This window comes from Lissotriton helveticus, chromosome 2_1 (genome assembly GCF_964261635.1).
Source record: "Lissotriton helveticus chromosome 2_1, aLisHel1.1, whole genome shotgun sequence".
NCBI lineage: Eukaryota > Metazoa > Chordata > Amphibia > Caudata > Salamandridae > Lissotriton > Lissotriton helveticus.
This window is the reverse complement of record NC_136059.1, coordinates 1496560606-1497119028: the sequence shown is the minus strand read 5'-3', so window position 1 is coordinate 1497119028 and position 558423 is coordinate 1496560606. Positions and strand designations below refer to the sequence as shown.

Sequence of the window (558423 nt, the reverse complement as noted above, 5' to 3'; positions counted from 1 at the left end):
CTTGAACCAAGAAAGGAATCATATGCAGTCCTCTTGGTGGTCCCTCTGCAAGGGCCCTGCATCCCTTTGCTCATAGCCATAATGTCAGGTGGACAGAACAGATGAACCTCAATTTTGTACCAGCAAAAGATGGGTAAAGATTCTCCATGGGCCCTCAATAATTCACTTGTGGCTATTGCTGACTCCATGAATGGCTCCATTGGTTGTGGATTAAGATGATCAGACCTCTACTATTGTCATGCTCCAAACCATCACAGACTCTTAATCCTTACTGGCATATTCTCGGACAAGGTCTTTGGAAGCATCCAATATCAAGCTTCATGCCTGGAGTTTGTTTGATTACACTCCTTTAGTGATGCATGTTCATTGCGGCCCTCCATACTCCTAGATACCCTGGCTGCTCAGCTCTTGGTGGCTGACCCAAAAGCCCTTTAAGGACACTCTGAGCAACAATATGACACAATTCTTTTGAGACAATATTGCATCTGTGGACTCCACTGCATCCTAGAAAGCGCCTACTGTGTGGTAATGAGTAGGGAGGTTATTTCACAGCTGGTCCACCATATCGGACTAGAACACACAAGATTGTGGCCCAGGATCAAACAGTGCAGGAGTATAGTGTGCCTATCCTGCTTTTTCAGGATGCCTGTTAGGTGTCCAAAACAAGGTCCCTGTAGAAGTCTTTGGATGTGTAAGTCAATAGAGGCCCCATGCTCTGTTCTCCTGGCTCAGTCTACAGTTGCCCCTCTTCCCCTACGTACACCATCACCATAGGACACTACTGACCAGGGGAGATCTACTTTAAACCAGCAACTGACTAGCTGGGGCACCAGGAATCCTTGTACCAAGAATGGAATCATATGTAGTCCTCTTGGCGGTCCCTAGGACAGGGCCCTGCATCCCTTTTGCTCATAGCCACAATGCCAGGTAGACGGAACAGATTAACCTCAGTTTTGTACCCGCAAAAGATGGGTAAAGATGCTCCATGGGCCCTCAATAATTCACTTGTGGCTATTGCTGACTCCATGGATGGCTCCATTGGTTGTGGATTAAGATGATCAGACCTCTACTATTGTCATGTTCCAGACCATTACGGACTCTTAATCCTTACTGGCATATTCTCAGACAATTACTCTGGAAGCATCCAATATCAAGCTTCATGCCTGGAGTTTGTTTTTTCACACTCCTATAGCAATGCATGTTCATTGTGGCCGTCCGTACTCCTAGATACCCTGGCTGCCCAGCTCTTGGTGGCTGACCCAAAAGCCCTTCAAGGGCACTCTGAGTAACAATATGACACAATTCTTTTGAGACAATATTGCATCTATAGACTCCACTGCATCCTAGGAAGCACCTACTGTGTGGTAATGAGTAGGGAGGTGATTTCACAGCTGGTCCACCATATCGGACTAGAACACACAAGATTGTGGCCCAGGATCAGACAGTGCAGGAGCATAGTGTGCCTATCCTGAGAAGACGCAGCATGCATTGACGCAGCCACGCTCTCAGGTGCTCTGAAAGGATGAAGCAGGAAACTCTGCCAGGTGTCTCAGAGTCGCCGTTATGAACAAAACAATAAGACTTCAACATTGGTTACAACACACATAGAATCAAATTCACAACCTTGATTAAGGACGAGCCAGGCAATACTCACTCTGCCATCTACTAGGCAGAACTCAATGCTGAGCCACAAATCCACTCAGTGGCAGAACTTCAATCATGCCACCACCACCAAACCTTGTTGTCTGAGTGCTTTTCAACAGCGATCTCTAGAGGATCCACTCACAGCAACTGAGTTTATAGATGCTAACGCTCAGCTGGCAGATGGGAAAGCCATGAGTCTCAATGGTCTCCCAGTTCAGTCCTTTCTTGCCAAGACAACATCTTCATACAGCTGCTACTGGATCTATACACAGGGGCACCTAACAGTGGGTAACTACTGGGGACCTGGAAGAATCTCACATTGGCACTGTTCTTAAACCAGGCTGCACTCAGCATTGATGTTTATAGTATCACGTACTTTGCATCCAATTTGCAATGTAAGACATGCAACTCTAAAAATTGTTTGCCTCCTCTTCAACATCAGATGAAACTGACCCCACAAGTTATGTGTCATCGGCGTGGGAACATACTTCGAAGCCAAAACTTCAGATAAGATAGACCAGAGGGGAAACATTGATATTAAAAAGCGAGGGGCTAAGAGAGGACCCCTAAGGCACCCCACAAGGAACGGAGAATGGGTTTGAGATCAAAATTTCCCTGTGCTCCTTCTCATACAAAATGGAGCCAACCGTGGGGCAACATGGGGTTATCTTTGCCAACTGTTGACAACAACTTTCTATGGTCACTATTGGATTTACCCAAGTATCCATATCGTCCCACTGCTGTAGGACACTGGTGTAAAATCATTCTCAAGTAAGGCAAGGCTCTGATTTAGATCTTGGTGGGACTACTGTCCTCCTACCGCAATGGCGGTCCGAAGTACTCCGTTGAGCTGACCTGTTTCAGGGTCCCACTTCCGATTAAGTCTTAAATAAATGCCATTGTCCAGGTCCTTTCTGTGCTGCTGCTACTTGACTAAGACACTATTCAACCCCTTTGTTGCCAGAATCGAAGCTAGGCTTCTGTGTCACTTGTCTCACCATGAATAGTATGGTAACATTTGCTTTCACCTTGTGTATTTTTACTGTGCTCTTAAATGGTATTTATTTTGTGTGCCATGCATAAGTGTACATCTTACCACTTATTGTGGTAACATGAACACACCTGTAGTGGCAAATAAAAAAATATTTTGACGAAGGTGGTGGGTGGGTGTTATGCTTGTAGTGACTGTGGACATACATTTAATAGTGTGTGTATGTTGTTAATGTGCAATTCTATAGGTAAACAAAAAGAACAGTACACATTACCTACATATACATTATGACACCTTCACAACATATATATGTGTTTTAAGATAATGACACATAGTACTTACCTGTCTCCAGACCAGCAGGACCTCACTCCATCAGGACTCCGCTGCCAGGATACCGCCAGCACATTGTAACAAGTCTGACGGCGGTTGAGTACTGTCAGCCAGCAGAGAAGACTGCTGTGGCCACGGGAACCTGGCTATAGCCACAACATCTTAACATGGCTGGTGGACCACCATCATCTTGACGGAGTACTTGTGACCGCCTCCGCAGCAGTACACTGATGGTAGTCCCGCCAAGATCCAAATCAGGCCATTCAACCTATTTGGGAAAAATTGAGGTCCACTTCAACCTCAGACAACTACTACTGTGCCTTTAAAGAAATAGCTACTATGGACAAAGGAAAAAAGACCAACTGAATAACTAACCTCAAGACATTACTAACTAAACTGGAAATGGATGGCTTTTGCTGAAATTAGTTCCACATGAATCCCCTAGCTAAGACTTGTGTTAAGGAACTGAACTGGGCAAATGTCTGTGGTTCCGAAGTTAGGCACAAGAATTCAGGAACCCACACCCTCGATTTTATGGACTCAAGTACCACTATAGGTTTGAATACTTTCTAGACTTCCTTTCCCATAAAGTCCTTTTCCCACTAGTAGATGGGTACCCTTGACCAGAGCACTGGGTGCCCAGTCTGCCGACAGGTGGGTGAGACACGTATATATGTATATATTATTTCTCTTTCAGCCTCGGCTATGACTGTCCAAGAGAAAAGTGGTTACTCCTGATCTGCAGACAGCTGGGCATGAGACAGTGCTACAATGCAATTAGTCATTTAAGCTGTTGCGGGCTGAAACGAATGAGGCAAACGTGTATGTGGCAGTGACGATTCTACATTTGAGTTGTGAAGGAAGTGACCCGTTTAGGGTCACCCGGGTCACTAACGACCACCTCTCAGACTTCTATACCAAATAAAGAGTCGATCTGACAGTAGAGAATACAAACCAATAACTATTTATTCATATATGCTTGGAGCAGAGCCCAGTCTACCCAGTCACTAGGAGTGCTGCAGAAGGACTGAAATTTACAAGCACAAAGATACATTATGTACATTTTGCAATTGGGCTGAAACATGCCCACAATAGAATTTTCCAGGCGTGTGCAGCCAATCAGTGAATACAGAAAAAATAGTTTCAGCACTCATATCTTACACAGTTACAAAGTCCAAGGTTGTTCTATATAGGCCCACCACCAGACAAGTGGGTATCTAGTAAGAAAGGTATACGCTAATAGGAACAGTGTACTCATTACGGAAAGAAGCCTATATTGCATAAAACGAAACTTACAATGGAACATTTGTCAGAATTAAACTGACTTAGTTTTGAAAAGCCTAAAACAGTGGCTGCAAAGAAAATGGCGAAGCAATTGCTAACTTACGTAGGGCAAAGCTCAAATGTAAATAAATCTAGTTTATCAGACCCTCCGGATCCCTGACATAATATCGAATACACAAATATGGAATTACCAAAATATCTAAGAAAAAATATGGAATGCAAAAATATCAAATTCCTATCAACAAACAAGTAAGTACAAAAATATTGAATCAAAAATATAGTTTTGAAAAATATAGTTAGTCAAAATATCGATTTTTTTTATTTAATCTAAAATGAATCAAATAATAAATATAATTAACTAAAACATACTTAAAAATACTTACATTACCTTAAAAGTATTAAATAATTAATGTAAGGTATACAAAAAATAAATTGTTATTTTTTAATACATATATATTTATATATTAACATAATATATAATATTTTTACCGTAGGATAACGGGGGGGGGGTAACATTTACTATTACCACTCCAGTGAGTGCAACAGTAGGGAAAGCGTTGGATAGTGTGAGGGTAAAAATTACTATTCCCACTCCAGGGAGTGCAACAGTAGGGAAACCGTTGGATAGCGGGAGGGTAAAAATTACTAATCCTACTCCAGAGAGTGCAACAGTAGGCAAAGCGTTGGATATCGAGAGGGTAAAACTTACTATTCGCACTCCAGTGAGTGCAACAGTAGGGAAAGGGTTGGATAGCGGGAGGGTAAACATTACTATTCCCACTCCGGAGAGTGCAACAGTAGGGAAAGCGTTGGATTGCGGGAGGGGAAAAATTACTATTCCCACTCCAGAGAGTGCAACAGTAGGGAAAGCGTTGGATAGCGTAGGGGTAAACATTACTATTCCCACTCCAGAGAGTGCAACAGTAGGGAAAGCGTTGGATAGCGTAGGGGTAAAAATTACTATTCGCACTCCAGAGTGTGCAACAGTAGGGAAAGCGTTGGATAGCGTAGGGATAAAAATTACTATTCCCACTCCAGTAAGTGCAACAGTAGGAAAAGCGTTGGATAGCGTACGGGTAAAAAGTACTATACTCACTCTAGTGAGTTTAACAATAGGGAAAGTAATGATTTAATATATTAATACACATAACTTCGTGGCAGAGTCCCTCTGGTGTAGAAGACAGGGACTCTTGCACCGGTTGGTGAATAGAACTAAATTTTCTGTTAATTGGCCAAGGTAATCAAGCAACAAGGAGTACTCAATATCAGTGATCCTACGGGGACGCGGGACATCCAAGAGGTTTGCCGGGAGCCCAAACATGACCTCGTAAGGAGCCAATCCTGTCCTGGAATGTACTGCCATTCTCATTGTTCAAGAGTGCTACTGGTAAAGCATCTGGCCTCTTTAACCCTGTGGTCTCGTGAATTTTGCCAATTTCAGTTTAGAGTACAATTGTACTTCCCAACCAAACCAGCTGACTGTGGATGACTGGCAGTATCAGACTACAGGAGGTAGCCCGTAAACCCTATAGAGACCAGGGCCAAAATGTGTAACATAGAACAACGTCTCTAAGGGTGTAAGTTAAAGGTCAATTTTATCTGGAGCACAATTAGTTGCTCGGAGCACAAGGGGTGAACAGGGAGACAAATGATTCAGAATGACAAGACAGTATTGTTTTATATATTACTTCCTATATTTAGAAAGACATGAAAAAACATGAAAAAACACTGTTACATTCAATAGCATGTAAGCTGTGTGATATGTGTAGAAGTGCTTGTGAAATAGTGAACCGCGCAAGTGACACATGAGAAAGTATGTACAGCGACAATGAGGGGCGCAAGAAACAAAACAAATAGTGTACAGAATTTAAGCATAGAAATACCCAAACAATAAATGTAATTATATACAGAAGGTTTAGATGGGTATCCTTGAAAGATTGGCGCCGTAAAGTATGCTGTGCGAGTCAAAGGCTATTTGGCCTGTAGGGATGTTAGGTCATCTTCAGGACCAGCTTACAACTATTTACATGACAGTGCTGTTGATGAGAATAAGGACACTCAATGGTGGACCAAGAGAAAGGAAAAGTTTACAGGACGATTTAAGATGAGCCAAAATAGGAGATCAAATGACAGTTAGAGCGCAGCATATAAGGCGCTAAGTGAAGGAATACCGCGTGTCTAGGCTCGGAGCGAAAGGTGGCAGGGTGCAGGGCATGCTGTCCCTGCCGGTGATTCAAAAAATTTGCCAGAAGGTGTTTGATACGCTGGAGAAATTAGCAAGGATATCTATGGGTGGTGGGAAAGTGCTAGGAAGAGCCTTGATCGGCCAAGGAGACTTGCTGGAAAAATGGTGAAGCTCACCCAGTAAGGAACGAAACCGGTGGAGTGGACCAGCCATATTGAATCTGATGATTGAGCTGAGGTGCACAACCATGCCGTTGTCAGGATAAGTCAGGACGCATCCATCTGGATAATGAGGGAGCAAGATAAATGCCTTAGAGACGTTGTTCTATGTTACACTGTGGATGATTGGCAGAATGGAATTTTTGTTTTACATGGAAACCCTCACAAATTAATTAAATCACTTTCGCATTTGTCACTCCAGATTACTCAGGGCAAGCCAAAACTAGGAAAGAACTCCTTCAGGAGTATCTTTGCAGTTGTAATGAATGTATTATCTGTAGTGGGGTAAGCCTCAACCCATTTACTAAATGCACATACAACCACCAAAACCTACTTAAGAATATTGCATCTCTCTAATTCAATATAGTCCATTTGAAGGACTTCACAAGGGAAAGTGGGTGGTGCAGGGGTACCCTTCCCAGGATTACGCATTAGCAAACCATGCAATATTTCACCAAATGCGGAGCTGTCTTAAAGCTATTGTCATTCTGCCATACAGGGGTTTACAACTTACAAATGCCTTTTGCACTAATATGAGCTGGACCATGTGCCACAGCAACCACGGGAAGGACATATGCATTCCGCAACATCCATCTCTGCTTCCCTGATTCATCAATCCAACATCCTTCTTAATTTAACTGCCCTGTTTCACTTCGTATCGCCTTTACACTTTCAAGGGTATTATCTAACATGACAACTTTAGGGACCCATCTAGCTGGACCTGATACAAACATGTGTTGCATCTTTGTTTGGGCCATTTCCTTAGCTGTTTGAACTGCAAAAGCATTTCCTCTACCCTCGTCATCAGTAACCTTCCTGAAGGCACTACATTTAATTATGGCCTATTTCTTGGGTAGCGTTAAATCGGACAAAAGCCTCAATATAAGGTACCCATGCTGAATCTTGGTTCCATGAGAAGTAAGGAGCCCTCTCTCTGCCCAGAGTCACCCAAAATTATGCGTTACCCCCAAAGACATACTGGCTGTCAGTCTAAATGTTGAAAACCAGTCCCTCGCTCAATTTGTAAGCTCGAATAAGAGCAGCGAGCTGAGCAGCTTGATCTGACTGATAGGGGACCAGTGCGATGTCTCTACTACTGTGCACAACGTAGTGACAGTATAAGCTGCAGTCGTGGTACCATCTGGTATTTTAAAACAAGAGCCATCAGCATATGGTTCTCCTTGGGGTCAGATAAGGGAACATCAGTCAGGTCTTCCCGTCCCTTCTTCCCTTCTTCTGTCCGGTAGATACAATCATGCTTATCAACTGCATCTTTCTCAGAAGGGAGGAGCATAAAGTGGCTGGATTCAGAGTAGAACATCTTTTAATTGCAATATGCTCAGCAAATATGGTCAATTCATAGATCATAGCCTGTAAGACGTGCACTGGTGAGGTGCTGTGTCTTTGTCTTATTCAGAAGTGTGTCCACAGCATGGGGTACCATAACTGTGAGGGCAGTATTAAGCACAAGTCCAGCTGATTGTCGAATTGAAGTGGCCACAGCTGCAACCCCTCTCAGACAACTCGAGAGGTCCCTTACGACGGGATCAAGCACAGCAGAGAAATAAGCACACAGCCTTTGCTTACCCCCACATTTTTGGGTTAGGGCACAAAGCGCACAGCCAGCCATCTTGTGGACATTGAGCACAAACGATTTGCCATAATCAGGTGTGCCAAGCACTGGAGCCGAACAAAGTGCAGTTTTCAATTGCTCAAAAGGCTGCTGGTATTCAGGCGCCCAAGGCAAAGGCTCATGCACTTCTTTTGGTGTTAATGCAAGCAAAGAATTAATTAGCGTGGAATAGTTAGGTATCTATTGACGACAGTAGGAAGTGATTCCTATAAAAGTGCACACATCTTTCTGAGTTTGTGGAATGAGCATTTTAACGATGGTACTGATGCGCTCAGGGGTCAACCTCCTGACCTAAGTAGGTGGCCTCATGTCGACAATATTGAAATTTCCATGAAATGTCCATGATGAGCCAAATGCAACAATAATTTGACTGTACTATCTCTGCAACCCTGTTCCGTATCAGAAGCAATGAGGAGGTCATCGACATACTGCACTAATACATCACCTGAAAGAAGCAATAGTAAGTAAATTTTACCCTTTAATGATTGACTATAAATACTATGCCTCTCCTTATTGCTCTAAGGAGTGCAACAGAATCTTAAACTCCTACCAGCCAGTGTAAACCCAAACAAATATCTACTTTCTGGATCGATAGGAATGCTAAAGAAAGCATTTTTTCAAATCAATAACAGAAATATTTTGCAGTAGAAGAAATCATCGTCAAAAGCGTAATAATATCAGGTACTACAGGGAACTGTGGAACTACTATTTTATTAACCTTGCGCAGATCAGTCACAAAATGATAAACATCATCTGCATCCTAGGAGGAGCCTGAGGGTGCCCTTTTAGGATCGGAAGAATAGGACTATTACAAATATTTCCAGACGTTTCCTCAACTACTCCCTTTTGTATCAAAGCCTCAATAAGAGCCAGTTCACCTGCCTGCGGTATCTTATACTGAGGAATATGAGGCAAAACAACATTCTCTTTAACTTGTCTGGAAACTGGTGGTATATGAAACACTCCTACATCAGTGTCACCTGTAGCCCATAGAGTGGTTGGGACATCAGCAAATTCCACTGGGAGGGCTGCATCCTGAGACAAATACTGTTTAGTACTCACATCCAGATCCATAGTGATATAGACACCCGCAGGAGAACAATAGATAGTATTACAACTTCTTCAAATCCAAAGCCATCAAATTCTCACCACAATTGGATGTTGATAAAAACTGAGGTTCCACAGTAAAGGGATCACAGTCAATGCAAGGGGGGTGAAATGGGGCTTACAACTGGTACACCTGAAAAAGCTACCTAAACATTATTGTGGCTAGAAAGGGCTGCCCCAGGGACCAAATGTCGGGAAACAGAACTCTTTGTCGCACCTGTGTCCATTAAAAATTCCTTAGTCAAGCCTTGCAAATCTGCTGTGACATGAGGACCACGCTGATCTACAGGTATCTGAACTGGTCCCTCTCACTGGCTGTTCTAGCTATATGATATTACGTGGGTATCTTCCGAGAGAGTTTACAATGCAATAGACAATGAAAGAATGTGTAGATATGTAGAAAATTTCAAACTAGCAAGTACATGTACAAGAAATAATTTTTATTTGAGATAAACGCTTGATAAAAAAATACATTTAAAAAACAATTATTGATCAAAGTTGTGTGCAATTCATACAGTGCATGAGAAATATTTATAAGTTAAAAAATACATAAATACAGTCAATACCATAAAAGGTTGTGGCTATGCTAGTATCTCATTTGACGCGCGTTTCGGCATATATGGAAGCCTTTCACAGGAAATTTTAATGTAGGCCACAATGTTCCTGGGTCTGCAAAGACCTGTGTGCTTAATCAGCAAGGCATCAAGAGATCAATAGTTCAATTGTAGAGGTCAGAGCTTTAAACTTGGCAGATGTGTTGCTTGACCAATGTAGGTGGAAATACTTCAATGCGGGAGCAGCACTGGAAGGGTTTATGCAGATAAATGAATGGCTGGAATGTTGCAAAATAAAGATGATCTTTAAAATAGTGTTGTGATGCTGCCAGAGGTAAATAATAACAAGTGAACTTGATAGAGCTGTTCAAGCGGCAGTGCAATACTTCTTGAAGACAAGGATGATTGTCCGAAGTTCATCGAATATCGTGCACGCAGTGCTGGTGGCGGCTCCCGTGGGTTCTCGTTTGCCTTTGTAAATAGCTATATGTGACACCTGTCACCTCATCCATATCGTAATCATCATAATACTGGCCATCACAAGGGTTATCAAAGTAATTATCTGAACAACCCTTTGAAACCGTAGCATTCTGAGCTCTCTCTGTCCCATGACTTCTCCCACCAGAACCACTCCCTCTAGGAGCTACAACTTTCTCTAAGAGCACATGGCACTGGCTACCCCAATGACCCTCCTCCTTACAATACACAAACTGATTTGGCTCTAAAGGTGTTGTTGAAGGCTGTCTACTGGTACGTGGAAGCTGTCTAGAAGGACTACCCCGTCCCCTACTATTTCCCCTAAACGCTTGCTGCAACAACACCTTAGGTTATAAATCCTTGTACTGCTTATCAGTCCTATCCTTTTCCTCTTGATCTTGCTGTTCACAGTACTGGGCCATATTAAAATTAACAGGAGGGAAAAGGTGGAACAAGTACTCACAGATGCCTGTAAACGAGTTGTAATTTCAGTAAGAAGATTAGAAACAAATCTGTCAATGAACAATTAAACTCCTCCCTCGATAGACATCCTGCCCACTATAGTGCCAAAATGTATCTTCAAACCTGGTAAAGAAATCAGACACACTCTCATCCTCCTTCTGTCGACACGCTGTTAATTTGTCCCAGCTTACCTTCCTAGGTGGAATAAGTGAATGAATGTATGTAATAATACGACCTGGCAAAGCAAGTCTCTCGGCTCTGGGTTCATCACCTGGCTTCCTTTCCTGATCCCATCCTTTAATCACATCCCATGTACCGCCCAACTCTGCGACATGGTCTTGAGTAAGAACCTATCTCCAAACATCAACCGGAACGAGAAGACCAAAAAACATTTCAATGTCAGCAAGAGTCATTACAGTAGAAAAGGCAGCCTCTGTTAATTCTTCATAATAGGCTGTAGGATTTTTTCTAGAGTCAGGCAAATGAGCCTTAAGGGCTAAAACTTTGCTTCTTTTTCAGGGATTATAAACCTACTGCTCCTGGAAACGGGCCACTACAGCTGTTCTAGTGCATTACCACGCTGATCCGTTATCCCAGGTCTTTCTGGGTGATATATGGGATGGACGTCTTGCATCGGAAACTCAGTTATCTGAGTAGGGCTCCTCTCGTGTAGTCTACCCATGTAAGCATAGAGTTGCACCATTCCCAAATACTTGGCGTGGCTCCAAGTCAGTAGCATACACATGATCTCTAATATCAAATAACATTTTAAGTGCTTCTGTGGCAATGTAATTTTGTCAAAGACTAAATCAATGTAGCAGACAAATGCTTTTGGCATGTTGCTGTATGAAGGGTTCAAAATCTTGCATGACTTCCCAAACATCCTCCACACTATAGATTGTATTAAGAGCCCACTGCACAGCTTGGTCTGCTATTACTTGTTTTTCTTCATCCCCTACCCCAAATCGCACTAATGGGCCTTTTCACGCCTTGAATTTAGTCCAGTTTCCATCGTCAAACCCATGTACTGGCGTCTCAGCAGTCAAAGGCACCGGAGGATGAAAAACCATAGAGGGAGAAGCAACTGAGGTAAAAAGCACAATTGTTGTCAACACTTGCAGCGGAGGAGAAAGAACAGAGGATACAGGAGTTGAAACAGTAGATGTGCTGGGGGTCACAGCTGCCAAAGATGACAAGGACAAAGAAGGAGCGTGAGGTGCCTTAGCCAAAACCGTAGAAACAACAGCCGTAGATAAGCAAACAGCCAAAGCAGATGTAACAGACTGCTGTGACTTGGAGGAAACAGTCAGTGAGATATATCCTCTGAGGGGCATAAGGAGGCTGGGGTTGAGTATATAACAACTTCTCTACAAAGGTACCATCTTCTTCTTTCATCAAATAACACATCAATATGCAACCAAAATCTTCTTTCTACACATTCATCTCCAGACTCTTGTTTTTCTCTATCATATGCCACAGCTTTTTGTGTCAATGTTTGCATTTTCCCTGTCCGTGCATCTCTTTCCATATTTAACCGTTTCTGTCTAGTCGCCTTCTGCCAGGTCCTGAGGGAGTAAAACATGGACTGTCTACTTCTTTTCTTAAATAATTGCTCCTGTACAAACCCAATTTTCTGTTTATCAAAAGTGCCTGTCAACGGCCACTGCAACTCGGCATTGCCCCTCATATATTTGTGCCGTAATGTACAAAACATAACCGGGCCAAAACCATGCTTCACAAACATATCAAAATTAGGGCTGCCTTCAGGAGGCGCCGGAAGAGCTTCTTCCAATCGAGCATCTGCAGATCAATAACAATAACACAAATACAAAGTTTTACTAAGACCGGGCATCTTAAAAGGAAAACAAGTTTGTTATTTTTACCTGGCAAAGTAGTTGCAAAAACTTTTATCAAAAACGATCCTCAGACCGTGCTAAACTCAAAACACAAAGAATCAAAGAACCAAAACAAACTCACCTGATATCAGTAGCACATACGGACCAGTTCTCCACTGCTGATTCTTCAGACCAAGTTATCAGATCCAAGGGTTCAGTACTCCAGTCAGGATGACCACTGGGTGAGGCACCATCCGGCGGGACAGAAGAAGCAGCTGCGAGTAGCAGTAACTCTTCATGAATGGATCCCTAAAACGTCAGTCTGATCCGAAGATGTCCTGGGCTTCCCCCCCATTTGCCAAAAGGGATGGATCAATTAGCTGAAGCAGTTCCTGTTCGGGCGCCAACTGAAGGAAGTGACCCATTTAGGGTCACCCAGGTCACTAATGACCACCTTTCAGCCTTCCATACTAAATGAAGAGTCGGTCAGACAGCAGAGAATACAAACCATTAACTATTTATTCATATACACGTGGAGCAGAGCCCAGTTGTCTAGGAGTGCTGCAGAGGGACTGAAATTGATAAGCATAAAGCTGCATTATGTGCATTTCACAAATGGGCCGAAACACGCCCAAAGTGGAATTTTCTAGGCAGGTGCAGATAAGCAATGAATACAGGAAAAACTGTTCCAGCGCTCAAATCTTACACAAAGTTGCAAAGTCCAAGGTTGTTCTATTCGGGCCTGCCACCAGACAAGTGGAAGAGGGCCTATAACTAGTGAGAAAAGTATGCGCTAATAGGAACAGTGTACTCATTATGGGAACAAGCCTGCATGGCAGAAAACAAAACTTACAATGGAACATTTCTCTGAATTAAACTAACTTAGTTTTGAAAAGCCTAACATGGCGCCTGCAAAGAACATGGCGCAGTGAATGCTAACTTACACAGGGCAATGCGCAAACATAAACATTTCTAGTTTAACAGTTGGACCATCCGCGCAAACGTTATGTCTGAATAGTAATTTGCTGATCTTTTAATAGCTAAAGTTGCCACCTAATGCTATGTTACACACTTTAGAGTCATTTGACCCATTGAGCATCTTTTTTAATGTGCCCTTAAAGCGTTGGTTGATTCCCCTAAATTCTTTGCACTTTAAAATGCTTTGTTGTGGGTAAAGCCTTTCCTGAAATCATTTTTGTGTATAGTGATGTCATTGTAATTGTCACACAATATTACATACATAAGCACAGAATTGAATGCAATAAAGTGTTTATGACTTTATATCTATGTGACAAAACTGAGTTTTATTGGTTTCTATCTATTTTATTATGTTTTTATGTAGGTAATTGTCCATCCAATAGACATACTTGGTATTCAATCCCTGGCTCTGAGACTTGCTCAGGTTTATATGTTCTCAAGTGATGCTATGATTTTTACTATGGGGGAGGAGGCAGTTCTAGCGGGGAGCTCCAGAGATGTCCTGTTTATAGATTCAGGACTCCTCCCTATACACCTCTATGCAGACGATGCAGTGATCATTGCCAAAACAGGGTGAGCACTATGAGACTTATAGAAGATACCACATTTATAGAAAACCTGGACCTGCATGAAAATTAATTTAAGACTTATGTACTCCTATCTGAGTCATGCCCTAAGAAAACACCAGTTTTTCACATAGAACATTGAAGGGTTGACATGGCCAAAATGTTTTCATACTGGGGGATACTCTGATGGAAAGTTTATTGGGAAAATATGGTCTTAAATAGGGCACTCTTGCTAGAACAAAGTGCATAGTCAATTTTAAATTTTACAAAGAAATTGGGGTTGAAACCTATCCCCTACATTCTAGATATATATGCAGCCAAAGCAGTCTTCATCGCTACCTCTGGGGTCAACATCTGGAGCATGGTGGATAGTGAACCGCTTGGTAAAAGACTGTTAGCCTTGCCTCGAAGTTGCTCGAACTTCATATGTCACAGTGAGCTGGGCTTACCATACATTACAGATACTATTTGTCTCGTGCAAGTTTTACTCTGGCACTCGATATGGAGAAGGGAGACTGAAACCTTGAACCAAACAGCATTGAGGGATTATTTCAACTTTGATTTCCCACAAAAGATCCCCTGGTTGCAATACGTTAAGCACACCCTGGAGGAGTTTGGGCTTTTTCGAATTTTTGTAGTCTTCAGCCACATGTTTGTCAATTACAAAGACAAGGCTTAAGGAGATTTTCTTAGCAAGGGCTGCTGCAAATAGATGGAAGGCAAAAAGGGAATGAAGTCACTGTTAGGCTGTATCAAGCGCCTCCCCCTAAACAAGGTGCCTGTCTTACTTAGTTTTTGTCTGGAATTTGCAGCCTCGTTTTATCTTGACAAGATTTAGTCTGAATCATATTCCAGCGATGCTTGGCTTTCCTGCATATTCTCATTCCCTGTGTGACCTTTGTCTGTGTCACAGTAACTGCGTGTCAACACAGTCTGATTTACATTTACTATTTTTCTGTATATTCTACTCCATACACAGGAAAAGATTTAGGGCCATATTATCAAGAACGGCCGATAAGATTATGGCCGCTTTAGCAGCAGGAAACTGCAGCTAAAGCGGCGATAAGGGGCTTGATAACATGCCTTATAGAGTTCCAATAGAAGCCCAGGTGTGATGTCCTTCACACCAGAACCTGGGCTTCTATTGGAATTCTATGGGGCATATTATCAAGCCACTTATCGCTGCTTTAGCAGCAGTTTCCTGCAGCTAAAGCGGTGATAATGTTATTGCCCATTCTTGATAATATGGCCCTTATTTTCCCGCTTTTACACATATATAATTTTAGACAGTGTCACCCAGCAGTATTTTTTATTCAACAGCTTGATGACCCATTGGTTTGTCATACAGTAATGCCATACCTTTGGGCTTGCCTCAAGTGCAGGAGATCCCATTGGTTGTTAGAAAAAAGCTGATGAGTTGGTAGGACGACCTATTATAACAAGGTCTTATAACAAACTGTAAAATTATGACTGACCTTTTCAACTGGGGTACCTAATATATACTAAATGTATTATGTCAAGTGTTGATGATTCTCCTGTATGTGATTTTATGATAGCCCAGGCACATTGGGGGTAGCACTGTTTTATTGCCAATGTTTTTTCATCCATGTATTTTCCTGCTGAAATGTTTTCTTAATCTCTTTCTCAATGTAAAAGAATGTTTCCTGCTAGAACATTTTAATGTGTGAATGTCTAAAATGGGTTTTAGTATTTATTATGAATTTTTTGCTCATTCATTATGCTTTTTTGTATGTATGTACTTTTTATGCTATGGAAACTAAGCGAAATAATGATTTTTGACTGACTCTACAGTATAGTGACATTGTTATCCTGAGACAGGGTCAATTTAATTCAGTATTTTCTTAGTGATGTCAACTTTACCATGCGCGCCATATTTTAATGGCTTTTTGTGTTTGTTTGCCTTTATGGGTTTTTTACAAGTATTATTGACTGACTGATTACAAAATTTCAAACAACAGAATACTTCATAAATGGCTGAATGGTTGGATAGATGACTACATTTGTTTTGCATTCAAAAGGGATGTTTCTGCCAGTTGCCTGTCAAAACTGCAACCAAGGTTTAAGAGAACAGATGTGTTTTAATTCTGCCCTGTAAAGTGCATGATTTTTCTCACACATGAACTGATTGCAAAGTACTCGGAATCTGGATGAAATGAAGGAGAAGCTTATATCACCTAACTAAAGATGGTGACATCTAGGAGCAACACGATCATTTGTATTGCCTGTCCTTAGTTTACTTGTTGGAAAATGACCCTCTTTGCAGGGTCACCCCCAAACTATTTGCCCTCCTTCTCAACTTTTTCTGAACTTGTTTTTGTTGGCTGTAGACTCTGAGTGCTTTCCCACTGCTAACCAGTGCTAAAGTAAATGTAAATGTAAATGTAGTATACTTGTAAAGCGCACAGCTGCCCCAGCAACGGGGCGTCCCGGCGCTGTATAACTCTGGGGAACCCGTCCTGGCTTTCCCTGTGGGATGGTCCCTTGCTGGGAGTCCCCAAGGTGGAGCCAGGCATCCCCGGAATTGGTGGGGCCGTTGTGGAGATTAGGCAAGCTAATGCCCAGAGTTGCCGAGTGGAACCCCTGATTAGAGTAAGCACTGAAGTGAGAATTATCGAGTCCGCTGACCAAGGTCCACGACCCTGCCGCGTCGGGAATTGAACCCTGGTCCCAGGCTGACTTCTGCTCTCAGGCCTGCCGCCTCTAACCAGTGAGCCACACTACTCCACGCATAAGTGCATATGCTCTCTCATCTAAACCCAAAAATATTGGCTTACACACAATTGGAATATTTAATTTACGTTTAAGTCTCTAGTAAAGTGCACTACATGTGCCCAGGGCCTGTAAATTAAATGCTACTGGGCGGCCTGCAGCACTGATTGTGCCACCCACTTAAGTATTCCTCTCACTGTGTCTCAAGCCTGGCTTTGCAGATCATGTGTGTGCAGTTTACACTGCCATGTTGACCTGGCAAAATAAACCTTCCCTTTTTATAAATATAAGTCACCCCTAAGGTAGGCCATGGACAATTCAGAGAGCAGGGTTCAATTTATTTAAAAGGCAGGATATGTACTTTTAAATCAGATTAACTTATTCCATTTTATAAGTGTATTTCCAATTGAGAATAGATAAGACCCATAAGTCGGGTGTCTCTGGAATCCTAATTTAAAATCCCAACTTATGGTAAAGTCATATTTTGAATTACAGTTCTGAAACTGCCACCTTCAGAAAGTTAGAATTATCTTACTTTAGCCATCCTTTCCCTGCTGCCGGTCTCTGATCGCATGTCTGGGGCAGGAAATTGTTGGCCTTTGTGTATTTCTCCTAAACAGCCACATACAATGGGAGCTTAGATGTGAATGGATGAGCCATCCTGCCAGGATGGGAGGGAGGAGCTGGGGCTAGATTTCACTTACACCTGCATAGCTAGCTATGTCCTGTCCCCACACAAAGGGTTGCATACCCTCCTTTAGTGAGTCTGGAGCTAGGGCAGGATAGACAGGGACATCTGTGCACTTCAAAGGACTGTCTTTGACGTCTCCCCCACTTCAAAAGGGCAAACTGGGTTTAGGTACTGGACCTCTGACAAGACTGTAATGCCTTGTGTGCTAGAAATGATGGAACCCTTTTGGTTCCTGATGGACTCTTCAGTTTAAGTGTTTAGATGCGGTTTATAGAATTCACGAAGTAGAATGTTCAGTTAACAGTTACACGCTAAGGAATAAAGATGCGTAATACCAAGCTCCGTGTGTGGCGTAAATATTTACATGTATCGAGGCTGGGGAAGATGCTACAACTGATAACGAGATAAGGGATTCATAACCTGAAGAATCAACGGTGTTCTCCCACATAGTTTGCCATTGTCCAGCAAATTACTCGTGTGTGCCACATGCGTGTCAGTCAAAGTGAAGATCTACTGTTGGCTTATGTGGAATCAAAATGCCACTCCAGCCAGTATCAAGCTTTTGAACAAGAGAAAGGCCTTACAGCGAAATTTGTATATTGATGGCCAGAAACCTACTGGTGAGGCAGTGAAAGAGGTACTGCGCCACAAAGCAAAACCAAGCATAAGGCTATACTGAATGATAAAGTTAAATGTAGTGACAACCACGTTCAGAGAAGTGCTAAAGGCAGAGATTGCCAGGTGCAAGTAAGCACTAGAAGACAATGCAGAAGGGTAATGTTGAAGTACAGGTACAAGAGACAAAAGCAGTGTTTACCGTAAAGAGGAAGAAGGTGCAGCACATCCAGTAAGTGGACAAGATGACCCCAGTTCAAATACAGAGCCAGTACTTTTGGAAGGTGCAGAGTCAAGTGCACATCAAGCGCTGTCTGACCAGCACATACTTTCCATGATGGTAGAAAGAGGCATGAAATACACAGCTGCTGCCTTCCTAAAACCACCACAACCATTGTATACAGCCTTAAAGCAGGATATTGGAAGCAGATGAACTGCCTGGATGGAAATGTTTAATGATTTCTTCAATGCACAGAAAAAAGCAGATACCAAAAAGATTATCAAACATCTCAAGAATCTTGCAGTTGAATGTGTTATCTACTGATAAATCCCATACCATCAGTTGTGGTGGCTTTAAAGCTAAGGCCTTTGGCCTTCCCTTCTTCGCTCAACCCCACTCTATTCAAACTTTATGTGACCCTCCCATGGCAAAACTGGTGAGATCGTTCGGGTTCCAGGTGCTCTCCTTCACAGGTGACACACAAATCATTGTCAACAGTTTGATCTTTATATGACTAGCATCATATGCTGGTTGTAGGACAATTCAAATTTAAAATGAACGCAGCCAAAACCGAGGTGCTAGTGTTTGGACCACAAAAACCTGGGGGTCCTCTTCAATGTGGGCCTGTACTCTGATGCCCAGGTGAACCGTGCAGTCAGCACCTGTTTCTACACACCTAATATCCCGTAGAGAGTACTGCCATATATCCCAATGGAACTACACTGGCCCAATATCATTGCACTAGTCACCTCCAGGTTGGACTACTACACCGCTCTGCACCATAACATCAGCGCAGGTTCCCTGAACAAGCGTCAGGTGGTACAGAACGCTACAGCAAGTCTGATACTTAACATCCCAAAGTATCAGTCTGCCAGGGAAGTAATCCGAGCTCTGCACTGGCTTCCCACCAGGAAGCGCATCACCTTCAAGGTACTGAATTTGGTGTGCAAGGCAATGCATAGTAACAGCTCATCTTATCTGAAAACTCTGTTTCAGTGGAACACTCCAGGGAGGACCCTGAGATCCTCTTCTCTTAAAAAACTGATCTCTCCCAGATTTCACAAGTCCAAGTGGGGTGGCCCCTCCTTCTCGGTGGCAGCCGCAAACCACTGCAACTCTTTTCCCCTTCCCATTTCCAAGACAGACTCACTTCCGGTCTTCAGGAAGCTCTTAAAGACCTGGTTATTTGCCTCCTAGCGGGTTGTTGGTGTGGTCACTTCTCCCTGTTTACTTAGCACCATGACACCATCTGGTATAAGTGTGCTTTATAAATATTATCCTATCCTATTCTATCCTAATAAGGAAAATACCACATACCGATGAAGTTTCCTACTGTCTAATCAAAGAGGAGCTAAATATCAAGTTAAATCCAATTACGAAAAAGTATATATATTTTCAAGCAAGGAATACAGAAAGCCGATGAAAAGATCAACAAAGCTGTTGAAAGACTTGATGCGCTCATCAAACATTGTAAGTTCAATGAATTCAGTGACAATGCTATTCTACTCAGAGTTATAGATGGTTGTTTGTATTTCAGATACTGAATGCAGTGGGAAATGCTTATTCTGGAGCAATTACTCATGCCTGCAAAAGCTTAGGAACATGCAGACCGACAAGTTGCCGACATGAAGACTGGAAGAGCCCAGAGTGATTCAGCACTGTCCATGAAAAGTAAGCATAGATACAAGGTCGAGGACCATTAAGTGTTGTCTTCATAGAAAAAGAAAGTGTGCTTCAGATGCGGATTTTCATTTCCATATGAAGGTAATGTTCCACCATTGGACAAGTATGCAATGGCTGCTGGAAAGGAAACCATTATGTAACAGTTTACAAAGTGAAGGAAAAATGAAGTAGGTCATGCCCACAAAACAAAATGTACTCACACCCCTAAAGCTAAGCAGCAACATACGCTGAGGCAAATGGACACTAAAAGAAGTCTATCATCATCCTAATCTTTGTACAAAAGTTCTTCAACTGTATTGTCAAGCAACAATGAAGAAGATGGACGTACTATGTTGACGTCAACTACAGAGAAACGTCAGATTAGCTGCATACGGAGAAGAATACAAGTCAAGGCGAGATCGACAAGTGGTCACAAAATTCTTTCAGACATTGCCCTAAAATCACACTAAAGTTGAATGACTATTGTATATATTTTATCATGGAGAGTGGTGAGTCAAATAATATCATACCTGAGAAGGACAATAAACTGTCTCCAGTGCCCCCTCTCACACCGTCAAAGCCTAAAGTGTATAAATGGACTCCATCAACGCCATTAAACAGTCAAAGTTCATTGGTAGCAACCATGAAGTGAAAAAGGACAAAAGTACAAGCAACCATTCATGTACTTCATGGTACTGCGACAAGTGGCTGTTTACTCAGGTTCAATGCTGCTCTTGAAATGGGACTTATATCTGTAAACTACAACATAAATGCTCATCACGAAATTGTGAGTAGAGTTCCCATCATTTCATGAATTAGGATAAATTAAGACAATGAAAGTGCAACTGTATATCAATGAGGATGTTCATCCTGTTGCTCAAAGAAATTGTCAAATTCCATTTTAATTACAGGAAGCGGTTGAAAAATAACTTGAAAGGTTACTGAAGCATGATATCATTAAACAATCTACTGGTAAGACACCATGGATTTCCCGCATTGAGGTAGTGCCTAAAAAGGACAGTGAAGGAGCTGCATGCATTTATGTTGATATGTGTCAAGCTAGCAAGGCAATTGAAAGAGAATGATATGCAGGTCCACACATTGCATATTGCACTGTTCAATGGTGCTAAAGTCTTCTCCTGCATTGAGTGGAACAAATGGTATCAATTGGAACTAGAAGAAAATTGAAGGTACATTACTACCTTTTCTACCTATATTGGTTTGTTCAGATATAAACGATTAAGTTTTGCACATGTCATCAGATGCAGAACTTTTTGAAGACATCATTTGTCTTTGGGGGCTACACAAAAAAACCAAGATAATGCTCTTTGACAGGTTTGCCTTTTACGTGCTGATTCAGATAAGTGTGAGTTTCACAAAGCAACACTCAAATTCTTTGGTCATATTTTCCTCGATGAGAGAATGAATCCACATGTACCTTCATCTTTTGTACAAGCTTTATCAGCCACCTGTCCCCAAAAAGATGTTATAATGTTATGCTCTTTTTTAAGCATGGCCAGTTACTGCTCTAGGTATGTATATGATTTTGCCACAGTAAGTGCCCCATTTAGACACTTAATGGAACAACATGTCATTTTTTATTTCAATGGTCACGTGAATGCACAGATTTAAGAAACTCAAAAATGCAATTGAAAACGCCACTGAAATGGCCTACTTTGATCCGATGCTCCATACAGAGGTTGTCATTGAGGAAGGCTCGATCCTTGTCCAACATAATAGACACACAGATACTCAAATATATTGTGGCTTATGCTGGCAGACGTTTGTCACAAACTGAACATGCCTCTTCATAACCTGAAAAAGAAAGCTTAGCAGTGGTGTGGGCTTGTGAACATTTCCACATGTATTTATATTCCACTCTTGTCACAGTCATCAAGCATTGCTTACCATTTTTGGCTATCCTAAAACCAAGAGGCCTCCTCCCATTGAAAGATGGGAGTTGTGACTGCAGGAATATGACTACACTATTGTTCACTGAAGGGAAAGATCAAAACTGGGCCTGGGCGTAGTTCCTCTCTGCAGAATTCCACAAAGTTACCAAAAACTCCATCAAATTTGCAGAGTTCTATAGGCAGGCAGAGTATTGCTCGCCCACTGTAATATATTGGGCCAAGGACTGCGGGCGTGAAAGGAGGCACCAGGCTAAACCCAGGGAACTATGCTGTACCTAGAGTGTCTGGGTAAAGCCTGGAGCAGTGGGAACAGGTTTGTCTGGGTGTGGTGAACCTGTAGACTCTAGCCGGCGGTTGCAAGAAGGGAGGTATCCAGTGCCATGAGTGAGTGGCACAGGCTGGAGCTTGTGAGGTGACACCAGGCAGGGTCGTCAGGCTTCAGTGCAGTGTTGATGGTGGCAGAAGTGGTCATTCACTGTCAGGTCCAGTCCTGCACGCAGACAGGGTGTCAGCATCCTGGCTTGGCCCCCCTGCTTTTATTATCCCCATAGTCACCTAATCCATAGGCACCTAATAGCAGGAGCTTCAGTGCAAGTGCTGGTGTTAGCTGTCCTCCTAGCAGCCAAATCAGTGAGGTGCAGCCCTAAAAAGCCCCCGCCCAGCCAATCATGGTCCCTGTGACTCCCTGTCACAATGTAAGATGACCCAAAGCACAGCAAGACCACCTGGGTCTACATTGAGAGATAGGAAATGAAAAGATGTGCTGGGATATCCCTTTTATGGGACAGTTCCACTCACCCACCCATAGGTGGCATGCTTCATCATAGGGAAACCTCCTTGCAATGCAAACCTAGTTGCAATGGGGGCTAAACCCCCTCTCTAAGAGGGAGGAGTTCAGGGATGATTTCAGTGTTTTCAAGAGAGGTCTCCTAAAACAAATTAAGTGAGCAGGCTGTGGTGACAGAAAGGCAGGACGTATGTGAGATAAAACTAACTCTAGGGTATACCAAAATATTTTATTGGAATCTCTGTAGGTCAGGACTAAAACTGATTACTGAGAAGTACATTCAACCTTTCTTAGAAAGGTGATGGCCACAAGCCTTTAGTAGGGTTCTGGGGGGCAAGGGGGAATGAGCCAAAGGCTCTGGAGTCATGGGACGCCCAATGGCGTTGCGTCTGACTTGTCTATCGGGTACGCAATAAGCGACCGACCCACCCTCCATGTATTCCGGAGCGGTGTCGCTCGGGTATGGTTATCAATTCTTACATGTAGTTGTGAACCACCCCCCCATGAGTAGCTAGTAGGGTTTCTAGCTCCCGAAGAAATGTCACAATCTCTAAGTTACTAAAGGGCATGACATATGTTGATCATTTTCCTCATTTAAGAGCTTGACAAGACTATTAGAATCTCTTTGTGCAAGTACTATAGGTTTTTAATCATGACATGGAACCCTCTAATTAAAGTTGGTTCAACTGGTTCCCATAGTTATTTACACATCCCACACACACCTGCTTCATCAACGGCCAGGATCACATGTATAAGAATCCTGGCAAAGAGCCCCCCTGTGGGGCCCATTGGGCATTGCAGCACTGGCCCAATGAGGAGCTGCCCTATGATGAAGCATGACACCCCCTCGGTGTGTGAGGCTCATTGCTCCTTATAGGAGCTATCCTCCTCTTTGTCATCTGTTAGTAACAGCACAACTCATGGTTTATAGGAATTTAGACCTCCTCAGGCTCTTTTTTTCTGTGATATTACAATGCTAGATGAACCAAGGCAGAGCTGTGCAGTCTTAAGAAGCCCCCGCCCAGCCAATCAGGGTCCCTTCCAGCCGACTCACTATTGGCTACCAGCCCTAGTGACCTCTGTCACAACATAAGATATTTCCAAGGATTCTACTATCACATCGTCAATGTCAAGTGGCTCCCTTTTGGCCACTGGAATATGAATTCTGACTGATGACCCTGCGCTCACTTTTCCTTGGTTTAAATATATTGTTATTTTTTACAGACAGTCACTGAAGGTCTGATAACCGAATGTATGACGTTACAACGCATGCCTTTACAATGCAGTTTTTACATCGGAACATCCATTACAATGCAAGATTTTACATCGCATGCCATCACAACGCATTTATAGAAACTACACTTACAACACATTACATTACGACGCATACCATTACAACACATACCATTACAACGCATATTACTTTTAGGGCAAAAATAGGGTAAGTCTTGAATAGTGTAGGGGTAAAAATTACTATTCCCACTCCAGTGAGTGCGACAGTAGGGTAAGTGTTGGATAGTGTAGGGGTACAAATTACTAATCTGAGTCCAGTGAGTGCAACAGTAGGGTATGTGTTGGATAGTGTAGGGGTAAAAATTACTATTCCCACTCCAGTGGGTGCAACAGTAGGGTAAGTGTTGGAGAGTGCCAGTAGAGTGTAGTTACCACTTACAAAGTGGCTGAAGCCTGCATTAACTTTATCGTAAAGTCCAGTAAATCTGCTGCTATGTCATTGAAACAAATCAATGCTACCACAAGACATTATTGCAGTTGAAACCAGCACACTCAACCTCTTACAAATGACAGTGAGTATCAGAAATTGAAAAATGTGAAAAAAGAGCTTTGGTTACTCAAGAAAGTATTGACTTATGAGGTCTATGAATTGCCATACCGGAGAGTCTGAAAAAACAAGTCATGAAAGTGGCACATGAAGGACTTTGTAGAATTGTCACCACTAAGTGAGCTCTCTGAGACAGAGTCTGGTTTCCTCGTCTTCATGAGAGAGTTGCAAGGGAATTAAAGGCCTATCATTTGTGCAACTGCTTATCTCCTGAAACAACCTAGCATCCATTGAACAGGTCTGATCTGCCAAAGCATGTGTGGGAGAGTCTGTCTGAATCCCTACGCTTCTGCTGTTACGCTGATCGAACGAGCTGCAGCTGAGGAGAAGGAGGAGGGGCTCTGCTTCCACTTCGCTCGTCCAGCACCTGGAGCAGCGGTCGGGGGGGCCATCACCGCCAACACAGGAGATCGGGAGACCGGGTTGTGGTGTGGGGATCGGCCAGACGTGGCAAGACCGGCGAGATCGGGAGCCGGCAATCGGTGCAGGAGACAGAGCGGGAGTTCGAGCGGACCTGCCATTGAAGGCTTACTCACCCGCTCGTCCAGGCGCCCCACATCTCAACCACTGCTTTCGCTTCCCTCACGCAAGAGAGGGCGCTGGAGGTAGAAGCTCACGAAACAGAGGACAAAGGCCTGGAGCCGAGCCACGTTTGCATTGGAGGCCGGCAGCTGTATGATGATGGATACCGGTGAGTCTGTCAAGTAGCAAATAGAGAAAGGGCGTGAGCCAGATCCTTGTAGTAGGTCTACGCTTGACTACTCGCTCACATTTGTTCACCCTTGCTTGTTCGTGTACTGGCTCCCTCTGGTCCCCGGGCTCATAACAGCTGTCATAGAAGTCCAGGTGCAGTCGCAGGTGTTGCTGGAGCCGCTGCTGCCTGTCCTGCGGCTGACACGCCGAGCGGCCACCTTGGATCAGGTACCACTTCTACAGCATCCCTACTGCATCCCTATGGGCACAAGTGTTAGAGAGTGCCAGTACAGTGTAGTTACCACTTACAAAGTGGCTGAAGCCTGCATTAACTTTATCGTAAAGTCCAGTAAATCTGCTGCTATGTCATTGGAACAAATCATTGCTACCACAAGACATTATTGCAAATGAAACCAGAACACTCAACCTCTTACAAATGACAGTGAGTATCAGAAATTGAAAAATTTGAAAAAAACCTTTGGTTACTCAAGAAAGTATTGACTTATGAGGTCTATGAATTGCCATACCGGAGAGTCTGAAAAAACAAGTCATGAAAGTGGCACATGAAGGACTTTGTAGAATTGTCACCACTAAGTGAGCTCTCTGAGACAGAGTCTGGTTTCCTCGTCTTCATGAGAGAGTTGCAAGGGAATTAAAGGCCTATCATTTGTGCAACTGCTTACCTCCTGAAACAACCTAGCATCCATTGAACAGGTCTGATCTGCCATAGCATGTGTGGGAGAGTCTGTCTGAATCCCTACGCTTCTGCTGTTATGCTGTTACGCTGATCGAACGAGCTGCAGCTGAGGAGAAGGAGGAGGGGCTCCGCTTCCGCTTCGCTCGTCCAGCGCCTGGAGCAGCGGTCGGGGGGGCCATCACCGCCAACACAGGAGACCGGGAGACCGGGTTGTGGTGTGGGGAACGGCCAGACGTGGCAAGACCGGCGAGATCGGGAGCCGGCAATCGGTGCAAGAGACAGAGCGGGAGTTCGAGCGGGTCTGCCATTGAAGGCTTACTCACCCGCTCGTCCAGGCGCCCCACATCTCAACCACTGCTTTGGCTTCCCTCGCGCAGGAGGGGGCGCTGGAGGTAGAAGCTCACGAAACAGAGGAGAAAGGCCTGGAGCCGAGCCACGTTTGCATTGGAGGCCGGCAGCTGTATGATGATGGATACCGGTGAGTCTGTCAAGTAGCAAATAGAGAAAGGGCTTGAGCAAGATCCTTGTAGTAGGTCTACGCTCGACTACTCGCTCACATTTGTTCACCCTTGCTTGTTCGTGTACTGGCTCCCTCTGGTCCCCGGGCTCATAACAGCTGTCATAGAAGTCCAGGTGCAGTCGCAGGTGTTGCTGGAGCCGCTGCTGCCTGTCCTGCGGCTGAGACGCCGAGCGGCCACCTCGGATCAGGTACCACTTCTACAGCATCCCTACTGCATCCCTACGGGCACAAGTGTTGAAGTGGTTGAGGCCACGTGGGGGGCGAAGCGTGAAGGGCGAGCAGTGGGGAATGGTGGCTGCTGACAGAGGCTGACTGCACTATACATCACAATATATCACGGCCCAATCTACCTGCCCGCATGGGGTTTTTGAGCCATTTGGACCTTTTTTAAAATAATGTGCGATAGACAAGCTGCCTCTACTGCCCTTAAATACCTGCTTCCTTGTGGACAAAGGGTGTCTGAGCGGGATAAAAGCACTCCCCGGATACCAGGGTAAACAAGCGCAGTCCAGCCCAAGGAACTAAGGAGATCTCAGGAGATATATATAGAAATGAGATCAGGAAAAGAGAGGCGATCAGTTACATCAATACTCAGCAAGAGGAAAAGGAAGAGCAAAGGCCTCAGCGAGATCTCCAGTAACGAGAAACAGGCTATGGAGGAGAAGTCACCACATGGCAATCTGGCAATACTAGACAATAAACAAATGCTGGGGTGTAGTGGCGGCTTTCAGCCCAAAATCTATTCTAAATTCTCATTCCTAAAAGACACTGGGGCAGCATTTTGTCTTAATAATGAAAGCTGGAGCGATCACTCGTCTTCCCTCTGCCCAGAGTCTGTTCCCTATCCAAAACAACAGCAAACAGGAAAAAAAGACGACGAAGATGGCAAGGGCGAGGACATGAAAGATAAAAGAGCAGCCCCGAGCCTGGAGGGCACCCAAGAAGAAGGGCCAGATCTAAATACACTAAGGGCAGCCGCACTCAATAAAGTTCCTTGGACTCCCATAAAAGCCATAGAGAGAGGTACTCTGATAGACTTAAGTCAAGCTGCGCCAAGATTCTCTGGCACCCCATCTGAAGTAAGAACAGGCTTACCACTTGAACCTTTAGTCATAGTAGCAATAGGAAGAGAAGATCCAAACTTTAAGCACTTGCAAAAACCTAAGGGGGAGAAACCCTCTATTTCTACAGACATTTCCTCTTCATGTTCAACTGCGGAAGTTACTAAAGCTCCACAACAGACCATAACAGAGCACATTATGAAACGAGAGGAACAATTATCAATGGTGGACGAGCACCACTCCTCATACGGGACACAGGGAACCATAGATCAAACCTCCTCCACCCTTGAGCCTGATCTAGCTGCCCTGTGGTTTTCAAGTCCCCCTGGAGGAAAGGAGGAAGAACGAGATGAGGCAATATATATAAAAACATATTATTAAATAAACATATTAATATAATATAATTTAATTTCATTAAATTAATTTAATTTTACTTTATTTTTACACTGTACCCCTGTACCCCAAAAACCCCAAACTGACCCTGAACCCTAAAAATACCCCTTCACCCAAAAACTAAAAACTGACCCTGAACCCTAAAAATACCCCTTTACCTAAAAAACAAAAACTGACCCTGAACCCTAAAAATACCCCTTTACCCAAAAACTAAAAACTGACCCTGAACCCTAAAAATACCCCTTTACCTAAAAACAAAAAACTGACCCTGAACCCTAAAAATACCCCTTTACCCAAAAACCCAAAACTGACCCTGAACCCTAAAAATACCCCTTTACCCAAAAACTAAAAACTGACCCTGAACCCTAAAAATACCCCTTTACCCAAAAACTAAAAACTGACCCTGAACCCTAAAAATACCCCTTTACCTAAAAACCAAAAACTGACCCTGAACCCTAAAAATACCCCTTTACCCAAAAACTAAAAACTGACCCTGAACCCTAAAAATACCCCTTTACCTAAAAACCAAAAACTGACCCTGAACACTAAAAATACCCTTTACCCAAAAACTAAAAACTGACCCTGAACCCTAAAAATACCCCTTTACCCAAAAACCCAAAACTGACCCTGAACCCTAAAAATACACCTTTCCCTAAAAACCAAAAACTGACCCTGAACCCTAAAAATACCCCTTTACCAAAAAACCCAAAAATGACCCTGAACCCTAAAAGTACCCCTTTACCCAAAAACTCAAAACTTAAATTTAATTTCCAATACCAATTACTTTTATTTACTAAGTAAATTTTATTTAATGGTCAATTATTAATTAATTAACACATTTAAATAATTAACATATTTAATTAGTTAATATTAAATTACTCCCCACCCTATCCCCCTATAAACTCACAACCCACTACAGAAATTAATTTACTAATTATAATTTATTTATTCTTTAAATATTTATAATTACCAATTATATTTTAATTATTTACCAAATAATAATTAATTAACAATTATTATTAATTTACATATGTAATTAATTAAATTTAAATTACTTCCCACCCTATTCCCCTATAAACCCACAACCCGCTAAAAAAAATAATATAGTAAAAAGTAATGATTGATCAATTATTCAATTATTATTAATTACCAATTATAATTTAATTAATTAACAATTAATAATTAATTAACAATTACTATTATATTACATATTTATATAATTATATTTAAATTACTTCACACCCTATTCCCCTATAAACCCACAACCCTCTAAAAAAAAAAAAATATAGTAAAAAGTAATGATTTATCAATTATTCAATTATTATTAATTACCAATTATAATTTAATTAATTAACAATTATTAATTAATTAACAATTACTATTATATTACATATTTATATAATTATATTTAAATTACTTCCCACCCTATTCCCCTATAAACCCACAACCCGCTAAAAAAAAATATAGTAAAAAGTAATGATTTATCAATTATTCAATTATTATTAATTACCAATTATAATTTAATTAATAAACAATTATTAATTAATTAACAATTACTATTATATTACATATGTATATAATTATATTTAAATTACTTCCCACCCTATTCCCCTATAAACCCACAACCCGCTAAAAAAAAATATAGTAAAAAGTAATGATTTATCAATTATTCAATTATTATTAATTACCAATTATAATTTAATTAATTAACAATTATTAATTAATTAACAATTACTATTATATTACATATTTATATAATTATATTTAAATTACTTCCCACCCTATTCCCCTATAAACCCACAACCCGCTAAAAAGAAAAATATAGTAAAAAGTAATGATTTATCAATTATTCAATTATTATTAATTACCAATTATAATTTAATTAATTAACAATTATTAATTAATTAACAATTACTATTATATTACATATTTATATAATTATATTTAAATTACTTCCCACCCTATTCCCCTATAAACCCACAACCCGCTACAGATTTATATTACACAATTATTACAAATGATAAAACACCTAATTTGACATATTTTTGTTGTCTATATTCTATCTACTCGATATTATGTCTAGTCGATATTTTTGAATCGATATTTTTGCTATTAATATCGATAGTAATCGATATTTTTGTAGTCGATATTATGTCTGGTCGATATTTTGTCTAGTCTATATTTTTGACTCGATATTTGTGTATGTCGATATTTGTGAGGTCGAAATTATGTCTGTGTACCATCCACACTGCCTGTAGCGATGGGGGAGCTGGTGAGCGACATTAGGAACTTAACAGACATTGAAAGGACAAACTCCCAAGAAACCATCAAAAAATACGTTATGTAGGCAAATGCCAGTAAAGAACCAGCCCCTGAGGTGAAGGGCAGGGAATCCCCTTCAAAGACTGACACCAAGGAGGATAGATCTAAGATCCGCTCAAGTCCTCGCTGGCTGAAAACATCAGTTACCGTAGAGGGTCAGCAAACAGAACCATCTTGGGGGGAAAGGTTAACCAGGAAGGGGAACAATGATACGAAAGCGAGCAGCGATATAGAGCAATGTGAACGCACGCAGGAGTCAGAGGGGGAATCACTGATAGCTCAAGCCCCCAGTATTCAAGGCATGGAACATGGCCAGATCAAGGAGCAGCGGACCCAAAATCGTAAGAAAAAGAGGAAAGGGAGAAACAGGAAGAAAAACATAACGGATTACTTCCCTCTTAATAGACCAGATTTTGGGACAGCAAGCTTGGTCAACATCGCTACCTCTGAACACTGCTCGCAAAAAACAGATAGCAAAGTGGGCCCTTCAATCATAAAGGCCTTCCAGGAGACGTCCCCTGAAGTACTTAGGGAGACACCCGAATCAGAGGTGACAGCGCATGCAGTAGAGCGATGTAAGCAAAATAGCAGCATGGAATGCAAAAATACACCGACTGGTAAAAACAGGAACCTGGTATGGACAATAAACAGCATTGCACATACGCATGTTGGTTATAAACAGACCTCTGAGATGTCACAGCATATCCCAAAACCGAAGGCGGCAGCTCTCCGAGAAGAACAACCCACGCAAGACCACTCTGGGGGGAGAAAAACCACGCCGATCGACAGCAAGGGAAATCTGATAACCAACAATACTTTTGCACATTCGCCAGCTGGACACAAGCATGCTGTAGGGGGGACAGCCAGTGGCTTTGATTGCCCAACCCTAACAGGCCAGTCAAATCAGACCAAGCACCTTACCATCAACACCATGAACAAGCAGAGTCGAGCAATCTTATTCATTCCTGAATTCAGATCAAGAGGCAATGGGGACATTCTTAATGGATGGAACATCTTGCGTCTGATTCAATCAATCAGGAGCTTGGCAGACATCAACTCAGCTGATTTGGAAGGAATTGAGTTCCAAACCAATGAAGAGCTATCAAAAAGAGAGATGACCAAGGCAACTTGGGCCACAGAGGAAATGGCAAGGAGGATCCTAGCGGAGGATGCCCAATTAAAAGCCTGGGGAATTAAAATACTTTTATACCAACAACCGGGATACCCTGATCCTCTAATACCTAACAGACTAGCTGACGCAGACCATTCAAAAATCAGGACATCCCAATCCGTCCTCAAAGGGGCGCGTGGCACGGATGTGCATTCAACGGAAGGGAAAAGACAGGGTGACGAACACCAACAGGAAGACTGGGCTTGGTTAGCCAGAACAATAAACTAACAAGGAGAGGGTACCTGACCTAGCTCCATCAAAGACAACGAAGTTGGCACGAACCTCCAAATATGCTCATGGAATGTAAATGGTCTGGGAAATAAGATATCGGACATAGAATTTCTCTCTTATATTCAAGGCTTTGATTTAATTCTAATGCAGGAAACATGGCAGGAAGAACCTCAGCATCTTCTTGGCTATAAGACCCATCATCTCCCAGCAACCAAAGGAGCCAAATTCGGTCACCTAAAGGGGGGCCTGTCCATTTACTCCTCAATTAGCTCTATAAGGGGGACAAGAGAAGTTGCCTTCACTCAAACCCCAACAAATGGACTTCAAATTCCTGCTCTGGACATAGACGAGAGCAACGCTAAAGAACAAATTATTGTACTAAATGTTTACATTCACCCACGAGATAAAGCTAGAGGGGTTAAAATGGTAGGTACGGAAATAACAAAGCTACTCTCGGAAGAGTCATCAACCAACCTTATATTGGCTGGGGATTTTAATATGCATTTAATAGGACCACATCCGAGGGAAATTGAGCTGGAGGAACAACTTATAGCGGGGAAGATTCCCACCCAGGTACAGGGCAAAAAGGTAAAGTTGACACCCCAGTCTAGGAATTTTATACAGGACATGGAGCACTTAAGCCTTGTGGTACTAAATGGTTGCTTTTTGGGAGACCAACCCCCCGCAGCAACTTATCATAAAGCTACGGTCAGCTCTATACTAGATTACACGCTGGTCACTCTACAATTGTTTAGAAGGATTTCTAGCTTCAAGTTCGGAATAAAAGAGCATAGTGACCATCAGCCCCAGGAAATTTCACTGTGTATAAAGGAGAGGCCCCTGATGCGCCCAGTGGAGGATCCTGCAACTATTTATACTGTGAATCTCAGGAGGCTGAAATGCAAAATTAGCCAACCTGACAAACTTCAAATCATAGCTAAGTCAATTTGGGAAAACTAGCAGAGATACATAGCAATGCGAAAGCACGTTGGGAAACAGCGACAAAACAACTAGGGGAACAATTTGCCAATAGATCAAAGGGCCGAGTGCCAGAAAGTCGATCACCAAATAGAGAGACTGTAAGAGCTCAAGCAGGAAACCAACTTAACTATTTACCAATCTCGTCTATACCAAATCTGAGGGCCCTCAATAAAGAGATAAATAAAACTTTACGAAAGCTAAGAGAAAGGGGTAACGAACCTATTCTACAAAATACCCTTGCTAAATTAAAACAAACCAAGAAGAAAATGATATGGCAAGCAAAAAGGGAAGTAGAAGAATCTTTGTGGGCTAAGCTCCTGTTTGATGCAAAGACAAATCAAAGTGCAAAATGTTGGCGAACAATAAATAATTTAGGTAAAACCCACATGCAGGGCATCAACTCCCACATAACAGAGGAAACTTGGGCAGGCCACCTCCATGATCACTTTAACCCAAGAGGGGAAAGCTCCAGCACGGCACAACCAGGGTCAGGACAGCCTGACAAGCCGAGCACCCATGGTAACATGGGCAGGAGGTCAACAAGAGAACTGCACTTCACGATTTTGCAGATCAAAAACCGAGTAGCCAAAGGTAGGCCAGAGGGGGCACCGGGCCCTAACGGTATCCCCCCAATAGTGTTTAAAGCTGACCCGAACTACTGGGCGGCTGCATTACTACAAGTGTTCAACTCCATAGATGAAGGGGCTGGCATCCCAGACTCCTGGAAAGGATCCATAATATCCCCAATCTACAAGAAGGGTGATAAGAATAAACCTACTAGCTACAAACTTGTAGCCTTAATTGATGTCGAGGCAAAATACTATGCCGGTCTCCTTTTGGACGAACTAACAGTATGGGCAAATGAAAAATCCCTCATCCCTATCAATCAGACCGGCTTCTCCACAGGCACTGGGACCATCACAAATCTACTTGCACTGACGCTACTGATGGACGGTGCCAAAGCAGCAAATCTTTCCCTATTTTTCTGCTTCATCGATTATTCTGCTGCTTTAGACAGTATAAACAGGCAGAAGCTGTGGGCTAAACTAGCAAAGATGGAAATCGCAGCAGCACTATTAAAACAGATAATCCAGTTACACACTAACACTTGGGTTCAAATAAAACTAGGAACCGGAGAATATCTGTCAAGGAAAATATCAACATCTAGTGGATTGAAGCAGATCTGCGTACTGGCCCCCATGCTTTTTAACCTGTTTATGGCAGACCTTTCTACTGAATTAAACAACAGCACTTCGCATGCACCGAGGTTAGGCGGGCTGTCACTCTCTAACCTACTGTACACTGACGACGTCGTCCTAATAAGCCAAACTCCAATTGGGCTTCAGCACTCGCTAAATACAACTGCCAAGCATGCTGCATCTAATGGTTTAACTATCAATCTAGATAAGTCAAAAATCATGCGGTTCAACCCGAAAAAGAATACCACAGGGTTTATTTGGAACCTGTCAGGTGCTCCTATGGAAGTTGTGTCAGAATACAAATATCTAGGGGTAATACTGGATGAGAAAGGTACCTTCAAGCCACACAAAGAAGCCATAAAACGGAAAGGAAACACAATAGCGGTAGCTCTAAAATCTCTGAAACACAAAACTGCTGGGCCAAGCTTTTATCCCTTACTACAAGTACTACAAGCAAAGCTAATCCCAGCTATTACATATGGAAGCGAATGCCTTAGGGGAAAAGATGAAGAGACTTTGGAACAAACTGTGCTAAGAGCTGCAAGAATAATCTTTAGCCTACCAAATTATGCCTCTCCCGCGCAAATCAGGCTGGAGCTTGGCCTACAGTCACAAAAAATAGCTTGCAAAGCAGCTTATATGAAATGTTGGTTTAGGATCAGAAGCTCCGATAACTGCTCCCTGAATTTCCACCTATGGAAAGAGATAAACTCAAGCAGAGCTTGTATCCCAAGGGATTACCTGACCACATCGATAAACCATCTAGGCCTGAAGGAACTGTGGGCTACTACGGGAGCGCAGAATAGTTTTAAGACTTTGGTAAACAAGACAGTTAAAAATCTATCAGTACTTGAAGATAAGGAAACACTCAGAAGACGATCACACGGCTGGTGCGTGCTACAGAGCTACACAACACCTGGTCCTCAAGACTACCTGCATGCGGGCTTCAGCCGGAAGCTAAAAGAGAAATACCTCAGGTATCGATTGGGAATTCTTCCTGTCCTCCCGCATCTACCACCATGGAAGCGAACCACAGAAACAACTGAGTGCCGCCTCTGCACAGAAGCTGAAGAGAGCATCATGCATCTACTATGCATTTGCCATGGTCTGGACCTAGAACGACGCTTGTTATTGAAATCTATCTTTAACACCAAGAGGATAAGAACCTGCAGGCAAGCAGTGAAGGCTTGCTTTGGTGGAGGAGACATACAGCTGGCATGCCGGTTTGTACAATTTATGGGGGCGGCAGATGAGAAATTGAAAGGGCCTTGATTACCATAAAACAGGTCTAAATTAGGGAGTTACTTTGTCCGGTCCTTAAATGGCCAACCTAAAGGATAAAAGAGACATCCTACTTTGACTAATAATCAAGCATAACGGTCCAGGACCTGCAGGCAGACTGTAAAACTGTGCTTCAATCCGGCCGAAACACAGCAAAACGGCAGGCTTACAAACATTTTTGACACAGTGGCAGAGAGACTCAAACACATACTGCAAGTGGACATTGGATAAATAAAAACAGCCTGGCCAGGCTGTTACTGTTGCTTAACTCGGCAAAGCTTGGGCTAGTCCACCTTATCTGGCGTGTAGGCACTTTAGATCTGATGAAGCGCGTAAGCCCTAAAATGTGAATTTTAACAAGATGCACAATGATGGCTGCTTAACTTGGCAAAGCTTTCGCTAGCTCAGTTTTTATTGATGCACAGGCACGCTAGATCTGATGAAGCGCATTAGGACCAAAATGTTAACTTTAACATGCAGTATAATAATGGTTTTTAACAGTGTTTTATCCATCGAATTACGTATAATAAATTGTTAATGTTATGTATATGCAACGGTTTTAATTAATTATGCATAGTAAATAAACAACACACAGACAGTGTGGGAGAGGACTTTTTTTGACTGATGGTAATCATTGATGAGTATTCTCGTTATCCCTTGGTTGAAGACCTCTCATCGATCACTCAAGAAAAAAGCATTGAGAGGTTAGATGGTAGTATTGCAACATGGAGTGTTCCTTTGATTCTGAAGTCTGACAATGGCCCACATGTTTAACAGTCAAGAGTTTAAAGACTTTCTGACTCATTTAAATGTCAAGCATTAGAAATGCACACCTCTTTGGCCACAAGCAAATGGAGTTGTTAAGCGCTTTATGAGCGAACTCAATAAGACCCTAGAAAAGCTTGAACTTGAATCAGCTCTAAATTCTGCTCTTCATGCATACTGGTGGTCTCCCCATTTAATGACAGCTGAAAGTCCTTTCACATTGATGTTTGGGACAGCCATGAAGACCAAGTTACAACAATGAATCAAAGGAACCTTAATTAATGATGATGAACTTCATTAAAATTATTCATGTCACAAATACAAAATGAAGACATCTGCAGGCAAATGCTAATGTGCTAAGAGCATTGTCTTTACAAAAAGAGATCGAGTCCTTGTCAGACAGAAACTAAAGTGCAAGTCTGATGCTCCTTTGATGTTGACCCACTGAGGGTTGTGACTAGTAAAGGACACATGGTGACCACTCACCATTCTGGAAAGTCCATTACTCAAGATTCTTCACACTTCAAGCACCTGCCTCATCATTCGCCAACTTCAGATGTCAGAAGTGAGATTGTTCCACCTGAGCAGGTCCTTGCACCAGTTCCCCATGCCCCCTTGACAGGTCTCCCCTGCCTGCACTGCCTGAGCCCACCGACCGTTGTCTGTTTGCCCGCATCGCTCCTGATTCTGTGCACGCTGCCTTAACCGTTCGTTGCTTAAGGTCAGCTTTTACTTCTGTGTTAGCCCACGCTATCATCAGCCCATTTTGTGTTTTGCATATGTAAGGTTGCGTTATTGTATTTATTTCTGTTCTCCTGTTTATACTTGTGTGCTAGTCAGCATTTTAGTTCTAGTATTAGCTAGCCCCTCTTGCGACACTCTCCTGCTGTTTTTTTTTACCGCCATTGCCGTTCTTGCCTCCCACTGCGCAGTGCCCCCTCCCTTAAGACCTACTTAATGGAGGCCTCAGCTTCCGTTTGTACCTGTTCGTGCCTGTACCTAACACAGAGACAGGAACTCTGGCCCTCCTGGCATCCATCGCCACACTACTAGCCAAGTACCTAAACCAGGCCCCTAGAAGCCGCAACAAGTGCTGCATCTTCTCTCCGCAAACCACTGCATTTCACCTGCAACACCGAAACCCCATCACTGCCACACAGCCAACCTCTGACCCCTCCAAACAGCTCCAGTGCATACTGCTCAATGTCTGATCCCTCTGATAACACACAACAGAAATCTGGGACACCATTACTACCCTCACCTCTGACTTGATATTCCTCACAGAGACCTAGTTGAGTCTGACTTCAATCCCCAACATTGTGACTGCAACAAAAGGATACACAGAGCCTCTACCAACAAGCATGGTGGAGGCATCGCCATCATCCACAGCGATACCCTCCAATGGACCACCACCAAATACGACCTCTCATCAACTAATGGAGCACCTCAACTTCCAAATCTGAACTGATGCACAGACAACCATCAGAGGAACCCTCGCCTACAAACCTCCAGGCCCCTGCCCCGGCTTCTGCAACACAATCTCTGAATTCATCTCCCCCTGGCAATTTACCCCAAGCACCACATCTTCCTAGGCTTCTTCAACTTCCACCTCGATGTCCCCAATGACACCAACTCCGTAAACCTCCTGGAAAGATTGAGAAACATCGGGACTTCACACAGCTGGTCACCAGCTCAACACACAGCGCAAGACACATACTTAACCCCATCTTCACATCTAGTAACAGACTCAAGTTCAGCCATGTCACCGAGCTAACCTGGACAGAATTAGCCAATTCACCATTGCAGGCTCACATGGACCCATCACCAAACCCCCATCCCTTCACACTGCAGACAGAACAAAATCACTGAGACCCAACGGACCACCACCCTCAACACCTCCAGACCCGACACCCCCGGTAGCCTTGAGCTAGCCATCCAGAACTTCTCTGACTGTTGCTCCCAAGAAAACAGCCAATACCAGCAGATTCAGTGATCACGCCAGCTGGTTCACCCCCAAACTATGGCCCCTCAAGCATGAATGAAAATGACTGGAGAGACGATAGCACTACAGGAGGAACCTCACAGACCTCACCACCTTCAAACCATCCCTCAGCAAATACCACCACCGCCTCAAAGAAGCCAAGAAACATGCCCTAATCAACAGCATTGAGGCAAGTGCCAAAAACATGAAGGAACTCTTCAGCTTCATCAGAGAGTTCTCCTGCCCATCTGCCACAGATAATGTGATCCGCCCTTCCTGAGCCTTTTGAGACACCCAGGCGAGCTACTTCTACAACAAGAAATCTTACATCTACAGCAACCTCGACACACAACCAACCAACTTTGGAAAGCTACTGAAGAGACCCAGTGCCACCTGCTCACCAACTGGAAACTGCTCACCACCCTGAGCACCCCTGGCATCATGACCTCGATTCACTCCAGAGCACCGACAGACCTCTGCTCCACCACGTCTTTAACCTCGGAGTGAGGGAAATCAGCAGTGTACTCACTAGCATCCTCAACTCCTCCATCACCACAACCACGAAACCAGATGCATGGAAATACGCAGAGGTTGAACCATTCCTGAAGAAACCCTGCGCGACCCCAAAAACTCACAAATTTCTTCCCAAACTCGCTGTTTGCCTTCCCTGCCAAGGTCCTGGAGAAAGCCATTAATCGCCGAACACCTGAAAGAAAATAACATAGTCAACACCTCCCAATCTATCTTCCGGTCTAAACATAGCACTAAGACTGCCGTGATCACCACATATGACATTATCAGATCCTTTTTAAATGAGGTGAGACAGCAGCCCTGACCCTCCTCGACCTCTCGGCGGCCTTCAACACTGTTTTCCACTACATCCTCATCACAAGACTTCATCACTTTGGCATCTGTGGAAACGCCCTCAAGTGAATTAACTCCTTTCTCTTAGGGAGCAGAGAGAGAATTGGCCTTTCTCACTTCATCTATGAGCCAAAGAGCATCATTTGCGACACCCTCCAAGGCTCCTCCCACCTTCTTCATCATCTACATCACTACTCTGGCCAACATCTTCTGCACCCACAGGTTCAACATCATCTCATACGCCGATGACACCCAACTCATCTTCTCTCTTGCAGAAGACCCCCCACCACAAGTTCCAAGTTCTGGAACGCCATGACCAACAACACCAACTCGATGTGGTCCAACTGCCTGAAGCTGAACAAGGTCAAGATAAAAGTGCTCATCTTCGAGAGGAACACCTCACCATGGGATGACACATGGTGACCTTTGCCAACCCTCACTGACCTCTCCTGAAACCTCTGCATCATTTTGGACAGCAAACTCACCATGAAGCACCAGGTCAATGCAGTATCCTCCTGCTTACACACCCTCAAAATTCTGTGAAAGATATTTGGTTGGATCCCTGTCAACACCAGGAAAGCAGTCACCAAGCCCTCCTCACTAGCTGACTTGTCTATGGAAATGCACTGTAAGCCAGAACCACCATCCAACTCCTCAAGTGACTCCAGACCTACCGATATCAACCACCGGCTGACCTTCCACCAACCTGCCAGACAACTTCACTCTCCATCCCTTGCCCTCACACACATCCCCTGCATCTGCCAGAGCCACAGTGGAGGTCATTCCTTCTCCTAACCTCACTGGCAAGTCCTGGAATGACCCCCCCTCCACCTTTTAGCCTCAACTTCAATCAGCGACTTCAGGAAAAGACTCAAGACCTGGCTCTTCGACTAAGGCTCACAGGACCTCAGTGACTGATTACCCCTAGAGGTGATAAGCCGCGCTATATATATTCAGATTGATTAATTGATTGAGAAGCCTGAAAACCCAGCAACTGACCCTGTATCTATGTCACCAGTGCAAGTCATGGACACTTCTCATATCTCTTCGCAACCTCACAGGACAATATCTGGGTGATTAATTCGAGCTCCGCAATGAATTATTAGAGAGTTCTCATTTATATATATACTGTTGTACTTTTTGTTTAACAAGGGGAGAGATTGTGAGTTAGAGATGAAGGGATCCTTTTGGTTCCTGACGGACTCCGTAGAACAGTGATGTAAGTGTTCGGGTGTGGTTGATAGAATTCACAAAGTAGAATGTTCAGTTACATGTTGAGAAATAAATGGAGTTGATGAGAATGGAGTTGATGGGAGTTGATAAATGGAGTTGATGAGAATGGCGTTGAAGAGAGTTGATGAGAGATGATCTCATCAACTAATGGAACACCTCCACTTCCAAATCCGAACTGATAGACAACCATCAGAGGATCCCTCGCCTACAAACCTCCAGGACCCTGCCCCGGCTTCTGCAACACAATCTCTGAATTCATCTCCCCCTGTCAATCGACCCCAAGCACCACATCTTCCTAGGCTTCTTCAACTTCCACCACGATGTCCCCAATGACACCAACTCCGTAAACCTCCTGGAAAGATTAAGAAACAGCGGGACTTCACACAGCTGGTCACCAGCTCAATACACAGTGAAGGACAAAAACTGGACCCCATCTACACATCTAGTGACAGACTCAAGTTCAGCCATGTCACCAAGCTAACCTTGACAGCATCAGCCAATTCACCATTGCAGGCTCACATGGGCCCACCACCAAACCCCCATCCAAGCTCCAATTATGGCGTAATCATTTTCATGCATGGAGGCTAGGGAGGAGGCTACAGCCACCACTTCAGAACACTTCTAGACCAGGAACCCATCTTGAACCAAGGACTCCAGAAGGACTCAAAAGGCTAGTCTGCTGTCCTTCTGATCTGAGTCTCAGGGACATAATATGCCTCCCCACGGCTCCTGGACCCGTCTTCAAGGAGCTACTGACCCCAAGAGGCGCCTCTCAGGTCCTAGGCCATTGGAGGTTTTCTTTTTGCTCTTTAATTCAAGCTATTGTGCTTTCTTGCATGCAAATGGGCCTGTTTGCTCTGGAACCATGCTGCTCGCTCAAAGGATCAGTGTGAGCCACTTCAAGTTTGTCTATTCACACAGCTGCGATCATCTGCCGGCATGGATCATCACCATGAGGCTCCAGCCTTTCCATCCGCTATGCCCTGCCTGCTCCTTGCGTCCGGTCGACCGTCACCAGCGACGCTCTCCTTGCTCCTGGCAAATGACTCCCCCATGAAAGGGCCCCTTACCACAAAGCTTGAGAAGGTAAAACTTCAGTTGGACTAACCTGAGACTGCGTCTTACCTGCGCATCATCGCGGTCAGCCTGAACATTTGTATTTGACTCAGTCTAGCACAACCTGATATCACCGGTTGGCACTTTATGCTTCTAAGCGCTATTTTACAGTTTTAATTTTATTTTAGCTTATTCCTAAAAAAAACATAACTTCGTCTTGCTTGATTTGTAGGAATTAAGCTACCTGGTGTGGAGATATTTTTATGTTGTGTTTTCACTGTTTTACTGTTTGAAGTACTGCACAAATAATTTACACACTGCCTCTAAGTTAAACCTGACTGCTCTGTGCTAAATTTCCAAAGCTTGTACAAAGGTTAATTTAGGTTTGCCTTAACCTTACCCTGACTAGGTTAATGTTTACTGTTTAACTAAGATTCATACCCCGGTCAACCAACGACTCACAGTACTCTATGAGCAATTTAACTGGAAGTCACTGTCCTCATTGTGCTTAGTGAGTAAACTAGCAGAAAGTTACCCCTCAAGCCAAAGGAGTAGCCAAGAAAATATAATACCCCCACTTTATTTTGCATTAAATAAATTAGTAACGTTAGCGACCCTGATCTTTCCCTTTGAAGCCAGTGAAAATTGGTCTCCTGATGAAAATTTGCATAAAATGATGCATTTTACAGCATGAAGGAAATTTTGTCAAAAACTGCATTCAACTTAATTGGCATCTTTCGTTCATCCTTTTCTTCTTTTCATATTCTTTCTTTCCTTATGTTCTTCTTTTCATCTTGACTTTTTTTCAATGGTTTCTTCTTTTCATTCTCCTTTGCATCTTTTTGTCTGTGTATCCTTTCATTACGTCTCTCGTTCCTTCACTCTGTTCTTTATAGTCATATTTTATTTTATTTTCATATTTTCGTATTCCCATTCATTCATCCTTTGTTCCTTTCTTTTCTTCATCCTCTTGTCCTTTCTTCTCAACTGTATTCCATCCTTTTTTCTTTGTTTTCCTTTCATTTGTTAAATCTCGTATGTCTTTCCAGCTCTTTTTCATTATTTACGTTCTAGTCTACTAACTTCCTTTGCTTTCTCACTCCGTTGCCTCGCAATGCATTATGACTTATTTTGTTAACAATTTATTCCTGTCGCCGTTTTTTGCTACTTATGTACCCTTTGGCCTCTTCCAAAAACATACATCATCATTATTATTTTTGCTTTGTTTGTTGGCTTCTTCTGTTTTGTGCTGACCTACGAGCCACAAATCAAAGTTAGGAGGGGCCACAGAATACTTTTATCTACCCTCGTGACACCCCCGCTTAAACTACTTGAGCGAGTGGTTTCACTACGCACTTGCTTCAAGTATACAGGCACCCAACCAAATAAACCTTCATGTGTGATATGCAGGGATTTGCATTGCATCCTAGCGCCTAGCGCTTAAAAACAGTGGATGGTTTGTAAACTTTGGAGACATGGTAACATTTTGCCATTTAGTATTCTTATCCTATAATTTAACACCTTGGACGCTCATGATGAGCTCAGCTCCTCATGAGTCAAGGTGCTCATGTGCTCAAGATGAGCTGAGCTCCTCATGACCCTTAGAACGCTCACACGCGGGGCTAATTCCCCTGCTGTGCAAGCGTTCTACAGGAACGGGTGTGGTCATGATGAGCTCATCTCGTCATGAGCACACGACCACCATGGCTCATGACGAGCTGAGTTTGTCATGAGCACGTGGGCGCTGTGCACGCCCCCTCCTCCCCCAGCACAGCGGGGGAATCAGCCCCACATGCAAGGGGTTAACAATCAATAATTTTGCAAAAAACGACTTGGGTAATACAACACCAAATTAGGTTGCACCCAAATGTACCTAAGTGTTTCTGGGAAATGCATTTTCTCAAGCATACCCATCTAAAAAGAGAGTGATGATTAATCAATCAACTGAAGTGACTACATAGATCTTTTACGTTCTCCGAAGGTACTATAATAAGCCCAAAAAGCCCAGGTTGTATCCTGTATCCTGCAGACCTACGTATTGAAGGTGTTTTTCCACTGAAACATATCAATCTCACATTGTCTCCATTTAATAGGAGACAACTTTTGTTCATCCAATTACAAAGCTCTTCCTGTCAATTTCTAATAACGTGTATTCAGCGTGCTGCTGAAATCACCTGTTTCACGCTCTGATAGTTCTCAAGAAAGACCTTCTTCTGATATTAAAAAGAACAGGAGGAACACTAAAATCGGATTATATCGCTTGTTTGCTCAGAATCACAGAGAGAGAAATGAAGAAACATGTTGGGTGCTTGGAACCTTTTTTCACGTGTTGCCTTTTTACTCTCCTCCAACACCTATAGGATGTCCACCACGTGGAAGCTGCATCGGGGTCTTTCGCTAATTCGTTGCTAAACAGGAGTAGGGCATTGTGTTTAGTTACCTATCAAACCGTGGGTCAATCTTGGTTGTCGTACTGTCGAGTGAGTATCCATAATCTCTAAACAGGTGGTGTGACCTTCTGGTCGGAGACCTGCTCTCTCCCCAGCAGCTCTGCTGATGTGCCACTGCCACACCCACTACACCTCTCCTGGTAAGTGTTCGAGTTGTCTGTCATAGGTGTTCAAGTTGCCTTTCATTTTATTGTGCCTGTATTGTCTTTTCTGTATTCAGGTTAGTTGTGCATTTCTGTCTCTGTCCTCTGTTTTTGCTGACAAACCAGCGCCAAGGACCCTGGTTTTCCGACCTTCCAACACCACGACTGAGTTGACCTCCTCGCACTCAACCCGGAAAAAGCAAAAAACTGCCAACTGTCTTTGCTGAACTCCACCTAAGGACAGTTCTCCCGCAGACACTGTCATCAAACTTTCATCACCCTCCTCACCAGCACGGTGGCTGCCCCCACTCCGGACAGCTGAACCCCCAAAGACCTGAGGTGTATCCTCTTCAACATGCACTCCCTGCACAGACACGCTGTAGAGATCTGGAACCTCCTCGACATCCTTGTGTCAGGCGTCGCCTTCTTTACAGAAATTAGGACCAAGTCCACCTCTGCCCCCAACATCGCCACCGCCATCCCCAAAGGATACAAAATCCAGAGGAAGGACCGCCCCAACCACCCAGGAGGAGGACTCGCCATGGCATACAAGAGCTCCCTCCAACTCACCACCTCCAGCACTAGCGATAGCCCTCCTCCACAGAACACCTCAATTTTCACATCCAGACCATCCCCAGAATGACCCTAGGAGGCACCCGAGCCTACAGACCTCCAGGACCTCAAACCGCGTTCACCACTACCATCACTGACCTCATCGCACCCCACGCCATCGCCTTCTTGGACTACATACTCATCGTAGACCACAACTTGCACATTGACAACCTCAATGGCCCCAACTCCACCACCATCCTGGACAATTTTGCAAACCTCGGACTGAAACAACTCGTCACCACCCCCACCCACAAGGCAGGACACACCCTCAACCCCATCTTCGCAGGAGGTAGCAGCATCCACTTCAACCACACCATACAACCCACCTGGATGGACCACCACTGCGTGCACTTCAACATCAATAAACCCATTACCCCCAACCTGCACCCCGCCCACTGCAAAGAAATTGAGGGAAGGTCACTGAGGAGCACCTCAACTCCACCCTCAACCGCGATGCTCCCTCCTCCTCGACCGACACCAACCTCGCAGCCAAAGACCTTCACAGATGGCTTACCAACCGCACAGACAAGCTCGTACCCCTCCACAACCCCGACAGACAGCGCCCCAGGAAGGCCACCTGGTTCACCACTGACCTCCAAGAATCCTGATGCACCTGTAGATGTCTCAAGAAGAATTGGAGAAACAGAATAACCTCATTAGACCGTTCCACCTACAAGAACGCCATGACAGAATACCATCATCTCATCAAATCCACCACGAGGACCTTCATACATACAGAACAAGATCCTCGCCAACTCCAGCAACTTAAAGGAACTCTTCTGCATCATCCAGGAATTCACCAAACCCCCCAGTGAAACCCATGGACATCACTTCCTCCCAAGACCACTGCAACAAACTTGGCTCCTACTTCCATCTGAAAATCAAGTCCTTCTACAACACCCAACTCCGAAACCCCTCCCTCCTCCAGCAACACTTGCCAGACCACCTCTCCTCCTGGACTGTAATTAGCACCAAAGACACTGTGTCGACCATGAAAGGCATTTACTCAGGAGCCTCTATGGACCCCTGCCCTCCACACATCTTCCACAGAGCCAACATCGCCATCGCACCAGAGCTACGACGCACTATCAACGCCACCTTAGAAACTGGCACATTCTCCGATGACTGGAAATGCACAAAAGTTAAGCCCCTACTCAAGAAGCCCTCAGCAGACCCAACAGACCTCAAGAACTACCAAACCATCTTCCTCCTCCCCATCGCAGCCAAAGTCAACGAGAAGACCGTCAACATCCAACTTACATAATTAATCGAAGAGAACTCCATCCTCGACTCCTCCCAATCTGGATTCCACAACAACCACAGCATCAAGACCACTCTACTCGCCGCTACAGACAAGATCCGCACCCTCCTCGACCAAGGACACACCGCTGCCTTGATCCTACTCGACCTCTTTGCAGCCTTCAACACAGTCTCCAATCGCACACTAACCACTAGGCTCCACAACACCGGCATACAGGGAACCGCCCTCGGCTGGCTCTGCACCTTCCTCACCAGGAGAACCCAAAGAATCAGACTTCCACCCTTCCTCTCCAAACCCACTGAGATCAACTGCGGAGTACCCCAAGGATCTTCGCTAAGCCCTACGCTCTTCAACATCTACATGGCCCCCCTCGCCGCCATCGTCAGACAGCACACTCAGCATAGCATCCTACGCCAACGACACCCAGCTCAGCTCTCCCTCACCAAGGACCCCACCACCTCCAGACTCAGCTTTCAGGCAGGAATGAAGGACATTGCATCCTGGATGAGCAGCAGCTGCCCGAAGCTCAACTCGGAGAAGACCGAAGTCCTCATACTTGGACCCTCCTCCTCTGCATCGGACAACACCTGGTAGCCCCCCTCTCTCGGCAGATGCCCTACCCCCATGGATCACACCCAGAACCTCAGCATTATACTCGACTCCTCGCTCTCCATGACCCGACAGATAAATGCTGTCGCCTCCACCTGTTCAAACACCCTCCGCATCATTCGCAAGACTTTCAAATGGATCCCCCCGAATCAAGAAATACCATCACCCAAGCACTCATAACCAGCAGACTGGACTACAGAAACGCCCTCTATGCGGGGATCAACAAATCTCTGCTCTGCAAGCTCCAGACCATACAGAACACCGCAGCCGGACTCATCCTCGGCATCACTCGACACAAGCACATCACCCAACAACTGCGAGACCTCCACTGGCTCCCTATTGGAAAGAAAGTAACTTTCAAAATACTGACCCACGCCTGCAAATGCCTCCACAACATCGGACCCAATATCTCAACAAAATAATCTCCTTCCCTGAAGGCCCGCGCATCTGCAGAGCAAGAGGAGACTTCTCCTATATCACGGCTAAGACCTGTAATGAGATCCCGATCGACATCAGGGGCGCCCCCACTCTGCGCACTGTCAGAAAGACCTTCAAGACCTGGGTCTTTGACTGACCGGAGCTGCTCCCCCCCAGCACCTTGAGCCCTTCACGGGTGAGTAGCACTTTCACAATTCCATGATTGATTGATTGATTGATTGATTGATTGAGTGAGTGATGTAGGTTCATGGAGGAGAGGGTGCAATCGGAGAGGGATGGCCTCACATAAGGTACAACTTATCTCATTTTTGTGATTTACAATTTTTTTCAGGATTAGCATAGCTGTTTTTTTAACTTGTTTCTTAGATTATAGCTGGATTCCTGGCTCAGATCCTGCTCGGCCGTTATCATATATTCTCTGGCTCGCACTCCTCTAAAGTACACTGCATTTTTTAAATGAAAATCCATTTTAAAAGTAGCCAATACATTTCCCTGGTGGATAATTAAGAGTCCAAAACAAATTTATTTGGAAAATAGACAGGACTTCTGATTTTTGGGACTACTGTCCTCGTGCTTGGGTCTGCATACGTCACATGCACAAACCGAGCTTTGAATATATGCCAACATATTATGTGTACCTTAAATTGAGTATTTAGAAAAGTAGCTAGCCTTAATTCGATGTTTGCAATTTGCACTTATAGAGAACTCAGACAATAAAGAAAACACAGAAGTTTCCACATAAAGGTTTAGAAGTCAGATGCCTATTCTCCTAGGAAAATAGTACATGTTTGATTATAAAAAGAAATGTCATACTTTGTTAGGGAGGAGGGAGATGAGTAGATATTTCTGACACTGAATAGCATTGTGGCTCTAGACAAGGAGCATCTGCCACAGGATACTGAAGGACCATCAAAATCCTCAGTGACAGAAAAGCAAGAAAATGATGAGCTCGCAAATGCTGAGAGTCTTTCAGAATAATAAAACACAGCTGCAAGAAATATGGTATGTGACATTTATACCCACTCACGCAGCAAAAAAAAAGATGAAAGTTGGCAAAGTGACATGCAAGCTTGCAAAGAGATGCTAAGCCTTGTCTAAAGAACAATTTATTCCTTTGGAACATCTACTATGCAAAGATGTGTGAGGGCAAACCCGATGAGTGGGTTCCAGATAAATACTAAAACATTAAAAGAATAAACAAAGACAATCCCAGACCAGATAAATACCAAAGCATTAAAACAATAAACAAAGTCAATCCGACATCAGAAATTAAGCAAGTACAAGGAATACCTCATCGATCATAGAGTTAAATACTAGGTGCTAGATCCACCTCTTTAAGGAATGGTAATGTTTTGCATAGACTGTGCCATCTCTATATGATGTGTTGCAGGTGCGAAAATGAGGATTGACCCTCTCTTTTTTTATCTGCCTGGACCAACTCAACATGTGGAGCCACCTCAAAGATGTGACAGTTCTGCTACTGTCTTGACATTGTTCTATATGTTGTGATAGAACTGATAATAAATATGTAAAAACATCATAATTGGATAACCAATGCTCAATGATCACATGTAGAAGTTTCACAAGTAAATTTTGTTTGCCAGCAATTTTTTAGATTTTGTTTACAATGGGTGTTCCTGCAAATATTCAAATAAACATTTTTTTAAACACAAAAAGGTTGTTCTAGGGCTATCCATTCAGGTTAAAAAAAGAAAAGAATTGTATCCTCAACTTCACCCCTCTTTGTTCCCACACCTCTCCTCTCTAAGAGTACCATGGTGTGCATAAATTAGGAACCTCTTCCTTTTGAAACCTTCCCTGCTAATTAAGCTAGTGTTATGAATACTTGGTGTCTATAATGGCTGAATGCAATGTGCAGTGGGCAGGGTACTTGCATCTGCTGGGTACACAACTAAAAACCATGCACAGCTTTGGATGGTCACACAGGAGATTCAGCATAGGGCAAGGCTATTCTGAAAGGTCCATGCCCAGTCCAGACTGAACTAGATTGGAAATCATGCAAGATGGCTATGGTCAGACAAAAATTTGAGTAGAGCAGCCAGGACAATCAGTCAAGCCCAGCAGCGCATAGGTGATGGCCACACATAGCAGGGAATGAAGACAGGGGGAAGGAGATCTGGGCCTTACAGTGCTTGACCAAAAGCGTGTACAGTTGTGGCTGGCTGGGGGATGGCACACCGTCTCAGGAATGGCTGAAAGCGCACACAATTGGAGGTTAGTAGGGCACAAGTTTAGGAATTAGATCTGACCTAAGGAAATGCCCTATGTTTAGTCTCTACTATTCAAGCTCTGAGGGCTATGGACAGGATATTACATGAACATGGAAGCTGAATTGAGTACATGTAAAAAAAAACACCCTTAAACACATTGCTAAAGGCAAGGTAGGGTTCCTTTGCTTCCTTAATTTACATGATTTGGTTAGAAGTGAAATTTTCACTCACCCAAGTGCACTGCTCATAATTAGACCGAGGCACAATTTTAATTATGCTGGTGGAATTTGTGGAATTTTGCATTTGGCTGTACACTTGTTATGCAAAATTTCTAAAATGTTGCCAGTATGCCACCATGCATAATTTCTATACCATTCATTGTTGAAATGTACTGTAAACGCACCATTTGCTGTAAAACAGAATGGGAACAGAAGTACACAAGCAACTATTCTTTGAGGCGATTTTTTCAAAGCACAGTTTTCTTGTGCAAAATGCATCCTTGCATTAAAAATTGGCACAAGAACCCATTTTGTGCTAAAATAAAGTGCAAAATGACAAGTTTGCATTTTGCGTAATTCGTGTAGTTTTGCTGAAAGTTGCTTAACTATGCAAAAGTATATTGTGTGAGGGACTCCTTCCTGCACATGAACAATCATCCATGCAACACAGCCACCCTTGCAAAATGGCGCAAGCGCTAGACAGGTATTTTCAGTGCCAGCGCAATGGAAAACAGAGGGCGTGTGCTGTGTTCTTGTGAATATAGCATATCCTTGCATTTTGTTTTTAAATGACTCTGTGCTGTAAGATTGCTTGCACACAGCACCATTTTCTAGTAAATATATCCACAGGTCTCAATCCAAATTAACTAAAATATTTAGATTACTTACAGCTAATCTTCATTACTCCAATTCTGCATTGCTCATTCCAGTACATACTAAGTACAGTGCGGTCTCCTGATGGCCATCCTCATAAAGCGTCCTTATTGGGGGGAAATTGTATCTCAACCCCCCCCCCCCCTATATTTTGTAAAGGGAAATGGTATCCCTGGAACTTTCTGGTATTTTAACGCTCCCAAAACCCGCAAAGAAGACTTGAACCACAAGTACTGGGACAAGGAATGCAGAATTGGAGTACTGAAGATTACTGATAAGTAATCTAAACATTACCTTCTCATGCAGCAGTCCGCATTCTAGGCCTTAGTAAGTGCAGGTATGCTCAAGTGTTGTAAACTGGACTGCTTGCAGCTATTCCTTCCACATTTTGCCCCCATCTGCTAGATGATGTGGTAATTGATCTGAAAGTGTGCTGGATCCAGCTAACCAGGCCCCACATCAGTGCTCATTCCATTTATAATGACAAATGTGATTTGGTACACCCAATTGGTACTTTTACACTCCAGTAAGACCGTAGTATATGGTACCAGTGGTACCCAGGGCAGGGATGTAAAAGAGGTATCAGTCTACAGCACTTATTGTGCCACCCTGAGGGACCCAAGTAAAAGTGAAGTCTGCAGAACTGCCATGTCATCCATGCAAGAGTTTGACCCTGCACACACCACGTGTGACAGGGTCACTTCACTGCATTTATTATATTTCAGTCAGCCCTAAGGTAGGCCTCCTTTAGCCCAGGAGGCAGGGTACAGTATATTAACTGTGAGGAAATATATGTGCAAGTATATATAGCCCAGTGTAGCATTTTAAATGTAATTCTTCCACAAATGACCGGCTGTCGCGGGGTGTGGCCAAGACACGAAAGATGGGGACACGTGAAAGATCGGGTCTGCTCCGGCCCACCATTAATCCTGTTGTGCCGAACGACAGGGGGAGTGCCAGTGGCCTTGGACCTGCAGATCGGTGGCCAGAGTCCTCGGTGACACGATGGAGTGCCAGTGAATGCTCCTGAGGACAGCACAGACAGCCTGATCAAAGGCAGTGACGATGCAGCAGTGCATTGGAGACCAGCATGAACCTCCACTGCTCGGCTGTGGAAAATCAGAGGGTGTTTCCCCAGATTGCCTGCCTCTATTCTGGGGAATAGATGGATGAACACCCCAGAGGAAATGGCACTCTGAGGCCAAACAGTGATTGGCCAGTTTCCAGCCCTGAAAGTCGGAGGCACTTAGGGGGAGGACCTACGCAGAGAATACAACTGTGAGGTTGCGGTTACAATATGGGTGGCCTGCAGACTCAAAGACTGAAAGGGATAAGTCTCTAGTGGGTGGCTTCTGGGAAGGGCAGTCGCAGTTGGCCCCGCTTTTGGGGGTCTGGCGGAGAGTACAGGAGGACCTGTCTTGATGATCCGGATGAGGCTGATCCCGCTGAGACGCTGCTCATTGCGATGCTCCCTGAATGAATCGGAAGGCCCCGCTGTTATCAAAAATGACTGCAGAGAGTAGAGGACTGAAGGCCGACACCCACCCCAGATGGAGGGAAAGCAGGAAGAGCCCCATTCGCCCCAGTGGGACAGTGGGAGAACCACTGCGCTGAGAGCCTGATAACAGAACCAGTGGAGGCTGGAGAGATTGGGGCCTCCTTAGCGTACAGTGGAAGCCCAAGATTATGGGCAGAGAAAGGTAAACAAAGTGCTAAGGAGGCAGAGGCCAGTTGTGTGCCTGCTGGACCCACAGAGACCCAATTGCTGGGACGTGGACTGCATTTGGGGCCATCATTAGGTCAGGCACATTCAAGGCCCAAAGAGATAATGTGTTTCTGACCACGTTGATGGATTGGGGGGGGCGTATCAGGTGGCAATGAGTGTAAGTACTGCATGGGTGAGACCCCGGGCCCTGTATTAGAAAACGCAGGAGGTTATAATGGGCATGATATGGCTGCAGCAGTGGAACATGACGCCAGAAGGGGGAGAACCATGCCAGGCCATTGCGGGGACTGGAGCAGAAAAATCTGATGTTACTGACCAATTAGTACAAATGCATCTGAATAAAGTACTGTCCGCCATTCCGAATCCAAAAGTCACTTTGCAACAGGACATTGAGGCAGTGTCTGTGGTGCTGGGCCTACTGCAAGGGCAACACTATAAAATTGTAGATAGAATGAAAGAAGTGGAACTTGCAGAAGTGCTACAACCAGAACAGGCAGCCTCATCCCGCAGGCATGATGACTTAAATGCCAGAATGTCGACACTTGTGCGACATGCTGAAGATGCAGAAGGCTGGAATTGTCGCAATAAAATTTGAGTGGTTGGTGTCCCAGAGGGCGCTGAGGGCGCAGATATGGTGGCCTTCCTTGAAGCCTGGCTACGGTCCACTGTGGCTCCAGGACTACTCTCTTATGTCTTTGCTCTGGTTAGAGCACACATAGTGCTAGCACGACTGCTGGTGCCAGGGTGGCCTCCACGCCCAGTGGTGGCACGACTATGGCACAACAGGGATCAGTAGGCCATAATAAAATATTCTCACACAAACGGTCCATATGTGATAGACAACAGTAGGGTGTCAATTTTCTGAATTTCACAGAGACAGTGTAGGCACAGAGGGCTCTGTTTCTGGAGGCTAAAAAGGCATTGCAGGAAGAAGGCATTCAGTACTCCCTTCAATTTCCAGCCAAGCTCCGAATACACCTAGATGGTAAATATTACTTTCATGACTCCCTGGAGAAAGTGTGGTTGTGGTTGGAGACCTATAAGACAGGCGCACTACCACCCCGACAACGAGGTGGCCCTATGGTGGCAAACAGACCAAAGCTGAAGAGATTGCCGTGATCTGCCCGGATAGCTACAATGCAGAAACCCAACTCATCCCAGACAGCACAGGAATGACTGGAAGCACTGAAAGCGGTGACAGAAGAAATGCCAAACCAGACCGCAGACAGGGAAACTGAAGGGTCCTTGGACCAAAGGACTGGTGATTTGGCCTCAGGGGAATCTATCAAGATTGGAGTGGTGCTTCCAGTGGTGACTCACACCAGTATGGGTTGGTTGACCTGCCCAGTGGTAAGATGGGGAGTACGGGACATCCTCTCTTCAGTTTTTAAAGGGGCGGGTAGTAAAAGCTGGGTGGGATGGCGTGACTGTTGGGGTGGCACACATCGGCATCACAGATAGAGGGATGTCTTTGGGACCGGGGCAGCAGGCTGCAATGGTTTCTGAATACTGGGCCAAGAAGGGACATATATGTATTTGTTTTGTAGCCTACCCTCACCTAGATTGCTCCTGCCAGAAAACTGTGGGAGGTCATGTATTCCTACCACTTTTCTTTCACAAGTTTGGGTGGTCAGTTTTTGCAAAGCTGCCCTGGGGAATGGGGAGTTAATTGTTTGAGGTGTTTAGTGCTAGTCCAGTGGTCCCTAATGCTTTTGTAGGAGGTGGGGGGGAATTGAGGTAGGTTTGGGGGGATGGGGGAGTCTTAGAACACAATTACGCCAAGTGTGAAACAGCTACATCATGAGGTAAAGTTGTTGTCCTGGAATGTTAGAGGAATGGGGTCAGCAGCCAAGTGCCATAAAATTCACAAATATGTTACCCGTAGGGGAGAACTTATAGTGATGCTGCAGGAGAACCACCTAACTGCTGAGGAAGGGTCCTGGCTGCGACATAAGTGGTGGGGCCAATCATATGCCACCTCCTACTCTGCATTTTCAAGGGGGGTATTAGCGTGGATCAGGACTGGTACACCATTTGAAGTGGGACGCTCTCTGACTAAACCTGAAGGCAAATATGTAGTAATTATGCCCCAAATCAGGACCAGCATGGCTATTTTGGAAAACTGTCCGCACCCCTCTCATCTCTATAACAACCTCCTAATGGGGGAGACTTTAATTGCATCATGGCATTGAACTAGACAGGTCAACTCCCCAGCTACATGGCACCTTAGTTTCCGGGGTGGCGAAGGTGTGCAGGGAGTGGTTGGAGCAATGGGAACTCATACACATCTGGAAAGTGCAACATGGACAGTTAACAGGATTATTCTTACTATTCTCACCTTTACAGCCTCCGCACCACATTAGATGTGTTCATCTGTTCCTCTTGCCTAGGCCCAGCTGTAGGACACACTGAATATTTGGTGCGCACCTTATCTGATCACAGCCCACTACTACTATGTATTCACCCTTTGGCGGAACCCACAGTGACTCCCATATGGCAGCTTAACCCTGCTTTTCTTGAGGAAGAGTGCCTCAGGGATTCTTTATGAGGGATGATCTCAGAATATTTCCAGTTTAATCAGGGTATGGCTGACACCAGAATGGTAGAGTGGGAGGCATTCAAACAGAGGTAAGGGGGCATTTCTTGTGACAGACAGTGGAGTGGCAAAAAAGAACTGATGACAGAGCTCTCCACACTGGAGGATAGCCTACACGATCAGGTCCTTCAACTATTGGCGAACAATGAGCAATTAGAAGATACGAGGGAGGAGTATAACAAGGCACTAGAGAGGCTAAGATGCTTAGATCTGCGCAAACATCAAGCACAAGTCCATGAGAAGGGGGCAGGGTGGGTTGGTTACTTGCATGGCTTGTGCAATCCGAATCTAGGGGATCACCTAGTTCACAGATCGTGACTGCGGAAGGGACGGTACAATACTCCCCTTGGGCAATAAATGGGGCAATTAGTGCCTATTATGAGAAACTCTACAGAGCCTTGCCCTACCTCTCAGGACACTAGAACCTAGCCTGAGAGAATGACAGGGGGGCCAGTGATAGCACAGGAAGAGCACGAGGTCCTCAGAGAGATAGCCAGTGGGAAAACTCTGGGGCCAGATGGCTTGCCAGTAGAATTCTATTCCGTGATCGTGCAGATCTTAGCTCCTAAATTGGAGGCACTTTATGCAGAGGTACTAGACATGAGCGTGTTACCGGCTTCCACCAGAGACAGTCTGGTTGTCCCCCTTCCAAAGACAAAATTATCTTGGGTGCACATGTCAGAGTTTTGCCCCCTTTAAATGTTGAATGTGGATTTCAATGTTTTGAGAAAAGTCTTTGCTGAACTGGGGTGGCAAAGTGAGCTAAAGAACATTGATGGATTGAACCCAAATCTGTGACTGTGGATGAGTATCTGAAAAGTTTCAGTGCTCCGTCCATCATCTCTTTGTGTTTCCTTTGTTCGCCCTAAGTTGGAAGGGTATGCCGGGACATGGGTCCCTTGCTCACTTTTCTACTTGATTCAAGCAAGCCTGCCTGATGAGGGGTGTTATCCTGAAACTGGTCCCACGATGCTTGCTTCTGGTCCAGGGAAGACCTGGCTTGGCGGGTCAGGCTGGACTGTTCCCATGAAGAACATGGTCAAGACTGATTTGCATATGGCTGGGTCTGAACTAGGGTGGCAAAGTGAGCTAAAGATCTATGATGGATTCAACACAGATCTGTGACTGGGGTGAATGTTTGAAACATTGCTGCGTGCCGTCCATCATCTCTTTGTGTTTGCTTTGTTCACCCTACGTTGTCAGGGTATGCCCAGACATGGGTCCCTTTCTCAATTTTCCACTGTATTCAAGCTAGCCTGGATGATGAGGGGTGTTACCCCGTAACCGGTCTCAGGATGCTTGTTTCCGGTCCATGGAAGACCTGACTTATCAGTTTGAGCTGGACTGTTCATATGAAGAACAGTGTCAAGATTCATATGCATAAGGCTGGGTGTGAACTAGGGTAGCCAAGTGAGCTAAAGAACGATGATAGATTCAACCCAGATTTGTCGCAGTTCGGGTTGGACTGTTCCCAAGGATGGCTGGGTATGAACTGGGGTGGCGAAGTGAGCTAAAGAAAGATGATGAACTCGACCTAGAGCTGTGACTGGGGGTGAGTGTCTAAAAAGTTTCAGCACTCCATCTATCATCTCTTTGTGTTTGCTTTGTTCACCCTAAGTTGGCAGGGTATGCCCAGACGTTGTTCCCTTCTAACTTTGCTACTTGATTTAAGCTAGCCTGGCTGATGAGGGGTGTGATCCCGAAACTGTTTCCAGAATTCTTTTTTCCATCCAGGGAACACCTGGCTTTGCAGTTCAGGTTGGACTGTTCCCATAAAGAACAGTTTTGAGACTGACCTGCACATGGCTGGGTCTGAACTGGGGTGGCAAAATGAACATAAGAATGTTGATGGATTCAACCCAGATCTGTGACTGGGAGTGAGTGTCTGAAAGGTTTTAGTGCTCCATCCATCATTTCTTGATGTTTGCTTTGTTTGCCCTAAGTTGACAGGGTATGCCCAGATATGGGTCCTTGCTCACATTGCCATTGGATTCAAGCTCGCCTGGCTGATGAGGTGGGGTACCCCTGAAACTGTTCCGAGGATTCTTGTTTCAGGTCCAGGGAAGACCTGGCTTGGCAGTTAGAACTGGACTGTTCCCATGAGGAGCAGGTTTGAGACTGATTTGCATATGGCTAGGTGTGAACTGGGGTGGTGAAGTGAGCTAAAGAACGATGAGGGATTGAACCGAGATCTGTGACCGAGAGTGAGTATCTGAAATGTTTCAGTGCTCCGTTCATCATCTCTTTGTCTTTGCTTTGTTTGCCCTAAGTTGACGGGGTATTCCCAGACATGGGTCTGTTGCTCACTTTGTCACTGTATTCAAGCTAGCCTGGCTGATGAGGGGTGCTACCCCACAACTCGTCCCAGGATGCTTGTTTCCGGTCCATGGAAGACTGGCTTGGCAATTCAGGCTGGACTGTTCCCATGAGGAACAGGGTCAAGACTGATTTGCATATGGCTGGGTGTGAACTGAGGTGATGAAGTGAGCTAAAGAATGCTGATAGATTCAACCCAGATCTGTGACTGAGGGGTCAGTGTCTGAAAGGTTTAATCACTCCCTCCATCATCTCTGTGTTTGTTTTGCTTGCCCTAAATTGGCACAGTATGCCCAGACTGGTTACCACTGGATTCAAGGTAGCCCGGCTGATGAGGGGTGTTACCCTGAAACCAGTCCCAGGATGCCTGTTTCCTGTCCAGGGAAGACTGGCTTGGCAGTTCGGGCTGGACTGTTCCCATGAGGAACAGGGTTGAGACTGATTTTTTATAGCTGAGATTGAACTGTGCTGGTAAAGTGAGCTAAAGAACGATGATGGATTCAACCCAGATCAGTCACTGGGGATGAGTGTCTGAAAAGTTTTAGCGCTCAGTCTATCATATTTTTGTGTTTGCTTTAGGCGGCTCCTGTTTCATGTGGTAGGTCTTATACATAGGGACCAAAATGGTTTCATACAAACCATTTCTGTCAACATTTGCAGGCTCTTCCACATCATGCATCATCTGGAACGGGGCCAATATCCGAGGCTCTTATAATGTCAGTCGTTCTGCAAGAAGCATTTGACTCAGTGAGATGGGACTTTCTGTATGCCACAATTACGAGAATGGGCCTAGGTGGTGTATGGATTAGATGGGAGAAATTATTATATTCATGTCCAGCGGCAATGATCAGAAAAGTGGAGCAATATCACACTTGTATGACATATTTAGGGGTACTATGTATTGCGACTTATATAGCCCACGTATCACCCGAAGGCATCAAGGCGCTTGCCTTGGGAACCCGTCCTGGCTTTTTCCCTGTGAGATAACCCCTACTGGGTATCCCCAGGGTGAAAGCCAGGCATCCTGCAGCGGGGTGGGCCGCCGTAGTGGAGATTAAGCAACTATTGCCCAGAGTTGCAGCGTGGGACCCCATGATTAGAATAGGCACCGAGGCGAGAATTATCGAGTCCGTGGACATTTTGGGCTCAGGACCCTGCCGCGTCGGGAATTGAACCCTGGTCCCGGGCCAGACCTCTGCATCAGGGTCTGCCGCTCTAATCAGTGAACCACACTCCTCCACGCTCCTCTGCCTGTAGTCCCTCACTTCTGTTCACCCTGGCCATTGAGCCCCTACCAGAAGTTTTTAGGCTGCAGGGGTGCCAACATGGTATGTGCCTAGGGGGGAGGGACCATGTTATTTCCCTTTCTCTTGATGACTAACAGGCATTAGCCCTACTGGATGAGTATACTGCTTTGGCAGTCCTTACCACATGAGCGCTAGCGAAATTCTCCTCCTGTGCTCATGTTTTAAAAAACCCATTATTCATGACGAGCTGGGCTCGTCATGAGCGTGCTGGGAGGCTACCTCATGACGAGCCCAGCTCGTCATGAGCGTCGAAGGGGTTAAGCTCAACAAATCTAAACTCACATCCTTCCACTAATGAGTGAGGCTGAGTGCCCTGGGGGCTTGCCTGTGGATGACTTTGTGGCACTCTCAACTTCTGGTCTGTATCTTTGGCCCTGGGTCAGGAGTCCTCCCACCAGTTTTCTGCTCCAGGCACGCACTTTCAGGAGCATGGTTCAGACTCCTGACAAGTAGGCGAGTCACTCCTTCTTCACAGTTGGCGACGTCTTTGCCTGGGTTAAAACTGATGGTTTTGCCTTGTCGGATATGCCCGACAGGTTTGTTCCTGTGCATCAGCTGTTTTCTCGCCCTCCTGCAACAATCACTGATGACATCTCAAATGACATCACTGATGACATCCTCCAGTGACTGTGTTTCTATAAAGTGTAAATGTGTTTTATACACATGCCATGGTGTATTGAAGAATGAGTGGGTGTATGAGTGTGTGAATGGATGATTTAGTAGATGTGTGGCTGATTGTATAAGTGGCTGATTAACTGTATGTTACTGAATGCATGGGTTAGTGAGAAAACTGTGTAAATGTCTGTATCAGTTTCTTAGTTGGTGTGTAAGCGGCCACATAGGTTGGTGAGTAGCTACATGAGTATCTATATGGGTTATTGTTTGGTTGTCTGAGTATCTGCGGGGGTGCCTGAGTGTCTGTGTGTGTAGGTGGGGGGTGTGACTCTGTGCTGTGCATAGATGTGTGAGTGGCTGATTCACAGAGTGTGTGGGTTCAAGAGTGCATGGGTTTAAGAGTGCATCAGTGAAGGGCTATATAGGTGAGTGAGTGTGTGAATATCTGTGTTGGTGAGTTAATGGATGTCTTAGTTGTACATGTGCGAGTAACTACACATGTGAAAGGTAGTATATTTGAGTGTAGGAGTATATAAATGATTATATTTGAGAGTGATTGTGAGAGTATCTGTATGGATGAGTGTGGGCTGTGTCAGTGATTGTACATGAGAGTAAGTATCTGTTAGTATCTGTATAAATAAGTGATGTGGTGTATGTATAACTGAGTAGGTGAGTAAATGGGAGTGTGAATAATTCTTTGCATTACTGACTAGCTGTGTGAGTAATTCTATGGGTGAGTGGCACTGTGTGAGTGTCTGTATGGGTGTATGAGTGCATATGATAGTGGCTGTATGGATGAGTGACTGCATGTATGAGTGACTGTATAGGTGAGTGAGTGGATGTGTGTGTTGACCAAGGAATCAGTGACTGGGTATGTAGTAATTGGTATTGGGGTGTGTATGGTTTCGAGAATGGTAGTCTATATTTTAGAGTGGGTCTGTCAAAGGTTATATTAGGGTTTTAGGAGGTGCATCAGATTATCATGCGGATGATGTCATCAGTGATGTCATCAGTGATGTCATTTGAGATGTCATCATTGATGTCATCAGTGATGTCACTTACTGTTAGACTTGGCATCTTTTGGCTTGTTTCCCCTGGCTTTTTGCTTTCTGACCTCCCAGTTTTTACTCTGTTTTTGCTGGTGTAATGAGACTGCGCACTTTTCTCACTGCTGTCCGGTGGTAAAGTGCAAGTGCTCCTGTATAGAATGTGTTATGGATTGGTATTTCCATGTTTGGCTTATTTGATCTATGTGTCAGATCCTAGTAAAGTGCACTGCGAGTGCCAGGGCCGATAGATCAAATGCTGTTGGTGGGCTGCAGCACTGGATTGGGCCACCCACGTAAACAGCCCGTAAAGTGTAACTCTGGCCAGCCACTGCAGAGCCTGTGCGCAGCCTGGGCTGCAATGTCGACTTGGCAAGTGCACACACTTACAAGGCCCTAACCCTTCCCTTTCCTACATGTGAGTCACCCCTAAGGTAGGTCCATCTTACCCCAATGGGCAGGGTGCATTGTATGTAAAAGGCAGGACATGTCCTGTGGGGTGTGTGGCATGTCCTGGTAGTGAATTACAGCCTACTCCATTTTTCACTATTGCAAGGCTACCTGTTCTCCATAGGCCAGACTGGGCAGTTTATTCATTACATCCTATGATCCTAACTGACTCAGAGAACATGGTAGGAATTTGAGTTTAATATGCCTGAACGCAGAATGATAAAATACATATTTTAGTGAAGTTGATTTTAACATTCTGTGTTTGAAAATGCCACTTTTAGAAAGTGGGCATTTTCTGACCTAACCATCCAGCCTGCCTCTGCTAGTGTGTGTATTTGCTGCCTGGTTTGTGAGTGACAGGGCTGGGGGAAACTGGGAGATTCAGCTGGGCTGAATAAGCACGTCTACACCTAGATGGGTGGGAAGAGTAGCGCCTAGGTCTGAATAGGGCTGAGCTCACCTTCCACAATGCTGGCTCCACCTCCTGTGGTGCGTCTGAGGACCCTGGCCCACACTGACAATGGAAGAGGATGTCCCCTGGAAGAATACCCCTCAAACTGGTTTGGACTGTGTCCAGGCCCCTCTGCCTTCAGAGGACAAAGCGTTTGCTAGTATAAATATTGGGACCCAAACCCTAAGATTTTAGATCTCGCTGGAATCAAGGAACCTGCCAAGAAGAAGAGCTGAGAGAGCTGCCAAGAGGAGTACTGCCTCTTTGCTGTGGTGTTGCTTTGTTGGGTTGACCTGCAGCTGCTGCTTCTGCCTTGGGCAGTGAAAGGACTGGACTGAACTTTCTCTACTTGTGGTGAGTATCTCCAAGGGCCTGAAACCGAGCTGGCCTCCTGTTAAGAAGTATCAGGGACTGCAAAAACTTCACCAACCTCTGGGTTCCACCTCTGGAACCGTTGTATCAGTTGCCACGGAGGAGAGGGAACCGTGACCAACTCTGTCATCCGACTCCGACACTGGCCTTGTGTCCTGAAGGCATCGCAACAAAGCACCGTCTCGCCCTGCACCACCCGCCTCGACCTCACCAACGCTGTCCTAGATGATCACCACCGAGTCGTTGCTCGCACCGTATCGAGGGGCTCCGCATCACCTCACTTCACTTTGCTGGCCTGGGCTCACCGACACTGTCAATGCTCCCTCGACACACGTGACTGCCTCATCACGCACAGCTGTCCGGCTCGGCCACACCGATTTCCGCCAACCGGCTCTGTCGCTGTATCGCAACTTGCCAGCACCGCATCGAGCACAGTCTTGCACTGAACTGCCTGCCTTGGTCTCACTGACGCTGTCTGGATGATCGTCACCGAGCCGCTGCTCGCGCCGCATCGAGGGACACTGAGCACCGCTGCCACTTTGTGTTGCAACCGTGACGGACGCCAAGACCGACTCGCACCGCCGAGTGAGTCGCACAAGAAAGGTACTGTAAAAAAGTCTGTCCCGCTGTTGCTGGCTCGTACCGACGCGGTCAGCTGGAACTGTAAGACTCTGTTGTTTTCAGTATTGCGGTAGACTCTGACCGAGCTATCGACTCGTATGAACTGTGTGTTCAACGTAACTTTGCAATTTAGAGACATTTTTTTGCAACACAACTATTTTTAAAAGTACTGTACTGTGGATTTTTTATCGTATTTGATCTTGTTTGAGTATTTAAATATATTGGATATTTTTCTAAACTCGAGTGGTGTCCGTTTGTAGTGATTACACTGTTTAACTGTTGGTTATGTGCAAATGCTTTACCCACTGCCTCTAAGATAAGCCTGACTGCACGTGCCAGGCTACCAAGGGGGTGAGCAGGGGTTATTTTAGGAGAGTAACTTCCTTATCCTGACTAGAGTGGTGGTTTCTGCCTGGCTTTGGTGCAAAGCTTAGCCAACCAGAAATCCCATTTCTAACACTGACCATGTCATGAATGACGTAATATGTGACGTCATGAGCAGTGCATTGTGGGGCGCAAGTTATAGTTAACTGAACTAACTATAACGCCAGAATTTCTATGGTTTTGTACGAGTGAAATGTCCAACTAACTATAACGCACCTGAAACCCATGTTTTTTTCAGTGTATTTCAATGGTTTTTTAAATGCAAATTTCTAACTACAACGTCCCTGGAACCTATGGTTTTTTCAGTGAATTTCGTTTTTTAAATGCTAAGTTCTAAGAAAGAGTGAGCGTGGCCTTCAAACACCTCTTAGCAATCCCACTGTGTGGGATTTACTGGAGGTAAACGCAGTAGAATGCCCCCAAATTCAACCTTGGGGCCACCTACCCATTTTATTACCACCAGTAAGTCCCACACAGCAGGTTTGCTAACTTCTTATATCAGGTCCCGCCCCCTCCCTGCAGCGCTGTGAAAACACACCCCCTAGCACATTGTAAGTTGAGGGATTAAGTCCCCTTCAATCCTGAGGGTCCCTGTGGCCAACAAGCTCACTGGGTACCTCCAGTAAGCACTACAGAGTTGCTTTGTAGAGCGGTGGTCCAAGGCCACGCCCCTTTTTACACCTTTCAGCAATGTAGCCCTGTGGCGCTTACTGGCGGTACCTGGTGGCCTAGTTGGACCCAGGGACCCTCAAGATTGACAGGGAATTAATCCCCCAACTTAAAACGAGCCACAGGGCCTGTTTGCACACATGTCACATCAGGCCTCGCCCCTCCCTTCATCACTGTGCAAACGTGCCCCGTGGCGTGTTTTAAGTTGGGGGATTAAGTCCCCTTCAATACTGAGGGTCCATGGGTTCCAACTAGCCCACCAGGTACCTCTAGTAAGCACCCCACAGCTGCGTTTGAGAGAGGTGTAAAAAGGGGTGTGGCCTCAGACCACCCCTCTGCAATGCAGCCCTGTGTCGCTTATTGGTGGTACCTGGTGGGCTAGTTGGCCCCCAGGGACCCTCAGGATTGAAGGGGAATTAATTCCCCAACTTAAAACGCACCACAGGGCCTGTTTGCACACATGTCACATCAGGCCCCGCCCCCTCCTTTCACCACTGTGCAAACGAGCCCTGTGTCATGTTTAAAGTTGGGGGATTAAGTCCCCTTCAATTCTGAGGGTCCCTGGGGTCCAACTAGCCCACCAGGTACCTCCAGTAGTAAGCACCACACAGCTGCGTTTGAGACAGCTGTAAAAAGGGGCGTGGTCTCAGACCACCTCTCTGCAACGCAGCCCTGTGGCCCTAACTGGAGGTACCTGGTGGGCTAGTTGGCCCCCAGGGACCCTCAGGATTGTAGGGGAATTATTTCTCCAACTTAAAACGGGACACAGGGTGTGTTTGCATAGTGTTGCTGGGAGGGGCGGGGCCTCAGGCGCGATGCCGGCTTTTTTAAAATGTTTTTTTTTTAGAAGGGGGCTGTGTGGCCCCCCCATCCTTTCCAATGTTTTGGGCCCTGGGGAGCCCATCCCCCAATGCCTGACCCCTGATTTGTTAATTGTAATTTTTTTTAAATGGAAGATGGGCCATACAGCCCCCCTCTCGAGGCCAGTTTCGACCCCAGGGACCTCATCCCCTGGGGCATGGCCACTATATGTATTTAAAAAATATATATATTTTCAAAGGAGGGGGGTTGCATGGCCTCACTCCTGCGTCTTCTGTTAGCCCCAGGGACCCCATCTCCCGGGGCTCTGCCTCATTTTTTTTTATTTTACTTGGAGGGAGCCACGTGGCCCACATCCTGGGCCACTTCTGGCCCCTGGGGCCGCCACTCTCCGTTGGGAACTGTTGTGGGAACCCCAATGCCCCCACGGTCCCTGCCGGCTCCCCGCCTCCTGCAGGAGCCAGCATTGCTTTTCCACATGGGGAGCTGCTGACATGCAGCTCCCCGTGTGGAAAAGCAATCTGCTTTGGATTTTGGAAATGAGAGCAGGAAACCTGCTCTCGCTTCCAAAAGCCAAAGCAGAGCTTGCTATGACAGGGCGGGAGCCGTGCTCCCACCCTGTCATAGCAACCAGCAATGTCCCGGGGTGGGCACTCTGGGACACTGCAGGAGCCGGCCCTGGGGGGTGGTGGTCCCCAAGGCCATCACAGGCTCCTGGAGGGGGGCCGCGCTGCCCCCTCCCTTCAATTAGAAACCCCCGGAAAGGTGGTGGTCCCCAGGGCTCGGAGGTCTGTAAAAGACCCCTGCATTTGCGTTTTAGTGTCCTGGGGAGGTGGCGGTCCCCAGGGTGTGTGGGGGACTTGAGCCACCCCACACAGGTTTATGTAAAAAAATAAAAAACCCGGGGGTGGCGGCCCCCGGGCTGTGGAGGAGCCATGTGCCCCCACAAATAATTAATAAAAGCCCTGGGGATGGCGGTCACCGGGACTTGGGGGGCCTTGGAGGCCCACACACATTTAAAGATCAGCCCTGGGGGTGACCGTCCCCAGGGCTGCAGGGGGACTGCGTTCCCTCCCGCAACTCATAAATCATGCCCCGGTGAGGTGGCGGTCCCCATTGCAGTGTGGCGGGGATTGGGTTGGGGGCCCCCACACATTTGTTCAGTGCCCCCCCGGACCTGGCCCCCCAGGGGGCTTCAATACAATGAAGCGCGGGAGCCCGCGCTTCGTTTTTTTTTATTTCCTAAAGCATCGGTGCACGTCAGGGTATGAGGAAACACTGTACACACTCCAATTCACCAACAAAGACAAAAGAAAGGCCGATGAAGAACAATGTGGTAAATTTATCTAAACTTCTTCTCAATGACATTGTTGAAAGTCCTGCAATACAGTTCATATTTTTGTCTTACTATTCCTTTTAACAATGCTCAAACTAGAATTGACTTTTGTGAGGAAATTAAAGCTACACAAACAGCATACATTGAAAGTTAAGACAACCAACACTGCTAAAGCATTGACAAGGCCTTGACCTAATGATTTAACTATTGGTGATATCGATACCTTAATTAGTCTTACTGATTAAATATAGATGATCCTGAACAGGTACCCACAGACAAAGTGACATTGGGTTTTGAAGTCAGTGATTGCCCGAATAACTTTAAACCCAAATCGACCTTCAATCCCTCTCTTCCACCTGGAGCTATTGATACATTTGAAACTTTAATGATTAAAGAACTGAAATGTTTGGCTAAGAAACTAAATGGAAGGACGATAATCTCTCTAGGAATAGAAAGATTGGCTTTAAAAACATTGCAATTGGACATTCTTCACACAGACACCAGGTACTGCGATGACCACCTGTTTTAAACCTTATGGTGGGATGGTGGGAGCAGCAGGTGTCCAGAACATATGAACAGTACAATGACCATGTCATACTATGGGCACAATACATAGATAACCTGTTCATCATTTGAAAGAGCAGTCAAGATCAGGCCATCAGATTTGTTTCTATGTTGAATGTCCATGAGTATAATTTAAACTTTGAGGGTAATATTAACGAGACCCAAGTAGAATTCCTAGACATTCCGATAAATGTGGTCAACAATGTCATCAGTGATGTCACTGACCATGTCATGAGTGATGTAATATGTGCGGTCATAAGGAGTGCATTGCGGGGACACGAGTTATAGCCAATTCAGATAATATAATGGCTGAATTTCTCTGGGTTTGTATGAGTAAAATCTGACCCTAACTGTAAAGTCCCTTTTGCTTTTGTTTTTGTTTAGAGCATTTCTAAGGTTTATTTTAATTCTAATTGCTAACTATACCATCCCTGTAACCTTTGTTTTTTTTTTATTGCCATGGTTTTTAAAATCTATTTGCTAATAATAACATCCCTGTAACCTTTTTTTGTTTTTTTGGGGTGAAATTCCAAGGCTTTTTAACTAGCAGTCACGTTTGAAGAGAGATGGAGAAAGGGGGCTGGGCCTCCAACCAGCTGTCAGTCAGTCAGTCAATTCCTTTATTTTCGCTAAATGAATATCATATAAAGACGAAAATACAGGCATATAAACATACAAACTATTACATCAAATTTGAGTTAAAAATATACAATCAATTACAGTGGATAAAAATTAGATTAAAAAGTTTTCATAAAAATAGAGCAATGTTTTTCTTAAAATACATTTCATGTCATATAAAAAGGGAGAGTATACATAAACATAGGGTCTATTTATCACAGATATTCAAGAGCGATGGAAATGTGACATTCCTTCTCCTTATTCGATTAGCCGCAATTAAAAAGCTGGCAACATGGAACATTATTTTAGGTGAGCCAAGTTGTTTTAGGTACACTAATGCCGGTCTGACTTGTACGAATCCTGCCTCTCTGAGAATTGGCAATAAATATTTCCTCCTGCACTCATTAAAATGTTCACAAAACATCATAAAATGTAAGGTATCTTGTGATGAAAAATTGTCACATGAGCAAGGGGCTGCTTATTCTGGGGAACACCATTTTTGATATACACCCAGTGTATAATGAATTAAGTTGAACCGAAATCTGGTCAACAGAAACCGATGGTATGGTTTATTTACTGTAACCAGGTATGGTTCTGGTCCTATGCAGGTGACCAATGCATAGTTTTCTCTTACCCTGGGTTTTCCCATCTCTATTTCCTCCCGCTCTAAGGAAAACAGCTCCAAAAGGGCTTTTTTTGTTGAGATGAAATCTTTATTGGTTATTGTTTCCGGAGAGGTAAATAAACCAATGCGCCCAATTCTCTGAAACCCAGCTCTTATGTATGCCAGCCAAGGAATTTTGTGTGCTTTGTCCAATATCTGGCAGTCCTTGATTATTGAATGATTTAGGGGGATCTCATCATTCACCCATATTTTTAGCCAATAAATCAAGGGTGCGATTTTAATCCGATCAGAAATATACCCAAGTCCCAGTTCTGTATGGGTTGAGAAAGTAGGGGTTGATTGAGCAACTGAGAGTACCCTTCTTAAAAATGTGTTCTCTACTAATTGTAGTTTCTCTTCGCTAGTATAACCCCATATTTCGCACCCATGGGTTGCCACCGACAGGCACTTAGATTCATATACTTTCTAGATTGCCTTAATTGGTTTGGCTCCCAGTTTTTTGCTAAAACCCATAAGCCCTGAGACTGTTCTCGTGAATGCCACCGAGCGGCTATGATTTTGTGCCCGCCAGGTACCGTTCTGATCGAAAACCACCCCCAGATAGGGAAATGTGGGGACCCTGCAAACCATATCACCGTTACAGAAGAAGGTTTTTGCTTTGTTCTTCAATTTGCTTCTTCCTATAATGAGTACCTGAGATTTCTTTGCATTTACCTTTAAATCCAGGTTCTGCATTAAGGAACCAAAAGCATTCAGCAGTCTTTGTAGGCCTACCCCGGTTTGTGATAGGAGGACCGCGTCGTCCGCGTATAGAAGAACTGGTAAAACCATTTCCCCCACACGCGGGCTATCTGTGAGTACCTCCCCTAGGGTTTGTTCTAGGGCGTTTATATAAAGTGTGAACAACAAGGGTGCCATAATGCACCCCTGCCTAATGCCCCTGTCTGACTTGAACTGCTTGGAGCAAGACCACTGACTCATTGTCAGTGAAATTGCTCTCCCACCCTCGCAGCTCCACCATTAAGTGAGGTGCCCCTGCCCCTGCACTCTTGAGTGTTGGTGATCGAGGCCCTCCTCCACCCGCAGGTTTCCCTGCGCCTCATCCCTGGTGGTCCAGTGGACCTCTGTCTCCTTTCTTTCTTTCTGCTCCTTCACTCGTTTTTCTCCCCTTTCTATCATTCACCTTTCTGCACCTCTGCTCTTTTGCGCCTTATTTCTGCCCATTTTCCCTTTCTCTCCCTCTGCTCCTTCACTCGTTTTCACTCGTTTTTTTCCCCTTTCTATCTTTCACCTTTCTGCACCTCTGCTCTTTTGTGCCTTATTTCTGCCCGTTTTCCCTTTCTCTTCCTCTGCTCCTTCACTCGTTTTCACTCGTTTTTTTACCATTTCTATCTTTCACCTTTCTGCTCTTTTCTGCATCTCTGCTCTTTTGTGCCTTATTTCTGCTTATTTTCCCTTTTTTCTTTATCCCTTCTTTCCTCCCTTTACCTTTCCCCGCCGCTGCTGCCCCCGCGGCACCTCCCCCCCAGCACGACCGGCCCAATCCAGCTCCCCTCCCCGCTCCCGCCTCCCAGCTGTCCAGCCCTCCCCGACCCCTACTTAATGGCGGCCACTGCGGGGACAGGCGAGCAAGACCACTGACTCATTGTCAGTGAAATTGCTCTCCCACCCTCGCAGCTCCACCATTAAGTGAGGTGCCCCTGCCCCTGCTCTCTTGAGTGTTGGTGATCGAGGCCCTCCTCCACCCGCAGGTTTCCCTGCGCCTCATCCCTGGTGGTCCAGTGGACCTCTGTCTCCTTTCTTTCTTTCTGCTCTTTCACTCGTTTTTCTCCCCTTTCTATCTTTCACCTTTCTGCACCTCTGCTCTATTGCGCCTTATTTCTGCCCATTTTCCCTTTCTCTCCCTCTGCTCCTTCACTCGTTTTCACTCGTTTTTTTCCCCTTTCTATCTTTCACCTTTCTGCACCTCTGCTCTTTTGTGCCTTATTTCTGCCCGTTTTCCCTTTCTCTCCATCTGCTTCTTCACTCGTTTTCACTCGTTTTTTTACCCTTTCTATCTTTCACCTTTCTGCTCTTTTGTGCCTTATTTCTGCTAATTTCCCTTTTTTCTTTATCCCTTCTTTCCTCCCTTTACCTTTCCCCGCCGCTGCTGCCCCCGCGGCCCCTCCCCCCCCAGCACGACCGGCCAAGCCGCGGGCTGCGGGCGCGCCGCTGGTGCACCGAAGGCGCGTCAAAGGCAAGCACGTCTTCGCCTGTCTGCGACCCGTCCGCGCCCAGCACCAGGAACCCTGGACCTCCGCCCCGCCAACGCTACAACCCAGCAGCACTCCACGCACTCAACCCAGGCTGCAACAACAACTGCAAGCTAGCATCACCAGCCGACACCCATGGACCCTTCAGCTGTCACCGCTTCCGGCACACCTGCAGCACCGCCAAGAACACGGATCCAGCACAACCCGCCCACAAGAACACAACCGAACCGAAGACCCTGGAATGCATCCTCCTCAACGTCCGATCCCTCCACAAACACGCCACAGAAATCTGGGACCTCCTCGACAGCACAACCCCAGACGTAGCATTCTTCACCGAAACCTGGACCAACACCACCTCGGGACCGGACATCGCCATCGCCATCCCCCAAGGATACAAGATCTCCAGGAAGGACCGCCCCATCCACCCAGGAGGAGGAATCGCCATCGTCCACAAATCCAGCCTCCGCCTGAGCACACTCCCTGACGAGTCCACAGAACTGATGGAACACCTTCACTTCAAGATACTGGCCAGCCCCACCGCGGCCCTCCGAGGAACCCTCATCTACCGACCCCCTGGACCCCGCGGACCCTTCGCCAACTCCATCATGGACATTATCTCCCAGCAGGCCATCGCATCCACCAACTACACCCTGCTGGGAGACCTCAACTTCCACCTCGACAATCAACTGGACCCCAACACCACATCCCTCCTGGACAACCTCCACACCATTGGACTCTGCCAGATCGTGACCGAGCCCACGCACTCAGCAGGACACACCCTCGACCCCCTCTTGACTACAGGAAACTCCATCACCTTCAGCCACACCACCGAACTCCCATGGACCGACCATCGTTGCGTCCACTTCACCTTCAGAGCACCCACCATCCACAGACACCAGCACCTGCTTTCACAAAGAAACTGGACCAAAATCACCGATGACCAGCTCACCTCCTCACTCAACAACTCCACCCCAACCATCGCAGAAAACGACGACCCCAACACCGCAGCCCGAACCCTGCATAGATGGATCTCGGACAGCACCAACACCATAGCCCCCCTCAAGAAAAACAACAATACCCGTGCCAAGAAAGCCAGATGGTTTACCACCGAACTTCGAGAGTCCAGGCGCACATGCCGCCGCCTCGAAAAGGCCTGGAGAAACACCAAATCCACAGAAGCCCACAACAACTTCAGAGCCGCCACCAACGCCCACCATCAACTCATCAGAGAAACGAGGAAAAAAGCGATTGAAGACAGAATCTCCACCCACGCACACAACAGCAAGGAACTCTTCAGCATCATCAAGGAGTTCGCCCAACCCACCAGCGAGTCTACCGACATCCCTCCCTCACAAGACCTCTGCGACAAACTCAGCATCTTTTTCCACCACAAAATCAAGACACACTGAAGACAATGAAGTCAATCCACTCAGGGGCCCCCATGGACCCCTGCCCCCACCACATCTTCAACAGAGCCACCAACACCATCGCACCCTCGCTCCGCCAAACCATCAACCGCTCCCTGGCGACCGCCTCGTTCCCCGATGACTGGAAACGCGCCGAGGTCAACCCCCTCCTAAAGAAACCCTCAGCGGACCCCACCGACTTCAAAAACTACAGACCCATCTCCCTGCTCCCGTTCCCAGCGAAAGTCATCGAGAAAGCCATCAACAGCCAACTCGCCACATTCATTGAAGAACACAACATCCTCGACTCCTCCCAATCCGGCTTCAGAAAAAACCACAGTACGGAAACCGCCCTCCTCGCCGCAACAGACGACATCCGCACCTTACTGGACAAAGGAGAAACAGTAGCCCTCATCCTCCTCGACCTATCAGCGGCGTTCGACACAGTCTCCCACCGCACCCTAATACGCAGACTCTTTGATGCAGGAATCCAGGACAAGGCCCTCGACTAGATCCGCTCCTTCCTCTCTGGCAGGATGCAGCGGGTCAGACTCCCCCCTTTCCTCTCGGACCCCACACCTATCACCTGCGGAGTCCCCCAGGGCTCCTCCCTCAGCCCGACGCTCTTCAACGTCTACATGGCTCCACTTGCCCCCATCGTCAGAACCTACGGACTCAACATCGTGTCATATGCAGACGACACCCAGCTCATCCTCTCCCTATCCAACGAGCCCAACACCGCCAGACACAACTTTCGAGAAGGCATGGAAGCCGTCGCCAAATGGATGAAAAACAGCTGCCTACAACTAAACACCAACAAAACAGAAGTACTCATCATGGGCCCAAACCCCGATGCCTGGAGCGACACCTGGTGGCCCACCGCCCTCGGAAGCCCGCCAACCCCCACAGACAAAGCACGCAACCTGGGAATCATCCTGGACTCCGAGCTCAAAATGGACCGCCAGATCAACTCTGTCTCATCTTCCTGCTTCCACACCCTCCGCCTCCTTCGTAAGACCTTCAAATGGATCCCCCTCGAACACCGAAAGACAGTCACTCACGCCCTGGTCACCAGCAGACTCGACTACGGCAACGCACTCTACGCCGGAATAAACAAAAACCTCATCCGCAAGCTACAGAACATCCAGAACGCCGCCGCAAGACTGGTCCTCAACCTGCCAAAACACTGCCACATCTCCCAGCACCTGCGCACACTCCTCTGGCTCCCCGTCGAGGCGAGAATCACCTTTAAGATGCTCACCCACGCACACAAGGCCCTCCACGGCACCGGACCAGCATACCTGAACAGCCGACTCAAATTCCACGCACCCCAAAGGACTCTACGATCAGCCCAGCTTTCCTACGCCGTGGTCCCCCGCACCAGAAAGACCAGATCGGGAGGCCGCTCCTTCTCCTTCCTCGCGGCCAAAGCATGGAACGCCCTTCCGCTCCACCTCAGACAGACAACATCGCTCCCCATCTTCGCAAGAAACCTCAAAACCTGGCTCTTCGACAGACCCCCTCCTTGATGGAATGGAACCTGCACCCCCCCTCCCCCCCCACCCCTAGCACCTTGAGACCCTTACAGGTGAGTAGTCGCGCTTTAACAAACTCCTGATTGATCTTCCATCTGGATTTACTCTAATTTTGGCCGTGAGATTTGTGTGCAAATCTTCTATGAAGTGCACTAAGGGTGCGTCTACCCCCATTTCAAGCAAGATGTTCCAGAGTTTGGATCTGTTTACAAAATCAAATGCAGAGGAGAGGTCCATGAACCCCATGTACATGGACCCCCCCCCTGGCCACGGTATACTTGTTAATTAAAAGGTGTAAATTCAAACATTGATCTATGGTACTATGTTTTGATTTAAAACCGTACTGAGTTTTGGACAGGACACCTCTATCAGCTAGGCTATCATTCAATCTGTGCAACAGAACCCGACCCAAAATTTTAACAGAAGAGTCGATCAGTGAAATGGGTCTGTAGCAAATAGGGTCCTGTCTAGAACCCTTCTTAAAAATTGGCACAATTATTGATGTGGCCCATGTACCGGGGATACTATCCTGCCCTATTGAATTAAAAACATTTGTTAGAACTTTTGCCCACAGCTTGGGTGCGGCTCTAAACAGGTCAGCAGGGACCCCCGTCCGGGCCGGGGGCTTTGTTTTTGGTCATTTCCCCTATAGACCTTTCAATTTCTGCAGTCTCAAACCTTAGGCGATGTACAGCACGGTCTACAGCATGGTTCACAATGTAATCTCCACCTTGAGGAAGACTGTATATTTGCTCAAAGTGGCCGATCCAGGCCTCATCAGTGATGTTACAATCTAACACGGTATTGACATTATTTTCAAACAATGGCTGATTTATGACTTCCCAAAATCTAGAGCTGTTTTTCAAAACTTCAGTTGACAACAGATCAGTCCAAGCCTCATCCCGTAATTCCCTTTTTCGGATGAATATAGCTTGTTTGTAGGCAGCTCTATTTTGGGCTACCAATCCCCTATCCCGTGGAATTGTCTTCAGGGATTTAAGGAGTGCAGTATGAGCCGAGGAACATTTTTTTTGTCAAACCATCTATGCTCCATTTGGAGTTTGCGTTTATCCTTAACTGTCAGCTTTTGATTTATATGTGCACAAATAACTTCAAATGCATGTATTATGTTTGGGCCTAATCCCGTGTCATCTAAGCAGGTGGTTATCTCGGCCCCTGTATTCGATAGGATTTCTGATGTAAAAACCTCAAGGACCACTTTTCCCCATTTTAATTTCCTCCCTTGGTCCGTTGGTATGACCTCTCTTGCTATCCTTTGGGGGTCAGATCTTAAAGACAATGCGCCCACTGCTGCTAATTCATTTATCACGGAGTTACTGTCGCTAAAGGCAGAGACCTCTGTGAAATACCTAAAAACTGACCCTAACATAAAAGAAGTTAAAAAAATATATTCGATGACTGTGCCCGTGTCTCCATCCCTCCCTTTAAATGTTGGGATCCTTTGTCCCTCCTCACCACACCCTGATTCGTATAGGTTCCAGTTTGCTAGAAAATGTTCCAGGTCCTCCCCTTGTTTGGTATGTTCAAAGTGAGAGTGTGCTGAAAACTGTGGTCCTTCATACGTCTTACTCCCACATTTGTTTTTGCACGGGTGTATGTTTAGATCCCCCATTAGGATTACTTGGAAGGAAGTTGACCTACTGCTATATAATAATAATAGCTCCTCTAACGTATCGAGGTTTTTATCTGTATCTTGGGATTTATAAAAGTTTAAAAATAAAATATTATCTGGTGCTAAGAGTTCTACGACCAGGCAATTTTGACCTCCTATGTCTAGCTGTGTAAGGGATCCCTTTATTTCTAAAGAGAACAGGGTGATTAATCCCCCTCTGGCTCTTCCTGCCCCATTTTTCCTAGCTGGGACATGAAAGTGGGAGTACCCGTCCAGTGAAAAACTATTTTGATGATCCCAAGTTTCTTGTAAAGCTATTATATGAAATGTTTTTAAATAGCTGATGCAGATATCATTCGCCATTTTTGCTTTTACACCTGCCGTGTTCCAACTCGCTATTCTACATAGTTGAGTAGGTTTACCTGCGTCCTTTACATTTGCAGATAACTCATTGTTTTTTAGTCAATCGTTTTCTTCTAAGTTGGAAAGTGGGGAAAAACGATTTGCGAGTGTGCAGGGAACTGGGTATGTTAATCTGGTATTATAGTTTGTGCTACACGATGGGATTTTTGCATCTTTTACGTGCTGAGTAGTCATGTGAGCATGTTGGACAGGAACTGATGTTGTATTTCCATCTAAGACATGCGGGACGGGGAGCAATCCTATTTTAACCTGAGGGGGAGGATAAAAAAACCCTAGAGGTAGAGGTCTAATGCCTAGATTTGTAATACTTGAGCCATCCCAGAGTAGACGCTCTGCCACGTTCTTGGTTTTGAGATTTATCACCACGCAATCCCCTTCAATTGTCTTTATTTCAGGGCCTACCCAACCCACCCTTCTTACCATATTTATGTGGGAGGCTATATCCATGTCGCCACTACAATAGTCCTGGCACCAATTTTTGGTCTTCTCCATTAAATATTTAGAACTCTCATAAACTTTAGTTTTCAAGGGAGGAACCCCTGTTAGCACGACTACTAGTGGGGCTGCTTGTGGTGGAAGATGTAGCCTGGATTTGCATGGTAGCAAATTTATATGTTTATCAGTGTTTGGCATGATCGGGGTGTCAGAACTTATTTTGGTGTCAGATACACTTTTCCCCGCATGAGGTTGCCTCATGAGTCCCCCCAGTGCCGAGCTACTAGGCCCTGTCGTAACAATGGGTATATTGCTATCTGCCAGAGGGCCGCATTTGCCATCTGCCGTATGTACCTCTGCAGGCGGGATCACTTGTATGTGATCTTTTTTTAAGTGCTCACGTTGTTCTTGTAAAAAGGACTCTATCAGATTACATTTTTTTAACAGACCAGCCACGCAAGTGTTCAGAACGTCAATTATGTCCTTCGCTATGCCGGTTAAAATAGGCTCTAGATGTAAATTTACAAGTCCTTCGATTTTGTTGCTGAGTCTATTAATCAAGTCATCTTCCTGGAGTTCATTCAGTGCATCTATGTGCTTGGTCTTCTCAGTACATTTTTTAAATTGTTTGCTTCCCCCCTTGGCTGGGTTCTGTATTAGTACTTGTATTGTGTCGTGGGATGAAGTTATAACCTGTCCTTTCCCATTTGTAGGTGTGGTGGTGGAAGCGCCAGGATCCATGTTAGGGCATATAACCACAGGTGCGTCAGGTAGGCTATCTGGGTTAGGCAAAGTTTTATGTCCTTCAGAGGCTGGGCCAGATGTAATGTCTACTGTATGAGAAATGGCCAGTTCTTTTTCTGCAATAGCAATTTCTTTAGTAATAGCCCCCACAGCAGAGGTTAAATACAAAAGTATAGAATCAGCCTTTCTTGGTATCTTGGGTTTTTTGTTATGAAGGCTCCCATTACATGTTTGTTTGCGCTTACCCATGATGGCTGATCTTAGAGGGGTGGCCTGTCCTGTCCTCAGTCGTCCGCTGATGGCCGTGGACGGCCCGCCCTCTGCCCGGGCTCAGCCCGGCGCTCACTGCGCGCGTCCCGCGACGCGGGAGGAAGGGCTCGTTGATATGCGCCTCCCGGCGGAAGCCCCAGCTGTCAGTCGGCGTCCCTGCGAAGCAGGGGACGCTGGGGGCTGTAGTTCTCCTGCTCGCCCCTCTCGGCAGCCGCGTGTGTCCTGCGGCGGCGGAGGCTAGCAGGGAAGACAGGAAATGCGGCGTGCAACAAGGGTGGCCCCAGACGCGGTGATTTTGACCCCCGCTCCACCGGAGGAAGGGCTCGTTGATATGCGCCTCCCGGCGGAAGCCCCAGCTGTCAGTCGGCGTCCCCGCGAAGCAGGGGACGCTGGGGGCTGTAGTTCTCCTGCTCGCCCCTCTCGGCAGCCGCGTGTGTCCTGCGGCGGCAGAGGCTAGCAGGGAAGACAGGAAATGCGGTGTGCAACAAGTGTGGCCCCAGACGCGGTGATTTTGACCCCCGCTCCACCGGAGGAAGGGCTCGTTGATATGCGCCTCCCGGCGGAAGCCCCAGCTGTCAGTCGGCGTCCCCGCGAAGCAGGGGACGCTGGGGGCTGTAGTTCTCCTGCTCGCCCCTCTCGGCAGACGCGTGTGTCCTGCGGCGGTGGAGGCTAGCAGGGAAGACAGGAAATGCGGCGTGCAACAAGTGTGGCCCCAGACGCGGTGATTTTGACCCCCGCTCCACCGGAGGAAGGGCTCGTTGATATGCGCCTCCCGGCGGAAGCCCCAGCTGTCAGTCGGCGTCCCCGCGAAGCAGGGGACGCTGGGGGCTGTAGTTCTCCTGCTCGCCCCTCTCGGCAGCCGCACGTGTCCTGCGGCGGCGGAGGCTAGCAGGGAAGACAGGAAATGCGGCGTGCAACAAGTGTGGCCCCAGACGCGGTGATTTTGACCCCCAGCTGTCATGATTCCACTGTGTAGAACTTACAGGAGGTACCGGGAGGGCTTATTGGCCCCCAAGGTCCCTCTGGTGCCAAGGGGACTTTATCCCCCAACTAGTAGTGCAATGGGAGGCACATTTGCAAAGTGGTGGAGAAAGGGAGCGTGGCCTCTGACAACTACTCAGCAATCCTCTCGCCCATTCTCTACTCTCCACGCCTCCCATTGTCTTATCATCCTAGCCATTCACTCTTGCAGGAGAATGGGTTTCAAGATCTCTGTAAAAAGGCTCATATCGCCACATGGGGGGATCTTTTTCACGCAGGGACCTTCCGCTCACTCGAGCAGCTACTGCAGGGAGTACAATATAGACCTTTAGACGTATTCCTCTATGTGCGCCTGTGGCAAGGAATGCGATCACTCCTTCCTGACTTCTCCCAGGAACCACCATGTCTCATCCCACTACATCAAATGTTGGACTCCACAGACGGGAGACACATAGTGTCCGGCTTGTACAATAGTATACAAGAACATAGAGAGGGCATTAATAGTCGGGCTCGTACGCATTGGGAGGAAGACTTGGGTTGTGAAATCCCTGATGACCAGTGGCAATATTGTTGTTCGCAAACTGCACGGATCTCGGCCAGCTGCAGGCTTCGTGTGATCCATTACAAATACTTGCACTACTTATTTTATACCCCAGTGAGGAAATACAGATTCAAGTTGACTGATACTGATAGATGCAACCGATGCAAACAATCAGGGGCAGGATTCTTGCACCTGGCTTGGGAGTGTCCGAGAGTTAGAGAATTTTGGGAACAGGTATTAGTGTCACTAGATGCAATGACTGACAGTGTTCTGGAGAGAGATCCATTATTCACGCTTTTGGGGTACACAGGGCGAGTACCCACCACATACAGAAAATTCTTATCTATATCATTACTGTTAGCTAAACGTAGGGTGGCCTGTCGGTGGGGGAGGGGTCGTGCCCCGAAATTTAAAGTATGGTTGGCAGACTTAACATACTGTCAGGAGCAGAATACCACTCATGCCAAGTTACTACCACAAGCATCCAGACCCAGGGATATCTCCTCACACATAGGGCTGAAGAGGTACCTCTCGCACCATTGGCAGACACTTGAATGAGTTTTCGCAGTGGCGCAGGGGTCGATATCTGTGGCGTATGACTGTAGAGATAATTCTGTATAGTAGCCATATATGCTACTGCACTGGATACTCTATTAGACCTGTGACAGAGTTTCACTCCCTATCTAATATATATATTTTTTTCTCCTTCTCTTCTTCCTGGTTTTTCTTATCTTTGCATAAATTGTGCTGCTCCGTGTGACTGTGTTGCAATTGAGAAATTTGACATGAAGGACTAATGTACATGTGTTATGATTTACTGTGACTTTTTGTACGGTTATGAATTATAACAAAATCAAAATGTAGTAAAAAAAAAAAAAACTACTCAGCAATCCTGCTGTGGAACTTACTGGAGGTAAAAGGAGGAGTAGTTGGCCCCCAAGGACCACCTTTCTTTTTTGATTTGAGTGGCTGGTCCAGCCTGGGAGACACCCCACTGCCTCCAGTGGGAATCTAAGGAGAGGTGATTGCAACACGCTGATGCAAAAGGAGTTCCATTTTGAAGGACAGTAAAATACAGAGGTTGCAGTGTTTCCTGCCTCTAATCAACCCATTGGGGCAAGATTACGAATTGCTAGGGTGATTTGTCAGCACCCACAAGGTCATAACTTATTTATGGAACTTCAAATACCAGCATGCAATCATGCATATGCCCACTGGGGCAAGACTAGTGAAGATTATCAGGTGTTCCACATTGCAGCTGCTAGTTCACTTTTCTTATGCCCGTGAACAAGGACAATCATGTCTGAAATGAGTAGGGCTTCTGAAACAAGATAGTGATGTAGGGATCTACAACTCTGCAGTTTTCAAATAAAGGTGTTAACCTCCTGTGTGCAGTGTCTTTAATGAGGGCAACCTTACATTTTGGACTTGAGTGGCTGGTCCAGTCACAGAGACGCCCGGCTGCCTCCAGTGCGGATCCAAGGCAAGCTGATTGTAACGCGCTGATGTAACAGGAGTTCCGTTTTGAAGGACAGTAAAATACAGACTTTGCAGTGTTTCCTGCCTCTAATCAACCCACTGGGGCAAGATTACGAACTACTAGGGTGATTTCGCAGCACCCACAAGAGAATAACAGAATAACATATTGATGGAACTTCTCTACCAGCATGCAATCATGCTTACGACCACTGGGGCGGGACTTGTGAAGATTATCAGGTGTTCCACATTGCAGCTGCCAGTTCACTTTTCTTATGCCTGTGAACAAGGACAATCATGTCTGAAACGCGTAGGGCTTACGAAACAAGATTGTGATGTGGGGATCTGCAACCCTGCAGTCTTCAAATAAAGGCATTAACATCCTGTGTGTGACGTCTTCACTGAGGGCAACCTTACTATTTGTATGTATATATACATATGTATGAATGCCAGGAAGCACAAACGTGGGTTGGGCATTCCAAAGTAGCAGTGCCTCTAATCAACCCACTGGGGCAAGATTACGAACTACTAGGGTGATTTCGCAGCACCCACAAGAGAATAACAGAATAAAATATTGATGGAACTTCTCTACCAGCATGCAATCTTGCTTACGACCACTGGGGCGGGACTTGTGAAGATTATCAGGTGTTACACATTGCAGCTGCCAGTTCACTTTTCTTATGCCTGTGAACAAGGACAATCAAGTCTGAAACGCGTAGGGCTTACGAAACAAGATTGTGATGTGGGGATCTGCAACCCTGCAGTCTTCAAATAAAGGCATTAACCTCCTGTGTGTGACGTCTTCACTGAGGGCAACCTTACTATTTGTATGTATATATACATATGTATGAATGCCAGGAAGCACGAACGTGGGTTGGGCATTCCAAAGTAGCAGTGGACATTACGAATATGGCACCCGGTGACTCCAATGCCCGTGAAACCAACACCATTATCAATTTAGCTGGCATTAACCTCACTGCTGCTGAACAGAAGCTCCTATCTCTTGGCCTATCGTATTGTCCAGAATCCAATTTTAACTATACTCAGACGAGAGCGGACATTTATAGGTTTATTCGGAAACTTAAACTTAAAAAGTTTCATTACCAACGTAACAACCAGGAAGACCCCACTCTCTTTGGATATGCCCATGAAAGAATCAGAGATCTCAGAGCCTATGGCATCACATTATGGACTGTTACGTGATTTACTTGCCTTTGAACGGGGAGACATACCCACATTTAATATGGGTGCCAATTAAATTGATTCAGTCAATCCTAGTTCATAACAGTCTCAATTGCATGGAAATGATGTCAAACCTTTCACTCTCTTCAAAACTAAATCAAAATTTGTTCCTATCTTGGCCAGAGATTCTATTGATGTTTTTAATGAGCAAATTGTAGCACAAATTAAGAATTTGAACATTACCATCAATTAGGCACACAGGAAATATACCAAGCAAGAGAGAAAATGCCATCAGCTCATAGACAAACTTAAGGATAATCAACAGGTCACAATACGTAATTCCGATAAGGGCGGGAATATCGTTTTATGGCCTCTTACAGAGTATTTGGAGGAAGCGCATAATCAAATAATGCGGAATGTTACAGGAAGATTTCTCCTACGAAATTTAAAGACATACAGGAACTATTATTTTCGCAATTGTTGGCTTGGAAGAGCATGGGCCTGCTAAGTTGGGAAGAGTTTAAATACCTCAAGAAAAAGCAGCCAACTATCCCGGTGATTTACTTTATACCGAAGGTACACAAAAACATCAGTAAACCACCGGGGTGGCCCATTATAGCTGCCTGTGATGGCCTTTTGGAGAACCTGTCTAGGTATATCGATTTTTTCCTGCAAGACTTTGTCAGAGGGCTCAAATCTTTTGTGCAGGACACCTGTGACTTCTTAAGTAAAATCCAAAATATTGTATGGAAACCAACTTATTTATTGATAGCACTTGATGCTTCCGCCTTATATACTTGCATTAAAAATAAGGACGGAATGAGGGCGGTGGAATATTTCTTGATGAACAGATCTATCATACATTTCCAACACACCAACATGCTGCTCAAAATTTTATTGTTTTGTTTGGAGAATAAACTGTTTATGTTTAATGGTAAAATGTACCAGCAGATTCAAGGTGTTGCTATGGGGGCCAGCTTCTCCCACAGTTATGCCTGTTTATTTATGGGATGGTGGGAGGAGTGGTCCTCGTGCAACAACAAGAGCAGATATACAAGACAAATGTCATAACGTGGTTACGCTACATTGATGATTTGTTCATAGTGTGGGATGGGGATGTTGAAAGTGCTACTACTTTTATTGCTCTACTGAGTAACAACGCAGTCAATTTACATTTCACACCTGACATTAGTAACAATACGGTTTAATTTTTAGATGTGAGGGTCCAGGTGGTCATCAGCAAATTGTCAACCACTCTTTTTAGGAAACCTACAGAAGGAGATACTCTTCTGCATGCCTCCAGCTCACATCCACCCCATCTCATTAAAAACATTCCTTATGGGGAGATGTAGCACATTAGACGAATATGCAGTGATGAGGACTGACTGTCATAACAAACAGAGGGAAAGTCGTAGTAGGTTTCTAGCTAGAGGAGACAGGACTGAGATAGTTGATGCAGCAATTGCTAAGTCTAAAACACTGACACAAGTTGATCTATTGAAATATAGAGAGAGAAACATTAACAAAGATTTAATTGAGCAACCCACTAGATTGATTTTGTCTTTCTCACGACAAGAGAAACAGATTAGGGCAATTGTAAGACACAATTGGCCAATCGTGAAAGACGATCCAGTAATCGATAAGCTATTACCTTCTAATCCAGTTGTGACTTTCAGAAAAGCAAACAGCATGGGTAGGTCACTTACAAGGAGCAATCTAGAAGAACAGGGTAAATGCATGTGGCTCTCCGCGAGAAAAGGGTTCTATAAGTGCGCTGTTTGTAAGGCCTGCCAATATGGCATTAATACTACAACATATATAACTGCATTTAATACTAAGGTATGCAATATAGATCAACATCTTACCTGCAAGTCAGAGTATGCAGTATACGTTTTAACATGTAGTTGTGACCTTAAATATATTGGCAGTACCAAATTAGCAGTACACAGGAGGATCCTTCAACATATACGTGCCATAAACAACAATGATGACAACTATCCAGTGGCAAGGCATTTTAAGATCTGCCACAACAGTGATCCTAAACATTTGGAATATTTTGTTATATAGGCCGTAGCTCCACATACCATATGTGTAGAGAACACTGCATAGGACACACACCAGAGAATAAACTGTTGTTTTTGTACAGCTTAGTGCAGAAATATGAGGCAGTTTACAGAAAGAAGGGTACAGAGGGTGCATTGTTGATAACCAGGAGATGTGTGGGTGCAGTGGCGAGAGAAGCGCCCAGCCGGGAACAGTGTGCATAGAAATGGTGACAGACAGGGGGCTGGGGTGGGGCTTGCTTAGCGGGGTGCCTTTCAGTTGCGTGGCGGGGTGCCTTTCAGTTCAGTTTCTTTGTGCACCCCCACTGTTTGCTACCAGATCAGTGAGACAGGATTAAACACCCTCCTCTTCAGTCCCCTGTTGATACAATTCTCACCTGAAACAGAAGGCCTACTTAAAAATGATACTACATGAATAATTAACAGGCACATTTCTAAATCGTATAGCACAGACTGAAATGTTCCTGTTCTTGATGGACAGTGGTTTTGTACATGCTTTTTTTGCATTGTTGGCCTGTCCACTCCCGCCACCTTCAAACCCCATGTGGGTCCAGACAGTGTTCAAGAAATGTGACTCCGTGGGGGAGGGCAATTGTGACACTGTGCAAGTTGGCAGAAGCAGCCAGCACAAGGGTAAGGAAGCAGCCCCTTAGCTCCGAAAGGAAATTCCATCAGAAATGTAGAACCAAGCGCAAAGAGTAGTGAGGGGAGCAGAGGGTCGGACCGCACAAGACAGTAGGACGAGAAACCAACAGTCTCAGAGAAGCAAACCCAGCTTCACTGAAAGGAGAATTGGGGAAATAAGGGCAGCTGGACGTCCGAGACACCCAAGCAAGAGCAAGTCATGGGAACAGTGTTAAATTATACTTGTCATGACCAATGGAAAAATATAAACTTATACGGGGTGGGTGCATTTGTCAAAGAGCTGTTCTGAATAAGTAACGTCCATTTACAAAAACACTGTTTAGGGCCGCACTGATTTTCACAATGTCACCATATGGACTGGTTTTCTGCTGTTTTTAAAAAAAATTGCTCTATGCCAGGCATCCTGTGCATAGATCCGTAACACATAAGGATGTGGCATAATGACTAGAGCTGCTGACTTTGGAGCCACAAAACCAGGTTTGAGTCCTGGCATCAGCTCAACTTCCTGTAATTCTGGCAAATCACAATTTCCTGTGCACGAAAAAAATGTAATATCTTCTTGTGTAATGTAACTGGTACTCATGTAAAGTTCTCCAATACCCTCGGGTTTAGTTTGCTCTATATAAAACTGCACAAATATTGACACATATATACACATTTTGAACAAGAATAACAATAAATGAGGGGCCTTTAAGCAAGAGAAGAAATTAACAGAAGTGCCACTCTCTTAAATCTTTGCTAAAGGAGGGTATAGTGGATGGTAGGCACCTTCAGCAATGGCCCAAGAGATAATTAGATGTGCTCATCAGTTGGCAGATGGTTAGATGTCCACTCTTTGATAGTGAGCAACAAGTGTGTAAACAGGCCCTGCTATTTTCAATTTGCAGGTTTTTTTATTGGGCCTGCCCCACCAACTCCAAATGTCACCAACCTCCACGTGTTTCGCTGTCATTAGAGCACTTCAGAGAGGTTTAGGTTTGTCCAGACACAAGGGAGCACCCAGTATAAGTCAAAAGAATATCCTTGCAGGCATAGAGTGACACATAAATTATGCAACAAAGAAGAAGAGAACTTTGGGTAGTTTTCAAGTTTAGGTGGAAGGCAGCTTCTGTATAGAGCACCCTCAACAGATTATTCATAATTTCCTAGGCAACACGTTACCTAAAAGTATTTAGGTTAGATAAAGAACTGAGGATACAATGGATTAAAATAATTATATTAATTTATGAAAATTAAATTGAAATTAAATTAATATTTTTAAAATTAAATACTTACCCATACTTACGTTGTAATGGCATATGTTGTGATAGCATCTGCGTTGTAATGGCATGCGTGGTAATAGCATGCATTGCAATGGATCTTGCGTTGTAAAAGTTTAGTTGTAATGGTAGTGTGTCCTGAAAGTTGAGTTGTAATGGTTGTTTCCCCACGTGTTTCGCTATCATTACAGCAATCCAGAACAGTTTAGCTAGGTTCAGACACACGGGAGCACCCAGTATAAGTCAAAAGAAAACCCTTGCAGGCATAGAGTGATTCATAAATTATGCAAAAAAGAAGAGAGCTCTGGGTAGTTCCCAAGTTTAGGTGGAAGGTAGCTTCTGTATAGACAACCCTCAACACCAACAACACTCTAGATTTGCTCACCTCAAATGTCTGCTTTTCTATCAAAGTTTCTAAGCATAGGATTAGCAAAGTGCTATCCCCGCCGGATAGAAATACAGAGGTTGCAGTGTTTCCTGCCTCTAATCAACCCACTAGGGGCAAGATTACGAACTACTAGGGTGCCTTGGCAGCACCAACAAGGGAATAACTTATTGATAGAACTTGCATGCCAGTTCTAAAGAGAAGTCTTTAAGCAGAGGAATAGCACAGTGTTATCCATTCCAAGCTGTTAAATGACAAAAGCCATTTACCACTCCAGGCACAGTATTACAGTTTTGGAAAGGTAAAATACCAGTCAAGCCAACCTGAAATGAATAAATGCAACCCCTGACACATGTTTCACTGTCATTACAGCACTTCAGAGAGGTTTAGCTTTGTCCAGACACAAGGGAGCACCCAGTATAAGTCAAAATAATACCATTGTAGGCATGGAGTGACACATAAATTATGCAACAAAGAAGAAGAGAACGCTGGTAAGTTCCCAAGTTTCGGTGAAAGACAGCTTCTGTATAGAGCACCCTCAACACCATTGACACTCTAGATTTTCTCACCCCAAATGACTGTTTTACTATCAAAGTTTGTAGGCAAATGATTATCACAGTGCTATCCACGCAGAGTTAGAAAAGGACAAAGTCTTTTGCCATTTCTACAGCAAAGTCTTAAAGTATGGGAATAGCACAGTGCTATCCATGCCGAGCTGTTAAATGACAATAGCCATTTACCACACCAGATACAGTAGTACAGCTTTGGAATAGTAAAATAACATCCAAAGCCAACCTGAAATGAATAAAAGCAACCCCTGACAAGTGTTTCGCTGTCATTACAACTCTTCAGAGAGGTTTAGCTTTGTCCAGACATAAGGGAGCACCAACTATTAGCCAAAAGAATACCCTAGCAGGGATAGAGTGACGCAAAAAAAAAACAAAGAGAACTCTGGGTAGTTCCCAAGTTTAGGTGGAAGGCAGATTGTGCACAGAGCACCCTCAACACCAGCGACACTCTAGATTTGCTCACCTCAAATTGTCGTGTATTTCTATAGGTTCTGAATCAGTCCCCCTATTCCTGACCCTATTCTGGTTAAACTAACTATCAAGTTAACTAACAGTCAAGTCAGCCCATGAGGCAAGAAAACCCCCATGATGCAGATACCGTTATCTGACGCAGTCACACTACGGCACAGGAACGTGTTATCTGATTAGGTCATAACGCTTGAGATCTAATTAGACAAGCGACATTCCTCCAGCCCCTGATAAGGCATACGACGTTCTCATAACAAATCAAACCTATGACAACCTGGATAATCCGTGCGGCCATTGTTTTGATTTCACAGAGAACTTTAGTAAAGAATGTGCTAACGAGCAAGTCGTATGACATCTTTATTGACGTACCTATGTCCATCCTTACGTCAATCTCGGCACCTTTAAGGTATAAATATTGCCGACCTTGCCCTATGCAAACACACGCGTGGTGACAAGACGGAGCAGCCATACTTGCCGAAGCCGAGAGCAGAAGCAGACCCCGCTGGCAGCAGCCCCGCCTTCCTGACGCGCTGAGAGACGCGCTGCTATCTCAAGCCGAGAGACCCAGCACCGGCGTTTCTGGGCAGCCCTTGCAGGCAGCCTGGAATATCGAGAGCAGAGAAAGAGATACCATTCCTCATTCATCCTAACTTCCAGGTACAGAACTGAATAACCCCTCACAGAGAATTCTTTAGTTATTCACTTGGCAAAACAAACTTAACTTAAACTGTAACTTTCTATTCCCGCCCACGCATTAGACTTAGGTCAGGTACACGGGGTAGGCGTATTTAGAAACACCAGTTGAGTACGTTTAGTCAAATGTATATGTGTATGTAAATATATTTTAATCATTTTAAACATCATATGGCTCAGAAACCATATCAATGTTTTTACAGTATTATTTTATACTATTGCTTTTAATGTATGCACTTTACTTAACTATAAGTATTGCAATAATATCGATCCATTTCTCTTGTACGAGAAAAGAGACTGATCAATAAATAACATCTTTTATTGAACACGCCCGTCTCTTCCTTTTCTCTACATTCTGATGAGACTAAGAATGCACGTACTGACTGAGTAAAATAATTGCCTTGTGCTCACACGACTCTCGAGATTGACTCTTGATTAGGGGAGAGCAAAGTTGTCCTGTTCTATGGTTGTCAGAAACTAAATCCCTTCTTGTCTAATCAGGGGAGTTAATTCCTTCCTTGAACATTCGAGAAAGTTTCTAGCGAACTCTGAGCTTAGCTGGCAAACCCAAAAATGAAGTCTAGTATCGACAGTAGTAGACCTAGTTAACGTCTGGTCTAGGCCTTTACTGCTGTAGGTACTATTCCAATGCGCAGAGCTTATTGGGAAAATAGGAGCTACACTACATGGCGCCCAACGCGTTTGGAAAGGGCGATAAAACTAACGTAAGACATTTAGAGTAACTCAGTCATGCTTTCTCACTCAGACCCCTTTTCCCATTATACTCCAAAGACGTCTGGAGTGGGTGAAAGGTTATATCCTCCAAAACCTCGCAGGAGGGAACTCCTATGTATGGTTCTTGGTCAAGTCAACGTTGAAGGATAAACAGTTCCAAAATATTGTGCATCTAATCTTTGTTCCATAAAGAAACCTGATCTGCAAATAGACATAATACCATCCTGTCTGTAAAATGGCAGAGAGTGATGATGAAAGAGAGGCAGTTAGATTAGCAACTGAACTCGCAGATGCTGATGCTACCATGCAAGCAGCAGACGCGGAAATAATACTCATTCCGGTCATTAAAAGGAGATCTATAACCTTAAAACTTATAGAAAATGGCTGACACCTAGAGGTGGCACAGTCATATTCGTAATCGAGGCACACGAATATCGGCAGACAGAGGTATACTATTCATGGATACATTTTCCAGCAGCAAATGCTGTAACAAAGTACTTCCACTATTACAAAGTAGAGGAACCTCCTGAAACGTACACTCCTTTCGAGGAGGTGGAAGTACCACTCAAATTCCAAGAGCATTTGCTCTTATTTGATGGCGCCCTAAAACACAATAATCACATTACAAGGCTCGGTCCTTTAGGAAGACCAGGAGCAACGTGGCCGGTCTTGGCCGGATACACACCACACCCAGACATCGAAGGAATGTCTACAGCAGAGCTGTTAATACAGCTAAAACAACTACTAAAAATTCATAGACAATTAGTTCAGTATGTAATGCGGACTTCAACAATTCAGCCAGCGATTAAACTTCCACAGCTGACCCCTCACCAGGGGAACACAAATAAAATCACATCACAGAACATCCAATCCTGCCTAGGTAAAGTTCCAGCTAAACGGGAACAAATACCATTCTGGTTGGCACAGAAAATCACCCAAATAGAGGCGGTGTTTCCTGACACCACCCCGCTAGAAAAACACAGGATTCTGACTATATGTCTCCCAATGGGAATCGCACCACACATTGAGGACTGTGACACTTGGGGTACAGTCTTTGCTTCCATCTACACAAAAACGCACGGTGTTCCATCCATTTCGGTAATACCAGATGTGCTAAAACAAATTCAAGATGAATACGGTCCAGAACCTGCTTTAACTCTTGGTATGAAATTACTAAAAGACTTCAAGCAGGTCTCGGCTATATTATTAGCCAACATAAAAGGTGAAGCAGCAAACGTGGCGATCCGCCAGAGGTTAAAAGAGACAGATATAGCAGACCAACCAGCTGAAATTGCCAGAATCATAGAAAAATCCTATGAAGAACTAGGCAGAGATAGTCTAGGTGGAATACCAGTAAAACCGCAACTGACTACAAGTCCAGAAAAAATATTTTTTAATAATAATTCACCAAAAAAGAACTGGGATGGAAATAAACAATCCAATCCTAAAGAAAAGAAATTCCAGTCCAGAGGAAGGTCTCCGAGGCGAAGAGAGAAATCTCCAAACCAAAGACAGAGGTCACCGCAGAGTGACCCCTCTGGGAATAGATATAACCTTAGAAATAGGGATAATATTAAAAAACCTGATAGATATCAAGACATTGATACACGTCCCTCTCAATCTTTTCAGAATTCCTCGCAGAAATCGGAAAGAAGAGGACGATCAGAAGAGCACGCCAAGTCCAAAGACAAGGAACCTGCTCAGCTAAAAAAGAAATTACAATTTCCAAAAAAGAAGGTAGCCAGTATCAAGGTAGTTAACAATGCCGAGAATACTGAGGACACAACTGAAAAACGGAGAATGGGCTCAGACAATGCTAGACAGCGCAGCAGAGGTGAGCATAGCTCGCAAAGTCCTTATGAATCATCTGGAGACAGTGGACACGAATGAATACCTTCAAGTGGAAACTGCAGACACCAGAGTAAGCAAGCCCCACAAGATATACGAGATAACATTACGTATAGAGGGAGATAAGACTAGGAAAATTAGGGGACTATTTTGGGATAACCTCTCAAAGGGTTATGACATCCTTCTAGCTGAAAAAGACTGGCCACCAGAGTTTGTCAGGGAGTGCCCTCATGGCGAAGAAGTAATTATGCCTGCCTTCTCTAATCAAATCCCGATTCATAAAAAATACACACTTGCTAGAAAGTGGGCAGTGGCCTTAGCACCTGCTTTATATAAAAATCATGTAGGATGGGATGAGGACTCCCCTCCTCACAAAATCCAGTTAAAATCACAACCTACTGCACAAAGGCAGTACCCAATTAAGCAAGAAGCTAAAAAACAGGTAAATGAAATACTAGATCAGCTAGAATACCAGGGGGTGATTGAAACTTGCACCTCACAAATGAACAATCCTTTGTTTCCGATCTCCAAACCAGACAATTCATATCGTCTAGTTTTTGATTACCGACACCTTAACACATGTTGCAAAACCTTTGCAGTGCAAAACTCACACAGTGCTGCACTAATGAATAACATAGTGCGCAAAAAATACAAAACAACCTTGGACATCTCCAATGGATTCTTTTGTCAAAACATAGCACCAGAGAGCAGATCTTTAACTGCATTCTCAGTAAATGGCACTCAAAAGCAATTCTGTCGGTTAGCCCAGGGGTACAAGAACAGCCCGGGGGTATTTTCAGCGAGAGTAACAGAATTACTACAACTATATGATGATGAAGCATTATCTTATGTCGATGACATTTACTTAACAGATGATGACTTGGAGACTCACTTGAAAAGAGTGAACACCATAATACTTGGGTTCGCTGCAGAGGGTTACAAATTCAACTTCAAAAAGTCCAGAATTGCCCATCTGACAGTCCTATTCTTAGGATATGAGTTATCAAGTGAAGGCAAAAGCCTGGCAGACAATTTCCTAGAGAAATGTGCCGTAATCCAAGCCCCTAAAACACTAAAAAACCTACAGTCAATTCTAGGCTTCCTAAATTTCGGAAGAACATACATTGCAAATTACGCAGAAAGGGTCAAACCCCTTTATGATCTAATTAAACCAGACTTTAAAAGATCCAGTTGGACTCAAACACACACAGAAATTTTGAGATCCTTACAAACAGACATGCTAATTAAAACAAAATTAGAAACACGTGATAACACACGCAACCTTGTGATCCGAGTCATCCCAGGGAGATGCGGATTCACATACCTGACCTCTAATGAGGGAGAAAAGGTACCAATTGCATTTAAATCACACATGTACACAGAAGCTGAACAGAAATTCAGTAATACAGAAAAAATCATTCGTGCAGTTCAAACCGCAATAGCTAGAGAAAAAGACATAGCTGACGGTAGACATATCACAGTCAGAACAGCAGAATCAGCCTTTGAGGCACTAACAACACCGTGTAATTTACCAACAACAACATTGAATCCGGAATGGATACAATGGGTGAATTCAATCACAACGGACAAAGTATACTACTACTTTGATCCAGAACTAGAAGAATTAAAAAATCTAAAATATGAAAAGACGTATCCTCTGCCAATCGACATTCTGCCTCTACGACATTACGCCTGTGTAATCTATACAGACGGACATGCTCAACCCTCCGTTTGGGGAGAACATGCATACAATCCCACATGTGAGATTACAAAAGAAGTGTGGCGCGGAGGTAAACTAAGACCTCTATTAACAAAATCACACTCAGTAGAAACTAATTCAGAACTACAAACTGAAATAATAGCTTTGAAAATGGCGCTAGATAATGCGGATCGCGAATTCCCGACACTTATAGTGTCAGATTCATATTACTGCGTCAAATCATATAACAGCGATTTGCAGACATGGATTCAGAACGGTTACAAAGATGACACAGATGCACCAATAAAGCAGAGACTGCTCTGGGAACAAATAGCTCTTTTACAAAAAGAACTACCAAAGACTCACGTGACTCACTCACTGAGTCATCAGCGTGATGGCGTTCACGTTGTGGGGAATTCATTGGCTGAAGCAGCCGCAGCGGCAGCCACTAAACCGGCTCCCGTAGATCGAAAAAAGCGTACATTAAAATACATTGACGGTGAAACATTGCTGGCGGTGAAAACGTCATCAAACGGCGACTGCTCAGCACTACCGATCAACTATCCACTCAATTATACATACATAATCGATGCAAACTCCGTCCCTTTTGCTCGAATCCCTGGAGTGGGGGATAGAGTGATTCCAAACATGGACAGGAGAAACTTGTTAATCGCAGACGCACACATGGGCGAGGGTCTCAGACACCTTAAATTAAAAGATTCTCTGGAAGAATTACAATCACGGTACTGGTGGCCAGGCATGAGCCTGCATTACACCATGTTTGTAAAAAACTGCCCAAACTGCAACAGAGATCGCAGTGGGGAGAGAAGCAGTTTAATACCTCGTCATATCAAGGCAGATAATATTACCAGCAAAAAGAATGGCTTGCGATTAACATATACAGGCTAGTTTCCACTTATAATGTAGATCACCAGCACTCGGCTGACGTCCGGACTATTATACAAGATTTGCGAGTCTAAATGGCATATACGCTAAGAGCATGCTACGTTCGACCATTGTTTTCACTCAGGCAATCCAGCCTGGGGGGGAAACATGGCCAAATGAGCACAGCCCAGCGGGAATCTTCTCACTTCCTTCCTGAGGGTACTGGATGGTGTAAAGAAAAAACCAAGGCAGAAAGCAATCTATAATGGAAAGGATATTAGGTTCGGGAGCTGGGTGGGTCAAACATCTAATAAGTGTCCAACGTAGTCTAAATAACTTGCCAAGAAATTCTCTGAAGGGATTCAGTCCGTACGAATTATTATTCGGAACTAGGATGTTGATCTCTGACCTTGATAGTCAGACTTCAGTGGTAATAGAAAAAACCTTTGATGTCAAAGACCGTTTGGCTATTTTGCAGGACTTAAACAAAACAAGAAAAGACCTGAGCAACATACAGTTGAAACAACAGCCAACAACCACTGAAGAATCACCACCTGTCCCAGCAAGACCTGTCTGGATTCCAAAAGTCGGGGATCTAGTCAGGGAGAAGATCGCGGTAAAGAAGGAATTTGGGCCTTCTTACAGAAAAGCAGTTCCTGTCTTGTCTGTCAACGGGACAAGATCAGTTGTACTACCGCCACTTGCTGGAAAAAAGGAGAACCGAGTTGTATCCATCGACCTGGTAAAACCACAACATGTGGCCGATAACAAACAGTAGGCCAAGTGGACTCCCAATAAGTAGCAGAACACCAAGGTTTGCTACCAGTACAGAGGTCCTAACAAAGAGGCTCATCACATTCGAAACGCCTACAGAAGAACAACAAGGACTATGCAACACTACAATAGAACTAAGACCTCTGAAAACCCAAATAAAAACATTTAGCAGCGACACACCAATCTACAATGAAGTACCAAGTGACAATGCAAGAAACAAAAATCCTGAAGCAATTGGAACAATTGACAGAACTGCATCCGGGTACTACATCAACTTTGATGATTCCTCTGAAGGCTTCAGTGAATCAAAGACACAGCCATCATCAAAATCCTTTAAAGACAAAGCGAAGGAACTTTTGAAACATCTGAAAGAAACATATCTGGTTTCTCCATGGATTGAATTTTGGGTGGGTTTTGGCGCATTTATCCTCATACTTTGGCTCATCATGGTATTTACTTTGGGACGCTTCATTGAGGGAAAATATGCTAAAATGGACACAGCAAGTCAGAACATCAACTTGGTCCTCAAACCACACACATCTTCACACGTCGAGAAAAGAGAACTTTCTTCAGCCAACTTCACAGCCAATCCTATACCTGGTGGGGTAGCCTGGGACAACACTGACTATGAAATTTATGGTCCGGTCGAGATCCTGAAATATCCACACCAAATCAAGATCTCCTTGAGTGACTTTGCAAAACCAAACTCATTTGCTGATGATTGGGACTTCGAAAGTATCAACAATATGATGTCTGACTTAGTAATGTCTGCTAAATTTACAAAACACGATTATTTGCAAGGTTCTACAAATTATGATAGTATGTATTGCTATAACCATTATGGTAACCATTTTTTACATAAATCAGCACAACCTAGAAATGTTTTAAATTATAATCAATGGGAACATTGTGCTACACCTCCAAAAGGGAGCTCTAGAACCGTGTATGACAAATATTCATATTTTTCAGGTATCAAAAATCCTGGGACTCTCCCGGCTTAGAGACCTAAACATGACTTGGTTTCTATCATTTCGACCAATGTGGCAAAGGTGTGTTTTACCTGTACTAAGGTGTCTGCTATGCGGAGAAGAATGCGTGTTAGACACCTGTCTGACGCTACAATCGGATGCGCCGGTGGATGCAGATACACTGTTGGTTCCTACCAAGGTTCACGCTTTGTGCTGCCCTCAAAGGCTGCCAATCCTGATGACGGCATTCCTGGAATCTTCACCACTGCGATTGAAGAGTAGTGAAGTTCAAGATGAAAGCAGCATCGAACAGGTACGGCCTTCTGTCAGCAATGCGAATCAGAATGTCAATGGAGACAATCATGCGCACGAATGCATGGTTACCCCTATTTCCGACTTAGTGGAACTTTCCCATGAAGCTGTTGACAGTTTTTTCGAAAGCCTGAATGATATGATGTTCTCTCCGGAACAGAAATAGAGACTTTTGAGTAAACTCGCTCACGGCGTTCCCTGAATTCGTCCTTCAACTTTAAAAATAAAGTCACATGAACAATTTCACTCCAGTTCATGGACAGCACTTTTTTTCAGCAAGCCCCTTAAAATATTTTTCTACATATTTTTCCCCGGGACACTGATCTTCTGCTTAAAGTAAGAAACTATTCCTAGAGAACTAAAATTTCTATTTTTAGATACTTCATAGACTTTAGCTGCCCGCTGGTATGTTCACAAATATTTTATTATGTGATGAAATGGTCTCGAACTTCCTTTCTGTATAGCCATATTAAGAGCCATTTCATGTGTATTTCTCATATACCAATAAGCAATAATGCATAAAAATGCGTGTTTACTTTTGCATTTAATTCATAGCTTAAGTGCATACAATATATATGACTGCAATTTTTCAGTATATTTGAAAATTTCGAAATGCATTTATGTATTTTGGGGTGGTAAGGTATACACTATACTCTATAGTATGTTGTACTATGTTATACTATGCATAGATTAGTAGATATGACCATAGTTAGCGTGGAGTGGGTGTCGTGTATTTCTATAGGTTCTGAATCAGTCCCCCTATTCCTGACCCTATTCTGGTTAAACTAACTATCAAGTTAACTAACAGTCAGCCCATGAGGCAAGAAAACCCCCATGATGCAGATACCGTTATCTGACGCAGTCACACTACGGCACAGGAACGTGTTATCTGATTAGGTCATAACGCTTGAGATCTAATTAGACAAGCGACATTCCTCCAGCCCCTGATAAGGCATACGACGTTCTCATAACAAATCAAACCTATGACAACCTGGATAATCCGTGCGGCCATTGTTTTGATTTCACAGAGAACTTTAGTAAAGAATGTGCTAACGAGCAAGTCGTATGACATCTTTATTGACGTACCTATGTCCATCCTTACGTCAATCTCGGCACCTTTAAGGTATAAATATTGCCGACCTTGCCCTATGCAAACACACGCGTGGTGACAAGACGGAGCAGCCATACTTGCCGAAGCCGAGAGCAGAAGCAGACCCCGCTGGCAGCAGCCCCGCCTTCCTGACGCGCTGAGAGACGCGCTGCTATCTCAAGCCGAGAGACCCAGCACCGGCGTTTCTGGGCAGCCCTCGCAGGCAGCCTGGAATATCGAGAGCAGAGAAAGAGATACCATTCCTCATTCATCCTAACTTCCAGGTACAGAACTGAATAACCCCTCACAGAGAATTCTTTAGTTATTCACTTGGCAAAACAAACTTAACTTAAACTGTAACTTTCTATTCCCGCCCACGCATTAGACTTAGGTCAGGTACACGGGGTAGGCGTATTTAGAAACACCAGTTGAGTACGTTTAGTCAAATGTATATGTGTATGTAAATATATTTTAATCATTTTAAACATCATATGGCTCAGAAACCATATCAATGTTTTTACAGTATTATTTTATACTATTGCTTTTAATGTATGCACTTTACTTAACTATAAGTATTGCAATAATATCGATCCATTTCTCTTGTACGAGAAAAGAGACTGATCAATAAATAACATCTTTTATTGAACACGCCCGTCTCTTCCTTTTCTCTACATTCTGATGAGACTAAGAATGCACGTACTGACTGAGTAAAATAATTGCCTTGTGCTCACACGACTCTCGAGATTGACTCTTGATTAGGGGAGAGCAAAGTTGTCATGTTCTATGGTTGTCAGAAACTAAATCCCTTCTTGTCTAATCAGGGGAGTTAATTCCTTCCTTGAACATTCGAGAAAGTTTCTAGCGAACTCTGAGCTTAGCTGGCAAACCCAAAAATTAAGTCTAGTATCGACAGTAGTAGACCTAGTTAACGTCTGGTCTAGGCCTTTACTGCTGTAGGTACTATTCCAATGCGCAGAGCCTATTGGGAAAATAGGAGCTACACTACAAAATGTCTGCTTTTCTATCAAAGTTTTTAAGCGTAGGATTAGCACAGTGCTATCCACGCTGAGATAGAAAGGGACAACGTTTTTTTCCATTTCTACAGCAAAGTCTTTAAGCATAGGAATAGCACTGTGCTATCCATGCTGAGCTGTTAAATGAGAAAAGCGATTTACCACTCAAGGCACAGTATTACAGCTTTTTTTTTTTAGTTTGCGTTTATTGAATATTAAAGAAAAACATGAACAGAAGCAGGAGTGAAAAAACAAACAAATGATAACTCATTAAAACTGTACAATAAGAATAAAGATAATGAAATTGCATATGTTAAATAGAAGGAAGAGAATAATGAATATATCGAAAATTATGCACATGAAATAACAAAGCAAGCATAATAAATTACAAAAAACAGAGCATATGAAATCAATAAATAGTAAAAATATCCATAAAGGAAACATTAGCAATTAATAGTTAGAAAAAGGCAATGGGAGAATTAAGGTGGTTTACGCACTGCAACAGAATGGACGTCATGAGTGTTGGCAGGTGGGGCAGATGAGGAGAGATACGTTACTATAGGGAGTCAAAGAACATCCCTTTTAATTGCTAAGGAAATGGGAGAGACATAATTGGTGATGAAAACATACCACATTCCACCATGAACGGAAAGAAACATTAGTGGCTTGTTTCCAATTAGAGCTAATGTGATGGAAAGCAATAGCTATTAAAAGATCAATGAGGGGGTAATGTTGGTGAGATTGGGGAAGTGCAGGAGATAAAGAACCTAAAAAGATGTGAGTGAAAGAAAAGGGAATCTGAAATTGGAAAATTTTCCGGATTTGAAACCAGACTAGTTTCCAAAATTGGAGAATAGGAGGACATTCAAATAGCATATGCTTCAAGTTTGCAGATGTACAGGGACATGACCAGCATGTAGAAGGAGTATCAGAGGAAAAGTCTGACAAAACAGAAGGAGTAAAGAGAGTACGGTTATAAATAAAATATAAAGTTTGGGTTGTATTGGCAGCTCTAGAGGTTTTATGAATTTTAGACCAAATTTTTTCCCATAAAACAATTGACCATTCTAATGAAAAATCATGTTCCCAGGCTAATTCAGTTTTAGATTGGGTCTGTCAACAGATAATTGAGCAGAATTATAAAGAAATGATGCGGAGGGAGAAGAATCTATTGCCAGAGAGATGAGGCGGCAGGCGATTGGAATGGGGTTAGAGGCCGGTAAGGATTTAAGATGGGACGTAAGAATGGGAAGAAGCGAGTTGTATTGTGTGCGGGAACTGGATGGTAAGGAGAAAAGAGATTGAAGATCTGGAAAAGAAAGCGGAAGGTCATGAGAGAGAAGCTGAGAGATCCAACGCAGACCATGGGAGTGCCAAGTTGTCCAAAAGAAAGAGCGGTTACGGATCTTGAGCTGTTTATTATACCAAATTGGTTGTTCATATGTAGAAGAGATAGAGGGATAAAAAGAGGATAAATAAGGAAGAAGGAGGTTGCGAGAATGAGAAATGATAGGATTGCGAAAGCGAGTCAGGGAAGATGTGAAATCTAGAATTTCACGGAAGCCAAAAGGAGAGATAAAGGAAGATTCTATCTTTATCAAAAGAGGGGGATAGAAAGGAAGATCAGTGGAAAGCCAGCAAGCCGTTTGTCTGAGAGAAAAAGCACGATGATATGCCTTGAAATCAGGAAAGCGAACTCCAGAATGAGATTTATCCTTCCTTAAAGAAGCGAGGGCGATGCAAGAGAGTTTACCATTCCACAAGAACTTTGGCAAAATGGAGTCAACCCTCTTAAAATAATAATCGGGGATGTGGATAGGAATCATAGAAATAGTGTATAATAGAAGAGGTGAGAGCATCATTTTGATAGGATGTAAACGTCCCCACCAGGACAGAAAAAGTGGATTCCAACGGGTGATAGCATTGTCCTGTTTTTTGGAAATATAATCAAAAATTATTTTCAAAGTGTCAGATAAAAGAGGGGCAAACCATACTCCCAAATAATTTGTTTTTTTACCTCAGCTGCTGAAAGAACTTGTAGGAGGTCTGTGTATTGTAGAAACAACATGATGAGGCCTCGGGGTTTAGAGGAGACTTTGGGACCCAACCGATGTGCTCTCTGTATATGATGGAAGACAAGGCGGGTGCATCTAGAATTTGTGGAAGAAAGGACTGGAAAAAAGCAGTAGGATTAGATCCTTCTGAAAGTTCAGAAAGTCCGTAAAGGCGTAGGTTGTTTCTATGATTTCTGTTTTCCAAATCTTCTGTTTTCCTTTTAAGCTGTAGAAGTTCAGTTTCTATTGATGGAATCCGAGAGCAGGAACTTTGCAGAGATTATGTGGACCAGCAAGAATTAGAACACGAGAATCCAAGGATGACCATTTATCATGCATGACTTGTAAGGTTTTTGTTGTTGTTTCCATAAATGGTCTAAGAGCTCGTAGTTCCTCCAAGATAAGAGCCATAGAGGAAGAGGAGGAGGTGTTATCAGGAGAAGGAGAATCCTTCTTGAGGCGTTTAGAAGATGCTGAAGTGGTCGGTAATTTACTACCATTATGAGACTTAGAAATTGCCTCCGGGTGAATCTCAGGTTTAGACATCGTGCCTTCTTCCATATCCTGTGAAGGAGAGTCAAGGTCCGAGCAAATAGGTACCTTGGTAGTAGTAGAGAGTTTCAGATTACGAAGCTTCGCCATGTATGGTCAACGGGGAGATAAAATTGAGTGGAGTGTAGGTTCCCAGATGTCAAATACAGTGGAAAAGAGTTGTTTAAGTTTGAGAAGTCCTGAAGTTAATAAGAAGAAAAAATGGGCATAACAACAAGGGTCATGAACGTGACTGAAAAAGTCATTTGATGAATAGTAGCGAGGTCATGGGCAAGTCAAAGCACACAGAAAAAATAGCCAGAGAAAAAATATGCTTATCGAAGAAAAATCATCCACAAGGTTTGAGAGAGATGCCACTTTATGGCGCTCAAGCTAAGAGGACGTGCACTACTGAAGAAACAAAATGGTGGTTGAAATGAGAGGAACAGAGTCCAGTAACTATTGTTAGAAATGCAGTGAAAATTGAGTATAAAAGAGAGCAGTGGGTTCACCTCATCCTGGAAGTAAAGATTGAGCGTATCGGTGGACCATAGTGAAGCTCAAGTGCGGAAGAAAGTTCAGAAGCTCAGAGCGCGATACGCGCTGTTGTGGCACACAAAATGACGACCAGGGTCTGGAAACCCGGGTCGCAGCCGAGAAAAGACCAAAAATGCTGCAGCGCCAGAAACTATGAAGGATGAAGAGCTCACCTCATGCCAGAAATAGAGGTAGAGCGGTATGGTAGCTTGAAGAGATGCCGAGTAGCAGGAACATTGCAGCAGCGTGTTAAAGCGGAAGTCGCGCTTCCTCAAAACACAAAAGGTCCAGAAGCTGCAAAAATGATTATTTATGAGGGCGCATGGCTCACCTCATCTTCAGCAACAAGCGGCAGTATGTCCTAATCGAAAACTGCCAGCAGAGTTGACGAGAACCGGCGAGGAGCGGAGGTCGGTGCAGGAGCTCCGCCGCTACGCCGCCATCTTGGGCGACGCCGAAGCCACGCCACAGTATAACAGATTTTGATTGGTAAAATACCATCCAAGCCAACCTGAAATGAATAAAAGCAACCCCTGACATGTGTTTTGCTGCCATTACAGCACTTCAGATAGATTTAGCTTTGTCCAGACACAAGGGAGCACCCAGTATAAGTCAAAAGAATACCCTTGCAGGCATAGAGAGACACATAAAATATGCAACAAAGAAGAAGAGAACTCTGGGTATTTCCCAAGTTTAGGTGGAAGGCAGCTTTTGTATAGAGCACCATCAAAACCAGCGACACTCTATTTGCTCATCTCAAATGACTGCTTTTCTATCAAAGTTTATAAGCATTGGATTAGCACAGTGCTATCCACGCTGAGATAGAAAGGGACAAAGTCTTTTGCCATTTCTAAAGCAAGGTCTTTAAGCATAGGAATAGCACAGTGCTATCCATGCTGAGCTGTTAAATGACAAAAGCCATTCAGCACTCCGGGAACAGTATCAAAGCTTTTGATTGGTAAAATACCATTCAAGGATAGATGTCTATGAACTTAACTCTGCAGCTCTGGTGACCAGGTGACGCTGAGGACAATCAAGAGCCAAATACGGGCTGTCCCATGAAGGATGTCGAGTGCTGAGGGCGTGGTGTCTGGCTGCAGCACCAACAAGTTTTGGCAAAAGCAACCCATGCAGAAAGTCAAGAAGTTGCAGGATGAGGAACAGCAAGGGCCAGGAGACTCACCACGAGCAGGGGAGTCAGGGCAAGCCCAGAGGGATCAGGGGTCCCAAAGAAGACTTAGATGACCCTCCACAGGACCCACAGGTCAAAGGTACTGGAGTCGCAGGAGGACCTCGTGCAACTTTACAAAACAGCAGGCCACAAAGCACACAATACTATAGCAATATATAGCACTAATACACAGTGGGCCACAGGGGGGACCAAAACATATACTAATAAAGTGGTATAAGAACCATAACCAGAGTCAGAACAATGTCAAGAGGCTGTAGAATCATTGGGGACCCAAGGGAACCACCCAAGGTAAGTGTTCAGGGACAACACGGAGGACGCACGCAGTGTCAGAACAGGACTGTGTGCTCCTTACAACTCTATGTGTAAGTTGCGGTTGGACTTTTAAAGATTAAGGGCCCTTCCCAGTGGACCCTCAAGAAACCCTGTGGAAGATAGAAGGTTGGAGAGCCACCCCACCCATGGATGCCCTAGTACCTACATTACCTACACCAGGGAAGCCAGGTGCTTAGGGGTGAAGTGGTGTCAGAAACCACCATCAAACGCAATGAAGGACTTCAGGAAGTGCTGCCGCTGGAAGAGGAGAAAGTGTCCGTAGGAATCTAAACGTCGATTCTTTAAGAATAGTGTGCAAAAGGAAAGGACAGAGTCTGGTTCACTTGGGAGTGAACCTTGTGCTTAGTATTCGAATGCCCACCTATTTTGCCCACCTATTTTGGGTACTTCAGGATCGATGTCTATGAACTTGACTCTGCAGCTCTGGTGACCAGGCGACACTGAGGACAACCAAGAGCCAAATATGGGCTGTCCCATGAAGGATGTCGAGTGCTGAGGGGGTGGTGTCCGGCTGCAGCACCAACAAGCTTTGGCAAAAGCAACCCCGGCAGGAAGTCAAGAAGTTGCAGGATGAGGATAAGCAAGGTCCAGGAGACTCACCTTGAGCAGGGGAGTCAGGGCAAGCCCAGCGCAATCAGGGGGCCCAAAGAAGACTTAGATGACCCTCCACAGGACACACAGGTCGAAGGCACTGGAGTCGCAGGAGGACCTCGTGCAACTTTACAAAACAGCAGGCCACAAAGCACACAGTGCGATGTGGCGGAAGAGCTTTGTATGAGAAGTTGCCAGAGGTTGGGGCTTTTGGAGTCTGATGCACTTATTGCAGAATTGCCAACAAGCATTTGCTCTTGGAAAAGTATGCGGTGCACAGGGGTTCGAGTTTTGCAGGCCCCACAATGGATTATGGCCTCAAACTCGGTGAGAGGACAGCTCAGGCCTTGAAGGACACAAAAACCCACCTTCTGTATTGTTGAACCCTTCAGAGTACATAGGATCTAGGGATCAGCAGACTGGTCAGAAGTGTTGCGGTGCCTGTGAATGCAGGGGAGCAACGCCTTCACTCTAAGGGAGATTACTTTGGTTGTCCTTTTTTTTTTGATGCTTCACAGGCCTTAGAAGGTTCCTGGATGAAGCACAGATGAAGCAGCAGACTGGAAGGGAAGCTTCATCAGGCCCTAATGAAGTACAGTGAAGTCCAGAGTGCCCAGGCTGTGGAAGTGGCGTGGTATCTGTTCTGAATCCTATCCCAGAATGAATCTATGGACCAACACTATGGTAAGCCCTTGAGTACCATAAGGAAAGGATTTGGACGATTCAGGGAACCATAACAGGGGAGGGTCTGGACAGGGGGGAGTTTACTCCCATGTCCTTTGTTCAGTTTTGCACCAGAGCGGGAGCCAATGACTCCCAGGACTGGTTTGAATTGGACTATCCACTGGGCCACCAAATGTGTCCCTCATGCAGACTTTCAGGCACTGGCAAGCACACCCATCCAGCCCTAATACACTAAATATTGTCTGGGAGGTGGGCACACCTCCCTGTGACAGGATGTCTATTGTTCCACCTTCTGCTGCTCGGGCTTGGCTCAGCAGCAGAAGGACAGAAATGTGTCTCTGGGCAGCAGCAACCATTTGGTGCTGTCAGGGTCAAGCAGGCTGGTACCAGGAACACTGAGAGCCTAATGGAGGGCTCTTCCAATGAGGGGTATGATTCCAACATGTTTGATACCAAACTGATAGGATTTATTGCAGCTAGTTTCAAGATGGTCATTGTGTAATTACGTGGTGCCCGTTTATATAGTATATGGCTACTTCACTGACAACCTGGGAGAATGGTCTCCATAGGCTGCAGGAGTGTCCTGCTCATGCAGGGGCACCCTCTCACTTAGATCCAAGCACCCTGCCCTCAGGATTAAAAAGGCCTGCTATAGAGGTGACTTATAGGTTTTAAGTGCAGTGTGCGTTACATATAGTACACCTATATCTTTAGTAAGTGGTGCAAGCACCATCTTACACAGGCTGCAATGGCAGGCCTGTAGTTCCATTTTGCATGGTCCCTCATGGGTGACATAATATATGCTTCAGCCCATGGGCGAACTCTGGAGTATCTATACCCTGGGTACATGGTACCATATACTAGGGACTGAAAAGGGTACCCCAGTTACCAATCTGGTATGAACCTAGGCACTGAACACAACAGTTTAGGAAGAAAGCAGATACACTAGGGTCCTGATTAGCAGAATCCCAGTCAGACTAGTCAAAGACACACAAGCAAAAAGTAGGGATACCATAAAAGTAGATCATACTTTCCTACAAGATTGCACTCTGATACATTAACAGTACATTCACCTTCATCCAGGATTTCAGATGGTTTTTCAAAGTGCAATTGCAGAGAAAACACACTTCCTTTGCCAAGCCCAATAACTTTGGTTAATTTGTCTTTTACAGAAGTGGAGATTATGGGGCAACTGCTATAGTTGTATTTGAAAGTGCTTCCCATTGAAGTTTCATTTTTGTAAAATGAGCATCGGAGCCAGAATGGAACCACACCTGCCTATTTATCGAAGAAGTGGGAAAAAAAGAAAGGTCAAAGTGACCTTCTATATATGTGAAGAAGTCACAAAATGTAATGCAACATTCAGGTGTCTTGCAGGATTAACTTATCAAATGTATTTAAAGCAAGAATAAATTACCATCATTTAAATCACCTTGTCTTTTAAAACCACCTACATTCCAGGATAATAACAACAATTGGTTAGCAGGTTTACTAAAATCAAGTTTGGCGTTTTTGCTGTAGTGATGAGGAAAGATAAGCTCATTTTTGTTCTTCTGTATCTACTATCCTGTACATTCCAGGTCACGATCATCCTCGTCATCCACATCCACTATGATCTACTTTGGTTGTAAAACAAACACTGGTTGATCACTCCCCAGAAATTGCAAATTCAGCTAACTGCCTTCAAATAGTCTAACATGACAATGATCAGTAAACTTGCCAGCCATTTCAGCAGCACCATCTGTAGTAAATGTAAGAGGTGCCATTTGAAATAATTACCTTTAATTTTGACAAGTGCTAATAATGCCAACATCTGCAGAATTAATGACCAACAAGTGAGGAATTTAAATATAATATTTGATTAATATAGTTCTATTTATATTACATTTCTATTTGTAGGAGGTCATATTAGAGAAATACACAACTAACTTAATTTGACAGAAAATGCAAATGTAACTCCAGCAGCAGATTTGTTTTCAGCTTTTGATTCATTTCAACTAGCCTATGGAGCAAAACACTTTCACTCCACGGTCATACTCTTTCTGTGCATTTTTAGATCCAGTACATATACACTCAAGAAATTCTTTGCATTGATATCAATAGGCTAGCATTGATTAACCAATAATAGTTCATTTATTTTGTATCCTTGGTGGACTTTTTGTTTATTAAGAAATAAAGGTTATATAGCCCTAACAGATTTATGGCTTCCCTCTATCTCAATAAATATGTCTTAACTCAGTCCCACATTTAAAGTTTCAGCTTTCTCTGTCTCTAGCTCATCTCACCACAAAACATCATCAGCAAATATATATATTCACTGAAAAAACCATAGGTTTCACACACGTTATAGTTAGGAATTAGCATTTAAAAAACCTTGCAAATTCACTGAAAAAACCATAGGTTTCACACCAGTTATAGTTAGCTGGACATTTTACTCATACAAAACCATTGAAATTCCCCCGTTATAGTAAGTTGTATTCACTATAACTCGCGCGCCCGCAATCCACTGCTGATGATGTCACATATTACATCATTCATGACATGGTCAGTGACATCACTGATGACATCACTGATGACATCTCAAATGACATCACTGATGACATCACCAAAAAAACATCATCAAAAAAACATATCTAAAATGTCTTTTTCAAACAACAATTTGTTATGTAAGTAAGGATTGTGAAGAACAATCACAAAGTAACAAAACATTACTACTTCTTCCTTATACACTCTAAATAATGTCCAAACATATGCTAATAACATTTACCCAAAATAGTCATTTGTTTGTGATACTATTCCTCATGGCCAAATAGTATCTGTGAAATCCTTAGTTTGGAAGTTACTTAATAGTACTCTTAAGCGTCCGTTTCCCGACCTTCTGAAACAAAAGCACCCACATCTTTTGGACCATCTAACAATGGTTTTATCTCCACCCGATGCTATTTATCATGAACATAGAACCTTAAACAAATAGCATGCTATCAGAGCCTCAACATCATCTGGTGTGCCGATCACACTCTGCTCATCCTTTATCTTACCAAGAAGCTGTATACCATTAAAAGAAACCTCTACAAGGGAATAAAACATTTCACCAACATCTCCAACAACTACAACAAATCTAAAACACCTCTGCCTCACTCATGATCAACATTTCCTGTAATACTCATATCAATCACTATGTGATACACTTACACTACCTCTATGACAAGTACAAGTTTTTTTTTATCTTGATCACCCTCACTTACAAAGTAATTCTCAGCAGCAGATTAACCTTTTTTTACAGCACTAATCTTCCTAGGCCAATTGTTTTCCCTAAAATTTGGGATGTAAAAACACAAGGTAAGAATTTGGTAAGTCAAAAGGCAAATGTTTAAAAGTCAATTGAGTGTCATTACAATGAGTCCAGCCTTTTGCACATTTTAAGTAAGCTGTATAATGTCCTGATGTTGTAGAAGAACCATCATGGAAAATAATTGCTACAGTTACAAAAGTTCTTCCTGAAATTGATATTTGAGAAGCCACAAACTTTTTAATTAAAGTTGTCGATTTTGATCCATCAGGTCTGCATCGTTGGAGCATTAAAATTATATACTGTCCATATCTTTGTATAAATAATGTTGATAACATTTCTGAGTTACATTGGGTACAGACCATGTTTTGATTTGCTTCTGTAACTATTTGCAGTCTGGTAATGTCAAATATATAAATCTTTCAGTGTCTATTTCAGTACTACTTTGAAACGAACAATTATCACAGTCATGTTGCCATTTATAAGAAACACCAAATATATTTTCAATATCTATACCTTCATCTTGCAATACAACAAGCATATACATAAGAAATTCCTGACAATCTTGCTGAATATTCTGCGAAAATTGATTTACTCCAGAACATATGTCTAAAACATTTCGAATATCAGAAACACTTTCTATTTTTGTTTTATCACTGCTACATTTCTCAAAGACAGAATTCAACAAACAACAAAATCGTTGATCCCGATAGTCAACAATCTGTTGCTGTAAAGTGTGAAGAAAAAAAAAACATTAACCACTACATTAGCATAGCAGTTGACACCAGAACTGTTTTCAAACTGAAATCCAACAACCTCTTCAATACTATCCTTTTTCTTTTTGCTTGCAATTACTGATTCATCTAGTTTTTTTCTTTTCTCCACAACCTCACTACAATTTTTCTCAAATCTTCTTTTTCGACCTGCCACAACCTTTTCAAATAAAGGATATTGTGGTAAATTTGGAGCATATTCTCTTCTTAACCTAATATACTCCTTCACACAATTTAGATCTGCACTAATCTTTGTCTCATCAAAATCAATCAAATATAATCCAGATAAAGTTCTGACTCTAGATAAAGCAACATATGCAATACCCTCCTTGAACACAGTACTTCCAATATTCACCAAAGCACTATCTACACTTAAACCTTGAGATTTATGAATAGTCTCTGCATATGCCAAACAAACAGGAAACTGTTTTCGGCGGACATATAAATCTTTTACAAGCAAAAATCGAGTTGAACAACGACACAATTGTTGTACTTCTTCAATTCCATCAAATTTGATTTTCATAATTTCAATGTCATCTCTTTTTGGGTAATTTACAAAATCAACAACATGACCCATTGCTCCATTTACTAAACCTCTTTCCACATGTAAATTACGTCGTAAAATTATCCGACAATTTAAACATACATATAGATTCTTTTCTAAACCAGCCGTTTTAGATATTGATTTGTCTAAAGAATCCAATTTTGACTTTGACTTTTCTGACAAAATAATAGTAGCTCCTTCATGCTCTATTTTATCAATAGCTTCCAATTTTATAATTTCTTGATTTTCTAACTTCAAAATTTTTTCATTGAAGATTGCTCATTCTTGCAGGGTTGGCATCAAGCATATCACTGATTTATTTTCTGCAATTTTTCTATATATATTCTCTGCACCAACATTTTCCTTCGGAAACAAATTTGAAAGTAATCGTGCCTGGAAAGCTTCTTTGCCATGTTCACTCACTTTTCCAATTCTTATATCCTCAAGAATACTTTTATAATCATCATCCGTTGCCTGTCGCATATTTTGAGTGAGTTCTGAATATTTGAAATATAACCATATATTAACATTTCCAATGCTTACCAGGCACTTTCTGGTATCTTTATGTGTAACAGTTGTAAACAATGGTTGTCCTTTCACAGGAGTTAGCTGTAGTAGATCTCCAAAAACGATGACGTGTTGGCCTCCAAATAACACATCATACTCTGTTTTCAGAATTTTTTGCATTCTTAAATGCACAAAGGCAAGCATTAAATTTGATACCATGCTTACCTCATCAATAATGAGAAGTTTCATTTTTTCAGGACTCTGGAAACTTCACAACAAGCTTCTCCAGATAGCTTGTGGTATTCTAATTTATTTTCGTTCTCTACATCAAAAACGATGTAAAGTAATCCCTTTAATGTTATGAGCGGTAACAACACAAGAGAGTGACGACTCTGTTCTTTTCTGTAGGTAGGTTGTAATTGTTTTAATTAGAAAACTTTTTCCAGTTCCTGCTTCTCCACTCACGTACAGTCGCACAGGTTTAAATGACGTACATGAGCACTCTTTTTTCTCATGACATAAACCATGCTCAATCTGCTCTGTCACTTGATCGTATATTTGTTTTTTCTCAACATTTGGCTGTTTTTCCAATTCTTCTAAGTTTATTACATCCTCCTGAGCTTGTTCCATTGCTTTTTCCACCTCATCCATGGCAGTGGCTGCTTCATTTTGGATAATTGGTCCTCCTAGTGGATCCTGACTCAACGAAGCAGAACTTTGACTATCTTGAGAACTGTCTCTAGCAATCTCTGGTGCAATTGTAGCTTCTTGCTGTATTTCTTCGTTCACCATTTTCTGATAATTAGTAAAAACAGGACAGTCTATAGTATTTTTGATTGCGTTGAATGAATCTTCATAACAGAGAAAATCTCCAAGTAGTTCCTCTTCTGTACGCTATGGCTTAAAGAGTTGCAAAAGAGCTAAATAGTAAAACTCCCTTTTGTCAGGATTTTCGCAACTCAGTTTTCGATGATTAATCAAATGTCCTTTTCTTTGTTTCACCAGACATCCTTCAGATCCAATCACAGCATATACACCTTTATTGATATCTTCTGTAATATTCCTCTTAAAAGTGTAGCTTTGCAGTGCCTCATAGAGACAAACATTCTCAAGATGATTACTTCTATTTGGATAGTATGTATCCAACATATTTATCTTCAAAATATCTGTACTGTTTGGTTCTTTCTCTGCTAAATACTCAATTTCTTGTACAGATTTCAAAACTCGGTTTTGTGTTCTTGCAATACCTAAACTCACCCAAACGATTGTTCTAGATTTGGCATATAGACTTACAGATGATAAGCGATCTGAATATTCATATGCTCCAATTTCTTGACGAGACAACATCTTCAAACTGTAGCTGTACAATTTCTTACTTAGGCTCTTTTCATGAGAAATTTCCTCCCACATTACTTTTAGTTCTGTCTTTTCAGATTTCGTAATGTAAGATGTAACATATCGAGCCACAGCAATAGAGTTGACTGCAACATATTGAATATCCATGTTAGCATTCCACCTGGACAAAATGACTGGGTTATAGTCATTTATGTATTTTGACTCTTCATTTCTCCTTAAGTTGTAGGTATTTTTCAGCGATTTTCTTGTGACAGTATGTCGCAAAGATGACATAACATTTTTCACTCTTCCTTTTGATATTACTGGTCGTGGAAATCCAAAACGACATTTTGTGTAGAACTTGTCCTTTGATTTGTACTTTCGACAACAGTATTTTCCACAATGATGGGTTTGAAACCGTAAGACTTGATGTTTTAAATTCTTCTGTTCTGTATTTTTAGGAACAGCACATGTAGAATACTGTTCAATAAAACTCATCACTGTGTCATCCGAATCTGTTCCAAATTTGGGGGCATCTTTGATCCATAAAAGCATATGTATATGAGGAGCACCTCTTGCTTGCTCCTTTCTCCAAAAGAAATCCAGAACGTCTCCAAGAGGAGGATTTTTTTTGTTTGTGATAAAAGACATCATGGCTTCAAATCTATGATTGAAATACCTGCATACATTAACTGGATCCAAAGAGCACAGTTCTCCAGCTGTCTTGAATTCTACATTTTCTATGTTTGCATTTGCCTCTCGAAGAAATTGAAATAAATCTTCCCAAGCATACTCAGCACAGCTTAAAGTAAGGAACCATGTAGGAGTTCCTAAGTTTCTTAGCATATATTTCAATTCCCCATGACGACGGTACCAATACTCGTTAGTACCACGCTGACATGCCATGAGATTAATTACCTGAGATTCCAAAACAATGTCTTTCTGTTGGACTTTATCCATAAAGTCCCTTGCCGAAACATTTTGCAGATGTACTCCACTTTTTAGTTTATGGTTCACTGCATAAGAAAGTCCAGACAAGTCACTCTCAAACAGAAGATGAAACAAATATGGAATACCTTGGCGAAATCTTGGATCTTCTGCATATAATCTTGATGTCCGGTATTCAGATGCAGGAATCTTCACAGGTCGGTCATCATATCGTCCCCCTTGACCTGTTGGAAATAACTGAGGTAAATAACGAGCTTCCAAGCTTTCTTCCCATACACTAATGGGACTTCCTTTTGCTTCTTTCATTTGGAATAATTCGATAGCATTCCCCATTACTTCTTTGGAATGCAGAGGATGAACACTATAATGTTCATAAATTTGTTCACTTCTGGACACATCCACTTTTTCAATTTGCCCAGCTGACATTTCACTGTCCTCTTCTACAGTTGTTTCCTCTTCGCCTACATATACATTTTTGTAGTATTGATTGTTTTTTACCAACTACAACGTTGCCTTTTTGACTTTCCTAACATCCATTAATTCTTGCCAGATTTTCTTACTCTTTGTAGGAACGCCATTAACTAGAATAACTAGAGGTTCCTTTTCCACATTTTCAACACCAGTTGTTTCAATATTTTTCTTTAAATCGAGAGGCAAATAGACAACTCTTCCCTTTAATCCTCTCTGTAAATCAGAAGGAGGCAATTTTCCTGTCTTAGGCTCCATGCAAACAATAGCCTTAAATGGATGCACATATTGAATCAGAATAGACTCATAGGTATTTAAATCCATCAGTTCAGAAGGAATAATTACCATCTCAAGATTATTATGTACAGCTCTAGCAGGCATTTTGTTTTCATTTAATTTATTATAACACTATTTACAAATACGTTGATCAGAACCCAAATCAAAACAATCCTCTACCAACAAATAAGTTGCAAAATCCTTCCACTCATTATTTTTTTCCTTTTTACTTTTTAAATATAGATCAACTAACCTGGTCTGATTTTTAAAATGAATTCTTCTACAAAAAATACAAGAAAAATTGGGCCTTTCTCCTGAAATGACCTTAAACCTTGTAATTTCTTGGTCAAAATTTTCTGTACTAAAATTTTGTACATTTTCTTCCACAGTTCCTTCTATTACTGTATCAGTTTCTGCACTGTCCTCTTTTTCACAAAAGTAACTAACCTCAATTTCTTCACAAATGTTCTTTACATCTGATACAGATCCATGTAAAAGAGCACTGTTTAACTGTTTAGCTTCAGTGCTGGACTTTTAGCATAATACAACCTTCTCACTAATTTCCTCACTTCAGTATGATGCACTGCTAACATCCTAAAATGGTGAAAAACACTCTGGCATACTTTTTTAGAAAGACAAGCCAGAGAATGACTTTGCAAACCCGTTTTTTCTCTCACTATGCAAGGGTCTAATTCTTGCAACATCTTCATCTTTTGTTTAAGACTTTTCTTAGTATACTTACGTAAGAAATTGCGAAAAAAATCAATTGAATCCTGTCATACACTACAAATACTACTACAATTCCAAGTGTACACTGGAGCCTTAGGACGTCTCCCTAAAACTTCATCAGCTAACACCTCTTCTGCACTTCTTGGGACAATTTTCTCTTTTTCAACCGGACAACCCTTCTTCACCTCATATGCTCGACCACTGGTGTCAACTGCATGCAACAAATCACTAGTCTGAAAGTAAGTCTCTTCATTAAAAAATGGCTCAGAACTTGAACAATGCTTCCATTCTCCAGAAAAAACATTGCAAAAATTAGTTCTATTAATTAGTGTTTTCCACTTACTTTTCGCTTTCAAAAGATTGATTGCCTTGTCTAGTGTACGAACTCTATTGATTCCTAAAATAAACAATTTCTTTTTTTTTGTTTAAATCGTTTTTATTGTTTTCAAACAAAAGGGACATTACATCAGAAGAGTAATACACATTTCCGGGGAATGCCCCAGCACTTTCAGGTGTCCCCCCGCTCCCACATAGGATGGTGAAGGCTATGCAAGGCAATGTGTCCATGGGGGCGAGTGTGGATTGGGCGTATTCCGAACTAGTCCCCAGAAACCCCAACAGCCCCAACCCTCCCCCTGTCCCCCCCTCGACCTCCCCAAACCCCCCCTCCGATGTGGACGTTTGTAATTGAACTATGTGTTAGCGCATCACGCTGGAGTTCGTGGCACCTGATGCGTTCCGGAACTCGTCAGCAAGCCATAGGACTCTGAGGTATTTCGGGCATGTGAGTTCATTGAATTCGCCTGTCAATAGGTCAACCAGAGGTTGCCAGGTTCCAAGGAAGGATTCTTGTGTCAGCGTCAAGGAGGCCTGTATCCTTTCCATCCCCATCGTGTACCAGAGTTTATGAAGCCACCCTGTGTGCCCCAGAGAGATAATATGTGTTGTGCCGCCCCCCTTAACGCTAGGCCCATCTGTTTGCCCCTTGGTGATTTGAGAGGGAAGGTGATTTTGTTGGGCAAGCCGAGCAATGTGTATGCCGGGAAGCGAGGTATTTCAGTGTTGAAATGTTTATCTATGTCCCCGAGGACCTGGTCCCAATAGCCTTGAACCTCTACACAGTCCCATAGTATGTGTGTCATGGTGCCAGGCTGGCCGCACCCCCTCCAGCACAAAGGGTCTCGGCGCGGATTACTCTGGTGCAGTCTCGCAGGCGTCAAGTACCAGTAGTAAGCGATCTTAACTGCCGCTTCCTTGCTAGCTACATTCTTGGCGGTGTGGTGTGCCCTATAGTACACGTCTTGCCATTCTTTGTCTGTGAGGGATCTGCCTAGCTCTCTTTCCCACCTTTTCTGGCCTGCGCATCTCTCTGAGGGAGGGCGAGGGGGGCAAAGCATTGTGTATAGTTCCGATATCGCTTGCTTATCTGATTTCTTGACATGCAGCCATTTTTCAAAGGGGGTGAGGCATCTGCTGGTCTGTGGTAGCATGTCTCTCCCCAGGAGCCAATGACGGACTTGGAAATATTCAAAGCGCGGGAGCGCATAGGCTTCCTGTAGGTTTTGCTGTGTCAAGAAGCCCTTGAGATCAAAGAGATGTCCTGCTGATCTCCAGTCGGATTGCCGCCACTGGGGGAAAGACCCTGGCACCATGCCCGGTGGGAAGGCCGGGTTATTGAATAGGGGCGTCAGAGGTGAGGGGTATGTGGTAAGGCCTCTGGCCACTGCCACTCTGTCCCACACCTGCAGGGTAGTGTGCGTGATGGGCGAGCGCTTCATGTACTCTGGCCTGTCTTGACGTCGGAGGAAGGGGATCCGCCACAGCGGCATCTGAGCCATCGCACGATCTTGAAGGAGCCATCTCTTCTTGGAATCAGGGCGATTCATTCTAAAAGGTATCTGAGCTGTGTCGCCTGGAAGTACCGTAGAGGTGCGGGACCCCCAGGCCCCCCTCGGCTATGGGTGCAGCACACGAGGTCCTTGTGTAAGCGAGGCCGTTTGCCCGCCCAGAAAAATTGCCTGATGGCATCTTGGAGTTTTGTGAGCATTCCAATTGGGGGGGTAACTGGCAGTGTCTGGAACAGATATAGCACCCTCGGCAGCAGGGACATTTTGATTGCTGCCACCAGCCCTAGCCAGGAGTGGGAGTGCTGCCGCCACCTCGCGAGGTCGCCCGTCAACTGGGTAAAGAGGGCAGTATAGTTCTGCTCTACCGTCTGGGCCGTTGACGGCGTCAGAGATATGCCTAGGTACGGCACCGACACACTGTAGGAAAGCCCCCCAGGTCTCGGGGAAGCGGACTGGACGTGCGCGCGTTGTGAACCAATGGGAGGAGCAGCGACTTCCCAACATTCATTTTGAACCCTGACACCTTCCCGAACAGCTCCATCTCCGCCAGAAAGGCCGGGACCGACTTGACAGGGTCTTGCAAGGCTGCCAGAATATCGTCCGCATAGAGGCTTATGGTCTGCGATTCACCCCCAAATTTGACGCCGGTGATCGCCGGGTTGTCCCTGACCTTTTGTGCGAAGGGTTCTACATAGAGCGCAAAAAGCAGTGGCGAGAGGGGGCAACCTTGTCTCGTCCCCCTCTGGATGGTAAATGGTTGGGAACAAACCCCGTTGACCCTAATGGTCGCCTGCGGGGCAGAGTAACAGCCGGCCACCCAGGCCCGGAAGCGGTCTCCTATGCCAAAGCGCGCCAAAGTGGCGTCCAGATATCTCCAATCGACCCGGTCGAACGCTTTCTCCACGTCCACCGACAGCAAGGCCGCGTCCGAGTCGTTGAAGTGGGCTTTGTCTATAACATGCAATAGGCGTTTTGTATTGTCTGCGCACTGTCGGGCGGGGATAAAGCCCGCCTGGTCTGGTTCGATGATGACAGGGAGGCATGGGCCCAATCTTGCAGCCAGGATGCCAGTAAATAGCTTTAGGTCTAGGTTGAGCAGTGATATGCGTCTGTAGGCCCCGCATGTAGTAGGGTCTATCCCCGGTTTTGGTAGTACAATAATGTCCGCTGCCAGCATGTCGCGTGGGATGGAGCCCGGGCCCTCAAACGAGTTAAACAGACAGGCAAGGACCAGGGCTATCAGGGGGCAAAACCGGCCGAGAAGCCATCCGGTCCCGGGGATTTAAGCGGCTTGAGACGTGCTATCGCGGAGATCACTTCCTCCGTTCTTATCGGGGTCTTCAGGGAGTTCGCGTGTGTCTCGTTAAAGGCCGTGACAGCTGCCCCAGCGAGATAGGATTCAACATCCCCCCCTCTCGGGCGGGCTCCGCGGTGTATAGGGATTCGTAAAACGACCGAAAAGGGGCTGCTATCCCGTCTCCATCACTGTGTTCCCACCCAGCAGTGTCACTGATGGACGCGATTTTTGAGCCCTTGGCCTTGAGCTTGCTGGCCAGGAGACGGCCTGTCCTGTCGCCGCCCACATAGTAAGTGTGGCGCAGGCGTAGGGCCGCATATTCAGTGCGGTATTGGTCGAGGTTCGCCAGTTGGGCCCTGGCTTTTTTGAGCTGACGCCAAATTCTTGGCGCCCCTGTTCTGCTGAGGACCCGTTCCAGCTCGAGTACTTGGTCGGACAGCACCTGCCTCTTTTCCCAACGCTCCCGAGCTTCCTCTGCAGCAATCCCTATCAGCTCTCCTCGAACCACCTCCTTCAAAGCTCCCCACAGCGCCGCGAGGGAGATGTCAGGTGTGTCGTTCGTAGCTAGGTATTCTACTATACGCTCATTCAAGTGTTGAGTCACCCCCTTGCGCTGTAGAAGCGCCTCCTTGAGGCGCCACTTGCCCCGCTGTACTTTGGGTCTGGGGATCCGAACCTGCACCATCAATGCGTCATGGTCAGATAATGCAGCGGGTACAATCTCAGTGTCTGTGACCAGGGCCGCCACCTCTGTGGAGCCCAGAAAGTGATCTATTCTGGCATACGTGCGGTGTGTATGGGAAAAGAAGGTGTACCCCGGAGTGTTTGGATGTCGTGCCCTCCAGATGTCAACAAACCCCCTGCTCTCCAGCCATTGTCCCCCCTCTTTAGAAATCGCTCCTGTGAACCCGAACCTCTGTCTGGACCTATCTTTGTGGGTGTCCATTACCAGATTAAGGTCGCCCCCAATAGGTGTAGATTTGACGTTGTGGGCGAGCATGTCCGCAAGGGCCCCGGTGAGAAAGGATTCTTGTTTGGTGTTGGGAGCATATATTGAGCCTATCACAGCTGACCACCCTCCTATCTGAACTTTGTAGGCGAGGAGTCTCCCCCTGATTTCTGCCACTTTTTCCCCCACCACGCCCCGGAAGTGGCACGCGAATAGGATGGCCACCCCTGCCTTTTTGTCAGCAGTGGAAGAGTAGTGTTGTATCGGAAACGCCCTAGAGCGCATGCAGGGCCAGTCTTTAAATATTAAGTGAGTCTCCTGTAGTAGGCAAATCTCTGCCCCGGATTTTCTAAGAAGGACAGGATAGCCGTACGTTTAATGGGGTTGTTGAGGCCCTTAACATTGAGGGAGAGAACTTGCATTGTCGTGTCCGGCCTCTGAGGACTGCATCTAGGGGACCCATCTGACTTAGCCATCCCTAGTCCTGCCGTCACCACTGTGCAGTTTGTTATATGCCACATCGGAGTCCACCCGCCCCCCCTGCTCAACCCCAAGCCCCAACAAAACTCTCAAGCCCAAGAACTCTCCCTCAACCCCAACCATCCTCCCTCCAACCCCTATCCCCCCTCCCACACCCTAACTTGCAACTTCCCCCCCGGTCCCCCCCACCCTCCACCCAGTCCCAACCAACCCCAACTCCCACTGCCCAACCGCTCCCTCCCTCCACCCTCCTCCCAGCCCCGACCTTTGAGTCCATTGTCCCAGACCTGTCATTCCACACAGGACTGAGGTAAAGTTACCTATTGGGTTCGTGTCCAGCGGCGGCCATCGTGGCCCCTCGCCCGCCCCCTCCCCTTTATTATATGAGCATGCACAAAGTGACCCCCCCCCACAGGATGCTGAACTCAATCCGAAGGTGACATCTCCCGGGCCACTTCAGCGACTGCTGTGGCTCTCTCTTGTGTGATGACATGTGCCTCGGGTTTCGAGCGTAGCGCCAGAGATCGCCTGCGGCCCATCATCTGCCAGCCCCCTCTGGGAGGCCCCTGCGAGGGTCTCACCGGCGGTGCATCGTCCTCCATGGGTATTCCCAGCAGTGTGCAGGTGTCTTTGAGGGAATGTAACTGATGGAGGGCCCCATTCCATTTAAATATAAGACGGAACGGATAACCCCAGGAGTACGGGACCTCATGTTGCCGTAAGAAATCCGTCGCCACCTTAAATGCCTTCGTTTTTGGAGCGTGATGGCCGAAAGATCTTGATACAGAGCCACGGGATGCCCCCAAAACTGAATGAGTTGGGTCCGTCTGGCTTCTCGGAGAATCCTCTCCTTGAGCAGGAAGTCGGGGAGAAAGGCCAGAATGTCCGGAGGTGGGGCAGGTGAGCGCCTGGGGAGCCCCACTCTATGCGCCCTGTCTATTCTAATGATGAAGTCGGCGGGCTCCACTAGAATGTCTCGGAAGAGGCTCTGTAAGTAACTAGTAATGTCCGTACCCTCTGCTTTCTGAGGCACCCCCCGGACCCGTATGTTGTTGCGGCGGGACCGGTTTTCCAAGTCTTCTGCATGGGCTTGAAGGTCCAGTTGTTGCTCCGTGAGTCGCAGGACTTCCTGTTGGAGTTGCTCAATCTCGGTGCTCCTCGTCTGATCGGCTTCTTCAACGGCTAACACGCCCCCCCCCAGGCCATCCACATCTCTCCTAAGTTCCCTGACCTCTCCTGCCACTTCCTGTTTGAGGGATTTGAAATCTTCCCTGAGGGAGTTAAACAAAGACTCCAGAAAGGACTTAGTGATGGGCACATGGTCCTCCGATGTGACTGGCTGATATTTCGTGACTTCAGGCGAGGGTGGCCCTTTGTCGGTCTTGGGTTGTGTCTTCGCCAGCATTTCAGGGAGTGTCTGGTTCCCTTTCTTTCGTATGCTCGCCATGGCGCCTCTCGCTCCCTATCCAGTCCCCGCAGCGACAGTCCGGGAACTTGCAGGCTACGAGTGGAGGTTGTGGCTCCCGGGTGCACCGCTGGCCCGTACTACCTCGGATGTCCGCACCGCTGGGGGGCCAAGGCTCGGTCGCGTCAGTCTCCAAGGGGCGGCAGGTCTGTGGTGGCCACCCCAAAGCACCCCCGCGTCTCTCCCTGCGCTCCCGGGGGTCAACAACCAGTGGGCAGCCACCGCCGCTCCGGTGCCAAAGAGGACACAGCCCCCAGGGTGCACGACAAGGAGGTCTGGCTTGGGGTCGGCGTGCTCACCGGGAAGGACCACTGCTGTTTCCCGACTCAGTTCACAATGTGGGCCATCGGGGGCTCATCCAGCAACACCACGCGTGCAGGGCAAGCAGGGCACAGTACTCGGTGCCAGTCTGCGCCCCTGGGAGAGCGTGTACCCCCACCCCCATCTCACCAGTGTGTAGCGGCCCACTGGCCTGCGCAAGTCCCTCGCCGGGGGCTTGACTATGCCCCCCGAGCTGCCACCCTCTGCCACTAGTATGCCTCCTCACCTCTGTCCGCCGTCCTGTCACCTACTGCCGCTCACCGGTCCGCCTGAGTCCGCGAGTGGTTCCAGCACCTGCCCCGGTCTGCTGGTGGGCACGTTCCTCAAGCGCTTTGAGGGACCGGGCCCAGGGCCCCGGCCGCTGTGCTTCCTGGCAGGCCTCACTGCTCTCCTCTGGGCAGGAGGGTCACGCTGAGGCCTCCTCTGAGGCCGCTCAGGTCTCTATGATGGGCCCACACTTGATGTGCCTCTTACTCATGCCCTCAGCCGCGGGCTCGATTTTCGTGACTCCCGGCAGCTCCACCTCACGCCGCCGGGAGGTCCCAGTAGGGCAGTGTGCTCCGGGTGCTAACTTTGCCCACTGGGGGGTTGCCGACAGGCAGGGCTACGGCGTGGGCCTCGGCCGCCCCCTCATGTAGGCCCAGGACCAGGGCCTCAAGTTTAGTGACTCCCGGCCCGATCTGGTTCTGCCCACCGGGAGTGCCGTGGAAATGGTGATTAGCGCCCCTCTCAGTGCCGGTTCCAGGGCTCACGGGAGCGGACCTCCGGCTCGTGCTCTGCCGGCTTCAGAGGGTCTCACCAGCAGCCAGAGGTCGGGACCACATTAGCTACCGCATCAGGCCCGCCCCCATTACACCGTTCCCGGTCCGGCAATCTCTCGCCTCCCTGGCTGGCTTGCAGGCAGTGCCGGCCCGTGGTAGCGCCCCAGTAGTGGCAATCGATTTCCTCCCCACGGAGCCGAGGTATATGGCGCTCGGGGGGGTCAAGCAGCGCTGTTGGGGCTCTGGAGGAGAACGGGGCAGGGAGCCACAGAGAGCTGCGTCCGATCAGGTTGCCATCTTGGCCACGCCCCCAACAATTTCTTTTTCAATTCAAAAGCCTGATCAACAATACTTTCTATTCTTTTTTTTCGCTTATAAAAAGCTGTTTTCCTTTTAGAAGTCTTTCCACTTTTCAATAAATTTAATACAACTCTGTTATAAAACATTCTCTTGCGAATTTCCATAAACTGATTTTTACGTCTCTTACTATAGACAATTTGATCGCCACACACTTTTCCAACATTTTTCTTTTTTAACTGCTTTTTCTTTGTTCTTACAAATAATTTTTTTATCTTTTCCACATTGTCCACATTTTTTTTCTTTCGGTTAATTTCCTTATAAAATCCTTTGTTGTCTTACCAGGAGCATTCTTCTTTTTCTCTGTACAATCTTGTTTAGATACATCTTGTAATTGTGTTTTCTTGGAAATGTAAGCCTGTTTATGTTTTCTTCTTTTGGCATCCTTTGTAGGCATGTTGGTTTTTCTTTCTGTAGATAATAACAATCTATTGTGAAGAAAAAAAACATGTTATAGACCACTACTAACATACTACATAGTAATTAGAACAACTATATGATGTAAACACTGGTTCACTTCATAAGTAAGTTTAAAGTACAGCAACAGTGTCCGAACAGAGTAGGAAATCATGCAGTGAGTGCTGTTTCTGACTTTATGGCAGTGCAGAGGTGTTTCAACATTATAGGGTAATTTGCTGAGAATGGTGTTTCAGGGTTTAGAACAGTGCAGTGCTATTTAGGCAGTGTAGGGAGTCATGGTGAGATTGATATTTCTAACTTTAGAGCAATACAGTTGTGTGTACGCAGTGTATGGTATCAAGCAAGGCCTACAAGTAAAAAGCACTGGATGTCCTAAAGTCTAACTCACTCCATGAGTACATGTATTCCCATGTCTTAACCACTTGGCTGCTAAGGGGTATGCATGTAGGTCCATTGACTTTCCATTGAAATCAATGGGCCCTACATGACGAGCTGAGCTCGTCATGAGCGTCGAAGGGGTTAAAACACATACACCAAGCAAGTGATTCTGACACAATATTTAAAAAAACACACTCACTAGCATTCTAAATGAAAAAAGATAGAAAAATGCTTTGAAATTCACTGAATTGATTACTACATGTTAGAGAAAGAGTTAATATGGTATTTCTACAGCACAGCCAGGATTTTCAGTACACACCATAGAGACTATTTGCAAATTAAAAGGCCTGACAGACGTACTGCATAGCAGTTTCTAGTACTTCATACCCTAAACCCTGACTCACTTCATCAGAACATGACATCAACAAACCAAATTATTACTATAGTACAAAAAGACTCACTCGAATCATTTTTAATTCTAAATCATACATTTATTCATCAAACATTTCATACTCCAATAAAACCTCCAACATCACTTCATCTGGTATTTCATTAACATTGTCCTCAATTTCCAAATTTACATCTTGAAATTCAATTTCTTCCACTGCTTCTAATAACTCAATGTCCAAACTTTCATCAAAGAAAAACTCAATTTTCTTCATCAATGTCCTCTTCAAAAGGTCCATTTAAGTCCTCTATTACTTTATACGAAATGTCAAATTTGACTTCAAACTTCTCCTGATTCTGATCCATTTTATATATATGATAATTTTGCTGGACCTTGCAAAAAATATAAACACTTAATTATTTCATTTTCACTAATAGATAATAAAAAACTACCTTTATCAATTTCATAAGTACATGTATTCCCATATTTTTAAACACAACAACTACACAAATTATTGTGCCACATTCTTCTGAAATGAAAACTGACTCACACTGTGATCTTAAACAGATAACACTATCCCTTCCAATTCAGTAAAATGATTACCATCAACTTTGTTTTAGAGGTATTTATTGTCAAACCTCTTTCTTTACAAAAACTGCAAAACCGATCAAGCAGTTTCTGCAGACCCATAGGGGATTTAGACATGAGAAGAGTATCGTCGGCAAAGAGGAGAGTAGGTGTTTTCTCGCCCGCAAGGGTGGGGGCATCAGCCTGGTCCTGCAGTGTAACAGAGTCTTGCTGGGAATATTCTTTTAGGGTTTACAACACTGCAGTTGTGTTGCAAGAGTTTAAAATATTTTTCTAGGAATGGAGTTTCAGGGTTTAGGACAATGTAGTGAACTTCAAGCAGTGTAGTGAGTCAAGGTGGGACTGAGAATGTACAAATGAAAATTCACTGAAATGATTACTACATGCTACATACACAGTTGATTTTGCATTTCAACAGCACACCCAGCATCTAAATTGCGCAGCATAAACAACATTTGAAAATTAAGAGGCCTGAAACACATACTGCATAGGACTTTCTGCAACTACATCACCTAAATCATGACTTAGTTCATGATTTAGGTGATTTAGCTCACAGATGAAGAGAAAGTACAAACAGAGACAAAATGATACAGGTAGAAGGTGCGAGACTACAGGCAGAGAAGAAAAAGATTTAACATGGTAATGCTGTGTAATACACACCAACAGCCATATCATAATAGGCCTCTAGGGATGCACATGAGAGGTTGCAGGCAGAGGGTACAGCCAGAGGGAGACGGTTGGAGCAGACAGAAAATACATTTCCAATTTAAACCATTTCACCCTTTCTCTGCACCACCTTTTCTCTGACTGCACCATCTCTCCCTCTGCCTGCAGCCCTGCACCATCTATCCTCTGATTGTACCAGTTTACTCTCTGCCTGCAGTATCACATTTTCTGTCTGCACCAACCCTCTCCCCCTGCCTGCACCCTCTCATGTGCATCTGATAAGATATATATAATATATATAATATATATTACTTGAGAGGGTGCAGGCAGTGGGAGAGGATTGGTGCTGACAGAAAATGAAATAATGCAGGCAGAGGGTAAACTGGTACAATCAGAGGATAGATGGTGCAGGGCTGCAGGCAGAGGAAGAGATGGTGCAGTCAGATAAAAGGTGGTGCAGAGAAAGGGTAAGATGGTTCAAGAACAAACACAGATAGTGCAAGCAGACACAGACATGGTGCACACAGAGGATAACATGGTACAACAGAGAAGAAATACTGAAAACAGTGAGAGAAATGTTACATGCAGAGGCTAATTGGAGCACACAGAGAGGGAGATAGTGAAGACAGAAATAAAATGGTACACACAGAGGGTGCGAGACTACAGGCAGAGAACGAAAAGATCTAACATGTAAGCGCTGTCTAATACACACCAACAGCCATATCATAATAGGCCTCTGCAGATGCACATGAGAGGGTGCAGGCAGTGGGGGAGGGTTGGTGCTGGCAGAAAATGAAATAATGCAGGCAGAGAGTAAACTGGTACAATCAGAGGATAGATGGTGCAGGGTTGCAGGCAGAGGAAGAGATGGTGCAGTCAGACAAAAGGTGGTGCAGAGAAAGGGTAAGATGGTTCAAGAAGAAACACAGATAGTGCAAGCAGACACAAACATGGTACACACAGCCGATAAAATGGTACAAAACAGAAAACATGCTGGAAACAGTGAGAGAAATGTTACATGCAGAGGCTAATTGGAGCACACAGAGAGGGAAATAGTGAAGACAGAAATAAAATGGTACACACAGAGGGTGCGAGACTACAGGCAGAGAAGGAAAAGATCTAACATGTAAGCGCTGTCTAATACACACCAACAGCCATATCATAATAGGCCTCTGCAGATGCACATGAGAGGGTGCAGGCAGTGGGAGAGGATTGGTGCTGGCAGAAAATGAAAAAATGCAGGCAGAGAGTAAACTGGTACAATCCAAGGATAGATGGTGCGGGGCTGCAGGCAGAGGAAGAGATGGTGCAGTCAGACAAAAGGTGGTGCAGAGAAAGGGTAAGATGGTTCAAGAAGAAATACAGATAGTGCAAGCAGACACAGACATTGTACACACAGAGGATAAAATGGTACAACAGAGAAGAAATACTGGAAACAGTGAGAGAAATGTTACATGCAGAGGCTAATCGGAGCACACAGAGAGGGAGATAGTGAAGACAGAAATAAAATGGTACACACAGAGAGTGCGAGACTACAGGCAGAGAAGGAAAAGATCTAACATGTAAGCGCTGTCTAATACATACCAACATCCATATTATAATAGGCTTCTGCAGATACACAAGAGAGGATGTAGGCATAGGGTGCAGTCAGAGGGAGAGGGATAGTGCAGATTGAAAATACATTTCCAATTTACAGCACTATTTCTATACCAGCATTTAATCAAAACATGAGACACAATATCAAAATAAAGAGTACCCTATAAGCAGAGAGATGGAAACTGTGAGGAGAAACACATGACATTATCAAAAAATGTGCAAATATATTTCTTTAATTTACACAGACACTCGGTGTGATCTTAGTCAAAAATGTTAAAACCATACATTTCACCAAAACACATATACCACAGAAAAACTTTTAAGAGACAGAACACAGCCCATCTATATGAGCACTACATTACAATGCAGAAACCTAACTCATTTCCAAAATACATATCCAATATGCACCATTAGTTTTTTGCCAGCATTACAATTAAACATGAGACACAATACAGGAAGAAAGAGACCCAATATGCTTGTGAATCTGCCCATAGTGTATACAGCACTCTATCTATATTAGGTGGGTCATTGCTAAGAGGAGGTCTAAAAAAACAGAGTTTTATTAAGAAAGCAGAGGAGGGAGTATAACATGAAAGTGGAACATTAGGGGACAGTAAAAACAACCCCAACAGAGGGAACACAAGAAACTATAAAAAAAATAGCACTCTTAAGAAAGACAACAACATATAAGGAAAGAGTGGACATTTCAGAAAACAAAGCACTGTATAAGCAGAGACAGGTAGACTGTAAGGAGAGACCGGGGAGATTATAGAAAAAGGTGCAAATATAATTCTTTATTTTACACAGACACTCAGTGTGATCCTGGACAAAAAGTTTTAAACCAAACATTTTACCAAAACACATTTACCACACAAAAAAGTTTAAGAGACACAACACAGCCTATCTATTTCAGCACTACAATACAGTGCAGAAACCTGAGTCATTTTCAAAATACATTTCCAATTTGCAGCATTACTTTTTTACCAGCATTACATCCAAACATGAGACACAATATCAAAAGAAAGAAGACAGTATAAGCAGAGAGAGGTAGACTGTGAGGAGAGACAGGGGAGATTATAGAAAAAGGTGCAAATATAATTCTTTAATTTACACAGACACTCAGTGTGATCCTGGACAAAAAGTTTAAAACCATACATTTTATCAAAACTCATTTACCACACTAAAACTTTTAAGAGACTACATTATAGTGCAGAAACCTAAGTCATTTTCAAAATACATTTCCAATTTGCAGCATTACTTTTTTGCCAGCATTACATCCAAACATAAGACTCACACTGTGACCTTAGGCACATAACAGAAATCCTTGCAATTCAGTCAAATGATTACTACAGTGAAGGGGGGAGGAGGGGGTCTTGCTACTAGTGTTGTATAAAGAGAGCAAGGGTGAGGGAGACAGAAAGAGAGAGACAATGAGAGTGAAAAAATAAACAAAAGGAAGTAAATCAAATAGAGAGAGGGAGTTAGAAAACAGGAGTAAAGGAAAAGGATAATGGCAGTGAGGAAAAATATATGAGGGTGAGGAAAGGAGAGTGAGAGAAAAAAAAGCATATTAAGAAAAAGGAAAAAGGAGTAAGTGAAACAGAAAGATTTAAACAAAAAGAGAGGAAGGAAAAAGAACAGTGTTAGAGAGAAAGGAAGACAATGAGAGGGAGTAAAAGAGAGGGAGAGAGAGTAACTTCCACATTGCAACTCATTTTTATTATTAACTTAAAAGGCACAGCATATATCCCCTCACAAATTAATAACTCACCTTTAAAAATGCTTTTGAAGATTTAGAACAGTGTCAATCACACACCAGATTTTTTTCAGCAGAATCTCTGAAATGTACCTCAGACACTGCAACCACAAATGGCCCTGATTCCCTCTAATTTTTCACACATATCTCTGTACATAACCAAGGAATTTCCTCCCACACAAATTCAAAACAAAATGAACATTTTAATTGGTTGTAGGGGGCGCTAGGTGGCGCACGAGCGAAATGGCCGCTACTGTCTGAGGCTCCCGCAGTCCCGTAAATGATCCTTCATTTATCCTGCGCTGACTGACCACCTCGAGGCCTTAAAATCATCAATATCGCTGGCTGATATCCCGGTGCTACCGACGCGCTGCCGATTTGCCGTGGATATTGTAAAACGTACTGGTAATAATCTCCTGACATGCTGCGGGAGCGGCACTGCTGTGCGGACAAGGCGGAACTCGAGAGCGGCGACATATGCTACGCAAGAGTCGGGGACTGCACGAGGTGTATGGGCTGCATGCACATAGCGGGCGGTGCGGCTGCTTTTTGCTGGCAGAGAAAGTACTGAACACTGCACGGGGAGTGATCGCCTCCTCCGGTGCCCCGATTCAGGACGAGAGTGTCTCCCAGCTCCCTGCCACACAATACAAATTGCAGGCTCCTGACGGTAGGCCAAGGATACAAGATAGCGGCGAAGGCCGCAATGGGCTCTTAACGTATGTCCCGTAAGCTGAGACAATGCCTACCTTGCCTGTGGACTCAGCGCTTTTTCGAATATGTATGGTTCGCATCTTTGCGCTACTACTAGATGCGTGTGTGCGCGGGACTGCTAGACGTTGCTGAGGGTGAGGCGCTACATGCCTGGTAATGCGCATTACCGGTGACTAATTATACCTACTGGGCACTAAAACGGAATTTCATGCCACTGGTGCAGGTCCTGCTTCTCCTGAACTGCTCGTGACATATGAGAGGGTCCCTCTCTGGGAAGCTTTGTGTTGCTGAGCGCACCCCCCAATGGGACTGTGCAAAATGGCGCCACCCGCAGCGCTATCCCGAATGACTCGAGAAGAGTGCAGTGCTACTGCCCCGTGTAGGGAAAACATAGCCCACAACTGTGCTTTGTGTCATCCTGCTCTGGTGGCTCTGGACATAAATTTGCTGAGGGTGTGGGATCCAAGTGGTTTTGTCTGTATCCTGCTGCACTACCTGTAACTGGACGCTGATACTAGCCTTGACTCCTAATCTACGATTACCAGCTTAACTATCCCCGCTATCTGGCTACCTTGGATTAGAAGGGTGCAGGGACTGCACATTTGCAGTCAGTTGGTGGGTGCAGCTTGCTCGTGACACAATGGGGAGACCAGACCCTAGGCAACCACGTATCACTTTTGATCAAAAGAAAACCACTAGGAAAACGCCTGGAGGAGATGAAGAACGGCGGGAAGAGGTGACAGGCGCTTTGTCACCAAGTCTTGCTACCGACTTGCAAACCATCCTGACAGAAATGCGTCAGGGTTTTACAACGATAGCGGACAAAGTCGATACTCTGAAGACTCGAATGGATAGCATTGTGCACAAGATGGACGCCCATGAAGGCCGCCTTAAAGAAGCAGAAAAGCGCATTGCTGACAACGAAGATATCTCCGAGCAGCTAAAGAAAGCAGTCACTCAAATGGACAAGTTGATGCGTATCATTGATGCCAAGAATGAGGACATTGAAGCTCGCAGTCAACCGAACAATGTTCGCATCTTAGGTATTCCTGAGAGTACCAAAACAGGGCGCCTGGAACAGTACGTTGAACGACTACTTATGGCAATCACGGATGAAGGTACCCTTTCTGCCCAATTCATAGTTGAACGAGCGCATCGATCAGTGGGCCCGCGTCCCAAACCGGGGATGACGCGAGACCTATAATAGCACGCCTACTCAATTATCGTGATCGCGATGTGGTCCTCAGGGTGGCTCGAGAGAAGAAGCAATTAAATTTTGAGGGCGTCTCCTTCACCATCTTCCCGGATTTTACTGCCCGAGTGCAAGAGGAACGACGCAAATTTACCATGGTTAAACAAAAGCTCCGTCAAGAACAAGTGGACTATGCTCTACTATACCCGGCACGATTGCGTATCACCTATCAAGGAACGCAAACCTTCCACACCACGCCTCAGTCTGTGGACAAATTTCTGAAATCGCTGAAGAAGCGGAGGAATGGCCAGGCTGCAGATGATGAACATGAAGAAGAATCCCTGTCTGGGGTAGAGTGAGCATGTTCAGGCATGCTGATGTAGCTCCCTACACCGGAGGCGGGGAGGTGTACCCACTGTGATGTTGCTACTCGAGAAGGTCCAGGACACTTTAAGAACGTAATGTATGCTTGTTATAATATTGTTTGAAATCTGCCAGCGGTGTCTTTACGCATTACAGGTTCTAGGGTCGAGGGGTCTCACGGCTGATATCATGTCAATTACTGGACACCCCTGTAATCTCTGGAGATCGATACGATCTGTGATCTCCATTGTAATGGCAGGGTTGATCGTGTGCCATCTAGCTGTGGACCCCGATGGGAATACCCCTAAGCATTGATGGATGTTATTGTTTATGGGGGGGAGCGGGGAGGGAGGGATGGTGCTGGCATGATTGGGATGCTGCAGTGGGAGGGGGGAAGGGCATTGCTAACGGTTGTTTTTTTTCACAGCAGGGAAAAGGATGAAGTGTGTTCCATATGGGGGTTTGATTGTCTTATGGAGAAATGAGTTTGGCAGTGGGCATGAGGTATACTATAGATGTACAACACCATTGGTGCAATGACAGAGACAGGGAAAGAACGTCACTTTAGAATTATGTCTTGGAATTTCAGGGGCCTTAATAATACCCGTAAGGGTCGAAATGTGCTTGCGTATCTGGATTGTCATCAAGTTCATATTGCCATGCTTCAGAAGACACACCTGTCTCCACGATCTCACACGCAATTTGCTAGTAAATGGGCTGCTACTCGATCCTTCTCCTCGTATTCCACCTATGCCAGGGGCACAGCTATCTTGATTAAGCGCACTGTTCCATTTGTGCTGATTGGAGAGATACTAGACCCTGCTGGATGATATGTTAATATATGGGGACGTATAGGTAAATAATCGGTCACCCTGGTGAACTCTTATGCCCCTAACGTTGATACACCGTCCTTTTTCACAACACTATGGGGCAAGGTCATAGCTATAGGATCCCTACATATTATATGGGGAGGGGACTTCAATGTGGCACTCCGACCTACTCAGGGTAGAGCTGACGGGGTTGCAGTGTACAAGCCTAGGTCCAGGGAGGCCCTGACGGTAATATTGGAGGAAGGTGACTTGACAGCTGGCTGGAGATATCTGTACCCCCACAGACAGGAACGCACTCACTTCATGTCTGCTACGAACACATGGGCAAGGTTAGATTACCTTTTGTTGTCGAGGGGACTCGTGGCTGGTTTGGACAGAGCAACACATCTACCCAGGACATATTCAGATCATAGTCCAGTATTGCTACATTTGCATATGCCCGGATAAGAAAACCCAAGGCCCCAGTGGAGGTTACAACCTACTGCCTTATTGGACGAAGTATTTAGGGTGGAGCTTGGGGAGGAAATCGCAGATTTTTTCCCCCGTAACAGGGATACTGTTGACAGTGTTGAGGTTGTCTGGGAGGCCTGTAAGGTGACGATACGTTGATACTGTATATCCAAAAGTTTTGGGGTCCTTCGGGATATTCAGAGAACGTTACACTCTCTCGAGCGCGAATAGAAAGACCTAGAGAAGCGGATGGCACGGGGTGCAGGGACACAGATACATGCCACCTTTCATACTAAACTGACGCAGTATGAGGAAGAAGCTGATAAGGAAGCCAAATTTCGGGGTAAACACTGGGTGGCTAGGAGATATTGTGAGGGTGATCGACCTGGGAAAGCACTTGCGACACTTACTCGCACTCCACATTTTACCAACACTGTGCTGGAACTCACCACCTTGGATGGACGGGGGGTTAGAGACACCGAGGGTATATTGACTATGTTTACCGCTCATTATTTTACGTTATATGCCACTAATAATGCCAAAGACGTACAATATGACGCCTTTCTTGCTGAGGTCACGTTATGCTGACTCAGTGATGTCCATAGGACCTTCCTTGGTGCTCCATTCGAATTGGACGAAATCAGAGATGCTATAATGTCCCTTAAAGATGGCAAGACCCCGGGGCTAGATGGACTCCCAGCGGAGTTCTACAAAGCCTATATTGACATTATGGCCCCTGTCCTTCGGGAAGTATTTGAGGATGCATTGGAGGTAGGAGTTCTGCCACGCACGATGCGTGAAGTTATGATCACCTCTCTCCTCAAACCCGGTAAAGACTCCTCGTCATGTGATGCATATCGCCCGCTATCCCTAATAAATTGTGATACTAAGATCCTTGCTAAGGTCCTGGCCACTCGACTGTCCCTATTGATGACAAAAATCATATTATCGGATCAATCTGGATTTGTTCCGGGACGCTCCACCACTCATAACTTACGGACCTTATTCTCACTACTCCGGACAGTGGCTCCTGAGTTCCCCGTAGTGGCGATTTCCTTGATGCCTCCAAGGTGTTCGATTCGGTTGAATGGAACAACCTCTTCGAGGTGGTGCGCTGAATGGGGTTCTCTGCGATATTTATCTCCTGGGTGCAATTACTATACACTCTGCCGACTGCAAAGGTACTGATTAATGGCCACCTGTCCCCCTCGATTGATATTACCCGTGGCACCAGACAGGGTGCCCACTCTCCCATCTCTTGTTTGCCATAGCCATTGAGCCACTTGCAGGCCGACTTCGACAGCTCCACCCTAGTGGCGCCTTTAGATGCTTTCAGCGTCAAATTGCTGTGTCTCTGTACGCGGATGACATTACGTTATTTGTTACTGATCCTCTTAATAAACTCAACCCCTTGCTGCGAGAATTTGTCATCTTTGGTAGAATGTCGGGGATACAGATTAATTGGAACAAGTCCCAGTTTTATCCCCTAACCGATGCTGTAGTGGAATTCCCATTAGACTTTCCATTACAATGGTGCCATTCGGATCTCCGGTACCTGGGCATACAAGTGTCCAGAGATCGAGATGAGATGCTTAGACTTAATTATGGTGTGGCTATTACCATATTGATGGCTGCGATTGATAGATGGATTTTCCTTCCCTTATCTATGGCGGGTAGAGCCTCCCTTATTAAAATGGTAGTGCTGCCTCGCTTTTTGTATCTTTTTTTAAATATCCCTTATTATCCTGGTGCTTTTGTTTTCAAAACACTGCGTACTGAGCTTATCAGGCTGTTCTGGGGGGGGCAAACAACCAAGACTACGATGGACGGTATTGACGCAATCCTATGACAAAGGAGGGTTTGACCTACCTGATTTCGAGGCCTATTATGCGAGTGCCCAAGCATACTATGCCTACTTCTGGATGAAACCCACACCTTTCATGCCACAGGTGGCGGTGAAGGACTGGGTAGCTAATCCCCTTCCCTTGAGTGGCCTTATACAGGCCCCAGTCATGGCTATTGAGACGCCTTACACGACAGTCACGTGCACACTCGATGCATGGCAGCGTATAGCTACAATTTTGGGTTCCCCATTACTCTACTCGGCGAGGATGCCCTTGACATACCATCCCAGACTGGCGCTACTTCAGGAGAAGGGTTTCCAACTATTATGCCGCCGACTTCAGATACACACATGGGGTGACCTTTTTGCTGAGGGCCAATTTCATACATTGGATCAGTTCTTCCGGAATCACAGTCCTACTCCTCTTGACACCTTTTATCACATAAGACTACGGCAGGGGATGAAGGAGATACTACCAGATTTCCCGCAGGAGCCTGTTGCCTTAGCTCCGCTGCATTTCATGCTAGGCTCACAGGATGGCTCACATCTAGTATCGGGCATCTATAGTCAGATTAAGGAACATCGAATGGGCATCGAAGGGACCGCTCAGCATCACTGGGGGGAGGACCTGGGTACTGAGATCACTGATGAGCAGGGGGTCCATTGTTGTAATATTACTGCTAGAATTTCTGATAGTTGCAGGCTCAAGATTATCCATTATAGATTTCTCCAAAGATTATATTACACACCACTTAAAAAAATGTATTTCAATTATCAGATAACGATAGATGTGAGCGATGTCACGCGGAACATGCCGGTTTTATACACTTGGCATGGGCATGTCCTGGTGTTAGGGAGTACTGGCAACAGGTGCATGAGGCCTTGGAAGTTATGGTGAGAGAAAGTTTGAATGATGATCCCCTGTTGTTTTTGTTGGGATCTACAATGTCTGTGCCAAAAACATGTAGGAAGTTCCTGGATATAGCTGTCTTACTGGCGAAGATAAGAGTGGCATGTCGTTAGGGATGGGGTAGAGCCCCGAAATTCAAAGACTGGCTTAATGATGTCATATACTGTCAGGCGCAGAATGCGCTCTATGCCGAATTACAGCCGCCCTCCTGCAGACAGAAAGACATTTGGGGACCGCTGACCGTATATCTTATCTCCCAAGGAACAGGCGATGGGGACTCTGTGTGTAATGATACGTGCGGCATTGAGGATGGGGAGATGGTGGAATGAATATCTCAATAATGTAAAATGTCTGCTATTAACACCGTCAATGCTACAGCAATTCATCCCGGATGCTGATCTCCCTTGTATCCCACAGTTCATGACGAGCTCAGCTCGTCATGAGCACACGAGCAGTGTACTGCATGACGAGCTGAACTCGTCATGGGCATGAAAGGGGTTAATCATCTTGCTATTGCATTGCTTTGTGCTCTATATTCCAAATCTAACATCTGTTATACGGCTAAATCCCTATTCATGTGGAACACTTTCAGATGCCACTATGTTATGTTTAATTTGCGTATGCCCGTCTCTGCCATGTATGGTTATATGGACCAAACCATATAAATGTGCCTGTCTGTTCTACTGTCGATGCGATGATTATCATACCACTAACTGTTATGATTTGCTATGATATGCTTCAATATTACCTTGTATGGAACATATGCTGATATACCCTTGTAATGTGTTGTTATATTTGAAAATGATAACAAATAAAGATTTTTAAAAAAAAAACATTTTAATTGGTTGTACATTTCAACACTATCAACCTTACCCCACTGCTCTCTCTGCCTGTTACCATGGTAACTCTCCATAGAACACCTAACTGAACTTAAAAGGTAAAACGTTCATCACTCAATGTTGCAAACCAAAGCAGCAAGTGTGTTTGACTTCTCAATATTCCAGCTTATCCTGTGTGCAATGTTCTTTTCAATAACTTTTTCTAAACCAATAGTGTTATTCCTTTTAAAAAACAGTAGTATGCACCCTACTTTTCAATGTTAAATTATCAGAAACCACCAATCATTTCTTGTTTTTCAAGTGTACTGAATCTCAACCACATTTTTTTCTAAACTCCTAGTTTTCAAACTGCCATTTCATTTCCAGAGACCATCTGAGTACAACCAGATCTGCCTTCAAGATGCTTAGAGTGTGGATTATAGGACATAGCTATATTTTCTGAAGTGAAAGGTATGCAGCAAATAGATGCTTTCTCAACCTTGATTTACTAAATGTGGATATTATGTGGATTGGCCAGAGAGGATTGAGATGTCACCAATTGATGCCATTGGTAAAATCCTTTATGCTTCTCCCACACCCTGACCTCATAATTGTGCACTGTGGTGGCAATGACCTAGGCACTTTGACTGGGGTAGGTCTGGAAATGCTTTAAAAGGACACCTTTGGGCAATTGGTGACACTTTTTCCACAAACTGCCTTGGTATATTCTAATATATGCCAAAGACAGAAATGGAACTGGTCCTACCAATATTGTCCGCAGATTGAGAAAGCAAGGAAACATGTCAATAAGTCTGTTTCTGCTTTCCTCAGAGACTATGGTATGGGTTCTATATACCACAACAACTTGCGTTACAACAGATGAGGGGAACAGAGTCTTCATTTTAAACTTTAGACTCTGCATTGGTACCTACTTGTAGGTACAAAAAACACTCAATGAACACAACGGCTCTTTTTAGAGCCACCCAACACTCAAACTTAATATTTAACTGTCTTTTTTTCTTGTTTTTTTCCACCGTGCGCGCAACGTGAGAAGGCCTAGGTGGGCAGGGAGTCTCGTCACTGCCTCCTTTTCCACGTTCTCCACTATTGTTTTTTACTCACTATGGCCTCGGGGTGCGTGCTCTGTGCGCGCACCTCGCGATTTAAAACAAAAAAAAAGAAAAATCTTTTTTGGGACTTCAGGGGTCTTTCAGGAACCCCCTGAGAAGGCCTAGGGGGTCAGGGAGTCTCTTCACTGCCTCCTTTTCCACGTTCTCCACTATTGTTTTTCACTCACTTTTGCCTCGGGTGCGTGCTCCGTGCGTGCACCTCGCGATTTAAAAAAAAATAATAATCTTTTTTTGGCCTTCACAGGTCCTTCAGGGACCCCCTGAGAACACCTAGGGGGTCAGAGAGTCTTTACTCTGCCCCCTTTTCACGCTTTCCACTTTTGACCTCTGCCTCAGACAAAAAATGGCGGCCATCACTTCCTGATTTCGACCGATTAGAATGTTGACAGACGTGCTTATAGATAGAATAGAATCCCCCCAAAACTTTCAGGGAAGAAGCGGAGAGGAGCGGGCCATCTTCTTTGAGAAATTCACAAAGATTCATCAACTGGCGCCAAAGTTATTCCCAATAGAATGTTATAATAGAATGAGGAAACAGGACTTTTGATGTTCTCATACGCTGATGATTCTCAGTTGCTCTTTTCTCTCTCATCAGCGGATACAAGCACTCCCTCCGCTCTGCAACTTGGACTCAGAAACATCTCGAATTGGATGAAGAAAAATCTTTTAAAATTAAACGGCGGAAAAACGGAGTTAATCCTGTTGGGAAAAAACAAAGAGTTATGGGGCCCCCAGCACTGGCCCTCTGAAATGGGTACTCCCCCCATACCGGTCACAAATGCCCGCAATCTGGGAGTCATTATTGATGACTCGCTCAACCTTCACCAACAAGCGATAAAAACCGCTGCCACTTGTTTTGCCATCTTAAAGTGGCTAAAAAAGATATGCTGGATGCTACCGGAAAATTCTAAAAAAACCGTAGTCAATGCTTTAGTGACATCAAGGCTCGACTACGGTAATGTCTTGTACCTGGGGGCAAATAAGGCCACTGTCCGCAGACTACAGACTGTACAGAATGCAGCAGTACGACTGTTATGTAAAATTCCATTCTCTACACCTACCACCAAATACATCAGGAAACTTCATTGGTTAAAGGTTGAGAACAGAGTCAAATTCAAAACGTTATGTTTTATGCATAGAATTTCCACTAACACTGCCCCTAAATACCTGCAGAACCTGGTGCGCCCCTATCGCCCCACCAGGACTCTGCGGTCCTCCACGGCCAATCATTTTGTAATTCCAAAATTCAACTGGCACGCATGGGTGGCAAGTCCTTCTCAGTTCTTGGACCATCTCTCTGGAACTCAATGCCAGCGACATTGAGAACAGAGCTGAACTACGTCAAATTCAGGAAAGCCATAAAAACCTGGCTATTTAATATCTAGCATGCCATAGCGTATCATATCGGGATCTGTTGCGCCGGGAAACCCTTTGTTGGGTAGCTGTGCGCCCTATAAATGAAATAAAAATAAAAATTAAATTAAAAAAAATGTTGCGGATTTCCTATGGAAACTTGGTCCTAACTATAACTACCTACAGGTGACCGCCAGTAGGTAATATATATATATATATGTATATATATATTCCGCCACATCTCTCCAAACGAAAAGATCAGGGGCCAAAGGGGATTTCAGTAAGGAACACCGCTTTATTTGGAACATTGCAGCAATGGCGAATGCATTTCAGCAATAAGCCTTCCTCAGTGCCTTAACTGCATGGAGTTCTGCTTCAAATGTGCCCAATCCTGCTCAGTATATGTTGACACGTCGTGATTACTCCTCCTCCAATTAGAAGTTCATTTTCGCACACCTGTTGTTCGTTGCGCCAAATACACCAACTACAATTCCCAGAATGCATCATGATTATGCACCTGGGTTGGCAGCATGGGGAGCAGTGAAACACATTGGTGCGGGCGTGTAATAAATCTGCAGGTAGGTGATGCTTGTCCCCACATGAAGTCCAACATCCACGGCACCTCACTGAGTGCCCTCGTACTGCTGCTACCCATATGAATATGACCGCAATAGAGTAGGGGCCGTCACTCCGACAATCAAGCACCCCCATGTAGGTAGAATACCTTGGATCTCTTGTGCAAGCCGCATTCACATTTGGTTGTCTCCGGACATCTCGGTTCCCCGAGTTATGATACGCTGTAAAACAACGTGGTGCCAGTAGGAAGTCCGGGTCACTTGTGCAGCAGGGCCATCTGTTCTGCGCCCCTGGCCGGCGCAGCAAATATTCTACCACATCTCTCCCAAAAGATCAGAGGCCAAAGGGGATTTCAGTAAGGAACACCGCTTTATTTGGAACATTGCAGCAATGGCGAATGCATTTCAGCAATAGGCCTTCCTCAGCGCCTTAACTGCATGGAGTTCTGCTTCAAATGTGCCCAATCCTGCTCAGTATATGTTGACACGTCCTGATTACTCCTCCCCCAATTAGAAGTTCATTTTCGCACACCTGTTGTTCGTTGCGCCAAATACACCAACTAAAATATATTTGACCTTACCTTACTTTACCTTAGTTATAGTTAGGACCTAGTTTCCATAGGAAATTCGCAACATTCTATTTGGAATAACTTTGGCGTCGGTCGATGAATCTTCGCGAAATTCTCCAGAAATATGGCCTGCTCCGCTCGGCTCTTTCCCTGACAGTTTAAGGGTGAGTCGTGAAGCGGGGGCTGAGAAAAAAGGGGGGTCCCAAAATGTGTTTTCCCCATGCAATTTTCCATAGGGTTCTTTAAGCGAGGCTACAGCCCGAACTGCTGAACAGAATTGCACCAAATGTGGCAAAAATGTAGATTTCGGTTCGCAGATAACACTTTTTGTTTAATGGTGTAAATCCGTTCAGTAGTTCCTTAGAAAATCAAAAGTAAAATCATAGACATATCTATGGACGAAGTACCATACGCGTACAGTACTTGTACCTTCCCGAGCACAAGCTTTATGCTAATTGGCTGTCAACACTCCAATCCAGGAAGTGTTGGCAGCCAAATGCGAAAAACACGCAAAGGGGGCAGGGTAGAAACACCCTGACCCCCTAGGCCTGCTCAGGGGGTCCCACAAGGACCCCCAAGGCCAATTTCTTTTTTTTTTAGAAATCGTGGGATACGGGCAGGTACGTGTACCCCATGAAAAAAAAATGGTCTGATTTTTTTCTAACTAGCCCCCTGGGGAACCAAATCCCGGGGGCTTTATGAAAATAAGTGTGGGGGGCCCAATCCCCCCCACACTGCCCCGGGGACCACCACCCCCTGGGGCAAAGTAGGTATGATAGCAGGGGGGCACTCGGCCCCCTCGCAGCCCCGGAGACCGCCATCCCCGGGGCTTAGATATGCATGATGGGGGGCCTCTAAGGCCCCCCGAGCCCCGGGGACCGCCACCCCAGGGGCTTCCTTTTTCTTATATTTTTTTTTTAAAACCTATGTGGGGGGACCGCTACCTCCCCGGGGTACTAATATTTAAATTGGGAGGTCCATGACGGACCCCCCCCAGCCCCGGGGAACACCACCCCTCGGGGCTTTTAACAGATGAGAGGGGGGCGGCACGGCCCCCCTCCTGGAGCCCATGATGGCCCTGCGGGCCGCCACCCACAAGGGCCGGCTCCTGCAGTGTCCCGGGGTGCCTACCCCCAGGACACTGCTGTTTGCTATGGTAGGGCGGGAGCCTCGCAGCTCCCGCCCAACCATAGCAAACTGCTTCTGTTTTTGAAAGAGAGAGCAGGGAAACCTGCTCTCTCTTTCAAAAACCAAAGCGGATTGCTTTTCTGCATGGGGAGCAGCATGTTAGCTGCTCCCCATGCAGAAAAGCAATGCCGGCTCCCGCAGGATGCGGGGAGCTGGCAGGGACCGTGGGGGGCTTGGGGACCCCCCACGGTCCCCAATGGAGTGGGCCAGCCCTGGGGGATGGGGTCCCCAGGGCTACAAGTGGCCCGGGAGGGGGTCCACGTGGCCCCCATCCAAAAAAAAAAACATTTGAAAAAAAATGGCCGGCCCCAGGGAATGGGATCCCGGGGCAATAGTGGCCACAGTAGGGGGCAAAGCAGCCCCCCACCTAATAAAAAAAAAAGGCCCATGCCCTGGGGATGTGGTCCCCTGGAGGTACCTGGTGGGCTAGTTGGCTCACAGGGGACCTCAGGATTGAAGAGGAATTAATTCCCCAACATAAAACGCGCCACAGGGTGTGTTTGCACACATGTCACCTCAGGCCCCGCCCTCCTTCCTTCACTATTGAGCGAAATATTCCTCTAAAATCAGCCGAACTACGAATTTCGATTTACTCACCTGTTATCAGGAGAGACCTCAGTGCTGCATCTTTCAGCCCACTACTGATCCTGAAAAGTAATTCTAACCATACTTACAGTAACTTGAATTTCCTTCCATAGGCTAACATTGACTGGTTTCACTTGGAAATTTTTCTAAGTGTGGAGTTTTGGAACTTCGAAAAATTCCTCAAAAATCAACCGAACTACAAATTCCGATTTACTCACCTGTTATCAAGAGAGACCTCAGTGCTGCATCTTTCAGCCCACTACTGATCCTGAAAAGTAATTCAAATCATAGTTACAGTAACTTGAATTTCCTTCTATAGGATATCATTGCCTGCTATATAACATATATTTAAATAAAAAAATATAAAATTAAATTTTTTTATTACAATTTCAATATTTTTAAAAACATTTTTTTTCAATTTATGTAAAAAATATGTAACATAATTTAAAAAATAATATATCTAAAAATAAATACTTTAAAAGAATGTAGTAAATCAGCATACAAAATATAACATTTAATACATTTAAAAATTATCATTTACAAAACCTTTGAAATTCACTGAAAAAACTATAGGTTTCCGCCACGTTATAGTTAGGAATTAGCATTTAAAAAAAACTTAGAAATTCACTGAAAAAACCATAGGTTTCAGCCAAATTATAGTTATGAATTAGCATTTAAAAAACCTTAGAAATTCATTGAAAAAACCATAGGTTTCACACATGTTATAGTTAGCTGGACATTTCACTCATACAAAACCATTGAAATTCCCCGGTTATAGTTAGCGCCCGCAGATTATACAGTTAATGGAGAAGGTGAAGAAGAGAGGAAATTAACAAAGGGGAGCCATTCCCTCCCTTCTCCTCTCCCTCTTCCTCTCTTACCCTTTTCTGCTCTCTTTTCTTTCTTTCTCCTTTTCCTTCATTTCTTCTCTTTTTCCTTCATCTTCTAGATAATTCTGTTATTTCATTTTAATCATTATATGCCTCTTGTATTACCGTATTTCATGCATTATCATTACTGTATGGCTTTGTTTCATGTATTTTTAAAATTGAATAAAAATTTCTTAAACAAAAAAAAAAATAGTTAGCGCCCGCAATGCACTGCCGATGACGTCACATATTACATCACTCAAGACATGGTCAGTGACATCACTCAGGACATCACTGATGACATCTCAAATGACATCACTTTCATCCTTGTGAAAGAGTGGCAGACCTCCTCTCACCCTAATATAACCTTTGATACACACATTCAAAAATAGAAACTAAAAGTTTCAAAAAATGGAGATACCAATACCAGTTACAACAACCTATTTAGTAATTCCAACATCTACATACACATTCACTCATTCATCAACAGTTCTATGTAGTCACTCATACATGTACTCACTCATCATATGTACTCATACACCTATACATCCTGTTACACACCGATACTCATCCATAGTTACTCACACCCATACTCACACATGCAAATAAACTATCAAACATCCATTTACTTGCATATATAGCTATACACACACCACTACACTTACTTCTACAGAAACGTACACATACTTACTCTATTAAACAATCACTTATAGAAACACATACTTATTTATACAGGAACTCTTCCAAACTCTCACTCTCACATATACTCACTTATATACATCAGTTTAAAACATGTAGTTACTCATAAAGACACTATTGAGACAGTCATTCACTCACTAACACACCCATACACACACTCATCCACCCATACAGTCCTGCACACATGCTGTCTTCAAAACACATACAAACAGTGAGTCATTCATTCATGCATCTATATGCTAAGTAATATCCACCACCGAAACATACAGACACTCATAATGATACTCAAAAATCAAACTAATAACCTATATACACACTCATGTAGCTACTCACCAATCCATGCAGCCACTTATACACAAAGTGAGACACTGCTACAGATATTTAAATATTTAAACATTACTCTTTAATACGTGTATTCATTAAGATACACTTAATAAGTCAGTTATACAATCAATTTAAAAAAAATGTAGACACTTATTTACCCATTTATTCTTCCATTGACCTTTAGATATACATATATAAAAAAAAATTATATTTCAGAAAGAGACACATTCACTGGATGATGTCATCAGTGATGTCATCAGTGATGTCATTTGAGATGTCATCAGTGATGTCATGAGTGATGTAATATGTGACTTCATCAGCAGTGCATTGCGAGTGCGCGAGTTATAGAAATCCACAACATTCTATTTGGAATAACTGGCGTCGGTGGATGAATCTTCGTGAATTTCTCCAAGAAAATGACCTGCTCGGTTCTGCTCCTTCCCTGTAAGTTTGGGGGTGATTCATCAAGTGGGGGCCGAGAAAAAAGGGGAGTCCCAAAACGTGTTTTCCCCATGCAATTTTCCATAGGGACCTTTAGCCAGGGCTACAGCCCGAACGGCTGAACGTAATTACATGAAATTTGGCAGAGAGGTAGAGTTCTGTTCGCAGATTGTGCTTTTTGTTAAATGGTATAAATCCATTCAGTAGTTTTTGAGAAAATTGTGAGTAAAATCATAGCGATATCTAGAGTCGGAGTTCAGTACACGTACTGAAATCTGTTCAATTACGGGCGCGAGCTGCATGCTGATTGGCTGTGAACTGTCTGTCAACACTCGAAACCAGGAAGTGTTGGCGGCCATCTTGTGCCTCGCTAGAACAGAGTCACAAGAAAACAGTAAAACAAAGTTGAGAAATAAGGGAAGGGTGTAGGGTAGAGATATGTTGACCCTCTCGGCTTGCTCAGGGGGTCGTACATGGATGTTTAGGCTCTATTTTTTATTTAATTTTTTTAAAAGAAAAATCGTGGCGTATTCGTATGTAAATACCTACAATTACGAGCAGGAGCTGCATGCTGATTGGCGGTCAATACTCCAAACCAGGAAGTGTTGGCAGCCATGTTGTTTGTCGGGAGAGCAGTGTCACAAGAAAACAGTAAAACAAAGTTGAGAAATAAGGAAAGGAGGCGGGGTAGAAACATTCTCAGCCTAAAGTCTTGGTCAGGGGGTGGTACATGGATCTTTAGGCTCATATTTTTATTTTTTTTTAAATAAAAAATGGCGGGTTACTCGTGCAATACTTGTACGCGGTGGAAAAGGTGAAAAAAAAGTAGCAGTCCGTGTTAATCATTAGGTCCCGGGGTGGTAAATTACGGGGGGAATTTTTCTGCATAATCGGGCTTGTAAGGTGCCCCGAGCACTGGGGAACGGCACTCCTCTGGTTTTATTTTGAAGTATGCGGGGGGGTGGTTACGGTCCCACTTCCCGCAGTCTCTGGATGCGGCACCCCTCGGGTCTTTTTAAAACAATTTATATGTTTTGAGCTCTCTCTCTCTGTCCCCGTACACGTCGCGGGGAACGCCACCTTTCTGGGGCAGTGATATGTAAAATGACCTTCCAGCTCCTGGTATCTGCATTGTCTGGAGTTTTTTATTAATGTTGGGAGGGTGGGCTTGATTATACGTCCTTGTTAATTCCCATAGAAGCCTATGATCTGGTGCTAACATGGGGTTCTATGGGAAATAATAAGGCCGTATTATCAAGCTCATTATCGCCGTTTTATCGCCAGTTTCTTCCCAATAAAACGGCGATAATTTTAACACCGGTATTCGATAATATGCACCTAAGTTTACTGGTAAAAAAAAGAGCAATGGGCCATATTATCAACAAAAGGAGATACATTATTGTCGCTTTTATTGGCAGGAAACTGCCGATAAAGCGGAGATAATGGGCTTGATAATATGTACTTGTCAATAACCATAGCAGCCTAGGTTAGGATCAGAACCTGGGCTGCTATGGGAAGTTACAAGGGCCTATTATCAAGCACATTATCGCCGCTTTATCGGCAGTTTCCTGTCCATAAAAGCGGCGATAATGTATCGCCTTTTGTATGTAAAGCTTTCCTTTTCTTTGGTGTAGCAGTTGTACTCTCTTCGCATGCTCAGCATCGTTTCGAAGTTCACGTTTTTTTTTCTTCAAGTTCAACAAGCAAACGTTTCTTTATATCAGTTAGTAAATCTGTCGCTTTCTTTTCCCGGTTCGTGCGATTCATTCGGTGCTGTACTTTTGTACAGTCTTAATAGTCTTATTTTTTATATATTTATTTGAAAGGTAGTGCCGAGCCGCCAAACGTTGATTACGTACTCCGTCCACCGCCATTTTAGTAGTTTCTCACCGTTGTATTTATTTTATCAGTTAATTAGAACTCAGTAGTTTTTAATCCTAGTCTTGAATATCTTACTATAGTATTTCAACATTATTTTTATTGTGGACCGTCAAACCCCTCCCCTACAAAATAAAAGAAGTATGTAGTTTTTTTTATTAACTTTTATTAAACAATAAATATAAACGAAACTCAATTATAACTATATTAGAACTGGCAAATTAACTTAAACAATGTTATAACGAAATTGTGAAATGGATTCCAAAAAGTGTCCGATTGGTAATCTGCAAAAGAAAAAAGAAAATTAGAGTTTAGAATTATGTAGATGTGAGTAAATGAGCTGAAGCATTACAAGTTGTGGTAATTCTACAGTTTTACGTGTGCAGTGTGACTCGTATATTCCTGATCTGTTAAAGTGCAGCGTTCAAGTGGTGTCTATATGGAAGTGTCTATAGCGTTACTGACGCCCGTTATGGCGACTTGCTTCTAATGCATTCCTATGAAGGATTTGTAGATCTAGGCCTCTGTGCTTACCGTTGTGTAAACCTTGCGGCCAAACACTGCAGCCATTGGGATGGACAACTTCAGGTGGGCTGATCTTCTACACGTCCAAGTAGACAGCAGTGTCTAAGTTTAGGAGAGATAGAGAAATGATGTGAGTGAGAGAGAGAGATAACATTAAAACTGTGTCGCAGAGTCTGGAGTTGAGATTTTTTGTTGAACCAGACGTAGATTTACTAGCTCCTTGCATCACTTTACCCATGTTAAAAGTGACTCAAAAGTGGCGTAATAAGGTTGACGATCTGTTTGTCAGACTGTTGTAACCTATCTGTTGTCACTGCTCGGAGGTAATTATAGATTTTATAGAAAAGCTGCTGTACACTAGGCACTCTGGGCCATAATATCAAGCCTGTGCGACAAAAATTATTGCCACTTTATCAGCAGGAAAGTGTCGCTAAAGTGGCGATAATGGGTTTGATAATATGCTCTATGGAATTCCAATCAAAGCTCATGTCAGATGTCCTTCACATCTAACATGAGCTTCGATAGGAATTCCATAGAGCATATTATCAAACCTATTATGGCCACTTTAGTGGCAGTTTGCTGCTGATAAAGTGGCGATAATTTTGTTGCCAAGGGTTGATAATATATGGCCCTCTCTTGTTTCAAAAATAAAGCTAACACTACAGTTTTACGAGTCCAGTGTACCTGGTACATTTTACTTGTTATAGTGCCGCGTTCAAGTGGTGTCAATATGGAAGTGCCTACTGCGTTACTGATGCCCGTTATGGCGACTGATTTCTAATGCATTGCTATGAAGGCTTTGTAGATCTAGGGTGCTGTGCTTACCTTGTATAAAGAGTGCGCCCACCGGAGTTCACCATTTGACTTCAAGTCTGCCTATACATCACAGTATATTCAATAAGTTGCACAGAATTCAATTGCTGTTGCTCGATAGGCCGTGGTTGCATCTGAACGATGTTTGGTGAAGGAAACAAAAGGACATTTTGATTAGTCATCGTAAACTGAGTTGCGTAACTACTATCAAAAGTGAATTTTAATGTGGGTTCTTAATATTCCGTAGTTAAGACTGTTGCTGCTCCAGCAAACAAAGGAAGATCAATACGTTAATAGAGGCCTGGGACGGCCTTGTGACGCAGAAAAGAAAATAGTATCATGGACGCACAATTAATAATAATAGAGGCCTAAGCACGTGGCGTAGTACAGAAATGTATGCACGCACAATTTTTAAGATTAGAGGTGTATAGGACCTCATGACTTATAAAGAAATATTTCAGTTATGTAAGAACAATTTGAAACTATTGAGGGGTAGGAAAGCCATATGAAGGATAGAAAAATAGCATTATGTATATACAATTTACAGTGGAGGCTGATGTTGTGACGTCTTCTCTTACCTTTACTTCTGTTGTCTTTTGTCGTGTCTTGAAAGGCTGTGGTTTTGCTGAGTCTGGGATGTTTTCGACAGTCTGTCTGTCATCGCAGCACAGGCAGGCAAAAGAGAGCGTGCTCATGTCAGTGCCCGCACCATAGTTTGTACTGCTTATCATACTCAGCGTGTACCCGTGCATACGGTACGAATATGCTTTGACATTAGGCGTCGCATTAAAGCTTCGGTGTGACGTCATGTACGGCGTTCTGTACGCGAAAGGGGGCAATGTTTCTACTTGGTTTAAAACATGTATGCATTTAATGTACATACTAAGGGCAGACATTTATGATAACTATGATTTTTTAAAAATACTTTTAATAATGCTATATTACTTTTCAAAAGAATTACACAAATCGCGGTAGAACATCATGCGTACTCGTATTGAAAGAGCTGCGCAAGCGCATCATAAGCGTACGCAAAGCCATGTGACTTTAAAAGTAGAGATTTGATGGGTTCGTAACTTTTCCGATTGCGAGTGTTGAAAGTTCCGTCCCATTATAATTATTCGACTATGACTTTCTAAGAAGAAGCATTTGTTGTGAGAATCTTCTCAAATAGAAGGAAGATCACCATAATAAGAGCAATGGAGTCATCCAATAGTTCTTCACAGGAATATTGAATTCCTGAAGAAGCTCTTAAGAAGAGGAAAGAAGCTCTAATTTGGATGTTTTTCACTTTTCCAGAAGGTCAAAAAAAGGTTAATGCTGCAAAAGTAACCTGTAAAATTTGCCAAACAACTTTTTCAAGGGGTGATCCATGTAAAAAATACTCCTTTGGCACAGCAAATATGGTGCGACACGAGAAGAACTTGCACCCCAAGAACTTTGCTCGAGCTGAAAGACGGAGGTTGCACGAGAACCCACCTGCTGCTACACCAAGCACATCAACTGCCGCAGCATTTTCAGCAAGCAGCTCACACCCACATATTGATTCTGACTTTGCTAAAGCTAAACTTCTTTGCATTTATTGCGATAAACTTTTGTGTTATGGGGAACAGTCTATAGACCTGATGAAACGCAGGATGCAGGATCATTGCTGTCCTCGACATTAGTTGTTCTTTTTTTCATTCTTTTGTTCCGCTTGGAATTTGTTGAGAAAGCACAAAAAAAATACAAAACAAAAAAAACAGTTCTTTTTAGAACTACCTTCACTGGTCAAAGAAAGAACTATATTTCTATGTTAGTGTGTCAAAGTTTGTCAGTATGAATGTGTAGTTCATAAATGAATGAATGAATATATTACTAGTGTATGGAGAATGTGAAAGTGCAGAGCTATAAGGAAGTGCTACAGCATAAATCTATAAGGTGTTTACCTATAGTATACTGTAGTATGTGCAAAGCACTTGAATGTAACATATGTACATAAATATGTTAGAAGTCTATGCTTCAATTTGCGCTGCTGGTGAAACTGCCTGGGTGAATTTGTATGTGTTAGGGGCAGATTTACAATCCCCTTGTGCCTCTTTTACACAGCCGTTGCGTCACTTTTGTGACACAGCGGTGGTGCAAAAGATGTGCCATGGTGTGTGCTATTAATAATGTGACGCATCTGGAGGGTGAATTACATTGTAAAGCCCTGCACCTGAAGAGGCTTTCCTGTGCAGAAGGGGGTGTAGCAACGCCTCCTAAAAGTGACTGAGTGAAATGTATAACATTTCATTCAGTCACTTTTGAGCTTATGCTGTGTCAAAACCTTGCACATGCTTGAAGCAGGTGTAAGGATTGATACAGCTTTGTGAGCATAGGGCCCCAGAGCATTGCTGGAGTTGTGTTATACTTGCAACCAAAGTCAAGCAATAATTAATCCAAAAAATACTTTGCAATTTAGTTTTGTTATTATTTTATAATAAGAATATGAAATATAATCTCAAAAATTAAATACATATAAATATTCATATTAAAAATATAAGAAATTAGTATAAAAATAAAGACATAATAATTAATACATTTATAGCTTATCATTTACAAAACCTTTGAAATTCACTGAAAAAACCATAGGTTTCACAAACATTATAGTTAGGAATTAGCATTTAAAAAACCTTGCAAATTCGTTGAAAAAACCATAGGTTTCACACACGTTATAGTTAGGAATTAGCATTTAAAAAACCATGCAAATTCATTGAAAAAACCCTAGTTTTCACACGTTATAGTTAGCTGAACATTTCTCTATTACAAAACCTTTGAAATTCCTCCGTTATAGTTAGCTCAGCTCAGCTAACTATAACTTGCCCGGCCGCAATGCACTGCTGATGACGTTCAAGGGTTGTAACGCACTCCTGTTAGTTTGTCCGAGGCAGAGAACCTAGAGAGGCGCTAGAGAGCAGACATCGAGAACAACGAGTTGCGTAGAGAGTGCAGCCGAGAGCAGCCAAGAGCAGAAAAGAGCAGCGGAGCGGCGGAACGGACAATCGAACGGACAATCGGGGAGGCAGAACACGGTGCACAGTGCCAAAACAGGGGCGGGCTGAGAGGGGAAGCGGTGTGGAGAGGAGAGCGTTGAGGAGAGCCTGCAGCCTGTAGCCCGTAACAGCGGACGCTCCCGGCCCCAAATCACTCCAATCTTCAATTCCTGCCACCCGGCTGCCCAGCCCGGCCCGGCACTCCGGCACTCCGGCAGCAGTCCCACGTCCCACGACCCACGACCCACAGCCCACGGCAACTATAACGGTGAGAGAGGTACGTGGCGCTACGGAAGGGGGGTACTGACCTGACTGACAAGCACTGAGCGGGCTAAATTACCCCAAAATACTCACTACAATTCAAGAGAGACCCTCAATTACAATAGATATTTGCCGAGCTCTTCCCAGCTCCTCCCTCCCGCCCCTGCTCTCTCCCTGACGGCAGCTGCCCTTACTCAAGGGGCAGACGGGCTTGGGAGGGTGAGGGTGAGCGTGAGGGGGAGGGTTAGGGCTACAAGCAGAAGGCTGAAGGAGTGATTACTACACTTTCAGCCACTACACTTTCCCTACGCATTTTCTGGAAATTGGGAGCACAGCTTTTGACGGATTTGCTCTTGCGTGAGCCCGAAATCCAAAGAAGTCCTGAGGTGGCAGGTTCCACAGGTTGCAAGCAGGTGTGACCGTGGACGTCCGCGCTGTGATAACAACGCCGCTACAATCCGACAAATATTCTAATAACAAGGCAACTGGGGATGCGTTCTGGGAAGGAAAGATCAACAGGTCCCCTGATAAAGAAGGTGCGGAAGAACCAAGCACCTAAGGTACAAAAATAAATAAAAGCGCAGGTAAAAGGACTAAATCAGACCCTAATTTCACCAATTGCTCGGATGTTCAAAAGGTCAACTAAAATACCACAGAAATTCGACTTCTTGGTCGACCCGACCGGGGTACTAATGACAATGGAATCAGATACATCCAAAAACCAATTACAAACCCCAATTGAACCGTTAAACATCTTTAAGGAAAAAAACAGTGATACAGTAGATTCAGCCGAGGAAAAAAAATCAATAAACTAAATGAGACAAAATGATTCATTATGCGACATCTTGGACCTAAGAAGGGATCTAATACATCACACCCCACTGCAGCTAAAAGATTCTGAGGCAACAAATAAGGTCAAAAGAGAGTTTGAAGAGTCAACACAAATCATACTTCTGCAGCAACAACCTATAGAACCGAAAATGCCAATACCATTAGAGATCAAAGTGGACATAATAAATAAGAGAAAATGGCAAGAAACAAGTAATAATGACATTGACACTAGGAAATCACATGTAGCAGAATCTACATCAGTAATAAAGTGTGTGAATAATACCACCATTATAGAGTGGGAAACGCCACTACCATTACCATTAGAGGTCGAAGGGGACATATCGAAAAAGCGGAAAATACAAGAATCAACTAACATCAACATGGTCACACCAAAATCACATGTAGTAGAATCTAAAACAATAAATAAACTTGCGAATAATACCAAAAATCTTACAGGAAAGAAGCAAGTCTGTGTTATTCCAAGAAATGGAGATGCGAGTCATGCAAACGGAGAATATAGCTTCTTAAGGGAGATAAATGTAGAAAGTGTAAGCCAAGGATCACAAACACCGAATGCGAATGGTATAGGTAATGAGGATCACGCAGCAAAAAAGAAAAAATTGGAAGGAGAACATCATATAGATAAAGTAGTCAATAAAATCCAGTATACCAAAATAGATTTGGATCAAAAACCGAAAAACATAATAAGTCAAGACCCAGGAGCTATATGGGATATATTTTACCAAACTTCTACTTTAACACTAGAAGCACTGACATATCAGTCAAATAAAATGGACACTCAAATTGAAATACTGGGAGTAATGACTAATGCAGTCACTGGAATAGACCGAAAATTATCCGAATTAAACTGCCTAATAACTAAAGCTCAAAAATATGCAGCAACTAACAACTTTGAATGCACTTGTGAACCAATCATAAATAAACTTTCAACTATCCCTGAAGTAGTCAACACCATACTAGAGATTGTGAAAGACCTAGTTAACAAAACATATAACAACAAAAAAGAGGAAGCAGGTCAAGCCCTGCAGCCCATTTACGACCATAATAATACTCCAGTAAGAAAGCAATCGGAGCTGATGGAAGCTAACATTCCAAAGCAAATGGAAAATATAATAGACCAGAATGGGGAAACTGAATTGTCACCCATTTTCATGCAAAAAACTTACGAAAAAATAATTACAGAAAAGGATAAGGAAAATGGTCAAGGATATAAAATTTCAAAGAGACAAAGGAAACAATTTTGTAAAGCAAGAAATAAGCTAAAAAATGAAAATACAAAAAAAATATATCCCTCCTCGATGAAATCTCTAGAAATGTACCAGGAAGACTCCATACAAGAAGAAGTAGATCTAGAAAAAAGCAAGGGTGAGGTGATCCAGTTCGAAATGGTGGAAAAGAACGGAAGGAAAAAATATTATGATATCTTTAACAAATCATCCAAAGACCAGATGGATAACAAGCCACATGTACTCAATGAAATTAAAGAAGAAGATAGTATGGACCAAAAACAACTGACGCAAAGGCAAACCAAGGAAATAAAAAAAACAGTATCAAGCCGAGCAAAACAAAACTCAGGATTGTAAAGTAACACGCTCTCAAAAAGGAAATGGATGTATTTCCTGGTGCAATTTACGGGATATACAAAGTAACCCGAACGAAACAAAGAAGGTATTCTCTGAAGTAGAGTCTAACACACTGTTAAATGGTGAAAAAAAATCACTAAGATTTAAGGATACAGAGAACAATTTGTCAAGGAAAAAACGACTCACTGAATGAACCCACAAATCCCTTGCAACAAAAAAAGTACTCACTCGAGATAGAAAAACAAGTAGGTGAGACTGTGACTAACTCAGAACCAGCAAATAAAAAGATGGGTATTGGAGACTACAAATGTAATAATGAAGAGCTTACTATTACAAAGACTGGCCAAGACAAACTTATCATCTGTAAAACCCATCAAAAAGTTACTGAAAACAAAACGGATCCATTACACTCAAAGATGTTGTCACAAATAATATTGGCACCATTATACGACTCAAGAGGCAAAAGTGACTTTCTGAATAGAGGTAATATCTTAGAACTAATGAAATCAATACCTTCGTTATAAAAAATAACTACAAAAGACATTGAATGTGTGGGCTTTGAACAAAACCTGGATGGTACTCAACCACTCACACTCTTAACGTTAAATACAGCCTATTTAGTGGATCAAATCATGCAGGAGCAAGACGTTTTTCAAAGTTGGGGCATCAAAATTAGTCAACCTCTGCACAAACCTTACCCGACCCCGTTTAAAAAGGAAGAACTCCCAAGAAAAGCTCCTAGAGAATCAAAGAACAATCCAGTATTCTCAATACTAAAAAAAACCAGGGTAGTATACATCAGGCAAAAGAAGAGAGCATGAAAGAAATAAAAGCAATAGAATCTAAGCAAATAAACGAAACTTGGATACGGAATGCATTACATGACCACTGACAGAAAAATAATCAAAACAAATGCAAGGAAATGAGGTATCCTAGACACCTGGTTTGCATATGTTCTCGGAACATAAACGGATTGGGTCAAAAAATTATTAACGCTGGAGTAGATTCCTTGTCAAATCTTTACCAAATTATATGCTTACAAGAGACATGGGAAACGGAAGCTTTCTTTTTACAAGGTTATAAAGGGTACTACGTACCAGCCATCAGATACTGCAAATTTGGACGTCCATGTGGAGGATTGGCAATACTCATTGGGACCGATTTGCAAATCGTCCATGAACAGCTGGATACCAATAACGCAAATATACAAGCAGTTAAGATAACATTTGCATCCGGTGAGCAAAAAAAAAACAGGAATACGTTAATAATATATAACATATATATTCCACCAAACCAGTCAGCGCGCAAGAACATAAGTGTCGATCTAGCAACAATTCTGCTGGAACAAATAATACTTGACCCGACCGTTAATATTCTAGCTACAGGGGATTTTACTATAAACTTACTGATTCAAATGACACGGGACGATTTTATCCACACTCAAAATTACGAATGGTCCATCCCGGATCAAGCTGTCGACCATAGCATAATTGCCAAACAAAATCCAATTGGAAAAAATCTACTGATGGATTTGGAAGCAATGGGTCTACGAGCATTAAGTGGCAGGTTCCCAACCGATCAACCGGCTTGCTGGTCATTTCATAATCATTAATCAAAATCAAGAATAGACTTTACATTATTATCAATAGATATGTTTGATAAAATGGGTTCCTATAGACTTAAAAAGGTAATTGTGAGTGACTATAGCCAGCAAATATTGGAAACGTATTTCGAACTTCCAAAACATCAAAATAATGTAACTACACTAGGTCAGATCAGTACGATTAACCATAGAAAACTCATTTGGAAACCGGATAAAAAATATGTTGTGGAAAAAAAGGCCCAAAAACTAGTCCAAGAATGTTTTAATGAACACCCTATCCAGTCTGCTCTAATACATTGGGAACAGTTTACCCAGAGGGTAGTTGAATTGGATGAAGATACTCCAACTAGCAGGAAATCCCAACTTAGGACAAAAATAAAAAGAGATATTAGTATTAATCTCCCATACACAATTAAAAAAGTAAGGTAGATACTTAACAAACTGAAAAAACAGTTAACTAGGATGCCGGATAACAAGGACATTAGAAATCAATTTAGAAGCGCGAATAATAATTTGAGGAAATTGTTGTGGTCGGAAAAAAACAAAGCCCAGCAAGAAATGTGGACAAAAATCTTCCACGCAAGTAACCAACCAAATTCCAGAGAATTTTGGAAAATATTTAATGGCATAAACAGACCGAATAAATACGTGATATCCTCGCCAATAATGGAAGAGGACTGGGTAAGATTCCTCAAAATGACCTTATGTGGAAGCAGAATTTCGCTCTCAGGAAGACACTCAGAAAGAGATCGCTGAAATAGAACAAGAAACTGATTCGGTGAAAGACTTCTCAGACAGCGATATAGCCAATTTAATAAAGAGACAAAAAGATGGAGCACCGGGACCCAACGGAATTCCGTTTGCACTTTATAAAGAGGACCCCGCTCTATGGGCTACTTATTTGACAAAGGTCTTTAACGTAGTTATCCAAACAGGGCAAATACCGGAATCCTGGAGAGGATCATTAATATCTCCTGTGTACAAAAGGGTAATTGGCAACTACCTGAGAACTATCGTTTGATCACTCTCCAAGACACGGATGCAAAGCTATTTGCGGGTCTTTTATTATCAATTCTGTCAGATTGGGTTAAAGAAAGGCTAATATTACCCCCAAACCAAACAGGGTTCATTAAAGGCTTAGGAACCACAACTAATATTTTAAGCTTATCAGTTTTAACAGATAAAGCACTTTTAGCTAAACAGTCCCTCTACTTTTGTTTCATCGATTTCAGATCGGCCTTCGATCTTGTAAATAGGACCCTTCTATGGAAAAAACTTGAAGATTACGGAATTCCCGCCTCATTACTGAACCTTATCAAACTACCGTATTCTGAAAACTGGGTCAAGGTGCGGATCGGAGATGGGCGATCACTATCCAATCAAATTCCGGTGACACGCGGCCTTAAGCAGGGTTGCGTGCTTGCACCATTACTTTTTAACTTATTTGTAGCCGACCTCACCAAAGCACTAAATGAAGTTAACTCACACCCGCCTAGGCTAGCCGGAAAACAAATGTCGAATTTGCTATATGCAGATGACGTGGTGTTGCTGAGTCACACAAAAGTGGGACTACAAAGATTAATTGATCGTATCCTTAGGTATACAAAGGATAACCAAATGATAATAAATGAGGCTAAAACAAAAATAATGGTTTTCACAAGGAATAGAAGACAAAAAAATAAATGGATGCTGGGACAAACTCACCTAGAGCAAGTTGATAGCTATCGGTATCTTGGTGTTCTATTCAATGAGAGTGGAAGTTTTCTCCCCCAAAGGAAAGATATTACCAGGAAAGCAAATAGCTTGGTTGCAGCCTTTAGAACCATACAAAAGAATCTAACTGCACTGACATACGGTCCCTTATTAAAAATCATATCTGCCAAACTATTACCAGCTTTAACATACGGTGCCAAAGTCCTAAACGGTAAGGATGCGGAGTTAATTAACAATGCAGTGGCAAAAACCTACAAAGTACTATTCAACCTACTATGTAATGCCTCACAGGCACAAATAAGGCTGGAGTTTGGGATAAATAATCAGCAATATGCCCGGCAATGCCAAATTTTAAAATTCTGGAACCGTGTAAAAAACGACCAGGACAATCAGTTGTCTCGAGCATTATGGCAAGAAGTAAGAGACAATCAGAAACTTCAAGCATGGACATACCTAAATAAAGCAAAAGAAGAAGTTGGAATAACAGCAATTTGGGAAAATACAATTACCCAGGAAAGCTTTAAAAAAATAATTAATAAACTGGTTATTCATCTATCGCTCCTAAAAGACAAAGATCTATTGGTAAAAAGAAAGCATTCATGGCCAATTGTAAACGACTATAAAAAAAGCAAGTCCAAAACTACCTTCAAACTCCCTGGTCCGTCCAAAGTAAGCGAACATTTATGAGAGTACGCTTTGGTCTCTGGCCAGGTTTGTGCCATCTTCCACCATGGAAGTCAACTAACGGCAATATGATATGTAGGCTATGTAAAGGGGGACAGGAAGATATTTTGCACTTGGTATGTCTGTGTCCTGAAATAGAAGTAGAAAGGAAAGTAATCCTCAGGCGGTTATTTAATGCTCGAGGTATAAGAACTTGTAGACAAGCAATAATGGCATGTCTAAGCCCAAACGATCTACCGATGAATGCTGCTTTTGTAAAAATTTTAACTGTGATTGCGAAAGGCCTTAACGAAAATTTTACATAGATTTCATCTTTTAAAAAGATTTGCATTATTATTTGTACGATGTTCTTAAACTTTTTAGTGTTGAAGATATTTTAATGTGTACTTTGCTTTTTTTGTAAGATTTTAATTAATCAAACAAATAAACTTAAACTTGAAACTTGAAACACTGCTGATGACGTCACATATAACATCACTCATGACATGGTCAGTGACATCACTCATGAAATCACTGATGACATCTCAAATTACATCACTGATGATATCACTGATGACATCATCCACTGAATGTGTGTCTTTCCGAAAAATTTATATTTTTATATAAGTATATCTAAAGGTCGATGGAAGAATAAATGGGTAAATAAGTGTCTGAATGGGTGTTTTTTTGTAAATTTCGTTGTATAACTGACTTATTAAGTGTATCTTAATGAATACATGTATTAGCGAGTAATGTTTAAATATGTAAATATCTGTATCAGTGTCTCACTTTGTGTATAAGTGGCTGCATGGGTTGGTGAATAGCTACACGAGTGTCTATATGGGTTATTCATTGGTTTTTTGAGTATCAGAATGAGTGTCTGTATGGTTTGGTGGCGGGTATTACTTAGGGCACAGATGCATGAATGACTGACTCACTGTTTGTATGTGTTTTGAAGACAGCATTCATAGACATTATAAAAGACTCCCTTGTTACAAAATGATCAGCTTAGGCAGATGATATATCATAAATGTTAAGTGAGCAATCTTAAAGCAGCCAAGGATAGAGGTGGCCGTACCCTGCCTGACTTAAAAGAGCATAATGATGACTGTTTTTTGGTGAAACAAAGGAAGTCACATAAAAATGCACCCAATAGGTCAAACCTAAACGTATTACTTATTGCCCTTAAGTGCTCCCCAGTTATTTTGCCAAAAATACCTTGGGTAGATTTGATGGGCGGTTGGCTAATGAACCCAAATATGCCATCAACTACCTTTGGCTATATTGAAGTTAGAGGAGAAGGTTAGCTATATACCTTTTATGATAGTATAGGTTAAGTACATCCTATTGCATAAAGTTATTTCAACTATTTAAATATTACCTACTGCTAAGCAAACAACATTATTATGTTGTGAAAGAAACAACTAAATTTGCATTTTTCAGCATAGCTCCTTAATGATCCTTGTTTTTGATTACATTGGACGCATTAAAAGGATTTGAAAGTCAGTAGAGCATTGGTTTACACTAGATATTTTGTTGTAATATTGATTATCACTTAACTCATTCATTGTGTTTCTCTGAACCCCCCTTCCTTTGCCCCGCACCCTTCCTTTTACTGACCAATACCCTTTGTCTCAGTTTTTATATTTACTTGCTATAATTTTTTCAGATGAGACAAGGATTACACATGTCTATTTATTATGCCTATTGTGGTCCAGATCATATGATCAATCTATTGTGTTTGAACTGTTATCTTCATTCCACAGGAGGAGGATTTTTTATTGTACTAATCTAAAAAATCATAATACTGTTAATCTTTATGTCCCTGATCGAGCTCCCTTGCTCGAGTACCAAACCTTCCTCATTCCTGCCCATTTTGTTCCTGCTGCCCCTTGCCCCTTCTCCACTGCTTTCAGATTGTTTTCAGTTGCCTTTTGTGCCTCTTTTTTACTGATGGCTGACATTTCTCTGTTGCTTTTTGTCTTTTTCACCCACTGTTTCTGGTCCGTTTTCGGTTGCCTTTTTGGAGATTTTTACTTACTGTACTTTTTACTTAATTCACTGTTCACTTCTGTCTCTTTACCCACTACTTTCTGCTCTGTTTTCTGTTGCCTTTTGCTGCTTTTTCCTAATAGCTGCAGTTTCTCTGTTTGCTTCTGTCTCTTTCCCGCACTGTTTCTGTTCCGTGTTCCATTGCCTTATTGTCCTTTTTTTCTGACTTCTGATGCTTTATTGCTTTTTCCGCTCTTCCACTGATACTTCTTGACTCGCCTTTCCTGCCCGTTTTTTGGCCACCTCTCTGTGGCTCCCACTTTCTGCTTCTTGCTTCCCGCAAGCCCTACCCATCGCCACCCAGCATACCTTTCTCCTCCCAGGACCTACCTAATGGAAGCCACAATGCAGCCGTAGACAGGAGGTGAGCCTTTGGCACGCCAAAGTCAAGCCTGTCTGCCCCTGGACCGTGCCCAGCACCAGGAACCCTGATTCTCTCCACCCAACACACATACACTGCCAATGAGCTCTGAGCTTTCAACACAAGGCTCTGTAACAACAACAAATGCTACCACACCTCTCCTTGATCAATGGTTATACCTTTCTCCACATGTACATCAGCCACCAACACCAAGCTGACCAAGATGATGCCAATCCAACTCTGCTGCCTCCTACCCAGTGCTCAATTACTCTGCAATCATGCCACTGAGATCTGGGACACCATCACCTCCCTTGCCATGATGTCATCTTCCTCACCGAGACATGACTTAACCTTTCTTCCACACCAAACATTGATTCAGCGACCCCCGATGGAGACAAGATAACACACCAGGAACGCATCAGCAAACACAGAGGTGCAAAAGCCATCATCCACAAAAAAACATGCAATACACCACTGCCACAGGCGATACCACCCGATCACGGAACCCCTCAACTTTCAGCTCTGAACCGATGGCAAAACCACCAAAAGAGGCACCCTTGCCTACAGACCTCAAGGACCACACCTTAGTTTCTGCAATGCCATCCCTAAATTATTCTTACCACTCAACTTTGACTCCAAACACTACATCTTACTCGGAGACCTCAACTTTCTCCTCGCAGACCACAACAGTGCCAACACCACCAACTTCCTCGAAAGCATGAACAACATAGGGCTCACCGAAGTAGTCACTGACCCCACACACACTACACAGGTCACACGCTCGACCTAATCTTCACAGCCAGTGACAGAGTCAGTTACAGCCATATCACTGAGCTCACCTGGACAGACCACACCATCGTTCACTTCACCATCACAGGATCCTCAGGAACCACCATCAAGCCCCCCAGCATTTCACAGCACTGTGTGAACTGCGGGAACAAACAATCAGAAAGCCAGCAAACCCAATCCCTCAAAACATTCCACACTGATCACCTCGGTCAACCTGGAACAGGCTGGCAAGAACTTCTGCTCATGAATCAATGATTGTGCCAACAGAGTCGCCTCATTCAAAACCACCACAGAACTGCGAGCCATGAAATTCTGCTGCAGGTGATTAGAAAGGACATGGCGCTCCAGCATAGAGCTTACAGACCAAACCATCCACAAGACAACCCGCAACCAATACCATCTGAAGGAGATGAAAATAAGCATCTTAGCCGACCATATCGAAGTCAGTGCTAACCACAGCAAAGAACTCTTCAACATCATCAGTCATCTTCATCACCCCTTCTCAAGAATACTGCAATGCCCTTGTAGACTTACTCCACTACAGGACCTCCACAATCTACAAAAATTAAGAACGCCAACCCACCTTGCATATAGGTGAAGCAAACCTCAACCACCTGTTCACCACCTGTGACCAGCTCACCACACGAGACACTACTGCCTTCATGGAATCACTCCACTCAGGAGCTCCCTTGGACCCCTGTCCCCACCACATATTGAACCTCGGGAGCACAAAAATCAGCAAGGAGCTCATCACCATCCTCAATGCATCCATCACCATGGCCATCTTCCCCTAAGACTGGAAACACTCAGAGGTCAAACCACATCCCAGGAGACCTTCCCCCAACTCCAGTGAACTCAAGAACTACAGCCCCATCTCTCTACTCTCTTTGCCCGCCAAAGTTATTGAGAATGCTATCAACTGCCAACTCATGGAACACCCAGAGAAACAACAATCATCTGGACCCCTTCCAATCCGGATCAGGTCCAACCACAGCACTGAAACCGCCCTGCTCGCTGCAACGAACAACATCAGAACCCTCCTGGACTGGGGAGAATCAGCTGACCTGACCATCCTTCACTCTCAGCAGCATTGCATACTGTATCTCACCACACCCTCACCAAGAAGCTTTATTGACATGGAATCCACCGCCTGGGCCAACTTCTACTGGTGCATGACGAGTCACTGACTGGATGGAGCACAGCTGTATAAAACAACACAAACAAAAAAGAAGTACTGATCTTCGGGAACAACACAGCCTCATGGAACAACACATGGTAGCCTCCAAAATCTAGGACACTCTCAGACGCCCATGGACCCTGCCCGCAAGCTTGGAATTATCTCGGACAACAAGCCCACCTTGAAGAACCATATCAACACAGTTTATTCTACCTGCTTCCTCAATCTTTGCATTTTCTGTAATATCTTCATAAGACTCCCTGTCAACACCGGGCCTATGGTCTTTAAAGCCTTTATCACCAGTCGACTGAACTACAGGAAAAGACTTTACGTAGGGGACTCCACGCACCTACTCAAGAGACTGCAGACCATAGAGAGCCCAGCGGCCAGACTAATCCTGGACCTACATAGACAGACCAACCTCAGGAAGCTCCACTGGCTCCTCATTCAGGAGAGATGTTGATTCAAGTTGTTGATCCACACCTACAAAACCCTCCACAATCAAAGACCATCCTTCATCAACCACCGTACAATCTTTCACCAGCCATCCAGACTCCTTTGTTCCCTCTCCCACTCCCTCACACACACCCTGCATCCACTGAAGCAACAGAGGACACTCCTTCTCCCACTTCACTGCTAAGGCCTGGAACAACCTCCCCATGTATCTCAGGACATCATCTTTTCTTCAAGAAATCAGGAAAGGAGTCAAGACCTGCTGTTTAACTCAACCACCCAGATCAGCATAGTTTGCAGTGCCTGGATACCATAACAGGGGTTTGCAATGCTTTACAAATCCTGATTGATTGATGTAATCCTCGGTTGGCTGAAAAGATGATTTGAGTCAGAGAAAGTTCTCTTTGCACAGCGCCATGTATGTTTCAATTAATACTCATGCTTACTTGATTTTTCCAATTCTTCTTTATATTATTACTCATATTGAAAATTAAATATTAACAATTCTTAAACAAAATGGAGGGGTATTTGATTGTTACCAATGGTTATATGTCAGTAAATCTGCAGAAAACATTTGTTCATATTTGTCTTTCAACACTACAAAATAGTGACTAGGATTCGTACTCCCCTCCGTTCTAACATGTTTATATTTATTTTCCTACAAACCAAGTCTCTCATGTCCTCAGAAGCCATCCAAATGCATTATCTTAGTACTGAATCTGTCCTGCAATTCTGAAATAGAGAGCTACTCCGTAAAAGTATAATATGTGGGTTTTTACAATCTCTCCATAAACACCGGTTTCTAATTTCTTTATAATCCGACACAGCCAGTAGCTGATTACAAAGAAAAGACATCAGAACTCAGCTGTAGTAAGTTATTGCAGCCCAGTTCTCAAGTCACAATGCCAGTAGCCAAGGTGAAAGGAAGGTCAGGTCACACAGCAGCAGTTTATTGAAAGGAAAACAAAATGTTTTTTTTTGTTTTGCTCTATTTTTCTAGTGCACAGTGACTAGCACAAAGAATATGGTTCTTTTTTTGCATTCCTTAGCTAATTATGGAAATGTTAGAATCTTTCTGCATGTTTCTACAAGTGCTAAGCTACAGCAGCTTTTAAAAAAAATAAACTTACTGGTATTGAACTGTTTCTAATATCTTTTTGCAGCAAATATCTAAAAGGTTTTTGATATGTTTAATTTTGCACTAGAGGTTCTTTAGTCATGTTTACAAACATACTCTGTCTTTCGATCCTTCTGTAAAGGCAGTAGTCAAAGTGGGCGGGATCGGAAGGGCACGGTGTGCCCCTATTTCTCTTATTAAAAGAATTCTGTTCCCCTGCTTTTTCTTTTCAAAACTGTGTCCCAGGACGGCAGAAATAGCAAATGCATTCAGATAAGGCTCGGCTTGCTTTCGTGTACGTTCTTGGACGGGCAGAGAAGAAAAAGGACTCTGTCTCTTCCTTGCTGCCCAGGGAAGACACGGACAATCTCCTCTACTTTTCTGTACTGGCAGCTGCCCCCCTTCTCTTCCTATTATTCCATCTCTTTCTGTCTTGCTCATCACTTACTGAAATCCGTGATTTCAAGAAACTGTTCACAACCTCTCTTTCCTTCTTTCATTGAGTTGCTTCCCTGTGAAATGGATCCAAAAAAGAAAAACACTCTTGCGGGAAATGCCCTTTATCTGACATTTTTCTATTCCAAAGTGCAGCCTCGGAATGGAGAAGAATAAAAGGTTTTAAATATGAAAAATAAATACATAACTAAATAAAGCAAGACAGAATGGTTGCAAAGTGGCCAGATTGGTTTTATTCACATCCAAACGCATCAGCCTCACTTTCCAGATTTTGCAGTGAAGCACTACTTTAGTTTTCTCATCTTTCTTTGAACAGCATAGTTGTCCCCAGGTGGGGAAGTGGACCATTCCTGGATGTATTGCAATACCTGGTTGATGGGTGGATTGGAAAACAAAATTTGTACCATGGCTCTGTGTTTATGGATTTAGTATTTTTAAACCATACTGCTTATGTTTTGTAAGGATATAAGCAATGGACATTGAACCGGTTCCATTCAGGGCTCTGTAGTCATGTCCTTAACTTTTCATCTGAAACCACTCACTGATTTCTGAATAGTGAGTGAGAGATCGTTAAGGTAACCACGTTGTTTCTGCATCTTACATTTCACATGCTTTACTTAATCTTGCATTCCCTATGAGAGTTTACTTTCACTTTTTTATTAGGCAGCATATTACTCTTATCAAGTGCAGAATTTGAATTGAGCCACATCCAAGTGTTTATAGCGGGCACAATTAAGTTGTAGCGGAAGGCATTGCGAGTTTCTCTCAGTGGGGCAGTATGGTGTTCAGTGGCGGAGAGGATGTGGCACTATGCCCAGAGCTGTTGAATTTGGAACTGGGGAACCGGGTTCAGCCTTCATGACCTGACCACTCTCCTAAGGGAGCATATTCCCATGCTAGACCTTAGAAGGCCCCACTAGACCTTAGAAGGCCTGATGTCGTAGCACAAGCAGATGTACCCTAGTGGTGTCAATTGTGGGTTAACCTTGAAGGACTCTCCGCCACAATCCATACTGAAGTTCATCTCCAGTCTTGCGGGCAGGCCGACAAAGCAGCACACCCTAGAGCAACAGTGATCCAGTCACTGTGACTGTCACTGAGGTCACATGAACCTTGAGCAGGTTAGGGCAGTACGAACGGTGTGACCGCACGGGGTACCTATTTCAAGTGGGTGCGTTGTGTTGCAAGTATATTATTGTTTTGAAAAAGCTTGCAGCCTCCTCTCTGGCCTCCAGCAATTTTCAGCAACAATAAAAATGTCATGATAACTTTGGTGATTAACCCCTTGCATGCTGATGACGGCCCCCAGCCGTCATGCACTACAGTGCTCGTGTGCTGATGACGGCTGGGGGCCGTCATGACCGCACCCGCGCTGAAATATTCAGCACAGGAGCGGATTCGCGGCAGCATGGAAGGGGTTAAAGTTCTTCCTAGAGAGAGATTTGAGTTTGGTCTAGTGGAAGGGTTGACTGGAAAGGAAGCACAGAGGGTTAATATGCCTGCTGCAAAGAACATGTACTATGCAGATCACAAAGTGCACATAATATTAACTAGGTTAGTAGGTTACTGCTTTTGTCAGAGAGATCCTTTTGTTACTTGCAGTTTATAAGTTAAAATCCTAACATAGAACAGTGAGCTATTAAACTATACTGCCTACTAGAATGGTTGTCATGTGGCTTCTACACATTGTAGTCCTTTGTCGTATGTAACATTTCCTATACAGTGATTTACACACGTATAAATGATTGTCTCTGCGTAGTGTGTGTGATGTAAAGTGCTCTGACACTGTACACTGGTATGAGTGGCGCTGTAAATCAAATTAAATGCATCTGAGAAAGAGTGTGGTTATGGAGATTCGAGGGGTACTGTTAAAAGGTGGTAGTGCGGGAGTCCAAGGCGTAGGTGATCATTGGAGGCACCAGCAAACATTGTTGCACAGGGCGCCACAGCACTAAAGCTTGCCCTGCCATCGAGGCCAGTCCACCTCACCCATTGGTACCTCCATTGGCCTTGTTTCAGCAGTAGTAGCTGCAACTCGCCAAGGATCGGCAATGCAGGATTTGCACGCACACCAAACTAAGTCTGCAAACTTCACAGTCTCTCTGCTTCATGCACAAGCACTTTTAACATGTGCTACCTGCTCGAGAGCCACTGGAATTATGCAGCACTGGGGGACAAAATGATGCTGCAGTGTTGAGTACATTTTGCAACGAAAAAAAGGCTGCACCCTAATGCAATATATTTTCCTATACTTTATTATTTAGACATTTTTTCACATGTTAAGTTTCTCCAAAGATTCTGCCTCATTAGTATCAGTATAACATACAAATGCAGCAGTGAGAAAGGTGATCAGTCAACCTTTGCAAAGGGCCGTCCACTTTGCAGCAACTCAAGTCACGTTCTTTAGTAACTTTTTATCCGTTTGAGCTACAAAAATGATTAGTTAAAACCGTAAGATTATGCAGTGGATGATATATTATGTGGCAAATATGGCAGACCCATAATTATATAGAAAACATTGACAAACTAGGATATTTTGCCATTCATGTTTGAACTGCTCTTATGGAAGATGGGAGGAGAAGTGCTAATGAGAGAAACTGCATGGCTTGGAGACAAATGGGTTGTGATTCCATTTTTTAGCGTATTTGGGACATTATGTGATTGGAAATATATCCCACTTTGTGAATGTATTTAAATGCCAATAACTCCTATTAAACCTTAAATAATCAAGTGAATCAATTGGCTGAATTAAATAACACAATAAGCTGCATCTGGTCGGTGAAATGCCAAATAAATACAAAAATTAAATATTTGGCACATTCTGGGTACACCTCTGACTCCGCCCACTGATCGAATCCTTGGGTTAGCTCCGCCCTCGGAGTCTCCTCCCACAGTTCCCCTACTTTTTTCCCCCACTTCGACCACTGTGTAAAGGTGATATTTTATCATATTATTTCTCGTATTTCCACAGTGTTTGCATGTAGTAATAATACATTGTTTTGTTTCTAAATTCACGATACGTAGGTAGACGATGCAGCGACATCGGTGACGTACTGGTGCAATATCAAGGTAAATCTGGCACCTAACTTTTTTTTGTGAATAATGATCAAACTGAATGTATTATTTTGTTTTCATTCTTGGGCTCTGCTATGTTGATTAATATTTCCCCCTCCTAAATATCGGCAACAACTGGGGCTGGTTTGTGTAAACTGATGTATTAGACTTTTTCTACAAAATGTATTTTACCATGGCCGCCAGCTTTCAGTTAGTTGTCATCTATAAATTGTGATTTTGTACATTTTTGTACAGAGAAAATCTAAAACTTTAATAAAGACGAACAGGCAGATGTTATATGTTTATTTTCCGGATTGCTGAAACTGCACCTGCTAAAAGGACACAGTAATATTATGGCATGTTATGATTTCATAGTGCAAAATGCGATGGGACCAGTCCCTCATCTTTATTGCTACAGCCTCAGCAAGATACGTTCTTTGGTTTTGCTCTCCACACAAATCACTGACTCCTTGATTTATTCTTTCTGGGTTTACCTCTACTTGCCTACTCCTTGCCTTAATGTTAACCTGTCATCTGCACTAAAGCCTCCGTTCTTTGATTTTGTTTCATTTTCCAACAGTTATCGTACCTTTCTTTGTAAGACTGTTCTGAGCCTCATTTGCTTGATTCGAAGAGCTCCTCCCTGCTCTCTCTGAAGTATTTTGCTAATGTTTCTATTTTTTTAACTATTGTAGTTATGGCAATTCAATTTCCCCTCAAGGTTATTTTAAGTGTAGACCTTCAGGGGAGCTTGGCCTAAATTATACACCTCAGCACCAACTAAGCCAACTAAACCCAAAAGATGCCAAATGTTTGCCACCAAGCACAAATCACTCCTTAACAGCTCACAAGTGTCTCTCCTGCCCTTGGACAATACTGTTCTACACTGAGGGCATCCACCTTTCATTTTTAACCCACCCACGGTCATGCCACTTCACCACACTTGATTTGTATCATGTCATGGAACCCATTTGGCTTCGGTTCTCAGTTCCTCTTGTGAAATCAGCCTGTAACTACTTGTATGAGAGCCCTTGGTGTAATATCTCAGGTAAGGTCTGCATGACACCATAAATAATCCTCATCTTCTCTCTCACCTGAAGTAGTGAGACAGAGATACCCACAAGCATACCAAAGGTGATCAGAGGAATTCTCAAAATAAGTCTAACCACTGAAAATCGCCTTGTGTAGCATTAAAACCCATATTTCTTTAGCCCACCATGCTACCTCTTTTTTATTTTTTTATAGTAAACTTTACTCGACAATTAAGTCATAAAAGCAGGCATAAAATACACATTTCCCAATATATAAAATACCATTAAAATGTATACAATAAATACTTAAAAGTTAATTAAACTACAATAGACTTTAGTCGAATGTCGTAAATACTTAAATTCATAAAAATCATAAAACATATTATTTATAGAGTCCAGGGTAATGTTACACAAAGCTCAATTAACTGATACACCTATATTTACAGCTAAATTAGGTAGCAAAATATTAAATTCTCATTTCACTGCCGTAATTGTTTTGCCCGAATTACCCATGCCCATTTTAAAAACTTGGCCACAGCTATAGCAATTTGGGGGCTAGGGTCTGTACAAAGAATTCTTAATGCCTCTTCATGTCTGCGGATGCCAATTAATTTACAAATAGGTCTCACCCACATTGATCTAGGAGCAACATAAAGGGGACAAAAAAAGAGAAGAGGACTTATAGACTCTTGTTCGTCCGTGCACCTAGGGCATTTATCATTGTCGTTTTCTCCTGCCCATTTTGCTGTAAATGACCTTTTTGGAAGGGAGCCTACTCTAAGTTGGAAATAGAGTTTACGGTCGTACTGCTTCTCTATGGCATCCCAATATAATTCCAGCTTCGGTTAAACCTTAAATTCCAGAAAACGACCTGTTAGATGTAAAGAAAGACCCTTCATACATGCTTTTAGATTAACCATCTCCCAAAACTTTGCCTTCAGGATTTTTTTAGAGGGGAATACAGCATTTTCAGGGCCGTCCCAAAGTTCCCCCAATCCCAGGCTGAATAACAAGGATCTAATGGCCCTCAGCCAGAATATTTTATGGGAAGAGTCTTTTGCAATTATTTCCTTTAGACCCCCTGCATAATGCTGTAATTCTTCTGTGGTCCATATCCTACGCCAGTAAAGTAACGGACGTAGGGAAGCAAGATCTTGGACAGATTTTTTCCCAAGGTCCCACATTAACGGTGTCAACGGGGTACTTAGTGGAACGCTAGTGGCTTTTCTCAGAAATTCATTTTCCGCTAGCGTCAAATTTCTTACATTTTCAAACCCCCAAAGTCCTGCTCCGTAAAGGGCAGAACTTAGCACCTTCATTCCGTATATCTCCAATAATGGGCTCATGGGTTTTGATACTGAGCAGTTAAACCTTTTGAGAAGAATACCTGCCTGCTGGTGATGTTTTAGGACTTCTAGATCTAATTGGCTCGTCCAACTCAGATCTCTCTGGAGGGTAACCCCCAGATAAGTAAAGGCGTCCACCCGCTCTAGCGGGGATTTATTCAAATATATCTTCCCTCTAAAGGGTTTAGCAGACCCAGGGGGCTTTCGGTCAGTAAGGACCATAAACTTTGTTTTCACTGTATTTATTTCAAGGCCCCAGTCCGAGCAAAAAACTTCAAAGCGCCTTAGGGCACATTGAAGCCCACTTGGCGTTTTTGAGTTTATCAAGGTGTCGTCGATGAACATGAGGATCGGGACACGCTTACCAGACATCGCAGGGGCATCGGTCGGGACCAAGGAGAGGAAGTCCGCCACCCCGTTCACAAAGAGCGAGAACAAGGTAGGCGCCATAACGCAACCTTGCCTCACTCCCCGATCAACAGGGAAGGGTTCCGTAACCTCTCCCTGGCGTCCCCACCGAACCCGAGCGAATGTGTCCTCATGTAAGCGAACGATCGGACTCAATAACTCAGGGGCCATCCCTAGCTCCTCCAGGACTCGCCACAATTTGTTACGGGGAACAAGGTCAAAAGCCGCCCTTAGATCAACAAAGACGGCATATAGGGTACCTTTCTTCAAGACCACAGTGCGCCAGTATAAGATAATAAACCGGAAGACCTGATCTATAGTGCTGGTCTTAGGTCTAAAGCCAGCCTGGAGGTGGCTCAAGATGTTATCATCATCCATCCAGGTCTGGATTTTCCCCAAAACCAGACGGCCCATGATTTTTTGGATGGAGTAGATCAGGCTGATAGGCCTATAATTACCTGCTGACAACGTATCCCCTTTTTTATAAACAGGCACTATCTCATCACTTTTCCACGAATGTGGAATTTCCATCCCTTGCGCTATGGCATTTGCCAGGTACATGATATAAAGCCACCATCTATTTTTATCATTAAGAAATAGGTCGGCGGGGACACAATCCATACCTGGGGCGCGTCCCTCAGTCACTAGATCTAGCGCCCTATCTACTTCTCTTACAGTGAAGGCGGCATCATTGTAAAAAATATGGACGTAAGTCCCCTCACTAGCGTATTGAGGCTTAAAGTAATCTACCCATGCGCTTTGAGTAACATTATTTTGAGGGCTCTCCCGATGCCCACTCCTGTCCCATTTAAAAAGTTTCCCAAAAATTTTGGGATTCTTGGACTCGCATGCCGCTTTAAGTTCCTGCCACCTACTCTCTTCCCATGCTTTTTTAGCAATGAACTGTTTATGCCTATAATTTGCTCGAGCCACCTTTATTTCGGTAAAATATTTAGTTTTTAATGCTTGGCCAAGCTCCACCCTAGCTTGACGGCATGAGCCATCATGCCAATTCTCCACTTTTCGAGTTTGGGCTCTGTTACCTTGACTAGGTTTACAGAAGTAAGTTTTCAGTTTGGTAAAAAAAATTATCATGGTCATCCATAAATGGTTTATACAGGGACCCATGCATTATGACCACCTCCATGGTTGCTAGCACACCTTCCAAACCTAACTCAATCTCAGTCAGAATATTCTGGTGCTCTACAACCTGACACCACTTCAGGTGGCGCTCATCATTTGTTATTACTAGGTCAGGAGGAATAGATCCTCTGGACATTTTGTCCACTTTATGTAGACCCAAGTTGAACACCATGGTCAGGGGGTTGTGGTTACTCTCGATGCGGGCCATCACCTCCATATCAAGAAGAGTGTACCACAACTTAAGGGGAACAAGTAAGTAGTCGATATTTCTTGCCCTAACACCATTATCGAAAGTTTCCTTACCAATCCTGTCCGACAATGTTCGGACATTGGCAGCCCCCAACTGGTTCCCCATGTAGAGGCCCTTCAACTGAATAGCAGCCTCTGTCCATTTTCTTATAGGTTTACTATCCAGTTGAGAGACTCCCCACCTACAATCCTCATCCTCTGTTAAGTGCATGTCATCGAGACCAAGTGGCTCGAAAGTGGTATTAAAATCTCCAGCTATTAATGGCAATACATTAGTGGGGGTGGCCTGAAGCAATGTTTCCAGGGCTGATACGACATCAGATTTCCTACCACCTGGTAGGCCCCTGGCATAAACATTAAAAATATCGATTTTTAAGTTCGATGGAAAACTAAACCTAACAGCAAGAATATCATGACTTATCACAGGGAGTAGTTTGGTGTAACACTGAAGGCTTTGCCTAACCCATACCACTAGTCCACCCATAGGACGATCTAGTTGTTTTTTGATCGCAGGGACAAAAAAATTCAAATAACCCACTTTAAACACAGGTTCAACCGCCCAAGTCTCCTGTAAAAGATAAATATCAAATTTGTCGATAAATTCCATCCAGGCGGTTGAGTTAAGTTTAGTCCCCATACCTGCCACATTCCATGAAATAAAGGATGTCTGGCATACTGACCCCTCTGACCTAAAAGCAAAGTCTCCTGACACGGGAGATACACTAGGGGCTTGGTATGTAATATTCTGCTTTGCTAATAAACCCGCTCTTTTCGCCACCTCTACGTTACCTAGACATGTGGTGTTTTGCCTACTGCCACCATTCTCTCCATACCTACTTCCTTGGGCGGTCCCTTGCCCAGCCCTCCTTTCTACATCTTCCCCATTTCCTGAAACTATACTATTTGAGACGGGACTTTGGGATACATCCCGTCAATCGCAATCCCCCAGCCCTGACAAAGCCTCAAAACTATTGAACAGCCTTATGTTTCCCAAGGGGCAGGGATTAAGTGCTTCTCCCAGTAAAAAAGTATCCCTCTCAATGGAAACTGGGGGCCATAAAAATAAGATAGGGGGAGTGCTTGTATCCCAGTGGACCGGTCGTATTGAGGCCAATTACTGATGTGATTGACACACCTCCAGTCTCTGAAATTAATAATGACACAATCCCCCGTCATCGACTTATGACTCGTTCCTAACCAATTCACCCTCCTGGCAAACAAAATTTCAGCATGTATATTGATCGGCAGTGGTCGATACTCATTAAGCCAGAAAGTGCACTTATTTTTAAGATCAACATATGACTCCCGCTTCTCCTGGGCCAATGAGGGGACCCCCACCAAGACTGCCACAAAGGGGGCTGATTCAGGCGGGAGATCAATGTTAGGTAAGGTGGCTACACTGTGTGCCTTAGGCATCAAGGACAATTTTTGCTATGTGGCCGGTCTACTCCCAGCTACCTCGTGCGTCCTATTGGCCGGAGCTATATTCCCTGCCTCTACCAAAGTGGGAGGCGGGAGAACCGCGGTACACACCATGGTGGCTGACTGAGTAGAACTATCCCCCCCCCCCATTGCAGCACCAACAATACTAGACTCAGTTGAACTTTGGGCTATAATTTTTTCTGCGGGCTGATTGGTGCACTAGACCGGGATCCCACCGGCTTCTGGACCGATGCAAGCGAAAGTTCGAGGCACACCAGTCTATTTTCAATAGAGTCTAGCCGATCATATATTGGATGGCATATCTTCTTGAAAGTGCCCTCCAGTCTTTTCCAAAACAATGGACCCAAGTCTAAGTGTGCTTCCTCCCACACAGATGCTTGGCGGCCATTGTGCCCTTCTTTGGCAAGCAATACAGTTCGAGTAGAGCTAATGAGTGACGTAACCACAGGATCCTCAGTGGATGCAACTTTTTTGGTGATTTTTGCTTTCCTCCCCCCAGCTTGCATTGGTGCCCCAGGGCGTTTTCTTTTTGTTAGCGCCCCCCCTCCTGCTGAGCAAATCCAGATTTTGCATAGCAAGCTGAATGAGTTTTAATGTTAGGGGAAGGGACTCTTCTTGCACCACTCTGAGAGTCCATACCCCTGAGGGAGTTTGCACTAGTTTCCAGGATAATCACTGGTCGTGGTGATAAACTTCTCTCCTCCACCCCCGAAGGAGGAAGCGTACCCTGTGAATCAGCCTGTTGATATAATGGCGATCTAGCCCTTGCCAGATTTCCCAGAGAAGATCTTTTATCAAAGGTTGTGTCCAGGGATAGGCTCTTTTCTGTGAGTTCAATATCCTTGGCCAAGACTGTCGATACCCTGATAAGGAAATTATCCAGTGTCCCTAGTAATGTACCTCCAGTTGACTTCCTGCCATTTATACCTACATTCGGTGAGGTAGCCAAACTTGCTAGTGAGAAGTCACTACTTTACACTCTTAACTAGCAGGATATATCACACCAACACTCTGTTATGAATCACTGACCTTGAGTGGTTGGAACGGATGTTAGGGGGGGTGGCCCGTCCCGTCCTTATCCGTTCTTGAACGGGCTTAAACAGGCCCGCCCTTGGCCCGGGCTTCTCCTGGCTCGTCCCGTGACGCGGAGGGCTGCCCCGTTTAAATGCGCCTCCTGGCGCGATAATGCAGCGTTAATTATGCTGCGCCGTGGTGGCGGCAATATGCAAGTTCTCCCCCGCTCCGCTGAGGGCTGCCCAGTTTAAATGTGCCTGCTGGCGAGATGATGCAGCGTCAATTACGCCGCGCCGCTGGGGCTGCTGGGTAATATGGTCCCAGCGCGGCGGCGTCTGTAGCGCTGTGGGTGGCAGTGGCGACAATGGCGGCAAGGTAGGTCCCGCTCCTTCCTGTACGGCCGACTTGACTCTTGGCGGTGGCGGCAATATGCAAGTTCTTCCCCCATGCCACCTCAGTTTGGACCCAACCATATGCAAATCACTCTTGTCCCCTCTCCAATAGAAACAGTCCAGCCCAAACTGCCAGGGAAAGTCCTCCATGAACTGGAACACAAGCGACTCAAGACCGGTTCAGCCCTGATTCAGGCTCTTCAGTTGGGTGCAATTTGGATCCCCACTAGGTCATTAATGGGGCCCTCAAACATTGCCAGGAGTGGGTCCTCAACATCACCAGCTAACTTGAAAGCCTTCCTGATTCAACTGATGAACGACAAGCCTTCTCTGATAGGAATAACCACAGATCCTGGAATATGAGCCATTTCACAAAGAAACTGTTCCAGTAACTTAACATGACAATTGTCATTGGTTAAAATCTGAGATTTCTACATTTAGAAATCTCCTTGTACAGTGTGCCGGTCATGCACTACTATCAGACTCTCATTGGGGGGGGAGGGCACAGGACAAGCAGGGACTTCTGAGTCTCAGCTTTTGGGAGTTGCAACTATTGCCCTCTGATGTTCTGGGTCTGTCCTAGTATGGCTCTGCAAACTGGGCTAAGTACAACGGATGCTGCAGTTGACTCAGTGGTAGTGTTGCCGGGTATCGCTGCCTTCTCCTGAAGGTTGTGTGGGGGTGTTTAAGCTTAGAGCACTCAAATATTTCAATAAAGGAATGTCCCGTGCAGTCTTTATCTTTTACAATAAAGAGAATTACTTTAATACACCGTAGAATCAAATACTATTCTCTACTATCCACAAGAAACAATTTGGTGTTGCTGGATGCCATTCAGGCAGTGCTGGCCTCTCCCCTCTTGCTCCCTGCTTTACTTATTGTCCAGGTGCGATCCTGGTTCTGGGAGCTCAACCTTTGCCTTAAGGTATGCAGGAGCAGCATGAATTAATGTTAGCTTAAGTTTTTAATAATCCTGAAATACATGAAGGCAGTTCTGGCTTAACAATGGCCGATTAGGTCATCTGTGAGTGTCTCTCACTTTTAGGTATTGGCGATTGACCAACGCTGCAACCAGTAGGTCCATTTGAGATCCTGGTCAGTCCAGATGACACCATTGTGGATACAGTCTCTTCTGGCTTATGACATTGGTAGCTGCAGCCCTGCATAGGCACGGTACGTGGACTGATACAGCCCCTACGCAGGCTGGTTTCATTTCTGGCAGTCGCACCTATGCATTTGCTGATCCCTTCTGGACAGGTGTTGTTGTGCACAGGTCAAAACACTTGGCATTTGCAGCCGGGCACAGCCCAATTATGATTGCTTGACAGTTGTGGTTATGCATAGGCTGGTTCTGACATACATTGACAGCTTGAATCCTGCCTTGGCAACTGCAATCAAGGAGTTGCAGTTCCTGTCAACAACTAGCAAGGACAGGCTGGGGCCCTGTGGACATTGGGAGTCCAACAGTTTTACCTCACCCAAATGCTCTTCTTGGGGCTGCACAATGGCAATGCACTTCTAGGAACATCAGGTGATGTCTGCTCACCGCTAGGAGGCTGGCTGTTGGATATGAGCTATGGTTGTACAACATTCCTCTGAGTACCCTGCAGCCCACTTCTTTCTTACTTGGCTGTTCGAAATGGGGTCTCTAGTTGGCAGTGGTATGCACATTGTCTAAGTAGGGACCCTCACTCTAGACAGGGTAAGTAAGTTACACACCTAAGATAACCCCAGCTCAACCCCTTGGTAGCTTGGCACAGAGCAGTCAAGCTTATCCCAGAGGCAACGTGTAAAGAATGTATGCATACAATCACACACAGTAACACAGTGAAACCACCATAAAAGGATGCCACATCAGTTTAGAAAACAAACCGATATTTATTTGATTAAAACAAGACCAAAATGATACAAATCCCCCGAACATAAGTTTTGCAATATTAAATACAAAATATAGGGTTTAGAAACAGATTGGACGGGCTGGGGCTATCTGAGCGTGCTTGACTGAGACAAATCCACAAAGTACCTGGCATTTGTCAAAAATCAAAGATGATGCATAATGCAGGGGAGATGAGCATCAAGAAGGCAGGTGAAGCATCGATTCCTTAGGGGATACCAGGTCGTTGGAGCGAAGATGACGTGAGACGCAGGGGAGGTGAGCCATCGATTGCCGGTGGAGTCCTTGGCTCCTTACTGCGTTGTCAATGATGTGCCGATATCCTGGTACAATGCATCAGCACTGCAATGATTTCTTGCATGTGGAGGCAGGCGCCATGTCGAAATTAGAACAGTGAGGATGCATCCATGCTGCATCAGTTCCTTTTGTGACAAAACCGATGCTGCATCAGAGCAAGGTGTCACAGACCTAGGTGATGTGGTGCTTGATACACACTCAGCGTCAATTTTTCAAAGGCGCTGCAGCAAAAAGTTGGGGCCTGCAATGTTGTGGCAGTCAATACGTTGCGCACTCAGCGTGTGGAGATCACAGCTTTGGTGCAGGCAGTGGCAATGCATCAGTTCTTGAAGGAATGCACCGGTTCCGACATGACATCTGGAGTCTATACTTAGGTTTCTTGGTTTTTCATGCAAAGTCACCTCCAAAAACTGAGAACTAGATTTGGCACCCCTTGCATGTATGGGTTCTAAGCAGAATGCCTGGGGGATGTAGATTACAGTCTGTGATGTCCCTGAGACTGGAGGAAAGCTCAGTTCAAGCCCTTCGAGAAACTTGGAAAGCAGGATATAGAAAGCAAAGTCCAGTTATTTCACTGCTAGGATAGAAGCAGCAAGCAGCAGGCCATCACATCAAAGCATGTAACAAAGTGGTAGTCCCTACTGACAGCAACACAGTTCTTCTTACTGGCAGAAATGTCATCAATCCATAAATGTTCTGAGTATATGGTGTCAGAGGTCCAGTACTTATACCTATTTCAGGCTTTGAAGTAGGCAAACCTCAAAATAAATTATTTGTAGTGCTCAAGAGCCTGCCTTCCCCTGCCCGGTCTCCAGACACACTACATGGAGCAGGAAACTCTTTGTGTGAAGACAGGCATAGCCCTATTCAAATGCAGGTGTCAGCTCCTACCACCACTCTAGCTCAAGAAGGCTCATCAGCCTGATGATGGGCCATCAGGATATGCAGGACACACCTCAGTTCTCTTTGTATGTGACAGTCTAGAGTGAAATCACAAAGCCAACTGTCAGCCAACCAGATGTGTATTCCAGAGACAGGAAGAAGCACAAAATGGGTAAGCAAGAAAATGCCAACTTTCTAAAAGTCGCATTTTCAGACTTGCAATTTAAAAACCAACTTAACTACAATATGTATTTTTAAATTGTGAGACCAGAGACACCAAACTATCTGTTTCCAAGGGAAATTACACTTGAAATATGTTTCAAGGCAATCTCATGTTAACCTGTTGGAGAAACAGGCCTTGCAGTAGTGAACTACAGATTTAAAACTATTTCACTACCACGACATGTAAAAACATAAAAGCACATGGCCTACCTTTTAAGTACATGGCACTTTGCCCTTAGTGCTACCTAGGGCCTACATTAGGGGTGCCTTACATGCAATAAAAGGGAAGGTTTGGGTCTAGCAAGTGGTTTAAATTGCCAGGTCAAAATGGAAGTTTATAACTCCACAGACAGGCTCTGCAATGGCATGCCTGAGTCATGGTTAAAGGGCTATTTAGTGGGTGGCACAATCAGTGCTGTAGGCCTGCTAGTAGCATTTACAGGCCTTGGGCACATAAAGTGCAAAATACTAGGGACTTACAGGTAAATTAAATTTGCCAATCATGGATAAACATATTGTGATCACATTTTAGACATGGAACACTTGCATTTTAGCACTGCTTAGAAGTATTAAAGTGTCCAGAGTCCTAAAACGAGCAAAATTAAATACGGGATAGAGTAAAAAAGCAGGGGACAGAAGCAGAAAGACTGGGGAAACAGCTCCAACAGATACCAGGGATAATGCATCCCCTTCCCCCCAGCTGAAAGTAGGAAGAACTAACCAAACTCCTGGGAGTTCTCATCACTAAGGTGGTAGAATCTGGACAGACCATCAGCATTGGCATGTTCTGTAGCAGGGCAATGTTACACTGTAAGGTCCATTTCCTGTAGGGAGATGGGCCACCTCAACAGTTTTGGTTTCTCACCCCTCATCTGCATTAACCATATGAGGGGTCTGTGGTCTGTCTGACCCTGCGAGTGAGCCCCAAACAGGTATGGCCTTAGCTTCCTCAGCACCCAGACCACAGTAAAAGCTTCCCTTTGAATTGTGCTCCAACTCTGTTTCCTGGAGAGTAAACTCCTGCTAATGAAACCTACAGGTTGGTGTAGGCCCTCTTTTGGTTTAGCTGTGAAAGCCCAGCTCCCACACCAAGCTCTGAGGCATCAGTCTGCACCACAAACTTCTTAGAGAAGTTGGGCGCTTTGCGCATGGGGGCCCTGGACACAGACTCCTTCAGAGTGTCAAAAGTGGTCTGGCATGCCTCAGTCCAGATAACCTGTCTTTGCTGCTTCTTGGACGTTAGCTCTGTCAAGGGGACAGAGATGGTGCCATAGCCCTGGATGAACCTTCTGTAGTACACAGTGTGACCTAATAAGGCTCACACCTCTGTCTGGGTCTTGGAGGGTCCCAAGCCAAAATGATGTAAATCTTAGGTTGTAGGGGCGCCACCTGGCTGCTTCCTACCTTGTGTCCCAAGTACATCACAGACCCTTGCCCTATCTGACACTTACTGGCCTTGAAAGTGAGATCTACCTTCTGCAGTGCCTTCAACCACTTCCCAGTGGTGGTGCAAGTGGTCCTCCCAACTATAGCTGAAAACAGCAATGTCATCCAGGTACGCAGAACTGAAGTTCTCAAAACCCGCTAGGACCTGTTTGACCAATCTCTGAAAGTTGGCTGGGACATTCTTCAAACATAAAGGCATAACGTGGAACTGGAAGTGCCCTTCTGATATGGAGACTGCTGACCTCTCTCATGCCACCTTGGTCAAGGCTATCTGCCAGTACCCAGATGTTAGATCAAATGTTTTGAGTAATGTGGCATCTCCCAGCCGATTAGTGAGTTCATCAGCTATGTGGAGGGGATTTATGTCAGTCTTGGTGATGTCAGTGAGTCCATCGTCGTCCACACAGGACCGCAGTTCCGTTGTGGCACCGGGTGCAGCAGTTTTTGAAACCACTGGGCTGGACCAAGGACTGCTGGAGGGTTCAATCATCCCTAAAGCTAACATCTTGGAAACCTCTCCCTTGATGCTTGCCCTCACTCTGTCAGTCAAACTGTAGATTTTGTGTTTTACCTGTGCACTATTCCCAGTATCGATGACATGAGTGCACCATTTGCTGCCTCCTGGAGTGAGTGAGAACAGAGTGGAAAACTGCCCTAGCAATTGACGTCAGTCACTCCGTCTTTCTAGGGTCAGAGTAGGGAAGAGGATCACACCCTTTACTGGCCTATCCTGCTCCTTGGAAGGCTGGCAGTTGGGGAGAGGGTCACTTTCCTCTTCAACCCCGTCTTCAGAATCGAAGAGCATGGTCAACTCAGACCTTTCATAGTGGGGCTTGAGGCGGTTCATGTGCAGAACCGTCAAAAGGTTCTTGTGAGGCTGCAAGTCCACCAGGTTGGTGACATCAAGCTTATGCTCGTTTACCTAAAATGGGCTAGACCACTTGTCTTGTAGAGCGTGGGGCTCTACTGGTCTCACCACCCTCAACTTTTGACCAAGCAGAAATTCAACCTAAGTCATATTCTGGTCGTACCAATGTTTCATATCCTTCTGACTAGCTTTTAAGTTCTATGGAGAGGCTATCTTTAAGTGGGCTGTCTGGTTCCAGAAGGCCAGTATGTAACTAAATACGTCCTAGAATGGTTTCATAGGAGCTTGCTCCTAGCCTTCCTTAACCAAACTGAGAGGTCCTCTCACAGGGTGCTCATACAGCAGCTCAAAGGGACTACAGCCAACCGCCTTCTGGGGTACCCACTTTTAGGCGACAAAAAGGTATGGTAAGAGGCCCTCATGGGCCCTCATGGCTCTGACAGACCCATTATCATGCCTTTCAGGGTTCAGATGAACTTTCAACCAAGCCATTGCTTTGGGGGTGGTAAAGGGTGATACATTTGTAGTTCAATCCACACTCCTTCCACATGGCCTTCGTGTATGGGGACATGACATTGGTACTCCAGTCAGATACCACCTCCTTGGGGAAACCCAAGCAGGTAAAGATCCCCATCAGTGCCCAGGCTATGACAGGCACCATCCTCAGAGGGATAGCCTCTGTGTATCGGGTGGCTTGGTCCACCAAGACCAGGAGAAACCCGTTGCCATTGGCTGTTTAGGGGTCCGAAGGCCTCACAATGTCAATGGGCACCTGCTCGAAAAGGAGGGGCTCACATCAGGGAATGGTTGTAGGGGAGCCTTGTATTTCCCCCCAGTCTTGCCACTTGCCTGGCAAATCTGAAAAGACCAGCAGAATGCATCTGAGTGCCTTTTTATCTGGGGCCTGTAAAAGTGGGTGACAAGCTTGTCAAAGGTTTTATCCTGCTCCAGATGATAGGCACATCAAGAGACAAACACAATAGGAAGGTCCTGCAGCACTGGGTTACTACCACCACATGGGCTACCTCAGGCTCAGCAACCTTAGGCTTGCTATACAGCAGACTGTTTTCCCAATAGATCAAGTGCGATCCAGACTCTGCCTAGCTTTCTGCTCCATGTAAAACTCTTCCCAGATTGGACCCTCTTTTTGATGTCAATGGGCCAGCTCCGGCAAGTCCCCCAGTTCAGCCACTTAGTCCCCTGCAGCTTCCAGGGCGTCTCCCTCAAGATCATCCTCTTCTCGGACCATGAGAAATTCTGGAGCGGGTTTCCCTTGCCCTTCCTCTTTCTGGCAGGCACTTGGGCAACTGTTTGACTCCAGGTGCCGTTCGCTGCGTGAAGCCTCCCTTGCCCTGTTACTGGAGCGTCGGACTTTGTTTGCTGCAATCTTCACGGGTCTCTCTGCTGCTACTGAAGCCACCGTGTGTTTACTGGACTCGGACTGTGGGGAGAACGTGCCTGTTGGGGACTGCGAGGACCAGCATTCATAGCTGGAGTCACCAGCTGGTCCTCTTCCCCTAACCAGCCCCACCTCCCGCTCGCAGAATATCATATCTCACGGCCCCCGCTTCGCGGGAGCCGTTCGCTGCATGAAGCCTCCCTTGCCCTGTCACTAGAGCGTCGGACTTTGTTTGCTGCAATCTTCACGGGTCCCTCTGCTGCTACTGGAGCCACCGTGTGTTTACTGGACTCGGACTGTGGGGAGAACGTGCCTGTTGGGGACTGCGAGGACCAGCGTTCATAGCTGGAGTCACCAGCTGGTCCTCTTCCCCTAACCAGCCCCGCCTCCCGCTCGCAGCATATCACATCTCACGGCCCCCGCTTCGCGGGAGCCGTTCGCTGCGTGAAGCCTCCCTTGCCCTGTCACTGGAGCGTCGGACTTTGTTTGCTGCAATCTTCACGGGTCCCTCTGCTGCTACTGGAGCCACCGCGTGTTTACTGGACTCGGACTGTAGGGAGAACGTGCCTGTTGGGGACTGCGAGGACCAGTATTCATAGCTGGAGTCACCAGCTGGTCCTCTTCCCCTAACCAGCCCCGCCTCCCGCTCGCAGCATATCACATCTCACGGCCCCCGCTTCGCGGGAGCGGTTCGCTGCATGAAGCCTCCCTTGCCCTGTCACTGGAGCGTCGGACTTTGTTTGCTGCAATCTTCACGGGTCCCTCTGCTGCTACTGGAGCCACCGTGTGTTTACTGGACTCGGACTGTGGGGAGAACATGCCTGTTGGGGACTCCGAGGACCAGCATTCATAGCTGGAGTCACCAGCTGGTCCTCTTCCCCTAACCAGCCCCGCCTCCTCTCCTATTACAGCTGGCCCCCCCGCGCGACGTGGGAGGCGCGCGGGAGTGCGCCGGGCTAAGCCCGGGCACGGGGCGGGCCGTCTGAGGCTGTCAGTGGCCGATAGAGGCCCGGCTGGGCCCACTCTCTGTGAGGTACATAATCCGATTCCTGCAGCTATTTCTGTGATTGGTAGTGTCCACTCAACTATCAGTATGGTGCTGCGGTCAGGGAAGGGGAGAAAGGTTACTATATCTACCCCGGGGGGGCTGTGACTGGGACCACGGACCGTTTCATTAACCGGGCTGCAAAAATTTTGGAGAAAGAAATAGCAGAGACAGAAAAGCGCCTGTCCCTTGACCTGGTGACGGGCAGGCGCTCTTTGCTTGGTGCTATTGGTGCATCTGTCTCCCCCGTATCTGGATTGGCGGACCTGGGAACAGCTATACGTTCGTCCTGTAGCCCGAAGCCGGTAGAATCCGGTGCAATTGACTCTTACCTAGAGAATACTTTAGACAGTACACCCATAAGTGGTTCTACACGATCCCTGACTAGCTTAATAACGTCAATGGACAGTCCTGATCTCGCTCCACCTCCAACGAATACCCAAAGTGTTCAAAATAAAATTACCAAAAGGAAACGGGGAGGGAGCCCCCCAATGGAGAAACCCGCCAAAATATCTAAAAACTGTGGCCTAACACCTAGCCCTAGTTTATTAAATACATCTGTGAGGCTCTCAGCCCCTTTTAACATGGTTCCTGAATATACAGGCAATAGCGATCTTTTAGGAAAAATCGAAATTTTAATGAAATCTTTAATGCTGCCCCTACTGGAGCGAACACAGATTATTAACTGTAAACTGGATCAGCTCGAAAATGTTGTGGTAGCTAATACTAATACACTAGAAAAAATGGTTACTAGAACAGAAACTATTGTAACCCCATATACTGAGCTCATAGAAAACGGTGTTAGTACAGATACCCAACCTGAGATAGTAGTTACTAGTACCCAGCCAGCGAGAAAAGATGTACCCATCCCCAAGCCTAGATCCAAGCTAGTATCCCGCGGGGCGGTGAAGGAGGCCCAGTCCCAGCCAAGGCCCCCTTGAAAGTAAAGGAAACTCCACCTAAGGAAATTAACCGCGAGACCAATAACCAGGCAGGGAAAGTTTCATACCCAGATCTCCCGCCGTAAGCACAGCCCTTGGTAGTGGTCCTCACGGGCGTCCTGGCTTTAAAAGAGGAAGTTTATGAATCTTTTGCCTCATAAAATAATAAAGTGGTAAGCTGGCTTAGCGTGAATAGACCTCTCCTCCCTTTACATCAGATGAGATTATCATGGTCAAGAGGACCCCCTGGGTGGGAAGAACGGGCAAATCAATTAACGGTGATTGTGTCCTTGTAGCCTTTAGAGATCCGAGGGCAGTCACCCACATTTGCGCATGGGAAAATCATAAGACAGATACAATCATCCAGCCATTTCCCCTACATTTTTTCTATCCACTGAATTATGAGAGAGAACTCACAAGAGGCCAAGGCGAATTGATTAGAGTAGTAAGGAGGAATAATGATAGGGGGGCTGGGGTAATAAGGCCCCTTTGTTTCCTACTGATGCCTACGTTAGCCATAATCGATTTATTTGTTTAGAAGCCGTAGACTGACTGACTAAGTCCCAGCATGAGCTAGTGAGTAATTGTCCCCAGATCAAGGTACTAGGCTCACCCCCTAATTATATAGAGTCTTCTCAGCATGTGGAGGCTATACTGTCTGATCTTGCACGGGGGGGGGAATGATAGCGCCCCATCCCGCGATGGAAACGGGACTCGGGGCGTAGCTACCACTATACCAGAAGGACATGGGAGTATTTCGTTTAATACAAACCAACTAAGCCTGCCGGAGAGTCCCTCAAAAAGTGCTGAGGAAGCCCCCGTTTACAGTACTGAAATAAGTGATAGATGGTTTAATCTTGCCTATTGGAACATTGCTGGCTGGAATAACAAACGAGACTGCCTGGGCTGGAAAGATTTTTTGATCAATTACGACATATTATGCTTCCAAGAGACTTGGTGGGTGAATGATATTAATTATGATGGTTTTGTATCTTATAATTTACCAGCACAGGCCTCGAATATGGGTAGAGCCAAAGGTGGCCTGGTTATCTTACTCTCAGTCAAACTTCCAGTTAAGGTTATTTTGCATGAAAATGTTGGTTGTCACTCGCAAATTGTGTGGTCATCCCATAAGAATGGACGTAATACATTGTTGATTAACCATTACAACAACGTGTTTGATTCTTCCCGCTGCCTGGTGGTAAAGGAATTGGAGAAGGCCCTGGATAAGATATTTAAGGATAACTGTGTGAACTTCTCAATCATCTGGGGCGGGGATTTTAACACCACAACGTGTACACTATCAGGGACCAAGGTTTGTGGGTACAATGATGACAGTGGGGATGGTATTATTCACTTTCCTCACAATGCGTATGGAGAGTCGTTGAACCTGGTTCTGGCCAAGTTTGCATTATTTATACTCCAACCTGCTAAAGACAGCGAGGGTAACTTCGTCCCTACCTTTACAGGGAGGAATTCGGCCACGATCATCGACCATCTGTTGATCACTAATGATATTAGTCCCTTCTGTGATGCCCCAGTTGTAAGGGATTTAGCTCTAAGTGATCACAACTGTATCACACTTGTGATCACTTTCTGGGGCCTTAAGCCTCTGTCCAATACTTGTACCATCAATGACATAGTGCCGTGTAGATCCAATGGCTATAGGATAAAATGGAGGGGAGACAACTCAGAAAAGCTCCTGGTTAAAATTGTGTCGGCTTGCCTCCCGGATCTACAAGATTGCCTGGATGAGAACTCTTCCACTCAGGGAATTCTATCTAGTTGTAATAGGATAAATATTGTAATTTACAATATCCTGACAGCTACTAAGCATGGTAATAACAAACCTATGATCGGTTGGTTCGACCACGCATGTACTGAGTCCCTGAGGAAATTAAAGACAGCATTATCCAGAAGACCAAGGGATAGATCGATTGTCTCAAACTTTCGGGATTCCTATAATGAACAGCTTAAGCGTAGGAAGAGAGAACTTCGGGAAGAAGCCTGGGATAGCCTGACTAGAGCAGTCGAGATGTCGGATAGTAAACTCTTCTGGGATGTGGTTAATCGCCCCTTTTTAAGAGTGAGGTTATTCCAGTGCTCACCGCCCATGTCAGCAGCGAAAGCTGGAAGTCACATTTTGGAAGTATATTCAACTCGAATGGAATGGCAATTCCAATCACTAGGAACACTGAACCCTGGCTGGCCACCCCGTTGAATATTACAGTACAAGAAGTCGAGGTGGCGATCAGGTGTAGTAAGGGTGGGAAGGCACCCGGTACGGATGGGGTACTGATCGATCTGTATAAGACTGCCCCGAATTATGGGGACCCGTATTGGTTAAAGTTTTTAACGCTGCAGTGACTGATGGCACCCCGCTTTCTTGGGGGGAATCGGTGATTATACCTATTTATAAAAGGGAGTTATGGCAGATCCAAAGAATTATAGACCAATCTCCCTCCTAGATTCTTCCTTCAAGACAATGAGCCGGGTGTTGCTGGCTAAGTTAGAGGACTGGGCGGAGAGTAATGGAATTTTAGCCCGTTCCCAGTTTGGGTTTAGAAAAGGATTAGGGACAATTGAACAGTGCATAAATTTAGACCTCGTAATAGGGAAATATACGCGCGCCAAGAAGGGCTCGCTTTTTCTCTGTTTCGCTGATCTAAGCAGCGCGTTCAACTTAGTCGATCATGCCCTACTATGGCCAACACTACTTGAACTGGGTGCACCCTCGGAGATCATTTATTTCCTTGCCAGATTATATTCCAATTCATCGGCACGTATCATATATGGCATGGGTGGGGAGTGCACTGACAGTATTGGGGTTAACCTAGGCAGAAGGCAACGGTGCGTCTTGGCACCCCTCCTTTTTTCTCTTTTTATTAATGCCGTCGAGGCTGAACTTAGGTTAGTTAACTCCGACGTACCACAAGTAGATGGGCTGGCCATTCCCGTTCTGCTTTATGCCGACGACTCGGTACTTCTATCTAGAACCCGCCCGAGGCTTGCATAGACTGATGGATAGGTTTGCGGGGTTCATAAATGAACGCAAACTTAAGATTAATTACACGAAAACCTTTATCATGATTTGTGGAAGTAAACCGAGGAAGTCTAGTTCCTTTTTTATTGATGGGCAAAGGATTGAGGTTGTCAATACATTTTGTTATCTAGGTATAACCTTTAGTAATGATGGCCTGTGGACATAAGAAATATTGAATATCAAAGCTAAGATGTCCAATAGCACACACAGAGTCTTTAAGTTTGCAACAAAGCTTGGACAACGTCGTATTTACGACATGTTGCAAATATATCGACTGGGATGCGCGCCCATAGCCTTGTATGGGTCAGGGGTCTGGGGACATAGCCGTTATGAGGCTCTGCAAACGGAAGAGAACTGTTTTTTTAAAAGATTATTGTGTTTGTCCCAATCAGTCTCTACACCGATAATACATAATGAGCTAGTGATAGAATATTTGTCCGACCTAATTAGTTTAAGACCTTTGATGGGTTGGAGAGCAAATTGAAATAAAGAAGAAACTAGCTTTACGAGAGACATTATTACTGACTGTCTTCGTTTAGACAAGAGGCTCTCGATTCCTTGGATTAATTACGTTGTGACCACAGTAGGAGTATTATTGAACATGGACATTTTGGCTGATCCAGCCAGTTTCTCCGATATCCCTAAAAAGGAGTTAAAATCTTTGTTTTTAGGGAAAAAGGCAGAAGCACGTAGGGAAGCAAAAATGTTGCTAACAATTCCCCAGTACTATTACTCCAATATCGAGACCACTGGTTTTCAGACCTACCTAACTGCGGTCACTCGGCCGTCTCACCGGTACGTCCTTACCAGGCTAAGACTGGGTATTGCCAATAATTTGGTGGCATTTCCGCATATAAAAATCCATCCTTCTGTACCGTGTCCATGTGATGGGATTACAAAACAAAGCACTGTTCACTTTTTATTTTTTTGTGATTTTTACTTGCATCTACGTGTATTTTATCTAAAACCATTGTTTAAAAAAAGGGCAATAACAACTGTTAAATCAGCTATGCGATTGCTTTTCTCCCTGAATGATCATGAAATTTGCTTTCGTACTGCGATTTTTATCTTGAAATCCATCTCTGTGAGGAAAAGTATGCTTTTTTTAACTCTTTCCCGTATCATGTAGCCTTAATTTTAACCCGTTGCGTGGAATCTGTATTTGCGATAAATGAATGTCTATTGTCTGTTATACCATGTGCTTTTATGATTGTTGTTTTCAATTAATCGAATAAAGCTTTGAAATCGAATCGACTCCAGGTCCTTCTGATCACCCTTTGCCATGGGCTGAATGGACACTCATGCCTACTCAGACAGAGGGCCTGATTCACAGAAGTAACTTAACCCCTTCGCTGCTCATGACGAGCTCAGCTCGTCATGAGGCACACTGGAGCTGTGCTTATGACGAGCTGAGCTCGTCATGAACAATGGGATCATGCAAAGGTCAGCACAGGAGGGGAAAAGTCATAGCAGCCAAGGTGTTAAGACACAATCCTAAACTTTCTACTTTTGGTATTCCCAGAATACACTTAGAACTTTTGGTATTTACAGAATGCACTTACTACTTTTGGTATTCACAGAATGGATTTACGACTACTAATTTTGCATCCGCACTCGGGCTGGAAATTCCGGCACGGAGGTGGAGATTCCGTCCCAGAGGCGGAGATTCTGACCCGTAGGTGGGACATCCGGCCCGGAGGTGGGAATTCTGGCCAGTGGTGGAGATTTAACCATGGTCAAAATCTCCACCTACGGGCCGGAAGTCCCACATATGGTTCGGAATCTCCGCCTCCGGGACAGAATCTCTGCCTCCCCTGAATATAGGTTTACCCAAAGAGATCAATGGTTTCTTATCACCTGGGGGTATTCCTTACCCTGAGAACTAGATTGGGGCCCTTTAGAGGACTCTTGTTTACCCTTGTCCCCCCCCCTCTCTTGTGATGAGATCCTGCCCACTCTTGGCAGAGTATCCCCCTTATAGCCTCATGTGGACCCTGGTGCTGAGCCAGCAGTCTGCATCCTGAGCAAGCTTCCTTGGGTCATTAAGCCTAGTAACAATCAAATGCTAACAAAGTGCTCCCATGCAATCAAATTGTACAGCCCTTGAAAATCTGTTAACACACTGCCCTTCACCCAACCATCCAGCGATCTGCAAAAAGAATCAACACATTCCAGCCATGTTTAGGAATCAAGCTTCTTACTTTCCCTAAACTTGACTCTGTATTTCTCTGGAATAAGGCCATATCTCTTAACCAGGGCTTCCTTCATGGTTGTGTAAGTAAGTCCACTTGATGGACCTAGTCCCAGCAAGGAATCCTGATCCTCCAATGCAAATTACTTTCACAGACCCGCTCCCCAATCTCTCTCAGGGACCCGGTGCATGTGCAAAGATGTTTTATAGCCCTGAAACAACTGATTTATGTCTTGTTCCTTGCTGTAATCTGTGAACTTTTCACTCCGCCTGGACTTGATTAAAACTGCCACCATCTGACCTGAACTCAGCCTGCATGGTTTCAGATGCAGCTCCTTAAAACTCAGCTCATGATGAGTCAAAACTATTTTCTTCTCTTCCATAGCTAGACTCTTTTCCTCCATAGCCAAACTTATTGTTTCCAGATCTTTACCCCTCTCACTTACCATACTGAGATTTTTTAGCTCAAAATGTCTGTCTTTTCGCCTGTCTTCCAGCTCCTCTTGGATACACCTCTGGAGGAAACACTGCTGCCAGCCCTAGAGGGCACTTTCCCCACAAGCAAACCCTGATCTATATACTGATCAACTGATCACCAGAGACGTTGCCTTCCTTTCCCTCCACATGATGGTCTGTGGGGTGTCCAGCTGCATCCCAGACTGCCAACCAGGCCCTCTGTGCCTCTGTGCCTTTTGTAGTTCCCCTTTTTTAGTGAGGCCTTTCAACTGGACAATAAGGTCTCTATACATTTGCTTAAGTTGAGGCACTGTGTAGGTTTCCAGCCTCTACCCATCATACACCAAACCTGCAGGTGCAATGAATGGCTCTCTAGACTGAGACAAGATTGTGGCAAAAAGTTCACAAGTATCCAAACTCGAGAAGGCAAAAAGTCAAAAAGGAAAAATGGTATGTTGTTAAGTTATGGTATGCGATGTGGAAGTAGTATACACCAATCACTGTATGTAATGCACAAATACAAATCCTATTCCACCGCTGACCCCAATGTTAGAAATGGGGTTTCTAGTTGACAGTAGTATGCACCCTGTCTAAGTAGGGCTCCTCAGTCTAGTCAGAGTTAAGTTACACACCTTAGGTAACACCTGCTCACCCCTTATTAGCTTGGTGCAAAGTAGTCATGCTAATCCCAGGCAACGTGTAAAGTATTTGTGCACACAGGCACACACACTCACACACACACAGACACACACACACACACACACACACACACACAACACACAGTTACACAGTGAAAACACAACAACAGAACTCCACACCATTTTAAAGATAGCCAATATGTATTTGATTAAAACAAGACCAAACCAATAAAGATCTGACACACACTAGTAAAGAAATGAATTTTGCAATATTAAAGCCACAATATAGCATATAGAAGCAAATAGCTCCAACTAGGGCTAGCTGATCATGCTTGACTGAGACAAATCCACAAAGTACCTGGGATGCATATAAAATCAAAGATGATGCATGACGCAGGGCAGGTAAAGCATTGGTTCCGTACTGCAATTGGAGGTCATTGGCGCATTGGCACGAAGACAATTTGAGGTTCAGGGGAGGTGATGCGTTGATTGCCGGTCCAGACCGCTTTTCCTTACCGGGGTGCAGTGTTGATGATGCACCGATGTCACAGCATGATGCATTGGTACTGCATCAATTTCTTGAATATTGAGGCAGGCTCCATGATGAGATGATGTTGGAGAGCACTGTGATAGTGCTGTGTCGATTTCTTAGCGTCCAGATAAGCACTGCGTCGGAATAGGAGTGAGGCGTCCCTGACCTCGGTGATGCAGTACTCAAGACTCACACAGCATTGATTCTTCAGAGGCACCGTGGCAAAAAGCTGTGGCCCGTGATGTTGTGGTTGATGCGTCACACACTCAGCGAGTAGGGACCACAGCTTTGGTGCTGGCAGCGGCGATGCATCCATTTTTGCAGAGCTGTGCCAGTTCCGAAATGACGCCTGAGTCGATGAGTGGATTTCTTGTTTTGTAGGAAAATTCATCTTCAAGGACACACAACTGGATTCATCATCACATGGCAGGTCTAGGCTCTCAGCAGAGTAGCCCAGTTGCTGAAGCTTAAAGTCCTTGGTGTCACTGAGACTTTCAATAGGAGGCAAGCTCAACTCAAGCTCTTGGAGAAACTTAGAAAGCATGATGTAGAAAGCAAAGTCCAGTTCTTTCTTTGTTGGGACAGAAACAGCGAGCAGAAGGCCAACACAGCAAAGCACACAGCAACATGGTTGACACTCCTGACAGCAACATAACTCTTCTTCCTCGCTAAATGTCCTCAATCCAGAAGTGTTTTAAGTATTTGATGTCAAAGGTCCAGCACTTCTACCAATTTCAGCTTCGAAGTAGACAAACTTTAAGGGAAAGTCTTTGTACTGTACAAGACCCTGCACCTCCCTGCCATGTCTCCAGTCACACTATATAGTGCAGGAAACTTCCTGGGCCGGATTCTGATGCAGTTTGGAAATTATTCCAACCAATTCGGTTTTCAAACGGTTTCTAACCAACTCGGATTAGGTGAGTCCAACCGACCAAGTACAATGGATCTGGATGCTTCCAGATACAATTCAGTTGGACTCCCATTGACTTCAATGGGAGCCTATGTTCCAATCAAATGAATAGGCTCCCATTGAAGAAAGGGGTGGCTAGGGGAAAATCGGGCACCCTGTGGCGAGCACCCCCTGGTGCCTGCCACACTGTGCATGACTAGTAAGCAGCGACCCATGGGTACCCCCACCGTCCCGATTGGAAAGGCTTTAGATGCAGGGGGGCCCGCAATGGGCCCCCAAAGTCTGATTCCAACTGCTGATTTGAGTCCGGTGGCAAAATTTGCAAAGGCTGCCTGAATACAGCATCCTAATTGGTCATTCGGAAATGCGGAACGTAGAGATGTACATTTCTGCTCCATACGGCTCAGTCATTCCACATGCCGTCTGGTTCAGGAAGCCCAACTATCGGACAACCAGATGTGTATTCCAGAGACAGGCAGATGCACGTAATGATTTAAGCAAGAAAATGCCAGCTTCCAACCAGCGTGCCCCTCCAGACAAACTTCCTAAAAGTGGCATTTTCAGACTTGCAATTTAAAAACCAACTTCACTAAAAGACGTATTTTTAAATTGTGAGCCCAGAGACATCAAACTCAAATTTTTTTATTGGCTTCCTAAGGGAAATTACACTTGAAAGATGTTTCAAGGCAATCCCGTGTTAACCTATTGGAGAGGTAGGCCTTGCAGTAGTTCCATACAGATTTAAGAGTATTCCACTACCACAACATGTATAAACTTAAAAGCACATGTCCTACCTTTTAAGTACACTACACCATGCACTTGGGGCTACTGAGGGGCACCTTACATGATAAATCGGATGATTTGGGCCTAGCAAATGGTTTAGCTTGCCAGGTCGAATTGGCTGTTTAAAACTGCACAGACAGGCTATGTATTGGTAGGCCTGAGCCATGTTTAGAGGGCTACAATCAGTGCTGCAGGCCCGCTAGTAGCGTTAAATTTACAGGCCGTGGACATATATAGGGCACTGTACTAGGGATTTACATGTAAATTAAATATGCCAATCAGGGAGAAAACAATTGTTGTTACATTTTAGATGTAGAGCATTTGCATTTTAGAACTGTTTAACAGTGTTATAGTACCCAGAGTCCTAAAACCAGCAAAAAATAAATCCAGCATATGGTCAAAGCACAGGAGGCAGAAGCAAAAAGACAGGGAACCATGGCAACAGATGCCAAGTCTAACAATAACTATTTAAGACTCAGAGCTAGAATGGTGTGCAGATAGAATATCGAGTTTAAAATATTGAGTTGCACAAATATTGAGTTACAAATATCGTGATTCAGAAATATCGACAGCAAGAATATTGTGGTCAAGAATATCGACTTAGGTAAGTAATATCGATTTTAAAATATCGAAGTCCTTAATATAGTTTTCAAAAATATAGTTGTTAAAAATATCAATTTTTTATTAATGCAATTTATTATAGTATATGTTTTAAATGTATGTGATGTATGTTTATAGGAATTGTATCTTTAATATATGTGTTAAAATTGTTGTAGTTATTGATTCTTTTTATTAGAATTTTGTGTTTTTAGTTCTGTAGCGAGTTGTGGTTATTAGAGGAATAGGGTGGGAAGTAATTTAATTATATTAAATTAAATGATTATTTTTTATCTATTAATATTTGGTAAATTGAGATGGTATAGTGTTAAAAGTGTAAAGTAATTTATTATAAATTAATTAATAATTTGTCGTTAATAATAATATTTTTTTTGTTTAATTCAGTGAAAAAAATGTTGTCCCTATTTATGCAAAAGTTGAGATATGGGTAGACAATAATCCCTCTTTTTAGATAATTTCTGACTAGGGATTTTCCTCACAGTTCTCATGGAAGGGACTGCCTTCTCGTCTTAAGGTGAGGTTTGTGTCTTAATATCTCCAAATTCCCCAGGATAGTCGCTCATGGAGCCCCCATGGCAACCATCCCCGAACTTGCTTTATTGCATTGTAAGTAATCATCGGACGTCCCTTTCTACCCTACCACTACTTCATATTGAAATATATTCTTGTCCCATACATATCAGAATTTAGTCCTGTTGCTTTTCCCTCTGGATTGTTCCAGTCTTCGGAAGTTATCTACAAAAGATCGCCATTTAGTTAGTGTTGGAGGGCATGCAAGAATCCATTTTTTACATATCTCTCGCTTAGCCAGTAAGATTAGCATAAAAAGCAATTGTTTTTGGTTATTGTTTAAAGCAGGGCAAGAACCATTATGTTCCATCTTACCAAAAATAGCAATAGTTGTGCTTACCTCAATATTCTGTTCTAAGGCTTTATTAATAGTCTTCCAAGTTGAGGGCAAAGATGAAACATGTGGACGTCGTTCACCTTTGCTTCACCAGATTTTGGGCAAGTTCTCACTACTTGCCTATTCATCTTGGATAGTTTTTCTAGCGTTCAATATGCCCTGTATAAGGTAAAAAGATGGTTCTTCCTGAGGGGTGCAGACAGTGGCGGCTCACATAGGGCGTGCTGTGAGGCAGAGACGTGGGGCATGGGAGGGGCAGGGTAGGGGGCTAGCAAACACAGGCATACTATGAAACGGAGGAACGTAATAATTAATTTCCTCCATTCTGTAGTATGTCTGTGTTTGCTACCCCCACCCTGCGCCTCCCCCGCCCAACCCCACCACACCGCAGCACACACTATGCGAGTCACCAATGGGTGAAGATACTATTATAAGCCATAAGAAAGAACAAGATACTTGACATAGATGTTGCAGGTCTTGTGTTAGTAGATTCTTCTTCCATAGGCCCAGTAGTAGAGCAAATTCTTCTTCTCCCACTTGGATCATGAGCCAGTACCATTTCAATATTTCTTTTCATGCTAGGTCCCTTTGTTAATCCTTTTCTGCGTCTGTATTCTCTTCTTGTGACTCCTCTAGGTCCGTTGCCCAGCTTGTAAGTTGATAGTATTTGAACATGGACAGTTTCCGATCCGTACTTGATGACAGGGAGTCCCAGTTTATCAAGGTTTCTGCTTGAATCAATTGACAACACTTTGTAATACCTACCCTCTTCAAGGGAACTGCCAGAGTGTCTTTCAAATAATTAGTAGTTCCTTATGATTCCTAGATGGCTGCTAGATTACTATAATACGGAATCTTCAATATGTTCCTTATTTGATTCCACAGTTTGTAAGCTGCGACTAGGACCTTTAGTTTTAATTTTTGGTAAAAGTGTAGGTGATCGATTTTAAACATACAATAGTCCTCCTCTGTAGCAACTTCAAAATAAGGGGTATAAGAGGAGTGTGCTTTAAGGAGTATCCTGATGTTTTTAGATTCAAATTTATTTTTATTGATTTCAAGATCAGAAACAGGCAATGTGCTACAATGAAAGGCCATTATATATATCCAGCGGTTGAGGCAGATATACATATTTTCACTGTAAATCGAGATGGAATCAAGATACATATGCCCATTCGTAGGTGGGATGCAAAACACGTGGATGTTAAGCCTGATAGGGAAACAAAACTTTAAAATTTGAAACCAGAAGGCGGCCCTCCCTTTCAACCCCCACCCACACCCACCCCAACCAGTGTGCCATACCAGTAAGACAATCATCAAGATATTCAAATGCTGTTCGTTGCCCTCTTTCATAGGATTATGTGGGATCCTGTGGGTTCTCCGTGAGGCGCAACAAGCGGAGATATCTAGGGCAAGTGATTTCATTGAATTCAGTTGAGAGGAGGGACAATAATGGTAGCCAGACCTTTCGGAACGTGGCCGCGGACTGTGTAAGTGTTGCTTGAATACGTTCCATGCCCAGTGTAAACCAGATTTTATGTAGCCATCCCGTGTGAGTGGGCCTAGCAGGTGTTCCCCATAGTGACAGAATTTGTTGTGATGCCGCTTGCATGGCGATCCCCATCTGACGCCCTCTAATTGATTTCAGGGGGAAAGTAAGTGCATTGGGAAGGCCTAGGATGGCGTAGGCTGGGTATCTCGGAATTTCAATGTCAAATATGTTGTCTATGTCATCCAGGACCGCTTTCCAAAAGTCCCTAACTTCCCTGCATTCCCAGAGGAGATGAGTCATGGTGTCCCATTCTACACACCCTCTCCAGCAAAGCGCACTGCGAGCAGTATTCCCTTTGTTGAGCCAGGCGGGAGTGAGGTGCCAACAGAAGGCCAGCTTCACTGCCGCCTCCCTGCCTGCGATGTTGCATGTGGTGTGGGAAGCCCTGTAGTAAATGTAGCTCCATTCCTGTTTAGTCAAGGTCCTCTCTAACTCTGCCTCCCAGCGTCTCTGTCCTGCCGCTCTGCCCGGGTTAGCGGGTGGTGTGAGCATTTTGTAGAGTTCCGATATGAGATGTCTGTCCAAGTCTTTTGTCACCAGCCACCTCTCGAACTCTGTCATGTGTCTGCCCACCAGGGGAGCGCAGTCTGGATGTGTAAGCCAGTGCTGGATTTGGAAGTATTGGAAAAGGTGGGGGGAGACGACATCGTATCCCCGCGATATGTCAGAGAAGGGGATGAAGCCGTGCAGATCAAAAAGGTGGCCAGCGGATCGACAACTCGTGCCGCGCCATTGTGGGAAGGCGCGAGGGTCATTGCCCGGGGGGAACACCGTGTTGTCTAGAAGAGGAGTGAGCGGGGAAGGAAAGGTCGTCAAGCCTCTCCTGACGGCAACCGCATCCCAGATTCGCATGATGGTGCGGGTGATAGGAGATTTCAGAAGGTACCGCGGCCTGTTGTGCCGTAGGAGGAACGGAACTTTCCATAGGGATGTCTGGGCCATCACTCTGTCCTGAAATAACCACCTTTTTCGGATTCCGGTCTGTACCACTCCACCAGGTAACTGAGTTGGGTGGCCTGAAAGTACTGGAGGAGGTTGGGGATCCCAAGACCCCCTTCATCTATGCCCCGATATGCCAGTTGCTTATGTAATCAAGGTCTTTCCCCCCCCCAGATGCAATGGTTAAGGGCAGTCTGTAGGTTTGCGATAGTGCCAGCCGGGGTTATTACCGGAATGGTTTGAAAGATGTACAGAATTTTAGGCAGAGTTGACATCTTCACTGCCACAACTGGCCCGAGCAGGGAGAGAGGCTGTTTGGACCACCGTGCGAAGTCGGCTCAGACCCGGGATGTAAGAGTTGTGTAGTTGAGGGCAACCGTCGAATCTGTGGAGGAGGTGAGGGTGATACCCAAATATGGGAGTTGTGTAGTCGTCTGTAGACCTCCACCATACGTCGGTGCGCTTGCGAGGGAATGAGCATTTCTGCCCAGAGGCAGTAACAGGGATTTCCCCCTATTTATTTTCAAGCCAGAGATGACTCCAAAAGATTTTATTTCCTCCATAAAGGCAGGGATCGAGCATTCCGGACAGTCCAGAGCAGCTATGATGTCGTCGGCGTACAGGCCAATTGTGTGAGGTTCCCTGCCAAACGTAATGCCGTGAATGTAGGGGTTATCGTGGATCTTTTGCGCTAGCGGCTCTACGTATAAAGCAAATAGGAGAGGTGAGAGTGGGCACCCCTGCCTCGTACCGCGTTGGATCTCGAAGGGTCTCGAGCGTAGGCCGCCTATGCGAACCTGAGCCTGAGGGCGATGATAACAACTAGCAATCCAAGATTGGAATCGGTCTCCGAGCCGAAATCGCATCAGAACTCGTTGCAGGAAGGTCCAGTCCACATGGTCAAACGCCTTTTCAGCGTCAATGGCCAGCAGAGCTGAGTCTGATTGTTGAAAGTTAGCCTTGTCGACCAGGTGGAGTATCCGTTTGGTGTTATCACTGCATTGCCGGTTTGGGACAAAGCCCAGCTGGTCGGCTTCCAAAATCTAAGTAATGGCGTAAAATCCGTTCCGCTCGCGGATTTTGCGGATTTTCGGTAAATTCGCAATCCGCGAACTCTCGCGAACTTGCTGAAAATCCGTAAATCCGTGCGAAGCGGATTTTTTGCTTGCCAACTAGAATACTGTACAATTTCGCGGGAGTAAAAACTTGCGAACACGTAGATGCGGCGAGCAGTGACAATCTCGCAATTGCGAGATTGCAAAATTTGCAATTTCGCACAAGAAATCCACCAGCAGGCAGCATAAACTTTGAAAATTATGATTTTTATCATAATAACTCTTCAGGTTGACATTTGCCTGCACTTTTTTTTGCAAGGAGTCCATTTTGGGGTGGGGGGTGGGAGGAAGGAAGTGCCCCACAGTCTCCAACTTCCTGTTCCTGTCCAGCAGGCTCCTCCCCGTGCTTTCTTCATGTGCTGGTCACTTTGATTTGGATCTTGACCTGGAAGGATTACTTTTTGTGGATGCTGCTGGATATTTGGATTTTTGCTAAACTGAAAGCACTCAGCAGGTGCAAAAGGTCAATCTTATCTTATCATTAGTAACCATTCCCTGTAGTGCCTGGAAGGATTACTTTTTGTGGATGCTGCTGGATATTTGGATTTTTGCAAAACTGAAAGCACTCAGCAGGTGCAAAAGTTCAATCTTATCATTAGTAATCATTCCCTGTAGTGCTTCCTGAGGGGCCCCTTCAGAGTTCAGTTGCCTGCTTGCAACTATCCTATGACCCTGCTCTGACCCTCACAGCAGGCTCAGAGAATAGCAACAAGTATACCACAAAGGTCCTGTTAAAAAAATGACACTGCAACAGAAAGCAATTACAGATAAGGAAGCAGGTGCCAGCCTGGAAGTTCAAATTCAGTGACACATTAATCAGCCCCTAATTCATTCATGTCATTTGAGGCAAGGCAGGAGTGCTTTTCCCCCATAATCTACAGTGATGAACTAGAGGGTGGCATGGGTGGGCCAGAGGGTGGCATGGGTGAGCCAGAGGGTGGCAGTGGTGAAACAGAGGGTGGCAGTGGTGAAACAGAGGGTGCTGTGATGAACCAGACGTAGAAACAACATGTTCGCGACCGTTGCTACCCGACAAGTAAGTTCGCGTTTGCGAACTGGTAAAAAACCCTCGCGAAATGGCAGAAACACTTGCGAACACACAAAAAAAAAGGAATCCGCAAAGAGTTCGCGAATTTTTTGCGGATTGCGAATCCGTAAATACGCAATTTCGCGGATTGCCAATTCGCAAAATCCGCCCATGCTTACCAAAATCCCAGGCAGCTATGAACCCAAGCATGTGGCCAGGATGCCCGTAAAAAGCTTCAGGTCCAGAATGAGGAGGGAGATGGGGCCAGCAGCTGGTTGAAGGTTTTATAGAAACCGGCGGAGAAGCCGTCCGGCCCAGGGGACTTGAGAGGGCAGAGTTGGGATATAGCCGCTGTCACCTCGTCTATACGGATAGGGGCTTCCAGGGCGTTGGCACTCTCAGAGGAAAGCGCGGTTATCCCTGCGGTCTCTGGGTATGTGTCGATATCTCTGCCCGAGGTCGTGTCGGCACGGTATAATGAGGCGTAGAAGTCCCTAAACGCCTCCGCGACCTGTGCTTCCCCCTCAATGTTGACGCCATTCTCATCCTTAAGACCTGATATCTTTGAGCATTGTGTCTTTTCCTTCAGCACACTGGCAAGTAAGCGGCCGGTCTTGTTCCCTCCAACAGAGTAAGTGTGACGAAGGCGGAGAGCAGCAATTCTGCCCTATCCGTGTCTAGGCTGGCCAATTGGGCCCTGGCCGCTTTCAATTGCTTCCACACTCGTGGAGCCCCGGTTCGGCTATGAACCCTTTCGAGTTCAGAGACCTGGGCGGTGAGATCCTCTCGTTTCGCCTTGCGGACCTTGGCTTCTGAAGCCGCGATCGCGATGAGTTCGCCTCGGGCCACCGACTTTAGGGCCCCCCACAGGAACGAGGCCGGCGTTTCGGGCCTGTTGTTAACCATTAGGTAGTCAGTGATGCATTTATGAAGCTACTTGGTGACCTACGGGTGCTGCAGGAGGGTTTCGCGCAGCTGCCATGTCCCAGGGGGACGGCTAAATTTGGGAATTTTGAGCAGTAGCTCAACTGAGTCATGGTCGGAGAGAGCTGCCGGTGTAATGCAGATGGTTGTAAGGCTAGTGACTAAGTCAGAGGCACCAAGGAAGTGGTCCAGCCTAGCATAGGTGCGGTGCACGTGTGAATAATAGGTGAATTGGGACGTCCCAGGGTGTTTGGTTCTCCAGAGGTCTACCAGGCCCTGTTCATGTATCCAAACCTTGCTCGCAATAGAGAGGGCGCCCGTGTCCCCATATCTATGTCCAGATCTGTCCATGTTAGTGTTCATTACCAAATTGAGGTCCCCCTTCAAGAAGTAAGAGAGAGTTGGGGGACTGGAGTGTCTTCGAAATGGCACTCTTCAGTAAGGGTTCTTGCCCAGTGTTCGGAGAGTATAGAGAACCAATTGTCAGAGGCTGTCCACCTAACAAGAAGCTGTAGGTGAGAAACCTGCCTTTAATCTCTCCCAGTTTGTCCCCCACCCGCCCCTGAAAACGCCTAGACACCAAAATGGCCACCCCTGCCCTCTTCACCGGGAGAAAGGAGAAATGCTGCTGTGGGAAGGCGCCGGAGCGCATCCTATGCCAATCCTTCGCCAGGAGATGGGTCTCTTGGAGTAAACAAATCTCGGTCCCTGAGTTTACCAGGTACGAGAGCACCGCCCTCCGCTTGATGGGATTATTCAGGCCCTTCACATTAAGAGTCAATACCTTCAGAGTTGAATCAGCCATCTGAAGACAAATGGGTGGGAGGCCTTATACACGTGTGACAGCACCACATTGCAGGACGTACATGACAGGTGATGAATCTATCTCCTGAAGCCCCCCTTGGCACACTGGTTCCCTCCCCAGCCCCTCCCACCGCCCCTAGTCCCCCCCAAGACCCCAACCCGTCAACTCTCCAGCCCAATCCCAACTGTACTCCCTCCAGCCCCCCTCCCTTCCCAGCCCAACCCCCACTGCCCCCAACCCCCAAACTTCCCTCGCCACTCCCACCCTCCCCTCCCCTCCCTCTCCCCCGGCCCCAAATTTGAATACCCAACGAACGGTCATTGTCCCAGGCCTATGCAATCTCAGTCCAGGTCTGTAGTAAAGTTACGAGTCTAGGGAGTGTGTGGCTGTGGCGACCCCATAGGCCCCCCGTCGCGCCCCCCCAGCCCAATGCTGAGATGGTGCGTATTGGTTCCCCCATATATGTTGCAACAAGTCCCATTTTTCATGTCCTTGGAGACTTCCTGTATCGCCGCTGCGTGTTCTTGAGCCATGGTCTTGGGGTCTGGCCGGAGGTTGCTTCTGGGCGAGTGCCGGCGCCCTACACGTTGCCAGCTGTCTCCTGATGTCCGTGGGGATCTCTGCTGGGAATTTTGTGTGGATCAACCCTCGTCTGCAGTTTCCCCTTCATTGGCAATGCCCAAAAGTTCACACGTGTCTCGTAGGGATCGGAGCTGGTGGAGAGTCCCCTTCCATTTGAAGATGGGCCTGAAGGGATGGCCCAAGGAATATGGGATTCTATTGTCCCGCAGGAAAGTTGTGGCCACTTTGAACGCCTTTCTCTTTTGTAGAGTGATCACCGACAAGTCCTGAAATAACCCCACTGGGTGTCTCTGGAATTGGAGGGGTTGCTTTTGGCGTGCCACTTTCAAAATACGTTCCTTTAAGGGGTAGTCGGGCAGGAAAGCCGAGATGTCTGGTGGAGGGGCCTGCACTTGACGCGCCAGGCCCACCCTGTGTGCTCTATCTATACAGATCTCAAAATCCTCCGGCTCACCCAATATTTCCCAAAGCAATCATTGCAGGTAGGTCGTAACACTGTCCTCTTCTGATTTGGGTGGCACACCCCGGACCCGTATGTTGTTACGACGGGAGCAGTTTTCAAGGTCCTCAGCATGTGCCTGCAGGGCTGTCTGTTGTTCGTGGAGCTTGATAATCTCCTGTTGTAGAAATTTGACCTCTTCACTCCTAGCGTGTTCAGTGTCTTCTATCGCCGCTACGCGCTCTCCGAGGCTGTCAACATCGCGACGCAGCTCTCTGTGTTCTCCCGCCATATCCTGCTTGAGGGTTTGAAAGTCCTCTCTGAGGAAGTTGAACAGGGATTCCATGAAAGCTTTTGTGATGGGGGCCTCTCCCCCTCGTTCCTTCTCCTTGGGGTGATCCGTCGGTGCTGGCTTGTCGGGGCTCTTATCTCCTTTTGGGGTGCCTTTGGCCAGCATTTCGGGGATGGTGCGGCCCGTTCTGCGGTTCGTGGTAGACATGATATTCCGTGCGCTTAGTCGCAGCGCGCCCCGCTGCGCCGGCCCTCACCGCCAGTTGGCTCACTGTCGAGAGTGGGCCCAAGCAGTTCCGGGGAGTAGGACAAGTCGTCCCCAATGCTGGACACTCGTGCGGGCCGGATTCACTCGTTGCACATCGCTGTCTTGCCGCTGCCCTGAAGTCCCAGTTTTGGTGGGCCCCACCAGGCTCCTCACCGGGGGCCCAGCTAACGCCCCCCTGGCCTTCGGCCCTCGTTGGTCTGGTGCCGCTCTTCTCTTCTGCGCAGGGGGCCCTGTGTTCTACAGCGCAGGCTGCGCTTCCAAAGTGTCCCCAGGGCCCACCTCTTATTCTACGCCCTTCAGGACGCCGGTGGACGCCCACTCCGGCCCCTTTTGCAGTCCACTTGGGGACCGCGTCTTACAGGCCACACCAGGCCCACACTGGGGGCTCGATTATCACCCCCAAGCTTTCGGCCCTCCCCGGACTGGTGTAGCTCTCTTCTCCTTCACAGTGGCCCCTTGTGCTGCGGCGCGGCCGATGCTTGGAAGGGGTCCCTGGGATCGGTCACTGACTCAGCGCCTGCCCTGGCGCGGGATGGCACGCTCCCTGGCCTTCTCGCCGTGCGCTAGAGGGCCGCGCCTGATAGGCCTCACTAGGCCTCTCGCCGGGGACTCGAGTGAATGCCCCCCGAGCTCCAGACCCAGATCGGCTCAGCGCAGTGCACCACACCTCTATGGGGGTCTTTGTGGGGCGTGACGCGACCGGCCGCCGCTCTCTCCTCCCCCTGAGGCGCTGGGGGGGCACGTCTATCGGGTTCTGTGTAGGCCCAGACCGGGGCCTCGAGTGCTTCCCCTTCCGGCCGGCTCGGTCGCCCCCGCCTCAGGCCTCCCGCTGATGGGCTCGCAGCTCGCTCTTCGCTCTTCCGCGTCTCTGCCCCCATAGTGGTGGGCTGGCGTCTCGTGCAGTACTGTTCTGAGGAGTGTGTCGGCCTGTTGCTGGGGACCAAGCCGTCCGCGATCACTCGGCTGGCCCGGCCACCATGTTCTCACGCCTCGGTCCGGGGACAGCGCTCACGGCCGCCAAAGGGCTCGGGCGTTTCACGTTCTCACGCCCAGCCGCTCCGAGGCATCCACCGTGTGCTCTCCAAAAGCAGTCAGCAATCGAGGCGATTGGGGGGTTAAATGTGTAATAAAAGGGCGCTAATGGGTGTTTGGGATGAGGAGCCTCTCGATCAGACGTCACCTCAGGTCGCCATCTTGGCCACGCCCCTATCCTTATGTTTTTAAATTGGATAGCTCTGTAATACAGGGTTCTCCAAAGTTGGTCCTGGAGGGCCGGATCCATGCCAGATTTGAATAGGATGTCAGGGCTAGCGATACCACCTTGTTCTTTCTTCATATGTAATTTTTTCAAGGCAATCCTTACTCTGTTTAAGGTCCATATAAACCTGTTGATTTCACCTTGTATCTTCTTAATCCACTGAGTGGAATAGCAACATGGTGACATCTATCGCGCCTGCAAAACGGGCAATGTCCCGCAGAGGCTCCCCCTCTGCTCTATGGTTTTTATTGGAACTAAGGGCGGAGAAGTCAGCTTGCAAGAGATTAGAGCTACTTTGGAGGGTGAATTACTGTGGTCAGGCGAAGGCCCGCTATAAAGCCGCCATCCGTGAATTTCACAAATCTATAAAAAAAGCAAGGCAACTTTTCATTACCACCTCCATTCAACAAGCAGAACACTCCAGTAAAGAAGTGTTCAAGATAGTGCAGTCCTTCTTTAAACCGAGATGCATTGAGCTGGATGTTACTCCGTCAAACATACTATGTGACAATATCTTAGAATATTTTGAGAACCAAATTTTGAAAGTGTTTGACACTTTTTCCCTAGCCTGTCACACTGTTAAGTCTGATTTAGTGGAGTCTAGGGCCCCCCAAACGACCTTGTGCCAATTCCAACCTGTTCCACTGGATGCGGTCCTACAAGAATTAAACAGATGCAAATCAGGATCCCCTGATGTTCCCTGTCCACCAAAACTATGGAGTTTGATGGCGGAATTTATTGCGCCCACTCTCCAACACATATGGAATATGTCCATTTTTACCGGTGTGTTCCCGGAGAGTTGGAAGCATGCCACCATCCTCCCACTGAAAAAAAAGCCAAACGGCGCTCCAGAGGATTTAAGCAATCTTCGCCCCATCTCATTAATGGCGGCTCCGGGCAAAATGGTAGAAATCTAATTCAGCGGCAACTAAACATATTCCCGGAAGACAACAATGTGCTCCATGAAACTCAATCAGGCTTTAGATCCAGTTTTAGCACCGAGACCGCCCTGATCGAGGTGGCCGAGTCAGTTAGGTGGTCGCTGGACTCAGGAGCATCGGCATTGCTGGTGCTCCTGGATCTATCGGCCGCCTTTGATACGGTAGATCACGGCAGGCTACTACAACGTCTAGCAGAGATCGGCCTCCAGGCTCAGGCACTTGGATGGCTCCATTCTTATCTATCCGACAGATCTCAGAAGGTGGCTTTGGGCGCCTTTTCGTCTTAATCCAGGAGACTGAACTGCGGGGTCCCACAGGGGTCGGCTCTCAGCCCGTTGCTTTTTAATATTTATCTGGCCCCGCTGTTCACACTGATTGCCAATTGGGGAGTCACTGCAATTTCCTACGCTGATGACACCCAATTGGTTTTTCCATACTCGGAGGTATCGGAGGCAGCCTTTGTTAATTTCAAGGGCTTCCTTCGTGATGTGGCATGCTGGATGAATACCAATAAATTGAAATTGAATGCGGGAAAAACGGAGGTGATCTTTTTTGGGAAAGGCGCCCACCCTCCTGCTGAGTTCTGGTGGCCGGCCGAGATGGCCCCTGCACCACTCCCCAGTTCACCTGGGGGTTATATGGGATATGGTCTATCTTTTGCCCCTCACATACAGTAGGTCGCCGGAGGATGCCTAAGCAAACTTAGGTACCTACGGAGATTTCTTCAACTGCTGCCGGAGGGATGCCGAAAGACGGTGATCCATGCCATGGTCACCTCGAGGCTTGATTATGCCAACGGCCTCTATTTAGGCCTCCCGAAATTTTTTATACAAAGGTTGCAAACCGTTCAAAACTCGGCTATAAGACTGTTAAGGCATGTTCCTTTTAAACACCACATTTCTCCACATTTATGCTTGCTACACTGGTACCTGTGGCCAGCCGGATAAAATTCAAGGTTCTCACTCTGGCCTACAGATGCTTACACGGAACCTGCCCGAACTATCTAAAAACACGACTGCCTAGATACTCCCAGGCTAGACTCCTCCGCTCTAATCACTAGGTTCATCTTCGCGTCCCTCGAGTGAAAAGGGCTCGCTTGGGCGGCAGAACCTTTTCCGCAAGCACGGCACTCCTCTGGAATACCCTGCCACCTGAAATACAACAGGCATCCTCTGAACCCAGTTTTAGGAGACTACTGAAAACCTGGCTTTTCACGCAATAATCTTAACTCCTATCATTTTGGTTTTTACTGCTCACCGAGCGCCGGGACACTTCCTTCGGAGGTAGCCGCTCGCGCTTTACAAAATTCAGTATTATTATTATTATTATTATTGAGGATAAAGGAGAATTTAGGAAGAATGGTCATCTTAATAATAATGGGTCTCCCCATGAATGAAAGAGGTAAGCCACTCCAGGATCTTAGCAATTTTCTTGTTTCTTTCACTCTTAGGTCGAAATTTACTTGGGCAATCTCGTCATTATTTTTTAATATCTCAATCCCCAAGTACTTTATTCTACTTTTTGCAAGTGCTGTTGATGGTTGGGAGTTCCACTTCATTATCTCTGTTGTCTAGTGGTTAACCTGATACCCGAAAAACCTCATCAAACTCATTTAGCAGATTTGTAATATTAGGGTAAGAAGCTTTCAGATTACTTGTGAAACATCAAGTCGTCTGCATAAAAGGCCACTTTTTTAACCCATCCTTTAAAATTAAATGGGATAATGCCTGGCGATCTTCTTATAAAGTTAGCTAGTGGCTCTATCTATAGGGTAAATAAATAAGGGGAGAGTGGGCAACCCTGCCGCATGCCTCTTTTAATTTGAAATTCCTTAGTAAGGCTACTGTTTATGAGAATTTTTGCCACCGGGGCTGCGTATATGTTTGTTACTGCCTTTAAAAAGTTGTTGCCTAAGCTGTAATGGAGTATTACTTTGCATTAAAACATCCAATTTATTTGATCAAATGCCTTTGCGGTGTCGAACTTGAGAACTTGGATGGCAATATCGATAGCTCCAATCAATTGATGGGTGTGAGTAGTGCATTTTTTTTCCCTTAATAAACCCTTTTTGACCTTCATGAATTAAATGGCTGGTGATGTGCCCTAGTCATGCTGCTAAAATTTGTGTGAACATTTTATAATCGTTGTTTCAGAGAGATATACGTCTATATGACTCACATTTCAAGGGGTCTTTTTCTGGTTTTAAAATTAAACTGATGGTGGCTCCATTCCAGGTTTTCGGGAGGGCTGGACCTTTAGTGAAGATCATATTAAATAATTCTACTAATCTGGGAGCCAGTGTTTCTTTTAGAACCATGTATAGCTCATTTGGTAGTGCATCTGGACCTGCTGCCTTCCTGCTCTTCAGTCTCTTTAGAGCATCAGTCACTTCTTCCACAGTAATTTCTGCATTCAACAGTTCCCTTTCTTCTGCCTCTAACCTTGGAAACTCTCAGGTAGGAATCAACTACATTACTAGGTACCACTAGGTCTTCATCATGTAGAGACTGAAAAAAGTCTGTGAAACCTTTCTCAATCCCCAGGTCATCTACTACCTGTCTTCCCATGTTATATTCCCTGTATTGCAATAATCTTATTTCTGTCAGACTTGGGGCCCCATCAGGATGGCGGGCGGGCTTTGCCCGCCCACCACCCTTGCGAAAACAGGACTGCCCGCCTTAAGGGCGGGGGTCCCGATGTCGGCATTAGGATGCGCCGGCCACAGTGGCGGGAGCATCCCCCATTTTTTTTTTTATTATATATTTTTTATTTTAACAGTAAGACAAGAGTAGGCATTACAAATATCAGGTGTCAAATAGTAAGATGCAGAACAGGGACAGGCGGGGGAACTATACATACAAATAACCATCGTAAGAAACACATGGCAAATCGCGATTACGCATATAAGAGAAAGAGAAATAAACAGTCTATTAGGCGATCAAAAACAATCCTACCCGCGCGACCCTGTCCTCAATGATACAGGATAATTAGAGCCAATGTAGACACCCGGACAATAAAGGATCCGTGGAAAAGAAACAGCCCACCTCTCGTGAAAGGAAAAAGGAAAGACAAAAGGGGCCATAGAACAAAACAAAGGCAAAATAAACCCCCCCCCCCCCGAACCTCCCACCCTGCACCCCTGCAATGGCTACGGCCTAACCCCACTAACAGCGTGCCTGTCGCCCAAGAACTACACTAAAAGAAGGGAAAAGAGAGAAAGAAAGTGGAGGAGGAAAAAGCAAACACACTACCGGTCTCCCACACCCCCCGCCAGTAGCGACCACCCCGAGACGTAGTAAAATCAATATCCAGCAAAATATACAAACCAGTCGGGGGAGTATAGTCAATAACCACCCGACTCCCGTCACATTATAGGTACAACCCCGGCATTGTATAAAGTCATCGTATCAGATCCAAGCGATCAAGCTCAGCCCTGGCCAGTACGGTCTTTCATAAGAGTCTTTTTCACTTGAGCCGCCATCTTGATGGAAAAGGCAAAGCGTCCATAAAAGTTCATGTCAGTGCAGAAGGATCGAAAACAGGATACAAGTTCACAAAGTCCACCAATCAAACGAGGAAAGGTGTCCAGGAACAACGAATATCTCCAATAGTCACTGAGGAACTTGTTACCACACAGAAAACCGTCTATAGATGTATTAGGCGGCAGCAGATTCGCGCAGGAGACGCTGGCGATAAGCACGGGCTGGCTTGTTGTTAATTTTTTCAGAACCCCCGAGACAGCGTGATTTATCCGCACGAGAAGGGGCCATTCAATCTTCGATTGGGAAAGCCGTCATATCTTCGTTAAAGCTCCCTGCCTTCAACCACCTGCAACATTTAGCAGCTTCAGGCTTAATAAACGCGAAAACGCCTTACATCGATAAACGGTTTCCAGAGCTCTTCTCTCTTTCATAATCTGGAGAGAAAGAATCACTCCACTATTGGAGAACGAACAAGATTCTAACCATCATAGGAACCATGTACTCACGCATCCTTACGCGAGTGCAAAGCGTTTTTACATTCAAACTACTCAACAGATTTTGCAGACATCTTGAATAAAATCCTTCTGAATAAATAAGCATGTTGGCATAGATGGCATATAAACAACACAATTGAAAATTGCTTCCAGACTTATCAGCCAAATCATGCAATGCTGATTTGTATAGGGTAATTGCCCAGACCAAGTAAAAAGACAGACATCAAACTTCAGTCTTGATAAAGGTGGAGCACATTTCCGTCCAGTACCACCGAAACGCGTCGACGCCCAACCACCGTACAATTCAGGTGTTTTTCCCCCCTTGTTTATATAAAATTTGTGGCTATAAAACGAGGGTGTGATGAAACTAGAACGCTGAATGTACTACTTGTATTTTACAATTTTTTATGTTTTACAAAAAAATTTGTTTTGTCTGTCCTTTGTATTGTGCAGGTCACAATAAGATCGAAAAAACATTTTTTAATTGTATTTTATTGTTAAGTTTAGGAACTTTATGATGTATAAATGTAAATTGGTTTTATTTTTGTTCCGTTAATAAATTCTGTTGTACTTCCTGTTTACGACCGCATCAGTTCATGATTTTATCTGGTTGATTTAAAGCCTAAGTTTCAGCTTACTTGTCTCATTCCGCAAGGGAACCAGCTCATTCTCAGGTTAATTGGGGACTGCCAGGGCTCATTAAATCCGGGATCTGCACGGGGACCTCGATCTCAGATGTGCAGTGCAACGCTGGTACCAAGGCTAGCTGGAAAGTTAACGGAGAAACGTCCTCCGGTCCCAGGATACCGTCCACTTTTACAGTCAGTGTCCGGAACACAGCGATGGTGTGCGAATGGAGCGCCCCAATGGCGACCATGACGGCCTGCAGTGATAGCGTGCCTTCCGTCCGCTCCATCCCCTCTCAATAGGCGATAGAGCAGGACTTGAACCCCGGAGGCCGGCTACTCCGGGGTAACAGGCCACGCAAATCCGATGTAAAACAGTGGGCGCTCCTCGTCTGGCAGAACACACCGTCGCCGCTAGCGAGGGCCCCAGCCCTTCGACCCAGAGAGGGTAGCAAGGTCTCCGGGCACCAGACCCCCACCACGGCAGCCGGTGTGGCACGCTGGTGTGTCCTCAGTGCAGACTGTTCACAGGATCGTCACCAAAAATCAACAATTCACGGCACACTTCGGGAGACCGGGCCCAGTCCAGGTCTCACGGCCGATGTTGATCAATTTCGATCCGGATAGGTTAGAAATCGAGGCCCCGGCTTCCACGCGTTGTTAGGCCGAGAATAGAAACACGGCGTATCTTCATCTGCGGTTGAGGTAGAAAACTCAGGATTGCACCTTTAGAAGCAGAAAAGCTTCATGAACACGGAAATCCGGTGTGAGTCTAGGATTAAAGGCAGGATATTCGAGCTGCTGGCGGAGGTCGGCGGAGCCGGGAGCTTACGCGGCCATCTTGGTTGCTAGCGTAGCTCCTCCTCCATCCCCCATTTTTAACATTGTTGCCGGCAGTGCTCACTGCACCACCCGCCACAATGTTAAAAATGAATGTGCGCATTTGCATAAACAAAGCGGCAGGCACCGCGCAGTGCCTGCCGCTTTGCTTATGCAAATGCTGGGGGGTACCACTGGTACCCGCGTGTTCACCCCCACCCCTCCTTCACTCTGGGGGCCCGCAGGGGGCCCCAGAGTGAAGACTGCATGCCGCCACGGAAAGTCATCCGATTTGGCCATACTAATATGGCTGGCGGTGTCTATAAGACACCACCACCATATTAATCCTTTTCCGCCCCGGCCGCAAGGCCACCGGGGCGGAAAAGCGGCAGACGGTCTTTCCGTCTGCCGCGATCCCCCCGCCATATTAATATGGATGGGGGAATTCAGGAGTGGATGTTGGGCGGATTGCCCCTGCCAGGCCGGCGGTGGCTACCACCAGCCTGGCGGGGGCATTCCGCTCGACATACTAATGGGCCCCTAAGTCTTAGTTTTCCAAGCAAGGAGTTTCCCTCTGCCTTCCCCATATTCACAGTTTGCTAGATTGCAGACTTCCCACTTTTTCCTAACCCTTTCCTTCAATAAGTTTGATAATTCGCTTTTCTTTTTGTGAATTTCGTCCTCTGCCTTTTCTTGTTCTAGACTTGACATTGCTGCCTCAAGGATCCTGTGTTGATCTAGAATCTCTGTCTCCAACTGATATATTGTATGTCTATTCTCCACATTTCTTGTGGCCCCCAGACCAATGAGAGCTTCCCTTATTACTGCTTTATAAGCATCCCAAACTATTTGGATAGGAGATTCCTTGTTGATGTTATTCTCAAAGTATTCCTCAGCTATAATTTTGTATTTTTCTGTTACCTGTTTATTTAAAAGGAGCGTGCAATCTACGGTCCATCTTATAGCTGCCTGGGGAGACCCTTGGTTTATTTCTATACAGACTGGAGAATGGTTGGATAAATGTGCAGGAACGTGTTTGACCTTGTTACCGCAATTACTTATTGATTTTTAAATCAGGAAAAAATTAATCCATCATGCGTGACCATACTTTTTGTGATTGTAGATAAATGTATTATTTCGATTTCCCTAAGTTTTCTATACGTCTACCAGTCCTAAGTCTTCTGTAATCCTATTCAACCATTCTCTCTTTTCTGGAGATTTAATGCTTTTCTGGGTGGATATCTATCAATTTTAGGATCTAGTAATTAATTAAAGTCTCCTCCCAGAATATTTGGAGCGGAAACTTCTATTAATTGGGAATATAATGCTAGAAGTGGACCGGTTATCTGTATTTGGCCCATAGTACCCAGCAATAATACATGGGTTTCCCCGTATTTTTACTTTAACAACTGCCCATCTTCCCTTCAAATCAGTACATTGCTCTAGCATGCATACATAGTTGCTTTTGACGATCTTTTTAAAATGATTGCTATCCCTTTGATAATACAGCAAGCTTGATTAGTGCAGATGCAACTGTCATCCCATTTTTGATGTTTCATAATTTTACTCCATTCTGCTTTTAAAAGGAGTCTCTCACAAAATTATAACTTCACACTTCACTATTTTTAAATGTTAAAAAATATGTTGGCGTCTCTTCTTTACTCTGAGGCCATTCACATTCCAGGACATGATATTTATTGTCTTGTTAACCAGAATTTTGGCCATTGTTTTTTCTTGTTCTTTTCCTCTTTTAAGAACCTCCCTTGTTCTGCTGGTATCTTGTCTACAATGGTGTTCAGCATATCGGACCATATTTTTGTGTTTTTTTTTTTCCAAAGCCCCCACCAAAACAAAATAAAAGTGCAAATAAATAATAAAACTCCCCCCCTCCCCTGGAGAACCCTCCCTGTTGTCATTGGACAAAACTTGTGGGTCCAATGCGAGCACTGTCAACCGAGGCTCTGGTTACGCACTAGAGATGACCCCTAGGTTTAACTCTGCTACTGCTGTAATTTAATTTGCTCTATGAGATTGACTACTTCTTTTGGCTCTTAGATGTTGTAGGTCTGATTCTTCCACATGATTCTTAGTGACCTGAGATCTTGCATGTAATTTCCCAGCTCCTGTGTGGCTCTTGATAGGTCGGAACAAATTTTGAAGCTATAATCACCTTTTTCAAAAGTCCCCGCTTTTAGAACATCATTCAAAAAATTTTCTTTCAAGGTGTAGGTTTTAGAATGTACTAGTATTCGCCAGGCATTTTTCTTTAAGTTACCAAGTCTAAAGGGATCTCCGTGAACTCTTTGGATATCTTCGTCCAGCGTTTTCTCATCCATCCCAGGGATATGGTCTTTCAATAGTTTTACCACAAAGTTTCTTATGTTCTGTCCTCTTGACCCCTCTGGAACGTTTAATATTCGCAGGTTATTCCCCAGTGTGTCAATCTTGTCTCAAGTTCCTTCTCGTTTGATTTTGAAGTGCAGATTTCTCCCTCGCAATCTTTTACATCTTTCCCGATTTTTTCCACTGTAGTTTCCACAACAATTACTCGGTCCATTAAGGAGTTGACTTTAGACTCAAGTGCTTCGCAAGTTGCCTTGATATTTTCTTGGTTCTTCTCTAACTTGGCAAAGTTTGTTCTCATCTCGCCAATTAGGGTCCCCAACAGGTTTCCCATCCCAGCTTGTAAGCCTTGTTCCAGAGTATTTTCTTGCCTGTTTTGAGGTGTGCCTTGGAATAATGTATTTTTTGCTTCTGGACCTTCCTGGTAAGCTATTTGAGGAGTCACCACAACCTCTTCGGGGTCCCTCAAAATGAGGGCTTGAAACCAATTATGCGTCTCTCCTCCTTCATCCCTAGGGGGAGTCACTGCAGATTGCATTTCTTTGACCCCACCAGTATGATTCTTCCCTTCAGTAGCTAAGACTATAGGTGCTTGTTTTTCTTGTATTTTAAAGAAGGATAGGTTGGAGGGTGTCACCTTGATCTTCACCCCTTGACTAGTTTGAGCAGCTTTAGTTGATAAAACGGTAGTGCTCACCCCCCCCCCCCCCCGGATTCTGAGTCTTCTGCCTGTCTCCCAATTTATTGCTGTTTTTTGTTGTAATAATAGTAGGAGTTACGACCCGATCTTCCACTGAGGAGCTTTGACCGGCTTCCCCAGTGAACTCAGAGACTAAGTGCTTGCTCCTTAAGGAGTAACTTAAGCGTTGATTTTGTACCTAGGGGGATCTATTATGGGGGGACTTTTTGTTCCCTTGTGCTTTTTAAAACCACTGTCCGAGTTATGGCTTGTAAAGAGTGCTCTGCTAGTGGTCTAACTAGGGGGTTGGGAGCCACCAGATCACCTTTCTTACCCCTCCCCCTTCACCTTACCGGAGTCATGCACACCAACTGTCATTTTTTTCCTTTTTTCCACTATTCTCGCAGCAGTTGTTAGTTACGGGGCGGTTGGTCCAGTCACTGGTAGGACCACAATAGGCAATTCTAGCCGTGGCTCTTCAGCTGCATAGTAGTCCCGCTGCTGCTTCCACCCACACACTGCCTCTGTGCGTGCGTATTCCCATAATCCCTCTCGGGAGCTCAGAACGTAGCTTCTCGCTGCCGATTCCTGGTCCGTGACTATGCGGGTGAAAGAGCCGGTGCCGCAAACTCAACTTCAATGCCCCTCGTCTCATGGGCTCAACCGCTGCTTTTCATACACCAGGGTGAGTTTCTTTCTGTTCCATAAACCTTTTTAGCACAATATATTGCAAATTGTACGGAACGTAACAGTCAGATTACTTTTATAGTGAAAAATGACCCTTTTTTTGCAAAGTGCCTAGCTGTAGATTTTTAACCCTAGCTCTGCCGGCACCTAGGGAAGCCTAGCAAACCAATAATTTTTTTAAAACTAGACACCCAGGGAAATACAGGATGGGGTGACTGGACTGGCTCCACCAGGTTCTGTTACCCAGAATCCATTGCAAACCTGAACATTTGTCTATAAAAACACATTTTCCTCTGTGGAGGAAAGTTGTGGAATCTGCGTGGATCCACACAATTCCACCCACCCCATTTTCCCCAAAGCCTTCTGAGAAAAATGGTACCTCACAAGTGTGGGTAGGCTTAGGCCCACAACAGGGTTTGGTAGTTTCCCAAGCTGACCCCCGAGCCTGGTGACAAAAACCCAGGTGCCCCCCCAAAAACCAGGTAGCTCTGTTATAGGTAAGTTTGATGTCGCCTCAATAGGTTTTGGGCCCTTGCCTATCGCGGGTACTTGAACCACCCATGCGGGTGAGGCATCATTTTTATCAAGAGACCAGGGGGAACGGTGAGTGTGAGAAAATGTGTGGATCCAAGTAGATTCCAGAACTTTCCCACACAGAATTTTGAGTAAAAAGTGATTTTTTCAGCTAAATTTGAGGTTTGCAGGGGGATTGTGGGTAGGAAAACGTAAGGTGACTCAAGCAAGCCATTCCTTGCTGGACTCCCTCAGTTATCTAGTTTTCAGAAATGAGCGGGTTTGGTAGGTTTCCATAGACGGCCGCCGAGCCCGGGGCCAAAAACTCATGGGACCCCCCTTGCAAAACCAGGTTGTTTCGTGATTGATAATTTTGATGTCGCCTCAATTGGTTTTGGGCCCTTGCCTGTTACGGGTCTTTGACCCACCCACGCAAATGAGGAACCATTTTTCTCAGACGGCTTTGGGGAACGCGGGGTGAGAGGAAATTTGTGGATACATGCAGATTCCAGAACTTTCCCACAGAGAAATTTGAGAAAAAAGTGATTTTTTCATATTAATTTGATGTTGGCTGGGGATTCTGGGTAGGAAAATGTTAGGGGACCCACGCAAGCCATACCTCGCTGGACTTCCCCGGGTGTCTAGTTTTCAGAAATGTTTGCGTTTGGAAGTTTCCCAAGATGGCTGTCAAGCCCGGGGACAAAAACCCAGGTGACCCCCCTTGCAAAACTAGGTTGTTTTGTGATAGGTCATTTTGATGTTGCCTCAGTAGGTTTTGGGCCCTTGCCTGTCACGGGTACTTGACCCACCCACGCAAGTGAGGTATCATTTTTATCGGGAGGCCTAGGGGAACTTTGTGTGTGTGAAAATTTGTGGATCCACGTTGTGAGAAGTTGGTCTGGCATATGATGTCCACTATTCTAGTTGGCACCTTGCACCAGTCTTACGACCCTTACTGATGTTGGGTTTAAGACAACCTTTAGATAAGGCTATCCTAGTGGTAGCTGTGGAAAGCAGCCTTCAGGCTAAGTCTTGAAGGAATGTAAAGCAGGTTGTTTTACCAATCTATAATGATCAAATGAAAGAGCACCACACCAGGTATATATCAAATATTTATGTATGTATTCTAAATACAACCCCTCTAGTCTCTTTATGAGGCTAGAGGCAAAAGTACAATACACGAACTTTAAATAGCACACAGTAAATAGCACAGTATATGTTTTGTCCTAAGGGCCTCACAAACCATATACTAAAATAGTGGTATAAGAACCACATGAGGGATAGAAGTGAGGCCTAGGGCCTGTAGAACCGCTGGGGCAACCAGGAATCACTCAAGGTAGGGATGCAGGAGACCCATGGGGGATGCGTACAGTTTCTAAACACAGGCGCAAATCACCATAGACTTCTATGAGGAAAGTTTAGGTTCCAATTTTAAAGTTTAAGGACACTCAGGAGTGGACTGCGGTGAAAGCCCTTTAGACTAGGACACTTTGAGAGTCAAGACCCACGGGAACACCAGAGTACTCGTGTTACCTCACCCAGGGAAGCTGGGTGCATAGGTGTCTTTTCGTGTCGGGTTCAGTTGGCGATTCCAATGGAGAGCTGCGAAGAAGTGCTGCAGGCGGCCAGAGGAAAAGTGTCCGGATGGATCCAAGGGTGGATCAGAGATTTGAAACCCTGAAAGCAGAGGGGACAGAGTCTGGGTCACTAGCCAGTGACCAGGATGGCGACAAGAAGATGACAGCCGATGTCAGGTGCTTTCAAGTGAAGTAGGTGCAGCTTGGCTCTTCAGCCACAAGGACCAGGAGGTGTTGAAGACAACCAGGAGCTGGATTCAAGCTGTCCCACAAAGGATGTTGAGTGCTGGAGTGTCGGAATCCGGATTGGACCCAACAAGCCTTGACAACAGCAACCCACGCAAGATGCAAAGATTAGCTTCAGTCTAAACCAGCAAGGTCTGAGGGACTCACCCTTTGGATGGGAGTCAGAACACATCTTGAGCAACAAGGAAAGCTCAGGAAACAAAGGATTGTCCTTTGGGGAGACCCACTAGCCAACAAACTAGATATCGCGAAGGAGCCTCAAGCTGCGGTGAAGAAAACGGGCCCATGGAACACTTGTGGAGTAGAGGCATCTCAGCTTTGGTGCAAAAGGTGCTCGGGGCGAGGGCCACAAATAACCCATTGCAAAACATCGGAAAACTTTGGGAAGTAGATGCACTTGCAAGCCTGCAGGATTTCCAGGAGTTCCTGTCCCACATCTCTTGTGATAGCTACAGGTCTCAGCTTTGCTGGGGACTCATGTCAGCCTCGGAGATGTCTGGAAGTCCATGTCCTGTGGCGCAGATTCTTTGGGATCCGGCGGGAGCCTCGAAAAGGCCAACTGGTAAGATGCTTCTTTGGTGCTTGTTTGAACAGGGAGGTCACTCCTTGACCCCAAGGGATATTTCTTCCGTCTTCCAGTCGATATGGAATGTTGAAGGTCCATGATTTTGTCTTCAGAGTTTCATCCAGGGTAATCTAAAGTGCTAGTGACTGGGTTCCTATACTTATACTAAGTTGAGGGGTTGGACTAACTCTAGGGTCCCACCTATGGGAGGACCTGGGAAAGGGGTGGTTACACCCCTTCCCCTTTGTCCAGTTTCATGCCAGAGCTGGGGCTAGTGCCCCAGCAACCGGTTTGAACTGGGAAATGCATGGAGCACCTTGTGTGCCCCAGGCAGTGTCTGAAAAGCATTCAGTGAATGCAACCCACCCTGCCCCAATACACTAAAGCTTTACTGGGAAAGTGCTAGCCCCTCCCTGGGCAGGAAACCTATTGTGAAAGGCCTCCCCTGCCAGAGTTTCATCCAGCAGCAGGAGGTCAGACTTGTGTCTGTGGCAGCAGCATCCATTTTGCGATGCTGGGGCTCTTTAAAACATTTACCGGGTGTACCAGTGTGTACATGTCTTCTCCCTCTAGAAGGGTGGAATGCCAACCCCGCTGCCAGAACTGGTGGGGGTACTATTTCAAAGTGTTTGACACCAAACACGACATGTTTTGATAAAGCCAACCTAAAGTTAGCATTAACTGCAAGGATTATAATGCACTTAAGAGTACATTGTATGGCCATATCTCAGAACAGTTAAAAGGAAGGGATTCCGGAAGCTGCAGAGGTGGTCAGCTCATGCTAGGGCACCCTCTCACACAAAACCAAACACTCTGCCTTCAGGATTGTCAAGGACTGCTATAGGAGTGACTTATAGGTTAATGTGTGTTGGTTTTAAATGGTGGATATTGGTATACTATATCCCAGTAAGGAGTTCTTACACCACCTTGCCCAGGCAGCAAGTGCAGACCAGTGGTGTCATTTTGGAAGGCTTCCCAGAGGTGGCATAATACATGCTTCTGCCCCTGGTAGGCCTCTGGGGTGCCTATGCCCTTTTTACCCAGGGTACAATATACTAGGGGCTCACAAGGTAACTCAGTAACCAATCTGGTATGTACCTAAAGTACATGCAATCCATTTAGAGAGAGAACAGTTAGGGTGTGCTCCTGATTGGCAGGGCCACAGCCAGACTAAAGTAAAAAAAACAGTAAAACACAGCAGTAGGGGTAACCATTGGAAGCAGATCCTAGTATCCTACACCCCCCCCCAAAGCAAGGACTTTAAACTAACCTTGACCAGTTGAGTCTTCATGTTCTAAGTGGAAATATCTGGTGAGTCCATCTGCATTGGCATGGTTATATGGTTGGCATGGTTACTCCCTGAGCAGTTTGGGATTTTCACCCTTCATCTATTTTAGCCATAGGAGGGGCTTATGGTCTGTCTGAACTGTGAAGTGAGTGCCAAACAAATATGGCCTCAGCATCTTCAGAGCCCAAACCACAGCAAAGGCCTCCCTCTCAATAGCTGACCAACGTTTCTCTCTAGGGGTCAGCCTTCTGCTAATAAAAGCTACTGGCTGGTCCTGACCAACATCATTCGATTGTGATAGCAGAGTTCCTACCCCCAACTCAGATGCATCTGTTTGGACAATGAATTCTTTGGAGTAGTTAGGACTTTGCAGAATTGGTGCAGTGCATATGGCCTGCTTTAGGTCATCAAATGCATTTTGACAGCTGACTGTCCACTGAACTTTCTTAGGCATTCTTTTATTAACTCATTTAGGGGTGTCGCAATGGATCCATACCCCTTGAAAAATATTCTGTAATACCCAGTCAGGCCCAAGAAATCTCTGACCTGAGTCTGGGTGGTTGGAGCAACCCAGTCCATTATGGTCTGGATTGTGCGCTGCAATGGTTGAACCTGGCCTCCACCTACAAGGTGGCCCAGGTACACAACCTGACTCTGCCCTATCTGGCACTTAGTAGCCTTGAGAGTTATGCCTGCTTTCTGCAGGGCCTCCAACACATTTTTTCAGGTGGTTCAGGTGATCTTCCCAGGTGGAGCTAAAGACATCAATATCATCAAGATAAGCTGCACTATAGGCTTCCAGGTCTGTTAAGACTTTATTCACCAACCTTTGAAATGTGACAAGTGCATTTTTCAGACCAAAGGGCATTACCACAAATTGATAATGTCCACTAGGGGTTGAAAATGCTGTCTTTGACTATGCATCATCAGCTAGTCTGATCTGCCAGTAGCCAGCTGTTAGATCAAATGTGCTCAGAAATTTGGCAGATGCCAAAATATCTATGAGCTCATCTGCTCTAGGAATTGGATGGGCATCAGTCCTGGTGACTGCATTGAGACCTCTGTGGTCTACACAAAACCTTATATCTCTCTTACACCCTGGGTGTGAGGCTTGGGTACTAGGACCATTGGACTTGCCCAAGGGATATCTGAAGGTTCAATTACTCCCAGATCCAACATTTTCTGGACTTCTGTCCTGATACAGTCCCTGACATGATCATGTTGCCTGTAAATCTTATTTTTAACAGGCAGACTGTCCCCAGTGTCCACTTCATGAGTGCACCAGGTAGTCTGACTTGGAGTCGGTGAAAACATCTGTCTGAACTGTTGGAGAACTTGTCTGCAATCAGTTTGCTACTGATCAGTGAGGCTGCCTCCCAATGCTACTCCATCAACTGATCCATCATCAGGGTTCCGAGAGAGCAGGTCTGGGAGAGGGTCACTCTCTTCCTCCTGTGCTTCATCAATAGCCATGGGCAAGCCATTGTCTGCCCTGTCAACATATGGTTTCAGTCTGTTGACATGAAGCACCCTATGGGGGCTCCTGGGAGTTCCAAGATCTACCAAATAGGTGACCTCTCCCTTTTGTTCAACAATAGTGTGGGGCCCACTCCACTTGTCTTGGAGAGCTGCTGGGGCCACAGGCGCCAATACCCACACTTTCTATCCTGGCTGGTACATCAGTCAGTCAATCCACTTTATTTGATTAATTAAAATCATAAAAGTACAAAAACAAGCAACAAACACAAACAATATTACAAAACATGTAGACAAAAGTGTATAAAAACAATGGCACAAATTAAAACATCCTATCCAGATTTTCATAGATTAAACATTTCAACAATCCTAAAATGTCTTGATTAGGCAAAATACATCATCAGATTCCTTTTTTTCTTTAACCTTACAGCAGCAACAAGAAAATATGCAATGTTAAAAATATCTCCTGGGTTACACAATGACTGTAAAAAGACTAGTGCTGGTCTAACCTGTAAAAAAAACATTCCTCTCAAGATAGGTAACAAAAATATCTTGCGAATATTAGAATAAAAGTCGCAGAACATCATAACATGTGGAGTATCATGAGAAGAAAAGTTATCACAGGGACAGGGCACTACGTCCTCAGGTTTGAACCATCCAGGAAAATCCCCCAAAGTGAGATGAATCAAATTAAAGCGGAGCCTAATTAGGAGCCAGCGATTATAAGGCTTGTTCACCATTATTAGATAGGGTTCCATAGAGATGGTTTCTTTTAACAAGGAATGAGCCCTAACTAAAGGTTTGGTTAGCTCCTGTTCTTTTCGCTCCAGCATCAAAAAAATTCTTAAAATTCAAATTCACACACAACACATCCTCCGTTTGAATCTTTTTGGGGGCTTCAAAAAGTTCTGGCCGTCCTATCTTAGATAACATGCTTTTAACATAGGACAGCCACTTCATTTTAGAAAACTTCTCTAGCTTAATGCAGTCCCTCAAAATCAAATGGTTCAGGGTTAGATCAGGGTTCAGCCAGGTTTTGAGCTAGCAGAGCAACAAGGCTGTGCTCAAAATATCAGAAACATAGCCAAGCCCCAATTCCTGATGTATAGCATACGTTGGGGTGGATTCTGGTACAGAGAGAAGTTTTTGTAAGAATATAGTTTCGACTATCTGTACCACAGTCTGCTCTTTATAGCCCCAGATAGAGGATTCATAGGCCGCAATGGCCTGGCACTTTGCTCTATTAACCTTTAGAATGGCCTCTATCTGTCTAGTCCCCAAACGCTGTGCAAACCCTAAAAGAGATAAAGAAGATGGTGTAACTGTGTTTTATTTTTACTATTTGTTGCGGGACCCAGGATAACCTATCATCGAATAAAACCCCAAAGTAGGTAAAAGAGGATGCTGAAGAAACTTTCACTCTATTACAGTAAAAGGGTTTGATTTTTCTAGCTCTTTGACTTGTTGACATAGTATGTGACTTACCAATATTCACTATCAGGTCCAGAGAGTGCATATAGGCCCAAAGGCGCCAAGGAGCCTATGGAGGCCTACCGCGGTACGGGCTAAAAGTACAGCATCATCCGCATATAGGAGAACAGGGATTGGGCAGTCTCCTACACACGGAATATCCAGGGCTGCCTCCACCAGTGATTTATCCAGATCATTAATGTAAAGAGTAAAAATCAGGGGTGCCAAAATGCATGCATGCTCGATTTAAAAGATCTAGTGCATTTACCAGTCTAGGATATCCTAACCGATGCTGTAAGGTCTTGATGGAGATTGGCCAAGAAGTAAACTAGACAAGGGTCAAGACCTTTTTCCAGCAAAATATTCCATAGCTTTGACCTGTTGACCAGGTCAAATGCGGAGGATAGATCCATGAATGCCATCCTCAAGCAGCCCTCTTTAGCCATGGTATATTTACTTATTAATAAATGCATGTTCAGGCAAAGATCCATAGTACTTATGCCTTGTCTAAACCCATATTGTAGGTTAGACAAGATCTCTCTCTAATTTGCTCAATCTCTAATTTTAGATAAAATAACTGTTAGACCTGACATCATTGGCGTGAGTCTCCCTTCCATTTTTGACAGATTGCCACTGTTATTCAGTGCCACAGTGCAAGTGCTCCCTATGTTAATTTGATGTACTAATTGGTTATTCCATGATGGGTTATTTGATTTACTGTCAGCCCCTAGTACAGTGCACATGCGTGCCCAGGGCTTGTAGATCAAATCCTGCTGGTGGGCTTTCAGCACTAGTTGTGCCACCCACGGAAGCAGCTTGTAAAGTGTGTCTCAGGCCTGCCATTGCAAGGCCTGGGTGCAGTCTGTGACTGCCATGTCGACTTGGCAAGTGCACCCATTTGCCAGTCCCTAAACCTTCCCTTCGCTTCATATTAGACACCCCTATGGTAGGCCCAAGGGCAGGGTGCATTGTAAGTATAAGGTAGGACATGCTCTGGTGTGTGTAGCATGTCCTAATAGTGAATGACAGCCATTTTCGTTTTTCACTATTGAAGGCAACTTGTTCTCCATAGGTTAGAATGGGAAGTTAGATTATTACATTCTTATAATCCTAACTGACCCAGAGAACATGGTGGAAATTCGAATTTAGTATGCCTGAACTCAGAGTAAGGAAATACATCTTTTAGCAAAGTTGGCTTTAATATTCTGTGTTCGAAAATACCACTTTTAGAAAGTAGGTATATTCTTGCCTAACTGTCCAGGCCTGCCTCTGCTAGGTTGTGTATTCCTTGTCTGGGTTTGTGAGTGACAGGGCTGGGGAATTCCAGGAGACAAGCTAGGGCAGCCCAGTGGTGAATAGATAGATCTGCATCTAGATGGGAGGAAGGAGTTGCACCTGGGACCTGAATAGCGTTTGGCTTTCCCTCTACAATGCTGGCTCCACCACCTGTGGCTTGTCTGATGTCTGTGCCCTGCACTTTGAAAGGAGAGAAGGAATCTTGTCAACAAAGTGCTCCAGAGCTTTATCTTCCCGCCCCTGTGCTGGCTCCACCTCCTGTGGGGCGGCTGATGTCTCTGCCCTGCACAGTGAAAGGAAGAGGAGATTCTTGTAAACAAAGTGCTCAGGAACTGGTTTGGACTAGGCAGAGGCCTCTCTGCTTTCAGAGAACAAAGGATTTTGGAGTATAAATATTGGGACCCTAATCCCAAGAAATTAGATCACTTCTGGAACAAGAAACCTTTCTGCCAAGGAGAAGAACCAAGGAAGCTGCAGGAGTTTGGACTGCCCCTCTGCCAGTGTGCTGTTTGCTGGGTTGGGCTGCAGTGGTTGCTTCATTGCCAAAGGAAAGGAGAAGGAACTTTTTAAGGACTTCCATTCATCTACAGAATATTCCCCAAGTGCTTGAACTGTGCTTGCCTCCTGCTGAAGTCTCAGGGACAAAAGACTTCACCTCCAGCTCCCCACTGAATTTCCTTGCTGGGAATTCTGACTCCAGACACTTGCGTACCGCTGGGAGCTGGAAGTGCGACGCATCGAGAAGAAGGGTGTCGCCGCCGCAGCTGAAATCGATGTATCGCCGGAGAAGAGAGCCTTAGCCGCATCTCCCTGGAAGCGTGTGTTCATCGAAGCTGTCTGCTGTCGCATCACTGAAGAAGCGTTATGCCATCGTGAGAGTCGCCATATCATCACTGGAGAAACGTGTCGCAGGGCCTGTCGTCGCAAGGCTACCAGGGCGTCATCGCATCGTCATCGCTTCACCACATCAAGGGCGCCATCTTCTCGCATCGCAACTGGATCATCGCATCGCATCAAGGCGCCATCTTGCGCCCCGCAACGGGCCCGCAGGCCGAGAATCTATGCATCACCTCCGCACCGGTAAGGATCACGACGCATCCCCTACTCTGCGCAAGCATTGAGGCCCGATGCATCCTCTCCCCCAGATCACGGAACCGACGCATTTTAATTTTTTGCAAGCCTTTTGTTTCCTTTGCGTTACACATCCAGGTACTTTGTTGAGAACTTTGTCGCATTTATCATCAACTTGAACTAAGCAACTTTCATCATCTTTAAGTCAACTTTAAGTGTAGTATAGTGGATTTTTGTCGTTTGTGGTCTTGTGTTAAGTCTATATAAAGAATACTTATTTTTATAAAACCTGTGTTGCGTCCATCTGTAGTGTTTTCACTGTATTACTGTGTATATTCACAAATGCTTAACACACTGCTCTGAGATAAGCCTGTCTGCTCGAGCCAAGCTACCAAGGGGGTGAGCAGGGGTTATTAAGGAGTGTAATACCCTTATCCTGACTTAGAAGTAAGGGACCCCATTTGGACAAAGGTGAATACCATTGCCAAATAGAGACCCCCAGATCTAACATTAACCTTTCCTAAAATCTTCACAAAAGAGTCAATGAGGGATATTGGTCTATAACACAGAGGATCCCCTCTCTGACCATTTTTAAAAATAGGGATAATGATTGATTGTGACCATGTTGCCGGAAACCCTACCGACCCCGAGGCGTTAAAAACATTAGCAAGGATTTTTGCCCAGAATTGTGGTATACTTTATTATAGAGGTCTGCAGGAACGCAGTCTGGGCCCGGTGCTTTGTTACTAGCAGTATCTCTTATAGCTTTCTCAATTTCCCCCTCTTTAAACTCGATTGTGGTTGTAGCTTGACAAAATGAAGACCAAGGAATGCATTCCAGTGTCACCCTGGATTCATAAGTTGCCTCAAAGTGGGAACGCCATTGGGCCTCTGTAATATTACAGTCCTGGATCTCATTATCCTCACCGCAGAAGAACGGGGTGTTGATAATAGACCAAAATTTAGAGCTATCCCGTAACACCGCAGCGGATATTAGGGCATTCCACGCCTCTGCCTTGATCTCTGTTTTCCGACTATGCAATACTGCTTCCTCATCCTAACTATCAATTCCCTATCATGTGGTTGTTTCTTTCAAAGCTAGAACTAAGGAGCAGTGGGCATGTGAAGAATTCTCGTCAAACCATCTTAGACCTCATGTGTTTCTTGTTTTTATATTTACTGTTAAGTCACAGGCTATCTGGTTGCAGATGCCCTCAAAGGCTCTGAGAACTGCATCCTTAGAACTTAAATGATCAGTGCAAGTTGTGATATTATCTATACTTTTTTTCGCACAGATCCGTAAAAAAAGTATCCAGGGTTACTTTGGCAAATCTAAGCCTCCTAACCTGATCACAAGTTACCACCCTACTAGGAACCAAGTTCCTGCCTCCTTTTCCCAAAATGCCACAGCTATTATCCAAAGTTAAAATGACAGGATTATGATCGCTGAAAGGCGATTCCCAGACATTATAAGAAATAACCTTACTTAGCAGCATAGGGGACAGAAAAATGTAATCTATGATTGTGTCTCTTACCTTAGATTTAAATGTGGAACACCGATCTTGTGGGTTAACAAAACCGGGTTCAAAGAGATCGGTAATAGTCAAAAGGGACTCAAGGCCCTCACCACGTGTGGAATGTTCAAAATGCGGGATCATGGCATAATTATATCCGTGCGGGTCATCAATTAAACAATGCAACCCACACAAGTGAGTATTAAAATCACCCATTAATAAAACATGATAAAAAGTGGATTGCTTAGTCCTATATTCCTCTAAAAAATTATTAAAAGTGCTTGGCTGCTGATTCGCATAATCACTCTTCCCCGAGTTATAGAAGTTCACTAATAATAGCTTTGGGTAGTTTGGTCTACTGACTTCAAATAATGAAAGGAGTCTATCTCTAAACTTTTCATGGTGCCCCTTAGTTCCACGGACAGAAGAACCATAAGGCCACCATTTGCTCTACCCGCTAGAGCCAGACATGCAGGTAAGAAATATGAACTAAAACCATCCAGCCAGAAATGTTCCCCCCTGTCACAGGTCTCCTTGAGGGCGATTATGTCATATGTTTTTATAAACAATAACCAATTTAGATTGTCTCTCTTGGATCTTAAACCCGCAATATTTCAGCTCATAATCGTGCAATTATGTGGGTAGTCGCCTACAGAATCATTCCTGCCCAGATCAATAGGACATAAGCCAGAGTTATAGGCGCCCCTACCATTATTGCTTCAATCAGGTTTATTAGAACTTACTACCATAAACCATCCTCTTTCACCACTAGGCAATCATTCGCGTCCAGCACACGGAGTAGGGAGAATCTGTTTGATGGTGGTAAGTCTTCCCCACGGGGCCTTGCCAATGATCCTGACATTTTAGGTAGTAATTCTTCCCTCCTAAATACACCCTGAGTACTGGTGGCTGAACTAGAGAAACTGAGCCGGCCCAATAAAGGCTGATAAGAGCTTTTGGCAGTGGCCCTACCTGGGGCACGGATGGAATTTAACGGTGGGTAAAAAAAAACAACAGAAAAACCCTTATACCTTCTACATAAGAATCAAAAGCATCACAGAGCAACCTGTGAGCTATGCCCCGTTTGTTAAAATGTATTATAATACAGTCACCATGGATTTGCTTTGACAGATTACCCACCAGATTTTTGATTTTCGCAGCAAAGCCGCAGTTGTTTCATCATCAGATGCACTTAAATGAGGAACCCCAACGAGAACTGCACCCAAAGGAGTGGCCTCGGGGGGAGATTGATTCTACTGACCCTAAGGGTTTTAATATCATCATCATGGATAGGATTTACCCTCCGGGCTGCGGACTGTCCCACCACTCGTAAAAAGTCAGTACGTGGGACAGTGTTAGATGTTTTAACTCCCCCTAGGCCCTGAACACTGGGAACATCAACCCTGCCCCTCAAATTTGAACTTTCACCCTCCCCAGGGATGGGCAACCAATTGGGACCCGAGTTATTTCCACACACAGCGCTCCTTAGTACTACTGAAGATGTAGGAAGTCTGCCTAGGTTCGTCTTAACTTCACATGGTCACATTTTCTCCCTCATACATGAGTCCATAAAGTTATCCAGACGTTCAAATGTTATTTTAAGATCAGCCACACAAAAATTCATATTGTCAATAACATCGTTGGCAATAGAAGTCATTATGGTTTCAAAACGGGCACTAAATACATCTTAAACAATTTGCCTCAATGTTAATTGTAGATTCTCGTCAACCCCGATGCCAATTTTGGGGTAATAAGTTTCGGTCCCTTGACAGGTTTTCTGGTGGTACGTTTTGCCCCTCTGGGACCCCACGTCAGTGCCCGTTGTGACGTGTCCTCTTCTGGTGGAGAATCCCCCCTATTTTGGTCCAAATCATCAGGTGCTGCAATGTGAGGGGACTGGATTTTGCTCCTTTCTATAGGACCACTGATCACTACCACTGGTTCTAGCGGTACATGTGTAGATGGCACAATTCCCACTGCTTTGCCTAAACCGTCACTTGTGCCCAGGCCTAGTTCTTTTTCCGCATTTGCAATCTCCTTATTAGGAGCGCCCACAGCAGAGGTCAAATAAGAAATTATAGAAAGAGAATTTTTGCTTTTAACCTTCCCTGGTCTTGAGCACCCAAGACCTTGTGCTCACCCATTGATGGTCATGTCAGCCCAGCCCAGCCTCTTACGGGCACTGACGGGTGCCGATGGCCTTGGCCGGGCTTCGCCCGGGCAGGGCTCGCCCGCGTCCCGTGCAGCGTGAGGGCCTTGGTGGATTTAAGGGCCTCTGGTACCCTTTGCTGACGCCCTCCTCCCGTGCAGTGCAGGGCCCCCTGGGAAGTGCAGTCCAATCCTGAGCCGTTCCCCTCACGGCAGCGCCAGCGCAACCAATGGCGGTATCATGAAGGCACAGAAAGAGCAAGGTGCAGAGTGATGTTTAGCCGTTCCCCTCAAGGCAAAATGAAAATGTTTCAGCATGTCCTGCACTGCTTGAGTGTCTTGGTGGCTTTAAGGGCCTCTGGCGCCCTTTGCTGATGCCCTCCTCCTGCGCAGTGCAGTGCCCCCTGGGAAGTGCAGTCCAATCCTGAGCTGTTCCCCTCACGGCAGCGGCAGCGCGACCAATGGCGGTATCATGAAGGCACAGAAAGAGCAAGGTGCGGAGTGATGTTTAGCCGTTCCCCTCACGGCAAAATGAAAATGTTTCAACGCATCCCCCACGCGCTGGTAGATAGTCAGTACAGCCTTTTGGTCATGCCAGGCTTTCTGAAACTCCTGGCAAGCCTCAAGGTTTTTGGATGCCTTTTTCATGTACTCAGCCCTCCTGGAGCGAAGTACCTGGTCCACAATATCCTGTTTAGGGGGTTTGAGAGGTAACTCCCATCCCTCCTTCACCAGACAAAGTGGTCCTCTAACAGGGTGTCCAAACAGAAGTTCAAATGGGCTATAGCCGACCCCTTCTGTGGAACCTCCCTGCATGCAAACAAAAGGCAGGCTAGCAGGATATCCCATCTCTGCCTGAGCTTTTCTGGGAGACCCTTAGTAATACCCTTTGTCTTGTTGAACCTTTCAACTAGACTATTGCACTGTGGATGATAGGGTGTGGTGAACTTGTAGTGCACTCCACACTCCTTCCACATTGCAGTTAAGTAGCCAGACATAAAGTTTGCATCTCTGTCAGATACTACCTCCTTAAGGAAACCCACGGAGCTGGCGGGTGGGGGTGTAGAACAAGAGGCGGCCGTTGAGGTATACGGGTCCTTTGTCATGGAGGGCTTTGTGTGCGTGGGTGAAGCTTTGTGGGGACCTTGTGAACACTCCTGGTCTTTTCCTTTCTCCCCACCCTTTTTATCTTGCTTCTTTGGGTTACCACCTTAGTTCTGACCCTCTGCTTCACCCTGGTTCTGACCCATTTGTCTGCCTTCTTTCCCAATTCTTGGGGAGAGGTCAGATCAGAGTCTACCAGGTGCTGATGCAACTGCTAGTTTTGACCGTTATTAAAAATGTGTTCTCTCATGATCAGATTATACAATCCTGTATAGTCATACACTTTACTGCCCAACAACCAGCCCTCCAGAGCCTTAGTAGCACAATCTACAAAGTCAACCCAGTCCTGAGTCTGTGCCTTCTGGGTGTCTCTGAACTGTATCCTGTACTGTTCAGTGGTGAAGACAAACCCATCTATCTGAGCATTCTTTAGGACCTTGTTATCATCAGCATCCTCTTCTCTTACAGTGTGGAGCTTATCGCTACCTGTGTCTGCAAAGGAGAGCCACAAGATTGCTGCCCACTGCTCCTGGGGTCCCTTCTGTACTTTGCAGGCCCTTTCCAGTGCAGATATCCATTTGAGGATGGCATCCCCATTCTGATAGGGAGGGACAATCTTGCTTAAGTTTCTATGGTCATAAGACCTATCCCTACCACTAGGGAAATTGCTGCCACCATGGGGCTCTAGCCCCATCTTTTGTCTCGCTCTCTCAAGACTACTCTTTGTCTCCTTACTCTCAGTTGGGATTCTTCCAGCCGCACCTGATGCTCCCTCTTTTCCTTGGAGGTTGCCCTCCTATGAGCAAAGGCAGAGGACCCTACAGATGTCCCAGAATGATTGGATTCCACTGAAGGGGGTCTATCTCTTCTGGGTCTACCACCAACTCTTCCTGGGGGGACAAAGAGAGGGCCATTTAGGCCTTCCTCATCTCCAGGCAGAACTGGATTCTCCAGGTCTAGATCATGGACAACTTCCTGGTCAGCATCAGAGTCTGAATCCTGTGGGATTGGACCACTAGGATCTTCCTCATCTGCTGCTCCCAACCCACTGCCTACCCTTCCAGGCTCTGTAGCCTTCTTCAGGTCATCTAACAGTAGTGCTTCTCTGAGGCGTTGGCACCTTTGCCAGCGTTCAGTTGTCTAGCTGTACCCAGAGACCTTAACTCAGAGAAAGGGAATGTGTCATACTTAGATGTCTGTAATATACTGACATCTGGCAAGGATCCACTAGGACCTGCTACTGAAGTCATAACTAGTGAGGTGTGGTGTATGCACTACCTACTCTAATTGGTTTCCAACTAAACTCTCTTGAGTTGTAGTGAGGGTGTGCTAGGCCCTTGTCACTCACAACTTTAAGTTCAGTAGAACTTATTGTATTCTAAGCTTGATTTATATGTACCAACTGGTACCTTCAGTGGTTTTTCAAATTATATTCTCAAGATTATCTGGTAAAACAATGCAAGCTGAAATCCCACACGCTGCGCACCAATATGAGAAGTTGGCCTGGCATATGATGTCCACTATTCTAGTGAGCACCTTGCACCAGTCCAAACGACGCTTACTGATGGTAGGTTTAAGACAACCTTTAGAGAAAGCTATTCTAGTGGTAGTTGTGGAGAGCAGCCTTCAGGCTAAGTCTTTAAGGAATGTAAAGCAGCTTGCTTTACCAGTCTATAATCTCTTGAATGATCAAATGAAATAGACCCACAAACACAAAACCCCTCTAGTCTCTTTATGAGGCTTGAGGCAAAAGCACAATACAAGAACTTTAAATAGCACACAGTAAATAGCACAGTATACGTTTTGCCCTAGGGGCCTCACAAACCATTTACTAAAATAGTGGTATAGGAACCACGTGAGGGATAGAAGTGAGGCACTGGGAAAACCAGGAATTACCCAAGGTAGGGATGCAGGAGACCCACGGGGGACGCGTGCAGTGTCTAAACACAGCCGCGAATCACCATATACTTCTATAAGGAAAGTTTAAGTTACAATTTTAAAGTTTAAGGACACTCAGGAGTGGACTGCGATGAAACCCCTTTAGACTAGGACACTTTGAAAGTCAAGACCCACGGGAGCACCAGAGTACTCGTGTTACCTCACCCAGGGAAGCCGGGTGCATAGGTGTCTTTTTGTGTCGGATTTCGTGGTCAATTCCAATGAAGAGCTGCGAAGAAGTGCTGCAGGAGACCAGAGGAAAAGTGTCCGGATGGATCCAAGGGTGGATCAGAGATCTGAAGAACCTGAAAGCAGAGGGGACAGAGTCTGGGTCACTAGCCAGAGACCAGGTTGGCGACAAGAAGATGCCAGCCTATGTCGGGTGCTTTCAAGTGAAGTAGGTGAAGCTTGGCTCTTCAGCCACGAGGACCAGGAGGCATTGACGACAAGCAGGAGCTGGATTCGAGCTGTCCCACGAAGGATGTCAAGTGCTGCAGCATCGGAATCTGGATTGGACCCAACAAGCTGTGGCAACAGCAATCCACGCAAGATGTAAAGATTGGCTTTGGTACAGACCAGTAAGGTCTGAGATACTCAGCCTTTGGAGGGGAGTCAGAGCACGTCTGGAGCAACTAGGAAAGCTAAAGAAACAAAGATTGTCCTTTGGGGGGACCCACTAGCCAACGGACTAAAGATCGCGAAGGAGCTTCGAGCTGCGGTGAAGAAAATGGGCCAAGGGAACACTCGTGGAGTGGAGGCCTCTCAGCTTCAGTGCAAAATGTGCTCAAGCGAGGGTCACAAATAGCCCAATGAACAACTTCGGGAAACTTCGGGAAGTAGGTTCACTTGCAAACTTGCAGGATGTCCAGGAGTTCCAGTCCCACGTCTCTCGTGATAGCTACAGGTCTCAGCTTTGCTGGGGACTCGTGTCAGCCTCTGAGATGTCTGGAAGTCCGTGCTCTGGGTCGCAGATTCTTTGGGATCCGGCGGGAGCCTCGAAAATGCAGACTGGAAAGATGCTTCTTTGATATGGAATGTCGAAGGTCCAAGATTTCATCTTCAGAGGTTTGTCCAGGGTAATCTAAAGTCCTAGTGACTGGGTTCCTATACTTATACTAAGTTTAGGGGTTGGACTAACTCTAGGGTCCCACCTATGGGAGGACTTGGGGAGGGGGTGGTTACACCCCTTCCCCTTTGTCCAGTTCTGCACCAGAGCTAGGGCTGAGTGCCCCAGCAACCAGTTTGAAGTGGGAAATGCAACCTTGTGTGCCCCAGGCAGTGTCTGAAAAGCATTCCCTGAATGCAACCCACCCTGCCCCAATAGACGAAAACCTGTCTGGGGAGGTGCTAGCAACACCCTGGGCAGGAAACCTATTGACCAGGCCTTCCCTGCCGGAGTTTTATCCAGCAGCAGGAGGTCAGACTTGTGTCTGTAGCAGCAGGATCCATTTTGTGATGCTGGGGCTCTTTAAAACATTTACCGGGTGTACCAGTGTGTACATGTCTTCTCCCTCTAGAAGGGTGGAATGCTATCCCCACCACCAGAACTGGTGGGGGGGGGGTAGTATTCCAAACTGTTTGACACCAAACACAACATGTTTTGATAAAGCCAAACCAAATTTAGCATTAACCGTGAGGATTATAATGCACTAAAGAGTATATGGTATGGCCATATCTCAGAACAGCTAGAAGGAAGGGATTCCGAAAGCTGCAGAGGGGCTCAGCTCATACTAGGGCACCCTCTCACACAAAACCAAGCACTCTGCCTTCAGGGTTGTCAAGGCCTGCCATAGGAGTGACTTATAAGTTAATATGTGTCTGTTTTATATTGTGGATATAGGTATACTATATCCCAGTAAGGGGTGCTTACACCACCTTACCCAGGCTGTAACTGCAGACCTGTGGTGTCATTTTGGAAGGCTTCCCAGGGGTTGCATAATACATGCTTCAGCCCCTGGTCGGCCTCTGGGGTACCTATTCCCTTGGTACCTAGGGTACCATATACTAGGGACTCACAAGGGAACTCAGTAACCAATCTGGTATGTACCTGAAGTACATGCAATGAATTTAGAGAGAGAACAGCTAGGCTGTGGTCCTGATTAGCAGGGCCACAGCCAGACTGAAGTCGAAAAACCAGTAAAACATAGCAAAAAGTGGGGGTAACCATATGAAGCAGACCCGACACACGTAGATTCCAGAACTTTCCCACACAGAAATTTGAGAAAAAAGTGATTCTTTCCAGCTAAATTTGAGGTTTGCAGTGGATTCTGGGTAGAAAAACGTTAGGGGACCCATGAAAGCCGTACCACGCTGCACTCCCCCGCGTTTCTAGTTTTCAGAAATGTGTGGGTTTGGTAGGTTTCCCTAGACAGCCGGGGTCAAAAACTCATGGGATCCCCCTTGCAAAACCAGGTTGTTTTGTGATAGGTAATTTTGATGTTGCCTCAATAGGTTTTGGGCCCTTGCCTGTCGTGGGTACTTGATCCACCCACGCAAGTGAGGTGTCATTTTTATCAGGAGAGCTGTGGGGACGCTGGGTGTGAGGACATTTATGGATCCACGTAGATTCCAGAACTTTCCCACACAGAAATTTGAGAAAAAAGTGATTTTTTCAGCAAAATTTGAGGTTTGCAGTGGATTCTGGGTAGAAAAATGTTAGGGGACTCGAGCAAGCCATACCTCGATGGACTCCCCCGGGTATCTAGTTTCTGAAATGTGTGGGTTTGGTAGTTTTCCCTAGACGGCCGCCGAGCCCGGGGCCAAAAACTTATGGGACGCCTTGCAAAACCAGGTTGTTTTGTGATAGGTAAATTTGATGTCACCTCAATAGATTTTTGGGCCCTTGCCTGTCACGGGTACTTGACCCACCTGCGCAAGTGAGGTACCATTTTTCTCGGAAGACTTTGGGGAATGGGGGGTGGGTGGAAATTTGTAAATCCACGCAAATTCCAGAACTTTCCACCACAGAAGTGTGAGGATTTTTATTTTTTACATGTTTTAGGTTTGCATGGGATTCTGGGTAACAGAACCTGGTGAGAGCCAGCCAAGTCACCCCATCCTGGAGTCCCCTGGATGTGTAGTTTAAACAAATATATAGTTTTCTAGGTTTCCCTAGGTGCTGGCAGAGCTAGGGTTCAAAAACTACAGCTAGGCACTTTAAACAAAAAGGTAATTTTCATTGTGAAAATGTGGTGTGGTCACCTTGCGTTTTGAGCCGTTTCCTGTTGTGGGCACCATGCCTACCCACACATGTGAAGTGCCATTTTTATCGGGAGACTCAGGGTAATTCAGATCTGTAAAGCAACTGTTATTACCTATTGACTTTCAATGCATTTCTACTTTCCAAATGAAAGACACTGTGTAAAAAAGAAGTAATTTTGAAAAATGATCGATAATTCTCATGCTAGTATGAGTATTCCCAATTTCGGAATTTTGCAAAAATCTACTGTTTATAAACTCTATATTTGTTCCCATTTCAGAAATACATAGGTTTCCATGTATACATTTCCCCAGAATAATTGCTATATACCTGGTACCTAATAAAAAACCATTGCAAGTCGCTGCTCAGTTTTTGGCTCTGGGATCGTCAGCTTCTTGGTGAACCTACAAGTCCTATATATCCCCACAACCAGTATGGTCTGGCAGATGTAACGGTTTATTGCTTTTAAAGAGCTGTCATAATTAGAAGAAGTTACAGGTGAAAACGTTATTACAAAAGGCTGTTTTGTTCAACACATTTTCAATTTTTCCTATATTTAACTGCTAGTTTCTATAAAGAAACCTTGAAGGATCTACACAAATAACCCCTTGCTGAGTTTAGAATTTTGTCTACTTTTTAAAAATATATAGCTTACCAGGATCCATTATTGCTTTCATACCCATATCTACCATTAACTGGAAGGAGGTTGAAAGCACAAAATATATCAAAAATAGGCTATGTCCCAGACAAATGCCAAAACTGTGTAAAAATTTTGGTTTTCTGACAAAAGTCTGTCATTCCCGAAAAGCCGGGAAAATGTTGATTTCCGCCCCACAAACCCTTTTTTGATACCATTTGTAGGGAAAAACCCAGGCGCTTTCATTTGCAGCACTTTTTACCATTTTTCCTCCCAAAAACAATTTAGCCATATTTTGGCTAATTTCTGGGTCCCCTCCAGAGGAATCAACAAACCTTGGGTACTTTTAGAATCCCCAGGACGTTGTAAGAAAAGGACTCAAACTTGGCATGGATTCCTTCTGTGGTCAAAAAGTTACAGGGGCGCATGATCCTCCCCCAAATAGCCAAAAAAAGGCTTAGCACAGGGGGGGGGGAAAGGCCTAGCAGAGAAGGGGTAAATATTTTTTAATAGTTTAATGTTTTCATTTATTATAGATTTTTGTTGTTTATATTTTAAATCATTGATATACATATATATATATATATATTTTGTTATATAATTTTAAACTTTTAACCCAAATTAAAAATGATAGTTTATTAATTATTTTAAAGTAAATATATATGTATACATAATTATGTTTCTGTGTTTATATTTTTTATTTTATTTCATTAAATGTAATATTTATTATATTTAATAAATAACATTTTGTTTTACATTCATATAAAAGTCAACATTTTATACATCTATATTTTGTACATCGATATTTTTTAGTCGATATTTTTGTACTTACCTGTTTAAGTATAGGAGTTGTTATCTTTGTTTATATTTTTCACTCTATATTTTTTACATCAATGTTTATTAAATCAATGTTGTGTCAGTGAACCAGCTAGAACAACTTTTATGCATACTGACTGGAGATGTGGATCCATTGTCTGACACTACAGAACATGTTTCAAGTATCCTTTCCAGACTGCTCTCCAGATACAGCCTTTATGTAGAGTGATGCTCCGTACAGCAGCATAGTCTTCAACCTCAAGCACAAACACCAGAAGCACAAAGAGCTGCAAGGGTTTCTGTCCGGACTGTCATCAGTCAAACTGAAGGATTAATTTGGGAATTGACAAAATGCCAGACCCAACCAAAATGTTTACTCCGCTTGCACAACATTCTGCAGTCTCCTCCCTCACTCTTCAATTGACCAAGTGGCAGTGTTCATGGAGACAAATCAGAAGCACCTTTCTAAGCAGAAGACCTAATCAAATATTATAAGGAGCCCTATTCCCCTTCCCCTCACTTCAGTGACTGGTTATTCTCCCTCCAATTGAAGTTAAATGAGCAATACACTTCAACGATCTATAAAAACAACTATGGCATGGAAAGGCCAAGGTATTAAAAAATGATCCCACAGGCCTCCAATACCATAGCCCGTCTTGCACCCCTATGCATGTTTCAAGCGGACTATAAACATTAACACACATAACATGCACTCAGGATGTTAGTTCTAAGGACTTGGTAAGTGCATTGAAGCAGAACATTACACGAGTGTGCAAGCAGGCCTCACCTCAGGTGACACAAGTTAAATGTACTGGTTGCACTATGGAGTCTCAAAACATAGGGGGTCATTACAATGGCTGTCGGACTTATGACTGGCCGCCATTGTTGGGGTAGTGGGACAGGCCGCCTACCCACCAACTGCATTATGATGCGACCACCACTGCGGCAGTCACAGGCCCTATTTTTCACATTGCTGCGGGGATGCAGTCAGCAGCTACCGCCACCATGCAAAAAAAAGAGGCCCTTTCATATCCCTGCACTATGTGGCAGGCACCATGTGGTGCCTGCCACATTGTGCCGGGATTTGTAGCCCCCCCAGTCCCCTTTCCCCAGCCCCAGGGATTGTGGGGGGCCCTCTAGGGGCCCTCAAATCTGTTTCTGCCAGTTGTTTTGTGGCGGGTTGACCGCCGCAGAATGACCGGCGGAAAGGGTGCCTTGCTGGCACCGCCGTAATGCTAACCCTCTGGGGAGGTCCGACAGGCGGTCGGAAAAAGACCACCTGTCGGGACCGTGGTGGTAGGACTTTCCGGCCGCCACCGGTCCGCCCGTCATAGTTATCTGGCGGGCGGAAAACCTCATTCCGATGGCGGAGGGCCCACCACTGACAGGTTGTCAGTGGCGGGCCCTCCGCTATCGTAATGAGGCCCATAGTGCTCTAACAATACCGTTCTAGGTGCTAAACCCCTAACAGGGTCAGTAATGCACTGTCAGAAAATGAGGAAAACACTTTGTGCAGTCCCTAATCCAACAGGACATGTTCAGTACCTAATCATGTTGAGTAATAGGCCCAGACCTCTGTGCACATACTGGATTAGCATGATGCCAGGACCAAAAATCAAATACCAGGATAGCAGATGCAATCAGTCTGACATAGCAACACATCTGTACATACCTGAACACCATGCAGGTGACATTCATGTTCCTGTCACATTAGCCACTTCCTCGATAACAGCATCCCATCGATCAGACTCATTCACTCTTAGAGCCCAGTTCAGTATTATCTGTCTATTGGCTTAATTAATACAGTCCATTTTCACTGCAGCGTTCCACCGCTATGCTGTACAATTATGGAAGACCAGTCATCCCTGTCACAGTATCTCCTACATAGGTTGAATCACCCTTGACGTAGATTGCCAGTTGAAGATTCATTGGTGTGTAGACAACCTAGAGGCTTTGAATAAAAAGCCTACATTTGTCTCTGCTCCAGAGATAGTTAACAAGGCATGTGTGCAGTGGGATGCCTACTTGAGTACTATTTCTACTCAAGACATGTTCCTTATGCTCAATATTTTAAGGATCTCTCCTTAGGTCCTAATCTCATCTAGGGAAGGATTGAGTCTAATACATGCCTTATTCTCAATACTCTCCAGCCCTCCCTGGATTGATTTTTTTCAAATACCAGATCTTCTGTGGGTAGTGTGAAGGCAGGAGGCATGGATACTGAAATATCATTTTGATGGAATTGGATTTTAAAATGCAGGTAATTTGATTTTCAAATTTTGAATGCTAAGACCCTGTTTTGTGAATACAAAGCTATGTCCTGTGCTTATAACTGTCATTTCATTCTGTATCAAAGAAGACCCTGTCAGGTTACATGCATTACCAGTATTGACTTTTTAGGTACTTCAGTCAGGTGATGAAGATTCTGAGAATAAATAAATCAATTTTCTTTACCTTACTTGGTATGTGTGAATAATTTGTGTCTGCTGGTATGTGTTCCTGTTTTAGTCAGTCTTCAGATAGGGATTCAAAGATTTTTTCTTGAAAATGCTAGTATCTTTTTTAACTCTATTTGCTTTCTGTTTATAAATGTGTTGTTCGAACTCTTGAATCTATTCAGCATTGTGCTCTAAAATTTACTTTCTATCTGCTAAGTTTTATTTCTCCGCATTAGCTTTTTATGGGGAAGCCAGTTGGTCCAATTCTAGAATGCTGAATTTCTAAATGTGTTCGATGGAGAGCACCACCCTATCCTTTGGACACGTATAGAGTCATTTAAACTGTGCTGGTACTATGCCAGCCCAGTCGGTCCACTGAGACTGCGGACTGACCACCATCTATCCAGGTTTACATTTATTAAAGTTGAATGCAGGGTGTCCTACTCTTTGTTAGCTATTACTTTGCTGCAAAAAACCTTAAGAGTCTAAGTCTGTTACTGAAAAGCATAGGACAAATGTTCCTGATAAGTAGAGAGTATTCTCCTTGTTCTTCAGGAACATTTGAACGATTTGCTTTGCTGGACAAAAGTGCCACACATGGTAGTACCAGGAACAAAAATGTGGGACAATCACCCTGCCCTAGATAAGACTGTGCTATATCTGCTTCGACCTGGTGCATCAGGGACCTTTGAACAATTTACTTTCCTTGATCGTCATGCCTCACATGGTGGTCCCAGGAATGACAAAACAGTTGCCTGCTCTAAATAAGGCTGAGCTAGCTCTATGATCTGGTGCATCTGGAAATTTTAACATTTTCCTTTCCTGGGCTACCATAATGCACATGGTCTTAAGACACAAAAGATGTAACTGGTACCCTGCCCCTAAATAAGGGTGGGCATGACCCCCTATGATCTGGCATCCCAGTGGCAAACTGGCCTGCCAGTATCGGAAAGGTTTCCACTGGTGGAATGGGCTGATGCATTGCCAATGAAAACCCAGTGGTTCCCCAACTGCTAAATGGGTTGAGGTGGGGAGAGGAGGAAGTTTGGTCGGGCTTTGCCAAACTCCAAGTGACCCAGTCATTCTCAATATAACTTGAGTCTAAATACATGAAGCCCCTGCTGAACAGTATTCCCTTTTAAATGCTTTACAAGTTTTTTCGCAGGAAGTTGCATCAGTATACATTTTTCTCTTGTTATTTGTGGCTGTATTACATAGGTGTCCCAATGGCGCAATGGGCATTTACACCCACTTGGCTCGCCCCCTGGGCGCTTTGGTATTACAAAAGGGCCGCAAACACTTGTGCGTACCCTTCTGTAATACCAAAGGCACTGGTGCACATAAAGCACCAGCGCTATTTTCAGGGGGCATTTCCTCTATTGCACTGGGAAGTGCCTCATGCAAATGAGGGAACCCCCTGGCTTCTGCACCTGCGCTGTATTGCAGACCTGGGCGTAGAGGCAAAGAATCTCTCAGGAGGCGCAACAGTGCACCATCTAGAAGGTGCTGCACTGTCAGTGGACCCCTGATGGCCGCCCTCCAGAGGGCGGAGAGGGGGTCCCATGGACTGCCCAGACATTTCCTTGCAGGTGGGTTCAGTCACTGACTGCACTCGCCTGCAAGAGGATATCTAAATCCCTTTAAAATTGCAGGTGGGTTGCACTGAAAAGATGGAGCAGCTTCAAAGCAGCCACTTCATTTTTCACAGGAATGCGCTGCCTCCAGGGTAGCACGAGTTTGCGGCTGCCCTGGGGGCAGCACATTTCATATAACAGGGTGCACTTTCCCAGTATACTCCTGGTGCACCTGTTTTAAGGTGTGCCAGGAGCAAACAGGGAGAGTGCGCCCTTTATATAATAGAGCCCTGCCCCTTGATCAAAGTCAGTCTAAAGAGGCACCCTTCATGCTCCCCTGTTTTTATAAAGAAATATTGGTGAAACCAGTACGTTTCACCTATGTGAGATCTATTGGCTTGTCAACGGTTTTTAAGTCTAGCCTAGGCTGCGCTTGCGCTGTCTCTTCGAGACATGTATTCAGGTATGGACTTGAAGCTACGCCTATTTTCTGCCCATCTTTTCAATTGGCTCCTGTTACTGTCCGTTCTAAATGCTTGCATCTGATTTGTTAATAGGCTTAGTATTCCCTCCTTAGAACCACCTTTTCTGCTTTTGTAACCTCCCATAAGGTCTGGCACATTTATTTGTGGTGTTACTCAGTATGTTTCATTTACAGTCTGTGAACATTATTCTCTTAAATGGGTTTCTCCTACCTGCTGTTGCAGGCAGGCACACTTTTTGCTTCCCAGCTAGCACAATGCATTTGTTTCCTGCTCATCATCAGAGGCGTTTGGAGGGTGCCTATTCTGTTCCGTGCACTTCCCTCCGGCCCCCCTCTCTGCTTGTTTTTTAAACTTTTGGACATACTTTATCAGGGCTGCGCCTGTTTCACAAACGCTGTGCTGGTTTTCCTTTAATTCTGTATTTGACCACCTCCTCAGTCCCACTTTATCTGCTCTCCCTCCCCCTCCCAATCAGTCAGCAGGCTCCAGCCTGGCCTGTCTCACAGCAGAGCAGCGGCGCCAGGCGGATGAGAGGGAGGGTTGTGCTACTGTCTGCCTCAGAGCAGGGGTCACTGCTGTCTGTGCCTCGCAGCTTCCCCGGCGGTGGACTGGCTCTGGTCTCCACAGAAAACGGCAGTTTTTTCTTTCATATCTATTGGTAGGCTCCTTCTACCAGCGTGGCGCCCATGACGGTTTGGCTTTCATTGTTGTGTCTTTCCCCCCCCCCTTCCCCCCTTCCACCACCCCACTCTCTCTACTCTCTCTTTCCTCCCTTCCAATCAGTCATGGGGCTCCAGTTTGTTAAAATTTTAAGTACTGAATTGAATCTCGTCTGGCTGCTATTTGAAAGCTTTGTTTAGGCCATGCCAATCATTTTCCTCAATCGCTTCATTTTTCACCAAGCCAAATATCTCCTGAATGTTGTATCAGACCAAAAAGAGAGAGTAGAACTATACTTCAAGATGTGCCAAATGACCATAGCTTAACTATACAAAACATAAAGATCCTCTGCTGTGTGCTTTTCAACACCTGCATCCCCGATCTTCTCCAGTGGGGAATGGACGAGCACGTGCACCATTGGTTTCCGGGCATGTGTGCATCTGTTTAATGCTACAACAAGCCAATACTGTGACACAGCCTGTTTTATCCCAACTCTGGGATCTTCACCCTGACGTCCATTTACAGCACGCGGACGGGCAGCTTTGGGCTGGCACATGCACTGGAGATGAGGGAGGGCACCCAGTGGTTCAAATTATAGCTGGGAGAGGATAATGCACCCTCCAATGAGCATCACGTTCTTCCAGCGAGCTTACCTCGGTATGACCGACTTTTGAAACAGCCATAAAGCATACATCATAACATCCCGTTTCGGAGGGCACTTCCCTCTTTCATATAGATGCTAAGGGTAAACAGCTGGAAAAAAACCCAGATATGCTCAAAGTGTTGTGAAAACACCAGTAGTTCCCAGTTTTTCTAATTTTTAAGTTATAATGCAATGTCCCTTATTTTTCTGCCCATGAAAAGTGCACAGCTGGATTGATGGCTCGAAAGATTGAAGGCCTGCTAGGTATTTGTGAATTTATGACAAAGCAGTGGTGTTAAATTTAGGCAGTAGGGAATTATTAATTATTGGTCAGTAGCATGAACTGGTTAACAATTTTATTTGTGAATTGATGAAAGATAAGCTATAGTTTGTATTTTTCATTAAAGCATCCCTACTCCAAGAGAATTCAGAAACATTTTCACATTTTATGCAGAAAAGGAAAAATAAAGTCTTTAAACGAGTATCAAATGTTTTGCTTAGATTGATACGTGCATCATGTAAGAAAAAGGGCTATGTCGCTGCCAGCATTGACTGTGTCATAGTGCTTCTTTTTCTTTTAAGCTATGTAGCACAGCTGTCAGCGCTAATTACAAATATATCAAAAAAGTGGGGAGGGACAAGCCAGACAAAGTTGGTATGGGGGAGGAGGTAGGGCACAGCAACAACGGACTGCGAGAGGAAGCAACATGAGTGTGGTTGCTGGGGTAGTGAGCAACAACAACGGAACAAGCATTTGCAATGCAAAAGGTCTAGCAATTGCTTGATTTTGAGCTATTGGAATTGTAAATGGCAATGCTTTTTATAATATTAAAATGCATTGTTACTTACAATACCAATATTTAAACTTTTTCAAAAGCAATACTTATTGCAGAGTGCAGTGTCCGTTAAGCAGGCACCGTGCTTACTATTAAATTAAAAGAAACAACGAAACAGACCGCTGTGTCCTTGAAGCAGGCACCACGCCCCGTGTTAAATGCGAGACATATTGCTTTTGCACACACACAACCACACAAGAGCCCCACACACACACAAGAGCCCCCCCACACACACACAAGAGGCCCACACACACACAAGAGCCCCCCCCACACACACAAGAGCCCTACACACACATCACACAAGAGCCCCCCACACACACCACACAAGAGCCCCCCCACACACACAAGAGCCCCACACACACATACAAGAGCTCCCCCCCACACACACACACAAAAGAGCCCCCCCCACACACACACACACACACACACACACACATGAGCCCCCACACACACCACACAAGATCCCCCCCACACACAAGAGCCCCACACACACACACAAGAGCCCCCCCCCCCACACACACACACACACACAAGAGCCCCCCACACACACACAAGAGCCCCCCTACACACACACAAGAGCCCCCCCAAACACACAAGAGCCCTACACACACACACATACAAGAGCCCCCCCCCACACACACACACACAAGAGCCCCACACACACACGCGAGAGCCCCACACACACACGCAAGAGCCCCACACACACACACAAGAGCCCCACAAACACACGCAAGAGCCCCAGACACACACGACGCAAGAGCCCCACACACACACACGCAAGAGCCCCCCCACAAACATGCAAGAGCCCCCACACACGCAAGAGCCCCCCACACACACACAAGAGCCCCACACACACAAGAGCCCCCCCCACACACACAAGAGCCCCCCACACACACACACACACAAAGAGCCCCCCACACACACATGCAAAGAGCCCCACACAGAGGTCAGGGGTGGCACTGAAGCAGAGTTTCACCAGCTGAGGCTCGCATAAAGCCTCTAGCACAGCCTCAGTGTCGGGATCTTTGTTTACCTTCAATAACACGAGCCCGGTCACGAGCTCCTCTCCTCCCTTAGCCCCTGCTCGGAGGTCGTCTGATAAACTCCCCACCCGCGCACCCCTGTCACTTGACCTCTGTTAACAGCCCGGTGCGAAACGACCACCTTCCTGGTTTAGAGACAAATCCAGTCTTGCCCCTTGCTTCCAACCTTCGTCATGTTAACAAAGGTACACAAAGCCCAGCGCCTCAGCATTGTGTTATAGGAGCGCTAAAAAGTCAGAAAGCATCTGCTAGTCGCCCTGGCCGCCCACCTCAATCAGTTTTCAACAAATTCCACAAGGAGTAGTTTAGTGTGTGGACAGATTCAAACACAGCCTGCCCTCTCCTAGAAGTATTGTGCGTGATCTGTGAAACATATCACAAGTGGCTGGCTACTTACTGAAACTATCTGCAGTTCTAGAAAAGTCTTAATCACACAGAGGAAGTAAATGAAGTGTGTTTATTGTTTATGCGGCCAGGGGTACCATTGGAGATTTTTTAATGTTAGGAGAGAAATGCAACAAACCTGCACACGTCTCAGAAATTCATTATTAGACCAAATCTGCGTAGATCACCTGTCGGAGTGCCCGGGTATTGGCACATTGATGCTTTCCAATACAAACCTCGCAGCCGGGGATAAGATACAGAGGGGGTCGAGGGATCTGAGTGGCAGGTGACTGCCCAGCCCCCGCGGCTCCCAGAAGAGCAGTGAAACGGTGTCCACCTGGCCCACGTCCGACCGGGCAGGATGTTGTATCTGCCGGCCAGTGCCTGCCGTCTGCTCACCGCTGCTGCTCGTCGGGAGTGACGGAGCGCCGTAAGCGCTCGGCTCCAGATTGAACCCTTGTGGTAGAATTCACCCTGGGGCCACCCCGCCATTTCTAACTCCACCATAGCAGCCACTGAATAACTGGCGAGTGTATTCCACGAATAGCGTGGGTTACTAAGCGCGTTTTGCTATAAAGGCACAACGCTGTGATTAAATAGTCTTTCAATTGAAACCCTTGTACGGCTGACTTACTTAACCCCTTGTCCCCTCCCGCCATGGCACACAGTGTAAATGTGCCCCTGGCTCGTTGCTTCCTGAAGACATCATGCGTCACAAGCCACCCGCCCTCTGCCAGTTACAGGCGCGCCGGTGCTTTCCTGGCAGAGACTACAGTGTGCCATTTATTGAGCAGTCACGGGACAAAGCACCTCCACGCAATCTGCTAGAACTGCGCGAGCGTTTTTTCCTCTAATACATTTCTCACGAGGCACGCACAACAATACAAGGAGACAACAGAACACCAGAACACGGAGGCAAAGACGAAGACGGAAAACAGAGATGACAGCAACGAGACACACAAAGACGGAAAACAAACACGGAGACGACATGAGATGGGGTAGACGTACAAAGTGAAAAGAAAATTATAACAAAATGTTGCTTACCTGATCGCAAATAGAAAGTACTTCCTGGCAACTTAAATCTCGCAGCCCACTCCTGCAAAAGACACTTTCAAAAAGACCAAAACATGCCGGAAAAAAATATATAATAATACCGCCCACCGCTGCATGACGTACGAAAAAGGGGCGGTGCTGGAAAAAAACACCGGAACTCCCACGAATCTGCACCAACATTTACTGGAACATCTCTCTTCCAATGGCTAGCCTCTATTTATGGAGCTAGCCAATGGAAGAGAGAGGCGGGTTAAAGCCCCATACTGAAGATCATAAGATTACGCCTGCGCGACACTGCTGCGCAGTGAATGCCAGGCAAAACCTAAAAAGAAGCTGCCATTGCCCCCATCAGTGTCAATAAACAAAATAGTACTAACTCACTAGGTAAAGCAGACCATGTAACGAGCCAAGTAAAAAGTCTAGTCCTCCTGGAAATTATGTGTAAATATACTAATTTTTGTTAATTTTTTCTCAAACCCCAAAATAAATATAGATAAATGCAGATAAATTAGACAAAACCAGGCCCCAGACTATGCATGCTGACCACAAGTGCTGGAAACCACACCTATTCTGCACATATCTTGGTCAGATGCACAACATGGGGTAGAAGGTCCGCGCAGTATACAGAAGTCAATGGGAAGCATTTGAACTCTGAATACTGCAAAAAATAGAGTGGGGGAGGGTCAAAAGGAGGGCAATATTTTAACGACCAAGGCTACTTAAGCCCCTACAATAGCAAAACAACAAGAAAGAGACCTGGTCAGAATCACTGTGAGTGTGCCATGTTGAGTCTGAGACCATGAGTCCATTAATGACACTGTAGTGATATCACTGGGCTGGAAAAATTCCCATCAGCCCACCCATCTGGTGGTATATCGTCACGTGGGAGATGTATCATAAATCCAACTCTTCAAGCAGCTGTGATTGATGCAAAGAATAGGATTTTGAAAATTATCAGACCACAGTGATTCACTGGTGATGTCAATGGGGTGCAGTGCGCGTGAGAAAGTGAAAGTGTGTGATAAAATTGACTCAAAAGGACCAAAAATAAGTTTATTCAGTATGGTACTATGGTCAAAACTAAAAACAATGCCTCAATAGTTTTAAATAATAACTAACCAGAGGCATAGTGCATATTGGTCGACATGTTTCAGCTAGATGGACAATGGTCCTAGCTTTCTTCAGGACCCGGTGAAAATACTGCGACTGCAAATTTACACAAATAATTAATGTACTACTAGTGTTGGATTTGTACAACAATAATGGATAAATCCTACCAGTTGTTCTGAGCCCAGATATATACTGGTGGCAATCCAATCTTAACGTCTATCCTAAAATAAGATAGAAAGATGTACAATTCAATAGTGTGAAGAATAGTCTCAAGGATACAACAAACAAACAACAGGCACACTCACAATACGGTAGAGAAATTCTCGCCGCAACACAGTAGTTTAATAAAATACCACTGGATAGGTGTATAAAAATCACAACAATTTTACAAAATATGTAGACTCACCCAGCATTATGTGGGATAATGCCTCACCTCACCCGGTCACCCACTCGGGAAAAGGGAGGCCCCGCTCTGTCAGAGAGGAAAAATTCAAAAGACCTCAGAACAATATCAGGGGTACTTAAGTGCAAAGAACACCCTCAACAAACAAGTAATCATGTTTAAAGAGGATGTTTTAACAAGATCAAAGTAAAAAGTACAGACAAAGAAACCAGGCAATGACTATGCAAGGTGGTCATGATGTACTGGGGACAAAAGGATCTAGCGCATTTCTCCATACAATTGAACTTAATTACCAATTAACCCAGATATAAATAGACGGGCGCGCCTGTCCGTCATTTACCTCCACTCCTTCTCGGATGCCAACACAGAGGTACCGACGGACAGGTAAGACGCTTGAGTTGGGATTCTGGTTAGCCACTTTTTGTTAATGTCTGTACTTTTTACTTTGATCTTGTTAAAACATCCTCTTTAAACATGATTACTTGTTTGTTGAGGGTGTTCTTTACCTACATCAAATGATCCTTTTGTCCCCAGTACATCATGACCACCTTGCATAGTCATTGCCTGGTTTCTTTGAGGTTGAGTCTCCTTTTTAAATAACTAGGTTTTGTCAGTAGAACAAATATAAATAGTGACTATGTTGCACTTAAGTACCCCTGATATTGTTCTGAGGTCTTTTGAATTTTTCCTCTCTGACAGAGCGGGGCCTCCCTTTTCCCGAGTGGGTGACCGGGTGAGGTGAGGCATTATCCCACATAATGCTGGGTGAGTCTACATATTTTGTAAAATTGTTGTGATTTTTATACACCTATCCAGTGGTATTTTATTAAACTACTGTGTTGCGGCGAGAATTTCTCTACCGTATTGTGAGTGTGCCTGTTGTTTGTTTGTTGTATCCTTGAGACTATTCTTCACACTATTGAATTGTACATCTTTCTATCTTATTTTAGGATAGACGTTAAGATTGGATTGCCACCAGTATATATCTGGGCTCAGAACAACTGGTAGGATTTATCCATTATTGTTGTACAAATCCAACACTAGTAGTACATTAATTATTTGTGTAAATTTGCAGTCGCAGTATTTTCACCGGGTCCTGAAGAAAGCTAGGACCATTGTCCATCTAGCTGAAACATGTCGACCAATATGCACTATGCCTCTGGTTAGTTATTATTTAAAACTATTGAGGCATTGTTTTTAGTTTTGACCATAGTACCATAATGAATAAACTTATTTTTGGTCCTTTTGAGTCAATTTTATCACACACTTTCACTTTCTCACGCGCACTGCACCCCATTGACATCACCAGTGAATCACTGTGGTCTGATAATTTTCAAAATCCTATTCTTTGCATCAATCACAGCTGCTTGAAGAGTTGGATTTATGATACATCTCCCACGTGACGATATACCACCAGATGGGTGGGCTGATGGGAATTTTTCCAGCCCAGTGATATCACTACAGTGTCATTAATGGACTCATGGTCTCAGACTCAACATGGCACACTCACAGTGATTCTGACCAGGTCTCTTTCTTGTTGTTTTGAACTCTGAATGCCACAGTCCTTCCCAATGTATTCTGGGAAAAGTAATGAAAAGCAGCCAGTTTCCTCAGAGTATCCAAAGTTTGGTTGAAAGTTCAAGCACAGACAGTGCTCGGTATTCCGTGACGTAGGCATGTTTCTAACTACGCGTACTGGCTGGAAGGGAGTATTCTGGGACTGACCTCCAGCCAGTATGCAAGCCCACCCCCTGAAAATATACAGAATCCCATGAAAGGATGTTCTTTTAAATCAAATTATTTCAGGGGAAACGGAGAGAAATAAAAGACCTTATGTGTCAGCATTTTCCAGGTCGCAAACGGCCTGATTTACAAAACCGGGTCGATTGAGACTGGTAAAATGCATTTTGGTATGTATGAATTCCATTTTGCCATTCGATAACATGTTACAGAATCATAATTTAAAATTACGACTACATACCGATTGAGTATTAGGAAGGGGCTTGTTTAGGGCATCCCTTCCTGATACCGAATCGCAGCAGTTTGTAGGAATGTTTTGCAACCCAAATGTGGTCGCAAAACATTTGCATTTTACTACCTACTTAAACTAGGTAGTAACCATTCGCAAACGGGAATGGACCCCTTCCCCTTTGTGAATGTTTGTAAAAATGTTTTTTTAAGAGCAGGCAGTTTTCCCACAGACCACTGGCTGTGCTTGGAAAATGATAGAAAACATTTCCGTTTTCTTTAAGGAAAACAGGCTGAATTTAGAAAAAATCTATTGCTTTATTTTAAAAAAATCACAAACTTGGTGGTTTGCTGACTCCAGCAGGTGACAATCCCTGTGATTATAGCGATTCCTAATGAATCACAAATTGCAACCTGCGTGATTAATATTCATAAGGTAGGTCAATAGGTGACCCATTAAAAAACGCTTAATGAAACTCATGGAGTTTTTTTTTTAGACGTTTATATAGCGCGAACTAGACCCAATGATACCAGGTATTAGAGCGCTTTACATGAGCACCAGTTTTGTTAGAGATAGACACATTCATTATTAATTTTTTTTGTAAGGAACGTGGAGATTAAGTGACTTGCCCAAAATCACAGGATGTTGAGCGTTGTTGCCGAGACTCAACCCCGGTTCCTCAGCTTTGAGGTCGACCACTCTAGCTGTAAGGCTACATCCTCTCTCCATACATTCGAATAGCAATACCTAATTACGATTCACAGACAATCGCAATTAAAATTAAGTAATCACTATTTTCAATGTTGATACATGTGGCCCAAAGTCATTTGCACATTGCCCAGGGCATTATTCAGGGCTTTGCTGCCCTTTACTCAGGGACTTAAAGTTAACAGCAAAAACGCTGATCGGTGTCTGAAACATGGCTGCAAAAACCTTTTACGGTTATCCATGTCATGCATGTGTCCTGCTTTCATTTCACATGTTCTGTTATTTTCAGAACTAAATATTTTCAAGGCAACATTTTCACAACAAAAATAATGCTGCGGTATTCATTTTATTCTGCTAGCAAGCATTGGCAAAGACAATAGGTCTGGCTTGATTTAGGCGTAGTCTGATGTGTTATATATCTAGGTGCAACAACAGAACACTCAAAGATGTCAACCAAAGACTGGTCATGTAATGCACTGTGAGCACATAATTTTAGATTACATGCCTTAAGTTATGTCCTTAACTACATATGGTCTGTGCTCTGTGTGGGGAGTCGGGAGACTGGGGGTGGCTTCCTCTCACCATGATGTTGGACCACTGTATAATAAACTACAGAGCCCATGCCTCTTGGAAAAGATTCTTTGTTATGCCTATTTGGTCTCACCCCCTTGAACTCCACCACACATACCCCCAATAACCACAACACCTTCCTCGAACCACTTAAAGCAGTGCCATCATCACATATTTAATTACAGGGTAATATCAGTGTTATATCTCAGGTTTCTGGATTCCATGAAGTGCAGTCTGTCCACTCACAGCTTCTCCGTAAAACTTGGATGTGGAAGAAAGATGGCCGGAGACCCCAGAATCCCAGGATGGTAACAGAACTCTCTGCACACTCCCAGGTTTGCGAAAACCAAAGGGCCACGTTCACTATCACAAACAACATGGGCTCAAGGACAAAGACCTATGAAGTGCTAACGAGAGAGCGTAAGCCCAGGTGCTTCGCTTCATAATTCATTTGCAGGAGCTGGTAGGCAGTGGACTTTTGCATCAAGCCGTGGGCAGTTATTTTCAACAATCAAGCTGTAGGCTACTAACTTACAACAGTCAATACGCAGATACTGACTTACAATAATGATGCTGCAGGCTACTGATTTACAACAATCAAGCCACGGGTACTGACATACAACTTAAATTGAAAACAATATTTTCTCTGCTATGAAAGAGCTGTTAATGCCTTAAATAGAATATGATGCAATAACAACATTTTATAGGGCCTTGCATAACATTTCTGCCATTTCTAAGCTATATAACTAGCAGGTGTTACTATCACCCAGTTTAATGAAATTTAACCAACCATGGAAAGGTGGAGGGCCAATCCTTGCCCGGATTCAAACAAGTGACCTAGACTAATATGGCCAGTGTAATGTTCCAAGAACAGTTGATGGACAGAATGAAGAACAATGTCATACATTCACCCCAGTAGAGAGACCTGGGCCTAAATCCATCGTTTATTTCCTCACCATGCCATTCAGGTTTGGACCCAGCCATATGCAAATCCATCTTGACCCTGCACCCAATGGGAACAGTCCAGCCTGAACTGTCAGGTCAGGTCTTCCCTGGACAGGAAACAAGCATCCTAAGACCGGATTCGGGCTTTCAACCCTAATCAGCCAGGATAGCTTGACTCCAGTGGCATGGAGAGCACCGGACCCACGTATGGGCATACCCGTCCAACTCGGGGTGACAAATGCAAAAAGAACACTTGATGGACAGAATGAAGACCAATGTCATACATTCACCCCAGTACAGAGATCTGGGCCTAAATCCATCGTTTTTTTGCTCACCATGCCATTCCAGTTTGGACTCAGCCATATGTAAATCAGTTTTGACCCTGCACCCAATGGGAACAGTCCAGCCCGAACTGCCAGGCCAGATACTCCCTGGACTGGAAACAAGCATCTTGGGACAGGTTTTGGGCTTTCAGCCCTCATCAGCCAGGATAGCTTGACTCCAGTGGCATGGAGAACATGGGACCCACATTTGCGACTCCTCCGTTATGTCGCCCCAGAGAAGTCTCAATGGTCTAATGATCGCTGTGTGCAAAACTGACCCTGCAGCAGGCCATTCTTGTTCACAAGTGTATCAAAGGAAAAAAATTGGCAGTGTTGGTAGAAGTCCCCGATCGTCTTGAGTCCTGCGCCGTCCCATGGACGCAGTTCTGCCTCTTTGGTGACGTGTTGTTGTCTCAACATACCCAGGATCGTTAGAGAGGGTACTTATGAGGTGACCCCCTTAGTGAGCTGTAGCATCCACCAGAAACATATGTATGCTATGTTCACCATCTGCTGGGTGGGTGTGGGCCCTTTCGTCCCGGGTGGGACAGGGTCAGTATTTACCCTGTCCTATATCCCAGCAGCAGCGTTGCCATGTTCTTGAGTTGCTTTCTGGCCACCCACTGTAGCTGTGCTGCCAGATAGTAGTGCTCCATATTCGGGACTGCCACGCCTCCATCACCAATGGGCAGGTACATCTTTGCAAGTGCCACCCTATTCCGGCCCCCGTGCCCAATAAATTGTCTTGTGTCTGGCTCAAACGATCAAAACATTGTGGGCTTAATATACACTGGCCGGTTTGTGAAGTGATATAGTAGCCGTGGCAGTGCCACCATTTTCAAAAGCACTATTCTGCCCATGGTGGCGATGGGCAGCGTGCGCCAGAATGACATCTTTTTTCAGAGGGCCGTAGTTGCTTTATTGTAGTTACCTTCCAGGAGGTCCTGTGGCTCTCGGTATATCCGGATCCCTAAGTACCGGAAGGCCATCTGCTGCCAGCGTACCACAATACCGTTCACCATCAATGTGGGGTCCGGGGTGTTTTCGGTGAAGGGATAGAGGCAAGATTTGCCCCAGTTGACACGTAGCCCGGATAGCGCCGCAAACTCTGCAAGCACCGCTGCTACCACCTCATATGGCAGCCGAATGTCGCATAGGTATATTAGAAGATCATCAGCATAGAGGGACACAGCGTGCACTTCATCTCCCAGGGGTATTCCCCAGTCCGCCATTAAGTTATGCAAGGCCACCGCCAGAGGTTCGATTGCCAGCACAAACAACAGCGAGGAAAGGGGGCAGGCCGGACGCGTGCTCCTACCGAGAGATGGGGCTGGAAACATACGGGCCTGGCTTCTGTCTTGACCTGTGCCATGGGCCTTGTAATAAAGCAGCTTGACCAAGGCTACGTAACTGACGCATAGCTTGTATTTTGCCAAAGCGGCAAATAGGTAGTCCCATTCGAGCATGTCGAATGCTTTTTCAAGGTCCAGCACTAGACAAACTGAGTGCAGCCAGTGTTACTTGGAGTAGTGAGCAATTTTAAAAAAACGCTGCAGATTGAGAGATGTGCTGCAGGCTGGCACAAACCAGTTCTGGTCCTTGTGTACCACTTTCGGGACTACCAGGGCCAGCCTGTTGGCCAATAGTTTGGCAAGTATGTTGTAATCAGAATTTAGCAGCGCTAACCGCAGGTATGAGCCAAGAAGTTGTGTCCTTGTCTGGCTTAGGCAGCGAGATAAGCAAGGAGTCGCAGAGGGTCTGTGGCAGGAGAGCTGCTTCTTGCACTCTATTGAACATGCAAGCAACTTCGGGGCCAGGACGTCACTATACGTTTTATAAAATTCCCCCGGTAGCCCATCAGGGCCCAGAACCATGCCTGTGGCCCCCGACCGAATCGCTACCTGTACCTCCAGCAGTGCTAGAGGCTCGTTTAACTCTACTCATGGATCATCAACTTCCAGCATGGGTAGTTGGGACAAGTATTCTTCCAGTTCCTCCTGGGTTGCCTGTATAGTGTACTGTGTGCATTAAGCAATGGATATCAAGCCGTGCTAATTTTGGAGGATAGTTCCTAATTAGGGAAAAGCGCCCCTGTAGTCACTTATGTAAATGGAAAATAATATGGGTGCTAGTAGACATCCCTGTTTTAAGCCATTCATTGTAGGGATTGGATTGGTTAGGCCCTTTTCTCCCCCCTTTTGAACTCTACACCATGTTGCGGTGTGCAGGGAGATAATTACTGTAAGAAGATCCCAAAACACGCTAGTTTTCATTTTTTTTAAACGGATCCCTAAACGCTCTAGTTTTAACCATAATGTCGATCTGTGCACGCTATCAAAAGCAGTTGAGAAATCGATAAAAGCACAGTATAATATTGGTGACTTTAACATAACATATTTATCAAGGACAGTCTGAAGAACAGTGATGTTATCCAAAGTTAAGTGTTTTGGGCGGAAGCCGGCCAGTGTCATGGGAATCACATTATTCGAGAATGCCCTGTCTTTTAGATGCTCCAAAATGCAAGCTGCAAAGATCTTCCCAGTGGAATCAAGGAGGGCTATGGGTATATAGTTGGATGGATTCGATCTTGAGCCTTGTTTTAGGAGAGGAACCACAATGCTCCGCCGCCAAGATTTTGGTATTTTCCCCACACTCAAAACAGTGTTGGAAGAGTGGGACTAGAAATTTACTCCAGTCATCTGTATTTTTTTGTAGGACTTTAATTGGAATATTGTCCGGGCCCATCGCTGCAGATGATCTACATGAGTTTATGAAAGCGGAGATCTTTTTAGCTGAGATTTTCAACAAGTCCTTCTCAAATTGGCTCTTATGGACGGAACACTGGCCGGGAGAAACCTGGTTGTGGGAATTGGATTTGTAAAGTCTGAGGATGAGCTTTTCCCACTCAGATGATGATACTGGTGTTGTTTGGGCTGTCTTTCATATCCCCATTTGTGCGGAAACTATGTTCCAGAATGTTTTATTGTTTCTGTGTTTTACTGTGATTTGGATGTCAACCCAGATTCTTTCTCTTTTTTTCATTGGAGTTTTTTCAGCTTTCTCATTTCTCCTTGTCTTGCAGCACAGAAATATCGAATTTGCATTCCGGTCAATTTATTTAATTGTTGAGAAAGATGATCAGTTTGTTTTCCTTTTTATGGATTTTGCCGTTTTATCGTCTTGTTGTATTTGCCTGAGGGGAAGCGAATATGGAATGTATTGTGTCTTCGTATCTGGAGATGGGGTCGCCTTCTCTGTTTGTAGAGGCTGGCAGAAGAGTAATTATAGAGTTTCTTTTATTGATTGCTTTGGAGTTCCAATGAATCCTTTCTGTTTTTCGGTTTATAACTGCCCGGCCTTCTAAGGTGCGTAAGGACTAAGGGGATAAGGACTGTGTAAAAATATCAATTCCTATGATTAAATATGCATGATCACTTTCGTGTATGTACCATATGGATAATAATTGAACTTCCTCTAACAAATCTAAACTGCAAATTATATAATCTAGAATAGAAGAATTAAAGGAACCCAATTGAGTGCATGCAGCAGGGATATCTCCATCAATTCTCCTGTTTATGATAATGCAATTGATTGCTTCAATGAGTGACAGAAGCAGTTTCCCTCGTTTATCTGCTTTTCTCTTATCGGGGAAAACAGGAGTTGGAATCGAACATGCTATTTCTTGAGGAGATTTTCCCCTGTCGTTAAATAAGGCATTGGAGCTTTTTCCATTTCCAATATCATCGTGGGATACCCCCTTGCGTCTAGAGTTTGTTCAATTTTCACGAAGGGTTTTGCCAAGAGGTGGTCATAGGAAGATTCAGGAGGAGAGTAGGTATTAAAAAGTAATAGTTGTAAAGTAGGTTCCATTCTTTCTTCCGGCACTTGATGCTGATGCATTGCACATTTGGGAGCGATCCTAGTAGGATCGCTAGACCCCCTTTTAGGTGTCCTCTACTTGAGGTCTCTGCTGCAGAGACAAATACGAAATAATCTTTGTGTGAGAAAGACACCAAGGACAAGGCAGGTCGCTCCCCTCGCCGCACAGCACCACTTGCGTGATGCTGCCCTGAGCCCGCTGCTGCTGCTCGCTTAGGTTCGTGCCCCTGCATAGTCTTCATTGTATTTCGCCTATTGCTCTGTGTTTTTTTTTTTTACTGTGTTTGCTCTGTTGTTTATATTGTACTCACTTTGCTTCTGTGACCGTTTTTCCCCATTATTGTGCCTTTCTTGCCTTCTGTACCCCCCGCCCGCCCCCCTCATTTTTTCCACCGCTGCGTCCCATGCAGCGTGCCCCCCTGTTCACCCATTTGCCACCCCGCTCCCGCCCCCACCTCCCAGCTGCTCTTGACTCCCACCTCCTCCTATGTGTCACACCTAAGGCAGGCCCGTCGGCGCTCGTCCGCACCTGGACCACGCCCAGTGCCAAAACCCGTGTCCCCGGCAACCACCACAACACCCAACACTGCTACGATACCAGCACCCTCTACGCACTCAACACCAGCCGATCACAGATCTGCTTCCTGGCTGCCCGAGGCGCACCCAAGGACCCTTCTCCTGCCGGATCTCCAGCTTTACCAGCATCCAATCCGCCAAGCCACCCACTGGGAAAGAACGCAACCACCTCAGATGCATACTTCTCAATACCCGCTCTGCCCGCAAGCATGCTATTGAACTCTGGGACCTACTCGACTACATCCCCAGACGTCGCCTTCATAACGGAGACCTGGATGAACCCCTCATCGGCACCCGACATCGCCATAGCCATCCCAGACGGCTACAAGATCACCCGCAGGGACTGCACCAACGGAACAGGAAGAGGATTCGCCATCGTCCACAGGAACACTGTCAGAGTTTCAACCAGCACCGATGACTCCCTCAGCACCACCAAACACCTGCCCTTCCAGATCCACACCGATCCCAACACCACCCTCAGAGGAGCCCTCGTATACAGACCCCCTGGACCCCGACCACAGTTCAGCGACTCCCTCGCCGACCTTGTCAGCACACACGACCTCGCCTCCACTGACTACATCCTCCTCGGGGCCCTAAAATTCCACCTCAAGAACAACAACGACACCAACTCCCCCACCTTGATTGACAACCTCACCAACGTCAGACTGAGACAGCTCATCATCACACCCACCCACTCTGCCGGCCACACGCTTGACCTCATCTTCTCTGCAAGCACCCACGTCTCCTGTAGCCACACCACCGAACTCCACTGGACCAACCACCGCTGCATCCACTTCACCTTCCAGAAACCCACCACGCACCACCACACCCAACAGATCCCTCGCTGCTGCTGGAGCAAAATCACCAAAGACCATCTAACCACCACCCTTGCCCGGAGTCAACCCGCCGACCCCACTGACCCCGACACTGCGGCCCGCAACCTCAGACAATGGATCAACGACTGCGCTAACACTCTCACCCTGATCAAGAAACCGTCCAACAGACACACCAGCAAGAAAGCTAGATGTTTCACCTGGGACCTTCAGGCCTCCAAACAACCCTGCCGAAGACTAGAGAAGAAATGGCACTGTAACCAGACACCAGACAGCTACGCGGCCCACAAGAACGACACCCGCAGACATCATCAACTCATCAGATCCACCAAAAGGACCTCCTTCAAAGACCGCCTAGACAACAATGGACACAATAGCAAAGAGCTCTTCAACATCGTGAAGGAACTCTCCAACCCCAGTTCCAACACCAACGACATCCCACCTTCGCAAGACCTGTGCGACTCCCTGGCCACCTTCTTCCATACCAAGATCGCAGACATCCATGACAGCTTCAACATCATGCTCGCCCGACAGCCACTGAAACCCCCGTCTCCACAGCCACTGTTCTCAACGACCCCCTGCTGTCCTGGACCAACAAAAATGACAACAACACCATCAAAATCATGAACACCATCCACTCCTGTCAGACCCTTGCCCACACCACTTCTTTAACAAAGCCAGCGCCACCATCGCACCCCATCTCCGGAAAGCCATCAACATCTCCTTCGAGACAGTGATTTTGCCGGAGAGCTGCACCGAGATCAACGCCTTACTCAAAAACCCCAAGGCTGACCGTAAGGACCTCAAGAACTCCAACCCATCTCCCTGCTACCATTCCCGGCAAAGGTAATTGAGAAGACCGTCGACAAACAACTGACCCGCTACCTCGAGGAGAAAAACATCCTGGCCCGTCCCAGTCAGGGTTCTGCAGCAATGACAGCACCGAAACTGCCCTCATCGCCACCACAGATTACATCAGGGCCCTGCTGGACAACAGCGAGACCATGGCCCTCATCCTCCTGGACCTGTCAGCTGCCTTTGACACTGTCTGCCACCGCACCCTACGCACTCACCTCCACGACGCTGGGATCTGAGACAAGGCTCTGGACTGGACCATCTCCTTCCTCTACGGCAGAACCCAGAGCGTCCGCCTCCGCCCTTTTGGCTACGAAGCCACCAAGATCATCTGCGGCGTATCCCAGGCCTCATCCCTCAGCCCAACATTGTTCAACATCTACATGGCACCGTTCGCCCACGTCGCCCAACTGCACGACCTCAACATCATCTCCTACGCCGATGACACCCAGCTGATCCTCTCCCTCACCAAGGACCCCCTCACCACCAAAACCAAACTCCATGAAGGAATGAAAGCTATCATCGAGTAGATGAAGAACAGCCGACTGAAGCTAAACTCGGATAAGACAGAAGTCCTCACCCTCGGTTCCACCCCATCGGCCTGGGATGATTCCTGCTGGCCAACCGCACTGGGAACAGCACCTACACCCACCAACCAAGCACGCAACCTGGGGTTCATCCTCAACTCTACTCTCTCCTTGACAAAGCAGGTCAACCCTCTCTCGTCCTCATGCTTCAACACCCTCTGCCTGCTCGGCAAGATCTACAGGTAGATCCCCTCTGAAACAAGAAAAACTGTCACCCAGGGCCTCGTCAGCAGCAGGTTGGACTACGGTAACGCCCTCTCTGCAGGAGCCTCGACCAAACTCCCTAAAAGACTACATCGCATTCAGAATGCCGCTGCATGCCTGATCCTTGACATCCCTTGCCGCAGCCACATCACACCCCACCTGAGAGACCTGTACTGGCTTCCCGTCTACAAGATGATCACCTGCATGCTCACCCACGCACACAAAGCATTCCACAACACCGGCATAGCATACCTCAACAAATGACTCACCCTCTACACCCCCAACCGCCAGCTCCGCTCCGTCGACCTCACACTCGCCACCGTCCGTTGCATCCGATAAGCGACCTCCGGCGGCAGATCGTTCTCCCACCTCATCGCCAAGACCTGGAACACCCTCCCCATCCTCCTTCGGCACACTCAAGACCTGCTAACCTTCAGAAGACTACTCAAGACCTGGCTATTTGACAAGTAGCAGCATCCCCCCCCCCCAGCACCTTGAGACCCTCACAGGTGAGTAGTGCGCTTTACAAATGTTCTGATTGATTGATTGATTGAAAGACCAAGTTTCTTGCAGCAACACGATAGGCGGTGAATTTTCCAATATAAAACTTTTCTGGAGTTTTTCCCGCTATGTTCCATGACACTATTTTTAAGTTGCTGCTAAAAAGGCAGTTTTAAATCTTTGCCCGGCTTATTACTGTTCAATGAGCCAGCGATCCACCTCCAGGAATTTTCATCTTGGTGCGACATTTGTCTTGTGTCAGAAGGGCTTCAAAGTCGGCGCACTCTGTCTTTAAAGGAGATCATCAGAGGGCTTTCCTGCTTGTGCTTTGATGTATTACAGCCTGTGTACTGCTGGTTGCTATTAGAGGGGACCACAACTCCTTCTAACTCTTTTAACTGGTTAATGGCTGGACTAATTTGTTTGACAACAGATATGTCAAATCCATTTTTTTGGAGAGTGTCTCGCTCTTTTAATTAGTATGGCTACATTGAACCAGAACTCAACAATTGCCACCTAGCAGAGTAATTTATTAGTTTTATTTCTTCTGTGTAAGTGATTGGAGAGGCCAGATTTTATGTAATAGGGCGACTATTCTCCTGTGGTTTAGTGGAATGTTACCATTGGGAAATAAATCCATTAATTCTAGGGCACTTGACACTAGGTATTCCTCGCTGCCCTGGAGATCCTGATTGACAAGTTGATTTACTGAGTCAAGGGCATTATAGAGTTTTGTTATGACGTTTGGTGCGAAAGGGTTTAAGTCTTTAGTATCCACTTGAGGCACCAATGAAGCAGACGTTTTTTGTATTTTTTGAGTTCCGTTACAAACTTTCGTGCCATAGCTAATTTCTTCATCTGCGTGCTCTGTGGAGCATATTAGAGGAAACTTTTCTTTTCTTGAAGATCTTCTCGTTATTCTTCGCTTAGTTCTTTTCGATTTTCTTTTTGCTAGATAGAACTTGGTTGTGTTATCCTTTTTTAGTTGTCAATGTCATAGACTCTATTTCAGTTATCTGTTTTGAGATGGGAACTTCCCCAGACGCTTTTTCAAAATTTGTTGGAGGGAGGGGAGGACCTTCTTGTCAATCTTTTTGAGGAAATATTGGAAATAAAGCGATGGCGATTTGAATGGTTTTCTGAGGTGAGCTCTCTGAGAGGGGATCTTTGAAAAGTTATATAGATAGATAGAGAGATAGCTAGACTTACACAGATAGATAGGCAGATAGACTTGCAAAGGTAGAAAGGTAGAAAGACTTGCAAAGATTGATAGACAGATAGACTTGCAAAGATAGATAGACAGACATACAAAGATAGATTGACAGATAAATAGACTTGCAGAGATAGACAGATAGACTTTCAAAGATAGATAGACATACAAGCTTGCAAAGACAGATAGACAGACTTGCAAAGATATAGACAGACATACTTGCAAAGCTTGATAGATAGACCAATAGACCTGCAAAGATAGATAGAAAGATAGACTTGTAAAGATAGATAGATAGATAGACTTGCAAAGATAGATCGACAGATAGAATACTTGCACAGATAGACAGATAGACTTGCAAAGATAGACATATAGATAGATGTGCAAAGATAGACAGATAGACTTGCAAAGATAGACATATAGATAGATGTGCAAAGATAGACAGATGTACTTGAAAGATAGACAGAAAGATAGACTTGCAAAGATAGATAGACAGAGAGACTTGCAAAGATATACAGATTTGCAAAGATAGACAGACTTGCAAAGACAGACAGATAGATAAACGGCATAGCACAGATTCAACTAGTAATATGATAGTTATATATCAATGCAAGCATGACATACAAGCAAAGAGCTGAAAGCAAACTAGAAAGATACACAAGAAGGGCATGCATACTAAATTGGTGTACAGGTATAGCTGTAGTTCTCAATTAAAATTCATACAGGAGTGCAATTATAAATTAATTTCAATCCATGCATTATTTTATAAACTATATTCAAATTTACACAATATGCTATACTCTGAAATAGCAGCAATCCAATAATGAGGCAGCTCCAAAGAGAGTTTATAACATCATTAGCAGGAGGCAGGAACTGATAAAGCCAGAATGTGCCTTGTGCTATGAAGAGGTGGTAGAAAGAACCCTGCTACATACCATCAGGGTATAAACACAAATTCCATCTATAGAGTTGTTATTAAGTACAAACAAAAACACTTGCACTGAAGGGAACTACCTTTTATGTGGGGGTGTTCTTTGTGAAAGAGCAATATGCAGTCACTCAAATTGCAGCTAACCTATGGCTGAAGTAGGCTGACCCACTGCTCCTTCCTGTATGCTGAAATGGATGTAAACAAAATGTGAATGACACAACAACAGACCAATGGATGAAGAGAGCTCTCTCAAAATGTCTTCATGTAAGTATATTATACATATAATTTTGTAAAATCAAAAGATTTTGGCTAACTCTAGATCTAAAAATGCATATTTTTTTTTACTTCAAATGCAAAGTTAGATGATTTTTAACTCCTGTGTCCTTATGAAGTTGCTGTTATGAAATGTTAGAAGGTGGAGTATTACGTGGTGTGGAGGTTAAGCCTCACCATGGTGTACTATCACGATACCCTGAAGTTGGTTCTTCGATTCACAATAATATACCCTTAGCTCAGTCCTGGTAGAGTGACAAAAATCAGACAGGCTTTTTTAGCAGAACATGTCAGAGCACCAACATGACGATAAGTAATTGACACGACTTGATAGGAATCTGACACCAATTTAATAATATAAAGGGTATTTTTATTTTTAGTTTAACACCAAAACAATGAGATAATATACAATAACCAAAGTTATGGATTTCAGAAGAAAACATAAATCGCAGCATTTCAATACTGCAGAACTTTTGCAATTCGGTCAATACGAAAATGTGGTTGTAACAATCGATCACTTGAAGATTGAGTTGAGTGGAACCCATGGATGGTAAAGGTCATGTGGGTCCCTGGAACAGGACATGACAATCAGTTAACTTTTACCTGGCCCATGGAGTCTAGGTGCAGAGTTGTGTTGGCTGTCCTTGGTGCTGAATGGGATACACAGGAAAGCTGCTTTTATCACTTAAACAGTGCTAAGCCCAACAATGGCATTGCTGCTGATGAAGTCAGATGAAATTTGGATGGTGTTCCCTCTAAATGCAGCATCGAGTGTGGGGGTCGATTGCAGGACAGGCACCAAACAAGCCTTGGCAGCGGCAAGCACAGCAGATGATTTCAGCGTCCGGTGTTCCTGGGGAACACAGTAGCTGAGTGAAATTTTAAGGAAGGCAGGACTTCAATTCCCACAATGCACTATACCATCTGGATTTGGGCGCTCCCTCAGAGGGCCCAATGGCCAGAAAATCTTCAGATCTGGAACATTGTTTTACCTGCAGTTTGCAGGGGATTAGTGAAACTAGTCCAGGAAAGTCTAAGGGTGCTTTAGACTCTTCCAGTGGACCCTCTGTTTGGGGGAACCAAGCTTCAGCCTAGGATGATTGTTGATCATCCAGGTCCAAGAGTGTTGTCATAGTGACAGAGTTTGTCTCTTTTGGATTAGTTTGGTTTGGGCAAAGTCATGTTGTCACAGACACGGATCTCTTCTGTGTCCTTAATTCGGTGTTGATGTATGATTGTCGCATTAATCAAAAGTAATGGTAGAATGTCTAGCAATTAAAAGCTTGGATGTTTTTGAACATCACCAGTAGAACAGTTATATGGGTGAATGTTTTTTAAATTTAACATTTTCATTGCAAGCATACGATGGCCACATTTATGTGGGAGTCTATTATCTTTCTATTATTGTGACACATGTGTTCTGTATTTTTTTTAAAGTAACCATTCCACCATAATTTCATGGCCAATCCCACTAGTTTTTCCAGTAGCCTACTAATCTCACATGAAATTCAGTTTCAGATTATTTTCTACATATTGCATTGAACCATTTTCTGGACAATGAAGGTCCAGAAAATGTGTGCTTTTTTCCTGGAGGTTATGAAAAGGCTCCACCAAATGAACCTATGTTATTTTTTGATATTCACATGCAAGCTCCCAGTCCTGGGCGGCAATGTTACCAGGTACATTTATTCTCCATTAGAATCCTGGGCATGGCTAGAGGAAAGGCGGAATCAAAATCAACCAACCAATCTGACACAAACAGAGGATAAAAAACTTTGAGGCACAGATGCAAATCATTTAAGAGGCCATGAAGTACACCAACCACAGATCAGGCTGCCATGGAATGTGCAGGAGTGGTTGAGGAATTGGAACTACTACATACCCCGTAGGTGGGAATGTCAGAAGTTTGTTAGAGGTGTCTCCCTACTTTACACTGTCCTAACCTGAATGTCTGAGGCATGACTACCATCATGAAATGCTATAGAATTCATTCTTATATGAAGAGGTGTCACATACACCTTCCATGCCTCCAGGAGACACGCTTGGTTGCTCTCGAGTTAGCCAAATTACAAAAGAGCTAGCGGGGGCTCTCAGTGGGCACCAATTATTTGGGGTACGCTAGAGGAGTGTTTATATGGTTCACTCCCACTGTCCCATTCATTCCCCATTTTTTTAAAGGATGGACCCAGAGTGCAGGTACATAGTGCTCAAAGGGGTACTAGATGGAGCTCTCCACTTGTTTATGGCTATGTATGTGCCTACCACTACATTAATCACCTTCCCATCCACCCTGACTCCAGTCCTCCTAGTTAACACACAGGCACCTTGTATATTTTTAGGACAGCTTCCAACTGCGTACCATATGTCCCACGGGACTGCTCTACCCCTTCCCTCTCAGGAACACAATAAATAGCAAAGTGTCTTCACCAGTAGGCTCTGACCAATGGTGCTCCTTATACTTTGTGAGCCGATGGTACTTGTTTTATTCAGTATTGCATGCACTACACACATGATTAGACTACGACTTCTTCAACATTGCAATAGTAGCGAGAGTAGTCGATATGGAATACCTAGATCAAACTCTATTGGATCACTACCCACTGAAATTGGTTTTCAGCTGGGGTTAATTGCGGGCGCAAGTTCTTAATGTGAAGACAGCGTCAGGAGGCTCTACTTGACATTGCACTCTGCTCTACTGTGGCTGATCTGATAGTGAGGTATTTTGTTGACCAACACATAAGATGTGGAGACCTACTAGAGATCAAAGAGAGGACATTTGTAATTGATTTAAAGGCTCTTTCAGATGATCAGGTCATGAGGCAACTAGCAAAAGACAAGTAGGATTACTGAGCAACAAGAATAGACTGAGTCAACCAGACTGTTATGACTGGGTTGCATGACAGCATGCTAAGGTGGACACTTTGGGGTGTTCGCTGGCCTGGTTACTATGCTCTGGCAACCCTGCGGATAGTTGTGTGGAGATCAATGCGGTATTCTATTCCTACTATGCAACATTATATGTCTCTCCTCCAATGAGAGAGAGCTGGTGTACAGACTTTCCCAAATAGAGTAATGCTCTCCTCCATTAATGCACTCCAGAGGGCAGGGCTTGTGGAACTGATTGTGGTCCAAAAGATCCAAACAGCCATAACACAAGTGGCTAGAGATAAGACACCAGTTCTTGTTGGGTTCCCTGTGGATTTTTATGCAACTTATGTTCCAAGACTCTCTCCCAGACTGCTGCACGAGGTGGTGAGGCACACAGGATGTCTCCCAGCCTCCCTGAGAAAGGCATTGATACTTGTCCTCTGGAAACTGGGTAGGGACCCTGTGTCAGTGAAGCCTTACTACCCACTCTCGCTCCTAAACCTAGATTACAATATCATGGGAAAGTTACCAGCACATCACTTCTCATTGCCCATACTATAGAACAGCAGGACCAGAACGGTTTTATTCCTAGACAAAACACATTTCTAAAGCTCTGCCAATTATTCAGAGTCATGGACTGGTCTAAGATACACCAGACTAATCCCTGGATCATCTCTCTGAACATTGAGAAAGCCAAATTTAATGGAAGTCTTGCAGAGAGTGGGCCTGGGCTGAGAATTTTGTCACTAGGTGCAATCTCAAAATAAGAACCGAAGAGTGTTGGTGCACACAGGCAGGATGACATCTGATGTGTTATATATAGTCAGGAGTACCAGACAGGAATGCCCCTTTTCCACCATTATTTTCACATTAGTAATACAGCCCCTGGCCTACCTCCTGCAAACTAATGGCCCTGTATAGGGAATACTAGTTGGCAGGTACTGGCATATTATAACATCTCTATAGGCCAATGACACTAATTTACCTTCGCAATGATGCAATCCTCAACAGCAACATGAACCTGCTTGATGATTTTGGAGCAGCGTCAGGGATGAAAGTAAACTGGGATAAGTCTTATCCATACCCATTGGTCAAGCTACGGAAGGAACCCCAATCTGTCTTTCCCATATAGGGGTTCTGACTAGAATTCCTGACCATCAAGGACTGGGAGTAAATCTCTTCCATGATGAAAAGGATCAGATTGAGGCAATCAAGGTTGAGTAGGGGGGATCCATCAAACAATCCCTTCCATCCTGGAAGGCACTAACGCTATCATTGTTGAGGACAGTAGTAATTGCCAAAATGTCGAAATTACCCTGTTTACTGTACTGCTTTGTGGCCTTGCCGGTGATATGAAAGATTCAGAAAAGGGGGTGGTGATGGACAGAGCATCTGAATTAAACAGAACACTCATACCCAGTCAAAAGATCAGGGCTTGATCCATCACCGTTTTTTAGCTCACTGCACCATCCCAGTTCAGAACCTGGCTACATGCAAATTAGTCTGTCCCTGGCCCAGTGCATCATGGGAACAGGGCAGAACAAACTACCAAGCCAATTCTTTACCGGAAAGGAAACAAGCTTCCGGGGACCACCCCCTTTTCTGAATCGTTTTGGCCACTATAGGAGTGGCAGGGTATGCTCAGATGTGAGTCCCTTGCTCACTGCACCATCAGGATTCAAGCAAGCCGGGCCGAAGACGGCTGCAATGCTAGAAACCGGTCCCCGGAAGCTTGTTTCCTTTCCAGTAAAGAATTGGCTTGGTAGTTTGGTCTGGCATGTTCCCATGATGCACTGGGCCAAGGACAGACTAATTTGCATGTAGCCAGGTTCTGAACTGGGATGGTGTAGTGAGCTAAAAAACGGTGATGGATCAAGCCCTGATCTTTTGACTGGGTATGAGTGTTCTGTTTAATTCAGATGCTCTGTCCATCACCACCCCCTTTTCTAAATCGGTGATATGAAAGAGCCATTCTTCAGAGATTTACAATGTGGCAAAGGCTGTCCCTGGGTCACAATAAGGAAATGTTGTGCCGCTAGAGCAGGGTGGCCGATGCGCCTTCAGTTATAAACTAAACTTCACTGGGTTGCAACTGCAATGGCCATGAGGTGGGTAGAGACATACAGACACTGGGCCCGATCACAAAAGTAATCTAAGACAAATTCCTAACTTTACGACTTTTGGTATTCACAGAAGGCGTTTAGGAAAACTAAAGTTAGGATTTTGTCTTAGTTAAACTTACATTTTTGTCTTAAGTTCAATTTAAGACAAAATCCTAGTTGTAAGGTTAGGATTTTAGGATACTGTGGTCCGTGCTGAGGTGTGCCAGCTTGGCAATGATCCATTACATACGCACATGGAGCGAGGCAGGCATATCAGTATGGGATGAATTGTTCACTGACGAGAGCCTAAGAATGTTTGAGGACCCATGGGAAGTGTATAACTGGGAAGCAGGGCAATTTCAGCTATATCATGCCCTAAAACATCTGGTGAAAACCAGCTGGGCATCAGGAATAAAGACTTCGGACACCTCGCTGCTTTTTCAGGTCACACACACACAGCGCCGCTATACTGGTGGTCATTTGTCTTTATGCCACCATGTTGCAGCAAGAGAGCTTTAATGAGTGGTGGGAGGTGCACATAAGCTGTTAGCTGTCATCTGACAATTGGGCAAGTAACCTTAGAACCATGAAGCTCATTTCCACCATGCCCCAAACACTTAGAATGAATGTACCCAGTGACATCTATATACTGCCTGCACACAGAGAGAGATTTTATCCACATTGTCTAGCTCTGCCCCGTCATTGAGCAATTTTGGGAGGAGGTAATGTGGAGGTTATCAGAACTGGTAGGAAGATTAGTTTCTAAAGAGATAGAAAAGTGCCTACCAGGGCTAGGAAGGCATAATAGGACAATTAAATATGTTTGCAGATTTATTGATCTAGCTTTGGTATTGCCCAAGCAGTCCCAACCCTCGGGTATGGTTGAGAGACCTGTTTAAATGGTGGGCTATGGTAGACATGGACGTGTTGTCAGGCCCTCAGATAGCAGGAGGTGGGGAACAGCCATTACAATGCGGGTTTTACCACGCGTTGCTTTTACATCGCATGCGTTACAACGCATGCGATGTTACAACGCGTGGTAAAACCACGCATACCAATACATCACATGCACTTTTACAACACATGCGATGTAATGGCTATCCACGTAATTGTGAGGAAACTTAGGCTGTATCCTCACAACAACATGTAGGAAGCAGGAAGGAGGAAGCAGGATCCGACGGCGATGCTGGAGAGGAGAGAGGTAAGGGGGTTTGTGCATGGGGTGGGGGTTACTTTTGGAGGGTTTAGGGTAGTATAAAAGTAGTGTGGTAATGTTTGTGTTGTGTGTGTTTTAAAAAAAAAGTGTTTTAGTGTGTATTGTAGTGTTGTTGTGTTAGTGTAGTGTATTAGGGAGGGTAGTGTAGTAGTGTTTATGTAGTTATTGATTTAGGTTTTAGAGTGGTGTAGTGTTGTAGTGTTTGTTTAGTGTAGTGATTTAGGTTTTAGGGTAGTGTAGTAGTATTTTAGGGTTTAGGGTAGTGTAGGGGTGGGAGTAGTGTGGGTAGTGTAGTAATGTTTTAGGGTTTAGGGTAGTGTAGGGGTGGGAGTAGTGTGGGTAGTGTAGTAGTGTTTTAGGGTTTATGGTAGTGAAGGGGTGGGAGTAGTGTGGGTAGTGTAGTAGTGTAGTAGTGCTTTAGGGTTTAGGGTAGTGTAGGGGTGGTAGTAGTGTGGGTAGTGTAGTAGTGATTTAGGGTAGTGTAGGGGTGGGAGTAGTATGGGTAGTGTAGTAGTGTTTTAGAGTTTAGGGTAGTGTAGGGGTGGTGGTAGTGTGTGTAGTGTAGTAGTATAGTAGTGGTTTAGGGTAGTGTAGGGGTGGAGTAGTGTGGGTAGTGTAGTAGTGTTTTAGGGTTTAGTGTAGTGTAGGGGTGGGAGTAGTGTGGGTAGTGTATTTGTGTAGTAGTGTTTTAGGGTTTAGGGTAGTGTAGGGGTGGTAGTAATGTGGGTAGTGTAGTAGTTGTTTGGGGTAGTGTTTGGGTGGGAGTAGTGTGGGTAGTGTAGTAGTGTTTTTGGGTTTAGGGTAGTGAAGGGGTGGGAGCAGTGTGGGTAGTGTAGTAGTTGTTTGGGGTAGTGTAGGGGTGGGAGTAGTGTGGGTAGTGTAGTAGTGTTTTTGGGTTTAGGGTAGTGAAGGGGTGGGAGCAGTGTGGGTAGTGTAGTAGTGGTTTAGGGTAGTGTAGGGGTGGGAGTAGTGTGTTTTGTAGGTGTAGCGGTAGTGCTGTAGTGATTTTAGGTTAGGGGTAGTAATGTGTTGTGTACATGTAGGGGTAGGGGTAGTCACTTACCATGCATACTTTTACCACGAGTATAGCTTTACCACGCATGACTTTGCGTTGTAATGGCATGCGTGGTAAAGCTATACTCGTAGTAAAAGTGTGCGATGTAATGGTATGCGATGTCATTTGACATCACGTAGTAATAATAATAATCTTTCTTTATTCGGTTAATCACAGGGAAAACCATAAAAGATACAATCAACAAATTCAATAGTACACAGTAAAAAACATTTCGAATAACATTTAAGATATGATGATAACAAAGAAATACATTTGCTTTAAAAGTTTTAAAAGTTTTTCTTTCTCTAGTGCATGTTGCTAAAGGTTTTTTCTGTGATTCATAATAGATTTAAAAAAATTTAAGACTAGGTAGCAAATTTCTTCAGACTCCAATGATTGTAGTCGATAAAAGGCCGGTTGGCACTGTCTGAGGCCCCACCGCCTGCATATCGGGAGAATCCAACGTTTTCTGTGGGGGTGGTAGAACTTACAGAACAGGACAGCGTGAATATTCGATTGAGTTGAAATCCCGTCGCAGGGGCATAGGGGCATGTTTTTTTCCCAAGCTTTGTTTGTGGGAAAAGCTACCAGTCTGTGAAAAAGATTCAATCTGAACCTAGTCAGTAACATCCTCTCGTAAGTTTTACTCTGTAGGGTAAGGTAGGGTTGAATGCCAAAGGTTTTCTGGATTATATTTGCATGAATTACTGAGGGTTTAGCAGCGTCAGTTGACAATCTTAATGCTTCCAGATGACGTAGAGCGAGTTCCGTGAGTTCCTTTTTTGGAAGGGAGACAATTGACTCTGGTTGGAGAAAGTAATTTTCAAGCCCAAGGTCTGTTAGAAAATTTTTAATGTACTGGAGTCACTTCAGTCTAGAGGCGAGGTCAAGTGACATTGTATCGGCCACTATCGACTGAGATAATGTATTCACGTCCGAAACCCAGATACGCCTCCACAGGAGCAAAGGCTGAATTTTAATAAGATCCTGAAGATACGGTAGTCCCAGTTCCATATGAGAGGCATAGATTGATGTGCCTTTCGGGGTCGCTAGGAGGAATCTTATGAATTCATTTTCAATTTTCTGCAAGGATTCGACGTTTGTGTGGCCCCAGACTCCTGCTCCGTAAAGAGCGATGGCCTGGCACTTGGCTTTGTAAATTCTCAGCAATTCTACTGGACGTCTCCTTCCCAGTTTTCGTGAGAAAGACTGCAAGGCCGCTGTAGAACGTTTAAAAAGATGACATCTGGAGTCCACCGCTGGTTTCCATGATAGCTTGTCGTCTATCATCACCCCCAGATATGGATATTGTGTTGTGGTCTCAAGGGGTTGCTTGTCTAGGAAGATGTTTTTTGTGCCTTTCTTCACCCCCCCCCCGTGATCATTACAAACGTTTTTTTTACGTTCACCTTGAGATCCAGAGCGTTCATGAAGGAGGTGTATCTATTGAGTGAGAGCTGGAGTTTGCGCGGAGTTCGGGCCAAAATGACAGCGTCATCCGCGTAGAGGAGTGCTGGAATCGGTCTCTGTTTCATTTTTGGGAGGTCCTGGGCCCCCCTCAGCATCTCTTCCTCCAGGCCGTTGGTATAAAGCGAGAAGAGGAAGGGGGCCAGAACGCATCCCTGCCTAACTCCTCGCTCCACGTCGAAGGGCGCCGTCAACTCGCCGTTTTTTCCAAAGCGAACTCTCGCCGAAGCTCCAGAATAGAGCTCTCTTAGGAGATCCAGCAGAGCGGCGTCTATCTCCATTTTTCTTAGGACTGTCCATAGTTTGGAGTGTGAGACACAGTCGAAAGCGGCAGAGAGGTCTACATAGACCATATATACCGTGGATTTCTTGGCATGCATGTATTTTGCCATTATAAGGCTAAGATTGAGTGCCTGCTCTACTGTTCCAAGGCCTGCTCTGAAGCCGAATTGGAGATCTGATATGATTTCTTTTTCCTCACACCACAGTTGGAGTCTCTCCAGCATGACCCTCCCCACCACTTTGCCGATGGAGTCCAGGAGAGAAATAGGTTGATAACATGTTACATCCTGGCGGTCCCCTTTCTTAAAAATGGGGACCATAATTGATCTGGTCCAGGAGTCTAAAATTCCTTCACTGGCTGCAGCTGCACAAACTCTTGTTAGGATAGGTGCCCAAAGATCTTGATTAGATTTAAAAAGGTCGACAGGGACGCCATCGGGGCCCGGGGCTTTTCCTGTCTTGCTTCTTTCCAGGGCCACCAAGATTTCCGAAATATCGAAGGATATTGGGATAGGGTATTGTACCTTGTTGAAAGAGTTCGTTGGAAGGCCTATGATTCCTTGATTTTTAAATATATTTCCGAAATGGGAGATCCAAGTTCCCTCGTCTATAGCTACCTCTATCTTGGGTGAGTTGTTCGCTGAGAGGTATGGGGATCTCACCGTTCTCCAGAAATCCTTGCTGCACTTTGATAAGGAACTCCTGTCAAGATCTTTCCATAGTTTCTCTTTCAGTTGTTGGACTCTAAGGGTACGATCCCTTTTGTACTGTCTTCTCAGAAGCTGAATCAGACCGACGTCTCTTGTTTTTTTTCGAAGGGCAGATTTTAGATCAATTAGAGCCTTTGTGCAGTTGTGATCAAACCAACCTTTTTTCCCTGAAAGCTTATTTGCGATTTTTCCCGTAAGCAGCTCTTTAGCTACTGCCAAGATTTCTCCAAAGTTTGACAGGACCTCTGCATGGTTTAGTGTTGGGTCCAGGCAATTAATAATGTTCGGGTATGATTGATTGACTATTTTTTTTGTAAGTTTTTGGGGGTCAATCTTTTCCCACTTTATGGTATAGCCGTTTTGTTTTCCTAATTGCAGTCTTTCTTGATTGAGGGCTTTTGCTATATTCGTGACCTTTGATTTATGCTCTATGCAGTAGAGTTCTAGCTTTAATGCATAGTGGTCGCTTAGTATATTTGGCATTACTTGAAAGTCTGCAGCCTTTGTAGCGAGGCCCTGGGATAGCAGGATATAGTCCACTGTTGTCTGATGGCCTCTGCCCACATAGGTTGCGTCGAGTTGGAGTTCCCTCGCCTTTAGGGAATTAGCGATCACTAAATCAAATTCTGACAGGATATTATTCATAGTATTGCCAGAATTATTGTGGGCAAGGTGGGCTAATGGAGCTTCTTGTTCGTCCACAAACCCACAGCGTTTGGAGACTGCCATTGAGCATGGATGGAGATTAAAGTCCCCTCCCCAGAGTAAGTGGATCGTTTTGGAGTTAGTCTCCCTCTGTAGTAGGGATCGCAATTTCTCCTGCAAGTTTTCAACAAAGATTAGGAAGTCGTGTTCCGTTAAGTTGTTGTATGAATTCACGAGCACTATAGTATCTTCGTTTGCAAGGGAGAGAAATAGTATCTGGCAATTGGAGTCAGTAAAGGATTTGGTCACTTTTAGGTGAGATATGGTGTTAGCTATATAGATTGTAAGTCCTCCTTTGGGTCTGCCCATTGCACTGCGGCTAGCTGGGGAAAAGTAGGTTTTATACCCTAACAGATGGAGCTCTGAGGTTGTCCAAGTCTCTTGAAGGCAAATAATTTTGCCTTGTTCGAGAAAATTCACAGCTAAGGGGTCGCCAATCTTGGAACGTAGACCCGCCACGTTCCAGAATAGGAAGGGTATTGTGTGGTAGCTATCTTTTGGGATTGGAGATTGTATAATCACCTCGGGGTTATTAGATAGCGGAGGGGGGGTGGGGGATTGGGAATAGTGTGATCGGTGTCCCTTGGTGGTCAATCTACCATTTCTAGGGGACTAAATCGATTTGCTAGTGGGATGTTATGCCAAGGATCCCATCTGGGCGGTTCTCTACGGGTCACCCTTTGCTGGTATCCCCATTCTCCCCAGTTTGAGCCCTGGTGGCGTGGGTTTACTACATGCCATAGATTCTCCTGCTCTCGGAAACGAGAGGGGCCATATTGCCTATTCTCATATGCTAAGGGTTGGCGCTGGGGTCGATCGGCCCAGGGAAAAACAGGGTCCTCAAAAAAGTTGTTGTTTATGGGTTGGAGGATGGGGTAGAAAAAGGAGAGTGGTTTTATACTGATTCCACCAGTGACATTGGGTTGGTCCCAGGAGATAATGTATTCCGCTACCCAGGGGTCCTCGAAAGTTATGATGATACAGTCCCCTGGAAACTGTTTTTTACCTTTCCCCACCCAAGGGGTCCTGCGTAGAGAGGAAATCCTTCCGTGGCAGTTAGTTGGCATGGGCCGATTTGCCTGTAGCCAATGGTGGACTTTATTTTTTAGGGACCATGGAGGTTCTGCCGTATTGGGCGCTACTTCGGGTACACCGACCATGACTGCAACGTAGGGAGCGGCCTCGGGGGGGAGATCGGAGTGAGCTCTGATTTCTCCTGGCCCTCTTAAGGGGTTTCTTTGGATTGGTTGAAAAGTAGAATTTTGTGCCGGGGTCTTGGGGGGTGCAGTTTTTCTTGGTGCTGGTTGTGAGGATGGATTAGTGGATGCCACATTATTAACTTGTTTTGTTATAGTTGGGGCTGTGGGAGTGGAGATTGAGCTATTTAAGGGCAGTGTAATGGGGAGTGTTGGGGTAGGGGGTAGTGTTGTCGATGTGGTTACCTGTGGTACAATGGTTTGCGGAGTTGTGGATTTTGCAGTGAGAGTCACAGGGTTCGAGAGGGAATTAAGAAAAGGGTTGGTGCCTCCTTTCTTTTGTTGGAGATGCCCCTGGTTATGTTGTGAAGGGGAGGTAAGCTTCAAAATCTGGGATTCTATCCTTGCTAGATTTTGCTCTATCGGCAGTAGAAGTTGTTTAAAAAGAGCAGCTAGCTTATTTAGGAGAACAGAATTGTCGTTTTCTTCCAGGCCCTTGTCTGCAGGAGGTTGAGTTGGTGAGACGAGTGATATGGGAGTGGCGTCTTCCAGTTGATCACTATGTACTATTGCAGTGATCAATTGTTGCTGTAATGGTGGTGGTACAATAGGTGGGGAGGGAGTTTTCGGTATGGCAGGGTTTAATATAGTGGATTTGTTTTTGCTAATTGCTCCTTCTCTCCTTCCTCTTTCTTGAATATCTTCCGGAGGTAATGTTTGAGTGGGGGATTGAGGGGGGAGCTCGGGAGTTTTTTCGAGGTCAGAGCCTAGGGGGGAGTCTGCGAGCTCAGATACAGATAAGTCTACGTTGTTTGGTAGGCTACGTCTCCCCTCGGTCGCAATCCCTGGGACTTTTTTATTGATGGTCGGCACGGGAGTTTTTGCATGTGCTAGATTTCCCAGGGAAGATCTTTTTGCGAATTCTAGATCTAGTGAGACTCTGTTTTCCATGAGGGAAATGCTTTGGTCAATGAAGGAGTTCGCTTTAGTAATAAAATCGTCCATAGGACCCAGTATATTTCCAACACTCCCTGGTGCTACGGTCTTCTTTCCTCTTGTGACTACCATTGTGTTAGGGTGGAAGTCAGTATAGTGTTTCCCAGGTTGGCAGTAATTAATAAGATGCAATAAAATAATAAAAAAATACAATAGATACTTGCAAGGGGAGTGGCCCAGTCCAGTCCCTCCGGTCCTCGAACGGCCTCAAACGGCCCGCTCTTTGCCCGGTCTTCGCCCCGGCCTGCGACCCGCGCGCGTCCCGCGAGGCGCGTTCCGGGGGTCAGGCTAAGTAGAGTGACCAGTTGTGGGGGCGTGGCACTGGGAGGGGGGGCGGCTCTCACGGGAAGAGGACCAGCTGGGGATGGTGTATGCTGGTCCTCGCAGTCCCGGGGCCGGCGCCTCACCCTCCTCTGCGGCCACGAGGTGTCTTCAGGTCACAGCCGGTCCAGCAGCAGAGCAGGGGGGTTGTTCAGCGACTCCAGTCGCGCTGACGAGCAAACAGGGAACAAAGCAAGGCAAAGCCGGGCAGTCAATTAACGAGTGGCACCCGCGAAGCGGGTGCCGCGAGAAGTTAAAGGGCTTGGCTGGAGGCGCGGCACTGGGAGGGGGCGCGGCTCTCACGGGAAGAGGACCAGCTGGGGATGGTGTATGCTGGTCCTCGCAGTCCCGGGGCCGGCGCCTCACCCTCCTCTGCGGCCACGAGGTGTCTTCCGGTCACAGCCGGTCCAGCAGCAGAGCAGGGGGGTTGTTCAGCGACTCCAGTCGCGCTGACGAGCAAACAGGGAACAAAGCAAGGCAAAGCCGGGCAGTCAATTAACGAGTGGCACCCGCGAAGCGGGTGCCGCGAGAAGTTAAAGGGCTTGGCTGGAGGCGCGGCACTGGGAGGGGGCGCGGCTCTCACGGGAAGAGGACCAGCTGGGGATGGTGTATGCTGGTCCTCGCAGTCCCGGGGCCGGCGCCTCACCCTCCTCTGCGGCCACGAGGTGTCTTCAGGTCACAGCCGGTCCAGCAGCAGAGCAGGGGGGTTGTTCAGCGACTCCAGTCGCGCTGACGAGCAAACAGGGAACAAAGCAAGGCAAAGCCGGGCAGTCAATTAACGAGTGGCACCCGCGAAGCGGGTGCCGCGAGAAGTTAAAGGGCTTGGCTGGAGGCGCGGCACTGGGAGGGGGCGCGGCTCTCACGGGAAGAGGACCAGCTGGGGATGGTGTATGCTGGTCCTCGCAGTCCCAGGGCCGGCGCCTCACCCTCCTCTGCGGCCACGAGGTGTCTTCAGGTCACAGCCGGTCCAGCAGCAGAGCAGGGGGGTTGTTCAGCGACTCCAGTCGCGCTGACGAGCAAACAGGGAACAAAGCAAGGCAAAGCCGGGCAGTCAATTAACGAGTGGCACCCACGAAGCAGGTGCCGCGAGAAGTTAAAGGGCTTGGCTGGAGGCGCGGCACTGGGAGGGGGCGCGGCTCTCACGGGAAGAGGACCAGCTGGGTATGGTGTATGCTGGTCCTTGCAGTCCCGGGGCCGGCGCCTCACCCTCCTCTGCGGCCACGAGGTGTCTTCAGGTCACAGCCGGTCCAGCAGCAGAGCAGGGGGGTTGTTCAGCGACTCCAGTCGCGCTGACGAGCAAACAGGGAACAAAGCAAGGCAAAGCCGGGCAGTCAATTAACGAGTGGCACCCGCGAAGCGGGTGCCGCGAGAAGTTAAAGGGCTTGGCTGGAGGCGCGGCACTGGGAGGGGGCACGGCTCTCACGGGAAGAGGACCAGCTGGGGATGGTGTATGCTGGTCCTCGCAGTCCCGGGGCCGGCGCCTCACCCTCCTCTGCGGCCACGAGGTGTCTTCAGGTCACAGCCGGTCCAGCAGCAGAGCAGGGGGGTTGTTCAGCGACTCCAGTCGCGCTGACGAGCAAACAGGGAACAAAGCAAGGCAAAGCCGGGCAGTCAATTAACGAGTGGCACCCGCGAAGCGGGTGCCGCGAGAAGTTAAAGGGCTTGGCTGGAGGCGCGGCACTGGGAGGGGGCGCGGCTCTCACGGGAAGAGGACCAGCTGGGGATGGTGTATGCTGGTCCTCGCAGTCCCGGGGCCGGCGCCTCACCCTCCTCTGCGGCCACGAGGTGTCTTCAGGTCACAGCCGGTCCAGCAGCAGAGCAGGGGGGTTGTTCAGCGACTCCAGTCGCGCTGACGAGCAAACAGGGAACAAAGCAAGGCAAAGCCGGGCAGTCAATTAACGAGTGGCACCCGCGAAGCGGGTGCCGCGAGAAGTTAAAGGGCTTGGCTGGAGGCGCGGCACTGGGAGGGGGCGCGGGTCTCACGGGAAGAGGACCAGCTGGGGATGGTGTATGCTGGTCCTCGCAGTCCCGGGGCCGGCGCCTCACCCTCCTCTGCGGCCACGAGGTGTCTTCAGGTCACAGCCGGTCCAGCAGCAGAGCAGGGGGGTTGTTCAGCGACTCCAGTCGCGCTGACGAGCAAACAGGGAACAAAGCAAGGCAAAGCCGGGCAGTCAATTAACGAGTGGCACCCGCGAAGCGGGTGCCGCGAGAAGTTAAAGGGCTTGGCTGGAGGCGCGGCACTGGGAGGGGGCGCGGCTCTCACGGGAAGAGGACCAGCTGGGGATGGTGTATGCTGGTCCTCGCAGTCCCGGGGCCGGCGCCTCACCCTCCTCTGCGGCCACGAGGTGTCTTCAGGTCACAGCCGGTCCAGCAGCAGAGCAGGGGGGTTGTTCAGCGACTCCAGTCGCGCTGACGAGCAAACAGGGAACAAAGCAAGGCAAAGCCGGGCAGTCAATTAACGAGTGGCACCCCCCATCACGTAGTAATACCCGCATTGTAATGGCACTCGTGGTATTAGTATGCGATGTATTGAGATACATCCAAGGAGGCTCTGGAACTCTGCACACACAATGGGACAGGTTCCTGGCGAAGGTAGAAGCCAAGTTGAATACCAGACCTCCTCGAGGAGGCCGATATACCCTGAAATGGCATGTGGGCAGAATCCAAATGCATCCACAGTCACAATTGAATATGTCGAGACCGTTACACTGTTCAGCCTGGACTAGGTGGTTTGACACAATCACACCCCACAGCTGATCCCTTGCATCTCCATTTAGGAACATGGTTGCCCTATGCTGCGCCCCCCACATCCTTTACCCTGCTAGCGAATTCACCCCCAAGGTCTGACACCTGTGGATTATTGGTCAACTATTGTGTATTTCCTTAATGGCTTTCCTAGGCTTCGTTAATGCACTCAATGCATTTCCACCAACTTCTGAGTCTCATGGAAGTAGACAACTGGTTAACTATTGTGCACGTTTGCAGAAAGCGATGACTCTGCATAACGATGTTTACCTTTTTTACTGATGATCTTTGTACTGCTAATATTAAAATGAATAAAGAGATACAGTGTGAAGAAATGGTCAGTCCTGTGTTATTCAATTTGTTGGTTACTGTGATTAGTCTGTGTGCAAGAAATCCATTCCATGCATTCACTCCTGTTTCGTTTTGCTGCAGACTGATGGTGGGGAAAAAAGATAAGATAGAGGATATTAGGTATTGTTAGGTTGTAGGGGTATGACTTTCAAATGAAAGGTTGTGATGTTTGAAATGAGATAGGGGATAATTTTATAAATGCATTAAAAAGTTATGTTATGTGTATTTGTAAACCACCAGCTCAAATTAAGCACTGCCAGGCGAGGAGAGTGGTGAATGGCACTCTTTGAAATTCAATGATGACTTTGGTCCTGATTTATTATTTAGAGAACAAAATGTCATTCTGCCAGGTGGAGGGAGTAAATTACTCTGTCCCCATGGTGTAAGGACTCTCCAGCAAATGGATAAATGTCCTCTAAGCAGGCGGTCATTTATGATGCATTGGCAGGATCCACTGTGTGCAGGATCCACCGTCACAGTGGTTCCTGCCAAGGCATTTCATGTTTTGTGCAGGGCTGCGTCAGATTTATGCAGACCTGCACCAAACAGTGTTCTTTTTTCTTTTCAAAAAGAAAATCCCGAAACAGGATTTTCATTTTGAAAATAAAATATATAATGCCCCATTTGCCATTGCAGTCATCTCCCATGGTGGGGTGGGGGCATTTACTGTACCTCACCTCCAGCTTTTGCCTGGCGGTGATGGACAGTTAAAAAAAGAAAGGACCATCTGTCCGACCATCTTGTTTGGGCCATTGCTCCAACGGCTCTTACTCCATGGGTCCATCAGAGAATTTTGGCTATGGCGGTGATACAGTAGTCACCACAGTAGCCACACCTATGATCCACCCACATATGATTCAGGCAGGCTGACCATTAATTTGGCAGTAAGCATACTCCCTCACTTTTGAGACTGAGTTTCCTTGCCACCAAAATATAAATGAGCGCCTTGTTAGCAATAACTGCTGATTAGGCGTCCTGAAACACAGCCTTTTGGCAGACTGTAGGGGAAGGGGTGAAACTACATATTTAGTTGTGCAGGGCGAAGGCGACCCTTAGCACCCCGCAGTGTGTGGGGGGGCAAGCTCTATGGCCCCCCCTCAGCACGGTACGCTGGCCTGAGATCTCCTGACTGAGCCCAGAGGAGGCCCCCTCTATGTACCCTCAAGTTTCGTCACATCACTGCCTTTTAGTGGAGGTCTTTCTTTATGACACTTTCAGTTGAGTTATATATCAATGGGGAAACCTCTGTGCCTCTTTTATGGGTGCTCCGGGTCGGGGACTACTATGCCATGTGCTACACAAAGGCTTTGTTCGGAAAGCAGGCTAGCATGAGACAGCAGATGCACTTTAAAAGACTGATTAATAAGATCCATGAATGCCATCACAACTTTTTAGTTCTATCAACTGCTTGGTTGATTGCATTGCTCTGGAACCACTCAGAGGTCAGCTTGCTTCAGTGCACTCACTCATTCTCTGCACCAGATTGCATCATGTTTTTCTAGCGATAAACATGCCAGCGTGTCTTAATGATGTTCAGTCCTACTTACCTTTTTGTCCACAGAGTTCAAGACTGTCAAAAAAAGACCTGCTATCTCTTCTCCGTCTCTGACGGGGGCAAGGATATCCACTTCTCACCAAACTACCCTGGAAATCTTTCCAGAGGCGCAGACATTGAACGCTTCCTAACTGCGGAGCATACGGTTGTTATACAGGGCGACATCACCTGGTGAGATGGTAAAGTGACCACACAGCTCAGTGGGACGAGCAACTACTGCGGAAGTACCTGTAAATCGGGCGGGTCACAGTGGTATGGCTGCTCCATATATAAATGGGCATTGAGGTTGATTATAACGACACCTGCTGCCTAAAACGGTCATCAAGTAAAGAGAATAAATATTTACACACTCCCACCATACAAATCTCCTCATTAACGGGCTTCCGAATACGATCAGACCTGGAGCTCGTATGTTCTGCCCTCATTGTCCGGCTACTTCCATGACCTTTTCACCTCCTTACCTTCCAACCTTCCGTGCTTCTCTTACTGATCGCTGCTTTCTTTGCAAAATAAATTCATTATTTCACATGAAAAAAAAACCTCTGCCCTGTTTCCTACTTTGCTCTGAACTATCATCTCATCTTCACCGACCTATCCCATCTAGCGAGCAAAGGGGGTGGAGCAGTATTATTCATGCCCCCAAAAACTACTGAAAGAAGACAGGACTGACTGCCTGTCCCTCAGCTGTGCCTCTTTTAGGGGGGCTGAAATCTGACCGATAGCAGACATACATGTCTACTTCAAAGAAAGAAAAGTATGTAAAGATCTATCTTGAAGGAACCTGGGGGCATATTATCAAGGACGGCATTAAAATGATTGCCGCTTTAGGGGCAGGAAACCGCTGCTAAAGCGGCGATAATGGGCTTGATTATATGTCCTTGTGAATTCCCATAGAAGACCAGGTTCACACCAGAACATGGGCTTCTATTGGCGATAATTTTAATGCCATTCTTGATAATATGCCCCAGGAATGTGCCCCTTCCTCTAGTTTCTGGTCCATGTGAGTCACCCACGCATCATTCTTCACGGCCAGAGTACACAGCAATGGTTCTCTAAGGAGGGACTGCACTCCCTCAACCAAACAACATTTGCGGTCTAGCCCAAAATGAGTGTAATATTATGTTAACACTGCCATCCACTGGGAAAGCTGTATGATCAGGCACCGATCATCGTCATACCAGAACCGGAGCAGCAGGGGAGCCCTTTTGAGCTGGCAATTTGAATACGAATCTCGTACCTCCCTTAATGTGGCTGCTAGTATATGTTGACTCGATGGGTAGAGTGTAGGGGAAATTTGTAGTGCCATGATGCACTGAGCTGTGTGCTATACCCCCTAACTGGCTCCCTTACTTGCACTGAGTATGTTGCTCACTTCTGGGGCATCCAATTCTCTGCTCATAGCTCCTTTTTAGGTCTCGCCTACTCAGCACATGACTGTCTCATTGAGACATAGAGTATATGCTTTAGTGAGGGAGTCTCCACCTCCGTTTTCCTATTTTTGAGTTTGTCTTTCAAAATGCCTTACTTGCTATTGGGTTAGTGTATTTTTTAGTTCAGAATAATTTTATTAGAGTTTCAAAAGAGAATGACATAGAGAGACACTACAAAAAAGAGGCATTACATAGCAATAAAATCCAATCAAGTGATCATAATAAAATATAAAAAAAGATAATAATGGACCAATAAATCATCATAAAAGAACAGGCAATCAGAGAGAAAGAAAAATGAGAACAGGGAAAGGAAGGAGGAGGGGAAAAGAGGGAGGAAGGGGTATACATTATATCATATGATTGAAAAAACAGAGTTACTATAAACAGAACTATATAAACTGCAAACAATTTGTAATTACATAAGCAGAGTAATCATAAATGCAGCAATTACAACATCATGTAAGAATCTATAGGTGACCAAAATGATTGAAAAGAAAGCAAATTACGGTTAACTCCTTGAAGCAATAGTTGAGCACCTCTTCTTGTGAGTATGATCCATGACCACCAAGCAGGAACAGAAAGTGAAGAAGCATCTTTCCAACAATAAGTAATTGATTTTAGGCCGGCTGAAAGCAAAAAATTAAACAACTTTGCTTGAGAATCAGGAAGAGAATGCGAGAGTACAATTGATTTACAAATTAACAACTCATAAGAAAGAACATCATGAATTGGTAATATTTTCATTTTTTTTATTTTTTTTATTGAGCATGATCTGTAGTATTCAAAAAAACATTTTCTTAACAAAAAGGAATAAATTCTTAATAAAGCAATAATACATCCGAAAAATTATTAAGAACAAGATACATACGGAAGAAAAATAGAAGAAAATGAGGGAGAAGGACAATTATAATTTACACAGTTTGCCTCGTCTTTACCATGTCAGCCCATGTCGGCCCTTCTCATATCAGGGGGGGGGATCTTACATTGGAGTACCAATTAGAAATTGGGGCCCAGATCTGGGTGCCCCGGGCTCTAGTTTTCCTACCCCTTGTGCGATATATAGCTATCTCCTGCTTATAAGTGGCAAGAAATCGACAAAGCCACATCTGAAAGGTGGGTACATTGGGATCTTTCCAGCATGCCGCAAGAATAATACGAAAAACGGCAGTACCCAAAAAGACAATCCTCTGTTCCTCTAAGCTGTAACCTAAGGATTCGTCGTGACCTAGAAGATATAGAGTAGCGGAGGATCTGAGATTCCGCCCGAAAACTTGAGTCCAAAATCCTCCAATCATTGTTTGTAGGTTATCTAGTTTCGGACATTCGGCAAACATGTGGATTAAATTTGCTTGTCCCTGTCTACATCTGGGGCAGCAGTCGTCTACTCGCATACCCCAGGTGAAGAGTTTAGCCGGAGTAAAATAAAGGTTGTAGATAGTTTTAAAGTATTGCGCTTTAAGGTTAGGTGCTAAAAATAATGCTGTGTAAAGAGGTATAGAATAATTAATATCTACATCTGGGTTGCCAAGTTTTTGTGCCCAGGATCTCTCAACACTATCTAAATCATCATTAAAAGATTGGAAAAATAAATCATATAGAGTACCTATTCTAGTAGCTCGTTTCCCTATAATAGAAAAAAAATAAAAACTATCTAAATTAATAGTAGATTTAAAGTTACAAATGTTGGTATATACTTGAAAATATTTTAAATAATCTGTAGTTGGTATATCAGATCTCTGTTGTAGTCCCTCAAAAGATGGAGCAACATTCTGCCCGAAAAAGTGACCAAGTGTATATATGCCTGAATTCTCCCATCTCCTGGAGACAGTGTCTATTAGAGATGATGATATGATCTTGCTGTGCCAGAGAGAGGTATACCTTGTTATTTTCGGTATGCCTAGTTGTTTGGAGGCAAGTTTCCAGACTTTCCATGCATCTTCGATTACCTTGAACTTGGTCTTTTTATAATATGATGCTTCGAGCTGTTTCAAAAATAGCCCTCGGCATTTATCTCCTAGTCCAAGTTCGAAAATAGAGGGGATATAAGAATCTATGATGGGTAAGTTGGAAGGTTTCACTTTGAAGAGCAGGCCCATTTGTTGGAGTAGTGTCGCCCAGAGATAGAATGTCAAATTCGGGATACCTAGGCCGCCTCTATGTAGGGGAAGAGTTAAAGCTGGTAATGCTCTCCTTATTTTACCATAATTCCAAATAAATTTAGATATGGTTGAGTCAAAAATTTTATCAGTGGTACCTTCAGCCATCAATGGAATAGCCCGGAATAGATAGAGTATTCTAGCAAATATACTCATTTTAATATAATTTGCTCTCCCTATTATTGAAAGGTGCAAGTTATCTACCCTCTTCAAATCTGTTTTTATTGAATTGATCAGAGGATCATAATTAAGCCGGTTAATTTCTTTTATCTCAGGAGAGATATTTACACCCAGATATATTGCATTTTTAACTTTATAGGGACTGTCGTATATGATGTTGCTTGTACATAAAACCATGGCTTTATCTCTGTTGAGTGAATAGCCAGAGTGGAGTCCGAAATTTTGAGTTATTTGCTCTATTTCAGCTACTGCGTCTGCTGGTTTGGTTGTGAGCACAGCAATATCGTCGGCGTATGCCAATATTTTAGTAGAATACGGACCCACCTTAACTGGTTGAATTTGAGGGGAGTTAAGAAGCTTTAAAATTAAAGGATTAATTACTAGGGCAAATAATATCGGGGAACAGGGACATCCCTGCCTAGTACCTCTTTGTACCTCTACAAACTTTGACTCAAAACCCTCAATAGATAATTTAGCCCTAGGGTTGATATATAGAGCTTTCAGGGCTTTAATAAAGCCAGGGCCGAAGTTGTTAAATTTCATAATTTCCCATAAAAACCGCCAAGACACTCGATCAAATGCCTTTTCGGCGTCGAGTAGGACCATCGACATCTCTCCCCCTGTGGCACCCATGATGTCGAATAAGGCAATGACTCTGCGAGTATGATCAGTCGTTCCCCTCCCTGGGATAAAGCCGTGTTGCCATGGGGATACGAGATGTTCGATGACCCCCCCCTTAGACGGTTTGCAAGTACCTTCGAGTAAAGCTTTGAGTCAGAGTTTATGAGCGATATGGGTCTATATGAAGAGGGAAGCTGGGGTGATTTTCCTTTTTTAGGAAATATCGCTATATTGGTGTGCTTCCATGACTCTGGTGTAGCTGAGTGATGTTGTACCCCTAGAAACAGATCCAATAAGTAGGGTAGTATCTGTTTACCCAACAATTTATATAGTTCTAATGGGATCTTGTCGGGCCCAGCCGCCTTCCCATTAGCTAGATCTGATAGTGCATTTTCTAGTTCTTCCATTGTGATTTCTTTCTCCAGTTCTTCTCTATCAACTCGATCGAGTATTCTAGACATCCCTGGTTCCGGTAACCACTCTCTAAGAAAGATTTTCATATCTCTTGTAGATAGGTGTTCATTCTCATTTTGATATAGTTTTTTATAGTATTTTCGAAACACATCTACAATATCTTGAGGGGAGGTATGTTGTTGACCCTCATATTCGATATTCTTTATCCTATTATATGTTTGCTTTTGTCTAGTTTTGAGAGCTAATTGCTTCCCTACTTTTTCCCCTGCTTCATAGATTCTAGCTCTGTTCGCTTGATATATTTCTGCTGCTTTTTGAGTTAGCGAGCTATTAATTTCTGTTTTAAGGATCAGTAATTTTTGTAGTGTATCGGCGGTTGATATTCCTTGCTGGATTTGTTTGGCATGCACTATTTCCAAATTGGTGAGTTCTACGTTTAGTTGTTTATTAATACTATCTTGAGTTTTCTTTTGGTTTGCTACAAACGCTATCGTCTCTCCCCTGATTACTGCCTTAAAACAGTCCCATACACTGAATCTGGGTGCACTGTATTGGTTATTATCGAAGAAGGATTGAGCGTATAGTGTAATATGATTAATATAGTCTGGGTTAGTAAGAAGCTTTCGGTCAAATGACCATTGGATATTAGGTCTGTTAAAACTATCCAGTTCAAAAGTTAGTGTTAGTGCGTTGTGGTCAGAGATGGTTTTGGGGGATTTAATTATGTTTATTAAGGCTGTCTTGTGTAATGATGTCATAATGTAGTCTAACCGAACATACTTGTTGTGGGGATAAGAATAATAGGTAAAGGCATTTGCATTATGCTTCAACATATCCCAAACGTCAAATAAGTCGTGACTGTCCATCAGATGGGATACTGCCTTATAAACTTTGGGTTTACGGCCACTATAATTCTGTGGGAGTCGATTAGTTACAAATTTTTCGGCTAAGGCAAGATGGCGGTGGCTTGTTAGACGCTGTGAGGCAGCTCCCAAGCCAGCACTTCGAAAGAAGCAGTATAGAGAAGGAGAATCGAAAAATGCCTCGCTAATAATAAGTAACAATTGAAAGTGAGGCACTTACCCTATTTCTTGCTGCAGTTGAGGTTGTTAATGCCCAAATGGCGAACCTGGCGTGATGTCCGAGATCAGAGTTGAGGATCAGCCGGACCCGAGTGCATTACAGCAGCGTTTCTCGTTCTGCACTTCCTTGATCGGTGTGCTTGTTCTGCGGTTCATAGCCCGCCTGCAGAGCAGTGGAGGAGCTGAGCAAGCTACACAAGTGAGACGGGACGGGTCCCCGGAGTTAAAACAGCCGGCTCGGCTCACGGTCACAGCTCCGCCCCTACTGAGTCTCTCCTGCATCTCCTGCGGTATGGCGCCGAAAAACGCCGCTGCTGTAGCCGCTGCTGCAGCCAAGACGAGGGCAGCAAAGCAGGCTCTTCTTCGGGACAGGGAGCTAACTACAAAACGAGGCGGTACACGTCCGGAGGGCAGCAGTGACCTTACCGACCTCGATGCGGGAGCAGGAGCTGGTAAATCGGCAAAAGCTTCGAGACAACAGCCGAGCACACCTATTGCTGGTCCTTCTGTGATTGATTTGCTCCGGAAAACTCCCGCTTCAATGTCTGCTCCGGTCCTGATCCTGGCTCCTACACCACAAAACCCAGAAGTTCTGCCGATAACCGAGGCTATCCTGAGAGTCAACTCAAGGTCTACAGTGGCATCTAGTGGGCAAAGAGAAAACGGCATAACCAAGGAAAAAGAGAATAGGAATATTAGCGTAAATATTCCATTAACTACAGGAGAGGATTCCTCAGTGAAATGTATGGAGCCTACAGCCGTGGTGGCAGGAATATTAGATCCTAAGGCTGGGGCGGATTCAGATGCAGAAATACAAGGTATGGAAAATCTTTCCTTGTGTGAAACTCCTGATTTTTCTACTGTTACGTTAACTTCTTTAACTTCAGTGACACAGACCAGTCCAGCAGGCGTATCAGCATCCGCGCCAGTAACAGAAACAGGACTAGAAACTACACCAACAGCCCATGAAGCCCCAAAGACTGTAGTTGTGCAGGAAATACTGCAAAATCAATCATCATGCAATGCCCTAGAGAGTGATCTCGGGACATCAGATTTTAGAGATATCACAAAAAATCTGGCCGACTTGCTGGAGGTCACTGATGGCAAGGAGAGGAGTGACAGAGATGCGATAACTTCCAACCCTACCGACCCTACCGACACTGATAGGGATCCATCAGACTTTTATTCATTATCAGAAGGGATAGAAGATGCAAGATGGTCAGATGACTCTGAACTGGAAATCGAAACTAACACTGGCTCCGAGACGGAAAGTGACCAAGAGACGAGAACGGTAGAATCCAGGGAAAATAAAAGGACTATTATACGGAAGAAAAGGGCCCAGGGGCTGATGTGGGATTACTCCCCTTCGATCGCATTGGGGTCTCAAGAACATGCCACCGGCCCTCGTCCAACTCAACGGAGCTCTACACACCAACAGGATGCCACGCTCTCCACGGTAATGGATACAGTCCTGCAGGCTATCGCCTCACATCGAGAAGAGACATCAAGGGATGGGCGCAAAGCACAATTAGCGCTACATAAGGTTCAGGGTGTAGTGCGTAAATTGTCAAGATCTGTTAATACCTTCAACACCAGAATGACAGAGATGGAAGAACGAATAGTCATTAACGAGGCGGAGGCCACAGCCACACAGGAAAAAGTAGAATTTCATGAAGCAGAATTAAGCGATGTCAGATGGAAGCTCGAGGACATGGAAAATCGCCTAAGGCGTAACAACCTGCGCATCCTTGGAATACCAGAAAATATTGAAGGTTCCGATATCCGAGCCTTCATCATCCAACTCTTTAAAGACACCCTTCCAGAACTCTCTTCATGGAATTGGGAGCTTGAAGTGCAACAAGTGCATAGAGCTCCAATCACTTTGAAACCCACTGGAAAGCAGGGGGGTTATCCACGAGCAGTCCTTGTATTTTTTGGAAACTTTCTTCTCCGGCAAGCCATCTCAGAAAAAGCCAGCCCAGAAGCACGCAGGACCAGGGACTCCATTTCCTGTTTTGTAAGACCTGATTTCTGCCATACGACGGTGGAAAGGAGGTGGCGTTTGCAGCAACTTATTAAACCCTTTATGGAGAAGAAAACACAAGTCTACTTAAATAATCCAGCCAAACTGAAAGTGATATACAATGGCCAGACTAAATTTTTTACTTCTGAAATCAAAGCGAAAGAATTTTTAGATAGTCTCACTTAATGATTCACTAGTGATAAAACTAGAATAGATGGCTTTTTTTTTAGCAGCCATTGGATGAGAAAAAGAGAAAACAGAGAATTCGGATGCGGGATTTCAGTTAGTCTAGATGAATATAGAGAGCGTATTGGACAGTACTGAAACTCCATATGGATATACTAGAATAATTCGCCTCTATATATCTCTCTATATTTTCCTAAAATTTTTTCTTTTTTTTCTTTTTTCTTTTTTTCTTCCATTCCCATCCTTCCTTCTTTTTCTTTTTTTTTTTTTTCTTCTTTTCTGTGTTCATTTTTAGTCTGGGCCAGGCTTGGGAGTGTCTCTCCATCACCAAAGACTCTCATAGAGTCTAATTGCCTCACATTGCGGGTGGGGGAGGGTGGTGGGTGGGTTGCAGGGGTTTGGAGGGAGTGGGAGGAGGAGGGGGAGGGTAAAAGGGGGGGGAGAAAAAACTGTAAAAATGAGTGTGATCTGTAGTATAAGAAACCTCAAAGAAGTTTTGGCGATTCTAATTTCTTTAAATAACTGGAGTACTTTACCATGTATTTTGATTAACCTAAACAGGGAGAGGAATGTCAATTTGTAAAATGAACTTAAAGTAGGATGGTGGTGGTACAGGTACAAAATATATTATAGAGATGGTACTGGTTCAATTGGAAACAAATTTGAATGGGGAGAGTAAAATTGCGATGTTGGAATATAGCAGGTCTTAATGATGGGAGAAAAAGGGCCCAACTCTTTCAACTGTTACGTCAAGACCCTGTAGACATCCTCTGTATTCAGGAGACCCACATAGCTGGCTGTGATAAAAATTTGTTAAAAATTCCTGGGTTTAATTTGTTAGCAGCAACAACACAAACGTCTAAAACATGGGGGGTCGCCATCCTAGCAAGACCCGGAATGGGGAGTCCTAGACGTCAACTTGTCGACAAGCATGGCAGGTGGGCTGTGGTTCAATTAGAATCAGATATAACCATTTGCTCACTTTATGGTTCTAATTTGGATGACCCACAACTCTTTATTGAACTAGGGGCCCGATGTAGGTAAATCCCATTTACCGATTTTGAAATACCGAATCTTACCGATTCGGTATTTTAAAATCGGTAAATGAGATGTAGGTCCCAACATCTGGATTCGTTACCGAATCCTTAACAATTCTTTAATTACCGATTCGGTAAATACCGAATCGGTAATGCCCATTCTTTCCTATGGGCTTTGAAGCCCATAGGAATGATTAGGCATTACCGATTCGGTATTTACCGAATCGGTAATTAAAGAATTCACAAGGGTGCAGGGGGTGTCACTTTGACACCCTCTAGCACCCCCAAAACGGCCATGTGTGCAATGTGGCACACAGACATGCCCTAAGGGCACGTCTGTCTGTCACATGGCACATGTGTACATGCACAGATGTGCATGTACACAGGAATCGGTTTTTTACCATGGATTTGTATTCCATGGTAAAATACTGATTCTGTAAGCCATGTGCTGATGGAACATAGGCTACCTACATTGCATTTTCGGTAATTTTACCGATTCGTTATCATTACCGAATCGGTAAATATTACCGACTCGGTAAATTTACCGATTCGGTAATGATAACGAATCGGTAAAATTACCGAAAATGTGCCCCTACATCTCCATAGCCCTTTACCGATCGGAAACGGCCGAAAATCGGTATTTTCGGCCGATTCCGATCGGTAAAGGGCTACCTACATCGGGCCCTAGAACTGGAATTGGCCTCCTGGGTCGGCCCACTAATTCTGTGTGGGGATTTTAATATAAATATCGAAAAATTAGAATTGGTAATATTTTCAAGATTATGTCCCAAACCTCAGACCAAAATTTGAACATAATAGGGCATTCAAATAACATGTGACGTAACGTACCAGGGTGTGAATTACAATGCCAACAAAGATTTGAGGGTAATAATTTGGCATTATGCAAACGTACTGGTGACCACAAGGAATTAAATAAAATATAGGTGTAGGAGAGTAGGGTCTGCTATCCTATGGTCACCCCAAATTTTTGCTTTTTGCTTCACTGGTTTTAGACTACTGAGGCTGTGGGCCTGCTGATTAGACCCCCAGCCTGCTGTTCTCTCTCTAAATTATTAATACATGTGCTATAGGTACATACCACAATTGGAACTAGACTCCTTGTCAGCCCCTGTAACATGCACTATAGGTGCCCAGGGCATAGGAACTACCAAGGCCTACCAGGGGTTGCAGCATATCTTTTGCCACCCCTGGCTGGTTCTTAAATTGACACAACTGGCTGATCACTCAGCTGGGGTAAGGTGGTGTAATCAACCCTTGCTTAGATATAGTATACCTATATCTAAACCTATATCTGGACACATATAAACCTGTGAGCCACTCCTATGGAAGGCCTCATCAATCCTGGAGGCAGAGTGCGTGGTTTAATGTGAGATGGAGCTCGAGCATGAGCTGAGCCTGTCTGCAGCCGTCGGGAACAACTCCCTAAGCTGTTTCAGGATAATGCCATACCATATACTCTTAAGTGCATTATAATCCTCGCGGTTATATAGCAACTCTGGTTTGGCTTTATCAAAACATGTCGTGTAAGGTGTCATACGATTTGGAATACTATCCCCTCGCCAGTTCTGGCGATGGGGATAGCATTCCACCCCTCTAGAGGGGCAAGACATGTTACTTTACTTAAATGCGGTTAATTTCTAAAAGGGCCTCAGATCCACAAAATGGATGCTTCTGCCACAGACACAAGTCTGACCCCCTGAAGCTGACCAAAACTCAGCCAAAGGGGCCTGGACAAAGGGTTTCCTGTCGCAGGGAGGTGTCACACCCCCCCAGACAGGAGATAGTGGATTGTAGCAGGGAGGTTTGAAAGAAACCAGACACTGCCTGGGGAGCACAAGGCTGCCCCTTGCATAATCCGGCCAAACCGGTTCTGGGGCACTCCAGCCCCCGTCCCAGCGCGGCCAGGATCAAAGGAAGGGGGTGTATCCACCCACTTCCTGAGTCCCACCCATAGGAGGGGACCTAGTTGGTATTCCAGCCCCCTAGATTGGTATAAGAATGGGAGCAGTGCCAATGCACTTCAGATTATCCTGATGAAACATAAGAAATGAAACTCTGGACCCTTCGAAATCCTACTCGACGTAGAAGACTGAAGAATCTCCCTTGTGGTCAAGGAGTGACCACCCTGTGCAAACAGGCACCATCCAGCCATCGACGTCTGCTTTGTTGCAGTTCCCGCCGGAACTCGAGCGACAGAGATCGACGAGATCAAGCTTGCCTGCCTTTTAACAGCCCAATCCACAGTCCCTGCAGAGCTGAGACCCGTGGAGGTGACCGGAAGCATGGGGCACGCCATCTTGAAAAGACCACAAGACGCTGACCGTGCAGCCCACGAGTGACCCTCGAAGCTGTACAACGGGGTTTGAGAAGCCCTAACCCTGAGCCACTCTTGCACCGAAGTTCAGCCCTCCACACTCGACGAGTGCTGCGCGGGGCCCTTCTGCTTCTTTTGGCTCAACGCGTTGGTCCGGTCCTTTGCCAGCTGGCTTGTGGCCCCTGTACCGACGAAACTTGAAATTCGACTTGCGATTCTGGTTGCTCTAGATTTGCACCAGCTCCCCTGAAAATGAGCCCCCACTCCGACCCTCCTGGTTTGAGTGAGAAGCAATCTCCCAGTTTCGCGTGGATTGCTTTTGCCAAGTGTTGTTTGCTCCAATCTTGAAGCCGACAGCGCCGACTGCGAGAACCTGCATGGGACAGACCGTGACCTGCTCCTGAACGTCGTAGATGCCCCAGAGCCCACGTGACAGCGGAGAGAAGCTCCTCAACAGCCACCTGATTGCGCCCGACATTGCCTGGTTCCGTCCTGGTTCCACCCTGGTCACTGCTGAGTGACCCAGACTCTGTCCCCTCTGCTTTCAGGTACTTTTCGACTTGAGTCCACCCTTGGACTCCACCGGACACTTCTCCTTCACCTCGCCTGCATCCCTTTCAGCTCCAAGCACCAAGAGCCTGCGTGACGAAACCCAACTCAACTTCGACCCTGTGCACCCACTTCCTGTGGGTGAGGTAACATTGCAACTCGGGTGTTCCCACACTGGTACACACCTCTAGGGTCTGTGTCTTAAGTTTTGTTCCTCTAGGTTCAGCGGAAGTGTCCTTAAACTCTAACTTTATAACTTTTACGCACCATTGGTTAACATTGATGCATGCGTGCACTTTCTGCACTGCACCCGAATCCCGCGGGCTTTTCCCGACTTCAGCATTGCTTGTCCCGACTGCTCCCAGCGATTCTCTAGGCCCTAGGCCTAACCACTGATCGAATGGTCCCTCTTATACCATTTTTTTAGTATATGGTTTGAGTGGCCCCTTGGCCTCATCCAAATATGTGCAACTTTGTATGTTATACTGTGCTTTTGATTTAACGCTTGTGCCCCTTTATTCATAAAGAATACTGGGGATTGTTTTAGTAATAAATACATATATTTTTATAATATATACTTGTGTGGTGTCCTTTCATTTGATATTACAGGATTGTATGTGGTATAACAGCTCGCTTAACACGACCTCTTAAGTTAAGCCTTTAGGCTGCTTAGTCCATGCTACCCCTAGGATAGCTTGTCTAATAAGGTTGACTTACAACCAGACACCATAAGAGATTTTTTGGACTGATACAAGGTGGTTCCAGAATTGGAAACATCATATATCAGGCCAACTTCTCACATTGGTAGCAGCGGTGCGGATTTGAGCTTGCCGTTTGTTTTACCATTACAATCTTTTATCAAATTGAAAGATCACATCAAGTACCTCTAGGTACATATACATCAAAAGCTTAGCATATTTAAGTTCTACTGAACTTAGTAGTTGTAGATTAAAGGAATTAGCGCACCCTGACTACAACTCACTAGCAAGGTACAGTAGGGAAACACTTAGTGTAGGTAGGTGCATCACTTACACCACACTAGAGTCATGTCTGACACAGGAAAAGCCTCAGGGTCTGTTCCTGTGACAGTTGACCTTACGCAGGCAACTTCCAGCTATGACAAACTAACCCACAAAGACTTGGTTGCCTTGTGCATCTCAAGAGGGTTAAAAAGGGGCAGAAGTCCCACCAGTCCTTCCCTGATAGCCATTCTAGAACAGGATGACTTAGAAAAGGCGAATGCAGTTCCCTTAGAATCAGGAGATGGAGTGAACCCCCCAGCCACTGAGACCACCCCAGAGGAGGAAGATGAGGATGTAGAAGAGGAGGAGGACTCAGAGGTAGAGGACCCTGAAGATCAGGATCAAGGGGTTAACCAGGTTGTAGTTGCCAGGCTTAACCAGGCCAACTTAAACCTACTTGGGAATGGAGAGGGCCAGCACCTCCCCAGATCCCAAAACCACATTCTCCCAGGCAACAGAAGAGTGAGATCTCCCTCAGGGGACTCTCATATTTCGAGTGCCTCAAGAGAATCTCAGAGAGGAATGACTCCCTCTCAGAGGAAAGAGCATAGGGCCAGGATGAGGGCTGTCAGACTCCAAATAGAGAGGGAGGAGGTAGCCCTGGCTCAAGCTAGACTTGCCTTGGCAAGAGAGCAGAAATTGTGTGGCTTAGATGTCACTGGTGGCAGCAATATTCCTAGAGAAAAAGACAGGAGCTATGATAATAGAAACCTGACAAAAATTGTGGCCCCCTACAAGGAAGGGGATGACATCCACAAATGGATGACTGCTCTTGAGAGAGCCTGCATGGTACAGCAGGTTCCTCAGGATCAGTGGGCTGCAATTTTATGGTACTCCTTTTCAGAGAAAGGGAGGGACAGGCTCCTCACAGTTAGACCCGAGGATGCCAAAAACTACTCTGTCTTGAAGAGTGCTCTTATTGAAGGGTTTGGCCTAATCACTGAGCAATACAGGTTGTTGTTCGGAGACACCCAAAAAGCACAGACTCAAGACTGGACTGATTTTGTAGATTGTGCCACTAAGGCTCTGGAGGGTTGGTTGCAGGGAAGTAAAGTTTCAGACTATACAGGATTGTACAATCTTATCATGAGAGAACAGATCCTTAATAACTGTACAAACCAGCTGTTGCATCAATACCTTATTGACTCTGATCTGACCTCTCCCCAAAAATTGGGAAAGAAGGCAGACAAATGGGTCAGAACAAGGATTAAGCAGAAACCCCAGAACCAAGGTGGCGACCAGAAGAAAACAGACCAGAAGGGTGGAAATCAGAAAGATAAAGAAAAGGACCAGAAGTCTTCAGGCCCCCAAATTAGTAATAAGGAGGGTGGTTCCCAAAATGGAAACAAGAAAAAGAAGAATAATGGCCCAAAGAAACCTTGGTGTAATACCTGCAAATCAGTTTCACACTGGGGCAGTGAATGCGCCAAGACAAATCCAGTCCCCACCACTGCAGCTCCTAAAGCACCTGCACCCCCTAGTTCAGTAAGCAGTGGTGGAACACAGCCAAAGGGTGTAGTAGGGTTAACCCTGGGTACTGAAGTAGGATCTGGCCTAGTCAGAATCCCTACTCAGGCAGTTCTCCTATATGATGTAGACTTAGCTTTGTCCACTACAGTGAGTCCCAGTAACCTGGGCAAATATAGGCAGACGCCTTTAATCAATGAGAAACTGGTTCAGGCCTACAGGGACACATGTGCCAGTATCACAATGGTGACACCTGACTTTGTGGACCCTGGACAGATTGTACTAGGTGAAAGTTACCTAGTGACCAATGCAAGCAACTCCACTACTTCCCATAGTGTGGCAGTTGTGAACTTCTCCAGGGGAGGGGTAGATGGCCTAAAGAAAGTTGTTGTGAGTGCAGACCTCCCAGTAGACTGTCTGTTAGGCAATGATCTTGAAAGCTCAGTTTGGTCAGATGTGGAGTACAGGACTCATGCAGAAATGCTAGGGATTTCAGCTCATGTCCTTGCAGTGACAAGGTCTCAGGCTAAGAAGTGCCTTCCTGAACCAGTGGTGGATCTTGGAACAATAGACCAACCACAACCCAAGAGAAGGAGCAAGCGAAGAAAGGCTGAGCCTTCCACCTTGCCCCAGGTTGAGGATCAGGTTTCACAGGAAACTGATTCTGCAGTCCAAGAGGAGACTGTCTCTGAGGAGCTTGAACCTGACCAGGTTGAGTTTCTGGGGACAGGGGGACCCTCAAGGGCAGACCTGAGGCAGGCTCAATTAGATTGCCCTTCACTTGAACCCCTCAGACAGCAAACTGCTGCTGAGGCTGCTGGGGATGCCCAAGGTACCCATACTGTGTATTGGGATGATGGACTCCTTTACTCAGAGGCTAGAGACCCCAAGCCTGGTACAGCCAGGAGGTTGGTTATACCTCTGAAGTTTAGGGGTTTCCTTCTCACCTTGGCCCATGATATTCCCCTTGCAGGACACTTAGGCCAGAACAAAACGTGGGACAGGCTTGTTTCACACTTTCACTGGCCTCATATGTCAGAAAATGTCAAGGAGTTTTGTCGCTCCTGTGTCACTTGCCAAGCCAATGGTAAGTCAGGTGGCACAACAAAGGCCCCCCTAATATCACTGCCTGTGGTGGGGGTACCCTTTGAAAGAGTTGGAATAGACATTGTGGGTCCCATGGATCCTCAAACAGCATCTGGGAACAGATTAATACTGGTGGTAGTGGATCATGCCACCAGGTACCCAGAAGCAATTCTCCTAAGGACCACCACAGCACCTGTGGTGGCAAAAGCCCTCATTGCAGTTTTCTCAAGAGTGGGCTTTCCAAAGGAGGTATTGTCAGATAGAGGCACTAATTGTATGTCTAGCTATCTGAAAGCAATGTGGAAGGAATGTGGAGTAAACTACAAGTTTACCACACCCTATCACCCACAGTGCAATGGGCTTGTGGAGAGATTCAACAAGACCCTCAAGGGAATGATAAAAGGGTTACCAGAAAAGCTTAGGCGAAGATGGGACAGGCTTTTACCCTGCTTGCTCTTTGCTTACAGAGAGGTCCCACAGTAGGGGGTTGGCTACAGCCCTTTTGAACTTTTGTTTGGCCACCCTGTGATGGGTCCACTATGTTTGGTGAAGGAAGGATGGGAGTTACCTCTCAAAAAGCCTAAGCTAGATGTAGTGGACTATGTACTTGGTCTCCGCTCCCGGATGGCTGAGTATATGGAGAGAGCATCCAAAAACCTGGAGGCCAGTCAAGAATTACAGAAAGCTTGGCATGACCAAAAGGCTGTTCTGGTTGAGTTCCAGCCAGGGCAGAAGGTGTGGGTGCTGGAGCCAGTGGCCCCAGCAGCACTCCAGGACAAATGGACTGGACCCTACCCTATCATTGAGAAAAAGGGAGAAGTCACCTACTTGGTTGACTTTGGAACCCCTAGGAGCCCCCACAGGGTGCTCCATGTAAATCGTTTGAAAGCATTTGTGGACAGGGAGGACATGAGCTTGCTCATGGCCACAGATGGGGAACAGGAGGAAGAGAGTGACCCTCTCCCAGACCTGCTTTCTCAGAACCCTGATGATGGTTCAGTTGATGGAGTAGCCTTGGCAGGCAGCCTCACTGACCAGCAGCAGATGGACTGCAGACAAGTTTTGCAAGCCCACAGACATTTGTTTTCACTCACACCCAGTCAAACTAACTGGTGCACCCATGAGGTGGACACTGGTGACAGTCTGCTTGTGAAGAATAAGATCTACAGGCAACCTGACCATGTCAGGGATTGTATAAAGGCTGAGGTGCAAAAGATGTTGGAGCTGGGAGTGATTGAGCCATCAGAGAGCCCATGGGCCAGCCCAGTAGTCCTTGTGCCAAAACCTCATACCCAAGATGGAAAGAGAGAAATGAGGTTTTGTGTGGACTACAGAGGTCTCAATGCTGTCACTAGGACAGATGCACATCCCATTCCAAGAGCAGATGAGCTCATTGATAAATTGGCTTCTGCCAAGTTTCTGAGCACATTTGATTTGACAGCTGGCTACTGGCAGATCAGACTAGCTGAAGAGTCAAAAGCCAAGACAGCATTCTCTACCCCTAGTGGACATTATCAGTTTGTGGTAATGCCCTTTGGTTTGAAGAATGCACCTGCCACTTTCCAAAGGTTGGTGAACCAAGTCCTTGCTGGGTTGGATGACTTTTGTGCAGCATATCTAGATGATATTGCTGTCTTTAGCTCCACCTGGGAGGATCACCTGATCCACCTGAAGAAAGTTCTGGAGGCCCTGCAAAAGGCAGGCCTGACTATCAAGGCTACCAAGTGCCAGATAGGGCAGAGCAAGGTTGTGTACCTGGGCCACCTAGTAGGTGGGGGTCAGGTTCAACCACTGGAGAGCAAGATCCAGACCATACAGGACTGGGCTCCTCCAACTACCCAGACACAAGTCAGAGCCTTCTTGGGCCTGACTGGGTATTACAGAAAGTTTGTGAAAAGTTATGGGTCCATTGTGACACCATTAAATGACTTGACATCCAAGAAGATGCCAAAAAAGGTTCAGTGGACAGTTAGCTGTCAAAAGGCATTTGAGGACCTGAAGAAGGCCATGTGCTCTGCACCTATCCTGAAGAGTCCTGACTACTCCAAACAGTTCATTGTACAGACAGATGCTTCTGAGTTGGGGGTGGGAGCTGTGCTCTCAGAACTTAATCAAGATGGTCAAGACCAGCCCATTGCTTTTATTAGCAGAAGGCTGACCCCCAGGGAGAAACGTTGGTCAGCTATTGAGAGGGAGGCCTTTGCTGTGGTTTGGGCCCTGAAGAAGCTGAGGTCATACTTGTTTGGTACTCACTTCCTTGTTCAGACAGACCATAAGCCCCTCTTGTGGCTAAATCAGATGAAGGGTGAAAATCCCAAACTGCTCAGGTGGTCCATTTCCCTACAGGGGATGGACTTTACAGTGGAGCACCGCCCAGGGACTGACCATGGTAATGCAGATGGTCTCTCCAGGTACTTCCACTTAAAACATGAAGACTTACCTGGTCAAGGTTAGTTTAATGTCCCTGCGTTTGGGGGGGGGTTGTGTAGGAGAGTAGGGTCTGCTATCCTATGGTCACCCCAAATTTTTGATTTTTGCTTCACTGGTTTTAGACTACTGAGGCTGTGGGCCTGCTGATCAGACCCCCAGCCTACTGTTCTCTCTCTAAATTATTAATACATGTGCTATAGGTACATACCACAATTGGAACTAGACTCCTTGTCAGCCCCTGTAACATGCACTATAGGTGCCCAGGGCATAGGAACTACCAAGGCCTACCAGGGGCTGCAGCATATCTTTTGCCACCCCTGGCTGGTTCTTAAATTGACACAACTGGCTGATCACTCAGCTGGGGTAAGGTGGTGTAATCACCCGTTGCTTAGATATAGTATACCTATATCTAAACCTATATCTGGACACATATAAACCTGTGAGCCACTCCTATGGAAGGCCTCATCAATCCTGGAGGCAGAGTGCGTGGTTTAATGTGAGATGGAGCTCTAGCATGAGCTGAGCCTGTCTGCAGCCGTCGGGAACAACTCCCTAAGCTGTTTCAGGATAATGCCATACCATATACTCTTAAGTGCATTATAATCCTCGCGGTTATATAGCAACTCTGGTTTGGCTTTATCAAAACATGTCGTGTAAGGTGTCAGACGATTTGGAATACTATCCCCTCACCAGTTCTGGCGACGGGGATAGCATTCCACCCCTCTAGAGGGGCAAGACATGTTACTTTACTTAAATGCGGTTAATTTCTAAAAGGGCCTCAGATCCACAAAATGGATGCTTCTGCCACAGACACAAGTCTGACCCCCTGAAGCTGACCGAAACTCAGCCAAAGGGGCCTGGACAAAGGGTTTCCTGTTGCAGGGAGGTGTCACACCCCCCCAGACAGGAGATAGTGGATTGTAGCAGGGAGGTTTGAAAGAAACCAGACACTGCCTGTGGAGCACAAGGCTGCCCCTTGCATAATCCGGCCAAACCGGTTCTGGGGCACTCCAGCCCCCGTCCCAGCGCGGCCAGGATCAAAGGAAGGGGGTGCATCCACCCACTTCCAGGGTCCCACCCATAGGAGGGGACCTAGCAGGTAATCCAGCCCCCTAGATTGGTATAAGAATGGGAGCAGTGCCAATGCACTTCAGATTATCCTGATGAAACATAAGAAACGAAACTCTGGACCCTTCGACATCCTACTCAACGTAGAAGACTGAAGAATCTCCCTTATGGTCAAGGAGTGACCACCCTGTGCAAACAGGCACCATCCAGCCATCGACGTCTGCTTTGTTGCAGTTCCCGCCAGAACTCGAGCGACAGAGATCGACGAGATCAAGCTTGCCTGCCTTCTAACAGCCCGATCCACAGTCCCTGCAGAGCTGAGACCCGTGGAGGTGACCGGAAGCGTGGGGCATGCCATCTTGAAAAGACCACGAGTGACCCTCGAAGCTGTACAAGGGGGTTTGAAAAGCCCCAACCCTGAGCCACTCTTGCACTGAAGTTCAGCCCTCCACACTCGACGAGTGCTGCGTGGGGCCCTTCTGCTTCTTTTGGCTCAATGTGTTGGTCCGGTCCCTTGCCAGCTGGCTTGTGGCCCCTGTACCGACGAAACTTGAAATTCGACTTGCGATTCTGGTTGCTCCAGATTTGCACCAGCTCCCCTGAAAAGGAGCCCACACTCTGACCCTCCTGGTTCGAGTGAGAAGCAATCTCCCGGTTTTACGTGGATTGCTTTTGCCAAGTGTTGTTTGCTCCAATCTGGAAGCCGACAGCGCCGACGGCGAGAGCCTGCATTGGACAAATCGTAACCCGCTCCTGGACGTCGTAGATGCCCCCGAGCCCATGTGACAGTGGAGAGAAGCTCCTCGACAGCCACCTGATTGCGCCCAACATTGCCTGGTTCCATCCTGGTTCCACCCTGGTCACTGCTGAGTGACCCAGACTCTGTCCCCTCTGCTTTCAGGTACTTTTCGACTTGAGTCCACCCTTGGACTCCACCGGACACTTCTCCTTCACCTCGCCTGCAGCCCTTTCAGCTCCAAGCACCAAGAGCCTACGTGACGAAATCTGACTCAACTTCGACCCTGTGCACCCACTTCCTGTGGGTGAGGTAACATTGCAACGCCGGTGTTCCCACACTGGTACACACCTCTAGGGTCTGTGTCTTAAGTTTTGTTCCTCTAGGTTCAGCGGAAGTGTCCTTAAACTCTAACTTTGTAACTTTTACGCACCATTGGTTAACATTGATGCATGCGTGCACTTTCTGCACTGCACCCGAATCCCGCGGGCTTTTCCCGACTTCAGCATTGCTTGTCCCGACTGCTCCCAGCGATTCTCTAGGCCCTAGGCCTAACCACTGATCGAATGGTCCCTCTTATACCATTTTTTTAGTATATGGTTTGAGTGGCCCCTTGGCCTCCTCCAAAATTGTGCAACTTTGTATGTTATACTGTGCTTTTGATTTAACGCTTGTGCCCCTTTATTCATAAAGCATACTGGGGATTGTTTTAGTAATAAATACATATATTTTTATAATATATACTTGTGTGGTGTCCTTTCATTTGATATTACAGGATTGTATGTGGTAAAACAGTTCGCTTAACACGACCTCTTAAGTTAAGCCTTCAGGCTGCTTAGTCCATGCTACCCCTAGGATTGCTTGTCTAATAAGGTTGACTTACAACCAGACACCATAAGGGATTATTTGGACTGATACAAGGTGGTTCCAGAATTGGAAACATCATATATCAGGCCAACTTCTCACAATAGGCATTCGTTTGATAAATAGACACTGGCAGCCAACCAGAAATGTTATTGAGCCAAATAACCTTCCAAGAGTCATCAGAAATAGAAGTAGATAGCTCAGCATTCCAGAATGTTAAAAGTCTACCGATATTGGTACCTATAGAAGGAGCAAAGTTTTTATACAAAATAGAAACAGCCTTGGAAGATGCAGAAACAGCATGAAGATAGCGAATTAAATCAGGTGTAAGTGTAGAGGGAATACCATTCGCGAAGGAGTCTAAAATTGAGTTACATATGATATTTCCCCAAATCAGCATCAGGCAACTTAAACTTTAATTGAAGGTGATCAAAGGGGATAAAGGCATCATTGCAAAAAACATCTTTAAGAAAGAATATACCCGCCTTAATCCAAGAAGTCCAGAAAGTTATCTTCCTATTTAATTTAAGAAAGCACTGTACCAAAGTGACAGTTCCATAGTGGAACTTAGTGGCAAGGCAAAACTGAGATCTAAATCATTGAGTATCAATCTTGAGGATTTGATTATGGAAGAGCGATGTACAATGGTAGAATTATGGGACATAGTTAACAAGGAGGAGAGAGGGAAAGGATAAACAATATATTTTGCTATATCAAACCAAATAGGGGGTTTATGTAGAGAAGAAACAGTAATCCATAAGGAACTCTGTTTAAGTATAAAAGCTTTGTGATAAAGGTAAAAGTCAGGAAGGCCGAAATCTGCCTGACATTTGGGTACTTTCAACCTTTTTATATGCAATTCGGGGTGGTTTATTGCTCCAGAGAAATTTGGATAATAATTTATCAATGTCTTTATAACATTTTAGAGGAAACTGAGTGGGAATCATTGCAAGGGAATAAAAAAATTTTGGAGCAATATTCATTTTAATAGATTCCATTCTCCCCCACCAAGTAAGATTAAGAGAAGACCATCTAGAAGTCTTGCTTTTAACATAGTCAAGTATAAACTTACTATTCAATTTTAATGTGGAGGATAAGGAGGAGGAAAATAGAATGCCCAGGTATTTAAGTTTACTTTTTTGCCAAATATTATCCGATGTCGGTAACATATCAGAAGTACAAAAAACATTAAGAGGAAAAAATTCTGTTTTAGTAACATTAAGTTTATATCCAGAAACTAGCGAATATTTGGCAATAATGTCTAATAAGGAGGGGACAGAGGAAATTGAATTACTAATAAATAATAACACATCGTCTGCATAAGCTAAAGTTTTAATAGTAACATTGTTAATTGTAATACCAGGAACATCATCACAATTACGTATATAATTGAGAAAAGGCTCTTCCCAACAGAAATAAAAGTGGAGAAAGGGGACAACCTTGTCGGGTACCTCTGAAAAGGGAAAATTGAGAGGAAATTTGGCCATTGATAAATAAACGAGCAGTGGGAGCATAGTATAAGGCAGAGATCATACAAATAAAAGAGGGGGCAAAATTAAATGATAATAAAGTAATAAATAAAAATTGCCAGTGAATTTTCTCAAAAGCTTTTCGGCATCTAAAGCCATAACTTCTGCAGGATGAATAAGGTGTGAACTCTGTTCTATAACATGTAATAGGGTTCGTGTGTTGTTAGCAGAATATCTATTTTTCATAAAGCCTGATTGATCAGGATGAATAATAGAATGAAGAACAGGGGCTAATCTAGTGGCAAGGATTTTAGCATATAATTTACAATCCTGATTTATTAAAGAAATAGGTCTATAATTAGAGACTAAAGTAGGATCTTTGTCAGGCTTAGGAAGGACAACAATTAAAGCTTCCGCAAAAGATCATGAAATGGTTCCAGAAGAACTAAAAAAGGAAAAAAGTTGAAATAAGTAAGGCAAAAGGTGGACTTGAAATTCCTTATAAAATTCAGCAGGGATACCATCAGGTCCTGGAGATTTGTTTTTGGGAAGTGACTTAATAGCCATTAGGATTTCATCATTAGTGATGGGCGAATCTAAGCCAAGTCTGTTTGAAGGGGAAATTTGAGGTAAAGCACAGGAATTTAAAAAAGCCTCAATTAATGAATTATCACAAAAATCAGGTTTATTATAGAGAGTAGAATAGAACTGTAAAAATTGTTCAACAATATCATTATGGGATAAAGCTATCTTTCCCTGAGGACCATGAATAGAGGTAATTTGCGTTTTATCCCTTTTAATACTCAAGTAGTTTGCAAGGAGTTTCCCAGACCTATTAGAGTTAAAACGGAATCGAGCATTAGAGTTACAAAGCTGAACCCCAGCTCTTTTACTAAGGAGAGCATTATATACGTATTGAAGCTTTTGTATTTTGACTTTGTATTGGGGATCATTGGAAGTAATGAATAATCGCTCACATTTTGCAATTTGCTTCTCTAAATGTTTAATTTCAGAATTGAATAATGTATTCTCATGAGCCATAATAGAAATTGTAGTACCTCTAATATAAGCTTTAAAAGCATGCCATCTATTAACAATTGAAGTAGAATTTTCTGGATTAAACAAAAAGTATTCTCGAATAGCTTGCAACAATTTGGGTTTGTGTTTTCAGTGAGGACAATACCAGTATTCATACGCCACCTAGTTTTTTTAGGGAAAGTGGAAGAAACATTTAAAACAAAAGAAATTAAAGCATGATCCGATATATCAATAGTACCAATGACTGGGGTAGTTACAGATTGAATAAGAGATGGTGAAATTAAAAAATAATCAATCCTGGAGTGGGAAGCATGAGGATTGGAAAAGAAGGTAAAACATTTTTCAGTGGGGAAGTGTAAGTGCCAAATATCTGCTAATTTTGTGGTATGAAGAAAGGCCTTAAATGTATTGAACACTTTGGGAGGACGAAATCTAGTGGCAGATAACCTATCCAACAATGGGTCTGCAATAACATTAAAATCGCCCCCGACAATCAATGGGACGTTACCCAATTTTAAAACTTCAGTAGTGATAGTGGACCAAAACGTTGGATCATCTGCCGTGGGACCATAAATATTGAGCAAAAATAAAGTAGAATCATGAATTTTAATTTTAGCTATAAGATATCTACCTTCAGAGTCCGAAATTTTACTTAAAATCTGACAGTGCAATCGTTTAGCAAAGAAAATTGCAACTCCATTTTTCTTTCCCTGAGCAGGAGAAGATATAATAGTGTCTACACATTTTTTGCTCATATACTGTAAAATCTTATCATCAACAAAACAGATATCAGCTTTGCACCTACCTAGATAATCAAAAATTTTTGTGTGCTTAACTGGGTATCGAAACCTTTCATGTTAAGAGAAGTGATTTTAATATTATGAAAATTAGCCATTAGAAATAAGAAGCAAGGAAGAAAAGGGAGAGAAACAAGAAGAGATGAAGAAAAACATGACTAGATTAGAAATAAAGATAGTAACTCTATATGTGAGAGAGGAATAGGATAAAATGAAAGGAAAGAAAAAGGAACAAACAAGAAGCATAGATAGAGACATGGAAACGCACACCCGTTCTGCAAGCATGGCCAAAACCGTTGGAGCCCATGAACAAAAGATTATGCATGTAAGTGTCAAGGAAAGTCAAATAAGAAAGAGTCAAGTATTAGGGTCATGAGTATCCATGGATGGTGAAGCTTGTTGTTCAAGAAATTGCCTCAAATCTTCAGGACGTTGAAAGGATTTGGAGAAATTGCCTTACAGATGCGCATCGTCGAAGGATCAAAAAGACCATATTTAAATCCAAGGCTTCGCAGCTGTGGGCGATAAGCAGAGAAGTCTTTACGTATAGCAACCGTTTCTTTAGCAAAGTCCTGATGAATGAAAATGTTTTGTCCATTCACTAGAAGTGAAGGAATTTCTCTCGCAGCCTTCCTGATTAACACCAGGTGATGATGACGTAGAACTTTGAATATCATTTGCCTGAGTTTGGTAAGTCGAGGATTGCGATGTGAGGGGACTCTATGGGCTTTATCCACCTCAACATTTTCTGGAAACTTGATATTCAGAAGACCAGGAAGTAAAGATTCCAAATATAAGCGACAGTCAGACCCTTCAACTTCTTCAGGCAAATAAAAAATATGAAGGTTGTATTGCCTATTGCAATTTTCCATGTCTAACAGCTGAGCATGCATAGGAGATATTTTAGCCACCAAAGGCGTGAAACCGTCAAGTTTATTTTTGATATCCTGAATTTTGATAGAATTATCAGACACTTTCATTGAAATAGAAGCCATCTCTTTGCGAATGTGCTTAACTTCTGAGGCAATAGTGTCAGTATTCAAACGCAATGCTTCAAGTTGCTCCAAAATTAATGCAAGTAAAGGCTCAGTTGACTCCACCTCTTTAGATTTATTTGGGGGAGGAGAAACTTGCTGCTTTCGTTTATTAGTAGCTAGATTTTTCTATTCCATTTTGAGCTGATTAAATTCACAACTAAGTGTGAATAATATCCAAAATGTCAAAAATAGCACCAAAATTCAAGAGAAATGAGGTAATTATAGACAAAACCAACAAAAATCACTTCAAAACTAGTGGTGCAGCAGCTAAATTGGACTGTGGGCGTGGCTAGGCCCAAGTCAGGCCTTTTCCTGAAGAATACTCCGCCCCTAAAGCACTCAAAGCTGGCTGTACATGAAGGGGAGGCTGGGAGCAGGAACCATGGAGCCAAAAAGAAGTCTTCCGCCTGTAGAAAACGCACCTCCGAGGTAAGAAATAGTAGAAGCAGGGAAGCGCCGTCATTCGCGCCGAGATTGTGACACAAATTCGTCGTTTAATGTGAAAAACGGGCCGTTTCTGTCACGGAGCTCCGATAGCGGCGGCCATCTTGGCTGACGCGCTCGCGCGTCTCAATGCGTTAGTGTGTTTTATGTCCCTCATTTTTCGCTGTTGGGCACGCCTATGGCTATTGGCCGCTTTACTGGTGTTAGTGCATTTTTTTGTGTCTGTTGTTTTTTTGTTGATCTCTTTTTTTTTACTTCAAAAGCAAGCTCATTTCAGTTTTATTCGCTCGAGGCAATGTTTATTTTATTTTTATTTGAGACACTGCTGCCCGTCCTTTTTGCTCGTGCTTGTTTACTCCCTCCTTTCAGCAGTGGGTGGAGATGGCGTTGTGCTTCGCATTACGGAGACTCGGCTGCAGCGGCACTCGCTTAATGCGCCTATTGTCTCCAGGAGCCTCTACTCGTCCCTGCCAGTCGCCAGCATTGCATCCTCCTCCCTGACTGCCTCACCACTGCTCCGCGTTAACTGATTTATCGGTGGCCGCTGGGTGTCTGCCGCCGCCACCTTCCCTGTTCTGGACCCAGCCAGCGGAACCCAGCTACTGCAAGTGTCCGATTGCGGGCTTCCGGAGAACTGGGAGGTGGTGAGCGTTGCTTAAGACTTGCTAAAATAACTAAACCAATAAAGTTAAGAAGCTTTAATTTGGAAGCACAGTCCTTAATCCTAGGCACCAAGGGCTGGATAGGCAATGTTTGTTTTTTGTTTTTAGACATTTTTTTTATTAGCAGCTGCTTACTGTTTTCCGTCTTTTTCAAGATTACATTTTATCATACTGTGTTGTTTTTCAACCAAGCATGCCAGGTTGATGAAGTGCAAAATGCTTCAACCTTGATACATATGCATTGCTGTATGAGGACAGAGACAGCAGCAATATCTCTCATGATACCACATACACATGCAGTGCTCAAAAGGACAATCTTTTTTTTGTCTAAGGCGCTGCTTACCCATCCTTTTTGCTCGTGCGTGCCTAATCTCTCCTCTCAGCAGTGCGTGGAGATGGCACTGTGCATTCTAGACACAAATACACATCTTTCTTTTATTAGCAGCTGCTTACTGTGTTTCCGTCTTTTTCAAGATCACATTTTATCGTACTGTGTTGTTTTTCAGCCAAGCGCATCATATTAATAAATCATGTTGATCAGGTGCAAAAGGTTTCAGCCTTTATACACACACAGTGCTATGCGAGGACGGACACAGCAGTGCTATCCCTCTAAATATACACACAGTGATGTGTGAGAATAGAGACAGCAGCGCTATCCTTCAAGATACCCACACAGTGATGTGCGAGGACACATTAGCTCTATTCCTTAAGATACCACATACACACGCAGTGCTTAGCAAGGAAGATAACAGCAGTGATATCTGTCAAGTAAGAAGACAGCAGCGCTATCCCTCAACATACATACACGGTGCTCAACAAGGAAGGAGATAGCAGCGCTATGTCTTGAGATACCACATACACCAGCAGTCCTCCGGTGGAAGGAGACAGCAGCGCTATCCCTTAAGATACCACATACACACGCAGTGCTCTGCAAGGAACAAGACAGCAGCGCCATCCCTCCTAATACACACACAGTCCTCTGTGAGGACAAAAACAGCAACGCTATCCCTCGAGATACACACTCAGTGATATGTGAGTACAGAGACAGCAGCGCTATCCCTCAAGATAAACACACATTATTACATTTTATTTGCTGTGTTGTTTTTCATCCAAGCGCGTCATCTTGATAAAGTGCAAAACATTTCAGCCTTTGATAACCTTCTGCCTTCCAGGCACAAACACAGATATTTTTTCAGCTGGCGTGATGTTTATAAAGTGCAAAAGGTTAGAGCCCGGGTTAATCATATGCCTTCCAGACAGAAACAGTTTTTTTTTGTTTTTGAAGCAGCTGCCTACTATGTTTCTGTCTTTGTCAAGATTACATTTTGTCGTACTGTGTTGTTTTTTAGCCAAGCACGTCACGTCCATAAAGTGCAAAAGGTTGCAGCCTTTAATAATCATATGCCTCCCAGTTACACATATACATAGTATTAATCAACATTACAATTTATGTTTGTGCTGCATTGTTTTTGAGCCAAGCGTGTAATGTTAATAAAGTGCAAAAGGTTTCAGCTCCTGCCCACAGTGTGCTTCCTAGGCACACAGAAACACGTTTTTTTTTTTTGCTAAGTTGGTGCCTGATTCAACGTTTGTTTTGTTGGAGCCACAACCAAGGAGTTCACAGGTCTTCTTCTAATTATATGCTTCTGGAGTACAAACAAATACATAATTACAAACTTGCTGCTTGGTGTTAAAGCCGCACCCGAGTACTTCACAGGTCTTTTTCAGATTGTGTGCTTTGCAAGCAGAAAGAAACAAATAACTTTAAAGTAGCTGCATAGCCCTGTCCGTCTTCTCGGAGCCGCAGTTAAGTACTTCACACATTTTTAAAATAGCATGCATATGTTAAAAAGGCTGTATTTGTTGCTGTTGGCTACAGGGCTTGTATTTCCACTCACGTACACCATCAAACTCTCTAGAACCAAAAGCAGGTCAAAAGTTAAAGATTAATTCAAAATTCAAAAAGTTTTATTTGGTTTAAAAACAGAAACTATAAAAGCATACTACATGAGCACATTTAAAGATTAGTTAAAATAGAGCCAATAAAAACGTTATCTTAACTGAAAGCCTTTTTTTCATTGGTTGGATACTATTTACCACAGGCAAATGTTATTACTTTGGTTGTTATTTATACTGAAAACAAAGCTACAACAGAATGACTAATACGAAAAAACATAAATATATGGGAAGATCGATTGGCTTTGCCAATGCTTGTTTTCTAAACCCTTAACTGCCCAGCAATAACTTGGTCACATTTGCAATAATCATACACAGAAACACCGATCTAAGATCAGATCTACACAATATCAAAATACTAATCTTTCATTTACAAGTCAGATGAGGAAGGTAAAATAGTGATTTATTCATTTATTTTTTATTTATAAAGTTTTATATAGCGCTAGCTAGACCCGTGGGTATCAGAGCGCTCTACAAACGCAAAGGAAAAAAAAAAGTTGCACTACATCACATGACATGAGGATGTATAAATATATAAGCAAAGACCTCACACTTACGTATACAGAGAAGGAGTGAAAAACACAGGTGATTGGAACAGTCAGATAACCCCCATCATTGAAAGTCAGTGTTAGAGGGGAATCCAATTGTGTATTGATGCCTAGGTTGGTTGGCATGGTCAGAGAAGTATTGGTTGAGGAGCAGGAGTCTCAGGTCCTTTTTGAAGCAGGGAAGGAGGGGTTGCATCTGAGATCCGTAGGGAGTGTGTTCCATATCCTGGTAACATTATGAGAGACGGATCGGCATTGGGTCGCTTTCCTTTTCAATTTCGGGGGGATGAGAAGCAGTGAGTTGGTGTTTCTCAGAGTTCTTCATTTTCCTGCTTTTACCAGTTTGATGTTCAGGTAATTGGGGGATTGGGCGTGGAGGGCCTTATGTGTAATGCAGGCCAGTTTGCAAATACATCTACCTTCCATGGGAAGCCAGTTGAGTGCGTTGAGGGTTGGTGAGATGTGTTCAAATCTTTTTCCGCCAGTTATAAGTGAGGCCACCTTGTTAAGGACTGACCTAGTGGGGCTAGGTGAGCTTTTGGAGCACCTGTTAGAATATCGTTCCCGTAGTCCAGTTTAGAAAGGACTAGGGATTGTACAATTGTCTTGAGATCATCTTGAGGAATGAAAGGTTTCATTTTCTTGAGGTGTTTTAGGGAGTAGAGCTTTTGCAGAGTTCTTTATGTGGTCCTTCACTTGGAAACAAACACCCAATTGTAGCTCCTGACAATCAGAGGGTAGCAGAGCAGAGCAGTCTGAGGCTTACTCAAGGGAGGTGGTGTGTGCTAGTAATCGCCATTTGCTGGTGCGCAAAAATAACACTCGATAATTGATTGTTTAGTCTTTACTTTGCTTTATAAAAGTAAGAGTACATTTATTAAACACCCACACTACTCAATACAGTGCACCAATTTACAAAAATACATAAGCTGTTAAAATACCTTTCTGATATTGGTTAACATCTCCACCCCTCCCGTAGGGGGGTAGGGTCTAGTACCACCACTCCCAAGTATATACATCATCTTGCCCCCAATGCAGTGAATTGGTCATAACCTGGAGTGAGGACCCTGCACACTGGCACCATCCCAGTGGCGACCCCCCCCCATTACATCAACGAGCATTAAAAATGGATACACTTGCCTTGGTGACACATAACCCTGACTGAGCATCTCCTACTGACCATAAAGTATGCACCTCTACATCTTCAGGGCTAACAGTCTAAGTTGTTCCTCACCTAACAGCAGCCGCAAGAATACATGTTTAAGCACCACTTTAGAACGATCGTACTCATAGCATTTGGATATCATTAAAAATGTATTGCAATTACAGGCCCTTAATGCATCACAGATGATCACAGGATTAATTAAATACGGTCAGACACCCTAGCAGGAGTGTCTAGCCACTTAAACACACTTTGCTTATGACATCACCTTACACCAGTACTTCACATTACACATGTAACCTTCAGTCCCTCCAAAAGAGATAACATTAGTAAAATCATTTCCAGAGCAATTACACTTCTTCACCTCCAGGGGATGCCCTTCTCCTGACTTCCCCAACTCAGCCCTTTGCTCCACGGTCACTCCATGATGCACTTTTCAATCCTCCTCCAGCAGGAGAACAAATGGTTTAGCCCAAGATGAGTTAAAATGTTGGCTGAGCCCTTGAGGGGTTATCCTTTTTAAGTTTCGTGCTGGGGGAGACTGCGCTTCTCAAGCAGCTCCCCCTGCACCTTAGCAAAAATGTGGCGGCAACCCGTTCTCCTGGGGCCACCACAAGTACCAAAATTATGTTTTCCCCATGCCTTGCAAGGCATTATGGGGCGCTTCAGGCTCATTCCATGCGCATATTATAGTAGCGGCTCCCCCGCTGCCTCGTTCTCCATGGGGGGCCCGGCCCCATCCGGACCCCCAGGTGACTGGCTGCGGCTCGTTGGGGGGCCCAGTCCCACCAGGACCCCCAGGGGCTTCCTCGCAGCTCGGGAAGCCCACCCCCGGCTGCTCCTGCAAGGGAGTGCGTTCCTCTTTACTTCAGGAAGGTACGGTTCCACCCAGACCTCCAGTGAGGCCAGCACGCAGACGAGCCGCCCGGGGAGCCCACCCCTGGCTACTCTGGTCTGCCCCCTGCGCAACCCGCAACTCCGTGTGCGGCCGCAGGAGCCGGTACCTTAATTCTTGTCTGCCCACGGGCAGACACGGAGGTTCCTGCTGGTGCTGGCGGACTTCCGGGGAGTGCGACGACACTCCCCCCGCCTCCCTCCAGCTTCAGACGGTCTTTGGGTCCTGAGAATGGGGTGGCGGATCCCTTCCGTTACTTCGGGGCCCTGGGATGGGGTCCCAGGTCCCCGGACATCTTCAGGGGGGTGCCACGGCGCTCTCCCACATCCCGCATTGGAGGGGGCCAGGGTGGGCTCCTGGCACCCCCTCAGGGCCATTTTCATGGGGGGCGCAACAGCACTCCCCCCCCTTCTTCACTTCACCGTGTGCCAGGGTGGGCTCCAGGCCCCCTTCTGGCATCTTCATGGGGGGCGCGACGGCACCCCCGACTTTGCTTCCTCCTGGGGCAGTGTAAGGATTGCAGGTTGGTTCCACAGGAGCGTCAAGAATCCGAAGACAAGTCCGCAGCCTTCCCCTACGGCCTTCCGACTCTATCAAGCACTAGAGTACGAGAGACACGCCAGGGGAAAACAGGGAAACAAAACAAGGAAAGGTGGGGAGTGAAATGATGATGTTCAATGGTGATCTTCTAGATTCTATTTGTGATACATCAATTGATGAACTGGAAAAACTGGTGGGCTGCAAATGAAGGCAAGTATGTAACAACAATCTGCACACTGAAAGAACACGCTAAGAAACCTATAAACAACAACAGCACATACCCCTGGTTACTATCTTGTAAAAGAACGTACATATAGCGCCTCTATGAGAAACTTCATCAGGAGCTGTGGCAAAAATGACATAAGGGGTTAGCGAGCAGGTACAATATGTGGTAGTGACAGTACTGTGTGATTGATATCTTTCTCACTTAATATTTTGTAGAAGTTCTGAAGAACCCTTTACAAGCGAGTGGTCTAACAAGAATAGTATTTTTGACTCTTCTTATGATGACTTGACCCGCTATAAAAAAGAACATAACATCTATCACTCGTGAATGTGCACAATGTCAGACAAAATATAAAGCAGCGCAAAGAGCGCTGTTACCGTGATTCTTTGGCTGAGAGGCTGAAGTCCAAAATGGTCCACGCAAGGATAGCTCCAAACACAGGGCGGAGAAAACCAGGATAACCAATCCAGAAAGGGGAAATACGGAGGGCGGAAAAAATGGAAGGGGAACGAGCAATAGGGAAACCTAACTATTCTATCTAAGGGGAAAAAACGAAGGAAAGCAGGAAAACTCAAAGCTGAGCCCAGCCGGATGGCGGAGCTAAGCCCGGCCGCCGGGCGGAACTCAAGGGAAGGGGAAAGGGAAGGCTCCTGCAGAGTGTTGAGCCCAGCCGGATGGCGGAGCAATGCCCGGCCACCGGGCGGGACTCCAAGGAAAGCAGGAAGTGGTTCAAGGCGAAAGTCGTGAAGTGGCAGCACTCGTGCAAAAATGCACCAAAGGGACGCCTGGAAAACAACAGCGTGTAAGCACAGGAACTCCAGGCTAAAACGGAAGTCAGGCACAGGAAACTAGGATGGATGCGGAAACGAGGGGAGCTTGACGCAAGAACGTGAAGCGTCGCTCCTTGTTTCCCGTTACTTTAAATAACATAATTCTTAAAGGGACAGTGTAGGGGAGTCCCGAGGCATGACAGGCAGCCCCCGGGACCTGACCCACCCCAGGGGCATGATTACGACCAGCCGCAGAGGCCCACGTGTTTTGTCATCGGTCCCAGACGGGGCCCCCAGGAGTCCGATTTGCCCCATTTTCATGTCTTTTTGCTCCTGGTGGCATCCTCCAGCCACTGGGAGCAGTCTCCTTCGTCCTCTGGGTCTCCAAATGGGTTAATTCTGCAGGGAGCGGTTTTCACTGGCTCCCTGTGTCTCTCTTCTGCCTGTGCAGAGGCCTCTTCTTCTGCGCACCGGTCCTGGGCTCTTCTTCTGTTGTTGTTAGGGGCCTGGGTGGCAGTCAGGGGTCTCCTCCTTCCAATTGCCCATTGCCAGGTTCCAGCACCTTCTGCCTCAGCAGACCACACCCCAGAGAGAATCAGATTCTTATATCCATTTCTGGAGTTAAGATATTAACGCAAATGCTGTAATGGTGTTTAGATGTAATTAAACCAAGTCAGTTTGTCTTTGCAGCATTTGGCCATTCCTTTGTCATGGTTCAGGAACTTGAAATGTTTGCCATTGATATTCAAATATATCTTCAGTAATATGGCAGAAGATAATTCCTTATTCCACCCGCATCCTGCACTGACCTCTCAGCAGCGGCAGCAGAAAGAGCTTTCCTCTTCAGGCAGGAGTTTCTTAAGGGAGCCTCGCAGCCTCGCTAGCCAGGCATCTGTCGAGCCTAATCACACTGAAGGCCACTCTCCCCAAGTAACTCTCTAAAGAGCTCTTCACACAATGCAAACTTGACACATTGAGGGCCATATTATGGGCTGCATTACGATGTCGGGCCGACTCATGTTCGCCTGACACCGCTATTACAATGTGACCGCACATGGTGTGGTCGATTACTCCCATTTCTCTATAGAAGCTTGTGCTGCAGCCATAGACAGCCCACAGCACAAGCTCCCATGGAGAAATGGTAGTCTATTAATCCCTGCATCATTTTGCACGGATTACCAGGGGTGTAGGGCCTCCAACTGGAGGCTGCAGGAAGGATGCCCATCTAGGAACACCCAAAGTCACTTTCCGACAGGCTTTCCATGTCAGAAAGCATAGCATGGAAGACCTGTGGGAAACCGACATCTTAATCCTGATGGTGGAAACACCATCCTTAAGGGATTACATTTCGGTTCCAACTGACCGACTGGCTCCTTGAGCCCGTTGCAAGCCAGCGGGAATTACCGTCCGGTTTCACTTGCGACCGCCGTCATTCTAATACGGTGGTCGAAAGTGAAACCAGAGATGTCGGTTTGAAAGCCTCCAACTGCAGGGATTAACAGAAACTCAAATTTCTCTATGGGAGCTTGTGCTGCAGCTGGTTTAAGGCTGCAGGACAAGCTTCCGTAGGGAAATGGGGGTTGTAATAGCGGTTTTGGGACTGCCGACTGGAGGTCGTCTGTCCCGAGACCACAATGGTTTCATGTCCACCCGACATCGTAATGAGGCCCTGACTGTCGATTTATCATGGGCCTAAGAACTCTAATTGCCTGTAAATTAGGCCTGGGCAAAGCACTACGCTACGCTCGTATAGTTTGCGAAGTTTGCGCTACTTCGCACTACATGAATTGCACGTAGCACAGTGCAAACACCCGTAGCATAGTGTAGCGTAGTGCAGCGGTCATTTTTTGCTTGCTCACTGTCTTCAACGTCATGTTGGCGACAGCGAGCCAGCAAAATGACATCCAGGCAAGACTTTCTTCGTCCGTGATCAGCAACATCAAGCTGCTGATCGCGAGCGTGGAAAATAAACCTCCCAGCGAGATTCTCCACATGGGGAGGTCAGGTTTCGCATTGCGAGTGGTCGCGTATGCTCGCGGCCGCTCGCGATGAGATACTATCAGTCCGTGTTGAGAAAGCTGCTGCTCGAGTAAAAATCTACTTGCGCGGCAGAAAACGACAGCTCGCACTGTGGAAGATGCCGTTTTCAATGATTGCACAGTGCAGACAAGCATCCGGCACTGTGTAATCATCACAAACAGTGCACTACGCAGTTCGCGTATTGCTACACGTTGCTGGCGTAGTGCGAAGTGCACTTCGCGTAGCTACGCGTAGCGCTACTTCACGAACTATGCTTAGGGTTTGAGTGTACTGATGAATGCAGAATGTCTGGATTTCTGTTGTTGCCTCTGTATGCACTATACAAAGCAAAGATATATTGCCATTGTTAATGCTTGTTCAGAATATAAGTGCTTGTTTTTTGAATTCACAAAAATAGGTAGTGCACAATTCTTTACCATACTTTTTGGGTGGATACTATGATAAAGCAAACCCTTGTAAAAGACCCCTTACACATTTTAAGCAAATGCAGTGCGTCCAACTGAGTAATGTACTTTACTGTTGCATGTTTCGAATGTCTTTGTGTTTAAGCAATTTCTTTCTTGTAAATAAATACCATACTCAATCTGCAGGTTTTTTCCCATTTTATTATATTGTATATCAATTCACTGTTATGTCAGACATAAAATAAATTAGCAGTGGATAAAAATGCTCAAACGGTGAAGGTTTTCCAGTAAGTAGAACCTTCTCTATATTGATCATCGACACTTGCTGTTGCCTTCTTCCTAATAATGCTGAGTTTATAGCATGAGGGCAGTCTATTACACTTATGGAATATCTGATTTCTGCATTTGCTGTGAACGGATACAATAGTGCAATCCCGGTGTTTAGCTTGGTAGCAACATATATATGCTTTGCAACAATTTATACTCATGTAGTAGCTACAAGTTATCTCTTTTTGTTGCTATTTTGTAGACTACTTCCGTAATCTAGGACCAACAGGAGCACAAGCCCCATGTCTTCCACGTAAGTTTTCCTTCTGAAATAAATGTACATAGGAATGAACATGTGATATATTAAGTACATATTTGAACAGTGTTCTGCCTGTTAACATGCATCATCGTCTGCTGCTCGTTCAACGCCATAATAAGGCATACTATAGATAACAGTCAAAGAACTCCCATCAGTTTTGCATTCCCTTGGATAGTGGCTAGAAATTATGTTGCGCTGCTGAATTAGTTTTAGAAGGCTGACTGAGCAGACGATGGGAGAACAGGCCACTCTTCATTAAAACAATATCGGGTTTCTGCCAGATATGACCACGAGCTCCATTCTGTATCAGCTGCAGTGCTGTGCATAGTGTGTCACCCATGTTTGCCACTGTAACTGCAGATTGAAGTTGTTTGCCTTAACAGTAGGTGTGTAAATAGCAAGGGTGCCATGGTGTTGTAATCTTAACATTCTTCCTGATTATGTACCCCCATTGCATTTCATATATTAATTTGTTTGAATGCATGTTTTTAAATTATAAGTACATGTTGTATTTAGCATTTTTTGCACACATGAATTGTTTAATGTTTGTCTCAGTACGATTTTATAGTGCATCAAATGTTTATATGTGTAAATCAGTAAACAAGGATTCATTCCCTGTATATGACCTCCTCCCCTTAGTGAACCAGTCGGCTTTGGGGATGGTGTCACTGGGCCTTTGGAAGGCTTTAAGTGGGCCAGCACCCCTACTTCTCATTGAACCAATTGGCTGTGTGGGATGGGGTCTCCGGAGCCTATGCAAATCAGGAAGAGGGTGCCATGCCCCCCTCTTAAAACATAATCCTGCTAACTCCTGGGGTCATAAATGTTTGAAAAGGGCAAAAGCCCACACATTTTCAATCTTGGTGACACAGATCAGTGGATTCTTTGCGGATCCATGGATGGTACTAGGGGGAAAGAAATGTTGTATACCAGGGCGTCCGATTGTGTCATCCAATGGGGGATTATTAGAGAACACCTCCATCTTTTTGGATTTGTACCTTGCTGAATATGTCCGAAATTTGAACTCTTACTGCAAAGACAGTTCGAACTTTTTGAAAAGACTACATGGTATTAAATGGGAAGATGGCTACATATTGATCAGTATGGACATCTGCTCCTTATATACATCCATTGACCAGGAGAAAGGTGTGGCGGCCTGCATGTACTTTTTGAGAAGCAGGCACATTGACCACTGGGACCACAATAAAATGATAGAGGCCATGATGCTATACTGTTTAAGAGAGAATATTTTTCTCAATGAAAAATCGGTGTACCGTCAGCGGTCCGGGACCGCGATGGGAACTTGTTTTGCCCCCAGCCTAGCGAACCTGTTCCTAGGCTGGTGGGAGGAACAACAAGTGTGGTCCAACGAATCGGAAATGTATACTGACCACATCGTTATGTGGGTCAGATACATTGACGATTTGTTCCTAATCTGGAACGGCCCCAAGACATTAGCAAAGGAATACATTGAGCATCTAGGAAACAATAATTGAAATTTAAAATTCACTTACACCATGAGCGAGACCTACTGTGAGTTCCTAGATATAGCTGTAGAAATCCATTACAACTCGCCTGTTCCGTAAGTCCAAAGCGGGTAATGCAATATTACATTCAGCGAGTCAACATCCAGTACCGCTGAAGAATAGCATCCCGTACGGCGAGCTCCTAAGAGCTCGCCGTAATTGCAGCACTGACACAGATTATGAGAGGGAAAAGGGAACCATGATTGGACGTTTCCAACAACGAGGCTATCCATCCAAAATACTAACTAGGGCCCAACAAAAAGTAGGGACAATTACACATGAGGAGGCTCTGTTCAAATTATCTACAAGCGCTGCTAAAAAAGAGCAACTGTCCACTAGGAACACACCACACATCCCACGAATGATTACCAATTTCAGTAGAGGATCACAAACACTCAAGAAAATAATGAAATCACATTGGAATCTGCTGGTGGCAGACCCAATTATTGGGGCCCATGTGGGAGTTAAACCCCAGATTACGTATCACAGAGCAAGGTCCCTGAAGGACAAATTAGTACACAGTTACCATCAAGAAATAGTCAAAACAAACTGGTTTAAGCCCACTGGTTTCACCACCTGTGGGAGCTGCAAAGCTGACCGAAATGGAAAGAACTGTAAAGAATACACTGTAGGGACGGGACAGAAAAAATCGATCAAGCAACTGATCAACTGCAACAGTGAATTTGCTGTCTACCTATTGGAGTGTCCTTGTGGCCTCCAATATGTAGGCAGCTCGAAACATCAGCTGAAGGTACGAATCTTACAACACCTCCGCGCCATTACTAATAAGGATTACAACTATCCTATGGCTCGACACTATGCCGAAAAACATAAAAGTAACAATTCGAGTCTAATGTTTTGCGGAATTGACAGGGTCCCCAAACACATACGGGGTGGTGATTGTGAGACACATCTAAGAGTTCTTGAGTCTAAACATATCACAGATATAGACAGCAAAATCCCGAGGGGCCTGAATTGTGGGGAGGAAATGTCCTCACATATTGGAACATGAAGAAGGGACAATCAGTATGACTATCTGGAAGTGTGAGATGTGAGGATTCAGCAAATGTGCTGGAATAGGTTTTTAATCACATGCCCTTTTAGGAACACACTGGGGAAATGATTTGTAAGGAGTATGCAGGATATATAATCCGTACATGGAAATGTCTTACTTCCACAATTGTGGAGACATAGAAGGGCAGGCTTGTCCCACAGAAATATCCTGATGCATTACTCTATTGTAAAACCGGTGTACCCCCGGACGTGGGATACAATTATCCTTTCCTTTCCTTTTCCACTATTATTTCTGCACATTTTCATTACTGGAATTAATAAATAGGCACCCTTGCACTTTATTTCCTTCACCCGTTCACATATCACGATACTGTATGCACTCGCATAGCAAAGGGCCACCTAATAAGAAGCGCAAGCACATGTCTCTATCTAGGCGGGCAAGGGAGCTCCTGATGTTGTATGTAAATCATTAATGTGGCAACAAATTAGCGGAATTCTGCTATAATTTTTCATTATTGTTTAATAGATACCATTCGGCAATGTCTTGCACAAGCTATGAGCTTACTATGATTATATCAATTAGGAGCACGTACCAATAACTCCTTATTGCTTAAATCGATAAATTGATTGGTGTACGATAATGCGTACCTTGTGATCCTCCTAAAATGTCAATAATGTGATGTATTATGTTGAAATGACATATCCCACTGGTGCTATTTTACTATAGGGATGATGTGCCGAGTGGTTTTATTTAAATTTTCCAGATAAGAGTTTCCACCACGGAAACTACATTGCCCAGAAGTCCTAGCTGCTACTGACACAAATTGGAAAACTTTATTATTCAACGCGCATTGAGTAAATGAATTGTGCTAAACAGTGTGATGAATTAAATTCTTCCTCAATCAGTTTAAAATGATACCGTGCAATGATATGAAATTGTAATGTGTATGGTTGGATTCATATGGGTGAAAGCAATCGTATGTTTTCTATGTTTATTGTGTAAAGGAAGGATTTAAATACACACTGTGTCAAAATGGTGGCCACTTGATAGAGGCTTCAAGCCGAAACGCGTCGTCTTTGTTTGGAGAGTGCACATTAAAAGTTAATTGTGCCTGGACCTACCTGGTGTGCCGTTTTCCCTTGAAAACTGAATGTGGAGGTGATTGGGGAATTGCCAAAAGAATATATATATATATATATATATATATATATTACTGTGGAATTCCCAAGGGAAAAGTAAGACGCACTCACCCGTCTTGATTTATGTGACAGCGGTTTATTTTGCAACCCAAACCCAACGCGTTTCGCTTTCTTCCATAAGCTTGCTCACGGGATGTTGAGCAGGTTTCTAAGTCCTCCTTATATACACAGCATCATGTGATTTCCTGTTTGCGCTACAAGTGCATTATGGTTAATGTAGTCTCCACTGCATTATCGTCACCATTATGCTAGTCTTTAAGGATAGTTATTGGCAAATAGGAAAAAAGGGGGGGGGGTGGTGAGGGATAATTCTTTAGTGTGCAGACATTTTAAAGCTCTTTGGTGAGTTCGTGACATTTCATTGCAAGTGTCAGTTTTTTACTCTTTTCCATCAGCACTTGCAAATGGACGATGTTACCTCCATATTCTTCACGCAGGGTATCATTATACAGGTTCATTTCCTGAGGGTGATGAGATTGTGAGCCCTCTGGTGGGCTAATTTTCAATTAATCAGGTCTTTTGTTGTCAGTGACACAATTAGAGATGTACATAAAGTTCTTCCGTTAAGTTGAGACCTCTGGGCTCCAAAGTTCTGAAGTTTACAATGTGTTTGGATTCCTTACGTCTTAGGATCTTATTGCGGTCACCGCCTCTGTCTAGATGTGGGACCTGTTCTATGGCACAACATTTCAGCAATTCCCAATTGCTCTCATGTGCCTGTTCCATGTGCTTCGCCAATTATGCGAATCTCACGATGGGATGGTTTGAACAGCACCTAGCATGGCACACAAGGAACTATCAATGGAGCAAAAAGATAATCACATGGCTAGCACAGTATACCTCCCGAAAACATCCTTCCAAAAAAGAATCAGAGGCCACAAGGGGAGTTAGGAGCAAGCATGCCGTTTATTTCACATGTCCCAGCGGCGGCGAATGCATTTTGGCGATAGCCTTCCTCAGCGCCCTTCCCTGTAATGAACCTCTCCCAAATAGACTCCTCCTGTGTAAAATACCTGCAGGCACTTGAGTTCCCTCCCCCTAATGCAGTCACCACACACATGGTAGTCCGTGTCAAATGTAACTGACTCCATGTCCCAGCAGGTACAGTCTTGGCATTGTAAGGTAGGTGGCATGGGGGGGATGGAAAAAACAGTAGGTCAGTGCCCGTTGCAGGAGGATCAGGTGGTCGTAGAGCAGTGAAACTCACGGTGTCTGCCCTGGGTCTCCTCTGTCTGCTGCAGCCAGTCCTCCCAGGTGAGATGAAGAGCAGGGGCAGTCAAATGTGAGACTACATGCCCACTCGAGATGAAATATCTCAGTCTGCTCTCCTCCGGTCTGAGATTTGTGGCGGACTCCGGAATTGTCGTCCCCTCAACCTTGTGAGCTGCTGACAGCGTAGTACCAGTTAAATTCCGGGTCACTTGGTGCTACAGGGCCTTCTGTTCTGCGCATCTGGCTAGCGCAGTATACATCACAAAAACATCCTTCCAAAAAAGAATCAGAGGCCACAAGGGGAGGTAGGAGCAAGCATTGAAGAACTTGTAAATTTTGCTCTCAGGGAATACTTACTAATATAACAAGAACTTGGCACAGACTCTGAAAATATGAAAAGACATCTTTATTACACTTGACATAGTGAGGCCACGTCACCCAGAAGCCGTAGCAAGTGAATGAGGTAGTATTTATATATTTTCAGTGTCTGTGCCAAGTTCTTGTTATATTAGTAAGTATTCCCTGAGAGCGAAATTTACAAGTTCTTCAGTTGGCGCCGAACGTGGGGCAGTTCTAGCTTTTGCAAACATGCAAAAACCCAACATTCCTTCTTACACAAGCTGCAGAAACCCATAATAAAAACCCGGCACATCTCCATCGTAAACAGGCCATAACGAAGGGAGCAGAGACAGGTGTGAGTAAGATAAGACATAGTTGTGTGCAATAAAGGTTTATGACATGTTGTGCCTTGATACTATCTCGTTCGGCCACTGGGAGAGGAACTGACCGAACAGGTTTGGCCTTGGACACTGGAGTCAGCTTGCCCAGGTCGCAGAGAAGTCAGCAAAGGTGTACGTGTCCTTCAGAATCGCTTGGCCTAGGTCATCTGCCTATGTGAGGGCAATCACAAAATGGATGCCGTTCACAAAATGGAACCCGAGGGTTCAGGACGAAAACTCTGATTTCAGGGTGATTCTGTCATTTGAATATGACGAAAATGCTTGTGCATAGTGTACTAGCCATTCTCGGTCTGCTGATATCAAAATCGTCATGATACGACGATGTTTATGACACAGGTCCAAAATTTTCAGTACCACAGACGCTCCTTTTGCTCTTACATAGGCAATAACCTATACTCGCGCTAGTCTGAGTCCAGGTCTATATTTATCAAATCATCAAGATGTTGCTGAAACATAATCCTATTACTTAGCGACTCTCTCGGGACAGGTCTCCTTACACACGCAGTAGCACAAAGGCCATATATGGCAGGACCAAATAGGGAATGCCTCTATCTGTAGTATGTGGTATAAGACCACACACCCAACAATTAGTGATGTTCACTACTAACTGGTGTCGATGCAGAAACTGTACAAAAGGAATTATCAGTAAACTCTGACCTCCTAACTAGTCCATGTTCAGGTAAAATCTGGAAAGAATGCAAAGAAGTAGAAGTAGGAAGAGACATAGGTTGGGAGGTGGGTACAGATGTGAATTGGGCAGCAAAAACAATCCCACCCATAAAAGACAATGCCATGTTTAAAAAACACTAGAAAACACGTCATTAAGAACATATAGTCAAAGTAGTGACCGCTATTACAAATGAAATCATCATTTTTCACAACCATAAGCAAAAGGTAAATCCTAAAATTATCTAGTAACATTGTAGGTCTTCCTATGCATTTTCTGTAATTTATTATATGTTCAAGTGAAACAGTGGTGACCCTCATTAATGCTCTGAGGTGAAAAGGGGATACTCTTCCACAGGAAATGGACTTTATTCTGCTTTTACTAAACAGAATACTACTTAAAAAATAATGCCAGTTGAACAATAAAATCATTCTCCTAACACTTAGTCTATACAATCACACGGAAACCTCTTGTGAAACCAACTATGCCCAGAGTCGGTTCAAAAAGCCTCTCTGGCAGGCTTCTATTGTCCAATCAAGTCTGCTCCTGTTGTTGCATTTGCCTTAGGATTCAGGCCTCCCATGCTCTGATGCTGAGTATCTGTTGGAGTGCCCTCCTGGCAAACACTCATAGCTCATTCACAAAGTCTCAATGTCTCAAGGCAGTGCACCGTATCTCTCCTCTGCGGCAGACACTACAGATATTGTGCTCTTCATTGGTCAATGGGCACAGATCATCTCGTGCAGACCCGGGACCATTCTCAGACTCCAACACTCATCATTCAGTGTCAGAGGACGCTCAGGCCGCTCTTTCATGGGCACCAGAATGGAGTGCCTTTTGCCACCCTTGGATCCTCCGGTGCACTGCACCTCCGTTGAAGCAAAGGAAAAAGGGGTTATGTGTGGCCAAAACTCAGGCCAAGGGGCTCAAGGGACTGCACACTGTCAGAGGTTAACCAGCACATGACATGCGTTCTTTTGCACTGAAATCTCAAGGGACTGCACACTGTCAGAGGTTAACCAGCACATGACAGGCGCTCTTTTGCACTGAAATCTCAAGGGACTGTGGCAAAACCAGCTCCTTCTTCTTTTCTGATGTTCAACGCCTTCTGATGAAGCAAGTGCGATGCTTTAAACAGTTCATTGTACAACAAGGGGACTGCAAACAGGTGGCCTGCGATCTTCAAAGGAGTGGCCACACGCCATGGGACAATTCTGCGTTGAAATACACTGTCATTCTCAAAGGCAATACAAAAAAAAAGGCAATAGGCAAGACAGTGTCTCTAGGCTCTTCAATTGGGTTTCCGTGTGAGAGCATATCCTTTACCATTTTAAGGGTAAACATCGACATGGGAATTCTATCTGAATGGATGTCCTCACACATAGTGGCATCGTCTAATGGGGTAAACACATTTTTATCTCAATCTTTACATATAGGTGTTCCTAAATTCCTCATCTAGAACATCTCAAAAGCGGGATCACATACATGTTATCATAATAATTGTGCATCAGGTGGGACTATGCAATGCAAAAGCTAATGGTCAAGATGTGGAACCAAAAGACAAGAACTAGAGAGTAGTGGTATTTCCATTATTTAAAATACATCTGGTCCATCAAAAATTAAAGCAGTAAAAAAAGGGACTAAAAACCAATTTAGAATAGGCATTGAATTTGTCATATTCAAAAAAACTAAACGTAAAGTGTCTCCTATTGAGATGGAAAGCTTATTGTATCATAGTATTGAGTCAGTTAATCAGTCCATGACTACCTTAACAGACAGACTGGAAAAACATCAGAATAGGCCTAAAGAAAATTCTTAGAACCAGTCTAGTTATGCAAAAGGGGATTATACATAAGATGGGGGTCCATGGTACATTACTGCAATCTGAAAGTGTGAACCTGCACAAAACACTAATAATATTAAAAGCTGACTGGTGAAAGGAATACAGAAAAGAGGAATGGGACTAGGACACAGCTAAAATCCCCAATAACTAGACACGATGTGCTTGGGTGATAGTCAGGCATGTGACACAATACCAAGAGTATGGGTGATACACAAAAAAAAATCACAATAGTCTACAAATTTAACTCTACCGTTGGCCACTACACCATATACGGTAATCTCAGCTAATGTTCCAGTTCCTTTTTCAGGGGAAAAAAAGGAAACCTGGTTTCTTTTATGGTACAAAGCCATATACTTCTTAGGAAGCAGAATCAAACTGACTAATGTAATATAGAAATTAGGTCACCATGTACAAGAGTCACAAATCTATAATTTATCCTTACGTCCAATCAGGATATATAATTTTAGGGCTGCCTGTTCCTTACAGGAAAGGGCAGTATCATGACTACAGATGACACAATTTGCTGTTTATTTTTCTTCAATACCTATAGCCAAATTTTGACATACACTGGTGAAGTGTTGTCTGTCTGGTTCACAATATGTAAAAAAAAAATCATATATGTGAATTTTAGTATCAGCGAAAATTTTACCCAACTGGTGACAGCGACACGTATCGTCATACATGTCCCCTCACAACAATACGGGTGAATTTGTAATAATTTCTTAAGCAGCAACATACAACATAAAACATGCAAAAACACACAAAACAGACGTCAAGCCGTCAGATATACTCGCTGTAAAACGATAGCATATATAAATGAGAGGTGACGCATAATACCGTGTAAGGATACCCTCCTTTTTTTGACAGTAGATCACCAATAGTGGGTATCTCCTGTCAAATACAACTTTCGGACACAGCGAACCAGCAAGAACAATTCATGATAGAACAAAATACACAAACATGAAAAACGCATGGACATTTCTTTCCAACGGAGTTGCGCAAAAAAAACCATCTCATTTCAACCAACCAAACTCACGTGTCTTGTTAGGCTTAAGATCCCCCAGAGCAATCCATGAATGATCTGTGAGCAGAAGCGAAAAGAAAAAGAAATACACAGCACACAAAAGAGAGACATTTCATAATAACAGACATCAATTGTAACTTTTAAGCAGAAGACAAAACATGATACACATTAACAAACACAAAAATACATTTCCATTACTTAACTGTTACCATCTTGTCAGTCACCTTGCAACATGAAGCCCTTTTAACTTTCCCAAAGTAACTTAATTTGCAAATCGTTCTTACTTATTCATGTAGGCTTCAAAATTTTTGTAAAATGCTGCATCTTATTTTTTTGTCTAAGACGTAATGTAACACTTCGTTTTCTGTCAAATAAAAGTGACTAGCAGACATTATTTTTTAGAGCAGGAATACAAATGTCATGATGTTGGGACTTTTAAAGAAACCCTTTTGGAATTAAGTTCTGTAATTGTATTGATGTTCTTATGGAGAAACCAGAAATTCCACCTTTCAGGGGCCTGTTTAGCAAGATTATTCTGTATTTCACAGAGACAAGGCTCGAGTTTAAAAGGTCACAAATGTCAACATGACAGCCTCCTCCAATGTTTACAGGAAAACTAAAGATAGCATCTTAGTGCAACGTGAGCAGCCTGTTCTCCTAGCCCACAGTTTCTGCTCATTCCGAGGCCTACTACATTTACTGTGAATGATTCACACATACCATTTTTTAGAACAAATGCTTGCTACCACCCTATAACCTCTGCACCGGGCACATTGGCTCACTGAGCTATGAAAAACAACCTCAATAACAACCCACAAGTTTGTATTATGCACAAATGTATGCATTTACTGAAGCCAGAGACACTTTCAAGCTATGGTAAATGACAAGAATCTGTGTTAAAAACCCATTTAACTCAATTTCGACTTTTATCTTTGGGGCACTTAAAAATAAATATCCTATAATTGTTTTACATATTAACACCTCAGGATGTTCTTTACACATTACAGATATTAGACATTAGTCATATCTCATGTAAATCCTTGGAAAAATGAGTTTTTTACGCCTGCGCCAAGTGAAAACCAACATGCAAATTACCTAATTACACCGTAACACATAACTTAAATCAAATCTTAATACTAGGAGGTCATAGTATGAGTATTAAGCTTTATAAATATCAAAAAACGATTTTAAAAAGCACTTATTTTTTTCTCAAAGAATTTTTCCATAATTAATAATTTTTCGTTCAATGAAACCAATTATCTGTTTTTATGGTAACTCCACATATAAAGGTAAGCTGCATCCCATGCCTATCATTTTTAGATGCATTCATTTATGCGCTTACGCACAAAAACCTAACTTAAAACATGACGTTTTTCGCGCCATTTTTTAAAGGACAATCAGTATTTAGCAAAAGAACCAAATATATACTTTAAAAAAATTGCTTAAAGAGAGGGAAACCGCAATTGGAATGTCTTTCAGTGATACAAAGTGATGAACCCTCTAAAACACTATTCTGAAATAAAAAGGTCCAACTGTGATAAATAAACATTCCGATGCCATTCATGGCCTTCGAAAAACAACATCTGCTGCCTTAACGGCAGGAAAGGCCCTGCACAGGGCTGAAACTGAAACCTGAGCACGCTTTCAGTCTTACTGAAAACAGACATTTCAAGTTTTTAAAAATGCGCGTGCAATAAGATGCATTTAAATGTAGCAAAAATTCACTTTAGCTGAAGTGTTTGCCTTTAAAAAAAAAACGCTACAAATTTGTTTTGCTACCAAAGGCACAATTATTTTTGAGACCCTTCATATTCCTAGTGAATGTGAATTTTAACTTATCTATTTTAAGCATTTAACAGTTTGCATATATGCGTTTTTGCTTAGTCTGTATATTAAATAGCAGCACATAGCGATTTTAGCATGTGACATAGTAAATTGCTGGAGTGTTATTTAATTTCTACTTAATATTAATTAATCTGACATTTTACTTAACAGACTGAAAACATCAAGAAACCCACAAACACATTGAGCTCATTGCAAACATAAAGAGAAAGTATTCAAACACTCAGGACACACAATACAGTGCTGTAGCTATTGTTTTTATAAATTGCCATCGCAATTCAAATACTGAAGTTACACCAATAAGAAAACCACATAGACATTGAAACACACATTGAACCCACAAATCAACACTTAGGACGAAAACAAAGCCATTTGTAAATACTAGCTGTAAGTCATATTTACAAGAAACACGTCGCAATAGGGTTCCAAAAGACTGCAAAAAACATAGCCCAACAGACTGCTGTATGTGCACGAAGCCACAATACACTTAATTCACTAGCTGTGGCTGGCAGAACACCAAAAATTGTTCTGCATATCTCCATTCATAAAATTGCGCAGAACAAAGGATCCTTATTTTGTATTATATCATATTTTAATTCCCTGGGGATACAAAATCACCAGGGAAGAAATATGTTTTTTAAATCTAAACCTATTGAGATATCCCCTTTAGGGGAAGCCGGCTAATCCAAACGTATACAAAGTTGGCCAACACAAATCTCCAAATTCGATAAAATCTGGCATCTTATAGCTCACTAATCTAGCTTCAAACTTCAAGGGGCTATCTCTATCGATACACTCGTAAATATACAAGACCCTCGGTTTTTGAAAATTGCAATATTCAAATAAAACTAAGGACCAAACAAACTAAGAACCAATCAAAATCAAAGAACCAAAGAACAAAGGACTGGGAGCGACCCACTTATACTTAACTCTTACTTTTACTAATCAAAATGTTATCCAGATTCTAACTGTCAAGTTCTACATGACCTAATGGTCTTTTTAAGAATACTCACGCAAAAAGGTTATCAGTCAGGAGTGACATCATGTGGAGGATCAAAAATCAGGAAGATCAGAAATATACTGGGCCGCAGAATCAAAGAATCTCTAGAATCCCCGTGCACAGAGTACCTTCTTAGTAGAATCTTGACATAGTGAGGCCACGTCACCCAGAAGCCGTAGCAAGTGAATGAGGTAGTATTTTCATATTTTCAGAGCCTGTGCCAAGTTCTTGTTATATTAGTAAGTATTCCCTGAGAGCGAAATTTACAAGTTCTTCAGTTGGCGCCCTTTGTGGGGCAGTTCTAGCTTTTGCAAACATGCAAAAACCCAACATTCCTTCTTACACAAGCTGCAGAAACCCATAATTAAAACCCGGCACATCCCCATCGTAAACAGGCCATAAAGAAGGGAGCAGAGACAGGTGTGAGTAAGATAAGACATAGGTTTGTGCAATAAAGGTTTATGACATGTTGTGCCTTGATACTATCTCGTTCGGCCACTGGGAGAGGAACTGACCGAACAGGTTTGGCCTTGGGCACTGGAGTCAGCTTGCCCAGGTCGCAGAGAGAAGTCAGCAAAGGTGTACGTGTCCTTCAGAATCGATTGGCCTAGGTCATCTGCCTATGTGAGGGAAATCACAAAATGGCTGCTGTCCACAAAATGGAACCCGAGGGATCAGGACGAAAACTCTGATTTCAGGGTGATTCTGTCATTTGAATATGACGAAAATGCGTGTGCATAGTGTACTAGCCATTCTCGGTCTGCTGATATCAAAATCGTCATGATACGACGATGTTTATGACACAGGTCCAAAATCTTCAGTACCACAGCATGCCGTTTATTTCACATGTCCCAGCGGCGGCGAATGCATTTCGGCGATAGCCTTCCTCAACGCCCTTCACTGTATTGAAACTCTCCTAAATAGACTCCTCCTGTCGAAAATACCTGCAGGCACTTGAGTTCCCTCCCCCTAATGCAGTCAGCACACCAATGGTAGTCCGTGTCGAATGTAACGGACTCCATGTCCCAGCAGGCACAGTCTTGGCGTTGTAAGGTAGGTGGCGTGGGGGGGTTGGAAAAAACAGTAGGTCAGTACCCGTTGCTGGAGGGTCGGGTGGTTATAGAGCAGTGAAACTCATGATGTCTGCCCTAGGTCCCCTCTGTCCGCTGCAGCCAGTCCTCCCAGGTGAGATGAAGAGCAGTGGCTGAAAAAAACTTACGTTTCACACACATTATAGTTAGGAATTAGCATTTAAAAAAAGTAGAAATTCACTGAAAAAAACATAGGTTTCACACATGTTATAGTTAGCTGGACATTGCACTCATACAAAACCATTGAAATTCCCCTGTTATAGTTAGTTCAGCTATGCACTGCTGATGATGTCACATATAACATCACTCATGACATGGTCAGTGACATCACTCATGACATCACTGATGACATCTCAAATGACATCACTGATGATATCACTGCACTGATGATATCATCCTTGTAAAAGAGTGGCAAACCTCCTCTCAGCGTAATATAACCTTTGATACACACCTTCAAAAATAGAAAGTAAAAATAAAAAATAATGGAGATACCAATACCACTTACCAACAAGCTATTGAGTAATTCCGCCATCTACATACACATCCACTCATTCACCAACAGTTCTTTATAGTCACTTATACATGTACTCACTCATCATATGTACTCATACACTTATACATCCTGTTACACACCGACACTCATCCATAGACTTACTCACACACATATTCACACATGCAAATAAACTATCAAGCATCTATTTATTTGCATATACAGGATATATACACAGCACTACACTTACTTTTCACAGAAATGTACATATACTTACTCTCTTAAACAATGACTTACAGAAACACACATTTATTTATACAGGAACTCTTCCAATACCTCACTCTCACATATAATCACTTATATACATCAATACTTATATATAGTAGATTAAAACATATGTAGTTACTCATAAAGATACTATTGAGACAGTCAATCTCTCACTAACACACCCATACACACACTCATGCACCCATACAGTCCTGCATATATGCTGTCGTCAAAACACATACAAACAGTGAGTCACTCATTCATGCATCTATGCACTAAGTAATATTCCCCAACAAACCATACAGACACTCATACTGATACTCAAAAAGCCAACTAATAACCCAAATAGACACTCATGTAGCTACTCACGAACCCATGGAGCCAATTATAGACAAAGTGAGACACTGATACAGAAATTTACATATTTAAACATTACTCGCTAATACATGTATTCACTAAGATACACTTATTAATTCAGTTATGTAATCATTTCTACCAAAAAAAATCCATTGAGACATTTATTTATCCATTTCTTCTTTTATCGATCTTGCGATACACATATAGAAAACATATTTAAATTTCAGAAAAAAACATTTACTGGATGATGTCACCAGTGATGTCATTTGAGATGTCATCAGTGATGTCATGAGTGATGTTACTGACCATGTCATGAGTGATGTTATATGTGATGTCATCAGCAGTGCATTGCGGGCAGGCGAGTTATAGTTAGATGAACTAACTATAACAGGAGAATTTCAATGGTTTTGTATGAGTGTAATGTCCAGCTAACTATAACATGTGTGAAACCTGTTTTTTCAGTGAATTTCTAAGGTTTTTTAAATGCTAATTCCTAACTATAACATGTGTGAAACCTATGGTTTTTACAGTGAATATATATATATATATATATATAAATATATATATATATTACCTACTGGCGGTCGCCAGTAGGTATATATAGTTAGGATTTTTTCTCTATGGGATTTTTGAAAATTCTATGTCTAATAACTTTGGCGTTTGTGGACGGAATTGGCTGAAATTTTCAGGAAAATGGAACATTTTGTTTCTGAGCAGCCCCTGAAAATTTGGGGGGGGTTCGTCAAGGGGGGGCCTAGAAAAAAGGGGGGTCCCAAAACGCGTTTTTCCCATTCATTTTTCCATAGGGCGGTTGGCCTCACTTTTAGCCCGAATGGCTGAATGGATTTGCACGAAACTTGGCAAAATTGTAGGGACTGTTAGCCTGATGTGCCTTTGCTAGGTCTCAAGATATGTGCTCCAGTGGATTTTGAGAAATTAACGTTAAAAAAAATATATATATCTGTAACAGCGCTCCGGGTAGCGCTCCGGTTCGCGTACTTGACGCGTAACGGAACTTCGCGAAGCGAAGCTGATTGGCTCTCCGGTGTCTGTCAACATTCCAAACAGTCCGTAGCGGCCGCCATCTTGTCTCTCGGTAGGATCGAGAGACAAGAGGAGGCCAAAGCGAAGGGGCAAATGACCATAAGGGGGCATAGTAGATCCTCCCTGACCCCCTAGGTTTGATGTGGAGGCTTTAAAAGGGCCCCGTGGGGCAAAAAAAAATAAAAAAATCGTTTTTTATCGTGGGGTGCGCCCGGTACGCGTAACAGAAAGCGGACTGGGGAGCGTACTACAAGGAAACAAGAATGATTGACTTTGAACTTATTGTATGTTTATAGACTTTTTTTTTTTTTAATTTTTTTTTTGCTGAGTGACGTCTCGGCCTATCTCCACGGGATGCAGTCCCTACCATCTCGGCATTTAGGCCCAGGGGGACCGGTAGTGTGGGAGAGATAACTTCTGTTAACGTTCGATTCGAAGGAAATCAGGAAGTGTTGATAAACATTGTCTGCGCCATCTTGCCTTTTTTCAAATGCCACACTTTTGTCGTGCACGGCAGCCATTTTAGATGCCTTGACCAGACCCACTCTCTGCACGCTGTCGATCCTTAGCATGGCTCCCCACCCTCGCAAGCATCTCCCCCAGGCACTGGTCACCCCCGCTCTCTGTCTTATGCATGGGCAATAAACCTCCCCCCATCTGCGCTGCTCTTCCTTGAGAATCACACCCTGTGCCCGCCCGACACCTCCCTTTCGCCCTATTCACTACCGCACCCTCTGACACTCCTCTTCCTCTGTGTCCGATTGTCCAGGCCGGTCCCAGGCTATCACCTAGCCATGCAGATGTAGTTTATGGCCCCAGCTGTTAAGAATCACCCCTCTTCAAAGGAGTTACAGTAGATCAAGGCCCCCACCCGATGAGATCCGTCACACCACACGCGTTCCTACTATCTGAAAACCATCCTGTATTGTGATTGGGGAGGGGACCGAGCCTGAAGCGGAAGATTCCAGGGATGCCTCTTTGTACATCAAAGTTTTTACAATTATGTGTCACATAAAAAATATATAGCACTCCAACAAAGTAGTAGGATTATAAAACTTTAATAACTTATAAATATATACAACGCAACAAAAACAGTAAATACATTTAAACATTTTTTTAAAAAAAGAAGCAACAATGGTCAGTAGCTGTGTTTTGTGCGAATAGTCCCAAGGCAGCACAACGTGCTGAGTTCTGGACGGCACCCAGGTGATGTTACCTGGGTGCCGCACTGGTTTTTGGTATCCTCCGAAAAACGGCGTGGGGCGTCCCGGGGGGTGCGGGGGGAGGCCTCGTCAGTAGCGGTCTGTTGTGCGAATAGTCCCAAGGCAGCAGAACGCGCTGAGATGTGGATGGCACCCAGGTGATGTCCAGTAAGTTGCCGCACTGGTTTTGGTATCCTACAATGCTGCTCCGAATAACGGCGTGGGGCGCCCCGGGGGGGGGGGGTGAGGCGGCGTGAACGGGCCTCCCCAGGTGGAGGCTCGTCTGCTGTAGTGGGGCGCCCCTTTACCGTTTCAGTTGCCATTCCGCCCGCTTTTGGTACACTGTGCCAAAATCCGCCATTCAGCTGAGTTGCGCCCACTCTTGCGGTGCAGCGATAGGCGGCTGCCACAGGACTCTCAAAATGGCGGCAGGCTCTTTCCTTTTTGGGCCTGGTCCACTGAAATGGCCCTGGGACACTTTGGAACTCGGACGCTTGTCTACTAGGTCTTGGACCCCATTCTCGAAAGCGTCCCCTCAGCCTTGAAGATTCTACAAAAGTCATGGGGGCCACCGACTCCTGCAGGCTTCCGGTATTGGTATTGGTATTGGTATTTATAGAGCGCAACTGTCGCTCCGGAAGGAGCATCCTGGCGCTAACTGGAAAATGAGTACGAAGTCGAATTTAGGCAGGATTAGATGGCATCCAGCACATACTCGTCAGATAGACTGTAGATCCATGTTTTTAGTTGTTTCCTGAAGTGGATTTCCTTGGTCAGGGATCTCAAATGCTGGGGCATGGAGTTCCATGCTCTGGAGGATAGGTGGGTAAGTGTTTTATCCCCTTTAGTTTTTAAGTGGAAGTTAGCTGCTTTTAGTAGGTTATTGTTGGAGGATCTCAGAGTCCTCTGGGGGTTGTAGTGGGGGTAGCGTCTGATTAGGTATTTGGGGCCAGTGTGGTTAAATGCCCGGAATGCAACAATTAGGATCTTAAAAAGGATTCTTTTGTGCAAGGGCAACCAGTGGAGGGTTCTCAGAGCAGTAGAGGCTGAAGACCTCCTGGGGAGTTTGAGCACCAGCCTGGCAGCCGCATGCTGAACGCTTTGCAGTTTTTTGAGTGTGACTTTTTTCACACCAGCCATTAGACCGTTACAGTAATCTATGCGCGAAAGGATTAGCGCCACAGCTACCGCCTTTCTAGCTTCCGTTGGTAGGAAGTCGAAGAATTTTTTGAGGGATTTAATGATTCCGAAACAGCTTCCTGCCACCTTCCTGATGTGCAGGTCGAAGGATAGGTCAGTATCGAAGGTGACTCCAAGGTTTCGTGCTGTTGTGACGGTCTGAGGGGGGGCTGTGGAATCCTCTGGCCACCAAAGATGAGGACAGAAGTTGACATTTTTCCCCATGGGGAGGATTTCTGTCTTACTTGTGTTGCACTTGAGGTGGTTTGTTTCCATCCACAGAAAGACATCTTTCAGGCAGTTTTTTAGATTTTGTTCGGCAGTCGTAGAGTTCTCCTCTAGCGGGACTATGAGTTGGGTGTCGTCGGCGTACGATGTAACAGTGATGCCGAATGATTCGATCAGGGAGATAAGGGGAATAAGGTAGACATTAAAAAGCAAGGGGCTTAGGATGGCGCCTTGTGGGACTCCCGATCGAATCTTTTTCTCTGCAGAACTGAAAGGTCCTAGTGTGATGGATTGGGATCTTTCTGTTAGGAAAGATGTTATCCAGTCCAATGCCAGGTCGGAGATGCCGATGTCCCTAAGTCTATCCAGGAGTATAAGGTGGGAGATGGTGTCGAACGCTGCTGTGAGGTCCAACAAGATCAATACGGCGTTCTTTCTTTGGTCCTGTAAGAGTTTTATGGAGTCAGTCAGTTCGATCAAGGCTGTTTCTGTCGAGTGCTGGGGGCGGAAGCCTGATTGTTGGGGGTGGAGGATGTTATTCGTTTCCAGATAGTTTTTGAGTTCCCTGTAGACCATTTGTTCAGTGATTTTTCCCAAAACTGGGAGAAGGGAGATTGGACGGAGGTTGGTCAGGTCAGAAGGGGATTTGTTCGGTTTTTTCATTAAAGGCTTGACAATGCCTTGTTTCCATGCACTCGGGACGATGCCAGTGCTGAGGGAGGTATTTACTATTGTGTTTATGATGGGATTAACAGTTTCAATCAATTGGTGAAGGATTCTGGGAGGGCAGGAATCAGAGGGGGCTCCTGAGTTGCATGCTAGAATGACTTCCCTGGTTTGTGCTAGGGTGACCTGTGAAAAGGTCTTTAGGTATCCAGTTGTTTTTCCTTCTTGTTCCTGAGTGAAGGGGGACTGGGGGTTGTGGTAGGGAGGAAAGTCTTTCTGAATGAGGTTGATTTTCTCTTCAAAGAAATCTGCTATTTGATTGCAGAGATCTTGAGAGGGAGGTATTTCGGCCAGTAAGGCTTTTGGATGAGTGAAGGACTTCACTATTGCAAACAAGGTTTTTTGCTTTTGCTTAGCCTCATTAATGGCTTTGGTGTAGAACTCTTTTTTGGCGCTTTTTATGATGGAGTGATAGCTTTTCCTTAGTTGGACATAGGAGTTTCTGTCCATACTATCATATGTTTTTCGCCATTTGCGTTCACCTTTTTTGCAAAGCAGATGAGCCTTGGCTACTTCTGGCGAGAACCAGGGGGCGTTTCTTTTGCCTTTAGTGTCCGTTTTCCTAATGCGTTTGGGTGGAGCACGTACTTTGATTTCGTGTAGTATCCAGTTGTGGAAGGATTGGGAGTCTTGTTCCACGTTACCAGTCATGCTGGGGATATGAGTCTCAAAGGTAGGTTTGAGTTTAAAAGAGTCTTCTACCTTTTTCCAGTTGACATGGTTCTCTGGGGATGAACTAGGTTTGGTTGTGTTTTTGGACTGCGGTGTTCTAATGAGAAATGGGATCAGGTTATGGTCTGTCCAGATTTGTGGGACTGGGGTGTGGGTTTCTAGAGAGGGGAGGTTGGTACAGACCCTATCTAGAGTGTGTCCCGCTAGGTGGGTGGGTTGTTTAACCCTTTGCTGGAGGTTGAAGATTTCCAAAGTTTGTTGGAAGTTGAGTGTCTGCGCATCCTCTGTGGAATCGAGGTGCAGGTTGAAGTCACCCAGCAGGGTGACATGTGGATATCTGGTTAGGAGCTGACCAAGGGTATCACTGAGAGAGTCTAGGAATTTGGTAGCGGTACCTGGGGGGCGGTAGACAAGTCCTCCTGAAAAGGAGGTGGACTCATTAAGTTTAATAGTGAATCCCAGGGATTCGGCTCCTTTTAGTGAGTCAATGGTGAAGGTGTGGCATTTGAAGGAGTTGCGCAGCAACAGGGCTACTCCTCCACCTCTCCCCTTCAATCTGTCTTGCCTGAATATGGAGTATCCTTGTGGAAGAGCAGTGGCTAAGTCAGGATTACTATTGTCCGTAAGCCAGGTCTCCGTTATGAGAAGACATTCAAGGTTAAATTCCTGGATGAGGTCTTTAATGTCTTGGTTGTGGCAGGCCATGGATCGTGCATTAATCAACCCTCCCATTAAAAAGATGAATTGTCTTCCCTAGAGTTTATTTGAGAGGCTGGAGTCATGACAGGGGAGGAGGTCCATCTGCATAGCTTGCAGCTGAAAGGCCCCTTGATGGTATTGATGTCAACTCTGCAGGCACAGTTTATACCGCTGTGTAGGTTTAATAGAGAGTTGGCTTGGTAACTTATCATGGGGTGCCCGGGTCCAGAGTTTCCTTCGCCTGTCGCGGTCTTGGCGCGGACGGGCGCAGACGGGCTTGCCTTAGGCGCTCCCGCTGCGCTCGTCCGCTGCGCTTGCGCTGGAGGCACATTTAGGGAGGGGGATTGTGGGCGTGGCCTGACAGGGGGCGTGGCCTCGCGTCTGAAGCGATGGCGTCCGTGGTCAAAGAATAACACCAAGCAGCGCTAGTTCCGCTGAAGGTGAAGAGCCTGCCTGGCGGTTTTGCCCAGAAAAAGCTTCTGGTGCAGGTACAAAGTTTTAAAACATGATAAACAGAGAATATACAATTTTAAAAAAAAGTGCGAGTATCTCCTCCGGCTTTCCGCCTCAGAGGGTGTAGTTTCCAGTTACACGCGCTATGAGTCAGCGCTGTTTTATAGGCGGGGATTGTGGGCGTGGCCTGACAGGGGGCGTGGCCTCGCGTCTGAAGCGATGGCGTCCGTGGTCAAAGAATAACACCAAGCAGCGCTAGTTCCGCTGAAGGTGAAGAGCCTGCCTGGCGGTTTTGCCCAGAGAAAGCTTCTGGTGCAGGTACAAAGTTTTAAAACATGATAAACAGAGAATATACAATTTTTAAAAAAAGTGCGAGTATCTCCTCCGGCTTTCCGCCTCAGAGGGTGTAGTTTCCAGTTACACGCGCTATGAGTCAGCGCTGTTTTATAGGCGGGGATTGTGGGCGTGGCCTGACAGGGGGCGTGGCCTCGCATCTGAAGCGATGGCGTCCGTGGTCAAAGAATAACACCAAGCAGCGCTAGTTCCGCTGAAGGTGAAGAGCCTGCCTGGCGGTTTTGCCCAGAGAAAGCTTCTGGTGCAGGTACAAAGTTTTAAAACATGATAAACAGAGAATATACAATTTTTAAAAAAAGTGCGAGTATCTCCTCCGGCTTTCGGCCTCAGAGGGTGTAGTTTCCAGGTGGGGAGCGGCTGCCATGGTTGCTCGCGGAATGACCATGACGGAGCCACGAGATGGTGGTGCTTTCATGCTGACGCCAGCTTCAGTCTGAAACATCCAGAAACAAGGTGGGGCTTTCATCGTTTGGGAAAAAAAATGTTTTAATCCAATGAAAAGTGTATTTTTAGGTCATATGATCAAGTCTTCCATCATTAGGAAACCAAAAGTAAAATGAACCAATGAAAAGTTTTATAAACAAGTCACATGACCTGTTATGCGGCATAGGGCTATAAAAAGCGTAGAAAATCCGTTGGCACGTGAGGCGGCGTCAGTAGCGGACCGATGTGCGAATAGGCCAAAGGCAGCACAACGCGCCAGATCCGGATGGCACCGAGGTGGTGTCCAGCAAGTTGCCGCACTGGTGTGGCCATCCTACAATGCTGCGCCGAAAGTCGGCGTGGGGCGCCCCGTTGGCCTGTGAGTTCGCGTCAGTCAGTGGGGGCTGTTTGAGGATCTGACTGCATTGGAAAGCAATGTGATGCTGTGCGTCACCCCCAAGATGAGGCGGCGTCAGTAGCGGACCGATGTGCGAATAGGCCGAAGGCAGCACAACGCGCCAAGATCCGGATGGCACCGAGGTGGTGTCCAGCAAGTTGCCGCACTGGTGTGGCCATCCTACAATGCTGCGCCGAAAGTCGGCGTGGGGCGCCCCGTTGGCCTGTGAGTTTGCGTCAGTCAGTGGGGGCTGTTTGAGGATCTGACTGCATTGGAAAGCAAGGTGATGCTGTGCGTTGCCCCCAAGATGAGGCGGCGTCAGTAGCGGACCGATGTGCGAATAGGCCGAAGGCAGCACAACGCGCCAAGATCCGGATGGCACCGAGGTGGTGTCCAGCAAGTTGCCGCACTGGTGTGGCCATCCTACAATGCTGCGCCGAAAGTCGGCGTGGGGCGCCCCGTTGGCCTGTGAGGTGGCGTCAGTAGCGGACCGATGTGTGAATAGGCCGGAACCAGCACAAGGCGCCAAGATCCGGATGGCACCGAGGTGGTGTCATAGTTGAGAGTTCTGAGAAGCGGGGGGGAGGCGGCGCAAACGAGTCTCTCCCTCCATGTGGAGGCACTTCATCTGCAGTGGGGCGCCGAGATCAGGATGGCACCGAGGTGGTGTCTAGCAAGTTGCCGCACTGGTGTGTGTTGAAAAGATGAAAGATCCTCAGTAAGTCTATGTTACTTCAATGGAGCGCCGTCTAGCTGAGTTTAGCCCGCTCTTGCTGCTACAGCGACAGGCGGCTGCAACAGGACTCTCAAAATGGCGGCCTGTTCTTTGGATTTGGGCCTGGTCCACTAAAATGGCCCTGGGACACCTTAGAACTCGGACGCTCGAATTTTTTTTCCTTTCCTCTTCCTTTCCTCTTTCCTCTACCAAAGAAGGTAAATGCCCGGTACGTTACCTGCCTCATCTGCCACGATGTACTCTCCAGAGGAACCGAAAAAAAATATAGTTATGGTAATTGTGGCAAATAAATTTCATGTGGACAGATGAGTGTTACTCTAATAAATACAGCATATGAACATCATCATAGTCGATGGTTGGTGGAGACATTTTGACTATATCCTGTACCTGCCCGTCCTCGCCCAAAATGGCGCCGGAATAAATGGGACTCGTAACTCCTTGTTGTGTACTGGTTCCACAACCTTGATATCACGAGATACATATGCAGTTTTGAAGCACATGGCGGGCGGGGACGAGAATTGATTGAATATTTCGACATCCCTATTGATATTAAGTTCTGATGTGTTATTGATTACTGTACTATTGAAAGTTCGAATTAACGTCACCCATGGTACTTGCCCGCAAATGTATATCTAGATAATTTTATTGTAACTGGCCCTGTCGTTTTTTAATTATAAAATGTACGTCCACCGATCCCGCAACTGTTAGACACCTTAGTTCTTGCAACCTAATGGCCCGCCCGTTACGTTCCTCTACAGTGTAAATGTCTCCTCATCATATACGATTACAGTTTGCTCCGTGGCCGGCCCACGTGGTTATAGGCCCGTATTTGTATACTGACATTTTCACAATAAAGGTTTTTAAAAGAAAACATGGTAGTAGTATTTACATTGGTAAAGTTTTTAATAATAGTCACTGTTTTCGAATCAGTAAAAGGCAAGTGAAATAAAGCAGTCCAATTGCATGAAGGGTAAAAGGTATAATACGCAGGTACGCAGTAAAGATAAATGGTCAAGGGCTGTTGTGTTTTCTACTCCTGCAACATAAAGTGATCGATAAGAATCTGATATTCAGGCGTATCGGCGACTAAGACAGCAGGCCGAGCCTCTTTTGCTCAACGGCTCCGACATGGGACGAAGAAACGCCCTTTTTCTCGAAAAAGGAATATATTTTACTTGCAGGACAGTTGTAAATTTTCCGGGAAAGTACATTAGCCTGGAACATTATAACATATATGTTTAAGAAAAAATAATGTTCGAAAGTAATAAAAAGTGTAATTTTTAGGTCATATGACCAAGCCTTTCATCATTAGAATAAGAAAAGTAAAATGAACCAATGAAAAGTTTTATTAACAAGTCACATGACCTGTTATGCTTACGTTACGCGCTGCGCGCCGCGCCCCGCATCGCTTCCGGGAAGCTGGGCGCCGCGCATCGGAGCACTTCCGGATGCGCTAACGCGGCGCGTCATATGACGCATTACGCGACAACGCAGGTCCAGAATATAGTCAAAATGTCTCCACCAACCAGCGGTCGGAACACAACCCCTTTCAGCAGGCTAAATAGTTCTGTTAAATGACAACAGAAGGGACAGGCAACAAGAACCATCAGTCAAAGAGGGGAGGGCAAGTTCTTCTCTACCGGGTCACGTTGGGGCGCTACCGGAACTGATCGAATTGGTAGTCTACAGTGTTTCTGGATGTTTCAGACTGAAGCTGGCGTCAGCATGAGAGCACCACCATCTCGTAGCTCCGTCGTGGCCATTCCACGAGCAATCATGGCAGCCGCTCCCCACCAGAAGCCTGCGGGAGTCGGGGGCCACCAAGACTTTTGTAGAATCTTCAAGGCTGAGGGGACGCTTTCGAGAATGGAGCCCAAGCCCTAGCAGACAAGCGTCCGAGTTCCAAGGTGTCGCAGGGCCATTTTAGTGGACCACGCCCAAATCTGAAGAGCCGGCCGCCATTTTGAGAGTCCTGTGGCAGCCGCCTATCGCTGCACCGCAAGAGCGGGAGCAACTCAACTACATGGTGAGCGAAACGCTGTAGTCGCAAGAGCGGGCGGTAAACAGCTGAATAGCGGAAGAGGCACAGTGTAGCAAAAGCGGTCGGAATGGCAACTGAAACGGTAAAGGGGCGCCCCACTACAGCGTGTCTTCAGGTCAAACGTATTGTGGGACAAGGTCCAGAATGGAAGAGTCACCAAAAGGCAAAAAGTTCCGCTTAACCCCGGGAGCCGGCCACCTATGTCGGGGGCGATCTCAGGCCACACCAGGGCAACACGACTTGGGGAGGGGGCCGGAGCCAAGCGCCCCCTCCGAGTCCGCGCCATCACACCGTCCCTCGGGGGCCTCCGTCAAGCGTTTCAGGGAGGCACCGCATCACATTGTTTTCAAATGCAGTCACGTCCTCAAACAGCCCCCACTTACATTGAGAATAGTGAAGCTGTAGCAGGTGCAAATAAGCTTCAGACAGTCTAACAAGCACTCCTCAAAACTTTGAACTATAAGAGTGCATGAGTTTCATGCTCGATCGATTGAGCTAGCCGGATCGGGCAACAAAAAGTATAAAATAGTTATGTAAATAGTTATTTAATAAAATGTTTTACCCTGTTACTTTGCTGGTGTGTTGTATTTATTTGTAATATTTGCATAGAGTTTATCGTTATTTTGGGCGGGGTGGGTGGCGGAGCCGAGCTGTCTTGCAGCCATCATGGTGTGGAGTTCAGTTCATCTCACTAGTTTCGTATTTCTCATGAGGGGTTGTTCCTAATGTTTCTATTTTAGCGAGGTCAAAAAGAGATCCCATTAGTGGCCTACTGATTTTGCTCGATCCCTTTTGTTTTTTTGCATGATTTTTCACTATCTGCAAAGACTAAACAGAGTATTGCGACTCTGTGCTTGTTTGTAAATAGAGAATGAACCAAAGAGAACCAATTCTAAAACAGTAAATGCTTGGATAACAATCAATCAAATGGAGAGAGAAGCAGGCACAACGGATTACAACGGGGGCAAAGGCCTGCGTTAACTACCCTTCACTATCTGCAAAGAGAGAGTACTCCTAATAGAAATGAGGGGGGGCAGCATTCAAAGCAGATCAGTGTGCATAAACACGAAAATGTTTTTACTTACCACGTACTTGACATTCGACAGCTTATGATATTTGCTATTAAAAAACCATTGAAATTCACTGAAAAAACCATAGGTTAGAGACCATATATAGTTAGGAATTAGCATTTAAAAAACCTTGAAAATTCACTGAAAAAACATAGGTTATAGACCATATATAGTTAGGAATTAGCATTTAAAAAACCTTATTTTACTTACACAAAACCATTGAAATTCCATATATAGTTAGTTGCACTAACTATATATCGCGCACCCGCAATCCACTGCTGATGATGTCACATATTACATCATTCATGACATGGTCAGTGACATCACTGATGACATCACTGATGACATCTCAAATGACATCACTGATGACATCACTGATGACATCTCATTTGACATCATTCTTGTGCTAATACGATAAACCTCTTCAGACTCTAATATAACCTTAGATACACTCAGTGTATACAGACACTCACACACTGTCACTCATCCATGGAGTTACTCACACACCTAGTCAGTCATGCAAAGAAACAATCTCACCTCCATTTCCTCAACTATACAGTTATACACACCTTACTTATTCAAACATATACTAACACATATTTACTCTCTTATACAATCCCTGATACAAGTTCACAATGATCCATACAGCCACTCACACATTCAGTGGCTCTCATGCACAGTTATTTATATATGCCAACTCTCACATGTACTGTGTTTTACATATGTACTTACTATGACATGTAGCATTGAGATATCCATTCACTCATCAATACACTCATGCACACAGTCAACCGCCCATGTAGCTTTTTCCACATGCACTCTTGAACTCATACACCTAGTGAATCAACTGCTCACACATCTATGCACAGAGTCACACACCTCCCAGCCACCCCCACACAAACTCAATCTCCCATACAAATACTTGGGAAACCAATCAATAACACATATAGCCTCTCGTATAGCTAATGATCAACACATGCAGCAGTTTACATCACAACAGACATACTGATACAGACATTCAGACAGTTTAGTCACTAACCCATGCATTTAGTACAACACATTTATTCACTCACTCATACAGTCAGTCACGCACCTACTAAATCCTTCATCCAGACACTTATACATCCACTCATTCTTCAATATATCAAACATATTTAAACTTTACAGAAACACACAGTCACTGGATGATGTCATCAGTGATGTCATCAGTGATGTCATTTGAGATGTCATCAGTGATGTCATCAGTGATGTCACTGACCATGTCATGAATTATGTAATATGTGACATCATCAGCAGTGGATTGCAGGTGCGCGATATATAGTTAGTGCAACTAACTATATATGGAATTTCAATGGTTTTGTGTAAGTAAAATAAGGTTTTTTAAATGCTAATTCCTAACTATATATGGTCTATAACCTATGGTTTTTTCAGTGAATTTTCAAGGTTTGTTAAATGCTAATTCCTAACTATATATGGTCTCTAACCTCTGGTTTTTTCAGTGAATATATATATATATATATATTACCTACTGGCGGTCGCCAGTAGGTATATATAGTTAGGATTTTTTCTCTATGGGATTTTTGAAAATTCTATGTCTAATAACTTTGGCGTTTGTGGACGGAATTGGCTGAAATTTTCTGGAAAATGGAACATTTTGTTTCTGAGCAGCCCCTGAAGATTTGGGGGGGGTTCGTCAAGGGGGGGCCGAGAAAAAAGGGGGGTCCCAAAACGTGTTTTTAACATTGAGTTTTCCATAGGGCGGTTGGCCTCACTTTTAGCCCGAACGGCTGAATGGATTTGCACGAAACTTGGCAAAATTGTAGGGACTGGTAGCCCGATGTGCCTTTTGTAGGTCTCAATATATGTGCTCCAGTGGATTTTGAGAAATTAACGTTTAAAAAAAGATATATATTTGTAACAGCGGACCGGGCAGCGCCCCGGTTCGCGGACCGGGGCGCGTACCGGAACTTCGCATAGCGAAGCTGATTGGTTCTCCGGTGTCTGTCAACATTCTAAACAGTCCGGAGCGGCCGCCATCTTGTCTCTCGGTAGGATTGAGAGACAAGAGGAGGCCAAAACAAAGGGGGAAATAACCATAAGGGGGCATAGTAGATCCTCCCTGACCCCCTAGGTTTAATGTGGAGGCTTTAAAAGGGCCCCGCGGGCAAAAAAAAAAATATTTTTTTTTTGTTTTTTTGCGTGGGTAGCGCCCGGTCCGCGAACCGGGAAGCGTTCTGGGCAGCGTACTGCAATGAAAAATGAATGATAGACTTTTTAAATGCTGTATGTTAATTGATTGTTGGTTTTGTTGATTATTTTTTATTTTCTTTATTTTTTAAGCATTTTTTTTTATTGTGATTGTGTTTCATAATTTATTAAACTTTCTAACATTTCATTGTCAGAAATTTCATAATTATCATTGAATATACATTGTAGTCTCTGAGGGTGTAAAATGTCCTCATTTTCAAGGAGGTTATCTACTGCTTGTACACATTGCAGTAGTTCTTTGTCCCAAGTTTCATCGAAAAATTCAATATCATTTTCATCAATGATTTCTTGGCTGCTCTCTTGCAGGACAATTTGAAATTCAACTTTCTGTTCGCCTTCCATTTTGCCTGAAATTTAGATTAAAAAAATATATATTAGTAGAGATAGGGCACTGTTGGGATTAATTTTAGATAGGCAGTTTTTATCAGTGAATTTATCTTTGGGCAGTGTATAGTATCAGAGTGGAAGTAGGAATATAAAAAAGTGCATGTGATTTAACGTAAGTAAATTCATAATTATACAAGAGAAGCCTAACTCCATCCATAACTATAACAGAGAAGTCTATCTAAATCTATAACTACTACAGAGGGATAGTATATAACTATCAGAAAAAGTTTACCATATTAACTTATAGTGCACAATATACTTCAGTTTTAAAAATAAAAACTTACCTTTAGAAAGAAGTTGAAGGAATTAGTGAAAATACTATTGAAATGTACACCAAGAAGTAGTAGTCAAAATGGCTGTGTTTTCTTCTCTTCCTTTATATATATTCAGGTATATAACCAATGAAATGTCAGGTAAAAAAAGTAGAAAATGAAAGTAACATATTAATTGGTTGTCAATTCCAACACTTCAGATGTGTTTTGTGAAGTAATTTACCTCAGGGTATTTAGAGAGGTCTACAGGCTAAATGGCTAAATGGAATTCCAATCAAATTTGTGAAAATGGTAGGGATTGGTATGTAGTATGAGCTAATCTATATTTGGTGAAATTGTCTCCAGTGGCTTTTCTGTGAACTACTTTCCCACCTTTTTTGATGGTGCGCTTCCCAGGGAGCGACCCGGTACGCGAACCGTTGAGCGCCCCGGTTCGCGAACCTTAAGCGTTACGGGAGTCCACCATTTTGTGTTTCGGTCGAATTAAGATACAAAATGGAGGGCAAATAATGTTCAGAATGGGTAGAAGGGGGCACGGTAGACTTATCTTGACCCCCTAGGTTTTGTGAGGGTGGCTGAGGAGGCTTATATGTGCGAAAAAAAAACATTTTTTAAAAAAATTTCGCAAGGTTAGCTCCCGGTTCGCGTACCGGGTAGCGTCCCAGGGAGCGTACTTTGTTGAAAATTAGTGAAAAAAGTTAGAGGAAAAATAACAATTGTGAGTGATCAGATGTAGGGTAGCTCTGAGAAGAGCTTTTGGGTTTATGGTACATTTAGGTACTTATAAGTAGGTACCAATGCACATTCTTAAATTCAGAGTGAAATTCTGTTGCCCTCATCTGAGAAGTGAACTCCATCTCCTCTGTAGATATCTTGCATGTAGTAACGCAAGTTATTGTTGTACAGGGAGCCCATTCCATGGTCTCTCATGTAAGCTGAAACAGATTTGTTTACATGCTTCCTCGACTTCTCAATTTGTGGACAAAATTGGTTTGACCACCTCCATTTCTGTCTTTGGCATATATTTGAATATACCAAGGCAGTCTGAAGAAAAAGTGCCATCAATTGCTCAAAGGTGTCCTTTAAAAGCATTTCCAGACCAACCCCAGTCAAAGTGCCCAAATCATTACCTCCACAGTGCACAATTAACAGGTCAGGTTTGGGCAAATGCATAAAGGTTTTCACCAATGGTATCAATTGGTGACATTTTAATCCTCTGTGGCCAAACCACTTAATTTCCACATCTTGTAAATTGAGGTTAGGTAATTTTCTGTTCTCAGCATACCTGTGAGCCCAGTGAATATAACTATGTCCAACAATCCAGACAGAAAACATGGTGAGAGGAGGTTCTCCTGCAGTCAGATGAAGTGTGGCAATGAAATGGCAGTTGAAAAAATGAGAGTTTAAAATGAAAAAAACTGTGGAGTTTCTGTGTTCATGAAGCAGTAACAGTGATTGGTGGATTTTGATTGCTGAAAACAGAAAGTTAGGGTGCATGGATGTGTTCTTTGAAAGATGTATTTTGAGTGGTCAATAAAAAATCATTAAATGAAAGATTGCAGTGGATACGCAGGAGCACTGAGAGTTCAGAGTTCAATTGCAACATTGTTGTGTGAACTTGCAAACACCAGAGGTCTTCCAAGAGGTGGTTGCTATGCAGAAAAGGCATGAAATGGCAGAGGGGGGAAGGGTTTTCATTTGAAAAAAAGTGAGGGAAGAGTTTTGATTGGGTGACATGAGAGATATGTGTGAAGAATTACAGCATTTCTGTGCTTTTGATAGCTGCAGACTCTGGAGTGCATACCTTTTGCTCTGCTGAAGACAAATTGGTGTGTTTCTGAGACTGTTTTCAAACTCAAAGTATTTGCTAAGGTGAGAAAATATTTCTTTAATTTAGATAGAGAATAGTGTGCTTTAAGGAAAAAATTATGAATTATGTGGCGCAAATTGCTTGTAAATATGCTCCCATCTGTGCATGGAAAATTTAGAATTTGAATGTTTGTGTTACATAGCCATGTTAAAAGTGATACAAACATGCTGCAAAGGCAATTAAAAAACGCTTTTATGTGTCTTAAGGACATTTTAAGTAATTTTCCCATGTGCAGTGTTTTGAAATTATGATTTGAAAATCGTTTTTGGGGAAAAGGAATTGTTTTTAAATTTATGACAAGTACATAATGGTGTATGCTTCTTTATACGGCAATTGACTGTCCCTGATGTTATTTTTCCCATTTTAATGTAAGACCTTTCTCTGTGGCGCAAATTGCTTGTAAATATGGTCCCACCTGTGCATGGCAAATTTAGATTTTAAATGTTTGTGTTACATAGCCATGTTAAAAGTGACCCAACCATGCTGGAAAGGCAATCAAAAAACACTTTCATGTGTCTTAAGGACATTTTAAGTCATTTCCTCATGTGCAGTGTTTTCAAATTATGATTTGAAAATCGTTTTTGGGGAAAAGGAATGGTTTGTAAATTTATGACAAGGACATAATGGTGTATGATCCTTTATAAGGCATTTCAGTGTCTCTGATGTCATTTTTCACATATTACATTAAAAGACCTTTCCCTGTGGAGCACATTCCTTGTAAATATGCTCCCACCTGTGCATGGTAAATTTAGATTTTGACTGTTTGAGTTACATAGCCATGTTAAAAGTGACCCAAAAACTTGCAAAGGCTTTTAAAAAAAACTTTCATGTGTCTTAAGGACATTTTAAGTAATTTCCCTGTGGGCAGTGTTTTCAAATTATGAATTGAAAATCGTTTTTGAGGTAATGGAATGTTGTTAAAATTTATGTGCGCCATATGCCCCCAAATTTATTTTTCAGGGGTACAGCAGGGTGTTCTTGAGACACCCCTGCACCTTTGGAAAAATTCCTAATTTGCGATGAGCTAATTGCTAATCGCAAATTGCACCTTCATTCATATGGGCATCCTGGCCCATGGAAATGAATGGGTAATTTGCAATTAGCAATTTGCTCATCGCAAATTTGGAATGGTAAAGAATCGCTATTTATTCCTTAAAATTCGCTATTTTGGAAATGCAAAATAGTTATATGATACATATGGCGGTTGATGTCTAACAAGATAAGAAGCTTAGGGATACATTTATGATGACTGGCGCAATGAAGTGGACATCACTTACTTCATTGGTAGAGCTTTACATGTATTATGTCCTCTGTATTCTTCATCAAGCGTAACTTTAATCTGCAATCCTGAGTAGGCCTCACCTTAAACAAACCTCTGGATAGGCCACACCTTATCGTCATCATGAATTAATCATTTAAAATGCTAGGGACAGATTTATGATAGGTGTATGCCTCTTTTGCGCCACTTACAAAACACTGTCCACGGGGAAATGACTTAAAATGTCCTTAAGACACATGAATGTGTTTTTTTAAAGCGTTTGCAATTTTTTTGGGTCACTTTTAACATGGCTATGTGACTCAAACAGTCAAAATCTAAATTCACCATGCACAGGTGGGAGCATATTTACAAGGAATGTGCTCCATGGGGAAAGGTCTTATAATGTAATATGGGAAAAATGACATCAGAGACACTGAAATGCCTTATAGAGAAGCATACACCATTATGTCCTTGTCATAAATTTGCAAACCATTACTTTTCCCCAAAAACGATTTTCAAATCATAATTTGAAAACACTGCACATGTGGAAATGACTTAAAATGTCCTTAATTCAAAATTTGCTATTCCTTATTTTGCGATTGCACTGAAGGATTTGCAAATTTTGCGATTCCTTAAATGTAATGTATCAAACAAAAAATATGTAAAAAATGACATTAAGGATTTGGAAACTACCACCAACTTCTAGTTTGTGGTAATTTGCGAATTCTTTTCAAAAAGCATTTTTTTCCAAAAAACAAAAGGTGCCATATGACGCCAATACATGTCCTTAGGGCATGTATGTGCGCCATATGCCCCCAAATTTCTTTTTCAGGGGTGCAGCAGGGTGTTCTTGAGATACCCCTGCACCCTTGAAAAAATTCCTATTTTGTGATGAGCTAATTGCTAATCGCAAATTGCACCTTCATTCCTATGAGCCTCCTAGCCCATGGAAATGAATGGGTAATTTGCAATTAGCAATTTGCTCATTGCAAATTAGGAATGGTAAAGAATTGCTATTTATTCCTTAAAATTCGCTATTTAGGAAATGCAAAATAGTTTGATGGTACATATGGTGGTTCATCTGTAACAAGATAAGAAGCTTAGGGATACATTTATGATGACTGGCGAAATAAAGTGCAAATCACTTACTTCATTGGTAGGCCTTTACATGTATTATCTCTTCTGTATTCTTCATCAAGCGTATCTTTAATCTGCAATCCTGAGTAGGCCTCACCTTAAACAAACCTCTGGATAGGCCACACCTTATCGTCATCATGAATTAATCATTTAAAATGCTAGGGACAGATTTATGATAGGTGTATGACTCTTTTGCGCCACTTACAAAACACTGTCCACGGGGAAATGACTTAAAATGTCCTTAAGACACATGAATGTGTTTTTTTAAAGCGTTTCCAATTTATTTGGGTCACTATTAACATGGCTATGTGACTCAAACAGTCAAAATCTAAATTCACCATGCACAGGTGGGAGCATATTTACAAGGAATGTGCTCCATGGGGAAAGGTCTTATAATGTAATATGGGAAAAATGACATCAGAGACACTGAAATGCCTTATAGAGAAGCATACACCATTATGTCCTTATCATAAATTTGCAAACCATTCCTTTTCCCCAAAAACGATTTTCAAATCATAATTTGAAAACACTGCACATGTGGAAATTACTTAAAATGTCCTTAATTCAAAATTTGCTATTCTTTATTTTGTGATTGCACTGAAGGATTTGCAAATTTTGCGATTACTTAAATGCAATGTATCGAACAAAAAATATGTAAAAAATAACATTAAGGATTTGGAAACTACCACCAACTTCTAGTTTGTGGTAATTTGCAAATTCTTTTCAAAAAGCATTTTTTTCCAAAAAACAAAAGGTGCCATATGACGCCAATACATGTCCTTAGGGCATGTATGTGCGCAATATGCCCCCAAATTTCTTTTTCAGGGGTGCAGCAGGGTGTTCTTGAGATACCCCTGCACCCTTGAAAAAATTCCTAATTTGTGATGAGCTAATTGCTAATCGCAAATTGCACCTTCATTCCTATGAGCCTCCTAGCCCATGGAAATGAATGGGTAATTTGCAATTAGCAATTTGCTCATTGCAAATTAGGAATGGTAAAGAATTGCTATTTATTCCTTAAAATTCGCTATTTAGGAAATGCAAAATAGTTTGATGGTACATATGGTGGTTCATCTGTAACAAGATAAGAAGCTTAGGGATACATTTATGATGACTGGCGAAATAAAGTGCACATTACTTACTTCATTGGTAGGCCTTTACATGTATTATCTCCTCTGTATTCTTCATCAAGCGTAACTTTAATCTGCAATCCTGAGTAGGCCTCACCTTAAACAAACCTTTGGATAGGCCACACCTTATCGTCATCCTGGATTAATCATTTAAAATGCTAGGGACAGATTTATGATAGGTGTATGCCTCTTTTGCGCCACTGTGCGTCACTTTTATGATGCAGCGGCGGTGCAAAAGATTTGCTATGAGGCGACAAAATTACAAATTGATGCATTTAGGCAGATATGTCATGGTGTAAAAAAAACGTACCACATGAAACCGATGCAGCAGTGATGCAAAAGATGCACCATGTTGCAAGACAGGCCTCACTTGGGGCCATATGTATCAAGCTAATTAGCATTCGCAAAGATCAAAATTCTGCAAATTTCGGCCTTTGCGAATGTTAATTAGACAAATGGTATGTATCAAACAAGTTTGATGCAAAATAAGGAGTAGCAAAATTTGCTATTCCTTATTTTGCGATTGCACTGAAGGATTTGCAAATTTTGTGATTACTTAAATGCAATGTATCAAACAAAAAATATGTAAAAAATGACATTAAGGATTTGGAAACTACCACCAACTTCTAGTTGGTGGTAATTTGTGAATTCTTTTCAAAAAGCTTTTTTTCCCAAAAACAAAAGGTCCCATATGACGCCAACACATGCCCTTAGGGTATGTATGTGTGCCATATGCCCCCAAATTTCTTTTTCAGGGGTGCAGCAGGGTGTTTTTGAGACACCCCTGCACCCTTGGAAAAATTCCTAATTTGTGATGAGCAAATTGCTAATCGCAAATTAAACCTTCATTCCTATGAGCCTCCTAGCCCATGGAAATGAATGGGTAACTTGCAATTAGCAATTTGCTCATTGCAAATTAGGAATGGTAAAGAATTGCTATTTATCCCTTAAAATTCGCTATTTAGGAAATGCAAAATAGTTTGATGGTACATATGGCGGTTCATCTGTAACAAGATAAGAAGCTTAGGGATAGATTTATGATGACTGGTGCATCACCAGGGATGTGTCAGTCATCCTGCGCCGCTGTTCCGCCACCCATGGTGTGCTGCATTTACAATGCGGGGCATCATGGGGCAAAAATGGCACAGATGCGTGACGTATCTGTGCTGTAAAGGTAGTGATTGCTGGGGTTGTATTGCAAGTGCGATGCAGCTCCAGCAAGGCTCAGGGGTGCTCCATCTCCACAATGCTGCGTCAAGACCTATGCCTGCTTCAAGCAGGCGCAGGGTTTTGACGCAGCTTTGTCCTATCTGATTGTAAATGCGGCACACCATGGGTGGCAGATCAGCGGTGCACGTTAACTGGTGCATCCCTGGGGATGTGCCAGTTAACATAAATCTGCCCCTTTACATTTAAGTATGAGCAGGGGACACAGAGTCGGTGAGGCTTATCCAAGGTTAAGAAGAGATGAGTCCTGTTCACTGAAAAATTGGACATAGGCTTCACCTCCTCAGCATCGCTGGACATGGCTAAATAATAGGTGCAAAATGTTACTCTTGTTAAACAATTTTATTATTATAATCTCTGAGATTTGTCTCTTACTCTGCAACATCTCATTGTTGTTATCTTTCTTTAAAGATAAAGACAACATCAACATGAGCGACAATCAGCAATCAGTTGATTTCGACCTCATCATTGAACTCGTAATTGAAACATCAGTGGATGTTGATCCCTTGGATGATTTAAATCCTGAGGATGAAGAAGAACGTGATGAGGATGCAGATTTGTCAGAATTGTATGACATAGGATGGGAAGCTGACCTGCTTGAGCCTATGGAACTATAAACATTTATTTTTAAAATTTATAATTAATAAAAAGTAGAAATGTAAACCGTTTAATTTAAAAATAAAGACACCTTCAAAAACAGGTTATGTGTAGTGTCTTCAATAAAATATTAAAATATGCTCATAAAATTAGATCAGATTCACATATAAAATAGCACAGGTAACATAAATATACATGTCATTTCTTTTCTGCTATTTCTGTATTGTAAATTTGCCAAGGACTAAAAAATCTTCTATTTAAAATGTCAAGTAGTGTGTTAAGTTTTTGATCACTGTTATTGATTTACTGTTTGGTAATAGTGGTTAATAACATTTTTTATTATATTTTACCACAGATTCAACTGCAGATCATTTCAAGATTTCACCATGCCAACAATAGAAAGACAGAGAAAGGCTGCAAAACGTCAAAGACAGCAGGTGAAACAAAATAAGCAGCAGTCCTCTAACAAAAAGATTTGTCAAGTCACGAAGAAAGCACCGGGTAAGTGCACAAAATATTTCATAAGAAATATGTGTAGTAAAAAAAATATTACTACAGAAAATGTTTCAGTCCAGAAAAAGAGAACCAATTCAAATGGAAAGGAAAGGCCAATCAAAAATGTTACTGCTAGAGCAAGAGATAACTCTGTGCATGATAGTAGAAGGAAACAACAGTTTAGGGACATTCGTAAACGAATGTTCCGCAACAGGATAATTGGCAATTTGTTAAAAAATATTAAGAAAGGTCAACAGAAAGTGGTTTTTTATAAGAGAAAAAAAAAAGTTTAGAAAGTTATTGATCAGGCATTTGAAATTAAACGTAAGTTATTTATTTTGATAATCAATAGAATTAGGAAGCTAAACAAGGCAATTTATGATTTCAAAAGAAATAGTAGATGGAAGAGAATAGTTAATCGTAGTAATTTTTGTGAAGTTTTTTCTGGAGAATGGATGCATAGTTCAAGCTGTGAGGCATTTTTTAATGAGGAGAGTTATTTCCAGGATAATGATTTGGTGCATGCAGTTGACACCAGTGGTCGTGCTTATGAAGTGAAAGATGGTTGTCCAGTTGAAAAAGAAAAACTTGTGACAACAGAGACAGAAGAGGTGTTAGGTAATGAGGTTTTAGGAAGACGTTCTAAGGGTCCTGTCTACACCTGGAAGTGTAGTAGTATTTGTAGTGTGCGACAGGATTCCATCAATTTGCTTTGTGATTTTGTACGGTCATTTAATAAGAAAAGTTTGAAGCAGAAAATAAGGTTGTTGCAAGAATTAGATCCTTGCAGAGTGAGAGAAGTGACAGGTTTGCATGGTCATTCACTGGCTTGTCTTTCCAGGAGAGTATGCCAGAGTGTTTTTCATCATTTCAGGATGCTAGCAGTGCATCATAATAAAGTGAGGAAATTAGTTAGAATGTTGTATTATGCTAAGAGTCCAGCAATTATGCTTAAACAATTATGCGCTGCTCTTTTGCATGGTTCTGAAATAGATGTGAAGAATATATGTGAAGAAATTGAGTTTTGTTACTTTGGAAGTAAAGAGGAGAATGTTGAAATTGACCAAGAAGAAGAGGGTAATGTGGAAGATAGTGTACAGGTTTCCAGTACAGATAATTTTCAGAAGGAAATTGCGACGTTTCAGGTGAAATCAAGTGAGAGGCCTAATTTCACTTGTGTGTGTTGTCGACGCACTTATTATAAGAATCAGACTAAGTTAGTGGATTTATATGCAAAAAGTGAAAGGGAAAATAATAGTGAATGGAAGGATTTCGCAACATACTTGATGGTAGAAAATTGTTTTGATTTGGGATTGGATCAACGTGTGTGTACTTATTGTTGTTGTAAATTAAATCAAAACCAGATGCCTGCTAGAGCAGTTCATAATAATCTGGAATTGGTTGAGATTCCTTCTGAATTGAAGGATTTAAATACTTATGAATCTATTTTGATTCAAAGTATCCATCCCTTTCAGGCTATTGTAAGAATGGAGCCAAAGACAGGGAAATTGCCTCCATCAGATTTACAGAGAGGATTAAAGGGAAGAGTTGTTTATTTGCCTCTAGATTTGAAGAAAAACATTAACACAATTGGAGTAGAAAAAGTGGAAGAGGAACCTCTTGTTATCTTAGTTAATGGGGTTCCGACAAAGAATAAGAAAATATGGCAAGATTTAGTAGATGTTAGGAAAGTCAAAAGGGCAACATTGTATTTGAAAAAATATAATAAATACTATAAAAATGTATATGTTGCAGAAGAGGAAGTAAGTGAGGAAGAGGACAGCGATTTGTGTGCTGGTCAAATTGAGAAAGTAGAACCCTGTACTAGTGAAGAAATATATGAACATTATAGTGTTCATCCTTTGCATTCCAAGGAAGTCATGGGGAATGCTATTGAGTTGTTTCAAATGAAACAAGCCAAAGGGAGTCCCATTAGTGTTTGGGAGGAAAGTTTGGAAGCTCGGTGTTTCCCACAGCTTTTTCCAACAGGTCAGGGAGGAAGATATGATGAGCGACCTCATCAAATTCCTGCTTCTGAATACCGGACTTTGCGATTGTATGCAGGAGATGCTAGGTTTCGACAATGCATTCCTTATTTGTTTCATCTCCTGTTTGAAAGCGATCTGTCTGGACTGTCATATGCAGTGAACCACATCTTGAAAAGTGGTATACACATGCAAAACATCTCGGCAAGTGACTTTATGGATAAAGTCAATGTCCAAGACAGTATTTTGGATTCTCACCTGATTAATCTCATGGCGTGTCAGCGTGGTACTAATGAGTACTGGTACCGTCGTCATGGTGATTTAAAATGTATGCTGAGGAACTTAGGTACTCCCACATGGTTCCTCACTCTGAGCTGTGCCGAGTATGGCTGGGAAGACTTACTTGAATTTCTACGAGAGGCAAATGCTAACGTAGATAACATCGAATTCAAGACACCCGGAGAACTGTGCTCTTTGGATCCAGTCAATGTATGTAGGTACTTCAATCATAGATTTGAAGCTATGATGTCTTTCATCATGAATAAGAAGAATCCACCTCTTGGAGAGGTGTTGGATTTCTTCTGGAGAAAGGAGTACCAAGCAAGAGGTGCTCCTCATATACATATGTTGCTGTGGATCAAGGATGCACCTAAATTTGGAACGGATCCAGAAGACTCAGTGATGAGTTTCATCCAACAGTATTCTACGTGTGCTGTTCCAAACGCAAAGGAGAAGAAAAGCCTAAGAGAAAAAGTTCTGCGTTTCCAAAGCCATCGATGTGGAAAGTACTGCCGTCGTAAATTCCGAAACAAGGACAAGTTCTACACTAAATGTCGTTTCGGCTTTCCACGACCGGTGATTTCTAAAGGAAGAGTAAACAGTTTGATGTCTTCGCTGCGACACAATGTCATGAAGAAATCACCTAAAAACACATACAATTTGAAGAGGAACGAAGAGTCCAAGTACATCAACGACTACAACCCGGTGATTTTGTCCATGTGGAATGCTAACATGGATATACAGTTTGTGGCTGATAACTGTATGGCTGTGGCTCGGTATGTGACGTCTTACATCACCAAAAAAGAGAAGACAGAATTGAAGGATATGTGGGAGGACATTTCCCATGAAAAGAGCCTCAGCAAGAAGTTGTACAGTTTCAGTCTGAAGATGTTGTCGCATCGAGAAATTGGAGCTTACGAATGCTCTGACCGGTTGTCTTCAGCAAGTCTCTATGCCAAGTCCAGGAGTATCGTTTGGGCGAGTCTTGGTCTTGCTGCAACGCGTAATCGAGTTCTCAAACCTGTGCGGGAAATTGAGTATTTGGCGGAAAAGGAGCCAAACAGTACCGGCATTTTGAAGACCAACATGTTGGATACATATTATCCAAATAGAAGCAGTCACCTCGACAATGTTTGTCTGTATGAGGTTCTTCAAAATTACATATTCAAAAGGAACATCAAAGAAGATACTGAGAAAGGAGTGTATGCTGTAATAGGAAGTGAGGGATGTCTGGTCAAGCAAAGAAAATGCCACTTGGTAAACCATCGAAAATTGAGTGGCGAATCTCCTGAAAAAAAGGAGTTTTTCTATTTAGCACTTTTGCAACTTTTCAAGCCTTGGCGTGCAGAAGAGGAACTGCTTGGAGATTTCCTCTGTTACGAAGACTCTTTCAATGCCGCCAAGGAGACCATAGAATGTCCTGCTTTTCCCAAATATGTAGAAATGTTGAATGCGGAAATTGAGCAGGAAGCAACGATTGCAGCCGAGATTGCCAGAGACAGTTCTCAGGACAGTCAGAGTTCTGCTTCATTGAGTCAGGATCCACTAGGAGGACCTGTTATCGAAAATGAAGCTGCCACTGCCATGAATGAAGTGGAAAGAGCCATGGCACATGCTCAGGAGGATGCGGTTAACTTAGAAGAGTTGGAAAGACAACTCAACGTTGAGCAGAGGAAAATATATGACGAAGTTACCATGCAAATTGATCATGGATTAAGTCATGACAAGAAAGAGTGCTCATGTACATCGTTGAAGCCTGTCCGACTGTACGTGAGTGGAGAAGCGGGAACTGGAAAAAGTTTCCTCATTAAAGCAATTTCATGCTATTTGCAGGAAAGGACAGAGTCATCGCTGTCTTGTGTTGTCACCGCTCCAACTGGACTGGCAGCACATAACATTAAAGGGATTACTTTACATCGTTTACTGATGCTGCCAGTGGAGCATGACAACAAATTACAATATCACAAGCTATCTGGAGATGCTTGTTTTGAAGTTTCAAGAATCTTGAGGAAAATGAAACTTCTTATCATTGACGAAGTAAGCATGGTTTCCAATGTCATGCTTGCCTTTGTGCATTTGAGAATGCAAGAAGTTCTCAAAACAGAGTATGATGTGTTATTTGGTGGCAAACACATCATTGTTTTCGGAGATCTTTTGCAGCTGACACCAGTGAAAGGGCAACCTGTGTTCAAAATGCTCAAGCATGAAGATACCAGGAAGTGCCTAGGGAGCATTGGCAACGTCAATATATGGTTAAACTTCAATTATGCTGAACTGCATGAAAATATGCGTCAGGCGAAGGATGAAGTTTACAAGACTATTCTACAAGATGTTAGAATTGGAAAAGTGACCGAGCATGGGAAAGAAGCTTTACATGCATGATTACTGTCAAATTTATATCCAGAACAAGATGTTGTGCCTGAGAATATTTTTCAGAAAATTACTGAGAAGAAATCTGGAATATGTTTGATGCCAACTCTTGCAGAATGTGCCAAATTCAACAACAAAATGTTGCATTTAGAAAAGCAAGAGATTGTGAAACTGGAAGCTATTGACAGAGTAGAGCATATGGGATCAACAATTATTTTGTCTGAGAATCTGAAAACAAAATTGGATTCATTAGAGAAGAGTATATCTAAAACTGCAGGTTTTGAAAAGACTCTGAATGTGTGCTTGAACTGCCGTATAATTTTAAGAAGGAATTTACATGTTGAAAGAGGTCTGGTAAATGGATCAATGGGTAATGTTGTTGATTTTGTGAAATACAGAAATAGAGATGGAATTGAATTTTTAAAAATTAAATTTGATGGCATTGAGGAAGTACAGCTAATTGGTCGTTGTTCTGCTAGATTTTTGCTTGTAAAAGACTTATATGTTCGCCGTAAGCAGTTTCCTGTTTGCTTGGCATATGCGGTGACAATCCATAAATCGCAAGGTTTAAGTGTAGACAGTGCATTGGTGAATATTGGCAGTTCTGTGTTCAAGGAGGGTATGGCATATGTGGCATTGTCACGAGTTAGAACTTTATCGGGATTGTACTTGATTGAGTGTGATGTCACAAACATTTGTGCGGATCTAGATTGTGTTAAGGAATACAATAGGTTAAGAAGAGAGTATGCGCCACATTTGCCTCAGTATCCTTTGTTTGAGAAACGTGTGGTAGGCCGGAAACGAAGAAATGTGACCAATACTGGGGAGGTTCTAGCAAAAAGACAAAAAGTCAATGAACCTAAAATTACAAGCAGAAACAAAAAGGATTCTGTTGAAGATGTTGTTGGTTTTCAGTTTGAAAACAGTTCTGGTGTCAACTGCTATGCTAATGTAGTGGTTAATGTTTTGTTTTCTCTAGAAAATGTAAAAGAAGAGATTGTGGTCAATTCTGATCAAACATTTTGCAGTTTGTTAAATTCTGTGTTAGAGAAATGTAGCACTGATAGAACAAACATAGAAAGTGTGTCTGAAATTCGAAATCTGTTAGACAGATGTTCAGGCCAAACACAATTCTCTCAAAATATTCAGCAAGATTGTCAGGAGTTTTTAATGTATATGCTTGATGTATTACATGCTGAAGGTGTAGATGTAGATCAGCTGTTTGGGCTTTCTTATCAATGGCAGCATGACTGCGAGAACTGTATGGTATCAAGTACTACTAGTGTAGACTCAGAAAGATTTATATATTTAACTTTGCCAGACAGTAAATCAGTCTCCTTTAATAAGCTAGTAAAAGCAGCTGATCACAACATGGAGTGTAGCCAATGTAAATCTGAAATGATGTCCACATTATTTATACGAACATATGGCCAGTATGTCATTTTAATGTTCCAACGATGTAGGCCTGATGGAACAAAATTGACAACTTTAATTAAAAATTTTGTAGCTTCGCAGTTGTCAATATCAGGAAGGACTTTTGTAACTGCAGCAATTATATATCATGACGGTCCTTCAATAACATCAGGACATTACACAGCTTATTTAAAGTCTAGAAATGGCTGGTCATTCTGCAACGATTCTGTTTTAATTTTCAAAAAAAAATTGCCGTATGACCTTAAAAACTCTTACCTGGTGTTTTTAAAACCAAAATTTTAGGGAAATAATCTCGGGATGTGCTCTGTGGAATTTCAAGAAGTTCTAATGGCTCCTACACAATTTGGCCTTGAGGATAAGTGTAGTTCAGAGACATAACTTCTAACCATAAGACTGGACGTCATGGAGAAATAAGTGCACTTTGAATGAGTTCAGAAAAACTATTTCTTTTTATAAGCTAATTGAAGCAGCCAATCAAAACATAAAGTAGAGGGAATGTAAGTCTGCAATGCTGTCTACTGTTTTACATTGCTTTGTGATTAAAAGTGATGTAGAGAATTAAATAATTGTAGTAGTCATAGAGGTAGTGTAAGTCTGCTTCATAGTAAGCAGTATCAGTGTCATAGGAAATGTAGAACATGACTGAGCAAGAAGGGGAAGATATTACTATTCCAGGATTGTGAAAATGATCTTCAACATTTTAATTCTGAAAGTTGCGGAAATGCCAAATGACGGGATTGGCTTACAAGAAATCCAAGAGTTATAAATGGGTCTGACAAGATTTGGCCTTGTGGAAACTTGTGGTAGAGAGCAAGAAGTCATTTATTGCATGTAACATGTTTTTAAAAACGATGGAGATTTTCTTTCAGAAAGTGGCGGGCTGAAAGTAATAACAGCACAACAGAGTGTAAGCTGTTCATAGGACATCCTTTGACGTCATGGAAAGTAAGTTAACTTTAAGGAGTTCTGAATTCTGATTTGTTATGTTGTATGGGTTTTTTAAACACAATCATTTTGATTGTGTTTTTTTTTCCCCGCTTTTATATGATGAATACCTTCAAGATACTGTTTTTAGTGAATTTTGATACATTCTGAGAACAGCAAAAATAAACCATTTAACATGTATAATTAATTCTGTACTGTTTGCATTTATGATGTATATGTAGAACTGTGTAGGAGGCATGGAGAAGGTGAGGCTTCTGTAAGTGTCAAAGTTGTTGCATGCAGTGCTGCACTTCTGCGTATTCTTTCATATGCTGGACTACATCTGCACAATGAGATACCTAAGCAAAGGAAACACAAGTGATGTGATTGTGAAATGAGCAAAATAAATTGCACGTATTTCATTTACATCACCTGTGTTTCCTATCATTATGAATCACATTGTGCAGATCAAGTTTAGGTCTGTCCAGGGAAACATAGGAGGTTTGGACTTTGTTCAAGAGTGCAGTGGACATGACTCACTTCATTGGTAGACCTTCACATGTATTATGTCCTCTGTTCTCTTCAACAACTCGAAATTTCATCTGCAACCCTGAGTAGGCCTCACCTCAAACAAACCTCTGGATAGGACACATCTTATTGGCATCCTGAAGTAATCATTTAAAATTTTAGTGTCTTGCGACACTTTTCTGAGACAACAGCAATGCAAAAGATGCACCATGTTTTAAGATAGGCCTCACTTCATCTGCATCAAGATACTGTTAGTTTAAAATGTATATCTTTAGGACTGTGTAGGGGGCCTGGAGAAGCAGAAGCTTCTGTAAGTGTCAAAGTTGTTGAAAAACTGTTTGTCCTTCAATCTTTTCCCTTGTCTTTTGTAATTTTTAAATACATGTTTTAATATTTTTCAAATGTTTGTTCTCTCTTTCACAGATTGAAAGTATAAAAACAAAAAGTGAGTAATTTAACGACAATTATAAGGTAAATGTTTTGTACTCTTTTCATTACATTTCTATCACATTTAACTTCTATTAGTTCCACTGCTTCATTTCTTTAACCCTCAGTTTCCTGCCTTTGCTACTTTCCTCATTCCTTTCTCTATTACCTACTTACTCAACTCCTTCCACTCTTTTTCTCAGTCCCTCTCTTCTCATAGTTCCTCACTCTTGTTCACTCACTCCGTCTCTATTACTCTTAGTGTCTTTGACTGATCACTCTATCACTACTTGTTCATAATGCTTTCTCTGTGTAGTTGAAGCACACTAAGGGGCATATTATGAACACAGCCAATAAAATTATTGCTCTTTTTATTGGCAGAAAACTGGTGCAAAAGTGGTTTTAGCGGCAGTTTTCTGCCGCAAAAGCAGCTTTAGCGACACATTTCTGCCAATAAAAGCTGCAAAACTTTTATTGCCTATGTTGATGATATGGCTCTATGTTACTTACATTTCTTTGCTGTTTCAATTAATCTTTTTCTGTTATTTTTTGTTTTCTGTTTTCTATTTTTTCTCTCTGTTATTCCTCATGTTTTAATCTTATTTTGAACATTCACTCACATTCTCCAAGAAACTCTTCTTTGTTAATGTTATACTCTCTTTTTTTTTCTTTCACTTCGTTATCTATTTTGTTTTTCACAATTATACCCTCTTCCGTCTTTTCTTCGGTAAATAGATCTATTAAACAGTATCTCTTCTTTACTCCCTATAGCTGTCTTTCTTTTAACATCACTCTCTGTTTACTTTCCTTATACTTACTCTTTTTTAAAAAAAAAAAATTTTTGGGTTAGCTCCCGGTCCGCGTACCGGGAAGCTAACCGGGAAGCGAACCAAAAGAAATAGAGCTTGCCAGAGTGCTAAACATTCTAGCATTTTTTTTTGAAAGGGAAGGTAGTTCTGAAAAGAACTTTTTTTTTATATTTTTGTTGTTTTATATGTTTTTTTTATTTTTTGAACATTTTTTGTTTTTTTTGTATTTTTTGAACGATTTTATATTTTTTTTGGTTTTTTTTGGGGGGGGGGAACAACAAAAAACAGGCATTGAAAAGGGCTCAACAGGAGCAAAAAAAAAATTACTGGGGGCGGTTAGGGCAATTATGGTGTTCATACGCCAGGTTTATAGCATTTATGCTCATGTTGCCACATGCTAACAACGCACGACAGTGCATACAAGAGTGCATCATGTGGCCAAAATTTTCTTGTATATTTGGCACAGTTTCCCGTGCCTCTGCTGGTGTCAATGAAATGGGTATTCTTGATCTGGCCACAGGAGTTGATCTTGGATTTTCCTGCAAATCCCGTATTTCCGCCCGGCTATAATTGAGTGGATGCTTCCTTGTCATGTGCCTGTGCATTGTATGATTTCCGTAACTATATTTCTTATCCGTCCCTCTGGATAATTTTTCTTTACAGATGAGGCAGGTGACATACCTCGCATTGACTTTTTTTTGGCCAGGAGGGATCGAATAAAACTGCCAGATGAAACTGGCTTTCTTATGTGAAACCCGGGGCACCTCTTCTAAGAACTGTGGTTCTTCTCCCTCCTCTTCATCCATTTCTTCCTCTTCCTCCTCAGTGTTGGTCATCACCTGGGGAGGTGGTCCTCTCTTCCCATGAGGAGGTGGAGGTGGTGGTGGGGGTCCACCAGCTGAAGCAACTACTGAAGCCATTTCTGATATAGTAATGAAGGTCTTCCTCTCACAATGATGAAAGTCAGAGTGAGGAAAGAAGGAGGGGTTTTCATCATTTGGGAAAAACAATACTTCTCAACCAATGAAAAGTGTTATTTTTAGGTCACCTGACCTAGCCTTACATCATTATGAAACCAAAAGTGAAATGAACCAATGAAAAGTTTTATTAACAAGTCACATGACCTCTCGCGCTCATGTTACGCGCTGCGGAACGCGCCCCGGTTAGCTTCCGGGTCGCTGAGCTTCGCGCCTCGGTCCGCGCCCCGGGACACTTCCGGGTGCGCTAACGCGGTACGTCACAAGACGCATTACGCGGCAACGCGATACCGTCATTATGTTGATTTCTTACCGGATCGCTTTCGGGGAGCTGCGTTTCGCGCCTCGGTCCGCGCCCCGGGGCACTTCCGGGTGCGCTAACGCAGTACTTCATAGGACGCATTACGCGGCAACGCGATACCGTCATTATGTTGATTTCTTACCGGTTTGCGGACCGGGTCGCGGCATCAAATTGAGCTAACGGGAAGCTTCCCGGTTAGCGGACCGGGAGCGAAACTAAAAAAATATTTAAAAAAATTATTAATAAACATATAAAATATATTTTGGGATTTAAAGAAGAATACATTTTACAGCTATAGATATTAGCTTTTAAAAAAACAATGAAATTCACTGAAAAAACCATAGGTTATAGACCATATATAGTTAGGAATTAGCATTTACAAAACCTTGAAAATTCACTGAAAAAACCATAGGTTATACACCATATATAGTTAGGAATTAGCATTTAAAAAACCTTATTTTACTCACACAAAACCAATGAAATTCCATATATAGTTAGTTGTACTAACTATATATCGCGCACCCGCAATCCACTGCTGATCATGTCACATATTACATCATTCATGACATGGTCAGTGACATCACTGATGACATCACTGATGACATCTCAAATGACATCACTGATGACATCACTGATGACATCTCAAATGACATCACTGATGACATCACTGATGACATCTCATTTGACATTACTGATCACATCACTGATGACATCATTCATGTGATAATACTCAAACATTCAAATAACATCACTGATGACATCACTGATGACATCTCAAATGACATCACTGATGACATCACTGATGACTACATCCAGTGACTGTATAATTCTGTAAAGTTAAAATATGTCTTACATATTGAAGAATGAGTGGATGTATAAGTGTCTTGATGAAGGATTTAGTAGGGGCATGACTGACTGTATGAGTGACTGATTAAATGTGTCTCACTGAGTGCATGGGTTAGTGACTAAACTGTCTTAATTTGTGCATCATTATGTCTGTTGTTCTGTAAACTGCTGCATGTGTTGATCAGTAGCTATATGATTAACTATATGGGTTATTGATTGGTTGCCCAAGCATTTGTATAGGAGACTGAGTGTGTGTGTGGGTGGCTGGGAAGTGTATGACTCTGTGCATAGATGTATGGGTTCAAAAGTGCATGTGGAAACAGCTGTATGGGCGGTTGACTGTGTGCATGACTGTATTGGTGAGTGAATAGATATCTCAGTGCTACATGTCAAAGTAAGTACATATGTAAAATACAGTACATGTGAGAGTTGACATATATGAGTGGCTGTATGGATCATTGTGCACTTGTATCCAGGATTGTATAAGTGAGTAAATATGTTTTAGTATATGTTTGAATAAGTAAGGTGTGTATAACTGTATAGTTGTGAAAATGGAGGTGTGATTGATTCTTTGCATGACTGACTAGGTGTGTAAGTAACTCCATGGATGAGTGACAGTCTGTGAGTGTCTGTTTACACTGAGTGTATCTAAGGTTATATTAGAGTCTGAAGAGGTTCATCGTATTATCACATGAATGATGTCATCAGTGATGTGATCAGTAATGTCAAATGAGATGTCATCAGTGATGTCATCAGTGATGTCATTTGAGATGTCATCAGTGATGTCATCAGTGATGTCATTTGAGATGTCATCAGTGATGTCATCAGTGATGTCACTGACCATGTCATGAATGATGTAATATGTGACATGATCAGCAGTGGATTGCGGGTGCGCGATATATAGTTAGTACAACTAACTATATATGGAATTTCATTGGTTTTGTGTGAGTAAAATAATGTTTTTTAAATGCTAATTCCTAACTATATATGGTGTATAACCTATGGTTTTTTCAGTGAATTTTCAAGGTTTTGTAAATGCTAATTCCTAACTTAGGGGCCGATTAGGATGGCGGACGGACTTGCGTCCGTCCGCCACCCCTGAGTAGGAGGGACCGTCTGCATGGGCAGCGGCGGTCCCTCAATGGCAATTAGGATGTGACCGCCAGGGTGGCGGTCACATCCTCTATTTTTAACATTGCGGCGGGTGCAGCTTCAAGCTGCACCCGCCGCAATGTTAAAAATGCATGTGTTGCATTTACATGCACAAAGCGGCAGGCACCGCACGGTGCCTGCTGCTTTGTGTACGCAAATGCAGGGGGGTACCATAGGTACCCCCCATGTGCACCCCCATTCACCCAGGGGGCCCGCAACGGGCCCCCAAAGTGAATGTCCGTATGCTTTTCCATGGCGGAAAAGCCGCCGTGGAAAAGCATATTTACACCAACATCATAATATGGCGGACGGTGTCTCATAGACACTGCCTGCCATGTTATAGCTTTTCCGCCGCGGTCGGAAGCCGACCGCGGCGGAAAAGCGGCGGACGGAATTCCAGACCCACCAGCCATCCTAATTTGGCGGTGGGTCTTTGGAGTCTCCGCCGCGGTTTTTCCGCATCCTCCAGGCCGGCGGACACTTCCGCCGGCCCGGAGGATGCGGAAAAACCGCCATCCTAATCGGCCCCTATATATGGTCTATAACCTATGTTTTTTTCAGTGAATATATATATATATATATATATATATATATATTACCTACTGGCGGTCGACAGTAGGTAGTTATAGTTAGGATCTACTTTCCATAGGAAATCCGCAACATTCTATTGGGAATAACTTTGGCGCCGGTGGACGAATCTTCGCGAATTTCTTAAAGAACATGGCCCGCTCCGCTCCTTCCATGAAAGTTTGGGGGGGATTCGTTAAGCGGGGGTCGAGGTTTCAGTGAATTTTCAAGGTTTTGTAAATGCTAATTCCTAACTTAGGGGCCGATTAGGATGGCGGACGGACTTGCGTCCGTCCGCCACCCCTGAGTAGGAGGGACCGTCTGCATGGGCAGCGGCGGTCCCTCCATGGCAATTAGGATGTGACCGCCAGGGTGGCGGTCACATCCTCTATTTTTAACATTGCGGCGGGTGCAGCTTCAAGCTGCACCCGCCGCAATGTTAAAAATGCATGTGTTGCATTTACATGCACAAAGCGGCAGGCACCGCACGGTGCCTGCTGCTTTGTGTACGCAAATGCAGGGGGGTACCATAGGTACCCCCCATGTGCACCCCCCACCCCCCATTCACCCAGGGGGCCCGCAACGGGCCCCCTAAGTGAATGTCCGTATGCTTTTCCATGGCGGAAAAGCCGCCGTGGAAAAGCATATTTACACCAACATCATAATATGGCGGACGGTGTCTCATAGACACCGCCTGCCATGTTATAGCTTTTCCGCCGCGGTCGGAAGCCGACCGCGGCGGAAAAGCGGCGGACGGAATTCCAGACCCACCAGCCATCCTAATTTGGCGGTGGGTCTTTGGAGTCTCCGCCGCGGTTTTTCCGCATCCTCCAGGCCGGCGGACACTTCCGCCGGCCCGGAGGATGCGGAAAAACCGCCATCCTAATCGGCCCCTATATATGGTCTATAACCTATGGTTTTTTCAGTGAATATATATATATATATATATATTACCTACTGGCGGTCGACAGTAGGTAGTTATAGTTAGGATCTACTTTCCATAGGAAATCCGCAACATTCTATTGGGAATAACTTTGGCGCCGGTGGACGAATCTTCGCGAATTTCTTAAAGAACATGGCCCGCTCCGCTCCTTCCATGAAAGTTTGGGGGGGATTCGTTAAGCGGGGGTCGAGATAAAAGGGGGGTCCCAAAACGTGTTTTGTAGGGACTGGTAGCCCGATGTGCCTTTGCTATGTCTCAAGATATGCGCTCCAGTGGATTTTGAGTAATTTAGTTAAAAAAAATATATATATATATCTATAAGCGCGCCCCGGTACGCGCACCGGGGCGCTTACCAGCGCGCTACGCGAGTTCACGAGCGGAAAGCTGATTGGCTCTCGGGTGTCTGTAAACATTCCAAACAGTCCGGAGCGGCCGCCATCTTGTGTCTCGGTAGGATCGAGACACAAGAGGTGGCAAAAACAAAGGGGGAAATGACCATAAGGGGGCAGAGTAGACTCCCGCTGACCCCCTAGGTTTGATGTGGGAGCCATAAAAGGGCCCTGCGGGAAGAAAAATAAATATTTTTTTTCGATTTTCACGGGGGTACGTGCACCGGGGAGTGTACCGGGGAGCGTACCAAGGGGAAAACGCAGTGAAACAGTAAAATAATAGTTTAAAGTGCTTAGAGGTAGGGTAGCTCTGCATAGAGTTGTTGTGTTGTGTGGGTGATATAAGTACCAGCATGTAGGTACCAATGCAGAGTTTTAAATTCAATGTAGACTGTCTCCTCTGTAGATAATTTGCATGTTGTTACAGAAGATATTGTGGTATATGGAATCTATACTATAGTCTGTCAGGAAAGCAGAAACAACATGGAGGCAGGAGATGAAAAAGAGATGTCAAATACACATTGGAGATAATATAGTGGGAGAAAGGAAGTAACTGAGAGCAAAATTATTATGTAACATAAAAAAGTTGCACAGTATACTATAAGTCTCACTTTATATTATATTCATTTTGGTACTATTTCATGAATTACATATAAAAAAGAATAATGTCTCGAACAATTTTTAATTATTAAATAAAAATGTATTGCTGTGATTTTTCAAAATTTAAAAGAATTTCCAACATTATATCGTCAGGAATGTCCTCATTTGGATTTCATGATTCCACTTATTCCACACAATTAATTAACTCTTGATCTAGAGACTGATCCAAAAAGTCTAAATCATCAATCTCTTTCTCTGAGTTGTTCTCCAGATCAATTTCGAATGAAATATTAAATTTATTTTTTTCTCCTTCCATTTTCTTGCTGTAAATTGCATAAAAAATAAATATATCAGTAGAGATAGGGCACTGTTAGGTTTAAGTTCAGAGAGGTACTTCTGAGTTTTTAACAGTGAAGTTATCTTTGGGCAGTGTATGGTATCAGGCAGGAAGTATAAATATACAAAAATGCATGTGATGAAGCCTAAGTAAATTCATAATTATACCAGAGAAGCCTAACTTAATCCATAAATATAATAGAGAAGCGTATCTCAAGCTATAACTATAACAGAGGGACAGTAAATAACTATCAGAAAACGTTTTTACTAATTTACTTAAAGTGCTCCTTACAAATTAACAACTTACTTTTGAGAGAGGTGAAGAAGAAAAAATGTGAAAATCCTTTCAAGATGTACCTCAGGTAGTTGTAGTCAAAATGGCTGTGTTTCCCTCTTTTTTCATTTATATTCATGTACATAACCAATCAAATGTCAGGAAATAATAGTAGAAAATGAAAGTAACATTTTAATTGGTTTTAAATTCTAACACTTCAGATGTGTTTTTCTCATGTAATTTACCTCAGGATATTTAGACAGGGCTACAGGCCAAATGGCTCAATGGAATTTCTTCAAATTTGGGAAAATAGTAGGGACTGGTATGTAGTATGGCCTATTCTATATTTGGTGAACATCTCTACAGAGGTTTTTATGTTATTTAACTTTAACAAATTTTTGGGAGCGCTTACCGGTGAGCGCCCCGGTACGCGTACCGGTAAGCGCAACGGGAGTCCTCCATCTTGTGTTTTGGAAGAATTGAGACACAAGATGGAGGACAAACAACGTTGGGAATGGGCAAAAGGGGGTACGGTAGATAGTCCCTGACCCCCTAGGTTTTCTGAGGGGGTCTTAGGAGGCCCATATAGGCCCAAAAAAGTTTTACAAAATTTAATTTTCGCGGGGGGAGCGACCGGTACGCGTACCGAGGAGCGTACCGGGGAGCGTATTTTGGTGAAAAAAGTTAGAAAAAGATAATCATTTGGAGTGATCAGATGTAGGGTAGCCCTGAAAAGAGCTTTTGGGTTGTGTGACTGATTTAGGTACCTACAAGTAGGTACCAATGCACAGTCTTAAATTCAGGAGGAATATTCTATTCCCCTCATCTGAGAAGTGCACACCATCTCCTCTGTAGATATCTTGCATGTTGTAACGCAAGTTATTGTTGTATATTGAACCCATTCCATAGTCTCTCATGTAAGCAGAAACAGATTTATTCACATGTTTCCGTGCTTTCTCAAATTGTGGACAAAATTGGTTGGACCACTTCCATTTCTGTCTTTGGCATATATTGGAATATACCAAGGCAGTTTGTGGAAAAATTGTCATCAATTGTCCAAAGGTGTCCTTTAAAACCATTTCCAGACCTACCCCAGTCAAAGTGCCTAGGTCATTTCCACCACCGTGCAAAATTATAAGGTCAGGGTGTGGCAGATGGTGAAAGGTTTTCACCAATGGTATCAATTGATGACATCTCAATCCTCTTTGGCCAATCCATTTGATGTGCACATTTGGTAAATCAAGGTTGTGAAAATTTCTGAGAGCTGCATACCTTTGAGCCCAGTGGATGTAGCTATGTCCAATAATCCAGACAGAATACATGGTGAGAGGAGGTTCTGGTGCAGTCAGATGAAGTGTAGGAATAAAATGGCAGTTGGAACAGTAGGAGTTTGCAAAAAAAAACTGTGGAGTTTCAGTGCTCTTCAAGCAATGATTGGTGGATTTAGAAAGTTGAAAACTGAAAGTTAGGGTGCATGGTTCTGTTCTGTGAAAGAAGTAATTTGAATGGTTAAGAAAAGGTCATTTAAAGAAACATTGCACCTCATAAGCTGGTGTATTGAGAGGTCAAACATCCTTGCTGAGTTCATTTGCAACATTGTAGAATAAACTTTTAACCCTGAGAGCTCAGTGAGGAGGGAGTTGCTATGGTAACAGGTAGAAAGGGCTGAGTGGGGATAAGGGTGTTGGTTTGAAAATAGAGAGGGAAGAGTTTTAATTGGTTAACAAAAAGGGATATGTGTGTAGAATTAGAGGTTTTCTGTGCCATTAATGGTTGCAGTGCCTGGAGAACATACCTTTTGCTCTGCTAAAGAAATATTGGTGTGTGTATCTGACACTGTTCTCAATCTCCCAAAGCATTTGTAAAGGTGAGTTATGATTCATTCAATATAGATAGAGAGTTCAGATTAAGAAGCACATTGAGCTTCTTTGCTGTTGGTTTGTGTGATGCTTTTTGAAAATGCATGGTTTCAATATTTGCAAGATAGAGGATTTGTATTTTGTGAAATAGTGAGGTTTTAGTAGTGAAATTTAATTCTTGTACATAGGACCTGCGCTCTGTTTCTAAAATGTTATTTAACAAACGATTTTAGGGCAAATCAATGGGTTTCAGTAGTCAAATTGAATGCTTGTACATAGGACCTGTGCTCTGTTCCTATAATGTTAATTAAAAAACGATTTTAGGGCAAATCAATGGGTTTCAGTAGTGAAATTGAATGCTTGTACATAGGACCTGCGCACTGTTTCTAAAATGTTATTTAAAAAACGATTTTAGTTCAAATCAATGAGTTTCAGTACTGAAATGGAATGCTTGTACATAGGACCTGCACTCTGTTTCTAAAATGTTATTCAAAAATCGATTTTGGGGCAAATCAATGGCTTTTACATTTTTGAGGAGGAATAAATAGTGTGTGCATGATTACATAAAAAAATTGGAACCTTTCACAATCATGTCACCTGTGTTACCTCAGATTAAGAAGCACACTGAGGGCCTTATTTATGAAAACAGCGATCCGTCACTTTCCACTGCGCACTCCTTGCGACACCAATGATGCGTTATATTTAATGTATGACACATCATGTCGCAAGGACTTACAGATAAGTCAGTATTTCTGACGTATCTGTAAGCACAAAAGTGACGCATTGCTGGAATGTGTCACAAAAGTGACGCAACTCCAGCAATGCGTCCTTTCACATGGGGAAAGCCCATGTGAAAGGGCTTGTGTCAGTCTTATGCCTGCTGTGAGGCAGGCGTAAGATTTTGACGTAACAGCGTCCTAAAAGTGACGCAGTGAAATCTCATAGATTTCACTGCGTCACTATTATGAGGCTTTTTGCGGGGGAACGCCCCCTCTGCATACATTATACCTGACGCAGGTATAATGTGGCGCAGGGGTTTAAAAAGTGACGCATCTACCTAGATGCGTCACTTTTTAAATATGGCGCAACAAGGCACATGTTTTATGCCGCCGATGCGTCACTGACGCAAAACTGATGCAGGGCGTCATAAATGAGGCCCTGAGCTTCTTTGCTTTTGGTATGTGTCATGCTTTTTGATAATGCTTGGTATCTACATTTGCAAGATAGAGGATTTTTATTTTGTGAAATAGTGAGGTTTCAGTAGTGAAGTTGAATGGTTGTACATAGGACCTGCGCTCTGTTTCTAAAATGTTATTACAAAAACTATTTTATGGCAAATCAATGGCTTTTATATTTTTGAGAAGGAATAAATAGTGTGTGCATGATTACATAAAAATATTTGAACCTTTCACAAACATGTCACCTGTGTTTCATCAAATTAGGAAGTGGATTATGCAGATAAGGTGAGGTATGTCCAGGGGTGCAAAGGAGTTGAGGCCTGTGTCCGTGAGTGCAATGGAGAGGACTTACCTCCTCTGACCCTTAGAGAAGCATTATCTAATCTGTGCCCCTTGGACAGGCCTCAATACATTGAGTATAATTGATGGTAACAGGGTACAGATGAGATGTGGCAGGTCCAAGAGTGTGTATGAACTGAGGCCTGTCTAATGGTGCAGATGAGTTGAGGTGTATTCAGGGTTGCAGATGAGGTGAGGATTGTCCAGGGGGGGCAGAGGAGGTGATGACTGTGTTGAAGAGTGTAGTGCAAGAGAGGTCTGTCCAGGGGTGCAAAGGAGGTGTGGGTTGTGTCTAAGAGTGCAGTGGGGGATAGGCTTTATGAAGTCCTGTCTACTGCACTCTTGTACACAAGCCTCACCTTTTGTGCTCCCCTGGACAGGCTTCATCTCATCTGCACTCCTACTTAGGCCTCACAATCTTTTTTTAGAATAACATTTGAAAAACAGAGAAAAGGTCATATGTATAAGCTTTTCATTACACTACTGAAACCTCGCTCATTTATAAAATACAATTCCTTTATGCACCAAGGTTTCTTTACCAATTATTATGAAGAATGTATAAGTCTCTGTTATATTCTGTTCCTGACTTACTCTATTTTTCCATCAGTCCCCTTCTAACATCCTCTCTCTGACTCATTCCTTTTTACATCCTGACTCTGTGTTACACTCTCTTACACTTTCTCTTTAACTGACTTTCTCTTACACCCTGTCTCTGATTTATTCCCTTTCTCTTATTACTCCTTGTTACATCCTCTCTCTGATTTAGTTCCTCTTACACCCTCTCTCAAACTTAGTCCCTCTCTCTACCTTTTACAGCCTCTCTGTGTTTTAGTCTCTTTTACATCCTGTCCCCTTCTAACACCGTCTCTCTGTCTTACATCCTCTTACACCCTCTCTCTGTCTTACACCCTGTTATATCCCTTTTCTAACTTATTCCCTATGTCCATTTCTTTGACTGACTCCCTCTCCTTATTACATCCTTTTTCTGTCTTACAACATATTATACACTCTTTCTGTCTTACTCCTTCTCTATGTTTTTCTTCCTCTATCTGTTTCTTTGTCTGACTCTGTCTGTCTTTTTGTGTTAGTTCCTCTAGCTCTTTTTCTCTGTCTTAATCCTAGTTACATAGTTGTTGTGATATAAACTTAGATATGTTGTAAAGTAGTGTTTATATCGTTTGCTTATTGTCATTGCTTTGTTCTTTGGTAATAGTGGTCTAAAATGTGTTATCTTTTTTCTTTAACTCAGATTGAAATCAAGATTTGAATAGTAAGGAAATATGCCCTCAAGGCAGAGGAGAAGAAAAGATGCTAAGCGGAAAAAATCAAAAACAGCAACGGAATTAAAGCACTCCTCTACAACAAATACTTCAAAAGACAGGAAAAAAGCTCCTGGTAAGACAACTAAGTCTTTCTTTCGGAACATATGTAGATAAAAAAAATGATGATGAGAATGTGAATAAACAGAAGGAGAGAGTAAATTTGAAGAGGAAGGAGAGGCCCCCCAAAAATGTTACTACTGCAGCAGGAGAGAATAATATGTATAGGAATAGAAGGCAAAAGCAATTTAGGGACATTCGTGAACGAATGTTTCGCAATAGGGTAGTTTTAAATTTGTTAAAAAATATTAAGAAAGGTAAACAGAGAGCTGCTTATTACAAGAAAAAGAAAAATGTAGAGAAAATTGTTGATCAGGCTTTTGAAGTTAAGAAAAAGTTATTTATTTTAGTAATCAATAGAATTAGGACACTTAACAAGACAATCGATGTTTTCAAATCAAACAGTAGATGCAAAAGAGTAATTAATCGGACTAATTTTTGTAAAGTTTTTACTGGAGAATGGATGCATAGTTCAAGTTGTGAGCCATTTTTTAATGAGGAGAGTTACTTCCAGGAAAATGATTTGGTGCATGCAGTTGACACCAGTGGTCGAGCATATGAGGTGATAGACGGTTGTCCGAGTGAAAAAGAGAAAATTGTGTCTAGAGATGCCGAGGAGGTGTTAGCTAATGAAGTTTTAGGGAGACGTACTAAGGGTCCTGTGTACACTTGGAAGTGTAGTAGTATTTGTAGTGTGCGACAGGATTCAATCGATTTGCTTCGTAATTTCTTACGGACATATAGTAAGAAAAGTCTAAAACAGAAAATGAAGATGTTGCAAGACTTAGGTCCTTGCAGAGTGAGAGAAAACACAGGTTTGCAAGGGCATTCACTGGCTTGTCTTTCTAGAAAAGTATGTTAGAGTGTTTTTTATCATTTGAGGATGTTAGCAGTGCATCATAACAAAATGAGGAAATTAGTGAGAATGTTGTATTATGCAAAAAGTCCAGCATTTAAGCTTAAACAGTTCAACAGTGCTCTTTTGCTTGGAACTGAATTAGATGTGAAGAAATTTGTGAAGAAATTGAGTTAAGTTACTTTGGTGAAAAAGAGGACAGTGTAGAAATTGACACAGTAATAGAAGGTAATGTGGAAGACAATGTACAGATTTCAAGTACAGAAAAGTTTGACCAGGAAATTGCCAAGTTTAAGGTGAAATCAAGTGAAAGGCCTAATTTTACTTGTGTGTGTTGTCGACAGACTCATTATAAGATTCAGACTAGGTTAGTTGATTTATATGCAGAAAGTGAAATGGAAAATAATAGTGAATGGAAGAATTTTGCAACTTTTTTGTTGGTGATCAGCGTATTTGTAAATATTGCTATAATAAATTAAATGAAAACAGAATGCCTGCTAGAGCTGTTCATAATAATCTTGAGTTGGTAGACATTTCTCCTGAATTGATGGATTTAAATACATATGAATCTATTTTGATTCAATGTGTCCATCCTTTTCAGGCTATTGTTCGCATGGAGCCTAAAATAGGGAAAATGCCTCCTTCAGATTTACAGAGAGGATTAAAGGGAAGAGTTGTTTATTTGCCTCTAGATTTCAAGAAAAATATTGATACAATTGGTGTAGAGAAAGTGGAAGAGGAACCTCTGGTTATTCTAGTTAATGGGGTTCCGACAAAGAGTAAGAAAATCTGGCAAGATTTAGTGGATGTTAGGAAAGTCAAAAAGGCAACATTGTATTTGGTCAAAAACAATGAGTACTACAAAGATGTATGTGTTGGAGCCGGGGAAACAGCTGCAGAAGAAGACAGTGATTGTTCAGCCGGCCAAATTGAAAAAGTTGATGTGTCTAGAAGTGAAGAAATATATGAACATTATACTGTTCATCCTTTGCATTCCAAAGTAGTAATGGGGAATGCAATTGACTTGTTTCAAATGAAATCAGCAAAAGGAAGTCCCATTAGTGTATGGGAAGAAAGTTTGGAAGCTCGTTGTTTTCCACAGCTATTTCCAACAGGTCGAGGTGGACGATATGACGAACGACCACTTCAAATTCCAGCATCTGAATACCGGACTTTAAGATTATATGCTGAAGATCCAAGGTTTCGTCAATGCATCCCATATTTGTTTCATCTACTGTATGAAAGTGACTTGTCTGGGCTTTCTTATGCAGTAAACCATATACTGAAAAGTGGAGCACATCTGCAAAATGTTTCGGCGAGGGACTTTATGGAGAAAGTCAATCTGCAAGGCAATATTTTGGAATCTCATCTAATCAATCTCATGGCATGTCAGCGTGGTACAAACGAGTATTGGTACCGTCGTCATGGGGAATTGAAATGTATGCTAAGAAACTTAGGAACTCCTACATGGTTCCTCACTCTTAGCTGTGCTGAGTATGCATGGGACGACTTACTTCAATTTCTACGAGAGGCAAATGCAAACATACAAAATATAGAATTCAAAACACCTGGAGAACTGTGTTCTTTGGATCCAGTGAATGTATGCAGATATTTCAATCATAGATTTGAAGCTATGATGTCTTTCATTACCAACAAAAAAAATCCTCCTCTTGGAGAGGTTTTGGATTTCTTTTGGAGAAAGGAGTATCAAGCGAGAGGTGCTCTTCACATACATATGTTGTTATGGATTAAAGATGCACCCAAATTTGGAACAGATTCGGATGACACAGTGATGAGTTTCATTGAAGAGTATTCAAGATGTGCTGTTCCGAAAACTACCGAAGAAAACAGTTTAAGGCAACAAGTGTTACGCTTTAAATCAAATCGTTGTAGAAAGAACTGTTGTCGAAAATTCAGAAACAAGGACAAGTTCTACACAAAATGTCGTTTCGGATTTCCACGACCAGTGATTTCTAAAGGAAGAGTAAATAATTTGATGTCTTCTCTGCGACATACTGTTACGAGGAAATCACCAAAAAATACATACAATTTAAAAAGAAACGAAGAGTCTAAGTACATCAACGACTGCAACCCAGTGATTTTGTCCATGTGGAATGCTAACATGGATATTCAATTCGTTGCTGACAACTCTATTGCTGTGGCTCGATATGTGACGTCTTACATCACAAAAAAAGAAAAGACAGAACTGAAGGAAATGTGGGAGGATATTTCACATGAAAAGAGTCTAAGCAAGAAATTATACAGTTACAGTCTGAAGATGTTGTCACATCGAGAAATTGGAGCATATGAATGTTCTGATCGATTGTAATCAGCAAGTCTATATGACAAATCTAGAACCATCCTTTGGGTGAGTCTAGGTCTTGCTGCAACACGAAACCGAGTTTTGAAATCTGCACAAGAAATAGAGTATTTGGCGAAGAAAGAACCAGAAAGTACAGATATTTTGAAGACAAACATGTTGGATACATACTATCAAAATAGAAGTCCTCACCTTGAGAACGCTTGTCTCTATGAAGTTCTGCAAAGCTATATTTATAAGAGAAACATCAGAGAAGATATCAATAATGGAATATATGCTGTCATTGGATGTGAAGGATGTCTAGTGAAACAGAGAAAAGGTCATTTGATTAATCATCGAAAATTGAGTTGCGAAAATTCAGACAAAAGGGAATTTTACTATTTGGCTCTTTTGCAACTCTTTAAACCATGGCGTACAGAAGAGGAACTACTTGGAGATTTTCTCTGTTTTGAAGATTCTTTTAATGCAACCAAGGATACCATAGAATGTCCTGTTTTTCCAAATTATCTGCAAATGTTGAACGAAGAAATAGAGCAAGAAGCCACAATTGCTGCAGAGATTGCTAGAGACAGTTCTCAAGGCAGTCAGAGTTCTACTTCATTGAGCCAGGATCCACTAGGAGGACCAATTATTCAAAATGAGGCTGCCACTGCCATGGATGAGGTGGAAAGAGCTATGGAACAAGCTGAAGAGGATGTAATTAACTTAGAAGATTTGGTGAAACAACTAAACATTGAGCAGAAACAGATATATGACGAAGTCACAGAACAGATTGAACATGGATTCAGCCATGAGAAAAAAGAGTGCTCATGTACATCATTTAAGCCTGTCCGACTGTACGTGAGTGGAGAAGCGGGAACTGGAAAAAGTTTTCTGATTAAAGCAATTGCAACTTATTTGCAGAAAAGGACTGAATCACCGCTGTCTTGTGTTGTAACCGCTCCAACTGGGCTGGCAGCACATAACATTAAAGGGATTACATTACATCGTTTACTGATGCTACCAGTTGAGCATGATAATAAATTGCAATACCACAAGTTATCTGGAGATGCGTGTTCTGAAGTTTCGAGAATCCTGAAGAAAATTAAACTTCTTATCATTGATGAAGTAAGAATGGTCTCAAATCTACTGCTTGCTTTTGTGCATTTGAGAATGCAAGAAATTCTTAGAACAGAATATGATGTCTTATTTGGAGGAAAACACATTATTGTTTTTGGAGATCTACTGCAGTTGACTTCAGTGAAAGGACAACCTGTGTTTAAAATGTTCACGCATGAAGATACCAGGAAGTGCCTAGGAAGCATTGGAAACGTTAATATATGGTTAAACCTCAAATATGCAGAACTGCTTCAAAATATGCGACAGGCAAAGGATGAAGATTATAAAAATATTCTACAAGATGTAAGAATCGGAAAACTAAGTGAGCATGGGAAGGAAGCTTTACATGCACGATTAATTTCAAACTTGTATCCAGATGAAAACATTCTTCTAGGGGATATTTTTAAGAAAATTACTGACAACAAATCTGGGATATGTTTGATGCCAACTGTGAAAGAATGTTCCATGTTCAACACCAAAATGTTAAAGTTAGAAAATGAAGAGATTGTGAAACTGGAAGCTGTAGATAAAATAGAGCATATGGGAGCAACAATTATTTTGTCTGAAAATTTGAAATCAAAATTGGATTCATTAGAGAAGAGTATATCTAAAACTGCTGGTTTTGAAAAGACTCTGAATGTGTGTTTAAATTGTCGTATCATTTTGAGAAGGAATTTACATGTTGAAAGAGGTCTGGTAAATGGAGTAATGGGTCATGTTGTTGATTTTGTGAATTACAGAAATAGAGATGGAATTGAATTTCTAAAAATTAAATTTGATGGCATTGAGGAAGTACAACAAATCAGTCGTTGTTCTGCTAGATTTTTGCTTGTGAAAGACTTATATGTTCGCCGAAAATAGTTCTCTATTTGTCTGGCATATGCGGTGACAATTCATAAATCTCAAGGTTTAAGTGTAGATAGTGCTCTGGTGAACATTGGAACTTCTGTGTTTAAAGAAGGTAGGGCATATGTGGTATTATCACGAGTCAGAACTTTATCAGGATTGTACTTGGTTGAGTGTGATGAGACAAAGATTTGTGCAGATCTAGATTGTGTTAAAGAATACAATAGGTTAAGAAGAGAATATGCTCCACATTTGCCTCAATATCCTCTGTTTGAAAAACGTGTGGTAGGCCAAATAAGAAGAAATGAGAATAATTGCAGTGAGGTACTAGCAAAAAGACAAAAAGTAGATGAAACTGTAATTGTAAGCAGAAAGAAAAAGTATTCTGTTGAAGATGTTGTTGGATTTCAGTTTGAAAACAGTTCTGGTGTCAACTGCTATGCTAATGTAGTGCTTAATGTTGTTTTTTTTCTTCAAAATTTACAAGAACAGATTGTTGAAAATCGGGATGAAACATTCTGCTGTTTATTGAATTCTGTGGTTCAGAAATGTAGCAGTGATAGAGCAAAAATAGAAAGTGTTACAGGAATTCGAAATCTTCTAGGCATATGTTCTGGTCAAAATCAATTTTCACAGAATATTCAGCAGGATTGAAAGGAATTTTTAATGTATATGTTTGATGTATTGGAAGATGAAGGAGTAGATATAAAAAAAATATTTTTAGTCTTTCTTATCAATGGCAGCATGACTGCGACAATTGTAGTTTATCAAGTAGTACTAGAATAGACACTGAAAGATTTATATATTTGACTTTACCAGACTGCAAATCAGTGTCTTTTAATAATCTAGTTAAAGCAGCTGATCACAATATGGTGTGTACTCAATGTAAGTCTGCAATGCTGTCTACATTATTTTTACAAAATTATGGTAAATATGTCATTTTAATGTTCCAACGATGTAGACCTGATGGAAGTAAATTGACAACTTCTATTAAAAATTTCGTGGCTTCTCAGTTATCAATTTCAGGAAGAACTTTTACAACTGTAGCTATTATTTATCATGACGGTCCTTCAACAAAATCAGGGCATTACACATGCTATTTAAAATGTCGTAAAGGTTGGACCCACTGTAATGACACTCATTTGACTTTCAAACAACGTGTGCCTTAAAAAATTCTTACCTAGTGTTTTTAGAACCAAAATTTAAGTAAAGGTAATTGGCCTATGAAGACGGGAGCAGTTAATAAAAGTTAGTTTACTGTTTAAAATTATATTCTGAGTAAAAGTGATCAAGATAATATATAAAATTGAGTTGTCATATAGGTACTGTAAATGGATGTCATAGTAAGTGATATCAGTATCATACAAAATGATGAACATGAGTGAGTCAGAGATGGAATTACGAATATTTAAATATTGTGAAAATGTTGTATGAGCCTTTCTTTCAGAACGTCGGAAAAACGGTAATTTCAGAGTTTCTTTTAATTAATTTGAAAATATACTCATACATCTGACACTATTTGGCCTTAAGGAAAAGTGAAGGAATGAGCAAAGAGTTATGACTGAAAAAAAGGAGTATATGAAAATAATGAAAATATTTCAGATGTTCTTGGAGCTTTTCTTCTAGAAAGTCGATTAAATGGATTTTTTAGTGAACAGCAGAGCACTTTCCAACGAAAAGGACCTTCATGATATACTATTTGGCCTAAAGGAAAAGTAAGTGAATCAAAGATTAGTGTACATTTGTGATTTTTAAGTTTCTAAGGTTTTTTTTAAAACACAATCTTTTAGATTGTGTTTTTTTTTTTTCCGCTGTCATATGATGAGTAATTTGAACTCAATCTATTCTGAGAACATCAAAAATAAACTATGTAACATGTTGTAAAAGTTATTCTATACTTTGTATTGTGTAATTTAAATTGTATTCCCATTGTCTCACACTCACTTTCCTTTTTCCACCCTCTTTCAGCTCTTTTTACTCACTTATAATGTCTTTCTCTCACTCTCTTTCACCCTCGTTCCTTTACTCCACTTCTTTCACAACCCCTCATTCTCATTTCAACTGTCTGCATCCCCTCTCTCCCTTGCATAACTTTTCAGCTTTCAGTCTCTCTGCTTTACTTCCCTTTTCCGCCTTTTTCTCCTATGCTCTTTTAGTAATTCCTCTTTACTCACTCAGCAGTATTGTCGCACTGTATCACTATAAATCACCCACTCTCCCTCGCTTATCTTTGTTTGCTCCTTTCTTTTGACCTCTTCTCTCTATTTTTCATTCACTACCGCTATGTCCTCAGTCCCTCACTCTCCTTGTGTTATGTTCACTTGTGTTTATCTACCTTCTATCATTTCTCTTACAACAACTTCACTGCTCCTCTCTCATCGTTCTTCATCCCATTTCTTTTACTCTGGTTCCATTACTACCCCTCATTTCCTATCTTTCAGTGTCCTTCTCTTTACTTTCATCACCGAATCACTTTCTCTCAGTACCACTGTTTTAGTCCTCTCCTCCTCTCTTTCCTTTTTTTGCTCCCTTACTCATTTCCTTTCCTCACTCATTGTACTCCACTTCACTCAGTTTTTCTCTTAGTCTGTCTACTAACTAACTGACTACTAACTTCCTCACTCCTTTTCCCTCAATCCTTCTATATTATCCTCTTTCCCTTCATCCCTTCACTCTATGACTCTTCTTCACTTACTCTCAGTTATCTTCCATTCCTCATTCTTCTAAATGCATCCTTAATTAGACTCCTTTCCCTCTCAGTCATTATCTTTTTACTTACTACTGTTTCCTGATTTAGTTTTGCTAACTCACATTCTTTTAGTATCTTTCTTACCTTCAGTTCATTTCTCTCTTCTTCTCTTCCTCTGTCAGTGAATCTATATGCCTTACTCTTAGTAATTTGCTCTCCTTCTATTTCTTTTTCCCTCTTTTTGTCCTTCTACCTTACTTTATTTCCCTTTCTGTGTCCTTCACTCTTACTTTATTTCTAAATACACTGTTATGATTTTTAACCTCTTCATTTGTATCTTTTATTTTTAAAATACATATTTTACTAATTATAACTTATTTTTTCTTCTCTCTTTCACATATACAAAGTGTAATAAAAAAATGTAATGAAAGTTACTTTTATTATATGGTAAGTGTGACTAGAAAATGTAGTTTGTCATCACCCTTTGCTTTAACCTCACTACTATTTTCTCAACCTACCTCCCTCCTGTTTCTTTACTCTGCTTCCCTCACTTATTCTTATTCTCCATGTTTACTCCCCTTTCCCTATTTCCCCTCCCACATTCAACTTCTTTCAGTCTCCATTCTTTACTTCCCTTACCCTCTGTTCCCTTCCTTTGCTCCCTCACTCATTCTCTTTCCCTTAATCATTTACTTCACTCCTACACACACACCTCACCCCCCCCAACACATACACACACCTCTGACATACACCCCACACACACACCACACACACACCTCACCCCCACACACCCCCACACACACTCCTCACACACACACACACACACACACACACACATTTCACACACACACCCCACACACATACTCTCCACACCCACACACCCCCCATACATATCTCACACACCCACACCTCCACCCACACCGAAACACCCCACACACCCACACCCACACACACACCTTACACCCCCACACCCCCACCTACACCCACTGACTCCCTATAAGTCACCCACACTGCCTTACTTACCTTTCTTTGCTGTTTCACTCAGACTCTTTCAGTCACTGTTTCCTTTACTCTTTACTTGTTTTTTTATTCTTTTTGTTGTTTTATATTTTTTTTATTTTTTTTTGAACATTTTTTACTTTTTTTGGCTTTTCTGAACAGTTTTATATTTTTTTTGTATTTTTTATGGGGAGAAACAAAAAACAGGGAATTGTAAATGGCTCAACTGGAGCAAAAAAAAATCAGGAAAAGATTAGGGTTTTTTCGGGCACTTGTGGTTATCACCAGCACAGAGGATAAGTTTGATACTTTGCTCACCATAGCAAAGTGTCTTTCCACAAAATTTGCATACGATTTTAAAATCGGCAAACTTGGGTTGAATGTTAGACGTCGTCTTTCTTGCCTCTGGACCCGATGGAGTGGGTTCTATGAATGTTGAGGGTCTGGATGTTGATGGGGGTAAGTTACTGCAGAGGTCCCTTACCTCTGCAGCAGAATAGTTGTTTGGGTGCAAACGCATCATGTGCCGAATCATAGTATGATTCCCAAAGGAATATTTTTTGTTAGGGTTCCCCCTGGACAGCACAGCACCACAAATCAGACAAGTCACCTTCGCAGCGTTGACTTTTTTGAAACCCCTTGGGGTTTTGTAAAACTCCCATATGAAGTGCTCTTTTGGTTTGTAGGGGGGATTATCTTCAGGCAGGAACTGCCTTCTCTGTTCCTTCTCTTCATCATCCTCCTCCTCTTGTTCTTGACCACCAATGTAATCTTCTGGTGGTCTTTTTGATGGTGGTGGTGGTGGTGGTGGGGCAGATGCTCCAGCTGCTGATATGACTGTAGCCATCTCTGTAAGGAAAAAGCAGGTCTTCCTCACTCAAATAACAAAGTGAGAATGAGGAAAAAAGGTGGGGGCTTTCATTATTTGGAAAACAAAACTTTTCTGAACCAATGAAAAGTGTTATTTTCAAGTCACATGACCAGCGCTTTCATCATTTGGAAACCAAAAGTGTTCTGAACCAATGAAAAGTGTTATTTTCAGGTCACATTACCCGACGCGCTTACGCTACGCGCCCCGGGGCACGCCCCAGGGCGCGCCCGTCGTCACGCCCCGGGGCGCGCCCGGCGGCGCTTACGTTGCACGATCGTATGCGCTCGGGTGCTTCTGGGTGCGCTTACGCCGTGCGTCATATGACGCATCACGCGGCTACGCGAATCGTCACGATGTTGTTTTCGTTCGCGGCAATAGCGCTAACGGGACGCTCCCCGGTACGCAACCTGGGGCGCGCCGTAACACTGCGCTCACTGGTGAGCGCATCGGTACGCGCCCCGGGAGCACTCCGGAGCAAAAAAATAAAAAATAGTATTACATAATTGTAAAATATGAAATGCATTGTAAAAAATATTACATTTGTATGTATTTCGATTTTATATAGCGCACAAATCACCCAGGGGTCTCAAGGCGCTTGCTTAGGGAACCCGTCCTGGTATTCCCCTGTGAGATACCCTGGCAGGGTATTCACAAGGTGAAAGCCAGGCATCCTGCCGCGAGGGGCCGTAGTGGAGATTAAGCAAGCTATTGCCCAGAGTCGCAGAGTGTGACCCCGTGAGTCGAGTAGGCACCGGAGCGAGAATTGTCGAGTCCGTGGAATTTTTGAGCCCGAGACCCGCCGAGGCGGGGAATCGAACCCTGGTCCACGGCTGATCTCAGCTTCCGGGTCTGCCGCCTCTAACCACTGAGCCATGCTTCTCCACCATTCTCCATTTCATACCTATAGAGATTTGCTATTAAAAAAACTATGAAATTCACTGAAAAAACCATAGGTTTCACACCAGTTATAGTTAGGAATTAGCATTTAAAAAAACCTATTAAATTCACTGAAAAAACCATAGGTTTCACACCAGTTATAGTTAGCTGGAAATTTTACTGGCATAAACCCAATGAAATTCCCACGTTATAGTTAGTTGGACTCACTATAACTTGCGCGTGCAATGCACTGCTGATGACGTCACATATTACATCACTCATGACATGGTCAGTGACATCACTCATGACATCACTGATGACACCATCCTTGTGACAGAGTGACAGACCTCCTTTCACTGTAATGCAACCCTTCAAATACATATTCAAAAAAAGAAACAAAAATGTTCAAAAAAATCGAAATACCCATACCAGTTACAACAACCAATTCAGTAATTCCACCATCTATATACACATCCACTCATTCACCAACAGTTCTATATAGTCACTCATACATATACTCACTCATCATATGTAGTGATACACTTATACATCCTGTTACACACCGACAGTCATGCAAAAGTTACTCTCACACATACTCACACATGCAAGTAAACTATTGAACATCCATTTATTTGCATATATATCTATACACACACTACCACCTTACTTCTAAGGAAACTTACACATACTTACTCTCTTAAACAATCACTTATAGAAAAACATACTTATTTAAACAGGAACTCTTACAATCTCTTACTCTCACATATACTCACTTATATACATCAATATTCACATATACTACATTAAAACATATGTAGTTACTGATAAAGACACTAGTGGCACAGTCATTCACTCACTAACACACACATATACACACTCATCCACCCATACAGTCCTGCACATATGCTGTCTTCAAAACACATACAAACAGAGAGTCAGTCATTCTTGCATCTATGTACTAAGTAATACCCCCACCAAACCATACAAACACTCATAATGATACTAAGAAAAACATCTAATAACCTATATACATACACATGTACCTACTCACCAGCCCATGCAGCCACTTATACACAAAGTGAAGCACTAATACATATATTTAAATATTTAAACATTACTCACTAATATTTATTTTTCAAAAAGACACACATTCACTGGATGGTGTCATCAGTGATGTCATGAGTGATGTCACTGACCATGTCATGAGTGATGTAATATGTGACGTCATCAGCAGTGCATTGCACGCGCAAGTTATAGTGAGTCCAACTAACTATAACGTGGGAATATCATTGGTTTCAAGCCAGTAAAATTTCCAGCTAACTATAACTGGTGTGAAACCTATGGTTTTTTTCAGTGATTATATATATGTCACAAAAGGTTGCCCTCGTAGGAGTGCCACTCACGAAGGGGTTACCGCACACCAGCCACCGGTAACAGCACCCAGTCTGGCACATTGGCACAATCACTTCACTTTCGGTTCCATACGCGTTTCGGGCTCTCTGACGCCCTTGATCACTGGCTGCACAAACGGGAAACAGACGCCATTGATTGCGAGCACATATTAATTTGAATTAGTGAGCCCCGCCCTCATAGGCTGTAGCAGGACGGCATTCTGGTACTCGTCGTTTCCTGCCCGACTCCATTGTGCTGTTAGACCCCAGTGGGTGCCTTCTGTAGTCCGTTTAAATGTCTTAACCCAGGTGGGTGGAAATGAATTAAAACCAGCACTGTAGTGCTGCCAATAACAACAGTGGCTCAGGCCCCCCTCATTCTCCTCACCGCTCGAAGTCCTGAGCAGGGCAGATCCGCATCCAACAGCGGCGGGGCACTCCCCTGGCTGGACCAGCCACAATGTTTATGTCACAAAAGGTTGCCCTCGTAGGAGTGCCACTCACGAAGGGGTTACCGCACACCAGCCACCGGTAACAGCACCCAGTCTGGCACAATCACTTCACTTTCGGTGCCATACGCGTTTCGGGCTCTCTGACGCCCTTGATCACTGGCTGCACAAATGGGAAACAGACGGCATTGATTGCTAGCACATATTTATTTGAATTAGTGAGCCCCGCCCTCATAGGCTGTAGCAGGACGGCATTCTGGTACTCGTTGTTTCCTGCCCGACGGAGCTGGAAGACGCATCGCCGCAACTGAAGCCGTTTTACCTGCAAGCTGGCAGTAGAGTGCTCTCTCGCCTCAGGGCACTTTGGAAGCGTACATTTTGGGCGGCAGCCTGGCCGCCGAGAGAGCACCACCCCGGTAATGTGGGGACCGCATATCTGGGATCCACCTGGGTTGTTATTGCGTACTGACCATAGGATATATGATGACGACAGTGTGCTGAGGCCCATCCAGGGCTTTTATCGATCACCAGTAACATTTGCACACAAAACTGACTACAAGTCCCGGCAGGCACTGACTTTATCAAGCAGCCCATTCAGGGCGTGTCATGGGGATAAAAGGACTTACGTCAGCTGTGCACCTATTTCCAATGTCTTGAGCCTCTGAGGAAAGGTTTACTGAAACGCGTCAGGCACTGAGAGAAGACGGAGCTGGAAGACACATCGGCGCAACTGAAGCCGTTTTACCTGCAAGCTGGCAGTAGAGTGCTCTCTCGCCTCAGGGCACTTTGGAAGCGTACATTTTGGGCGGCAGCCTGGCCGCCGAGAGAGCACCACCCCGGTAATGTGGGGACCGCATATCTGGGATCCACCTGGGTTGTTATTGCGGACTGACCATAGGATCTATGATGACGACAGTGTGCTGAGGCCCATCCAGGGCTTTTATCGATCACCAGTAACATTTGTGCACAAAACTGACTACAAGTCCCGGCAGGCACTGACTTTATCAAGCAGCCCATTCAGGGCATGTCATGGGGATAAAAGGACTTACGTCAGCTGTGCACCTATTTCCAACGTCTTGAGCCTCTGAGAAAAGGTTTACTGAAACGCGTCAGGCACTGAGAGACGACGGAGCTGGAAGACGCATCGGCGCAACTGAAGCCGTTTTACCTGCAAGCTGGCAGTAGAGTGCTCTCTCGCCTCAGGGCACTTTGGAAGCGTACATTTTGGGCGGCAGCCTGGCCGCCGAGAGAGCACCACCCCGGTAATGTGGGGACCGCATATCTGTGATCCACCTGGGTTGTTATTGAGGACTGACCATAGGATCTATGATGACGACAGTGTGCTGAGGCCCATCCAGGGCTTTTATCGATCACCAGTAACATTTGCACACAAAACTGACTACAAGTCCCGGCAGGCACTGACTTTATCAAGCAGCCCATTCAGGGCGTGTCATGGGGATAAAAGGACTTACGTCAGCTGTGCACCTATTTCTAACGTCTTGAGCCTTTGAGGAAAGGTTTACTGAAACGCGTCAGGCACTGAGAGACGACGGAGCTGGAAGACGCATCGGCGCAACTGAAGCCGTTTTACCTGCAAGCTGGCAGTAGAGTGCTCTCTCGCCTCAGGGCACTTTGGAAGCGTACATTTTGGGTGGCAGCCTGGCCGCTAAGAGAGCACCACCCCGATAATGTGGGGACCGCATATCTGGGATCCACCTGGGTTGGTTTTGCGGACTGACCATAGGATCTATGACAACGACAGTGTGCTGAGGCCCATCCAGGGCTTTTATCGATCACCAGTAACATTTGCACACAAAACTGACTACAAGTCCCGGCAGGCACTGACTTTATCAAGCAGCCCATTCAGGGCGTGTCATGGGGATAAAAGGACTTACGTCAGCTGTGCACCTATTTCCAACGTCTTGAGCCTCTGAGGAAAGGTTTACTGAAACGCGTCAGGCACTGAGAGACGACGGAGCTGGAAGACGCATCGGCGCAACTGAAGCCGTTTTACCTGCAAGCTGGCAGTAGAGTGTTCTCTCGCCTCAGGGCACTTTGGAAGCGTACATTTTGGGCGGCAGCCTGGCCGCCGAGAGAGCACCACCCAGGTAATGTGGGGACCGCATATCTAGGATCCACCTGGGTTGTTATTGCGGACTGACCATAGGATCTATGATGACGACAGTGTGCTGAGGCCCATCCAGGGCTTTTATCGATCACCAGTAACATTTGCGCACAAAACTGACTACAAGTCCCGGCAGGCACTGACTTTATCAAGCAGCCCATTCAGGGCATGTCATGGGGATAAAAGGACTTACGTCAGCTGTGCACCTATTTCCAACGTCTTGAGCCTCTGAGGAAATGTTTACTGAAACTCGTCAGGCACTGAGAGACGACGGAGCTGGAAGACGCATCGGCGCAACTGAAGCCGTTTTACCTGCAAGCTGGCAGTAGAGTGCTCTCTCGCCTCAGGGCACTTTGGAAGCGTACATTTTGGGCGGCAGCCTGGCCGCCGAGAGAGCACCACCCCGGTAATGTGGGGACCGCATATCTGGGATCCACCTGGGTTGTTATTGCGTACTGACCATAGGATCTATGATGACGACAGTGTGCTGAGGCCCATCCAGGGCTTTTATCGATCACCAGTAACATTTGCACACAAAACTGACTACAAGTCCCGGCAGGCACTGACTTTATCAAGCAGCCCATTCAGGGCGTGTCAGGGGATAAAAGGACTTACGTCAGCTGTGCACCTATTTCCAACGTCTTGAGCCTCTGAGGAAAGGTTTACTGAAACGCGTCAGGCACTGAGAGACGACGGAGCTGGAAGACGCATCGGCGCAACTGAAGCCGTTTTACCTGCAAGCTGGCAGTAGAGGGCTCTCTCGCCTCAGGGCACATTGGAAGCGTACATTTTGGGCGGCAGCCTGGCCGCCAAGAGAGCATCACCCCGGTAATGTGGGGACCGCATATCTGGGATCCATCTGGGTTGTTATTGGGGACTGACCATAGGATCTATGATGACGACAGTGTGCTGAGGCCCATCCAGGGCTTTTATCGATCACCAGTAACATTTGTACACAAAACTGACTACAAGTCCCGGCAGGCACTGACTTTATCAAGCAGCCCATTCAGGGCGTGTCATGGGGATAAAAGGACTTACGTCAGCTGTGCACCTATTTCCAACGTCTTGAGCCTCTGAGGAAAGGTTTACTGAAACGCGTCAGGCACTGAGAGACGACGGAGCTGGAAGACGCATCGGCGCAACTGAAGCCGTTTTACCTGCAAGCTGGCAGTAGAGTGCTCTCTTGCCTCAGGGCACTTTGGAAGCGTACATTTTGGGCGGCAGCCTCTCCGCCGAGAGAGCACCACCCCGGTAATGTGGGGACCGCATATCTGGGATCCACCTGGGTTGTTATTGCGGACTGACCATAGGATCTATGATGACGACAGTGTGCTGAGGCCCATCCAGGGCTTTTATCGATCACCAGTAACATTTTTGCACAAAACTGACTACAAGTCCCGGCAGGCACTGACTTTATCAAGCAGCCCATTCAGGGCATGTTGTAGTGTAGTTCCTATTATCCCAATAGGCTCTGCGCATTGGAATAATATCTTCAATGGTATAGACGTAGGACAGAGGTTAACTAGGTCTTCTACTGACGATATTAGACTTAAAGTTTAGTGTTTGCCAGCTAGCTCAGAGTTCACTAGAAACTTTCTCGAATAGACAAGGAGGAGTTTAACCTCCCTGGATAGACAAGAAGGGATTTAGTTTCTGACAACCATAGAACATGACAACTTTGCTCTCCCCTAATCAAGAGTATATCTCTAGAGTCGTGTGAAAACAGAAGACAACTTATTTTACTCAGTCAGTTCAGTGCATTCTTAGTTTCACCAGATTGTAGAGAAAAGGAAGAGACGGGCGTGTTCAATAAAAGATGTTATTTATTGATCAGTCTCTTTTCTCATACAAGAGAAATGAATCGCTATTATTGCAATACTTATTGTTAAGTAGAGTGCATACAGTAAAAACAGAATTATAAAATAATACTGTAAAAGCATTGATATGGTTTCTTAGCCATATGATACTTAAAAAGGATAAAATAGATACATACATATATACATTGACTAATCGTACTCAACTGGTGCTTCTAACTACGCCTTCCCCAATGTACCTGACCTAAGCCTAATACATGGGCGGGAGTAGATAAGTAGCAGTTTAAGTTAAGTTTGCTTTGCCAAGGGTCTGCTTCAAGAATTCTCTGCAAGGGGTTATTCAGTTCAGTACCTGGGATTTAGAAGGCTGGAGGGCTGGTATCTCTATCTCAGGGCTTGATATCCCAGCTGCCTGCAAGGGCGGCTGGAAGCGCCGGAGCTGGATTTCTCGGCAGGAGAAAAGGCAGCGTCTCTTTCTCAGCGCGTCAGAAAGGAGGGGCAGCGTCTGTGGGCTTCGCTGTCAGCTGGGCTCCTCGGCAAGTCTCGCTGCTCCAATCTTGTCACCACCTCGTGTGTTTGCTTAAGGCAATGTTGGTATTATTTATACCTGAAAGGTGCCGAGATTGACGTAAGGATGGACATAAATACGTCAATAAGGATGTCATAAGAACTGGTCGTTCGCACATTCTTTACTGAAGTTCTCGGCTAAATCAAAACAATGGCTGCGGGGATTTCCCAGGTCGCTGTAGGTTTGATTTGTTTTGAGAACTCCGTATGCCTATTAGGGGGCTGGAGAAATAGTGCTTGCCTAATGAGATGGCATGCGCTAGGACCTAATCAGATAAGGGGCTTCTGTGCCGTTGTATGGCTAATCAGATAACGGGTTTTTGTGCAGTTGAATGGCTGCTAGTTAATTATTAACCAGACAAGGGTCAGAAATAGGGGGATCGATACAGTACCCATAGTAAATACATCACAATGTCATGGGGATAAAAGGACTTACGTCAGCTATGCACCTATTTCCAACGTCTTGAGCCTCTGAGGAAAGGTTTACTGAAACGCGTCAGGCACTGAGAGACAACGGAGCTGGAAGACGCATCGGCGCAACTGAAGCCGTTTTACCTGCAAGCTGGCAGTAGAGTGCTCTCTCGCCTCAGGGCACTTTGGAAGCGTACATTTTGGGCGGCAGCCTAGCCACCGAGAGAGCACCACCCCGGTAATGTGGGGACCGCATCTGGGATCGACCTGGGTTGTTATTGCGGACTGACCATAGGATCTATGATGACGACAGTGTGCTGAGGCCCATCCAGGGCTTTTATCGATCACCAGTAACATTTGCACACAAAACTGACTACAAGTCCCGGCAGGCACTGACTTTATCAAGCAGCCCATTCAGGGCGTGTCATGGGGATAAAAGGACTTACGTCAGCTGTGCACCTATTTCCAACGTCTTGAGCCTCTGAGGAAAGGTTTACTGAAACGCGTCAGGCACTGAGAGACGACGGAGCTGGAAGACGCATCGGCGTATAAAATATGCCCTTTTATTCTTTGAAAGGCAGCAGCTGAATAACAATTTTCTTAACAGCATATCATTTTTGCAGTTTAACGCCGTACGCGTTTCAGGACTCATACACTTGTTCACTGGCTTCGGCATGGTGGAGAAGAACCTTTTGTGTTGTGCACTCATGTTTTTAAATGTCATAGTCCCGCCCCTCGGGCGCGTGCATTAGTGCATTGTGGTCTTGCAAGTTTAGTTCAAATAAAATCCGTTGTGGAAAAGGTTATGTTTCTCCTTTTGAAAATATTAATCTATCAGGTAGCTGTTACAGGCAAAGGTTATATGCTGCTTTTCTTGCGCGTGGCAGAGAGGCTACGCCGTTCCTATTGTACCTCCATAGTACGGGTGTACGGACCCGCATCAACTGCAGTGGAGAGTCCTCGTGACCGGAGCAGGCCACTAGAAATCCAAACAAAGTTGCTCAAAGCGTGAGGACCCTACACACGATGTATAACATTTGCCCTTTTATTTTTTGACAGGCAACAGCTGAATAACGATTTTCTTCACAGCATATAATTTTTGCTGTTTAATGCCATACGCGTTTCAGGACTCATACACTTGTTCACTGGCTTCGGCATGGTGGAGAAGAACCTTTTGCGTTGTGCACTCATGTTTATAAATTGTCATAGCCCCGCCCCCTCGGGCGCGTGCATTAGTGCATTGTGGTCTTGCGAGTTTAGTTCAAATAAAATCCGTAGTGGAAAAGGTTATGTTTCTCCTTTTGTAAATATTAATCCATCAGGTAGCGGTTACAGGCAAAGGTTATCTGCTGCTTTTCTTGCGCCTGGCAGAGAGGCTACGGCGTTCCTATTTTACCTCCGTAGTACGGGTGTACGGACCTGCATCAACTGCAGTGGAGTGTCCTCGTTACCGGAGCAGGCCACTAGAAATCCAAACAAAGTTGCTCAAAGCGTGAGGACCCCACACAGGACGTATAAAATATGCCCTTTTATTCTTTGACAGGCAGCAGCTGAATAACGATTTTCTTCACAGCATATCATTTTTGCCGTTTAACGACATACTCGTTTCAGGACTCATAACCTTGTTCACTGGCTTCGGCAGGGTGGAGAAGAACCTTTTGCGTTGTGCTCTCACGTTTTTAAATTGTCATAGTCCTGCCCCCTCGAGCGTGTGCATTAGTGCATTGTGGTCTTGAGAGTTTAGTTCAAATAAAATCCGTAGTGGAAAAGGTTATGTTTCTCCTATTGAAAATATTAATCCATCAGGTAGCTGTTACAGGCAAAGGTTTTCTGCTGCTTTTCTTGTGCCTGGTAGAGAGGCTACGCCGTTCCTATTGTACCTCCGTAGTACGGGTGTACGGACCCGCAACAACTGCAGTGGAGACTCCTCGTGACCGGAGCAGGCCTCTAGAAATCCAAACAAAGTTGCTCAAAGCGTGAGGACCCCACACAGGACGTATAAAATATGCCCTTTTATTCTTTGACAGGCAGCAGCTGAATAACGATTTTCTTCACGGCATACGCGTTTCAGGACTCATACCCTCTTTCACTGGCTTCAGCAGGGTGGACAAGAACCTTTTGCGTTGTGCACTCACGTTTTTTAATTGTCATAGTCCTGCCCCCTCGAGCGCGTGCATTAGTGCATTGTGGTCTTGTGAGTTTAGTTCAAATAAAATCCGTAGTGGAAAAGGTTATGTTTCTCCTTTTGAAAATATTAATCCATCAGGTAGCTGTTACAGGCAAAGGTTATCTGCTGCTTTTCTTGCGCCTGGCAGAGAGGCTATGCCGTTCCTATTGTACCCCCGTAGTACGGGTGTACGGACCCGCATCAACTGCAGTGGAGTGTCCTCGTGACCGGAGCAGGCCACTAGAAATCCAAACAAAGTTGCTCAAAGCGTGAGGACCCCACACACGATGTATAAAATATGCCCTTTTATTCTTTGACAGGCAGCAGCTTAATAACGATTTTCTTCACAGCATATCATTTTTGCCGTTTAACGCCATACGCGTTTCAGGACTGATACCCTTGTTCACTGGCTTCGGCATGGTGGAAAAGAACGTTTTGCGTTGTGCACTCACATTTTTAAATTGTCATAGTCCCGCCCCCTCTGGCGCGTGCATTAGTGCATTGTGGTCTCGCGAGTTTTGTTCAAACAAAATCCGTAGTGAAAAAGGTTATGTTTCTCCTTTTGAAAATATTAATCCATCAGGTAGCTGTTACAGGCAAAGGTTATCTACTGCTTTTCTTGCACCTGGCAGACAGGCTTCGCTGTCCCTATTGTATCTCCGTAGTACGGGTGTAGGGACCCGCATCAACTGCAGTGGAGAGTCCTCGTGACCGGAGCAGGCCACTAGAAATCCAAACAAAGTTGCTCAAAGCGTAAGGACCCCACACACGACGTATAAAATATGCTCCTTTATTCTAGGACAGGCAGCAGCTGAATAACGATTTTCTGCACAGCATATCATTTTTGCCGTTTAACGCCATACGCGTTTCAGGACTCATACCCTTGTTCATTGGCTTCGGCATGGTGGGGAAGAACCTTTTGCATTGTGCACTCTCGTTTTTAAATTGTCATAGTCCCGCCCCCCTTCGGGCGCGTGCATTAGTGCATTGTCGTCTTGCGAGTTTAGTTCAAATAAAATCCGTAGTGGAAAAGGTTATGTTTCTCCTTTTGAAAATATTAATCCATCAGGTAGCTGTTACAGGCAAAGGTATCTGCTGCTTTTCTTGCGCCTGGCAGAGAGGCTACGCCGTTCCTATTGTACCTCCGTAGTACGGGTGTACGGACCCACATCAACTGCAGTGGAGAGTCTTGGTGACCGGAGCAGGCCACTAGAAATACAAACAAAGTTGCTCAAAGCGTGAGGACCCCACACACTAAGTATAAAATATGCCCTTTTATTCATTGACAGGCAGCAGCTGAATAACGATTTTCTTCACAGCATATAATTTTTGCCGTTTAACGCCATACGCGTTTCAGGACTCATACCCCTTTTCACTGGCTTCGGCATGGTGGAGAAGAACCTTTTGCGTTGTGCACTCACGTTTTTAAATTGTCATAGTCCCGCCCCCTCGGGCGCGTGCATTAGTGCATTGGGGTCTTGCGAGTTTAGTTCAAATAAAATCCGTAGTGGAAAAGGTTATGTTTCTCCTATTGAAAATATTAATCCATCAGGTAGCTGTTACAGGCAAAGGTTATCTGCTGCTTTTCTTGCGCCTGGCAGAGAGGCTACGGTGTTCCTATTGTACCTCCGTAGTACGGGTGTAAGAACCCACATCAACTGCAGTGGAGAGTCTTCATGACCGGAGCAGGCCACTAGAAATACAAACAAAGTTGCTCAAAGCGCGAGGACCCCACACGCGACGTATAAAATATGCCCTTTTATTCTTTGACAGGCAGCAGCAGAATAACGATTTTCTTCACAGCATATCATTTTTGCCGTTTAACGCCATAAGCGTTTCACGACTCATACCCTTGTTCACTGGCTTTGGCATGGCGGAGAAGAACCTTTTGCGTTGTGCACTCACGTTTTTAAATTGTCATAGTCCCGCCCCCTCGGGCGCATGCATTAGTGCATTGTGGTCTTGCGAGTTTAGTTCAAATAAAATCCGCAGTGGAAAAGGTTATGTTTCTCCTATTGAAAATATTAATCCATCAGTTAGCTGTTACAGGCAAAGGTTATCTGCTGCTTTTCTTGTGCCTGGCAGAGAGGCTACACCGTTCCTATTGTACATCCGTAGTACGGGGGTACGGACCCGCATCAACTGCAGTGGAGAGTCCTCGTGACCGGAGCAGGCCACTAGAAATACAAACAAAGTTGCTCGAAGCATGAGGACCCTACACACGACGTATAAAATATGCCCTTTTATTCTTTGACAGGCAGCAGCTGAATAACAATTTTCTTCACAGCATATCATTTTTGCCGTTTAATGCCATACGCGTTTCAGGCCTCATACCCTTGTTCACTGGCTTCGGCATGGTGGAGAAGAACCTTTTGCGTTGTGAACTCACGTTTTTAAATTGTCATATTCCCGCCCCCTCGCGCGCGTGCATTAGTGTATTGGGGTCTTGCGAGTTTAGTTCAAATAAAATCCGTAGTGGAAAAGGTTATGTTTCTCCTATTGAAAATATGAATCTGTCAGGTAGCTGTTACAGGCAAAGGTTATCTGCTGCTTTTCTTGCGCCTGGCAGAGAGGCTACGCCGTTCATATTGTACATCCGTAGTACGGGGGTACGGACCCACATCAACTGCAGTGGAGAGTCCTCGTGACCGGAGCAGGCCACTAGAAATCCAAACAAAGTTGCTCGAAGCATGAGGACCCCACACACGACGTATAAAATATGCCCTTTTATTCTTTGACAGGCAGCAGCTGAATAACGATTTTCTTCACAGCATATAATTTTTGCCGTTTAACGCCATACGCGTTTCATGACTCATACCCTTGTTCACTGGCTTCGGCATGGTGGAGAAGAACGTTTTGTGTTGTGCACTCACGTTTTTAAATTGTCATAGTCCCGCTCCCTCGGGCGCGTGCATTGGTGCATTGGGGTCTTGCGAGTTTAGTTCAAATAAAATCCATAGTGGAAAAGGTTATGTTTCTCCTATTGAAAATATTAATCCATCAGGTAGCTGTTACAGGCAAAGGTTTTTCTGCTGGTTTTCTTGCGCCTGGCAGAGAGGCTACGCCGTTCCTATTGTACCCCCGTAGTACGGGTGTACGGACCCGCATCAACTGCAGTGGATTGTCCTTGTGACCGGAGCAGGCCACTAGAAATCCAAACAAAGTTGCTCAAAGCGTGAGGACACCACACACGATGTATAAAATATGCAATTTTATTCTTTGACAGGCAGCAGCTTATTAACGATTTACTTCACAGCATATCATTTTTGCCGTTTAACGCCATACGCGTTTCAGGACTCTTACCCTTGTTCACTGGCTTCGGCATGGTGAAAAAGAACCTTTTGCGTTGTGCACTCACGTTTTTAAATTGTCATAGTCCCGCCCCCTCGGGCGCGTGCAATAGTGCATTGTGGTCTTGCGAGTTTTGTTCAAACAAAATCCGTAGTGGAAAAGGTTATGTTTCTCCTTTTGAAAATATGAATCCATCAGGTAGCTGTTACAGGCAAAGGTTATCTACTGCTTTTCTTGCGCCAGGCAGAGAGGCTACGCCGTTTTTTATTGTACCTCCGTAGTACAGGTGTACGGAGTCGCATGAACTGCAGTGGAGAGTCCTCGTGACCGGAGCAGGCCACTAGAAATCCAAACAAAGTTGCTCAAAGCGTTAGGACCCCACACACGACGTATAAAATATGCCCTTTTATTCTTTGACAGGCAGCAGCTGAACAACGATTTTCATCACAGCATATCATTTTTGCCGTTTAACGCCATACGTGTTTCAGGACTCATACCCTTGTTCACTGGCTTCGGCATGGTGGAGCAGAACCTTTTGCGTTGTGCACTCACGTTTTTAAATTGTCATAGTCCCGCCCCCTCGGGCGCGTGCATTAGTGCATTGTGGTCTTGCGAGTTTAGTTCAAATAAAATCCGTAGTGGAAAAGGTTATGTTTCTCCTTTTGAAAATATTAATCCATCAGGTAGCTGTTACAGGCAAAGGTTATCTGCTGCTTTTCTTGCGCCTGGAAGAGAGGCTTCGCTGTTCCTATTGTACCTCCGTAGTACGGGTGTACGGACCCGCATCAACTGCAGTGGAGAGTCCTCGTGACCGGAGCAGGCCACTAGAAATCCAAACAAAGTTGCTCAAAGTGTGAGGACCCCACACACGACATATAAAATATGGCATTTTAGTTTTTTGACAGGCAGCAGCTGAATAACGAGTTTCTTCACAGCATATCATTTTTGCCGTTTAACGCCATACGCGTTTCAGGACTCATACCCTTGTTCACTGGCTTCGGCATGGTGAAAAAGAACCTTTTGCGTTGTGCACTCACGTTTTTAAATTGTCATAGTCCCGCCCCCTCGGGCGCGTGCAATAGTGCATTGTGGTCTCGCGAGTTTTGTTCAAACAGAATCCGTAGTGGAAAAGGTTATGTTTCTACTTTTGAAAATATGAATCCATCAGGTAGCTGTTACAGGCAAAGGTTATCTACTGCTTTTCTTGCGCCTGGCAGAGAGGCTACGCCGTTTCTATTGTACCTCCGTAGTACAGGTGTACGGACTCGCATCAACTGCAGTGAAGAGTCCTGGTGACCAGAGCAGGCCACTAGAAATCCAAACAAAGTTGCTCAAAGTGTTAGGACCCCACACACGACGTATAAAATATGCCCTTTTATTCTTTGACAGGCAGCAGCTGAACAACGATTTTCATCACAGCATATCATTTTTGCCGTTTAACGCCATACGTGTTTCAGGACTCATACCCTTGTTCACTGGCATCGGCATGGTGGAGCAGAACCTTTTGAGTTGTGCACTCACGTTTTTAAATTGTCATAGTCCCGCCCCCTCGGGAGCGTGAATTAGTGCATTGTGGTCTTGCGAGTTTAGTTCAAATAAAATCCGTAGTGGAAAAGGTTATGTTTCTCATTTTAAAATATTAATCCATCAGGTAGCTGTTACAGGCAAAGGTTATCTACTGATTTTCTTGCGCCTGGCAGATAGGCTATGCCGTTCCTATTGTACCTCCGTAGTACGGGTGTACGGACCCGCATCAACTGTAGTGGAGAGTCCTCGTGACCGGAGCAGGCCACTAGAAATCCAAACAAAGTTGCTCAAAGCGTGAGGACCCCACATACGACGTATAAAATATGCCCTTTTATTCTTTGACAGGCAGCAGCTGAATAACGATTTTCTGCACAGCATATCATTTTTGCCGTTTAACGCCATACGCGTTTCAGGATTCATACCCTTGTTCATTGGCTTCGGCATGGTGGGGAAGAACCTTTTGCGTTGTGCACTCACGTTTTTAAATTGTCATAGTCCCGCCCCCCTCGGGCGCGTGCATTAGTGCATTGTCGTCTTGCGAGTTTAGTTCAAATAAAATCCGTAGTGGAAAAGGTTATGTTTCTCCTTTTGGAAATATTAATCCATCAGGTAGCTGTTACAGGCAAAGGTATCTGCTGCTTTTCTTGCGCCTGGCAGAGAGGCTACGCCGTTCCTATTATACCTCCGTAGTACGGGTGTACGGACCCACATCAACTGCAGTGGAGAGTCTTGGTGACCGGAGCAGGCCACTAGAAATACGAACAAAGTTGCTCAAAGCGTGAGGACCCCACACACGACGTATAAAATATGCCCTTTTATTCATTGACAGGCAGCAGCTAAATAACGATTTTCTTCACAGCATATCATTTTTGCCGTTTAACGCCATACGCGTTTCAGGACTCATACCCTTGTTCACTGGCTTCGGCATGGTGGAGAAGAACCTTTTGCGTTGTGCACTCACATTTTTAAATTGTCATAGTCCCGCCCCCTCAGGCGCGTGCATTAGTGCATTGGGGTCTTGTGAGTTTAGTTCAAATAAAATCCGTAGTGGAAAAGGTTGTTTCTCCTTTTGAAAATATTAATCTATCAGGTAGCTGTTACAGGCAAAGGTTATCTGCTGCTTTTCTTGCGCCTGGCAGAGAGGCTACGCCGTTCCTATTGTACCTCCGTAGTACGGGTGTACGGACCCGCATCAACTGCAGTGGAGTGTCCTCGTGACCGGAGCAGGCCACTAGAAATCCAAACAAAGTTGCTCAAAGCGTGACGACCCTACACAGGACGTATAAAATATGCCCTTTTATTCTTTGACAGGCAGCAGCTGAAAAACGATTTTCTTCACAGCAGATCATTTTTGCCGTTTAACGGCATACGCGTTTCAGGACTCATACCCTTGTTCACTGGCTTCGGCATCGTGGAGAAGACCTTTTGCGTAGTGCACTCACGTTTTTAAATTGTCATGGTCCCGCCCCCTCGGGCGCGTGCATTAGTGCATTGTGGTCTTGCGAGTTTAGTTCAAATAAAATCCGTAGTGGAAAAGGTTATGTTTCTCCTTTTGAAAATATTAATCTATCAGGTAGCTGTTACAGGCACAGGTTATCTGCTGCTTTTCTTGCGCCTGGCAGAGCGGCTACGCCGTTCCTATTGTACCTCCGTAGTACGGGTGTACGGACCCGCATCAACTGCAGTGGAGAGTCCTCGTGACCGGAGCAGGCCACTAGAAATCCAAACAAAGTTGCGCAAAGCGTGAGGAGCCCACACACGACGTATAAAATATGCCCTTTTATTTTTTGACAGGCAGCAGCTGAATAACGATTTTCTTTACAGCATATCATTTTTGCCGTTTAACGCCATACGCGTTTCTGGAATCATACACTTGTTCACTGGCTTCGGCATGGTGGAGAAGAAACTTTTGAGTTGTGCACTCACGTTTTTAAATTGTCATCGTCACGCCCCCTCAGGCGCGGCATTAGTGCATTGCAGTCTTGCGAGTTTAGTTCAAATAAAATCCGTAGTGGAAAAGGTTATGTTTCTCCTTTTGAAAATATTAATCCATCAGGTAGCTGTTACAAGCAAAGGTTATCTACTGCTTTTCTTGCACCTGGCAGAGAGGCTACGCCGTTCCTATTGTACCTCCATAGTACAGGTGTACTGACTGGCATCAACTGCAATGGAGAGTCCTCGTGACAGGAGCAGGCCCCTAGAAATCCAAACAAAGTTGCTCAAAGCGTGAGGACCCCACATACGACGTATAAAATATGCCCTTTTATTCTTTGACAGGGAGCAGCTGAACAACGTTTTTCTGCACAGCATATCATTTTTGCCGTTTAACGCCATACGCGTTTCAGGACTCATACACTTGTTCACTGGCTTCGGCATGGTGGAGAAGAACCTTTTGTGTTGTGCACTCACGTTTTTAAATTGTCATAGTCCCGCCCCCTCGGGCGCGTGCATTAGTGCATTGTGGTCTTGCGAGGTTAGTTCAAATAAAATCCGTAGTGGAAAAGGTTATGTTTCTCCTTTTGAAAATATTAATCCATCAGGTAGCTGTTACAGGCAATGGATATCTGCTGCTTTTCTTGCGCCTGGCAGAGAGGCTACGCCATTCCTATTGTACCTCCGTAGTACGGGTCTACGGACCCACATCAACTGCAGTGGAGAGTCTTCGTGACCGGAGTAGGCCACTAGAATAACAAACAAAGTTGCTCAAAGCGTGAGGACCCCACACACGACGTATAAAATATGCGCTTTTATTCTTTGACAGGCAGCAGCTGAATAACGATTTTCTTCACAGCATATCATTTGTGCCGTTTAATGCCATACGCGTTTCAGGACTCATACCCTTGTTCACTGGCTTCGGCATCGTGGGGAAGACCTTTTGCGTAGTGCACTCACGTTTTTAAATTGTCATAGTCCCGCCCCCTCAGGCGCGGCATTAGTGCATTGCGGTCTTGCGAGTTTAGTTCAAATAAAACCCGTAGTGGAAAAGGTTATATTTCTCCTTTTGAAAATATTAATGCATCAGGTAGCTGTTACAAGCAAAGGTTATCTACTGCTTTTCTTGCACCTGGCAGAGAGGCTACGCCGTTCCTATTGTACCTCCGTAGTACGGGTGTACGGACCGGCATCAACTGCAGTGGAGAGTCCTCGTGACAGGAGCAGGCTACTAGAAATCCAAACAAAGTTGCTCAAAGCGTGAGGACCCCACATACGACGTATAAAATATGCCCTTTTATTCTTTGACAGGCAGCAGCTGAATAACGTTTTTCTGCACAGCATATCATTTTTGCCGTTTAACGCCATACGCGTTTCAGGACTCATACACTTGTTCACTGGCTTCGGCATGGTGTAGAAGAACCTTTTGCGTTGTGCACTCACGTTTTTAAATTGTCATAGTCCCGCCCCCTCAGGCGCGTGCATTAGTGCATTGTGGTCCTGCGAGGTTAGTTCAAATAAAATCAGTAGTGGAAAAGGTTATGTTTCTCCTTTTGAAAATATTAATCCATCAGGTAGCTGTTACAGGCAATGGATATCTGCTGCTTTTCTTGCGCCTGGCAGAGAGGCTACGCCATTCCTATTGTACCTCCGTAGTACGGGTCTACGGACCCACATCAACTGCAGTGGAGAGTCTTCGTGACCGGAGCAGGCCATTAGAATAACAAACAAAGATGCTCAAAGCGTGAGGACCCCACATACGACGTATAAAATATGCCCTTTTATTCTTTGACAGGCAGCAGCTGAATAACGTTTTTCTGCACAGCATATCATTTTTGCCGTTTAACGCCATACGCGTTTCAGGACTCATACACTTGTTCACTGGCTTCGGCATGGTGTAGAAGAACCTTTTGCATTGTGCACTCACGTTTTTAAATTGTCATAGTCCCGCCCCCTCGGGCCCGTGCATTAGTGCATTGTGGTCTTGCGAGTTTAGTTCAAATAAAATCCGTAGTGGAAAAGGTTATGTTTCTCCTTTTGAAAATATTAATCCATTAGGTAGCTGTTTCAGGTAAAGGTTATCTGCTGCTTTTCTAGCACCTGGCAGAGAGGCTACGCCGTTCCGATTGTACCTCCGTAATACGGGTGTACGGACACACATCAACTGCTATGGAGAGTCTTCGTGACCGGAGCAGGCCACTAGAAATACAAACAAAGTTGCTCAAAGTGTGAGGACCCCACACACGACGTATAAAATATGCCATTTTATTCTTTGACAGGCAGCAGCTGAATAACGATTTTCTTCACAGCATATCATTTTTGCCGTTTAATGCCATACGCGTTTTAGGACTCATACCATTGTTCACTGGCTTCGGCATGGTGGAGAAGAACCTTTTGCGTTGTGCACTCACGTTTTTAAATCGTCATAGTACCGCCCCCTCGGGAGCGTGCATTAGTCCATTGTGGTCTTGCGAGTTTAGTTCAAATAAAATCCGTAGTGGAAAAGGTTATGTTTCTCCTTTTGAAAATATTAATCCATCAGGTAGCTGTTACAGGCAAAGGTTATCTACTGCTTTTCTTGCGCCTGGCAGAGAGGCTACGCCGTTCCTATTGTGCCTCCGTAGTACGAGTGTACGGACCTACATCAACTGCAGTGGAGAGTCCTCATGACCGGAGCAGGCCACTAGAAATCCAAACAAAGTTGCTCAAAGCGTGAGGACCCCACACACGACTTATAAAATATGCCCTTTTATTCTTTGACAGACAGCTGCTGAATAACGATTTTCTGCACAGCATATAATTTTTGCCGTTTAATGCCAAACGTGTTTCAGGACTCATACCCTTGTTCATTGGCTTCGGCATGGTGGGGAAGAACCTTTTGCGTTGTGCACTCACGTTTTTAAATTGTCATAGTCCCGCCCCCCTCGGGCGCGTGCATTAGTGCATTTTCGTCTTGCGAGTTTAGTTCAAATAAAATCCGTAGTGTAAAAGGTTATGTTTCTCCTTTTGAAAATATTAATCCATCAGGTAGCTGTTACAGGCAAAGGTATCTGCTGCTTTTCTTGCGCCTGGCAGAGAGGCTACGCCGTTACTATTGTACCTCCATAGTACAGGTGTACGGACCCACATCAACTGCAGTGGAGAGTCTTGGTGACCGGAGCAGGCCACTAGAAATACAAACAAAGTTGCTCAAAGCGTGAGGACCCCACACACGACGTATAAAATATGCCCTTTTATTCATTGACAGGCAGCAACTGAATAACGATTTTCTTCACAGCATATCATTTTTGCCGTTTAACGCCATATGCGTGTCAGGACTCATACCCTTGTTCACTGGTTTCGGCATGGTGGAGAAGAACCTTTTGAGTTGTGCACTCACGTTTTTAAATTGTCATAGTCCCTCTCCCTCGGGCGCGTGCATTGGTGCATTGGGGTCTTGCGAGTTTAGTTCAAATAAAATCCGTAATGGAAAAGGTTATGTTTCTCCTATTGAAAATATTAATCCATCAGGTAGCTGTTACAGGCAATGGATATCTGCTGCTTTTCTTGCGCCTGGCAGAGAGGCTACGCCATTCCTATTGTACCTCCGTAGTACGGGTCTACGGACCCACATCAACTGCAGTGGAGAGTCTTCGTGACCGGAGCAGGCCATTAGAATAACAAACAAAGTTGCTCAAAGCGTGAGGACCCCACACACGACGTATAAAATATGCGCTTTTATTCTTTGACAGGCAGCAGCTGAATAACGATTTTCTTCACAGCTTATCATTTTTGCCGTTTAACGCCATACGCGTTTCAGGACTCATACCCTTGTTCACTGGCTTCGGCATGGTGGAGAAGAACCTTTTGCGTTGTGCACTCACGTTTTTAAATTGTCATAGTCTCGCCCCCTCGGGCGCGTGCATTAGTGCATTGTGGTCTTGCGAGTTTAGTTAAAATAAAATCCGTAGTGGAAAAGGTTGTTTCTCCTATTGAAAATAGTAATCCATCAGGTAGTTGTTACAGGCAAGGGTTATCTGCTGCTTTTCTTGTGCCCGGTAGAAAAGCTATGCCGTTCCTATTGTACCTCCGTAGTACGGGTGTACGGACCCGCATCAACTGCAGTGGAGACTCCTCGTGACCGGAGCAGGCCACTAGAAATCCAAACAAAGGTGCACAAAACGTGAGGACCCCACACACGACGTATAAAATATGCCCTTTTATTCTTTGACAGGAAGCAGCTGAATAACGATTTCCGTCACAGCATATCATTTTTGCCGTTTAATGCCATACGCGTTTTAGGACTCATAACCTTGTTCACTGGCTTCGGCATGGTGGAAAAGAACCTTTTGCGTTGTGCACTCACGTTTTTAAATTGTCATTGTCCCGCCCCCTCGGGCCCGTACATTAGTGCATTGTGGTCTTGCGAGTTTAGTTCAAATAAAATCCGTAGTGGAAAAGGTTATGTTTCTCCTTTTGAAAATATTAATCCATTAGGTAGCTGTTTCAGGTAAAGGTTATCTGCTGCTTTTCTAGCGCCTGGCAGAGAGGCTACGCCGTTCCGATTGTACCTCCGTAGTACGGGTGTACGGACCCACATCAACTGCTATGGAGAGTCTTCGTGACCAGAGCAGGCCACTAGAAATACAAACAAAGTTGCTCAAAGCGTGAGGACCCCACACACGACTTATAAAATATGCCCTTTTATTCTTTGACAGACAGCTGCTGAATAACGATTTTCTGCACAGCATATAATTTTTGCCGTTTAATGCCAAACGTGTTTCAGGACTCATACCCTTGTTCATTGGCTTCGGCATGGTGGGGAAGAACCTTTTGCGTTGTGCACTCACGTTTTTAAATTGTCATAGTCCCGCCCCCCTCGGGCGCGTGCATTAGTGCATTTTCGTCTTGCGAGTTTAGTTCAAATAAAATCCGTAGTGTAAAAGGTTATGTTTCTCCTTTTGAAAATATTAATCCATCAGGTAGCTGTTACAGGCAAAGGTATCTGCTGCTTTTCTTGCGCCTGGCAGAGAGGCTACGCCGTTACTATTGTACCTCCATAGTACAGGTGTACGGACCCACATCAACTGCAGTGGAGAGTCTTGGTGACCGGAGCAGGCCACTAGAAATACAAACAAAGTTGCTCAAAGCGTGAGGACCCCACACACGACGTATAAAATATGCCCTTTTATTCATTGACAGGCAGCAACTGAATAACGATTTTCTTCACAGCATATCATTTTTGCCGTTTAACGCCATATGCGTGTCAGGACTCATACCCTTGTTCACTGGTTTCGGCATGGTGGAGAAGAACCTTTTGAGTTGTGCACTCACGTTTTTAAATTGTCATAGTCCCTCTCCCTCGGGCGCGTGCATTGGTGCATTGGGGTCTTGCGAGTTTAGTTCAAATAAAATCCGTAATGGAAAAGGTTATGTTTCTCCTATTGAAAATATTAATCCATCAGGTAGCTGTTACAGGCAAAGGTTATCTGCTGCTTTTCTTGTGCCTGGCAGAGAGTCTAGGCCGTTCCTATTGTACATCCGTAGTACGGGGGTACGGACCCGCATCAACTGCAGTGGAGAGTCCTCGTGACCGGAGGAGGCCACTAGAAATCCAAACAAAGTTGCTCGAAGCATGAGGACCCCACACACGACGTATAAAATATGCCCTTTTATTCTTTGACAGGCAGCAGCTGAATAACGATTTTCTTTACAGCATATCATTTTTGTCGTTTAACGCCATACGCATTTCATGACTCATACCCTTGTTCACTGGCTTCGGCATGGTGAAGAAGAACCTTTTGCGTTGTGCACTCACGTTTTTAAATTGTCATAGTCCCGCCCCCTCGGGCGCATGCATTAGTGCATTGTGGTCTTGCGAGGTTAGTTCAAATAAAATCCGTAGTGGAAAAGGTTATGTTTCTCCTTTTGAAAATATGAATCCATCAGGTAGCTGTTACAGGCAATGGATATCTGCTGCTTTTCTTGCGCCTGGCAGAGAGGCTACGCCATTCCTATTGTACCTCCGTAGTACGGGTCTACGGACCCACATCAACTGCAGTGGAGAGTCTTCGTGACCGGAGCAGGCCATTAGAATAACAAACAAAGTTGCTCAAAGCGTGAGGACCCCACACACGACGTATAAAATATGCGCTTTTATTCTTTGACAGGCAGCAGCTGAATAACGATTTTCTTCACAGCTTATCATTTTTGCCGTTTAACGCCATACGCGTTTCAGGACTCATACCCTTGTTCACTGGCTTCGGCATGGTGGAGAAGAACCTTTTGCGTTGTGCACTCACGTTTTTAAATTGTCATAGTCTCGCCCCCTCGGGCGCGTGCATTAGTGCATTGTGGTCTTGCGAGTTTAGTTAAAATAAAATCCATAGTGGAAAAGGTTGTTTCTCCTATTGAAAATAGTAATCCATCAGGTAGTTGTTACAGGCAAGGGTTATCTGCTGCTTTTCTTGTGCCCGGTAGAAAAGCTATGCCGTTCCTATTGTACCTCCGTAGTACGGGTGTACGGACCCGCATCAACTGCAGTGGAGACTCCTCGTGACCGGAGCAGGCCACTAGAAATCCAAACAAAGGTGCACAAAACGTGAGGACCCCACACACGACGTATAAAATATGCCCTTTTATTCTTTGACAGGAAGCAGCTGAATAACGATTTCCGTCACAGCATATCATTTTTGCCGTTTAATGCCATACGCGTTTTAGGACTCATAACCTTGTTCACTGGCTTCGGCATGGTGGAAAAGAACCTTTTGCGTTGTGCACTCACGTTTTTAAATTGTCACTGTCCCGCCCCCTCGGGCCCGTACATTAGTGCATTGTGGTCTTGCGAGTTTAGTTCAAATAAAATCCGTAGTGGAAAAGGTTATGTTTCTCCTTTTGAAAATATTAATCCATTAGGTAGCTGTTTCAGGTAAAGGTTATCTGCTGCTTTTCTAGCGCCTGGCAGAGAGGCTACGCCGTTCCGATTGTACCTCCGTAGTACGGGTGTACGGACCCACATCAACTGCTATGGAGAGTCTTCGTGACCAGAGCAGGCCACTAGAAATACAAACAAAGTTGCTCAAAGCGTGAGGACCCCACACACGACGTATAAAATATGCCATTTTATTCTTTGACAGTCAGCAGCTGAATAACGATTTTCTTCACAGCATATAATTTTTGCCGTTTAATGCCATACGCGTTTCAGGACTCATACACTTGTTCACTGGCTTCAACATGGTGGAGAAGAACCTTTTGCGTTGTGCACTCACGTTTTTAAATTGTCATAGTACCGCCCCCTCGGGAGCGTGCATTAGTGCATTGTGGTCTTGCGAGTTTAGTTCAAATAAAATCCGTAGTGGAAAAGGTTATGTTTCTCCTTTTGAAAATATTAATCCATCAGGTAGCTGTTACAGGCAAAGGTTATCTACTGCTTTTCTTGCGCCTGGCAGAGAGGCTACGCCGTTCCGATTTTGTGCCTCCGTAGTACGAGTGTACGGACCCGCATCAACTGCAGTGGAGAGTCCTCATGACCGGAGCAGGCCACTAGAAATCCAAACAAAGTTGCTCAAAGCGTGAGGACCCCACACACGACTTATAAAATATGCCCTTTTATTCTTTGACAGACAGCAGCTGAATAATGATTTTCTGCACAGCATATAATTTTTGCCGTTTAACGCCAAACGCGTTTCAGGACTCATACCCTTGTTCATTGGCTTCGGCATGGTGGGGAAGAACCTTTTGCGTTGTGCACTCACGTTTTTAAATTGTCATAGTCCCGCCCCCCCTCGGGCGCGTGCATTAGTGCATTGTCGTCTTGCGAGTTTAGTTCAAATAAAATCCGTAGTGTAAAAGGTTATGTTTCTCCTTTTGAAAATATTAATCCATCAGGTAGCTGTTACAGGCAAAGGTATCTGCTGCTTTTCTTGCGCCTGGCAGAGAGGCTACGCCGTTACTATTGTACCTCCATAGTACGGGTGTACGGACCCACATCAACTGCAGTGGAGAGTCTTGGTGACCGGAGCAGGCCACTAGAAATACAAACAAAGTTGCTCAAAGCGTGAGGACCCCACACACGACGTATAAAATATGCCCTTTTATTCATTGACAGGCAGCAACTGAATAACGATTTTCTTCACAGCATATCATTTTTGCCGTTTAACGCCATATGCGTGTCTGGACTCATACCCTTGTTCACTGGTTTCGGCATGGTGGAGAAGAACCTTTTGCGTTGTGCACTCACGTTTTTAAATTTTCATAGTCCCGCCCCCTCGGGCGCATGCATTAGTGCATTGTGGTCTTGCGAGTTTAGTTCAAATAAAATCCGTAGTGGAAATGGTTATGTTTCTCTTATTGAAAATATTAATCCATCAGGAAGCTGTTACAGGCAAAGGTTATCTGCTGCTTTTCTTGTGCCTGGCAGAGAGTCTACGCCGTTCCTATTGTACATCCGTAGTACGGGGGTACGGACCCGCATAAACTGCAGTGGAGAGTCCTCGTGACCGGAGGAGGCCACTAGAAATCCAAACAAAGTTGCTCGAAGCATGAGGACCCCACACACGACGTATAAAATATGCCCTTTTATTCTTTGACAGGCAGCAGCTGAATAACGATTTTCTTTACAGCATATAATTTTTGTCGTTTAACGCCATACGCGTTTCATGACTCATACCCTTGTTCACTGGCTTCGGCATGGTGGAGAAGAACCTTTTGTGTTGTGCACTCACGTTTTTAAATTGTCATAGTCCCGCTCCCTCGGGCGCGTGCATTGGTGCATTGGGGTCTTGCGAGTTTAGTTCAAATAAAATCCATAGTGGAAAAGGTAATGTTTCTCCTATTGAAAATATTAATCCATCAGGTAGCTGTTACAGGCAAAGGTTATCTGCTGCTTTTCTTGCGCCTGGCAGAGAGGCTACGCCTTTCCTATTGTACCTCCGTAGTACGGGTGTCCGGACCTACATCAACTGCAGTGGAGAGTCCTCATGACCGGAGCAGGCCACTAGAAATCCAAACAAAGTTGCTCAAAGCGTGAGGACCCCACACACGACTTATAAAATATGCCCTTTTATTCTTTGACAGACAGCTGCTGAATAACGATTTTCTGCACAGCATATAATTTTTGCCGTTTAATGCCAAACGTGTTTCAGGACTCATACCCTTGTTCATTGGCTTCGGCATGGTGGGGAAGAACCTTTTGCGTTGTGCACTCACGTTTTTAAATTGTCATAGTCCCGCCCCCCTCGGGCGCGTGCATTAGTGCATTTTCGTCTTGCGAGTTTAGTTCGAATAAAATCCGTAGTGTAAAAGGTTATGTTTCTCCTTTTGAAAATATTAATCCATCAGGTAGCTGTTACAGGCAAAGGTATCTGCTGCTTTTCTTGCGCCTGGCAGAGAGGCTACGCCGTTACTATTGTACCTCCATAGTACAGGTGTACGGACCCACATCAACTGCAGTGGAGAGTCTTGGTGACCGGAGCAGGCCACTAGAAATACAAACAAAGTTGCTCAAAGCGTGAGGACCCCACACACGACGTATAAAATATGCCCTTTTATTCATTGACAGGCAGCAACTGAATAACGATTTTCTTCACAGCATATCATTTTTGCCGTTTAACGCCATATGCGTGTCAGGACTCATACCCTTGTTCACTGGTTTCGGCATGGTGGAGAAGAACCTTTTGAGTTGTGCACTCACGTTTTTAAATTGTCATAGTCCCTCTCCCTCGGGCGCGTGCATTGGTGCATTGGGGTCTTGCGAGTTTAGTTCAAATAAAATCCGTAATGGAAAAGGTTATGTTTCTCCTATTGAAAATATTAATCCATCAGGTAGCTGTTACAGGCAAAGGTTATCTGCTGCTTTTCTTGTGCCTGGCAGAGAGTCTAGGCCGTTCCTATTGTACATCCGTAGTACGGGGGTACGGACCCGCATCAACTGCAGTGGAGAGTCCTCGTGACCGGAGGAGGCCACTAGAAATCCAAACAAAGTTGCTCGAAGCATGAGGACCCCACACACGACGTATAAAATATGCCCTTTTATTCTTTGACAGGCAGCAGCTGAATAACGATTTTCTTTACAGCATATCATTTTTGTCGTTTAACGCCATACGCATTTCATGACTCATACCCTTGTTCACTGGCTTCGGCATGGTGAAGAAGAACCTTTTGCGTTGTGCACTCACGTTTTTAAATTGTCATAGTCCCGCCCCCTCGGGCGCATGCATTAGTGCATTGTGGTCTTGCGAGGTTAGTTCAAATAAAATCCGTAGTGGAAAAGGTTATGTTTCTCCTTTTGAAAATATGAATCCATCAGGTAGCTGTTACAGGCAATGGATATCTGCTGCTTTTCTTGCGCCTGGCAGAGAGGCTACGCCATTCCTATTGTACCTCCGTAGTACGGGTCTACGGACCCACATCAACTGCAGTGGAGAGTCTTCGTGACCGGAGCAGGCCATTAGAATAACAAACAAAGTTGCTCAAAGCGTGAGGACCCCACACACGACGTATAAAATATGCGCTTTTATTCTTTGACAGGCAGCAGCTGAATAACGATTTTCTTCACAGCTTATCATTTTTGCCGTTTAACGCCATACGCGTTTCAGGACTCATACCCTTGTTCACTGGCTTCGGCATGGTGGAGAAGAACCTTTTGCGTTGTGCACTCACGTTTTTAAATTGTCATAGTCTCGCCCCCTCGGGCGCGTGCATTAGTGCATTGTGGTCTTGCGAGTTTAGTTAAAATAAAATCCGTAGTGGAAAAGGTTGTTTCTCCTATTGAAATTAGTAATCCATCAGGTAGTTGTTACAGGCAAGGGTTATCTGCTGCTTTTCTTGTGCCCGGTAGAAAAGCTATGCCGTTCCTATTGTACCTCCGTAGTACGGGTGTACGGACCCGCATCAACTGCAGTGGAGACTCCTCGTGACCGGAGCAGGCCACTAGAAATCCAAACAAAGGTGCACAAAACGTGAGGACCCCACACACGACGTATAAAATATGCCCTTTTATTCTTTGACAGGAAGCAGCTGAATAACGATTTCCGTCACAGCATATCATTTTTGCCGTTTAATGCCATACGCATTTTAGGACTCATAACCTTGTTCACTGGCTTCGGCATGGTGGAAAAGAACCTTTTGCGTTGTGCACTCACGTTTTTAAATTGTCATTGTCCCGCCCCCTCGGGCCCGTACATTAGTGCATTGTGGTCTTGCGAGTTTAGTTCAAATAAAATCCGTAGTGGAAAAGGTTATGTTTCTCCTTTTGAAAATATTAATCCATTAGGTAGCTGTTTCAGGTAAAGGTTATCTGCTGCTTTTCTAGCGCCTGGCAGAGAGGCTACGCCGTTCCGATTGTACCTCCGTAGTACGGGTGTACGGACCCACATCAACTGCTATGGAGAGTCTTCGTGACCAGAGCAGGCCACTAGAAATACAAACAAAGTTGCTCAAAGCGTGAGGACCCCACACACGACTTATAAAATATGCCCTTTTATTCTTTGACAGACAGCTGCTGAATAACGATTTTCTGCACAGCATATAATTTTTGCCGTTTAATGCCAAACGTGTTTCAGGACTCATACCCTTGTTCATTGGCTTCGGCATGGTGGGGAAGAACCTTTTGCGTTGTGCACTCACGTTTTTAAATTGTCATAGTCCCGCCCCCCTCGGGCGCGTGCATTAGTGCATTTTCGTCTTGCGAGTTTAGTTCAAATAAAATCCGTAGTGTAAAAGGTTATGTTTCTCCTTTTGAAAATATTAATCCATCAGGTAGCTGTTACAGGCAAAGGTATCTGCTGCTTTTCTTGCGCCTGGCAGAGAGGCTACGCCGTTACTATTGTACCTCCATAGTACAGGTGTACGGACCCACATCAACTGCAGTGGAGAGTCTTGGTGACCGGAGCAGGCCACTAGAAATACAAACAAAGTTGCTCAAAGCGTGAGGACCCCACACACGACGTATAAAATATGCCCTTTTATTCATTGACAGGCAGCAACTGAATAACGATTTTCTTCACAGCATATCATTTTTGCCGTTTAACGCCATATGCGTGTCAGGACTCATACCCTTGTTCACTGGTTTCGGCATGGTGGAGAAGAACCTTTTGAGTTGTGCACTCACGTTTTTAAATTGTCATAGTCCCTCTCCCTCGGGTGCGTGCATTGGTGCATTGGGGTCTTGCGAGTTTAGTTCAAATAAAATCCGTAATGGAAAAGGTTATGTTTCTCCTATTGAAAATATTAATCCATCAGGTAGCTGTTACAGGCAAAGGTTATCTGCTGCTTTTCTTGTGCCTGGCAGAGAGTCTAGGCCGTTCCTATTGTACATCCGTAGTACGGGGGTACGGACCCGCATCAACTGCAGTGGAGAGTCCTCGTGACCGGAGGAGGCCACTAGAAATCCAAACAAAGTTGCTCGAAGCATGAGGACCCCACACACGACGTATAAAATATGCCCTTTTATTCTTTGACAGGCAGCAGCTGAATAACGATTTTCTTTACAGCATATCATTTTTGTCGTTTAACGCCATACGCATTTCATGACTCATACCCTTGTTCACTGGCTTCGGCATGGTGAAGAAGAACCTTTTGCGTTGTGCACTCACGTTTTTAAATTGTCATAGTCCCGCCCCCTCGGGCGCATGCATTAGTGCATTGTGGTCTTGCGAGGTTAGTTCAAATAAAATCCGTAGTGGAAAAGGTTATGTTTCTCCTTTTGAAAATATGAATCCATCAGGTAGCTGTTACAGGCAATGGATATCTGCTGCTTTTCTTGCGCCTGGCAGAGAGGCTACGCCATTCCTATTGTACCTCCGTAGTACGGGTCTACGGACCCACATCAACTGCAGTGGAGAGTCTTCGTGACCGGAGCAGGCCATTAGAATAACAAACAAAGTTGCTCAAAGCGTGAGGACCCCACACACGACGTATAAAATATGCGCTTTTATTCTTTGACAGGCAGCAGCTGAATAACGATTTTCTTCACAGCTTATCATTTTTGCCGTTTAACGCCATACGCGTTTCAGGACTCATACCCTTGTTCACTGGCTTCGGCATGGTGGAGAAGAACCTTTTGCGTTGTGCACTCACGTTTTTAAATTGTCATAGTCTCGCCCCCTCGGGCGCGTGCATTAGTGCATTGTGGTCTTGCGAGTTTAGTTAAAATAAAATCCGTAGTGGAAAAGGTTGTTTCTCCTATTGAAAATAGTAATCCATCAGGTAGTTGTTACAGGCAAGGGTTATCTGCTGCTTTTCTTGTGCCCGGTAGAAAAGCTATGCCGTTCCTATTGTACCTCCGTAGTACGGGTGTACGGACCCGCATCAACTGCAGTGGAGACTCCTCGTGACCGGAGCAGGCCACTAGAAATCCAAACAAAGGTGCACAAAACGTGAGGACCCCACACACGACGTATAAAATATGCCCTTTTATTCTTTGACAGGAAGCAGCTGAATAACGATTTCCGTCACAGCATATCATTTTTGCCGTTTAATGCCATACGCGTTTTAGGACTCATAACCTTGTTCACTGGCTTCGGCATGGTGGAAAAGAACCTTTTGCGTTGTGCACTCACGTTTTTAAATTGTCACTGTCCCGCCCCCTCGGGCCCGTACATTAGTGCATTGTGGTCTTGCGAGTTTAGTTCAAATAAAATCCGTAGTGGAAAAGGTTATGTTTCTCCTTTTGAAAATATTAATCCATTAGGTAGCTGTTTCAGGTAAAGGTTATCTGCTGCTTTTCTAGCGCCTGGCAGAGAGGCTACGCCGTTCCGATTGTACCTCCGTAGTACGGGTGTACGGACCCACATCAACTGCTATGGAGAGTCTTCGTGACCAGAGCAGGCCACTAGAAATACAAACAAAGTTGCTCAAAGCGTGAGGACCCCACACACGACGTATAAAATATGCCATTTTATTCTTTGACAGTCAGCAGCTGAATAACGATTTTCTTCACAGCATATAATTTTTGCCGTTTAATGCCATACGCGTTTCAGGACTCATACACTTGTTCACTGGCTTCAACATGGTGGAGAAGAACCTTTTGCGTTGTGCACTCACGTTTTTAAATTGTCATAGTACCGCCCCCTCGGGAGCGTGCATTAGTGCATTGTGGTCTTGCGAGTTTAGTTCAAATAAAATCCGTAGTGGAAAAGGTTATGTTTCTCCTTTTGAAAATATTAATCCATCAGGTAGCTGTTACAGGCAAAGGTTATCTACTGCTTTTCTTGCGCCTGGCAGAGAGGCTACGCCGTTCCGATTTTGTGCCTCCGTAGTACGAGTGTACGGACCCGCATCAACTGCAGTGGAGAGTCCTCATGACCGGAGCAGGCCACTAGAAATCCAAACAAAGTTGCTCAAAGCGTGAGGACCCCACACACGACTTATAAAATATGCCCTTTTATTCTTTGACAGACAGCAGCTGAATAATGATTTTCTGCACAGCATATAATTTTTGCCGTTTAACGCCAAACGCGTTTCAGGACTCATACCCTTGTTCATTGGCTTCGGCATGGTGGGGAAGAACCTTTTGCGTTGTGCACTCACGTTTTTAAATTGTCATAGTCCCGCCCCCCTCGGGCGCGTGCATTAGTGCATTGTCGTCTTGCGAGTTTAGTTCAAATAAAATCCGTAGTGTAAAAGGTTATGTTTCTCCTTTTGAAAATATTAATCCATCAGGTAGCTGTTACAGGCAAAGGTATCTGCTGCTTTTCTTGCGCCTGGCAGAGAGGCTACGCCGTTACTATTGTACCTCCATAGTACGGGTGTACGGACCCACATCAACTGCAGTGGAGAGTCTTGGTGACCGGAGCAGGCCACTAGAAATACAAACAAAGTTGCTCAAAGCGTGAGGACCCCACACACGACGTATAAAATATGCCCTTTTATTCATTGACAGGCAGCAACTGAATAACGATTTTCTTCACAGCATATCATTTTTGCCGTTTAACGCCATATGCGTGTCTGGACTCATACCCTTGTTCACTGGTTTCGGCATGGTGGAGAAGAACCTTTTGCGTTGTGCACTCACGTTTTTAAATTGTCATAGTCCCGCCCCCTCGGGCGCATGCATTAGTGCATTGTGGTCTTGCGAGTTTAGTTCAAATAAAATCCGTAGTGGAAATGGTTATGTTTCTCTTATTGAAAATATTAATCCATCAGGAAGCTGTTACAGGCAAAGGTTATCTGCTGCTTTTCTTGTGCCTGGCAGAGAGTCTACGCCGTTCCTATTGTACATCCGTAGTACGGGGGTACGGACCCGCATAAACTGCAGTGGAGAGTCCTCGTGACCGGAGGAGGCCACTAGAAATCCAAACAAAGTTGCTCGAAGCATGAGGACCCCACACACGACGTATAAAATATGCCCTTTTATTCTTTGACAGGCAGCAGCTGAATAACGATTTTCTTTACAGCATATAATTTTTGTCGTTTAACGCCATACGCGTTTCATGACTCATACCCTTGTTCACTGGCTTCGGCATGGTGGAGAAGAACCTTTTGTGTTGTGCACTCACGTTTTTAAATTGTCATAGTCCCGCTCCCTCGGGCGCGTGCATTGGTGCATTGGGGTCTTGCGAGTTTAGTTCAAATAAAATCCATAGTGGAAAAGGTAATGTTTCTCCTATTGAAAATATTAATCCATCAGGTAGCTGTTACAGGCAAAGGTTATCTGCTGCTTTTCTTGCGCCTGGCAGAGAGGCTACGCCTTTCCTATTGTACCTCCGTAGTACGGGTGTCCGGACCCACATCAACTGCAGTGGAGAGTCTTTGTGACCGGAACAGGCCACTAGAAATACAAACAAAGTTGCTCAAAGCGTGAGGACCCACACACGACGTATAAAATATGCTCTTTTATTCTTTGACAGGCAGCAGCAGAATAACGATTTTCTTCACAGCATATCATTTTTGCCGTTTAACGCCATACGCGTTTTAGGACTCATACCCTTGTTCACTGGCTTCGGCATGGTGAAGAACCTTTTGCGTTGTGCACTCACGTTTTTAAATTGTCATAGTTCCGCCCCCTCGGGCGCATGCATTAGTGCATTGTGGTCTTGCGAGTTTAGTTCAAATAAAATCCGTAGTGGAGAAGGTTATGTTTCTCCCATTGAAAATATTAATCCATCAGGTAACTGTTACAGGCAAAGGTTATCTGCTGCTTTTCTTGTGCCTGGCAGAGAGTCTACGCCGTTCCTATTGTACATCCTTAGTACGGGGGTACGGACCCGCATCAACTGCAGTGGAGAGTCGTCGTGACCGGAGGAGGCCACTAGAAATCCAAACAAAGTTGCTCGAAGCATGAGGACCCCACACACGACGTATAAAATATGCCCTTTTATTCTTTGACAGGCAGCAGCTGAATAACGATTTTTTTTACAGCATATCATTTTTGTCGTTTAACGCCATACGCGTTTCATGACTCATACCCTTGTTCACTGGCTTCGGCATGGTGGAGAAGAACCTTTTGTGTTGTGCACTCACGTTTTTAAATTGTCATAGTCCCGCTCCCTCGGGCGCGTGCATTGGTGCATTGGGGTCTTGCGAGTTTAGTTCAAATAAAATCCGTTGTGGAAAAGGTAATGTTTCTCCTATTGAAAATATTAATCCATCAGGTAGCTGTTACAGGCAAAGGTTATCTGCTGCTTTTCTTGCGCCTGGCAGAGAGGCTACGCCGTTCCTATTGTACCTCCGTAGTACGGGTGTACGGACCCACATCAACTGCAGTGGAGAGTCTTCGTGACCGGAGCAGGCCACTAGAAATACAAACAAAGTTGCTCAAAGTGTGAGGACCCCACACATGACGTATAAAATATGCCAATTTAGTTTTTTGACAGGCAGCAGCTGAATAACGATTTTCTTCACAGCATATCATTTTTGCCGTTTAACGCCATACGCGTTTCAGGACTCAAACCCTTGTTCACTGGCTTCGGCATGGTGGAGAAGAACCTTTTCCGTTGTGCAATCAAATTTTACAATTGTCATAGTCCCGCCCCCTTGGGCGCGTGCATTAGTGCATTGTGGTCTTGCGAGTTTAGTTCAAATAAAATCCGTAGTGGAAAAGGTTATGTTTCTCCTATTGAAAATATTAATCCATCAGGTAGCTGGTCCAGGCAGAGGTTATCTGCTGCTTTTCTTGCGCCTGGCAGAGAGGCTACGCTGTTCCTATTGTACCTCCGTAGTACGGGTGTACGGACCGGCATCAACTGCAGTGGAGAGTCATCGTGACCGGAGCAGGCCACTAGAAATCCAAACAAAGTTGCTCAAAGCGTGAGGACCCCACACATGACGTATAAAATATGCCCTTTTACTTTTTTGACAGGCAGCAGCTGAATAACGATTTTCTTCACAGCATATAATTTTTGCCGTTTAACGCCATACGCGTTTCAGGACTCATACCCTTGTTCACTGGCTTCGGCATGGTGGAGAAGAACCTTTTGCGTTGTGCACTCACGGTTTTAAATTGTCATAGTCCGGCCCCCTCGGGCGCGTGCATTAGTGCTTCGGGGTCTTGCAAGTTTAGTTCAAATAAAATCCGTAGTGGAAAAGGTTATGTTTCTCCTTTTGAAAATATTAATCCATCAGGTAGCCGTTACAGGCAAAGGTTATCTACTGCTTTTCTTGCGCCTGGCAGAGAGGCTACGCCGTTCCTATTGTACCTCCGTAGTACGGGTGTACGGACCCGCATCAACTGCAGTGGAGAGTCCTCGTGACCGGAGCAGGCCACTAGAAATCCAAACAAAGTTGCTCAAAGCGTGAGGACCCCACACACGACGTATAAAAATGCCCTTTTATTCTTTGACAGGCAGCAGCTGAATAACGATTTTCTGCACAGCATATCATTTTTGCCGTTTAACGCCATACGCGTTTCAGGACTCATACCCTTGTTCACTGGCTTCAGCATGGTGGAGAAGAACCTTTTGCGTTGTGCACTCATGTTTTTAAATTGTCATAGTCCCGCCCCATCGGACGCGTGCATTAGTGCATTGGGGTCTTGCGAGTTTAGTTCAAATAAAATCCGTAGTGGAAAAGGTTATGTTTCTCCTTTTGAAAATATTAATCCATTAGGTAGCTGTTACAGGCAAAGGCTATCTACTGCTTTTCTTGCGCCTGGCAGAGAGGCTACGCCGTTCCTATTGTACCTCCGTAGTACGGGTGTACGGACCCACATCAACTGTAGTGGAGAGTCCTCATGACCGGAGCAGGTCACTAGAAATCCAAACAAAGTTGCTCAAAGTGTGAGGAACCCACAAACGACGTATAAAATATGCCCTTTTATTCTTTGACAGGCAGCAGCTGAATAACGATTTTCTTCACAGCATATCATTTTTGCCGTTTAATGCCATACGCATTTCAGGACTCATAACCTTGTTCACTGGCTTCGGCATCGTGGAGAAGAACATTTTGCGTTGTGCACTCACGTTTTTAAATTGTCATAGTCCGGCCCCCTCGGGCGCGTGCATTAGTGCATTCTGGTCTTGCGGGTTTAGTTCAAATAAAATCAGTAGTGGAAAAGGTTATGTTTCTCCTTTTGAAAATATTAATCCATCAGGTAGCTGTTACAGGCAAGGGTTATCTGCTGCTTTTCTTGCGCCTCGCAGAGAGGCTACGCCGTTCCTATTGTATCTCCGTAGTACGGGTGTACGGACCCGCATCAACTGCAGTGGAGAGTCCTCGTGACCGGAGCAGGCCACTAGAAATCCAAACAAAGTTGCTCAAAGCGTGAGGACCCCACACACGACGTATAAAATATGCCCTTTTATTCTTTGACAGGCAGCAGCTGAATAACGATTTTCTTCACAGCATATCATTTTTGCCGTTTACGCCATACGCGTTTCAGGACTCATACCCTTGTTCACTGGCTTCGGCATGGTGAAGAACTTTTGCGTTGTGAACTCACGTTTTGAAATTGTCATTGTCCCGCCCCCTCGGGCGCGTGCATTAGTGCATTGTGGTCTTGCAAGTTTAGTTCAAATAAAATTCGTAGTGGAAAAGGTTATGTTTCTACTTTTGAAATATGACAATTTAAAAATGTGAGTGCACAACACAAAAGGTTTTTCTCCACCATGCCGAAGCCAGTGAACAAGGGTATGTGTCCTGAAACGCGTATGGTGTTAAACGGCAAAAATGATATGCTGAAGAAAATCGGTATTCAGCTGCTGCCTGTCAAAGAATAAAAGGGCATTTTTTATCCGTCGTGTGTGGAGTCCTCATGCTTTGAGCAACTTTGTTTGGATTTCTAGTGGCCTGCTCCGGTCACGAGGACTCTCCACTGCAGTTGATGTGGGTCCGTACACCCGTACTACGGAGGTACAATAGGAACGGCGTAGCCTCTCTGCCAGGCGCAAGAAAAGCAGCAGATAACCTTTGCCTGTAACAGCTACCTGATGGATTAATATTTTCAAAGGGAGAAACATACCCTTTCCACTACGGATTTTATTTGAACTAAACTCGCAAGACCACAATGCACTAATGCATGTGCCCGAGGGGGCGGGACTATGACAATTTAAAAACGTGAGTGCACAACGCAAAAGGTTCTTCTCCATCATGCCGAAGCCAGTGAACAAGGGTATGAGTCCTGAAACGCGTATGGCGTTAAACGGCAAAAATGATATGCTGTGAAGAAAATCGTTATTCAGCTGCTGCCTGTCAAAGAATAAAAGGGCATATTTTATACGTCGTGTGTGGGGTCCTCACGCTTTGAGCAACTTTGTTTGGAGATATATATATATATATTCACTGAAAAAACCATGGGTTATAGACCATATATAGTTAGGAATTAGCATTTACAAAACCTTATTTTACTCACACAAAACCATTGAAATTCCATATATAGTTAGTTGCACTAACTATATATCGCGCACCCGCAATCCACTGCTGATGATGTCACATATTACATCATTCATGACATGGTCAGTGACATCACTGAAGACATCACTGATGACATCTCAAATGACATCACTGATGACATCATCCAGTGACTCTGTGTTTCTGTAAAGCTTAAATATGTTTTACATATTGAAGAATGAGTAGATGGGCAATAGCTCGCTTAATCTTCCCGACGGCCCCCAGCGCCTAGAGACCCTTACGGGTGATTGTGCGCTTTACAAATGTGGACTTTAGATGTAGAAGTGTCTGGATGAAGGATTTAGTAGGTGCGTGACTGACTGTATGAGTGAGTGATTAAATGTGTCTCACTGAATGCATGGGTTAGTGACTAAACTGTCTTAATGTGTGCATCATTATGTCTGTTGTTCTGTAAACTGCTGCATGTGTTGATCAGTAGCTATATGAGTAACTGTATGGGTTATTGATTGATTGTCCAAGTATTTGTATGGGAGACTGAGTGTGTGTGTGGCTGGCTGGGAGATGTGTGACTCTGTGCAGATCAATGTGTTCTTGTATCAATGATTGTATAAGAGAGTAAGTATGTGTTAGTATATGTTTGAAAATGTAAGGTACTCTATGTTTAACTGTATAGATTAGAAAATGGAAGTGTGATTGATTCTTTACAGGACTGACTAGGTGTGTGAGTAACTCCATGGATGAGTGGCAGAGTGTGAGTGTCTGTATAGGTGTATGAGTGTATATGATAGTGTTGTAAAGATGAGTGATTGTATGTATGAATGATTGTATGGGTGAATGAGTGAATGTGTGTGTAGACGTAGGAATCAGTGAGTGCGTATGTAGTAACTAGTATTGGTGTGTCAATGGTTTAAAAAATTATATTCTGTATTTAACACTGGGTGTAACATAGGTTATATTAAAGTGTGAGGAGATGCATTGTATTGTCACATGAATGATATCATCAGTGATGTGACCATTGATGTCAAATGAGATGTCATCAGTGATGTCATTTGAGATGTCATCAGTGATGTCATCAGTGATGTCATCAGTGATGTCATTTGAGATGTTATCAGTGATGTCATTTGAGATGTCATCAGTGATGTCATCAGTGATGTCATTTGAGATGGCATCAGTGATGTCATCAGTGATGTCATCAGTGATGTCACTGACCATGTCATGAATGATGTAATATGTGACATCAGCAGCAGTGGATTGCCGGTGCGCGATATATTGTTAGTGCAACTAACTATATATGGAATTTCAATGGTTTTGTGTGAGTAAAATAAGGTTTTGAAAATGCTAATTCCTAACTATATATGGTCTATACCCATGGTTTTTTTCACTGAATTTTCAAGGTTTTGTAAATGCTAATTCCTAACTATATATGGTCTATAACCTATGGTTTTTTCAGTGAATTTCAATGGTTTTTTATTAGCAAATATCAAAAGCTTTAAAATGTCAAGTACGTGGTAGGTAAAAACATTTTCGTGTTTATGCACGCTGATGTGCTTTGAACCCTGCCCCCCCCCCTCTTTTCTTTTAGGAATATTCTCTCTTTGCAGATAGTGAAGGGTAGGTAACGCAGGCCTTTGCCCCCGTTGTAATCCGTCGTGCCTGCTTCCCTCTCCATTTGATTGATTGTTATCAAAGCATTTACTGTTTTGGAATTGCTTCCCTTTGGTTCATTCTCTATTTACAAACAAGCACGGAGTCGCAATACTCTGTTTAGTCTTTGCAGATAGTGAAAAATCGTTAGAAAAAACAAAAGGAATCAAGCAAAATCAGTAGGCCACTAATGGGATCTCTTTTTGACCTCGCTAAAATAGAAACATTAGGAACAACCCCTCATGAGAAATATGAAACTAGTGAGAGGAACCGAGCTCGACGCCATGATGGCTGCAAGACAGCTCGGCTCCGCCGCCCACCCCGCCCAAAATAACGACAAACCCTATGCAAATATTATAAATATATACAACACACCAGCAAAGTAACAGGGTAAAACGTTTTATTAAATAACTATTTACATGGCAGCCTGCTGCAACATCGATCCAAATACATGCCGCCGTTCCCGGGATTTCTCCCCGACTACTCTGCGGCCTACGAGATGGAGAGGCCGGGGCGTTGACTAGGCGGGGCCTCCGGCTGCAACCACAGCGCCAACGATCGCTGCTGACAGAGGGGAGCCTTGCCGGTGAGACCACTGATCTGAAGAACCGCTGCCTGCGGTGCCTCCCTGAGCCGCTTGACGGAGGCCCCCGAGGGGCGGTGTGGTGGCGCGGACTTGGAGGGGGCGCTTGGCTCCTGCCCCCTCCCCAAGTCTTGTTGCCCTGGTGTGGCTTGAGATCGCCCCCGACATAGGCGGCCGGCTCCCGGGGTCCGGCGGAACTTTTTGCCTTTTGGTGACTCTTCCATTCTGGACCTTGTCCCACAATCCGTTTGACCTGAAGACACGTCCTGCGGTGCCCTGGTCCGACCATCACATATACCTGCGCCAGGAGACGGCGTGGGGTGCACTGGAAGGGAGAGGCGGCGCGAACGAGCGTCCCCCACCTCCCCAGGTGGAGGTTTCTCAGCTGCACCGCAGCGCTTCACTCGGCAGCTGAGTTACGCCCACTCTTGCGGCACAGTGCCTCTCTCGGCCAGCTGAGTTGCGCCTGCTCTTGCTATTACAGCGTCTCACCCGCCATCCGGCTGAATTGCACCCACTCTTGCGGTACAGCGACAGGCGGCTGCCACGGAGCTCACGAAATGGCGGTCGGCTCCACAGACTTGGGCCTGGCCTGCAAGGATGGCTCTGGGCAACCCTGGCACTCGAACGCTTGACTGCTAGGGCATGGGCCCCATCCCCAAAAGCGTCCCCTCAGCCTTGAAGATTCTACAAGAGTCACCGGGGCCCCCGACTCCCGCAGACTTCCGGTGGGGAGCGACTGCCATGATTGCTCGCGGAACGGTCACGACGTAGCCACGGGGTGCTCTCATGCTGACGCCAGCTTCAGTCTGAAACATCCAGAAACACTGTAGTATCGCGTTGTCGCGTAATGCGTCATATGATGCGCCGCGTTAGCGCACCCGATGCATGAAGCGAGGCGCGAAGCGCAGCTTCCCGGAAGCAATCCGGGGCGCGGCGCGGAGCGCGTAACGTAAGCATAACAGGTCATGTGACTTGTTAATAAAAATTTTCATTGGTTCATTTCACTTTTGGTTTCCTAATGATGTAAGTCTAGGTCATGTGACCTAAAAATGACACTTTTCATTGGTTTAGAACTATTTTTTTGTCCCAAATGATGAAAACCCCTCCTTGGTTCCTCACTCTGACTTTCATCTTTGTGAGAGGAAGACCTACAGTGCCTCGCTCGGCCACCTGAGTTACGCCCGCTCTTGCGGCACAGTGCCTCGCTCGGCCAGCTGGGTTGCGCCCACTGTTGCGGCACAGTGCCTCGCTCGGCCAGCTGAGTTCCGCCCACTCTTGCGGCACAGTGCCTCGCTCGGCCAGCTGAGTTCCGCCCGCTCTTGCGGCACAGTGCCTCGCTCGGCCAGCTGAGTTCCGCCCACTCTTGCGGCACAGTGCCTCGCTCGGCCAGCTGAGTTCCGCCCACTCTTGCGGCACAGTGCCTCGCTCGGCCAGCTGAGTTCCGCCCGCTCTTGCGGCACAGTGCCTCACTCGGCCAGCTGAGTTCCGCCCACTGTTGCGGCACAGTGCCTCACTCGGCCAGCTGAGTTGCGCCCACTCTTGCGGCCTACGACATGGAGAGGCCGGGGCGTTGACTAGGCGGGGCCTCCGGCCGCAACCACAGCGCCAATGATCGCTGCTGACGGAGGGGAGCCTTGCCGGTGAGAGCCACTGATCTGAAGAACCGCTGCCTGCGGTGCCTCCCTGAACCGCTTGACGGAGGCCCCCGAGGGGCGGTGTGGTGGCGCGGACTGGGAGGGGGCGCTTGGCTCCTGCCCCCTCCCCAAGTCTTGTTGCCCTGGTGTGGCCTGAGATCGCCCCCGACATAGGCGGCCGGCTCCCGGGGTCCGGCGGAACTTTTTGCCTTTTGGTGACTCTTCATTCTGGACCTTGTCCCACAATCCGTTTGACCTGAAGACACGTCTTGCGGTGACCTCGCAATGCGGCCTGGACCCTGAATGTGTGCAAGTGGACAGTATTGATTGGATCAAGATGGCGGCTTCACACAAAGCTGACTCAAGTGTTGCTGCTGATGCTATGCAGACAAAAACTGGTTTTCAGTTTGAACATTCTTCAGGATTTTTCCATCCAAGGCTGGTTGAGAGTTTGTAGAAAGATGGCTTCAGATTTTCAACATACTACTCTTCAACATTCTTCATAAATGTAACAATGTGAGACTCACTAGGAGAACAGCCGTTTATCTTTCCTTTCAAAATGCTGCCAACAATATTTTCTGAATGGAAGACACCATCTTGTAGCATAAAGGGCTGCGTCAAGGGTGGTATTGCCCAGAATGTCTTGTTTTCTAGTGCTCGTAATGACCAAGCCAGAACTGCCGAAAGGGATTCTGGTCCTGCCGCTACTTATTGGAGACATTGAACTATACTCTGGACCTGCCTGGCCTCGACCAAAATGGCGCCAGTATGGGAGCGACTTGCAACTCCTTATGACGTTCTAGTTACTTAGCCTTGACGTTATGGGGGATGTATGCGGTCTTTGTGCACATGGCGGGCGTGGAAGGGTACTGACTGGGAATACGGACAACCCTATTGATGTCGATTTTTCATTATTGATTATTGTATTAATAAAGCTTCGAAGTAATGTTACCCGTGATACTCGCCCATGGTGTGCGTATGGATGATTTTATTGTAACTGATCCTGTTATACTTTCAATTAAAAAATCAACCTTCACTGATTCTGCAACCGTTTGTCACGTTTAGTTTTTTCAATTAAATGGCTCGCTTGTTGCATACTCCTATACCCCTGGCTTTTGAAAGACACCATGTTGTAGAATAAAGGGCTGCGTCAAGGGTGGTATTGCCCAGAATGTCTTGTTTTCTAGTGCTCGTAATGACGAAGCCAGAACTGCCGAAAGGGATTCTGCTCCTGCCGCTACTTATTGGAGACATTGAACTATACTCTGGACCTGCCTGGCCTCGACCAAAATGGCGCCATTTAGGGCGAACAAAGCGATACAAAAGGGGATGATGGACGGAGCGTTTGAGCAAATCAAACACTCACCCCAGTCAACTGATCTGGGTTTAATCCATCACCATTCTTTAGCCCACTCAGCCACCCCATTTCAGACATGGCTATATGCAAATCAGTCTGACCCTGTGCCTCATGGGAACAGTCCAGCCTGAACTGCCAAGCCATGTCTTCCATGGACCGGAAACAAGCATCCTGGGACCGGTTTCGGATTTATAATCCTCATCAGCCAGGCTATCTTGAATCCAGTGGCCAAGTGAGCAAGGGACTCACGTCAGAGCATACCCTGCCACACTTAGGGCGAACAAAGCGATACAAAAGGGGATGATGGACGGAGCGTTTGAGCAAATCAAACACTCACCCCCAGTCAACTGATCTGGGTTTAATCCATCACCATTATTTAGCCCACTCTGCCACCCCATTTCAGACATGGCTATATGCAAATCAGTCTGACCCTGTGCCTCATGGGAACAGTCCAGCCCGAACTGCCAAGCCATGTCTTCCATGGACCGGAAACAAGCATCCTGGGACCGGTTTCGGATTTATAATCCTCATCAGCCAGGCTATCTTGAATCCAGTGGCCAAGTGAGCAAGGGACTCACGTCTGAGCATACCCTGCCACACTTAGGGCGAACAAAGCGATACAAAAGGGGATGATGGACGGAGCGTTTGAGGAAATCAAACTCACCCCAGTCAACTGATCTGGGTTTAATCCATCACCATTCTTTAGCCCACTCAGCCACCCCATTTCAGACATGGCTATATGCAAATCAGTCTGACCCTGTGTCTCATGGGAACAGTCCAGCCCGAACTGCCAAGCCATGTCTTCCATGGACCGGAAACAAGCATCCTGGGACCGGTTTCGGATTTATAATCCTCATCAGCCAGGCTATCTTGAATCCAGTGGCCAAGTGAGCAAGGGACTCACGTCTGAGCATACCCTGCCAAATTTAGGGTGAACAAAGCGATACAAAAGGGGATGATGGACGGAGCGTTTGAGCAAATCAAACACTCACCCCCAGTCAACTGATCTGGGTTTAATCCATCACCATTCTTTAGCCCACTCAGCCACCCCATTTCAGACATGGCTATATGCAAATCAGTCTGACCCTGTGCCTCATGGGAACAGTCCAGCCCGAACTGCCAAGCCATGTCTTCCATGGACTGGAAACAAGCATCCTGGGACCGGTTTTGGATTTATAATCATCATCAGCCAGGCTATCTTGAATCCAGTGGCCAAGTGAGCAAGGGACTCACGTCTGAGCATACCCTGCCACACTTAGGGCGAACAAAGCGATACAAAAGGGGATGATGGACGGAGCGTTTGAGCAAATCAAACACTCACCCCCAGTCAACTGATCTGGGTTTAATCCATCACCATTCTTTAGCCCACTCAGCCACCCCATTTCAGACATGGCTATATGCAAATCAGTCTGACCCTGTGCCTCATGGGAACAGTCCAGTCCGAACTGCCAAGCCATGTCTTCCATGGACCGGAAACAAGCATCCTGGGACCGGTTTCGGATTTATAATCCTCATCAGCCAGGCTATCTTGAATCCAGTGGCCAAGTGAGCAAGGGACTCATGTCTGAGCATACCCTGCCACACTTAGGGCGAACAAAGCGATACAAAAGGGGATGATGGACGGAGCGTTTGAGCAAATCAAACACTCACCCCCAGTCAACTGATCCGGGTTTAATCCATCACCATTCTTTAGCCCACTCAGCCACCCCATTTCAGACATGGCTATATGCAAATCAGTCTGACCCTGTGCCTCATGGGAACAGTCCAGCCCGAACTGCCAAGCCATGTCTTCCATGGACCGGAAACAAGCATCCTGGGACCGGTTTTGGATTTATAATCCTCATCAGCCAGGCTATCTTGAATCCAGTGGCAAGTGAGCAAGGGACTCACGTCTGAGCATACCCTGCCACACTTAGGGCGAACAAAGCGATACAAAAGGGGATGATGGATGGAGCGTTTGAGCAAATCAAACACTCACCCCCAGTCAACTGATCTGGGTTTAATCCATCACCATTCTTTAGCCCACTCAGCCACCCCATTTCAGACATGGTTATATGCAAATCAGTCTGACCCTGTGCCTCATGGGAACAGTCCAGCCAGAACTGCCAAGCCATGTCTTCCATGGACCGGAAACAAGCATCCTGGGACTGGTTTCGGATTTATAATCCTCATCAGCCAGGCTATCTTGAATCCAGTGGCCAAGTGAGCAAGGGACTCACGTCTGAGCATACCCTGCCACACTTAGGGCGAACAAAGCGATACAAAAGGGGATGATGGACGGAGCGTTTGAGCAAATCAAACACTCACCCCCAGTCAACTGATTTGTGTTTAATCCATCACCATTCTTTAGCCCACTCAGCCACTAAAGAATGGTGATGGATTAAACCCAGATCAGTTGACTGGGGGTGAGTGTTTCATTTGTTCAAACGCTCCGTCCATCATCCCCTTTTGTATCGCTTTGTTCGCCCTAAGTGTGGCAGGGTATACTCAGACGTGAGTCCCTTGTTCACTTGGCCACTGGATTCAAGATAGCCTGGCTGATGAGGATTATGAATCCGAAACCGGTCCCAGGATGCTTGTTTCCGGTCCAGGGAAGACATGGCTTGGCAGTTCGGGCTGGACTGTTCCCATAAGGCACAGGGTCAGACTGATTTGCATATAGCCATGTCTGAACTGGGGTGGCTGAGTGAACTAAAGAATGGTGATGGATTAAACCCAGATCAGTTGACTGGGGGTGAGTGTTTCATTTGTTCAAACGCTCCGTCCATCATCCCCTTTTGTATCGCTTTGTTCGCCCTAAGTGTGGCAGGGTATACTCAGACGTGAGTCCCTTGTTCACTTGGCCACTGGATTCAAGATAGCCTGGCTGATGAGGATTATGAATCCGAAACTGGTCCCAGGAAGACATCGCTTGGCAGTTCGGGCTGGACTGTTCCCATAAGGCACAGGGTCAGACTGATTTGCATATAGCCATGTCTGAACTGGGGTGGCTGAGTGAACTAAAGAATGGTGATGGATTAAACCCAGATCAGTTGACTGGGGGTGAGTGTTTCATTTGTTCAAACGCTCCGTCCATCATCCCCTTTTGTATCGCTTTGTTCGCCCTAAGTGTGGCAGGGTATACTCAGAGGTGAGTCCCTTGTTCACTTGGCCACTGGATTCAAGATAGCCTGGCTGATGAGGATTATGAATCCGAAACCGGTCCCAGGATGCTTGTTTCCGGTCCAGGGAAGACATGGCTTGGCAGTTCGGGCTGGACTGTTCCCATAAGGCACAGGGTCAGACTGATTTGCATATAGCCATGTCTGAACTGGTGTGGCTGAGTGAACTAAAGAATGGTGATGGATTAAACCCAGATCAGTTGACTGGGGGTGAGTGTTTCATTTGTTCAAACGCTCCGTCTATCATCCCCTTTTGTATCGCTTGGTTCTAACAAGGCACAAGATGGCTGCCAACACTTCCTGGTTTTGAGTGTTGACAGACAGTGGCAGCCAATCAGCATGCCTTCCCGAGAAAGCTACATGGTCATTGCCTGTCAACACTTCTAACCAGGAGGTGTTGGCATCCATCTTGTGCTAGTGTTGACAGACAGTGACAGCCAATTAGCATGCCTTCCCGAGAAAGCTGCATGCTCATTGGCTGTCAACACTTCTAACCAGGAAGTGTTGGCATCCATCTTGGGTCTTAGTAGACTGAGGCACAAGAAAGCAGAAAAACAAACGTGTAGAATACAAAAAGGGGGCAGGGTAGAAACACCCTGACCCCTTAGGGCTGCTCAGGTGGTCCCACTAGGATAGTAATATATTTAAACGTTATCCGCTAATAGAATATATAGTTAGGAATTAGCATTTAAAAAACCTTGCAAATTCATTATATAGGAGCAACTGTATAAGGCCTGAAACCTATGTTTTTTTCTGTGAATTTGCAAGGTTTTTTAAATGCTAATTCCTAACTATATAAGGCCTGAAACCTATGTTTTTTTCAGTGTATATATATATATATATATATATATATATATATATTTGATCCTCACCCACAGGTACCACCTGTGGCATGCTTCATCATTAGACCCTCACCCAGGCACTGAAGGTGAATGGGTGAGCTCTACATGTTTGTAAGTGAAGCTCTTTGAGTGGTGTGAGTGACTTAAAATAGCCTTTAAATCCTTTGTAACAAATGTATTATTCTGGGAACTAGGGCTAGGTTAAAATAGATCAGTGTGATGCTTTTAAGAATAAGTGTTAGTAGGCATCTGATAGATCGACATGTTTCAGCATTTATATAGCCCATGAAGAGTGACTAGGGTTCCCCAGGACCTTGTTTTTACCCTGTTTTTGCATTTGCTAATATTCTGTGCAAGTAAATAGTAATAAACATTCACGTTACCATACATTCCATATTTATAGGACCTTTTCCTTGTATGGTTGTAAATTACTTGTTTTTTCAACAGACATCATGAGAGTACCAGGGAAGGACGGATTCTGTAGTCACACATTCATCAAGAGTAGGCGTCCGCTTGTGCTCGTAGCTTTCCAAGGGACACAAGAAGAAAGCATTTGATAGGGTCTCCTAGGACTATATTTGGGCGGTCATTGCATTTTTAGGTTTCAGGAAAGGTTTCATCAAGGCCATCCAGGGCCTATACAAGGCTGCAGTAGCTTGATTAAGATTGAACACGGGTATACAGGGTACTAGGCAAGGATACCCGTGCTCTCCCCTTCTGTTTGCCTTTTACATTGATCCTTTCATCCGGAAGAGCAAGACTAATAAGGATATTTATTTATTTATTTATTTATTTTGTGTACTTGTATAGCGCGATCCTGTCGCCCCAAGGGCATCCTGGCGCTTGAGTTCCAATCGATAGCACTTCCATTGCTCAGCCAATTCTAGGGAAAAGATGGGTTTTAAGGCTTTCCTGAATGGCAGGTAGTCCCCCAGACTTCTTAAAGGAAGTGGCAGGGAGTTCCAGAGTTGAGCCTCTGCGACACTGAACGAGCGGCCACACATCCTTACTCTCTGAAACCTCTGAACCACCAACAAATGAGCCGAAGAGGAGCGAAGGGGCCGCGGGGCGGAATACCAAGCAAACATATTTTGCAATGGCACTGGGCCCTGTCGGTGTACCGCCTTAAATACTAGGCATGCCGCTTTGTACATTACGCGCAGGTGCACCGGCAGCCAGTGAAGGTCCCTTAATGCTAGGGTAGAGGAGCTGAAGTTTGGACGAGAAAGAGGCAGCTTAGCAGCCATGTTCTGCACCCGTTGTAGCTTCCCCAGCAGATTTTTTGGTGCCTCCAGAAGTAGCGCATAAGTAGCGATATAAGGCCAATGAGGTTTCAAGAGCAAGAAACTAAAGTCTTCGCCTACACTGATGATGTGGCCATGTTAGTCCCCAATCCCCAAACCACACTATTTGCAATTTTGGAGGAAGCACAGGTATTTGGCACAATTTCAGGCTACTCACTTAATCAGCAGAAGACGCAGATAGTTATGAATAGGACAACTGATCTGCATGATAAAAGAATTACTGTCCTCGAGCACAATAAAGCAAATATTGAGTCTTAAGAGAAAAGAAAAACCAGATCATATTCTTTCCGTATTTTAAGTTCATTAAATCAGTTCCTTTTATTTTATTTTATTTTCTCTTCACAAACGTGAGATTTCCATCACATAATCAGTCTTCATACAATGTTCATTGGAGTCATACAAAATGTAGCCAGAAAAGCAAAGCCGACACGTGTTTCGTCACGGGAAGCAATCACCCAATGACTTCTTCAGGGCATAAAAAACTCCTCACAAAGTCATACACCACATTCCAGGTATGACCTGTCTACAGTCCAGTACTATATAAGACTAGGTAAAATTGTATTCTCTTCAAACGATCAAGTCTCCGTCCATCATTAATAGGTTCAATATCTCCATATAGTTCATGAATCCGTTGTGATTCAGAAAAGATTATATAGAAATTTCTGGGAGAGTGCTCCCGTCGTCAGCTACGGTGCTTCTAAAGTTGTGGCGACTTGAACATTGTATGAAGACTGATTATGTGATGGAAATCTCACGTTTGTGAAGAGAAAATAAAATAAAATAAAAGGAACTGATTTAATGAACTTATAGTACGGAAAGAATATGATCTGGTTTTTCTTTTCTCTTAAGACTCAATATTGGCTGTGTTGTGCTCGGGGACAGTAATTCTTTTTTCTTGTATTCTTTGTGTTTACACAGAGGAGTTTTGAGGACGTAAGTTGCCGTTTTTCCTTTGTTCCCTGGAGCAATTTACTTTAGGAGTTACTGTAAAAGCTGGCTTTGCGCAAGATTAACCAAGCCACGATCTGGATGATCCTCGGGTGAAGCAGGCAGCCACTTATCTAGGTAGTTATATTACCTTCAAACTGGGACAACTAGTGGAGGGAAATATTGCTCCAGCTATTCAAAAAGCAAAGAAGGTCTTTGAGAGAATGCATAACCTTCATCTATCCATTGTATGCTGGTGTGATATTATTAAGATAGTCTTCCTACCCAAAGTGCTTTACCTTTTTAAGGCAATACCTTTAGAATTTGGGAAACAATGATTTAAAACACCGGAATATATATGCTAAATAGGTTAATTTTGCCTCAAGGCAGGACCAAGAGAGCACTGAGATAAATTACACTTTCAAGAGAGAGGGGAGGTAGGGCGGTGCCAAATCTCAGAATGTATTTTTGGTCAGCTGCTCTACAATATATGCAGGGATTAATGGGAGGCAATGTAGAAGACCGTTGGAGCAGAGCAGGGTCACCAGATATATATGAGTTACTATTGGGAGACAAGGCCCGTAATTGCTTGCTGAAGTATAGAAAACCCAGATATCATGAAAAACTAGATTTAAAACACTGGTAGCAGCATTTCAGATTTTTAAAAGGGAAACTGGACTTAGGAGAGTAAAGTTTTATACATAGCTTTTTAGAAATCCGACATTCTCGGAAATCTTTAAAGATAATATAATAGCTAGGAGGGAGGGTTTGGAAATCTGGAAGATAGGAGTTATTTTGGGGCAGATGGAATTCGGCCATTTATAGATGTACAAACTAAATTTGAAATTGGCAAAAGAGACATTTTCAAATATTTGCAAATATGTAGCTTATTAGGAACGAAGAAAGGGGGATCTAACAAATGTTGTGAAGTCCATATTATCAAGGTGTTTAGGGGTAGTTAGAGCTGCACCATCAGAAAACGTTACTCAGAACTGTCCCAGTTGAAACAGAATGATCTTGAGAAACAAGGGTGGTTATGGGTGGATACACTTAGGATAGATCAGGGTAGATTTTTTTGAGTTTCTTGAACTACGGCAGACCATCTTGTGTTCTGCTGGGCTACAAACAGAACATAAAAAAAATATCTTTTCACTGTATCAAACCACAGCCAAAATAGCTCAATGGGGGGACCGGAAGGGATCAGGTGTCCCTGCTGCAGCAATATAGAACCAGATTTAATACACATGTTCTTGTCCTGCTCCCGTTTAAAAACTTTGAAGTAGGAAATAGAAACATTTTTAGATCAAACCCTAAACATAAAAGTAATGCTAACACCTAAATTAATGCTCCTCGGGGTCAGCAATGGTGAAATACAAGGTGCATGCCAATATTTTTTACTTGTGGCTACAGCCGTTGTGAGAATTTGCATAGCCTCGGTGTGACTGGACCAGCTGGCTCCTTCATTTCAGCAATGGCTTGGAAGGTTGCTAGCCATTTTCAAATCAGAAAACGGGGTCTGTGAAAGAAAGGGGAGGCGGACAGAAGACTTGGCAGGTCTATCGGGGCCTCAGTCTATAGATGGAAGGAGGAAAGACTGGATAACAGACCTTAACCAATCGCTCTTTTTTTAGGGTTATATCTCTGAGTATTACAACAGGCTGCTGGGTGCTTATAACTATTGGCTTATAAATTGTTTTAGGGTTATATTATTAAGTATTATTTATTAAGCAATAACTCAATTATTTAAAGCCTATCTATTTGGAAACCATGTAATGGCTGCTATGAATTTAATATGTATATAACAATATCCTGTTGTCACTCTCTTTTAGGATCCTTTTGTTTTGTAATATTTAATGGTATTTATTGCTCTTCTCTTTTCTCTTTAACTTATGTACAAACTTCCTGATGAACTATTTGTATATTTAATGATGGTGTTCAATTGAGAAAACAAATAAATATATTAAAAAAAGAAAGATTTAATCTAATGTAGGAAATACAAACATTCTAATGTATTTTGCTTGACTCAGAACAAAACTTTAAAAATATCCTAGTTTGTACATAAAAATATTACTTAACTATACATCCCAGCCAATACCAAAGCATCACCCACATCCCTTCCCACCAGAGAATACTGCAAACGATATCACTGCTTGAAGGCTGAACCAACCACAGGCAAAATGAATTCACTCTAGCACCAAACTACAACCAGATAACGTCTGACAGCAAACACTACTGGTGTAGAAGTGTCTCATGTCAGAATCCTATAAGCTATTGAGTGGATTCTGGTCCCAAGATTTAGAAATATCGTCCGTATCCATTTACGCCTCAAATATAAATATTTCGGACAAAAGGACAATAAATGCTACCCGGTCTCCGGTGTCAGCACACAGGCAGGGCAAAGAATGGAACCAGCATCCTTGTTACACCTGCAGGTAAACACTTTTGTAGGCAGACAGTTAAAACGAAACTGCACGTACAAACTCTTTGTGAGTGCAGCACTAATTATGCCACGGTCAAGTTCAAAAGAAGGAGTATCCTTAAATTTAAGGAATTTCTTAATTAGCTGTCCATTAGTTTCTTGCAAAGTACAGTTTTCACAGACAAGAGCCCAATAACGTTCTTTTATTATTCTTGCAACGGACTTGTGAATGCTGATAGCGCCAAGCCAAATATTTTCAACATAGAGCTTCAAAAGCCAATTGCGTACAAAGTTAAACCAAGGGATTTGTTGGACAGTACTAAGGACTATAAGGGGCATATTTACACGAACTTAACACCGCAATAGCCTCAATTTGTTGACGTTACTGCAACTTTTTTTATTGCCTTATTTACAGAGTGCCGCCAATTGCAGTTATCATCGCTTTTCTATTGTAAACGTTAATTTTCTCAACCACCACTCCTGTTAGCAGGACTTAACCAAAATGAGATCCAAGGTGGGTGTTCCCGAGCAAAAACTGACGCTAACCCCACTTCGCGATATTTACGATTAATTTTCCGTCCGGCAATATCCTCTCAAAACTCCTGCTAGGGAATTTTTTAAGAACAGAGAATACCTGCTCTTAAAATTGAGCTAACATTTGGGGCCTCATTGCAAAGTTTTTGCCACAAAACAAAAGGGCAGTGAGATAGGGCGCATTCCTGGGCCCCACTCATGAAAAGTATTGCATTGCTTCGACAAAAGAGAGCTGCAACACTTTTCCCTGCGCCCTCCTTGCGACACCATGGATGCGCGGTATCCACTGTTTGGCGCTCCATGTTGCAATTAATGACAGATACGTCTGCAAAAGTCAAAGCTAAAGTCACACATTGCTGCAGTTGTGTCACAAGCATGACGCAACTCCAGCATTACATGGGGCCAGCCTATCCCTTTGGCACTGCATCACCCTTACACCTGCTGTGAGTCAGGTGTAAGGTTCTGACGCAGTGGCATCCTAGAATTGTTGCAATGACATCTGATGGATTTCACTGCGCCACTCCTGAGGCTTTGTTGCGTTTTATTTAACTGAATTTATATAGTGCAAATTTTACCCAAATCGGGTATCAGAGTGCTTTACACAGCACCAGTTACATTACATTAGGACACATTCATTTTTGGTAGGTACATGGAGATTAAGTGATTTGCCCAGAATCACAGGATGTTCTGCGTCATTGCGGAGACTCGAACCCAGTTCACCAGAATCGAGGTTGACCGCCTTAGCCGTTAGGCCAACTCCTCTCCGCAGAGGAACTTTGGAATGCCCACCCTGCATACATCATACCTGACACAGGTATAATGTGGCATAGGCCTTAATAAGTTCATGCATATGCCCAGATGCAACTCTTTGCAAATGCAGTGCAAATATGTCACGTAAATTATGAAGTTCCCACTGGTGGAGAAGATGGGCTCGAGCATGTGTCAGGCTACGTAGGTTGGTTTGGTGACTAGCTGCTTGAGTACGATGTTGGTGAGGTTCCCCAGGAGGGCAGCGGTGTTCTGGTCACTGGGGTTTTTCAGGTGGAACTTGAGGTCTCGGAGCAGGATGTAGTTGGTGGATGGGAGAGCCTGAGGTCCGATGAGGTCTACAATGGCTTCAGTAAATGGGGGTGTATGGCCAGGGGGGCCAATATATGCAGTTGCCATGGAGGGTGGTGTTGGAGTTGGTCTGGATCTGGAAGTGGAGGTTGTCCACGGTGGGATTTTGTAGACAATAGCAATACGTCCTCCTGCATAGTCGGGTTGGTCCTTGCGGGTGATTTTGTAGCCGTTGTGGATGGTGATGGCAATGTCCAGTCCGGAGCAGAGGTTGGTCCAGGTTTCCATGAAGAAGGTGTTGTCTGAAGAAGTAGTGCTGAGGAGGTCCCAGATGTCTGTACCATATTTGTGGAGGGACAGCACGTTGAGGAGGATGCAGATGAGTTGGTTGGGTGCGCTGTTGGTCGGCTGGGTGGCAAGAGGCGCTGGTGTGCTGATGTTACAGGAGATGCGTTTGCAGTTTTAGCAGGAGGAGGGTACAAGGGTATTATTCGATGATGCCAGATGGCAGGTGGCGTTGCATCCAGGGTTGAGGGTGAGGAGCGTGCTGGTGTTGTAGCGGTGGAGTGTCTGAGCGGGAGGGTTTCTGGTGCTGGGTATGGTACAAGAGCAGACGGATACAGATGGGCTTGCCTTTGGCTTCCCTTCGGCGCACCAGTGGCACACCAGCACAACATCCTACGCCTGTCATGCAGAGGGACATGGCCCACCATTGGTTATCTCCTCTGTGCACCCCAGTGTAGTTGTGGTGCTTAGTATGTGATACAGGCCTCCCTACATTGGTGCACATGAGCACCTTTACCGTTCACAGCTCCAAGGAGCCCAAGGCGGTCTTCTCACACAGGTCAGCAAACGTTTCTCTGTACGACCTACCAGACTTCATCAATATGTATGGGCGATCGCCGAGCCTCAATGTCTACTGCCACAGCCCAGCAACTCCACACCACCTCCGCATCCCACTCTGGGTCCCAGACACAGGCCCAGTGAGGCCCCAGGGTATGTCTGCGCTTTCACGGTTTTGGATGCCATGGTGTTGCAAGGAGTGAGCAATGAAAAGTGATAAATCACTGGTTCTGTCCAGGGATGCACCTCTTTTAATAGATGTAGTCCTGAATGTTCTCATTCCCTGGAATCAGGGTGGTCATTTTTGCTATTGGGGTCTAGGGTTGGTTGTTGATCTGTGCTGCACTTGAACCTGGCTGCTCCATTGTGCATTGTGCACGTGGGGGTTGTGTTATTTTTTGCCCGCTAATGTCAGACCTTTTATCCCCTTTTGCTAGTGTTAGCAACAGTTTTCACCGTGTTTATCTAAAACTACTGCCATGTTGCGACGTATTGTATATACATCGGTACCATATATAAATAAATAATACCGGATCTATTTTTGTCTAGGCATAATAATAACAGATAGCTCAATAAATAAGAGTCAAGATTCGAGGTAGTAGGAGTTTTGCAGGTTTAATACAGCATAAGGACAGGAACAGGACAACCTGCACAGGAATAGGATGGCAGCGCTGCCGGGGACAGGATCGGAATCGGCGTAACATTTAATAACAGTGCACGATCATATATACTAAAACAGTTGCATTACAATACATACGATAGGCGGAGCAGTGGGTGTGGTCAATAGCAGTCGCGAAAGATAAGGGTGAAAGTAGGTGTAACAGAGGCGTATACATAGACATGTGATGCAAACGTAACAGAATATGTCATAAATGGGGCGGAAACATGGCGGGGGCTACCTAAGGAGCCGGGACCTCTGACCTAATGGTGCGCGCAAGCTGGCAATGACGTGTTACTAGGAGAAGCTGGGGGCTTCGAACTCTGTGCTAGGAGCAGAGACTGAAGTCTGGAGAGCCAGGGCGACATGTACCTAAGCAGTATCTAGTATCTGATGTTTAGAGAACACGTTGATAGAATCCAAAAGTTATCGGGGTAAAGGCGAACAGACTCTAAGACTGGAGCATGCATTATTCTACATGTAGTGCGTGATGAAGAATATTAAATGACCATTAAATGCAGTATTTCTCCTACGTGGAGACGTAAAGGCTAGACAATGACGGAAACTATTGATACAGTTCAGTAGCTTAGGAATGCAGAGAAGGAGGACTGAACTGATAACTGGAATCATAACATACTCTTGGCAGACTCAGAGGCAGGGCCAGGCTGAGCCGGGCACTGCGAGGCAAGAAGTAAGTGAAGGGTCGAGGATACAGGTGGGGGCTGTATCGCTCCTCAGCGAGGCTTCAGGAGACAGGAGCTGAATCTGGTGTCCAGGCCCTTTTGAGGCCTAGAAACGGGGACTTTACAATGGAATAACGTGTACACGGAGAAACGTGGCATCGTAGCTTTACATAGGCCTGATATTCGTAGTATTCACGAGAACTGGGAACTGACATACTAGAGGTGGACACAACCGTAATTGCGTCATTAATCGAACATGGGGAATACATATGCATATTAATCATACACAGATAACATATGATGGATGACGCGTAGGGACACAGAACATGGCAAAATTTACTTTTCCACATTCCCTCCTTGTCACTACGTTTCCATCAGGAAACATCAATATTCATGATACCATCTATCATTTCATACAGTATCATTTGCTCGTCTCGAATTTTCTGGGAACGGGTTTTAGAACGGGGCTTGGGACTAGGAATACAAGAGGTAGCACAAATGCCGCAAATCGCAGGGCCACATTGTATACAGAGGCAGCAGCTGAATATGATCGCTACTGTAATACCTAGAAAGGACAAGACTTTCCATCCCCAAGCGGAAATTATATTCCAGAACCAACCGGACCATGTCCAGGTGCCTGGATCTTGGTGTAACAGATGGGCAATTTTATGGAGTCTGGTTATAGCTGAATAAACAGACGGCGCGTTATTAGGAATGAAAATGCAGCAACTAGATCCGATGACTCTACAGGCCCCGCCCCTATCGGCCAATATGACGTCAAGGACGAGACGATTCTGTAAAACGACAAATCTCATAGCAGATTGCTCTTCGGTTAAGTTACCTAGAGCAGAGGCAGTCTCATTGACTACTACTTCAAGGGTTCTGGTTAATCTACGAATTAGCTTACTATTCTGGATAGGGCCTATAAAGAAGAAGAAACCTCTATTGAAATCTGTATACTGTTCTAGAGCAGTTTCAGTATAATCGACAATGGGGGACTCCCTTCTATGTCTAATGTGTACTAGATGTGTGTTTCTATGATAATCAGATGGGGCTAGGAAAACAGGTGGCAGTAGGAAGGCAATGTAACAGGTTCCCTCCCAATCGAGGGGCAGACGAACATATGCGGTCTGACCACAAATAAAATAAGAATGGCATGAAGCTTTGAAAATAGATTTCCCACTGTCACTATATTTGACAATAGTAGTACAATCGCTATGTCCTACATGTACGGAACCATTATTTCGGACACATAATTCGCCTTTGACTGGTAGTACTGAAATAGCAGGTAAGTCTGGAGTGGAATCAGACTGAACATTCAGGACCATGAAATTCGAAGAATAATTACCTAAATTGTAAACTTCATTTTCTAAATCTAACCCTGTTCTGTGGGGAAGACCTTGCTTGTCTGGAAAACATGTACTGTTAAGAAAAGACATATCTGTTGAGGATGACGTTAACGTGGACCATGCTCCACACGAACCATTATGTGAAAATGGATAAGGAAAGAGTGGCAGAACTCCCTTCGGTGTCTGGAAAGGGGGGAGTCGACCACACACCCAACAATTTGTGGCATTGCTGGTCTGGTGTGAATAATGTAACATGCGGATAAAGGAATTGTTACGCATAGCGAGGCGGTAAGAGAGTTCATGAGGAGGCAGATCACTAAACGTGTGCTCTACTGTAGCATTGGCAGACTTATTTACATGAGAAACTGGAAAATACAGATAAAATGCATAACTGGTGCAGGAAATCATAATACTGAGAAATAATATGAAACATAGAAAAACGATACATCGGATTGAGTTTTGACTAACTCTCTCACTATGGGGGTCTATTTTATACATGTCAGAAACCGGTCTAACCGTTTCACCTAGGGGAGGACTTAGACAATCAAACTGGCTGACTTATTTTACTAGACCTTAACTTAAGCTTATACTCCTGTTGCGGAGTTTTCTCTAACAGGGAGGGTGCAGTATCATTGTCTTTTGCGGGACAGTCCTTAAGAATAGTACTTTGGCAGTCCTTTGAATCCTGGGAAATGTTCTTTGAGACTGGCTTCAATCCATAACATTTTTTAATATGCGAAAGATGCACCCAGCCTTTGCGTCCCTCCAACTTCACGGCTGTACGGGTGGCCAGGAGGACCTGTCGGGGCTCCTTCCAGCGAGGCTCCAGCAGACTTGAGCGATCGAAATTTCGCACTAGGACCATGGATCCGGGAACGATTTCATGCGGTGCCACCTCGGTATTGTCTGGAAATGCGGCAGCAAACTGTGAACGACAAAAGTTGAGGGCAGACATCAAGGAAGCTAGGTAATCTGTCAGCATATTACTTGAAACATCGGTAATACTTCGGGGTCTAGGAGTACCCCACATGTTAGGGGGGCGGCCGAAAACGACCTCATACGGGGACAGACCTGATCTGGAATGTGCGACCATGCGCATATAGAACAGGGCGACCGGCAGAGCTACTAGCCAGTCCACACCTTTCTCTTGACAAACTTTTGCAATTCGGATTTTCAGGGTCTGATTATGTCTCTCTACGAGACCGGCTGCTTCAGGATGGCGTACACAATGGAATTTCCACTGGTACCCTAACAAAAGGGACACGTGTTTCATGAGTTCAGATGAGAATGGCTGGCCGTTGTCAGAATATACGACTCTAGGGAGTCCGTAACGGGGGAAGAACTCACAAACCAACTGCTTGGCAGTGGTCGCGGCTGTGTAATCTGGGACTGGATATGCCTCCGTCCACCTGGACAAAGCGCATACAACTACAAGGACATACTTGAAACCTCGACATCGCTCCATCTGAATGTAATCCATCTGGAGGACTTCAAAAGGGTGGTCAGGGGGCTGGAATCCACCTTGTTCCACCGGGACACTTTTACCTGGATTAAACTGGCAACATATCATACAGGTACGGACTTTCTGCTTGGCTGCAGCTCGTAAATGCTTGTTGAACCAAAGGTTCTGGATACTGTCTAACATAGCTTTTTCTCCTAAATGTGCTGGACTATGTGCGGTATTAATAATGACTTGAACCATAGAGTCGGGGAGAAACCAAGTGGCTTTACCCTTCGTTACCCATCCCTGATCTGTCTGGACCCCTCCTTGTTCGGACCATTTCTTGATTTCATCGGGAGTAGCATGTGACTGGATATCTATGACATCTTGAGTAGGGTCTTTAACTGTCATACATGTAGTCGGATCTGGAGTGGGTGTCTGTGTCGGATTAACTGAAATGTCTGGAGTCTGAGCTGTAAGCTTGGCTGTGCGATCTGCTAGATCATTACCTTGGGAAATAGTGTCAGTAACTTTCGTATGTGCTTTGCCCTTCATGATAGCAATGGATGTCGGTAAATGTATGGCATCTAACAGAGCTTGAATAAGGAGACCATGCTGAATCTTGGTTCCATGAGAAGTCATGAAACCTCTCTCTTGCCAGAGCACTCCGAAGTCGTGTACAACTCCAAATGCGTAACGTGAATCGGTGTAAACATTAACTTTCAGGTTCTTGGCGTGTATGCAGGCTTGTGTCAGAGCAACTAGCTCCGCTGCTTGAGCAGACAGGGTGTCAATACGGTGTGTTTCAATAACTTCAGTGTCAGTAGTCACTGCATACGCGGCTACTAGTTCTCCTGTACTTGTTCTCATACATGAACCATCCACATAAAGTGTCAGGTCTGGATCTGGTAATGGAATGTCTGTCAGATCTTGTCTTGGCTTGGTCATAATGTTAACTACTTCCACACAGTCGTGTGTGGCAGAATTCGAAGTAACTGATGGTAACAGTGTAGCAGGATTTAAATCGTTGCAGCGTCTGATTTCTATGTGTGGCTGGAACAGTGTCAATTCATAACCTGTCAAACGTGCAATTGTCAAGTGCTGGGTTTGTGTTCGGTTTAAAAGAACTTCCACGGAGTGTGGAACTTGTACTGTCAGGGAGTGTCCTAATACTATGGAATCACTTTGTCTGATAGCTAGTGCTGTGGCTGCAACTGACTTGAGGCACGCAGGCAGAGCCTGGGCTACAGGATCTAATGTGCTCGAAAAATAAGCACAGGGCTTGTACTGTCCTGCTTGATCTTGTGTGAGAACAGATAATGCTGTACCTTCACGTTCTGTGACGAAAAGTGTAAAAGGCTTACTGTAGTTCGGTGTTGCTAGAACTGGAGCTTGACATAGGGCTTTCTTTAACTCATTGAAACTAAGTGTATGTTCAGATGTCCAAGGGAGGACAGTCGATACGGCTGCCTCCAGTGTCGTTAACTGTATCAGTGGCTTGGCCAGAAATGCATACTGAGGAATCCATTGTCTGCAATAAGAAGTAAGGCCGATAAAAGCACGTACCTCCTTCTGGGTCTTGGGCTGAGGAAGACTCGCTATTAACTGGATACGGTCTGGTGTCAACTGCCTACCCCTCTTGGACAGTAAGTGTCCTAAGTAGACCACTTGCTGGACACAGAATTGAAGCTTAGAAGGGGACACCTTGTGTCCCATCTCGGCTAGGAAATACAAGACTGTAAGTGATGCTCGCTCGCAAGCACATTCAGAACGGGCTGTGATCAGTAGATCATCGACATACTGGAGCAGGGCAGTGTCAGTTGGCATGTGAATGTTGTCTAGTTGTCTCTTGAGTGCTTGACTGTAAATACTAGGACTTTCTGTGAAACCTTGAGGAGCTCGTGTGAACATATAGCTCCTTCCATTTAAACAAAATCCGAAAAGATACTGGCTGTCTGGATGAATGGGGACACTGAAAAACGCGTTCTTGAGGTCTATGACCGTAAAAAATGAAGCTTCTGAATCAATGGCTGTCAATAGGAAAGAGATATCTGGGACGACTGGATACTGGGGAATAATACATTTATTAAGTTCCCGGAGATCAATCACTAAACGATATACTGGAGGTGCATTTGGGTCAGTACGTTTCATGACAGGAATGATCGGAGAATTGCATACATTGGAGTCAGTTTCTACAACTACTCCTTGAGCCATGAGCTCGTCAATAATTTTGGATAAGGCTGCTACAGCCTCAGGTGGCAATCTGTACTGTCTGATTCGTGGCAGGACTACACCTGGCTTGAGAGTCACACGATGGGGTGTGATTTGCATAAAGCCAACATCAGTTGGACCTTGCGCCCATAGATGCTGTGGAACATTAGACAATCTCGGATCAAAATCTCGTAATACATAGTGACCTTTGAAGTCACGTAGGAACAATCGTATTCCCTCTGGGGAACAGCATATAACTGCACCTAATTCTTTCAGTGTTTTAATGCCTAATAGATTTTCTGGACATGACTTAGTAAGTAACAGATCAGTAGTGCGGGACAATGGACCTACTTCTAGAGTAACTGGCTTTGATATTTCATTTACAATAGGTTTTCCTGAAAATCCAAGGGAAACATTTCTAGAGCCTGAGAGCGGAGCCCCTGGAACTTCGGCGTGACTTATAGTGGTCCTACTTGCCCCTGTATCAATCAAAAACTTTCTGTCTTTCCCTAATACTTGACTGTGAACATAGGGACCTTCTTGATCTACAGGTATCTCGATGAGAGGCAAGCCTACCTCCCTCTCTAGGCTGTTTCATGAATATGGCTGATACTCTGGATACTCAGACTGTGCATACTGGTACATCTGCTGTGTAACATGCTGTGTCGCAGCGATAGGCTGCGGTGCTGTAACTGTCTGTGGTGCATTCTGTGACTGAGGAGTCTGTGTAACTTGTTCTTGTCTCGGCGGACGTGGTCTTTCTTTAGTCTTACCGGTAGCTATGTTGTGTTTCAGAACTGCACACTCGTTTATAAAATGACCTGGCTGTTTACAATAATTGCAGTTTCCTTTAACGGGAGCTGCAGGATGACTGGCTTGATTTGGACCCCTCTTCTGACTGTCTTGAGGAACAGATTGTGCAACTAGTACTTTCATTTTAGTGTCTTTCATACGTTTTCTCTCGTGATCTTGCTCTTCTCTGATTCTATTCTGGTGATATTGAAGCATCTGTAACATCTGGGACGGGGTATTAGCTTGCCAGGTACTTTCGACTTTCAAAACTCGGTTTTTAATTTGTGGACTTGAATTCTCGACTAGTTTAGTAACAAAAAGATGAGGGTATGACTCGCTACTCGTCTTGAGGCCACTGTTTATGGTAAAACATTTCTCAAATCTGGAATAATAATCACTAATATCTTCGTCTTGTTTCTGTTTACAGGCTGAGATTGCATCCCAGTCTTCCTTTTTAGTTGTCAATAACCTAGGCAAAACTTGTATTAATAATTCTGGTAATTCTTTACATTTATCTCCAAGACCGGTACCTGGTACTCGTGCCTTGTCTTCAGCTTCTAGAACTGTCCAATCGATCTTTTTCTCTCCCACCTCCCATTCTTTTTCCTTGAGTTTCTCATATACCCCTGCGGGCAACAGGACTTTTAACATTTTAATGATATCTGGATACGTGTATTCTCCCATACGGAGCATGTCTTTTAATTCTCGGTGGAACCCTGCTGGATCTTTATCATGACAGGGAATTAACTTTTTCATCTCTAAGAGTTCCATCTTTGTGATAGGGGTGTAAACAAACACTCGTTGCATTTCACCACCGTCTGTCTTAACTGTATGTACTTCTCGTAACGGATTCTGTCTGTCTATGTAAAAGGGTTTACTTTCTGGGGGTGAGGCATGAACAAAATGTGGGTTCAGAAACGTTCTGTATTTGTGGCGCTGTTCTAGAATGACACTAATCAAGTCGGTACCTAAACCTTTCCATTTATACTGGAGTAACTCGTTCAGGACATCGTGTAACGGACCTGGATCAGAATGTTGACCCTCATACAATGTAATGAGGTGCTGGATCATATACATACCCGCCAGTCGTTGCTCGGCTGGGGGCATTTTCAGGAACATTTGTGCCACTATTTCGTCTGGAAAAGTGGTAGAATCAGTAATCCATCGGACTGCTGATCGGACTAGTTCTTGTTCATGCATAGTACTTAACTCGCTATAACCGATTCGTGATTTCAGAATGTGATCGGTAGCTTGAAATACTTGTTCCAGAGAACCTTGTTCTGGTGCTGGATGATGAAAAATTGACTTGTGTTCTAGGCGCAAATGGCGATCTGGAAATCTAGATTTTCCTACATACGCTATTCTGTCGGGATTCTCGTCCTCTACCTCTTCTGTAGAAGAGTCATTTTCTTTCTCGCTTACTTGTGCTTCTTTACGTTGTTCGTGTACCCTTATTATTTCTTTACGGATTTTCTTGTACATACTCTCTATACTACTGATAGTCTTGTGCTTACCCTCGGCTATATTATCACTCCACCTTGTCAGGATTTTCATTTCGGCTCGATCTTTGGTCGGATAATCTTGTTCCCTTATTAGACAATTAATCAGAAACTTTAATATCATGAGCTGGACTTCAACTTTTCTTTGGCACATGACGTCACTAATACTTTCTGGATCATTCCCTGTACGGATGAAACGATATATTCTGTCTAGATCTTCTTTCATATCTGGTAGGGTGACTAGATACTCGGTCACCTTTCTCACGCGTAATGAATATAAAACCATACTATCCTCGCCTGGGACTGGATCATAGCCACATTCGGTAAGGGCTTTTCTTATTTCTGCAACAGACTGATACCTGGGCGTACGCTGTGACGCTTGTGCATGTAATTCGGCTAACGTTAAACGCTTGTGTGGCGGCGGGGTTTGAGGAGGACCTCCCCCTGCGGCCCCTAAACTAGAGTCGTCTACTGATGCTCTTCGTCCTGGCAGAGTGGGAAATGGAAATGCAGGCTGGACTTGTATGGCGGGCTGGACCGGGGGTACCGTAACAGGTACTCCGGTGTCTGGAGGAGCGGGAAGTGCCTGATTTACAGGGACTGGCGGAGCGGGAACAGGATTTGCATATTCTGGGACTGTGTCGTCCAAATAGGACGAAATGAAAATATCAGCTGCGGTCGGTTTGTGACGTAGCTTGGTCGGAACTAATGGTGGCGGGAAATTACTGGATGCCTCTGGGGTCGCTTTTGGCAAGCCCTCGGCAAGAAGAGGGTACATACCCTTAATAAGGGCGTTCCTCTGTCTGTCTGTCTGTTCGGTTTTGACTCGTTCACCTATCTCGATTAATTCCCTTTCTTGGGCTCGTTCTAAGGATTCTCTACTTAATTCTGACTTTCTGATTTCTTTTTCGGTTCTTTTATGAGATTCTTTGCGCCATAACTCAATGGCATCTTTCTGTGACTGTCTGGCTTTCTTTTTCCATAATGCTTCTTCTACTCTCATGATGCACTCGGCATCCCACGTACCTGATACGGGCCATCTATACTTCTCCTCTAACTGTTTGGTATACTCTACCCATAAATCTAGATACAATATGGCGCTTATGCCATGCTTCTGATACATAAAATGACCTGGACTGTCCCTAGGCGGGACAGGAACTGCTGCTTCTAGCAGACCTTTTCTGGTTTTTAACTGACGCAGTTTTGAAAAGAGCGGCATGACTGAACTATAATCTGGACACAACACAATACACAATAAACACGATAATTACTTCCCACTCATACCACGACATTAAAATACATGAATAACATTCAGAATAACAGTTCGAACAGAATACTACCTGGAATACGGAAAACAGAATACATGAATTTTCTCGAGAACAGAACTGACTAGAACAGAAACTAGATGCACTGCTGAAACAGTACGAAACTTACCGGTCTCATACAGAGACACGTCAGGACCCGCATCCACCGAAGTGGACACTTCGTTTGTGGGTCTGTGTACCACCAACCCACGGACCAGAGTCAATTAGATTGACCCTGTCTAGATACTACCCCAGCAACGGTACTCACCGGGCAGCAAGAACGGAAGGCCTCGGACTGGACTGGACTGCTTCGACGCCGGACGGACGAACTTCGGACTTCTGTTACGGGTGGGCCTCCGGATACCTCGGACCTTGAACTCTCGGCTTGGGCTCTGGTCGGGACTCGCCGCGTTCCTCCACCGTCTCGTCTGGATGCTGGACCACCTCCTCCGTCTCCTCCGTGGGCCTGAGGGATACTTAAAGCAGAAATATCTGCCGGTGCGCAGAAGAGTTCCGTCACGACTGCAGAGGGTCAGGGGGTCGGCGTGGCTTCACCGACGCGTGGGGAAAGGGCAAGTCCCTATTCGGGCGCCATTATGTGGTATATAAATAAATAATACCGGATCTATTTTTGTCTAGGCATAATAATAACAGATAGCTCAATAAATAAGAGTCAAGATTCGAGGTAGTAGGAGTTTTGCAGGTTTAATACAGCATAAGGACAGGAACAGGACAACCTGCACAGGAATAGGATGGCAGCGCTGCCGGGGACAGGATCGGAATTGGCGTAACATTTAATAACAGTGCACGATCATATATACTAAAACAGTTGCATTACAATACATACGATAGGCGGAGCAGTGGGTGTGGTCAATAGCAGTCGCGAAAGATAAGGGTGAAAGTAGGTGTAACAGAGGCGTATACATAGACATGTGATGCAAACGTAACAGAATATGTCATAAATGGGGCGGAAACATGGAGGGGGCTACCTAAGGAGCCGGGACCTCTGACCTAATGGTGCGCGCAAGCTGGCAATGACGTGTTACTAGGAGAAGCTGGGGGCTTCGAACTCTGTGCTAGGAGCAGAGACTGAAGTCTGGAGAGTCAGGGCGACATGTACCTAAGCAGTATCTAGTATCTGATGTTTAGAGAACACGTTGATAGAATCCAAAAGTTATCGGGGTAAAGGCGAACAGACTCTAAGACTGGAGCATGCATTATTCTACATGTAGTGCGTGATGAAGAATATTAAATGACCATTAAATGCAGTATTTCTCCTACGTGGAGACGTAAAGGCTAGACAATGACGGAAACTATTGATACAGTTCAGTAGCTTAGGAATGCAGAGAAGGAGGACTGAACTGATAACTGGAATCATAACATACTCTTGGCAGACTCAGAGGCAGGGCCAGGCTGAGCCGGGCACTGCGAGGCAAGAAGTAAGTGAAGGGTCGAGGATACAGGTGGGGGCTGTATCGCTCCTCAGCGAGGCTTCAGGAGACAGGAGCTGAATCTGGTGTCCAGGCCCTTTTGAGGCCTAGAAACGGGGACTTTACAATGGAATAACGTGTACACGGAGAAACGTGGCATCGTAGCTTTACATAGGCCTGATATTCGTAGTATTCACGAGAACTGGGAACTGACATACTAGAGGTGGACACAACCGTAATTGCGTCATTAATCGAACATGGGGAATACATATGCATATTAATCATACACAGATAACATATGATGGATGACGCGTAGGGACACAGAACATGGCAAAATTTACTTTTCCACACCAAGGTGATAGTTGTCGGTGATACGGAGCAATAAGAAAATTGCTGCTAACTACAGGTAACGCTAGTTACCGGTAGTTCTGGTAAATATACCCCTAAATTCCTCAAAGAATCCCTATATTCATTGAGTTCTGGGGTAGTCCACAGGCATACCCAATACACATGTGGCTTCAGGACATTTTAGTGAGAAATTCTTCTGATGCCTAAATACAAAAATTGGAGTCAGGGGAATAATACTAGGTGGACAAGTAAGCAATGATCTAGCAAAATTATTCTTATCTACAGCTAATTGCTATGATATATACCCTATCATTAGGTTTCTTTTACAAACCACAAGATATTCTCCAGTCAGAGGAAGGGAGAGAAATAAATCATTTTCCTCCCTTTTGTAGCAACCCTTTCAAAGGAAGCCTGAGATTCTAGCCAGAAATAAGTTTGTCCCCTGGAGAACTTAGAGGATTGTGATTGACTGGCCAGTAGCTGAAACAAGACAGTTAAGGGTGGGAGTTGTAGGGAATCACTAAAATGGGTGAAGGATAAGATGGTGAGGGAGACAGAAGTAATCAAGATAGTACCCTGAAACATAGTGGGTTTCCGACGAAAGAGGGATGACATGGACTGGATAATAGAGATAATATAATATGACAACACGTGCCTTCAGGAAACATGGGAAGTGGGTCCCATGGATGGCTTTCGCTCCTACCAAACCTCAGCAGTAACATCCAGGGCCTGTAGAGTAAAAGATAGAGTTCTGACATTGATAGTTAACACTCTCAAAATGAGAATTCTTTCGTTTTTCAATTCACTCTACTTTCATCATTTAGTATATGGGGCAAGGAGACTAGGATCTGATAATTATAAATTATTAACTTTGAGGCCAATATGTCTAAGGTGGCAGGAGAACTGGAGCAGGTGATTAATGATATGAGCACTCAACATCCCAGCACCTGAAATGTATTTGGCTGGGAGATTTTATTGCCAGAAGCTGTCAAAAAGTAGGGACGCCAGTTTGTTGGATAATGGATTGTGAAATAGATTAAGCATGGGTGAAATTTGGGAATTCGTGTTCCGCGAATTCGTGGATTTCCCTGCGAAATCGCCAAAAAATCCACGAATTCGCGAATTTTTCCGCGAAATCGCAGATTTTTTTGCGATTTGCCCTGGAGTACTTTCTCCTGGCTAATCCAGTAAGTGCTCCCTCATTGGGTAAATGTATAGTGCTTTTACTACACTGCAGCTGCGTAAAGGGCCAGAAGATGTATCTCCCGTGACCATGTGTGCCTGTAACACAGGCACAGGCACACATGGTCACTGGAGACACATCTTCTGGCCCTTTACGCAGCTACAGTGTAGTAAAAGCACTATGGGGCAGATTTACAACCCGCTTGCGCCTCTTTTGCGCCGCAGTTGCGTCACTTTTGTGATGCAGCGGCAGCACAAAAGATGCGCCATGGTGCTGGGTATTAACAACGAGACGCATCTGAGAGATGCATCACGTTGTAAAGCCCTGCACCATCAGGAGGCGTTCCGGCGCAGGGGAGGCCGTTCCTGCGCAGGAACGGCTCCTAAAAGTGGCTGAGTAAAATCTACAAAATTTCACTCAGTCACTTTTAGGCCAATGCTGTGTCAAAACCCTGCGCCTGCTTGAGGCAGGCGCAAGGCTTGACGCAGCATTGGGGAGATAGGGCCTCCCAGAGCATTGCTAGAGCTGCGTCGCGCTTGCGGCGCAGCTCCAGCAATACGCTGCTTTTACGGCACAGATGCGTGATGCATCTATGCCGTTTTTGCCACATGGTGCGGCGGATTTTACCGCGATTTCGCGAGATTCGTGGATCGCGAAATCGCGAAAAATCAGCAAATTCAGCTAGCGAAACGAATTTTCAGCCCATGCTTAAAATAGACACCATTAACCATTCTTACCACAGTAATTATCGGAATGCAAAAAAATAGACTGTTGTGAATGGAACCTGAGGATAATAACCAGGTAAATCCGCTCACAGGATCCATGGATGGGACCTTAGTGAAGTGGAGATAAAAGGTCCACAATTGTTTATGTATTAGCTTCCGAAATCTTGAATGACAATCTATCTAATATGCAGGTAAGCTTTTCAGGGTTTATTGACTATGCCTCTCTCACTTGAGATTTGAACTGGGAGTTAAATTTTAAAAAGAATGTGGGAAAAAGCCCCAGAAGCAAAGGTTACATATTGAAATGGGAAAATGTGGACAAGGCAACCCTTTTGCAATGGAACTTACATGTAAACAAGCTGAGGTTATGGCCAGTATAGATGCTAGTGCTATCCCTGAATAGGTTACAAGGGCATTGGAGGAGGTTTTGGATGATTAGAGTGCACATGACACACCCAATACCAACTAGAGTGTGTCCTCCAGAGCGATGGTTTGATACAAATGGCGCTAAGGCCTTCTTAAACTTGAACAATACCTTGCACACTGTTCCCAGAGATGCTTCCCATGTATAAGATTTGTGTACTAAGTATAAAGAGATGAGAGGGATTAGGAGAAGTAGTTTAAGGAAGGAAGCATGGGTGGATCAGAGACAAGAAAATGAGATGAATGATAGTAGAGGGTTTTGGCAGGTGGTGAATGCCCCATTTTTAAAAGATGCTGGGGAACCCTTTTGAGCCATAGAACAGTATTTACCTGAAGGCCCCCGGACCCGATAGGGTCCATGTAAATATCTTCTTGGAGACTAAGGTCTTATGGGCTCCCATATTGAAGGATGTATTTATTGCTATAACCAAGATGAGCCCTCTTAAAACAAGCATTCAATAATTGTTTCCATATTTAAAAGGAGGGCAAGGCAACCCCAGTAATTTATAGGGCAATATCTCTAATGGATAGTACGGCTAAGTTGATGAGACTAAATACAGTAGAGGAATGCGTGGGGAAAACAAAAGCCCTGACCGAAGCACAGTATGGTTTCCGAAAAGGTAAAGCGACCATCGATCAGTGCCTTATCTTGAGTATGGTGATGGCCAAATACACGGTGCCTAAGAAAGGCCAACATTTTATGGCCATTATGGACCTCTCAGCCGCATTTGATTACATGGTCCATAGTAAATTATGGCAATTATAGAGAGCATGGGAGTTGACCTACTTTTTATTAGATCCATAAGACAGCTTACTCAGGTGCAATGGCATGTGTGCGGTACAGCACGAAATGGGGATTGTATAAAATCTTGTGAGACAAGGGTGCATCTTTGCACCATTCCTGTTTTCTCTCTACACTAATAGAGTGGATGCAGTCCTGGCGGGGAGTGTTAGGGGCGTTTCCTATATTGAGGCAGCCCCTCTTCTGATACTCCTCATGATTTTAGCCAGGACTCCCCTTGCATTGCGGAGGTTTATGGATGGCTTGGACCTACATGTGAATGAATCAAAATTGTGCTGTTATTGTGGGTAAACACACAAAGAAACTGTCCGAAGTGCACCTACAAATTTACCCCTCACTTTCCCGCTAAACCACCTGTTTATGGATGGCCCTGGTTAATTGCAGATCCCTCCCAAAGCACCAGACAGAAATCAACACACTCCTACAGGGCTCGGAAATTGAAGCACTCTTTCTTACAGAAACATGGCTCACCTCTGACTCAGAGCCTGATATCATTCAATCGCTCCCACCAGGTTTCCTCATAAAACATCAGGTACATCCGGTATTGGTGGCGGGATAGCGATTATATATGGAGACTACCTATCCTGGCAGTTTAAAGAAAGCCCTATCCTGGACTGTGAAAACGTACTTTTCTCCATCCACCGGCCCCCTTCCACCACCATCTCAGGGATACTAGTGTATCGCCCACCAGGTCTCCAACGACGCTTCTGTGACTCCTTATTGGATTCAATCTGCTCCCTCGCATGCCGAACCCCGAACTTCACGGTCTTGGGAGATTTTAACCTCCACTTCGATGACCTATCCAAAAAAATAGCCACTGACCTCAAAGCAGATCTTGCTTCAATAAGCCTTCAGCTACAAAGCAATCAACCCACCCATAATAAAGGCCACTTGTTGGACCCCATATTTTCCAATCTTACTAGACTGGTAATACACTCCCCCATTCCCGTACCATGGTCTGACCACTTCTTAGTCCCCTTTAAACTAAAACTCTCGGCGGAGACACCTGAGAGACCCCCCCCACAAGCACCCTCTCGCCCGTGGAAAAATCTTGACATTAACTCCTGGGCACAAGCACTTTCTTCCACCATCCCAGTACTTGACCCAGATCCCTCAAAAGCAGATGTCCAAATCCACGAGTGGATCACCCAATCCCTTGACGATACCCTGCCCGTCAAATCCCTTCCCAGCAGAAAGAAAACCGCCAAATCCCCGTGGTTCACCCAAGAACTACGCAACCTCAGGAAGACAAGTAAAAAACTCGAGCGCCTGTGGAGAAGAAATTGGTCGATGGAAAGCAAAGACCAGTACAGGGCCGTCATCAAGCTCTATAAAAACTGCATAAAAAAAACACAAGCAACCTTCTACGAGGAAAAGATATCAGCGGCAGCCAATTCCGCGAAAGAAATGTATCGCATCGTGCGCCTTCTCACCAAAATTCCAGACCCCTCACCTACACCGGACCCATCGGGCAAAAGATGCAACCAGCTGGCCGAGTTCTTCTCGTCGAAAATTGACAAAATTCTCATTTCTCTTCCTGGCCCCCACTCCTTACAAATCCCAGTCACCCCCCCACCCTGTCCGGAGGCACCACGCCTCCGATCCCTCCCCGAGATCACCACAGAGATATTTCTGTCCACCCTATACAAACTATAAAAAGTGGTGCCCCTTCAGACCCAGCTCCCACTAGCAAATTAAAACTAGTCGCCTCTACGATCGCCCCTCCATTTACCCACCTCATTAATTCCTCCTTCAAACTGGGGGCTGTCCCTGCCAACTGGAAGAAAGCCACCGTCAGGGCTCTCCTAAAAAAAACCTCAACTCGATCCCTCAGACCCAACCAACTTCAGACCCATTTCTCTCCTTCCTGCCATAAGTAAAGTGGCCGAACGAATCGTCAACCACCAACTCTCTAATTTCCTGGAAGCTAACCAACTCCTGCGGCAATCCCAGACAGGGTTCAGGCAGGGACAGGGCACTGACACCGCTTTACTAGCCGTGGTCGAAGAAGCAAGAACCATCATGGACGCAGGACGATCAGTGGCAGTGATCCTCCTCGACCTGAGTGCTGCCTTCGACACAGTGGACCACACCATCCTCATCCACCGGCTAAGTCTGATAGGAGTCGCAGACTCCGCCCTGTCCTGGATCAAATCCTTTCTGGGAAAAAGAACCTTCCAAGTGTCGGATGGCACCACTGCGTCCAAAACCATGACTCTCCAGTGTGGGGTCCCCCAGGGCTCCTCCCTGAGCCCCACACTGTTTAACGTTTATATGTCCCCGCTAGAGGACATTACCGCCCCATATGGAATAAAAACAGTCATGTATGCCGACGACACTCAGCTGGTGGTCTCGATTAACCAGCTGAGCAACCGCCTAGACAATCTGGCAAACTGTCTCGAGAGTGTTTTCCACTGGATGTGTGAATCTCGACTGAAACTGAATGGTGAAAAGTCTGAGATACTTCCCCTAGGCAACCCTCACAAACTAACTCCACTCCTCCCCTGGCCGCCTTGCATGGGAACCCCCCCTACCCCCAAAACCGAGGTTAAAAGTCTAGGCATTTGGTTGGATCAAGACCTCAATTTCAAAACCCAGGCCAGAAAAACCTCGGGGACCTGCCTTAGTCTCATCCGTATGGCACGAAAGATCCTCCACCTGATCCCATTTCAATCTAGGAAACTACTGATGCAGGGATTGGTGAACTCCAGACTGGACTATGGCAACGTCCTGTACCTAGGGGCACCGGCTTCAGTCATGCATAAACTACAATGTGCCAAGGACGCTGCTGCCAGGCTCCTAACTGGAACCAAATCAAGACTCTCGGCCAAGCCACCTCTCAAGAGCCTACACTGGCTCCCGGTCAAAGAAAGGGTCACCTTTAAGACCCTATGCATTTTGCATAAAATATTGCAAGGCAAAGGCCCCCCGATTCTGAGGCAGTTCATTAAACCCTACCATTCCAACAAACAGCTCAGATCTGACTCTCTCTCCCTTGCCAACATTCCCAGAATAAAAAGGTCCCGATCCGGAGGGCGCCAGTTCACTTACAACGCCCCAAAACTGTGGAACTCCCTCCCCCTGGTCATGCGGAAGGAACACAACCTCCTGGCCTTTCGGAGGCAATTACAAACATGTCTCTTCCCAGAACCCTAAACATCTATGCTCTCCTCTCCGGAACTTAGGTCATGCCAGCGCTGGGATGCCCCAGGGAAGCTATGCGCTTTAGAAATTCCTACTCAAACTCAAACTCAAACTCAAACTCAAAATTCCATATAGCCTACAGGAGGGTAGAGGTAGTAGAAACACTTTCGTACCTTGGGGTATTATTTGATGGAAAGTTTTTATGGAAAGATATGGTTTTAAACAGAGCTATTCTTCTATTTCAGCAATACCCGCAACATCAAGATTTGGGACACCGAATTTGGACTCAGCCGTAGCAAATTCCATGGCCACCTACCTGGCATTAGTGCACGCCTCATCAGGGCCTCCATGTGGTAAGAGTGCTCTCCTTGTCTTGTCGCTGTGCAAACTATATTTGTCATAGTGAGTTATGTCTACTGCATATTGTTGATACGATTCCATCTGATTCACTAATATTTTGACATACAATATTGAAAAGGGAGAATGCAATATTGAACCAAGTGGTGCTAAAAGATTGTTTAAAATTGGATTTCGCAAATAAGATACCATGGCTGAACAATGTAGAGTCCACCCTGACAGCCCTGGGTTTTTGAGTGTTATTTGACTCTCCATCTATATGTGCCATTTTCCCTAACGCTAAGCTTAAAGAGATTTTTTTTAACAAAGTCTGCTATTTATAGCTGGGAGCAAAACAACATTAAAAGCACTGTAGGACTACATCATATGGTTCCCCCCTGAAGTATTATGTGCAGTCTTACATGGTGCTTGTCCAAAATACCCAGCACTATTTTATATTAACAATGTTTTGTAAAAAGTATATTCCTCTTATGCTGGTTTCCCCCTAACACAATTCAATGAATGAGCTGCCCTCTTGTACTTGTGATGGAACGACCATTCAGTCAAATTTGCATTTATTACTTTTTTGTTCCCTATATATTCCTCAAAAGAAAAAAAATCATAGTTTCCCTATGGCACAAATATATATTACTCAGTGTTGGTCAGCATTATCATATATTCAGCAGATTGTCGAATAGGGACCGCCAGAGCCGTGGTGGCTCTAAAACAACTCGGGAGGGCTCTGGCGACCAGGTTAAGAGTAGCAGAAAAGTAAGTAAACAGCCTCTGCTTACCTCCAAAGGATTGTGTTTACACCGAAAGTGCACTTCCAGCCATTTTGTGTACGTACTGCACGAAAGGCTTCTTATAATCAGGTGTACCAGGCACAGATGCAGAGCAAAGGGCAACTTTTAATTGTTCAAAAGCATGCTGACATTCATGTGTCCAGGGCAAGGGTTCATGTACATCTTTAGTTGTTAAAAGAAGCAGGGGCTGTATTAGTAAAGAATAAGCAGGTATCAAGTGTCAACAATATGCGGTGAAAGCACGCACATCCCTCTGTGTCATAGGGACAGGAATCTTGACAATAGCATCAACTTGTTCATGTGTTAGCCTCCGATCTCTTTCGACAGCAGGTGACCTAAATAGGTGACCTGCTGTTGACAATATAGGAACTTGCAAAGAGACACTTTATGTCCTTTATTCACCAAATGCTTCACAATTTTACCGTGGCATCCCGACAACCCTCTTCGGTATCGGAGGCTACCAAAATGTCATCCACGTACTGCAATAATACATTACCTGGGGGAACAGGGAGAGAGTCCAATTGACTTTTCAAAGCCTGGTTATAAATACTCGGACTTTCAGTGCACCCCTGAGGAGCTCAACAAAATTGGAAGCTCCTACCAGCCAAAGCAAATCCAAAAAGATTCCTACTATCTGGATGAATTGGAATACTAAAGAAAGCATTTTTCAAATAAATCACAGAAAAGAATTTCGCTGTGGGAGGCATCATAGCCAAGAGAACGGTGATGTCTGGAACCACTGGGAACTGGGGTACTAATATCTTATTATTCTACCGTAGATCAATCACAAAGCAATATATCTCAGGACGTGCATCAGGGGAATCCAGAGGTGCCTTCTTAAGAATAGGAAGAATGGGGCTATTGCATACATTTTCTACTGTCTTCTCAACCACCCCGACTTAATCAGGTCCTGTATATACTGCATCAGCGCCTGTTCCTCAGCTTGTGATATTTTATTCTGGGTAATACAAGGGAGCACAGCGTTATCCTTGACCTTTATAGAAACTGGTGGTATCTGCAACAACCCCACATCCATATCCCCTGTGGGCCACAATGAGGACTGCACATCCTTAATTCCAAACACTGTTTTGCACTAACCATATTAGGTCCAACAGTCATGTAAACACCATCCGGGGAATGGTAGCATGTAGCTTTTTCAACAAATCCAATGCTAATACATTTTCTTCACAATTCGCAGTCAACAAAAATGGGAAGTCCACAGTGAAAGGACCAACAGTCAAAGCAGGAGGTTTGGTGATAGGGCTCATAAACGGTACGCCTGGAAAACCTACCAAAACATTATTACGGCCAGACATGGCTGCCTTGGGGATCAGCGAACGAGAAACAGAGCTATTCATTGCACCTGTATCCACCAACATTTTCTGTGCCGAATCATGCAAATCTGCTGTGACATAAGGACCACGCTGATCTACAGGAATTTGGACTGGTCCCTTCCCCTGCCCCTGGCTGTCCTACCCATGAGACATCCCCGCAGCTACATTCATGTCATAATCATCATAATAGTACTGCCTTCCCCGAGGGTCATCAAAATAGTTCTGATCACAACGACCCCCCAAGGATGCACCTGCTTGAACCTCATCCCAACCAATCTCATCACAAACCCTTCCACTCAAACCATGCCTTCTAGGTACTGCAATTTTCTGTAACTAATCTGGACACCCCCTTCGCCAATGTCCCTCCTTCTTGCAAGATGCACACTGATTCGGCCCTAAGGGTGTACCTCCTCTACTGGCACCCAGCAACCTCTGAGCAGGACCAGTGCCTTATCCCCTTCTGGACCCTATTGCAACCTACTACTGCAATACCCTCATTTTCAAATCCTTACTCTTCTTCTCCACCTTGTCCTTTTCCTTATTTTCTCGATGCTCATAGTACTGAGCCATACTCAATATCACCGAAGGGGAGGAGGTAGTCCAAGTGCTTTCCGAAATATAATTGACTATTCCAACTCCACCCTGGGCAACAGTAGGGAAGGTGTTGGAATGGTAAATCATACCATTCCTTAGGTTGGAGCGCCATCTAGAGCAGGTTGATCTAATGACTTGCGATGTAATGGCATCGCGTTGTAAAACATGGTCGTTGTAATGCTAACGCAATGCAGGCCTCTTTGCTAAAGCGCCGGGACACCCTTTCAGGGTAGCCGTGCGCTCAAAAAGTGCGGTTGTAACATAACATAACAACCACGTTGTTAAGGTTGTTTTCCTGGCTGTGATGATGGAGAGGGTTGCTTTTTCTGGACTTGGCTCTCCGTGTTGCTCGCTGCGGGGACGGAGCCCTGAAGAGGCGTGTGGGCGGAAGCTGCAGCACGACTCAGCTGGGGCGACCACATTGCAGCAAGGATCATCTTTGCGGGCCTCGCAGGGAGCGAAAGATGTATGTTTACAGTTCGTCAGGGGATGCACCATCGAGCGACAGACACGGCAGGGAGATGCCATCCAGGGCCCACTGATGACTCCGGTAAGGAGAAGTGAAGCGCGCCTCTGAAAAAGTCAATGGCAGCTTAGGAGGTGTCTCCAGGCATAAAGTGGTCATTGCTCAAAGTAACGAGGAGTCCAGGGAAGGGTCAGTGTGCAGTATTAAGAGGTATACATTGAGAAGCAGAGGAGGGGGCAATATTCATAATGATCTTGGGGAGAGAAAGATCTTCTCTGCTCCTCTAGCCTCCCTGAAAGCAATACATACAAGCTACAAAATACCATGTGCTCCCCCTCTATCCTCCCAGGTTTCTCGTGATCGTGTGTCAAAAAATCTCTCAAGGGGAAATGGCACAGAAGAAAGCAAATACCAGGCATACGAAAAAGAAGACAGAGAATATACAAATAACTTCATCACTCCACTCGTATTTTAAAGTCAAAGCCCAAGCTCAAGGACATGATACTTTAATGGCCTGTCCCTCAATATCATTGTCTCATCGTGTTGAGACAAGAGCCCCCTAAAAAACTATGGAGGACACAGTTTCTGGTAACATTCAGGAAGATGCCCTACAATTAGAGAACATATTTGACCCTAAGTCCTACAGTCTCTGAGAGCCATTTGCGGGTTCAGGATGGATAAGTTATTGCAGACTTTAAGCAGACTAACAGCCCTGAACTGGAAAAAATTCTATCTACTCTATTAACAGAGGTCCGGGAGAAGTTTGCAATTTGTGAACTAAATCAGCCAAAAATGTAGGGTACTGTTGAGGCTCTTGAGGTCAAGATTAATAATTTGGTGGGAAAAGTCGTGGTCATGGAGTTCTCATTAGAGGACCTCTCCAATAAAGTAACTGCCAATAAGGGAGAGATACAGAGTCTGAAGAACAGTGAGAAAGAGCTCAGAAATAAATTGGAGTCTTTAGAGAATAATGCCAGAAGAAACAATATTCGAAATCTGAATGTGCCCGAGGGCCTCGAAAGGGGAGACATTAGAATGTTTTGTGATAAATCTTCTGAAGGAATTTACTATGGAAATTAATCAATGTTGCCTAGAAAAGGATATTCTAAGAGTACACAGGGATCCTTTAACGAGGCGTTCGGGGATGAAAAATCCAAGAAGGATCCTTGTTAACTTTAAATCTTACACCTTAAAAGACAAAATTCTCGCAGAAGCCCTCAAAGCAAGAGTCTTTAAAAAAAGATGGCTGGACCTTCTGTATTAGATCAGATATTTTGCCTGCCTCGCAGGGCAGGCAATGGGCCAAATTCATTCAGGAATTGAGGGAGATGGGAGCTACCGCAAACATATGATTTCCAGCCACGCTGAGGATGATGCTAAATATAAAACGTTCAACTTCAGGGTCCCAAGCGAATTTACTACATTTATCGAACAGATTAAGGCACAATAAGTATAATTCTCAATATTTCCATCCTAGCATAGCGAGAGAGTTCATATGAGGTAACATCAGTATGCCTCTAGTGTAAAGGGAGGGTTACCCAGGGTGGGGGCGACTTCAGGAAGGAGGGATTCACAGGAAAATGTAAATAAAGCACTTTTGCACCGGGTGAAAGAGTATGTGGAAAAAAACGAAAATAGTTTGTGTTCCTTTGTAATTGTCAGACCAGGATCCTTTTTTTAGTTATGTAAGTCTCCTAGTCTGATTGGAAGAACTAGGCGGTTAGGCATTTATTTTTTTAATTTACTATTCACCTCATTGCAAATTTGGATAAGCCCAGGTTTGTAAAGATTCTATCCTGAAAAGTCAATGGTCTCAGGGTTCCTGCAAGAAGGAGGAAAATCTTAGAGTATTTGAGAATTAAGGATATAGATGTTTTCTTTATTCAGGAATCACATTTGGCCAAAAAAGAATGGCCTGAGATCTTAAGGAGTCAGCAATGGATTGAGCATTGCATATACACTTCACAGTCCTGTACAGTGTAAGGGGTTCTTCTTCTTTTAAAAAAATTCATCCAAGCCATATTGGGGGAGTGTGTAGTAGAGCCATCCGGTAGGTGGGTAATAGTTAAGGCTAAAATGTATAATGTTTGGTTGGCTTTTGTTGGATATTATGACCCTAACCTAGATGACCCTGCACCTTTACGCACCCTATTTTCACACTTAGTTGGCATTAGTCATCCCATCATATTGGGAAGTGACTTTAATGTTTGTCTGGATCCAGCACAATATACAACCTCTAAGAGGGCAGCGATGTCAAACCCTAATACTAGAGGGACTCTGAAACAACTGATAGCTGACAAAGGTCTTGTATTCATCTGCAGGACTATGAACTACAAGGGTGGGATAGAAGGGGAAAGCTTCATTTTCCACAATACAAAACACAGTCATTGTTTTCTTTGTGGTAGATTTAATTATTAGAAAAAACATTAGGACAGTCATGCATGTTCCTGAACATCTATTGGATCATTCTGCAGTTTGTCTCAAGATTATGTTCAGAGATAAAGCCCCTCTGCAGCATTGGACAGTAAATCGCATGTTGCGGTGGTGGAAAATCCTGGGGCGGCCACAAAGGCGTTTTTCCTTTTCAACCCTTGAAATGTTTTTGGGGACACATAAAGGCGTTCCTTGGAGGCATTCTATCCAGCCTAGGTTCTGCCATTAGCTAGAAGGTCAGGGAAGAAATTAATACTCTCGAAATCACCATAAAAACTCTCCAATGTACTTTTGCACAGGTACCTACCCCTTTAAATATAGCTCAAATCAGGAATTGCAGATGGCAAAATCCAAGCTAGCAGATTCTTTGGAGGTTATAGTAAGGCGGAAATGGGAGACCAGCAGGTTATCCTATTATGAATATGGGGTGGGGCGCAGAAAATTGTTAGCTTGGAAGATCAACGCTAACCAGTCCAGGAACTTCATAAAAGACCTAAAATGCCTGAATTCAGGTAACATAATTTCGGAAGGTTGCGAAATTGAAAATGCCTTAGTATAGTTTTTTCAAGACCAGTACATGGAGGATGTAGCACCAAGCAAACAGCAAATTAAGGCTTTTTTCAAAATTTAGACCTTCCACACCTTCAAGGGCTTTAAGAGAAAAACTAAATAATCCTATTTGTATGGAAGAGGTTGAAAAAGCCTTAAGTAGCTTAAAGAAAGGGAAAGCGGCAGGCCCGGAAGGTTTTGGACCTATTGGATAATTGGGAAAAAAAGGCTGTGATGGGTTTGGCTTGTTTTTCTCTATTCTTCATTTTTGTTTTGTTGCCTATGTAAATATTTCTCCATATTATTTTTTTTAATTTGACTGGTCCAATAATTAACAACATGATACACAATTAGCTTGAAAGGGAGGAAGGCGTCCTTGAGCTCATTAGTTCCGTGGTACAAAGCTTAGCACCTGTTTAAAGGGGTTGTTTCCAGGTTGGCAGCACATAAAAGACTCAGGATGTTTATACATTCCTCTCCTGAAGGAGAGGTCGAGGTCTTTCATCGAACTGCAGCCGCTTGGATCCTTTGACACCTAATACAAACATTGGCAAATGAGGACTAAAAAAATTAATTAATAAATAAATACATATAGGGGCACAGATCCTCTGCAGATCTGAAGATCTGACAGTCCCGCGCTGAAATCCGATTGACTGCCAACACTTCAACCAGGCAGGCTTCAGCCAAGTCTCAATAACAATGGTTAAAATTAAGAAAAACGGGTGGGATAGGAATACCCTGACCCCTATGTGTGGTGGTGGGGTCCTACAGTGACCCTTCTGGGGATGAAAACATTTTTTCTCTAATTTTGCTGCAAAATCACAAATGTATTTATGTATCTACGGCAAAATTAAAAAAAGAAAATAGTTCATTTTTTTATATGTTCCCCGGTTAGGCCACGTCCCAGGAATAGATTTATGAAATGCAAGTGCCTATACAGTAGTAAATTCAGTAGAAGCACTGGTAGACATGCCCCTGGAGACAGTGCACTTTGCGCCCTGTAAAGTAAGCTGCTCAGCGTTTAGTGTAGAGACTGAGACTACCACATGAAGTCCTGCGGCAGGTTTTCACTTCTTGGAGGACTCAGTGTTTGTTTTAACCAGGCTGCTGAGAAGTGAGGTAGGCATGGCTTTTCAGCCGTCAGTGATCCGCTTCAGGGAGCAAGTTGTGAAGCCCTCTGTACATTTGTCGAAAAATACCAGGGAACACTACTCACAACGGAACCAGGGGGCATGTGTTATAATCAGAAACAATGATTCCTGTGCAATAATACTGGGAATGACAATAAATATTGTGCACAATGGCAATGAACAAATGGGTTATTTCTAAACATAGACAGAGCACAGCACAAGGTAAGTAAACAGCCGATTGCTCCCAACCAGCAAAGTTATTTTAATCCAAAATTCATGTTATTCTGTTCAGCCAGCGATCTTCATGACAGTTGTTTTACACCAATGATACAGCTACAGCCAGCCAACACGTGTTTCTTCGCCATTCACGACTTTTTCAAGGCTGTTGGCAAGATCATACAGAATATTACTTTGTTTGTTCAGTTACAATTTGATGGAGAGATATAGCGAATTTGTTGTAAAAATTCAATTTTAACACTTTGAATCTCTCTAATGTGCTTAATCAAAGAGTCCCTATCCCCTTTACGTTAGTGATCATACACAAAAAAGAGAAAGTGACCAAGACAGGGAATCTCCCAAGAATTAATTGCGAGACTCCCCTTAATCTAAAAAGGATGTATAGTCATCAAGAGTGGTGTGCAAACCCCCCAAAAATTTGTGAATGAAAAATAGAAGAGAGGAACCAATCAAAATGCCCAATGAGAACACCGAGTTGGTGATTAATAAAACAGAGTTGAAATTAGATATAAATACCTTCTATGTAACGTCAGAACAAAAATTGAAAATCACATCTAATTTGATAGATCAAAGCACGCAAAATATGGATAAAATAGTCCAGAGCTAGAAGTAGTAGTTCGAATATAGCCTGTAAATCACGTCCTTATATCAATTTTCCTTTTAGAAGTATAAAAAGACTGTGGTATCTTGGTTATTATGTTTTACATGTCTTCCACTGCTTCACCAGTGGAACACTCATAAGATGATGTCACTTAGAATGTTGGTGTATGATTCACACAGTTGGAGAATGGCTGAGCGCCTTGCAGGCTGCTTCTGGTGGGGCTGATTACCATTGTACTTCTAATCTTCTAACTAACTTCAATAAATCCTCCTGAATATCATCTACCTGCGTGGAGTCAGTTACTACATTTTATTGGTGACGATTTTATCTAAAGAACCTGCCTCTGCTACCTCTGAGGACCGGTCCTACTCTTAACCTCAAGCTACTTCTGAATCTACAGCAGCTCCAACTCTTCTTCTGGCACACATCAACCCCACCAGTGACCTCCCACCGGTCGCTCTTAACGCAAAAGTGCCTGTTCTAGCTTCTGCAGTGAGATTAAGCCTGCCAACGCTTGTGTCTTGTGTGGTGAGTCTGCCATCATCTCGCCTGTACACTGTCTGGTGAAGAAGTGTATTTTCTCATGCGAATGCCAGTTCCAGTCTACTTGCACCTCAAGTTTTTGCCTGCTGTTCCTACAGCCTGTCTCAACTCTGTCTACGTTGCACAGATGATCTAATACTACAATAAATGTCTATAAAGCCTCAAAAAACGTTTTCAAGAGCCACATCAATTGTATACAGTGCCTTTTCAAATAAAGTAATCTGTGGTGGCCTGTGTTTCTGCACCAGTAAGGGTTAAACATTTTGTATGGCTTATGGCCTTTTTTATAAAAAGATCATCGTGAGCTACCTTCTTTGCACAAGAGAAGTACTGCATACTGCCTGTATTTGCTACTTAGAGAGCGTTTGCTTGGGGAGTTCCTGGCAGTCATCAAGTGAGTTTTCTGCTATTTACAAGTGTTACTGCACCAGTGCTTCGATTTTTTATTTATTTTACAATTGATATTGTCTCCGTGTGGCTGACAGCAGTTTAACTGTCACGATGTATTTAAAAAACTGTGCGCGAGCGCGTAAAGCTTACCTGATTGTGCTGTCTCGTGCTTGAGCTCCGTGTGCTCTCTGACGCTACTGGCATCTTCACTGCTTCTACCATGCTCACTCACGTCTGTCCTGCATCAACGTGTCGAGAGCCACCCGGTGCAGCGTATGCTACGTGCCCCCATTTTGTGGATGAAAATGTATACTGATACTATTTGAGTCTCTACATCTACAGCGATTTTCTTTTATTTTTTTCGTTTTCATGTGCTTTTGGAGTGTCGTTTATATTTCGGAACCAGGAAAATACAACAGGTATTCAGCCATACCATCTAGTGGCCATCTTTTGAAAAAAGATAGTGCTGACCATACATAAAGTTTGTAACATCCCCTTATTTAGGGAAACAAATCAACTTCAATTGGAGATTTGTTTGGTATTATTTATTTATACCCTTTGAATTCATTTGTTTTTTGGTTAGAAAATAGTAAGTACGAAAAGACATACCATATATATACACTTATTCAAAAAAAGACATACTCAAAATGATAAAACTAAATCACAACATCATTACATAAGACATAAATCTAGACATTTCATATGTACATTTGCACAAGTATTTGTGTACCAACACAAATTTTCAATATCTGCACTTTCGATACAGTTAGTTTATAATCAAGAAAATAGAGAAAAAATCAAGTGGAGAAGAGATAAATAAATAACATGCACAATGTAAATCAGACTGAAGGGCTTAATCGGGATTTCAGTCATTAAGGGAGCACTTTGTTCCCAGATGTTTAAACAGTGCTTGTCTCCATTTTGGCCGACGCGTTTCGAACTCGCTATATTAATTTGCGTGTTCTCCTCAGGGCTTTATGACTTTTTCCTGCATGGTTTTGTGCAAAAAATATGAATGAAAGAGGAAGTTTGCATCAGTTCATCTTAAATAATAAATAGCCTCATTTTGTCGCTCAAAAATGTACGTTAAATGCAAGGGGTTTACCTTACAAAAATCGTCGCAGTTTGTTAGGGTTCAATTATTATGTGACGGTCCCTGCCGTGGTTTCTGAAAGAAGGGGAACCCTAATTAATACAATGTTCCACTAGAGAGCAGATTACCAGATGCCAAAGCAATGTGCATCCCTCTTTCAAACCTTGTCCGTATGTTCCGGTTTTTTAATCAAGATGCGGTAGTCATCCGACGTATTTAGGGATGTTTTTTATGTAGTGTTATGTCGAGCACCCACGGGTCCCATTAGTGAGCCTGAAAGAGTGAAATGAAGAGGAACTGTAACTCGTACCCCTTCCATTTAAAAACACTTGAATCATCCTCAGCTCACACCAGTATGTACCTGTGCTCCGCACTCGGCGGAATATATTATGACTGCTCCAGGCGTCTTCAGGCAGGGACAGCTAAATATCAATTGGAGCGGTCCGGGTCCTGCAGAGGAGACAAGCGCTCAGTTAATCGCTGCTTGTCATTTCTGTCATAATTCGAGTTAAGCGTTACCGCGTGTTAGTCACCTACCCGTTGTCTTCTGTTTAGGGCTGTGATTCCAACTCGTAGCGGCATACCATCATTGCGCAATGTTGGAAGGGGGTGTGGGTGTTTTATCAAATCACATGACCTCGGGAATTGTGGTACATGTAGTCTCATTCAGTACCATTCTCGTGGAAGGTTTGAGTGTTGCATTTTAAGAGTTGGGAATTATGGGCTATGAAGTCTAATTCAGTCCCTTTCTCATGGAGGTTTAAACAAGATCACATTTGAGGGGCGTCTACAATCTAGAAATTTCAGACATGGAATTTAACCCGGTCTGAAAACTATTAAATCACAATATCAGGTAGGCTTCCTTCTTGAGTAAGGCATCATCAACATCTTGGACTCTTCTGCTGTGCCATATTGTGTACAGGACTGTCCATTTGAAGTCCATTTCGGAATGGCCTTGTTCAATAAAATTTTGGACCATTGGAGCAGACGCTACTTTATTTTTGATGCGCGATCTGTGTTGTGTAACACGAGTGTTGATTTGCTGATTTGTTTTGCCTATATATAGTGTGTCACAACTACAAATAATTGCATAAACCACATTTTTGGTTTTGCAATTGCTGAAGTTTTCATTCTTCCATCTTATGTTCCTGTGAAGAAATTCACTGCCCTGAATTGTTGTGTCACACGACACACAGTTACCACATCTATGGTGGCCCGTGATCTGTTTTAGACCCCATACTGATAGCAAATCGTGTTTGGGTTTTTCCATCATTACATCAGCGCGAACAATCTGCTGGCCTATGCTTCGGTTTTTTTTAAAGCAAAGATCGGTTTTGGAAATGGGCATTCTAGTTCTTCCAACAGATGCCAATTTTTAAGTATGGTCTGTCGTACCTGATGGGCATGGGGGCCAAACGTTGTAACACAAACCATTTCTTCTAATTTATGTTTGTTTTTTCGTTCAAGGAGGCATTCTCGTGGAGTGTAGCGTGCCCTCTTGCATGCGTGTTTCAACAATTTTTTGGGGTATCCCCTGGTGATCATTTCTTCACAGAACTTCTTGGAGTGCAAATCATAATCCTTAATTTCTGAACAGTTCCTCCTAATTTGGAGAAGCTGCCCATAAGGCAAATTAGTCCTCAAATTTCTGGGATGTGCGCTGTGGTGGTGGAGAATGGTATTTCTATCTGTCTCTTTTTTAAAAAGGGACGATTTGAGGCACCCATCGATATATCTTATTTCCACATCCAAAAAGGTCATTTTTGAGTTGCTCTGTTCCATAGAGAATTTAATGTCCTGATGCTTGTTATTCAGCCACTGATAGAATTCTATCAGTTCATTGTGGCTCCCCTGCCACAGGAGCCACATGTCGTCAATGTATCTGAGCCACTGTTTTATATGTTTCTTGTAGGGATTATTGTTCTCCACGAACTTGTTCTCATACTCTGCCATAAACAATATGGCCATCTCCGGCGCATAAGGACAGCCCATGGCTGTCCCCTTGATTTGTGCAAAGAACTCGTCATTGAAGCGAAAATCATTTTTCTTCAGTGTTAGTTCAGCGAGTTCTAAAATGAAAGACGTGGGTACCCTATGGGGTCTTGTTCTCCTGTCCAGGTATAGCTCCATGACCTCAAGTGCTTCACTTTGTGGTATTTGCGTATATAGTGAGGTCACGTCCATCGTGACCATGATCTCAGTGGAGGGGTTAAACTCCATGTTTTCAATTTTGACCAAAAAGTCAGTGGTATCTTGTAGATACGACTTTACAGTATTCACAAAGGGCTTCAAAAAGTAGTCAACGTACTTCGAGAGAGGTTCCAAGCACAAGTCACACCCTGAGACGATTGGTCTTCCCGGGGGTTCGGCTGGGTTTTTGTGTATCTTGGGGAGTAGATACAACAGTGGTATGCAGGGGAATTTCTTCAAACGAAAGTCCCTTTCTTTCAAACCTACATAACCACCGTCACATCCCATTTGGATCAGATCGGCTATTTTTGATTGAATTTCCTTCGTTGGATCCACAGATAGTTTTCTATACCAGGTTTGATTGTTTACCTGGGATTCACCTTCCTTCAGAAATTTGTCCCTAGGCCACAGAACAGTGGCTCCGCCCTTATCGGCAGGTTTAACTATAATTGTGCGGTCCTCACTAAGACCTTTCAATGCTGTCAACTGGCCTTTACTTAAATTTGGCTTGACATACATGTTCTTTTTCTCAAGCTTATTTATTGAAGACAGAACCACTTGCTCAAAAGCATGAATCTGTTTCGGAATATTCTGATTAGGGATAAATGTGGACTTGTTCCTCAGCCCAGTTGTTTCATAATTATTTATGGGTGGCTGGTTATGAAAGTAGGCCTTCAGTCGAATTTTGCGACAGAAAGCAATCATTTCCATTGTGTACTTGGAACAAATTTTAGTCCCAAGTTTAACACAGACTCTTCATCCGATGTTAAAATTTTTGTTGACAAATTAACTACAGTTGATGGAGCCTCTATGATTTGTAGGAGTTTTTCCGAGTGCGCATCTCCCATGGTATCTTTTGTCTGGGTTTGCTTTGCTGGCCCTTCTCTAAAAAAGAGACCTGCTTTTTGTTACTGTTACCTCGTATTTCAGGGCCGGATGAGTCCGATGAAGATGATGTTTCTGAAAAAGTTTTATACCTGTTTCGTGAGCGTCCTTGGTAATTATATAGGGCCCCCCTGGAATCAGCCTGTGAGTAATAATCGTCCTTCAGGAACGGATAGGCTTTTTCCAGAGTGAAAGATTTTGAGTCCCTTTCGTACTGAGTGGTTTTATTGTTTATAGCAGTGTCTTTAAAGGACAAAATTTCCATCTCAATTTTTTCAAGGAGTGCTTTGGCATCAGGAACCAGCTGGCTCTCTTGGATACTTCTAGTGACTTCCTCAATTTCTTCTAGTTCCTTTTTACATAAACGCTGGGCTGTCTCAATCGTGTGTGCCATGAGGTCCCTACTGCATTTTGTATTTATGCAGCTAAAACCCTTTTTGTATTCTGCATCTTCCGTAAAAATAACTGGCACATTTTTCACCTATAGCCCCCAAGGGATGGTGCCACCCTTCAGGTGCCTCAGAAGAAAATGGCCATGCAACTCAGTTCCAATATGTTTCTTACTTAATCTGATTAATTTATCAGATTCATTTTGCTGCTGCGCGGAAGTGCTCAGAGCGATATTGGAAAATGGAGCTGAGGCTATTGAGACTGAATATGATTTTCTGAGAACGACAGAGTGTCTTTATTGGACATATCTTAGAAGGACGAGACCGTCCCCCTACTTGATGAAATCACAGTGATTTAAGAACACGTTCTACTTAAGGTGCCCTTACCACTCTCGCGGGTATGCACCCGCCCTGAACTTTTGTATACAGGGAGATAGGTCCTGGGACGTAAGGACAGCTGGACCATATGTACATTTTTGAAAAAAGATAGTGCTGACCATACATAAAGTTTGAAACATCCCCCTATTTAGGGAAACAAATCAACTTCAATTGGAGATTTGTTTGGTATTATTCAGTTATACCCTTTAAATTCATTTGTTTTTTGGTTAGAAAATAGTAAGTACGAAAAGGCATACCATATATATATACACTTATTCAAAAAAAGACATACTCAAAATGATAAAACTAAATCACAACATCATTACATAAGACATAAATCTAGACATTTCATATGTACATTTGCACAAGTATTTGTGTACCAACACAAATTTTCAATATCTGCACTTCGATACAGTTAGTTTATAATCAAGAAAATAGAGACAAAATCAAGTGGAGAAGAGATAAATAAATAACATGCACAATGTAAATCAGACTGAAGGGCTTAATCAGAATTTCAGTCATTAAGGGAGCACTTTGTTCCCAGATGTTTAAACAGTGCTTGTCTCCATTTTGGCCGACGCGTTTCGAACTCGCTATAATAATTCGCGTGTTCTCCTCAGGGCTTTATGACTTTTTCCTGCATGGTTTTGTGCAAAATATATAAATGAAAGAGGAAGTTTGCATCAGTTCATCTTAAATAATAAATAGCCTCATTTTGTCGCTCAAAAATGTACGTTAAATGCAAGGGGTTTACCTTACAAAAATCGTCGCAGTTTGTTAGGGTTCAATTATTATGTGACGGTCCCTGCCGTGGTTTCTGAAAGAAGGGGAAACCTAATTAATACAATGTTCCACTAGAGAGCGGATTACCAGATGCCAAAGCAATGTGCATCCCTCTTTCCAACCTTGTCCGTATGTTCCGGTTTTTTAATCAAGTTGCGGTAGTCATCCGACGTATTTAGGGATTTTTTTATGTAGCGTTATGTCGAGCACCCACGGGTCCCGTTAGTGAGCCTGAAAGTGTGAAATGAAGAGGAACTGTAACTCGTACCCCTTCCATTTAAAAACACTTGAATCATCCTCAGCTCACACCAGTATGTACCTGTGCTCCGCACTCGACGGAATATATTATGACTGCTCCAGGGGTCTTCAGGCAGGGACAGCTAAATATCAATTTGAGCGGTCCGGGTCCTGCAGAGGAGACAAGCGCTCAGTTAATCGCTGCTTGTCATTTCTGTCATAATTCGAGTTAAGCGTTACCGCGTGTTAGTCACCTACCCGTTGTCTTCTGTTTAGGGCTGTGATTCCAACTCGTAGCGGCATACCATCATTGCGCCATGTTGGAAGGGGGTGTGGGTGTTTTATCAAATCACACGACCTCGGGAATTGTGGTACATGTAGTTTCATTCAGTACCATTCTCGTGGTAGGTTTGAGTGTTGCATTTTAAGAGTTGGGAATTATGGGCTATGAAGTCTAATTCAGTCCCTTTCTCATGGAGGTTTAAACAAGATCACATTTGAGGGGCGTCTACAATCTAGAAATTTCAGACATGGATTTTAACCCGGTCTGAAAACTATTAAATCGCAATATCAGGTAGGCTTCCTTCTTGAGTAAGGCATCATCAACATCTTGGACTCTTCTGCGGTGCCCTATTGTGTACAGGACTGTCCATTTGAAGTCCATTTCTGAATGGCCTTGTTCAATAAAATGTTGGACCATTGGAGCAGACGCTACTTTATTTTTGATGCGCGATCTGTGTTGTGTAACACAAGTGTTGATATGCTGATTTGTTTTGCCTATATATAGTTTGTCACAACTACAAATAATTGCATAAACCACATTTTTGGTTTTGCAATTGCTGAAGTTTTCATTCTTCCATCTTATGTTCCTGTGAAGAAATTCACTGCCCTCAATTGTTGTGTCACACGACACACAGTTACCACATCTATGGTGGCCCGTGATCTGTTTTAGACCCCATACTGATAGCAAATCGTGTTTGGGTTTTTCCATCATTACATCAGCGCGAACAATCTGCTGGCCTATGCTTCGTTTGTTTTTTTAAAGCAAAGATCGGTTTTGGAAATGGGCATTCTAGTTCTTCCAATTTTTAAGTATGGTCTGTCGTACCTGATGGGCATGGGGGCCAAACGTTGTAACACAAATCATTTTTTCTAATTCATGTTTGTTTTTTCGTTCAAGGAGGCATTCTCGTGGAGTGTAGCGTGCCCTCTTGCATGCGTGTTTCAACAATTTTTTGGGGTATCCCCTGGTGATCATTTCTTCACAGAACTTCTTGGAGTGCAAATCATAATCCTTAATTTCTGAACAGTTCCTCCTAATTCGGAGAAGCTGCCCGTAAGGCAAATTAGTCCTCAAATTACTGGGATGTGCGCTGTGGTGGCGGAGAATGGTATTTCTATCTGTCTCTTTTTTAAAAAGAGACAATTTGAGGCACCCATCGATATATCTTATTTCCACATCCAAAAAGGTCATTTTTGAGCGACAAAATGAGGCTATTTATTATTTAAGATGAACTGATGCAAACTTCCTCTTTCATTTATATTTTTTGCACAAAACCATGCAGGAAAAAGTCATAAAGCCCTGAGGAGAACACGCGAATTAATATAGCGAGTTCGAAACGCGTCGGCCAAAATGGAGACAAGCACTATTTTCTTGATTATAAACTAACTGTATCGAAAATGCAGATATTGAAAATTTGTGTTGGTACACAAATACTTGTGCAAATGTACATATGAAATGTCTAGATTTATGTCTTATGTAATGATGTTGTGATTTAGTTTTATCATTTTGAGTATGTCTTTTTTTGAATAAGTGTATATATATGGTATGTCTTTTCGTACTTACTATTTTCTAACCAAAAAACAAATGAATTCAAAGGGTATAAATAAATAATACCAAACAAATCTCCAATTGAAGTTGATTTGTTTCCCTAAATAAGGGGATGTTACAAACTTTATGTATGGTCAGCACTATCCTTTTTCAAAAATGTACATATGGTCCAGCTGTCCTTACGTCCCAGGACCTATCTCCCTGTATACAAATAATCTAGTGGCCATCTAGCACCACTGCAACATCTTCGAATTTCCAGCTTATACAGTTTTCTATTCTTGTCTTTCCATTTGCCAACCACGTCCTTTCTTCAGTATAGCCCAGTGGTTCCCAAACTTTTTCGACCTGTGGCTCCCTCGACCTAATTGGCAGTTGGCCGTGGCTCCCCATCATGTCACTTTTTTTTTACCGTTGGGGGGGATGTAAGCCCGTTTTTAGGTCTCACTTGCAGGCAGTGCACTATGGTGATGATCGCTTGTGTCTAAAAAAAAACCTCTAAAAGGGAGTGTTTAGCCCGCCCATTACTTAACATTTGTTGGAATCCCTATCACTCTTTTTTGCTCCCTTCTAATTCGGCAGAATATTTAAGGCGTCACTTTTGTTTTGTTTACGAGCGTATGACAAAAGTACAAATTAATTAATGTTAATTAGTGTCCATCGGCTGCTCGTGCTGTGATTAATGTACCATTTCTTCTTTTTTTGGCATTTTATTTTATAGCGCAAACTCGACTTGAAGGTATCAGCGCTTTACAGGAGCACCAGTTACATTACACAAATTCATATTTTTTCTTTTTTTTAGCGCTTCAAATGAGCACTAATTACATCGAACAACTTCACATTTATTAATTTTGGAAAGAAAAGGTGATTGAGTGATTGGCCCAGATCCAGCGGATGTTGTGCTGATGCTGAGACTCAAACCAGGTACTCCAGTTCTGAGGATGGCAGCTCTGCCTTAGCGCCACATCCTACTTCCCCCTCCCATTCAGTATCCTGCCCCCTCATTTCTTTTAGCAATGGAGCACAGAAGCTGTGCTGCTGCACAGCATGGCTCAAAAATAATTGACAAAGCCAATAGATCTTGCATAGGTGAGACCTAAAGCCTTTGCCAATGCTTGATGCTCACAGCAAAGTGGAACATTTCACAGGTTCATCCCGTCAGATTCTGATACGTAAAAAAAGCGGATTATACATCCAAGACTGGATATTTTTATTGTTAAACTATGGGAGGTTTGAGTTGTTCTGTGCCCATAGTTCCAACTCACTTCAACCTTCATCCACATCTGAGACTCCCTGCCCCTTTAGCTCATGCTCGCACGTTCTTTTTCATCCCTACTTTCTCCCTTTGCTATGGCGTTTCCATATTTCTCTTTCTTCTCCCTTTTGTGTTTTCTCTCTGTCTCGTGCCCCAGATAAAAGTTTGTTGAGGAAAAACAGGCGCCAGTCCCCAAAAACATGTGTGCCCGTGGGCCCCACCTTCAAGCACCGGCCAAAATTAACCCCTGCAATTGCCGCAAATTCAATAATCTGTTCCAAAATAGACAAGGGGGCTGTGATTCTGTCATTCACTTCGAAGTAGAGTACCGCCTTTTAACAGAAACTACAGAGAGAACACAATTTCTCTGTCTACATTTATTGTTACATATGAAAACAAACACAGAAACGAGGCATTCGGATCTTTTGTGCTGCCCATCATGATGCCAATAGCTGTGCAGACCAACGAGGAGACGAGAAGAATTAATAAAAAAGTACTAATTTCATATCTATATTTTAACTAAGAGTGATGCATTATACATGGCCTCTTGTAGCATCAGTAAAACCCATCAGCCATCCAGTTTCAAGTGTACCTTTTCCGGTGAAAGAAAATAGGAAAAATACCAGTTACAAGTTCATTGTCTCAGAAAACGCTAAATACGGATAAATGCAGATAAAATGAGGACAAATATAATTCAGATGAAAACAAATACAGACTAGAGTGGAGCTCTAATTATAGAGCAGTACTACAGTTGTTGGTGGAATCCATTAGAAGGCGTCAAAAGACGCATCATTTTTTAATTGATTCATTCTCACATGATTAGCTACTTCCTCGGTACAAGCTGTTTCCCAAATCGTGCACGGCGCCCCTGACAACTCCTAATGGCGCACTAGGGAGCCGTGGTGCACAGTTTGGGAACCACTGGTATAGCCTCTTGTCGATGCATCGATGTTGAAGGAATCTGGATCTGCGGCATTGGACTTCTCACGTCTGTCACCTGTGGAGCGGACATTGTGGTTTGTTTTACACCGAGATTTGTGTTGAAGTATTTGCTGTACATGTTTTTTTTTGGTACTATTTATTTTCGCTCACAGCCACATCTACGTTGGCAGCAATGTTAACCCTTTCTTACACAAGCTAGGAGTATTTTCAAAAAGTTACAATGTCTGTTTAATCCTAATTCTATGCATACTGCTATGTCGCTTTTTATGCATTATTTTAGTACTCTTGCTATTTTGTTTTATATTTAAGTGTATTTTTTCAGGGCAATTATGCATAGGTTCCAGTCCTCTTGCATTTTTTTGGGGCTTTTCTTTCATAAGAGATAAGTCATGGGTTCCTACCTATTTATTTTGGGTTCCTTCCCGAAAAGTCTACATTCACGTTGTTTTAGTGCACAATACGTTTTTTTTACTCTACTTAGGGTATCTTCACACAGTGCACAATGTTTTTATTTTTACCCTACATTGGGTGTCTAACGTTCTTACCTTCACTACAGTGCACAATCTGTACCTCAATTTGAGGCGTCACATAGGAGTTTTAGGGTATACAGACAAAATATCAAGTTCAAAATATCGAATTACACAAATATCGACTTCAAAATATAGAATGGACAAAATATCGACTGGACAGAATATAGTCATCAAAAATATCGTTTTTAAGGTAAGTAATGTAATATTGATTTTTATAAATATAGAAAGTCAAAATATAAAAGTATCTAATATAGGGAATTAAAATTATCCAATTTTTAATAATATCGAATTTTTTTAAGTGTTTTGTATGTTAGTATAAGTGTATATTTTTTTTGTAATTCATTTTAAGTAATGAATGTTATGTTATTTAATTTTTGTGTAATTTAATTCTGTAGCGGGTTGTGGGTTTATACCGGAATAGGGTGGGAAGTAATTTAAATATACTTATGAAATATGTTAATTTATTTATTGGTATTTATTCTGAATACATTGTTAATTAATTTTTAATTGGTAATTAATTAATTCTTAATTGGTAATTAATTTTATTAATTGATTAATTGATAATTATGTGAATTTTATTAATTTATTTTCTGTAGCGGGTTGTGGGTTTATAGGGGAATAAGGTGGGAAGTAATTTAATTGTAATGATTTAAATATTTTAATTTATATATTGGTATTTATTTTGAAAAAAATGTTAATTCATTTTTAATTAGTAATTAATTACTACTTGATTGGTAATTAATTTGTATTAATGGATTAATTGATAATTATGTGAATTTAATTAATTTATTTTCCATAGCGGGTTGTGGGTTTATAGGGGAATAGGGTGGGAAGTTATTTAATTGTAATTAATTAAATGTTTTTATTTATTTATTGGTATTTATTTTGAATTAATTGGTAATTAAATTTTATTTTTTAATTATTAATTGTAAATTGGTAATTAATTTGTATTAATAGTTAATGAATTTTAATATAAAAATTGAATTGATTAATTAATATATTGTATTAAATTGGTATTTACTTTTAAATCATGTTTTATTGGTATTGATATTTAATTTATATTTATTAATATAATAAATATTTACTTTCTCTACTGTTAAGCTCACTAGAGTGGGAATAGTAATTTTTACCCCTACGCTATCCAACGCTTTCCCTACTGTTGCACTCACTGGAGTGGATATAGTAATTTTTACCCCTACGCTATCCAACGCTTTCCCTACTGTTGCACTCTCTGGAATCGGAATAGTAAATTTTACCCCTAAGCTCTCCAACGCTTTCCCCACTGTTGCACTCACTCGAGTAGGAATAGTACTTTTTACCCCTACGCTATCCAACGCTTTCCCTACTGTTGCACTCACTGGAGTGGGAATAGTAATTTTTACCCCTACGCTATCCAACGCTTTCCCTACTGTTGCACTCACTGGAGTCGGAATAGTAATTTTTACCCCTACGCTATCCAACGCTTTCCCTACTGTTGCACTCACTGAAGTGGGATAGTAATTTTTACCCCTATGCTATCCAACGCTTTACCTACTGTTGCACTCACTGGAGTGGGAATAGTAATGTTTACCCCTATGCTATCCAACGCTTTCCCTACTGTTGCACTCACTGGAGTGGGAATAGTAATTTTTACCCCTACGCTATCCAACGCTTTCCCTACTGTTGCACTCACTGGAGTGGGAATAGTAAATTTTATCCTCCTGCTATCCTATGGTAAAAATATTGTATGTTTTTTATTAATATCATGTGAATATATATATATATATGTATATATTCACTGAAAAAACCATAGGTTATAGACCATATATAGTTAGGAATTAGCATTTAAAAAACCTTATTTTACTCACACAAAACCATTGAAATTCCATATATAGTTAGTTGCACTAACTATATATTGCGCACCCGCAATCCACTGCTGATGATGTCACATATTACATCATTCATGACATGGTCAGTGACATCACTGATGACAACATCCAGTGACTATGTTTCTGTAAAGTTAAAATATGTCTTACATATTGAAGAATGAGTGGATGTATAAGTGTCTGGACGAAGGATTTAGTAGGTGCATGACTGAATGTATGAGTGAGTGATTAAATGTGTCTCACTGAGTGCATGGGTTAGTGACTAAACTGTCTTAATTTGTGCATCATTATGTCTGTTGTTCTGTAAACTGCTGCATGTGTTGATCAGTAGCTATATGAGTAACTATATGGGTTATTGATTGATTGCCCAAGTATTTGCATGGGAGACTGAGTGTGTGTGTGGCTGGATGGGAGGTGTGTGACTCTGTACAGATCAATGTGTACTTGTATCAATGATTGTATAAGAGAGTAAGTATGTGTTAGTATATGGTTGAAAACGTAAGGTGCTCTATGTTTAACTGTATAGAGTAGAAAATGGAAGTGTGATTGATTCTTTACAGGACTGACTAGGTGTGTGAGTAACTCCATGGATGAGTGGCAGAGTGTGAGTGTCTGTATAGGTGTATGAGTGCATATGATTGTGTTGTAAACATGAGTGATTGTATGTATGAATGATTGTATGGGTGAATGAGTGAATGTGTGTGTAGACGTAGGAATCAGTGAGTACGTATGTAGTAACTAGTATTGGTGTGTCAATGGTTTCAAAAATTATACTCTGTTTTTAACACTGGGTGAAACAGAGGTTATATTAAAATGTGAGGAGATGCATTGTATTGTCACATGAATGATATCATCAGTGATGTGGTCATTGATGTCAAATGAGATGTCATCAGTGATGTCATTTGAGATGTCATCAGTGATGTCATCAGTGATGTCACTGACCATGTCATGAATGATGTAATATGTGACATCATCAGCAGTGGATTGCGGGTGCGCAATATATAGTTAGTGCAACTAACTATATATGGAATTTCAATGGTTTTGTGTGAGTAAAATAAGGTTTTTTAAATGCTAATTCCTAACTATATATGGTCTATAACCTATGGTTTTTTCAGTGAATTTTCAAGGTTTTGTAAATGCTAATTCCTAACTATATATGGTCTATAACCTATGGTTTTTTCAGTGAATTTCAATGGTTTTTTAATAGCAAATATCATAAGCTGTCGAATGTCAAGTACGTGGTAAGAATTTTTTTTTTCGTGTTTATGCACACTGATCTGCTTTGATTGCTGCCCCCCACCCCTCATTTCTATTAGGAGTACTCTCTCTTTGCAGATAGTGAAGGGTAGTTAACGCAGCCCTTTCCCCCTTTGTAATCCGTCGTGCCTGCTTCTCTCTCCATTTGATTGATTGTTCTCTTTGGTTCATTCTCTATTTACAAACAAGCACAGAGTCGCAATACTCTGTTTAGTCTTTGCAGATAGCGAAAAATCGTGTAAAAAAACAAAAGGAATCGAGCAAAATCAGTAGGCCACTAATGGGATCTCTTTTTGACCTCGCTAAAATAGAAACATTAGGAACAACCTGTTGAAAATAGCAATGCGTATGTACATAAGCGGCGTTCATTTGTGTTCACAGTACCCCTTGTTGATTGTTTCAATCGAGCATTGAATTGTTCGATGTTAATTCTCTTAAGGATCTTCTCTACCTGCAAACGAGGAAGAATAGGAATATTCTCTCTCCCTTTGCAGATAGTGAAGGGTAGGTAACGCAAGCCTTTAACACGTCGTACCTATTTCATTCCTCATTGATTGATTGATTGTCCGAACATTGACTGTTTGGGAATTAGTTCTTTTTGGAGGTATTCCCTGTTTGCAAATAAACGTAGGAAAATCTTTGCAAGTAGTGAAAGGGTACGTAATGCGGACCTTTCTCCCCCGTTGTAATCTATCATGCCTATCCCCACTGATTGATGCACCTGTTTCACCCGGACCATTTACTAGACATACGTCATCTGGCCCGACCAGAGAGCACCCCTAGTGAAAAGGACATATGCAATAATAACGAAGTGATCACTGTATCCTGTTAACAGAAACTTTAGCATGAAACAACCTGGAAAGAAAAGAATAGGAAAACGAAAATCAGTAGGCCACTGATGAACATGAACTTTTATTAAACAACGAACAAAGAAACGATAACATAACGTAATGATAAAACCTATTAATGTCCTAGAAACAAGAAAACGTTAAAATATGCCAGTGGTGAGAGACCAGAAAAACAGTAAGAGAAACCAAATCACCCCTCGCTGTCCCACCGCCTGCCACGCCAAAAAAATCGATAGACTAGGGAAAATGCAAGTCAGTAGAACATCCGCCCCCACTCTGGAAACTTCCAAGGTGGGGCAGGGTTCCGGCTACGCCCAGCCGGGAGCAGCCCATATAAGGCAGGTCCTGCTGCCACGCCTCGGCCAGGAGATCCTAACGTAGGGTGTAGCCGGAGGAGAGGCCGAGACCAACGGGACCCGGCCAGGGGATTGCCTTTACAACGCTGAACAGTTGCAGGGGGGGGGGAATGTCTCCTCGACCCTCCCCTCTCTCTCCCAGTCCGGCCGCGGTGGCCCTTGAGAGTTGCAGGTAGTCCCGCCACATGCTCTTCCGGTCCGGCCACCAACGGTCGGGGGGCCGAGGCCGACGGAATCCGGCTGCAGCCGATAAACCAAGAAACCCGTTCATGGGGCCAGAGCCAGGGGCGTCCGGCCGACATCCACCGGAAGCCCGGCCCGAAGACGGACGGGACACTTCTTTCTTTTATAATGGCTGCGACAACACTGGGGGGGGATGTCTTGCACATGCCTCCGACCCCCCCCTCGTCCTCATCGCCTGGTCCGGCCATAACAAATCTCAAGCGAGACGCCGTGGGGTGCACTGGGAGGGAGAGACGGTGCGAACAGGCCTCTCCCGCCTCCCCAGTGTAGGCTTCCCAGCTGCACCCTCAGCGGTCCAGGCGCCCGGAAAAGAGTTCTTCCACTGTGGCCATGCTGCAACGTCTCGCCCGGCAGGGTGGAGCCCGTCCGTTCATTTGACCCCGCGATCGCCAGTAGCTACCGAACTCTCAAAATGGCGGTCGACCTGGCAAGAGCGGGCCCAGCATAAAGAAATGGCCCGGTCACTGGTTGACTCCACCACCGTAGTCCTCCACGACCTTGAAGATTCTAGAGGAGCCGCGGGAGTCTCCCACCCCCGATGGGGAATGACTGCCATGATCACCCGTGGAGTGACGAAACTGTATCCGCGGGACGTCGGCGCCAGCCTCACTTTGAATTACTAGAATCCTGCAGACCTCACTTCCGGTGAAAGCACAGTGTGACCCGGTAGGAAAAATTGTTGCACCCCCTCCCCTTTTTGACTGATAGTTCAAACCACCGATCCTTTCCTTTGCCCTTTTAACGGAACTTTGGACTGCCTCCCCCTCTTTTACATTTTCTAGAGAAAACAAAACATTAACCACTACATTAGCATAGCAGTTGACACCAGAACTGTTTTCAAATTGAAAACCAACAACATCTTCAACAGAATCCTTTTTGTTTCTGCTGTGACCCTGCTCCAGCACAGGCATTGTCCCCAGCAGTAATTCTGCAATGCCGGTAAGAATAGCTGTGGTGCCTACTGGACTCACTCACCCCCGCGGCGCCCCACGCCGTTATTTGCTGGGCGGCAACTTGCTAGACATCACCTTCGTGACATCCAGATTTCAGCGCGTTCTGCTGCCTTGGAACTATTCGCACAACAGACCGCTACTGACAAGAATATTTCATTATTGGTGCTGTCAATTTCAATAAATCTATTGGATAATTCAAAATAAATTGCCACGGTCTCTTCGTTGTTTAAATGTTTTTACTGTTTTTGTTTTGTTGTATATATTTATATGTTATTAAAGTTTTATATTCCTACTACTTTGTTGGAGTGCTATATATTTTTTATGTGACACATAATTGTAAAAACTTTGATGTACAAAGAGTCATTCCTGGAATCTTCCGCTTCAGGCTCGGTCCCCTCCCCAATCACAATACAGGATAGTTTTCAGATAGTAGGAACACGTGTGGTGTGACGGATCTCATCGGGTGTGGGCCTTGATCTACTATAACTCCTTTGAAGAGGGGTGATTCTTTACAGCTGGGGCCATAAACTACATCTGCAGGGCTAGCTGATAGCCTGGACAATCGGACACAGAGGAAGAGGAGTGTCACAGGGTGCGGTAGTGAATAGGGCGAAAGGGAGGTGTCGGGCGGGCACAGTGTGATTCTCAGGGAAGAGCAGCGCAGATGGGGGGAGGTTTATTGCCCATGCATAAGACAGAGAGCGGGGGTGACCAGTGCCTGGGGAAGATGCTTGCGAGGGTGAGGAGCCATGCTACGAATCGACAGCGTGCAGAGAGTGGGTCTGGTCAAGACATCTAAAATGGCTGCCGTGCACGACAAAAGTGTGGCATTTCAAAAAAGGCAAGATGGCGCAGACAATGTTTTTCAACACTTCCTCATTTCCTTCGAATCGAACGTTAACAGACGTTGGGGCATATTACCAAAGTTAAGCGATATTTATCGCTAACGATGCTTACCAACCAATTTTTTACCACTAAGCATCGTCAGAAATTATCGAAGATAAACCTTACTATTATCAAGGTTTATCGCAAATGCGATAATAAACGGCCGCAATGCATGAATATCGCTAAAAACTCAGCGATATTCATGCATTACCGAGCTAATACTCTTAGCCATGTTATCCACCTCCCATTGGATAACATGGCTAAGAACTGCTCAGGGCAGGTGTTACTTTTTGGAGATATTCGCGCTTAGCGCGAATATCTCCAAAAGTTGGTAATAGGAGATAGATATCTTGCATGTTGTAATGCAAGTTATTGTGGTATATGGAACTCATACCATAATCTCTCAGGAAAGCAGAAACTGATCCTTTTGGGACCGCCTAAAAAGGCCTAGGGGGTGAGGAGTACTCTACTTTGCCCCCTTTTCACGTTCCGAACTATTTTATTTTACTCTCTTCTGTAATTACACAAAATACCAGCGATAAGATGCATCGGAGACACACAGTGAGAGAAAGGAGGCCGGAGATGAAGAAGACATGTCAAATACACATTGGAGATAATATAGTGGCAGAAGGGAAGTAAATATGAGTAAACTTACCATGTAACATAAAAATGTTGCACTCTATACTATAAGTCTCATTTTATACTACAATCACTTCGCTACAACCTCATAAATTAAAAATAAAAATAAATAATGTCTCAAACAATTTTTGATTTCTAAATATAAATTTATTCTTCAAAATTTTCTAAATTTGAAACAACTAGTAACATGTCCTCATCAGTAATTTCCTCTTCAATCATCTCATCTGGAATCTCCTCATTAAAAGTCTGCAATGATGATTCTTGTAACTCTATGGTCTCCAAACACTCGATAAATTCGCCATCAAGAGATTGATCAAAAAAATCATTCAAGTCATCTCCTCCTTCTGACAATATTTCATTATTGGTGCTGTCCATTTCAATCAATGTAGTGGAATCATTCAAGTCATCTCCTCGTGACAATATTTCATTATTGGTGCTCTCAATTTCAATCAATGTAGTGGAATCATTCAAGTCATCTCCTCCTTGTGACAATATTTCATTATTGGTCCTGTCCATTTCAATCAATCTAATGGAATCATACAAGCCATCTCCTCCTTGTGACAATATTTCATTATTGGTGCTCTCAATTTCAATCAATGTAGTGGAATCATTCAAGTCATCTCCTTGTGACAATATTTCATTCTTGGTGCTGTCCATTTCAATCAATCTAATGGAATCATACAAGTCATGTCCTCCTTGTGACAATATTTCATTATTGGTGCTCTCAATTTCAATCAATGTAGTGGACAATTCAAAAGAAATTGCCACGGTCTCTTCATTGTGAGCCATTTTATTTTGAAATTGCTTGCTGTAAATTGCAGAAAAAAATAATCACTTTCATTTATCGTTTTTAGTAATACATAATATAAAACTAACTTCATCAAGTATTTAGTATAACAGAAGGACTGCAAATAAATAACAGAAAACATTTTTCAAATTATCTTCAAGTGTACAACATAGTTCCCCTTACAAATTAACAACTCACCTTTTTAAAAGTAGCAGAAGTGTTAGTACTGTGTAAATCAAACACCAGAAATTCACCACCAAAAATTCCTCACAAATGTACCTCAGACAGTAGTATCACAAAATGGCTGTGGTTTCCTCTCATTTGACATATATACATAACCAATTAACTTTCATCACACACAAATACAAAACCAAAGTAACATTTTAATTGGTTCTAAATTTCAACACTTTCAAATGTGTTTTCCCCATGCAATTTTCCATAGGACATTTACATACGTCTACAGCCTGAATGGCTGAACGGAATTACACCAAACTTGGCAAAATGGGACATCAAACCTAAGAGGTCAGGAAGGATCTACTATGCCCCCTTATGGTCATTTCCCCCTTCGCTTTGGCCTCCTCTTGTCTCTCAATCCTACCGAGAGACAAGATGGCGGCCGCTACGGACTGTTTGGAATGTTGACAGACGCCGGAGAACCAATCAGCTTCGCAAAGCTCCGTAACGCGAAAAGTACGCGAAGCGGAGCGCTGTTACAGATATATATCTTTTTTTGAACGTTAATTTCTCAAAATCCACTGGAGCACATATATTGAGACCTAGCAAAGGCACATCGGGCTACCAGTCCCTAATATTTTGCCAAGTTTCGTGCAAATCCATTCAGGTGTTCGATTATTATTATTATTATTTTTTTTTGCCCCGCGGGGCCCTTTTAAAACCTCCACATCAAACCTAGGGGGTCAGCGAGGATCTACTATTCCCCCTTATGGTCATTTGCCCCTTCGCTTTGGCCTCCTCTTGTCTCTCGATCCTACCGAGAGACAAGATGGCGGCCGCTACGGACTGTTTGGAATGTTGACAGACGCCGGAGAACCAATCAGCTTCGCTTCACAAAGCTCCGTTGCGCGAAAAGTACGCGTCCTAGGACGCTGCCCGGTCCGCTGTTACAGATATATATCTTTTTTTAAACGTTAATTTCTCAAAATCCACTGGAGCACATATATTGAGACCTACAAAAGGCACATCGGGCTACCAGTCCCTACAATTTTGCCAAGTTTCGTGCAAATCCATTCAGCCGTTCGGGCTAAAAGTGAGGCCAACCGCCCTATGGAAAACTCAATGTTAAAAACACGTTTTGGGACCCCCCTTTTTTCTCGGCCCCCCCTTGACGAACCCCCCCCAAATTTTCAAGGGCTGCTCAGAAACGAAATGTGCCATTTTCCTGAAAATTTCAGCCAATTCCGTCCACAAACGCCAAAGTTATTAGACATAGAATTTTCAAAAAACCCATAGAGAAAAAATCCTAACTATATATACCTACTGGCGACCGCCAGTAGGTAATATTACCTACTGGCGGTCGCCAGTAGGTATATATAGTTAGGATTTTTTCCCTATGGGATTTTTGAAAATTCTATGTCTAATAACTTTGGCGTTTGTGGACGGAATTGGCTGACATTTTCTGGAAAATGGAACATTTTGTTTCTGAGCAGCCCTTGAAAATGTGGGTGGGTTTCGTCAAGGGGGGGCCGAGAAAAAAGGGGGGTCCCAAAACGTGTTTTTAACATTGAGTTTTCCATCGGGCGGTTGGCCTCACTTTTAGCCCGAACGGCTGAATGGATTTCCATGAAACTTGGCAAAATTGTAGGGACTGGTAGCCCGATGTGCCTTTTCTAGGTCTCAATATATGTGCTCCAGTGGATTTTGAGAAATTAACGTTTAAAAAAAGATATATATCTGTAAGCGCGCTCCGGGCAGCGCTCCGGTCCGCGGACCTTAAGCGTAACGGAACTTCGCGTAGCGAAGCTGATTGGCTCTCCGGTGTCTGTCAACATTCTAAACAGTCCGGAGCGGCCGCCATCTTGTCTCTCGGGAGGATTGAGAGACAAGAGGAGGCCAAAACAAAGGTGGAAATAACCATAAGGGGGCATAGTAGATCCTCCCTGATCCCCTAGGTTTAATGTGCAGGCTTTAAAAGGGCACCGCGGGGCAAAAAAAAAATATTTTTTTTTTGTTTTTTTTCGTGGTTAGCGCCCGGTCCGCGAACCGGGAAGCGTTCTAGGCAGCGTACTATAATGAAAAATGAATGATAGATTTTTCAAATACTGTATGTTAATTGATTGTTGGTTTTGTTGATTATTTTTTAATTTTTTAATTTTTTAAGCAATTATTTATTATTGTGATTGTGTTTCAACATTTAATAACATTTCTAACATTTCACTAGTTTATGAATTACATATAAAAATGATTAAAGACTCAAATAATTTTTTAATATTACATATAATTTTATTTTTCGGATTGTTTTTCAAAATTTAATAGAATGTCTAACATTTGACTGTCAGATATGTCCTCTTGTTGAGTGAACATAACTTCCCACATTTGACCGTCATCATAATGAAGTAAATGATCCACAGATTCTACACATTGAACTAATTCATGGTCCCGTGATTCATCCATGAAATCTGAGTCATCATTGTCCTCAATATCTTTTTCTGTGTTGTTCTCCAGAACAATTTCGAAGGAAATATTCTGATCTCCTTCCATTTTCTTGCTGTAATTTGCATAAAAAATAAATATATCAGTAGAGATAGGGCACTGTTGGGTTTAAGTTCAGACAGGTACTTGTGAGTTTATAACAGAGAAGTAATCTATGGGCACTGTATGGTTTCAGGCGTGAAGTAGTACTATTAAAAAGTGCCTGTGAAGAAGCCTAAGTAAATTCATAATTATACCACAGAAACCTAAATCAATCCATAATTATAATAAAGAAGCCTTTCTCAATGTCTAACTCTTACAGAGGGATAGTATATAACTATCTGAAAATGTTTTCAATTTTATAAAATAATATCTCACCTTCTAAAAAGAAGTTTAAGTTGTGAGTGAAAATGATCTTGCAATGTAATTCAGGAAGTAGTAGTCAAAATGGCTTTGTTTCTCTCTCTTTCTTTATATATATTCAGGTACATAACCAATCAAATGTCAGGTAAAAATGTCAGGTAAAAAAAGTAGAAAATGAAAGTAACATTTTCATTGGTTGTCAATTCCAACACTTCAGATGTGTTTTGAGAAGTAATTTACCTCAGGGTATTTAGAGAGTTCTACAGGTTAAATGGTTAAATGGAATTCCAATCAAATTTGTGAAAATGGTAGGGATTGGTATGTAGTATGAGCTAATCTATATTTGGTGAAATTGTCTCCAGTAGATTTTCTGTGAACTACTTTCCCACCTTTTTTGATGGTGCGCTTCCCAGGGAGCGACCCGGTACGCGAACTGTTGAGCGCCCCGGTTCGCGAACTTTGAGCGTTACGGGAGTCCACCATTTTGTATTTCGGTCGAATTAAGATACAAGATGGAGGGTAAATAATGTTCAGAATGGGTAGAAGGGGGCACGGTAGAGTTATCTTGACCCCCTAGGTTTTGTGAGGGTGGCTGAGGAGGCTTATATGTGCGAAAAAAAAACATTTTTTTAAAAAATTTCGCGAGGTTAGCTCCCGGTTCGCGTACCGGGTAGCGCCCCAGGGAGCGTACTTTGTTGAAAATTAGTGAAAAATGTTAGAGTAAAATAATAATTGTGAGTGATTAGATGTAGGGTAGCTCTGAGAAGAGCTTTTGGGTTTATGGTACATTTAGGTACTTATAAGTAGGTACCAATGCACATTCTTAAATTCAGAGTGAAAACTCTGTTGCCCTCATCTGAGAAGTGAACTCCATCTCCTCTGTAGATATCTTGCATGTAGTAACGCAAGTTATTGTTGTACAGGGAGCCCATTCCATGGTCTCTCATGTAAGCTGAAACAGATTTGTTTACATGCTTCCTCGACTTCTCAATTTGTGGACAAAATTGGTTTGACCACCTCCATTTCTGTCTTTGGCATATATTTGAATATACCAAGGCAGTCTGAGGAAAAAGTGCCATTAATTGCTCAAAGGTGTCCTTTAAAAGCATTTCCAGACTTACACCAGTCAAAGTGCCCAAGTCATTACCTCCACAGTGCACAATTAACAGGTCAGGTTTGGGCAAATGCATAAAGGTTTTCACCAATGGTATCAATTGGTGACATTTTAATCCTCTGTGGCCAAACCACTTAATTTCCACATCTTGTAAATTGAGGTTAGGTAATTTCCTGTTTTCAACGTACCTTTGAGCCCAGTGAATATAACTATGTCCAACAATCCAGACAGAAAACATGGTGAGAGAAGGTTCTCCTGCAGTCAGATGAAGTGTGGCAATGAAATGGCAGTTGAAAAAATGAGAGTTTAAAATGAAAAAAACTGTGGAGTTTCTGTGTTCATGAAGCAGTAACAGTGATTGGTGGATTTTGATTGCTGAAAACAGAAAATGTTAGGGTGCACGGATGTGTTCTTTGAAAGATGTATTTTGAATGGTCAATAAAAAATCATTAAATGAAAGAATGCACTGGATATGCAGGTGCACTGAGAGTTCAGAGTTCAATTGCAACAAAGTTGTGTGAACTTGCAAACACCAGAAGTCTTCCAAGAGGTGGTTGCCATGCAGAAAAGACAGAAAGGGCAGAGGGGGGAAGGGTTTTCATTTGAAAACAAGTGAGGGAAGAGTTTTGATTGGGTGACATGAGAAATATGTGTGAAGAATTACAGCATTTCTGTGCTTTTGATAGCTGCAGACTCTGGAGTGCATACCTTTTGCTCTGCTGAAGACAAATTGGTGTGTTTCTGAGACTGTTTTCAAACTCAAAGTATTTGCTAAGGTGAGAAAATATTTCTTTAATTTAGATAGAGAATAGTGTGCTTTAAGGAGAAAATTATGAATTATGTGGCGCAAATTGCTTGCAAATATGCTCCCACATGTGCATGGAAAATTTTGATTTTGAATGTTTGTGTTACATAGCCATGTTAAAAGTGATACAAACATGCAGGAAAGGCAATGAAATAATGCTTTTATGTGTCTTAAGGACATTTTAAGTAATTTTGCCATGTGCAGTGTTTTGAAATTATGATTTGAAAATCGTTTTTGGGGAAAAGGAATTGATTTAAATTTATGACAAGGACATAATGGTGTATGCTTCTTTATAAGGCAATTGACTGTCCCTGATGTTATTTTTCTCATTTTAGTGTAAGACCTTTCTCTGTGGCGCAAATTGCTTGTAAATATGCTCCCACATGTGCATGGAAAATTTAGATTTTGAATGTTTGTGTTACATAGCCATGTTAAAAGTGACCCAACCATGCAGGAAAGGCAATCAAAAAACGCTTTTATGTGTCTTAAGGACATTTTAAGTAATTTTCCCATGTGTAGTGTTTTGAAATTATGATTTGAAAATCGTTTTTGAGGTAAAGGAATGTTGTTAAAATTTATGTGCGCCATATGCCCCCAAATTTCTTTTTCAGGGGTGCAGCAGGGTGTTATTGAGACACCCCTGCAGCTTTGGAAAAATTCCTAATTTGTGATGAGCACATTGTTAATCGCAAATTGCACCTTCATTTATATGAGCCTCCTAGCCCATGGAAATGAATGGGTAATTTGCAATTAGCAATTTTCTCATCGCAAATTTGGAATGGTAAAGAATCGCTATTTATTCCTTAAAATTCACTTTTTTGGAAATGCAATATAGTTATATGATACATATGGCGGTTGATGTCTAACAAGATAAGAAGCTTAGGCATACATTTATGATGACTGGCGCAATGAAGTAGAAATCACTTACTTCATTGGTAGAGCTTTACATGTATTATCTCCTCTGTATTCTTCATCAAGCGTAACTTTAATCTGCAATCCTGAGTAGGCCTCACTTTAAACAAACCTCTGGATAGGCCACATCTTATTGTTATCCTGAATTAATCATTTAAAATGCTAGGGACAGATTTATGATAGGTGTATGCCTCTTTTGCGCCACTTAGAAAACATTGTCCATGGGGAAATGACTTAAAATGTCCTTAAGACACATGAATGTGTTTTTTTAAAACGTTTGCAATTTTTTTGGGTCACTTTCAACATGGCTATGTGACTCAAACAGTCAAAATCTAAATTCGCCATGCACAGGTGGGAGCATATTTACAAGGAATGTGCTCCATGGGGAAAGGTCTTATAATGTAATATGGGAAAAATGACATCAGAGACACTGAAATGCCTTATAGAGAAGCATACACCATTATGTCCTTGTCATAAATTTGCAAACCATTACTTTTCCCCAAAAACGATTTTCAAATCATAATTTGAAAACACTGCACATGTGGAAATGACTTAAAATGTCCTTAATTCAAAATGTGCGATTCCTTAAATGCAATGTATCAAACAAAAAATATGTAAAAAATGATATTAAGGATTTGGAAACTACCACCAACTTCTAGTTTGTGGTAATTTGCGAATTCTTTTCAAAAAGCATTTTTTTCCAAAAAACAAAAGGTCCCATATGACGCCCATACATGCCCTTAGGGCATGTAGGTGTGCCATATGCCCCCAAATTTATTTTTCAGGGGTGCAGCAGGGTGTTCTTGAGATACCCCTGCACGCTTGAAAAAATTCCTATTTTGTGATGAGCTAATTGCTAATCGCAAATTGCAACCTTCATTCCTATGAGCCTCCTAGCCCATGGAAATGAATGGGTAATTTGCAATTAGCAATTTGTTCATTGCAAATTAGGAATAGTAAAGAATTGCTATTTATTCCTTAAAATTTGCTATTTAGGAAATGCAAAATAGTTTGATGGTACATATGGTGGTTCATCTGTAACAAGATAAGAAGCTTAGGGATACATTTATGATGACTGGCGCAATAAAGTGGACATTACTTACTTCATTGGTAGGCCTTTACATGTATTATCTCCTCTGTATTCTTCATCAAGCGTAACTTTAATCTGCAATCCTGAGTAGGCCTCAACTTAAACAAACTTTTGGATAGGCCACACCTTATTGTCATCCTGGATTAATCATTTAAAATGGTAGGGACAGATTTATGATAGGTGTATGCCTCTTTTGTGCCACTGTGCGTCACTTTTATGATGCAACGGCGGTGCTAATTTGCAATTAGCAATTTGCTCATTGCAAATTATGAATCGTAAAGAATTGCTATTTATTCCTTAAAATTTGCTATTTAGGAAATGCAAAATAGTTTGATGGTAGATATGGTGGTTGATCTGTAACAAGATAAGAAGCTTAGGGATACATTTATGATGACTGGCGCAATAAAGTGCACATTACTTACTTCATTGGTAGGCCTTTACATGTATTATCTCCTCTGTATTCTTCATCAAGCGTAACTTTAATCTGCAATCCTGAGTAGGCCTCACCTTAAACAAACCTCTGGATAGGCCACACTTTATCGTCATCCTGGATTAATCATTTAAAATGCTAGGGACAGATTTATGATAGGTGTATGCCTCTTTTGTGCCACTGTGCGTCACTTTTATGATGCAGCGGTGGTGCAAAAGATTTGCTATGAGGCGACAACATTACAAATTGATGCATTTAGGCAGATATGTCATGGTGTAAAAAAAACGTACCACATGAAACCGATGCAGCAGTGATGCAAAAGATGCACCATGTCGTAAGACAGGCCTCACTTGGGGCCATATGTATCAAGCTAATTAGCATTCGCAAAGATCAAAATTCTACGAATTTTGGCCTTTGCGAATGTTAATTAGACAAATGGTATGTATCAAACAAGTTTGATGCAAAATAAGGAGTAGCAAAATTTGCTATTCCTTATTTTGCGATTGCACTGAAGGATTTGCAAATTTTGTGATTCCTTAAATGCAATGTATCAAACAAAAAATATGTAAAAAATGACATTAAGGATTTGGAAACTATTGTGGTAAATTGGTGGTAATTTGTGAATTCTTTTCAAAAAGCTTTTTTTAAAAAAAACAAAAGGTCCCATATGACGCCAACACATGCCCTTAGGGCATGTATGTGTGCCATATGCCCCCAAATTTCTTTTTCAGGGGTGCAGCAGGGTGTTCTTGAGACACCCCTGCACCCTTGGAAAAATTCCTAATTTGTGATGAGCAAATTGCTAATCGCAAATTAAACCTTCATTCCTATGAGCCTCCTAGCCCATGGAAATGAATGGGTAACTTGCAATTAGCAATTTGCTCATCGCAAATTAGGAATGGTAAAGAATCGCTATTTATTCCTTAAAATTCGCTATTTAGGAAATGCAAAATATTTTGATGATACATATGGCAGTTCATCTCTAACAAGATAAGAAGCTTAGGGATAGATTTATGATGACTGGTGCATCACCAGGGATGTGCCAGTCATCTTGCGCCGCTGTTCCGCCACCCATGGTGTGCTGCATTTACAATGCGGCGCAGCATGGGGCAAAAACGGCACAGATGCTTGACGCATCTGTGCCGTTAAGGTGGCGCATTGCTGGAGTTGTATCGCAAGTGCGATGCAGCTCCAGCAAGGCTCAGGGGTGCACCATCTCCACAATGTTGCGTCAAGACCTATGCCTGCTTCAAGCAGGCGCAGGGTTTTGACACAGGTTTCTCCTATCTGATTGTAAATGCGGCACACCATGGGTGGCAGAGCAGTGGTGCACGTTAACTGGTGCATGCCTGGGGATGTGCCATTTAACATAAATCTGCCCCTTTACATTTAAGTATGTGCAGGGGACACAGAGTCGGTGAGGTTTATCCAAGGTTAAGAAGAGATGAGTCCTGTTCAGTGAAAAATTAGACATAGGCTTCACCTGCTCAGCATCGCTGGACATGGCTAAATAATAGCTGCAAAATGTTACTCTTGTTAAACAATTTTACTATTATAATCTGTGAGATTTGTCTCTTACTCTGCAACATCTCATTGTTGTTATCTTTCTTTAAAGATAAAGACAACCTCAACATGAGCGACAATCTGCAATCAGTTGATTTTGACCTCATCATTGAACTTGTAATTGAAACATCAGTGGATGTTGATCCATTGGATGATTTAAATCCTGAGGATGAAGAAGAGCGTGATGAGGATGCAGATTTGTCCGAATTATATGATATAGGATGAGAAGCTGACCTGCTTGAGCCTTTGGAAATATAAACATTTATTTTTAAAATTTATAATTAATAAAAAGTAAAAAGGTAAACCGTTTAATTTAAAAATAAAGACACCTTCAAAAGCAGGTTATGTGTAGTGTCTTCAATAAAATATTAAAATATGCTCATAAAATTAGATCAGATTCACATATAAAATAGCATAGGTAACATAAATATAAATGTCATTTCTTTTCTGGTATTTCTGTATTGTAAATTTGCCAACGACTAAAAAATCTTCTAATTAAAATGTCAAGTAGTGTGTTAAGTTTTTTATCACTGTTACTGATTTACTGTTTGGTAATAATGGTTAATAACATTATTTATTATATTTTTCCACAGATTCAACTGCAGATCATTTCAAGATTTCACCATGCCTACAATAGAAAGACAGAGAAAGGCTGCAAAACGTCAAAGACAGCAGGTGAAAAATAATACGCAGCAGTCCTCTAACAAAAAGATTTGTCAAGTCACGAAGAAAGCACCGGGTAAGAGCACAAAACACTTTATAAGAAATATGTGTAATAAAAAAAATATTACTACAGAAAATGTTTCAGTCCATAAAACGAGAAGGAAATCAAATGGAAAAGAAAGGCCAATGAAAAATGTTACTGCTAGAGCAAGAGATAACTCTGTGCATGATAGTAGAAGGAAACAACAGTTTAGGGAGATTCGTAAACGAATGTTCCGGAACAGGATAATTGGCAATTTGTTAAAAAATATTAAGAAAGGTCAACATAAACTAGTTTTTTATAAGACAAAAAAAAAAGTTGAGAAAGTTATTGATCAGGCATTTGAAATTAAACGTAAGTTATTTATTTTGATAATCAATAGAATTAGGAAGCTAAACAAGGCAATTTTTGATTTCAAAAGAAATAGTAGATGGAAGAGAATAGTTAATCGTAGTAATTTTTGTGAAGTTTTTTCTGGAGAATGGATGCATAGTTCAAGCTGTGAGGCATTTTTTAATGAGGAGAGTTATTTCCAGGATAATGATTTGGTGCATGCAGTTGACACCAGTGGTCGTGCTTATGAAGTGAAAGATGGTTGTCCAGTTGAAAAAGAAAAACTTGTGACAACAGAGGCAGAAGAGGTGTTAGGTAATGAGGTTTTAGGAAGACGTGCTAAGGGTCCTGTGTACACCTGGAAGTGTAGTAGTATTTGCAGTGTGCGACAGGATTCCATCAATTTGCTTTGTGATTTTGTACGGTCATTTAATAAGAAAAGTTTGAAGCAGAAAATGATGTTGTTGCAAGAATTAGATCCTTGCAGAGTAAGAGAAGTGACAGGTTTGCATGGACATTCACTGGCTTGTCTTTCCAGGAGAGTATGCCAGAGTGTTTTTCATCATTTCAGGATGCTAGCAGTGCATCATAACAAAGTGAGGAAATTAGTTAGAATGTTGTATTATGCTAAGAGTCCAGCAATTATGCTTAAACAATTATGCGCTGCTCTTTTGCATGGTTCTGAAATAGATGTGAAGAATATATGTGAAGAATTTGAGTTTTGTTACTTTGGAAGTAAAGAGGAGAATGTTGAAATTGAGCAAGAAGAAGAGGGTCTTGTGGAAGATAGTGTACAGGTTTCCAGTACAGATAATTTCCAGAGGGAAATTGCGACGTTTGAGGTGAAATCAAGTGAGAGGCCGAATTTCACTTGTGTGTGTTGTGGACGCACTTATTATAAGAATCAGACTAAGTTAGTGGATTTATATGCAAAAAGTGAAAGGGAAAATAATAGTGAATGGAAGGAGTTCGCAACATACTTGATGGTAGAAAATTGTTTTGATTTGGGATTGGATCAACGTGTGTGTACTTATTGTTCTTGCAAATTAAATCAAAACCAGATGCTTGCTAGAGCAGTTCATAATAATCTGGAATTGGTTGAGATTCCTTCTGAATTGAAGGATTTAAATACTTATGAATCTATTTTGATTCAAAGTATCCATCCCTTTCAGGCTATTGTAAGAATGGAGCCAAAGACAGGGAAATTGCCTCCATCAGATTTACAGAGAGGATTAAAGGGAAGAGTTGTTTATTTGCCTCTAGATTTGAAGAAAAACATTAACACAATTGGAGTAGAAAAAGTGGAAGAGGAACCTCTGGTTATCTTAGTTAATGGGGTTCCGACAAAGAATAAGAAAATATGGCAAGATTTAGTAGATGTTAGGAAAGTTAAAAAGGCATCATTGTATTTGAAAAAAAATAATAAATACTATAAGAATGTATATGTTGCAGAAGAGGAAGTAAGTGAGGAAGAGGATAGCGATTTGTGTGCTGGTCAAATTGAGAAAGTAGAACCCTCTACTAGTGAAGAAATATATGAACATTATAGTGTTCATCCTTTGCATTCCAAGGAAGTCATGGGGAATGCTATTGAGTTGTTTCAAATGAAACAAGCCAAAGGGAGTCCCATTAGTGTTTGGGAGGAAAGTTTGGAAGCTCGGTGTTTCCCACAGCTTTTTCCAACAGGTCAGGGAGGAAGATATGATGAGCGACCTCATCAAATTCCTGCTTCTGAATACCGGACTTTGCGATTGTATGCAGGAGATGCTAGGTTTCGACAATGCATTCCTTATTTGTTTCATGTCATCAGTGATGTCATTTGAGATGTCATCAGTGATGTCATCAGTGATGTCATTTGAGATGTCATCAGTGATGTCATCAGTGATGTCATTTGAGATGTCATCAGTGATGTCATCAGTGATGTCACTGACCATGTCATGAATGATGTAATATGTGACATGATCAGCAGTGGATTGCGGGTGCGCGATATATAGTTAGTACAACTAACTATATATGGAATTTCAATGGTTTTGTGTGAGTAAAATAAGGTTTTGTAAATGCTAATCCCTAACTATATATGGTCTATAACCTATGGTTTTTTCAGTGAATTTTCAAGGTTTTGTAAATGCTAATTCCTAACTATATATGGTCTATAACCTATGGTTTTTTCAGTGAATATATATATATATATATATCCACTCTATCCTACGCAGCAAGCGAAGGGAAGACAAGCCACACCAGCCAGGTACTGTTCCAATTTTTCTTTATTGGGCACAAAGAAGACGCGTTTCGAGCGCACAGGCTCTTGGTCACATGACCACCACGGACATTTTACTGTGTTTATAGACAACAAAATAATAAACATGGCAGAGAGACTCTGTGTTCGAGTCACACAGAGTTCCCAGTTGTACCACTACAAATCATAATATTGAAACAATGTTCATTGGTGTTTAAAAACGTAGGGCACAATTCCAATATTGTGTGATTTATGCAATGCAATACCTTGTTTTTAGGTAAAAGGTTTGAAAAATGTTATTAAGGGTGTAGTACCCACGTGAGATTTCCATAAGGTTAAATTTAAGAAAATGTTGAAGACAGTGTTAAAGAGAAACTGACGAATATATATATATGTTTTAAAAAATAAAATGTTATTTTTTTAGCTTAAATTAATTATTTTATAATTTTAAGGTTATTGAAGTATTTTTAAGTATTTTTTAGTTAATTATTTTTAATATTTCATTTATTTTAAATTACTTTTAAGACATTTACAAAAATTCGACATTTTTACTATCTATATTATTTTTAAGCGATATGTTTGATTCGATATTTTTGTACTTACCTGTTTGTAGATAATAATTCAATATTTTTGTAGTCGATATTTTATCCTCGATATTTTTGTATGTCTATATTTGTGTACTCGATATTATGTCAGCGATCCGAGTTTTAGTCCTGTCATTACTATTCCCATTACCAGTGGAACACTCTTAAGATGATGTCACTTAGAATGTTGGTGTACGAATCACACAGTTGGAGAAGGGCTGAGCGCCTTGCTGGCTGCTCCTGGTGGGGCTGATTACCATTGTACTTCTAATCTTCTAACTAACTTCAATAAATCCTCCTGAATATCATCTACCTGCGTGGAGTCAGTTACTAAATTTTATTATACTCCTTTCTTCCAAAGGAAAACAAAAGAGAAGAACATTTATTCAGGTGTATATAAATAAAATGTAGTAATCAAGTCCAGGCTGATTGTGAAGTTTCATGAAGATTTATTCAAGTTGGATACAGATATGTAGTGCAATAGAAAGCAGCCCCACCAGGAGCAGCCAGCAAGGCGCTCAGCCCTTCTCCAACTGTCTGCTTCATACACCAACATTCTAAGTGACATCAACTCAAGAGTGTTCTACAGATGGAAGAGTGGAAAGCATGTAAAACATAATAACCAGGATACTACAAAGACAAAAGGTCGAAAACTCAGAACTATAAACTGATGTAGGCCAAACACAACAAAGAGAGAACTATGTAGAAGGTGAAAAGACTTAAAACCAACACACATTTTGTATTAAATCACCTGAAAAAAACAATCCAAAAAATGGGAATTCTAGTCTGACACACGACTGAAAATATCACCAGTCATCCACTAGAAATCAAGTACCCAAATTGGAACTCTATGAATTCAAGAAGCTCATTATTGCTAATCATCACTAGTGAAAAGTAAAATTAAATCATTACTAGAATTCTCTTAAATACACTTCGTATTTCCAATTCAATGTATAGAGAAATCAATTCCTGGAAATGTTGTTTGCCGCAGTAGCCTCCAAAAGCAAGTCTTTAAACGTGTAGTGTCCGATGTGACACTGTTAAAAAATGAGAGATCGAAGGTATATAGTGTCACGGGAGCACCCATACAAGTAAAACTTCTGATCTTTAACTTCTTCCTTGTAACTCCCGCTACCATCACATGTGATTTTTTGCTGTTGACTTTTAGATCGAGGGACTGCATAAAGCTGCCAAAGTTATCTAGCAGCCTCTGTAGGCACGTTCCTGTACGCGCCAGTAGGACAGCGTCGTCCAGGTATAGGAGAGCCGGGATTCCTTTTCCTCCTATACGCGTGACGTCTACTGTAGCCTTAACTAAAGAGTCTTCCAGGGCATTGATATACAAGGTAAAAAGGAGAGGGGCCAAAATGCAACCTTGTCTGACCCCTCTCCTAGAGCTAAAGTGTCCAGTGCATCGGCCATCTGACGTAGTCCTCACTTTGGCAGAAAGGTCCTGATGGAGGTCACTAAGAAAATTAATCAGAGATGCTTCCATCCCCATTTCTCGGAGGGTAGACCATAGTTTCGACCGATTAACCAGGTCGAATGCCGAAGACAAATCCATAAAACCTAGGTATAAGTGGCCAGGTTTTGCTAATGTATATTTCCCTATCAAAAGATACAGGTTAAGACATTGGTCTATAGTGCTTCTGTGCTTTCGGAAACCATATTGGAGGTTAGAGAGTACCCCTCTGCTAGTAAGCCAATCCCCTAATTTTTTTTAACTGACTCTGCCCATGATTTTAACTGCAGAGTCTATCAGGGAGATCGGCCTATAACAGGCCGGGTCCCCTCTACTCCGTTTTTTAAAAATCGGTACTATAACCAAAGTGGACCAGGAGGCAGGGAAGCCTGCAGAGACTGACGCATTAAAAACATTTGTCAGAACTTTTGCCCAGAACTGAGGGTACAAGATATAAAGATCTGCGGGCACCCCGTCAGGACCCGGCGCCTTCTGATTGGCCATTTCTCTAATTGCCTTTTCTACGTCTGCTACGTCAAAAACCAGCGTAGCAGGGGACTCAACAGTGATAGCACTCCTAGGGGCGGGCTCTATATTTTCGGTATCGCGTAGATATTCTTGAAATGTTTCAGCCAAATGTCATCGGGAATTACACAATCTGTATCTCTAATTTCACTTTCTTTAAAGAAGGGCTGATTGATTATAGACCAGAACTTTCTGCTATACCTTAAAACATCGACTGTTTGAAGATGACTTCACGCTTCCTCTTTAATTGTGTGTTTACGCGCACTAATGGCCAGTTTATACTCTTTACGTAATGAAGCAACCAGGCCCTGTCTCTTGGACTCATCTTAAGAGCTTCCAAAAACACCTTGTGAACCCTAGTACAGGAAAGATCAAACCATTTGTAGGGTTTCTTTGTATTAAATCTGCTGGCTGCCTGTTATTTCCCAGCTCCCTGATTACAAAGTGCTTCATAAGCTATAATAGTTTCCCCAGCTGGAACAGAGTCATCAAGGCAGGTAGCAAAATTAGCCTCCGCTATGAGTGCCAGGTCTTCAAAAAAAGTTTCAGGGACGACAAAGTCCCATTTAATGCGCCTACCTTGATCTTTTGTAGATAATCTACACAGGGCCCTCCTCCCTCAGTGATAGCAAACAATCCCTCCGGCTCAATCTCCAACAAGACCGGGTTATGGTCACTGAATGCTGACTTGACTACTCTGTATCCTATGGACCTATCCAGGATTAGTGGGGTGGCAAAGATATAGTCAATCACTGTATTGGATCCATGGCCTATAAAAGTGGGATCCCTTTCCTGCCCCCCCCCCCTCCCTGCCCGGTTCAAGTAAATTTAGGTTAGATAGGACCTCCTCCAGAGCTTCACCCTGTTTACTGTGCTCAAAATGAGGCAACCCCCCACTCAGTAACCCTTCCTGATCCTCTCCGTAACAGTCCCACAAGCAGGGATGTATATTAAAATCACCCATAAGGATCACCTCGGATACATGGGTCTGATTTGACTGATAGACTGACAAGAATTGATTCAGGGAGCTAATGTGTACCATATAGCTATCACCTTCCTTGGCATTATAAAAATTTATTAACAAAAGGGGAGGTTGATCCGGGACCATCCATTCAATAATGAGATAGTTGGGCGAGACGGAATCCAATTTCTTATAGGTACCCTCAAGCTTTAGTGAAATTAAGAAGAGAAGACCGCCCCTAGATCTACCTACTGTTCCTGATACTGCAAGTATAACAAAACTGCAATATCCATCCAGGCTAAGACTATGTGAAGTTTCCCACGTTTCTTGGAGCGCCAAGATATCATAGTACCTTATGAAAGTTATCCAATTAGGATATGTCCATTTAGTTCTAGTACCTGCAACATTCCAGCTTAACAATTTGCATGAGGTTCTTACCCTAGAGTCTCCTGTTAATTTCCCTGGGCTAAGGGTGACCTCGGGTAGTCAACCGTTTGACTCCAACTGAGACAGGGGAGAGAAACGGTTTGGAACACTTATACCCTCCATTGGTTGACACCCTGGTAAAGGGACTGGTGTTATGGGTGCATTTGCAACCTTACCCACCCGTAAAGGTGATGTTATGTGAGCATTAACAGCCCTCCCTGTCACCCCTTTTAGATATCTAGGTTGGGGGATCCCGCCTCCCCTTTCTGATTGAGTATGCTTGTGGGCCATGTAAAAGTGTTGCCCTTAACTAGCCGGGGAAGGTTATTAGGCCTGACTGGGGGGTAGAAGAATCCAAGAGGTAAAGGTCTAATACCCTGATAGTCCAGATCTGAATTGTCCCAGAATAACATTTGAGGGCTCGTGTGGGTATTAAAATTTACAACCACACAATCGCCGGGTATATTTTTAGGACAGCGGCCTACCCAACTGACCCTTCTTGCCATGATGACAGAGTTTATAATGTCATTTCCCCCAGTACTATGCAGTCTACACCATTCCTTTGCTAGGATCATAAGATCGTAAGTTGATTCCTGAACATTCTCTCTCAGAGGGGGAACCCCAGTGAAGAGAGCCACCAAAAGAGCAGCCTCCAGGGGCAACTCTAGATGTCCAGAAAAAGTGAAGCCATGCCTAGTGCTAGTTTGTGCCTGGTTGCCGGAAGTGGGAACACCGGGGCTCAGACTAGCAGCCCCCCCTCCATTAGGTCGAGTCCCCACCTGGCCCTCCTCCGTAACCATGTTACCAGTTTTGGTTGGTATCTGACCTGTTGGCACTATGACCATAGAGGGCCTAGACAGAATTGGTTGGTGAGGCGGGTCACTACGCCCCACACCCCCAGAATATTGATTTAGCAATCGGTCCATTTTATCACATTTAGACAATAATCCCGATACACAAGAGTTAAATGTGTCCACAATGTCCGAGGCCATATTTACTAAAACTGGCTCTAATCTGGAAGTAAATAGATCCTCAATGATTTTCCCAATGTGTGCTTTGAGACCTTTAAATGAAGGGGAAGCCACCCCCCTTTCGTTTCACATATGACTTTCTAGATCTGGGTGCTTTCTGCAGGTTCGGGCAGTGTAGAATATTTGGGACTTCAACTGGGGAAACAGGGTGTTCAGTAGGTTGTAAAGGGTCCAGAGCCACGGGGGGGGGGGTTACTGGCAATAATAGTCGGCTCCAAAGGTACAAACCCTGCATTTTCTATCGGTTTAGTTGAGTCGCTAACCACATTAGCTAGCCCCAGTTCTTTCTCTGCAATGGCAATTTCTTTTGTCAGTATACCCACCGCTGAAGTAAGATACAACATTATAGAATCAGCCTTCCTTGGGTGTTTCGCCTTTTTCCTTTCATCTGTGCTCCTGGAAGGCTGCTTCCTCTAACCCATATTGTAGTCTCAGGAGGTTAGCCTTGCTTGGCCTCTTATGGCCCCTGATGGCCTTAGGTGGCCCACCCTCTGCCCGGGCTCAGCCCGGCGCCGCCTGCGTGCGTCCCGCGATGCGGGAGGTGCAGCTCCTTCTTATGCGCCTCGGGTAGCGGCTGTGTGATGCGGCGGTCGGCGCCCTGTGGGGCAGGCATGGGACGCTGGGAAATGTAGTTTCCTGGTGCTCGCTCCCCCCTGTCGGCGGCCGCTATGCCAGCTGTGGCGGTGGAGGAGAGCAAAGGTGTCCGCGGGTCGGGGGAACAGCCACGCTAGTACTGGTGAGAGGGTGATGCCCCCAAAGACCTCGGTCCCCCGCTCCGCCGCAGGCGCAGCTCCTTCTTATGCGCCTCCGGTCGCGTCTGTGTGATGCGGCGGTCGGCGTCCCTGTGGGGCAGGCGTGGGATGCTGGGAAATGTAGTTTCCTGGTGCTCGCTCTCCCCTCTCGGCGGCCGCTATGCCAGCTGCGGCGGCGGAGGAGAGCAAAGGTGTCCACGGATCCGGGAACAGCCACGCTAGTACTGGTGAGAGGGTGATGCCCCCAAAGACCTCGGTCCCCCGCTCCGCCGCAGAAGCAACTCCTTCTTATGCGCCTCCGGTCGCGGCTGTGTGATGCGGCGGTCTGCGTCCCTGTGGGGCACACATGGGACGCTGGGAAATGTAGTTTTCTGGTGCTCGCTCTCCCCTCTTGGCGGCCGCTATGCCAGCTGCGGCGACGGAGGAGAGCAAAGGTGTCCGCGGGTCCGGGAACAGCCACGCTAGTACTGGTGAGAGGGTGATGCCCCCAAAGACCTCGGTCCCCCGAGAGATTCAAATTGTTAAAAATGAATTTTTATGACAAATTCGCTATATCTCTCCATCAAATTGTAACTGAACAAACAAGGTAATATTCTGTATGATCTTGCCAACAGCCTTGAAAAAGTCACAAATGGCGACGAAACACGTGTCGGCTGGATGTAGCTGTATCATTGGTGTAAAACAACTGTCATGAAGATCGCTGACTGAACAGAATTTGTTACATGAATTTTGGATTAAAATAACTTTGCTGGTTGAGATCAATCGGCTGTTTACTTACCTTTTGCTGTGCTCTGTCTATGTTTAGAAATGTATTAATACATACGGAAAATTCTGTTTGTATTAGGTGATACTGTGGGTGGCACGGTATGCAGACATAGAGAAAAATAAAGGGTTATTTACTGACTTTAATGCGAACACGGCGGAGGTGCTGGCGGGTTCAGTTATTCCACTGCCACCATTCCTTTTTCTGAACAATTGGGTTACGGTGATATCAAAAGGAGAAGAACCTTACACAACTCAGTGTTAAATGTAGACAAAAATAACTTTTATGTAGATATATATATGAAAAATAATTACAAAACTGAACAGTGCATTGTGTCCCCAGTGAACATGGAACCTACAACACTTTGTGACAAAATTGTACCAATTATAAAGGGTTTCCAAAACAGTATTAAAGTTGACTATCCAAAGAGATCTGTGATAGGAATGGTTTGCTTTATTTTCGTCGACTGCGTTTCGATCCTTGTGGGGATGAAATGTCTCTTCAGGACCTAACGATATAGGGACATCTAAAAGGTAAAAACGAATATTGTGACTGATATGAGCCTTAGGGGCAACAGCGTTACTGTATAGGGAGACTAGAAAGGGCCTATACCTGAAAGGATTATGGCCTTTCATCATATGTGTGCACCACGGGAAGCGAAGAGTGATAACAAAAAAGTAACTCATGTGGATCCCAGCCGGGCGCTGCACATGTGGTAAAATAAAATGAGACTGGGTAAGCACAAACTGGCACATGCATCAAGGTAGGCTTTTGCGATTTCTTAATTGAGTTTATTAAGGAATCGCAATTAAGGAATCGCAAAAGCCTATGCATGTAGGAATCTCTATGAAAATAGAGATTCCTAAACATTCCTTAATTGCGACTCGCAAATTGCAAGTCACAATTTAGGAATGCCGTCCCATTCATTCCTACGGGCCTACAGGCCCATATGAATGAATTGGAGATTGCATGCGCAATTTGCGAGTACCAGCAGGTACTCGCAAATTGCTTGTGCGATTTCAAGAGTGTCAAAATGACACCCTGTTGCACCCCTGAAATTATGTGCACCCATGTTGCGCACACACATGCCCCAAGGGCATGTGTGTGTGGAACCTAAAACTTTAAAAAATGCATTTTAGTGCATCTGTCAAAGTTTTTGCAAATTACAGACAAGTTTGATTTGTCTGTAATTTGCAATCCCAAATAGTGAAATTGCTATTTGAAAGTGCTTCTAGCATTGCATTTAAGGAGTCACAAATTGTGATTCCTTAAATGCAGTTGCAATGTAGGAATTTGCAACAAATTGCGAATTCTTAAATTGCGCATAAGAAACACTTTCATGCATCTCCAAAGGCCAATTTGGGATTGCAAACCTCCGATTTTTGCGAATCGCACTGTTTGCGATCGCAAAATCTTTTGAAGCATGTGCCCCAAAGTGACTGGTAACTCAGCATGTCAATCGCTGGTATAATACACAGAACTTACCCCAGTGAGGGGAAGGAACGAGATGACAGATGAGCTGAACTGCAACTCGGTGCAGCCACTGGATCAATCGTTCAAATGCTCTGGATGTGCATATTGTAAAGCCTATGTAAGTGCAATAACGTCTGATTAGGGTGCTGGCAGCAATTATATGTTAACGCCATAACAGTAGCATAAGGTTATATTTACCTGGCCTCACAGTGGTTATCCTTATTCAGTTTCTTTGGAAAGGGTGTCTTAGCTTTAGAGAGAATGATGTGGAAAGGTCACGACATTCCATGTACCTGTTATGTTATGTTATGTTAATAAAATGTATAAAAGCGCACGAATACCTAATGGTGTCTTGGCGCTGAGTACCACATTGACCTGTTGTACGCCTAGCCCCGGAACAGCCAGGTTTTCGAATTTCTCCTGAAACTAGTTAGGGAACTAGCGTTCCTAAGCTCAAATGGAAGAGAATTCCAGAGTTTGGATGTCCCGTAGTAGAAGCTGCGGCCACCCCAGTGTGAGGTCCGAATTTCAGGCACTAGGAGAAATTCAGCACCTGCTGACTGAAGAAGTCTAGTAGGTTGGTACCAAGCAAAACGATTATGTAAAAACGCCGGACTAGAGTGATTTAAAGCTTTATAGGCAAAAAACAACTCCTTAAATTTAATGCGCTGAGGTACCGGCAGCCAATGAAGATTACTAATTTTGTTGGAAACTGCTTTATGCCTGGGAAGATTAAGCAGAAGACGCGCTGCTGAGTTTTGCACCATCTGGAGCTTCTTTAGACACTGCTTCTGGGTGTGCAGATACAGCCCATTGCAGTAGTCCAATTTGGATTGAATGAGAGACGGGACTACTGTTTTCTTTGTGTCTGCCGGTATATAGGGAAGAATCTTCCTTATTTTCTTTATAAGAAAGTATGAGGCAGATACAATGGCATTAGTCTGTTGACAAAGCGTAAGTCTATTGTCAATCACAACCCCTAAGTTTTTTACTTCTACCTCAGGTTTGGGGGGGCACCAATCTCTGCCGGCCACCATAGATTGCTCCAGCAAGGCTGCATATTGCCAAAATGCAAAACCACTGTTTTATCGGAATTAAGTTTGAGGCAATGTGCAGTCATCCAGTTGTTGATAGCACTCATGCAGTTTTGAAACTACTGAAAAGGAGATGTCTGATGTTTATAAGCCGCTACCACAATCTGGGTGCCAGCGGCATAGGATGTCAAACTAAATCCAAAATCCCGGGCAGTGGGGCCAGTTCGGAGACATAAATGTTAAACAAGGAGGGGCTCAATGAACTGGCCTGGGGGACTCCACATGGTAGAATGTAAGGGGCCAAATTTAAACCGTCAAGTGATACCGGTGATTTCCGATCTATTAGAAAAGACGACAGAAGAGCCAACGCCATTCCGTCCAATCCCATCTTTTTCAGCCGATGTTGTAAGAGAGCATGGTCCACCGTATCAAAAGCAGCTGATAGATCGAGGAGCACAAGAGCAGCTGTGCCTCCTCCGTCCATCACCGCTCTGATTTCTTCGGTCGCCTTAATAAGCGCTGTTTCTGTGCTGTGTTCCTTACGGAAACCAAACTGGGAATCATCCAGCAAACTATACTCCCTGGTAAATTGTGACAATTGAGTGTTCATAATTTTGTCAACTATCTTGGCTGGTACGGGTAATCTAGCAATGGGTCGATAGTTCAATGGATTTGTGGCATCCAACATTGGCTTTTTTAACACCTTCGCTGCGGCGCTAAGGGGGCGGGGCGGCCGCGCGGCGCTCCCATGTTGGTCACCAACCTCGGTTGAGCTGTGCTCATGACGGAGCGGTTCCGTCATGGCCCCACCCGCTCAATGGAATGTCCTGCGCAGGCGCGGAATACGCGCTGCGCAGGCGCGGCGAGCGGGCCATGACGGAACCGCTCCGTCATCAGCACAGCGCTACCGCGGCTGATGACGGAGCGGTTCCGTCATCAGCGCCAAAGGAGTTATTAGAAGAAGGATAGACGTCTCCTTCCAACTGGTGGGAAAGATTTCCGAATCAAAGATAAGATAAAAAATCTCCACCAGCCCAGGACTCAGGACTCACCAGATCACCCAACTCTTTCAGAAGAGCTGGCGGACACGGGTCCAATGGGGATCCAGATCTGGCTTCAGTTATTCACTTTCCCACTACCAAGGACACAGGGGAAAAATTCAACAAGGTGTTTTTGTTGGGGTCCAGGTCATGGTCTTGGGATGAGATACTGGGACCTGGTCCATCTTTAAAAGCTTTAAAGATGCCCAACACTTTTGATTTGAAGGTTGTCGCAATATCACAATTACCCTTTTTTCCAGCGTTGGCAGGCAGGGTGTGTTTGTTAATGACCGAAAACAATTCCTTTGAGGAATTGTTAGCTAACTCAATCTGTAGAGTAAAATAGTTTTTCTTTTCTACAGTAAGTACTTTTTTATAGTTCATTAAGGCTTTTTTTTATACTTGTCTATCTGACTCAAAGTAATTTGTTCACCGGCGATGTTCTAGACGGCGACAGTTTTACTTTTCCTTACGAAGTAAATCAGAAAACCAAGGGGCCGACGGGATGGTCCTATTTCCAGACAGTTTTTTTATAGGAATTGCGGCCCTCACTGCCTCGGAAATCCAGATAGTATATTTAGTGACCGCTACATCCACCTGGTCCTGAAATTGAGGGCATGAGGCTTGCAAATGAGTACGAAGGACAGTTTTATCCACTTTGCTCCATGCTTTACATGAGGATGCATGCGGCTTCCTATTACTCGCCTGTCCAACCGTACTACAAGGAAGACTAAACCTAATAAGAGAATGGTCAGACCATGACAGAGGGAGGATGTCTTTCACTATAAGTCCATGTGCTGATGAGAAGACACCATCCAGTGTATGACCAGCCTAGTGGGTGGGTACTACCACTAATGAACAAGTCCTACCGCTCCTAAGGAGTCTAAGAGCATAGCTGTCTCTCTATTGCCTGTGTCTTCCAAATGGAAGTTAAAATCTCCAAGAATAGTAAAATCCTTACTTAAAAAGTAGATTCAAGCAGGGTATCAAAATTTGCTAAAAAACGTATTTCTCATCCCTGGTGGGCGATACAGTAATATACCTTTAAATGTCAGTTTCAAAATAAGTTCAAACATAAATTGCAGAGCCTCGTAAGAAGGAGTGGAGACAGGGTAGTAAGTAACTGTGAGGTGTTCCCTAAAGATAATTGCTACTCCGCCCCCTCTTTTCAAAGGCCTGTCTACTCTAATCACTCTAAAACCCACATTGGTAGCAGTGACAAAATCGGGGTCTGAAGCATCATCTGCCCAAGTTTCAGTTATAAAAAGAATATCCAGACCCAGGTTTTCTATAATGTAGGCTACTTCATATTTATGCTTAACCAAAGATCCAGCATTAACAAGACCGCCATGAAGCGTAGACTTCTAATAAGGGATGTTAAAATCATGAGTCATGAGATTCTGAGGATATTCAAGGGCGGCAATTCTTTTCTGTTGTGGAAGTGAGAACCTGCATGCCCCACAGATAATGCTATGCCCAGGACCTACCATGTAACATGAGGAAAATGACTAGTTGTATATATTTATAATAGGGAAGATTTGGACGTTCAATTGCCAGCTGTCAAGGCTCCATACCTGACATCCACTGGATTTACATTTACCTTTGTGGCAGGCAGTGTATTTCATGTGTAACATGGTGAGGGGGTTTGCATGTGTGTATTGCAGCCAGTGCATCGCTTCCACCAGCAGCCTCGACACACGTGGCCCCAGCACACTGGCCAGCGAGTGTGCCACCACTCTGCGATTTATACTATGATTAGACAGTTGAAAGGACCTGCCAAAAGTAAAGTAAACATTGGCACTGCTTGCTTCTGGACCAGTCCTGTAAACCTTTGGAGTCAGGGGTGACCTGGTCCATGTCCCACACTCAAAGTGCCTCCCAGGTTCACACGCTGTGCGATATGGGGCTCATATGCAGATGTGTCATTGTTCTTGGGGTTTTTCTAGGAGGTGTTGGTGTTGTGATTCCCAGCAGGATATATAGACTACTTTTGCTCAGCACTGCTGGGACTGGGCCACAGGGCTCTCCGCATCCATGTATCTAGAGATTACTAGAATCTGAGGCACCGCCTAGGCTGCAGTCCCCCTTTCCTGGGTAACTGGTTTAGCTGGTGCTCTGCCAGAAATGTCACGCTAAGATTCATCGTCCATGCATCCTGTCAGCTACTCGGTCTTCTTGTGAGTCGATGGGTGTCAGCAGCATATAGTTAAAATGCACAGACCTGGTGAAATGAAGCCTAATCTCTACATCGTGTACTAAAATGAAGTACACTGTGCATAGAGTCCAGTGAGACTCAGATTGATATAAAGAGGCAAAACAGATAACCCTAATGCTCTATTTTGTGGTAATATGGGCGAGCAGTTAGTCTTTTTTTTCCTATTGGTTTTCTTAGTACAGCCAATAGTGACACTCAAGATTGCAGGAGTACATTGTACATTTCACACACTATCCAGAATGAAGACAGTAGGTAACCATTGTAGTCTGATTAATCATCTATACATCATGACTGAGAAGTAAACATCGACTGAGGCATATCTGTAACACTTGCATACCTGTCAGTTAAGTCGAGCGACATGATGTTGTTGTAACTAGCTGGGGTGTGAATAATTGCGTCAGCAGTGTTGTTGTCTGCTGATGTCAGTAACGGAATGATCTTGTCTAGAGTTCAATCTGGTGTCACAGTAACTTCACTAGCTGTGGTGCATAGATAAGTTTAATATGTCTCCCAGAAGTTTTTAGGTCTGTTACTTGTGGGGAGTAAGTCGCTGAAAAGTTCAGTCTGTGTACTACAATATGTCATGTCACGTGTCCACTGTGTGATCGAAGGGACTGGACCATGAGACCAGTTGATAGATACCCTACATTTGGCCATCAACAGTCCCATATCTACTAGAAGACGGACTCCCTTTGGTATTGATTTAGAGTAGCCCAATAAAGCCAACGCTGGATCAGGGTCCAAGGTTAGCTTAGTCATTTGTCCAAGTTCTTTGAAGACTGAAACCCAAAAAGCAGAGATACCAGGGCAGGTCCAGGCTAAATGGAGGAAATTTGCTAAGTGTGCTGCGCAGCGGTCACAGGTTGAGTCTTCCAGTAATCCCTATCTATGCAGTCTCTTTGGGGTGTAATATACCCTATTAAGGTATTTAAAATGTACAAGTCTGTGCCGCCCATTAACTGAGATACATTAGGTGCTGATGCAGCAATAGGTCCACATAGTGTCAGCTATTTCTATGTTCAAGTCCCATTGCCATGCCAAACGGGCCTTGGTGTAATGGTTCGCTCTATATGACATTGATGAATTATAAATTGCAGATACGATTTGTTTAGGGGATTTCGTCCTTATTGTGTGTGTTAAGGTTAGTAGTTCTGGGGGTTCGAGGTATTCGTCTCCTAGAGTAATCCGCAGCGCCTGCCGTATTCTATGTAATTGAAATTTGGTCATTGTGGTGGGTTCTGGTTCAAGAGGGGTAAAGTCTTCCCATGCTTTGGCCACACCATCTTCAAACAACTTGCCCACTGTCTGTATGCCCAGAGTGTTAAGTGCCTGTGTAACCCCCCTTTCCTTACATGGTGGCAGCCACAAGCACCAATCAAGTGGGGTAGACGGTGAATACATGATCGTGCCTGCTAGTTGTTGCAATTGGTGGTGCTGTAGTGTGTTTCCTATATTCCCAATAGGCTCTGCGCATTGGAATAATATACCCCATAGATATGACCGAGGACTTAGGTCACTATGTCTTTATCGAATATACTAAACTTAATTGTGAGTGGCAGCTAGCTCAGAGGTCACTAGAAACTTTCTCGAATACACAAGAAGGGATTAGTTTCTGACAACCGCCTGAACATGACAACTTTGTTTCCCTAGGACTGGAACAAATATCTTCAGAGTCGTGGAAGCAATAGATAACTATTTTACTTAGTCAATCGTGTATGCTTCGTTTCTACAGAGTTGCAGAGAAAATAGAGAGAAGGGCCTTTCAATAAAAGGGGTTTATTGAACAGTCTTCTTTCTCATGCAAGAGAGGTGAACTGTTACAATTGTTAGACAGAATGCAAAGTATAATGCGTACAACGTAAACAGTAATATAAAATAATACTGTAATAGCATTGTCTGGTGCTATGACATATAAAAATACATACAAAAATAACACAGGCTAAAATACTCAACTGGTGCTTCTAAAATAAGCCTACCCCAATGTACCTAACCTAGGTCTAGTACCAGGGAAGAAGTAAGTGTGGTCTTTAGCATAGGTTAAGTTTTTGCCAAGAATAGGTTTCTCTAGGTTCTAATCAGCTCCATACCTTAGAATGAAGGAGGTTGGTATCTCTGTCTTGGACTCGATTTCCCAACACCACGCAAGGGGAGCCAGAAACACTGGAGATGGATTCTCGGCAGAGGACAGCTTCCGATCAGTGCATCAGCTGGAGAGTCGGCTTCCTTCGGCACTTGCTGTAGCGAGCTGCGTCGGCCAAGTAGGTAGTCCAACTACACCGAACCACACCGTGCTTTGCCATAGCAAGTGAAAGGATATTTTTTACCTTGAAGGTGTTTTAGGAAAGCCACATTTGACGTAAAGTCGGGCATATGAATGAACCCCTAAGGAATAGTTTTTCATGCATGATGATGAGTTTCTTGGAGAAATCAACATCCAAGCTAGGGGAAGTCCCTTCTGCTTAAGAGTCTGGTTTTCCAAGAAATCGTTGTGATGTTTGGTGAACGGATGGAAGTAGCCATGCCTGTATTTGGATAGCATGGGCTATGCCTAAATAAGGGCTTGATTTCTATGCCTATATAAGGGCAATGCGAATTGTACCTATATAAGGGCATGAATCAGGAATTTCAATCAGAATCTAAAACGCCATACAACACTCACTCCACTTTCTTATGTACGACTTTTACTAAAATACTAAGGGCCAGATGCAGGAAGGCTATTACCGGTCGGTAACGGACGAAATTAACGAATTTCGGCTGTTAGCGACCGGTAATAGGCTTTTGTGATGTAGGTGGCCAACTTACAGATTCGGTAAATACCCTTAGGGGCATGTATGTTTGCCACATGCGCACACAAGCACTATTTAGGGGTGCAACAGGGTGTCAATGTGACACCCTGCCACCCTTGACTCTTTCCCTATTTTACTGAATCGGTATTTACCGATTCGGTAATTGACATTCATTCTTATGAGCCTCCGGGCCCATAGGAATAAATGTCAATTACCGAATCGGTAATCTTAACAATTTGGTAATTTTTACCGATGTTTTAGCTACATACCATTTATGGATTAAAAAATACTGAATCAGTAAAATTCGGTATTTTCGAATCGGTAAATTTCAATTACCTACATCTAGCCCTAAGTCCTAAACATGTTGAAACATATCTAAACTACATCTACACAACAAGTGTTTAAAACCCACCCAAAATATATACAAATGCATTGGTACTGGTTGTACACAAACGAGCAATGGTGCTGTACACATTTAAAGCAATGTTTCATTATAAGCATATAGATGACATTTGAAAAAAATGCTGTTTGAATGAATCATGAAAATATAAATGTATGAAACGGCTTGTTAATAAAGAAGAAAAATGTGCCGAAACCATTTCATGTCGGATTACATGAAACTGCTGGTATGTGCAAAAGGGCAAATATTGTCTCTGGAAGTTTTTTCAAAGAATTCTTGTTCTCTATGAATAGTTCTACTTTAGGCAGATTACTTTGTGTTTTGAAAAATGAAGGTCGAATTCACAGTCTCTCAGAACACTGTGTGCCAACTCAAAAGTCAGTGTTTGCGTTTAGAGAAAACATCAAATCTTCTAAGTCTGTTAAAAATTCATCTACCATTGTAGGTGAAAGTTGGATTACCTTGTTTAGAAGATTAACCACACATAGATGTGAAGCATCGCCGTCAGCATTGGTCGCAATGTTCATAATGGATGGTACCTGCGCGCCTGTTTCCTCTCGTACCTCAACGTCAGCATTTTGCTTCTGTGAGATCAAAATGAATGCCGTCATCAGAATTGGTAGCCGCTGGGGACAACACAGTCCATGGTCCGTTAATGATTCAAGCAAAGTATCAACATCCGTTGGCATGACTGATGTTAGTGTGAGACATGAGTCGAACACACATTCTTCTCTGCATAGCCGGCAGCGTAGAACAGGTAAGATGCAATCTTGCCAAATTGGTCTGAATGACAGAATCCATGTGGTATTTAATTCTCTTAGACAAGGTAGTCCCAAAATTTGGACAATGCGCTCATGACACTTCATCGCCAGTAGAGTTGTCTCCATGGAGAACTGGGTGTCGCTGGTGAATTGGCTTGCCATATCGCAGCAGTAGGAGCAAAAATAGTTTCCCTGCAGCGAGTCCCAAAATGAGGAGCAGTCCGCCGAACACAGAGTGCACAAAGTTTGGAAATATTCCTAGTACTGCTTCAAAAGGTGCTAACAGTCCTGAAAATACGGTCTTAAATACATGTACAATGCCACTCGTATCAGACATGTTTAAGATACAACTTCACATTTCTGAGAAATATATAGGGCAGTTTGTAGTTAAGAGGGCATGTATCTCGGCAGAAGTCCTTGCGACTTGCAGATCATAAGTTTCTTTGGCCGAGGTCAGTGGCACAGTTTTTTGCAAAAGAATGGCTTTCATTCTGCTTAAAGGATCAATTTGTATAGAAGAGATGTTCAGTGAAGGCCATAACGGCGACTCCCCGTCTTTCTTAGTTTTTGGAAACAATACTTGCATACAACAAGTGACCCTGGCTGACCCAGTTACGAGATGGGCTATTCCTGGCAAAATGTCAAAGCAGCTGTGATCATTCAACAATAAGGTAACTCACATTCGAGAGTTGTCCAAAAATTGGATCAATCACCGCGGCTGGTGAACCTTGCAGGTGGCAGGATACATTTTTGGGTTGCTACCTTTATGAAGTCAATGATACATGTGAATTTTGCATGACGAAACACGTGCTGGCTGCATAGGAAGTTCTTTGTGATGACAACAAATAAATTCCTTCTGGACGTACTTACCTTGCTGGATATTTGAGTTTGGTTTTCTACAAACGGAACTTCATTATTTGGACTTTGCATAGAAAACATTTGGGCTGCTTTACACTATCACGGATATTATATTGTGTCATATGAATTTATGTATTTTATTATTGATTCTTGAAGTGCTCAGGGGGAATCTATTTGCTATTACTGATGTACCCTATTTTTTTGGGGACCTGTGGGATAGATTGGTAACCTATCCTTCTCTCTTAGGAGCACTCACTTATTACATTTCACCAACATTTGCCTTTACATCAAGTTGTGCGCCCAAGTGCATACCTGGTTACCATTATTAATAGTTGATACTTTTCATGCCTGTTTTGTTTATATTTTTAAAGTAACATGATTCTGGATTGGATACATTGAACCCTGAAAAATACGGAAATTTTCTAGCAAATGTTTTCAGCTACCCTTTGGTGGCGTAGGACAATTTTCCCATTGGTTATACATTAATACATTTCTAGGATTTGCAGATTTGTGCAAGAAATGATGACCATAATGGTTATAACAATACATTTGTTCATAGTCTGATGAACCTTCTAAATATTCATGATTTGTAAATACTGCAGACATTTCTAAGTCTGACATCATATTATTAACAGTCTCGAAGTCCCAATCATCAGAAATGGTACTTGATGAAACAAAATCACTTAATGAAATCTTGAATAAGTGTGGAATCTTCAACAGCTCAGACGGGCCAAAAATTTCATAATCAGTTCTGTCCCAGGCTATACCCCCAGGTATCGGACCGGCTGTGATGTTCACTGATGACAAGTCTCTTTGTTCACGATGAGATGATTTGTGGGGATTGAGGAGTACGTTGATGCTCTTACTTGCTGTATCCAATTTGACATATCTTCCATTTATCAGCATTCCCAAAGTTATTACTAGAGTCAACCAAAGTAGAAGAAAAAGCAAACCCAATGCAATCCAAAGTTCAATCCATGGTGAAACCAGATAAGTATTTTCCAGGTGATGAAAAAGGTCTGTTGCTTGTTCTTTCAAAGTTCTTTTTTCTGGCATTGTTTCAGGTTTGCTGGGATCCTTGGAAAATGTATCAAAGTTAATGAAATACCCAGAGGCCATTCTGCCAATTGTAGGGATTGCATAAGGATTCATTGAAATCGCTGGAACCTCAGGATCACTTGCTACATTTGTGTAGTTAGATGCTACCTCGTTGTAGACAGGCGTTTCTTGACAAACTGTTATTTGGGTCTCAAGAGGTACAAGTTCCATAGCTTTGTTGCTTAGTCCTTCATTTCGCCCTGCAGGTTCTTCAAAGGTGATGAGTCTCTCAGTTTGAACCTCTTGGATAGTAGCCAGAGCTGGGAGTCTGCTACATTAGCAGAGTCCACTTGGCCGACTGCTTATTATCGGCAACATGATGTGGTGTGACCAGGTCGATTGACACAAACCTGTTCTCCTTTTTACCAGCAAGGGGTGGCAGTTATACTGTTCTTGATCCGTGGATTGCAAGGACAGGTTCAGGTTGTCTGTAAGAAAGCCCAAATTCCTTCTTGTCCGCGATCTTTTTTCTGGCTAGATCCCCAAGCTTAGGAATCCAGACAGGCTTTGCTGGGACGGATGTTACTTTATTTCGTTCTTATTTCATTTAAGTCCTGTAAAACAGATAAACGTTCATTGATATTGAAAGCTTTTTGGTCTACCACTGAAGTCTGACAATTGAGGTCCGCTACTAACATTCTGGTCTCAAAAAAGACTTCATATGGAGTGATACCCCCTAAAGAACTTCTTGGCAGATTGTTAAGACTACGTTGGACACTTATTAGATGTTTGACCCACCAGTCACCCAAGTCTAATACCCTAGCTGCTATAGATTGCTTTATGTACCATTTTTTTCTCTCCACTACTGAATTTCCCTCAGGATGGAATAGACTAGAGTACTGCAATGCAACACCCAATTTGGCCATGGCCTCCTCGTAAGCTCGAGAGCTAAACGCAGGACCCTGGTCAGAATGTAGCGTGCCGACTGCGTATGTGCAAATAAAGACTTGCAAATCTTTTATAACAGTTTAAGCGTCAGCCGAATGCTGAGGCCACATCCAAATGAATCTTGTCTTAAAATTTGTGGGACCGCATTTGTCCACAGGAACTGCGTGTAGAACATCTAATGCTGTCTAACAATGGTGTCTGTACTGGGCTGGCTATGCTATAGTCAGGTATCTGGCGGCGTTCTGTATTGCGATCTCTAGTGCAGTCTATGCAGTCAACGACAAACATATGAAGGTGAGCATTCATTCCTGGCCACTAGTATGTCTCTTTAACATTTAATACAATTTTAGAGATCCCTTGATGTATCAAACCCTCTCCCAAATGTGCTTCGTATATCAAAGCTACTCTACGTTTCCTGTTTGGAATCACTCTACCCTCCCATTCCATGGATTCGAGCAAAAGGAACACTGTTTGCATCAATTATATATGAGTATTCAAGTGGGAACTTATTAGGTAACGCTGCACCGCTGCCTTTGCTTGTGGCATTGACAGCTAGCGGTATTTTGCCGTCTATTTTAATTTTTTAACCAGTGATTGCAGCTACGGATGCCGTTTGCACAGCTGCCTTCGTAGATTCATCAGCCAATGAATTCCCTTCAACGTGAACACCATCACGTTGATGACTCAGCATATGTATCACGTGAGTATTTTGTAGTCCTTGTCGTAACTGAACTACTTGTTCCCAAAGCATTTCATGCTTGATTGTGTCACCTTTTACATCTTCGAAACCGTTTTGAAGCCAATTTTACAAATATTGATTGTAATATTGAGCACAATATTACAAATCGCACACTATGAGTGTGGGGAGTTCGTGATCCGTTTTTTCAAGTGCCATTTTGAATGCTTGTAGTTCAGCTCGCTGAGCTGTACAATCTCCTAGAGATTGAGTTTTAGTGACCATTGGTCGGAATTTGCCATCGCGCCAAAGACCTTTAACGATCGAGCACGCTGCACAATAGGCTTGTTTACCCCCCGTAGCGGGTTGAACTGATCCGTCAGTAAAAATTATACATTCATACTGCTCTAGAGGCAGAATTTCAGTAGGCAGAGGACATTCTTGTTCATATTGTAGAAATGCTTGTGTTTTCAAATAAGGCTCAAAGACGTATTCAACGTCTGTTGCAGCAAGAGAATTAACCCATTGTATCCATCTTGGATGTAAAGCTTTAGCATTTGGAATGCTCCCTTTTGTCACTGCTTCTAAGGCAGGTACAGGTGTAATGACCATAGGCGCTTACCCTGAGCCAGGGCTTTCTCTTTTGCTACAGCAGTCTGAACCGCTGTCAGAATTTTTTCTGTTGAAGTGAATTTCATTTCTGTTTGTGTGTACAAATGTGATTTGTAAGCTATTGGTACTTTTTCACCTTCGTTAAAAGTTAAGTATGTGAATCCGTATTGTCCTGGAATGATTCAGATTCAGGTGTAGGTTTACGCGTATTTGCAAATGGTTTGTTACTAACATGTCTGTTTGCAATGAACGCAAAATTTCTGTGTGTTTTTGTGTCCAATTTACTCTTTTAAAATCAGGTTTAATTAATTTGTAGAGAGGTATCACCCTTTCTGCGTAATTTAGAATGTATGTTCTTTTGAAATTCAGGAAACCTAGAATCGACTGTATGTTTTTCAGCGTTTTTGGAGGTTGGAGCAGTGCACACTTTTCTAAAAAGTTGGCTGCCAGGCTTTTGCCTTCACTTGATAACTCATATCCTAGGAAAAGGACGTTGAGGTGGGCAATTCTTGATTTCTTAAAATTAAATTCGTACCCTTCAGACGCGAAGCCCAGTATAATGGTGTTCACCCTGTTCAAGTGCCTGTCCAAGTCATCGTCTGTTAGATAGATGTCATCCACATATGACAATGCTTCATCATCATACATTTGTAGTAACTCTGTTACCCTCGCTGAAAGAACCCAGGACTTTCCTTGAATCATTGAGGGAGACAACAGAAGTGACGCTGTGTCCCCATAATTGAGAAAGCGGTCAAATACCTACTTTCTGGTGCATGTTTTGACAAAACAAACCGTTAGAAATATCTAATGTTGTTTTATATTATTTACACACAATGTTATTGTTTTGCAACAAGAGTTTAAGGGTCTGTAATCCAAAACTAGATGATACATATTGTCTGGTTTGAAGACAGGAAACAAATGATTGTTCATTGACGAGCTGCATGTTTCAAACACCCCTGTGGTATAGAAGATCTCCCTGACCTGTTTTTTAGCTTCTTGATTAACTAGATCCTGACTTTGTGCAGTTGGCTGATTTTTTAACTGGATTTTATGATGAGGAGAATCCTCATCCCATCCTACATGATTTTTGTATAATGCAGGAGCCTGGGCAACTGCCCATTTCCTGGCATAAGTATATTTTAAATGAATTGGAATGTGGTTGGAGAAGGCTGGCATAATGATGTCTTCGCCATGTGGGCACTCCCTGGCAAATTTTGGTGGCCAGTCTTGTTCAGCTAGAAGAATGTCATAACCCTTAGAAAGTCGATCCCAAAAGAGTGCTCTCACTTTTATTGGTATATCTCCCTCTATCCGGATTGTTACTTCATATAACTTATGTGGAGAACTAACCCTGGTATCTGCAGTTTCAACTTGTATGAATACATTCAAGTCCACTGTGTCCAGGTGATCCTTTAAGTTCTTGCGAGCTATGGTGACTTCTACTGCTCTGTCCAACATTGTCTAAGCCCATTCTCCATTCTTGAGTTATGTCCTCAAGATCCTATGCATGTCTGATTTTTAGACCTGCTACCTTCTTTTTGGTGAATTGAGGTTTCTTGTTTTTCTGAACTTGTTGATCGTCTTTGGACTTTACACGTTCTTCCTTGTGTTCTGACCCTCCTCTTCTTTCAGGTTTCTGTGATGAAGTCTGAAGGTACGAGAGGAACATATATCAGTATCTTGATATCTATCGAGTTTTCGCAAATTATCCCTATTCCTGAGGTAATACCTCCTTTCAGAGGGCTCCTTTGAGGAGACCTACCTCTGGAATGAGAACGCTTCTCTTTAGAAGTTTGTTTGCTATTTTCCACTTCTTTTTAGAAGGAGTAGGAGTGTTTTTAGTAAATACCTTTTCAGGACTTTCAGACAATTGGGGTTTCACTGGTTTCCCACCCCGACTATCCTTGCCTAATTCTTAATAGGATTTTTTTATTATTCTGGCTAGTTCTTGTGGTTGCTCAGTTACATCAAATTCCCTTAAATTCTGGCGAATCGCCACTGATGCTGCTTCACCTTTAATATTAGTTAATATTATTGTTGAGACCTGTTTCAAATCCTTCAGTAATTTTATTCCCAGATTTAAAGCAGGCTCTGCCCCGTATTCATTTTGAATCTGTTTCAGGACATCAGGTATTACCGCCATGGACGGAACACCATATGTTTTAGTATAGATTGCAGCGAATACTGTACCCCAAGTGTTGCAGTTCTCCAGATGTGGTGCGATCCCCATTGGTAAACAGATTGTTAAAATTCTGTGTTTCTCATGAGTGGTAGTATTAGGAAATACTGCTTCGATTTGAGTAATTTTTTGAGCTATCCAAAATGGAGTTTCTGAACCGCTTTTCAGGTAATTTACCAATGACTGAGTGTAAAGTCTGTGGTGTTATTTTTAGTGTGTTCCACTAGTGAGGGGTATGTGGTGGAATCATTATTGCAGGTTGTACTGTAAGAGTCCGCATGACATATTGAACCAATTGTCTATAAATGTTGATTAACTCTTTTAGTTGAGTTCGTAATTCTACTTCTGATATTTCATTAATGTCAGGATGTGGTGAATAGCTGGCTAAGACCGGCCATGTTGCTCCTGGTATACCTAGTGGACCGAGCCTGGTAATGTGATTTAAATGTTTTAGGGCGCCTTTAAACCAGAGCGCATGCCCCTGGTAAGTTAGTGGATTTCAATATCCCCAAAAGGAATGTATTCTTCCGGTGGATCATCTTCTTTGTAGGAGTGAAACACATGTGTTATTGGTTTTGCTTCAGGGAAGACTATCCATGAATAGAATACCTCTGTCTGGTGATATTCATGTGCCTCTATTACAAAAACTATCCTACCACCTCTCGATGTTAGGCCATTTTTTATACGTTTTATAGTGATGGCTTTCCTTAAATTCAAAGGAATGCATATAGCATCCTCGTCGTTTTCTTGGAAACCTGTATAGTTTAAAGCTTGTACGGCGTTGTCGCCTGTAGCTCCACTGGCCCCGGGATTATCTTCGTCTGCCATTTTGTTGACTGAAAGTTTGCAGAGCAAGCTTCAAGGAAACAAAGATAAGGTGCACAATATTTTGGAAAACTGTATTCTTCAACGTTGAATAAACCAAAAAGCTAATACATAGGATTTCTCGTCCTACTCATATATGGTGGATTTTATCCCTTTACCCACTCCAGACGTCTATTGGAGTATTACAGAGAAAGGGTCTCTGAGAAAAGCACGACTGAGTATCTAGCGTTAAATTAGTGCCTTACCAAACGCTGGGCGCCATGTAGTGTAGTTCCTATATTCCCAATAGGCTCTGCCCATTGGAATAATATACCCTATAGATATGACATAGGACTTAGGTCAGTATGTCTCTATCGAATATACTAAACTTAATTGTGAGTGCCAGCTAGCTCAGAGGTCACTAGAAACTTTCTCAAATACCCAAGAAGGGATTAGTTTCTGACAACCACATAAACATGAAGTTTTGTTTCCCTAGGACTGGAACAAATATCTTCAGAGTCGTGGAAACAATAGATAACTATTTTACTCGGTCAATCTTGCATGCTTCGTTTCTAGAGAGTTGTAGAGAAAATGTAGAGACGGGCGTTTCAATAAAAGGTGTTTATTGAACAGTCTTCTTTCTCATGCAAGAGAGGTGAACTGCTACAATCGTTAGACAGAATGCAAAGTATAATGCGTACAGCGTAAACAGTAATATAAAATAATACTGTAATAGCATTTTCTGGTGCTATGACATATAAAAATACATACATAAATAACACAGGCTAAAATACTCAACTGGTGCTTTTAAAATACGCCTACCCCAATTTACCAAACCTAGGTCTAGTACCAGGGAAGAAGTAAGTGTGGTCTTTAGCATAGGTTTAGTTTTTGCCAAGAATTTGCCAAAGGTTTCTCTAGGTTCTAATCAGCTCCATACCTTAGAATGAAGGAGGTTGGTATCTCTGTCTCGTACTCGATTGCCCAACACCCCGCAAGGGGAGCCAGAAACACTGGAGCTGGATTCTCAGCAGAAGAGGACAGCTTCCGTTCAGTGCGTCAGCTGGAGAGTTGGCTTCCTTCGGCACTTGGTGTAGCGAGCTGCGTCGGGCAAGTAGGTAGTCGAACTGCACCGATCCACACCGTGCTTTGCCATAGCAAGTGAAGGTACATTTAGGTGTTTTAGGAATGCCACCTTTGACGTAAAGTCAGGCATTTGAACATCATGAATGAACCCCTAGGGAATAGTTGTTAATGCATAATGATGAGTATCTTGGAGAAATCAATATCCAGGCTAGAGGAAGTCCCTTCTGCTTAAGAGTCCGGTTTTCCAAGAAATCGTTGTGACGTTTGGTGTACGGATGGAAGTAGCCATGCCTGTATTTGGGTAGCATGGGCTTTGCCTAAATAAGGGCTTGATTTCTATGCCTATATAAGGGCAACGTGAATTGTACCTATATAAGAGCATGAATCGGGAATTTTAATCGGAATCTAAAACGCCATACAACAGTTCCAGGTATGCGTTGTTGCGTTAATCGAGTCTAGTATACCCGTCCTCCGGTCAACGTCTTTGAACAGCAAGGCAGGGAGTGGGAGCGGTGACGCAACTTCAGTTTCTATTCGAAGGTGTGGGATGTCTGGAGAGGCATGCATCCAATGGTATGCATGCGCACTCTGTGCAGCCGTGTAATATAAATTGAAATCTGGTGCTTCCAGTCCTCCCATATGATAAGGTAAGACTAGTATCTGCCACTTAACGTGCGTTTGTTTACCTGTCCAAGATAACTTGATCATCAGTGTGGTGAGACGGCTGAAAAAGGCACGCAGGAGTATCATAGGGATATTGGAAAATAAAAACAACAGACGCGGCAACACCACCATTTTCATGATGGAAATTCTACCTATTAGGAACAGCGGGAGTCAACCTCATCTTCAAGTTTGCTGAAAGTCACTCTGTAGTTTTCCCTGAACAGTATTTCAGAGTCTGTGTGGATTTTTATACCCAAATATCTCACCCCCTCTGTGGTCCAATGTAAAGGATAATCCAGGTCAATTTGGGGTGTGCTCGGTGTAAGTGGAAAGATAATGGATTTCGGCCAGTTGACATGGAGACCTGACAGGGCGCCAAAGTGCATTACCTCTTGTAAGGCTGTAGAAAGGTTGGTTTCAGGGTTTCTAACGTATAAAAGTGTGTCATTAGTGTATGTGGAAACTATGATTTTGTAGTGTGGATAGCATATACCTCGATGCTGGTGATATTCCTTAAGCGCACACGCAAGAGGCTCTGCCACTAACGCGTTTAGCAGTGGAACTCAGGGGGCAGTCTTGTTGCATACCCCTTGTAATGCATATGGGTCAATCACTATAGCCTATTTTTATTCTGGCCCACACCCATCCTAGTCAGTACTTGTGTCATGAAATGCCACTCTACAGAATCGAAGGCTTTCGCTGTCTTGGAAGACAGCCACTACTGGTGTTTCTGGTTTGGTGTGCTGTAGAGTCCTAAAAAATGTAAGTAAATTATATGTCAAATTTCTGCCTGGGACAAAACCCGCTTGTTCCAGTGTAACTAGTAGTGGGACCAAAGGGACCAATCAATTTGCGAGGAATTTTGCGAATATTTTCGTGTCCACGTTTAGCAATGACAGCAGGAGATAAGAGGGGCAGTCCTCTGTGGGCTTACCTCGTTTAGGCAGGGCAACTATCACTGCTTCCATCATGGAGGGTGGCATAATTCCTGTAACACACGTCATCAAATAGAGTATCCAGCTGTGGAAGTAGTTGATCTATGAAGGCCCTATAGAAGGAAACTGTCATCCTGTTCGAGCCTGGAGCACCCCTGCTCTCATACTTGACAAAGCTAGTAGGATTTTGTCATGTTCAATGGGTCTCATGAGGAACTCCCTGTGTGTGTTAGAGAGCCATGGAAGTTTTATGTGTGCTAAATCTATAATCTTGTCTATTGAGGCGGTACTTCGAGTTGCATATAGTTCGGTATAGTATTCACAGTATCTGTCTGCCACCTCGTTAACCCCAGTTAAAATCTCGCCTTCTGCTGACTTGGTTTCGGCCACCTGTACTTTTTCCCTACGTTTTTTACTCAATTGGGCTAAGACTGACTCCGGTTTTTCGATCTCACCATATGCCCTAGCTGTGGCATATTTACCCAGGTGTTTAATTTAGTCATCTGATGTCATATGGTATGCCTCTAGCAAGTCCAAGAGTTTCCTCCTGATGGTGTCATCCTTATCCATCAATTGGCACTGTACTAAAATCCTAATTTTCCTCTCTAAGTCAGTTAGGCGTTTTCGTATAGAGCGAAGGACCTCAGAAGTGTTTTGATATTGTGACCCCTTATATAAACTTTGAAAGCGTCCCAGACAACTTGGTAGTTGTCCACAGAACCCACATTCTTATCAAAAAACGTATCTATTGCCTCAGTCAGTTCTTCTTTGAACACCGCGTCTAATAGTGAGTAGGGTGGAAACCGCCATGTGACTGGGGAAATATGCCTGTGAGGAGTGTCCAGCACCAGTAGAATCGGCGAGTGGTCTGAGTGTGTATGGGGTAGCACCTGGCATGAGCTGACCCTGTCGCTCAGTGTCCTGGCAGCATGCCAGTGATCAATACGGATATGTAGGGTATGGTATGCTAAGTAGTGTGTGAAGCCTCCTTGGTGCCGGTATTTCATGCTCCAAACGTCATTGAGATCAAATTTGACCATCACACACTATACCACCCTATCTGCTGCTGTAGTATGCCTCTCTGGTCCACCTGATCTATCTAGTCTTGGGTTCCGAACTAAATTATAATCACCCCCCCAAAGATTCTCCCCCTCGTTGAAGCTGCCTAATCTGTCAGACAGTGTAGAAACAAATTCTGGGTTGTCGAAGTTGTATTTACAATGAGTATATCCATGCCCTTCCCACAGCCCCTTGAGACCGCGTATCTGCCTGCTGTGTCAGTGATCACTAGATTGAGGGTGAGGGACGATTTAGGGTTAACCCAAGTAAGTACACCTAGTGCATGGGTGGTAAAGCCTGCGTCATGAATGTTGTCATGCAATCCTCTGCAGCGTAACATAGGGAACTTGGGAGGGAGGTGTGTTTCTTGCAGTAGGGCTAAATCCATTGTGTGTCTCGTCAGATATGAAATGACTTTACAAAATTTTCTGTGATTATTCAGTCCTTTAACATTCCATGTATGTGTTCTAAGAGTGTCCACCTTTGCCTCTCGATTGCTTTTAGTCATGTGCGTCATGGAATCAGTCAATGTAGCCATGGTGTGATTATGTTTGATACAGATTTGCAGTATAGCAGGTGTGAATGTCTGTTTTCTGGTACATTACGTCGTCTGAGTCTCAATAACCCTCCACCCCAACCCACATCAGGACACCCCAGACCTTGACCTGATGAAAAATACCCCAATAGCCACCCAGTACAATACTTATGTAATACTGTCCAGAACAGCCATAACCCATCCCACCCTCACAAACAAAAACAATTCCAATACCCCAAGGGTGTGTTTCACTCGTAGGCGGAGGTTTGCAACAGAAATCTTCCAAACAGCGATGTTTACTTATCAAACTCCTCTGCACACCATCAAACTAATAGTATGCAGTAGCAGGAAGGAATTCATTTCCCACCCCGGTGAACATGAGCTGCCCAGGAACCGACCAAGTCTACACCACAGCAGGGCTCAGGGCATTTAACCAGGGGAGGGAGAAACTACAACAGGACTTCTGTGGCATAGCCAGGTGCCATGCAACCAACCATTACCCCCCCGAGATCAGTAAAATCTCCTAAATGGCTTTGTCTTACTCTATCCCCCATTTATGCACAATTCTTATCTGTGTTGTGGTCATGCAAGAGTTCAGTCCTGTTTTTCCGTGGAACCTCTATCTGCTCCGGCTGAGACGCCTCTATCCGGACAGCGTCACGGTTCCCTGGTCCAGTCTTTCATGGCTTTCTGTAGGATCTTGGGGACTGTGAAAATCTGTGACTGGCCTTAGCGGTTAACACGTAGGCGAGCAGGGTACAGCATTGCATAGTCTATATTATGCTCTTTTAACTGCCTCTTGAGTGGCGCAAACTGACGGCGCGCCTCCTGAACCTTCATCGTGAAGTCTGGAAACAGTGAGAGGATGGAACCTTCATAGTGTAAGGTCTTTTTCTCTCTGGCTACTCTCAGTGCGGCGTCCCTGTTGCAGTAATTTAGCAGCTTTGCAATTATTGGTCTGGGGGGACACCAGGCGGAGGGCGAGGGCCCAGGGAGCGATGCGCTCTCTCAACCACAAACATGGGTGAGAAGATGTCACTACCAAGGAGCGTGACCAGCAATTTCTCCATGAATTGTTCCATGTTGCCAGTCGGTGTCGATTCCGGCTGGCCTGTAATTCTAGGGTAGCTCCTCCGGGATCTTGCTTCTAAGTCTTCGGCTTTATCTTGCAACACCTGAAGCGTCTTATCTAGTTGTTTGTGACCAGTGACCAATTCCGTCTGCAACTCCTCGACCTCTGTGATACACCGTTTGGCCATATCAATGTGTTCCGCATGCTTGTCAAGCCTCTCGGACATCCTGTCCATGTGATAGTATAGAGAATCCATCTTCGTGCCCAAGACAGCTAATGAGTTTTGCTTTTGTAGACCCTTCTCCATCGAGGCAAATATGGACTTTATATTTCCGTCGTGTGTCTCCCGGTCTTGTTCTCTACCATTTTCCCCTTCCTCGGTAGACGTTGCACGCTCTCTAGGTTTGCATTGCTCAAATGTTAATATCGGCTTTGTTCTGTCCATTCTGCCCATACTTGCCAGCTTTGGTTGTTATCACTAAGGCAGGAAGCCACAGTGCAGTCGCAACTAGCTCTCTCCTGGTGTGTAGCAGGTTAAGGCACGTATTGGGCTCTCAGACCAGTCGTGTCTTCTGTGTGCCACTCCAGGACAACTGCTTGACAAGACCAATCACTCTGATGCCCGTAGCCCTACTCCCACTGGATCTCTTGTGGGCCGTCGCACTACAGTGCTCTCAGTCAGCAGCAGTGCACTTCTGCGAACATCCCCCATGGACTCTGGCAGGCTCCCAGCCACCATTGATCGCCATAAAGCAAGTGGAGCTGGACGGAGGCATCTCGGGTCTGTTTGATTATAAAAGACAAAATTGCATGAGGGAGGAAGGGGCCCCCAGAGCAGCAGTATCACTCAGCCACGGAAGTAGTACAGCTGGGATGATGTCTTTAAAGCATCTTTATCAATTCCAAGCATAGGCCTGTGATCAAACTAAGCCCCGCATTACTGCCCAGTATAAAATGTCATCCTCACAGTTCGATCTCGGAGCGTTCGCCAATCGTGACCCCGACCCAGGTGTGCTCGCTGTCCTGCCACCTCCTACTGGTAATCAGGTAGGCGCCGATTGCTCTCCCCGCCCCGAAGTTGATCACATGGCCTTGAGAGTGCTTTACGCTGTTCCGCAGTTCCGGCCGGCACACCGAGGCACAGCACCCCAGTGAGGTCCTCAGCCTCTGGGCATGTGTAACTACCAGAGGCCGGTGCTTCGAGGCCTGATCGGCGCTCCGCTCCACCGATGACATCCGTTCAGCCCACACTTTACCCCTAGACGTCAGGGGCGGCTCAAAGCGCAGCGGAGCGCCTCAGCTGTTGCTAATGCTGCATTAATGAATTGGCGCTTTCTGCCAATGCCAGATTCCTTCAGGATTGTGGGATACTTGTGCGGAGCTCTTCTCTTAGGCGGCAATCTTTGGCGCCAGCAAGCTACGCCCCCCTGCAGTTAGTTTTATCAGAGGATCATGATAAGCATTTGTTGTAACTCATTGAAGCAATAAATGAGACACACACTCAAGAATACATCCGAAACCAATTTGTAAAAAAAACATTGAATTTCATGTAGTTTTTTAGACTAATAATTTTCTACAGTAACCACTTTTCATGATAGCAATTTTCAAAGTTTGCAATAATGTATTACTTTTATCTGCAATTACGCGCCATTGAAGTCAATAGGAGAAAAGAGAAAAATGCATATACATTCGCAGTTAGGTTTCTAATTTCATCTTTGGGATTTAGTTAATTAGCACTGTCAGGACCAATGTTCCAACAGCAGGTTCTCTGAAGCGTCTAGGATTCGGCCAGTTGACTTCAAATGAGAGACTGGTATACCTCCACTGGTACTGAAGTGGCCTACATTTTAGTTAGATGTGTGCATGTGAAAGAGTAAAATGTCATCATAGGCAGTGAAGTTAGCCCATTGCTCCATGCTGTGTAGTGTAGTGGACAACAGAAACAAGCATTGGGAACTTATGTGTTTAGCCGGAGATATTGACTTTACCTATGTCTTTAAGCTGTGCTGTACAGAAATTTGCGATTCAGAAAAGGGGGTGGTGATGAACAGAGTGTCTGAATTAAGCAGACCACTCTTACCCAGTCCAAAGATCAGGGCTTGATCCATCACCGTTATTTAGCTCACTGCCCCATCCCAGCTCAGAACCTGGCTATATGCAAATTAGTCTGTCCCTGGCCCAGTGCATCATGGGAACAGGGCAGACCAAACTACCAAGCCAATTCTTCACCAGAAAGGAGACAAGCTACCGGGGACCGGTTTCTGGCATTTCAGCCTCGTCGGCCCGGCTTGCTTGAATCCTGATGGAGCAGTGAGCAAGGGACTCATGTCTGAGTATACCCTGCCACACCTATAGTGGCCAAAAATGATTCAGAAAAGGGGGTGGTGATGAACAGAGTGTCTGAATTAAGCAGACCACTCTTACCCAGTCCGAAGATCAGGGCTTGATCCATCACCGTTATTTAGCTCACTGCCCCATCCCAGCTCAGAACCTGGCTATATGCAAATTAGTCGGTCCCTGGCCCAGTGCATCATGGGAACAGGGCAGACCAAACTACCAAGCCAATTCTTCACCAGAAAGGAGACAAGCTACCGGGGACCGGTTTCTGGCATTTCAGCCTCATCGGCCCAGCTTGCTTGAATCCTGATGGAGCAGTGAGCAAGGGACTCATGTCTGAGTATACCCTGCCACACCTATAGTGGCCAAAAACGATTCAGAAAAGGGGGTGGTGATGAACAGAGTGTCTGAATTAAGCAGACCACTCTTACCCAGTCCAAAGATCAGGGCTTGATCCATCACCGTTATTTAGCTCACTGCCCCATCCCAGCTCAGAACCTGGCTATATGCAAATTAGTCTGTCCCTGGCCCAGTGCATCATGGGAATAGGGCAGACCAAGCTACCAAGCCAATTCTTCACCAGAAAGGAGACAAGCTACCGGGGACCGGTTTCTGGCATTTCAGCCTCGTCGGCCCGGCTTGCTTGAATCCTGATGGAGCAGTGAGCAAGGGACTCATGTCTGAGTATACCCTGCCACACCTATAGTGGCCAAAAACGATTCAGAAAAGGGGGTGGTGATGAACAGAGTGTCTGAATTAAGCAGACCACTCTTACCCAGTCCAAAGATCAGGGCTTGATCCATCACCGTTATTTAGCTCACTGCCCCATCCCAGCTCAGAACCTGGCTATATGCAAATTAGTCTGTCCCTGGCCCAGTGCATCATAGGAACAGGGCAGACCAAACTACCAAGCCAATTCTTCACCAGAAAGGAGACAAGCTACCGGGGACTGGTTTCTGGCATTTCAGCCTCGTCGGCCCGGCTTGCTTGAATCCTGATGGAGCAGTGAGCAAGGGACTCATGTCTGAGTATACCCTGCCACACCTATAGTGGCCAAAAACGATTCACAAAAGGGGGTGGTGATGAACAGAGTGTCTGAATTAAGCAGACCACTCTTACCCAGTCCAAAGATCAGGGCTTGATCCATCACCGTTATTTAGCTCACTGCCCCATCCCAGCTCAGAACCTGGCTATATGCAAATTAGTCTGTCCCTGGCCCAGTGTATCATGGGAACAGGGCAGACCAAACTACCAAGCCAATTCTTCACCAGAAAGGAGACAAGCTACCGGGGACCGGTTTCTGGCATTTCAGCCTCGTCGGCCCGGCTTGCTTGAATCCTGATGGAGCAGTGAGCAAGGGACTCATGTCTGAGTATTCCCTGCCACACCTATAGTGGCCAAAAACGATTCAGAAAAGGGGGTGGTGATGAACAGAGTGTCTGAATTAAGCAGACCACTCTTACCCAGTCCAAAGATCAGGGCTTGATCCATCACCGTTATTTAGCTCACTGCCCCATCCCAGCTCAGAACCTGGCTATATGCAAATTAGTCTGTCCCTGGCCCAGTGCATCATGTGAACAGGGCAGACCAAACTACCAAGCCAATTCTTCACCAGAAAGGAGACAAGCTACCGGGGACCGGTTTCTGGCATTTCAGCCTCGTCGGCCCGGCTTGCTTGAATCCTGATGGAGCAGTGAGCAAGGGACTCATGTCTGAGTATACCCTGCCACACCTATAGTGGCCAAAAACGATTCAGAAAAGGGGGTGGTGATGAACAGAGTGTCTGAATTAAGCAGACCACTTTTACCCAGTCCAAAGATCAGGGCTTGATCCATCACCGTTATTTAGCTCACTGCCCCATCCCAGCTCAGAACCTGGCTATATGCAAATTAGTCTGTCCCTGGCCCAGTGCATCATGGGAACAGGGCAGACCAAACTACCAAGCCACTTCTTCACCAGAAAGGAGACAAGCTACCGGGGACCGGTTTCTGGCATTTCAGCCTCGTCGGCCCGGCTTGCTTGAATCCTGATGGAGCAGTGAGCAAGGGACTCATGTCTGAGTATACCCTGCCACACCTATAGTGGCCAAAAACGATTCAGAAAAGGGGGTGGTGATGAACAGAGTGTCTGAATTAAGCAGACCACTCTTACCCAGTCCAAAGATCAGGGCTTGATCCATCACCGTTATTTAGCTCACTGCCCCATCCCAGCTCAGAACCTGGCTATATGCAAATTAGTCTGTCCCTGGCCCAGTGCATCATAGGAACAGGGCAGACCAAACTACCAAGCCAATTCTTCACCAGAAAGGAGACAAGCTACCGGGGACTGGTTTCTGGCATTTCAGCCTCGTCGGCCCGGCTTGCTTGAATCCTGATGGAGCAGTGAGCAAGGGACTCATGTCTGAGTATACCCTGCCACACCTATAGTGGCCAAAAACGATTCAGAAAAGGGGGTGGTGATGAACAGAGTGTCTGAATTAAGCAGACCACTCTTACCCAGTCCAAAGATCAGGGCTTGATCCATCACCGTTATTTAGCTCACTGCCCCATCCCAGCTCAGAACCTGGCTATATGCAAATTAGTCTGTCCCTGGCCCAGTGTATCATGGGAACAGGGCAGACCAAACTACCAAGCCAATTCTTCACCAGAAAGGAGACAAGCTACCGGGGACCGGTTTCTGGCATTTCAGCCTCGTCGGCCCGGCTTGCTTGAATCCTGATGGAGCAGTGAGCAAGGGACTCATGTCTGAGTATTCCCTGCCACACCTATAGTGGCCAAAAACGATTCAGAAAAGGGGGTGGTGATGAACAGAGTGTCTGAATTAAGCAGACCACTCTTACCCAGTCCAAAGATCAGGGCTTGATCCATCACCGTTATTTAGCTCACTGCCCCATCCCAGCTCAGAACCTGGCTATATGCAAATTAGTCTGTCCCTCGCCCAGTGCATCATGTGAACAGGGCAGACCAAACTACCAAGCCAATTCTTCACCAGAAAGGAGACAAGCTACCGGGGACCGGTTTCTGGCATTTCAGCCTCGTCGGCCCGGCTTGCTTGAATCCTGATGGAGCAGTGAGCAAGGGACTCATGTCTGAGTATACCCTGCCACACCTATAGTGGCCAAAAACGATTCAGAAAAGGGGGTGGTGATGAACAGAGTGTCTGAATTAAGCAGACCACTTTTACCCAGTCCAAAGATCAGGGCTTGATCCATCACCGTTATTTAGCTCACTGCCCCATCCCAGCTCAGAACCTGGCTATATGCAAATTAGTCTGTCCCTGGCCCAGTGCATCATGGGAACAGGGCAGACCAAACTACCAAGCCACTTCTTCACCAGAAAGGAGACAAGCTACCGGGGACCGGTTTCTGGCATTTCAGCCTCGTCGGCCCGGCTTGCTTGAATCCTGATGGAGCAGTGAGCAAGGGACTCATGTCTGAGTATACCCTGCCACACCTATAGTGGCCAAAAACGATTCAGAAAAGGGGGTGGTGATGAACAGAGTGTCTGAATTAAGCAGACCACTCTTACCCAGTCCAAAGATCAGGGCTTGATCCATCACTGTTATTTAGCTCACTGCCCCATCCCAGCTCAGAACCTGGCTATATGCAAATTAGTCTGTCCCTGGCCCAGTGCATCATGGGAACAGGGCAGACCAAACTACCATGCCAATTCTTCACCAGAAAGGAGACAAGCTACCGGGGACTGGTTTCTGGCATATCAGCCACGTCGGCCCGGCTTGCTTGAATCCTGATGGAGCAGTGAGCAAGGGACTCATGTCTGAGTATACCCTGCCACACCTATAGTGGCCAAAAACGATTCAGAAAAGGGGGTGGTGATGAACAGAGTGTCTGAATTAAGCAGACCACTCTTACCCAGTCCAACGATCAGGGCTTGATCCATCACCGTTATTTAGCTCACTGCCCCATCCCAGCTCAGAACCTGGCTATATGCAAATTAGTCTGTCCCTGGCCCAGTGCATCATGGGAACAGGGCAGACCAAACTACCATGCCAATTCTTCACCAGAAAGGAGACAAGCTACCGGGGACTGGTTTCTGGCATTTCAGCCACGTCGGCCCGGCTTGCTTGAATCCTGATGGAGCAGTGAGCAAGGGACTCATGTCTGAGTATACCCTGCCACACCTATAGTGGCCAAAAACGATTCAGAAAAGGGGGTGCTGATGAACAGAACTTTATGAATCATTTTGGCCACCACAAGTGTGGAAGGGTATACTCAGATGTGAGTCCCTTGCTCACTGCACCATCAGGATTCAAGCAAGCCGGGCCGAAGACGGCTGTAATGCCAGAAACCGGTTCCCGGAAGCTTGATTCCTTTCCAGTAAAGAATTGGCTTGGTAGTTTGGTCTGCCCTGTTCCCATGATGCACTGGGCGAGGGTCAGACTAATTTGCATATAGCCAGGTTCTGAGCTGGGATGGTGCAGTGAGCTAAAAAACGGTGATGGATCAAGCCCTGATCTTTTGACTGGGTAGGAGTGTTCTGCTTAATTCAGATACTCTGTCCATCACCACCCCCTTTATGAATCGTTTTGGCCACCACAAGTGTGGAAGGGTATACTCAGATGTGAGTCCCGTGCTCACTGCACCATCAGGATTCAAGCAAGCCGGGCCGAAGACGGCTGTAATGCCAGAAACCGGTTCCCGGAAGCTTGAGTCCTTTCCGGTAAAGAATTGGCTTGGTAGTTTGGTCTGCCCTGTTCCCATGATGCACTGGGCCAGGGTCAGACTAATTTGCAAATAGCCAGGTTCTGAGCTGGGATGGTGCAGTGAGCTAAAAAACGGTGATGGATCAAGCCCTGATCTTTTGACTGGGTAGGAGTGTTCTGCTTAATTCAGATACTCTGTCCATCACCACCCCCTTTATGAATCGTTTTGGCCACCACAAGTGTGGAAGGGTATACTCAGATGTGAGTCCCTTGCTCACTGCACCATCAGGATTCAAGCAAGCCGGGCCGAAGACGGCTGTAATGCCAGAAACCGGTTCCCGGAAGCTTGATTCCTTTCCAGTAAAGAATTGGCTTGGTAGTTTGGTCTGCCCTGTTCCCATGATGCACTGGGCCAGGGTCAGACTAATTTGCATATAGCCAGGTTCTGAGCTGGGATGGTGCAGTGAGCTAAAAAACGGTGATGGATCAAGCCCTGATCTTTTGACTGGGTAGGAGTGTTCTGCTTAATTCAGATACTCTGTCCATCACCACCCCCTTTATGAATCGTTTTGGCCACCACAAGTGTGGAAGGGTATACTCAGATGTGAGTCCCTTGCTCACTGCACCATCAGGATTCAAGCAAGCCGGGCCGAAGACGGCTGTAATGCCAGAAACCGGTTCCGGAAGCTTGATTCCTTTCCAGTAAAGAATTGGCTTGTTATTTTGGTCTGCCCTGTTCCCATGATGCACTGGGCCAGGGTCAGACTAATTTGCATATAGCCAGGTTCTGAGCTGGGATGGTGCAGTGAGCTAAAAAACGGTGATGGATCAAGCCCTGATCTTTTGACTGGGTAGGAGTGTTCTGCTTAATTCAGATACTCTGTCCATCACCACCCCCTTTATGAATCGTTTTGGCCACCACAAGTGTGGAAGGGTATACTCAGATGTGAGTCCCTTGCTCACTGCACCATCAGGATTCAAGCAAGCCGGGCCGAAGACGGCTGTAATGCCAGAAACCGGTTCCCGGAAGCTTGAGTCCTTTCCGGTAAAGAATTGGCTTGGTAGTTTGGTCTGCCCTGTTCCCATGATGCACTGGGCCAGGGTCAGACTAATTTGCAAATAGCCAGGTTCTGAGCTGGGATGGTGCAGTGAGCTAAAAAACGGTGATGGATCAAGCCCTGATCTTTTGACTGGGTAGGAGTGTTCTGCTTAATTCAGATACTCTGTCCATCACCACCCCCTTTATGAATCGTTTTGGCCACCACAAGTGTGGAAGGGTATACTCAGATGTGAGTCCCTTGCTCACTGCACCATCAGGATTCAAGCAAGCCGGGCCGAAGACGGCTGTAATGCCAGAAACCGGTTCCCGGAAGCTTGATTCCTTTCCAGTAAAGAATTGGCTTGGTAGTTTGGTCTGCCCTGTTCCCATGATGCACTGGGCCAGGGTCAGACTAATTTGCATATAGCCAGGTTCTGAGCTGGGATGGTGCAGTGAGCTAAAAAACGGTGATGGATCAAGCCCTGATCTTTTGACTGGGTAGGAGTGTTCTGCTTAATTCAGATACTCTGTCCATCACCACCCCCTTTATGAATCGTTTTGGCTACCACAAGTGTGGAAGGGTATACTCAGATGTGAGTCCCTTGCTCACTGCACCATCAGGATTCAAGCAAGCCGGGCCGAAGACGGCTGTAATGCCAGAAACCGGTTCCGGAAGCTTGATTCCTTTCCAGTAAAGAATTGGCTTGTTATTTTGGTCTGCCCTGTTCCCATGATGCACTGGGCCAGGGTCAGACTAATTTGCATATAGCCAGGTTCTGAGCTGGGATGGTGCAGTGAGCTAAAAAACGGTGATGGATCAAGCCCTGATCTTTTGACTGGGTAGGAGTGTTCTGCTTAATTCAGATACTCTGTCCATCACCACCCCCTTTATGAATCGTTTTGGCCACCACAAGTGTGGAAGGGTATACTCAGATGTGAGTCCCTTGCTCACTGCACCATCAGGATTCAAGCAAGCCGGGCCGAAGACGGCTGTAATGCCAGAAACCGGTTCCCGGAAGCTTGATTCCTTTCCAGTAAAGAATTGGCTTGGTAGTTTGGTCTGCCCTGTTCCCATGATGCACTGGGCCAGGGTCAGACTAATTTGCATATAGCCAGGTTCTGAGCTGGGATGGTGCAGTGAGCTAAAAAACGGTGATGGATCAAGCCCTGATCTTTTGACTGGGTAGGAGTGTTCTGCTTAATTCAGATACTCTGTCCATCACCACCCCCTTTATGAATCGTTATGGCCACCACAAGTGTGGAAGGGTATACTCAGATGTGAGTCCCTTGCTCACTGCACCATCAGGATTCAAGCAAGCCGGACCGAAGACGGCTGTAATGCCAGAAACCGGTTCCCGGAAGCTTGATTCCTTTCCAGTAAAGAATTGGCTTGGTAGTTTGGTCTGCCCTGTTCCCATGATGCACTAGGCCAGGGTCAGACTAATTTGCATATAGCCAGGTTCTGAGCTGGGATGGTGCAGTGAGCTAAAAAACGGTGATGGATCAAGCCCTGATCTTTTGACTGGGTAGGAGTGTTCTGCTTAATTCAGATACTCTGTCCATCACCACCCCCTTTATTAATCGTTTTGGCCACCACAAGTGTGGAAGGGTATACTCAGATGTGAGTCCCTTGCTCACTGCACCATCAGGATTCAAGCAAGCCGGGCCGAAGACGGCTGTAATGCCACAAACCGGTTCCCGGAAGCTTGATTCCTTTCCGGTAAAGAATTGGCTTGGTAATTTGGTCTGCCCTGTTCCCATGATGCACTGGGCCAGGGTCAGACTAATTTGCATATAGCCAGGTTCTGAGCTGGGATGGTGCAGTGAGGTAAAAAACGGTGATGGATCAAGCCCTGATCTTTTGACTGGGTAGGAGTGTTCTGCTTAATTCAGGTACTCTGTCCATCACCACCCCCTTTATTAATCGTTTTGGCCACCACAAGTGTGGAAGGGTATACTCAGATGTGAGTCCCTTGCTCACTGCACCATCAGGATTCAAGCAAGCCGGGCCGAAGACGGCTGTAATGCCAGAAACCGGTTCCCGGAAGCTTGATTCCTTTCCAGTAAAGAATTGGCTTGGTAGTTTGGTCTGCCCTGTTTCCATGATGCACTGGGCCAGGGTCAGACTAATTTGCATATAGCCAGGTTCTGAGCTGGGATGGTGCAGTGAGCTAAAAAACGGTGATGGATCAAGCCCTGATCTTTTGACTGGGTAGGAGTGTTCTGCTTAATTCAGATACTCTGTCCATCACCACCCCCTTTATGAATCGTTTTGGCCACCACAAGTGTGGAAGGGTATACTCAGATGTGAGTCCCTTGCTCACTGCACCATCAGGATTCAAGCAAGCCGGGCCGAAGACGGCTGTAATGCCAGAAACCGGTTCCCGGAAGCTTGATTCCTTTCCAGTAAAGAATTGGCTTGGTATTTTGGTCTGCCCTGTTCCCATGATGCACTGGGCCAGGGTCAGACTAATTTGCATATAGCCAGGTTCTGAGCTGGGATGGTGCAGTGAGCTAAAAAACGGTGATGGATCAAGCCCTGATCTTTTGACTGGGTAGGAGAGTTCTGCTTAATTCAGATACTCTGTCCATCACCACCCCCTTTATGAATCGTTTTGGCCACCACAAGTGTGGAAGGGTATACTCCGATGTGAGTCCCTTGCTCACTGCACCATCAGGATTCAAGCAAGCCGGGCCGAAGACGGCTGTAATGCCAGAAACCGGTTCCCGGAAGCTTGATTCCTTTCCAGTAAAGAATTGGCTTGGTAGTTTGGTCTGCCCTGTTCCCATGATGCACTGGGCCAAGGTCAGACTAATTTGCATATAGCCAGGTTCTGAGCTGGGATGGTGCAGTGAGCTAAAAAACGGTGATGGATCAAGCCCTGATCTTTTGACTGGGTAGGAGTGTTCTGATTAATTCAGATACTCTGTCCATCACCACCCCCTTTATGAATCGTTTTGGCCACCACAAGTGTGGAAGGGTATACTCAGATGTGGGTCCCTTGGTCACTGCACCATCAGGATTCAAGCAAGCCGGGCCGAAGACGGCTGTAAAGCCAGAAACCGGTTCCCGGAAGCTTGATTCCTTTCCAGTAAAGAATTGGCTTGGTAGTTTGGTCTGCCCTGTTCCCATGATGCACTGGGCCAGGGTCAGACTAATTTGCATATAGCCAGGTTCTGAGCTGGGATGGTGCAGTGAGCTAAAAAACGGTGATGGATCAAGCCCTGATCTTTTGACTGGGTAGGAGTGTTCTGCTTAATTCAGATACTCTGTCCATCACCATCCCCTTTATGAATCGTTTTGGCCACCACAAGTGTGGAAGGGTATACTCAGATGTGAGTCCCTTGCTCACTGCACCATCAGGATTCAAGCAAGCCGGGCCCAAGACGGCTGTAATGCCAGAAACCGGTTCCGGAAGCTTGATTCCTTTCCAGTAAAGAATTGGCTTGGTAGTTTGGTCTGCCCTGTTCCCATGATGCACTGGGCCAGGGTCAGACTAATTTGCATATAGCCAGGTTCTGAGCTGGGATGGTGCAGTGAGCTAAAAAACGGTGATGGATCAAGCCCTGATCTTTTGACTGGGTAGGAGTGTTCTGCTTAATTCAGATACTCTCTCCATCACCACCTTCTTTATGAATCGTTTTGGCCACCACAAGTGTGGAAGGGTATACTTAGATGTGAGTCCCTTGCTCACTGCACCATCAGGATTGAAGCAAGCCGGGCCGAAGACGGCTGTAATGCCAGAAACCGGTTCCCGGAAGCTTGATTCCTTTCCAGTAAAGAATTGGCTTGGTAGTTTGGTCTGCCCTGTTCCCATGATGCAATGGGCCAGGGTCAGACTAATTTGCATATAGCCAGGTTCTGAGCTGGGATGGTGCAGTGAGCTAAAAAACGGTGATGGATCAAGCCCTGATCTTTTGACTGGGTAGGAGTGTTCTGCTTTATTCAGATACTCTGTCCTTCACCACCCCCTTTATGAATCGTTTTGGCCACCACAAGTGTGGAAGGGTATACTCAGATGTGAGTCCCTTGCTCACTGCACCATCAGGATTGAAGCAAGCCGGGCCGAAGACGGCTGTAATGCCAGAAATCGGTTCCCGGAAGCTTGATTCCTTTCCAGTAAAGAATTGGCTTGGTAGTTTGGTCTGCCCTGTTCCCATGATGCACTGGGCCAGGGTCAGACTAATTTGCATATAGCCAGGTTCTGAGCTGGGATGGTGCAGTGAGCTAAAAAACGGTGATGGATCAAGCCCTGATCTTTTGACTGGGTAGGAGTGTTCCGCTTAATTCAGATACTCTGTCCATCACCACCCCCTTTATGAATCGTTTTGGCCACCACAAGTGTGGAAGGGTATACTCAGATGTGAGTCCCTTGCTCACTGCACCATCAGGATTGAAGCAAGCCGGGCCGAAGACGGCTGTAATGCCAGAAATCGGTTCCCGGAAGCTTGATTCCTTTCCAGTAAAGAATTGGCTTGGTAGTTTGGTCTGCCCTGTTCCCATGATGCACTGGGCCAGGGTCAGACTAATTTGCATATAGCCAGGTTCTGAGCTGGGATGGTGCAGTGAGCTAAAAAACGGTGATGGATCAAGCCCTGATCTTTTGACTGGGTAGGAGTGTTCTGCTTTATTCAGATACTCTGTCCTTCACCACCCCCTTTATGAATCGTTTTGGCCACCACAAGTGTGGAAGGGTATACTCAGATGTGAGTCCCTTGCTCACTGCACCATCAGGATTCAAGCAAGCCGGGCCGAAGACAGCTGTAATGCCAGAAACCGGTTCCCGGAAGCTTGATTCCTTTCCAGTAAAGAATTGGCTTGGTAGTTTGGTCTGCCCTGTTCCCATGATGCACTGGGCCAGGGTCAGACTAATTTGCATATAGCCAGGTTCTGAGCTGGGATGGTGCAGTGAGCTAAAAAACGGTGATGGATCAAGCCCTGATCTTTTGACTGGGTAGGAGTGTTCTGCTTAATTCAGATACTCTGTCCATCACCACCCCCTTTATGAATCGTTTTGGCCACCACAAGTGTGGAAGGGTATACTCAGATGTGAGTGCCTTGCTCACTGCACCATCAGGATTCAAGCAAGCCGGGCCGAAGACGGCTGTAATGCCAGAAACCGGTTCCCGGAAGCTTGATTCCTTTCCCGTAAAGAATTGGCTTGGTAGTTTGGTCTGCCCTGTTCCCATGATGCACTGGGCCAGGGTCAGACTAATTTGCATATAGCCAGGTTCTGAGCTGGGATGGTGCAGTGAGCTAAAAAACGGTGATGGATCAAGCCCTGATCTTTTGACTGGGTAGGAGTGTTCTGCTTAATTCAGATACTCTGTCCATCACCACCCCCTTTATGAATCGTTTTGGCCACCACAAGTGTGGAAGGGTATACTCAGATGTGAGTCCCTTGCTCACTGCACCATCAGGATTCAAGCAAGCCGGGCCGAAGACGGCTGTAATGCCAGAAACCGGTTCCCGGAAGCTTGATTCCTTTCCAGTAAAGAATTGGCTTGGTAGTTTGGTCTGCCCTGTTCCCATGATGCACTGGGCCAGGGTCAGACTAATTTGCATATAGCCAGGTTCTGAGCTGGGATGGTGCAGTGAGCTAAAAAACGGTGATGGATCAAGCCCTGATCTTTTGACTGGGTAGGAGTGTTCTGCTTTATTCAGATACTCTGTCCTTCACCACCCCCTTTATGAATCGTTTTGGCCACCACAAGTGTGGAAGGGTATACTCAGATGTGAGTCCCTTGCTCACTGCACCATCAGGATTCAAGCAAGCCGGGCCGAAGACGGCTGTAATGCCAGAAATCGGTACCCGGAAGCTTGATTCCTTTCCAGTAAAGAATTGGCTTGGTAGTTTGGTCTGCCCTGTTCCCATGATGCACTGGGCCAGGGTCAGACTAATTTGCATATAGCCAGGTTCTGAGCTGGGATGGTGCAGTGAGCTAAAAAACGGTGATGGATCAAGCCCTGATCTTTTGACTGGGTAGGAGTGTTCCACTTAATACAGATACTCTGTCCATCACCACCCCCTTTATGAATCGTTTTGGCCACCACAAGTGTGGAAGGGTATACTCAGATGTGAGTCCCTTGCTCACTGCACCATCAGGATTCAAGCAAGCCGGGCCGAAGACGGCTGTAATGCCAGAAACCGGTTCCCAGAAGCTTGATTCCTTTCCAGTAAAGAATTGGCTTGGTAGTTTGGTCTGCCCTGTTCCCATGATGCACTGGGCCAGGGTCAGACTAATTTGCATATAGCCAGGTTCTGAGCTGGGATGGTGCAGTGAGCTAAAAAACGGTGATGGATCAAGCCCTGATCTTTTGACTGGGTAGGAGTGTTCTGCTTAATTCAGATACTCTGTCCATCACCACCCCTTTTATGAAAAGTTTTGGCCACCACAAGTGTGGAAGGGTATACTCAGATGTGAGTCCCTTGCTCACTGCACCATCAGGATTCAAGCAAGCCGGGCCGAAGACGGCTGTAATGCCAGAAACCGGTTCCCGGAAGCTTGATTCCTTTCCAGTAAAGAATTGGCTTGGTAGTTTGGTCTGCCCTGTTCCGATGATGCACTGGGCCAGGGTCAGACTAATTTGCATATAGCCAGGTTCTGAGCTGGGATGGTGCAGTGAGATAAAAAACGGTGATGGATCAAGCCCTGATCTTTTGACTGGGTAGGAGTGTTCTGCTTAATTCAGATACTCTGTCCATCACCGCCCCCTTTATGAATCGTTTTGGCCACCACAAGTGTGGAAGGGTATACTCAGATGTGAGTCCCTTGCTCACTGCACCATCAGGATTCAAGCAAGCCGGGCCGAAGACGGCTGTAATGCCAGAAACCGTTTCCCAGAAGCTTGATTCCTTTCCAGTAAAGAATTGGCTTGGTAGTTTGGTCTGCCCTGTTCCCATGATGCACTGGGCCAGGGTCAGACTAATTTGCATATAGCCAGGTTCTGAGCTGGGCTGGTGCAGTGAGCTAAAAAACGGTGATGGATCAAGCCCTGATCTTTTGACTGGGTAGGAGTGTTCTGCTTAATTCAGATACTCTGTCCATCACCACCCCCTTTATGAAAAGTTTTGGCCACCACAAGTGTGGAAGGGTATACTCAGATGTGAGTCCCTTGCTCACTGCAACATCAGGATTCAAGCAAGCCGGGCCGAAGACGGCTGTAATGACAGAAACCGGTTCCCGGAAGCTTGATTCCTTTCCAGTAAAGAATTGGCTTGGTAGTTTGGTCTGCCCTGTTCCCATGATGCACTGGGCCAGGGTCAGACTAATTTGCATATAGCCAGGTTCTGAGCTGGGATGGTGCAGTGAGCTAAAAAACGGTGATGGATCAAGCCCTGATCTTTTGACTGGGTAGGAGTGTTCTGCTTAATTCAGATACTCTGTCCATCACCACCCCCTTTATGAATCGTTTTGGCCACCACAAGTGTGGAAGGGTATACTCAGATGTGAGTCCCTTGCTCACTGCACCATCAGGATTCAAGCAAGCCGGGGCGAAAACGGCTGTAATGCCAGAAACCGGTTCCCGGAAGCTTGATTCCTTTCCAGTAAAGAATTGGCTTGGTAGTTTGGTCTGCCCTGTTCCCATGATGCACTGGGCCAGGGTCAGACTAATTTGCATATAGCCAGGTTCTGAGCTGGGATGGTGCAGTGAGCTAAAAAACGGTGATGGATCAAGCCCTGATATTTTGACTGGGTAGGAGTGTTCCGCTTAATTCAGATACTCTGTCCATCACCACCCCCTTTATGAATCGTTTTGGCCACCACAAGTGTGGAAGGGTATACTCAGATGTGAGTCCCTTGCTCACTGCACCATCAGGATTCAAGCAAGCCGGGCCGAAGACGGCTGTAATGCCAGAAACCGGTTCCCAGAAGCTTGATTCCTTTCCAGTAAAGAATTGGCTTGGTAGTGTGGTCTGCCCTGTTCCCATGATGCACTGGGCCAGGGTCAGACTAATTTGCATATAGCCAGGTTCTGAGCTGGGATGGTGCAGTGAGCTAAAAAATGGCGATGGATCAAGCCCTGATCTTTTGACTGGGTAGGAGTGTTCTGCTTAATTCAGATACTCTGTCCATCACCACCCCCTTTATGAAAAGTTTTGGCCACCACAAGTGTGGAAGGGTATACTCAGATGTGAGTCCCTTGCTCACTGCACCATCAGGATTCAAGCAAGCCGGGCCGAAGACGGCTGTAATGCCAGAAACCGGTTCCCGGAAGCTTGATTCCTTTCCAGTAAAGAATTGGCTTGATAGTTTGGTCTGCCCTGTTCCCATGATGCAGTGGGCCAGGGTCAGACTAATTTGCATATAGCCAGGTTCTGAGCTGGGTTGGTGCAGTGAGCTAAAAAACGGTGATGGATCAAGCCCTGATCTTTTGACTGGGTAGGAGTGTTCTGCTTAATTCAGATACTCTGTCCATCACCACCCCCTTTATGAATCGTTTTGGCCACCACAAGTGTGGAAGGGTATACTCAACTGTGAGTCCCTTGCTCAATGCACCATCAGGATTCAAGCAAGCCGGGCCGAAGACGGCTGTAATGCCAGAAACCGGTTCCCGGAAGCTTGATTCCTTTCCAGTAAAGAATTGGCTTGGTAGTTTGGTCTGCCCTGTTCCCATGATGCACTGGGCCAGGGTCAGACTAATTTGCATATAGCCAGGTTCTGAGCTGGGATGGTGCAGTGAGCTAAAAAACGGTGATGGATCAAGCCCTGATCTTTTGACTGGGTAGGAGTGTTTTGCTTAATTCAGATACTCTGTCCATCACCACCCCCTTTATGAATCGTTTTGGCCACCACAAGTGTGGAAGAGTATACTCAGATGTGAGTGCCTTGCTCACTGCACCATCAGGATTCAAGCAAGCCGGGCCGAAGACGGCTGTAATGCCAGAAACCGGTTCCCGGAAGCTTGATTCCTTTCCCGTAAAGAATTGGCTTGGTAGTTTGGTCTGCCCTGTTCCCATGATGCACTGGGCCAGGGTCAGACTAATTTGCATATAGCCAGGTTCTGAGCTGGGATGGTGCAGTGAGCTAAAAAACGGTGATCGATCAAGCCCTGATATTTTGACTGGGTAGGAGTGTTCTGCTTAATTCAGATACTCTGTCCATCACCACCCCCTTTATGAATCGTTTTGGCCACCACAAGTGTGGAAGGGTATACTCAGATGTGAGTCCCTTGCTCACTGCACCATCAGGATTCAAGCAAGCCGGGCCGAAGACGGCTGTAATGCCAGAAACCGGTTCCCGGAAGCTTGATTCCTTTCCAGTAAAGAATTGGCTTGGTAGTTTGGTCTGCCCTGTTCCCATGATGCACTGGGCCAGGGTCAGACTAATTTGCATATAGCCAGGTTCTGAGCTGGGATGGTGCAGTGAGCTAAAAAACGGTGATGGATCAAGCCCTGATCTTTTGATTGGGTAGGAGTGTTCCGCTTAATTCAGATACTCTGTCCATCACCACCCCCTTTATGAATCGTTTTGGCCACCACAAGTGTGGAAGGGTATACTCAGATGTGAGTCCCTTGCTCACTGCACCATCAGGATTCAAGCAAGCCGGGCCGAAGATGGCTGTAATGCCAGAAACCGGTTCCCGGAAGCTTGATTCCTTTCCAGTAAAGAATTGGCTTGGTAGTTTGGGCTGCCCTGTTCCCATGATGCACTGGGCCAGGGTCAGACTAATTTGCATATAGCCAGGTTCTGAGCTGGGATGGTGCAGTGAGCTAAAAAACGGTGATGGATCAAGCCCTGATCTTTTGACTGGGTAGGAGTGTTCCGCTTAATTCAGATACTCTGTCCATCACCACCCCCTTTATGAATCGTTTTGGCCACCACAAGTGTGGAAGGGTATACTCAGATGTGAGTCCCTTGCTCACTGCACCATCAGGATTCAAGCAAGCCGGGCCGAAGACGGCTGTAATGCCAGAAACCGGTTCCCGGAAGCTTGATTCCTTTCCAGTAAAGAATTGGCTTGGTAGTTTGGTCTGCCCTGTTCCCATGATGCACTGGGCCAGGGTCAGACTAATTTGCATATAGCCAGGTTCTGAGCTGGGTTGGTGCAGTGAGCTAAAAAACGGTGATGGATCAAGCCCTTAACTTTTGACTGGGTAGGAGTGTTCTGCTTAATTCAGATACTCTTTCCATCACCACCCCCTTTATGAATCGTTTTGGCCACCACAAGTGTGGAAGGGTATACTCAGATGTGAGTCCCTTGCTCACTGCACCATCAGGATTCAAGCAAGCCGGGCCGAAGACGGCTGTAATGCCAGAAACCGGTTCCCGGAAGCTTGATTCCTTTCCAGTAAAGAATTGGCTTGGTAGTTTGGTCTGCCCTGTTCCCATGATGCACTGGGCCAGGGTCAGACTAATTTGCATATAGCCAGGTTCTGAGCTGGGATGGTGCAGTGAGCTAAAAAACGGTGATGGATCAAGCCCTGATCTTTTGACTGGGTAGGAGTGTTCTGCTTAATTCAGATACTCTGTCCATCACCACCCCCTTTATGTACAGAAATTTGCAGCATGCTGAAAAGTTATAATAAAGAAGCGTCAGAAGCATTTTTGTTACCTTAGATATGACCAAAAAAGCATTATGTACAACTAAACAACCATATTAAACTAGCAGGAGTCTCTTTGAAGTTACATCAAAGGCAACGAAGGGTGGTACTGCTGCAGAGTGAATATTTTTTCACCCAGAGAGTAAGGGCAAAAATAAAAAGCCTGATAGGAACCCGTCTCGACACCTGCTTTTTAGAACTGCTGATGCTAAGCACCGGCAGGAACCGGCCCACTTAAAGCCCTGCCTATACTCCGTAGCCAGTACCTCCCAGGACAACTCTCACTCCTTAGTCTGACAGTCCACATGTCCAAGGGCACCCCTCACTCCGCAGCCCATGCATTACAGAGAGCACCCCTCACACAGTCACTTAAAAAAACTATTTTGATCATACAGAAGAAAATTGGGTCCTTATTAAAACGGCTGAGCAGTACAGTCATTGCTAACCAGCTCCACCTCCCAACCTGTGCCCTTCCTTAGCTCTCACTTCATGGGGGCAGCTCTAGGCCCCTCCCCAAATCGTATAGCAAAGAGTTGGGCTGTTATGACCATTCGAAAATTATGCAGCTGCAGGCATTTTGACTATGCAATTGCATGTGAAAATTCTCCCTTCTCAATAGTAAATATCACTGAGCGTCTCTCACAATGCAAGCAATGTACTGCAGCAAATATCACTCTCTAATCACCCATTGACAGTTTACATAACCCACTTGCTCTCTTCTTCTATGCTCTGCAACCTCTATCCAAATAGGACAACTTTTCCCATCTCATCCACTCCAGCTCGAGAGTTCCATGGCATGTTCATCCCTGTGTCATTTTCTCAGTGTCTCCCCGAATGTCTGACCCTGCTCTCCCTCCTGCTGGTCAACCGCTGCACCACTCCTTACCGCTTTGCTTCGGCTCTCTCGGGGTACCACATAAGTAGGATGAAGCAGTTCCAGAACGGGAAGCGGGTCAACAACACCGAACCAAAACGCATCAACAGCTGCAGCATACGCCACCTTCCTCATGCCGCCATCTTGGATAGGGGAAAATCACAGGAATTAGCCACTGTTCTAGAATTCGATATTTCCGGTCCGTTGGCTCAATGCTTCCGACCTGTGCTTGGGAATGAGCGATGAACAGCGGGACGTCTTGAACGGAGGAGAATTAAGGGCAAGAGAAGTGATTACAAGGAACCTAGGAGAAGGAAGAATTTACAATGCATATTCTTCTTGATAAACCAGTTAGGTACTGACAAAGTAGACACATTGGGACTCAGTTCACTTAGTTAAAATAATAATATTTTCAACGTTTTACTGGCATTGCAGCTTAGTTTACGGTCCGTGACGTGTTATGTTCGACGTTCCGATTGCGCCTACAGTATTTTTTCAATGCTTATCCTTGATTATTGTGCCCTAAATGGTGAAAGTACTGAGCTGGTAACCGCCCGAAACCTTTCGCTGTACGTTGAAACCAATCCGAAAACAAGTGCGCACGCCTCGCAGCAGGGGGAGGGGACAGAGGAGGGGGCCTGCGCGATTCACTCATGGGAGGGAGCGGCTGGTGCTGCGATAATTGCTGCCATATGCCAGCCGCTCACTCCCACGAGGAGATCGCCAAAACGGGCACGCGTTGCATTCAAATCAATGCAACGCTTGCACGTTTTTAACTGGAAAGCTTAAGCGATCTCAAGAGGTCTCTTTCCTATTCAGCGCATGCGCGCTGCGTAGTCGAGACCTAAAAAGGTGAATGGCACAAAAACAGACCAGTGGATGAAGGATACTAAATAAAATCCCTTTTAACTAAGAACTAGTATATAAAACAATCTAATGTTTTTGGCTAATAGTAGGCCTACTAATACTACAGTCTTGCTACTGCTGGCCAGACTATGGCAATGGGTGTTTGAATGCACGACTGTGACTGGTTACATATACCCATTTTCAAACAAAGAACTGCATAATAAAGTAATTAGTCCATCCTTTGACATCAAGATCTATTTGTCTCTTTGTGAGATGAATTACATCATTGTTACTATCCATGGGATGCAACCGAATTTTACTACTGTATCTTTAAAACTTAGCTTCCTTTATGCTAGAAGAATTTCTAGGAAACCCACATTTTCAAAGCACATAAGGGCAGCCAAGTCTTTCAGCCTAAACATTTGTTGTGTCCTTTATTTGATCATATCGACTCCATAAATGTTACTCCCAGCTTCACTTGTAACAGATCATTTTACCCAAGAGGGAGAAAAAATCATGTTTGTTCTGCAGACATGCAAGTAATTTATGGGTCACAGCTACAACCCCTGGCTTGCCCGTTTTGACTCCTGGCACTGACTTCAGAGGTGGAAAAATCTGTGCCAACAATGCAGGGTTGACTCGCCTTCTCAGCATCCGCCTGCAACCTTTTTATTTCCTGCTCATTTTGCATTACAGTCCCAGTGAATAATAGTCTATCATTCACCATTCACAATTAGTAAATTAAAAAGTGGAGCAGACCGATCTGGTATGGGACCTAGGATAGGCGTAATGTGTAACTCCTCGTGCGGAATTGGCTGAATGTGGAGACTCCACTCTTTTAACACGAAGTTCCAGGCAAATTCAGCCAATTTCCAAGTTGTAGAACTATTGCCTGCGAGGCTCTAAAACGCGAGCGTAAGCAATATTTGGCATCCATAGCAGCACTAAAAGTTAATACAAGAAACTAAGAGAAAGTGAATGAGTGTGAGTGCGAATTGGTGAGCGAGAGTGTGAGTGAATGAGAGTGAATGTAAGCAAGTGAATGTAAGTAAGAAATAATGAGAATGTGCTGTTATGCTCACAAGTTTCTTCTGGACCCACAATTCTTCTTGATTTATAGAGACACTAAGGCAAAATTCTGGCTCTGGCATAGTGGAGTCAAAACGTGCTTAAAGATACTGGTGCTGCCACAATGAAGTCAACCTTGGCATGGGGCACTTGTTGAAAAATGCTGTAATGCTGGGGAGAAACCCCTACCACCAGTGGCATAACAGATTTTGTGTTTACCTTTAAATATTTTGCAGGGGGCCCCCGCTCGCCGGCCCATCACCTACCACTTGTGCTCCGGGGGACTGGAGCTCGGGACCCCAAACACCACAGGGGCTGCAGGGGCTTATGTTACTCCCTGCCTACCATCACTTTCTCCCCTTCTATAAAATGTCAGACTAGCTCACTTTGCTCTCTTACTACAAACCAAGTGAATGGTCCCTTGACATTTCATGTCGGCACCTTAACATATACGATGTCCAAAATAGACAGCTGTTTGTATTATATAAATCATGCAGTTATTATCTAACTTCAGCGATATCACTTATTGTGATATCATCAGGGATAAGGTAATGTGACATCAACTTCTGTGACAATTCATGGTCTAAGTTCATATAATGTCACTTCCTTTGATGTTACTAAGGTCAAAGGGTGTTTGATTTCACAACCACTTCCCCTAGTGTTTGATGAATCAATATCCATGCCTACAAATACTTTGTTATAGTAGATTGCTGTGTTTTTTACATTTAATTGGGGATGTGTTTTTTTAATATACCACTGTTTCATTTCCATTTGATCAACCTGTAAATGACTAGTGGAGAGGCTGCCATGGGCCATTTATTTGTTTGACGCACACATACATTTTACGCAAAGTAGGTATGGGTGGTCCTGTAATAATGTATCCATCACTTGTTACTTAATTGTTTAACATTTTAGTTAAACTTCAGAATTTTTGTAGTGGATCAATTCACTTTTTCCATATGATATGAGACGATTTTAATGCAGAAGCAAAGTGAACTTACAAAGCTTCCTTGGCCTAACATCACCCTCAACTGGTAGCCCTGCCTTCTGAATTATTGTTCTCCAACTCCTCATCAACGTTCCCGTTATCATGCTACACCTGCTTTCAGCAGGAGGAAAATGTCAGTGAATTTGTCCTTATGTGTCAGAGAAAAAAACACTATAAAAGTATGTTTATTCCCCAATCTCAGTAGAAATCTCATTATAGGAATGGGGGTGTGGACAGCAAAGATGGCCGTATTGACGTGATCCACGACGGCTCTGCTACCAAAGCTCAAGAAAATAAGGTTAATGGGCACCTTCGACAAACATTGTCTCTGATACTCACTCCCACTCACCTAGTGAATCCTGCTGTTGCATGTCCATGGTGGTGGTGGAGCATCCGGATGGCAGTGGATGGTGAGAGCTCTGATGAAGGGACGGCGTTATCAGTGAGACTCCCCGCTCCCGGACTGATGGATCCCATGCAACATACCTAGCAGACCGACCATGCCACAAACAGCTACGAGCAGTGTCCGGCCTTTCCGCTCGCTGAGGCGCCCGGATCAGCCACCAAATTTCCTCCAAATGACATTGAGTGAGTAGCAAATGACAAAGACCACACTACAGTGACAGTTTCCACTGACGTAGCATACTCGGGTGGGAAACCCAGGACCCCTGGACCTCGAGAGGGGTGCCGACTCCAAGGAGACGTCTGCGGAGGTGCGGGGCAGTACTGGGAATCATTGATAGCAAGGCGAGAAAGGGCAACCAAAACTTCCCAACCGGCCTGACCTTAAGTTGGCACCCACACGCTACAGGACATAAACAGAGGGCAGCCCAAGGCACCAGAGAGAGACCAATTCACCTCCAGAGAGGAAACTTGGCAAAAGAGTCTAAACATTGGGCACTCAACCCCTCATGAAGGCCAATGAGATAGAGCTTCCCCTTTGGCAGTTATAGAATGGAAACGCAGTAGTCAGAGACATGGAGGGAGACAAGAGGACTCTGGAGCACGTGTGGCAGAACAGTGGGGCAAATGGAACCTCCAGAAGTGGGGCAACTCATTGAGCCATAGTCCGGAGCCAGTTGGCCCACTCAAGATCCAGAAGTGCACCAGGGAACTGGCTCAAGGTGACACATGTAGGGGCTTACAGCAAAACCCTGCCACACTCGGCAAAATGATCAGGGCAGCCCTGACCACAAGACAAAGGCAAAACACAGACCCCACCGGAAAAGTGCCTCCCACAACCCCTGAACACTGTCCTGACAGGCATAGATGTGATAGAGACTCTCTCTATGCAGCTGCTGAGGAAAGACAACCAACTACAGAAGGGTAGAACAACATGGCGCTAACCAAAGAAAATCTACTCTTCTCTCTGCATAAATTCAAACAAGAACTAAGAGAGGAACACAAGGCAGCTATGTCCACCTCTCTGGAAATGCTTAATGACCACCACAGTGGCAGACTAATCACACTCTAGCAGGATGTGGACTTGGTGGGGTCCAGGGTGATGGATATGGAGACAAAAATGTTTCCCTTGAACAACAAACTTACCAGACGGCAACAGTCATGCAGGAACTTCAAACTCAACTTCAAGTGGTTCTTCTAAAAACTGAGGATGTAGAGAATTGGTCCAGGCGAGACATTACAATTCGGATCCTTGTGGAAGGGGCAGAGGGCCAAAACATTGAGGCCTTTTTAACGGTACTCTTCTCCGAAGTCCTAGGAATGACAAGCATCAAAATCAAACTGGAGAGAGCACACAGGGTGTGGAGGCACATCCAAGTTGACAACCGTCAAATGAAAGACATCTTTGTAAAACTACACACTTTTAAAACTAAAGAAGCAATGATACAAGCAGCCAGGAAACTGGACACAGTAAAGTTTCAGAGATTTACATGTGAACTATACCAAGAAATAGCATCAGCGACCCTAGCACGTCATCAACAATTTAGACCAGTCACGGAAAAACTCAGACAAGACAACATTAGATATTGCTGGAGCTACCTATTTGGCTTGGGTTTCGAATTTTGGAACAAAGCACACCACACCACCAAAGTGAAGGAGACCCTTACAACATTGGGGATCCTGATACAAGAGGATGACAATTGCTCTGACAGAACAGAGCACCAGGGCGCTTCCTCCACAGGGGAAAGGAGTAGGGGCCCATGGCAGGTATGGTGCCCTTTCCAATCACAAAGTAAACAATGATTCCCTGGAGTTCCACGAATATGAGCAATCTACTGGGCCCTCTATGCAAACGGAAACGCTATTGCACCTGAAAGCGTGAAATTAGGATACACAGACACCACCGTATCAGTATTGGCGTCTAAATGCTCGTTGATTCGTGCCCTCAGCCCGAGTATCCCATAATCCAGCAAAACCCACAGACAGTTACCAGTAACCCAATGTCGGGTAAACCCACTACAACAGGCTCTGGTGTTGTTGGTACCAACCTTCTCAAACAGAGATCACACAGGTACTTTGGTAACCAAAATGGTCCAATTCGCCTCCAATGCTCTATGGATATCACATGCGTACAATGAACTGGGGACATGTTAATCCAACATTTTCTGTTTTATGGTTAAATTTTCCTTTTACAGGGCCTGGGGGATGAGGTTGGCACTGTGGGAACAACGTTTAGCCAGGTAGGGTTGGTAGGGGCTGAAAGAGGCAGGGGATGGAAGAGGGAGAAGGAACAGAAGGAAATGGACACTCAAAGGGGAGAGGGTGTGGTCCATTGTCTAGACTGCCGACTTTGGTGCTGGAAACTAGGGTTTGAGCCTCGGGGTCGTGTCCACATCCTGTGATTCTGGGCAAATCACTTAATCCCCCCGTGTCTGAATTTGTAACATAACCGGTGCTCATGTGAAGCGCTCCAATACCTTCGGGTCGAGATGGCTCTATATAAAATCTGCAAAATAAAGAAAACGCTGGTAAAGGAGATATAAGTGTTACTATGGTGATTACTACACTCTCATGGAATGTTAGAGGTATAAATGCCCAGCTCTCCTACGCCGTGGTCCCCCGCACCAGAAAGACCAGATCGGGAGGCCGCTCCCTCTCCTTCCTCGCTGCCAAAGCATGGAACGCCCTTCTGCTCCACCTCAGACAGACAACATCGCTCCCCATCTTTGCAAGAAACCTCAAAACCTGGCTCTTCGACAGACCCCCTCCTTGATGGAATGGAACCTGCACCCCCCCCCCCACCCCTAGCGCCTTGAGACCCTTACGGGTGAGTAGTCGCGCTTTAACAAACCCCTGATTGATTGATTGAAACTTCAGAGGATTTGGAAATACCTTACAGATCAACACTATGATATAATAGCATTGCAAGAGACTCACCTCAAGAGATCGGAAGACAACAGATTAAAACACAAGTAGCATCCTTTAATATACACATCCTCAGACTCTACAAAACATAAAGGAGTAGCCGTGTTCTTTCATTCTTCTCTGAAGTTTCAACCAGAGGACTATAAAACCGACAAGGAAGGGAGGGTTGTATTAGTGAAGTGCTGCATCCGAGGGTTGCTATGTACAATCGGATATATGATTAAACAACTACTGCCTAAACCACGAATTCCTTAACCACGAAGGCTAAACAACTAGCAATGCCAAACCACTACATTTTCTCCAACGAGTTCCTAAACCATGAAAAATATTTAAATTACCCATTTACACCACTTTGTTCTTTTTAATCTGCATGCTTTTGACATTTAAAAAAAAAGAAAAGTAATTAGTGATGATTTTTTATTGTCTGCCCTCTCAACTGAAAAGGAAAGCAAGAACTCCCAACCCGCTGCAGGCTGCTGCTTGCTTGGCGAAGAATGGGCGCTGGTTCCGCCGCGAGTGCCAGTGCCTGGCACATCCTGCCCAGGGATACGTGTGGAATGACTGTGTGGGGCTGGCCAGAGCCTGCTTCTCTCTCAGTAGTAGCTGCTAGAACCGGAATTTGGCTAGTGTCAGCAGTGAATCGGACGCTGGATCTCCTGACTGCAATTTTTGGCTTCTGTAGTCTATGGATTCACAGTTGATACACATCTTGGAGTTTTCGCAAACATGCTAATTTTCACAGTAGTTTTTTCAAAGTTCTTTCATTGATTTAATGTAAATTGACATTTCGCTCCGTAGTGTCAGTACTATATCCATCAAATGTAAATCTTCCTGAAACATTTCTTCTAACCTGTTTAATAAATAATCTAGGGTAGTTATTGGTAGTGTTGTTCTCTGAAGTGTTTCCGCTGTATGCTTTGAATACGGGTGCTTTGCATTAAAGACAGCACATGAATATACAGACATTCACATGAGAAATGCTCCATGTTTCTGGAGTTTACATGCAGCCTCTTCACACATTCTTAGCACCACCCGGTACAACCTGCCCTCTGTAACGTGACGGGCACTTCAGTCATGGGTCTGTACAAACATATCCTGCTTCGGCTAGTACACAGGAGATGATGACGCAGAAAGCATATGAGGCAATTTCGTCCGGGGTAAATGAAGCACTAACAAGTGTCAGATCACGCAACGGGAAATGTTTAAAAAAATGCATGATGGAAATAAATCAAAAGAGAATATTTTGTAATTGAGCAAACATGAAAAAAAAAATAGAGCTGTTTAGCACCTGTTTACGGCCCAATCACTACCACAGACACATCCTCGGGCGACAACAATGATCGTAATTGTCTTTACAGACAACACAGGTCTATTTAAATACTGCGCTATACTTTAGCAACTTTATGAAAGGCAGTTCAGGCCGCCTGTGGGGCTGCTTCCCCGCGCTCAGCTTTGCCAAGTGAGACATACCTGGGGGCGAAGATCGTGTCAGGTCAAGAGGGGAGAGAATCGTGGTTTATGAAAGTCGTGCTTAAGGAAAGTCGTGGTTTATAATTGTCGTTGTTAAGGATTGGTCGTTGTTCAGGAATCGTTGTTCAGGTAAGTCATTTCAAAAACTTCGTTGTTGAGGATGTTTCCCGTACAATCGCATCAGTCTATGACCCCAACACTAACTAGGCTGCGTTCATTAACAATACACCAACTCTTTTGGGAGATTTGCAGCAGGAGACGTCATCATGATGGGGGACTTAAACCACACCTGGCATTTGGTGTCAGACAGCATGCACCCACACAGATCCCCCAGGGGTAGCTTCTCGAAAAACCTGAAGCAAGTGATTCAAGAAATGGGTCTTATCGATGCCTGGGGGGAGGTGCACCCAGAAGACAGAGATTACACTTTCTTCTCTCACATCATTCATACCTACTCTATGCTAGACTATGTATTCTTGAGTCAAGCCCTAAGTACATATTTATTATTATTGCATCTTGTATAGCGCAAACAGCTACCTCCAAAAGAGGTGTCCCGATGCTGACAGCGATTGCAGGGGTGGTACCTGGTGGGGGAGGCTCTAAAGTAGGCTAAAGAGCCTGGTTTTAAGATAATTCCTAAATAGAGGCTCTGAGTTAGCCTTTTGGAGATGCTCCGGCATGGAGTTCCAGAGAGAGGCGGTTTTAAAAGAAAATGAGTGACTGCCTCGTCTTCCTTTTTTGAAACGTGGAATAGGTAAGAGTCTCTGGTGATTCGATCTCAGAGTCCTGGTTTGGATATATTTGGGTAGTCTTAGTTTTAAGTATTTGGGGCCATTGTCACTGGTAGACCTATAGGCAAGGGTTAGAGCCTTAAACTGGATCCTCTTTTTAACAGGCAGCCAATGTAGGCCGCGCAGATGAGGGGAGATGTGATGGTGGAGTGGAACGTTCCTGATGAGCCTGTTTCTGTACTGATGTCATTAGGTCTGCAACCTTGGCCCTGTCCTTTACTAAGAGTAAACATGCATGCCTTGCAATATCCCTCTTAGCCATCACCACCTAGTTTAATAGTACTTGGATCAAGGCTTGTTGGCAGGTTGCAACCTCCCATGGACAGCTCAAGCAGTTATGCCTGGACCTGACAGTTTTTGTAATACGGTCGAGACAGGCAGCGTTGCTGGCACTGGACGAGGGCTGGATGCAGACGGGCGCTGACGGGCTTACCTTTGGTGCACCAGTGGCACGCCCGCTGCACGCGTCCGCTGTCCCATCTGCTTTAAAAGGGAAGAGCCTGTTACAAGAGGACCACCCACTATGGCATCAGAGAGCAGCTGAGCTGTGTGTTGCTGCCAACCCCGCCCTCCACAAAATCAGCAGCCTGTCGCGGTGGCCAGAGCGAGTGGCAGTAAGAGAGTACAAAATGTGCAAAGAACAATACAGGCTAAAAGAATTTAAAAACACAGTTTGAAAAATAGAATGCTTTGCCCTCCAAGAAATTCCCCACAGTCGGTTGCCACGAATCAGTCCTACCATGAATCACGTAAATACTCCAGAGAAGCTATAATACATCCCTTCCTCATATCTGACCATGCCAGATTATCTGTCTCCTTGGAGCGGAGCAACCCTGTGCCCAACTTTAGGCAATGGTTCTTCCCGAATGCATTCGTCCTTGACAAAACACTGCAGGGTACACTGAGAATAAACATCAGGGAATACTTCCAACTAAACAACCCTCAAGATACCTCACTTACTAACAACTGGGACACATTCAATGCGATAGTGAGGGGGTCAATGTTTGACCTTGATTGCCCCCCTTAACAAATAGAGAACCACAGAACGGCTGACACTAGAAGGGGAATTGAGAACCATAGAACAAGCCCATAAAGCTAACCCCTCTCTAACCCTCCAAAGTAAGGTCACAGCTGTGAAAGGGAAACTAAATGCAATTTATTTTAATAGGGCTGAACTAACACTACTATGCCTCAGGCAGAAATCTTATAAGCACAGCAACAAGGTCAGATTGCATCTAGCATGACAATTAAGAATCAGAAGAGAGAAAGATTATATTGGAGACATAAAAGAGCTCTCATGAGCCCCAATGCAGGAAGACCTAGGAAAAGCTCAAATATTCAAGGAATTTTATACTTCATTTTACTCTGCAGACCAACCCAACACACAGACACAACTAGACTATCTTAGCTCTGTAGATCTTACACAAGCCACACCAGCCCAGAATGAACAACTGGGAGAACCCAGGCAATAGGGACATTGAAACTACACAAATCCCCAGGCCAAGACGGCATGACAACCCAATTTTACAAAAACTTAAGCGCAGAGTTAATCTCCCACTTGACCAATCTCTTTAATCATATTGCGGACACCAAGCAGGTAACTCATATCATTCTTGAAACCCTTATCACAGTAATCCCTAAACAAGGGAAAAATCCAGAACATTGCAGTTACTATCATCCCATAGCACTCCTCAATTTAGATGCCAAATTATACTCCAATGTACTGGCCACCCGAATAGAGAACCTGGTGCCGAGCTTGATTCACCCAAACCAATCCGGCTTCATCAAGGGCAGACAAACACACAACAATGTACGAAGAGTAATCCACTTAATAGAGAAGTATACCAAATGCAGATTCCCGCAGTACTGCTTGGTGTAGACGCCAAGAAGGCATTTGACCGAGTGGATTTGTCCTTTCTATTCCATGCCCTCCAGAGATTTGGCTAATGCAAAACGTTTATAGCTATGATTTGGGCTAACTTTTAGGGGTGGGCGGAATTTGCGTAGTCGCACTACACAAAGCTCAGCGAAACTGTAAAAAAATCTTCACGAGCACGCAGATTTCCGCAAACATGTGGAATTGCTTGTTCCACCCATTGCTTTCTTCCAGTTCGTGAATGCTGTTTGCGTGCTCTGGGAGAAATATCTTGTGAACACGCATTTTGAAAGCACGAACAAGCAAAAAATTCTGCAAAGCTGTGGATTGCGGAATTTTGGGCAATTCCGCATTCTCCGCAGAACGGGAAATTACCCAAATTCCATAAATTTTGCAAGCGGAATGGAATTTAGCACCCAGGCCTACTAATTTTGCCTCTCCCAGTGTCGGAATACTGATCAATGGGATGAGTTTGGACTTCTTTTTGCTGACTAGGTGGACAAGACAAGGGTGCCCGCTCTCCCCACTCCTTTTCGGGCTTAGTATTGAACCCTTAGCAACAAAGATAAGAGAGAACCCAACAATCAGGGGTATTAAATTTAGCCTCAATGATCACAAGATCTCGCTGTTTGCTGATGACATCTTACTGACACTTACTGACCTGCAGTGATCCCTGAGAGCACTTCAGGAGAAGCTGAGGCATTTCGAAGTGGTGGCAGGTCTCCGCATCAACTTACCCAAGCATTTTCTCCTTAACCTAACATTTTTAGAAGCTGAGTTGGGAGAACTAGTGGCTACAACTCCATTCCAATGGGCAAAAAAGGAACTAACATACCTAGGTAAAAACTGAACCCCACGATCTCAGGGCTGTTTGCAGCTAACTACCCACCTCTCCTACATCACTTAAAAGCCAATCTCAAGAGAAGGTCACCAATTTACCTGTCCTGGCTGGGCAGAATACACGCCATTAATATGGTTGTACTACAAACATTTCTACATCTGTATTAGAGATTGCCCATCGACCTGGACAGGGAATACCTACAGGGTGTCCACACACTCCTAAAAAAATATATTTGGCAAAATAAAAGGCGTTGTCTTCCCTTTTATCTCCTCCGTAAATCAAAGGATGAGGGAGGATGGGTGTTTTCTTGACCTGGTTCTCTACTGTAAAGCGGCCCAGCTATGAGTAATCACAGAATGGTCGCAATCTGAGTCAGACAAACACTGGCTACACATGGGCAGGGCTATAACAGAAAGGGAAACCAAAGTTAGACCACCCCTCTAATGCCTACATAAGTAACCCCAAGAGAACAACCCTGAAAGCCTGGGATGACTTACTAAGACAGATTGCATGGACAATGTTTCCCTTTCCGTTTACCCCCAGACACCACAATCTGGCATTTCAGCCAGCATTATAGCCAGGGCCCTTTGATGTATGGGGGGAGTGGACATCTAACCTTAGCAGACATTTTTCACAACTCAGACATACAAACTTTTGAAAACTGCCAATGCAACTTCCACCTTCTGAACACAGAATATTTTCACTACCTTCAGCTATGTCATTGGGTTCTACAACCCGAGATTCGAGAAGGTAGACCACAGATCTGACACCACTAGAACACTTCGTGAAGGGGCTGGGACTATAAAGGAGGCCATAGCCTTTCTTTATTCTCTCCTGTTGCACACACTATCCTCCAGGTGACCATGCCACCTCCAATTCTGGGAACGCCCACTGGGTCATGACATCACGGATGCACAATGGAAGGCTCTATTGAAAGATATAAGGCAGCACAATCACTCCCTAGGGCAACATGACGCCCACTATAAGATACTCTATGACTGCTACCTATACCCCACCAAATTATAAAAGATATTTCCCAACACATCAGATCTCTGTTGGAGAAGGTGTGGGATACTAGACAATTTTCGCACATATGGTGGGATTGTCTGAAAATTCGTCCCTTTGGACTGAAATCCTAGCCCAAACTAAATAGATTCTGGGTTATCCTATACCAGACACCCCTGATGATTTCGCGCTTCTAGGCCTGCAAGATACATGTCTGAAATATCAAACTATGGCAGACCATTCCATAATGTGGCTCTGCCTTGGGGCAGCTAAGGCGGGCGATTCCCACAGCCTGGAAGAAGAAAGATGCCCCAGCCCTGACACAATAGCATGCATGACTGTGGCAAGTATTTATTATGGAGCGAATGAGCGACATTTTTAGAGACAACTTTTAAACTTTGAATATGCTTGGGGCACCATGATCAGTTATCTATCTAGAGGACTGCCACTGATCACCTGTCCCTAAAGGGTGAGAGCATTGCACCTCTTCCAGTTCTAACCAGTAAAACCTCCTCCACTAAAGGTGACCTGCTCTCAGGACACCCCCACGCCGCACGGCCACCAGCTGTGTGTGTGCCCCCCCGCCTCGCTGCTGCCCGCAGCCTCGCTGTGCCTGCCTCGCTGCCCCTCCGCCGTATTTTGCGTGTGTGTTAATTTTCATTCCGTTTCCTTTTTGTTTAGATTTGCCTTTTGACTTTATTTCACTGTTGTCCCCTTTGCACGCTGTTGTATCTGCTTTGTTATTGTTAGTCAGTTCCCCTGTGCCTGCCTGCCCCGCATCCCGCCGCCGTCCAAGCGGCCACGCCCCCTTTCCGTTTGTGCCCTCCCCGCTCCTGCCTCCCAGCTGCTCTTCCCTCCCTCCCACTTCGCGCAGCGGCCACGCGCAGTGGGCGCGCCGATTATGCGCCGAAGGCGCGCCAAAGGCAAACCCGTCTGCGCCCGTCCGCGCCTGGACCGCGCCCGGTGCCAGGACCCCTGGCCCCCACCGACGCAAGACGACCCGACAGACCTACGACGCCGCCACCCTCAAAGCACTCAATGCCGGCCGGAACCCCGCCTGCTGCCGTGCCACCCCGAAACGATTCCACGGACCCTTCACCTGCACAACCTGCAAGTTCACCTGCCTCCGAACATGCACCGCGCCCGCCAAGCCAAACCCCAGCAGCGACCTCAAGTGCATCCTGCTCAACACCCGCTCCGTCCACAGACACACCGTCGAACTCTGGAACCTGCTCGACACAACATCTCCAGACGTCGCCTTCCTCACTGAAACATGGATGAACGCCTCCTCAGCCCCCAACATCGCCATCGCCATCCCGGATGAATACAAGATCATCAGGAAGGACCGCATCAACCAGACACCTTCACCGCCTCCGAACACCTCAACTTCCAGATTCACACTGACCCAAAGACGACCCTCAGAGGCACCCTCATCTACAGACCCCCGGGACCACGCACACAATTCAGCGAAGACATCACGGACTTCATCAGCCCACATGCCCTCCCCTCCGCCGACTACATCCTCCTAGGGGACCTCAACTTCCACCTGGAGAACAACAAGGACTGCAACACCGTCACCCTGCTGGACAACCTCGCCAACCTCGGACTCAAGCAACTGGTCAACACCCCCACCCACTACGCCGGCCACACGCTTGACCCCGTCTTCTCATCCAGCAAGCACATCACCTTCAGCCACTCCACCGGACTTCACTGGACCGAACACAGCTGCGTCCACTTCAGCTTCAGAAAAACCACTACACACCACAACCCGCAACAGGTTCCTCACAGAAGCTGGAGCAAGATCACCACCGACCAACTCACCGCCTCCCTCAGCCAGAACCCACCCACCAGCACACCGGACGCCAACGAAGCAGCCCGCAACTTCACGCAGTGGCTGACCGCCTGCGCCGACGACCTCGCACCACTGAAGAACCCTCCCACCAAACCCAGAAGCAAGAAGGCCCCCTGGTTCACCGATGAACTCAAGGACTCCAAAAAGACCTGCCGCACCCTCGAGAAAGCCTGGCTCCTCGACCGGACCACTGACAACATGACCGCCCTCAAACACGCGACCCGCAAGCACCACCAGCTCATCCGCACCACCAAGAAGAAATCACTGAAGGATCGACTGGACAACAACGCCCACGACAGCAAGGAACTCTTCAGCATCGTCAAGGAGTTCTCCAACCCCAGCACCGGCAACAACGACATCACCCCTTCACAAGACCTCTGCGACTCCCTCGCCTCGTTCTTCCACCGCAAGATTGCCGACATACACAACAGCTTCGGCACACCATCCTCGCACCCAACCATCCAACCAACGAACACCACCGCCACCCTCCGCACCTGGATCGCAGTGACCACCGAAGACACATCCCGCACGATGAACACCATCCACTCCGGATCTCCGACCGATCCCTGCCCCACCACGTCTTCAACAAGGCCGACTCCACCATCGCACCCCAACTCCGAGACGTCATCAACACCTCCTTCGACACCGCCACCTTCCCGGAGAGCTGGAAGCATGCCGAGGTCAGCGCCCTACTGAAGAAACCAACAGCGGACCCCACCGACATCAAGAACTTCCGCCCCATCTCGCTCCTCCCTTTTCCTGCCAAAGTCATCGAGAAGATCGCCAACAGACAGCTTGCTGCCTTCCTCGAGACGAACGGATCCCTCGACCCCTCGCAGTCCTGTTTCAGAGCCAACCACAGCACCGAGACCGCCCTCATCGCAGCCACCGACGACATCCGAGCCCTTCTCGACAACGGGGAAACAGCGGCACTCATCCTCCTGGACCTCTCCGCCGCGTTCGACACTGTCTGCCACCGCACCCTAGTCCAACGCCTCAGCAACACCGGCATCCAAGAGAAGACACTGAAGTGGATCATCTCGTTCCTTGCTGGAAGAACACAGAGGGTCCGCCTCCCCCCGTTTCGTTCCGAGGCCACCGAAGTCATCTGCGGCGTCCCGCAAAGATCATCACTCAGCCCCACCCTCTTCAACGTCTACATGAGACCTCTCGCAGCCATCGCACGCCAACACAACCTCAACATCATCTCCTACGCCGACGACACCCAGCTGTTCCTCTCCCTCACCAGAGACCCCGACACCGCCAGAACCAACCTCCACGAAGGAATGAAAGACGTCGCCGAGTGGATGAAGAACAGCCGCTTGAAACTGAACTCAGACAAGACGGAAGTCCTCATCCTTGGGCCATCTCCCACCGCCTGGGACGTCTCCTGGTGGCCCCCAGCCCTGGGCACCGCCCCCAAGCCGACAGACCACGCACGCAACCTGGGCTTCATCCTGGACTCCTCCCTCTCGATGACCAGACAAGTCAACGCCGTCTCCTCTTCATGCTTTCACACCCTCCGGATGCTCCGCAAGATCTTCCGATGGATCCCGATCGAAACCAGGAAGACGGGCACCCTGGCCCTCGTCACCAGCCGGCTGGACTACGGAAAAACCCTCTACGCCGGAACCACAGCCAAGCTACAGAAAAGACTACAACGCATCCAGAACGCCTCCGCCCGACTCATCCTGGACATCCCTCGACGCAGCCACATCTCCGGCCACCTGAGGAACCTGCACTGGCTCCCGTCAACAAGAGGATCACGTTCAGGCTCCTCACCCACGCACACAAATCTCTCCACAACCTGGGCCCCAAGTACCTCAATGACCGCCTGACCTTCCACACACCCACCCGCCAGCTACGATCCGCTAGCCTCGCCCTCGCCGCCATACCACACATCCGAAGAGCCACCGCCGGAGGCAGATCCTTCTCCTACCTGGCGGCCAAGACATGGAACTCCCTCCCCACCCACCTTCGGCTGACTCAGGACCACCTCGCCTTCAGGAGACAACTCAAGACCTGGCTGTTCGAGCAGTAGCGGCCCCCTTACCCCAAGCGCCTTGAGACCCTTCCGGGTGAGTAGCGCGCTATACAAATGTTATGATTGATTGATTGACTAAAGCACAAATTATGAGACACATCCCCAGCCCCACATCACCCATATCTCCTGGTCTGCCCTGTTTCTTTGTTTTTAAACTTTGTTTTCTTTCTTTCCCCTTCTCACCTTTTCTCCCAATAGCTGTAATGCACTACCAAAATGTTTTTCTAATTAGATTGTAGTTAACAGGAGGGGGAGGGATGGGGGAGTAATGGAGGGTACAGTCTGTGGGGGGGGATGTTGAAGACATATTTCATAAGCATCCTGGTAATACTTGAACAGGTATTCAAGGAAGAGAATACCCACAGGGACCGAGAAACACGGTACAAGGATATAGATACGAGGTAGGTATAAAGGATGACTCTGATTTAATGAATTAACATGCTTTGGGGCACATGCATCATTTTTTTTGTGCAGTCACAAAGAGCCAGATTTGCATTTGGGATGCATTATTCCAAATGCAAAAATCGCTATTTAAGTAATTGCAAAATTTGTGATTACTTAAATTGCAATTCCATTTAGGGATCGCAAATTGCAATTCCCTAAATGCAATGCAACAAAAAAAGAAAATTGCAATTTCGCTTTTAATAAACACAAATTACCATCAACTTAATGTTGATGGAAATTTGCAAAAACTTTGAAAAATGCACAAAAATGCATTTTTCAAAGTTCCATGTTGCACACAAACATACACTTGGGGCATATGTGTGTGCAACATGATTTTTAATTGCACTTTCATGGGTGCAGCAGGGTGTCCTTTTGGCACCTATTTGATATTCACAAATTGCGCATGCAATTTTCATTGATTCCTATGGCCTCTAGGCCCATAGGAATGATTGGGAAGGCATTCCCTAATTGCGATTCGCAATTTGCGAGTCGCAAATAAGGAATGTGAAGGAATCTCATATTATTTTGCATAAGGAATTGCGATTCCTAAATTGCGATTTCTTAAAATTGCAATTTAGGAATCGCAATTCCTAAGTTTAATACATGTAGCCCCTAATGCTTTGAAAAATCAATAAAAACAGAATTTCTAAATAAAGAAAATCTCACTATAGGTCCCTTTTGCTGTGAGTATATTGGCTGGCATTGGAAATCTGCCCTATATCTCCACACCAAAAATGTAATTAACTTGTAGCGAGGCCCTATGTGTTATTTTCCTTCTTCATGACAATCAGCAGTCAAGGGAGTCACTAAAATCTACCCTGAAATAGGCAATATTTTTGGGATCTGGTAGCATATAGTTGGTTGGAGCTTCTTTAAGGAATAAAATGCATATCCTCCATACCAGTACTTTTGACTAGGTTAAAAAATATCCAATCCCAATACTTTTTCTATATGTTCAAGAACACAGAATTACTGTCTGTTTAAAAATGGTGTTTCTGATTGGCAGAGGTATGCACCCTGCCCAAGTAGGAACCACAATTCCTGTCCAGGTAAGCCTTAACACAACCAAAAGTATTCTTTGCTTCCCCTCTGGTAGCTTGCGTAGAGCAGTCAGGCTTACCTTAATAGGCAATGTGTAAGGTATTCGTAGAACACTTAAAAAGTAAAACTGCGAAAGCACCACAAAAGTATTCCTCAACAGTTTAGAAAATGACGAATAATGTTATAAATAAAACAAGAACAAAAATTCATTGTGTAGAAGTTGTGATATGATTTTTTAAAGATTAAGGGCTAAATGTAGGTATCCAAATACCGGTCGGAAATGGCCGAAAATACCGATTTTTGGCCGTTTCCGATCGGTATTTGGATATTGAGATGTAGGGGCATTTTAAATTACAGAATCGGAAATTTTACCGAATTTGTAATTTTTCCGATTCGATAAAATACCGAATTGGTAAAATTACCGATTCTGTAATCCAACATGTAGGTAGCACTGTAATCAGTGCTACAAGGGTTTAAGAATTCATAATTTACCACCAACTAGAAGTTGGTGGTAAATAATGAAAACCCTTCAAAAAGCATTTTTTTGCTTTAAAAAACGTGCCATGTTGCAGACATACATGCCCTAGGGCATGTATGTCAGCAACATGTGCACCCATGCACAATTGAGGGGTGCAACAGGGTATCAAAGTGACACCCTGTCCCCCTTGCAAATTCGTTAATTTTACCGAATCGGTATTTACCGATTCGGTAATTGTCATTGATTCCTATGGGCCTCAAGGCCCATAGGAATCAATGGCAATTACCGAATCGGTAAATACCGATTTGGTAATTACCGAATAATTCCGATTCGGTAATTTCAAAAGTGAAATTACCTACATTCCATTTACCTACTCTTAAATACCGAATCGTTATGATTCGGTATTTAAGAATAGGTAAATCGAGATTACCTACATCTGGCCCTAAATGCAAAAAAAGCACTTAGAAGCAGTAAGCGTCGGACTGGGATAAAGTCAAGCATTCAGACCAATTGCGATGGAATGCTGACTGGATAGAGGTACCCATTTACACCAGCTGAACAAAAGTACATTGATCCTTACTTTGCGTCAACAAAGATGCGGGGTGCAGCCAAGTGATGCGTGAGTGATCCCCATGCAGTTGGGGTGATGCACCAGATTTGTCCACGAATTGGAGGCAATCAACAGTTCCATGAGCAATGCTCTGTTTTTGAGGTATGGCTCTTTCAAATGCGATGAGCCTAGTTTGCGCTGTAGAAGCGATGTGTTGATCTTCCCCACACAGTGACAGCAATGCATTGGTTCCCGAAGAGGAGGTCCCAGATGCAATGTGGTAGTTTTGAAAGTAATGCACCGATCCTGATCCAGCAACAGTAGCAATGGGTTTATTCTGCTCTCACAGCAGAGGATGCGTCGGTTCTGCTGGAGCAAAACAGCTAGGTATATTTCCAATGGTCCAGAACTGGAGTCTCACCACTTGGCTGGACAGACTCTCAAGCAGTAGAGTCCAAGTGTTAAAGCAGGAGTGTTGTGTTTTGAGTCCTGAGACTAAATACAGAAGGAAAACCAGCAAATCCTTGGAGTCATCCTGGGTTCAAGTAATGCAGGTCCAATCATTCTCAACCAGGCAAGAAAGAGCAACAGGCAGCAGGGAAACACAGAAAGGCAGGAGTTCAGCAAACAGAAGTCCATCAGTGTGGCAGTCCTTGAGTAGCACAGCAGTCCCTCTTCTTCCTGGCAGAGAAGTCACAGGTCCAGATGTGTACTGAAGTTATTGTGTCAGGGGTCCAGTACTTATACCTAGTTGTTCATTCATTCATTCATTCATTCATTCCATTCATTATCTTTATTCGATCTGTTAAAAAATAGACCTTAAAAGTACTTAGAAATATTGTACATAACCGTAATTACACATAGAAATTTTAAAATAATCTATACATATGAAATGTTTATAAAGATATATACTCACAAACTGCTTTAAAATTCCACAGTGCATCAAATACCCATACTTGAAATATGCATATATGATTCTGACTTAATTATCCTATCATAGTTTTTCTAGCTCAAATAGCATCTTTTAAAAAGCACAAAAACAATAAATGGTTTCAGATGAACTTAGAAATTGGAAGTGGAGGAGTGCTCGTCTACAACATCAGAAACCTAGCCTCTGTAACTGAGATATCAGAAAAGTGCTTTTGTGCAAAACTGTGCAATTTGCAAAAGACCATAAAGTGCAATAGTGATTGTACAGAGTAATTGTCGCAGGGACAAGGGGATATCCTCGGGTCTAAAAATGTTAAACAAAATAAGAACCAATGTATTAACCCTGCTTTGAAGCGGAAAATAATTTACCCCTCTTAGCTTGACAAATCCAAGGACAAGTACAGAGGAGATTCCTCTGTGTATAAAAGACTACAATAATTCATGACCAAGGGTTTAGCTAACTCGATTTTCAATCTTGTGTTTGCACAATAATCTTTAAATAATATGTTTACCTCCTCCCTGACATTTTTGGGAATACAGCAGGTGTCAGTGAACCAAGTACATAGAGCCCGGGATCCAAGGGTATCCCGAATATAGCTCAACCAAGGTATGGAGTATGCCTTGTCCAATATTAGGGAGCCAAGTACGATATCCTTACAAAGTTTAGCTACTGGATTCAGCTAAATGATAACCCATAATAAAAATGGGGCCGGTTGAATCTTATCTGCTATAAATCCCTGTTTGATTCAAAGTGGGTAATAAGGCTGGAGGTGGGCTGTGGTAGATTCAGCATCAGACACAAACAGCAGTTTTCCTCAATCTGCAAAGAACAGCTTTTAATTAAAAAAAAACTCCTGCACCATAAGTAGCTACGCTAATGCACTACAAATTATATACCTTCAGAGGGGGTAACACTGTCCCACTAATATCCGGCCTGATTGTACTAGCAATTTTATTTAATTTAAGGCTAGCCTGGGCAAGATGGAAGTTCCACAACTCGGATGAACTAAAAGTTAACCCTTGATAACAAAAGTTGTCAACGCTAGTCTGTCCATGCCTGTTGATAATAATTGTATTTAACCTTACTTTGCCCACACCACAAAGCATGATATGTGACTTGGTATAATTAGCTTTTAAGTACAGGTTTTGCACAGGTTTTGCATAAACGAAGCATAAACGAAGCAAAGCAGTCCACCGTCTAAGCGTATTTGGAGTGAGGGCTACCAATATCGCGACGTCGGCATACAACAGCGCAGGACTTGGGGAACGTGCAATTCTGGGCACGCCTGAATGGGAGGAGGATATATAAACTGTTAAATCATTAATGTAGAAAATAAATATTAAAGGTGCCAATATACACCCCTGCCTCACACCATTCTTCAATGGAAAATCGGGAAAGAGCTCACCATAGGATTTATGCAAAATATAGCTGAAAGATCTAAAGTAGGGATTAAAAAAAGTTTACAAAAGGGGTGTTCAAGCTTATTTCCAGCAGCATTAGCCAAAGTTTAGTTCTGTCCACAGAATCAAAGGCAAAGGACAGATTCATAAAAGCCAGGTAAATAGGGGCATGCCTGGCCTAAGTATATCTAGAAATTATCAGGGCCAGGTTCAAACATTGTTAATTAGTTGCTCATTTCGGACGTAAACCAAATTGAAAGGGGGATGAGTATGTCCTCATCAGCTGCCAATTTGATCAAATGGTCATAGATGATTCTTTTGATGACTTTAATGGTGCTGTTGATGTTATGTTATGTTATGTTAAAATGTATTTATTAAGCGCTCGTACGCCCAAGGGCTTCATGGCGCTATCGAAGGGAACATAACACGTTACAAACTCAACAGTAAGCCTGATTAAAGAACCATGTTTTAAGAGAGTGTCTAAAGGTGAGAAGATCTGGGCTCTTTTTTAAAGAAAGCGGCAGCGAATTCCAAAAGGTAGCTGCAAGATGGTCAAAGCAGCAGCCGCCAAGGCGTTTTTTCTTAAAAGGCGGGACAACCAATAAAGCTTTGTGAGCAGAACGAAGGTTTAATGAAGGGTTATATCTGAAAACAAGTTTTTTTTATAAATTTCGGACCTATGTCCTGTAAGGTTTTAAAGACAATGCATCCAGTTTTAAACGCAATCCGCTGTGCAACAGGCAGCCAGTGAAGTCGTTTCAAGCCGGGTCTAATAGACTGCCATTTTGCTTGTTTAAGAATAAGCCTGGTAGCTTGATTCTGAACAAGTTGGAGTCTTTTTTGCAGGCCCGCTGGAAGACCCAAATAGAGACTATTTGAAAAGTCCAGTCGGGACAAAACAAGTGCAATGACAACCTGAATAAGTGCGGCCTGCATGAGAAACTGGGCTATTTTCCTAATTTTCTTGAAATTGAAAGAAGCTGGCAGAGACTACTGTGCCAACTTGTCCTTTCAAAGACAGATGACGACGAAATAGGTTGATAGCCCTTTAGTGACATACAATCTGTTTTTTTCAAATATATCAACAATTGTAGTGGTGGTCCATAAAGAAGGAATATTAACTGATAAACAGGTATTAATTGTATTAGTGATAAGAGGTCCCCATGTCTCAGGCGAGGCTTTCAGCCGTTCCATAGGTACCCCATCTGGGCCTGACGTTTTTCCACCCTTGCCATGGTGGAAGGCCGACTCCACTTCCTGCAACATTAATAAAGTTGGAGGGGAGTGCCACAAACTATTACACAGAACAGTTGGCCTTAATTGGAGCATCCACAATGTGATAGATAGGAGCAAAGTGGGTAACCCAGTCTACGCCCCAAATTTTATTTTGCAAAAGAGGGTTGGCAGGGGAATTCCTAGATCGAATTTGTTTTACTAAAGTTCAGAAAATGTTACAGTTCTTTCCTCTGGAGGCAAGATCCAAAAGCGCCCAATCATGTATGTATAAATCCATCTTCCTGTTTGTGAGTGCAGTTTTATATTTAGTATGTATCAGGGAGATTTCACTCCTTAACCTGGTGTATGCATTTAGTACTTTCCTCCACTTTAGATGTGCTCGGGAACAGGCCCCATTAATCCATCTCGGATCCTAGTTCGATGTGCAAATTGGCTTTAAACCTTTCGCTGCTAGGCCTCCCCCCTGCTCAACCTTTTTTTGGCTATTTGGTGTAATTCGAGCTAAGGCCTCTGTAAAATTTTATCCACATAAGGTATCCATGCCAAATTTGCCTCCTTTTCTTCAAACATCATGGGTATTTTAAAGGTACCTGGGGTTTGTTGATTGCCCTGGAGAGGACCTAGAAATGAGCCAAAATACAGCTAAATGTTTTTTTTCGGGGGAGGGGGGGTGCTGCACAAGAAAGCACCTGGTCTTTTCCCTGCAACTGGTATCAACCAAGTATTTCTGGTGCTGAAATCACCATCTTCCCAGCTTTCAGGAACAGGCAGACGTTTGTAGAACAAAAACCATTTTGTACACAGTTTTGGCATTTTACTGGGACATAGCCTATTTTTGCTACATTTTGGCTCACTTCTTTCCAATTAGTGGTAGAAATGGTTGTGAAAGCAATAATGGCTCCTGCAAAGTTATACATTCCTAAAAAGTAGACAACATTTTGATTTAAGCAAGGGGTCATTTGTGTAGATCCTTCAAGTTTTTTTTATAGAAACTAACAGTTAAAAATAAGAAAAATTGAAAATGATTTGTAGAAAATAGCCATTTGTGCCAACGTTTTCACCTATAACTTTCTCTAAGTATGACAGATTTTTTAAAGAAATATACTGTTACATCCAATAGACCCTTCAGTTTGTGGGGATATATAGGACTTGTAGGCTCACCAAGAACCCGAGGAACTCAGAGCCAAGAACTGAGCTGCGTTTTGCAATGGTTTTTTATTGTGTACCGGGTATATCGCTATTTATTTGGTAAAATATAAAGAGTGAAAATAGGTAGCAAGGACACCAATTTATTTCTGAAATTGGGAAAATGAGTCTAGAAGCATTATCCATTTGCAATTCTCCAAAATTGTGGCTACCCATACTAGCATGTGAATTATAGGAAATATTTCAAATTGGCATCCTTTTTACACATTGTCTTACATTTTGAAGACAGAAATGCATAGAAAGTCAATAGGTAATAACAGTTTCTCTACAAGTCTGTGTTCCCCTAAGTCTCCCGATAAAAATTGTACCTCACTTGTGTGAGTAGGTGTAGTGCTCCTGACAGAAAACTGGCCAAAACGCAGCGCTGACACAACATTTTTACAAGGAAAACTGACCGTTTTGTTTAAAGTGCCTAGCTGTGGATTTTGAACCCTAGCTCTTCCAGAACCTAGGGAAACGTGGCAAACCTATACATTTGTTTTAACTAGACACACAGGGAAATCTAGGAGGGGGTGACTTGTGTGGCTCTCACCAGGTTCTGTTACTCAGAATCCCTTGCAAACCTCAAACTTTGCAAAAACACACATTTTCCTTAGATTTCTGTGATGGAAAGTTCTGGAATCTGTTTGGATACACACAATTCCACCCACCCCGCATTCCAAAAAGCTGTCTGATAACAATGGTACCTTGCTTGTGTGGGTAGGTCTAGTGCCCACCCAGGAAAAAGCCAAAATGCAACTTAAACACACCACATTTTTACAGTGAAAACTGACCATTTCTTTTCAAAGTGCCTAGCTGTGGATTTTGAACCCTAGCTCTGCCGGCACCCAAGGAAACTTAGCAAACCTATACATTTTTTAAAACTAGACACCAGGGAAATCCAGGAGGGGTTGACTTTTGTGGCTCTCACCAGGTTCTGTTACTCAGAATCCCTTGCAAACCTAAAACTGTAGTAAAAAAAAACACATTTTCCTCACATTTCTGTGATGGAAAGTTCTGGAATCTGCGTCGATCGACAAAATTTCACCCACCACGAATTCCCAAAACTCTCTTGATAAAAATGTTATCTCACTTGTATTGGTAGGCTAAGTGCCCGCAACAGGAAATGGCCCAAAACACGACGTGGACAAACCACATTTTTACAGTAAAAACTGGCGATTTTGAACCCTAGCTCTTCCAGTACCTAGGGAAACCTGTCAAACCTATACAATTTCTTTTAACTAGACACCCAGGGAAATCCAGGAGGGTGTGACTTGTGTGGCTCTCACCAGGTCTGTTACTTAGAACATCTTGCAAACCTCACACTTTGCAAAAAAACACATTTTCCTTTCATTTCTGTGATGGAAAGTTCTGGAATCTGTGTGGATCCACACAATTCCACCCACCCCGCATTCCCAAAAGCTGTCTGATAACAATGGTACCTCACTTGTGTGGGTAGGTCTAGTGCCCGCCCAGGAAAAAGCCAAAACGCGACATGGACACACCACATTTTTACAGTAAAAAGTGACCCTTTTTTGCCAAGTGCCTAGCTATGGATTTTGAACCCTAGCTTTGCCAGCACCTAGGGGAAACCTAGCAAACCTATAAATTTTTGAAAACTAGACACCCAGGGGAATTTAGGATGGGGTGACACGTGTGGCACTCACCGTGGGTCCACAAACTTCCACCCACCCCACATTCTCCAAAGTCTCATAATAAAAATGGTACATCACTTGTGTGGGGTTGGCCAAATGCCGCCGGCTGGGAAGGACGCAAAAATTATTGTGGAGACATCAAAATGACCTGGTTTTGCAAGGGGTATCTTATAATATTAATAATAAAAATTCACATTTGTAAAGCGCGAACAATCACCCGTTAGGGTCTCTAGGCGCTGGGGGCCGTTGGGAAGATTAAGCAAGCTATTGCCCAGAGTCACATGGTGCTGTGCTAATCTGCTGCAGGCGCCGGGGATCGAACCGTGATCCCCAGATTCCGAAGTCAGTCGCCCTGGCCGCGGCGCCACACCTCTTATGGAATGCTGGTGGGTGGGAATTTTGTGTAAGCAATTTGTGTTTTCACTGTAAAAACGAGGTGTGTCCCCAATGTGTTTTGGTCCATTTCCGGTAGCCGTCACTAGTGCTACCCACACAAGTGAGGTACCATTTTTATTTGAAGACTCATCACAGAAAAGTGAGTACAATGTGTTTTATTTCAACGTTTGAGGTTTGCAAGGGATTCTGGATAACAGAACCTGGTGAGAGTCTCACATGTCACCCCCTCCTGGATTCCCCTGGGTGACTAGCTTTAAATTATAGGTTTCCTTATGTGCTGACAGAGCAAGGGTCCAAAAGTCCCCTGCTAGGCACATGGCAAAAAAGGGTCAGTTTTTACTGGAAAAATGTGATGTGTCCACATTGCTTGTGGGCTATTTCCTGACGCAGGTACTAGGCTTAAGCACAGAAGTGAGGTACCATTTTTATTGTGAAAATTATTTGGGGACTGCTGGGTGGGTGGAAGTTTGTGGACCCACTTAGATTCTGGATGCTTTCATCACCAAAATGTGCGGGAAATATATCTTTTTTATAAAATGTTGCGTTTGCAAGGGATTCTAGGTAACACATTCTGGTGATAGCCACACAAGTCTTCACATCCTGGATTTGCCTGGGTGTCTAGTTTTAAAGAATGTATAGATTTGCTAGGTTTCCCTAGGTGCCGGCAGAGCTAGGGTTCAAAATCCACAGCTAGGCACTTTGCAAAAAAATGGTCAGTTTTCACTGGAAAAATGTGATGTGTTCATGTTGCATTTTCAGCCATTTCCTGTAGCTGGCACTAGGCCTACCTGCACAAGTAAAGGACCATTTTATCAGGAGACTTGGGGGAATATTGTGTTGGTGGACGCTTGATGCTCCACTTAGATTCCAGAACCATCTATCATAGAAATGTGAAGAAAATGTAGACTTTTTTCACTACGTTTGAGGCTTACAAGGGATTCTGGGTAACAGAACCTGTTGAGTGGCACACAAGTTGTCCCATACTGGATTCCCCTTGTTGTCTAGTTTTCAAAAATGTACAGGTTTGCTAGGTTTCCCTAGGTTCTGGCTGCGCTAGGGCCCAAACAGCTAGGCACTTTGCTAAAAAGATGGGCAGTGCCTAGTGGGTTTTCTTCAGCCTGGGAAGGCGTATCAGGGGTTATTGGCCTGATATGCCCCCAAGGGTGGCAGAAAGACTGTGGCTATATTTTGGAGGGGTTGGGGCATTCCTGGCAGCCCCCACCACTACGTTTAAAAAATTCAGCGTAATCCCTGGCACCTAGGGGGCTCTCTGCCCCTTTGGTGAGGGGGGCAGATCAAGGGCTATTGTCCCCATCTGCCTCCTGGGGGGTAGAAAGGCTGTGGCAGTTTTTTTGGGGGTGGGGCGTTGGCATGCCCATTCTGTGCCTAGTGGAATTCTGCCCCCCGGGGTCAGATCAGGGGCTACTGTTCTATATGCTTCCTGGGGGGTCAGAAAGATTGTGGTATTTTTTTGGGGGTGGGGGCACTGGCATACTTATTTTGGGCAGCCCCTAACCCTAAACCTTAAAAGAAATCGCTGGTGCCTGGTGGCTTTACTGACCACCCTGGGTGTCAGATAAGGGGTTATTGCCCAATATGCATCCCGGGGGGTAGAATGACTGTGGCAATTCTTTTGGGATGGGGCACTGGCATGCCTATTCTGTGCAGCCCCCACCCCTAAATATAAAGAAATAAGAATAATCCTTGCTGCCCTAGTGGGCTTTCTGACCCCCCCCTCTGAGGCAGTTCAGGTGCTACTTCCCCCTATCTGCCTCCTGGAGGGGCAGAAAGACTGTGGCCTTTTCTTGGGGTGTTGGGGGCATTGGCATACCCATTCTAGGCAACCCCAAGCCCTGAACTTTAAAAATCAAATCCTTGGTACCGAGTGGGCTTTCTTCCCTCCGGGGGGCAGAAAAGGGGTTATTTTTCCATTCTGCCTCCTGGTGGGGCTCGAAGGCTGTGTCATTTTTGGGGGGAGGGTGTGGCCTTTGGCATGCCCATTCGGGGCAGCCACCACCCCTGAATTTTGTGGAAGAATTCCTGGTGCCTAGTGGGCTTTCTGCCTCCACGGGGGAGATAAGGGGCTATTGCCCCATATGCTTACCAGGGGTCAGACAGACTGTGGCAATTTTTTTGGGGTGGGGGCATTGGAAAGCCCATTCTGGGCAGCCCCCTGGTGTCTAGGGTGCTGTCTGCCCCCCGGGAGCAGATATCAGGCTCCTGTGCCCCCATCTGCCCTCTAACTATGCCGGTTTGTATGGTTGGAGCAAAGGCCCTTGCCCAAGGGGCTGCTCCTCCCTCCCTGCTGCCTAGTGAGTGGATCCCTGCTTGAGAGATTCTCCCCTTTCCAACATTACCTTTCCCATGTAATTCGGTGCTCAGGGGCTTTGATAGCCCCAAGAGCACCGAAACAGTGAAACTGAAACTAAGTTTCAGTTTCATTTTCATTGTAATAACATCAGCGCACCATTCTCTCGATTGTCACTACATTGAAACAAAAAAGGCCGCAGGAGGTTGGGGAAGCTCCTCCTGCAGCAAAGGCTCTGACTGCAACAGAGGGATTTTGTGCACCTGTGCGCATTAAGCATTGGTTCCTTCATGAGTACAGAAGCACTGGTGCTCATGACGGAACAATTCCGACATGAGCACCGAAAGCATTACCATGGACTCCCTGATTGTGCACAATGTACTGTTATAATGAAAAACCATTGAGTATCGTTGGCTCTCTGCTAAAAAAAGAGGGAATATTAATAGATGTGACTTAAGTATGGGTGTTAGTGAGTCTTTAAGCTTTTCCAGGTGCCAAATTAATCTTAAACCATCTGAGGAATGTTGCGTAACAGAGACTAAATTACAATTACGGGCTAATTCCATAATTGGTAAATGCATAGAAGCGCACATGACGTTATGATCTCCCCACTCTGTGGGCATGATCTCTCCTTTTGAAAACCAAGGTAAAAAATCCGGCCTTACTAACATGTAGTCTATAGGAGAGGCTCTCCCCCCTTTAAAGGGAATTAATGTGTTGCTTGGTCCCCCAAGGATAAGTAAATCGAACAAGCCGTGAGCGGGAAGGTACTTTAGAAGTTCTGTCCCCCTTGCGTCCTAGGTGTTGCAGTGGCCTTCCATTTGATTAGCTTGTGTCCTGGGACCCCTGCTAAGGTTTGCATTAAAATCACCAAAAAGGAAAAAGTTAACTTGAAAAGCACAGCTATCAGCATTAGTTAATACATGGGATATGAAATTAAACAATCTATGTAATGTTTACAACTAGTATTAATAAAATCATTATAAAAAATATATCAAATAAAAACAATTAGTCACGGAGACATGAATTGCTAACACTAAGAAAGAGGAAGCACTGTGATCACCTGTGATATCTTTACCTGAAGACTTAGACTGACCCAAATGGCTAGCCCGCTGGCCTTGCAGCCACCAGTAGAAGGAATAGCAGGACTTGAATAACAAGCATAACCCTCAAAACATGAAGCAGCAATAAGCCAGGTCTCCTGCAATAGGGTTATATCAAATTTGGAAACAACTGTCCTCCAGTCCTCCTTATTAAACTTGCCTTTAAGGACTGCCACATTCCATCTAAGTACAGATAAAGTTCCTTACTGCCTAGAAAAAGTATGGAATGTGTCTGCCAATACCCTTTAATAAGGAGGGGCAATAGGTGTCACTGGTAGTTTATCAATCCTGAGTGTTTTGAAAGCAGTATCAGATATTAAAACTGCCACTGCCCCAGTAAATCAATCCAAATCAGAAAGTGCATCAAATCTGCTAGAGTACGGAACATAAAATATGTGCAGTGGAACCTGAACTAGTGCCAGTGCATTGAGAATGTTATAACTGACTATGCATGTTATCCTCCCCATGAGAAATGGCTGGACTTGTGTCCTGTGCTCTGCAATTTGCTGGTAAGTTAGGGGGACTCTGCCTAAAGTGGAAAATAAAATCTGTAAAAAAAAGCCCAGCAGGACCAGAGTGATGGAGGTTCTTGACAGAAAACTAGATACAACATTAAATATTAGATGGTGTACCAGATTTGGGGAACTAAAATGAGTCACAATACAATTAAGCAAACAAAAGGAGATGATGGATGGAGCGCTGAAACTTTTCAGACCTCACCCTCAGTCACAGATCTGGGTTGAATCCATCATCATTCTTTAGCTCACTTCACCACCTCAGTTCAGACACAGCTATATGCAAATCAGTCTTGACCCTGTGCATCATGGGAACAGTACTGCGCGAACTGCCAAGCCAGGTCTTCCCTGAACGGGAAACAAGCATCCTGGAACCGGTTTCTGGGTAACAATCTTCATCAGCCAGGCGAGCTTGAATCCAGTGGCAAAGTGAGCAAGGAACCCACGTCTGGGCATACCCTGCCAACTTAGGGCGAACAAAGCAAACACAAGGAGATGGTGGACGTAGCACTGAAACTTTTCAGACACTCACCCCCAGTCACAGACCTGGGTTGAGTCCATCATCATTCTTTAGCTGACTTCACCACCTCAGTTCAGACACAGCTATATGCAAATCAGTCTTGACCCTGTGCCTCATGGGAACATTCCAGCCCGAACTGCCAAGCCAGGTCTTCCCTGAACCGGAAACAAGCATCCTGGGACCGGTTTCTAGGTAACACCCTTCATCAGCCAGGCTAGCTTGAA

At 44.3% G+C, this 558423-nt stretch overlaps 1 long non-coding RNA gene across 1 annotated transcript; it reads left to right on the top strand.

The window, feature by feature from the left end:
- Positions 1–159827: 159827 nt before the first annotated feature.
- On the top strand, positions 159828–440539 carry LOC144819813 (uncharacterized). Its single transcript, XR_013607581.1, has 3 exons — positions 159828–159874; positions 303848–303898; positions 440478–440539. It is a non-coding gene; the product is annotated as an uncharacterized LOC144819813 (long non-coding RNA).
- Positions 440540–558423: the final 117884 nt, after the last annotated feature.